At 39.9% G+C, this 576,716-nt stretch overlaps 9 protein-coding genes and 1 long non-coding RNA gene across 14 annotated transcripts in view; 4 read left to right on the plus strand and 6 right to left on the minus strand.

Annotated features, from left to right (window-relative positions):
* Positions 1–3,835: 3,835 nt before the first annotated feature.
* Positions 3,836–20,728, plus strand: tnnt3b (troponin T type 3b (skeletal, fast)). 2 transcript variants are annotated; one of them, XM_053617218.1, is made up of 15 exons: positions 3,836–4,030; positions 5,298–5,337; positions 5,436–5,446; positions 6,068–6,082; positions 8,859–8,942; positions 10,434–10,451; positions 13,134–13,152; positions 13,470–13,515; positions 13,752–13,868; positions 14,283–14,360; positions 14,749–14,862; positions 15,329–15,438; positions 15,548–15,638; positions 19,590–19,630; positions 20,513–20,728. In XM_053617218.1, the coding sequence occupies exons 2-15, from the start codon at positions 5,318–5,320 to the stop codon at positions 20,547–20,549; spliced, it is 801 nt and encodes a 266-aa protein (XP_053473193.1). In that variant the 5' UTR covers positions 3,836–4,030; positions 5,298–5,317; the 3' UTR covers positions 20,550–20,728. The 2 variants fall into 2 exon arrangements, with proteins under 2 accessions (XP_053473193.1, XP_053473195.1); XM_053617220.1 differs by lacking the exon at positions 8,859–8,942 and having other exon boundaries at positions 3,841–4,030.
* Positions 20,729–23,235: 2,507 nt separating this feature from the next.
* Positions 23,236–144,708, minus strand: otog (otogelin). Its single transcript, XM_053617138.1, has 55 exons — positions 143,452–144,708; positions 135,700–135,763; positions 127,562–127,669; positions 127,151–127,308; positions 126,414–126,535; positions 122,364–122,572; positions 118,216–118,346; positions 118,033–118,139; positions 112,858–112,967; positions 112,457–112,582; positions 107,851–107,959; positions 106,392–106,438; positions 103,092–103,237; positions 98,715–98,847; positions 98,433–98,610; positions 96,238–96,362; positions 91,981–92,193; positions 91,716–91,881; positions 89,622–89,696; positions 89,480–89,523; positions 88,987–89,152; positions 74,175–74,282; positions 73,834–73,972; positions 73,608–73,742; positions 71,673–71,816; positions 71,407–71,526; positions 65,751–65,867; positions 63,148–63,304; positions 62,908–62,934; positions 62,538–62,705; positions 61,210–61,488; positions 61,016–61,133; positions 60,843–60,922; positions 60,009–60,458; positions 58,081–58,661; positions 57,666–57,843; positions 57,411–57,559; positions 55,517–55,606; positions 54,587–54,773; positions 52,689–52,909; positions 52,459–52,597; positions 52,025–52,213; positions 46,863–47,072; positions 43,052–43,156; positions 42,871–42,975; positions 40,581–40,682; positions 40,386–40,484; positions 38,764–38,804; positions 37,448–37,523; positions 37,108–37,286; positions 36,719–36,823; positions 34,820–34,939; positions 34,527–34,572; positions 24,892–24,971; positions 23,236–24,741 (listed from the first exon to the last, which is right to left on the minus strand). Exons 1-55 carry the CDS (start codon positions 143,488–143,490, stop codon positions 24,541–24,543), a joined length of 7,821 nt encoding a protein of 2,606 aa, XP_053473113.1. The 5' UTR covers positions 143,491–144,708; the 3' UTR covers positions 23,236–24,540.
* Positions 144,709–151,449: 6,741 nt separating this feature from the next.
* On the minus strand, positions 151,450–174,906 carry slc22a18 (solute carrier family 22 member 18). 2 transcript variants are annotated; one of them, XM_053617415.1, is made up of 10 exons: positions 174,309–174,906; positions 170,239–170,336; positions 170,001–170,146; positions 169,759–169,891; positions 160,898–161,007; positions 159,478–159,576; positions 154,948–155,048; positions 154,721–154,822; positions 151,999–152,119; positions 151,450–151,886 (listed from the first exon to the last, which is right to left on the minus strand). In XM_053617415.1, the coding sequence occupies exons 1-10, from the start codon at positions 174,411–174,413 to the stop codon at positions 151,699–151,701; spliced, it is 1,203 nt and encodes a 400-aa protein (XP_053473390.1). In that variant the 5' UTR covers positions 174,414–174,906; the 3' UTR covers positions 151,450–151,698. The 2 variants fall into 2 exon arrangements, with proteins under 2 accessions (XP_053473390.1, XP_053473392.1); XM_053617417.1 differs by having other exon boundaries at positions 170,239–170,340; positions 174,309–174,395.
* Positions 174,907–195,876: 20,970 nt separating this feature from the next.
* ptpn5 (protein tyrosine phosphatase non-receptor type 5) lies at positions 195,877–243,814 on the plus strand. Its single transcript, XM_053617103.1, has 12 exons — positions 195,877–196,651; positions 198,741–198,851; positions 214,257–214,334; positions 214,434–214,669; positions 217,281–217,467; positions 217,770–217,854; positions 223,878–223,957; positions 226,134–226,271; positions 226,917–227,027; positions 228,430–228,590; positions 236,747–236,860; positions 243,220–243,814. The coding sequence occupies exons 1-12, from the start codon at positions 196,481–196,483 to the stop codon at positions 243,311–243,313; spliced, it is 1,566 nt and encodes a 521-aa protein (XP_053473078.1). The 5' UTR covers positions 195,877–196,480; the 3' UTR covers positions 243,314–243,814.
* Positions 243,815–274,939: 31,125 nt separating this feature from the next.
* lcor (ligand dependent nuclear receptor corepressor) lies at positions 274,940–299,376 on the minus strand. The gene is made up of 4 exons (XM_053616488.1): positions 298,649–299,376; positions 292,641–292,931; positions 277,554–277,644; positions 274,940–276,050 (listed from the first exon to the last, which is right to left on the minus strand). The coding sequence occupies exons 1-4, from the start codon at positions 298,743–298,745 to the stop codon at positions 275,018–275,020; spliced, it is 1,512 nt and encodes a 503-aa protein (XP_053472463.1). The 5' UTR covers positions 298,746–299,376; the 3' UTR covers positions 274,940–275,017.
* A 6,147-nt stretch (positions 299,377–305,523) lies between these two features.
* Positions 305,524–318,560, minus strand: hoga1 (4-hydroxy-2-oxoglutarate aldolase 1). Its single transcript, XM_053616486.1, has 7 exons — positions 318,069–318,560; positions 317,729–317,857; positions 315,041–315,168; positions 314,586–314,720; positions 311,755–311,851; positions 307,743–307,876; positions 305,524–305,681 (listed from the first exon to the last, which is right to left on the minus strand). The coding sequence occupies exons 1-7, from the start codon at positions 318,265–318,267 to the stop codon at positions 305,532–305,534; spliced, it is 972 nt and encodes a 323-aa protein (XP_053472461.1). The 5' UTR covers positions 318,268–318,560; the 3' UTR covers positions 305,524–305,531.
* Positions 318,561–320,758: 2,198 nt separating this feature from the next.
* filip1l (filamin A interacting protein 1-like) lies at positions 320,759–346,719 on the plus strand. Of its 2 annotated transcripts, none has more exons than XM_053616482.1 (6): positions 320,759–321,043; positions 329,545–329,843; positions 333,012–333,185; positions 335,359–335,537; positions 339,603–342,366; positions 345,664–346,719. In XM_053616482.1, the coding sequence occupies exons 2-6, from the start codon at positions 329,559–329,561 to the stop codon at positions 345,817–345,819; spliced, it is 3,558 nt and encodes a 1,185-aa protein (XP_053472457.1). In that variant the 5' UTR covers positions 320,759–321,043; positions 329,545–329,558; the 3' UTR covers positions 345,820–346,719. The 2 variants fall into 2 exon arrangements, with proteins under 2 accessions (XP_053472457.1, XP_053472458.1); XM_053616483.1 differs by having other exon boundaries at positions 329,549–329,843.
* An 18,245-nt stretch (positions 346,720–364,964) lies between these two features.
* On the minus strand, positions 364,965–372,494 carry LOC128602601 (uncharacterized). Its single transcript, XR_008384861.1, has 4 exons — positions 371,842–372,494; positions 366,925–367,057; positions 366,643–366,820; positions 364,965–365,361 (listed from the first exon to the last, which is right to left on the minus strand). It is a non-coding gene; the product is annotated as an uncharacterized LOC128602601 (long non-coding RNA).
* Positions 372,495–389,824: 17,330 nt separating this feature from the next.
* On the minus strand, positions 389,825–394,918 carry LOC128602578 (hsc70-interacting protein-like). The gene is made up of 5 exons (XM_053616464.1): positions 394,893–394,918; positions 392,092–392,194; positions 391,867–391,983; positions 391,719–391,772; positions 389,825–390,538 (listed from the first exon to the last, which is right to left on the minus strand). Exons 1-5 carry the CDS (start codon positions 394,916–394,918, stop codon positions 390,407–390,409), a joined length of 432 nt encoding a protein of 143 aa, XP_053472439.1. The 3' UTR covers positions 389,825–390,406.
* Positions 394,919–396,089: 1,171 nt separating this feature from the next.
* il1rapl1b (interleukin 1 receptor accessory protein-like 1b) overlaps positions 396,090–576,716 on the plus strand; it is a 331,363-nt gene continuing 150,736 nt past the window's right edge. For both annotated transcript variants that reach the window (XM_053616484.1, XM_053616485.1), the window contains exons 1-5: positions 396,090–397,061; positions 408,480–408,580; positions 480,560–480,839; positions 513,503–513,689; positions 514,285–514,438. In XM_053616484.1, the coding sequence (XP_053472459.1) occupies positions 408,499–408,580; positions 480,560–480,839; positions 513,503–513,689; positions 514,285–514,438 (703 nt within the window). In that variant the 5' untranslated portion in view covers positions 396,090–397,061; positions 408,480–408,498. The remainder of the gene's footprint in view (positions 397,062–408,479; positions 408,581–480,559; positions 480,840–513,502; positions 513,690–514,284; positions 514,439–576,716) is intronic.

Below are 576,716 nucleotides of genomic sequence, written 5' to 3' on the forward strand. Positions count from 1 at the left end.
ATCAGTGAACAGTGGATAAGTTCAACAAAACCGACCATATAGAAACTAATGAATTTTCCTGGTTACACAACTGCACTATTTGAGCATGTAGTATTAGCACATTTATAGAAGGGGTGTATTTATTTATAATCACACTAGCTAGTGTCACCCAGATGAGGATGGGTTCCCTTTGAATCTGGTTCCTCTCAAGGTTTCTTCTTCATATCATCTCAGGGAGTTTTTCCTTGCCACTATCACCTCTGGCTGGTCATTAGGGATAAATTCATACATTTAAAATATATGTCCTGAGTTTATATATTTCTGTAAAGCTGCTTTGGGACAATGTTCATTGTTCAATGTTCAATTGTTCAATGTTCAATGTTCATTGTTCAAAAGTGCTATACAAATAAAACTGAATTGGCCGGAAAAACTGAGGTCATTGACCGGATCCTTCCCTTTTGTGGTTGGCCATATCTTGATCTAACACCACCATTAATTAAGAAACTAACTCTAGCTTCTGTATAATGGTGGCTTGGTACTACCAGCCTATTATTTTAAAATAAATTCCATTCCAGTAACATTTCCTCACAGACAGGTACACAGAAAATCAGAATAGCATGGGCCCTGAAGCACTGTAGCATTGGAATATACCTTTTTAAACTTGAATACAATTTTAACCATAAGCTGGGATGGTTCGCTTGGTTTCCTTAGTGTGGCGTCTCCTCCGTCTTCCTGCTGTATCCATGCTAGGGTGAAGTATTCTGTCACGTATTCCATGTAATGAAGGTTAGGATGGATGCAAGTGCAGATAAAAACTTTTAATAAAGAAAGACAAGTAGACAAATCCAAATCATAAGACAATAGCATGGTCAAAAACAGGCAATGGGTCAGATGATCAGCAAACAGGCATAAACGAGGCAAGACAAGAATCGAGAATGAGAAACCAGAAACAGCATGTTTGCCTCACACCTCCAGGGTCGGGGGTTCGATTCCCACTGTGGCCCTGTGTGTGTGGAGTTTGCATGTTCTCCCCATTCTGCGGGGGTTTCCTCAGGGTACTCTGGTTTCCTCCCCAGTCTAAAGACATGCATGGTAGGCTGATTGGCATATCTAAAGTGTCCGTAGTGTATGAATGGGTGTGTGATTGTGTATGTGATTGTGCTCTGCAATGGATTGGCACCTTGTCCAGGGTGTACCCTGCCCTGTACCCGATGCTCCCTGGGATAGGCTCCAGGTTTCCTGTGACCCTGAAAAGAATAAGCTAAGATAAGATATAGAAGATGAATGGATGGATGGATGTGGAAACACCCCTTTTGATCATTAAACTTTAAACGACATCTGTCAATAATTATGATTGATCTTTGACATATGCCTGTCAAATTTGGATGACCTTTGACCTAGACCTGTCAATCATTATGATTGACCTTTGACCTAGACCTGTCAAATTAAGTTTGATGAGTTGTACAAGGTACAGGTGCATCTCAAAAAATTTGAATATCATGGAAAAGTAAATTTTTTCTGTAATTTAATTCCAAAAGTGGAATGTTATATTAATTATAATATGTTTAATTTAAATAGCACCTTTCCAGAGCTCAAGGATACTTTACAATACAATGATACAATCATGGACAAACACACAATGTGAAAAACAATGTGCAACCAAACACAGAAAAGAAATACACAGTACAGTCTGAGAAAATGCATTATAACAGATTAAGACAGGTAACACTGAGAAAACAGATAGTTTTTAATTGGGAGTTGAACTTTGAGATTGATGTGATGCTGCGAAGAGTGAGAGGGAGAGAATTTCAGATCTTAGGTGCTACAACACTGAAAGACTTGCCACCCATTGTTGAGAGATGAAATCTAGGGACAGAGAGAAGTCTGAGGACCTGAAAGAGCAGGTCGGGTTGTAGGGGAGAAGCAATTCTCTAAGATAGAAAGGTGCCAAACTGTGAAGTGATTTAAATGAGAGCAGGATTATTTTATATCTAATGTGAACTGAAACATTCATAGAGTGGGGGGAAAGAAGTATTGAACACATCAACATTTTTTTCAGAAAATATATTTTCAATGAGGTTATTCACATGAAATTTTCATCAGACATCAGTATTAACTCAAGAAATCTGGAAATATATAGATGGTCTATAAAGTTAAAGCTTTCACTGCATACTCTGTGGCACTTGATGAAAGCACAGATAAAACTGACAATGCTCAGCTCACAATTTTCATAAGTGGTATTAATGAGAAGTTCGAAGTGACAGAAGAGTTGCTAAGTTTGTGTTCAATGCACGGCCGCACCACATCCAAAGATATTTTACAGGAGCTGTGTGACGCGTTTGAGCGTGGTCGTTTACCATGGAGCCAACTGGTAGGCATTACAACCTACGGAGCCCCATCTATGACGGGCAGAAAAAAACGGACTGGTTGCGCTGGCACAAAGAAAATTAGAAGAGGAAAAAGCAGGTCCAACAGTTGTTCTGCACTGCATTATACACCAACAGGCACTGTGCAGCGAAAGCCTGAAATATGAACATGTCATGTCTGTTGTCCTGAAATGTATTAATTATATCAGATCCAGGGGTTTGCAGCACCGCCAGTTCAGGGTCTTTTTGCAAGAAATTGAGTCAGCATATGGTGATGTACTTTTACTGAGGTGCGCTGGCTCAGGAGGGGTCACATGTGGGCATAATTTTGCCCACAGTGCCAAAATTATTAGTAACTGGTTTACTGACCATGGTATTACTGTGTTTGATTGGCTGGCCGACTCGCCTGACCCAAACCCCATAGAGAATCTATGAGAGACACCAGACCCAACAATACAGACGAGCTGAAGGCCGCTATCAAAGCAACCTGGACTTCCAGAACACTTCAGCAGTGCCACAGGCTGACTGTCTCCATGCCACACCGCACTGATGCAGTAATTCCTGCAAAAGGAGCCCTGACGAAGTATTGAGTGCATAAATTAACATACTTTTCAGAAGATCGAAATTTCTGTATTATAAATTCTTTATTCTAATATTTTGAGATACTGGATTTTTTAATTCCATGAGCTGTAATCATCGAGATTAAAACAAAAAAGACTTATTTAAAGAAAGAAATATTTCACTTTATGTGTAACGAATCTAGAATATATGAAAGTTCCACTTTTTGAATTAAATTATGGAAAAAAAAGAGAACTTTTCCACAATATTCAATTTTTTTGAGATGCATCTGTATATTATATATAGTGTGATGTTGATCTTTTAAAATCTTACATTTTTTTTTGTGCTTCAGTGCTTCCTGTGCATAGGAACAAAAAAAAAACATTTGTTCTTTCAAAGCGAGATTAATTTGATCTGTAGTTTTAATTGTTTATTTATTGGCCTAATGGTGGAAGCAGTATAACGATTTGATATAAATGTCAACTTTTTGTTTTGTTTATTGGTTATCTGACCCGCCCCAAATTTAAATAGTCATGAATGACTATTTTCTTTGCTGATCATTATGAAGGATGACAGTAATTTTTGAGTTCATGGCATGTGGTGACATCCATTATGTTTGAAATGTTCAGTGTCAGTTTTTTATTTAGTCTGAATCAGAGGCATTAACTTATTAATCTATTTGTATATGGGCTATGGCTTTTATTTCCAGCAGACTTCGAGAGAGTTTCAGATGCCCTTAAAACTCTCAGAGGCATTTTCTGCATGCCTGCTTGATGTGTAAAGGTCCAGGCTTTCTCACACCATCAGCTTGGCCTTATGTTTTTTGCGCCTTCTATTATGACAGATATAGCAATGAGACATTTCAGCTGTTCAAATCTGACGCTCCTTCCATCCAGCATATTCTTTTGATATCCTTATTGAGCTTGGGTGTTCGTAGCACTGTGTGTTGGGTTGTGTTGGGTGGCTCTGAAGATGCAAATCTGGCCCAACTGCATGTCTGACCTTCTCAGCCAATACGGGTCCTTAGAAGATTAAGTATCAGTATAACACAGGGTCAAATAAGTGAAGACGTGTGCAGAGCCTTACAGCCAGACGCCTGGACACTCTCCTTTTGTTGCTTCTCTGAGGTAAGATTCCATAGATTTTGAGGTGTACTGAGAGTATCTGTTTAGCTTAGTGGAAGTGAAAGGGGAATCCATCAGTATGTGAAGGGGTAAATGGTTAAAGATTAATGAGGAAGAAAAATGATTTGAGTTGTTAGCTTAGTAATGCTAAATAAGGGTTATAAATTATATTCTTTTAAATTACATCCTCATCTTAATGATTTTACTGGAGTGTTCATATACGATTGTCATATGTACTAAATTAAAGGGAATTAAGGATCATTAGTTTTCTAATCATAAGAACCATTACCAGACAAAGCAGACGGTAGTAACAGCTTGCAGGAAAGCAATAGGTAACAGATTAATTGTGACCTAGTCAATCAGTAATAAATGAGAAGATCATTTTATTGTTAACAGACTCTAAATCCCTTATGGCCAATGCAGATTCACTGTGGAATTATAAGGCAATCATTATGGCTTCGCACTCTATTGTACTGGCAGTAGCTTCAATGTTGGTAGTGACAGTAGTGACTTAGCAAAGCCTAGATGTCAAGATTATGGGAATAATGGTAGTAATACATTACACAATTACTAAACGATCCATTGTCAACTATATAGTAAGCTCTAGAAATAACAATAGAGGAATCTATAGTTATTTAGAAATTTGGAGAAATAAACACTACCTTGCTAAGCTTGCGTTTATAAGTTACATATAAACCATTCAAGCCATTGTGCTAATTTCAGAAGTTCAATAATATGTCCATTAATATCATCTGTTGTTTAATTTGTTAAATGCTTGTTGAAGGCTATGTCCTCATATGTTCAAAGAGGGGTTGCTCCAGGATACATGATATTCTGATAATCCCCCAAAATTTCAGCAGCTGCACTAAGGCTCTATATGACATAACACAACCAAGAAGGGCACTAAAGCTCTCACATGCAAGAATGCTCTCCATGATCACTTCATCTCCATTATAAGTGTGTTATTAAGAACTGTAACACTTAAAAATGACCAAATACCTGGCAATACCATACTTCCAAAGTTGCTTAAAGCATTGCAAATCAGAACAGCAATATTTATCAGTGGGTAGCTGACAAGAACAATTAGTGAGTCAGATATTCTACATAGTTTCATCAAGTTACTAGAACACTATAAGCCACTGTAAGTATTGTATAGTATAAGAACTGCTTCTCTTTTTGTGACAAGACCATGGCATCGATCATGAGGTAAATTCTAATCTCATAGTTTATTTTATACTTGCTGAGGAAGTATATGTCTCTTGTGCTGCAGGTGTGAAGTCTGTGAACATTATGTCTGACACAGAGGATGTGTGCGTATTTTTGCTTTTTGTTTCACATTACATCATTCAACTCAAAACACAATGATTTTTCTCCATACTCAATGTTTGTTTATTCATTTATTTTTCAGCGGGGTTGAAGGTGAGTTGAACTTCTTCTTCTTCTTCTAATTATTATTATTATTATTATTATTAGTAGTAGTAGTAGTAGTATTTACATCAACACTATCTCAGGTTTCCAACTGTGATTTTAAATGTACAGTAGGCACCTTAACAGTATCTGCAATGTTAGGTTACTACTGCACATGTTGAAAAATCAGAAATATTGCATAAAAGGAACCTGCAAACCGATCATTTTCTAAAATTATTTAATATAAATATTGTGTTGAGATAATGCTCACTATTGTTTTTGGAAGTAATATTCAACTGATACAGCGCTGTTGAATCTGAGAAACCTATCATTGTTAACATCCATAAAAAATTCAGGTCACATATAGGGTCAGTGTTGTTCTGCTGCTCTAAAGGTCACACATTAACGAAGTCCTCTGGGCTGTTATTGGCCTTTAGTTCATGCTTAATCTTAATAAAATAATAAAATAACCAATCACAGAGTGGATTTTTGTCATTGAAACAACACTGCACTAGGAGCAGACTGCTGAGTAGATGACTGAGATTTATACATGAATGCTGTTATTACTGAAGTAATATCAATCAATCATAATATTAATTTGTGTCCATTTGTGTTCTTTTCTTGCAAATCAAGAGGTCGAAGAGGAAGGTAAAAGAAAAACTAAAGCTGTTATAGATTTTACAAATTACTGAATTATGTACACGTCCACTCTAATATTTTAAAGATGCCTGATTCTAAACCTTACTCCAAACTGCACTGTTTCTCCATTGCGTGGTATTCACCCTTAGATAATCAAATATCAATGGTTAAAACATTTTTCTCCCCACAAATAGTGCTTAGACTAATGTATCTAATGCGTGCTTGTGTGTGGGTATAAAAGGGAAAACTGAACTGAACACTGAACTGAACTAGTGGCTCTGTGGACCCCATATAGAGTCTAAAGAGGAACTAAATTTAGCACATTCATCTAGTCTCTATGGAAGCTCCCAAATGTAAAACATTAAATTGGCTGGTAGCCTAATCTAAAATTAGACCATTTTATTTTCAGATGCTAAACAAGTTGAATATAATCATTTGAGTATCAAGAACATAGCTAATGCTTGTGTCAAACTTAAGGGTGCTTGTACTAACACTTGTGCTTGTACTTTTTAACCAAATGCTCTCATGACTCAGTATGAAAGCAGAATTGAAAAGGCAGTGCAGACAATCTACAAGATGATAATTAGACGAATTCATTTTTAAAACTAAGCTTAATAGAAAACATAAGCTAATGGTAGGACATATTAGATATTATGTAAGCTTTAAAACCGAGGAAGCGATGATTGATCTTTCTGTTAGGTGATTTTAACCAAAGCAGTTTAAAAGAGAAGCCAGATAAAGTCCAGCAATAAAGCTGAGCAGATGAGAGTTAAGGACTTAACTCCCTACAGTGCCCTCAACTAATATTGGCACCCTTGGTTAATATGAGCAAAGAAGGCTTTGTCTTTATTTAATTTTTTAAATTTGTCTTTATTGTTTAACCTTTTGATCTATTGTTAAAAAAAAAATCACAAAAGTGCTCTCATGGATATCAAACAACTGCAATCACAGCACAGGTTTATATATAAAAAAAATTGTTAAATATATGTGCCACAATTATTGGCACCCTATTAGTCAATACTTTGTGCTACCTCCCTTTGCCAAGATAAAGCAATAATAATAATAATAATAATAATAATAATAATAATAATAATAATAATAATTATTCTTATTATTATTATTATAACAGATAGGAGAGTCTTCTCCTATAATGCCTGATAAGGTTGGAGAATACATGTCAAGGGATCTGAGACCGTTCCTCCATACAGAATCTCTCCAGATCCTTCCAATTTCAAGGTCCATGCTGGTGGATCTCCTTCAGGATTTCCTCAGCCCAGTCAGGGGACTGGGGTGGCCATGGCAAGACCTTGATTTTGTGGTCAGTAAACCATTTTGTGTTGATTTTGATGTATGTTTTGGATCATTGTCCTGCTGGAAGATCCATCCACGGCCCATTTGAAGCTTTCTGGCAGAGGCAGTCAGGTTTTCATTTAATATCTGTTGATATTTGATCGAGTCCATGATGCAATGTATCCTAACAAAATGTCCAGGTCCTCTGGCAGAAAAACAGCCCTAAAACATTAAACATCCACCACCATATTTAACCGTGGACATGAGGTACTTTTCCATATGGCTACCTCTCTGTGTGCTCCAAAACCACCTCTGGTGTTTATTTCCAAAAAGCTTTATTTTGGTTTCATCTGACCATAGAACCCGATCAAATTTGAAGTTCCAGTAGTTCTGGCAAACTGAAGACACTCGAGTTTGTTTTTGGATGAGAGTAGAGGCTTTTTTCTTGAAACCCTTCCAAACAACTTGTGGTGATGTAGGTGATTTTAGATTGTAGTTTTGGAGACTTTCTGACCCCAAGATACAACTAACTTCTGTAATTCTCCAGTTATGATCCTTGGAGATTTTTTGCCACTCGAACCGTCCTCTTCACAGTCTGTTGAGACGATATAGACACGTCCAATTCCAGGTCGATTCATAACATTTCCAGTTGACTGGAACTTCTTAATTATTGCCCCAATGGTGGAAATGGGCATTTTCAATGCTTGTGCTATTTTCTTATAGACACTTCCCATTGTGTGAAGCTCAACAACCTTTTGCTGCACATCACAGCTATATTCCTTGCTCTTACCCATTGTTATAGATGACAAAGGGAAATTGGCCTATGTGTTACCTCATACCCCTGTGAAACAAGAAGTCATGGTTGAACAATTTCCTGTTCCTACTCACCCAGGTGTACTAAAAAAAATAAAAAATCTCAATGGGAATATACTTCAAATATATTTTTCCTCATATGAACTCATAGGGGTGCCAATAATTGTGGCACACATATTTAACAAAGATTTTTTTTTTGATAAACCTGTGTCGTGTTTGCAATTGTTTGCTATCCATGAGAGCAGAGTATTTTTGTGAATGTTTTTAACAAAAGATCTAAAGGTTAAACAATAAAGACAATTTTTCACAGCCTTCTTTGCTCATATTTACCAAGGGTGGCAATATTAGTGTAGAAGCATTGTATTTCAACACAAAGTTATACTAAGTATTGATATACCACTACCCTAGTTATACTATATTATTATTATGCTGTATTACATCACATTTTATGTTAAGAAATGTTCATTTTAGCATAGAATATGGCATCCTATGTACAAAAGTCTCATTATTGTTAGTTCTCCCATCATCTTTGTGTGCTCACACTTACTTATCTTGCTCTTTTTCCTTCTTTCTCTGACTCTGCCTTCTCTTTTATTACTAACTGTGCTGTCTCTTTATTTTTCAATCCTATAACTGTCACCACCTTCTTTCTCCTGATTGCTTCGCTGCATGTGGGTATTAGAAGAGGTATTAGATGTAGAGGTAGCCCCAGAGGTTGAGCCTGAGGAAGAACCTGAGCCAGAACCAGAACAAGTGCATGAGGAAGGTACAGTATGTGGCATGGATATTCATTCGTCCTTCCCTACCTATACTCACCTGAAACCAGAACTACAGTTTTCTGACAGTGCAGGTCAACCTAATCCCCAAATCAATTATCTAGCTCATTTAGCCACTACTCCAAGCCAAGTACCACCTCTTCATAAGTGCTCAATCAATGTAAAATGCCTCCTTTTGATATTGGAGTATGGCTGATGAAGATGAGTATCTTTGCTAAACCTATTAATGTATTTACATTTATTCATTTAGCAGATGCTTTTATCCAAAGCGACTTACAAATGAGGAAATACAAGCAAGGCGATATATCAAGCAGAGAACAATACAAGTAGTGCTACTGTACAAGATCTATTAATTGAGTTCCAGAAAAAGCAAAGTGCGCAGCACTTATAATATTTATCATAATTCAGATGTTTACTTGCTATTTTGTGGATATTGTGGAACTGATGCTGCATGTCACTGAATGTGATCATCTAACCTAATCCTAGGTACAGGATTAGGCTGTGCACTGTGGGCCTGTGAGGTTCATTTATGCTAATTTTGCTAAAGGAGTAGCTGCTACTGACTATAATGAGCGCTCTGCAATGTGTAAGTGGGGCTAATATGCACTATGTTGATTAATCAAACATGTATTCATTTATTAATTGTGCTTAAACATTAATTGATCAATAATTAAGTAAACAGTATTAAACTTTAGTTTACTGAAGCATACCTGATTAGATAGGATCCCTGTACAAAAAAGAACTCCAGGCAAGCAGCCATGGCTCTAATTCACATCTAAGATACACCTAGAACTGACTTATTGGGAAACTGATTACTGTTGCTACTCCTGAGGGTATTAGCATAAAGTGTTAGCAGTGGAGGGTGTGAGCATTTGTCTTTTAACAGACAAACATTTGGATCAAGAACATCACAATGTTTAATTGAACAGAATTCTGGTATGATGTCACCATAGGAAACTGCTGTGGTCTTATTTTCTAGCAGTTTCATAATACAGTAATATATTATGTCACTGTAGTCAACATTTGTAACAGTTAAACTATAACATTCACTGTTCTTTTATCAGAATTATTACTCTAATTGAACAGAAAGACCAGACAAAACCTAAGCCACATTTTTAAAAAAGTGTTTCCAAGCAATTTTCATACTACTACTACTACTACTACTACTACTAATAATAAAAATAATAATGTTGTTGTTGTTGTAATAATAATAATAATAATAATAATAATAATAATAATAATAATAATGATTATTATTATTATTATTATTATTATTATTATTCCATTTTCTGATGTTAATTGGGGAACACCCCAAATATATAGAGACTTCTTTATGACCTGTTTCCTACATCAACTCAGCAGTTTATGTGTTCTGATATATTTTTCGTCTAAAAGTACAGATTTGCTCTGGATCGAAAAAGACACCATGTCTAGCTAATACTATTTGTTCTGCTTTTGCTTTCAATCCTTGCTGCATGCAGAGGCCTATGAAGAGGAAGGTATGTTGGTAATTTTCCCATAGTACTTTTGTAATTCTGTTTGTTGATGAGGCAAAGGGGAAAGTCACCCATGCATGAATTACACAAAGACATGAGCAAATATATCTACACAACTCTTAAAGCAATTCTACAGCTCTATACTTTACAGGTGACACAGCCTATACTTTTGGCAAATGTTCAAGGACGGTGTAAAAAGGGTGAAAGAATATGCAGCACTCACATTTACATTAACTGTGCAGCAAACCCATTGCTTACATCAGCCTTGCTTTCTTTTTGCATGAAATCTCAATCACACTCTGTGAGGACACATTCGTATTTTCTTGATACAATCATTTGGGTATTAAGAGCTTTTGTCTTAGGTCTGATGGTTAAGGTTATTTAACAACTCCCAAATTAATCAGTAAATCCTAATTTTCTTGACAGTGTGTTAGTCCCAACAAGCCATAGATACATGTTTAATGATATTTAATATTACCACTCACCTGAATAGTGACTAAATAACTTGCTAGCCTGGAGTAAATGGTGATCCTGAACTTTGTCCACTCACACATACTAATTATATATTTTTTAAGGTTAAATATATTTTTTTATTGGTATAATTGACTGTGTTCCCTTTATTATGAAGTAGTTCTAAACTCTACAATACAAGTGATCTGATCACTGCGTACACATTTACTAGTGAAACTTTAAGTGTTTAAGTATTGTTAAAAAGTAATAATATAAAAAAGTGAAAATCTGAATCTTAGAATCATTTTGTGTATGTCAGTGCATGAGTGTAGTGGGTGGCTGTTAACGTCTGTCAGTGTGGGACTTTGTTAATTAGTTGCTCTTAATATTTACAGCAGATATGAGTACTTTTAATGAAAAATTTATTTCATTTCCTTTATTAACTCTAATTTGTTTGCTAAAAATTGTGTTTTTGGTATCTTTAGCATTTCAACCTACAGTGGGGGAAATGAGTATCAACATTGTCAACATTTTTTTCAGTAAATATATTTCCAGTGAGGTTGTTCACATGAAATTTTCACCAGACATCAGTATTAACTCAAGAAATCCAGAAATATAAAGAATTCACAACATTAAAGTCCCTAAATAAAGTTATGAGTAATAAGGTGGAATGACAAAAGTATTGAACACGCTAAGAAAAAGCAGTTCTCCAAGGCAAGGTAAGGCAAGGAACCAGCTGAAATCCATAAGTAATTATACCCCTATCAGTGTAAATTAATATCAGCTGGGTTAGTAAACTGATGGTCTCTAAAAAGGCTTTTAGTTACCAAGGTGTCACACAAGAAACATCTCATGATGGGTAAAAGCAAAGAGCTCTCCCAAGACCTTCACAACCTTATTGTTGTGAAACATATTGATAGAATCAGATACAGACGTATTTCAAAACTTCTGAATCTTCCAGTAAGCACCATTGGGGCCGATATCCACAAGTGGAAGCAACATCACTCCATCATCAACCAGCCACGCACAGGACCTCCTCACAAGATATCTGACCAGGGAGTCAGAAGAATAGTCAGAAGAGTAGCCCAAGAGCCAAGGACCACTCAGAAAGAGCTCCAGAAACACTTGGAGGCAGCAGGTGCCATCGTCACAGAGAAAACAATAGGCAATGCACTCCACTGCTCACCCCGCAATACTCTATTACTAAAGAAAAGGCATGTCGAAGCTTGTTTAAAGTTTGCTACAACTCATTTGGACAAGTCTATGAAATACTGGGAGAGAGTAGTCTGGTCAGACGAGAGCAAAATTGAACTTTTCGGCTGTCATACTACACACCATGTTTGGAGAAGAAATGGCACTGCACATTACCCTAAAAACACTACACCAACAGTGAAGTTTTGATGTGGAAGCATCATGGTGTGGGGCTGTTTTAAATCACATGTTACTGGCAGACTTCATATAATTGAAGGAACGATTTATGGAGCTCTTTACTAGGAGATTCTTGAGAAGAATCTGCTGCCATCCACCAGGATGATGAAGATGAGACGTGGGTGGAGCTTCCAGCAGGACAACGATCCACAGCATACAGTAAAGGAAACTCAATTGGTTACAGAGAAAAAAAATCAAGGTGTTAGAATGACCCAGTCAATCACCTGACTCGAATCTAACTGAACAAGATTTAAAGAAAATATGTTTAGAAGAATGGACCAAAATCACACCTGAATACTGCGGAACATTAATTTCTTCATACAGGAAGTGTCTTAAAGCGTCATTACAAACAAAGGCTTCTCCACTAAGTATTAAATACGTTTCAGTTAGCATGTTCAATACTTTTTTCCCCGTGTCATTCCGCTTTATTACACATAACTTTATTTATCAACTTTAACGTTTGGATTTCTTTATATGTGTAGATTTCTTGAGTTAATACCAACGTCTGATGCAAATTTACTGTGAATAACCTTATAAATAAATATATTTACTGAAAAAAATGTTGACGCATTCAATACTTATTTCCCCCGCTGTATTCGAACATATTGAGATTGTGATTAAAATTAGATGTATGCTTTTCTTTCTTTACTGTGATAGTTATAGTTTTGTATTGTTAGAGTTATGAGCAGTTGACATTATTTAGAGAAATAATGGCAGGTATTGTTATAGCTCATTAGATATTTTATAAGCAAAATTTCCCTAATACTATAACTTGACCCTCTTCCTGTTTCATTTTCTAATATATAGAGGAAAAGCCTAAATTTAGGTAAGTAAATGTGCCATTAAATGCTCTCTAAATTTGACACTTTTCAGTGAAGTAATGTTATATAGCTCTCTTCTGATAAATTAAAGCAGTATATTAATAAGCAAAGGTTTGCTGCAATATACCATAATACAGTGGCATGCATAAATATGACATATTTACAAAGGAATATTTGTGGACTGAAACTGTGTTTTTGGTTTAAACGTAGTAGAAGCTCTCAGAATTCCAGGCAATCACTCTTAGCCATTCTTGTTTGTTTGTGTGTGTGTGTGTGTGTGTGTGTGTGTGTGACTCATACACATTCATCTCTCTCTGTTCAGACCCAGTGCACCAAAAATCCCAGATGGAGAGAAAGTAGACTTTGATGTAAGCCACTATCATTGTATTTAAGGCTGTCCGGAATTTACCTGCAAATATCCTATTTTCTTCCTCATACAATGTCTTGTAATGCCCTTGTGAAATATTTACAATAGATTTGAATGCCATAGATAAGAGAGTGTGGCAGAGAAGTTACACTGCTTGGTACTTTTCTATACAACCATCCATGATTTAAGACAAATTCTTAACTTTTGTGGGTATACGTATTTGAATGTGTGTAACAGGACATCCACAAAAAGCGACAGAATAAGGATCTAATTGAGCTGCAGACACTCATTGATGCCCACTTTGAATGCAGGAAAAAGGAGGAGGAGGAACTTATTGCGCTGAAGGAGAGAATTGTGAGTGTCTTCATTTTCCATTGATCTTCAGTAACCTATTTATTCTTGGTCAGGGTCAGGCGCATCCTACTTCTAGAATACATGCTAGATGGGATGACAGTCCATCGCAGGGCATGATGCACACACATTCACACCTAGGGGCAATTAAGCAGACATGGGCAGAACATACAAAATTCCAAGAACAGTAACCCAAGCTCACAATTAAACTGGGGACCCTAGAGGTATGACGCATCATGCCCCCCTCTCTAGTTACCAGCCAAAACAAAAATGCTGTATTATAATCATAATATAAGTAATTAAACATGTTGATATTTTCTGTGTAGATAAAGCTAATTTGAAGGTCATGTAAATAAATTTTAATATTATATTTGCGAGTGTGCATGTATGTGTGTGTGTGTGTGTGTGTGTGTATAGGAGAAACGTAGGGCTGAGAGAGCAGACCAGCAAAGGTCCCGTGCTGAAAAGGACAAAGAGCGCCAAGCAAGACGTGAGGTGTGTTACACTGGTACATCTTGTAGATTCCTACATACTATCAAAAATATGGAGAAGTTAAATATGTTATAATCCCTGAAGGATAAAAGACAAATGAGCAAAATACTAATAATTAAAAGGAATACTTTTGGTCAATGGTCTATTTTTGTTATTATTGTATCTATTAAATTAAAGACTTTTTGTTGGATATCACAATGTGCATCTACATGTACAATATGTTCACACGTGATCATGCATGTAATACATATATATATATATATATATATATATATATATATATATATATATATATATATATATATATATGTGTGTGTGTGTGTGTGTGTGTGTGTGTGTGTGTATTTCTAATATATTTTCTTACACATGAACATATCTGCGTGTGTGGTAGGAGGAAAGGCTACGGAAAGAGGAGGCAGATGCAAAGAAGAAGGCAGAGGAGGATGCTAAGAAGAAATCTGTTCTGACAAGCATGGGCTCCAACTACAGCAGCTACCTACAAAAGGTGCATATATGATCATCACCCTTTACTCTTCAGAAATCACATACCTGAGATGTCCCATTAAATACCAGACAACACCTTGTTATAACTTTCCTAATGACAAGTTTTCCTTAATGAACATTTTGTTTGTCCATAATTGGGGTACTAATGTAAGGTAAGTAGTAGGATATGGATTTGGGGTTAGATTCCCAAAAAATACCCTTTGTATTATGTGTAGTTATATTGTAGTTTGTCTGTATTTCTAGTAATAAAAATAGATTTAAAAAAATAGTTGACATTTATTTACAGTCCCCAAAATCCTAGTCAGTCATCATCCTAATCGCTAATCACTGATTTACATAAACATTAATCTCTGAGACTATAATATCTTTATTCAACCCACACCTAATCAGTGAACTTTGATTTATCTATACTCATGCTCTTTATCTTCAGCTATCAGACTTTAATTAATATGCCATTTCTGACACAGGCTGACCAAAAGAAGGGAAAGAAACAGACAGAGAGAGAGAAGAAAAAAAAAATCTTGGCTGACAGACGCAAGCCTCTAAACATTGATCATCTAAATGAAGACAAGCTGAGGTCTGTGCAAATGCTTATGGTCCATCTTTTACTAATATTATATCATATACACTAATAATTTTAAAAATAAATGTAAATTTTACAAAAACACATAATTATGTGTGTGTAGGGATAAGGCCAAGGAGCTATGGGACTGGATGTACAATCTTGAGTCTGAAAAATTTGACCACATTGAGAAGCTAAAGAGGCAGAAGTATGAGGTGAGAATTATGTAATATTGATCTGTATATCTGTATAAAACTTTCTGCTTAAACTAAACAAATCAAAAATAAATATAGCTGCAAGCAGCAATTACGGGGGTAAGCACAGCAGAAACAAAGTAAGGACCTAAGCAAGCATCAGGGCATGGTCACATAAAATTTATTGGAGAATGGTTTTGAATATAAGTGTTCCTTTGATAACTTTTCTTCAGACAGGTTCAGATTTCGATTATGTGAGATAAATTTAGGGAAGATTGGACAAAATTTGGAGGAGGAGTAGCAAAAATGTCACTTAGATGTAAGCATTTTTAGCATGTTATGGTAAATTATGACCAGTAGGTGATGCTGTCATGAAATTTGTTACATAGCCTCAGGTTATGGTCCTGAAGTGGCATACGAAGTTTTGTGTCTGTGCACAAGTCGTTGCTGAGATACAGCCTCACTTCGTTTTTGCTGGCTTCGCTGTCTGATTTTTATAACCATTAGGGATATTCAAAAATCTTTTGATAACTTTTGTGAGGCAGAACAGGATGTGGGTCATAGGGTGTGTTGAAATTGTCTCAATCCAGTTCAAAACTTATGACTATAAAGGTAATTCCAAATTAGGCCCAAATTTGACCTTATGGTGGCGCTACAGCATTGGCAGCAGTTGGCCCAAATATGGTCAGAATTTTCCTTAGATCCTCCCCAACCAGTTTGCCATAGACACCCTTCCTTGAAGAAGAAGAAGAAGAAGAAGAAGAAGAGAAAGAAAAACAATATGTAAAAGGTATAGTATTAATAGGGTGTCTATGCCCCATAGAATAACAGTAGGGTGCCTAGACAACTTTGGTGCTTGGCCCCCTAATTAAATTCATGTGGCCTAATTACAATGATTAGAAACTGGTGGGTTTAATTCAATTCAATTTTATTTGTATAGCGCTTTCTACAATAGACGTTGTCTCAAAGCAGCTTTACAGAAATATCAACACGGTATACAGATATTAAAGGGTTTAATGGGCCAGCTTCCAAGGCTATTTTGCTGATGCTGTGCTATTAGTGATATACATATGGGGCGGCTGCGGCTCACTAATCGTAGGGTTGGCGGTTTGATTCCCGGCCCACATGACTCCACATACCGAAGTGTCCTTGGGCAAGACACTGAACCCAAAGTGGCTCCCGATGGCAAGTTAGTGCTTTGCATGGCAGCTCTGCTACCGTGAGTGTGTGTGAATGGGTGAATGAGACACAGTGTAAAGCGCTTTGGATAAAAGCGCTATATAAAGTGCACCATTTACATTTATCAGGTACATCAAGATATTTGGTCAGTTACATCAAATATACAACCCAAATTCCAAAATGTAAAATATAAAAAAAACAGAATGCAATGATTTGCAAATGAATAACATATGGGTTTATGAGAAATTCTGTTCCCTTTCAAAGGGGACTTCGACATTGCATTTAGCATAACAGTATGGGAACGCCTTGCGCGCGTGACCGGTATCGGAAGCTTGTGTAAAATCATGCCTCTACTTATAGGCCTGCCATGATCAGGTGACGTGGCAATTAAGCACGTCGCATGATATAAATATATATATATGGCACCTGTGAACGACGCCTGTAGCCTTATTATCTTCAGCGAGACTGCATGGCTGTTGTTTGTGTGACAAAAAACGCTTCATTTCTACTCTATATTTTCTAAAAATCTCTGAACTTTTCTATCCCTTTTTTAGAAGAAAAAAAAGAAAAGAAAAGAGAGGGAAGTAATGAGCGAGAAAGAATTCAGGAAGTGTGTTACGGCTTGCTCCCATTTCATCACGGGGAAAAGTACACACTTTCTGGGTGAAGTGTTTAGGAGTGTAGAATGCGATGGCAGCCTGGAGAGGCTGCGCATGGTAACGCCTACATTAAACAGCTCGGCTCGCGACTCGCGCTCTTCCCGTAAGCCGAAGCGAGTTGGGTTTCAGAGCCTCGCGGATCTGGGCCGGCCGCTGCCGAGGCAGCTAGCCGTTTCAGGTTCGGGGGATCTCTTATGGATCCGGAAGAGGAGCCGGAGACGAGCGCTGCTCTATCTCTTGCTCCGTCTTCCGGGTTCGGCTCTACACTGGATTTTGGAGCTCGCGTCGCGACTCATCCTTCCGCTATGGAAAGCCGAAAGGGGAGTGGAAAACACACACACACACACACACACACACACACACACAAACAATAGTAATAATTCCTTTCTGACTCCGAGAAGCCAGAAGGATGTGCTAAAAACTGAGAGCAGCATATAAAGAGCTGCTTGAAGTGATTACTAAGGCTGGATGAGCCTTTTTCTCCCCAGTGGAAGTAAATCCCTCACACAGCAGAAACTCCCCTTTCTTCCAGAAGTGCATGACAAAATATCAGGCTTCTGGGGGAAAACCATGCATAAGCCATATTTATAACCCCACGATGTTGGATTATTCAGTCATTGTGGGGAATGAATGGCATGGCTATTTAGCTATGCTGAAGGTGGAGGAGGCGCTTGTGAGCTACAGTACCTCGCTCCAGCGACGGCAGGTAATTAGGGGGGCCGGCTTTGCATCGTATAAGGCCACAGAGGCATGGGTGGGCAAGCCTATGCAGTAGTAGTCTTGCTTGTGGGTCACTGCAGACAATGACAGTGTTGCAGGCCTACCAAGCAGACCTGCTGAGTGAGCTCGACATATGGCGGCATTCAAAAACGCCAGTTCCTTCCCTGTTGTCTCGAGCTCACCCGGGCATCCACGAGTGGAGCCATTAGATGTCTATGTTCATAACAGCACAATCAGGAAAAAAACTGAACAAGTATGGCTTTCATGGAAGGGTGGGTAGCAAAAAGTCCCTTATCCCCCAAAAGTTTATGGCAGCACGACTTAGGTTTGCAAAACTGCATGTGTACAAACCACAAATGTTCTGGAACAATATCCTTTGGACTGATAAGACGAAGGTGGAAATATTTGGTCATTATGCATAGCACCATGTTTTACCAGAAACACCTCATACCAACTGTCAACAATGGTGGTGGAAGGGTGATGATTAGGGCTTTTTTGAAGCCACAGGATCTGGGAAATTGCAATTAACTCCACCTTATTTCAGATATTACTGAGAGAAATGTGTAAGCTGGGATGAAAATGCCTTGTGCAACAGGACAATGATCCAAACCAGTGAATCAGCATCTGAATGGCTAAAGAAGAAAAAAATCAAGGTGTTTGAATGGCCAAGTCAAAGTCCAGAGCTCAACCCAATTGCGATGCTGTGGCAGGATCTTAAGAGAGTTGTGCGTAAATGAATGCACTCAACCATCAATAAATGTTGTAAAGAAGAGTGGGCCAGAATTTCTACAAAAAGACTAAAAACTCCTATAGAACACATTTACTTAAGTTACTGTTGCTAAAAGTGGGTCTACATGTTACTGAATTATAAGGTGTACTTATTTTTTCCCCAACATATTGAGGGGGCTGGGTGACTTAGTGGTTAGCATTTTTTCACACACCTCCGGGGCTGGGGGTTCAAGTCCCACCTCCACCCGGTGTGCATGGAGTTTGCATGTTTTCCCCATGCTTCAGGGGTTTTCCTCCAGTTTCCTCCCCCAATCCAAAGACATGCATTGTAGGCTGATTGGTGTCCACCTCCTTGTGCACTGGGACAGGCTCCATGCTCCCCCACAACCCTGTGTAGGATAAGAGGTATGGAAAATGGATGGATGGACTACATATTGAAATCTGTTTCAATATGTATTGTTTTTGTTGTTACTTGAAGTTATTTGTTTATAGAAATTGGTGAGGACAACACAATTATTATTTAGGCCCTGATAAATAAAAACATAGAGTTGATGGAGGGTGTAATTTCTTTTTCTCATGACTGTAAAATGCTGTGAAGTTGATCTCAGGTGACAGTAATTGTGTGTGTCTCAGAGGAAACAGTAATGTTCTGGCTATTTTAAATATGCTTATATGTTGTTTTTAGGTCATCTCACTTCGCAACCGTATTGATGAGCTGCAGAAGCAGTAAGTAGCTCTAGCTTACCCACACAAGCACTTCACACATTGTTACTTGATGTACTGGCAATTAAAGGAACTGGTGCCTGTAACAATAACAAGTATTTACCACCAGCTTTGCACAACTAACTGATGACAACCTCTTATAAAAATGCAGCTTAGTTACACTCACTGGCCGCTTTAATAGGAACACCTGTACCCCTGCTTATTTATACAATTATCCAGTCAATCATGTGGCAGCAATGTAGTGCATAAAAACACACCGATACAGGTGAAGAGCTTCAGTTAATGGTTTGTCAAATACCAGCATTGGTTAAACAATGTTCTCAGTGATTTTGACCATGGTTGTTGGTCAGATGAGCTGATTTGAATATTTTATAATCTGTTGATCTGTGATTTTCATGCACAATATTCTAGACTCCAGAATTACACAGAATGGAGCAGAAAACAAAAAACATCCAGTGAGCAGCAGTTCTTTCGGGGGAAACACCTTGTTGATGAGAGAGGTCAGAGGACAATAGCTAAAAATGTATGAGCTGACAGGAAGGATATGGTAACTTAACTAGCCACTCTTCAGAACCGTGATGAGCAGAAAAGCATCCCAAAATGCAGAATGCAACAATGAGCTACAGTTCAACAACAGCAGACCAACCCCTGTTGGCCAAAATAGGAATCTCAGGCTACAGTAGGCACAGGCTCACTGAAACTGGACTGTTAAAAATAAAATAAAAAATGAGGAAAAAAAAGAAGAGATTGCCAGTGTCAACTGGACAAAAGTAAAACTTTTTCCTCCTCAACTTTGCATTCTCACTTTGGCAGTTATACAAGAGAATTAATTAAGATTGTCCATTGAGATCATAATCCCGTTCTCTCTGTATTCACTTATCACAGCTCCAAGAAGGGTGCTGCTGCTCGTCGCAGAAAGTAATCTGTTGATGGAGAAGATTGTACTATTTGAAACAATGGCCTCTCGTTGTCTTCAGACAGCTGAATTTCGACTGATCCTCAAATATGAAGTACCATGTGATTTTATTCTAGCTCCTTTGGTCTGTAACCACTGTAAGGTTTTCATTCTCTGGGTGTATAAATAAAATTTTAGATTTTCGATTTTTTGCGTCATAGTCTCATTTTTTCACACTTGAAGCCTTACTTTTTGTTGTTCTATTGGAAGTCCTGCCTTCTGATTTATCACATATCGGGGAAAGAATGACAATGGCACTATACCACCCCCAACTTGATAAGAATCTTAATATAACAAAGTTTTACAAAGACATGTATTCTCTCATGATAGACCAAAACTATTACCCCCCTGATGCTGTGATGTCCTTTGATAGTTAGATACTGTAGATAGAAAGATGCTCAGCAACATGACAGAAAAGTCAGTTGGATTAAAAACATAACCAAACTGAAATAGTATGAGGAGGTTAATAGTTTATATAAAATGTTGCAAAAAAATAATATATGGAATTTAATTAAAATTCTGATGTAAAATGAAAGGTGTATAGATACACTAATATTTTTGTGCAGTTTTTCAAAATTCTTGGGTCTCTATTTTCATGCAGAAGCAAACATAATTTGCTGACATTTTACTGACTTCAAGCACAGCCTTGTAAGTGTTTACTCATTTCCTACAACTTAGTTTTGTGGGTGTTCACCATTTGTCACCCCACTGCTATACAAATAGGTTATTTCACCCAAATACTAACTAAATGCAAGAAAGTTCATTATTTTAATTGCAACAAATTAAATCATACAACTCCGTTGTGTGCAACTAAAGACAGATTCTTACCAAAAGCTTCTACATTAACTAGTGTTATCCACACTAGATGTGAGACACACTTTTAAATGTGCATAAATTAATTTGTATACAGTATAATTGTTTACATAATAATCATCAATAACAGTGTTGTTAGAATACCAATAGCATTATCAGTCAAGTGTGTGCTTCAAATGATATAAGATCACCTCTATTGATTTTTACACACACTTTGACATTCCTGAAGCATTATCAGCATTATTGAATGATCCTACAAAACCTGCACATATACTCACTCACAATTCACATAATAGAAACACCTGTACACCTGCTCATTTATGCAGTTATCCAATCAGCCAATCATGTGGCACCAGCGCAGTGCATAAGATCATGCAGATATACTGTCATGTGAAAAAATAAGTACACCGTATGGAAATTGTTAGCTTTTTTGGACATATTTGGACAAGTAAACATATGATCATCTTTGAAGCAGTGCCTATTAATAAAGTTGATGTACTTGAACAAAACCACAAGGAAAATGAGCTTTTTCAATCATTTATTCAATAGAAATATCAATAGATGTGACAGTCTTCTGTGGAAAAAGTAAATATACCCTTGGCCTTAGAAGCCAGTATTGCCCCCTTTAGCAGAAATAACTTCCTGCATAATTGTCCACAAGGCTTGGTGGAATTTTTGACCTCTTTTACTAGACCATTCCATAAAACTCTATTTCCTCTTTTTGAGTCATTCCTTGGTGAATTTGCTAAAGATCATTATCCTGGTGAAAGGTCCACTTTCATTTCAACTTCAACTTTCAGACAGATGGCCTCACATTGTCTTCAAGCACTCTTTGATATGATGCAGAATGCATAGTTGATCAAATGAATTCAAGCTGTCCAGTCCCTGAGGAAGCAAAGCAAATCATAACATTTCCACCACCATGCTTCACAGTTGGTATGAGGTACTTCTCCTGAAAAGCTCCCTTTGGTCAGTGCCAAACAGGTCTGCTGTTACTGTGGCCAAACGACTCTATCTTTGATTCGTCTGTCCAGAGCACATTATTCCAAAAGGCCTGGTCTTTGCCTATATGCTCATTGGCAAACTGTAGTCTTGCAAAGGCTTTTTTCCTGACACACCACCCATGCAGGTCAAAGTTCTCTCTTTCTGATTGTACACACATACACATTGACACCAACAGTTGTAAGACTTACTAGCAGATCCTGTGATGAAAATTTGGGGTTCTTGGAGACTTTTGTGCATCAGACAGTCTGTTCTAGGGCTGAGTTGATTTGCTGGGATGGCAAATCCTGGACAAATTGGCAGTCGCCAATCTGCATAATTTGTAAATTATTTTCCTTACAGTGGAATGATGTATCTCAAATGATTTGTAAATCTTTTTAAATCCCTTGCGAGAATCATAGGCATCCACAACCTTTTTTCTGAAGGCCTTACAGAACTCTTTAGATCTTGGCATGATGACATCACACACCTCAATAGCAAAGGGAACACCAGACACTAGATATGAGAGTTTTAAATAAGACAGGTTCCACCTGCACTCTCTAAGCAGGTTCTAATCGCTGGCACTTGTCATTTGATAGCGTGTATCAACTTTATTAATAGGCACTGTTTTCAAAGAGGATCACATGTTTACTTGTCCAAATAGGACAAAAAAGCCAACAACTGCAATTTTTCCATTGGGTGTACTTTTTTCACATTACTATGTCAAGAGCTTCAGTTAATGTTCACATCAAACATCAGAATGGGGAAAAGTGTGATCTTTGTGAAGGGTCAGGTGGAACTCAGCCATGGAAAAGGCCTTCATCCAACTCAAAGAGGCATTCAGAATGGCACCCATTCTCAAACATGCAGACCTGCAACATCCTTTCATTATGGAGTTTGAAGCATCCGAGACAGGTTGGGGCCATACTGTCTCAGCGTTTCAGTGAGAAACCCAAACTCCATTCTGTGGCCTTTTTTCTCCAAGAAACAGAACCCTGCTGAACAAAGCAACCAGGAATCCCTTGTAGTAATGTTGGCGCTGGAAGAATGGTGTCAATGGCTAGAGGGGCAGTACACCCCTTAAGGCTTGAATAAGGCTTGAATATCAAGACATCCAAAAGTCTATATTCTCACCAAGCATGCTGGGTCCTCTTTTTCACCAGGTTCCATTTAACTTTGTCCTAGCATCCTGGCTAAATAAACACCAAAACAGACTCCCCGTCAAGTCTTTTCCCTGTTTCCCCCAGAGAATCCACAAATTAATTCATCAAATTTGGGACTTTGACCAAGAGCTAGCTCAAAAACCACTCCACTAGGTGCCGACAGCATGCCTTGCAGGCAACACCTGTGTGCACGTTGCATGAAATAAATTTATAATCAATAACCAAGCCAGAAATCTTGAGCACAGCTACCAAACTTAAACATTTTTATTTTCATTTATTGTCCCCACCCAATGTTGAATGAATATACCACCTTTTGTTTATGTTGAATTGAGTATATCAGCATTGTTTTTAAATAATTTTTTTATTGAAAATGAAAATATACTGCAAATATAATGCATTATGATACACAGTATATTCCGTAAAGAAAATGCTTAGGAAGCAAGATTTATACAGGACTTAATATTAGTCTTTAACACTCAACAGAGCAAATATCAATTTATTTTTTCTGAATTCTGTGTTCTAGTTTTCTCATGGACTGTGAAGTTGTACTTATAATGTAATAAATAATTAAAGTTTACAAAACACAACACCGCTTTAGTAATTAAAATGCAACTGATTAATATATTCAGTAATCACTTAAGTCACTACATATTTTCTATAAATACATCTAATGCATATACCTAGTTTACTGAACACCTTTTTTTTGCTTCTTTTTACCCCCTCACATCAAACTCCAAACGGGGAATGGTACAAGACATATCCAGCTAGGTAAATATTTCTGAATGTCTGCCAATGTGATGGGAGTGATGACAGACACAGCAATTCTGTATAAAATATATTCAAGTTCAGTGAACACTTTCTGTTCAATGGTATATATATTTTACCCAGTGTTAGAATGCCCTTTGTTGTTCTAGAGAATATGAAAATACAGAATTGTGAAGATGATGACATTTCCATTTGAGGCGTGTGTGTGTGTGTGTGTGTGTGTGTGTGTGTGTGTTTTAAGACCACTGGCAAGAGCAGTCTGTAGGTTCCTGGATTGAGTAGTTTACCCACGAGGAGTTGCCACTGCAGTAAAGCTGGACAGAGCGCCGCTGAAGGCCCATCTCCCTACAGCATTTACAAAACCGTGCATAAGTGTTGATGTTGTAGTTGTAAATACTTGCTGAAGGGCACTTGCCATCACATGACACTATATTCACCTGTAAATGGGTTTGAGCACAGTACATGGTGTGAGTCTTTATGCAAGTTACTTATTTTAACTGAGTTTCTTAATGGGTCTTTTCCAGAAACTTGTCTGGCATGTCATGGGAAGAAACAGACAGCAGTAACAATCTCTGTGGTCAACTCACCGGTCTGTTGCTACGACAGTCATTTTTCCTTATTGTCATCCGCACAGTGACTTTCTGACAAGATTTTCCATCCTCTTTGCCTAGAATGTATGAAAGGAAGTAGAATTTATAGAATTTTCTAAACAGCAGACGTATCATTAGGGCCTCACTGACAGATGTGGAAGAGGGGGAATAGTAAGAGATACAATACATGATGATGTCTAAAGAGTGGTGGTACATGGCTATGCGCGCGCACACACACACACACACACACACACACGTTATACAGGCAGGTCCATAACGTTGCAGAGACCCTCCATTTTCACAGGCTCAAAGGTAATTGTAGAAACTAACAATCATAAATATTAGGATTATTTTTAGCATTTGGATGCAAATATTTTGCAGTCCATGACTGCCTGAAATCTGGAACCCATGGACATCACCAAATGCTGAGTTTCCTCCCTTGAGATGCTTTGCCAGACCTTTACTGCAGCTGCCTTCAGTTCCTGTGTGTTTGTGGGTCTTTCTGTTTTCAGTTTTGTCTTCAGTAAATGAAAAGCAGCTCAATCGAGTTGAGGTCATTGGATATTTAAGAACATTTAATTTCTTTTTGTTAAGAAGCCCTTGGGTTGCTTTGTGGTATTATTAATTATAATGCGGTGCCATTATCCATCTGTACTGTGATGCACCGTCCTATCAGTTTTGCAGCATTTGAAGAAATCTGAGCAGAAATTATAACTCTATACACTTCAGAATTCATCCTGTTATTTCTATCAGCAATCATATCAATAAACACCACTGACCCAGTTCCATTGGCAGCCTTACATGCCCATGCCATAACTCTTCCTCCACATGTTTGACAGATGATGTGGTATGATTTGGAACATGATCCCTTCCTGTCCTTCTCCATACTCTTCTCTTCCCATCATTCTGGTACATGCTAATCTTGCATCAGAACTGGTCAGGATTTTAAAATATTTTTTTTTTTTTTTTAGTTTTTATGAAAGTATAATCTGGTCGTTCTGTTCGTGAGTGTTACCAGTGGTTTGCATCTTGAGGTAAACAATCAATATTTACATTCATGAAAGCATCTCATGATCGTAGACTTTAGAAGTATACTAAAAGTTATTTAAGATTATAAATGAAACAAATAAGAATAAATATAGACATGTGTGTGTATATATAATGATATAGTGGGGTCAGAGCACAGGGTCAGCCATGATACAGTGCCCCTGGAGCAGAGAGGGTTAAGGACCTTGCTCAAGGGCCCAACAGTGGCAACTTGGCAGTGCTGGGGCTTGAACCCCCGACCTTTCGGTCGGCAACCCAGAGCCTTAACCGCCAAGCCACCACTCAATTCTAAAGTGTATAGAGCCATACTTTCTGCTCAGTTTCAGTCAAATGTTGCAAAATTGATAGGATAGCACTTTACAATACAGATGGATAATGACCCAAAACGTACTGCAAAAGCAACCCAAGAGCTTCTTAAGGCAAAGAAATTTAGTGTTCAATGTCTGATGACCTCAACCCAATTGAGCATGTGTTTCCCTTATTGATGACAAAACTGAAGGCAGAAAGACCTACAAACAAGCAGCAACTGAAGGCAGCTGAATTAAAGGCCTTGCAAAGCATCTTAAGAGAGGAAACTCAGCATTTAATGATGTCCAGGAGTTCCCGACTTCTGGCAATCATTGACTGCAAAGGATTACGGAAGCCCTAAGCGGTCAGGCATTATTACTTTTTCTGTTTTCTTGTGGTCTCGACTTAATTTTCTTTTACATGTCTTGAAAAAGACGGTTGCTAACAAGTGGCTAAATGGGACTGCAGAGGTTGTCGGGGACATTAAACATCATCTCACCGAACAGGAAATCTCATCTACTACATCATCGCTGTGTTTATACTCACGCTCTAACTCCAACTCAAACTTTACAACTTGTAGATTTATCAATTTATAGTATTTTCCAATTGTACTGTTTTTTTAAATAAAGATTGAAAGAGTTGTTGGAAGTGTAGCGGTGGTGACGTTGAAGTCATGCGACCGTTGTGTAGTTAGTTTATAGCCTAACGTTAGCTTGTTACTTCTGGCGAGTGTATAGGCTTCAAAATCTTAGGAATCTTATCTTAATGAACGAAACATGTAAGAATTATAAACTTTTGTTGGTCACAGAGTTTATTTTCTGCAATAATCCAAAAGCCAATGGAAAAATCCTATAGGTTTTTGTCGAGGGAACCGGGGTGATGCTAACTTCTGGGGTGGCCTACAAAAATACCTCATCCCTGCAGGACTGACGACTTCCACATGGACACTTGAGAAGGGGGACATCCCTCTCTCTTAATGTGGAGATAAAATCCATCTCTACAACGGGGAATTATTACATTTATGATGGTGACAATACCAACGTGCATGTAACACCAGTCCCATTCACAAAACTTTTGTTGTGTCATGATCATGAGAAAATTAAGTGGAGATCATGAGAAAACAGAAAAAAAAATTAATAATGCATGGCCGCTTAGGGCTTCCATAAAAAATAATCCTAATATTTGATTACACTAGTTTGTCCAATTATTTTTGAGCATGTATTTCAGAAGGACTCTGCAATGGTTGTAATTCCCAAATGTTTAATGCAATATTTTTGTTTATACACACACACACACATATGTGCGCGATATTTTTGTTAATTCCCTTGAATTAAAGCTGAAAGCCTACATTTCAATCACATTTCGACTGCATATATATATATATATATATACACATACACACACACACGGATATTGCATTAACCATTTATGAATTACAGCCATTTGTTTTGCAGAGTAGAGTCCCTCTACTATAAGTATATATAAAGCTCTGGAAAAAAAAAATTAAGAGACCACTGCCAAATATATTTTTCTGGTTTTACTATTTATAGGTGTGTGTTTGTGTAAAATTAACATTTTTTTTAATTCTATAAACCACTGACAACATTTCTCCAAAAATCCAAATAAAAATATTGTCATTTAGAACATTTATTTGCAGAAAATGACAACTGGTCAAAATAACAAAAAAGATGCAATGTTGTCAGACCTCGAATAATGCAAAGAAAAAAGTTCATATTCATTTTATAAACAACACAATACTAATGTTTTAACTTAGGAATGGTTCAGAAATCAATATTTGGTGGAATAACCCTGATTTTCAATCACAGCTTTCATGAATCTTGGCATGCTCTCCACCAGTCTTTCACATGATGTTGGATTACTTTATGCCAGTCCTGGCATAAAAATTCAAGCAGTTCAGCTTTGTTTGATGGCTTGTGACCTTCCATCTTCCTCTTGATCACATTCCAGAGCTTTTCAATGGGGCTCAGGTCTGGAGATTGGTAGGGTCTTGATCTGGGGGTCCTCCATCCACACCTTGATTGACCTGACTGTCTGGCATGGAGCATTGTCCTGCTGGAAAATCGTCAGAGTTGGGGAACATTGACACAGCAGAAGAAAGCAAGTTTTCTTCAGGACAACCTTTTATGTGGCTTGATTCATGCATCCTTCACAAAGACAAATCTGCCTGATTCCAGCCTTGCTGAAGCACACCCAGATCATCAACAATCCTCCACCCTATGTTACAGTGGGTTCTGTGGCCTCTCCAGGTCTCCGTCTAACCATTAGACGACCTGGTGTTGGGCAAAGCTGAAAACTGGACTCATCAGAGAAGATAACGTTACTCCAGTCCTTTACAGTTCAATTCTTATGTTCTTTTGCAAAACTCAGCCTGGCTCTTCTTTGCTTCTCATTGATGAAGGGCTTTTATCTAGCTTTGCATGACTTCAGCCCTGCCCCTAGGAGCCTGTTTCACGCTGTCCTCGCCATGCACTTCACCCCAGCTGCCGTTTGCCATTCTTTTTGTATGTCACTTGATGTCATCCTACAGTTGTTGACTGACATTCGAATGAGTTGGCGGTCATGCTGGTCAGTGGAGAGCCGTTTTTGCCCTCTGCCAGTCTGTAGCTTGTTGTCCCCAATGTCTGCTGCTTGACCTTGTTCTTATGAACTGCCATCTTTGAAATTTAAGGATGGAAGCAACCCGACGCTCATCCACACTCTCTGCCAGTAAAGCCAGAATTGAACCCTTCTTTTCCTCACTCAGAACTTCCCTTTTCAGCTCTTTTGGCATGGTCAATAGTTATTTATTGATTCCAATTACTTCTGAGGTACTACTAGCACTGTCTTTGCCAGCCAGTTGGTCCTATTGAAAGAGGATAGTGATGACCACAGCAGTGGTTTTTATACTTTTCCTCGTTAAAGAAGAATTGGTTCAGGTGATCACCTAATCAGCACCTATAATGAGGTGTATGTCCGTGTTGGAATTAAACAGACACTGGAATGGAATGGCCATACATGTAGAGATGCTGATTTAAGAAAAATTTGCAGTGATCTCTTAATTTTTTCCAGATATATAATATAATTATCTCTCTCTCTCTCTGTATATATATTTTATTTATATATATATATATATAATATATATATATCCCTCCACCCTAATTGACACCCTTGGTAAATAGGAGTAAAGAAGGCTGTAAAAATTGTCTTTATTGTTTAAACTTTTGATCTTTTGTTTAAAAAAACAAAACTCTGCTCTTATAAATATCGAAACACAACAGGTTTGTAAAAAAAAAAAAATCTGTGTTAAATATAGGTGTGCAACAATTATTGGCACCCCTGTGAATTCATATGAGAGAAATAGTTTAAGTATATTCCAATAAGTTTTTTAGTACACCTGGTTGGCTAGGAACAGGAACTTGTTCAAACATGACTTCCTGTTTCACAGGGGTATAAATATGAGGTGTAACATAGGCCAAATTCCCTTAGTCATTCATAACAATGGGTAAGACCAAGCTGTGGTGTATGGCAAAAGGTTGTTGAAAACTTCACAAAATGGGAAGTGTCTATGAGAATATAGGAAAAGTATTCAAAATGCCCATAAGACAATTTTTCACAGCCTTCTTTGCTCATATTTACCAAGGGTGTTATATAGTTATATATATATATATATATATATATATATATATATATATATATATATACACACACACACACACACAGTATCTCACAAAAGTGAGTACACCCCTCACATTTCTGTAAATATTTTATTATATCTTTTCATGTGATGACACTGAAGAAATGACACTACAATGTAAAGTAGTGAGTGTACAGCTTGTGTAACAGTGTAAATTTGCTGTCCCCTCAAAATAACTCAACACACAGCCATTAATGTCTAAACTGCTGGCAACAAAAGTGAGTACACCCCTAAGTGAAAATGTCCCAATTGGGCCCAAAGTGTCAATATTTTGTGTGGCCACCACTATTTTCCAGCACTGCCTTAACCCTCTTGGGCATGGAGTTCACCAGAGCTTCACAGGTTGCAACTGGAGTCCTGTTCCACTCCTCCATGATGACATCACGGAGCTGGTGGACGTTAGAGACCTTGTGCTCCTCCACCTTCCATTTGAGGATGCCCCACAGACGCTCAATAGGGTTTAGGTCTGGAGACATGCTTGGCCAGTCCTTTAGCAAGGCAGTGGTCGTCTTGGAGGTGTGTTTGGGGTCGTTATCATGCTGGAATACTGCCCTGCGGCCCAGTCTCCGAAGGGAGGGGATCATGCTGTGCTTCAGTATGTATAATACATGTTGGCATTCATGGTTCCCTCAATGAACTGTAGCTCCCCAGTGCCGGCAGCACTCATGCAGCCCCAGACCATGACACTCCCACCGCCATGCTTGACTGTAGGCAAGACTCACTTGTCTTTGTACTCCTCACCTGGTTGCCGCCACACACGCTTGACACCATCTGAACCAAATAAGTTTATCTTGGTCTCATCAGACCACAGGACATGGTTCCAGTAATCCAGGTCTTTAGTCTGCTTGTCTTCAGCAGTAGTGCGGCAGCAGCAGCAGTGTGCGGCGTATGGTCTGAGCACTGACACGCTGACCACCCCCCCCCCCCCCTTCAACCTCTGCAGCAATGCTGGCATCACTCATACGTCTATTTCCCAAAGACAACCTCTGGATATGACGTGAGCACGTGCACTCAACTTCTTTGGTGGACCATGGCGAGGCCTGTTCTGAGTGGAACCTGTCCTGTTAAACCGCTGTATGGTCTTGGCCACCGTGCTGCAGCTCAGTGTCAGGGTCTTGGCAATCTTCTTATAGCCTAGGCCATCTTTATGTAGAGCAACAATACTTTTTTCCAGATCCTCAGAGAGTTCTTTGCCATGACGTGCCATGTTGAACTTCCAGTGACCAGTATGAGGAAGTGTGCGAGTGATGACACCAAATTTAACACACCTGCTCCCCATTAACACCTGAGACCTTGTAACACTAACAAGTCACATGACACTGGGGAGGGAAAATGGCTAATTGGGCCCAATTTGGACATTTTCACTTAGGGGTGTACTCACTTTTCTTGCCAGCGGTTTAGACATTAATGGTTGTGTGTTGAGTTATTTTGAGGGGACAGTAAATTTACACTGTTACACAAGCTGTACACTCACTACTTTACATTGTAGCAAAGAGTCATTTCTTCAGTGTTGTCACATGAAAAGATATAATCAAATATTTAGAAATATGTGAGTGGTGTACTCACTTTTGTGAGATACTGTGTGTGTGTGTGTGTGTGTGTATATATATATATATATATATATATACACATATATACATACACACACACACATATAGGGTGCATCCACCCAACCCTAGCTTAGTGAGGTACCAAATTTAGAAGAGCATAAACAATCTGACCATTTATATGAACATTATTCTTTCCCCACTTGGCTGCACAATATCTAACACTAAACTATTTTCATGAAAATGTATTGTACCTACAATATAATGTAAAACAAAAAAATAAACACCCCACCACCCCAAAAACTAAAAAAAATTAAATCAATGGAAACTAGAGGTAGAACAAGAACTACAATCTAGAGCTAGAAAGTGCTGTAATGGTTTGGGTAATGTGGCAGAATCATAAATGCTGCAGATACAACTATTTTATGGTCAGAATATTTTAGACTCATCACTGTGCCATATGACCCAAAAGATTACTACACCCTACAACCACAGACTACACAAATATAAACACAACACAAACATAATTAGCCCAGGCTTTAGAAATCATGCAAATAATTAGACAACATTTTCCAGCTGGCCACTACCAACAGTACATTGTTGACAATCAACAATGCACTGCTCAAGAGAGCAAAATGGGGAAAGATTATCAAGGTTATCAATTTAGACTAATACCAAACAGAATGGGATGTCCGTTATTTCAGTAATCGGCTCTTTTAAATATGTTTAGTTTCCTGTAAGTTAATGAAGAAGTACATTGTTGGGAATCAACAATGGTGATGGTGAGCCTTAATAACTGATATATGGTTTGAGTACCTCGGTCACAGTTAGTATTAATGGTGGGTTTCAGAGTGTTAACAGGGAAGGGGAGGATTGAGTGTCCAGTGCCTGAAGAGATTGGTACAATCTGTTATAGTCATTACACAGGAATGATCCATTTATTAAACAGTCTTCTGTAAACCTGCATACATAACAATATGTTTATGTTTTCTCTCACTTTTTCTTTTTTCTTTTGAATTAAACATCATGGGCTCTATTTTCATGATCACATCGTATGCACAAAAAATAAGGAACAGTTAATTGTTTTTAGTGTCACTGTATTAGGAGCTGAGGTTAGGTGTACTGCTTACATGTCATTTTCATAATTACATATGATTAGATGATTTCTAGTGTAGAAATAACCTGTCATTGTATGTTAATATTTTAGTCATAGTGTAGAGCCTTGGATACAAGTATCAAATACAACCCCAGTTCCAAAAAAGTTGGGATGTTGTGTAAAATGTAAATAAAAATAGAATGCAATAACCCATGTTATTCACAATAGAACATAGAAAACGTATCAAATGTTTAAACTAAGGAAATGTACAATTTTAAGTAAAAAATAAAGTAATTTTGAATTTGATGGCTGCAACACGTCTCAAAAAAGTTGGGACGGGGGCAACAAAAGGCTGGAAAGTAAGTGTTACTAAAAACATATTACATAGTAACATAATTGGGTATAAAAAGAGTATCTTAGAGAGTATCTTAAAGAGTCTTCCAGAAGTAAAGATGGGGTTGAACACACATTAATGCAGAGATAAAAAAACAAACTGGTTATTATTGTTGAGCATTGTAATGTTTTTAATCGATCTGGATAGATTTCAAAAATATGGAATTAGTGCCTCAAAACTGGTTTAAATAGAACCTAAAGTGCTTTATAGATACATTATGAAAGCTTTTGGTGTGATGGTTTTTATAACCCACAGCTGAGATGTTAATTGGTTAAAGATACAGTAATTCATTCTTTTCTGTTGAAGTGACATCCACAAAACTGGGTGTTAAGAAGTGGGACAGGACCAAAATAGGTGTGGATTTAGTTCATTTCGTGCATTCATTTATGACAATAGCAACAGAGTGCAAACAAATAATTTCAGCCAAGCAAAATATGCTCGTGCTGCCACAAAAATAGAGCCCCATAGATTTTAAATGCTTCATAGGTCAGTGAACACAATAGCAAAGGTACTTAACAACATAGGGATGAGTACCCACAAAGATTTTGGAACCAGTGAATTGAAAGTAATAAAGGAGACAAAAAAATATCAGAATTTACATAATTAATACTTGAAAACAGGGGCATAACCTGTCCTGGGCATTCGGAGCTGTATTCCCAAATATTTTTTCTTTAGCCCCGAATACTTGGAGCGGTTTGTCACTATGTGAGTGAACATCACTGAACGAAGACAGCAGTGTTCTAATTTTGGATTTTCAGTGAACGGACGCAAGACCAATCAAACAGGGTTTACTGGAAAATACATGGACATACTCATGTCTTATTGGCTGACAGGTCACAAAACGCCAGCACATGCACTCAGTGTGATGGAAAATTGGATATACAGCTTTTTTTTAACCAGTAAAGCAAATGAAACTGAAACACTAACATCATCTCATGGAGCCAGGAAAACAAATCTGTAAATGGCTATATGAGTTCCAAGTTACGTCACCATGATATGAGCAGAGTGTAAGGACACCTAACGTACTTTGCTGTATCCAGTTAAATTGACATAATGATAGATTATTTGTGCCTCCCCTTGGATAATGACACCATACTAAACTAGTATCATTTTAGATAGCCAAAAAGTTTTATATTTTATCAGCCTGGTAGTCCTGCAAACAGTGATCAACCCGAGGCAAGTTTTATGATAAATCCAACTTTTTCACTGTCCAATTTTCACATTTTGTAAGCAAGTAGCCCTCACATGCAAGAATAAAATGCATGGAAATTTCTATTTGGAAGTATTTTTTAAAAAGTTTTTTGATGGAGAAGAATCTGGGCTCAGCCCCGGATGATTAACAGTCCAGCTAATGCCCCTGCTTCAAAAATAAGGTGGCTGTACAGATACTAGGTCCCTGGTGGGCAACAATACAATAGATTATCTCTGATTTGTCTGTTGCAGACAAAGAGTGGTGTGTGTGACCTTTACAATAAAATATCTTCCTGGAGAATGTAATATTAAAATGATGGAATTTCCATTTGAACTAACTTAAAATAGATATCATAATGTGGTGATAGAACTCACATGTTTTGCAGCATCCATCCATGTATGTCATTACTGTGCCTCCAATCTAGGACAAGAAAATTACTTCAGAACATTAAAGATTGTACATATAAAGGCAGGTACTATAACTTGAAATTTCTATTACATGATTTTTCAAAATTTCAATGGGATATATAACACAGGATTGAGCACATTTTAATTAAACAAATAGAAGTATTTTAATTAAAATAGGACATTTGCACCACCAAGAGAAACAGAATGCAAACACTAACAGAATGTCCTTTTTTGCAAAAGGTATACGAGTGTTTGTTTACCTTCATGCACTCTGTTTCATTAAAGGGGGGGCAGCTATAGGAGTAGGACACCAGTACTGGTCCAGACTGTGTGTCTGTACAGTCATAGCGCATGCAGTCAGACACCCAGCTCTTTCCAGGCTGGAAAACAACACATATGAGAACTTTTAACAGTGTACCACATAGAATACTCTCACGGCAACAATATGGATTGCTTTATGTCTTAGTCTATCTAAGAGTGATACATTTAAGGATTTGGAGTCAATTATTGCATCATACTAAAGGCCAATACCTGATGCATTTCTGAATCCCTTTTAGATATGAGTCTGGCTTACATCAAGCACAGCAGATAGGCATCAATTTTACTCACCAGCCCTGTGAGGTGGACACTCATGCAGGCATGTGGAATGAAGGCAGATGCTATGCTATGGTTCTGGTGTGAATTCTAGATAGTACTGTATGAAAATGTTGAGTAATGGGTCTGTGGTTACCCAAATATGGATCAGGTAGCAATGATGCTGCCAGATCTGTACCACATATATTAATGGTTTAAGGCTCAATCCAATCCTCTGTGCATACGCAAATACAGTATGTCACATGTTACAAAACTTGAGTGTCATGGTTATTATGTACAAATGCACACTTTAAAAATGTATTGTTGGTTTCACCAACTCTGAAAAAGAAAACACCATTTTTGTGTGTAATGTAAATGTATGCTAATGGTAAAATCATTTATTCATAAGTGCCAATTTTTTTTATTTTGAAAAGATATAAAACAACATGGTGTTCTTATGTAATCCCCCCTTTTGAATTGTTTTGTGTCTCATTTTTGTATTTAATTAACTATTGTCTGTTTCCCCTTGGTTTTGAATGATAAATGTTGCTGTTAAATGTTATTGGTTAATAAACTAAAAGAAAACTAAACAAAACAAGAAAAAAAAAAACAAAGAAGCAAGCAAATGCAAATCCTGCAATACAAACGTTTTATCATAACATAAAATATTGTAAAATTTGCATTCAAGTCGATGGTCCTCAATCTTTGTTTGTAATTACAATGTATCAAAGTTACCAATTAAGCTACCCAATTGCAATAAACATTTCTTTTTATTTCAGATTTTCAGTGTTTTTTTTTTTTTTTTTTTAAATCAGAGAAATGTTCCAGTCACTTAAAAAGAATTTGCTGTGGTAATTAATGCTGTTCCTATTTTTACATACAGGTTATTTTTAAATGTAAAAACTGCTGTAATGTCACGTGTGGTACAGATCGAGTAAAAAAAGTATGTACTGTGATTGGTACTAGTAGGTACTAGAACATAGTTTCTACATTATTTTTTGCAAGTTCAAGTGGGTTGAATGAAACAATGTAGTGGGATGTGTTTGACATCTGAACTATGCAATTAATTAATTAGTGTCATATAACTCAGACATATAGTTTAAGTGTATCTACTCATGAAATTGGTTACACGAAAGTGTCACACAGTGGCATGTGGCTTAATTTCAAGGCCCATACGGAATAAACCATAATTGCGCAACATTTTAAATAATCAACAACGGAGTTATTTGCAAACTGGATGTGATTTTCTTATAACAGCATGTTATTTTAAAAAAATGTTCCTCTTATTTCACAGCAATTACGTTTTTTTTCCCCCCAAAAATACATTTTTTATTTACTTATTTTTTCACAGGACTGTACTACTACTGCTTGTATAATATCAACATTGATAACTAAATGGAAATTTACGATTCAGCTGATTAAAAAATTAGGGTACTGCTCAGGTGTATAAATGAGATAAATGTAAGTCGCTCTGGATAAGGGTGTCTGCCAAATGCCATAAATGTAAATGTAGTAGTAGTGGTTAACTTTGTGATGGACAGAATCAGTATATATTTTGATTTATAGCATCAAAATCATTGTCTCACCTTGTACAAAGTTAGAGATCCGTTGTCATTGTGGTACACACAGGATACATTCTTACACACTCCACAACAGGCACTCTGGTCTTTAGGGGGTATATAAACCTGGTTCTGAGATACAGAGCACATAATATTTATAAATATGTATATAAATGGTAGTAATATTTGTAAGAAATGGACAATAACAGGGACTGCACTGGTATGTCTGAATTGGATTCATACTAGATATAATTCACATATTAATTCTTTTGAATATATTTCTCTGGCCCTCTTTAATGTGTGTGTGTGTGTGTGTGTGTGTGTGTGTGTGTGTGTGTGTGTGTGTGTAAATGTATTTTTCCCTATGGATTTCTCTGTGCTTGTGTGCCTAACTGTGCATATCTGTGAGTACTCACTGGCTGACACTGTGCAGTGCAGTTAATGCTGCTTGCTTTTATGAGGTAGAACCCAGTGGCAGAGTCGAATCTGTGTGTGCATCTTGTTGTATAACAGACTCCCAAAGCACTGTGTTCCATCAAGGTTTGTCCAGGTCTCATTACTCCCCTCTTTCCATCTACACACACTGCGCTTCTCACTGTATACATGGGTCCACACACAAACACACACACACACACACAGTATATATGACTCATACAAATACACACAGTATTATGTAGGGATGTAATTATTTTTATTAATGACAATGAAATTTCTATTTATCGTGAGACAGTTTTAGCTTTAGCTATTTGTTCTTACCACAATGATAATGTCTGCAGCCGCAGTGATTCTCAGGATCTGCCATAAATGCACTGTCTAATTGCAAATTCTCACCCTTTAAAACATAGGAAAAATTTGCTCAGATGGCTTGCACACTGTGGTTTACATTTTGTCAGTTAACTTCTTGCTCTCAACCACTTGTTTAAATCAGTAGTGATCACCTACTAAAAAAACAATGTTTGAGTTCAGATAGATTTGTACATAATATTCAGAATATTTTATGTAGATTTTTGTGTATAATTTATTTGTTTATTATGATCTTTAATCAGATAATTCTGGTTTGCAACAAAAGCAGAGAATAATGAATGAACCCAAGATGGCACCTTCTGTAGCAGACACCTCTGTGAACTCCTCCTGCAGCTGTCATTATTTGTCATTTATTTTTGTTTGTTGTGCTTAAATCTTTAAATGTACATATATTATCAGCCCTGATTACACAGAAATGCTACTGGAAATTGGAAAACAACCATACAAGCTCACTTTCAGTCTGTTGGATCTGGATTACCTCCTGCGTCCGAGCTCACACTAGTGAGGCCCACTGACACTGGAATCGAGTGATCAGCACAGCTGGGAGAAAGTGTGATCCAAGCGGTGATGAGGTAAAGGAGGTGAGCTATACACTAGGCTAAAGGCTATAGCAAACCAACCACCTCTCCCTATCCTACTGCTAGCGAACGTCCGATCCCTCGAATACAAGCTAGATGAACCAGGATCATATCACAGTGAGACATTAGAGACTGTTGCACACTCATTTTCAGAGAAACCTGGCTATCAGACAAGACACTGGACATCAACATTAACAACCGGTGGTGCTCGGCCATGCAGATCGTCAGTGATGCAAAACTTTTATTAGTGAAATGCACGCCCTTTATCTGACAAGGGAGTTTACAGCTGTATTTCACCTGGATGTTTACATCCTTCCACATGCAAACTCTGCGGCAGCATTTGGGATTCTGTATGATATTAGACTCATGAATATACAGATGGGTGACAAATGAAAGGTAAAAACAGAGGCTCTATTTTGCAGGCACAGTTTGATATTCACATTATTGGGGTGCTCCCAGACTATGCTGAAATGCAAAAATTGAGACGTTTTGAGTTCAATTTCAAATACAATTTTCCAATCAGCCAACTATGTGGCAGCAGTCAATACAAGAAATCATGCAGATACAGAGCTTCAGCTAACATTTCCATCAAACACCAGAATGGAGAAAAAATTGATCTCAGATCTCTGTGATTTGTTGTTGGTTGAGCATTAAGTAAACCCAAATAATAAGTGGACTAAACTGTCTTACCAGGCCACATTTAGGCTGAGAGATTCTCTCACATGCACATCCTGAAAGAGAAAAGCTCAAGTATTCGGTTATCACATACTTACAGATGTGTGTGTAATAACAAACACACAAGCACACACACACCATCATATTCTCTCACACACTACCATACACTCACACATACTTTCAAACTTCTCTCACATACTATAATACTCTTCCTCACACACCATCATATTCTCTCGCACACAATATTAAACCACTTACATGTACTGTCAAACCTCTTTCACACACAGTAATACTCTCACAGTCTCTGTGTGAGGAAAACTTTTATAGCATGTGAGCAACTTTGGATGTGTGTGAGAGACTTTAGGACTATTCGGACGGGACTAGTTTTATATGGGTAGGTGGGATAATGTAATAATTACCAGAGCTTACCCATATAACTCGTACCCAAGATGGTGAAGATTACAGCGTTTTGTACCTTCTATAAAACAGCCTGTAAAAATAACCCCAGGTTAAATTAATCCTGTGTGAATTGACCTCTACAGTAGGTAAATATTATGCCAACTTCTGTAGAAAATGCATTTCCCAGTAAGTTTGGAAGCACTCGAGAATATGGTTTTCTTTCATTTTGAACAATTTTTTTTAAAAACTGCTTTAGATCCATGGTCTGGTACATTATTTTTTTTTTAGGTAGTCAATTCATTCTTGACATTTAGTCCAGTTGCTAAACTTCCCAAAAAATCTCCTCCCAAACAGAATGATTGTTTGAACGTTGTTCTCCCCAAACTGAAACTAAACAAAGTTTCAGCTCTCGTCCAGTTATGGCTGTTCTTTTGCTTCGTCGGTGTACTCTGTGGTGCAGCACCATGTTACGTATGACATTCGGGGCTGCTGTGATGGGTCGTCAGCTTGTAAACCATGAAGACACTGCAATTTCTACAGAAATCTCTTATCCCATGTGAATTGACTATAAATATCACAGATGTCTGTAATACAATTACTTTACAGCCATATGTCCTGAAAACTGATCCCATCCGAATAGAGTTTTTAAGTATGTGTGTGTGTGAGATTTCAGTTTCTTTTATTGGCTTAGAGCCTTTAACACCATTTTCCCTCCTTCACTGGGCCCCTCCCCAATCCTCACGGGATGTAAAGCAGAGGCATATCTATAGTCTCAACAATATTTTTAATTTGCTTGAGTTGAGCAATATATCAAACACTCTCCATATGATTTAGTGGTGTACACGAATACCAAGACATTATTTGGATAAAGTATCTAAATCATAAACTGTGAGCACAGTCTCTCTCCCGCACACCCACAGTCTCTCTCACGCACACCCACAGTCTCTCTCACGCACTATCAAAGGTTAGAGGTTTGATGATGTGTGTGAGAGAGGTTTGAAGATGTGTATATTTGATTTGATAATGTGTGAGTATACGTGTATGCGTGTGTGTGTGAGAGAGAGAGAGAGAGAGAGACAGTATGATACAGTAGTATGTAAAAGAGGTTTGATAGTGTACGAGAGGGACTATTGATGGTGTGTGTCAGATAGTATGATAATGTTTGAGAGACATAAAATTTTAATTTTATCTGTAACAGCCTCTCCTGATATATTAGATAAGATAAAGAAATTACTTACTACATTCTTGTGATGGACAGCACTGCTCTGGAACCATAGTAGAGACAGCAACCATTCCTACTGGACATGTGATGACTGAACATCTGGAAGGCTCACACACTGCGCACACACACACACACACACAGAATAACTAAGAGTATCTATTTTTATATACTGTATTCTATGTCAGTGTATAAAAGAGTGTAAGTGCCTTACAGCAGTGATATGTGGGGCAGCAACGATCGGTACTGTTTGTATCCACAGTAAGCATCTCTCCATCTACACACTCCGGAATCGGCTCTGAACATATGTCACACACTGCAGTAAATAAAGTTTTGTTTGCAGATGTTAATGTGCAGCCTCCTTCAGAGACACAGGGTTATAACGGACAGAACATGGTTCATATATTTTGCTGAATTACTACATGACATCAGACAGGATTATACCACACTGATTACCAGCACAAGAAGAGAGAGTGTTAAGGTAGAAACCACCTTACAATACATATCATTTCCAGAAAATTAGAAAGAATAAACCCACAGAGATGTTTATGACTATCATGACTTTTTTTGTTCACTGATACCACTTTAAAAACATTTCAATGTAATGAGCAGAAAACAGACGTCATGTAGCACAGGTTTAATTCCAGAGCTTCAACTGTCAGACCCAAAGCATAGTAAGCTAGCTATCTGGATTTGGAGCCTGTTCTGGAAAAGATATTCATGAGGTGGGTATACACCATACAGTGGGGGAAATAAGTATTGAACGCGTCAACATTTTTGTCAGTTTCCAATGAGGCTATTCACATGAAATTTTCACCAGACATCAGTATTAACTCAATAAATCCTCAAATATAAAGAAATCCAAACATTAAAGTCCATAAATAAAGTTATGTGTAATAAAGAGGAATGACACGGGGGAAAAAAGTATTGGACATGCTAACTGAAATGTATTTAATACTTAGTAGAGAAGCCTTTATTTGTAATGAAGCTTCAAGACACTTCCTGTATGAAGAAATTAATGGCTGCAGTATTCAGGTGTGATTTTGGTCCATTCTTCTAAACATATTGTCTTTAAATCTTGTTCAGTTGGATTTGAGTCAGGTGATTGACTGGGACATTCTGACACCTTGATTTTTTTCTGAAACCAATTGAGAGTTTCCTTTGCTGTATGCTTTGGATCGTTGTCCTGCTTGAAGCTCCACCCATGTCTCATCTTCATCATCCTGGTGGATGGCAGCAGATTCTTCTCAAGAATCTCCCGGTAAAGGGCTCCATTCATCGTTCCTTCAATTATATGAAGTCTGCCAGTAACATGTGATGAAAAACAGCCCCACACCATGATGCTTCCACCTCCAAACTTCACTGTTGTAGTGTTTTTAGGGTGATTTGCAGGGACATTTCTTCTCCAAACATGGTGTGTAGTATGACAGACAAAAAGTAAAATTCTGCTCTCATCTCCCAGTATTTCATAGGCTTGTCCAAATGAGTTGTAGCAAACTTTAAACCAGCTTCGACATGCCTTTTCTTTAGTAATGGAGTCTTGCGGAGTGAGCATGAGCAGTGGAGTGCATTGCCTATTGTTTTCTCTGTGACGATGGCACCTTCTGCCTCCAAGTGTTTCTGGAGCTCTTTCCGAGTGGTCCTTGATTCTTGGGCTACTCTTCTGACTATTCTTCTGACTCCCTGGTCAGAAATCTTGTGAGGAGCTCCTATGCGTGGCCAGTTGATGATGGAGTGATGTTGCTTCCACTTGTAGATAACGGCCCCAATGGTGCTTACTGGAAGATTCAGAAGGTTTGAAATACTTCTGTATCCGATTCCATCAATATGTTTCACAACAATAATTTTGTGAAGGTCTGGGGAGAGCTCTTTGCTTTTACCCATCATGAGATGTTTCTTGTGTGACACCTTGGTAACGAAAAGCCTTTTTATAGACCATCAATTTACTAACCCAGCTGATATTAATTTACACTGATAGGGGTATAATTACTTACGGATTTCAGCTGGTTCCTTGCCTTGGAGAACTGATTTTTCTTAACGTGTTCAATACTTTTTTCCTGTGTCATACCACTTCGTTATCTTTATGTGGATTTCTTGAGTTAATACTGATGTCTGGAGAAAAATTCATGTGAATAACCTCATTGGAAATACATTTACTGAAAGAAATGTTCAATTCTTATTTCCCCCACAGTAAATGGGACTCTAATTCATCTCAGGGCATCATGCACACACATTCACTCACTCAATTTCACCTAGGGGCAGTTCAGTACAGCCGATTCACTTACTGCTGTATGTTTTTGGGAGGTGGGTGTAAACTGGAGAATGAGGAAGAAACCCACACAGACATGGAAAGAACACTTGGAATTTCACACAGACAGTAACAGGAGCTGCACTACCATGCCACCCAGGATTTAGTTACTGTGTGCAATTGCACCTTTCTCTCACTAAAGGGATTAAATTGCTATTGCTCTGCCTGTGGTTAAAAGGGACACACAAGGACTCACTGCAAATGTACGCCAGACAGCAGCTTCCTTCAGTGCGAGTGGCAATTAGTGTCTGATCCTCTCGGCACACGGGGACATCTAGCACACACTGGTCAGGATCACACTCTACAGAGAAAGTACTATTACTGAAAGTGTTGCACACACACACAACCATAAACCATTATGTTAATGTTAATCTCACCACAGGTGTACTCTGGACAGCATGAGTCATGTCTGAAGTATGACACCAACTTTTGTCCAAATTTACAATCCATCAAAGTGGTCTCACATGCACTCTGATTGCACACTGCAAAATCACACAGCACAAGTAAGTTCTACAAATTTATCTAAGTCAACAGTTTGACTATGTTGTAGTTACATGCTTTGAAAATATGGTAACCCTTTATTTGAAGGGTGAATAGTACCTTTATCAGGCAATATTAGAGGTTTTATATGATTGTCATTACATTAAAAAGAGAAGACAAAATACCTCAGTTATTAGAATGAGTAGACTAATCAAGATTGTCACTGTAAATAAATTAATTTCTATCCTTATTTTGCAAGTTACTAGTTAGATTTTTCTAACAGCACATTCATTCCATTTTTAGTTGTAGAGTATATACATGCAGTTGAGGCCAAAGGTTTTCATACCTAGTCTAAAAACATTCAAACTCAATATTTTACAATTCCACACATTTCATGTTACCATTCATTATATTTGTTAAGTCAATTAGGGTGTCTATTTTATTTTAATTAGAGCTAATTTAAAAATACAGCGCCCTCCACTAATACTGGCACCTTTGGTAGATATGAGCAAAAAAGGTTGTGAAAAATTGTGTAACCTTTTGATTGTTACATTTTTTGTTACAAAAATACTGTGCTCTCTTGGATATCAAACAATTGCTAACAAAACACAGGTTTTTATATATATATATATATATAAACTCTTTGTTAAATACAGGTGTGCAACAATTATTGGCACCCTTTGTGCTACATCCCTTTGCCAAGATAACAGTTCTGAGTTTTCTCCTATAATCCCTGATGAGGTTGGAGAATACATGGCAAATGATCTGAGACCATTCCTCCATACAGAATCTCTTCAGATCCTTAAAATTTTGAGGTCTACACTGATGGACTCTCCTTGTCAGTTCACCTTACAGGTTTTCTATGATTTTCAAGTCAGGGGACTGGGATCCAGGGCACATGGTGGCTTAGAAGTTAGCATGTTTGCCTCACACCACCATGGTTGCAGGATTGATTCCCACCACTGCCCTGTGCGTGCAGAGTTCACATGTTCTCCATTTGCTGAGGGGGCTTCTTCCAGGTACTCTGGTTTCCTCCCCCAATCAAAAGACATGCATGGTAGGCTGATTGGCATGTCAGGTTTTCATTAAATATCTGATAATATTTGATAGTCCGTGATGCCATGTATCCTAACAAAAAAATAGAAAAACAGCCCCAAAACATTAAAGAGCCACCACCATATTTAACCGTGGGCATGAGGTACTTTTCCATATGGCTACCTCTCTGTGTGTACGACAACCACCTCTGGTGTTTATTGCCAAAAACTTCTGGGTTATGCATGAAAGCCTGTTCCTTGAGAAGGGAACGAGATGTTGCGTGAGCTTCACACTGTGGGAAGAGCCTTCGTGTGTGACCGGCATCTGAAACTTGTGTAACATCATGCCTATTTGTAGGCCTGCCATGATCAGGTGACATGGCAATTAAGCAGATCACTGCAGCATGTCCCTGCAAGGTACTCGAGCCCAGGGTAGAACGTACTGTATATCCAGGCTGTAATATCGAATGAATGTGTGCAGCGTAGAGCACACACATCCTGTAAGGGTACCCCTTTGGACAAAGCCTTCAAGGAGGCAACCCCCTAGTGGAATGAGCCCTTATGCCCAGAGGCATAGCGAGACTACATGCTCCATAGGCGATAGCGATTGCTTCCACTATCCAATTAGTGTTGCTTAAAAACAGCATCAACTCTACCGTCGCCGCCAAAGCAGACCAACAGCTGCTCCGACTTACACCACTGGCTGGAGCGGTGGACGTGAGTACAGAAAGCCCTAACTGGACACAGCAAGTGCAATGTCTCTTGTTCTGGTGTGAACAAAGGACAGAACGCTTGCAACACTACTGGCTGGGCAGCAGATGTAAGCACTTTAGGAATATAATTCAGCCTAGGATATAGGAAGGCCTTGGCTAATCCAGGGGCAAAGTCAAAGCAGGAAGGGGCAACAGAGAGAGTTTGTAGATCTCCTACTCACTTGAGAGATGTCAGGGCCAGCAGAAGAGCTACCTTTAGAGTCAGAAGCTTCTCAGAGGCTGACTCTAAGGGCTCAAATCGGGCACCTGACAGACCATCCAATACAACAGAAGGGTCCCAGGAAGGTAAGTGTGGTCTGCAGATGGGCCTTAGCCACTTGACGTCATGCATAAACCTTGATATTAGAGGATGTTGGCCCACAGAGGCCCCAGCAACAGGGGCATGGCTGGCACAAATGGTGGCCACATAGACCCTGATTGTAGAAGGCACAAATGCTGCTGAGAAATGTCCTTGTAAGAACTCCAGGACTGTAGCTATTGCACAGTTTATTTGGCCTAGCTGACATTTCTTACACCATGAGACAAAAAGTCGCCACATGAGCACATACAGTTTCTTCATGGATGGTGCTCTAGTGTTCAACATGATCTCTACAACCTCAGTTGTGAGACCAGAATCTATGAGCTGGTGCCCCTCAGGGGCCAGACCCACAGTTTCCATAGTTCTGGCCGAGGGTGATAAATCAGCCCTCTGGCTTGATAGAGTAAATCCCTGTGAATAGAATTATCCCAAGTAATGCCATCTAGGAGGGATATTATCTCTGAGAACCATATTTGAGCTGGCCAATAAGGTGCTACTAGCAGCAGACATAGACGGTCTTGGCGAACTCTCGATCGGGGTAAAAGCATACAGATGTAACCTGGGCCACGTGTGCACCATGGTGTCCAGCCCCAATGGTGCAGGAGGAGTGAGGGCGAATCACAGCGGGCAGTGTGTTGTCTCCTCGGCGGCGAACACATCCACTTTTGCTTGGTTGAACCTCCGTGATATGGATTCCACCACTTGTGAACGGAGCCTCCAATCCTTGGGCCTCAGCCCCTGCATCGACAGGATGATTGCCCCCACATTCCGGTTGCCCGGAATGTACATTACACTCACTTACAAAAACTTTCCGTTTGGCCAGGGAAAAATTGAACAGGGGGTGCGAATGTAACCCTCCCTGGTGGTTGACATATGAGATGACCGCTGTGTTGTCTGTCACAACTAACACATGGTGACCTATCAATTGAGGAATTTATATGCCACTCCAGACCAGGGCGGCTCCAGAGACTGGAGATGGATAGCCATCTAAGACCGTGCCCTGGCCCATGAGGAAGGCATCTGTCATTACCATCTTGCGATAAGGAGATGGCCCTAGAGTGTGACCTGAGGCTAGAAACCAGGGATACCTCCAAATTCTCAGAGCACGTAGACATTGCCGCATGACGCTGATTACTCTCTGGGGTTTTGTCCTCGGATGAAACCCCTAACTTTTCAGTTACCAGTGAAACGGTCTCATATTTACCAAGGGTGCCAATATTAGTGGAGGGCATTGTAGCTTGGTCATGTTTTCTTTAGAGAATAGATTTTGTATATCCAAATAACCAAAACTTGGAATTATTCATTAATTCTAAAAGTCTAAAATAGCATAAAGAAAGTATGACAAAGGTACATTACACACACACATTATGACTTACTACTACATTCGGACAAAAAATACACAAAACAAAAGAATAAATATTTTCAGGACTGAAAATCTTCAACTCAAGCCAAGCTTTCTTTGCTTTAATACTGATGTACATTTTGAAACTGGACAAAGTGCTTGCTGTTTAGTCCCTTTGACTTTGATGTTAGAGTTCCACAAACATTCTATTATTTGGTCTAAGAGCTGTTTTGGTACATTTTAGGAATGCATGAAACTCACCACAGACTCTTTGGGTGCAGCAGCTGTTATCATCTGCCAGGCTAATGCTGATCTCGCCTGCTCGTGTGCAGACTGGCTGGGGAACATCACTGCATTCAAACTCTACAGGCACAATGCCATCACTTTCACACCGATACATACAGCATCCATCCACTGAAGCCTTCCAAACCTCACCCAAGGCACGGGGAGTTCCGAAACTATCTGTACAGGCTGCATAACCAAATACATACCCAGTATAAAACACCTCTTGTCATTATTGGAAGATAGACACAAAGAGACAACTTAAAAAATCAAACAGGGGGAAAGACATAGGACACACATACTGAACCACAACAACAATAGTAATAAAATTTAATTGGCAAGAGAGACAGAGAGTGAAACAATACAGTGTAAAAAAAAAATTGTACAGTGGCCTAGTAAATTTCATAAAAATATTTGCAGTCCCCTCCAAAAGTATTGGAGCTGCAAGGCCAATTCATTGATTGTGTTATACACCAAAGACATTTAGGTTTGAGATCAAAAGATGAATATGAAATGACAGCTTTCATTTCCTGTTATTTACATCTAGATGTGTTAAACAACGTAAAACATAGAACCTTTTTTTTTTTTATCAGACTCAAATGTAGAGTCCAAACACGATGGAGGAAATAAGTGATTGTTGCTTAAAGGACCAAAGAGGATGCTCCTACAAATTTAAAGCACCATCTAAATTGATACCAAATCTTAAGTGTGTTAAGGACAACTTGATTATCAGTATATAGAGAGAGTTTTGTAGGTAGAAAGGAATAAAGTAAAGCAGGTATAGAGGATTCCCTACAAGATGATAGTTCCAATTTACACCAAGAAGATCCAGGAGATTTAACCCAGTAGCAGAGTTTATGGATGTGCGCAGCCCAGTAATAGAATTTAAAATTGGGTAATGCAAGTCCTCCACTAAGTCTACATCGCTGCAATAAAGATTTACGAACCCTTGGTGGCTTCCCACCCGAAATAAAAGAACAAATTATTTTATCCAATGAATCGAAGAATGGTTTTGGCAGAAAAATAGGAATTTGCTGAAATAAGAAAAGAAACTTTGGTAATATATTCATTTTAACAACATTGATCCTGCCAATTAGAGAAAGGGGGGAGTTTACCCCAACTTTGAATGTTGGCTTTAACCTTTGAGATAAGGGGAGTGAAATTAGCTGATACAAGATTAGATAAAGAACGTGTCATGTTGATACCTAGGTATTTAAACCCTGAATGACTGAATGGAAAAGGTAGATCTGCCTGTTGGAGAGAAAATGCTGCAGTATTGACGGGAAAACAGCTGCTTTTGTGCAAATTTAATTTATAACCAGAGACAACACTGAAGGTTTCCATAACACCTAAGACAGCAGGCAGAGAGGCAATAGGATCGGTTACATACAATAACAAATCATCAGCATATAGCAACAATTTGTATTCAACACCGTATCGGACTATGATCTTAATACGATAGACAGAGGCTCGATAGCGACAGCAAAAAGCAGAGGGGATAAAGGACAGCCTTGGCGACACCCACGTCCGAGAGCAAAATAATCTGAATAAATATCGTTCTTATGAACCCTGACTTTAGGGGATAAGTAAAGGAGGCGAATCCAAGAAATAAATTTATCCCCGAATCTGAATTTCCTCAAAACTGGAAACAAATACTCCCACTCAACCCTGTCACATGCTTTTCAGCATCTAAAGAAATGACAATCTCAGGAAGCTCAGCCGAATCCTTTGAATAAATTATATTAGAGTGTACGGGTATTGAAAGACAATTGGCGTCCCTTTATAAAACCGTTCTGCTCTTCAGATATAATAAGGGAGCACGTTCTCTAAATGAGATGCAATTACTTTTGCCAACACCTTTACATCTGCATTAGGCAGAGACAGCGGTCTATAAGAACCACAGGAGGTTGGATCCTTACCCTCCTTAAGAAGGAGCGCTACAGTGCATCCGGAAAGTATTCACAGCGCTTCACTTTTTCCATATTTTGTTATGTTACAACCTAATTCCAAAATGGATTAAATTCATTATTTTCCTCAAAATTCTACAAACAATACCCCATAATGACGACATGAAAGAAGTTTGTTTGAAATCTTTGCAAATTTATTAAAAATAAAAAACAAAAAAAGCACATTTACGTAAGTATTCACAGCCTTTGCTCAATACTTTGTTGAAGCACCTTTGGCACCAAATACAGCCTCAAGTCTTTTTGAGAATGATGCTACAAGCTTGGCACACCTATTTTTGGGCAGTTTCTCCCATTCTTCTTTGCAGGACCTCTCAAGCTCCATCAGGTTGGATGGGGAGCGTCGGTGCACAGCCATTTTCAGATATCTCCAGAGATGCTCAATCGGGTTCAAGTCTGGGCTCTGTCTGGGCCACTCAAGGACATTCACAGAGTTGTCCTGTAGCCACTCATTTGTTAGCTTGGCTGTGTGCTTAGAGTCATTGTCCTGTTGGAAGATGAACCTTCGCCCCAGTCTGAGGTCCAGAGCGCTCTGGAGCAGGTTTTCATTAAGGATGTCTCTGTACATTGCTGCATTCATCTTTCCCTCAATCCTGATTAGTCTCCCAGTTCCTGCTGCTGAAAAACATCCCCACAGCATGATGCTGCCAACACCATGCTTCACTGTAGGGATGGTATTGGCCTGGTGATGACAGGTGCCTGGGTTCCTCCAGACATGATGCTTGCTATTCAGGCCAAAGAGTTCAATCTTTGTTCAATCTTTGGTCTGAGAGTCCTTCAGGTGCCTTTTGGCAAACTCCAGGCAGGCTGTCATGTGCCTTTCACTGAGGAGTGGCTTCCATCTGGCCACTCTACCATTCAGGCCTGATTGATGGAGTTCTGCAGAGATGGTTGTTCTTCTGGAAGGTTCTCCTCTCTACACAGAGACACGCTGGAGTGACCATCGGGTTTTTGGTCACCTCCCTGACTAAGGCCCTTCTCCCCTGATCGCTCAGTTTGGCCGGGCGGCCAGCTCTAGGAAGAGTCCTGGTGGTTCCAGACTTCTTCCATTTACGGATGATGGAGGCCACTGTGCTCATGGGGACCTTCAATGCTGCAGAAATGTTTCTGTACCCTTACCCAGATCTGTGCCTTGAGACAATCCTGTCTCGGAGGTCTCCAGACAATTCCTTGGACTTTGTGGCTTGGTTTGTGCTCTGACATGCATTGTTAACTGTGGGACCTTATATAGACAGGTGTGCGCCTTTCCAAATCATGTCCAATCAACTGAATTTACCACAGGTGGACTCCAATCGAGTTGTAGAAACATCTCAAGGATGATCAGTGAAAACAGGATGCACCTGAACTCAATTTTGAGTGTCATGGCAAAGGCTGTGAATACTTATGTACATGTGCTTTTTAAAATTTATTTTATTTTAATAAATTTGCACAGATTTCAAACAAACTTCTTTCATGTTGTCATTATGGGGTATTGTTTGTAGAATTTTGAGGAAAATGAATTTAATACATTTTGGAATAAGGCTGTAACATAACAAAATGTGGGAAAAGTGAAGCGCTGTGAATACTTTCCGGATGCACTGTATAGTGGCTTGTGACAGAGTCAGAGGCAAAGACCCACATTCCAAGCATTCGTTGAACACAGATAAAAGCAATGGTGCTAATTTCCCAATAAATGCTTTAAAAAATTCAATTGTAAACCCGTCCGGTCCAGGGGCTTTGTTACACTGCATAGTTTTAATTGAATTTAAAATTTCTTGAAGAGAGAGTGGGGAGTTGCTTGGCAGTATTAGAATCAATAACAGTTACAAAGGTTTTTAAGAAATGCATTCAATTTAGTATTGTCTGCAGGAAATTCAGATAGACAGAGCATCCCAGAGAGTCTCCTAGAGTTCTTTTAAAAAATATCGGCAATGTCTTTCCTCAGCGAAGCCAGCAACTCAAGTCTGAGGGCAGCGATGTCGGTGTCAACACGTGGCAAGGTGGCTCCAGGGGAAGAAGGCGATTCACTCGTTGCTGTGGTGGTGGTGCGTACACTAGGCCTCAATTGTGTCTGAATAGTACTACGAGCTTTCATGTTTTTTCCAGACATTTTAAGATATTTCAAAGTTAAACGTGCAAACAAAAAAACGGAGTAGACTAAGTCAAAGTCTATTGTATGACCAAAAAGTGCAATTAATTACAATTTTAATCGAAAACAGCAGGAGCTTCCAACTTCGCATCCTACTCCCTGCTTATCCTTTTTAACAACAAATGCATTCTTTATGGGTGAAACTGAAGGTAGACAATACACATTCAGAGCTATTTACTGTTTAAACAATCAATCTAATAGGACATACCTGGGTAACAAGAAACACTTGTCAGTCACATGTTCCAATATTTTTGTTCGCCTACAAATTGGGTTGTCTGATACAAACTGGGCTATGAGCTATGTTGTTTCACACAGAAATAAAAGCTGAAATTCTAAACTCTTCTCCTATTCATTTTTTGATCTCAAATTTAGTTTATACAGCAAAACAAATTAATTGTCCTTGCAGTTCCAATAGTTTCAGAGGGGACCATATATTTGCATCAATACGTTAAATGCAGATATTGTTTCTTTAAAATTAGTTACATTTATCAAAAATAAATATAGTAAAGATCCTGATTTTAAATCATTGTTTTTAAATTACTCAATAACTCCATCTAACATCATGTAGATGAATCTAAATCATTAGATATTGTTATAATGTTAAAAATGACTTAGCCTTTTTTAATTAGTTAGTGAGCATGTTTTTCCAGAAGCGTTATTAAGAAGTGATTCTTTTTTGTCATTGTTAATGTTAGCCTAAATAAAGGGATTGGGTTGTTTATGTTTGGTTCACATGTTTGGTGTGTGTGTGTGTGTGTGTGTGTGTGTGTATTTGCATGGAATGCACCTGACAAGATTATTTTCAGTGAAAAGTGGTGCATCTTTCAAACAAATCTATTTAGAAAATAATTTTAAACACATTTTTATTGCTTTACTGTGTACTTTGTTTTAAATCGTTATTTGTTTGTTACACAAATAAATATAAAGGTAAATTAAATCAATAATATTGCAATATTGACATAATTATGTGACTTTTTGGTATTGACCTATCAAACCATTTTTTACAGCGTGAAGAGAAATAGAGGGGAGAAAGGGTAGAAAAAGCGTACCACACTTGACAGGTGAGATGCAGAGTGCAGAGTATGGTCTATGAAGTAAGGTCCCCTCTGGACACATGCATCCCTCGGACATGCCTGAACACTGTACAGTGTCATATTCAAACTCCTTATTAGGACATGAAGGAGCTGTGCAAGCAGGCAGACATGCCTGGTATTGCAGTGTCCCAGGACACACAAATGCTACAAAGAACACACAAGAGAATTCACAGAATTTATAAATACAAAAGTACAGCTGCATAAATCAGTTCTGTGCGTATATTTGACTGTTAAGACTCTTAATCCCCTTGCTGGGCACCAAACCCAGCCACTGGGGTTGCACAAGCTAGTGCACTCTCAGTGCCAGTCCCAAGCCTGGATAAAATGGAGGGTTGCTTAGGGAAATTTGGTCTTTCTAACTTGAATTGTGTTGGAGTGTTTAAACATACGGCAATAGTCTGGGCTTCTCCACTTGATACAGACGTTGAATTTGTGGCAGGAAGCAACATATGCAGCAAGAGCCATGCAAGGGTTATTCACATACTCTGCATCTCGTACCCATATTTCACAAAATGTAGCTGGCGGAACCTAACACACACATGTAGGCATATTAAAACATGAAAGTTCACTTACAATTGTTATTAAGGTTATAAAGCTTTAAGGTGTGCATGCTACATACATAAGAATGACAAACAGTGAAAGTGAAGTTGTTGAGCATGTTGAGACAGTCAGAGCAGTCGCTAGTAGAGCAGTTAACCTCCCTTCTTCTGCTTTGGCTAACATAACTTGTGGTGTTGGGAATCTGCCAGCTATCAATGAATACAGCTGGATCTTCATCATCAGCTACTACAGTACCGTTAGGTAAGAGCAGATCATTTAGTGAGTTGCCATCACAGCAACCTATGTGAAGAGAGAGAGAGAGAGGGAGAGGGAGGAAGAGAGAGAGAGAGACTCATTTTCTGTCACACACACACACACACACACACACACACACACACACACACACACACACACACTCATTCACATCTAGGGGAAATTTAGATTAACAAATCTGCCTACTGGCATGTTTTTGACAGTGGGAGAAAACCAGAGAAATCGGAGGAAACCCACATGGACACAAGGCGAACATACACAAAAACTCTGCAGCAAACTTCTGTGCCACCATACTACAATATATACAGTCCTCTCTGAAAGTATTGGAACAGCAAGGCCAATTCTATTGTTTTTGGTTTGATATCAAAAGGTGAATACAAGACTATAGATCAGAATTTCAGCTTTTACTTCCTGCTATTTATCAGGAATCTAGATGTGTTAAACATTAAACATGGCACCTTTGGTGGCCAACCACCCAATTTTTAGGTAGGCAAAAGTATAGGAACAGATAGTCTTCAAGTAAATTAAAATAAATAACATATTTGGTTACATATTCCTTGCTTGCAATAATTGCATCAAGCCGGTGACCCAGTGACATCACCAAACTGTTGCATTTTTCAATTGTGTTGCTTTTCCAGTCTTGTACTGTAGCTTCTTTCAGTTGTTTGTTTTGGAAGGTGTCTCCCTTCAGTCTCCTCTTCAGGAGGTAAAATGCATGCTCAATTGCATTAAGGTCTGGTGATTGACTTGGCCAGTCTAAAACCTTCCACTTTTTTGTGCTTTTTGGGTCTTGATGCATAATGAAGTTCCTCCAAATTCGATTGGATGGAATTAGATTGGATTGTTTCTGTATACTTCTGAATTCATTCTGCGGCTACCATCATGAGTTATATCAATAAAGAGTAGTGTGAGCCCATTCCAGAATCAGCAATGAACGCCCAAGCCATGACACTACCTCTACTATGCTTGACTGGTGAGCTTCTATGTTTTGGATAATGAGCAGATCCTTTCTTTCTCCACAATTTGGCCTTTCCATCACTTTGGTAGCGGTTAATCTTGACTCCAGAACTTTTGTGGCTCATCTCAGTATTTATTTGCTAATTCCAATCTGGCCTTCTGATTCTTACTGCTCATGAGTGGTTTGCGTCTTGTTGTATGGCCTCTATTTTTCTGCTCTTGGATTGTGGAATGTTGGACTGTGGTACCTTCACCCCTGCCCTACGAAGGTTACTGGTAATGTCACTAACTGTTGTTTTTGGGGTTTTCTTCACAGCTCTCACAATGTTTGTTATCAACTTCTGTTGTTTTCCTTGGCAGACCTGTTCTGTGTCTGGTTGTTAGTAAACCAGTGGTTTCTTTCTCTTTCAAGAAATTCCAAATTGTTGTATTGGCTATGTCCAATACTTGTGCAATGGCTCCAATATTTTTCACTTGAAAAAAATGGGTGGGTTCAAACAACAGGTGCCGTGTTCTAAGTTCTTTAACACATCTAGATGTAAATATGATGGAATGAAAGCTGAAATTCGGATTGTTCATCTCATATCGATCTTCTGCTCTCAAAGCCAAATGTCTTCAGTTTATAGTGAAAACAATAGAATTGGTCTTGCTGTTCCAATACTTTCAGAGGGGACTGTATTTCAAAAGTAACATGGAAATTTATTACAATCTAATCATTCATATTTTTGTAATGATTTAGCTGCATACCACACAACCCCATGGTGGAGACCTTGTTGGCATAAGTCTCTGTTTCAATCACCATCATGCCTGTGCTGTGGAACCATTGGATCTTCAGGCCAGCAGGAGTCCAAATCAGATACATGATACCTGTATCTAAAATCTCAAAACCATACTTTTTTAAACGTGGCTTTGCATACCTAGAGTTGACATATACCTATGAAAACAAGAGACAGATTCATTTATTCGTTCATACTGTACATCTTCAGTAAGTGCTTTATCTTGATCATGGTAAGAGACACATTATCGAATCAATTATATTCAGTATACAAACATCTAGAAATATGAAAGAAAAAAAAAAGAAACATAGATTAAATGTAGGCAACTGAATCAGGTAGGCATATCACATAATACAAATTCAAATGTAAATGTATGTGTGTTTCTATTTTTGAGTGAATATACTTCCATAGGTTTAACTTTTGTTCTAGTGACACACAAGGTTATTTTGCATTTCAGCACAAGCATAATTTATAGTATAATATAGTATAGTATAGTATAATATATATTACTATGTTGGTTGGGAGCATTTTATTTTGATCTGTTTAAGTTCAGTTAGTAAACTAGTAACAACAGCACATGCAGTGCAAAAGACAATCAGAAAAAAGACAGTCTGCCAGTGGAGTATTTTAGAGACTGGACTTCTGTAGTTTGTAAGAAAGCTTTTTGATAAAGCATGTTAAACCTACAAAATAACAATGAAAGGAAAAAATATCAGCCAAGCATTGTTTAAAGTTTTTACTCAAGTAGTTTTATCATGGGGTGTTTTAAATTTTAATGCTCACTGAATGCTAATGGTCACAAAACAGAGAATATTCTTCACTTATGTTTGTCTTGGGTCTTTATTTCAGTATTTAAATAGTAAATGGATACTTGTGAGCCAGCCAACAAACCATCACTCACCTGCCTCTGCAAGCGATGAATGAGCACCTGGTTGGAGTCATGAGTAATGTTTAGAGCTGCCAGGCACAAGTGGGTAAAGTTCCAGACAAGCTGTAGAGCAAACAGAGTATAAGAACCAATAATGTTTTACATGGTCATAATTAAAATGAAAATACTATCAGAAAAAAGAAAATTCAAGCTTCACTTTGCCCTTGCATTTTCCTACATACGCACAATAAGTGTCGAGTGTTATAAAATTTTCATTACTATTTGCATTGATTATGTTGGCAGGTGTGCTTGTACTTAAAACCTATTGTTAACTGTAAAATTACATTACAAACAAACAAAAAAGAGAACTTTGTGCAATCTCTCATTTTATGTTGCTAAATATTTTTACATTTTTGTCTATTTGTATGATGCCTGAAATGAAAACCTAACCAAAGAGAAACATGGTAATTCACCAAACAGGTCAGAGACACCACTGTGCCATATGGATGCCACATAAGAAAGGAAAATTATCTAGAAATACTAAAACAACACCTCAAGACATCAGCCAGAAAACATCTGGATTACGCATGAAACGGGAGCAAGCCGTAACACACTTCCTGAATTCTCTCACTCATATTTTTCTCTCTCGCTCATTCCTTTTTTTCTTCTCTGTTTTTTAAAGGGATAGAAAAGTCCAGAGATTTTGAGAAAAGATAGAGAGGAAATGAAGCGTCTTTTTGTTTCTTTACACAAACAACCGACGTGCAGATAATAAATATAATAAAGGCTGATAGCGCAGTTCACAGCTGCCATATTTATATCACGCGATGCGCATAATTTCCACACCACCTGATCACGGCAGGCCTATAAATAGAGGCATGATTTTACACAAGTTTAGACACTCCCATAGCGTTATGCTAAATGCAACGTGGAGTTCCCTTTGAAAGGAAACAAACTGTTAACGTGAAATAAGATTGTAGTCGTATCGCCCACCCCTAAACATTAGCATTTTATGATTCCAGTCTTGAATTTCATGTAAAATGTGAAATGTACTTCTTAATGTAGTAAGTAAACATCATAAACCCTGCTGATAGGGATTTTTTTTTTTCATTCTAGGAATTAAAATGAAAAAAATTACAAGAACAGAGATGTGTTCAGAAATGAGTTTGTTGAGATTCATACACAGATTAAAAGTAATAAAGCATGAAGATTGTTATAATGAGCTGCTGCTAAATGTAACTCTACTCTGTACTCTCTCGGTCTATATAACTGTGGGGGAGAGGCATCAAATAACTGAAATGTCACCTCCAACTGGAGGACACGGTATAGTGTGATACAATAACAAAACTGGTTAATTTGAATTTTCATACACTTGTAATATAATAAAAGTTCTACATATACCTCTATCATTTTTTTTCTTTGAAACCATTTTTTGTTAGGAAACTAGTTGAGGTACTGATGACATGAAATAAAAATATTAAATGGCAATGTCAAGGTGTAATAGTGGTATTTTTTTTTTTTACATTTATGTTGCCATTGGTTTGAGAAATATTAAAATATTAATTTAACAGCTCAGTGTTGAGTTTGCAATTGTAATTTCAAATTTTTTTCAGTTTAATTACTTTGTGGACTAGACCGGACTCGACTCGGCCATTAAAGACTCGGACTTGAGTCGAACTCGGCCGCGTGTTGGACTCGGACTCGACTGGTTAAGGACGTGGACTCGGACCCAACACTAGTCATTGGAAACAAGAACTGAATAGTTACAAATAGGGATTATTGTTATTGCTATTGCTTTACAGAAGAAAATACAATAGCAAAGTGAAGCTTTTTATTAAGTTTTAATTTTCATTATAACTGTGGCGTATCAAGATGATTAAAATTAAAACGACAAAAATATGTTTGGGGGAAACAGTGTATATCTCACTGTGCTGTCTGAGCTGTGGCACTCCTGCACCAGGATGGTGACGGTCTCATTCATGAGTTGTGTCACCACGTATGCGGCTGCTTTGTAAAGGGCTATGCTGTTCCCATCAAATGTAACAACATTTATGTCTGGAAACACTGAACAACGACCTACACACATACATTAACCCAAAAATGTACACTTCAAAATAGCCTACAACATGAAATAATTGTATATGTACACTTGTACTGATGTTTGTAGGTGTGTATGACTCACATGGACAGTCCCATTTTGGGCAGCATTTGTCTCCATTGATCAGCACAGCAAAGCCAAGTAGACCACAGTTTGGAGGGCTGGAGTCATAGGGGCAGATCTGGGACTTATTGAACAAGACCAGTTGGCCATTCACACAAATGAGCTTAGTGCACTCATCTACCACCACAGAGTATGGTTCCTACATAAGATACATGTGAAATGACAACACACCAAAAAGCCCAATATAGTTAATGAGTTAAAGGAATATACTGTAAAACAAAAAAAATATCTTACAAATACTTTAATTATAGGGATTTATGTTTAAATTTCATTGTAATTGACACCATCATTCAAGTTTGAGAATAAATTAATTGGTGTATGAATTGCACTAATGGTATGCAATTTGTGGGATTACTAAAGGGCTTGTTTTACTCACAGTGCAGACTTTGCTGGGACTAACATCCTTTGCTGAAGTAGGAGTTAAAGTAAGAAACTCCTCTGTTGGGGTTATCCAGTGCTTTGTCTTTGTTATATAGGGAGTTGTGGCTGTGATGAGTACTGCAGGGCTGGAAGTTTGGGACATGTCTGGTGATGTTAGCCGTTCTGTTATGTGTGTTGCTGATGACATCTCATCCACCAGTTGCCAATCTGATGGGGACAGTGTGAGAAAAATTGTTCTTTCTGAGGCTGTAGTTGTATAATCTGGTGCCCTGGAAGCAGTGGTTGATGTGCTTGTGCTGACTGATGTTGCAGTGGTGTCCATTGCAGTTCTGTTTTCAGTCTTCTGAAGTGGTGTCTTTGTACTAGGAATGGTTGAAAATGTAAATGGACTTGAGATAGTTTGAGAAACAGGCTTTGCTGTGGTAGCTAACATTTTCTCTGTGGTTGTAATTTTTGTTGGCTTTTCAGTGACTATTGGAGGAGGAATGTGTGTTGTCATGGTGATCCTGGATGTTTTGTGCATAGTTGGAGCAACAGCTGAGATAATGTTGGGAGTTACTATTGTTGCCACTTTCTCTGTGGATGAAGTCATTTGGGGACTGGAAGTGGATCGTGTATTAGTAGAAAGTTCAAATTTGTCAGTGTGAGGAAGGAAATGAGTTGTTTCTATTTTGGGAGTCTCCGTGGTTGATGGGCGAGGCTTAGCTGTTCTGGATGTAGCAGCTGAACCGGTCACCTGTGTTTGAGGTAACACTGCAGAAGTAACCATTGTAACTGCAGGCATATAAGGTTGAACTGTTGTTTTTATCTTGATTTCAGCTGTGGAAGTTGAAGTAGAAGGCTGTCTTGAATGCGTCTTGAATGTGTTGAATTTTGAGAGATGAGCTGTGGTTGAGGATGAGTAAGAAAGGGGACCTAAATGTGACTCTGTGGAACTAGTTGTGGTAGGTTTAGCTAGAGTACCAATGCTCACCAGTGGAGACGTTATGGGGGTTGTCATGTGAGTGGGCAAAATGTGTGAAGGTGGTAATAATGATATCACATGTGCTATGGCTGAAGGAAGAACTGTAGTGCGTGTGGTTAGAGATGGCACTTGAAGGCTTGTCATTAGAGTGGGTACTGCAGCTTTAGTTGTGCTTTCAGGCAGAGTTGGTGGAATAGAATCAGTGGATGGTGTCCCTGTGGTGGTGGTCTGGCTCATTCGCCAGTGTGTGGTTGTGTGTGTCTCTTCAATAGGTGGGACACCAGGAGGCCATGATGCATGAGTGGTATAGAGCATAGATATTGGCTGAAAGGTTGTAGTTGCTGTGGTTTCCACTGCCTCAGCTCTAGAGACTGTGGAAGGCACTGTTGTGATTTGGGTTGTGGGGTTGATGTCTGCTATTGTTTTGGTGGTCACAGGTTGCTTTGACATAGGATATGAAGCTACAGATGATGTTTGGGTTGTCTCTCTAGGTTTGACAGGGAGATGTGGTGTTGATGTTTTCACCACAAACAAAGAAGTTGGCATAGTGTTCTCTTTGGTGTGTGCCACTGAAGGTTCTCTCTGACTCACTGTAGATGTTTTTAGTGTGCTGAAGGCACTGACTGCTGTAGTAAGCTCTGTGGAATATCTTGGAGTGATTGTAGGTGGCATTACAGTGAGAGTCTGTAATGGGGCAGGTACACTAGGATATGCTGAGGTGGCAAATGTACTCAAGTCTAATGCAAGTGATTTAGTTAATGTAAAGGTTTCAGCAGTAAAGGTCTCTGTACTGGTTGTATAAATTTCAGGAGTTGTTGTAGTTCTAACTGTGGAAGTTTTTGAAAATGTTGCAGGTTCAGTGCTGGTAGTACCGGGAGGTACTCTGAGGGTTTCTGATGTGGACTCAGTAGTGCCCTCAGTAGTGAATGCTAGTATAGAGGGGAGAGTACTTATCCTACTGAGTAATTTGGCTGAGGTGGGGGACATGTCCATGCTGGAGGTTACAGAGGAATTTGTACTAATGGATAGTGTTGGTGTTACTGTTGCTCTTACAGTTGTAGTCATTGTCCTTGTGATATTAGAAGTAAAAACATTAGTGGTGGGCACTGTAATGGTTCTAGGAGTAGAAAACAATGACTTAGGTGGGTATGAAGATGTCTTCATTGATTCATCTGCCACTGGTATGGTAGCGGTAGTGTTAGGTATAGACAATAGGGTTGAACTGTGTGTAGTAAAGGTTGTGAAAGCTGTACTGCTAAGTTTTGGAGGGGAAGATTTTGTATGACTGATTGTAGTACTGAGTGCCTCTGTTGCTGCGATGGTGGAGACAGTTGCTGTGGCCAGAGTTGAAGAGGTGACAGCAGTAGGTGTTAAATTGAATTCTGGCAGTGTAACTGGAGGCTTAATACCTGAATACAAACACAACACCCATCACATGAAAAAGAATGACATGGCAAGCATGAAAGTTGAATGAGCAATGCATTGAGATTTACAATACAGAAGCACTGGGAAGTAAAGCAATTTTTCTATGCACTGAAATAGATTTAAATGATGACAAGTTTTGAGTAATTCTAGGTATATGTGTGTGTTTCACTACTTTGGAAGAAAAGCAACTTGGGCCATATAAATAGAAGAAATAGGTTTGAAAGAATAAGGATTATAGAGTCATCTCATGAGAAGAGAGGAAAACTTTTTAATTACACCACCAATAACAGGCAAATCACAGCTGGCATTTGGAACATTTTCAGTAATGGAGCTAGCAATAAAACAGCACTAAAGACATTATATCTTACAGTCCTCCAGATAGACACATCTTTGAGTCATCTCATCCATGACCATATGAGCTGGACACTGGGGCAGACATCCCTCAACTCTGCAGAGTTAATAAATCAAAGAATAACACCATGCTCACAAGGTAACTTTAAAGCGTAGAAAGGTGCAAGCACATGGTTTTGCTTGTTCTTACTTTAGGATGGTGACACAACTTAGAGCTGCCGGATCACTACATGTCCTAAAACATGGCCTTGTGCAGGATTCATACCTCCACTGGCACTGAGGACTCATTGAGTAGTCTGTAGTGCTGCCTGTCAGAAACAATATTTAGCATAAGCATGAATGTCTGTGCATGCATGAAAATCTGTTTAAATGATACTGACTCACCAGCAAGTTTGAAGAGAGTGGCTCTACGATAGCGAGCTGAGTGATTGTATTTCAGAAGTTGCAGTTTATACAACATGTACTGTAGAAAGAATCCAGGCCACATAAGTGACTCTAGTGAATCAAATCCAGTGATCCATGTGTCCCTATGCAGTATAAATGTTGCTGCATCACAAAATTCCCTGCTGTCCTCCCACTTGCGCAGTCTTACGTGGCCACTGCGCTCTGCGAGGAGGAAATAATTTGGCCTGTCTGCTGCTTCAAATGATACTAGTGATGAATCTAAAGCACAAAAACTTCCAATCAGTTTAAACATTGCTGAAAAGCAAGCAATGAAAGGTAAGATGCTGTATGTTACACAGATTCAATGCAATATGTAACTTTATTTATACTGTTTATTTACTAAAAATGAAAAATGTATATGCTTTAGACACCCAGGCAAAGCTTGGTAACTTGCTATCAACTTCAAATCACAAACCATATCACACCTCTGCTCAGACACCGAGTTAATGACAGTTAATTAAAAATGAATACATATAAGCTAAACATGTAGTCCTGAGCCAAAATGACTGAAAATAATGGATCGAGTCACACATAACGTCAACTTTTAGTAAAACGTTTCCTTAATAGTTGTTTATTTGGGTAATAGTTCTAGCTTGGAAACAAATGTCTACTTGAAATCTTTTTTTAAATAAAAAACATTTGTTCTAGGGTTCCACATAAAAGCTTTTTAGAGGTTACCTTACACCTTATAAAATGAAGAACCATTTGGGGTTCTAGATAGAGCATTTCACCCATTAAAAAGCTCCATTATGTTAAATTCTTTTTCAGAAAAGTAACTTGATGCTTTTATTCACTGACTCTTGAAATGTTTAGAAAGATTCAGTCCTTATTGTTTTTCTGACCCACCCCTTCTGCTACATACCAGATTCCTCACGTACAAAACCTCAGTGTTTTTCCTCTAAATTACCCCTAGGTTTAAGATATAGTTTAGACCACTACAGTATTTAATGATTTAGATTATTATAATTTCTACATCACGCTAGCTAGGTGATAGTACAGGCTTTTTCACATGATGCCACTAAAAAAGGTATAAAAGTGTGAAATAATCACAAACTTTTTTCTGCATTCACAACATGCCTTATGCTTATTTAGCCTGATGCTTCTTAACAGCAACAGTGATGATGAGCTTTGTGTTTTTTAATAAAAGAGAAAAGTGCGTGCTAATGTACAGGCTATTAATATTGTCAAATTAAATAAATGTCCCCCACAGCATAACAGAGCCATAATTGTTTCCTTACATTTGTCACCCAGGTGTATGTATGTGTTACCGTGTGGTCGGGTTTTACTGAGTCCTGGAGTCATCATGAACAGAGTCACAACACCATCAGTGCTGGACACTCCCCTCTTCAGGAACACCAATCCACTTGTCCGATTGGCTGCCAATAGCAAATTCTTCTCTATATAGGTCAGCAACCTATACGGACCTTTACCTAGAACTGTACAAAGATATTTAGTATGCAGGTACAAACACTAACCACCCATACACACACACTCACCTACCCACCCACCTAACCACACAAAAAACACCCAGCTGACTGTTTGCCCACCAAAACATCCACCCACATCAACACCCCCATGACCCCCATGAAAAATTGTGTAATGGTTTCCAAATGCAGAGTTAGTCAATTATATGCCTACCTTTATTGTAGTATTCACAGTCATATGCTGTAATCAATAACAGAAAAATAGTTACTCTTGTTTCATCAGTCTACTTCTTGCTTCATCATCAGTCAGTAATTGTGCTGAATCATCAGTTAAACAGCATAATAAGCGATCATGTGAAACATCATCCCCTTCTTCTCTTAATCTCTTAATCACCCAATACAGTGACTACGCTGTGCTTATCATTGTAAGATCTGTGTATAAGTGGTCACTCACAGCATAGGGAGGGCGACCGCCAATCAATAGGAATTCCCTGCTGGCAGCAGCTATGAGCGTATGTTGCCAAACTTGTACAGAAACATTCACAGTCACCACCACGACTGCAGCTGCATGTATCAGCCAGGCAGTTCATATAATACCAGGTAACATCCACCTAAGTAACACACACAGTAACACATACACTAATTTGCCAGGAAAGTCAGTGCTAGCATTTGTAGGAGATTTGTTTGTAAGTCAAGTGTATGTATGCGTATGTACATGCTTTAACAGATACTATGTGTACATGTACCGTCATTTGAAAAAATAAGTACATCCCAACGTTGTGACGTTGCGTGAGCTACACGCTGTGAGAAGTGCCCTTGTGCGCGACCAGTATCTGAAGCTTGTGTAACATCATGCCTATTTATAGGCCTGCCATGATCAGTTGACGTGGCAATTAAGTAGGTCATGTAAATGAAAAACAGCACCTGTGAACCATGCCGTCAGCCTCTATTATTAGAAGTGAAGACGAAATTCGCAGGCATGCCCCATTGTGACAAAGCTACACAACGTCTCATTCCCTTCTCAGGGAACAGGTTTACATGCATAACCCAGATGTTCCCTTTCAAAAGGAAGTCAATGTTGCGTGAGATACATGCTGTGGGAACGACAATTCCCACTCCGTCATACTGAGGGGACGGCCTGTACAAAAAGATAAGACCCCGAGGGTCACTGCAAGACACTCGAGCCCGGGGTGGAATGTATATCCAGGCTTTAATATCGAATGAATGTGTGTGGCGTAGACCACCCCCTGCAGTACACACATCCTGTAAGGGTACCCATTTGGACAAAGCCTTTAAGGAGGAAACAACCCTAGTGGAATGAGCCCTTATGCCCAGAGGCATAGCGAGACCAGGCGCCTCATAAGCGATAGAGATAGCTTCCACTATCCAATTAAAGATGCGCTGCTTTGACACAGCATCACCTCTACTGTCGCCGCCAAAGCAGACCATCAGCTGCTCCGACTTACACCACTGGCCGGAGCGATGGATGTAAGTTCAGAGAGCCCTTGCTGGACACAGTAGGTGCAATTTCTCTTATTCCAGTGTGAGGAGCAGAGGAGGGCAGAAAGCCTGCAGCAGATGCAGATACTTTAGGAATATAATCCGGCCTAGGATTCAGGAAGGCCTTGGCTAATCCAGGGGCAAAGTCAAGGCAGGAAGGGGCAACAGAGAGATGCCAGCGCTTGAGAGATGCCAGGGCCAGCAGAAGAGCTACCTTTAGAGTCAGAGGCTGACTCTAAGGGCTCAAATGGAGCACCTGACAGACCTTCCAGGACCACAGAAAGGTCTCAGGAAGGTATTTGTGGTCTGCAGATGGGCCTCAGCCGCCTGATACCATGCATACACCTCAAAGTTGGAGGATGATGCACCACAGAGGCTCCATCAATAGGGACATGGCTGGCCAAAATGGCGGCCATGTAGACCCTGTTGTAGAAGGAGCCAACCCTGCTGAAAAACGTCCTTGTAAGAACTCCAGGACTGTAGCTATTGCACAGTTCACTGGGTCTAGCTGATGTTCCTTACACCATGAGAGAAAAAGTTGCCACTTGAGCACATATAATTTCCTTGTGGATGGTGCTCTAGCATTCAACATGGTCTCTACAACCTCAGTTGTGAGACCAGAATCTATGAGCTGGTGCCCCTCAGGGGCCAGACCCACAGTTTCCATAGTTCCGGCCGAAGGTGATAAATCAGCCCTCTGGCTTGACACAGTAGATTCCTGTGGATGGGAATCTCCCAAGGAGTGCCATCCAGCAGGGATATTATCTCTGAGAACCATATTTGAGCTGGCTAATAAGGTGCTACTAGCAGCAGACGTAGACGTCTTGGCAAACTCTCGGTAGAACTTGTGGGAGCAGAGCGATCGGGGGAAAAGCATATAGATGTGACCTTGGCCACATGTGCACCATGGTGTCCAGCCCCAGTGATGCGGGAGGAGTGAGGGCAAACCACAGCGGGCAGTGTGTTGTCTCCTCAGAAGCAAACACATCCACTTCTGCTTGGCTGAACCTCTGCCATATGGACTCCACCACTTGTGCATGGAGCACAATCACACACACACTCACACACCCATTCATACACTAGGGACACTTTGGACATGCCAATCAGTCTACCACGCATGTCTTTTTGGACTGGGGAAGGAAACCGGAGTACCCGGAGGAAATCCCCGCAGCACGGGGAGAACATGCAAACTCCGCACACACAGGGCCATGGTGGGAATCGAACCCCCAACCCTGGAGGTGTGAGACGAATTTCCATGGGCTGTACTATGTTTGTGGTCAATTCTCTTTGATTTTTTTTGCTCTAAAACTGTGACTCACGAATTTCCGTTAAACTTTTACAGGAATCATCATGTACATTTTAACATTTAACAAACACCATGACATACACACAAAATACCTGCCAAGGCACTATACAATCATGCATACAGTAAGTACAATCACACACTTATGCATTCACAAAAGTAAATACATACAATAATAAGCCACTGTTCTCCTAGTTATGATATTGTACAGTTCTCCTATTCTAAATACTGATGAAAGTAATTCCACAACTCACCACTGGATGACAGGCTTGGAATACTTCGCTGAGGAGAATCCCACACTGCCTTTTGGCAAAAGGTTCCCGGATTGGATTCAATGTGCATGGATGCCTTATATCAGCACTTTTAATACACTACATATACACACACAAATGCAAAATAGACAATAGACATAGAAAATCCAAAATATGAATTACTACAATTTGAATTTTAAGATAACATAACCAATTTAAATAAGCAATATAAAAACATAAACCACTCTTTATTTATATTTACATTTGTTGTATCTTAACATCTTACCAAAACCTTAAAGTATTATTATTTTATATTACTATACATTGCTATTTTAGAGCTGTCATCTAAAAATCATTAATGAAATTGAAAACAGGCCTAGAATATTAGTCTCAGCTATCACAATTATAAATTGGACATGTATGGTTATATACAGCTGGATGTGTCATTCCTTGGCCAAATCATAATGTGAAACATAACCACAGAAGGGAAAATGAGCTTAGATTTTATACACTCATCTTAATAACACTTCACCTACTTTGTATGTACATTAATATTAGAGATGCAATTGAATAAAATATCAGTTTTAATATCTGTATACCATGTTGATATTTCTGTAAAGCTGCTTTGAGACAATGTCTATTGTAAAAAGCGCTATACAAATAAAATTGAATTGAATTGAATTGAATTGAATAAAATGCCCACAACTGGCTAGTGTCACAGTGATTGACAGGGGGGAGAGAGTATGCCATCCCGGCAATTCGATAAGTAGATTAGAGTGTCTAAATGAACTGACGAGCCACTTATTACTCTCAGCAAAGAGTTTCCTGTGAACCTCGCCCCCACGTTTCCTGTGAAAAGCTGCATGAGCCAAATCTTCAAGCAAGGCATCATCATGGTTTAGGTGTGGCATTTATAGGATTTCACTTTACATTTCATCTGCGTCATCTGTCTGTACCTGCTCCTCATGATTAGTATACCTTCAATTACACTTTTCTGCCACTAGGGGTTCACCCATATGTATTGGCAGGAATGTGCATAAATATACAAGAAAAAAATTATAAATCACATTCTTTGTGTATGCACAAAAATATGTGAATGACTAGTAATAAATAAGACCCTGTGGGTGTTCACTATTTATGTCAGCCCGCTCCAAAATAAATAATCAACTTTCCCAAATATTAACAAAAATGCAACCGAATTAATTATTTAATCCATAACAAATAAAAACCAACAACTCACTTATAGCCAATTCACTGCAAAAATCTTTGAAACATCTTTTAATTGCATGTGATTTTCTATTTTAAGTGACATTTATGGTAAATGGTCTGCACTTATATAGCGTTTTTTTCCAAAGCGCTTTACACTGTGTCTCATTCACCCACTCACACACACACTCACACACCAATGGTAGCAGAGCTGCCATGCAAGGTGCTAACTTGCCATCGGGAGCAACTTGGGGTGCAGTGTCTTGCCCAAGGACACTTTGGAATGTGGAGACATGTGGAGTCATGTGGGCCGGGAATCGAACCACCAACCCTACGATTAGTGGACAACCCGCTCTACCACCTGAGACACAGCATTTAAATCCATACCAGCTGTGAAAAACATCATAAAAAGCATACCCCTCTGTCCCGCTATGATTTTCATGCAGCATAATTAAAGCATAATCTCCATAAATCCAGAAATAGATTAATAAATAACATAATTCTATTAAAAGTGATATGTTGTTAAAATATCAAATTTATTCTCAGTCAATTTTACAATTTACGGATACTCTCAGGCACGGAGCTTTAATTTTTGTACACTATGAAGTGATTTGTTAAAAAAAGATGTGACAGATCACTTTTCACAGAGAGAGTCATCTTTCAAGTCTTTAACAATTGTTTAGGTCTGCACTTATGTTTGCTTGTAAGGTGATCAGATATAACTTGCACATATACAGTATGCAGTGATTCATGAGAATTCATTTTCATTAATAAACACAAAGTCAGAAGTTGGCATTTATCATGTTTTGGAAACAAACTATTAAATATTGTTTTTAAATAGTAGTGTCAGTGTTCTGCAATAGAGAGTGCTAATTTGCATACCTGTGAGCCGATAAGGCAATGTTGTTATTTTAATGTTCAATGTCTTTGTTCTGTAAGATTGTGTTCTTTGTAAGCTTAATAGTGTGTTGGTTGTTTTAATGGTACAGTATGTGTTATACCAGCATGTTATATTGTGTTTGTCACCCCTGCCATGTTTTTCCATATTAAAGCATAATTTTGCTTCTTTCTTAGTGACACCACAAAACTGTTTAAATTGCAGACTTAGACAGTACATCAGAGAATTAATCTTGTATTTAATATGATTAAGGAGAAAAATCTGGTCTTTGTTAATGGCTTAGTGCCTCAGAGTGTGAAATCTATCATTCTTTTTATATTTATCACTGAACATCTGTACATTTTCTCTTTAATGCCTTACAATCTCTGCATTTGGCGGATATGCAAAAAAAAAAGCCCTATGCATGATTTTAGATGACTGTGGATGTTGGACTGTTAGAATTTAAAATAAAAAGTGTGCTCTTGTACTGAAGTCTCAGCATTTGTGGCAGTACCACTAATATATTTGCTGTAAGTTCTGGCATTATGTTGCAGTGCACACGCTTGGGGTGCTGGGAATGAGAGGAGCCAGTCTGATTGGAAATTGCTGCAGCTTGACTAACCACACTACTTAATAATGCATTTATCCAAATCAAACCCTTTTTTTTTTTTTTTAAACTGAGAATGATGTTTGCTTGTTCCAAACCACATTTTTTATCCAGTTTGCTTTCTTCTACTTCTATTTTTAGTCTATGCAAAGCAACATGGTCACCTCTAGCTTTCTTTATGATACAGTTTCAAAATTGATCACATTTGTTAAATGAATACATAAATAAATAATAAAAATAATGTTCCCTTTCAAAGGGAACTCCATGTTGCATTTAGCTTAACACTATGGGAGCGCCTCTCGCGCGCGACCAGTATCTGAAGCTTGTGTAAAATCATGCCTCTATTTATAGGCCTCCCATGATCAGGTGACGTGGCAATTAAGTGCATCGCGTGATATAAATATGGCACCTGTGAACGACGCCTCCAGCCTTATTATCTTCAGCGAGACTGCATGTCGGTTGTTTGTGTAAACAAAAAGACACTTCAAATTTCCTCTATCTTTTCTCAAAATCTCAGAACTTTTCTATCCCTTTAAAAAAAGAGAAGAAAAAAAAAAGAATGCGCGAGAGAGAAAAATATGAGTGAGAGAATTCAGGAAATGTGTTACGGCTTGCTCCCGTTTCAACACGGGGAGTAGTGCACACTTTCTGTGTGAAGTGCCTATGGATGGAGCACGCGATGGCAGCTCTTGAGAGGTGTCTGACTACGCATTGTAAAACCTACATCAGGAAGCTCCTGGAAGTGACTCGCTCTCTTCTCAGAAGCCGAAGCGAGTTGGGTTTCAGAGCCTTGCGGATCTGGGCCGGCCGCTGCCGAGGCAGCTAGCCATCTCAGGTCTGGGGGATCTTTTATGGATCTGGAAGAAGAGCCGGAGACGAGCGCTGCTCTCTCTTGCTCTGTCTTCCGGGTCCGGCTCTCTGCTGGATTTTGGAGCTCACGTCGTGACTCCTCCTTCTGCTATTGAAAGCCAAAAAAAAAAAAGAATAATTCCTCGCTGACTCCGAGGAATTGACTGAGAGCAGCATATAAACAGCTGCTTGAAGTGATTTTTAAGGAAGGATGAGCTTTTTTCTCCCCAGTGAAAGTAAATCCCTCACACTGCAGAAAACTCCCCTTTTTACCAGAAGTGGAAGAAATACAAAACATCAGGCTTCTGGGGGAAAACCATGCATAAGACATATTTATAACCCCACAATGTCGGATTATTTGGCCATTTTGGGGAATGAACGGCATGGCTATTTAGCTATGCTGAAAGTGGAAGAGGCACTTGCGAGCTACCTCTCTCCATCGACGACAGGTAATTTGGGGGGCCGGCTTTGCCATGTAAGGCCACTGCGGCATTGAAGTTAGCACAGGAAGTAAGATCCCTCTTGGACAAAGGGGCCATAGAACATGTACCCCGTTCCCTGTGGGAGGTAGGTTTTTACAGCCATTATTTCCTCATCACTTTGCATGCAAAGAGTATGCAGCCAATTTTATATCTGCGTCATTTGAACTGTACTCTTCGGATAAGTGGCTAATATACATATATATATATATATATATATATATATATATATATATATATATATATATATACACATATATTTATGACCCAGTGAACTGTGCAATAGCTACAGTCCTGAAGTTCTTATAAGGACGTTTCTCAACAGGGTGGACTCCTTCTACAATCAGAGTTTACGTGGCCGCCATTTCGACCAGCCACGCCCCTGTTGATGGAGCCTCTGTGTGGCAACATCCTCTAACTTAGAGGTTTATGCGAGGTGTCAGGTGTCTGAGGCCCATCTGCAGGCCGCACATACCTTCCTGGGACCTTTGTGTGGTCCTGGAAGGTCTGTCAGGGGCCCCATTTGAGCCCTTAGAGTCAGCTTCTGAGAAGCTTCTGACTCTAAAGGTGCTGTCCCTGACATCTCTCAAGCAAGTAGTAGATCTACAAGCTCTCTCTGTTGCCCCTTCCTGCCTTGACTTTACCCCTGGATTAGCCAAGGCCTTCCTGTATGCTAGGCTGGATTATATTCCTAAAGTGCCTATGTCTGCTGCCCAGCCAGTAGTGCTGCAGGTTTTCTGCCCTCCTCCGTTCATCACACCAGAACAAGAGAGAGAATGCATCTGCTGTGTCCAGTAAGGGCTCTCTGTACTTATGTCCACCACTCCGCCCAGTGGCATAAGCCTGAGCAGCTGCTGGTGTGCTCTGGTGGCGACAGTAGAGGTGATGCTGAGTCAAAGCAGTGCATTTCTAATTAGATAGTGGAAGCAATCTCTATCGCTTATGAGGTGTGCTGTCTCGGGCATAAGGGCTAATTCCACTAGGGCGGTTGCCTCCGCAAAGGCTTTGTCCAAAGGGGTATCCTTACAGGATGTGTGTGCTGCTGCAGGGTGGTCTACGCCACACAAATGCATTCGTTATTACAGCCTGGATATTCATTCCACCCCGGGCTCGAGTGTCTTCCAGTGAGCCTCGGGCTTGGGTCTTTTTGAACAGGCCGTACCCTCAGTATGATGGAGTGGGTATTCTCGTTCCCATAGTGTTATGCTAAACGCAACAGGGAGTTCCCTTTGAAAGGGAATGTCTGGGTTGCGCATGTAAACCTGTTCCCTGAGGAGGGAATGAGATGTTGCATAGCTTTGTCATACCAGGGCAGGCCTGTGAATTGCATCTTCGCTTCAGATAATAGAGGCTGATGGCATGGTTCACAGGTGCCATATTTATATCACGCGAAGTGCTTAATTGCCACGTCACCTGATCACGGCAGGCCTATAATTAGGCATGATTTTACACAAGCTTCAGATGCCGGTTGCGCGTGAGGGCACTCCCATAGTGTTATGCTAAATGCAACATCTCGTTCCCTTCTCAGGGAACAGGGGTACATGTGTAAGCCAGACGTTTTCACACTTTAAGAAACATTTCCTTCTGAAGAAAGTATGTATGTGGTTGTGTGTTACTGTATACTGTATGTGTGTGACTTGCCTCTGCTGCTGTCCAGCTGTTGCCAAACTCCTGTGGTGTTGATAAGTCCATGTTATCTGGGGTTTTCATTTCATTTACTGTCTTCAGATCAAAATTCCCGCACAGACCAGAGAGTTTACCCTGAAGTTTACACAAACACAAGCACACACACACGTGCGCACACACACACAAATTGGGAGTTCAAATTGAGATGTTTGTGTGTTTGTGTGTGTCTATGTGTACCAATATGTGTGAGATATATATATATATATATATATATGAGTGACCTGCCACCGGGGTCCAGCTTGTATGTGGATGGTGGTTTTTCTGTCCCAGAGCACTGAAATCTCATGCTGTGTTAGATGGATAATGGTGAAGTAGCCCGCATTCAAGATATACACATTTTGTCTGTCAATTACGCTGGATGGATTCTGAAAAAAGGACACAAACACATTAACACTTGCAATCCCCTTAATTGCTAAAGGTAAAAAAAACTATTAAACTGACAAACATCAGAGAAAGAAAGACCTTGATCAAAATACTTACACTGAAGCTTCAGCAGCAGTACTTTCACATTATTTCAAATAATATGAAAAAATAAGTACACCCTATGGAAATGATTGGCTTTTTGACATACAATTTGCCATACAAGCAAGCATTTGATCATCTTTGAAACAGTGCCCATTAATAAAGCTGATACACTCTATCAAATGACACATAATACTGACATTTTGTAGTAATTTTAACATTTTAAATTAACAAAAATAAATAAATAAAAAATCAGCCACATGGAAACAGTAAGTACACCCCTACATTTATCACACCTTCTAATCCATAAAATTAGAATCAAGTGTTCACGATTTGGTGCCAGTGATTAGAACCTGCTTAGGGAGTGCAGGGTTTTTTTTTGACCTGCATAGGAGGCAGAGATAGAGTTGTTTGGCCATAGTAACAGCAGACATGTTTGGCACAGACCAAAGACAGTTTTTCAGGAGAAGCACCTCATACCAACTGTGAAGCACGGTAGGGCTGTGACAGTGGCCATGACAATCACATGAAGTGGCACGTGCAGTAGTGTCACATCACACGACACATTAATGTTTCTGCTTGAGTGGGCACTATGACAAGTACAAAGTACAATGTTTTGTATAGATGTGTAATATTATTAACAGTTGCAATATTACAACCCAAATTCCAATAAAGTTGGGACACTGTAAAATGTAAATAAAAACAGAATGCATAACCCATAAACCCATATGTTATTTACAATAGAACATAGAAAACATTTCAAATGTTTAAACTGAGGAAATGTACCATTTTAAGAAAAAAAAAAAAAGGTAATTTTGAATTTGATGGCTGCAACACGTCTCACATGAGCAAATCCACCAAGAACTGACTCATAAAGAAGAGCTGGAGGGTTATGGAATGGCCTAGTCAAAGCCTGGATTTGAATCCCATTGAAATCTTATGGAGGGATGTGAAACGGACAGCACACGCGAAAAAAAATACCCAAACTCAAACATCTTGCAACTAAAAAAATATTGCATGGAGGATTGGTCAAAAATTCTAGCAAGGCTATGTCAGAGACTGGTGGACAATTATGCAAAAAGCCTACAAGTAGGTAGTTATTTCTGCTAAAGTGGGCAGTACTAGCTTCTGAGGCCAAGGGTGAACATATGTTTTACACAGAAGAATATCACATCTATTGATTATTCTGTTGAATAAATGCTTAAAAAGCTTGTTCAAGTATATCAACTTTATTAGTAGGCACTTTTTCAAAGATGATCAAATGTTTGCTTGCCCAAATATGTCAAAAAAGCCAACAATTTCCATAGGGTGTACTTCAGAAATAGGATGTTATGAAAGTAATATAAAACATTTTTTTAATTTAACACACACAACCTTTTTTTTTTTTTTTTTTTTTTTTACACATACAACTTTTTGTCACCTTTATAACTGTTAGCAGAACAACTGTTAGAGGTATTCCTGCTAGATTATTCAGGTCAAACACATAATTTCTCTTGAATTACTGCATAATTAACTAGTTATTAGTAATTATAGTAATAATTAGTAGCCATTTATAACTGAAATTGGTAACAAATAATCAAAACCTCATCACGTGTACCACATTCTAGCATGAAGTGAGTGAATAATAAATGGTCAAATCTTGCAACATGTAATTTTTAAAACACAGGATAGAGTTCCATCGTCAGAAAACTCACAGGTTTGCCATCTTCATTGTCAAAAACAATGATGGACTGTCCAATGGAAATGAGAATGGATTTTCTGCAGATCACACCACTTTCAAAGCAATCCACATTCTCTGCTGTAACGCTCATTGTTACATCAGTTGAGCTCTGAAAAACACGCACATGCCACAAATAGAGTTTTCACACATCATCAATATGGGAAGAACATTTCTTGATAAAGTAGAGGCACATTTTATACCTTTAACAGGTAAACTTTACAGTCTCCAATGTAGTCAAATAGCAATCCATCAAATGTACGGTAATGTCGGTCTCCATACACAGTGCACATTGATGCACATGGACGGAAGTCACACTGGAATGAACCATGTTGACACACACTAACACACAACATGCACAGTTAGACACATGCAGTCTAATTTACAGAAGTTCTTTTTGAATGATAGGTTATCTGTAGTATTTCATTTGGATTATACAATGGTAAAATAATACTGTTGTCTACACTCTCCCTGCATATATCTGATGGAAGTTTGAACTTTATAAAGTTAGTGTGTAGGTCCTGTTTGCATGTTAGTGACTCACCAATGGTGGCAAGGTGAGGACACTCTATCCCCTGGGTAATACTCTTTACCCTTCCATAAACATGGGCATGCAATAGGCTCAAAACATTCATCTCCATGCTTTAAAAATCTAGAGGATGGATAAACACACACAATTATGCAATAGACACTCCACATCATATTGCAGACAGAGGACCAAGGAAAGGTTTGGATGTTCAGATGGGTGAGAGAAACAATGAAAGTGGTCACATGAAAAAACTGGTGCTCTGGTGATGCTCACCGTCTCCCCCAACCCCCATCCCCTCCCCTCAAACACACACACACACAAACACACACACAGAGAGAGGGAGAGAGAGAGAGAGAGAGAGCCATCACAAATCACTGTAGATAAAGATCTTTAATCTTGCACGCTGAATCATTTAGCATTTTCGCTGGTCTCAGGGCCCTAAATGAGACATGATAGTGAGAGTTCTAGTACAGAGTCCGTGAGCACTGTGTAAATCTAGACTTCTGATGGTAAGGTGCTAACAGCTCCCTTTTTCTGCCAGCCAGAATGCTAGATCACTTACAGTCTTCAAAGCACCCATCATAACCATGGATTACTTAATATTCTATATCACTGTCCCTCTTAAGCACTTTTTCTCACTCTCTTTACTTTGTTACAATACAGCAACATCTTAGACAAAACCAAAAGCCACTTATCCAATTAATTGGAATGCTCATTGATTGAATGTTGTATTTATTTTTTTGTTTTGTAGCTCAGAATATCAGATCTGATTTCTGATGATGTAGTCACTTTTCAGGTATATTATGAGCAGCAGTGAAACACCTTGATGCGATTACTGATTATTCTCTCATTTGAAGCACAAATAGATAATATTAGTAAGACAGCCTTTTTCATTTCAGAAACACTGCTCAGCTAAAATATATATGTGTATATGTGTGTGTATGTGTGTATATATATGTGTATATATATATATAATATATATGTCATTACAACATGCAAAAACTATTAGACTATTGTAATGCCCCGCTCTCAATATGTTCCAGTAGGTGCATAAGCTCCACTTTTGCTGTAATCACAATGACTGTGTGTAAGGAGTTACTATCAAAATTATGCACTTGTGCACTTACACATGGGCTGGACATATATTACAATAGATTGAACAATATAATACATATATTGAACATATATTAAACACATAAATGCCACTATTAATTAATTATTGGCATTATCCCTCTAAAGTCCAGCTTTAAAGTACAGCTCAGTTTAGCTGTGATAAAATAGCCTACCTCCTGAGCACAAATTACAATTTCATGACCTCTGTTTAATATATATTGCCATTTTAGTATGTCATGCCATCTTCTCATTCATACATCAGCATATTAGCCTTCTGATATTTATCATTTTCGTCTGCTTTTATCTTACATCTTAATACATACAGTACATTTATCAACCAAGAAAGGAAGGTGAGCTTCAGTCCACATTTGGCAAGTGTTTGTGTTTAAAGATTGTAGTCTGGATGCTATTAAAAAAAACGCTATCAAATATGGCCCTCATACTTAACATCCTTTCAACACACTTAGTATCGTTTGACTTTTCTTTTCACAATTGTATACCACAATTTACACATTCCCAATTTCCACAGGGATAAAAGCCTCAGTCTTCCACATGATATTGTGACATTGTACCTGGAAAAAATAAAGCAAACACATTTGCTGTTCGCCAAAAGGCATGTGGGAGACTCCAGAAACATATGGAAGAAAGTACTCTGGTCAGAGCAGACTAAAACTGAGCTTTTTGGCCATCAAGGAAAATGTCTGGTGCAAACCCAACACCTCCAATCACCCTGACAACACCATCAGTTGTTTTTCATCAGCAGGGGCTGGGAAACTGGTCAGAATTGAAGGAATGATGGATGGCGTTAAATACAGGGGAATTTTTGAGGGAAACCTGTTTCAGTCTTCCAGAGATTTGAGACTGGGACAGAGGTTCACCTTCCAGCAGGACAATGACCCGAAGCATACTGCTAAAGCAACACTCGAGTGGTTTAAGGGGAAACATTTAAATGTCTTGGAATGGCCTAGACAAAACCCAGACCTCAATCCAATTGAGAATCTGTGTTATAACTTAAAGATTGCTGTACACCAGCAGAACCCATCCAGCTTCAAGGAGCTGTAGCAGCTTTGCCTTGAAGAATGGGCAAAAATCCCAGTGGCTAGATGTGCCAAGCTTATAGAGACTTTTGTTTTTTGTTTTTCTTGTTTGTTTCACAATAAAAAATATTTTTGCATCTTCAAAGTGTTAGTTGTGTTGTAAAAATCAAATGATACAAAGCCCCCAAAATGACATTTTAATTCCAGGTTGTAAGGCAACAAAATAGAAAAAATGCGGGGATGAGGAGGGGTGAATACTTTCGCATGGCACTGTATTTTTATACTGCCATTCCTCACGTGTACACCTAATGCCAAGAACTACAACAGAAACCAAAACAATGAAACATTAATTGCTTATTAAAAAAAAAATGTTAAATAGAATGTAACTCAGCTAATGTATTCAGTATTTAAACATATTTACATATTCACTTGTCTGTCAATCACCTTTCCATTTATTGCACTTGTAAGTAATGAAGATTAGATTAGTAGAGGTGATGTCCATTTTATTTAACGGTTTTAAATTCATTTTACATGCTTGTTTGTTTTCATTTTAGAACTATTTTTTTATTACATTTTGTTGATCAGGTTTTGTTGAATATAACTTTGAAGTTATGTTTACTATATTTTCATCAATAGGGAAATTAGTTTGGCTGCTCAGTTCTGTAACTTGCAAAATAATATTAAAAACCAAAACAAAAAATAATTGCAATAAAATTGTGGATTGTGATCCAGCCTAAAAAAATCATTATATGATATTTTTGTCAGATCATTCAACCCTAGAGTGGATGGAAAGCCTACAAACATGGCTGCTAAGGATTACTACAACACCAAGCCCTTCTCATGTTCAGACTCACCTGATTAATGATTACTCATACCTGGACTCAAACACCTTCACTACCACGTTCACAGTTAAAAAGACTGTCAGTGTTTCATTCACAGTGAAGTATATGTTCTGTGTCACTGTGCCGGTCATTACCAAGCTTAGTTATTATGCACTGCATAAATTGCTTGTTTTACTATTCAGTTTTATATAGCCTTTTAGATTTAAAATAGAATGAAAATTATATGGGTAGCTGTATATAACTGTAAATATCATAATAATGCACATGGGGGAGGGGATGGGGCTAGCAAGTTTGACTTTCACCTTAGGCTTCCCTGATGCTTCCCCCCGCTGTGTAGGATAAGTGGTACAGAAAATGGATGGATAATAATGCACATATTCTAATATGTCGACAATTAAAACATGCAGAGGACAGCAGTAGAGTCAACAGATTCAACAGTGTGATTGATGTTAAGAGAGGCTCATTACATGTAGTAGAATTTGGCAATAGGTGATTCAAAGGAAATCTGATTGCAGCCAAGTAATGAATAATGTAATTAAGTACTGAATAATCATTGTAATGAGTCTTTATCTTCATAATAATGTATAAATCATAGTACCTGCTATAGACTTACCCGAATAGCAAATCCACCTACTGATATCTAAAACTACATTAAATGATACATATAAAGCCTTTAATATTGACCCTATTGATGTAATGAAAATGTGATAATTTGGTGAGACAGGCAATAGGAATGTATTTGAGCAGCTTATCAGTCATTTGATCCAGCTATGCACCTGTGTGTGTGTGTGTGTGTGTGTGTGTGTGTGTGTGTGAGAGAGAGAGAGAGAGAGAGAGAGAGAGTGAATGGGTGAATGAGAACCAGTGTAAAGTACTTTGGAACCGCTAAGTTTAAAAAAATGCTATAGAAGTGCAGACCATTTACCATTACTGTTGGGAAATAATGAGAAAGGCACATGCGCCAAATGCGTCCCACTGCCTCTTTTAATTCAGCTTGTGCAAACTTCCAAAAAATCATACTGAAACATCCCATAGTACTACTTAGCATATTCACACTAAACCAGTAATACTTAGAATTCACAGCAGACCTGTGGCTATGCTACCTCCGACATTCTACACAAGTCACTGTACAGCACATATAGGCTCATATCTCACAGTGCTGAAACAAAGGTTAAAATCATTTGCTTTGCTTCAGTGTTTAACTCAACATCATGAAATGTATAACTGATCTCTGAGACAAAAATGTTGAAAGACAAATTTGATGGAGCACGAGGGTGAGAGACGAGAGAGTAAGAAGTACACTCACTGTGCACATTATTAGGAACACCTGTAAACCTACTCATTCATGCAATTATCTAATCAGCCAATCGTATGGCAGCAATGCAATGCATAAAATCCTGCAGATACGGGCCAGCAGCTTCAGGCAATGTTCACATCAACCATCAGAATGGGGTAAAATGTACGCAGAGCGTCTCTAAGACGGACTGTGTTCACAGAAACACTGTGAGCCAAAAAGTGATATTTCAACCCATGCTTCAAGATTTATCAGGTTATCTACATGGAGGTAGAAAGAATTAAAATCATTCACTTACCTCCAGGAAACTATTAAGTTCTTGTCTGATACTAGGATTTGGACCCAAGAAGAAGTTCACACAAACAGTGGCAATTTCCACAAAACCAATATGGATGCCCACAGAGTGAAGGAACCCCTTCTATGCTTCCTCACGTACTGAGTTCACATTACGACACATTGCCTATTATTTAACTTTGCATTGAGGGTGAATCCTACCCTTTCATGATTGACACGGGTGCCACTTACAACTCATTGGTCTACAGTTTGAAGGGAAAGTATCAAGCTCTAGTATTTACTCTGTGGGAATAAATGTGGTTCCTGTCAGCTGTACAAAAATACACTCCCTATATGTAAAATCTCCTAATGATTCTGATATGTTTTATCACAAATTCGACCTCATTCCGTCTTCCACTTTAAACCTACTAGGTCGAGATTTAATGTTTAAACTGAAGTGTTCTCTTAAAATGCATGATGATAGATTCACTCTGCTAGCTCCATCTAATCCTTGTTTTTCTTCTGTCTGCCATGTGGGTCATGACGAGCCCGACATTGGCTGCACGGAGCATCCGCTGCCTGAAGCATTAGAGGCAGTGCCTAAAATGTTATGGGAAAAGCATACTAATGAAGTACGCCTCATTCAGGTAACCCCTTATGCTGCAAACCTCAAAACCACTCGTCCTGTCTATTGTAAGCAGTATCCTTTATCTGCAGAAAATGATTTAGGCATAAAGCCGGTGATTTATTCTTTACTCGCAGAGGGTGTGGTTGTACAGTATCTACCTACAACACACCTGTTAACCCTGTATGCAAGCCAAATGGAAAAGGATGGTGTTTTACTCAGGACCTTAGGACCAAATTAATGATCCAGTAATTCCAATAAACCCTCTTGTACCTGACGTGGCTTCTATTCCCACCGCCATTCCTCACTCACACATTTCAAGGTAGTTAATTTATGTAGTTCCTTTTTCAGTGTTCCTCTATCTGAGCAGACAAAGTCTAACTTTGCTTTCTCTTTCAGAAATCAACAATACACTTAGGGTTTTACTGACTCCCCTGCTGTGTTTTCGTCTGTGGAACGTTAGGCATTATCTTATCTCATTTTACCAGAGGGTTGCTGCCTTATTCAGTACACGGATGACATCATTTTATCAGCTGAAGGACTTGAGCTCTGCACAGAGGGCTCTCTAAAACTCTTGACCCACCTGGCTCAGTGTCAAGGCCTCCTTAACTAAACTTCAGCTCTGTCAGACACCAATATCTAGTCTTCCATATCTCTCAGGGACCGTGCCGCCTAACCAGCGACCGTGTGCACACTATTGATGATGTCACACCTCCTGACAGACAATGAGGTATGCTGAGTTTTCTGGGACTTATAAACTACTGTCATGAGTTCATTCCTGACTGCTCACACCATGACAAAATTCTCAGACACTGATGTCCCTGGAACTCTCCACAGAACATTGAATGGACTAAGGAGATGATGAACTATTTCTGCTATCTAAAACAGGCATTAAGCTCAGCTCTAGTGCTTGGAATTCCAGTCTATTCATCCCCGTTCCACCTGTATGTTTAACTCAAGAAATCCAAACATTAAAGTCCGTAAATAAAGTTATGTGTAATAAAGAGGAATGACACGGGCAAAAAGTATTGAACACACTAACTGAAATGTATTTAATACTTAGTGGAGAAGCCTTTGTTTGTAATGACGCTTCAAGACGCTTCCCGTATGAAGAAATTAATAGGCCGCAGTATTCAGGTGTGATTTTGGTCCATTCTTCTAAACATATCGTCTTTAAATCTTGTTCAGTTGGATTCGAGTCAGGTGATTGACTGGGACATTCTAACACCTTGATTTATTTTCTCTGAAATCAGTTGAGAGTTTCCTTTGCTGTATGTTTTGGATCGTTGTCCTGCTGGAAGTCCACCCATGTCTCATCTTCATCATCCTGGTGGATGGCAGCAGATTCTTCTCAAGAGTCTCCCCATAAAGGGCTCCATTCATTGTTCCTTCAATTATATGAAGTCTGCCAGTACCATGTGATGAAAAACAGCCCCACACCATGATGCTTCCACCTCCAAACTTCACTGTTGGTATAGTGTTTTTAGGGTGATGTGCAGTGACATTTCTTCTCCAAACATAGTGTGTAGTATGACAGACAAAAAGTTCAATTTTGCTCTCGTCTGACCAGACTACTCTCTCCCAGTATTTCATAGGCTTGTCCAAATGAGTTGTAGCAAACTTTAAACCAGCTTCGACATGCCTTTTCTTTAGTAATGGAGTCTTGCGGGGTGAGCGTGAGCAGTGGAGTGCATTGCCTATTGTTTTCTCTGTGACGATGGCACCTGCTGCCTCCAAGTGTTTCTGGAGCTCTTTCCGAGTGGTCCTTGGCTCTTGGGCTACTCTTCTGACTATTCTTCTGACTCCCTGGTCAGAAATCTTGTGAGGAGCTCCTGTGCGTGGCCGGTTGATGACGGAGTGATATTGCTTCCACTTCTGGATAATGGCCCCAATGGTGCTTACTGGAAGATTCAGAAGGTTTGAAATACGTCTGTATCCGATTCCATCAATATGTTTCACAACAATAAGGTTGTAAAGGTCTTCGGAGAGCTCTTTGCTTTTACCCATCACGAGATGTTTCTTGTGTGGCACCTTGGTAACAAAAAGCCTTTTTATAGACCATCAATTTATTACCCATCCGATATTAATTTACACAGATAGGGGGTATAAATACTTTCTAACTACTTATGGATTTCAGCTGGTTCCTTGCCTTACCTTGGAGAACTGCTTTTTCTTAGTGTGTTCAATACTTTTTTCCCGTGTCATTCCACTTTATTGCACATAACTTTATTCATGGACTTTAATGTTGTGAATTCTTTATATGCGTGGATTTATTGAGTTAATACCGATGTCTGGTGAAAACTTCATGTGAATAAGCTCATTGGAAATATATTTACTGAAAAACTTATTTCCCCGACTGTATGTCTGGCTATTCAAGGGCTGTTGCTGCGTTCGCTCTCATGGTCACTGACGCTGAAAAACTGGTTCTTTCATACCCACTCACATTGCACACATCTCATCAGGTCTTATCTATCCTGAATAACATTGAGACACAACACATGACCGACCCAGTGTAGATCAGGATATGAAGCTTCTGAATCTTTTGTGCTACATACTACCTCACCATTAAATCTGCAACTACTGCTAACAGCCATGCAGTCTTGCTTCACAGGATTTTGCGTGCCTGCTCGGAGGAGCCTGCACCTGAAGCTTGGTTGGAACATGACTGTTTGGACTTCATACATGACTCCTCGTCACTCCGCTCTACTCTGTTAGAGCATCCCCTGGATGGAGGGGAGGAAATACATGTTGATGGATCGTGTTCTAAAACTAGTAACTCAACATTTTTATGTGGCTACTCTGTCTGTTCATTACCAAATATTGTTCATGAGGCTCACTCTATCCCCTTTAATTCTGCTCAGGCTGCAACTTGTGGCTTTCATGCATGCTTGCTATCTCTTTAAGGGTAAAACTGTTACTATTTACACTGATTTGCATTATGCTTTTGGCGTCGCACATGATTTTGGTAAGATATGGCATACTTGTGGTTTTCATGCTGCTGATGGTAAGCCCATATCGCATGCCATGCTCGTTTCTGATCTTTTAGAAGCCTCGCTTTTACCTGACAGGCTTGCTGTTGTTAAGGTTAAATGTCATGACTCCTCTAACACAGAACAGGCCCGTGGAAATTCACTCGCTGATGAAGTAGATAGGCGGGCCTTGAAAGAGGGCTCCCCCAGCCCCTTTGTCCACAATAATGTTTCCATTTTTCATGTTTTTGCAATCTCTGACTCCTTGTGACATTGATGATGTTTTTTTTACAGACACAGGCCTCTCCAGACGACCTCATGTTGTGGTCCTTGGAAGGTTGTTCCCCATCACCCTCTGATGGTTTAATATGCTGCCTTGATGGCCGTCTTGCTCTTCCGTCATCTGTCCTTCCATTCCTCGTGTGCCATTTTCAGTGTTTCTCATGTAGCACAAAGGCACTACAAATTGACTTCCCACACATGCCAGCTATCAGAGGCCTCAAATATCTTCTATTTATCGTGGATAACTTCTCTAAATGGGTCTTGGAAAGAAGCCTTTCCATGCTCAAAGACAATTGCCAATACCATCATTAAAATTCTCGCAAAAGAAATAATCCCACGGTACAGTAACCCCCAAAACTGTCCCCCAAACAAAATCCCACCAACTGTGCAGGAAATGTATGCTTGAGATACAACTATATTTAGCTTATGACATTTATTTTCCAAGAAAAAGTATCCTTCGAACACTTACAGTATCTCCCATGCTATCTCAATTGCATTTGGCTCATTTAGTACACGACTGCGTGGTATTTAGTCTACTCTGCGGACTCATGCATTGACAATTGTATGACCCATTTTACGGATGGTTAATTTTATATTGATATTTTCTTTCCAGATAGACTGAGCAATACAAACTATATTTCACTGTTAAAACTTAGTAGTATTTTATGACCGCCCCTTCGTCTTGTTTTGATGTCCTTCAGGGGGGATCAAGCCATATTTAGAGGGGTCAAACGCCCCCAAACCCCCATGTAATTCGCACCTTGACAGTAACGAAGGAACGCCACTGAATGTATGGAATGTACATTTCTGTGATTAACTTGAGTAAAAGTATGGACAGTTAAACCTACTCTTAAAAGTAATTTTTTTTTCCAAAAATTACTCAAGTGAATGTAACGAAGTAAATATTCTTCTCTGTCCCCCTCCTCCCCCTTCCCCTACCTCTCTCACTGCAGATGACTTCGCCACTTTCTTTTCCAACAAGGTTACATCAATCAGGAACCAGTTCTCAACCCAGACACGCATAGACCGGCTCCTCCTCCATGTAACTCTCAACTGACTTCCTTCTCTCTCCTCTCAGAGACCGATGTCTCTAAACTCCTCCTCTCTAGCCATCCCACAACCTGTCCTCTTGATCCTCTATTCATCCTCACCTTCTTCAGTCCATCTCTCCCACACTATTACCTGCACTTACACACATCTTTAACACATCCCTCTCTACTGGCACATACCCTACCCCATTTAAGCAGGCCTGGGTTACCCCACTGCTTAAAAAACCATCACTTAATCCTGCTGTGGTTGACAACTACAGACCTGTTTCCCTCCTCCCTTTTCTTTCCAAAACCCCTGAAAGAGCTGTTTTTAATCACCTCTCCAATTTTCTCACACAGAACAACCTCCTGGACACCAAGCAGTCTGGCTTCAAGAGCAATCACTCCACGGAGACTGCTCTGCTTTCAGTCAGAAAGCTTTACGACTAGCAAGAGCAACCTCTAGATCATCTGTCCTCATCCTACTCAACCTCTCTGTTGCTTTCAACACTGTGAACCATCAGATCCTCCTGTCAACTCTCTCCAGCCTGGGCATCATTGGAACGGTTCTGCGCTGGATTTAATCATACCTCTCAGACAGATCCTTCAAGGTACTGTGGAGGGGAGGTATTCCTGAACCTCAGCAACTCACAACTGGGGTTCCTCAGGGGTCAGTTCTGGGTCCACTGCTCTTTTCTATCTACATTACATCTCTGGAGCAGGTGATGGAGTCTCATAGCTTCTCATATCATTGCTATGCTGATGACACCCAGCTCTATTTGTCCTTCCAGCCTGACGATCCATCCATCTCTGCACGAATCTCTGCTTGCCTGTCGGACATCTCGATCTGGATGAGGGAACACCACCTTAAACTCAACCTGGCAAAATCTGAGCTTCTCGTCATCCCAGCCTGTCCCTCAATCAACCACAACCTCACTGTACAGCTCGGCTCAACCACACTCAAGCCAACCAGGACGGCCAGGAACCTTGGGGTGATTCTTGATGACAGCTTGACCTTTACAGACCACATCTCAACAACTGTACGGTCCTGTAAGTTCACTCTGTACAACATCAAGAGAATTAGATCCTATCTCACTGAACAGGCTACACAGCTACTAGTCCAGGCTCTTGTCATCTCAAAACTGGACTACTGCAACTCACTACTCTCAGGCCTCCCAGGAGCTCCATCAAACCCCTTCAAATGATTCAGAATGTAGCAGCACTCCTCGTGTTCAACCAGCCCAAGAGAACCCATGTCACACCCCTCTTCATCTCCCTCCACTGGCTTCCTGTAGCCGTCCGCATCAAATTCAAGGCCTTGATGCTCACATACAAGACCTCAAGGTCTTGCAAGAGTAGGTTTAACTGTCCATACTTATACTCTTACTCAAGTTAATCACAGAGAGTTACCTCAACTCTCTCCTGAAGGCTTACGTTCCCTCACACAATCTGCAATCAATTAACGACCGACGCTTAGTAGTACCTACTCAGCGTGGCTCGAGATCCCTTTCTACAACCTTCACACTATCTGTCCCTCAGTGGTGGAATGAACTTCCAACCTCAATCAGGTCGGCAGAATCTGTCTCTATCTTCAAAAAACAGCTAAAGACCCACCTCTTCCGTGAACACCTAACCAACCCCTAAAAAATAATAATAATTTAAAAAACCAAAAAAAAAAAAAACAACTCAACTTACTCTGTGCACTTTGCTTCTTCTAGAACTCAATTAATAGATCTTGTATGGTAGCACTACTTGTATTGTTCTCTGCTTGAAATATCACTTTTCTTGTATTTCCTCTTTTGTAAGTCACTTTGGATAAAAGCGTCTGCTAAGAATAAATGTAAATGCAGCGTGTTACTACCCACCTCTGCTTGCTTGCATGTGAAGTAGCTTTGGACTACAGTATCATGATGAATAGTGCTCTTTGGGTGTGTAACCAGACACACCCAAAGGGACTTCCACCCCACTGACATACTAGAGCAAACACAGTTTTCCACTGATCAACATTTAATTATAAGAGCATTTGTCCAGTTTTTTATTGAAAAAAAAGAAGAGGAAACAATTAAAAATGTCATTCCTAACAGGTAATGGAATATGTAGATCATAAGAATTTTAAGAGAAACCTAACTTGCTGATTTGTTGCTGTCAAGATGTCCTAACAAACCTTTCTCTTTTGAGTCAGTTTCAGAAAAATAATCATTGTAGTGGTTCTGGGAGCTTCTTTAATGATACTCCCTGATAATAATTCAATATATTATTATGGTTTTGGAAAAACAAACACAATTCTCAATCCTAAAATCAACTAGATCAAATCATCAGACAGTGCTTTTACAACCTCAGTTTTTAGTATTAGAAACATCAAATTATAAGATTGATCATGTTCCAGGCCAATTAGTATCATCATGCAGTCTAAATTTGACAATCCACTCCTGTGCAGGTTTGGTAAAACAATCTGTTACCATCTCATGAGTTCTGTTTTTGTTATAAAGGGCCATTCTGATATTTTTGCTCCAAATGAGTCCAGACGCCAAGCAGCCAACGTGCAAGAACACCCATGACAGAACTCCGCCTAAAGATTCCATTCCCATAGTGTCACTGGGGTAAGTTTCCATTGAAAGGTCAAAAAGTCAAAAGTAGATGAATCTACTCCCACACATAAGAGCCATCTTAAATATCAGAGTCTTTCCACACTTCCCTGCCTCCCGTGTGCGTATTCTTTCTCCACATAAGTGATGAATATTCAGCGGCATTTCTGTCTTTCATAAAATGTTCTTTTACAATTGGATTCAGCACTTCTAGAGTTTTGGCTTCTTTTGACTGTTTCAGCATTCTTTGTGTAAGCAACATAGCTAAATAAACCAATTTATCTGAAAATTTAAAATGGTTAAAATAGTGAATCAATTGTAAATAGATTTGCAGCCTTCTTATCACAGCTCAGGATGGCTTTCAGTTGTTAAGCACATGTTGTGGCACTTAACCTCATTGTGCTGGTCTAGACATCGTCATTAAACATATCAAGTGACAAAAATCTACTGGCAAAGCAGGAGTCAGGCACTCTTGGCTGGGAATCTGATGCACAGTATGAGAAGAAAGTGTTGAAATGAACTCATTTAACCGTCAGTATAAAAACCTTCCCAGCAAAGTAAGGGAACAAATGCTCTCTTTCTAAAACAGTAAGGTAGCTTGTATTATTTTTGTCATTATACCAATGAATGCTGCCTCCATCATAACCAGTGCTACTTTTTAAGTGATAAACAAGTAAGCTGAGAGATTTCACATCAACATTCATTTCGAGCTAGAATACAAACTTAAATTGGAAATTTGGAGAAGAATGTCAGGGGGACTCATTTTCTCATTTAAATTCTTTGGTCTGTTCCATTATTTTTGAAAGTTGTGTTTGGAAGGTGTCACAAGTATGCTTTGTCTGGAAGGTGTTACATCACAAGCATCCTTGATGGAATAGTAAATTTACACAATGTTTCCACTTATTTCAAATGATCAGCCATAAGCATTGCACACTCATGGCATTTTTCAGACCAGCAGCTTCATGAGGGAACTTTATCCATTGTCTTGTTGGCTACTTATCCTTCTTCTTTAGGAAAACTTAATTTTAAGTAAAAACTTCTTTAAAAAAACAACTGTTGATTCAGAAATACATTTATTCTGAATCAGTATTTTTTATTTTAATTTCGTTTTAGTTCATATACACACACCTGCCACTTTATTAGGAACCTGCTCATTTATGCAATCATCCAACCAGCCAATCATGTGGCTGCAGCATAAAATAATGCAGATATAGCTAAGGAGCTTTGGTTAACGTTCACATCAAAGATCAGAATGGGGAAAATGTGATCTCAGTGACTTTGACCATGGCATGGATTTCGGTGCCAGATGGGCTGGTTTCATATTTTAATTTCATAAACTGCTGATCTCCTGGTATTTTCACACACAACTATTTCACACAAAGGTTAAAACAACAACAAAAACCAGCAGCTGTTCTTCTGGCAAACACACCTTGTTAATGAGATCAGTTGAGGATGGCCAGACTGGTTCATGTTTACGGGAAAGCTATGGTAAATCACAACCACTATTTACATCCTTGGTATACAGAATCTCAGAACACACACGTCAAACCTTTTTAAACATGTCAAATAAATCTGTAGCAATTATGTGATGCAAACACATCAACACGGACCAGATTACATAAAGGAATGTTTCCAATACTTTATGATATCCATGCCATGAGCAAATGTTCATGAGTCTATTCTGACAGCAAAGAGGGGTCCTAGCCTGCATTAATATGGTGTTCCTAATAAAGTTGCCAGTGAGTTGCCATATGCGATATGGCATATATTTTACAAGTCTCTGAAAATGTACTGGAGGGACTGAACCCAAGTCTTCCAAAATATATTCCCTCAATTGGGGTTTTCATGGTGAACAGTGCTGACACACTGGTCCAAAATTTCTGATAGGTGTTCAAGTCGGTTGAGATCTGGTTACTGTGAAGGCTATAGCAATAGTATTTACAAAATTTTCATACTCGTCAAACCATTCTGTTCCCCCTTGTGCCCTGTGGATGGAGGCATTGTCATTCTGGAAGAGACCACTCTCATCCCATTACTCTCCATCACCATCACCCAAACATCTTTTGGAAGAATGATGTTCCATAGCTACAATACAGTCCCAGAGACTTGTACTTGTAATGCTCTGGTATTCTCCCAAAACCTAGTCTATAAAATCTATAAAACTTAAAAAACAAAAACAAAGCTACAAGTATAGCTGAATGTTGTAATATGTGGGTAGCCACACAACCAGAATAACATTTTCCTTTCTGCCCCTTGGTCCATGGTGGAACTATACCCAATGAAACCTCTATTTGTTATTATAGTTTGTAAATAACACCATGACACCTATCCCTGCTATTTTACAAAGCTGTTCAGATAAAAAATAGATTACACATCTTAAAAATGTACTGGAAATCAGAGCAATTATATGTGGGACATAGTGTAAAATGGGAAATGGTTTTGATATCTTGGCTGTTAAATTAGGTGTAAGTTGAAAATTGTGTATAATTTTTTTGTTTTTGTAATTTAATCACATAAATCCCCTTTACATTTGAAAGTGTATTAATGTTATTAATACAGCCAATTAATCACTCCACTCGAATTTTAATTGAATTATTATCTGATTTCAAATGGTTGAAAGTTTCTATTTGCCAGACTGATGATGTAAATCCCGAAAATCCTTATTTGGTGACGCAGACCCTGATCAAAATAACTTACTGAGCTGAATAAATAATACTATACAGGAGACAAAAAGGATGAGGAAATGGACAGGATAAGGAATACTTAAGAGGATACTTACCCCGGTGGACAGATGCAGCCGGGCACACAGGGCTCATGGCTGGAGCAGGTCAGGTTAAGCAGGTATGACTCACAGGTGTGAACACAAGCCAAACCTTTACTAGATGACAGTCCTTCCACCACATTCCCACAGTCCTCATAAACTTGCCCTGGAGGGCACAGTGTATCTGAAGAGAAAGTACACATATACATACTGATGGTAGATCCAGAAATGAAGTACTAAGATAATCATACAGTTCATTCAATTAGGGAAATGAATCAAATCTAGCATTCAAATAGATTAAACACATATAGGTATCTTTTCATTAATATCCTAATTCTTTAGTTCTTCCAAATATCCTTGCAAAGAATTGATATATATATCTTTATATAAAAATTCCCTCAAGCTACACACACAAGCACATGCGCAAACACACACACACACACACACACACAGAAAATGTGTCGTCTGAACTTTGAGGCTCAGATTTGAAGCCATAAATAATGACACTGACCTGTATTAATGCTTTGTGAGACAATTTTGCCATCTTGACAAATTCTACATGGAGAATCAGGATAAAAAGTCAATTTAGTTATACACTGGCAAACCACCATTAGCCAGATGCAATCACTGACAATTGTATGCCAGGAACTTACTGTATATCTGATGATGTCAGAATCACATCTCCAGGAGAGTAATCAGCTCCCAGGAAGGAGCATGGGCATTCACTCCTACACAATACATATGTGCCTTACATTAACGATTTCATTACACAAGTAATATATAGTCTAGTATCATTAGTGATAAATGAATTAAGATTAGATATACAGTCAGGTACAGTCGTGCTTGAAAGTTTGTGAAGAGTATAAAAATGTCTACATTTCTGCATAAATATGACCTAAAACATCGTCAAGTCCTAAAAGTAGATAAAGAGATCCCAATTAAACAAACGAGACAAAAATATTATACTTGGTCATTTATTTATTGAGTTCCAATTGTACATATCTGTGAGTGGCAAATGTATGTGAACAGAGTGAAAACTCTAAACTGATGTTTGGTGCATAAGCACAAATTGGAAGGTGCCCCTGCAGAAGACTCCATAGTTTTGCTGGGGGAATTTAACGGTCATGTGGGTAATGACAGTGAAACCTGCAGGGGAGTGATTCGGAAGAACGGCCAACCCAATCTGAACCAGACTGGTGTTCTATTATTGGATTTCTGTGCTAATCAAGGGTTATCTATAACAAATACCATGTTCGAACATAAGAATGTTTATAAATATATTTGGTATCAGAGCACCTTAGGCCACAGTTCAATGATCGACTATGTGGTAGTATCATTGGTCTTGCAACAGTATATTTTGGACACCCGATTGAAGAGAGGAGCTGAGCTGTTAACTGATCACCACCTGGTGGTAGTTGGGTCAGATGGTGGGGGAAGATACCGGACGGACCTGGTAAGCACAAGCGTTTACTGAGGGTTTGCTGGGAGCATTTGGCAGAGGCCCCTGTCCAGGAGATCTTCAACTCTCACCTCCAGCTGCACCCATTAGGGGTCGCCACAGAGGATCATTAGTCCGCATATTTGATTTGGCACAGGTTTTACACTGGATGCCCTTCCTGACGAAACCCTCCCGTTTCATCTGGGCTTGGGATGGGCACTGAGTGCAACACCCAGAAGCTATTGTTCCCTGCCCAGTAATCGAATCCGGGCCACAGTGGAGATTCCAAGCAAAAAGTACTGTAACAAAATATTATTTAAGGGGTGTGTACACTTTTACAACCATGTTATTGTAAGTTTTTCTTTCACTATTTATTTCCCTAAAATCTTTCTATTTGTTTTCCACTTGAATTTTGTTGGTTCCTATTTCACATCACACTTCTGATATGACTTTTTTTTTTTTTACATCACAACGAACATGCAATTTTACCAGGTGTGTGTAGACTCTTTGTATCCCACTGTATATACTGTATATAATGAATCACACACACACATTATATTATATTATATATATCTATCATTATTTTTACACTAATATTTATGTATCAGGTTGAACATACAACTTTATGAAGTTCTGTCATAGTTACAATTACAGTTATTTTTTTCGAGTCCCCCACTTCATTTTTGATTTATGGGTTTGAACCAAGCCCAAGTATTGAAAGCTTACAAATCTGATAAGTGCCAGCAGCATATTTTCTTTTTTAAACTGCCTTTGGCCCCCTTTATATTGCATAAGGGCAGTTAGTATTTGCTAGTTGAGAGAAAGTACATGTGGCAGCAGAGGTGTAGTCCAGAATCAGCTGTAGAAGAAGAGAGGAGTCAGGCTGTAGCCTAAAATACAGTATGATTGTTTTTCTCTTAGTAGGTGGCTGGACCTACAGAAGGATTGAGCCTGTGGAATGCTCAGAAGCCCCACAAAGTCATGCCATGGACTTGTTTTGTGTTGCCTTATTTGAGTGAATTATATTTTGCTGAAAAGCACCCGTTTCAAAATAAAAGGGGAAAAAAGCTAAACGACACCAAAATGAAACTGTCTCCCAAGTCCTACTTTTCAGTATACAAACACACAAGTATTTATAAACACTTCACATTCTAGGGGTTAAATTGGAACTGTCTGACTGTACATGGTAGTCATGTTTTCAGTGTGAGAACTGTAGTATAGGAGGAGTGCAAAGCCACCTTGACAAACAGATGAGAATAATACATCAGGCTTTCTGTTAAGCTATGTGTCATAATGCTGGTCACTGTACCTTTTAACACAGGTCTGTGTGTGCGTGCTGTAGTATGTTCCTTGAGGACACACACAACCCTCCTCACACTCATCTCCACAAAACTGTGTGAGTGACAGAGAGAGGCAGTGCCGTTCACAAGATGAAACACAAACGCCATATTCCATTGTTGGCGGACAAGTCACAGCTGCACAACATATACAGGTCTCAGCATGGGATTTAAAGATAAATGACTTAAAAATTTTTGGTGGTGCTGATTAGGAGTTACATGAAGGTATTCACTCACCACATTCAGGCACGTGTGAACGGAACTCAATGATGATACTGTGCTTCCTGCAGGCACGTGTGTAATGGGCAAGAGCAGCACAGAGACACTGTGTTCCACACCTGCACACATCTGCATGGCACTGCAGCTGGAAGGCCATGGGACTCACATGCTCATGACACACAGCAAATACCTCCTGCATCAATACGTCACACTTCTCCACAGCAAAGGACGCTGAATTCAGGCAGTACAAGCATGCAGGCACATATACAGCTTAATGATATGTAACTGACCCCAATTTGGCTGTGGGCCAAGCCTCAAAAATGTTCATTTCATCAGTCCCTGGCTCCCGAATACATTGTTGTTTTTTTTGTATTCACATTAAAAAATTTGTGTTAACATGTTAATGTTGGCAATAAAGATTTGCAAAAAAAAAAGTTACAGAACATCTATGAACAAAAATTCCAATCAGAGCTCTTCGTCAAGAGAAAGAAGGCCAATCAGCTTACTTGTTGAGTCACGCAGGGGCGTAACCTGCACCGGGCATTCAGGGCTGTAGCCCTGAAGATTTTTTCTTGGAGCAGTTTATTACTACGTAACTGCACGTCAGTAAAAGAAGACAGCAGTGTTGTACTTTTGTATCTTCAGTGAACAGAATGTTGTATTTTATTTTCAGTGAATGGAGGCAAGACCAGTCAGGCAGGGTTTACAGGAAAGTATGTGGAAACACTAGTGTCTTATTGGCTGGCAGGTCTCAATTCTGCCAAATGTTAGATAACAGCCAATTAGTGTGAGGGAAAAGTGGATATACACTGATTTTTTATTTTTTTTTAAACAGTAAAGGGGTTGAAACTTAAACACTAACATCCTCTCATGCTGAGCAGGAAAATAAGTTGTGTAAATGTCTACAGCGACCCTCCACTAATATTGGCACCCTTGGTAAATATGTGCAAAGAAGGCTGTGAAAAATTGTCTTTATTGTTTAAGCTTTTGATCTTTTGTTCAGAAAATTCACAACAATATTCTACTCTCATGGATATCAAACAATTGCAAACATAACACAGGTTTATTAAAAAAAAAATCTTTGTTAAATATGTGTGCCACAATTATTAGCACCCCTATGAATTCATATGAGAAAAATATATTTGAAGTATATACCCTTTGATATTTTACCTTTTTTAGTACACCTGGGTGACTAGGAACAGGAAATTGTTCAACCATGATCTCCTGTTTCACAGGGGAATAAATGAGGTAACACACAGGCCAAATTCCCTTAATCATTCATAACATTGGTTAAAACCAAGGAATATAGCTGTGATGTGCGGCAAAAGGTTGTTGAGCTTCACAAAATGGGAAGTGTCTATAAGAAAATAGCAAAAGCAATTAATAATTTGTAACTGTAATGGAATTTTTACATTTTTAATGTAACCCTCCTAACCCTGATTGTGGCGCACATATATTTAACAAATATTATTTATTTGGATAAACCTGTGTTTTGATTGCAATTGTTTGATATCCATGAGAGCAGAGTATTTTTGTGTTTTTTTTTAAACAAAACATAAGCTTAAACAATAAAGACAATTTTTCACAGTCTTCTTTTTCATATTTACCAAGGGTGCCAATATTAGTGGAGGACACTATATATGAGTTCCAAGTTGATATGAGCAGAGCATAAGGACATCTAATGTACTCTGCATGGCACTGTAACAGCTAAACCCATACAATGATAGCTTAGTTGTGTATCCCCTTCGCCAATTTTTAAAAAATATTTTATCAGTCTAGTAGTGCCGCAAACAATGATAACACCTGAGGCAAGTTTTATGATAAATTCAACTTTTTGTTCAATTTTCAGATTTTTTAAGCCCTCACATGCAAGAAAAAAATGCATGGAAACAGTCTATTAAGAAGTACATTTTAAGGTTTTTTTTTCGATGGAGAAGAATCTGGGCTTGGCCCCAGATGATAAACATCCAGCTAACGCTTGGGGTTGGGGCTCCAGTCCAGTTAAGTAGGGGGTTTTGTCCGAGGACGAAACCTCTGAGAATAATCAGTGTCATGTGGCGATGCCTACGTTCTCTGAGAATTTGGAGGTGTCCCCGGTTTCTAGCCTCAGGTCACACTCTAGGGGCATCTCCTTATCACAACATAGTAATGACAGACACCTCCCTCACGCGATGGTGCGCGGTATTAGATGGCTGTTCAGCTCATGGTCTCTGGAGCGGTGCTCATCTTGAGTAGCATATGCGGGCCATATTTCTAGCCCTGAAATGCTTTCTTCCTCAACTGTGAGGTCCCCATGTGTTAGTTGTGACAGAACACAGCGGTGGTCTCATATATTGACCACCAAGGAGGATTATGTTTGCGCCCCCTGTTCAGGCAGGTGCAACTAATTCTTCTCTGGGCAGAGAGAAAGTTTTTGTCAGTGAGTGCAATGTACATTCTAGGCAACTGGAATATGGAGGCAAACATCCTGTTGGGGTAGAGGCTGAGGGCCAGGGATTGGAGGCTCCATCCACAAGTGGTGGAGTCCATACGGTGGAGGTTCAGCCAAGCGGAAGTGGATGTGTTTGCGTCTGAGTAGACAACACACAGCCCGCTGTGGTTCGCCCTCAGTCCTCCCACACCATTGGGCCTGGACGCCATGGTGCACATGTGGCCCAGGTCACATCTGTACATTTTTCCTGTGATCTAGCGAGAGTTCGCCAAGACTGTCTACGTCTGCTGCTAGTAACACCTTATTGGCCAGCTAGAATATGGTTCTCAGAGATAATATCCCTGCTGGAATGGAACTCCTTGGGAGATTCGCATCTCCAGGGAACTACTGTCTGAAGCAAGAGGGCTGATTTATCACCCTCGGCTGGAACTATGGAAGCTGTGGGTCTGGCCCCTGAGGGGCACCAACTCATAGATTCTGGTCTCACAACTGAGGTTGTAGAGACCGTGTTGAACCCTATAGCACAATCCACGAGAAAATTGTATGCACTCAAGTGGCGATGTTTTGTCTTGTGGTGTGAGGAACGTCAGCTAGACCCAGTGAACTACACAATAGCTACAGTCCTGAAGTTCTTACAAGGTTGTTTCTCAGCAGGGATGGCTCCTTTTACAATCAGGGTCTACGTGGCTGCCATTTTGGTCAGCCACGGCCCCAATCATGGAGCCTCTGTGGGGCAAGATCCTCTAACTTTGTGGTTTATGTGTGGTGTCAAGCGGCTGAGGTCCATCTGCAGGCCGCGCATACCTTCCTGAGACCTTTCTGTGGTCCTGGAAGGTCTGACAGGGACCCCATTTGAGCCCTTAGAGTCAGCCTCTTAGAAGCTTCTGACTCTAAAGGTAACTCTTCTGCTGGCCCTGACATCTATCAAGTGAGTAGAAGATCTACAAGCTCTCTCTGTTGTCCCTATCTGCCTTGACTTTGCCCCTGGGTTAGCCAAGGCCTTCCTGTATCCTAGGCTGGATTATATTCCGAAAGTGCCTACATCTGCTGCCCAGCCAGTGGTGTTGCAGGCTTTCTGCCCTCCTCCATTCCTCACAACAGAACAAGAGAGAATGCACCTGCTGTGTCCAGTAAGGGATCTCTGTACTTAGGTCCATCACTCCAGCCAGTGACGTAAGTCGGAGTATCTGCTGGTCTGCTTTGGCGGCGACAGTAGAGGTGATGCTGTGTTGAAGCAGCGCATCTCTAATTGGATAGTGGAAGCAATCTCTATCGCTTATGAGGCGCGCGGTCTCGCTATGCCTCTGGGCATAAGGGCTCATTCCACTAGGGGGGTCGCCTTCTCGAAGGTGTTGTCCAAAAGGGTCCCCCTACAGGATGTGTGGGCTGCAGAGGGGTGATCTACACCACACACATTCATTCGATATCACAGCCTGAATATACATTCCATCCCGAGCTCAGATCTTTTTGTACTGATCATACCCTCAGTATGATGGAGTGGGTATTGTCGTTGCCACAGTGTGGAGCTCACGCAACGTTGAGTTCACTTTGGAAGGGAACGTCTGGTTTACGCATGTACTGCGTATGAATAAAATGAATAAAATTAAATATATACCAAACATAAATGTAACATAAAATTACGTTGAATGACTTTGCATAGCAAGCTATCTAAACTAAATTGGCAGTATAAATGAAGCATGAGCCAGTTTTGACTCAATCCCAAGCCAGGGATCGATCAATTTGAAACAGATTGCGAGGCCCACCACCTAAATCAAGTAATTTCATATACACCCAGATTATCATTTCTCTAAATGTGTGTGTGTGTGTGTGTGTGTGTGTATTACCGGCTTGCTGATGAGTATCACACGGATCCAACTGAGGCAAACTGGGCCGTGGCATGCATGCTGATGACAAGCGCCAAGCATTCCCAAACAAGTTTGGAGAGCTCTCTATCATGCCTGAGGGTGCACTAAAATGTATGCATTCATACAATAGACAAATCAAAATATAGACAAACAAAATATAAACACAAGACATAGCTAGATAGAAGAGTCCATAATTAATAGTATTGTAGTTCACTATTAACACATTTGTTTAATACAGTGGTGCTTGAAAGTTTGTGAACCCTTTAAAATTTTCTATATTTCTGCATAAATATGACCTCAAACATCAGATTTTCACACAAATCCTAAAAGTAGATAAAGAGAACCTAATTAAACAAATGAGACAAAGATTTTATACCTGGTAATTTACTTATTGAGGAGAATGATCCAATATTACATATCTGTGAGTGGCAAAACTATGTGAAACTTTGTTTTCAGTATGTGGTGTGACCCCCTTGTGCAGTAATAACTGCAACTAAACATTTCCAGTAACTGTTGATCAGTCCTGCACATCAGCTTGGAGGAAGTTTAGCCCATTTCTCAGTACAGAACAGCTTCAACTATGGGATGTTTGTGAGTTTTCTCACAAGAACTACTTGCTTTGGGTCCTTCCACATAATTTCTATGGTAATAGGGGAACAACTGTCTTGACTTTCCTCCATTTGTACACAATCTGTATGACTGTGGATGGTGGAGTCCAAACTCTTTAGAGATGGTTTTGTAACCTTTTCCAGCCTGATGAGCATCAACAACTGCAAGATCCTGTAGGTTCATCCTGTACAACATCAAGAAAATCCGACCCTACCTCACCGAACAGGCTACACAGATACTAGTCCAGGCTCTTGTTATCTCTAAACTGGACTACTGCAACTCACTGCTTTCAGGCCTCCCAGCCAGCTCCATCAAACCCCTTCAGATGATTCAGAATGCTGCAGCGTGCCTCGTCTTCAACCAGCCCAAGAGAACCCATGTCACACCCCTCTTCATCTCCCTCCACTGGCTTCCTGTAGTTGCCCGCATCAAATTCAAGGCCTTGATGCTCACCTACAAGACCTTGTCAGGAACAGCACCATCCTACCTCAACTCTCTCCTGAAGGCCTACGTTCCCTCACGGAATCTGCGATCGATTAGCGACCAATGCTTAGTAGTTCCCACTCAGCGTGGCGCAAGGTCCCTTTCCAGAACCTTCCCACTAACTGTTCCTCAGTGGTGGAATGAACTTCCAATCTCAATCCGGACTGCAGAATCTCTCACCATCTTCAAAAAACAGCTAAAATCCCACCTCTTCCGTGAACACCTAACCAACTCATTAAAAAAAAACAAACAAAAAAAAAACAACATTATATATATTTGCACGTTCCACCTCTACTCTGTGCACTTTGCTTCTTCTGGAACTCAATTAATGGATCTTGTATGGTTGCACTACTTGTATTGTTCTCTGCTAGATATATTGCTTTGCTTGTATTTTTCTCATTTGTTAGTTGCTTTGGATAAAAGCGTCTGCTAAGTGAATAAATGTAAATGTAAACAACTCTTTTGAGGTCCTAGGAAATCTCTTTTGTTCATGCCATGATACACTTCTACAAACATGTGTTGTAAAGCTCAGACTGCAGATTCTTGTTCTTTAAGTAAAACAGGGCACTCACTCACACCTGGCTGTCATCCCATTGATTGAAATCACCTGACTCTAATTTCACCTTCAAATTAACTGCTAATCCTAGAGGTTCACACGCTTTTGCCACTGCGAGATATGTAATGTTGGATCAGTTTCCTTAATAAATAAATGACATAAAATTATTATACTTATATTGTCTCATTTGTTAATTTTGGTTCTCTTTCTCTACTTTTAGGGCTTCTGATTATGTTTTATGCAGAAATAAAGAAAATTCACAAACTTTCAAGCACCACTGTACAATGACATTTGCCATAGGGGCAGGATGACAAAAGTTTCAAATCAAGTGTACAAACAGCCTAAATTAAATCAGACTGAATCTGTACCATTGTAGTCTTCAGATAGGAATGTTAGGCAATTTTCCTTAATAGTGCTATATTCACACAAAAAGATCAACTTTGGGATTTACATAAGAAGTGATTTACATAAGAAGATACATAGAACATGTATTTTTCTAAAATAGGATGAAACACAAGATACTCACAGAAAGTCATCCTGTATGTTACCATTGAAGGTACCACATAACCCTACTGTGTCGTCCCTCCACAATTCCGCAAGCTGTAAATACAGCCGGAACTCTTTCCAGTTGTACTGTAGCCGTAAACCCTGTACTGTCTTTACCTGGACAAACATGGATGACACCTCCTGGATCTGAAACATCTCTATGTAAAAAGAAAAAATGCATGCCTTTAAGTTTAACATAAGTACAGTAGCATGATATTCAATTTACTTCTCTTTGTCTGTAGCACGAACAACAATGTGTTACCATCTGAATATGGTAGAGAGATACGGATCTGGCTTGCCATGTACACCTCCCCACTGTGGCTGAGCGTGACCTCAGTACGTGGGTCCTCATTCAGGACCAGGTTCACTGACTGAATACAAGCCCCATCCAGATTCTATAGTACAGCACACACACACACACACACACACACACACACACATTGTAAGTACCAGTGATGAACAGCTAAACAGGAAGGGCAACATATTGTATCTAAAGCATTAATTTCAGATAATTATGTAGTTCAGAAACTGGGCTTTTATTCATGACAGATCAGAGATTGTGAGGAAATTTGAATTCATGTGTATGCTGTTCACATGGACATGACCCACTCTGAGGCTGAATTGCTTCATTCATGAGGCTACAGACACTACTAAAGGTGCAGTCTGTCCAAAAACAGATCTCTCGGCAAGCACTTTACTGAAATGCTTCTTTCTCTGTTTCTCTCTCTTTCCCTCCACTCCAAGGTCTTTGAAAATCATTCGCAGCTGTCAGAGATAAGCTGATTGAAAGATTCCAGACAGGGGTCTAGTATACCAAGGTGCTCCATACACATTGAGTTTATTTGTCATCAGCTCTGAGCTTTAGGAGTTGGCCACTTTAAGAAAAAAAAGCTTTTGAGCCTTTTGATGTTCTATCAAATGTTGAAGCACACACCATTTCAAACTCTGTTTCATCTTCAACCAAAGAGCTGTGAAGGAGCAAAAGAAATCCGGCAGGGGCTCAATAGAGCTATTTTACTAATCTAGTAAATATGTATTTTACTTCCTTTTGTACCAGACTACCAAGATGGTTTCCTTCACATCTAGTGGAATTTTCCCATTTGCTTGTATCTTTGGCAAGTACCAATAGTGAAGTCATGCTTATCTTCCTTCCTTCCATCCTCATCTTGCTGAGGAGTAGAGGAAGTGCATTCAAAGTTGCCCAGTATAGCATTGTAATCATTTGATTTTTGCTATTTATATGATTGTTATTCTTACAGTTAATCTGCACAATCAGATAGTGTGTTCATGCGCATACGAGTCTCAGTGATTCTAATAATTCTACACTTTCATCCAATGTTAATGCCATTTTTACCTGTAAGGAAACAATAAATATAATAATACAAAAATAAATAAGTAAATAAATAATGAATGCAAAATCACATATATGTAGTTTTAACTCACATTGGTTTCATTGTGTAATGGATAGAACTCTGGAATCAAATCCTTGGAACCTGCAAAGACTACAATGACTCTACACTCTCTTCAAATATAACTGTGTTGCCTCCCAGAACAATACCAGCATCATCACATTTGCAGATGATACCACAGTCACTGGAATAGTGACTGGGAGCGATGTATAGTAGGGTGGTGGCTGATGTGGTGGCATTATGCCAGAACAACAATCTCTCCCTAAATGCCACCAAAACCAAGGAGATGACTGTCGACCCATGAAAGAGGAGGGAACAGCACACACCACTGCACATAGATGAGACTGAGGTAGAGAGGGTGAAAACCTTTAAAATCCTTGGTGTTCACATCAGTGAAGATCTTGCCTGGTCCCACAACACAACACATCTAAAAGGAAGTCCCACCAGTGTCTGTACTTCCTGATAAGGCTGAAGAAAATTGGCATGCCAGCCAAAATTCTTAGCCACTTTTACAGGGGTACCACAGAGAACATTCTCACCAGCAGCATGATAGTCTGGTTTGTTAACTAGCCCTGCTCAGTGCTGCAAGGCTCTTCAGCAAGTAGTTACAACTGCTCGGACCATCTCAGGAGTAGCTACCCATCACTGAAGGATATTTATGACACCAGAGTCACCAGAAGAGCCCACAGTATCATCTTGGACAGAACCCACACCCAACACAGCCTGTTTAAACTCCTACCATCAGGTAGATGCTACAGGAGTGTAAAATCAAGAACCACATGGTTAAGGAAGAGTTTTTATCCATCAGACTTGTCTTGACTTTTCAGACACTGTGTAATATTTGACTTTTTGTCATGATTAACTGTGTCATGGAATGTACACATGATCTATTCTTTGACTGGGCACTGCAGACGCAAGCCTGTTCAACAAGTCAACATGTGTGTGGGAAGTCCTTTAAATAAGGGCTGCCCAATTCCTACTGGTGTGCTTGTGAAAAAGAAATTGCTTCATGCTATTCTGAGAGTACTGGTTCAGATCAGTGTGTAGGGCTGCAGATATGCTTGATGCATAGTTAGCTCTCTGGTGGGAAGCAAGCTAGTGTGCATCTGTGTGTATCTGTGTGTCCTAACACATCTGCACTAATATGTCTTAATGCAGGCATACTGTGTAAACCAGGTCTGATCAGTGAACAGGAGAAGCTCTTGACCAGTATCTGCATGATTTTTTTGCATTGCGCGGCTGCCACATGATTGGCTGATTTGATAATTGCATGAATGTGCAGGTGTACAGGTGTTACTAATAAACTGGACATTTAGTGAATCTCTCAAAACAAACAAACAAAAAAATAACTGAAAATGTAAACCCATCCACTCATAACTTATAACTGAATGCTGGTGTTGCTTTTTCTCCTGCCAGCAGCTGAGACACACTGTGGATTAACAGAAGTATGGCTGTGATGCTTCTAAGTTCTAAAGTTACTCATTACTTCTGTATTTGTGAGCTGCGTACCTACTAAATTAATGAAATTAGATAGCAGATACTCTATCTCACAGCAAAACTATACCTGGGCATTGGAAAATCCATATGGGGGTGGATACGTTCATTTGAAACACCCAGAGGCGTTAACTGGACTATTAATCATCGGGGCAGAGACCAGATTTTCCTCCATCAAAAAACATTTTAAAATGTACTTCTAAATAAACTGTTTCCATAACTTTTTTTTTCCTTGCATGCGAGAGCTAATTGCTGAAAAACTGTGAAAATTGGACAAAAAATTGGATTTATCATAAATCTTGCCTCGGGTGTTATTGCTGTTTGTAAGACTACCAGACCGATAAGATATAAAACTTATTGGCTATATAACACAAGACTAGGCTAGTTTGTTGCTAGCCATGGGGAGGCACAACTAAGCTATCATTATATCGGTTTACCTGGCTACAGTTACAGTACATTAGCTGTCCTTATGCTCTGCTCATATGTTCACGTAACTTGGAACTCATACAGACATTTACACACTCTGTTTTCCTGGCTCAGCAGGAGAGGATGTTAATGTTTCAGTCTCAACCCCTTTTCCCTCACACTTACTGACTGGGTGCTAGCGTTTGGCAGAATTGAGACCTGTCAGCCTGTAAGACACGAGTATGTCCACATATTTTCCTTCAAACCTTGTCTGATTGGTTGTTCCTCTGTTCACTGAAGATACAAAATTACAACACTGCTGTTTTCTTTTACTGATGTTCAGTTACATAGTAACAAACTGATCCAAGTGGAAAATTATTCGGGGTTAAAGAAAAAATCTTCAGGGCTACAGCCCTGAATGCCCAGGCCAGGTTACACCCCTGGGAACACCAATCGCAGAGTAGACAACTCCAGACAAGGCAGAATAAAAGGCTGTGGTCCAGAATGCATTGGTACAAATCTATAGCTATTTGCTTACTCATCACTGTTGTTTGAAACTGCAGTACATTCAACAGACTTTCTAATTATGCTGGCAAACACTGGGGCCTTATCTTTTATCTAAACCCCATATCTTTTCATCCCTCACTTTGATTGACGTCTTGGATTTACTGCACAATTGACTGGAAGCTTCTCTTCCTGGGTTTTTCCTTAAACATGTATGTGACAACACTGTCTGATTCATCATAGTCCATGTGCCCTGTGGTGAGTTTGAGTGATCCTCACACTCAGTAGAGTAAAATAGCAATTCTTATCCACAGTACAATATCAGCCCTTGAGTGATGCCAATCATAAAAACCTTTGTGACGACTTTCAAATACATTGCCACCAGTAGTAAGAAAGAAAACCAGCCTCTGCCTGGCCACCTAGGTCACCCTGGGTGGATGAGATTGGTCAGTGGAAGAGCAGGATAGAGCTCCCCTTTTATAGGCTACCCATCTAAGGTCATGGTTACAGATATTAGCTGACATTAGCTGTGCCAGTGCTACTTGGCAAGGAAATGAGCAAATGGCCATACTGGACTAGTTCTGAAGTAAACCATTCTGGCGGTCCTCCACTCAGGTGTAGAACTATATTTACAAACATAACCTTCAGTTTCTGTGAAACAATTTCACAGAATTTCTAAGTTCACAGTATTTCTATAAATTTTATGTAGTCTGACAACTAACTGAAATGATTTATCTAAATTTATATATTTAAAAAAAATTCATTAGCGTGCAATCAACAAGCATTTTATAAATTCTGTGATAATATGACAGCGTCAAGGCACTTACAGGTCCACATGGAGTATTCTGGATTGTCACAATGAACCCGCCTGGGCTTCGGCTTTTGGCTAAAACATACTGGCATGTAGCTGGGAAGGTGTAAACACGGCCATCAAAAGATTGAAAATACATGTCTCCTGTAACCGAGCATTCCCCTGCAACATATAACACACACAACATGTTTATCAGCCACATTATTTTCATTTATATTAGAACTGCAGGTCTAGAGTTACAGTTAGAGTTATGCACATAATAAAAACATCTTCCAGCTAGCCTGTTCCCAATAATACCTTATTCAAAATATTTATAATCTAGCTAAAATTTATTCTTTGATGAACAGGTCATGCTACATATTTACACCTATGTGTTGTACAATGAAAGTAACTGAAAGAACAGCATATATACTGCACTCCCAATCACAGCATATAATCCACACTACTCCTCACACTTCAGCACGCTATAGAGGATGTGGATATTACAGAGGTGCCTATTTTACTATTCAGATATCTATAAGAGGTAATGAGCAGATATTCATTTCACCACTAGTAGAGTAGAAAAATCCTGCTGATAGTGTGTTTACATATTTACAGAATATTAAACAAAATATGAAATGCACTGAAAATGTTTTATGTCAGTTTTACTGGCTTTTTTGGCTGCTTGCTCCCAAGACCTTTTTTTTTTAGGCCCAATGCATACCTCTAACCTTCAATACTACGAAAGTGCTTCTCTCTGCATGAAAATATTGCCTTTTCTTTTTCATACTTTCGTCCTGATTTCATGTAAACATAGAGCATAACAAATACCCAGAAAGTGATTTCAGTATTCAAATGCTGGTGCATGTGCAACAGATAACGAGGTATTAAAATACATGCTATTGGTTACAGTCCCTTCTGAAAGTATTGGAATAGCAAGACCAATCCTTTTTTTTTTTTGCCATACACTGAAGACATTTGGGTTTAAGGTCAGAACTTCAAGCCATTTTGGAGCTGAGAAAAGAGGGAATATTGGCAAAATCAGAGCAATTGCACAAGCATTGGGCATAGCCAATACAACAATTTTGAATGTCATGAGAAAGAAAGAAAACACTGGTGTACTAATAACCAGATATGAAACAGGTCAGCCAAGGAAAAAAACAGCAGTTGATGACAAAAATATTGTGAGAGTTGTGAAGAAAAACCAAAGAACAGCAGTCAGTGACCAACAACCCACACAGTGAATACAGATTTGAGCCACAAAAGTTCTGGAACCAAGATTCACCTCTACCAAAGTGATGGGAAGGCCAAAATGTGGAAAATGAAAGTATCTGCTCATGTGGAAGGTTTTAGACTGGCCATCACAAGACTTTAACCCAGTTGAGCATGTATTTTACCTACTGAAGGGAGAAACACCTCAAAACAAACAACAACTGAAATAAGCTGTGCTACAATCCAGGAAAAGAATCACAAACGAAGAATACAACAGTTGGTGATGTCAATGGGTCACAGGCTTGATGCAGTTATTGTAAGCAAGGGATCTACAATCTTTAATTACACAGGTAGATGTTGACCTGCTATGGCATTACTGCCTGTCGCCCCTGCTCTGTTTCCCATAGGATTACCACTCTTCCTTCAGCCATGCCACCATGCCTAACGCAAAAACAATACAGGCCTCCCCAGTGACTAAGGCTGTGACAAGCCCCACTGGCACCATTAATGCGTGCTGGTTCCATATGGCATAGGTCAGCTGCAGGGTCATCAGCTGGGTAACACTACTCAACAACGTTTTATTCCTTTAACACCAGAGTGTCTCCTGGTGGCAGAGCAGTGGCAGGGAGATCTCAATACCATCCCCTCAAACCCAAATGTCTTCACTGTAGAGCAAAAACAAACTAATCGTTCTTGCCATTCCAGTACTTTTGGAGGGGAGTAACTTTAAAATAATTTAGCACGGAGACAAATTAATTTCAAACCTGGGGTTTGTGCTTAGATTTTATTGTCTCAGTACCTGCATAAACCTGCATTTACCATTCTGATAGTATCAGTATCTGACTGCGATGGCATTTAATTTGACATGTTTTCAAACTGAATTCATTTTATGCAATACAAATATTTTATTCTATTCTATTCTTATTTTATTTATAGTGTTTTACATAACTTGGAAATAGAACCTTGCAGAGAGTCATCTGATAACCACAATCCTGATATTAAATAATAAAAATGAAAAAGGTGCGATAAGATATGATGAATAACTGAATAACAAGCCAGGAGTTAAAGAGGTTAGGAATTTTCTGTAAATTATATACATATGTGGCAAATATCATGAATATGATATGTAAAGAAGGCAGTGGTGGCTCAGTAGATGAGTAATGATTCATATTCCCACTATCTGGTGTCACCCAGAAGAGGATGGGTTCTCTTTTGAGTCTTCTCAAGGAGTTTTGTCTTGCCACCATTGCCACTGGCTTACCCATTAGGTATCTAAATTTAAATTTGGATTTCTGTAAAGATGATTTGTGCAGTTACCATTGTTAAAAGTACTATATAAATAATTTTGACTTGAACTGATTTAAATAAAATCATTGTTTGATCTGTTCTGATAAGACAAGAGGCATTAAATTTATTTCATTTTATTATATAAGTTGTACTCTACTATCACACAGTCTTGGCATGTTAATAATAATTAATAATACGCTAGTAAAATTGGATAGTGCCATCTTACCTTATAAAACAAGATATACCCTGCAGCATACACCTAGTAACTTTGGCTAGTAGCTTTCAAGTAGAAACATGGAAATGCCTGATCCCAACTGGTTATTGCAATTTTTCATCATAGCAACTGGTAGCCAATAAAATGTGATCACAGAAACTATGTAAGAAATTAATTTGTTGTCTGGTGTGACTAAACAATGCAAGTGCAAAACAATGCTGTTTTTTGCTGTACACTGTATGCATGTCATGTTCACCAACCACAAATTAGGAAATCGAACTGCCATAATATACCAAACCCAAAATCCCACACCACCACCCTGCTATGCCAATGACAATCATGAACAAAGAACAGTTCAGTGGTTAAGATGTTGGACTACTGATCAGAAGGTCATGAGTTCAAATCCCACTACTGCAGGCCCTCGTGCAAGGCCCTTAACCCATTGTATAAATGAGATCAATGGTGTCTGGATAAGGGCATCTTATCCCGATGCCAAACGCCGTAAATGTAAGGAAGGTACTAGAGGTACTCTCCACACTGGAGAAAGTAATGGAAGGAGACGTATGTAAAAGCAATAGAGACTGATTAAGAGGGAAAAGTGGAATAGAGTTAATGAGCATGAACCTGGGCAGCTGTGTTCCGTGCAGTTCCACACATCCCCAACACATGTGCTAAAAGAGATGGACATCAGAGGCACAGAGTCAATATTTAAAAAAAATGTTTTAAAAACGGTCTGTCTTAAATCTTATGTCTAAATACAGTGCTGTGAAAAAGAAGTTCCTGAGAAAAGTTTTTTTGTGTTTATCTCATGCTAAATAGTTTTGGATACACAATACAGTTTTTTTAAGCAAAAAAAAAAAAAAAAAAACTATATATATATATATATATAGATATAAATCCAACGCCTATCATCCATGTGAAAAACTAATTGCTCCCTTAAACTTAAAATCGGCTTGTGACACCTTTAGCAGCAATAACTGCAACCAAAAGCTTCCAATAACTGGAGATCAGTCTTTCACTTACTTCTAGGACTAGGATTTACTCCTATTTTTCTGAATTTACTCCATTATTGTCTTGCTGCCCACCGGACAGTCTCCGTTAGGATTTTCTGGAAGGGAGTAGAATTCATGTTTCCCTCAATTATTGCAAGCTGCCCAGCTGCCCTTAAGCAGCAGAGTATCCCCACGCCATCACACTTCCACCACCATGCATGACCGTAAGATATGATGTTCTTTTTGTGGAATTCTGTGTTTGGTTTACGCCAGATGTAACGGGACCCATGACTTCCAAACAGTTCAGCTTTTGACAGTTCACAGAACATTCTCCCAAAAGGTTTGAAGATAATCAAGGTGTGTGTTGGCAAAATTCAGAAGAGCCTTAATGTTCTTGTGGGTTAGCAGAATGCCATGGATGCCATTTTTGCTGAGTGTCTTTCTAATAGTGGAGTCATGAACAGTGACCTTTATTGATGTAAGAGAGGCCTGTAGGTCCTCTGATGTTGTCCTTGGCTCTTTTGTGACTTTCTGGATGAGTCTTTGCTGGAATTTGGAGGAATTTTTTCAAGGTTGACCACTTCTGGGAAGGTTCACTACTGTGCCAAGTTTTTCCTTTTGGAGATAATGGCTCTCACTGTGGTTCTTTGTAGTCTCACTGGCTTTGAAACCCTTCCCAGACTGAAGTATTTCACTCACCTTCTTCCTCATCATTTCTGGAATTTCTTTAAATTTTGGTGTAGTGTGTTACTGGGTAAGACCTTTTAACCAACTTCATGCTGTTGAAAAAGTTCTATTTAAGTGTTGATTTGATTGAACAGGGTTTGCAGTAATCAGGCCTGGTTATATCAAGTCCAGCTGAACCCCATTATCAATGCAGTATTATAGATTGTGGGAATTAGTAACTATGGGGGCAAATACATTTTCACACAGGCCCAGTTATTACTGGATAACTTTGTTTTATCTTAGATTTTGTTTTAATTTCTGTAACAATTTAGCATGGGATATACACAAGAACAGAAGAAATCAGGATGGGGCAAATACTTATTACAGTGTGTAGACATTGCATAGAAGTTATGGTTGTGTCTAACCAGTTGTTGCACTCCTCCTGTATAGTGTGTCCTGAGGGATACAGCATTCCCTGGTGCTCACAAGGACAGTCTGATGGCTTCACACAGATGCCATCCTCATAGATTAGATCTGTCAACACACACACACACACACACACACACACACACACACACACACACACAGAGAGAGTTTATTAGGCAGTACCATATAGGCATGAAACATAGTCATGGGAAAAAGAAAGTACACCCTACTTTAATTGAAATGTTTTCATTTATCAGCGCCTAAATAACAAGTGTGTGGTCCTCACTTCCTTTCATAAAGAACCAACCTAAAAACAGATATGTAGTCTTTAAAAAAAAAATAGTTGTGACAGTATGGAAAATTCTAATAAAAACAAAGTGGAGTGATTTGTAAATGTACAAATGACTTATATTTAAACAAACAACAACAACAAAAAAATCGTATAAAGTCAAGTTATTTGATGTTTTACATAATCAACTGCATAGTTTTTTTTGTTTTAAATAAATGTTTATTTTGAAATTCATGCATGCAACATGTTCCAAAACGTTGGGACAGGGCATTTTAGCACTGATAATGATGTGATAAGTTGAAATAAGAAGGTGATGTGAAACAGGTGAAGCAATTGTCTAATCATAGTATATAAGGAACCTCCAAAAAAAGCCTAGTCCTTCACGAGTAAGGACAGGTCGATGCTCGCTGATCTGCCAACAGATGCGTCAGCGAATAATCCAACACTTTGAGAACAACATTCCCCAAAGACAAATCGGTAGGATTTTGGGCATTTCACCTTCTACAGTGCACAATTCTGAATGAGTGTGATCTCCGTACATCAACACTGTCCAGAAGCTCCGCCCACTTCTCTGGGCTCGGTCTCGTCTGAGATGGACAGTAACACAGTGGAAGCATGTTTTGTGGTCCGACGAGCCGACATTTCAAATAGTTTTTGGACAAAACATCCGTCGTGTTCTCCGGGCCAAAGAGGAAAAGGACCGTCCGACCTGTTATCAGCATCAGGTCCAAAAGCCAGCATCTGTCATGATATGGCGGCGTGTCAGTGCCCATTGTATGGGGGCATGTCAGTGGCCTTGGTATGGGGGCGTGTCAGGGTCCATGGTTTGGGGGAGTGTCAGTGCCCATGGCATGGGTAACTCGCACATCTGTGAGGGCAGCATTAATGCAGAAAGATATGTACACATTTTGGAGTAACATATGCTTCCATCCAGAGCAGGACAACACCAAACCACATTCTGCCCGGATTACAAGCGCATGGTTGCGTGAGCAGAGTGTGCGGGTGCGACCATGGCCTGCTGCAGTCCTGACCCGTCTCCCATTGAGAATGCGTGGCGCATTACGAAGCACAAAATAAGGCAACGAAGGCCCTGTACAGCTGTGCAGCTGAAGAAATGCATAAATGATGAATGTGGAAAATTCCACTTGCTAAACTTAACCAACTGGTGTCTACAGTCAGCGTCCAAACACTTAATAAGTGTTATTAAAAGAAAAGGTGATGTTACACAGTGCTAAACAGTCAACTGTCCCAACTTTTTTGGAGTGTGTTGCAGTCATCAGATATGAAATGAGTGTATATTTTCAAAAATAAATTTAATTCACAAAGTAAAACATCAAATAATGTGTTAATAATGTGTTTTCAATATAGTACAGCGTGAACTGAGTTTTCAAATGACTCTTTTTGTTATTTTTAATTTTTTTTGCATTTTCCATACTGTCCCAACTTTTTCAGAATTGGGGTTGTAAAATAAAAACATAGAATTAAAGGAGGGAGTGCTTTTTCCCTACCCTATGATTGTATGTATGTCAAGGACAGATGACATTCATGCTCAGAGCGGCAAGCATTGTCGTTAAAAGAGAGCACAAGGTGCCATGACTTCTCCACAAAAGAGTATCTGCAAGTACCTTGCATTTTTTTTCTGAACAGTGAAAAAATGCAAGAGAGAAGAAACCCTTAGTGAGTGAGAGGGGGAGAATTCTCCAACAAGAGAGTAAAAATGTGTAAGAAATTTCCCTTCTGAAAAATTCACATTGGTCTGACCTTCTTTGCCATCTGGCAAGTTACTTTCCAGTTTCCTTATTACTAGCTTTATTTCATCAGCACTTACCAGCCGCCAAAGATGGTCTCCCAGCTTGACCAGTGTAGCTTGTGTTTTGGTAGCTGGTTAGACCATGCCAGATTATTCAGCAGAGTTGTATATGAGAGAAGTTGAAATATTTGTGTGCAAATATGGAGTTTACGATGGGGGAAGAATTTGTTCATCTCAACCAACTATCACTGCAAGGTGACAGTCAATATGGAAATACATAAGATAGGTCTATGTTTTGTATTTTTGTCATTTGTTTTCCTTTTTCACAGCTCAGTGGAACAATTTAGAGAGGTATTTAGGGAGCTAAACAGATGCATGTCTTTTTCAAATGAAAGTTTTCAGGCTGGAACATTGCCATGCTTGATTGAAGAGCACAAATACTGCAAAAAATTGTGGACCACTTGACTTGTTTTCTGGCAAGGAGTAGTCCTGTTAGTATTTTTGAGTCGTTTGTTGTTGTTGTTGTTCTTCTCTTCTACTTATAATTATTTTGACCTTTTTATGCCATTTTCTTTATGTAATCTCTTGTGCTCATACCCTAGGAATAAAATGTAAAAAAATAAATATATATAATAATTTTTGAACGTATGACCATATCATTACGAAACTTGGTATGTTTCTTCAGCATGATGCCTTAAAAGTATTCAAAACGTTTCGGGATGACGTCACCTTGTGGTCAGAAGATATAACATTATTTTAAGCTGCTAATAACTTTTGCCTGTTTTTGCCTCTTCTCATGATATTGGTCTTGATAGATTCTTGGGTCATACTGAGAACAGTGAAACCAGTTATGCCATGGTCTGCTGAACTTGCTGTCTGCCATTTTGAATTACTTTGAAAACCTTTGTTCTCGAGCTCCTCCTAGATGGTTGCTCTGATCATCACCAAAATTGGCTCAGAATATCAAGAGGCCATGCTGGCAAGATTCCCCTTCGTTTGTCAAACCATTCTTGAATAACAGGAAAACAAATTTGACTATGAGCATGCCAACATGGACGTGAGGATATATCTCCATAACACTTTACCATATTCAGACCAAACTATATTTAAGTCATGTGCTCCTTGTGCTCTCTTTTAATAACCATAGAATATAATATTTAAATAGTAGTATTTAAATCATAGTATACATATGCTACTAAATTAGTTTAAAATCTATTATACAGCCCCTTCCAAAAAATTGGAATGGCTAGGCCAATTCTTTTGTTTTTGCTATAGACTGAAGGATATGGTATCAAAAGTGGAATATGAGACAATAAATATTTATGTGCTTCAGCTTTCATTTCCTGATATTTACATCTAGATGTGCTAATCAACATAGAACATTAGACCTTTTGTTTGAACCCACCCATGTTTCAAGTGATCAAAAAATTGGAACATGTGACTGACAGGAGTTACTTGTTGCCCAGGTGTACCCTGTTTTATTGATTGATTAAACAGTTCATAACTTTGAATGTCTACTCTTGGTTTGATCCCTGGGTTTTACCTGTGAAGTCTGCATTTGTTGTTAAAAAGGACAAACCCACATAAAGACCAGAGAGCTGTCTATGGGAGAAATGCAAGCCATTTTGAAGCTGAGAAAATAGGGAAAATCAATCAGCAGCACTGTCAAGCATAAGACTTAGACTGAGGAGAAATATAGAGGTCATACCAGAAGATTCCAACCACTCATCAGCAGTAGGTATTGTAAGACCAGATTGGAATTCACAAAGAAATAAGTATATAAGCCGGAAAAAATCTGGAACCAAGATTAACCTCTACCCAAGTGATGGAAAGGCCAAAGAAAGAAAGGATCTGCTCATGAACCAAAACATGAGCTCATGCTCAGTGGAGTTAGTGTCATGGCTTGAGACTGCATGACTGTTTCTGGAACAGGCTTTTTTGATGACATAATTCATGATGGCAGCAGTAGATTGAATTCTACAAAAACATTCTGTCTGCCAATTTAAAAAAAAAAAAGCATCTTATTGGGAGGAACTTTCAGCAAGACAATAACCCAAAACACACTGCCAACACATGAATGAAAAAAGTGGAAGGTTTTAGATTGGCCAAGTCAAACAACAGAGTTTAACCCAATTGAGCATGCATTTCACTCCTCCTGAGGAGGAGACTGAAGGATCAAACTTCTGTAAACAAACAACAACTGAAAGAAGCTGCAGTGCAAGCATGGATAAGCAACACAAAAGAAGAATGCAACAGTCCGGTGATGTCAGTGGGTCGCCAGCTTGAAGTTATTACAAGTAAGGGATCAGCAACCAAATATTATACTTGAATTTTCTTTAACACTATACTTCTGCTCACCTAAAATTGTGTGGTGTTCTAAGCTGTTTACCACATACAGATGTAAATATCACGAAAGTTGAAATTCTCATCTATTGTCTCATCAAATTTCTTCAGTGTTTAGCAAAAACAAAAGTATAAACCTTGCCATTCCGATAATGGGGGGGGGTCAGACTGTAAATTCTTGTCTCATAAGTATGCAGAAATGCATGTTTAATTTCTTATTCACCGTCTGGACAGTAGCAGCCATCCAAACACTGTAGTTTACTGTCAATGCAGATGTGTTCAATATTGCAGTGCACAGGACAACATGTGATGCACTCTCTGTAAAGGAGCTCTGCAGGGCACTCGATCCCTGCACAAACCAAAATCAAACTCAAAGATATCACATTCCATAAATTTTGAACTATACAAATGATTTAAAAAATACATAACATTGTGTATCTTACAAAATCCACATGTACACCTGCAAAGGAGTCATTTCTCTAATATAAGATTCAATACCATACTGTTTTGATTGTTTAACTCATTCTCTTCTAAATACAAATACACATTCAGACCGAACATTATACACAACAACTATCCTACAACTTAACACTAACCAGCAAATACTGCTTACGTGTTACATACCACATTGAGGGAAATGTGCTCTCCAGTTGTGTAATGGGTGTCCAGCATGAGCACATGCTCTTGTATACTCAGTGAACACTTGGCAAACCATATCACCACTGGAACCAGACCTACCCATTGGAACCAGTACGATTATGAAACACAAACACACACACACACACGCACAATTATCACAATATTATCCCAAAAAGAAATAAAATTACTATGGGACAGATTTACGTACATACTGGACCTGCTCAAATCCACTTTTTCAATTAAAACTGGCTGCTGCATTGATTAGTAATTTAACAAATTAAGAAAGAGCTCATAAATCATCTAGATTTTCAAACCTGCTTTTTGATCAATAATAATGCAAACACACCAGCCATGTATTTAAATATGATTCTATGAAGCTAAGGAATCACCTGATTACATTATTGTGTGTGCATGCTGAAAACTTCCAAAGTCACAAAGTCACCATATGACACAGAATATGATATAAGTACTGTTGTCATAAAACCATTGTTTCCCTGGAACCTTATCACCAAAGTTCCTAAATCAGGCCTGGTTCCATATGACAAGGAACACTGGTGTTCATCCAGTGTTCACTGAACAACAGTTAGATATGTAACTAGTGTTCTATTTCACCTCTCCTTACTGACATGGTTAGTGAGCATCACTGGCCACAATGTCACCAAACTCACACCACTGGGAGGTGTGAAGTTAACCCTGAAGAGCCTGGAGAATGAGCTCAATGATGTCCAGGTAGCAGCAGTGCAGACATCTCCTCTTCCGAGACACACCTTTACGTGATGCCCATGAGGCGGAGACACTGGCATGTGGAGGGTCGAATGTCATTGTAGGGCCTTGGCATTCATCATGTTCAACATAGAGACATTTCAGTTCATCTTGCAGGCCTTAAAGGAGACCCAAGTGGCCATCCTCAGTACTGTGGGGCAATGCAATGGCTGCCACATACATCTTTAGCATAGATCGAGACTCACCTGTAGAGTAGATGGAAAAGCCAGTTGTGGGCCAGTGGGTCCTGTCCCTGCAGGACAGTCTGGCTCCACCAGAGAGAACCACAGCTGACATAAACATGGATCTGGCATTGTCAATGGAGTTCACATGTGCCTTGTCAAACAGCTTCTATTTGCTGTTTGTGCAGTACAGGTAGGTAAATTGCTGTGGCTCAGGTGGTAGAGTGGGTTGTCCACTAATTGTAGGTGTGGAGGTGGCGGCGTGGATGAGCGCCAATTTGTGAATGGAGGGCGGAACATGAGAAGGCAAGTGGTAATGAGGGCACACTAGTGGGGAATATTTACTAATGAATATTCTCTGTTGCAGTGAGGCGAGGAATGGATAAAAGAGGGAAGGGCACGCGCTGAGGGAAGGGCACGCGCTGAGAGAGACCACAATGCCAAGAGCGAAGAGGTACGTGTGTGTGTCTTTATGAAGATATTTCGGTATGAGAAATTACAATGGAACACTAAGCAGAAAAGAAAGCAATAAAGCACGGGAGTGTTAAGCCTGCCTCTGTAGTCCTTCTCCTTGCCTGACTTTAAAATTTGTCACAGTAGGTTGATGGTTCGATTTCTGGCCCACATGTCTCCACATGCAGAAGTGTCCTTGGGCAAGACACCAAACCCCAAGTTGTTCCCAATGGCAAGTTAGCGCCTTGCATGGCAGCTCTGCAGCCATTAGTGTATGAGTGTGTGTGTGTGTGTGTGTGTGTGTGTGTGTGTGAGAGAGAGAGAGAGAGAATGGGTGAATGGGAAACAGTGTAAAGCACTTTGTAGACATGCTAAGGTTAAAAAAAAAAAACAAACACTATATAAGTGCAGACCATTTACCATTTAACATGGGTGGACCCACATAAGGAATATATATGCTTAGCATAGAGAGCCATCTATCTTTGTACTACCCTAGAGACTGATTCTGAATAGTAGTGCCTGTTTAGGTCTCAAACAAAGCTGATGGACGTTTGTGGTCTTGACTTGTAGAATCAGACCACAGTAACCTAAGGGTGCTATGAGGGAAACTGCCTAACCCAATTGACCCATTTCTAGGAGCTAGGCTTCTCTTGCTGGCCCTCCATAAAGGGATCAATATCTGCAGATTGAAACGATTAATCCAATACAGGCAGTAACATATTTAATGAATTGCCTGCATGTGCCATGCATGAGGTATTATATGATTTCACTAGAATGTCATCAGTGTTCCTGGACCTGGTGCTACAACATTGTACAATTGGGCCTAGATAGGTATCTGAACAGGTAAGAAGAATGAATAAGAGGGACAAAAAGAAAGAGCTTCTGGCAAGGCTTCTCTGCAAAAATGACTGATTTCAATAAGTCATGTCTGACACCAGGTTGTCCATACATCTACAAAGAGCCTCATATGCTTTCAGATTATGGGCTTCAAACTATGCTAATTATTAATTGCCCATACATTCAATGCAAAATCATGATATAGGCATGCCAAGTCAGTGTCGCTTCACAGTCAGATCAGAGGATGTCTGAACCAAAGATTGTTTCCTAACTGCTGAGATCGCAAACACATTGCTGGTGCTCCTCTTTGGCTTCAAAAGGGTTCAGACAGTAACAGTATGAGTGTGAATCTGGTAGCAAAGCTCATTAGTCACTCAGTGCAGAAGCTGTGTATTCGCTGAAACAGCTTACTAAGCACTATACTGAGATCAACATGTGTTAAAGTGCAGAAAATACTTTAAACAAGGTAGTTATGCAGTTGTGTGAAAAAAACAAGTACACCCAATGAAAATTGTTGGATTCTTTGACACATTTGGACAAGCAAAATTTGATCATCTTTGAATCAGTGCCTATTAAAAAAGTTGATATACTCAAACAAAACCACAAAGAAAAATAGCTTTTTCAATCATTTATTCAACAGAAATATCAATAGATGTGATATTCTTCTGTGTAGTAAGTACACCCTTGGCCTCAGAAGCTAGTACTGCCCCCTTTTGCAGAAATAACTTCTTGTAGGTATTTTGCATAATTGTCCACTAGTCTCTGACATCGGCTTGTTGGAATTTTTGACCACTCTTCCATGCGATATTATTTCAGTTGCAAGATATTTGAGGTTTTCTTGCATATACTGCATGTTTCAAATCCCCCACAGCATCTCAATGGGATGCAAATCCATGCATTGACTAGGCTGTTCCATAACCCTCCATTTCTTCTTTTTGAGCCGTTCCTTGGTGTATTTGCTAATGTGCTTAGGATCATTATCCTGGTGAAATGTCCACTTTCGGTTCAACTTGAACTTTCAGACAGGTGGCCTGATATTATCTTCAAGCACTCTTTGATATGATGCATAATTCACAGTTGAATCAATGAATGCAAGCTGTCCAGATCAAGAGGCAGTGAAACAACCCCAAACCATAACATTTCCACCACCGTGCTTCACAGGTGGTATGAGGTGCTTCTCCTGAAAAGCTGTCTTTGGTCACCAGCAAACATGTCTGCTGTTACTGTGGCCAAACAACTCTATCTTTGATTCATCTATCAAGAGCACATTATTCCAAAAGGCCTGGTCTTTGCCTGTATTCTCACTGGCAAACTGTAGTCTTACTTTAATGTTCTTTTTAGACAGTAAAGGCTTTTTCCTGGCATTCCTCCCATGCAGTTCAAATTTGTGCAATCTCTTTCTGATTGTAGAAGCATGCACTTTGACACCAACAGTTGCAAGATTTACTAGCAGATCCTGAGATGAAATTTTGGAGTTCTTGGAGACTTTTTGCATCAGATGGTCTGCTCTTGGGCTGAATTTGCTGAGATAGCCAGTCCTGGACAAACTGGCAGTTGTTTGAAATCTGCGCCATTTATAGATTATTTACCTTACAGTGGAATGATTTATTTAAAATAATATTAAATCCCTTACCAGACTCATAGGCATCCACAGCCTTTTTTTCTGGCATTTTGGCATGATGAAACCACACACCTCAATAACAAAGGGAACACCAGACACTAGATATGAGAGGGATTTAAATAAGACAGGTTCCACCTGCACTCCCTAAGCAGGTTCTAACCACTGGCACCCGATCTTGAACACCTGATTCTAATTTTATGTATTTGAAGGTGTGATAAATGTAGGGGTGTACTTACTTTTCCATGTGCCTGGTCTCTTTTTTTTTTTTTGTTAATTTAAAATGTGAAAATTACTACAAAATGTAAATTTTATGTATCATTCGATAGAGTGTATCAACTTTATTAATAGGTACTGTTTCAAAGAGGATCAAATGTCTGCTTGTCCAGATATGTACAAAAAAAAAAAAAGAAAGAAAAAAGGGAAAAAAAAGACAATTTCCATGGGGTGTACTTATTTTTTCACATGACTATATGTAACCACAGGCCACTAGCCTGTCCAATGGGTCAGGATATGGGAATCTAGAGGAAAATATACCAAGCAAGACCCATCTGACAGCATGCAGAGTAATATAGGTGATGGAGGGATGCTGACTTGCTCCGGTGTGCTAGCTAGCCTGTCATTTTGTGACTTTATTGAAGATCTCTGCATGCATGTGCATGCATACAAGAAGACATCTAGGTGATTTATCATTGTCCCTGGTTAGGAGTTGTTAGATAGAACAGCATTTTATGTTACAAAGAAACAACAAAAGCACAGCTAACTTTAGACAATATAACACAATATAATAATCTAACATTAGATAGTTAGCAATTTTTACCTCTGTCAGAACTGCTTATAATCATTTGTATATAGTAAAGTAGTGAAACATGTTTCAGATTATTATCTAGCAAAGTTGGACACTTTTTAAATTAACATACACATAGCTTATGTTTAGCTAGCTTGCTGGCTAACAGTCCGTGAAATCAATTGGTCCCCAGTACCCTTCATTCAATTTCATTCAATCAGTATTTTTTAATTAAGTGTTCCTTTAAATGAAATGTGTCTGTACAATATCCAAGAATACAGGATAGAGTGCATGAGCATATCTTCAAATAAACAGATGTAACCATATACTTGTATCAAGTCTATGCATGACTACAACCACCAAATAAATTCAAGCAGTGGACGATTACATATGCAATAAAGTTAAATAAGCTAAAACAAATCCTACACTGGTTATGGATAGATGAGGGTATTTTGACAAAAAAAATCTGGAAAACTGTATTTGCAAGTTCTAATATGGTGTCAGTGATCTGATATACTTACATGCAGAGGTCATTAGAGCAGCTGGCCATGTACGAATATGGACTGACAAATTCATGGCAGGATGTAAATGGATCTTTCAGTAAAGTTGTACAAACCTCCTCCACTTTCTGCATTAAAAAAGTCCTGCATTACTGGGGCATTTTCTGTTTACAGTACTAATTCACATGTATGTGTATACAGTACCAGCAGATTATGGGGTTCTTGTGCAGAACAGGGAAATGGGTAGAGAGATGGCACCCTTGGACATGTGAGCTTCTGTGGCTCCTCCTCCATCCAGCTGTTCCCAAACATGGCAAGATTGTCTGTGAACACACCTGGACCACCCAAAGCACAATTATTAATCTTCTTACCCAATCACAGCATAAAAAGCATACCTGAATTATTCAGCACTAAATCAGAAAATGTGACACAAAACAGGGTAAACTCTTTAAAGTCAATATTAAACAGCCACCATTAAGCTGTGGGCACACACATACAGTGGACATAAAAAGTCCACACACCTCTGTTAAAATGCCAGGTTTTTGTGATATAAAAAATTAAACCAAGATAAATCATGTCAAAACTTTTCCCACCCTCATTATGAAATTACAACATATAAAAATTAAGTGAAAAACAATCAGAAACATTTTGGGGGAAAATAGGAAAAAAATTTTTTTACAACAACCTGGTGTGTGCACACTCTTTTATAATTGAGGATGTGACGGTGTTCAGAATGACCTAATTCAATCTCATGTTCACAAGTAATTACCATACAGATGTCATCAACGAAATTATTCTGATTAAAGATCAGCTGTTTTTGTAGGATTTTCTTAACATCTTCATGGTTTCATCTGACTGCGGAAGCCATGCTCCACAAAGAGCTTACAAAACATGTACAGAGTCTCACTGTTGAAAGATATCAATCAGGAGAGGGGTACAAAAAATTCCGCAACATTAGATGTACCATGGAACACCATGAAGACCATCATCAACAGTCCCATGCAAAGTACATTAGCTGTTCTTATGGTCCGCTCATATCTTGTTCATGTAACTTGGAACTCATATAGACATTTACACACCCTTTTTATTTTCCTGGCTCAGCATGAGAGGATTTTAGTGTTTCAGTTTCAACCCTTTTAATGGTAAAAAAAAACTGGCGTATATACATTTTTCTCTCACACTTACTGACTGTGTGAGATAGCATGTGACAGAATTGAGACCTGTCACCCAATAAGACACGAGTATTTCCACATATTTTTCCTGTAAACCCTGTCTGATTCGTCTTGCCTCCATTCACTGAAGATAAAATATAACACTCTGTTCACTGAAGAAAATTACAAAATACAAAATTACAACACTGCCGCCTTCTTTTACTTACGTTCTGTTACGTGGTGACAAACCGCTCCAGGTGGAAAATTATTTGGTGCCAAAGAAAAAAAATCTTCGAGGCTACAGCTCCTGCTTGCACTCTGTGCATAATGTACATCTTCTTAAACCATTACTGGACAAGAGCATATCTAATAATTCATGTTCTCTCTCTCTTTCACTCTCCCTGTTGAGCCATGCTACTCCAGAGTTACCAGTGATCCTGACGCCTTCTGTTCCCCATCTTGCCTAAACCATCCTGATACCGTACTTCTATTTGGACTTTTCATCTACTGGAAGTCACTTGCTGATGCTAAGGATGGCCCCAAATGGATAGAATAAAAATCACCATGAGATTTCTGTGTATGGCACCACATAGAAACCATAAAAATAGCTGTTAATGTTCTTTATTGGATAGCTTTAGGATTGCAATTTCCATCTCCATCACTGAATAGTTAATAACTTCAATTACCTTCAATAACTTCTAATAACAGATCAATACAATAGACTTTAAGTTAAAACTATAATGCATTTGAAAATTACTCTGGTACTCATACTCAGCATAAACTCATAAATTCCTGTTAATACAATTACAGTGAGGGAAAAAGTATTTGATCCCCTGCTGATTTTGTACGTTTGCCCACTGACAGAGAAATGATCAGTCTATAATTTTAATGGTAGATTTATTTGAACAGTGAGAGACAGAATAACAACAAGAAAAAAAAATCCAGAAAAACGCATGTCAAAAATGTTATGAATTGATTTGCATTTTAATGAGGGAAATAAGTATTTGACCCCTCTGCAAAACATGACTTAGTACTTGGTGGCAAAACCCTTGTTGGCAATCACAGAGGTCAGACGTTTCTTGTAGTTGGCCACCAGGTTTGCACACATCTCAGGAGGGATTTTGTCCCACTCCTCTTTGCAGATCTTCTCCAAGTCATTAAGGTTTCGAGGCTGACGTTTGGCAACTCGAACCTTCAGCTCCCTCCACAGATTTTCTATGGGATTAAGGTCTGGAGACTGGCTAGGCCACTCCAGGACCTTAATGTGCTTCTTCTTGAGCCACTCCTTTGTTGCCTTGGCCGTGTGTTTTGGGTCATTGTCATGCTGGAATACCCATCCACGACCCATTTTCAATGCCCTGGCTGAGGGAAGGAGGTTCTCACCCAAGATTTGACGGTACATGGCCCCGTCCATCGTCCCTTTGATGCGGTGAAGTTGTCCTGTCCCCTTAGCAGAAAAACACCCCCAAAGCATAATGTTTCCACCTCCATGTTTGACGGTGGGGATGGTGTTCTTGGGGTCATAGGCAGCATTCCTCCTCCTCCAAACACGGCGAGTTGAGTTGATGCCAAAGAGCTCCATTTTGGTCTCATCTGACCAAAACACTTTCACCCAGTTGTCCTCTGAATCATTCAGATGTTCATTGGCAAACTTCAGACGTGCATGTATATGTGCTTTCTTGAGCAGGGGGACCTTGCGGGCACTGCAGGATTTCAGTCCTTCATGGCGTAGTGTGTTACCAATTGTTTTCTTGGTGACTATGGTCCCAGCTGCCTTGAGATCATTGACAAGATCCTCCCGTGTAGTTCTGGGCTGATTCCTCACTGTTCTCATGATCATTGCAACTCCACGAGGTGAGATCTTGCATGGAGCCCCAGGCTGAGGGAGATTGACAGTTCTTTTGTGTTTCTTCCATTTGCGAATAATCGCACCAACTGTTGTCACCTTCTCACCAAGCTGCTTGGCAATGGTCTTGTAGCCCATTCCAGACTTGTGTAGGTTTACAATCTTGTCTCTGACATCCTTGGAGAGCTCTTTGGTCTTGGCCATGGTGGAGAGTTTGGAATCTGATTGATTGATTGTTTCTGTGGACAGGTGTCTTTTATACAGGTAACAAGCTGAGATTAGGAGCACTCCCTTTAAGAGTGTGCTCCTAATCTCAGCTCGTTACCTGTATAAAAGACACCTGGGAGCCAGAAATCTTTCTGATTGAGAGGGGGTCAAATACTTATTTCCCTCATTAAAATGCAAATCAATTTATAACATTTTTGACATGCGTTTTTCTGGATTTTCTTGTTGTTATTCTGTCTCTCACTGTTCAAATAAATCTACCATTAAAATTATAGACTGATAATTTCTTTGTCAGTGGGCAAACGTACAAAATCAGTAGGGGATCAAATAATTTTTTCCCTCACTGTATTACATTAATTGCTGTACATTCGCACTTTTTGACTATATATTATACAGTGATAGAAGAGAAATTATTTATAATCCCAGATGAGGATAGGTTCAGTTTAGAGTATGGATCTTCGCAAGGTTTTTTCTCATGTTGTATCAAGGAGCTTTTCCTTGCCACCATCAACACTGGCTGGCTCATTAGAGATAAATTCATAAATTTAAAATTTATAGTTGGAATTTATATATTTCTGTATAGCTGCTTTGTGCTTATGTCTATTGTTAGAAGCACTATAAATAAAATAAAATTGAACTGGATTAAATTGACCTAACAACCATAATGAATTCAATTTATGTTATTTCTGAATGAAATGGCTTCATTTGTCTCTTCAAAAAATTCAGCATCAGTAAAGGTTTGGAGACAAGGTATGCCCACAAGCAGGCAGTCTAATTCAAAGCATTATGCAAGTCTGCAGTAGGTTAGGTTTGCTCTGCTAGCCAAGATATAATAAACAGTGATTTTGTAGCTATGTATTTAAAATGAATTGATCAATAACCATATTTATTAATATTTGCCTGATAATCTAATCTATATTTCTTCCAGGAAAAGGGGGAGTAGTGTATGAGCACATAAAGCATTCAGATAGCATTAATAAACCTGATATGTCAGTTTGAAGAGGCTTTTTTCCAAATACAGCCCCGGGCAGCCCTAACTGTGACTGTGAATTGTGTCAATTTATAAAAGTTCAATCATATAATAAAAAAATAAATAAAAAAATAAATAAATAAATAAATAAAGGCCTTACCATAGCTGGTTTTTAGATCATCCTGAACATCTGCATTGAAATTGCCACACAGTCCACAGGTGCGACCCACAAATTCTGGACTCATCTTTATATAGATGGAGCTGCTAAGGCCCTGCCATGCCAGCATGAAAACCTGATGCTGTGATACCAGGATGTAGTTAGAGATCCTCTCCAGCTCAATATTATGAAAGTTATGAGGGAGCTGTAGGCTAGATGAGTAACAATAAATATTGTTAGAACTATATCCACCAGTGTTTTCAATCCTGATCATATTACATACTGCACATTCTTGTGTTTTTGCTGAATTCTGAAGCTTAAAGTAAGATTTCTTAAATTATTGAATGTTATTAATCATATTAACATTGACTGAATTCTAAAAAACCTCCTGTTAGTCTCACATTCACTCTCCACAAACACAAGCATTTCTACTTCATCACTGACATCAAACTGGTCATATATAATATAAACGTTTTATATATTAACATTAACTGGATATGAAATATACGACTCTACAAATATATTTTTTGTGCAATATATACTTTTTTGTCACTCAACTTCATTTAAATCTTTCAACGGTGTACTGGCGCTTTAATTTAGCGTGAGGGCGAGCGGGTAGCAGGTGAACACCCAGGAGTTTGTGTGTCTCCACCCTCTTGATGTCAACACCCTGGATGTTCACCGGTGTAGTCTGTGGTGGCCCCCTACAGAGGTCGACCACCATCTCCTTTGTCTTGCTGGCGTTGAGGCAAAGGTGGTTTAACTCACAAAAGTTGGCAAAGTCAGCGATGACTTCCAGGTATTCCTGATCGTTTTCTTCTGATACTCATCCAACGATGACAGTATCATCAGAGAACTTCTGCAAATGGCAGCTGCTAGTATTATACCTGAAGTCTGCTGTGTACAGGATGAAGAGAAAGGGAGCGAGCACTGTACCCTGTGCTGCTCCTGTGCTTCTAACCACCACATCAGACACACAGTCATGGAGCCTCACATATGTGGTCTGTCCGTGAGATAGTTGGTGATCCATGCAGCCAGATGGCGGTCAACTCCACCTCCCGAAAGCTTCCCCCTAAGTAATGATGGCTGAATTGTACTGAAAGCACTGGGGGAAAAAATGATCCTCACAATGCTCCCAGTATTCTCCAGGTGTAACAGTGATCTGTGCATTAGATAAATAATGGTGTCATCCATCCCAATGCCTGATGGTAAGCAAACTTTAGGGGGTCCAGCTCTGAGCTCACCAGGGTCCGCAGTTGTTGCAGTACAATCCTCTCCATGGACTTAATCAGGTGAGAAGTTAAGGCTACCGGTCTGAAGTGGTTGGGCTCCCTAGGATGTGCAGTTTTGGGTTCTAGAACCACACAGGAAGTCTTCCACAGGACTGGAACTGGCTCCAGTCTGAGGCTCAGGTTAATGACGTGCAGGATGACTTCACTGAGCTGATCTGCACAGTCTTTAATCAGTCTGGAGCTGATTCCATCCGGGCCTGGGGCCTTTCTTGCCTTGATTTCTTTAGCTCCTTCTTCACCTGGTTGACTGTCAGAGAGAGACTGCAGGGGGGGGTTATTGATGATCCCTGGTGAGCGGGCTGGGGGAGGGGTGTGAAACCTCTCAAGTGAGGCATGGAGAGCAGTGGAGAGGTGTGAATTGGGTGATGCCGATATCTCAGGTCCTGTTAAAACGGCATTTTAAAATGAAAATGATCCTCGTCCACACTACACTTGTATGCGCATACAAGTGTAAACAGGAAGTTGGTTGCTAGTCACCGGCAGGCACAACAAACCGGCGTTACATGTAGGGGTTACACTGCATGAAATGAGATTTGTTGGCGATTGCTCTAATCGTAGCTTGCCACTTGCGCATTTAGGCAGCTGCAGTATTATAAAATACAGAATTTAACTGCACAGTGGCTGCTAAGAATGACAACAAAGCCAGCAAAGCTTGCAGTTCAGTCTCAGTGTTGTTGTGTTGTGATCAAGGTAGCGTAATGGTCATATGGTAGGGGCTTGACGAATCAGGGAAGGATACGAGATGATCCAGAAGACCCAATCGGGGGCGAATGTGGGCAACCACACCTTTGTTTTCAAAAGTCTTCGTTTTAGTCTGTTTACACTGAAATGTGAGCCCGGAGTTTTCAAACTAAAACAGGGTCTTTGTCGTTTACAAAAATCTCCGTTTTCGAGGGTTGAAAACACTGGAATAGTGTAGATGACAGGCGTAACCATAGCAACAGTTATGCATTTTAAAATGAAAATGCACTAGTGTAAAAAGGGCCTCAAAAGCCCTGAGATGTGATTTGGGTGATGCCGATATGTCTGAAACCCTGATGGGGTTGGAGGGGGTGTACAGTGGTCCAAGAGGGAAAGGTCGAGTCGCTGACAGTTGTAAAGTCTGGTTGGAGGGGGGAGGAGAGGGAGCCAAATCAAATCTATTGAAAAACAGATTTAATTCATTTGCCCTATCTCGGTCACTGGATATAAGGCCCCTCCCACTGTCTTTGTTCTGACCAAAGATTGTTTTCAGTCCCCTCCTGACCTCCCTCATGTTGATCTGTTGAAGGCACACCTGCAACTTTTTCCTGTAGCTGTCTTTTCCTTTCCTTATCTCCCCTCTGAGCTATTTTTGAACCCTCCTCAGCTCTTCTTTGTCCCCCAATCTGAACAGTCTATTTTTTTCATTCAGCAGGGTTTTGAGCTCAGGAGTCACCTAGGGTTTGTTGTTGGAAGAACACTGAACCTTCTTAGGCATGGTGTTCTCCACACAGAAATTAATATAGTCTGTTACATAGTGAGTGAGACTTTCAATGTCCTCCCCGTGTGAACTACAAAGCATTTCGTCTCTTAGCGCCTCACCAGTCTCCACAGACCATTTTCTCACATGTCAAGGGGTGAAGAGCTGTATGCATCCGTTGTGTTTGCATACAGTAGATCCAATGTTTTATTGCCCCTGGTGTGGCATTTAACATACTGGGTGAAGGTGGGGAGAGTTGAGGACATCAAAACATGATTAAAGTCGCCGGAGATGAAGAGGACGGACTGTGGGTGTGATGTCTGCAGCTGTGACACAACAGTGTGAAGCAGCTCACATCCCGCTGTAGCATCAGCCGAGGGCGGGATGTAGACAGTTATCGCAATGACGTGCGAGAACTCCCTTGGCAGGTAATATGGCCGCATGCTAACCACTAGCAACTCAATATAGTGCAACACTGCTCTTTAACCCTGATATGCCCAAGGTTACACCATCTCTCAGTCACAAGCATCGCTATTCCCCCACCCTTCCTCTTACCGCTCTCCTTTGCTCTCCTGTCCGCTCTCACAAGTTGAAATCCATCCAGTACAACCAATGAATCCGCACTGAGTTTGTTCAACCATGTCTCCGTGAATCACATGATGCTACACTCCTGGTACTCCCTCTGCTGCCTGGTTAGCGCCGTTAGCATCTTATTGGAGAGAGATCTCACGTTCCTCATAATAACGGACAGAACGAACGGTTTGTACAGTCTTTTTCTCTCCCAAAGTTTAAGACCAGCTCTGCATCCCCTCCTTCTTCTCCTTATAATTTCCTCGGGGATCACCGGTCTTTCTGTTGGAAGTATCCTGGTGTTGCTCAGTGCTAACAGCTGCTCCCTAGTGTAAAAAATGGAGCCCTGGCCGAATGGCTCTCCTAGTGGAGAGTTGTAAAGTCCAAAAAACAGAAAACTAAATACTGTTAACCTCCACAGCTGCGTATCCATAACTGTACATGCAACAATGAAGATTAGTGTAGAAAAAAATATGAAGAAAGCACAAAAAACAAGGGAAATGTACTAAACTTTGCCAAAAAAAGATCAGAGCTGCTGCAACAGGCTGCCACTCCTGCGGCGCCAACACACGAATGTAACAATACAATACAGAAGATCAGCTGTACACCATACTTCTGCAGTGCTACAAGGCTTAAACTATACAGATGTTTAAGTGCTAAACATTCTGATCATATAGGATAATTTATATTTAAACAAATATTTTGTTCATCTGACAGATTTGGCATGAAAACCTTTTAGTATTTTGTTACCTTTGACCTTTGAATGTGACATTGAATCCTTGTAACCTAATCTCGCCTTCCCATGGTAAGAAGAGGCTTACTGATCGTCTGCAGGAGTAAGGATTAGAATTGCATTCTGGATCATTATGGAGCTGAAAAAGAAAAGAATATGCAAAATAGTGCATAAACAGATTACAAATGTATTTCTAAATATAATAGTTCTTTATATGATTCCTCCTTCTAATTATCAAAGACAAAGTTACTGTTGACCAGCCCTTTAATTTAGTGACAACTGATCTGGGCATTTAACCCACAGAGAGTCCAGGATAAAGCAGCTCAACTACTCTAAATTCCCATCAGTGAATCTCAGAACAAAGCCAATGTTGCTTGCTGTTTTGGCCCTGCCCATAATTACTCTATTAATCTGGAAGGAACATAAATGACTCCAATAATGAGATCACTTTCTCTAAACTGGCCCAAAGCTATCTTCCCAAACAAGTACAATCACATACTCTCTCTCACTCACTCACTCACACACACACACACACACACACACACACACACACAATTAAACAAGTACAGCTCTACTATCTTACTACAGTTACAGCTAACCTACAGCTAGAGCTAAACCAAAAAAACTGCCAATTAATCTCTAATTTTAAAAAGCACGTCACATTTTAATGTTAATAAAATTACGACACAGAAATAAACTTCATCAAAAAGCAATGTTCAACAACATTGGATAACATATTTCTATGAATGTGTACCTGTATGAACACACTTGATTTTGTGTTGTCCTCACAGTCTTTCAGGAGTGTGTAGCTGCACTTGCCAGGGAAGTAGTAGTAAAGGCCATCAAATGTCTCATAATTGTATTGCCCCCATGATCGACATGTCATCTCTCTCTCCAAGCCTGTATTTGGAACTAAAAAATCTCCCCTATTATGTGCATGCTAAGAAGCATCGTAAATACTGTACATATAACAGTTGAGTCCATGTCAATGCCACGTTCAATTTTATATCACAGTATTTATTGAACAATAGTCTTATAATAGTGTAATTATATATATATATATATGACTTAAATCTCTCAAACTCACAGTGAAACTACCAACAGGTCAAACTCTGAACAGATAAATAAATATTCAAAGAGAAAGTCCTAAATGTTAATGTCCTACCTGTTTGGCAGTGTGATCCAGTAGCCTGATAGAAAGAACAGTTGCAGGAGTCTGCATAGAGACAATGATGCCCATCCAGGCATGGAAACATACAAGGATCTGTACCCCCTGTAGAATTAAAAGTGCTGCATATTATGATCTGTTTGTAAGTATGCCACCAAATATTAAAATCTATTCATTTTGGCAAACTTTTTTTTTCTGCAAGAAAATGTTGTGAGAACGGTCAATGATGTAATAATAGTCAGAAAAGGGCACCTCTCTCTCTCTTACACACACACACACACACACACACACACACACACACAGTAAAAGACTGAAAGTATTTATAATATTTTGATAGCCTGTTAATATATACAGTGGTGCTTGAAAGTTTGTGAACCCTTTAGAATGTTCTACATTTCTGCATAAATATGACCTAAAACATCATCAGATTTTTTTTCTATTTCCCGGATTAACTAGTAACGTTAATTAATCAAAAAACTCGAATTTGTGTAATGCAGATGCATGCTTCAGTGAACCACTGTGCTGTAGCCTTAAAACAGCGCACCTAAACACAACACTTTAAATGCTACAATTCATATAATGCTGTTCAGCTTTATGTGACGAATAGTTCCACGAATGCCTTAAAAAAGTAATGTCTTGTGTCTGTTCTGAGTGCAAAAAAGTCCTGTTATTTATATGTGAAAAGGTCACTGCATTAACTTTCAATTTATTACAAACCTTAATGGATAAAATGGACGTCATGAGTTTTTGTATGAAACAACATATCAGACTTAAAGTGACCTCAAGACAATAGGGAAACTTCATCATAATCATTTCACCATAAGCATTTCATTCTGATGAACTGGGCAGGAAATTTATGTTTTAGATACAACTATACTTAGATTATGACATTTATTTTCCAAGAAAAAAGTGTCTTTCAAACAGTTACGGTATCTCCTGTGCTATCTCCATTGCATTTGGCTCATTGAGTGCAAGACTGCATGGTATTTCCCGCATTTAACCTACTGCGGGCTCTCATGCACTGACAATAGGATGACCCATTTTAGGCGTGGTCAAATTTATATTGACATTTTCTGGCAGTGCAAACTATTTTTCACTATTCAAACTTAGTATTATATGAAAATTTCAAGACAGCTTGTTTTGACGTCCTAGAGTGGGATCAAGCCTTATTTAGGGGGGCCAGGACCCCCCCATAATTCGCACCCTGACAGTAATGGAGGAAGGTCACTGAATGTAGCGAAGTAAAAGTACACTTCTGTGATTAAAAATGAACTTGAGTAAGAGTATAAGTATGGCCAGTAAAACCTACACTTAAAACATTTTTGTTCAAAAAGTTACTCCAGTAAATGGAAAGAAGTAAATGTAGTGCATTACTACCCACCTCTGAAAGTAAAGTGAACCTTTGCTGTCAGTATCTGGTGTGACCCTGTTGTGCAGCAATAACTACAACTAAACATTTCCGGTAACTGTTGATCAGTCTTGCACATCGGCTTGGAGGAATTTTATCCCTTTCCTCTGTACAGAACAGCTTCAACTCTGGGATGTTGGTGAGTTTCCTCACATGAACTGCTTGCTTCAGGTTCTTCCACAACATTTCTATTGGATTAAGATCAGGACTTTGACTTGGCCGTTCCAAAACATTAACTTTATTCTTCTTTAACCATTCTTTGGTAGAATGACTTGTGTGCGTAGGATCGTTGTCTTGCTGCATGACCCACTTTCTCTTGAGATTCAGTTCTCGGACAGATGTACTGACATTTTCCTTTGAAATTCGCTGGTATAATTCAGAATTCATTGTTCCATCAATGATGGTGTAGGGAATTTAGTCAGAGGTGGGCAGAGCACAGACACACAGGAAGCCGTTTTAGTGTTTTCCGTAGTGAAATATTTATTCCGGACAGTCTTTGAAGGGGGTGTGGGTGCGCATGCGTGTTTGTATGTGCGTTGAATTGCGATCGTGTGGTGAGGGTCTCAGCCGTCATGCCTGCTGGATGGTGGAATTTTTCCGTGCGGCGCTCCAATCACCAGCCGTGTGTGTCTCGGCGGCCCCGCCCCGCCACCACGTGCTCTCCGGCCGTCCAAAACATTGGTGGTGCTGAAGCAGAGCTGTCTCTTCAGAACCACCGCGGCAGTCGCGGGAGGAGCGATCTTTGTTTCTTGTGCGCCAGTGAGGGCCTCCTTTAGGGCTTGGAATGGCTGCTCCGCCTCCACGGTCCACTTTACCCGGTCCGGTTGTCCCTTCTTCGTAAGGTCTGAGAGTGGGGAAGCTACAGAGGAGAAGTTAGGCGTGAACCTGCGGTAATACTCCGCCAACCCCAAGAAGGCACGCACCTGTTTCTTTGATGTGGGCCAGGGGTAGTCCTTCACTGCCTCGATTTTCTTCGCCTGTGGCTTCAACATACCTCGGCCAATACGGTAGCCCAGGTACGGTGCCTCGGTCAGCCCTAGGTGGCATTTCTTGGGGTTGGCTGTCAGCCCGGCCTTCCGGAGTTCATTCAGAACCTCCCCCAGGTGGAATAGGTGGTCTGACCACGTGGAGGAGTGGATGACCACATCGTCCAGGTAGGCGGCCGCAAACATACGATGGGGTTGCAGGACGATGTCCATCAGTGGCTGGAATGTTGGGGGATAGCTATCGAACTCGGAGACCTGGTTCAGCTTCCGGAAGTCATTGCAAAGCCGCATACTTCCGTCCGGCTTCGGCACAATGATGATGGGGCTGGACCAGGGGCTGTTGGACTCCTCTATGATGTGGTCCCACAGGATTCGGCCGACATCTTCCTCGATAGCCTTGCGACAGGCCTCTGGGACACGATAGGGCCGCTGTCTTACCACTAGTCCCGGACGGGTCTTGATCTCATGGTGGAACCGCTGCGTCATTCCTGGGGAGGTAGAGAGCACATCAGAGAATTGGTCCACCAACTCGATTAGCTCCTGTCTTAATGTGGGGATAAGATCTTCCCCCAATTCTACCAAGGTACCCTTGCCGTGATCTGTGCCCAGAGCCGCGAACGCCGATACTACCGGCGCCGTTTCTATCCACTTCTTCAGCAAATTTACGTGGTAGAGTTTTTCCTCTGCTTGCTTACCGGGCTGCTGCAGGCGGTAATTCACGGTGCCCTTTCACTCGAGGACTGTGTACGGGCCTTGCCACCGGGCCAGGAACTTGCAGGAGCTACTGGGCACTAGTAGGAGCACCGGATCGCCAGGTTGGAACTCGCGAGGCTGCGTGGGACAGTTGTACATCCTATTCTGTTCTTCCTGGGTGGCTCACATGTGCTCCTGAACTATCTGGGTTACCCGGTCAATCTTCTCCTGCATCTCCTGCACGTAGTTGATGACCAAACGGAACAGGGACAGTTGTTCCTCCCACGCTTCATGAGCCACGTCCAGCAGTCCTCGAGGTCGCCGCCTGAACAGGAGCTCGAAGGGGGTGAAGCCCGTGGACGTGTGGGGACACTCCCGAACAGCAAAGAGCACGTAGGGGAGGAGGAGGTCCCAGTTTCTTCCTTCCTCGTCTACCACCCGGCATAACATCTGATTTAGCGTCTGGTTGAATCTCTTGACCAGTCCATCAGTTTGCGGGTGGTAGTCTTGAGGTGTTTCACCTGCAACAGCCGGCACAGATCAGACATTAGTTTGGACACAAAAGGCGTACCTTTTGTCGGTCATAATGTCCTTTGGGATCCCCACACGACTGAACAGGAGAACCAGTTCTCTGGCGATGTTGCAAGGGGTGGCTTTGCGTAGTGGTACCACCTCAGGGTACCATGTGGGGTAGTCCAGGAAGATGAGTATGTACTTTGGAGAGCAGCCCTACGAGGTCCATCCTTTCGAAGGGGGCGCTTATGATGGGAAGAGGGATCAGGGGCGCCGGGTGGGGGTTTCCTGGGGCAGTATGCTGACACTGAGGGCACCACTGACAGAAGGCCCGGACCTCTGCGTCCATCCCTGGCCAGATGAAGCGGTCCTTCAGTTTTTCCCCGGTGTTTCGGGCCCCCAGGTGGCCCCCGAGCAGATGGGCATGGGCCAGGTGTATCAGCGTTTGGGTTCAAGTCTTGGGGACTACCAGGAGGTCCATGTTTTCCCTTCTGCGCTGGGTCCAGTGGTATAGCAGGCCTCCCCTGACTAAAAAGTAGGAGGCGGGTATACTGTGTTCTGGGTTTCTGCGTCCATCCCCGGCCAGATGAAGCGGTCCTTCAGTTTTTCCCCGGTGTTTCGGGCCCCCAGGTGGCCCCCGAGCAGATGGGCATGTGCCAGGTGTATCAGCGTTTGGGTTCAAGTCTTGGGGACTACCAGGAGGTCCATGTTTTCCCTTCTGCGCTGGGTCCGGTGGTATAGCAGGCCTCCCCTGACTAAAAAGTAGGAGGTGGGTATACTGTGTTCTGGGTTTTGGTCGACCCCCTCAGTCTGATGCACCTGGGCCCAGCAATGCTTCAGGCGGTCGTCCTCTTTCTGCTCCCGGTTGAAGTTCCCCTGCCGGCTCACCTTTTGAAATACAGATGAGAATGGATTAGGAGGTGTGTGCAACTTACCTTTGGCCGGGGTGTTCTCCTTGCCCCGGGCCATGAAGGCCGGCCAAGCTGGGGCCTCCTTCCTTTGCTGGGCTGGTTTTGGTGGGTCTGGAGTGCGGCGGCCCCCTCTGGCTGGCCCGGAGTCTTCACTCTCCTTCGGTGTCCCCCAACCTGCTTTCATTGGTCTGTTCTCCTCCTGAGGGGTCCTGTACGCGGGGCAGTTTCGGATGACCTCTTTTCCTTCAGCAGCGTGCTGGCAGTCGGGCTGATGTGGCGGCCCGTTCTGGGCAGGCTATGGGGTCAGTGCCTGTCCCTGCTGAACTCCAAGACGGGCAGGGCGAGTTCTAGGGCAGTTAGCAGCCCCTTGGGGTTCCCGGGTGCGCGTATGGGCTTCCACGGCTTGGTGTTCTGGGGCGGCAGAGCTTTCAGGAACCGGTCCATGGCCACCTTTTCTGCCAAGTCGGTGGTGGTGCACTGGTCAGGGCGGAGCCACCGTTTGGTGAGGCATAGGAGGGTGTTCATTTGTCCATGGGGCTGGGCCCCCAGCCGGTAGCTCCACCGGTGGAACTCTGCTGCCGCCTGGTGGGAAGTCCGGCCATACCATGCCAGGATCTCCTTCTTTACCTTTCCATAGTCCGCCGTGTCCTCCGGAGAGAGGATGTAGCAGCAACTCGCAGGCTTTGGGCAAGCTACTGTGTCGTGGCCTGCTGCTGGAGGCTAGTGTCCATGTTAACTATGTCCCCATATCTATCCACCCAAACTATTAATTTATTTTTTTATTTTTTTTTACGTGTTGTTTTTCTTTTGTGTGTTTAAGTGGGTGTGTCTGTGCTCAATGCCTGCATCCTCCATCAGTGTAGGGAATTTAGTCAGCGGTGGGCGGAGCACAGACACACAGGAGGCCGTTTTAGTGTTTTCCGTAGTGAAATCTTTATTCCGGACAGTCTGTGAAGGGGGTGTGGGTGCACGTGTGTGTGTGTGTTGAAGTGCGATCGTGCGGTGAGGGTCTCAGCCATCTGCTGTTACAGCCAGGGGCGGAGCCTTCACCCGCGTTTGCGTCGTATGCACGGGGAGACTTCTCTGTCTCTTACAAGTGGAATATCGCCTTTTGATACTCTCCCCTTGCCTGCGGAATGGTGGAATTCTTCTGTGTGGTGCTCCAATCACTGGCCGTGTGTATGTCGGCGGCCCCGCCCCACCGCCACGTGCTCTCCGGCCATCCAAAACATTGGTGGTGCTGAAGCAGAGCTGTCTCTTCAGCACCACTGCAGCAGTCGCGGGAGGAGCGATCTTTGTTTCCTGTGCGCTGGCCGCCGGCCTGTCGCCACATGAGTCATCCAGGCCCAGATGCAGCAAAACAGGTCCAAACCATGATCCTACCACCACCATGTTTCACAAATGGAATAAGGTTCTTATGCTAGAATACAGTGTTTATCTTTTTCCAAACATAACGCTTTTAACCAAAAAGTGCTATTTTGGTCTCATCTGTCCATAAAACCTTTTTTAGAATATCTTCTGGCTAGTCCACATGATCATTAACAAACTGCAGAAGGGTAGCAATGTTCTCTTTGGAGAGTATCGGCTTTCTCCTTGAAGCCCTGCCATGCACACCATTGTTCTTCAGTGTTCTCCTGATGGCAGACTCATGAACATTAACATTAACCAATGTAAGAGAGGCTTTTAGGTACTTAGAAGTTAACCTGGGTTCCTTTGTGACCTTGTGGACTATTACACATCTTGTTCTTGGAGTGATCTTTGTTGGTCTCCACTCCTGGGGAGGGTATGGCAATGGTATTGGATTTCCTCAGTTTGTACACAATCTGTCTGGCTGTGGATTGGTGGAATCCAAACACTTTAGAGATGGTTTTGTAAGCTTTTCCAGCCTGATGAGCATCAACAACTCTTTTTCTGGGGTCCTCAGAAATCTCCTTTGTTCATGCCATGATACACTTCCACAGACATACAATTGCAATCAAAATGATTCAACCACCATTGCAAATCAGGTTTATTGTCAAAATGTACATTTCCTGTACATTTTGACAATAAATTGAGTCAACTTTGACAATAAAACTGATTTGCAATGGAGTTTGAATAGTTTGATTGCAACTGTATGTTGTGACAATCAGACTTTTATAGATCCCTATTCTTTAAATAAAAAGGGGCTCACTCACACCTGAATCTCATCCCTTTGATTGAAAAGATCTGACTCTAATTTCACCTTCAAATTAACTGCTTATCCTAGAGGTTCACATGCTTGTGCTACACACAGATATGTAATATTGGATTATTTTCCTCAATAAGTAAATTATCATTAACTCAAAAAATTCAAACTTTCAAGCACCACTGTACACACCCCCATACACATACACACACAGAGCAAAAAAAAAAAAGAAACGTCCCTTTTTCAGGAGTCTGCATTTTAAAGATAATTTTGTAAAATCCAAATAAGCTTTACAGATCTTTATTGGAAACGGTTTAAACAATGTTTTTCATGTTTGTTCAGTGAACCATAAACAATTATTGCACATGCACCTGTGGAACAGTCCTTAAGACACTAACAGTTTACGGGTGGAAGATGATTAAGGTCACATTTACAATAACCTAGGACACTATAGAAACCTTTCTGCTGACTCTGAAAAACACCAGAAGAAAGATGTCTAGGGTTCCTGCTCTCCTGTGTGAACATTCCATAGACCTGCTGCAGGGAGGCATGAGGACTGCAGATATGTTCAGAGCAATAAACTGCTATGTCTGTAATGTAAGACGTCTTAGACATGCTACAGGGAGACAGGAAGGACAGCTGATCGTCCTCACAGTGGAAAATTACATGTAACCATGTGTCCCCCAGACGTGATGGAGAACTTTCAGATGCCTTGGTGAAAGAGTGGAGGAACATCTCACAGCAAGAACTGACCAATCTGGTGCAGTGCATGAGGATGAAATGCTCTGTAGTACTTAAAGCAGCTGGAGGCCACCAGATACTGACTGTATCTGATACCCGGCCCATCATTCCATTTCTGTTTCTCAAAATGTCGGTGAAACTTCTTCAGTTTATGTCTCAGTTGTTGAATCTTTTTATATTAATACAAATAATTACACATATTAAGAAATTTGCTGGAAATAAAAGCAGTTGAATGTGAGAGGACGTTTCTATTTTTGCTGTGTGTGTGTGTTAGTGTGTAATATATATATATATATATATATATATATATATATATATATATATATATATATATATATATATATATATATATAATGCGCCAACTGTATTTAAAAGCAATAAATGTTTCAACTATATTCAGAGGACCCCTGCACATTTGAGTCATCAAAATATGATTGGGATTATTATAAATATACTCGGTTTTTCATTATGTTATTTGACTATTATACTGTTTTTGTGAAATGAAAGTTTCATTCCAATGGCAATAGTTAGGTGTAATAACAAAATGAAACGAAGTTACCAAATACTGCTCTTTTGATAATATTTCCAAAGTTAAAGATGATTTTGATTATAAAGATATGGTTGAGTAGTTCACAAGGTAGTTTAGTTGTGCATGCAGAAATATCAATAGATATAGACATAGATATATTGCTAGCTTTAGCCATAGAAGTGGCCCCTACCCCTTGATCTGCGGACAGCCCATGCTTCACTCGGCTCTACGGATGTGTTGTTTAACTGGACTTGCTTTGAAAGGAAATGGAGTTAACACAATGCATATTAATGAATAACAGTAAGGAGTAATCATACTGAAGCAACCATTTTAAATAGTGTAATGCAATATCTCTTGTTTGCTTGAAGCTAAAAGACTCATTAGCATTCCAAAATATCTTTTCAGCAAAGCTGAACAATTTAATTAACTCACTCAAACTCCCCATTTCATAGTGGGAAAATAAGTATCCATGGTACTCCCACTAGAAAACATGTTATGAAATGAGTTAATGGGTCTTGTTGTGATAGACCCATGGGGATTCCAACACCTCTCTTATGCTGGGGGACTCCCATGGATTACAAAAGACATCCTCATGAAAGCCCATAAAACTCAGTGGATGCCATGGAAGCTCAGTAAGCCCCTCGTGATCACCTTTCACAAGAATGTAGGTATACTGACACTTCACTAGTTTTTAGTATGTTTTTGAAAGTACCACAAGCAAGATGTAAGTTCATTTTATTATACAATAAAATAAAATCTGCCAGTTTGTCAGATCTGCTGTGAACCTATTTTATAATTACATTCTTCCTGTTATCTGAAACTGTTGGTCTTTTCATTTTATTGTTTTTTTCCTGTATTTTAATTTGTAGGACACCTGGTAGTGTTTTATTTGAAACAGCATATACTTCTGTCATGTTAAACCTTAATATTCTGTTCAAAAATATTCCAAAGAGGCAGCATGGTTTGGTATATTTTACCCCAACAGTCCATCTACAACCCCAATTTCAAAAAAGTTGGGACAGTATGGAAAATTCTAATAAAAACAAAGAGGAATGACTTTAATTTGTACTTTGACTTGTATTTTTTTTAAAATGTATAAAGACAAGGTATTTGATGTTTTAAAAGAATCAACTGCATAGTTTTTTGAAGATAAGCGTTTATTTTGAAATTGATGCATGCAACATGTTCCAAAAAAGTTGGGACAGGAGCTAATTAGGACTAATAGGGATGTGAAACAGGTGAAGCAATCATCTAATCATAGTACATAAGGCCTGGTCCTTCAAGAGCGAGGATGGGTCGACACTCGCCAATTTGCCAACAGATGTGTCCGTGAATAATCCAACACTTTGAGAACAACATTCCCCAAAGACAAATCGGTAGGACTTTGTGCATTTTACCTTCTACAGTGCAGAATTTAATTAAAAGTGTCAAGGAATCTGCTCAAATCACGTTGCGTAAAGGGCAAGGCTGAAAACTACTTCTGAATGCGCGTGATCTCAGATCCCTGATCTCTGATGTCACTGTCTTAAAAACCGTCAGGAGTCTGTAATAGATATCCTGACATGGGCTCAGGAATACTTTGGTAAACTCTTACATTCGACACCATTCACCGCTGCGTCCACAGATGCAAGTTAAGGCTTTACTATGCAAAGCAGAAGCCATACATCTGTGAGGGCAGCATTAATGCAGAAAGATATGTAGACATTTTGGAGCAACACATGCTGCCATCCAGAGCAGGACAACGTCAAAACACATTCTGCCCGGATTACAAGCGCGTGGTTGTGTAAGCAGAGTGTGTGGGTGCGAGCGTGGCCTGCTGCAGTCCTGACCTGTCTCCAATTGAGGACATGTGGTGCATTATGAAGCACAAAATAAGGCAACAAAAGAACTGTACAGTTGCTCAGCTGAAGAAATGCATAATGGATGAATGGGGAAAATTCCGCTTGCTAAACTTAACCAACTGGTGTCTTCACTCAGCATCCAAATGCTTAATAAGTGTTATTAAAAGAAAAGGTGATGTTACACAGTGGTAAACAGTCGACTGATTTTAAATGAGTGTATATTTTCAAAATTAAATTAAATTCACAAAGTAGAACATCAAATAATGTGTTAATAATGTGTTTTCAATATAGTACAGTGTGAATTGAATTTTTAAACAACTCTTTTAGTTTGTTTGTTTTTTTATTTTCCATACTGTCCCAACATTTTCGGACTTGGGGTTGTATATAAAATAAAGAATATTCATCAAAAGGTTTTCCAAAAACATAATAGTATGGGAACAGTTCTAAAATGGCAAAACCCTCATCAGCAAGAAAATATAAAGTATCCTAAACCAAACTAACAATAAATTATTGTGGTCTTTATAAAAAATCAAAACAGACCAAATGAAAAAAAGGTTTTGATCTAATGATATACACACGCAATAGCATACAAGGAGAGCTTTTAGTCCTTGTGTTCTGTTCAAGTCAGCCTGTTGACTAGGTGGCTAGCTAGCTCACAATGATTTGTACATTCCTGTTAAAGGTGCATCCAGTGAAATTGGCTCCCTTCTTCCTTTTCATCTTCATCTGACGAGCTTTCATATTTTAAGTCAGAAGCAATTGTCATGAAAAGTGTATCGTTTATCATGTCCAGTAATTATGTTGCTAACTTTACTGTAGTAATGGTTTCATGGGAGTGTTGCAAGAATTGGATTTTTATATGGCGAGCACAGACAATCAGAGTGATACAAACAGTGAAGCATCACAGTGCAGTTATAATTATATAAGAACTCTTGGAACACCACTCATCCAATCAAATTAGTGGACTAGATCTAACGGTTGTATAAACATATCTCTAAATTTTAAAGGCATCTGGCATATAAAATGGTCCACTAAAACTTTAAAAAATAGTTGAGCATGCTTGTTTTCTCCCCTTGCTCAGTACAAATAGCAAAACTGTCACTTTGTGACTCACAACATGTGAGGGGTCACAAAAAATGTGGGGAGCAGAAAAGACCAGAAGACTTGCCTGTTTAGCTCCCTGGAATGGAAAGTAAGTGCTTTCACAAAGTTGGAATGAGGTTATCTCACAATGAATCAACTTCATTAAAGAGCTCTTACGCATATTCCAAGACACACTGAAGCTGTGACCTGGTTTACCAAGTGCTAGATGGTGTTAAAACCAGAAAGAGGTGGTTTTTGAAAGGTGAAAAAGCACTGCACAACATTTAGTTCAATATAAAAGAGCTCACATGCTAGTTAGTAAAGTATATCATGATATGCAAAATGTAGGTTGTATTCCTAAAACCTGACAGAGTTGCTTCTGGTCCTTAATAAGATAGTGCTCATTTTCACAATTGCAATAGATAGTTAGCCGTTAGCTGGCTCAGGACATATTACAAACCCTGTGCTATAAGGCACTTAAACCATAATAGTTTCATAATCAGTGATGGCTGCTCATAATACCTAATGTGATGGCTAAAAGAATTCTACTATCTACTGTTAACTCTGCATTACTCTTATGAAACCATTATGGTTGGGTCTTCACATCTCATCATAGGCAAAAATCTAAAATCATCCATACACACACTGAAAGACAGGTAGCAAAATTCATGACTGGTATTTTTTAAGTCAAGTGTCTCTTAGCTCCAATGAACAAAAAATCACTATTTGACACAACTCTCAACAATAGACTGTGTATACAGTCCCCTCTGAAACTATTGGAATGGCCAATTCATGTGTTCGTGCTGTACACCAAAGCCTGATATGAGATGAGAGTTTAGGATTTCAGCTTTTATTTCCTGGTATTTACATCCAGATGTGTTAAACAACATAAAACATAGAACCTTTTGTGTCGGACAACCCAATTTTTAGGGGAGCAAAAGTATAGGAACAGATAAGCCTTGAAGTAAATCAAAGTAAATAACACTTAATATTTGGTTGCATATCCCTTGTTTACAATAACTGCATCAAGGCTGTGACTCACTGACATCACCATATTGTTCGTTTTCTTCTTCTGTGATGTCTTTCCAGGCCTTAACTGCAGCCTCTTTCAGTTCTTGTTTGTTTTGAGGGGTTTCTCCTGTCAGTATCCTCTTCAGGAGGTAAACTGCTTGCTCAGTTGAGTTAAGGTCTGGTGGACAGTCTAAAACCTTCCACTTATTCCCCCTGATAAAGTCCTTTGTTGAGTTTTGGTCATTTTCTTGCTGCATGGTAAAGTTCCTCCGGATTAATTTGATTGTATTTCTTTGTAGATTGGCAGACAAAATGTTCCTGTAAATTTCTGAATTATTCTGCTGCTACCATCATGAGTTTCATCATAAATAAAGAATAATGAGCCTGTTCCAGAAGCAGCCATGCAAGTCCAAGCCATGACACTACCTCCACGGATGAGCTTGTTTGTTTTGGATCATGAGCAAATCCTTTCTTTCTCCATATTTCGGCCTTTCCATCACTTTGGTAGAGGTTCATCTTGGTTCCAGAACTTTTGTAGCTCATCTCTGTATTTCTTTTCAAATTCCATCTTGTTTTCCAATTCTTTTTGCTGATGAGTGGTTTGCATCTTGTGGTATGGCCTTTATATTTATGTTATCTAAGTCTTATTTGAACAGTGGATTGTGATACCTTCACCCCTGCCCTGTGGAGGTTGTTGGTGATGTCACTGTCTGTTGTATTTATTTTTCTTCACTGATCTCAAAATGTTTCTGTCATCAGCTGTTGTTGTTGTTTTCCTTGGCTGACCCATTCGGTGTCTGTGGTTCAGTACACCAGTGGTTTCTTTCTTTTTCAGGACATTCCAAATGGTTGTATTGGCAATGCCCACATTTTCAGTCAATATTTTTGCTTGCCTGCAAATTGGGTGGTACAAAATGTTTTATGTTCTATGTTGTTTAACACATCTACATATGAATACCAGAAAATAAAAGCTCTCCGCTCATATTTATCTTTTGATATCAAACCCAATTATCTTAAGTGTACAGGAAAAACAATTGAACTGGCCTTGCCATAAAGTAGTAGATTCCAAGGGGACTTTATATACAGTCTGGGCTGAAAACAATCCAGCCCCAGCCTCTACTTCATACTATTCTTTGTATTTGTACTTATGACCATTGTTGCTGCTATGGTCTTGGTTCCAAGAAAGTAATAAAAAATATTCAGTTTAAGCCATTTATTATTTTATGTATTTTTCCTCACCCTAGACCAGTTCATAATAGTAATGAATAAAAAAAAAACCTAGTCATACTAATCAAAAATACAGCAAGAGTTTTATTCTTGAAATTATCAGACAGATTATAGGGATTATCCGGTAGGGAATTTGTCTCCCTTCCAAATACAGCTCAGATAAAAACCCTTATTAACCGCGCTTGTGAATAAAATACTTCATCATACAAATCACAGCTACACCAGGATTATGAAACTATGATTCCTCATAGTTTTTCACTAGGGGAAATACCCTGTCCTAATATGTTCCCCCTACCAACTACACCTCAGAAAAGCTCCAGTGGATGAAATACACCAGATAATGTTTATTGGTATAATTTGACAGGATTTAACTATGTGAAACACTTTTTGACAGGTGAAATATACAGTGCTTATATATATATATATATATATATATATATATATATATATATATATATATATATATATATATATTTTTTTTTTTTTTTTTCACCAGACATCAGTATTAACTCAAGAAATCCACACATATAAAGAATTCACATTAAAGTCCATAAATTTAGTTGTGTGTAATAAAGTGGAATGACACGGAAAAAAGTATTGAACACACTAAGAAAAATCAGTTCTCCAAGGCAAGGAACCAGCTGAAATCTGTAAGTACTTATACCCCTATCAGTGTAAATTAATATCAGCTGGGTTAGTAAATTGATAGCAAAGAGCTCTCCCAAGACCTTCACAACCTTATTGTTGTGAAACATATTGATGGAATCGGATACAGACGTATTTCAAAACCTTCTGAATCCTCCAGTAAGCACCATTGGGGCCATTATCTACAAGTGCAAGCAAAATCACTCCGTCATCAACCGGCCACGCACAGGAGCTCCTCACAAGATTTCTGACCTGGGAGTCAGAAGAATAGTCAGAAGAGTAGCCCAAGAGCCAAGGACTACTCAGAAAGAGCTCCAGAAACACTTGGAGGCAGAAGGTACCATCATCACAGAGAAAACAATAGGCAATGCACTCCACTGCTCACGTTCACCCCACAAGACTCCATTACTAAAGAAAAGGCATGGCGAAGCTCGTTTAAAGTTTGCTACAACTCATTTGGACAAGCCTATGAAATACTGGGAAAGTGTAGTCTGGTCAGGCGAGAGCAGAATTGAACTTTTTGGCTGTCATATTACACACCATGTTTGGAGTATAAATGGCACTGCACATCACCCTAAAAACACTACTCCAACAGTGAAGTTTGGAGGTGGAAGCATCATGGTGTGGGGCTGTTTTTCATCACATGGTACTGGCAGACTTAATATAACTGAAGGAATGATATATGGAGCCCTTTACCGGGAGATTCTTGAGAAGAATCTGCTGCCATCCACCAGGATGATGAAGATGAGACGTGGGTGGACTTCCAGCAGGACAACGATCCAAACATACAGCAAAGGAAACTCTCAATTGGTTTCAGAGAAAAAAAATCAAGGTGTTAGAATGTCCCAGTCAATCACCTGACTCGAATCCAACTGAACAAGATTTAAAGACAATATGTTTAGAAGAATGGACCAAAATCACACCTGAATACTGCAAAACAATAATTTCTTCATACAGGAAATGTCTTGAATCGTCATTCCAAACAAACGCTTCTCCACAAAGTATTAAATACATTTCAGTTAGCGTGTTCAATACTTTTTTTCCCGTGTCATTCCTCTTTATTACACATAACTTTATTTCTGGACTTTAATGTTGTGAATTCTTTATATTTCCAGATTTCTTGAGTTAATACTGATGTCTGGTGAAAATTTCATATGAATAACCTCATTGAAAATATACTTACTAAAAAAAAATGTTGACGCGTTCAATACTCATATCCCCCACTGTATGTGTCATCAGTGCTCAAGTAATTCAAATAGTACATCTCTGGTCTGAAGCAAAATCTGCATGTTCAACATAAATTAGTTTATGTAAGTCGCTTTGAAGCTAAGCAGTTTGTGCTTATCTATTCTGTTTGCCTCTTTTTGTAGGCTACATCACAAACTGATATCTGGTTTCAGTAATTTCATGTAGGCTTAGTCGAGACTGGGACTACAAAAGGATAGAGTCTGACAACATGTTATGAAGGAGGCCAGTGTCCTCCTCCTCCAGAGAGAGAGAGAGAGAGAGAGAGAGAGAGAGAGAGAGAATAACGGCTCCGCCTTTACTGACCTCTGAGACACCTGAAACCAGACTGTTGCATCTAGACAATGGAGCTTGACAACGGTGATCTAACTGCTGAGAGCAAAAAGCTCTAGAGTACAAAAATCTATCCTAAAGTTTGTGGGAGGAGGGGGCAACATCACTGGACCCTCACACACTTATTGCGGGGTGTCAGTCTTAGTTTTGTCCTTCTGGAGGAACCCTTAAAGTTTGTGTGGTACACAGGGAATTTCCCTGTCTGAGAGGGCTCCAATTATAACCCAGTCAGTGCTCATGAGAAATACTTTGTTAAGCAGTGTAACAGGTAACACCGATATTCAGCTTATTCATTCCTTTTTAAGACGTCGTCTCTATATTAAGAGTGTTACAGTTTTTTTTTATTTAACATGGGGACATTATATTTAATTAACTTTTATAATAGGGTAATTTTACTTAAATATATGCAACAATATAATTGTGTGCCAAAGTTATTTTTCCGTCCTTTAATGATATGCATTTAACCTTATGTGACAGCATTTAGCCCAGGTGTGCAGACCCGGCATGTCGGAGCGCACTGAGTGCAATGCTTCACCGCCTCTGCATAGCTCTCCTACCTGTTCGGCTTGGGAACGGGTCTCCCATTTCGCCAGCATTATCCCGCTGCTCCCACTGTTCTCACACACACACACACACACACACACACACACACACACACACACACAGACAGAAAGAGAGAGAGAGAGAGAGAGAGAGAGAACAAGGCACAGTTTGTTTCTTACAGGTAATCAGCACTTCGGCCTTATAAATATATAGCTTAGCCTACTGTCTATACATTCAAGATCACCCAAAAAACAAACTAGGGCAAATTTGGCAAATTATTGTCTCACAGCATTAGAAGACGCCAAATGGTCTATTATACACTTACTAAGTATGGTTACTATATTAAACAGTACACTAACAGTGAAGATAAAACTTACTTTTCAAGATCATTCTGGTGAGTTAAATTCACTCTTTCAACAGCCCACAAAATACTCACTGAAAAGAAATTGCGACATTAGTGTATATAGTTTATATTTAAAGTCTGTTTTTATGTGAAATATGGCATGATTAACTGCATCATCTCCATAGACAGGCACACTGTCAATTCCAATCGTATGCTCCATTCTATGTTTAGCATTATTTAGCACCAGTCTAGAGAAACTTTAAAAGTACAATAGATTACCAATAGATTAATTCTTACCTTTATGTATCAGACAAACACAGACCAATAAAAAGTAAAACAATCCTTTCTTGATTAGGTTTGAATTAGGATCCATTCGTGACTCATATATACCACTTTAAGTGGAATCAAATTCTCCCCTTTCGGTCTCCAACTGATTCTTCAGGACTACCGACACATTTTGTCAAATTTGGCAGAGTTCTGCTCACGCCTGCCTCTGTTCCTCCTTCTGTTTCCGGTAGGTTCCCAGCTGCTCACCTGGAGGCTCGAGCCTCCCGCTCATTAGCATAATGTATTCAGTCCAACAGAGATTCTAATCTTTACATGCCTTGCATGAATATCTAGGTCAGCAACCAAGTCTAATCTAAACCCAGACATAAGTAATTGCTAAATTGGGCTATATAAGTTAAATACATGAATTGGGCAATTCAACATTTGAACCCAGTATTTATTTAGATCACATTAAGGTGGACCATCTGCTGTCATATGAGCAAATTACTGTGAAATTGATTTTTTTTTTTTCCTAAATCAAACTGAATTGTGGAATAGTGTGTGACTGAATGGATAATGGTTAAAAACAAAGGCACCATTTTAAGACTACTTGTCACTACTAGTAAGTAATTGTGCTCCCTCTAGGGCTGCCACTTGTCCCGGTTTTCCCAGGATTGTTCTCTTTTTTGAGTGACAGTCCCAGAAAATTAATATTCTTCCCGGGACACGAATTGTCCCTTTTTTTTTGTGAAAATGTACTTCTAAATTTGAATTTCACAGTTTCAAATAAAATCTCATTTGGTTTCCTTCTACTGCTATTCTGTATTCTTCCTGGTTATCTTTATAAATCCAAACTTGTGTCCATAAATGGGTAAAACACAGTGAATATTGGCCATGTGTATACTTTTATTTGATTTGTAGCAGAAATATGAAAGCTTACGTAACGTCACTGTGCTACAGTCTGCAGTGAGAAGTCCCACTGTGTAAGTTCAGTTGATACAGTGGGGGAAATAAGTTAATTTTTTCAGTAAGTATATTTCCAATGAGGTTATTCACATGAAATTTTCACCAGACATCAGTATTAACTCAAGAAATCTGGAAATATAAAGAATTCACAACATTAAAGTCCATAAATAAAGTTATGTGTAATAAAGTGGAATGACACGGGAAAAAAGTACTGAACACGCTAAGAAAAAGCAGTTCTCCAAGGCAAGGTAAGGCAAGGAATCAGCTGAAATCCATAAGTAGTTATTCCCCCTATCTGTGCAAATTAATATCAGCTGGGTTAGTAAATTGATGGACTATAAAAAGGCTTTTAGTTACCAAGGTGTCACACAAGAAACATCTCATGATGGGTAAAAGCAAAGAGCTCTCCCAAGACCTTCAAAACCTTATTGTTGTGAAACATATTGATGGAATCAGATACAGACGTATTTCAAAACCTTCTGAATCCTCCAGTAAGCACCATTTTGGGGCCATTATCCACAAGTGCAAGCAACATCACTCTGTCATCAACTGGCCACGCACAGGAGCTCCTCACAAGTTTTCTGACCAGGGGGTCAGAAGAATAGTCAGAAGAGTAGCCCAAGAGCCAAGGACCACTCGGAAAGAGCTCCAGAAACACTTGGAGGCAGCAGTTACCATCGTCACAGAGAAAACAATAGGCAATGCACTCCACTGCTCACGCTCACCCGCAATACTCCATTACTAAAGAAAAGGCATGTTGAAGCTCATTTAAAGTTTGCTACAACTCATTTGGACAAGCCTATGAAATACTGGGAGAGAGTAGTCTGGTCAGACGAGAGCAAAATTGAACTTTTTGACTGTGATATTACACACCATGTTTAGAGAAGACATGGCACTGCACATCACCCTAAAAACACTACACCAACAGTGGAGTTTGGAGGTGGAAGCATCATTTTGTGGGGCTGTTTGTGCCCTTTACCGGGAGATTCTTGAGAAGAATCTGCTGCCATCCACCAGGATGATGATGAGACGTGGGTGGACTTCCAGCAGGACAACGATCCAAAACATACAGCTAAGGAAACTCTCAATAGACCCTTTTCACATGACGTCTATGGAAGTATAATAGTACTAAATGTCCTCAAGGCAAAATGGCATGTTGAATTACATAAATTAAATAAAAATATATCACAGTGACAATACTTGAATTTTTCTGTCCAGCAATTTGACACAAATTTGAAAGAAAAAACAAAACAAAACAAAAACCCAAGCAATAACAATGCTTGAATTAGTTTCCTCTGCAATTCATTGGGTTTGTATATTTTGATTGAAAACAAAATTCCAGCATTCAAAATTCATTCGGTCAAAACTTTGGCATGAAGTTGGCTTGACGTTGGACGTTCAGTATTCGCACACATGCGCAAATTAAGGGACCGTCTCTAAAGTTATATTCAAATATAGGTAAGAGAGGCAATAGAGAGTCCTACACCTGTTAGCATAGTATATTTGCAAATATGGTTTTACCCAAAAAATAATAAAAATTTGTCCTAGTGTCCTGCTTTTTCACAAATCAAGGTGGCAACCCTAGCTCCCTCTTCGGAATAACGCTTTACCATTCAACAAATATTATTTAAATCTTTTAACCTTAACTGACATTATTATTAAGTCCATATTCTATTAGTCTGACAGTATGCTCTCTATATCCACAGTTCTAAAGCACTGCAGACGCTACAGCTGCTGGTATTAGATAGGACGTAAATAAATTAGTGTCTATAGTTAAAGCAAATATGGCTTTCTAATCAGTTATTTTAGGGAATATCAAGAGAGGTGTTATAGAGCTGCCTAACTAGCAAGTTAGTATTTCATAGAATAAAAATCCCTCACATTTGCTGTGAAAGCAGACGAATATGACATTCAAAACCGTTTCTAATTACATAGTTGTCTTTTACAACATTTAAAGTTGTTAATGATGAATTATGTTTTTGTGATCAAGTGTTGTTCTGTGACATAGCTTGCAAACATTTCGTGAATGAATCAGTGTTTTGTACAAATCTTTTTGGTGAACGAAATCAAAAAAAGATTCAAGTCACTGATGAATTGTAATTCCCACCACAAGTTGTCATGGTGCCACACACAGACAGTGGTATTGCTGTGATGTTTTGCAGTTACTACTGTTTGAATCTCCAATATCCAGAAGAGTCTGCATGCACCCTCGATTTTATTCAATGGTATTTTAACTAATTTCAATGTTCCATGTAAGAATAAGTGAATGTTAAGCCTAAAACCTACTTGGTGTTAAAACCAAAGTTGTGACTTCACAAAATTTTTGTTTTTCTGTGATAACTGGTTATTTTTGGTTATTGGAATTTGTTTACTATTAGCTATTTGGTCTGAATCTTATCTTGGTTACTCAAGCGACATCTGAAATTGTGTACTTTCACAATATGTACTTCTTTGGCTGAAGAACATACTTTTTTTGACTGGTAAAAAAGTATGTGCTTTAAGGCAGGGGTTCCCAAACTTTTCCAGGGCAAGGCCCCCCAGATGGCATTAACATTTGACCGAGGCCCCCCCTTTTGCAAGATGTCTTTAAAACACTTTAAAAATACAGACTTCTGAATATATATCCCTTTTTTATTTAATAATTACATCTTTACATTAGGAATTGATTGTGTGTATGTGTGTGTGGGGGGGGGGGGGTTGTATGAGAGTGAGAAAGAGGAAATCTTGTATTAATTTATTTTTCACACCAAATTGTTGAGGCCCCCCGGGCGCCCCCTGGCGGCACCCACTTTGAAAACCACTGCTTTAAGGTATGCAGGCATGGAGAATGGACACATTCCCAGACAGACTACATCCACTATATTGGCATTGTCCTCAGAAATTATCTTTGTTGGTAGCTGACGCGTATGGTCATCCACACGTGCAAAGAACCCTACCCATGTGAACTATGACCACTACTGACAACAAACCCAAAATAAATTTCAAGAGACAGTTCGTCACATACTCAAATCACGCACATCATATATATATATATATATATATATATATATATATATATATATATATATATATATATATATATATATATATATTCAGTCTGGGGGGTGTCATGTTGAAGCTATTGAAGAACAAATTTACAAAGAACAAACTCATTACCTTTTTCTAGACTGCCCCCCACAGGTGGTTGTTTTGGCTTGAAGCCGGCGAGCTGCTTCATGCCATCCCACACCTCCTTGCATTGTTCTGCTAAAACCTGCCCTCCAGCTTTCTTATGTAGGCTTCTTTGTTCTCCATCAGTCTCACATTCAACTCCATCTGCACCCTCCTCATCTGTTCCTTGTCCTTCTGTCTGAAAGCCTGTTTCTTTTTGTTCAGTAGTTCCTCCAGGTCCTTGGTGATCCAGGGTTTGTTATTAGGAAAACAACATACCCTCCTGACAGGAACTATAGTGTCCATGCAGAAATTGATGTAGTCCCTCATGTTGTCAAGGTCTTCCACAGCTAGTTCACACAACACTTGCTAGTCTGTGGTCTAAAAAAAAAAGACTTGCATAGCCTCCTATGCCTCTTTTGACCATCTCCTTATGTTCTTCTTTGTCACAGTATGCCTTAGGACAACAGACTGCTAGGTGGGTGTCAGTAAAAGCAGGTTGTGGTCAGACCTTCACAGTGGGGGCAGAGCAGATGAAGTATGCACACTTCACATTTGTGTACAGGAGATCCAGTGTTCTGTTCTTTCTGGTAACACAGTTGACAAACTGGTGGAACTTTGGCAAAGTGGTAGAGAATGGCATGATTCCCCAGAGATGACAATGAAAGAGTTCAGATGCCTAGTTTGGGGTCTCACAATACACAAGAGTATGACATCACATACAGATTCTGCAGCAGCTGCTTGTGGGATGCAAACATATGGGGACCTTGAATTCCCTTAGCCAATAATATGGATGTTAATATACAGTGTGACTCCTCGACCTTTCTTCTTACCACTCATTCTAGCATCTCTGTCCACCCTGAAAAGCCACTCTGAAAGCCAGGAATGGAAGCATTTGAGTTTGGAATATTCTTGTGCAGTCATGTCTCAATGAAACAAAGCACACTGCACTCCACTCACCATCTTGAATCTATCACAATTATATAGCCTTATGTGCATGTCAGTGCCTTAAACACCACCATTTATACTGAGAGTTAATAATTCACCACACTGACAGGGGTTTCAGATCCAGCAAGGTTATTTGCTAGAGATATTTGAGGAGTATATGGCATGGTTGTATTATTTGGCATGCATTGTGAATGGTGACATGGAGCTGGTAAGGAAATTGCTTATATTAATGAAGTTATTCATTAATTTGGCAATATTTAAGAACATATAAAAAATATTTTAAGCCTAGTTCACATTGCACTGACAGACGTCGGCTGTTATGGCCCATACTAGGTTAGGCCGCATAGAGTAACCAACTGGCGATTCACTGGAATTGACCTTTAAAATGAGGGAGCCAGGAACAACACCACAAACAGGTTTGTACACAAAGGTTGTGGTATATTGTAAAACACAAATATATATACATATAACTACAGAGAACCAACACCAGTCGTAACTTCAGAGTGGGCCAGGGCCAAAATAATAAACAAAAAATTCCTTGTTAGGTAGCTATCTTACCTAAAAGAAAAATGACAGAAAATACAAGTACTCGTCCCTAACTACCTAAGCCAAAAACCGAGACAAAAGCACCCCTCTCCCCAAAGAAATGGCAGCCACACCCCTACTGCCGGTAGACCAAGTGAAACATATATACAGTGGTGAACAGAATACACATAAACAGATACAGGAGCAAACAAACTCACAGTCAGAACCAGGCAAGAGTCAAAACCAGCACAGCGGTCAGAACAGAGAATATTTATAGCCACAAGGGCAAGCAACACATACCAAACACAATCTCCTAACACCAGATCACACATAACCAAGTCACCACACCTCATCACACCACACCTCACCCCCCAATGATAGGGGAGGTTTGGAGGAGACTAATGAGACTCATATTGGAGGAGATCAGGTATAATGATTATCTATTCTATATAAAATCTATCTATATATAACCTATTCTATAAAATGTTTTGATAGATAGATTTTTTGCTTTTGTCTTTTTAAAAAAATTACTTTTCACAACTTTTCATTATGATTTTTTAAATAACTTGTATGACTTTTATAAAACTATATAACGGACAGGTATGGAACATGAATTATTAAAAATGTTTCTGAACACTATAACTACTTTGAACAAGAGAATTAGGTTGTAATAACGTGTACTGATGTAAAACATGTTGCATTCCATTCGTCTTGCATTTTAAAATCATTTGCATACGCATTATGTAAATTGGGAAGAAGGGCGTGTCTTGTTATCCATAACGTTGTTAAATCTTCAGCTCTCAGCCTCTCACTGAACAGAGCAGACACAGAGAGAGGTGAGTGCGCAACGGGAAAGCAAGACCTCACGCTTGCAGGACAGAACTGGTGATATTTGTAAAGTTGCTATGTTTTGTCCGAAACGTTGCTAAGTTGGCAACACTGGTCTGCACTGACAGTTAGATAAAATGCAGGCTAACGCAGCGTTTATCATTTACGCACATTCTATATGAAAAGCAATAAAATACGCAGAGTGCCCAAATTATGCCCTGTCTGTGTTTTTTTTTTTCTTGAAAACATCTGGGTTACCCTGTTCCCTGAGAAGGGAACGAGACGTTGCGTGAGCTCAACGCTGTGGTAAGCACCCTCACGTGTGACCGGTATCTGAAGCTTGTGTAACATCATGCCTATTTATAGGCCTGCCGTGATCAGTACCCAAATTATGCCCTGAAAAAATATGCCTTAAAAATTTAAGTATGTGCCCTGTCTCTCACATCACAACAACCAAGGCTTCACTCACAACCTCTTTCATTTCACGCTTCATCTTTTCAGGCAAAGAATCACATGTAAAGACACTAGTAATAGTAAAATTTTGATTCTGGTAAAATCCATTTTTAAACCAGTTTGACTGTCTGTAAAAAAAAGTTTGTTGGTGTCTGGTGGGGCAGTGTGAACATGACAGTTGTGTTTCCCAATATGCTAAATCCAACAGCCAACTTTAAAAGTTGGTGATTGTTGCCGTCGGTCAGGGCAGTGTGAACTAGGATTTAGAAGCAATGAATTTAGGTGAAACAACATTTTCTACAATGTAGCAAATGTTTCCTTTGTCAATATATATCCTTTAAAATATATTATTAACAGTCCCTGCACTAATTATAGTAATAATCATATAGACAATACCAACAATCATTATATGCTTATAACATCCAGTTCAGCAACCTATGCCCAATCACTAATAAGGAAAATGTATTTATAAATAGCATATTAAACAATTATTCCCCTAATGGTCAGTAAAAAATATCACAATCCATAGCAGTACCAGATTTGTTTAATTTATTTTGTTTTATTTATTCATGCTTATTATTTACAAAAATGTATTCTTTCCATTGTCACATAATTTTCATAAACAATATAATAAAACTTTAAATTGGAGCTAAAAACGATGTCCTAATGAACTGCAATTACATGGTAGACAAACCAACAGTTTTAACATCAACAGTAATAAACATCAGATACATTTGAAGTGCAAAGGAAATTTGCACACGTACTTAACTACAGCCAGGGTTCATCTGTAGTGGGCTGTGTTCCTCCTTGTGCTTGACATGAACAGCAGGGTAAAGGTTGTAGCACTGACAACAAACTGAATGTATCCAAATGATGCCACACCAAATGTCTCATAAAGGAAACCTCCAATAGTTGGCCCAATTGTGCGCACCAGAGACAGCACAGATGCACACAAACCTAGCATGGTCCCTATAAATATACAATATATCATTAAAATCAGCTGTGGTTTAAAGTCTTGGCTTGTGCAAATGACTATTAATAAGTATATAACATTTCTGCATGTTTGGTGCGTGTCTGTTACCTGAGTCAGAAGCTGGGACACTCTTTGTTAGCATACTGTCTGTGATGACATTGAAGATGCTGAGTGACAGCATCATTGGAATAACAACAAAGCAGAACTGTAACATATTAGTGGTTAGGGCCTGAAAAAGTAAACAAAAATAAGACAATAAGGCACAATAATAATAATAACAACACACAAAAAAATAGATATAAATCAGAGTTAGCTAGTGGGATCAGGTCGTTGTTTAGTCTAAATTGTTTTAAGCCTTTACTCTGATCTGGGACTTTTTTCTGCAACATCAGAATTAAAGGCTATTATATTCTTGTTTTACAGTATTTGTGAGTGGCTTGTTACTAAGGCAGTACCATATTGGTTTTTGAGTCAATTTGAGTTTCTAATTAAGTCAAACATTAAGAGTTTACTCAGAAAGCATAAGTGCATCTCCACTTCATGTTTTTTAGTAAATATTTACAGTGTTCTCCATTAATAATGGCACCCTTGGTAAATATGAGCAAAGAAGGCTTTGAAAATTTGTCTTTATTGTTTAACCTTTTGATCTTTTGTTAAAAAAAAATTCACAAAACTACTCTGCTCTCATGGATATCAAACAATTGCAAACAAAACACAGGTTTATCAAAAAATATCTTTGTTAAATATAGGTGTGCAACAATTACTGGCACCCTTTTAGTCAGTACTTTGTGCTACCACCCTTTGCCAAGATAACAGCTCTGAGTCTTCTCCTATAATGCCTGATGAGGTTGGAGAATACATGGCGAGGGATCTGAGACCGTTCCTCCATACAGAATCTCTCCAGATCCTTCAAATATCGAGGTCCATGCTGGTGGACTCTCCTCTTCAATTCACCCCACAGGTTTTCTATGGGGTTTAAGTCAGGGGACTGGGATAGCCATGGCAGGACCTTGATTTTGTGTAGACCATTTTTGTGTTGATTTTGAACTGTACATGTTTCTTATTCATTTAGATAGACATCAAAATGGTAGGCCTTTGGGTGTCAGAAATATGTCCCACATTGTCCCACACAAACTTACTACTTGTCCCACATTTGGTCACCCTACTGTAAATCTATGTCCAGATTTCTGCTTTATGACAAGTTTACAAGCACAAATAAAACTGAACTGAATTTAAGTCTCAAATTTGAAGTCACAAAAATTTGATAAGATATATGGTCAAAAGTGTGTGTGCTACACCTGACCATCACACTCATCTGTCCATTCCAAAACTATGCGCATTAACTTGGAGCTGGTCCCCCTCACTTGCTGCTATAAGTTTTTCACATTTAGCCACAACAGCATTAGTGAGGTCGGGCACTGATCACAAGTGAGAAGGCCTGGTGCACAATTGATGTTCCAGTTCATCCCAAAGGTGTTCAGTGAGGTTGAGGTCAGGCCACTGGAGTTCTTCCACTTTATCTTTGGCAAGCCATGTCTTTATGTACCTTGCTTTGTGCACAGGGGCACTGTCAAGATGAAACAATTTGGGCGTTTAGTTCTAGTGATGGGCAATCTTAATGATTCTACAGGGTGTCCCCAAAGTCTCCATACATAGGGGAAATTAACACTTTTTAGCAAAATGTCTTCCAAAATTTTTCATACTTCATTTATATACATATATATATATATATATATATTTGCTGCATTTAAGGATGCCTTTTACAAAAGAAGAACATACTGAAATGGACATCCATAAACATCCACTGACTAAAGCACAACCGACATGGTGCTGGCATACATAGTCCCCTATGTATAGAGACTTTTAGGACACCCTGTAGACAATTATGTGCTTCTAACTTTGTGGCAACTGTTTGGGCTCACATATGGGTGTAATGGTCAGGTGTCCACATACTTTGGGATATATAGTGTATTTACAAAAAAATGTTTAAAAAGAAAAAAAGAAAGAAAAAAATGTAGACGTCATTGTATTGTGATATTATACAGGCAAAATCCTTACTCCTGTTTAATGGAAGAACCGATATTCACCAGCAGCATAAAGCAGCATACTTAAGGTCAGAAAAAAATCATTTTTATTTATTTACTGTCTGTATGTTGGCAGTCCTAAATTCTTACTTTTCTGTTCATATTTATCAAGGCAGAAATTTCACAAAAGTCTGCGTTGAGTTGACTGTCACCTGTCAGTCAACATACAACTCAACTGAAAACTGAGTCCCTAACCTGAGTTAGGGACTCAGGTTGATCCATCTCTGATGAATGTTTCCTTTGTTTTCAATGACTTTCAATAGAAAACAGATTGTTCACTTGCTGAATGGTGATTCAAGGGCTTTTGTGAAGAAATGATGGGATCATAAATGTTGCTAAATCAATCATCGAAAGCCACTGCCAAGAAGTTAAGATATCATAAGTTGACCTTTCAACTACATAACCACCCAATCAACATACTCAACAATGGTTGCTGAAACACAAAATCGATGTTTTGCAATAGCCATTTCCAGTCTCCATCTAAGAACCTAAGAATAAAAAGTTCTGCAAATAAATGTTCTGCAAGTTGTGGTCCACGATCCATCTACAAGTGTTCTCAACCCTGTTATACATTATTGGAAGATGCTTCCAGTACTGTTATTACCCTATATAATTAAGCTCAAAATATCATGTTATTCATTTTATATATTAATTTTGACTCATTTACAAGAAGGTTGACAATAATTTGGAGTCAACCATATAATCTGTCTGCACTAGTCCATAACCTTGGGAGATGTAGTGTGTACCTGTGCAAGCCCCACCAAGCTGTTCAGGCCTATTGAAAACAGTAGTAATGCGTTCTCTGAATATCTTGTGGTGAGACGGCCAATAACAGCACCCTGAATAACCTACAACACAAAGTAGCGTGCAAATGTATATGCATACAAACATTATATTTAAGGTGCTGAAGAGTCAAAATAATTAACTTAGCAACATTAGCATAAAGTGTGAATAAATGGATGTGTGTATGTACCATTTGCAACACACCAAGGTATGCCATCAGGTACCCATTTTGCTCTGCCTGCAGCTGGAAAAAGTTCATGACAATGATGGAGAACATAACCTGAAAAACACCTGAAAAATAACGACCAAATTGTTATATTTTGATAATACACTCACTGAGCACTTTATTAGGAACATCTGTATACCTACCCATTCATGCAATTATCTAAATCAGCCAACCATTTGGCAGCAGTGCAATGCATAAAATCATGCAGCTTCGGGACAGCAGCTTCGAGTAATGTTCACAGCAACCATTAGAATGGGGGAAAACGTGATTTTGACCATGGCATGATTGTTGTTGCCAGACAGGCTGGTTTGAGTAATTCTATAACTGCTAATATCCTGAAATTTTCACACACAAACAGTCTGTAAAGTTTACTCTAGAATGGTGCAACAAAGAAAAAAACATCCAGTGAGCGGCAGTTCTGCTGGGAAATGCTTTGTTGATTAGAGAGGTCAGTGGTGAATAGTCAGACAGGTTCAAGCTGACAGAAAGGCTACAGTAACTCAGATAACCACTCTGTACAATTGTGGTGAGCAGAAAAGCATCTCAGAATGCACAACACATCGAACCTTGAGGCAGATGAGCTACAACAGCAGAAAACCACATCTGGATCCACTTCTGTCAGTCAAGAACAGAAAGCTGAGGCTGCAGTGGGCACAGGCTCACCAAAACTGGACAAAAACATGGCCTGGTATGATGAATCCTTTCCCAGTATTAATATAGTGTTCCAAATAAAGTGCTCAGAGTGTATATGATGTAAACTATTTTGTAACACACTTAAGAATTTATGGTTGTCTAATATTTAAAAAAAATATTCTAGTTAATCACATGATTTGCTACAAACACAGAAATTAGTTTAAAAATAACTGGCCTGATTTTTTTTTTTAAGAGAGAAATTTGCTTGATTTAGTACAAGATTGAGTGATGCATGATGGGACTAATGTGCTGTATTTGAGCACAAACTCACTATTGAATTCTAGGTTAATTACACTTCAGCCATAGATAAAATAAAATTTATATTTGATGCATCCTTTTTAAACATCTGCACTACTTTGTAATTTTAAGTATAATAGCTTATAACACTTCATGTATCTGTTGCTCTTTGCAGTCAGACGTCTTACTACACTGAAAAGGAAAAACGGAATGTGTGGTCAGTCAGATTTAAGTGAACATATTATATATAGTTAATATAAAATATTAAGTTTCTTATTCAAACATGATTTAACTGCTTATACTAAATTGAATTTAAATAGGTTTTTAATTACTAGATTGAATTATGTAGTGCGAATGTGATCAGTTCATGTAGTATTGATTCAATATGTTAAAAATACGTTGGCACTGATGGGAAGAAATAACTATAGCATTAAATGAACCTGATTAACATGAGCGATAGAATAGTGCAGCAGGAAATGTAGCTCTCACAACGCTAATGACCTGGGTTTGATCCTGAATGCAAGTAAGAGTGCAGGGTTTGATTTTATTCAGGGCTTTGAAAATACAGTGAACATTTTGTCTGTTTCAGTGCATTATATAACTTTGAGACAGTGTAAATAAAAAAAAACTGCAAAAAGATCCACTTCAAAGTTTAAAAAGTTTGCTTTTAGAATTTTATATATTTCTATATAAATATGACCTAAAAAACACCATATTTTCACACAAATCATAAAAGTAGATAAAGAAAACCAAATGAACAAATGAGACAAAAACATTAAACTTGGGCATTTATTTATTGTGAATAATGATACAATATTACATATCTGTGAGTAGCAAAAGTATGTGAACCTTTGCTTTCAGTATGTGGTGTGACCTCCTTGTGCAGCAATAACTGCAACTAAATGTTTCTGGTAACTGTTGAACAAGTTCAAGTTGTAGCACTGCCAACTATTGTGTCTGTTTTTATTACCTGTGTGTGTAATTATCTTAATTAATTAAGATATTGATGGCACTTGTTCGTTATTAGTTCTGTCTTGTTGCCATTTCCATATTGTGTTTGGCTCTGTGCTCGTGGAGATAGGTATAAACGGAGGTCGGAGACAGCACGAAATGGGAGGGTCAGCTCCAAACAGGTGGGACTTCAGTTCCAAGTGGGCTGTACAAACCTCCAGAGGACTTTGATTGGTTACTGTAGTGTCTGTCATGTAAACTAAGCTGTCTGGGTTTTTTTTTTCCAGAGGCAATATGGCAGCTTGCTGGAGTTAAACGGGTAAACTTGCAGTTTTTAAATTTTAAATATTGGCACATTGAATTCCCAGATAATGCAGAATCAACAAAAGGATGTGTATTTTATTTGTTAACTGACATTTTTATATGTTTTATAATGTGCTTGGTGTGAGTCCACCAGGTTACACTGGTAAGAGAAGATGAGGCGAGCTCCAGGGCATTTACGCGGAAGTTTGTCATGCATGCAATCCAACTGTGTTAATGAGTAATGTCATTGTATATGCAGTGCACACCTTGGCGCGATTGGGGATTTCCGCATACTTGCCATCAGTTCTGGATTTTCGCCTAAATTCCGCCCATTTGTGAAATCCCACCTACTTGTGGCGTAAGTATCTCCCACTTGGAGGTCTCCAGGCTGCAGCGATACATACTTGGAGGAACGGGTGAGGACGATCCATAAGACTTTGATCTTAAATTATATATTTCTTTTTGCACTACAAGAGAGACTGTGAGTGTAGGTTATTTGTATATAATTATAGGTTTGTTTTTTGTATAATAAACAACAATCTTGGTAAAAGTTATTGGTGGTTTTTTTGTACGTTTTTTCATATACGTTGTTAGAGCCCGGATCGTATTTGTAACCAGTGCCTCTACGAGGCGAGTTGTTACAAAGTTTATTTATAAAGCACATTTAAAAATAACAAATGTTGTAACCAAATTCAGTCCCGCAGATCAGCTTGGAGGAATTTAGCCCGTTTCTCAGTACAGAACAGCTTTAACTCTGGGATGTTGGTGGGCTTCCTCACATGAACTGCTTGCTTCAGGTTCTACCACAACATTTCTATTGGATTAAGGTCAGAACATTGACTCGGCCGTTCCAAAACATTAACTTTATTCTTCTTTAACTGTTCTTTGATATAACCACTTGTGTGCTTAGGATCCGTTGTCTTCCTGCATGGCCCACTTTCTCTTGTGATTCAGTTCACAGACAGATGTCCTGATATTTTCCTTTAGAATTTGCTAGTATAATTCAGAATTCATTGTTCCATCAATGATGGCAAGCTGTCCTGGCCTAGATGAACCAAACCAGGCCAAACCATAATACTACCACCACCATGTTTCACAGATGGGCTAAGGTTCTTATGTTGGAATGCAGTGTTTTCCTTTCTCCAAACATAACGATTCTCATTTAAACCAAAAAGTTCTATTTTGGTCTTATTGGTCCACAAAACATTTTTCCCATTATACTTCTGGCCTGTCCATGTGATCTGTAGCAAACTGCAGTAGGACAACAATGTTCTTTTTGGAGAGCAGTGGCTTTCTCCTTGCATCCCTGCCATGCACACCATTGTTGTTCAATGTTCTCAACAAAATTAACATTAGCCAATGTGAGAGAGGTCTTTAGTTGCTTAGAAGTTACCCAGAGTTCCTTTGTAACCTTGCAGTCTTTTACATGTCTGCTCTTGGACTGATCTTTGTTGGTCGACCAATTCTGGAGAGGGGAACAATGGTCTTGAATTTCCACATACACAATCTGTCTGACTGTGGATTGGTAGAGTCCAAGCTCTTTAGAGATGTTTTTTTTAAACAATTTCCAGCCTGATGAGTATGAACAACTCTGAGTTGTTTCACAGTTTTCATTTCTCGGAGGTCCTCAGAAATCTCATTTTTTCATGCCATGATACACTTCACACAAAACGTGTTGTGAAAATCAGACTTTGATAGATCTCTTCTTTAAATAAAACAGGGTGCTCATTCACACCTGATTGTCATCCCATTTATTGAAAACACCTGACTTTAATTTCACCTTCAAGTTAACTGCTAATCCTAGAGATTTACACACATTTGCAACTCACAGATATGTAATATTGGATAATTTTCCCAATAAATAAATGACCAAGTACAACATATTTGTCCCTTTTGTTTAATTGGGTTCTTTTTGTTTACTTTCAGGACTTGTGTGAAAATCAGATAATGTTTTAGGTCATATTTATGTCAAAATATAGAAAATTCTAAAGGGTCACACTTTCAAGCACATTCTAGCACCACTGTATGTAAAATCTTACTTTATAACTTCATGAATGTTATTGATTAAGTTATAGTCAGGTACAATGAATACCATGACATTGAAATACCTCAGTTTAGATGTACTAATAAAATATGGGACTTGGAAGTATGTAAATGGTGCACAATTATAGGGCTTCCTACCCTAGTACCACACTTTTGGGAGACCTGTGGACAATTGATTAATTTTTTATGAGTTTTATTTTTACTAGTTAAGCAGAATTTAAGAAATACACAATTAAAGAAATGTAATGCATTAAAAATGTTGCTCACCAGATGGCAGTCCTGAGATGATCTTCACAGTGAAAGTCTGTGCAACACCTGGAAACTTCATCAGCCTGACAATCTCCCCAAAATTAAATACAGAGCCAGCTGTATGTGGTTAGGAACAAAAAACGGGGTATTAACTGGACTGTTAATTATCCGGGGCTAAGCCCAGATTCTACTCCATCAAAAAACTTTTAAAAACACACTTCGAAATAGACTGTTTCCATGCATTTTTTCTCTTGCATATGAGGACTAATTGCTTAAAAAATGTGAAAAATGGACAAAAAGTTGCATTTATCATAAAACCTGCCTGTGGGATTATCACTGTTTGCAGGACTACCAGACCAATAAAATAAAACTTAAAATTTTTTCAGCTATCTAACTCTAGGCTAGTTTGGTGTCGCTAGCCAGGTGGAGGCACAACTATCATTTTTTTTAAACTTGCTACAGTGCCATGCAAAGTATGTTAGCTGTCCTTATGCTCTGCCCATAATATAGTATATTTTTTACTGGTAAAAAAAATCAGCATATACAGTACATTTTCCCCCTCACATTAACTGACTGTGAGCTAGCATTAAGAATTGAGACCTGCAAACCAATAAGACACAGGTATTTCCAAGTATTTTCCTGTAAAAATACAACAGTGTTTACTGAAGATACAAAATTACAACACCGTTGTCTTCTTTTACTGACGTTCAGTTACATAGTGACGAACTACCCCAAGTGGAGGTATATCCCCGAATGCCCAGGCCAGGTTACGCCCCTGACTCATACATACATACCCAATTCATATATAAACATACTTCCTGTGTGTGTATAAATGTTTTCCAAAACATAATTCGCATACTGTATGTGTGACATGTGGCATAAGTGCCATAAGACTATTTTCTAAGAACAGCAACACTTACCAATGCCAAAATTCAATCAAAAGAATTTACTTGATCAAAGTAGTGCATTTAAATATTTAATGTTTTCTCACTTGTAATTACATGGTTGCTTTTACATAAATATACACTGTTTTTAAGCATTTTTACATTCTGCGACACCTGCTGTGTGCAGAAGAATTACTAAGAAAGGCACATGGAAACTGCTCAGTAGCTAAACAGAATTAGTGTTAAGTTCTAGTGTATGGAAAGGGCACTGTATTTGTAGCTCCATATTCCATCAAAGTATAGTAGACCAGATGGCTTAGAGCTTAGGAAATGTAGGCTAAAACATAACATGGTTTGCTCTGGTGATCCATTAAGTCAGTGCAGGCCCACCTATTTGCCTGAGCATGCCCAAATATGGTCGGTCATATGTGTTAAAGCCATATGAAAACACCACATATTGCTTCTATATTAAATACACTCAGCATGGATATACTTGTGTTAAGAAACACCACCAAACTAAAAGTCACTGTAATATTAAATAATTTGTATATTACTGTTGTTGTTCTTTGTGTTGTGTCTTTTTGTGTGTTTAGGAATGAATTTCAGCACCAGCAGTAGATTGATAACACTTCCTCCAGAAGCCACATATGCTGCAAACTTCTCCCTGCAAAACACACACACAAACATTACTGTCCATAATTCCAAAGGAGAGGCCTTCATCATCTCACCCAGTAGGACACACAGTAGCACACAAACTACTTAAATATACACACCCAGACTGGTATGCATACATTCTCTCAGATTAAAATTTTTGTCTTATTAACCTCATAAAATATAAGAATATATCTGAAGAACAGGCTGAAGAATGTGAACAATACATGATTACATTATCAGAAGAGCTGAATCCTGGGCTGTTTTTTTTTTTTTTTTTTTTTTAAAGATCATGTGGACAAGCCAGAAGGCTATTGGAAAAATGTTTAGTGGATGGATGAGACCAAAATAGAACTCTTGGTTTAAATGAGAAGTGTTATGTTTGGAGAGAGGAAAACACTGCATTCTAGAATAAGAACCTTATGCCATCTGTGAAACATGCTGGTGGTATTATCATGATTTGGCCTGCTCTCTCTGTTGCCCCTTCCTGCCTTGACTTTGCCCCTGGATTAGCCAAGACCTTCCTATATCCTAGGCCAGATTTTTTTCCTAAGTGCCTACATCTGCTTCCCAGATGGTAGTGTTGAAGACTTTCTGCCCTCCTCTGTGCCTTACATGAAAAATTGCACCTACTGTGCTCTTTGTACTTACGTCCATCGCTATGGCCAATGGCATAAGTCTGAGCAGCTGCTGGTCTGCCTCCTCAAAAGCTTTATCTTAAGGGGTATCCTTACAGGATGCATGTGCTGCAGCAGAGTGGTCTACGCCACACACATTCATTCAGTAATACAGTTTGGTCGAGCATCTTGCAGTGACCCTCAGACACGGACCATTTTTGGACAGACCATATCCTCAGTATGACAGAGTGGGTATACTCGTTCGCACAGCGTTAAGCTGTTGCGTTCCCTTTGTCACATGACCACGGCAAGCCAATAAATTGGCGTCACTTTACACAGACTTCAGATACCGGTCACGCACAGAGGCATTGCCACAGTGTTAAGCTCACGCAGCGTCTTGTTCCCTTCTCAGGGAACAGGGTTACATGCGTAACCCAGACGCTTTGCAGTTCTTTGCAAGTAGTACATATTTTCATGCGGTGATGTTATTCCTGTCCTATTATATTGTCACAAATTAATATTTATTTTATTATTGTGTAATTAAAATCATTTACATTCATATTAAATGAAATTATAATAAATATATTGGAGTTATGTTTTCAATCTCATTGTGAGCCTATAAAAGTAAACTTAAGCATTACACAAGCAGTAATTTTCCAGAGCTCTGACAGCTGCAATGATGTTGCTTTTCATGGTTAGTGTAGATTTATATTCCTTATATTTTCGTATAATAATTTTTTGCTCCTCAATCGGAAGTATGCACACCTGCTTTTTTCCATGTTGAACGCTATCTGTTGTTTGATGCAAACGCATGCTGAGTAAACCTCGATTCAGAGTTAAAACCTGGGTTGACTGAGAAAGTTGATAACCAATGTCATGAAACCTGTTAACCTTAATTAACCTGGATTGGATTTGTTTGGTTTTGTCAACTTAAAACTTACTCTGCAACTCTTTCAGTAACAACACACTAAAACACAGACAACGAATAACTAATGCATAAAGAATTCACAATTTTTTTACGCATTGTAATATTATTTCAGGAGATAAGGTGAAGAGCAGTTTTCACTTTTTTGTTGATACCTGTTCAAGTTAGTATATAAAATGTGTGAAAATTTGGTTTAATTTTTGCATATTCTCATCAATGCCATTAACTAATATTTTATGCCATTTTAGTCAGAATAAAATTTACTAAAATGAATAAATATGATGACTAAATATTGACTAAATTTAAAGGATATTTTTGGCAGAAAAGGAAATTGGTGTATTTGTGGCATAAAATGGTATTAAAATGACAATAATATCATTTATCGCAATTATTTCTGGGACAATACATCATCCAACAAAATTAGTTATCGTGACAGGCCTACTATAATCCATTCTCCTTTTCAAAGTTCGCTCTATCAACAATAAACTGGACTTACTCAGACTACAGCTAACTACCCAGTGTAAAGTCAGGGACTGCTGTGTTTTTGTTTTTATGAAAACATGACTCAACGACACCACTCCTCATGCAGTCATTCAGCTAGCCAGGCTAATAGCACATTGCGCCGAGAGGATAGCAGCACTGTCTGGTAAGACTCGTGGCGGTGGTCTATATGTTTACACAAATAACAAATGGTGCAGGAATGCTGTTGTGGTTTGAAGCTACTGCTCACTGTTTGTGAAGTTCAAAGAGATGATTGTTGACTTCAGGAGGACCCGAGTAGACCACTCACCACTGCACATTAGGCATGAACAATAATTCAATATCAATATATATCGCAATATAATTTTTTTCAATAACGGTGATATGGTTTTTAAACACATTTCCGATATTTCGACATACATTAAAACATTAGTCACTGACTGACGTTCATGGCAAAGGCGTCAGTTCGTTGTATTCAAGCCAAGCAGAACACAATTGGCTACGTGTGTGATGACGTACACCACAGGCATGCAGCCAGTGCTCGGCAGTGTTAGGCTAAGCTCCAACGTGACCACCAGGTCTGCATCACCACAGATAGCGGGACTAATATCATCAAAGCCGCTGAGTTGAACAGATGGACAAGGCTACAATGCTTCGGGCACCAACTGAACTCTGCTATTGGTAAGTTATACACAGTTAATATACATTTGAGTAATGTGTTAAGTTATTTTGCTTATGGTATGAGGATATATTACTACAATCATTGCAGTAACAAATAGGCGATATGCTTAACACAAAATAGGCCTAACCTAAATGTAGCTTATCAGTGCTTGTATGTTTTTGATAGCTATTTTTAATATTCTTTATATTTGTTTATGGTATGCTTATATTCACAGAATTGTATGCTTGCTATGTGGTTGTTGCATGCATATATTATAGTATGCTTATATTCACAGAATTGTATGCTTGCTATGTGTTGTGGACCTTGCAGCTGCTCAGGAGGAGTATCACTTGCCAAAGCACAAGCTCATCAGTGAAACCCCAACAAGATGGGGCTCCCGTCAACAAATGGTGGAGCGGGTTCTGGAGCAGAAAAGGGCCATCACAGAGGTCCTCTCAAAAGACAAGAAGACCAGGTCGCTGGTTCCTACTTGGCAAGATGTGGATGTTTTAGAGTCTATAGATGCAGCTCTAAGCCCGCTCCTCGAATTCACGGATGCCTTGTCCGGTGAGTCCTATGTCAGTGTGTCATTCCTAAAACCAGTGATGCATCTCTTCAACACCTCCATCTTGAAGGAAGCAGAGGATGACACAGACCTCACCAGGACCATAAAGACAACAGTGATGGGATACCTGAATGAAAAGTATGATGACCCAGCCATGGATGATCTACTTGACATGGCATGCCTCGTTGACCCAAGATTCAAGATTCAATACACTCAGGAGAAGAGAGAATACATCAAAGAGAAAGCTGTGTTGGAGATGCTGAAGGGAGAGAGAGCTGTTGTGGTAAGGGAAGAGGAGTCCAGAGAAGAAGCCATGGGAGATGCTTCTGCAGCAGTGACACCAACCAAGAAAACAAAGTGGTCTCTGGCTAGCTTTTTTTCAAACAGGTCCACCACTACCAACACAGAAGGCTTGAGTGTACAGCAGGCAGTTGAGAGGGAGCTCAGCAACTACCTTCTGTCTCCAGATGCTGACAATGACTCAAATCCTCTAGATTGGTGGAAAGTCTCTCATAAGAACTTCCCCAGAGTAGGACAACTGGCAAAACATTACTTGTGTATTCAAGCCACAAGCTCTGAGAGGGTTTTTAGTACAGGTGGCAACATTGTCACATGTAAAAGGGCATCTTTGTAGCCAGATAATGTAGACCAGCTTGTATTTCTTGCCAGAAACCTCTAGAGCCTGTCATAGGGTGTCATCAACCCCCAACAATGTCCCTGCCCCAGAAACATGTGTTCTTGTTATTGCTCACACTTTTTCTGTTTTCTACAGCAACTCTGAGCATTTTTCATATTTTTTTTTTATCCTGGCTGATGCACTTTTACTTCAATCTATAAGAATAAAATAATCAGCCTATGTTGTAGTTTAAAGTTAAAGATATTAAATATTGACAAGGTGAGAGTTTTATGTTTATTTGATGGTGATTTCACATTTCTTGTTTGTATGAAGGTTAAATCCAAATAAAAGGTGAACATTAATTTATTTGTGCCGTTTTTTTTTTCTAAATTATTATATAGTTTTATAGGAGGAGGTTTCATAGACTTGGCAAATTCATTTTACAGAAGTTTGAAGGTACAGACATCCGTTGTGGGAGTCCTTGGCAGGTTTTCTGAGGATTTATATTGTTCATATCGATATCGGAGTTATATCGTATCGACCGAAATTAAGAAATATATCGTGATATACATTTTGGCCATATCGCCCAGCCCTACTGCACATCAACTAAAAAACTGTGAAGAGAGTCAAAAGCTGCAAGTTTCGTGGTGTGCACATAACGAAGGATATCTCCTGGACTCTCAACACCACCTGTCTAGCCAAGTGGGCCCAGCAGAGCCTCCACTTCCTACGAAGTCTGAAGATAGCCGAACTCCCCTTTCCATCATCAACACCTTCAACAGAGGGACTTTTATAGAGTGTCCTGACAAGCTGTCTCACTGTGTGGTACAGGAACTGCACAGCCTCTGACCACAAGATCCGGATTCTGAGAGTCTCTCTACCTACCATCAACACCTCATACAACAACAGCTGCATCCGCAAAGCCACCAGTATTGCGGACGACCCCTTTCACTCCTCTCATGGACTCTTCATCCTCCTGCCATCTGGCAGAAGGTACAGAAGGATCCATGCCACCACCAGCAGACTCAGCAACAGTTGCTTAGCTGAGGCAGTCAGATTACTCAACACCCTGCTGCCTCCTAACCCTCAGCAGGGCTAGTCAAACACCTAACTCAGTATGACTCAAAAACATTGCACACCTCCACTTTATAAAGCTGCATCAGTCACTTTTTATTATGGAATTTATTTTGCTGCCAATATTGCTGCTTCGCTACAAAATAGTTTACAGTCCATGTCCTGTGTATTTATTGCCTTGTGTATTTATTGAACTGCATATATATTGTCCTGTGTATCTAATGTTCTGTCCTGCACTCAACTCATACGGTTGTGTAGTGCATTTTATATAGTCTTGCGTACTGTTCTGTGTTGCATATGAAGAAACGACATATCGTTATAATGTATACAAGCTATATAGAGGAATGACAAAAACCCACTTGACTTCACAATACTATTGCTGGAATCAAAGCCATTTGGATAAGTTCAGAGAACGATGTTGAACACAAAGAAAGGACACTAAATGAGTAACTCAAAAAGGACAAAGACTTTGTGTGGGAGGTTACACAATAAAGTGCTTTTAATGAGCTGAAGCAACACCTGTACATGGCTCCCTGCTTCACCTATTCTGACAAGGATAAGGAGTTCTGTCTGAAGGCTAGCTTCTCACAGCATTGCCTCAGCTCTGCACTTTCTCAGAAGTATGACCAAGACAAGTGAGTGGTGGCATACACAAGCAAGCCATTGAGTAGCATTGAACTAAAAGTCTCTGACTGTGAGAAGGCATTGCTTGCTACCATATGAGCCGTGGAACACTTTTGAGTTGCATTGGAGGGCAGAAAATTATCATTGAAACCTCCCACCAACCTGTCACCTTCCTAAATAGCCAATGACTCAGGGAAGGTCGAGTCACCAACAGTCACATTGTGGCCTTCATTACAAGGGTATGATGTGAAAGTGAAATATACTCAGAACTAGAGTCATTACTATCCAATCCTTGCCTTCAAACCATAATTTCTATGATGATAATATCTGCCATGACCTCCCTGTCTATGTAGATGGATGCTCCTTCCACCATGAGGGCCCAGTACAAACTGGAGTAGGCATAATGTGGCAATGTAGATCCATCCAAGACCCACAACAGTATAAGCTCAGTCCAAAGATTAGCCAATATGCAGAAGATGCTGGTGTGCTTACTGTTTTACAACAGGCTGCTGGAGCCAGCATTAAAGAGTCATCTGCTCTGACTCCAACTATGCTTGGCACAGCTTTGTATACATTCTGCCATTGTGGAAGGAGAATCACATGAAGAATGCCAGAGGAAGGGATTTTAAGAATGCAGAGATCTTCTTGGCTTGTGACAAGCTTGTCAGTTACTATGAGATGAGAATCTATTGAAGGAAGGTCAAAGGTCACTCACAAACACCAGGGCCAGACAAAAATGGCAATGATGAGGTGGGTGATGCCCATAATGACCCATGTGGTGTCATCGAAGTGCAAAAGCCACCTGTAAAACCCTCAGAGACATAGCCCACTGGCCTTTCATGGTCCAAGACATCCATGAATATGTGAAGAGTTGCTTAGTCTGTTCTCAGATCTAACCATCACAGCTCTTAAACAGATCCCCACTACAGAGAGTGATCACATTTCCATGGTCCAACCTCCAAGTAGACTGGATTGGACCAGTGCCAAAATCCTTGAGAGGAAAAACATACCTCCTGCCGGTAATAAGTGCATTTCAAGTTCAAGTTCAAGTAGTTTTATTGTCATTTCAACCATATACAGCTGGTACAGTACACAGTGAAACGAAAGCACGTTCTTCTAGGAACATGGTGCTACATAAAACAACACACTAACTACATGAGACACAGAACTAAATGAGATCTGCAAACATTCTACATAAAGCACACGTGTGCAGACATGTGCTAACGACACAGGACAGTACAGTACAACTAAAACAGGACAATAGACACAGTAAGTGACAGTGTAGCACCGAACAGAACACAGTGTTAGTGTGGAAGTGTCTGATATAACAGGTAGTGCAAAAGATAAGTGCCAAGGAGTAACAATATAATTTAAAATGGTATAAATGTGAACATAACATGCTATGACTGAGTATTCAGTTATAGTGGTAGCAGTACTCCAAGTGGAGAATTATTCAGGGATAAAGAAAATATCTTTGGGACAAAACGTGATTCATTTTAAAATGCATTTTAATTAATATTGTTTTCTTAACAATAAATTTGTAACACAAGTGACGTAATTTTATTGACATCAGTAACTGTAATCAAATTACATCAATTTAAAATGTAATGCGTTACATTTCTGCGTTTTCAGAAAACTAATTAGATTACAGTAACGTGTTACACCCAACTCTGCTCCTGACCAGTGCACATGTTTTTGATCATTTTTTGAGATGTGCTGTAATAACAATATGAGGAGTGTTCCTTTTTATTTTTTCCCCACAGCTTTCCATTTTGTTATGTTTTAGCAACATATTTTTTCTTTCCAACAGCATGACCCAATCATAAAGGTCCCATGACCAATTTTTGGGTCACAATCCACCAGTTGACAAACACTGATCCAGATGCCTACATTCTCCCAGAGACTCTATTGTTCATCAACCAACCATGGTTGAACAGGTCATCTTGGATGTAGACCCTGATGGACTGTGGACACTCTAAATGGGTATTAATTACACACAATTCACAATCATGGGCTGCATAGGTAACCTTTGTGCTCCAGAGGACTAAACCAACACCATACTCCAGAGGAGGATGTAGGTACCTAAGCTGCCACTAACAACTAGTAGGTGCCATGACTTCCTGCATATTATGGGAAGAAGGGGGACGGTGACTCCATCTGAGACCCCATGGAATAAAAGTCCCGAAGGGACAGTTTGTCCAACCCACTAATGAATGAACAAGAGACACCCTCTGCAGAACCAACTTGGTGGAAAAGTCTATAATCTTTGTGTGCAGTTGGGCCCTATATGCAGCAGGACTAGATTTCACTCAACCAAAACGCATTCTTCTTTCCTTTCTCATTACTTTATATTCACTTGCAAGTCAATCCCAACAACCACCAAAGTGATTGAGAGTAACACAAAGTGACCGGAGCCTTCTGTACATTTAAAATCAAGAGCTCAACTTTGATTTTTTTCCTTAGGACAAACAGATTCACAAGAATTCCACTAGGACGCATCATTCATCATCTCGCAAATCACATCGGAGCGTCAAGACATCAATTACTGCTCCTCTTCAGCCGGCCAACACAACTCCCCACGATGCACACAAACAAGATTAACTCAAAGTGAGACTGAACATCTGGGCTTAACTATAGGAAATATACGCTCACCATTCTTTTTATTAGGAACAACTGTATACCTGCACATTTGTGCAGTTATCTAATCAGCCAATCATGTGGCAGCAGTACAATGCAAAAAAAAAAATCATGCAGCTACAAGTCAAGAGTTTCAGGTAATGTCCACATCAAACATCAGAATGAAGAAAAAGTGTGATCGCTGTGAGTTTAACCGTGGCATGGTTGTTGGTGCCAGATGGGCTGGTTTGAGTATTTCAGAAACTGCTGATCTCCTGGGAATTTCACACACAACAGTCTCTAGAGTTTACACAGAATGGTGCGCAAAACAAAAAACACTGAATGAGTGACGGTTCTATGGGTGGAAATGCCTTGTTGATGAGATAAGTCAGAGGAAAACGGCCAGATTGATTTGAGCTGACAGGAAGAATATCGTAACTCATATAATCACTCTTTACAACCGTGGTGAGCAGAAAAGCATCTCAGCATGCACAAAACATTGAACCTTGACATGGATGGGCTACATGTGTTCAGGTTTATATGTGTACTTATTATAGTTTTGTATATATAATGTACACAAACTTACCCAAAGCGTGTGCTCAGGGTGCCTCCCAATGACGACCCTGTAATCATGCCAATACCAAAACAGAGACCAAGCTTTGCGAGGGCATCTGCTCGCTTGTTGTTCTCAGACAGGTCTGTGACAACCATCTGTGATCCTGGGCAGAAACACACAAAGACACATAACTGTTTCACTGGGTTAGACAGATCCAGAGTGATAAAAGGCAGCAGGTGGTTTATGTATGATGAACTGTATGTAGGTCTGACCTGGCAAGGCATGCATGAACACAGCAGGAAGTTTGTGCAGAAAAAGTAACAATGCACTGTCTGCTGCTGCTAGCAGCAAAAAATAAATGACTGATGCTAAGCAGGACAGGGAGAGAGCAGCACGTGCTCCAAAAATATCTGCAAACCTTAGAAAAAACACACATTAGCAAAGTATCAATACTTGACTAATATTTAACCTTAACATTTTTAAACTCAGAAACACACTGATGCACCTCACCTTCCAAACACAGGGCCCCCGAGGAGCTGCATCACTCCTACAGTTGTCTGTAGGTATCCAAACCAGAGTGTGTCAAATCCCAGCCTTCTTGCCAAATACTTCCTTATACAAAAAAAAAACGGTTAAGAAAAGAAGCCACAAAATTTACTAAAAACAATATTAAATGACAATGATAATGACAATTACAAAATATAGCTGCAAGCAGCAATTATCGGGGTTCAAGCCATTTAGTACCCTTAAACGACGTTAAAAGATATTACTTAATATCGTGCAGTCCTATAAGCACCTAAATAAAATAAAAACCAAGAAAATTTTAAGAAATATCGGCCTTCATTAAGCTTGTTTAATAGCTGCTGAACATTCACCAATGGCAGCCATGTTTTTGAAGATTCACAATGTCCTCATTTACGCTGACTGGACCTTGGACAAGCACAATTCTTGCAATATTTATTTATCAAGACTATTGGACCAGTGGTTCCACATTTAGTGCCAATTTCATGTTTTGTCCTGTTATAGTGCCATATACTGGTCACACTCAGTAATTTTCTATATCTGTCCTTAGATTGAACCCATGCATGAATCAAAGGTTCAGCTTTTTTGATAATTATTGATCTAAGGCATCCAATGAATAGTGATGCAATATTTTTATTTCAGTTGCTCAAAAAACCTATGACTAGTTCTCAAAACTGGATTTTAAAAAAATAAACTCAAATATTTAACGAACGATTTGATTGACAGCAGTGGTTTAGAGGTGAAGTTGTTCACAATCAGGAGCTCTAACACAAGATACAAAGAATGTGTGTATCTCTGAAAGACCGGATCATTTACACAGCATTTATCGAGCCAGTTTGTTTTCTTTACTATTATAGCGCCACCAAGTGGCCGGACTCTACCATTTTTGTCACGTGAACTCAGATTGAGCCCGTACATAAGTATACTAAGTTTGGTGAAAATATTTCATTCCATTTAAGAGTATTACAATGTAACTACTGTGGCTAAGTTTTTTTGATAATTATTTCAGGAATACACTGCAGAGAATATTGTAACACTTGTTTTTGATATTGAGCAACAAACCTAGGACTAGTTCACAAAAGGTTTTTAACATTATCCGAAATATTTACTGAATGGTTTGACAGACACCAATAGTTCTTGGGACAAATATGTTTAGAACGAGTAGACCTATCATTTGATATATATATTATATATTAGTTGTGTTTGTTCATAACACTGCATTATATACAACCGTTAACACCTACAAAAATCGTGATATCACCACCTAGTGGGCGATTTTTTACAACATTGCACAATCTTCTTTGACCAAGAGTCATATAGGTCCAACAAGTTGCGTTTTGATTGGTCATTGTTAACTTTGTGTAATAGCTGCTGAAATTTGATTGGCAGTTGGCGCCCATGTTTTTCAACATATGAGAATGTCCATATAAGCAATGATGACAGCTGAGACAAAGACATGTATGCAAATTTTGAAGACAATAGGATTAACGGTTTCATAGTTACAGCCAATTTCATGTTTTTTTGGTATTATAGAACAACCATGTGGCAAAAAGTGGCCATGCCTACTTCCTGTCTTTTCGCATTTTCTAATCTTTTCGCATTTTTTTGATAGCTTTGATATTGACACTCCATAGAATCGTATGGCACTGGTTTGGTCCCAATCGGACGAAAAACCTAGGACTAGTTCGCAAAAATAGGTTTTATGAAAAATACAAAATGGCGGAATATTTCTACAGGCAGAAATAGAATTGGAGATATGCTGGGGTTATTTTTCACCTCATCCCAAGCATTCAATAGATTTAAAATGCTTTAGTCTTTGACAAATGGTTCAAAAGTTATGGCCATTTTTTAAAAAAAAACATGCTCACAATAGCGCCACCATCTGACCAATCTGACCGATTTGCGACACTGTAGTACTCTGGGGTACTTCCTTCCTTCAAAGTTTCAGCTGTCTAGGACTTACTGCTCAGTATACAGTGGTGCTTGAAAGTTTGTGAACGCGTTAGAATTTTCTAAATAACTGCATCAATATGACCTAAAACATCATCGGATTTTCACACAAGTCCTAAAAGTAGACAAAGAGAACCCAATTAAATAAATGAGATGAAAATATTATACTTCGTCACTTATTTATTGAAGAAAATGATGCAATATTACATATCCGTGAGTGCTAAAAATATGTGAACGTCTAAGATTAGCAGTTAATTTGAAGGTGAAATTAAAGTCTGGGTTTTCTATCAATGGGATGATGATGATCAGGTGTGAGTGAGTGAGCGTCCTGTTTTATTTAAAGAACAGGGATCTATCAGAGTCTGATCTTCACTACACGTGTTTGTGGAAGTGCATCATGGCACAAACAAATGAGATTTCTGAGGACTTCAGAAAAAGAGCTGTTGATGCTCATCAGGCTGGAAAAGGTCACAAAACCATCTCTAAAGAGTTTGGACTCCACCAATCCACAGTCAGACAGACTGTGTACAAATGGAGGAAATTTAAGACCATTGTTACCTCCCCAGGAGTAGAGACCAACAAAGATCCCTCCAAAAGTTAGCATGTTACCCAACGTAATTTTTAAGCAATTAAAGGCCTCTCTCACATTGGCTAATGTTAATGTTCATCAGTCCACCATCAGGAGAACACTGAACAACAATGGTGTGCATGGTAGGGCTGCAAGGAGAAAGTCACTGCTCTCCAAAAAGAACATTGCTGCCCTTCTGCAGTTTGCTAAAGATCACGTGGTCACGCCAGAATGCTGAGGGAGAGTGTTTTCTGGACTGATGAAATAAATAAATAAATAAATAAATAATGTTTAATTCTAAAGAGTTCACAAACTTTCAAGCACCATGGTAAGTGGTAAGCATGAATACAATCCGGACGTACCACAGCCGCCATGCTGGCATTGTCAACTTCAAAAGAGCCAATTTGCCATTTTTGATTCTGACAGCTCTTCCGTGCCAGTTCCGTTGCCTTATGGGATAGCGCAGCATCCACAATGTCCTGGTTCCATACTGCAGAATCTCGGTGGAAGCAGTAGGTCATCCAGGTATTTATCGCCTACTGTTTTATGAATATTGAGAATTTGAACATGCTATGCCTTTGGTGTACTGCTTTTTGCCTAATGTATTAGAATAGTAGGGATATTTGGATGTAGCATATGTCTTCGGACTTGGGGAGTTGGGGAAAACGGAGTACCTTGACGAAACCCCTGCAGCACAGGGAGAACCCCTCATCCATAAACAAATGCAGCATATTCCACAAATAAATAACAGGGCGAGTGAGGTGGTGGGTTTGACCCATATTGTGAACCGAAATTTGTGAATTACATATTTATTATTGCATCTAATTTTTTTTATTTGTTTATCTCGTTTTTAGGCCTATTTGTGAATAACTTACTGTTTATTTGTAACGACCTTGTGTCAAAGTGCATGATGTCAACAACTGTAGAGTCTAGATGCATATAAATGTATCACTGACAATCGAAATCAACAACATAAATTACTAAACTTAAAATACCTACTTGTTAGCCTAAATGTAATGCTTTGTGGTCTAATATACAGCCTACCACCGCAATGTGGCGTCGATGCTAACTTGATAAATGCATAGCACACAAGCCAATAATACAGCATTTATCCAGTCTTTAGAACCGCAGGGAGTAAATGGTGCAATATTACCCACATACCTGTAGGTCTGTGAGTTAAAAATACTGTGGATCCCACCTGTAGTTAAATGGGCGTGGCTAAGGGTCATAGAACCTGTTGCTAAAAATGTTGTGGTTTAATTAATATTTAAGATTGTGGTTTAATTAATATTGCTAGGTTAATATTGAAAAATAAAATTAATTAAGCAATTAATATTCATATTAATATAATTAATAAATATTAAACCACAACTATAACATCGAATTCATATAACACAATTACACTTTCAGAGCTGAGCAAAGCTAAAACACAAATTTACACAGAAATAAGCGAGATTTACTGTGGACAATAACAGCATTTATTTATTTCTCTGCAGATTATTTCATTAGGCTATTAGTGTTCAAATTAATTGAGACCTACCGGTGTTATTGAAAACTGAAGGAACAGCCACGTTACGTCCAAAGTAACGATCAGGTATGTAACATGTAACACTTTCTTCACTTTTGCAGCTGGAGGTGGATCCATGACTATTTCTCGTAAATTAAAAGTATTACTGTTGTCTCAGTCTCCTCCGATTCCGCTTCTTTCACACGTTATCGGTCCAAAATGAAACCAAGACAAATCAGTCTAATCTGTTAGTCTCTTCTACTTCAGGAACCTGATAGCAACACGCAAAGTAACAAAAGTGATAGATCTCCAGAATGATATAACTCCGGGAGTACACGACCTGGACCATACACACGGCAGAACACTGAACTTTGCCCGAATCACCACTTAAAACAAAAAACACGTCTGCAGTCGGGAGACAAAACTATAAAACGGGCTTAAATATCGCCAGCAACTTATGTTTAATTGCTATGTTTATTAAAAACGAAAGAAAACAAGAACACAACGTAAAGATTTTGCCTCCATGAATGTCAACGCTGGACTACAGAGATGAGTCGTTTCCGAAGGAGTCGGTTCTTTTTGGTGAACGTCGCATAGTACCGGGTTCTTTCTCTCTCTCTCTCTCTCTCTCTCTCTCTCTCTCTTTTTCTTTAAATGGTGAGGCGTGCTTGACTCTCAAATGCAAATAAATCTTCATAATTAAGCACACTTCTAGTTCCTTGCTAATTTATTAGTTAGTGAAATAAATGTTATATAATGCAATGCAAAGTAATGTTACTTTATTTTATAAAGGTAGAGTAAGATTAATTAACAAATTCAGCCGTAGTTATGAAAATAAAAACAATCACTGGTCATAATATAGAAAAAAATGTAAATGAGACGTTTGGAAAGTCTTATTTAAGAACTGAGCCAAATGATCCGACTCACTAAAAAGATCCGGATCCCGTCACTGCCGAAGCAGAAATTCACTTCCTAAAAGGAAATGTCCGTGTATAGAATCAAATATGTTTCAGGCAGTTGCAATGATATTTAAATATTGCACACAAGAACAAGGAATTAAGAAAAAATCATTCACTACTTTTTCTCTTTTGAGTTTCTCATTTTATGGTGTTTGACGTAGAAGCGAGGCGTGACCCGAGGGACGGGGGCGTGATGTGTACACCTACGTCATCCGCCAAGGTCTCACTCACAACGTTGCAGAAGTGAGAAGCAACCTTCAACCATTATGGAGGACCAACGTGCTCAGAATAAAATAAAATAAAAATAAATAATAACACAATAACATTAATTTATGGGTTTTATTTTTAAGCGTATTAAAATATAATCCATTTCATAATAAAATTCTGTCTTCTAAAATATAGTTTTTTTGTTTGACAGTTTTTTATTATTCTCATTTGAATTTTTAATATATTTTAGACAAGTTCCAGTCAGGCTTGAGATCTCTACGCAGCACTGAATCAGCGCTGTTAAAGGTTACTAATGATGTTTTAATGTCACTTGACTCTAGCACTTGTGCTGTGTTGGTCTTATTGGATCTTAGCGCTGCCTTTGACACTATCGACCACAGTGTTCTTTGGTTGGTATCAGAGGTCTGACTTTGCAGTGGTTTGTGTCTTATCAGAAATATTGGACTTTTCACAGTAAACATAGGGAATGTCTCTTCATCAGACCCCTTATTGTGTGGTGTTCCTTGGGGCCCCATATTGGGTCCTCTGTTGTTGTCCCTGTATATGCTTCCCCTGGGTTCTATTTGTCAGAAATATATTTCCTTTCACTGCTATGCTGATGATACCCAATTATATTTGCCAGTTAGCTCAAATGATGTCAGTCCTTTGGGTCCCTTTTTAAATGTCTTGAGGACATTAAATGTTGGATGGCTAACAATCGTCTGCAGTTAAATGAAAGTAAAAACTGAAGTCATTATTTTGGGCTGCCCTACTGTTTCTTCTGCTCTTGAGCCCCAGTTAGATCCTCTCTCGATGTAAAAAATGTTGAAGTTATTTTTCACTCAAACTTCCACTTTGATAAACAAATCAGTGCTGCTATTAAGGAAAGCTTCTTTCATTTAAGATCTATTGCAAAATTAAAACAGTTTCCCTCTATAAAAGACCTAGAAACCGTGATTCATGCTCTTGTTACATCATGGTTGGACTGCTGTAATTCTTTGTATGTTGGCCTTCCTCAATCTGCCTTATCTCATCTGCAGCTTGTGCGAAATGCATCAGCTTGATTTTTAACGGGGACCAAAAAGAGGGATCATATTTCCCCTACTATAGTATTTCTTCACTGGCTTTCAGGCCAGTTTTTTTTTTTTTTTAAACGATTCCAATTTTATGTATACAAAGCTCCTTCTGGTTCTGCTCCACAGTACATCATTGACCTTCTTCACCTTTACTCTCCTATTAGAGCATTGAGATCATGTAATCAACTTCTTTTCTGTCCCCTGTTGTCGTACTAAGACAAAGGATGATCGAGCCTTTTGTGTGGTTGGTCCCAAACTTTGGAACAGTCTCCCATTTCGCATGAGGTCTGCTCTATCTATAAAAAATAGCTAAATCCTCTCATAAATCTTTTTTTTTATCTTAGTTATAATTTTATCTAATGTGATTGTATATTAATATTTTTGTACAGCACTTTGGATCGACTGCTGTTAAATGTGCTTTATAAATAAATCTGACAACTTTTTTTTCGCTCTGATGATGATGCTGCTTGATTTTAATATTTTAGGGAGTTTTTCCTTGCCACTGTCACCTATGGCTTTCTCACTGGGGTATTAAGGCACCATATTTTCAATGTAAATAAGAATACTCTTTTACACCAAGATAATAATTTTCTGAAGAAAGTATTCAAAAGTTAAAAGCAAAAATATTTTTTAAAATCTCATCACCTGTAGGTGGCACTGTTCTCAGCCTGGACCCTCAGATCATGCTGCTGATGAACTGTACCAAGTTTCATTATGGTTGATCAAAGTGTGGCCAAGATACAGCCTCTGATCCAATTTTTGGGTCAACATTAAATTTGTGACATCATAATTTTTGATTATACTCAAATATACTCAAAATATGAGTATCAAAATTAGGTTCAGTTATTTTTGTGCAACTCTGTTGAGTGATCATCTGTTTGTCCAATTCTTACCACTATTGATCATTGACCCCAGTCTTTCATTTCATGCTCATGTAGATAATATTACTAGGATAGTCTTCTTTCATCTCAGAAATATTTCTAAGATAAGAAATATATTGTCACTCATGATGCAGAAATATTAGTTGATGCTTTCTTCACCTCTAGACTAGATTACTGTAATGCCGTACTGTCTGGATGTTCCAGTAGGAGAATAAACAAACTCCAGTTAGTCCAGAATGCAGCTGCTAGAGTCCTAACTAGAACCAGAAGATACGACCACATCACCCCGATCTTATCCACACTGCATTGGCTCCTAGTGAAATTTCACATTGATTATAAAATACTATTATTAACTTATAAAGCACTAAATAGTCTCATGCCACAGTACCTGAGTGAACTTTTGGTCTTCTATGATCCGCCACGCCTACTTAGATCAAAAGATGCAGGCAATTTGTTGGTACCTGGAATAGCGAAGGTTACAGCAGGGGGAAGAGCTTTCTCTTACAAAGCCCCACAGTTATGGGACAGTCTCCCAATTAGTGTTCGGGACTCAGACACAGTCTCAGGCTGAAAACATATTTGTTTACTCAAGCCTACTATGAATAGACTTTCTTTTACGCAAAGTACACAGTCTTATCCATCACGGGATAGTACGCATACCTAACAATCTCTCCCTCTCTTTACCTACCTCTCTCTCTTCTTCTGTTGAGCCACACATGATTTCATGGAGATGCCAGTGATCCTGACCCTTTCTGCTCTCCAGACCTGCCTGATCCATCCTGATGCCCTACATCTGGATGGAGCTCTCATCAACTGGAGGCTACAGCATGGAGATTGCTTAGGATGGTACCGCTTGGACTGCAATTACCACATACAGTTTTACACTCAGGTCTCCTTTAGTGAACAGTGGACTAGTTCAACAAACAGACTTGTATAAAACCATAATGAACTTTCTTTTACTTTCACACTATCCGTTGTTACCCAGATGAGGATGGGTTCCCTTCTGAGTCTGGTTCCTCTCAAGGTTTCTTCCTCATTTCATCTTAGGGAGTTTTTCCTCACCACCGTCACCACCAGCTCGCTCAATTGGGATAAATTCACACGCTTAAAATCTGTATCCTGTGTTTATATGTTTCTGTAAAGCTACTATGAGACAATGTCCATTGTTAAAAGCGCTATACAAATAAAATTGAATTGAATATTTGCTATGAAGCAAAATAGCTGGGTGAACATCCTCCAAGTGTGGTGATTCCATAATTTTTGCCAGGGGTTGTAAACATCAGGACGATGTTATTGGGTTCTGTTGTACACAAAGGCGGTTCACCAAATGTATTTTAATTTATCAGTGTTAGCTAACCCTAGCAACAGTTTTACACTATATATGCGCTGATAAATATTATTCTTTGTCCTGTATACATGTAACAGCGCAGTAATTTGTCGTTTCTTTTTAGTGCACAACGTTATTGTTCGATTTGAGACATTTAGTGCATTCACCATTGGCGAAAATGTCCATTTCTGCCAGGAGATGGTAGCACTGATCTTTACTATGGAGATTGGATTTGTTATATATATATATATATATATATATATATATATATATATATATATTTTTTTTTTTTTTTACTGCAGAAAGGCAAATGGTGGTTGTGCACACTTAATGACACTGCGCTGCTTGATGGAGTCGGTGGTTGAAATATGGAAATCCATTATTATTGTAATCAGCTTTCATAGTCCATGAGTTCTCAGGCAATAATAAAGCAATGTGATCGCCTGAAAAGAAAAACTAAACCTAACTAGACGTGTTTCGGCTGGTAAGAGCTGGAGCATACAGGTTCCGGGAAAACATCTATTGAAGTTAAGCTACTGAAAGGGCATTCACCATTAAACCACAACCCCATCCACTGCATCGTTGCCTAGGATACCGATAAGTACAGTTGCTTCCATGCGCCAGAAAAAAACCCCGCACAAAATACAACACCTTACGCGTCATAAACGAAGATAACACGCACAAACCTCCCACCCCCGCAACACACACACGCACACACACACACACACACACACACACGCACATTTCTCGGCGTACGTATCTGAGCTCTGAGCTTGGGCGGAGCGGTATAAGGCCCCACTTCGTTATGCAGACACTGCACCGTCTTACAGCGGCTCCGAGAGTATTGTGATGTGAATATTAATGACGATACACGAGGCAATGCGCTCATTCTTACGATCTTAATCAATCTGAAAGGTAGGTGCACAGTCCTATCTGTCTGCGTTGCCGAATATACTTTGTGCTAATACTATAATATTCGAGGAAAGCAATAAATCCATTTATCTGTATGCGCATGCATGACGGTGAATCCTCGCATGCGAATTCTCAATTGTTATGGCAGTGCTTGAGGTTTAGCTCAAAATGTGTTGCTGGTTTTAAAGCTACTGTACTGTTGCGCATCATGTTGTGATCATAACCTTAAAGCGGAGTATTTTAGCCGTATATTTGTATGACTATTTTATACCAGTGTGCCTGGTCTCATGTGATGTGGTCGACTACCTGAAATGTGGCCCAATGTATCTGTAAATGTACAGACATACATTCTTATATTTAAAATCATATATATATATATATATATATATATATATATATATATATATATATATATATATATATATAAAACGTTCTTGACTTGTTTTTGGTGTTCATAAATTTTTCTGCATTCAACAAGTAGGGTGAATTCAGAGACATACTGGGTCAGCTTTCTTGCCATTAATACATGAATTCCCCAACATAAAAGACATTTCTGAAATCCTCAAGGTGCTGACTGTCTACATATGAAGGAAAAAATAGTTAAATGTTTATATGATATTCTATAGAAACATGGCTAATTCTGACTGACAGAAATCCATTTTAATGACATGTTTGGTAATTTGGCACAGCATGTTTCATAATTGGGGCCACATATTTAATTGACTTACTTTCAACCTCAATTACATGTTTAAAACAATTTTTATTTGTAGTATACTTATTCATTAATTTATTCATGTATTCATCTGAATAGGACACCCATCCATCGACAGACACAATTCACATACATGCTAACAACACACACACACTCAATCACACCATTGACAATTTAGTGTAGCCAGTCCACCAACCTGCATGTTTATTGTAAAGCAGTAGGAGATTGGAGAACCCAGAGAGCATGCAAAACTCCACACAGACAGTAAGCTGAACTCAAGATTGATACTTATTCATGACATCCATAAATCAAATTTCAATAATGAGTTGAAAAAAAATTCTCCAAATTGATCAATATATTCTTATATGCAAATATTTTCCAGATTCATAACCAATCTTTGATTTAAAAAAAAAAAAAAATCAACATGAGAAGATTACAAAAAGGTTAGTAATATTTATAACTAATTTTTTTGTGGCATGTCATCATGGGCTGCCAGAACTCCAGTTCCCTTCAGCCCACAGAATACAACCCATGTCACATGACCCAGTCACTTAGTACAAGTTCACTTCCGGCAAACACAAACGCGCTTTCGACGAAGTCAAGCGAACCCCCGCCATTGAAATGAAAGCTTCAGTAAGTCAAAAAGAGGCTTGATCATGATGAATAAAATCATCAACGTCAAATATATGTAGAAAAGAAGCCTGAACAATGTTAACATTCTTGAAACGCTATATTACTTTGAAATTATGCGCAAAAAAAACTGATTAATGAAGTTACTGCTGTGTAATTTCAAAGAAATATATCTAGATGTGATTGTTCATTGTTCACTAAGATTTATTTTTATTTCATTTTTTGATAGCGTATTCTCCAATTTACGGGAATACGAACTCTCTTGCATACGAAACTGCACATACGAAGCTAAGCACGCGTATGCGCAGATATCATCCCTAAACCATGCTGGATTTCATTGTACATATAGGTTATATCTTGAACTGGTATGTTTGTGTTATATATGAATGGATTGTTAAGTAGATTATACTCTAGGCATTTCCATGACGTGTAAAAATGTTTATTTTATATACCTGAATAAAAGATTCTGAAGTCGCAATCCCTTCGTTACTAATATGTGGTCGATATCGTGCTTGAATGTGAGCGGTAATAGGGGACAGTACATGATAGTTTCGTTGAAATCACGCTTTGTTTTGACGTGTAATATCCGCTTAAAGCCGTTACATTTAGAGGCTTGGTTTCGATGATAAAATGCGTATATAAACGTGTACCCATTTTACGGCTTGAAAGCGGCTTGATTATACGTCATATCGACGATAATATTTGCGACTTTTCGCCGACTATTTGATGTCAAATTGTTTGCTGGGCTGGACTTATACACACTTTTTCCAAATTACCCATACACTTTAAAAGACATAGACATTCACTAAGTTTTCGTGAGGTCTCTCGCCTATGCACTAGTGACCAAGTGCTTATACTCTTGTATGTTCTTCTGTTTTTGATTGATTGTTACTGATTCCTGTCTTTCCCTGTTTAACTTGACCATGTTGTTTGGATTTGCCCTGTAAGCCTATAAACCTGCATTTGTACCCATCCCGAACCACTTCCCTGACAGAAGACATGCATGCAGCAGGTCTGCCTGAGCTGAAACAGGCATTAGAGGCACAGAGTAAGCTTGTGAGACACAAGCAAATGCATAAAGATGAAAGGTTTTGGCTTTTCAAGTGGGGTGATGAAAAATCACAGCTAACTACACCTAAAGCATCACCACCTTGGACCCCATGATGAGCTTTCATCCTCATGAGGGGCCATCCTCTAGAGCAGAAAGCAATTCCCAAGTGAAGATAGCTCCAAGCAGAAGTCAAGCATCAGCATAGGCAAGACTGGACTGTGCAGAGGGAGTCAGGATCAGGCACTTCAAGCAGCAGGAGTAACATGAAGCTTGACAGAGAGAGAGAGAGCGCAGGTTATTAGGTATGCCCTTCCCTGGTGGTGGTTTAAGGTACTGAACATTATGATAAGAGTGCATGTGGAGGCTCCAGCAGGTCTAGCTATGAAAGCATAACTAAAAGGAAGAACCAGAATGTAACACAGGCATGAGAGCACACTGGGACATGAAGGTCCCTGCCACTCCACCATCAACAAACCTGGGTGAATGTGTGCAAAGGGTGAATCTTAAACAAGTTAATAATTTATTTGGGTATTGTTAAACAAGTCCTGATTAACCAAGGTTTAATACTTAAAGAGAGCCGACGTGGTCTTCCGCATTTTTGTTAGCTTGTCCGCACCAGTCCCGTTGCATAATGGGATTGTTTGACTCGCGTAGTGTGTATTGGTTGCACACTGTAAAATCTCGGCGGAAGCAGTACGCCACCAGGGACTTCTCATCTACTTAGAATTCGGACATACTACCCCTCTGGCATACAGCTTTTCACCTACTATATAGGAGGTAAGTATGCGGTTTCGGACGCAGCTACTGTCCTCCCCAGAGCCATAAGCATATGATAGGGACGGCGCAGAATTAAGAGATGTTCATGCAACCAAACGTCATGTCTGTTTACATTTTATTGAGTGCTATACTGAACATTTTTTATCGTTACCGATAAAGGTGTACCACTGATAAATACCGATACCGTTTTATCGCCCAGAACAGAACAGCTTCAACTCTGAGATGTTGGTGGGTTTCCTCACATGAACTGCTTGCTTCAGGTTCTTCCACAACATTTCTATTGGACTAAAGTCAGGACTTTGACTTGGCCATTCCAAAACATTCACTTTATTCTTCTTTAATCATTCTTTGGTAGAAGGACTTAGGGTCGTTGTCTTGCTGCTTGAATCAAATTCTCTTGAGATTTAATTCAAGGACAGATGTCCTGACATATTCCTTTAGAATTTGTTACATCAAAGATGGCAAGCCATCCCAGCCCAGATGCAGCAAAATAGGTCCAAACCATGATACTACCACCATCATGTTTCACAGAAGGGATAAGGTTCTTGTGCAGTGTTTTCCTTTCTCCAAACACAACGCTTCTCATTTAAACCAAAAATTCTATTTTGTTTTCATCCGTCCACGAAACATTTTTCCATTAACCTTCTGGCACGTCCACGTGATCTTTAGCAAACTGCAGAAGGGCAGCAATGTTCTTTTTGGAGAGCAGTGGCTTCCTCCTTGAAGCACTGCTATGCACACCATTGTTGTTCAGTGTCCTCCTGATGGTGGACTCATGAACATTAACATTAGCCAATGTGAGAGAGACCTTTAGTTGCTTAGAAGTTACCCTGGGTTCCTTTGTGAGTTTGTATTACATGTCTTGCTCTTGGAGTGATCTTTTTTGGTAAACTACTCAGGGAGGGTGACACTGGTTTTGAATTTCCTCCATTTGTACATAATCTATCTGATTGTGGATTGGTGGAATCCAAACTGAGATGGTTTTGTAAACTTTTCCAGCCAGATGAGCTTCAACAACTCTTTTCCCAAGAGCCTTTTTCATGCCATGATACACTTCCACAAACATGTTGTGTAGATCAGACTTTGATAGATCCCTGTTCTTTAAATAAAACTGGACGCTCACTCACACCTGATCGTCATCCCATTGAATGAATACATCTGATTCTAATTTCACCTTCAAATTAACTGCTAATCCTAGAGGTTCACATACTTTTGCCATTCACAAATTTGTTATATTGGATAATTTTCATTAATAATTAAATGACCAAGAATATTTTTATCTCATTTGTTTAAATGTGGATCTCTTTGTGTACTTTTAGGATTTATGGGAAATCTGATGTTTTAGTTTTTTTTTATGCAGACATGTAGAAAATTCCACAAACTTTCAAACCATTGTATTTTATATACATAATAATATAAATTTTCCCATATTGAAAATATTTTCACTTGCTGGTTTATGTATGGTGCCAAATCTGCTTTGCTGGACATGTGCAAATCAAGTCTGTAAATTTTACCCTTAATGATAGGGTTGCTCTTTAAAGGGGGCATATTGAGGATTTTAAAAGGTCATTATTTTGTTTACTGGGTGTAATAGCATTAACATGCTTCAGTGTTCAAAAAACACATTATTTTTCATATACTGTACATTATTGCAGTTTCTCTATTCCCAATCTGTCTGAATCACTCTGATTGAGTTCCGGTTTCTCCAAAGCCCCACCTTCCAAAAAGCCCAGAGCGGTCTGATTGGCCAGCTGTCATATTGCGTTGTGACTGACCAAAAAGCTCAAGTGTGTGTCGGAAATTTACTGGCCCTTACCATAATCACAAGCTTCACCTTCAAAGACTTCTAAAGCAATTATAAACGCAGTTAATAATGTCATCGGTTTTACTGTATCAGTTCAAGCCCGAGTCAGATTCTGAAAATGCGGATGATCAAGCAGATCTATCGGAACCAACATTGCAAGCACGACTTGAGCAGAACGTTTCACAGTGGTAAGTTTTTATTTTGTAATTCTCTTACCTGTTATATACAATGTTATAATGGTTTAATTTAGCTTCACTGTAACAACTTTATATCCTAAAGCGACAACATAAAGTACAGTTTAAAAAATAATTAATTAAAAATAAAGAAATTATGGTGCCATTATGCTGATATTTCAAATTGTGATTTAGACGTTTGCGGAAGTAATATGTGGACTTTAGGCAGGTCTAGAGCAGTGTTCTCTGTTAGATAGAATAAATCCCTTCGTGGGAGACTATGAGCTTTGTATCTTTGCAGATCTTATACATGCATAAACAGATACATTACACACATGACCCCTTTAAACCAGAAACCACCACACCCTGCAGGGTAGAGTGCAGGGCTCAAAATCACAAACATGGGCTATTTAACATCCAGCATGCATTTTCTTGAATGACATCCTGTGTATGAAATATCCTACAACACCCTTGCTCTCATATTGCACTAGATGTTGCCTCCAACCTCCCTAGCTCTCAAGGCCACACAGTTATGCTCTCCATCACTGATAGGTTCTCCAAAGCTAATCATCTTATTCCCCTACTGAAACTCACCGCAAAATCCTGTAAGTGTTCTTACATTGTGGTCTCAAAGAGTACATTGTGAAAGATCATGGGGTACAGTTCACTTCCAGAGAGTGGCAAGCTTTTTCTAAACATTTAAACATTAATGTCAGTCTTACCTTAGATGGGCAGACTGAGAGGTTGAGTCAAGAAACTGAATCAAAAAAGTTTCCTCATTTATTGCCACAACAAACAGCATGACTGGAATCGGTATCTCCCTTGGGAGAAATACGCCCAATACGTCCTTAGCCACTCCTCCACTGGCCTCACACCGTTCCAGTATGACCTGGGGTTCCAACCTCCACTGTTCCCCTAGTCCAATGAACCCGCCATTGGAAGCACATGTCTGCCTTATGAGAGCCATCCAAAGGCAAAAGCAACTGGCAGACTGTGGCCATCACCCACATCAACCCCTGCATCAAGATTAAATGATGTAGCTGTCGACCAGAGACCTCAGACTCAAGCCACCTTCATGAAAGTTAAGTCCATATTTCATAAGGCCATTCAAGGTTCTAAAATAAATTAATCCTAGAGTTTCCATCACACTATGAAACAGCGCCCACATTCCATGTGCTCAAACCATGTGCGTCTGTGCTTTCTCCACAGGTAACTGAGGTGGAGGATTCTGTAACATCAAGCCCATACATTTGGATCACATTATAAACTCACTTCCTTTTTGCATGCTATAAAACCACATGGACTTTATACTCTATGCAAAGCCTTGCAGTTTGCTAGCCATCTGTGCATGTTCTGAGCCATGCTTTTTCATGACTGATATCCTGATATCCATTTTTGCCTTTGTCTTTGCCCATTGTGTTTTGTTGATTTTTCTGATCCTGATATTTTCACCCTGCTCTGCCTTTTTACTATGTTTGTTGATGTTTCAGTTTATGTGTTGATTTTGTGGGTTTTTGGATTTTTCACCTGGACTGCCTTGACAGAGTCATTTTATCATAAAATTATCTGCAAATGGTTCTGCATTTTGGCTCCAAGAGCCCCTTGTTGCGGGCTAATAGCTTGGTCAGTGCCACTTTTAGGTCAATTCAGCTACCTTTTGGATCCTACATTGCTTAGGATTCCATTTAGGAGAGCTGTAACAGGGGTGAAAACCTTATATTACCAAAGTTTATTAGACACAGTGGTAAAACACCTGATGTTCATTAGAGCTATTAGGATATTATATTTAAGAAACCAGTGCAAGAATTCAAGGAAGTAGGAAGTAGGGGTGCTGACTTTCAGAATTCCTTTAACTACTCCTGTATCTGTGACTGCTATAATAATAACAACAACAATAATAACTAGTAAAATTCGTCACAGCAAACTTTGATGTTGGCTTGAGAAAGCAGGCCATCAGTTAGACAGTGTCCCAATAATCTTGGAGCCAGGCGGCATCCCAATACTTTTAGACTTCAGGCCATGTGCTCTCAGGTGTGTGTGTGTGTGGGTGTGTGTTCTGACAGTTGGAGCCAGGCTCTGAACATTCCCTCAATGTAAGTGAATGGGAGTTTTTGGGAAGTACCGGGAGTCTGACCAGCTTGGAAAAATAGAGCATGACCAGTATGATCAGCCTGAAGGACTGTGCTGAGTTTGGTGGAAGTAGCTTGAAAGCTCAAGTTATAACAGTGAGAATTTTTAATGGAAGTCAATGGGAATTTTGGCCATTTTGAACTCCCGTACCAGGAATTCCAGAATTCCGATCACGTCAAAAAGATATAGCAACTCGAATCAGAACAGGGTGAACGTCTGTGCCAAGTTTGGTGCATGTAGCTTGAAAGCCCCAGGTGGAGATGCAATTAATTTTTTTTGGTGCTCATATTATTATTATTATTATTATTATTATTATTATTATTATTATTAAGCTTATAAAGCAAATCAGTATGTTTGCTTTCTCAAGCCAACATAATAATAATAATAATAATAATAATAGTGTGTAAATAACTTGAAAGAAATAGGCTTAATGAACATTAAAATGGATTTTTTTAATTATTATTATTATTTTTTTTTTAGCAGTTTTTGTGTTTGCGTATCGACATATTTCTCTTAGTGGAAGAGGATATGGGTACTTGACAGAACACTGGTTGAGGTCCCGATAGTCAATGCATGGTCTGAGGTCACCCCCTTCTTGGCCACAAAGAAAAAGCTTGCTGCTGTGGGTGACGTGGAGTACCGGATATAGCCTTGTAGCAGTGCCTCTTGGATATATTCCTCCATAATTTTCTGTTCCAGTACGGAGTAGGGATAAATCCAGCCACGGGGTGTAGTCATGCCAGGCAGCAGGTTGATTGCGCAATCATAGGACCGATTTGGAAGAAGGCCACTAGCCTTTGTCTTGCTAAAAAAACTCCTTGAGGTCCTGATACTCAGAAGGTAGGTGAAGATATTTTGGTTTCATCTGACATAGAACCCGATCCCATTTGAAGTTCCAGTAGTGTCTGGCAAACTGAATACGCTTGAGTTTATCTTTGGATGAGAGTAGAGGCTTTTTTCTTGAAACCCTTCCAAACAATTTGTGGTGATGTAGGTGACTCCGGATTGTAGTTTTGGAGACTTTCTGACCCCGACACACAACTAACTTCTGCAATTCTCCAGCTGTGATCCTTGGAGACTTTTCAACTACTCGAACCATCCTCTCCACAGCGCGTTGAGACGATATAGACACACGTCCAATTCCAGGTTGATTCAATGTTAAACCTCAATGGGAACATACTTAAAATATATTTTTCTCATATGAATTCATAGGGCTACATATAAGTGCTGCACACCTATATGTAACAAGATTTTTTTTCTGAAGCTATGTTTGCAATTGTTTGATATCCATGAGAGTAGAGTATTTGTGAATTTTTTCAATAAAAGATCAAAATAAATACAAATTTTCACAGCCTTCTTTGCTCATATTTAGCAAGGATGCCAATATTAGTAAAGGGCACCGTACATTAGATAATATAGGGCTTTTGTGTTCAAACCATTAAGAATCTGTAAGCGCCCTGGCTGCTGGTTTAGGATGCATGACTGTAATCTAATCTAAAGTGTTAGATGATGGGTTGATAATTTATTCACTGTCATGATACAAATAAATTGCTATATTAATTTAAGTAAACATTTTCTCCCTTTATTGCACTTTCAAGAATAGAGCATGTTTCAAAATTGGACAAGCAGGTTGAGACTGTCTGGACATTGTTTATGGTATAGTTATCAAGAGACAGCTTTTTGTGTAGGTCATCTTTGCTATGTTACAGCTGAAAATACTGAAGAGCCTCCAGCTGCAGTATGAATAGGTTATGTAAAATGTAATATTCATTAGTGGGACAATGAGAAAGACCGGCACAAAGGAGAAGTGGGGCGACCAGAGATATGAGGGTAAAGATGAGTATTCAATGTATTTCTTTATTTGCCATCTCTCTCAACACTGAAAGAGAGCACTATACAACTTTCTTAACATCTGCTTCAGAAAACAGCATTACAGAGTATAATGAAAGGCTTAATTAAATTGATTACATAACATTTGAATGTACAACCTGTTGATCTTGTCTTTCTGTTTTTTTCTTGTTGTTTTTTTTTTGTTTTTGTTTTTTGGTTCCTGTTTTTTTTTCTGCCATGGCTTATTATTTAAGCCATTTAGTTTGTCATGCACTAATGCTGATTTTTAAAAATGTATTATTTTACTGGAAGACAAAATAGACTAGTCATCAGCTTGATGAAGTTTGTTTCCTTTCTACAGAAAAGACAACAGCGTCTTTTCTGCTGCAGAGATAGTTCTGAGCAAGGAAAGAAATATATGGAATATCCACATAGCCAGTTTGTTTGGGCATGGTTAGCTAATTGTACACTCATATATATATATATATATATATATATATATATATACAGTGAGGGAAAGAAGTATTTGATCCCCTGCTGATTTTGTACGTTTGCCCACTGACAAAGAAATGATCAGTCTATAATTTTAATGGTAGGTTTATTTGAACAGTGAGAGACAGAATAACAACAAGAAAATCCATGAAAAGGCATGTCAAAAAAGTTATAAATTGATTTGCATTTTAATGAGGGAAATAAGTATTTGACCCCCTCTCAATCAGAAAGATTTCTGGCTCCCAGGTGTCTTTTATACAGGTAACGAGCTGAGATTAGGAGCACACTCTTAAAGGGAGTGCTCCTAATCTCAGCTTGTTATCTGTATAAAAGACACCTGTCCACAGAAGCAATCAATCAATCAGATTCCAAACTCTCCACCATGGCCAAGACCAAAGAGCTCTCCAAGGAAGTCAGGGACAAGATTGTAGACCTACACAAGTCTGGAATGGGCTACAAGACCATTGCCAAGCAGCTTGGTGAGAAGGTGACAACAGTTGGTGCGATTATTCGCAAATGGAAGAAACACAAAAGAACTGTCAATCTCCCTCGGCCTGGGGCTCCATGCAAGATCTCACCTCGTGGAGTTGCAATGATCATGAGAACAGTGAGGAATCAGCCCAGAACTACACGGGAGGATCTTGTCAATGATCTCAAGGCAGCTGGGACCATAGTCACCAAGAAAACAATTGGTAACACACTACGTCGTGAAGGACTGAAATCCTGCAGCGCCCGCAAGGTCCCTCTGCTCACATAGCACATATACGTGCCCGTCTGAAGTTTGCCAATGAACATCTGAATGATTCAGAGAACAACTGGGTGAAAGTGTTGTGGTCAGATGAGACCAAAATGGAGCTTTTTGGCATCAACTCAACTCGCCGTGTTTGGAGGAGGAGGAATGCTGCCTATGACGCCAAGAACACCATCCCCACCGTCAAACATAGAGGTGGAAACATTATGCTTTGGGGGTGTTTTTCTGCTAAGGGGACAGGACAACTTCACCGCATCAAAGGGACGATGGACGGGGCCATGTACCGTTAAATCTTGGGTGAGAACCTCCTTCCCTCAGCCAGGGCATTGAAAATGGGTCGTGGATGGGTATTCCAGCATGACAATGACCCAAAACACATGGCCAAGGCAACAAAGGAGTGGCTCAAGAAGAAGCACATTAAGGTCCTGGAGTGGCCTAGCCAGTCTCCAGACCTTAATCCCATAGAAAATCTGTGGAGGGAGCTGAAGGTTCGAGTTGCCAAACGTCAGCCTCGAAACCTTAATGACTTGGAGAAGATCTGCAAAGAGGAGTGGGACAAAATCCCTCCTGAGATGTGTGCAAACCTGGTGGCCAACTACAAGAAACGTCTGACCTCTGTGATTGCCAACAAGGGTTTTGCCACCAAGTACTAAGTCATGTTTTGCAGAGGGGTCAAATACTTATTTCCCTCATTAAAATGCAAATCAATTTATAACATTTTTGACATGCGTTTTTCTGGATTTTCTTGTTGTTATTCTGTCTCTCACTGTTCAAATAAATCTACCATTAAAATTATAGACTGATCATTTCTTTGTCAGTGGGCAAACGTACAAAATCTGCAGGGGATCAAATACTTTTTTCCCTCACTGTGTGTGTGTCTGTGTGTATGTGTATATATATATATATGTGTGTATGTATATATATACATATATATATACTTAGCAAAAAAAGAAACGTCTCACATTCAACTGCTTTTATTTCAAGCAAATTTCTTAAAATGTGTAAATATTTGTATTAACCTAAACACATTCAACAACTGAGACATAAACTGAACAAGTTTCACAGACAAGTTTCACAATTCATCAAATAATGAACAGAAATGGAATAATGAGTCCCTGAACAAAGTGGAGGTGGATATCAGAAGGAACAGTCAGTATCTGGTGTTCTTCAGCTGCTTTAAGTACTACAGTGCATCTCATCCTCATGGACTGTATCAGATTGGTCAGTTCTTGCTGTGAGATGTTCCTCCACTCTTCCACCAAGGCATTTGCAAGTTCTCGATCACGTCTGGGGGGGCACATGGTTACATGTGGATTGCCACTGCGAGGGCGATCAGCTGTCCTTCCTGTCTCCCTGTAGCACTGTCTCAGGCGTCTTACATTACAGACATTACAGTTTATTGCTCTGAACACATCTGCAGTCCTCATGCCTCCCGGCAGCAGGGCTATGGTATGTTAACGCAGATGAGCAGGAACCCTAGGCATCTTTCCCTGGTGTTTTTCAGAGTCAAAAGGTCTCTTTAGTGTCCTTACAAGTTATTGTAACTGTGACCTTAATTGCCTACCACCTGTAAACTGTTGTGTCTTAAGGACTGTTCTATAGGTGCATGTGCAATAATTGTTTACGGTTCATTGAACAGGCATGAAAAACATTGTTTAAACCCTTTCCAATAAATATCTGTAAAGCTTATTTGGATCTTACAAAATTATCTTTAAAATGCAGACTCCTGATAAAGGGACGTTTCTTTTTTTGTACATACAGTGGTGGAAATTAATATACATATCAAAAAAATTTTTGGTAAGTATATTTCCAATGAGGTTATTCACATGAAATTTTCACCAGACATCAGTATTAACTCAAGAAATCCGGAAATATAAAGAAATCACAACATTAAAGTCCATAAATGAAGTTATGTGTAATAAAGCGGAATGACAAAGGAAAAAAGTATTGAACACGCTAAGAAAAAGCAGTTTTCCAAGGCAAGGTAAGGCAAGGAACCAGCTGAAATCCATAAGTAATTATACCCCATCTGTGTAAATTAATATCAGCTGGGTTAGTAAATTGATGGTCTATAAAAAGGCTTTTCGTTACCAAGGTGTCACACAAGAAACATTTCATGATGGGTAAAAGCAAAGAGCTTTCCCAAGACCTTCACAACCTTATTGTTGTGAAACATATGATGGAATCAGATACAGACCTGTTTCAAAACTTTTTAATCCTCCAGTAAGTATAGAACATATTGCATTAATAAAATCAGAGTACAGTAAATCAACTGATAATTATTCACCTTTTAATTTACTATGCCTTGATCTGATGCACAAATTGAACATGTCACTCACATTGAATGATGGGCAGTACAGTTGTGTGTTTCCAGTTGTCTGTCTCTTGTTTCCAAATCTCATCCTGAACTCACTAACATACCTGGCACATTATGGGCTACATAAGGTCGAAGCAGGACAGGTAACATGTATATCGTATCAAGCTAAATTGAAACACAGTCGCTTTTTGCTAGGCTGGAAAGACTGTTCCCTTTCAAAGAGAACTCCACATTGCGTTAGCTGAATGCTGAATGCTTGTGTAACATCATGCCTGTTTATAGGCCTGCCGTGATTAGGTGACGAGGCAATTAAGCATGTCGCGTGATATATAAATGACGCCTGTGAACCAGGCGGCCACAGTTGCGGCCTGCTACTAAGCCTGATCTGAGACTGGTCATAAAGGCCAAGCAGACAAAGGCGGAACGGTCCTGAGGGGCGGTGGAGGGACGTATCAGGGCACATGAGGTTGTTAGGGCAGTTAGCCCCCAATACAACTGTAGGGCCTCCCCTAGCCAAGGTTATCCCAAGTTTTCAGTTTCTCTGTTCAGCGAGCTGTCACAGGGCAACAAAAATCTGATGCTTTCCCTCCAATAGAATGTGGAAAAGTTAACCTCACTAAAAAACTGCCTGACAGCATGGAAACTACTGCCAAATGTGTCTCCATGGGTTCTGTCTACCGTAGAAAAGGGTTAAGGGTCCAGTTTAGAGCTCGACCCCCCGGTTCAGAGGTGTGCTCACCACAGTAGTCAGCACAGAGCAGAGCCCAACGTTAGCACAGGAAGTAAGATCCCTCTTGGACAAAGGGACCATAGAACATGTACCCTGTTCTCTGTGGGAGGGAGGTTTTTACAGCTGTTATTTCCTGGTTTGCAAAAAAGAGGGAAGTATGCGGCCAATTTTAGATCTGCGTCATCTGAACTATACTCTTCGGACATACAGGTTCACGATGCTGACGATCAAACTTATCGTTCCACAGGTTCAGTTTGAGGACTGGTTTGTGACGATAGATCTAAAAGATGCATATTTCCAAATAGAAATATTGCCCAGTCACAGGTGGTTCCTGGGTTTTGTGTTTGGAGGCAACAGATACCAATATCGGGTTCTTCCCTTCAGGCTAGCTTTATCCCCTCGCAACTTCACAAAGTGCATGGATGTCATTCTGGCTCCATCGTGACTCCAGGGCATCTGTGTACTAAACTACCTGGATGACTGTTTAATTCTAGTCGAACCAGGGAACTGGTGGTTCAACATCAAGATGTTGTTCTCACCCACATGGAGAGCTTGGGGCTCAAGTTAAACCTCAGAAAAGTATGCTTTCTCCAGTGCAGTGGACAACTTTTCTAGGGGTTATAAGGATTCTACTACAATGAGGGCATTTCTATCCCCAACATGCATAGGGTCAATCCTATCAACATTGAGCAAGATAAAGCTGGATCTTGGCATCCCCTCCAGTCTCTATGACAGACTGTTGGAGCTTATGGCAGCAGCAGCCAACATCATACCGTTGGGCCTATTGCACAGGAGACCGTTTCAGTGGTGGCTGAAAAGTTGGGGATTTCGTCCAAGGATGAAACCTCTGAGAGTACTCAGTGTCATGCGGCGATGCCTACGTGCTCTGAGAATTTGGAAATGTCCCTGGTTTCTACCCTTGGGTCATGCTCTAGGTGTGTCTCCTTATCACAAGACGGTAATGACAGACACCTCCCTAACGGGTGTCTTCGACGGCTATCCAGCTCACGGTCTCTGGAGCCATATTTCTAGCACTGAAATATTTTCTTCTTCAATTGAGAGGTCACTATGTGTTGACAGACAACACAGCAGTAGTCTCATATATTGACCACCAGGGAAGATTATGTCCGCGTCCCCTGTTCAGGCAGGCACAACTAATTCTTCTCTGGGCAGAGGGAAAGTTTTTGTCAGTGAGTGCAATGTACATTCTGGGCAACTGGAATGTGGGCAGACATCCTGTTGAGGCAGGGGCTGAGGCCCAGGGATTGGTGGCTCAATCCACAAGTGGTGGAGTCCATATGGTGGAGGTTTGGCCAAACGGAAGTGGATGTGTTTGCCTCTGAGGAGACAACACACTGCCCGCTGTGGTTCGCGCTCATTCCTCCCGCACCCTTAGGGCTGGACGCCATGGTGCACACGTGGCTGAGGGAACATCTATATGCTTTTCCCCTGATTGCTCTGCTCCCAGAGCGAGTTCTAGCGAGAGTTTGCCAAGACTGTGTACGTCTGCTTAAGGCTGCACAATTAATCGAATATCGATCGTGATTACGATTTTGTACGTGATTACGTGACTGCGATATTGACGTTTAAAGTCTTACACTCATGGAAAACTCAGATGCAGATCAAATCAAGCGCCTAAACTTTCAGCCAATCACCATAGAGTGGCGCAGGGATGATGTCATTTTGTAATGCCAAAATTCAGAAACAAGCATTTTAGCACTCATGCTGCCAGCTTCGCAGCTTCTTGTTGCTAAATGGCACTAGAGAGGTTGTCGGGGACATTAAATGTCATCATGCCGAACAGGAAAAAACTTTGCAGATAAACTCGGGGATCTACAGTGCGACCATTTCACTCGCATTTGTGACTGAAAAGTATTTTGTGCGACTGTGAATAAATATTTATTTGCGAGTGACGTGTTCGGGGTTGAATAATACAATCGGAATAAAAACTACAGGAAGTCCAAAATGCATCTACACCGCACAACAGTTACTATCACACTGCTTTTCATCTCCTCAGTCAACCAAACAAGTGTGTAAATACTGCAGAGAAGCCATTATGATGACGAGAGTAACTCTGTACATCATCTGCTTCTCTCAACTCTCCGATCTCACAAACCGCCATCTTTTATTGATCACGCAAAATGACCTGAACCTGCAACTGTGACCTTCTCGTGTAGACACAGCGGCGTCGGGTGGAGTAACTCCTTTATTAAATAATTCCTCATCAATCATAATCAAGAGTAGCAACTGTTCAGTCTGTAAACATACAGTACGCTGTATGTTTACAGTACGTAGTAAATTCCAAAGTATACTACAGTGCCTTACAAAAGTATTCACCCCTATTTGCATTCCCCCCAAGTCAATACTTTGTAGAGCCACCTTTTGCAGCAATTACAACTGCAAGTCTCTTGGGGTACATCTCTATATGCTTGGCACATCTAGCCACTGGGATTTTTGCCCATTCTTCAAGGCAAAACTGCTCCAGCTTCTTCAAGTTGGATGGGTTCCCCTGGTGTGCAGCAATCTTTAAGTCATACCACAGATTCTCAATTGGATTGAGGTTTGGGCTTTGACTAGGCCATTCCAAGACATTTAAATGTTTCCAGTTAAACCACTCGAGTTTTGCTTTAGCAGTATGCTTAGGTTCATTGTCCTGCTGGAAAGTGAATCTCTGTCCCAGTCTCAAACATCTAGAAGACTTAAATAGGTTTCCCTCATTTCCCTGTATTTAGAGCCATCCATAATTCCTTCAATTCTGACCAGGTTCCCAGTCCTTGCCAATGAAAAATATCCCCACAGCATGATGTTGCCACCACCATGCTTCACTGTGGGATGGTGTTCTCGGGGTGATGAGAGGTGTTGGGTTTGCGCCAGACATAGTGTTTTCCTTGATGGCCAAAAAGCTCAATTTTAGTCTCCTCTGAACAGAGTACCTTCTTCCATATGTTTGGGGAGTCTCCCACATGCCTTTTGGCAAACAACAATCATGTTTGCTTATTTTTTTTCTTTAAGCAATGGCTTTTTTTCTGGCCAGTCTTCTGTAAAGCCCAGCACTGTGGAGTGTACGGCTTAAAGTGGGCCTATTGACAGATATTCCAATCTCTGCTGTGGAGCTTTGCAGCTCCTTCAGGGTTATCTTTGGTCTCTTTGTTGCCTCTCTGATTAATGCCCTCCTTGCCTGGTCTGTGAGTTTTGGTGGGTGTCCCTCTCTTGGCAGGTTTGTTGTGGTGCCTGAACTGAAGATACTACCTACAAAGTCAGTGCTATTTAGGTCTGTCTTTGTATTTAAATTTATGTCTGCAGGTATAGTCAGGATATATACATAAGGAATTTCCTTACAAAGAAAGAAAACGTTCCTCTTAAGCTGTGAGCAATAAAGAATAATACATTTTCTGTAAAGTTGTTTAGCTAAAGTAATTTAATCTATATTTCTTATAGGACATTGGATGAAGAGCATCATGGCAGAGCTTCCTGATGAACAAGACATGCTAACAGAACAAGAGATCAATGGCTCACTTACGCCTAACCCTCTGCCAGCATCTCTGTGGAGAAGAATGTGGAGAGCGAGCATTACAGCTATAGCATATCTTCTTCTATACATTCTGTCTCAAGTTACAGTGAGTCTACAAACACTTTATACACTGCCACTATCAAATGTTTTTGTCTGACATGTTGATCAAAAACCAGCCATAGTAGCATTTTGACATAATCTATTGATGACACAAGTAGGAGAGGGATAAAAAATTTCCATCCATCACTTTAAAACATCATTTTAAGACCACAGCCAGTTTTATTTTGTCCAAGCTCACAGCCCCTTATATGCTTTTATAAAATTAGAAAAAGTGCTGTATGCAGTGTTGCTTAGGAAACTAAAGGTGTCTCTTGTTCTCTTTCAAAGGGAACTCAATGTTGTGTGAGCTTCACACTGTGGGAGGCCCCCTGCACGTGACCAGCATCTGAAGCTTGTGTAAAATCATGCCTGTTTATAGGCCTGCCATGATCAGGTGACGTGGCAATTAAGCACGTCATGTGATTTAAAAATGGCACCTGTGAACCCCACAATCAGCATTATTATCTTCAGCGAGACTGCACATCAGTTGTTTGTGTAATGCTCACAAAAAGACTCTTCATTTCCTCTCTATCGTTTCGAAAGAAAGAAAAATATCTTACTTTTCTGTCTTTTTTTTATTTTTAAAAAGAGAGAGACAAAAAAGTATGAGCGAGAGAGAATTCGGGGGGAGGATACACACTTTCTATGTGAAGTGTCTAGGAGTGGAGCATGCCACAGCAGCACTCGAGGGGTCTGACAGATATTTCTGTAAAGCTGCTTTGAGACAATGTCTATTGTAAAAAGCGCTATACAAATAAAATTGAATTGAATTGACTGTGCATATTGTGAACGCAGCTCCGCTCATTTTGAAGCTGAGAAAAGAGGGAAAAGAATGAAACCACTGGTGTACTGAGCAACAGACACTGAATGGGTCAGCCAAGGAAAACAACAATAGCTGATGACAGAAACATTGACAGAGCTGTGAAGAAACCCCCCCCCCCACCCACCCAAAAAAAAACAGTCAGTGACATCACCAACAAGCTCCACTGGGCAGGGGTGAAGGTATCACAATCCACCAAGCAGAAAGAAGCCACTAGATGCAAACCACTCATCAGCAGTAAGAATCAGGAAGCCAGATTGGAAACTGTAAAGAAATACAGAGATGAGCCACAAAAGTTCTACATGCTCATGATCCAAAATATTCAAGCTCATCTGTGAAACATGGTGGAGGTAGTGTCATGGCTTGGGCTTGTATCGCTGATGTAACTCATGATGGTAGCAGAAGAATGAATTCAGAAGTTTACAGGAACATTTTGTCCGTATCTCATGTCAAGATCTTGTGATCTCCTTGGAAGTTATCATGAGAAATCATACCAACTGATAACACATGCAACCTTGGTGCAGTCTGGGACAAAAAATTGTCAAAGCCAAAATTGTACTTTTGACTACCTGAAGGCACTTCACATCAAACCCTGCTCTACACCATGTTCTCTTCTAGTTTCTAGCATCCACCATCCCTCAAGATACAAGAACTATCAAGAAGTACACTGATCAGCCATAACATTAAAACCACTGACGCGTGAAGTGAATAACATTGATTATCTCATTGCAGTGGCACCTGTAAAGGGGTGGGATATATTAGGAAGCAAGTGAACAATCAATTCTTGAAGTTGATGTGTTGGAAGCAGGAACAATGGGCAAACGTACGGATCTGAGCAACTTTGACAAGGGCCAAATTGTGATGGCTAGACGAATGGGGCGGAGCTTCTCCAAAATGGCAGGGTGGTGAAATATCACATTTAAATTTTTATTTTAAATGCTCCATTTAAATTTAATTTACCTCAGTATTCAATCAATACTGCTACTAACTACTTAGCAGGCTTGACATGGTTAAACAGGCTTGAAATTAGTAATTTAACTCCAAGTTATTGTCAACAACTGACTGCACTGAAAGTGATATTATTTAATGAGGGCATCAAACATGTTATTGGAATGCCAGCCCAGTTTAAATCCTTGCCTTTTTGTAATCATTACAAATATATTATATGTCTGACATTTAAAAAAATGTTTCTCTGTGTCCAGGCAATAATGTAAAATAAAGAACTTAATTCACACCAACATGTTGTTTACTCATGTGTTTGTGGTGTTGTCTGCAGGGTTTGTGGGTTCTTTACATGCTGAATGGATACAGAGCTTGCCCAGCAGCATATAAAGTGTTGGGCCTCCTCCAGTACATTCTATCAAATGCAGAGTCTTCTGACCAACAGGTAAATACATAAAGAATTATACTGCATTGTTAGATTGGTGTTATCACTTCTAATGGAAAGAAAATGGTGCGGTGTAACAGGGTAAAACAAGCAAACACATCTAATTGGAGTTTAATGACGTACAAAATTCAAATTTGATAGGACATGATACAATATGGTGGTGTCTTGATACAATACATTTTCAATAATGCAACACTAAGCATCGTGTGACTTAGGACTCCATTTTTAATTGATTAAAAAACATTTCATATTATAAAAGCACAGTGGGCCTTATAATGTTTGCATAAGCCAAACTGAACAAAATTTTTCCACTAGACATACAAAAATGTACAAAAAAAAAAACTGGAGAAGGAGAACCCAATTGAACAAATGAGACAAAAAATATTATTTTTCGTCATTTATTTATTAAGGAAAATAATCCAATGTTATGTACCTGTGAGTGGCGAAAGTGTGTGAACATAGGATTAGCAATTACTTTGAAGGTAAAATTAGAGTCAGGTATTTTCAATCAATGGGTTGACAATCAGGTGTCATAACAGGATATATCAAAGTATGATCTTCACAACACGTTTGTGGAAGTATATCATGGCATGGAAAAAGCAGATTCCAGAGGATCTCAGGAAAAGAGTTGTTGATGCTCATCAGGCTGGAAAAGGTTACAAAACCATCCCTAAAGAGTTTGGACCAATACACAGCCAGACAAATTATGTACAAATGGGTGAAATTCAAAAACATTGTTACCTTCCCTAGGAGTGGTCGACCAACAAAGATCACTCCAAGAGCAGGACATGTACTAGTCCGCGAGGTCACAAGGTAACCCAGGGTAACTTCTAAGAAACTAAAGGCCAATGTTAATGTTCTTGAGACCACCATCAGGAGAACACTGAACAACAATGGTGTGCATGACAGGGCTGTAAGGAGAAAGTCACTGCCCTCCAAAAAGAACACTGCTGCCTGTCTGCATTTTGCTAAAGATCAAGAATATTCTTCTTTAACCATTCTTTGATGGAACAACTTGTGTGTTTAGAAAGGGACATCACTAGAGATTTATGAATGGGTGACTAAGCTTCTTTTAGGGGGGTCTGGGCATACTCCTCCCAAAATTTTTAGAGTCACCAAAACATATTTCTAGTAATGTATATATTAGAGTAACAGTGGCTATAAAATCTATAGAAATACAGTTATTTTTGGACAGGGTCTCATCATTTGTGCTAGAGACTGATCTAATATGACTTATAAATTATATAAAAATAAAGAAATTAAAATCCACTTTGTCCCCATCCATCCAACACCAACAAAAGGCAAAAATCACTGTACTATACCTTTTGGATTTTATCTGGAGAGAGAGCGAGGGTGAATGAGAGAGTGAGTGAGTGAGAGGGAAGTCAACACTACATTACTGCACACTGTCTTTGTCAAGTACATTAACTACGTTTACATGGGCAGTTATAATCGAGCTACTAGTAGAAATCCAATCCTTCTATCCAGTAGAAATGCTGTGGAAGGTCCTGAGGCAAGCAGTTCATATGAGGAAACCCACCAACATCCCAGAGTTGAGGCTGTTCTGTACTGAGGAACGGAATAAAATTCATTCAAGCCGATGTGCAGGACTGATCAACAGTTACCCCAAACGTTTATTTGCAGTTATTGCTGCACAAGGGGAACACACCACATACTGAAAGCACATAGTTTTGCCACTAACAGATATGTAATATTGGATCATTTTCCTCTAAAAGTAAATGACGAAGTATAATATTTTTTTCTCATTTCTTTAATTGGGTTCTCTTTGTTCACTTTTAGGGCTTGTGTGAACATTTAATGCTGTTTTAGAGCATATTTATGAAGAAATATAGAAAATTAAAGGTTTCACAAACTTTCAAGCACCACTAATTTGGTGGAGTCAGCATACTGTAATGTTTTGGTTCATGTTACTTTACTTTTTTTAAATACCTTTTTATACCTTTTTATTACTAAAATAGCTAGGCTACTAAAATAGCTAGCTGTCTGTACTGATATACAGCCATCTTTATTGATCCAACATCATTCCTAATACCTAAACATCCTATTCAAAATGCATTTAATGTCATTTTTCTCAGTCTGTCTCAATGATTTCCACCTCACATTATAATTTCCTAAGAGATGTAATTGCATATCAGACCACCCCCAACAAGCAACAGACCTCCATGGACGTTATTCACATATAGCCCTAATACAGCCATGAAAATAACATCACATTGCAGGAAGTGGGGAATTATATCTCGATGAAAAAGTGTGTTGTGTACAGTACACTCAAATGAGTCTTTCTGAACATTTTTAACATAATCTCTGCTGTTCAAAAATAATATAAATATATTTAAAATATGCTATACAAATAATTTGATGTTACTGCACTTTAATATAAAATTTGTCTATAAGAATGTATTTTCCTGCTTTTTGGCGGAGGAGAAGGGTGGGGGGAAAAAAAGGCAGGCAGAAGTACGTACATTAGATCTAACCTGTGAGAGACACAGAAACGGATATCTGACTGAAGTTTAGTCATGCTAATCAGTTGCAAAGTAAGCTGAAGAACAGGGCTTGAGCTGCGGATTCTTAAAATTTCTTAAATTCAGTTTTGTTGCCATAGATTGAAGATGGAGTGGCGTGTAAGCCTGTTGACAATATCTGGCTTTTACTACTCAAGATGTGCTCAGAGAAAGTTCTGGTGTTGTTTTTTTTTTTAATTGTACATACAGTAACATTATTATGTTATATCAAATGTTTTATTTGGTATTTTTTTTTCAAATGTCTTATTTTGATATTAATTATGAATATAATATATAATAAGTGCAGACCATTTTATCATTTCATATGATGATATAATATAATTAATATAATATATAACCCCAGTAGGGACCCAGGGTAGAATAGGTCCCTAGCACCTCCTTGCTGTTCGTAAAAGGCGACGAATGGGGCAACTTGTTGGCCATAAGTTGCAACCTGTGTTTGTGGAAGAGGAGGTCCTGGCGTTTGAGTAATGGGGGCAGTTGTGACTCCCCCAGATCCAACATAATACGTTGGCTCTAATTTCAAATAGACTGGTGGTTGGAGAGGCCCAATCCAATCAATCACGATATCATGACATTCCTTGGGCAATTACTGGCATTTAAATCAGCCATAATGACATTTTTCCCCAGAAGGTGGTGGCATAAGGTCAAGCAAACAATTTGAGGTTTTAGCTCTTATTCTAAGAGTATATTTTTCTTGTGTCCTTGGTGCTGTAACGTTTCAAAGTACAGACGAAAACAAGCACACATTCTTAAACATTTCATAACAAACATACGAAACACTGTACAACAAGGAAACAAAACACTGTGGCAAAGACAAAATATGGCAGTATAGACAAAGGTATAGTGAGACAATAACGTGAGACAATTAGTGCATTGCAACCTGTGACTATATACAAGAGTGCTAATTACCAGGAACGTGAATCAGGTGCAGGTGGTCATGTGACAATGAAGTAGTGGCTGTTGGGAACTGTAGTTCAGAGTTCCCTTACTGGTTTCATGACAGGTGCATATCTGCTGGAGTTCCGTGGCTCTGTGCATCCCCTTGTTGGGCTCTGAGGTGGGTGGGGAGCAAGAATGATGAAATAAATCATAATAAATATGGCAAATGAACAAACCCCCAAAACATGGATACTAGCGCAGAATTCATATGATGATATGGATGCTAGATGTGTACTTCCAAAAATTACTTCCACAGGTAGTGCAGGGATTGCAGGAACTGTCAAAGACATGAAAAAGCTGAGGTCAGGCCGGATCCTGGTTGAATGTTCAAAGAAAGTTCATGCAGATAATCTAATGCATCTTTACACCCATACCTAGCAAAGGCATAATAAGAACTATAGAACTACAAGACATGGATGAGACTGAAATAGCCTCAGAACTAGCACAACAAGGTGTTACAAGTGTAAAGAGGATTGCAATAAAAAAGAGACCAAATGGTAAAGAATGGAACATATATTATTACATTCAACAAACCTCAACTACCTGAATGGATCTTTTCAGGGTACTTGATCAATCCTATCTGTTACAATTGTGGAGAGGACAGGCATAAAGAAACCGGTTTAAAACTATCAAAATGATGAAATTGCTTAGGGGTTCACCCGGCCTCATCAAAACACTGTCCTACATGGATTAAAGAAAAAGAAATTCAAAGTGTAATATGGCAAAAAAAAAAAAAAAAAAAAAGTGAACTATGCAGAAGCATGCAAAGAGTTGGAAAAGTTCCCAAATTTTAAGTTTAAGAACTCCTTTGCAGCTGTAATATTACCAACCAAACACACAGTTGAGTGCCAGACAGATGTGACCTGGCTAACTAAAGACAAACCACAACTAATCAGTAATAAAAACCTAGCTTCATCAAAAAAGAAAATACAAAGCACTCAAACCACTACTAGTCAAACACAAACCGGTGCTAGTGAAGAACCAAATCTGACAATGGAACATTTCCTAATATCAAAAGGAAAGAAGCCACAACAAAGCACATAAGCACAGCAACTAAAGGCTAGTCAGTAGAACAGGCCACAGAAAGCTGACCATTTAACAGATATAGGTATGGCGGAGATATTAGAACCCCGCAGTCAGAGTCCCTCTTCTAAGAGTAGGAGTAGAGTCCAAGTTCCGGTGCTACCAACTTGACAAGTAACAGTATTATTCACTGGAACTGCTGAGGTGTCAAGCAAATTTTGCTGGACTTCAACGACTAGCCATGTTTTTTAACCCTCTTGCATTTTGTCTCCAAGAAACACAACTATCCCAAAATAGTCAAATATCCCTAAAAAGGTTTGTAAGTTTTAATGCAAATGGACCAAACATACAACGTCCTTCAGGAGGACTAAGCATCATACAGTGAGGGAAAAAAGTATTTGATCCCCTGCTGATTTTGTATGTTTACCCACTGACAAAGAAATGATCAGTCTATAACTTTAATGGTAGATTTATTTGAACAGTGAGAGACAGAATAACAACAAAAAAATCCAGAAAAACGCACATCAAAAATGTTATAAATTGATTTGCATTTTAATGAGGGAAATAAGTATTTGACCCCTCTGCAAAACATGACTTAGTACTTGGTTTAAAAACCCTTGTTGGCAATCACAGAGGTCAGACGTTTCTTGTAGTTGGCCACCAGGTTTGCACACATCTCAGGAGGGATTTTGTCCCACTCCTCTTTGCAGATCTTCTCCAAATCATTAAGGTTTCGAGGCTGACGTTTGGCAACTCGAACCTTCAGCTCTCTCCACAGATTTTCTATGGGATTAAGGTCTGGAGACTGCCTAGGTCACTCCAGGACCTTAATGTGCTTCTTCTTGAGCCACTCCTTTGTTGCCTTGGCCGTGTGTTTTGGGTCATTGTCATGCTGGAATATCCATCCACGACCCATTTTCAATGCCCTGGCTGAGGGAAGGAGGTTTTCACCCAAGATTTGACGGTACATGGCCCCGTCCATCGTCCCTTTGATGCGGTGAAGTTGTCCTGTCCCCTTAGCAGAAAAAAACCCCCAAAGCATAATGTTTCCACCTCCATGTTTGACGGTGGGGATGGTGTTCCAGGGGTCATAGGCAGCATTCCTCCTCCTCCAAACACGGCGAGTTGAGTTGATGCCAAAGAGCTCCATTTTGGTCTCATCTGACCTCAACGCTTTCACCCAGTTGTCCTCAGAATCATTCAGATGTTCATTGGCAAACTTCAGACGGGCATGTATATGTGTTTTCTTGAGCAGCGGACCTTGCGCACGCTGCAGGATTTCAGTCCTTCACGGCGTAGTGTGTTACCAATTGTTTTCTTGGTGACTGTGGTCCCAGCTGCCTTGAGATCATTGACAAGATCCTCCCGTGTAGTTCTGGGCTGATTCCTCACTGTTCTCATGATCAATGCAACTCCACGAGGTGAGATCTTGCATGGAGCCCCAGGCCGAGGGAGATTGACAGTTCTTTTGTGCTTCTTCCATTTGCGAATAATCGCACCAACTGTTGTCCCCTTCTCACCAAGCTGCTTGGCAATGGTCTTGTAGCCCATTCCAGACTTGTGTAGGTCTACAGTCTTGTCCCTGACATCCTTGGAGAGCTCTTTGGTCTTGGCCATGGTGGAGAGTTTGGAATATGACTGATTGATTGCTTCTGTGGACAGGTGTCTTTTATACAGGTAACAAACTGATATTAGGAGCACTCCCTTTAAGAGTGTGCTCCTAATCTCAGCTCGTTACCTGTATAAAAGACACCTGGGAGCCAGGAATCTTTCTGATTGAGAGGGGGTCAAATACTTTTTTCCCTCATTAAAATGCAAATTAATTTATAAAATTTTTGACATGCGTTTTTCTGGATTTTTTTGTTGTTATTCTGTCTCTCACTGTTCAAATACAACTACCATTAAAATTATAGACTGATCATTTCTTTGTCAGTGGGCAAACGTACAAAATCAGCAGGGGATCAAATACTTTTTTCCCTCACTGTAGTTCATCGCAATGTAATTCACAGTCAAGTCAAAATAGATACTAATCTACAAGCAATAGCGGTAAGTGTAACCCTCCATAGGGTCATCACATTGTGTTCCATTTACTTGCCTCCAGATATACCTTTTACACTTCAAGATCTAAACAATCTTGCTTATCAATTCCTAATCCCCTGCAGGTGACTTCAACGGTCACAGTCCATTATGGGGAGGAAATCGCACAAATAGGAAGGGAAAAATACTTGAAGACTTCATCAGTAACAATGAACTCTGTATCCTCAATGACGGCTCTGACACTTACCTGCACCCAAGGCATGGAACATATTAAAAAATTTATTTAACAATATGCAAACCTGATCTGTTGCTTGATTTCTCATGGCGCACATGGGACTATCTAACCTGATTCGAAAGATGAAACATAAAGATGAAGAATCTCAAATTCAACACATCAAGCATCAAGGCACTCTCGTAATTACAATTCAAGAAATAACCAATATACTAGCAAAATCCTTCGAAAAAAAAGAACTCTTCATTAGACAACTGTTTATCAGAATTCAATAAGATAGGTATACAACGGGAATTTCCAACAATTTCCACTCATAACACTTGGTCATATAATCAACACTTATAGTGGAACTTACAAGGGCTATCAAACATCCCCATAATACAGCAGTTGGACCAGACAGAATCCATTATGAATTTCTCAAGCACATACCACATACAACACTACTACTCCTGGAGATTTTTAATAATGTTTGGAAAACAGGGAATATACCACCTTCGTGGCAAGAAGCAATAATTATTCCCATCCCCAAACCAGGTAAGGATCATTCTGATGTAAACAACTACCGTCCAATAGCTCTGACTAGCTGTCTCTGCAAAACCATGGAGAGAATGATCAACGACCATCTGATATGGACTCTGGAATATGATCAGCGATTACCAGTGTGGGTTTACAAGAGGCAAAAGCACATTGGACCACCTTATCAGACTTAAATCATTTGTCCGGGACAGCTTCGTTAAAAAAGAACATGTTGTAGCTGTCTTCTTTGACCTTGAGAAGGCCTATGATACCACCTGGAGATATGGAATACTCAAAGACCTGCACGAACTTGGGTTCAGAGGCAACCTACCCATCTTTATCTCCAGTTTCTTGACAAACAGACATTTTCGTGTTCAAATAGGAACTACACTATCAAACCCACATGTACATAAGCAAGTAAGTCGCTTTGGATAAAAGCTCTGCTAAGTGAATAAATGTAAATGTAAATGTACATGAGCTAGGAGTTCCACAATGAAGCATTCTTTCAGTGCCTTTATTCAGCAACAAATCAATATTATAATCAAAGTTATTGACCCCCACATTTTTCAGCGTTTATATGTTGACGACCTATGCATATGCTATAGAGGGCAAAACATGAATATAACTGAACGACAGCTACAACTATGTATAAATAAAATAAACAACTGGTCAATAAAAAATGGATTCAGATTTTCCAAAACAAAGTCAGTATGCATGCATTTTTGCCTCTCCAATCCTTACCCAGAGTTGAGTATGGAGGGAGAATACATTAAAGTAGTAAATGATTTAAAATTCTCACCTTTATCCTACATATGAAGATGTTGATGTTTTTTTTTAAAAACAATGCATATTTTAAAAGTGATGCCCAATACAAAATGGGGTGTGGACACTACTGTTCTTTTACATCTCTACAGAACATTAATTAGATCCCAACTGGATTACGGGTGTATTGTGTATGGTCAGGCATGGGAGTCATACATTTGAACACTTGACACAATACACCATCAGGGAATATGTCTAGCTCTTGGAACCTTCAAAACAAGTCCTTTTCAAAGCCTTTATACCAAAGCCGGTGAACCTTCCCTCCAGAATAGACATCTGAAACTGGCATTACACTATGCAATCAAACTCAAAGCAAATCTAAGTAATACTGTTGTTTACAACAGTATTCCAACCAGAAAGTTCTTATCTGTATGAAGCTAGACCTAAAGCAATCAAACCTTCTGGAATGTGGATTAAATCATACTTTGAGAATTTGAACATCAAACTGGACAACATAAGAAAGTATAATTTTTTGCCTCCCCCCCGGACCCTGAAAAAAACAACTATTTTTATGGCATTGGTACAACTATAAAAGGCAGAAACACTTCCCAATGTGTATGAACAGGAATTCTTGGAACTGAAATGTAGTTTCCCACTCTATAGTACAGTATTCACACATGGATCCAAAGTGGATAACAGTGTATCAGCAGCAGAATTGATTGGAGATGTACAATATGGCATACGTATTCCAGGACAGACCTCCATCTTCACAGTTGAGGCCTGAGCGCTGCTACTGGCACTGGAAAACTTTGAGCAGTGTTGAGGACGAAACTTTTTAATTGCTTCATACTCAAAGTCTTGCTTTCAAGCACTTGAATCCATGGAGACCGATCATCACATAATCATAAACATTTTGACTAAAATACTTTGGGACTGTTTTTCTTCAGCTGGAACTGGGGCTTTAATCAGGTGGAAAGAATAATGAATCGGTCCACATACCAGTCAATTTTGACACAAAACCTCAAGGCTTCTGCCACTTAATATTAAGAGGAATTTCACCTTTCAGTGACCCAAAGCAAACCTCCAGATAAACAAAGGAATGGCTTCACTAAAACAAGTTCAAGGCTCCCTTTCAAAGCGTTTAGCATAACACTATGGGAGTGCCCTCATGCGCGACTGGCATCTGAAGCTTGTGTAACATCATGCCTATTTATAGGCCTGCCGTGATCAGGTGACGTGGCAATTAACCTATAGATGTGGGGCGGCTGTGGCTCAGGTGGTAGAGCGGGTTGTCCACTAATTGTAGGGTTGGTGGTTCGATTCCTGGCCCACATGACTCCACATGCCGAAGTGTCCTTGGGCAAGACACTGACCCCAAGTTGCTCCCAATGGCAAGTTAGGCCTTGCATGGCAGCTCTGCTACCATTGGTGTGTGAATGTGTGTGTGAATGGGTGAATGAGATACAGTGTAAAGTTCTTTGGATAAAAGCGCTATATAAATTTACCAATTAAGCATGTCGCGTGATATATATATGACTCCTGTCGGTCATTTTTGTAACGAAACAAAAAGACACTTCATTTCCTCTCTATCTTTTCAAAAAATCAATCCCTTTTCTATCCCTTTAAAAACAGAGAAAAAAGAAAAAACAATGAGCAAGAGAGAATTCAGGAAGTGTGTTATGCCTTGCTCTTGTTTCATCACGGGGGGACGGACACACTTTCTGTGTGAAGTGTTTAGGAGTGGAGCATGCCACAGCAGTCCTCAAGGGGTCTGACTGTGAGCATTGTGAATGCTTTACAATTAGGCAGCTCCGTTCGCGACTCGCTCACATCTGGGCCGAAGGGAGATGGGTTTCAGAGCCTCGCAGATCTAGGCCAGCCACTGCCGAGGCAGCCAGATGGCTCAGGCCCTGGGGATCTAGAATGGATCTGGAAGAGGAGATGGAGATGAGCGCGGCTCTATCTCTTGCTCAGTCTTGCGGGTCCGGCACTCTGTCTGACTTTGGAGCTGTGTTGCGGCTCCTCCTTCCGCTATGGAAAGCCAAAACACCCTCGCTGACTCAGAGGAGCCAATAGGGGGTGCCATTGCACCAAAAACCTAGAGCAGCTCTCAAGCATATAAAGAGCTGCTTGAGATGATTACTAGGGCAGTTAAAAAGCTAAATATATACTGGCCCAGGGAAGAGGAAGTGGCTCGTAGCAGCAGATTCCTCCCCAGTGAAAATAAATCTCCCTCACACCGCAGAAAACTCCCCTTTTTTCCAGAAGTGCATAATGAAATCACACTTCTGGGGAAAACCATACACTAGCTGTGTTTATAACCCTGTGACGTCTGATTACTCGGCTGTCATGGGGAGTGAGCAGCATGGCTATTTAGCTATGCCAAAGGTGGAGGAGGCGCTTGTGAGCCATCTTTCTCCATCGACGGCAGGTTAATGGGGGGCCGGTTTTGCCTTCCAAGCCATGTAAGGCCACCTCAGTGTTGGTGGGTAAAGCCTTTGTGGCAGCGGGTCTTGCTTGTGGGTCACTGCATACAGTGGTATTGTTGCAGGCCTACCAAGCAGACCTGCTGGAGAGCTCGACACTGGGGAGGGAATTGGGCCCAAGGCAGTGGCAGAGCTGTGCTACACCACAGATTTTTCTCTCTGGGTGACCAAGCAAACGACCCGTCATATCTGCCGTTCAGTGGGTAGCTTGGTTGTGACGGAGAGGCACCTATGGCTCAACCTCTCAGGGATCGGGGACAAAGATAAGGTCTCCTTGCTGGACAGCCCTGTTAAACCTTCCGGCCTGTTTGGCGGTGTGGTTAATGCCATCGCCAACAGGTTTCGTGAAGCAGAACAGCAAACGGCAGCGTTCAGCTAGTTCCTTCCCAGTCATGCCGAGTTCGCCCGGGCATCCATGAGTAGGGCCAGTGCTAGTGGGAGGGAGGCACAGAAGGCAAGTGTGGCAGCCCACTCTCCCCCTATGAAGAGCCAGGGGGACCGGGCGGCCACAACCACAGCCTGCTACATGGGTTTACATGGCCGCCATTTTGACCAGCCACACCCCTGTTAATGGAGCCTCTGTGGGGCAACATCCTCTAACTTTGAGGTTTATGCGTGGTGTCAGGTGGCTGAGGCCCATCTGCAGGCCACGCATACCTTCCTGGGACCGTTCTGTGGTCCTGGAAGACTGTCAAGGGCCCCATTTGAACCCTTAGATTCAGCCTCTTAGAAGCTTCTTACTCTAAAGGTAGCTCTTCTGCTGGCCCTGACATCTCTCAAGCGAGTAGTAGATCTACAATCTCTCTCTGTTGCCTCTTCCTGCCTTGACCGTGCCCTTGGGTTAGCCAAGGCCTTCCTGTATCTTAGGCCGGATTATATTCCTAAAGCGCCTACATCTGCTGCCCAGCCTGTGGTGTTGCAGGCTTTCTGCTCTCCTCCATTCCTCGGAATAAGAGAGAATGCACCTGCTGTGTCCAGTAGGGGCTCTCTGTACTTACGTCCACCGCTCCGGTCAGTGGCGTAAGTCGGAGCAGCTGCTGGTCTGCTTTGGCGGCTACAGTAGAGGTGATGCTGTGTCGAAGCAGCGCATTTCTAATTAGAAAGTGGAAGCAATCTCTATCGCTTATGAGGCGTGTGGTCTCACTACGCCTTTGGGCATAAGGGCTCATTCCACTAGGGCGGTCGCCTCCTCGAAGGCGTTGTCCAACGGGGTATCCTTACAGGATGTGTGTGCTGTGGCAGGATGGTCTATGCCACACACATTCTTTCGATAATACAGCCTGGATATTCATTCTGCCCCGGGCTCAAGTGTCTTGTAGTGACCCTCCGGCTTGGGTCTTTTGGAACAGGCCATACCCTCAGTATGACAGAGTGGGTATGCTCGTTCTCATAGCGTTATGGTAAACGCAACATGGAGTTCCCTTTGAAAGAGAAAGTCTGGGTTACACATGTAATCCTGTTCCCTGAGAAGGGAATGAGATGTTGTGTATCTTTGTCCTACCTGGGCAGGCCTGTGAATTGCATCTTCGCTGCAGATAAGAGAGGCTGAAATCACAGGACGCGCTTAATTGCCATGTCAACTGATCACGGCAGGCTTATAAATAGGCATGATGTTTCACAAGCTTCAGATGCCGGTCGCGCGCGACGGTGCTTCCACAGTGTTATGCTAAACGCAACGTGGAGTTCCCTTCTCAGGGAACAGGGTTACATGCGTAACCCAGACGTTTTTGAATGGCTCAACCAGAGTCCAGACCTAAATCCAATGAAAGGTGACCTGAAGAGGGCTGTTCACAGGAGCTGCCCAGCCAATTCGACAAAATTAGAATGCTTTTGCATGAAAGAATGTAAAAATATTGCTAAGTCAAAATGTGCCAAACTGATTGACACTTACCCAGAAAGATTGAATGTTGTGAAAAAATCTAAATGTGCTTCAACTAAGTATTGGTTTAGGGGTGTGCACACTTACAGTTGCGATCGGAAGTTTACATACACTCATCATGGACATGAATATCATGGCAATATTGGGCTTTCTATAATTTCTTTGAACTTTTCTTTTTCTGGGGCAGAATGATTGTACAACATACATGTTTAATAAAAAAAAAATTAAAAAAGAATTTGGTTCAGATGTTTTAATTAATTTGGGTTTTTTAGTATTCAACACAGGACCAAAATTATACATACAGGGTCAAAAATATACATACAAACACTGATTATTAATTCAGTGGTGCTGAAAGTTCCAAAATGTCCTTTAATTTGCCAAGACCAAGGCCTCTTAATTTCCTGTTAGTGATCATGATAAGCTGCCAACATAAAAAGGGTTTGTTTGAGAGCACTCATTGGATTGACCAACACACAGTACTATGGGAGAGTCCAAGGAGCACAGTGCAGATCTGAAAAAGAGGATGGTGGGTTTACACAAGTCAGGAATGTCTCTTGGAGCCATTTATAATCAATTGCAGATTCCAAGATAAGTTCAAACTATTGTAAGTATGTACAAGCTATTGGGAAGTATAGCCACTTTGCCAAGGTCTGGAAGAAGACCCAAACTGTCACCCTCAGCTGAGAGGAAATTGGTTCGGATGGTCAGGAAAAACCCAGGAACCAGCAAGGCACAGGCCTGCCATGAACTGGACACTGCTAGAACATCAGTGCCACTGTCTACAGTCAAGTGTGTTTTACATCGCCATGGACTGAAAGGCTGTCGTCCAAGAAAGAAGCCCCTGCACCAAAATTGTCACTGTCAAGCCCGTCTAAAGTTTACGGCTGACCATATGAACAAATAAAAAGCCTTTTGGTGGAAAGTTTAATGGTCAGTTCAACCCCAAGAACACTGTACCAACTGAAAAGCATGGTGGTGGTAGCATTATGTGCATAAAGTGGATGGAATAATGAAGAAGGAGGACTACCTTAGAATTATTCAGCATTGGGTATTCCAACAGGACAATGACCTCAAACACATCAAATCTGGCTGTAGAATGGATAAAGCAGGCTAACATTAAGCTTTTGGAATGACCTTCCCAAAGTCCTGATCTCAAAAATTTATGGACTGTGCTTAAAAATTGAGTCAGGGCCAGGAAACCAACAAATGTCATTGAACTTTACCAATTCTGCCAAGAAGAGTGGTCAAATATCCAAGCAGAATACTGTTAGAAGCTGGTTGATGGCTACCAGAAAAAGAACAGTTCAAAGAAACTATTGAAAGCCCAATATTTCCCAATATTGCCATGATATCAATGTTCACGATGAATGTATGTAAACTTCCGACCGCAACTGTATGCAATCAGGTTATTGTAATTTATTTTTTCAATAAAAAGATTCCTATAGATTTTCACTTTAATTAATAGGTTTACATTTCATAATAAAGGTAGGAAATTTCAGACATGATTTATCTTGGTTTCATTTTTATTACGTCACAAAAACCTGACATTTTTAAAGGGTTCTGTTGATTTTATATAAATGTAATTTCTCAATGAATTTAGCTGAGTTTGATGTGAGATCAGCTAAATGATGCCATTGATAATCAGGAATCAGTGCCAATGCCAATGGTGAATTCCTTGTCCTTATGAAAGGTGAAGAGTTCTTCTTACAATCTCTTTTCCAGTACCAGGGACCTGTGTCTTGTCAGCAGTAGGTGGTCAAGGGTGTCTCCCTCTCATAATTGTAGCATAACACCTAAATGAACACAAGGCTATTGGGCTCAGCCCCCTACTAAAACAAAGTGAACACATTTGCTGCTTTAGAAACAGAAATGAACAGTATTCTCTACTGTTCACCCCCCTAGGAAAAGAAGAGTAAATACATCTACTGTGTTGCATCACAGAGTAGAGAAATTGATGGCAAGCATGAGCCAAATTCAAGATCTCTTATCAGGGTAATGATGAGCAGAGCTTGGAGGAGTACAGTTGCTTTGCATACAGTACAGAGACTGACTGTAATCTCGGGGGCTGCTTCTTATCTTCTAGCAAAGCGTGTTGATAGCCCAGCATTAGAACATTCAGGTGATCATAGAGTAATGCAGATACACTTGTGGCCTTATTGGTGGAACAGGCTTACAAATCTGAGTGTAAACCCACACCATCCATAGCCTTAACATAATGGATCTAAGAAATCAACAGTAAATGTCATTCTGCCTTTGTGATGTGAGTGGTGAACAAACATGACTGTTTTGCCATTATAGATCTAAACACATTACAGTTGCTGTGGTTGTGCTCTAGCACCTAGGGGTTTCATGAGCTGCTTAGAGTAGTGCTGCAATTAGGAATTTGTAGTGTCAAAGTCCCTGTAGAGACTGTGCTTTTTATCTTTGCTCCTCAATAGTCATTTTCTGACATTACAGTCTCAATGCACATGTCAAGGACCATATCTCATAGAGTGATGGCAGAATGAGTGACCAGTCAAGAAAGCAAGCCAGAGGTCATGTGAGGAAAATCAGCTTTGGCAACATGGAGCTCAATGTCTACCTTTACCAGGTTCTACAATTTGAACGTTAGTGAGGTGTATTGTCAGGACATGTTACAAACCCTAGTGATGACTTTAATAAGTGGTCTTGTGTAGTTAATTAGGAAACAGTCTTATGAAACTTTATTTGGACTCAGTACACTGAAAGCCTACAGTAGTTCCAAAGAAAGAAACCATGATTACTTATGTAACTTTCCTTTTTTCCACCTTGGCTTAAGGGTTAATGGAGACCTCACTGAGAAATTTGAGCACCCTTGCTGTAGTTTTGCCATCAAAACAACCCTTCATGCACATAAGTGAGACCACCTTCCACTGTTGTGGAACATATCTTCATTTATCTCAAGCAATTAACTGTTTGCCCATTATGTGCACACCATTAATAATGCCCACCTACCCATGTCTACAGATGGAGATTTGGAGAGTTGAGTGTGTATGTCCACTATTAGCAACACTGTTCCTCGGAGTAGTTATCCTTGGCACTGGAGTGAGTACTTTGTTATATACTCTACAGTTCTATACTGCTACCGTTGAAAACCTATTTGATGTGCACAGCAGTCAAATGCTATAAGCTTTCTCTCTCCAGGCATTGTTCTGCATTAGAACTTTGGTGCCTGGTAACTCCACTGGCTTTCATGACCGTCGTCAATCCATGAGCAGACAGCCATCCTTTACTTACTCAGAGTGGACTGATGCCAAGCAGGAGGATTTTTATGAGCTGGATGCAGTTCCTGAGACACCTGTGTTTGATTGCTTCATGGATATGAAGACAGATGATGACCCGACTACCCTCAAGGTCAAACCAGTGGGCCTGCAGGAAAGGTGATATCAGAGAATTCAAGCACATTTTACTCACACATTTTATTTCCTTGTGTGTGGCATAGTGTGTGGTATAGTGTGGCACATAGTGGTGCTTAAAAGTTTATGAATGTAATTTTCCATATTTCTGCATAATTTGACCTGAAACGTCAGATATTCCTGAACGTAGACAAAGAGAAACCAGTTAAACAAATGAGACAAAGATATTATGCTAGGTCATTTATTTGTTGAGGAAAATGATCCAATATTAAATATTTTTGAGTGGCAAAAGTATGTGAACTTTTGCTTTCGGTGTCTGGTGTGACCCCCTTGTGCAGCAATAACTGCAAGTAAATGTTTCCAGTAACTGTTGATCAGTCCTACACATCGGCTTGGAGGAATTTTATCCCGTTCCTCAGTACAGAACAGCTTCAACTCTGAGATGTTGGTGGGTTTCCTCACATGAACTGCTTGCTTCAGGCCCTTCCACAACATTTCTATTGGACTAAGCTCAAGACTTTGACTTGGCCATTCCAAAACATTAACTTTATTCTTCTTTAACTATTTATGGTAGAATGACTTGTGTGCTTAGGGTCATTGCCTTGCAACATGGCCCACTTTCTCTTGAGATTCAGTTCATATCCTGATATTTACCTTTAGAATTCGCTGGTATAATTCAGAATTCATTGTTCCATCAATGGTGGCAAGCTGTCCTGGCCTAGATGCAGCAAAACAGTCCCAGATCATGACACTACCACCACCATGTTTCACAGATGGGATAAGGTTCTTATGCTAAAATGCAGTGTTTTCCTTTCTCCAAAAAATGCTTCTCATTTAAACCATAAATTTCTATTTTGGTCTCATCATTCCACAAAACATTTTTCCAATAGCCTATTGGTTTGGCCATGTGAGCTTTAGCAAACTGCAGACAGGCAACAGTGTTCTTTTTGGAGAGCAGTTACTTTCTCCTTGCAACCCTGTCATGCTCACCATTGTTGTTCAGTGTTCTCCTGATGGTGGACTGATGAACATTAACATTAGCCGATGTGAGTGAGGCCTTTAGTTGCTTAGAACTTACCCTGGGTTCTTTGTGACATCGCAGACTATTGCACATCTTGCTCTTGGCGTGATCTTTGTTGGTCAACCACTCCCCATTTGTACACAGGCTGTCTGACTGTGGATTTGTGGAGTCTAAACTCTTACAAGATTTGAGATCCTCAGAAATCTCCTTTGTTCATGCGATGATACATTTCCACAGGTGTTTTCCCTCTCACACCTACTGTAGCATTTGTGTGAAGTTTGCAGGATGAGTTTCCTAGGGAGAGAAGCAACAATGCTGAAATTCTCCCATCTGAAGACAATTTGTCTTAATGTGACTGATGAAAAGGTCTTCAGAGAATACTGTATGTTGCAGCTTTTTCTTCATGTATATACACAATTCTCCTTCTAAGCACTGAAAGTTGTTTTGTTTGGGACATGATTCTCATGAACGGATATTCCTTGAGAAGCGTAGACTCTGTCAGAAACAAGACTATATGTGCCATTTTGTATAGGACAGGGTACCTCTACAATCCACTCCAACCTCATCCCATTAATTTACAAAATATCATTTTATTTACTCAATAAAAAGTCAAATAACTGAAAGGTCAAATCAGTTAAGTCATTCTCACGGTTTCGCATTTTATACTTTATGCAAATACTGCATAAAGTATAAAATATTGGTTTTGTGTATTTCTGTTAGCCTTGTCACCATTATATAGTCATCGGAAAAAGAAAGTACACCCTCCTTCAAATCTTTTTTTTTTACATTTTTTATCGGGGCCTAAATAACAATTGTGTGGTTCTCACCAATGATTGGTCATCATGCACAGTGCCATGTTTGGCAAAAACCAAACAGAGCATGTCACCAAAAAACTCCATACCAACTATCAAGCATATGGTGGTGGAGAGGTGATGATTTGGGCTTGTTTTGCAGCCACAGGACCTTGCAGTCATTGAGATAATGATGAACTCCCCTTTATACTAGAATATTCCTGAGTCAAATGTCAGGCCATCTGTCCAGCAGCTTATGCTGGGCCAAAATTGGGTCATGTAACAGGACAATGATCCCAAGCACACCAGCGAATTGACAAAGAAGAAAAATAATCAAGGTGTTAGAATGATAGTCGAGACCTCAACTCCATTGAGGTTCCATTGAGGTCCCGTTTAGGTTTGTTTATGCACAGCTCCTAAGAGCTGAAAGCCCTGAAACATCAATGAACCGAAGCAATGTTGTAAAGAAGATTTCCCAAAAACGATGTGAGAGACTAATAAACCCATACAGAAAATGTTTACAAGTTATTGTTGCTAAAGGTGATTCTGCATGTTACTACGGAATTATAGTGTGTATGTATTTTTTCCCACACGGTTTCTGAATGTTGGATTACATTTTTGGAGAAAATGACTACATATTGAAATCTGTTCTGTTTTTATTGTCACTTGAGTTTACTTGTTTGTTTATAGAAGTTGGTGAGAACCACACAACTGTTATTTAGGCCCTGATAAATAAAAACAGAGAATTGAAGGAGGGTGTTCTTTTTCCCATGACTATATAGCTCCAGGGTAACATTGTTGTCTGGATTTTTTGTCACTGCAGGAGAGGTTCAAACGTGTCTCTGACTTTGGATATGTGCACTCCTGGCACCACAGAAACATATGGGATGCTGCTGTCTCCTCGAGACCAGAGTGCACAAGAGTACTTGGAGAATGCATCTAACCCTCTCACACCAGCACAGCTACATATACGTGCTCTGGATGATGCTGTTCTACAAGCTGAGTTCTATGTGAGATTGATTAAAAAATATATTTATGCCCACCTACAGACTCAGTTAACATTTGTACACTCAGAAATCCAGAAGTAATAATGATAAAATACATCAACTTGGGCATACTCTCTGTAAAAAGAGTGAATAATTAAAAGGCCATCACAACCCATACCACAAAGAAGGGACTATTGGTCCTTACTGCCATCAACCATAAAGCCTCTGCATGATTATTATAAAGATTCAATTTATTTTGTGCATAAAAAAATATTCCAATTGTAAATCTCATTGGGGCATCCTTTCTGTGATTCTGTCTAAAACAGGAGGCACCTATGAACTTTGTGGACCCAAAGGAATATAACATTCCAGGTGTAGTGAGGAAGAACCGCTACAAAACAATCCTGCCAAGTGAGTAGTTATATTCAAATTATAATATGTAAATCTTAATTCAAGTAAAACTTCTACATATGAATAAAATTTTCAAAAATTCTGATTGTATATTTTGAAGGATATCTATTTCTTTGATTTGATTAAATCGTTTTATTAATTTTATGAACACTTTGGACCAAAATAATGTTGCCAAGTGAAAAAGTACATGGAATTTAGGGTTTTTTCTTCTTTTAATTTAGTAATGGAAAAAAAAAAAAGTTTAGCCAAGACTGACGCAATATACCAAGCTCTATATACAATGGAACAGCTTTTCCTTAAGAGTTTTTTTTTTTTTTAAATGCCAGTGGATGTGTCCATTGCCATCAGTGGATGCCAGTCTGCTTCCATTCAGTGTTAATGTTCCTACAGATGATGGACATAGACATGAAGATGTGTTATATTAAGTGGGAACTCCATTTGAATGATCTGCAATATTTTTGTGACAAAAACTACCTTGGCCCATTTTTTTTGTCTCAGAGCTTGGGTTATTACCGGTCTGGAATTTTAAATGTTTACCTTGTCTCTGCCTGGGTTTCCTCTGGGTTCTCCTGTTTTCTCTCACCTCCTAAAACATGCCAGTGGGATTGTGTGCATGGTACCCTGCAATGGCCATCCTGTGATAGGCTCCAGATCTTACAGGAAATACAAAGCCAAGCAACTCCCCCCATATCATACATCTCTATAAAAAAAGAAACATACTATCGCGCAAATGTAGAAAATGCTGAATAAAGGCTGAATTGAACCTGTTTCATAACCATGGCTGGTGCCTGTGTTCATTGTAACAAAAATGACAGGGTTCTTGTGTGACTATGAAAAATAGCTATTCACTAAATAGCATACATAATTTATTAGACTTCATGGAATGTGGGCTTAACCTAGGTATGCAAGTAAAAATGGACTGGATGCTCCAGTAACATCTGCCAGATTGCAGCCTGAAAAAGAGATTTTATGCTGGCTTTCCTGATTCTAATATGTTTTTGTGTGTCTTCCTCAGGGAGTATGAACTATAAAACTCCTGTGAAGTACCCTGTAACATCCTGTGGTCTACTATCATCTGTCTTGCGGTCACTGAGCGAGAGGTTTTTATTGAACCTTTGCTTTCAGTATCTGGTGTGACCCCTTTGTGCAGCAATAACTGCAACTAAGCATTTCCAATAACTGTTGATCAGTACTGCATATTGGCTTGGAGGAATTTTAGCCCATTCCTCTGTACAGAATAGCTTCAACTCTGGGATGTTGGTGGGTTTTCTTACATGAAGTTCATGTTAATGAAGCTAAGTTAATGTTTTGGAATGCCCAAGTCAAAGTCCTGACCTTAATTCAACAGAAATGTGAAAGGCCACAACATGTCTGTTAAATTAAGATCAGGACTTGAGATTCAGTTCACAGACTCACAGAATTTGCTGGTAAACTTCAGTATTCATTGTTCCATCAATGATGGCAAGTCGTCCTGGCCCAGATATAGCAAAACAGTGGCTTTCTCTTTGCAATCCTGCCATGCACAATATTGTTCAGTGTTCTCCTGATAGTGGACTCATGGACATTAACATTAGCCAATGTGAGAGAGGCCTTTAGTTGTTTAGAAGTTACCCTGGGTTCCTTTGTGACCTTGCAGACTATTGCATGTCTTGCTCTTGAGTGATCTCCATTCATCCATCTTCTATACCGCTTTATCCTTGTCAGGGTCACGGGGAACCTGGAGCCTATCCCAGGGAGCATCGGGCACAAGGCGGGGTACACCCTGGACAGGGTGCCAATCCATCGCAGGGCACACAATCTCACACACACACACTCACACACCCATTCATACACTACGGACACTTTAGACATGCCAATCAGCCTACCATGCATGTCTTTGGACTGGGGGAGGAAACCGGAGTACCCGGAGGAAACCCCCGCAGCACGGGGAGAACATGCAAACTCCGCACACACAGAGCCACGGGAATCGAACCCCCGACCCTGGCAGCGTGAGGCGAACGTTCTTGAGTGATCTGTGATCAACCATTCCTGAGAGTGGTAACAACGGTCTTGAATTTCCTCCATTACTACAAATCTATATGTCTGTGGTGTCCAAACTCTTTACATGTGGTTTTGTAACCTTTTCCAGCCCTGGTGAGCATTAACAACTCTTTTTCTGAGGTCCTCAGGAATATCCTTTGTTCGTGCCATGATACGCATTCACAAACGTGCTGTGAAGATCTTACTTGAGCCTCAGAGTCCTGTTCTTTAAATAAAACAGGGCGCTCACTCACACCTGATCATCATCCCATTGACTGAAAACACCTGACTCTAATTTCACCTTCAAATTAACTAGAAGTTCCTAGAAGTTCACTTAATTTTGCCACTCACAGATATGTAATATTAGATAATTTTCCTCAATAAATAAATGACCAAGTATAATATTTTGTCTCACTTTTTAATTTGGGTTCCCTTTGTCCATTTGTAGGACTGAAACTGAAATTTTTGATATCCGTGAGAGCTGAGTATTTTTGTGAATTTTGTGAACAAAATATCAAATATGTTAAACAATAAAGACAATTTTTCACAGCCTATATACAGTGGAGGAAATAAGTATCAACATTTTTTTCAGTAAATATATTTCCAGTGAGGTTATTCACATGAAATTTTCACCAGACATCAGTATTAATTCAAGAAAACTTGGAAATATAAAGAATTCACAACATTAAAGTACATAAATAAAGTTATGTGTAATAAAGTGGAATGACACGGGAAAAAAGTATTGAACATGCTAAGAAGCAGTTCTCCAAGGCAAGGTAAGGCAAGGAACCAGCTGAAATCCGTAAGTAATTACACCCCCTATCTGTGTAAATTAATATCAGCTGGGTTAGTAAATTGATGGTCTAGAAAAAAGGCTTTTCATTACCAAGGTGTCACACAAGAAACATCTCATGATGGGTAAAAGCAAAGAGCTCTCCCAAGACCTTCACAACCTTATTGTTGTGAAACATATTGATGGAATCGGATACAGACGTATTTCAAACCTTCTGAATCCTCCAGTAAGCACCATTGGGGCCGTTATCTACAAGTGGAAGCAACATCACTCCGTCATCAACCGGCCACGCACAGGAGCTCCTCGCAAGATTTCTGACCAGGGACTCAGAAGAATAGTCAGAAGAGTAGCCCAAGAGCCAAGGACCACTCGGAAAGAGCTCCAGAAACACTTGGAGGCAGCAGGTGTCATCGTCACACAGTAAACAATAGGCAATGCAATCCACTGCTCACGCTCACCCCACAAGACTCCATTACTAAAGAAAAGGCATGTCAAAGCTTGTTTATAGTTTGCTACTCATTTGGACAAGCCTATGAAATACTGGGAGGGTGTAGTCTGGTCAGACGAGAGCACAATTGACCTTTTTGGCTGTCATACTACACACCATGTTTAGAGAAGAAATGTCACTGCACATCACCCTAAAAACACTATACCAACAGTGAAGTCTGGAGGTGGAAGCATCATGGTGTGGGGCTGTTTTTCATCACATGGTACTGGCAGACTTCATATAATTGAAGGAACGATGAATGGAGCCCTTTACCGGGAGATTCTTGAGAAGAATCTGCTGCCATCCACCAGGATGATGAAGATGAGACCTGGGTGGACTTCCAGCAGGACAACGATCCAAAGCATACAGCAAAGGAAACTCTCAACTGGTTTCAGAGAAAATAAATCAAGGTGTTAGAATGACCCGGTCAATCACCTGACTCGAATCCAACTGAACAAGATTTAAAGACAATATGTTTAGAAGAATGGACCAAAATCACACCTGAATACTGCGGCACATTAATTTCTTCATACAGGAAGCATCTTGAAGCTGTCATTACAAACAAAGGCTTCTCCACTAAGTATTAAATACAGTTCAGTTAGCATGTTCAATACTTTTTCTCGTGTCATTGCTTTATTACACACAACTTTATTTATGGATGTTAATGTTTGGATTTCTTTATATGTGTGGATTTATTGAGTTAATAACAAATTCTGGTGAAAATTTCATGTGAATAACCTCACTGGAAATATATTTAGTGAAAACAATGTTGATGTGTTCAATACTTATTTATCCCACTGTACGTACATTGTTAGTTATCACATTGTCGGGCTTTAAGTCTATAGTAAGAAATTTTTTGTTTGATATTTTCAATTTTTTCATTGAAAAAAATAAAATAATGAAGAGCATATGGAGAGATACTTTGATCTAGCAGCACGAAGAGATTTTCTATAGATCAGGCGGCTCTCCTTCCATGTTATTTGAAATACTACCAATTTAGTTTGACACGTTTATGTTCTTATTTTCAAGTGGTCTGTTTTAAGGTTCATGTCTGATCATTATACCAGGGTTGTAGTTTTTTTTCTCTCTAGATTAGGGGTGGGCAATCTTATCTGGAAAGGGCCGGTGTGGGTGCAGGTTTTCATTCCAACCAAGCAGGAGGCATATGTCTTCAAGGACCTTGTTTTGTGCACAGTGGCATTGCCATGCTAGATCATGTTTGGGCCCTGGGGAAGGCCCCCTTGCAGAAGTGCTCAGCATTCATAACAGCTTGCACAGATCAGGCATGCACTTCTGTGTTTTCATGTTTTGTTTACACAACCACATATGTTTTTTGTTGTGATTCATGTCCTGTCTCCTCCCCGGTATTGTCATTGGTTGTTTCCCTTATGTTTCCTGATTTCTTGCACCTGTTTTGAGTTTGCCCTTTTATTAGTTTGTATATTTAACCCTTCTGTTTCCTTTTTCTAGTGCAAAGAATTGTTCATTGTTTTGCTGACTGTCTTTATGAAGCCTTTGATTGTTGATTTAGTTCTGTTCTCTTGGTTTTGTGTTTTTAGATATCCCTTTGATATTGCTGTTTGTAGAGTGCCCGACCCATGCTTGTTTCCTGTTCCTGATATTGATTCACATTTTGGATTTATCTGCCTGTCTCGCAATAAATATGCTTTTACTGCAATTGCATCCTTCTCAACTCACATAACATGACAGAGTAATTTGCCTATATCATGGATGCATAAGGAAAGCAAGAGGTGAGCTATGCCGGCCTTCCTCCAGAGTCTGACGGGGGGCCTCCCCTGCAGAGCTCTAGCCAGAGGCCGATAGTGCGGTCTCCCCTACAGTGCTCCCTCCAGAGGCCAGCAGAGAGGTACCCACAGCAAAGCTCCACCCTAAGGCCATGAGGCGGCCTCCCATGCAAGCTCCCTCCAGAGGCCTATATGGTGGCCTCCACAGCTAAGCTTCAGCCAGAGGCCAACGACACAACCTCCCAAAGTCCAGCTCCTGTCTGAGGCCAACGGCTTGGCCTCCCAAGACCTGCTCACACCAGAGGCCAATGGTGCGTCCTCCCAAGCCTTGTTCCTGACCCCGGTAACTTCATCCCAGCTCTGCCACCAGATCCCAGCAAGGATGTTGCCAGCCCATCACCCTCAGTATGCCCCATGTCTGCTCCCCAGCTCCTTTGGGACATGTCAACTTGATGGACAATGCCTTAGTCGTGACCTTGGGTTTTACTTGGACATTATACCCAGCGGAGCTGGACCGCTGAGGGTAGTATTTGTAGGTGCCTCAGAAGAAGTGTCTTTCATTGGGGACAGGGGGCTCGAATATGTTTTGTTTTCCCCCTTGTGCAGAGCGCTGCTTGCAGAAACGTCTGCCTGCCTCTCAGTAAATATGCTTTTACTGCAATTGCTTCTATCTCAACTCGCATTTCATGACATATGGGTGTGATGGTCAGGTGTCCACAAACTTTTGGCCATATAGTGCAGGTGGATCAGAAGGAGTCCACTGGTAGAAGTAAAGGGCTATCTGTTATACATTCTCATAACATGTGTGACTGCAATGTCTTTTTGCTTTAATATATGTAAAGAATCTGACAAACTGAGCTAACATTATAAAATACTGCATGCACCGGTAAAATACTATTACACATATTTAATTACAAGCAAAGGGTAACCTTCGGCTTGTATGTTACTCTATATTCATAACCTCTCATCAATGTTACAGACACACACAGTAGGGTTTGCCTTCAAGGAACAGAGGAGGATGACTTTCTCAGCACATACATCAATGCTAACTACTTGAAGGTAAGTGCTGTTTGATCATTTATTGTTTAGTTTACTGTTTGTTGTTTTCTCTGTACAATTGTTAAAAAAGCAAACTTTTTGTATTATATGGATTTCTTCATTAATGGTTCTTGTGATCCAAGTCTCATCTAAGAATAAATATACAATAAATATACAAAAATATTAACAATGCTATCTAACAATAAATATGCAAAATATTCAAAACAACACCCACGATATTACAGTGCTATATATTTAATAAATTATAGATATTTTAAGAAATTATTTAAAAAAATATCTTGATAAACAAGTGATATTCGCTGTGCTGTGCTGTTTAGGCACCTTTTTATTGCATGAGTGGCTGGCTACATTAACCTTCTCTCTTTTAATCTACTGTAGAATTTTGTGATACAACTTTGACCTAGGGCAGCACAGTGGCACAGTGAATAGCACTGGCACCTCAGAGCTTCAGGTCCTGTTAGATGTTTCTGATAATGTTCTCCCTGTGTCTGCATGGGTTCTCTGATTCCCTGCAACTGTCCAAAACCATGACCGTAGGTGGATTGGGTAAGATAAATTGTCCATAGGTTTGAACGATTGTGTGATTGTGTATGAGTGTGCCAACTGGTGTCTCGTCCGGGGTCCATTCTAATCCACCATGCTCAGTGTTCCCGGGATCGGCTCCAGGTCCATGACCATGACAAGGATAAAAACTGAATGAGTTGCCAAATCACAGGATGAATCCAAAATGCCTTTTGTACCAGCCATATATTGCACTATATAGAGTGTACAAGCCATTTTTCCCCCTTAGTGCAGGATAGGGAACAGGAAGCCATTTGGGATTCATCCTGATCTCTGGTATGAAGATCACCATTACCATAGAAACTACAGATCAACCGATAGTGGAGCTTACAGATACCAATAACCAAGTTGGGGAGTACCTGCCGATAACTGATTAAGCAACCAAAACATAACACTTAAAGTAATATATTGCTGAACTTTATTACAAAATAAACAGTACTTACTTTTACATGAAAATGTGCTGTACTTTTGAAAATGAAATACTCACACTGTATAATGACAGCTGACCCTTCTCAGCCCATGCCAGCAATGGGAAAAACTGTTGATGTGGATTTTTGCAGATAACCAATATTTCCAGCAATCAGTTATTGGTGTTGGTTGAACGGTTTCGGTGGACCTCCAATAGAAACAACTGTAAAGATGATTGATGTTAACAAGCCTTTGCCCACATGTTATGGAGAAATGTGTATGCATATTAGCTGCTCATCCGTAGTAGCTGTCATTATTCTGACAGATGTAGTGAGTGTGTAGGTGATGGAATCATATCAACTAAATGTTCTCAACTAGGAATCCCAAAGCATCTATAATTCCATCACTGCCTTGCGTTTAGCTGCTATGGAATTAAATGCTGGTTAAAATAGAAGCTGTATCCTTTCTGTGAGATGTGCTTAATGCATATGGATGAAAATTCTTTGCAAACTATTTCAAAGCAAATTGTCACACAAGTTTTCTTTTTTTCCCCTTTTGCCCTTCCACCGTTTCTGTTATTTCTGTCCCCAGAACAAAGAATAACAAAGTTATGCCTGTGCAAAAAACCCCACTCCATTGTTGACTTTAATGTTGCTGCATCTACCTTGTTTCACTGTGCTTTTGAATTAGAATTGTCCTAAATTATGCACACTCATACAGTAAATGCAACTGCAAATACTTATTTACATTTTCTAATTAGCATTTGAATAAAGTCCAAGATGACAGCATTTTAATTCTTGAAAATTCAAGACAATTCTTGTTCATGGCAACAAATTGGAAAATTGAACCGTATTATCTCACTCTCTTAAGATATTGACATTGCAAGAACAAAAGGCATTCTAGAGTATCTTTTGGAAGTGTTCACCTTAATTTTGTCATGATATTGTCATCATGATTATCTTGCGTCTTAATACAATTTAATGTTAATAAATATAAATTTTTATGAATTAATATACTGAAGTATTGTGTCAGTTTGATATAAAAATTTGTTAGTTTTTAAAAAATATTTTTATTAAAGCTTTTGTAGTTTACCTTGAGTAGTTGTCACTGACTTAGGTATGCATCACCCCTACTTGCAACCATTAGATGTATGTATGTTTGTGTAATTCTTTTCTCTGAACAGCAGATTGTTTCTACTTTTTCATAGGGCTATGGTGGGCAAGAGAAGGTATACATTGCCACTCAGGGTCCAACTGTAAACACAGTGGGAGATTTCTGGAGGATGGTTTGGCAGGAACACTGCCCAATCATTGTCATGATCACCAACATTGAGGAGAAAAATGAGGTCAGCTAGATACATAAGTAGATATACATAAACACGCTCACATAAAAGGATGGAAATAAACAGAGACACTATATGCAGACATATAGTTGGAAAGCTTTAACAGCTTTAGCCCTGAAACACAATAAACTTCAACCAATGCAGTATCACATTGCAAGAAACAAATTTAGAAACAGATTAGTGGTGTAATTAGTAAATTTATTGGTTTTATATTTGATGAAGTTGCATTTGCTTCCTTTGTGAACAAATTTGTATAATCTGTTTAAATTTTTAAAGTATATTGGTTTAAATTAGTTAGGATATTTACTTGATCCTATTTACTTATTGATCTAAATTAAAGTCATTCACACGAAGCAAACCAATCGTATTTAGTGTAAAGCATCCAGACTGTATCTAGAGACTATGCACAGAAACAAATGGACACACTGACCATTTTTGGGTGATCTGTGCTGTATTGTCATATAAATGTTACATCTTTAACTTCTTTCAGTATTCTTCGTTAACAGGTGAGGCCACATATTTAAATAAATATAATACAAACACATGGGTACATATTTGTCAATACTTAATATAAGAAAAGAGAAAATAGTAATTATAGTGTGTATAAATGAGACTGCAAGTGATAATATAATTGTTTGTCTTTTACAGAAATGCACCGAGTACTGGCCAGAGGACAGTGTGACCTGTGAAGGCATAGAGATCACTGTCAAACAGTTCATTCAGGCTGATGACTACAGTCTGAGGATATTCACTGTGAAGGTGAAACTTTCTGGCTTAGAGATGAGAATGAGAAATAAAAGGATAAAAGCTACAGTGGTTTAGCTATCATGCAACTCCTAGTTACCTAACTATGGGTTGTGCAATGCATTTTTACACACAGCAAAAATAAAATAATATAGTTGGTTCTTAATAGCCCCTTGTATGTATACCCCAGTTTGGCACAGAATGTCTATGATAAGGAGAGCTTGAATGAAGCATCTTTATAAATGCATCATTCAGGCTCTCCTTATCATAGACATTCTGTGCCAAACTAGGGTATACATACAAAAAATTAATTGTTATTAAACCGTGTCATCCAAAAGTATTGTTGCCCTTCATAAAAACAGTCCAGTATTTGTTGCAAGATAAGAGAAAATATTTTAATAAAAGCAAAGGAAAAAAATAATAAAAATACAAAAAAAATGCAAATAAACAAAATGGTAAGTAACTAATGTCCTGATACATACACAGTACATTCAATAACAGTACTGCACTGAGATCTATCCACTTCACCAACTGAACCTCCGAATGATTGTGCTTGGCTTTTTAAATAATATCCATGCACAGAGATAGCTGAATGTTGACAGAGCTTATAATGCTGTTATTCACACTAGGTTGTGTTGTTTTTAGAGGTCATTGATGTAATCATGTCTATAAGATTAAGATCTGCAAAAGAGTAGTATGCTGAAAGTGGCAGAGACTGGGGCTTTGATAGTAAATATGCTTGTACATGGTATGGATTACTTGAAACAAACAAAAAAAAAACCAAACAACGTAGAAACACTAGAACACTGAAAAAACAGGGCAGGCATCACAAAATATTTACTTGTAAGGATGCAAATAAGTTTGAAAGTAGTATTTTGTCAACAAAAAACCCCACCACTACTTAAAACCTTTTGTTTGAAAAATGTGTAAATAAAACACTACATTGTTCAATTGCTCAAAATATCATTGATTGCATGTATTTTGCATTGCATAGAGATGTACTATATATATATATATATATATATATATATATATATATATATATATATATATATATACATATATAAATGTATACATATATAAATATATATATATATATATATATATATATATATATATATATATATATATATATATATATGCATGTGTGTGTGTGTGTGTCTCCAATTTATTTGTTTTACTAGCTTATAAATAAACTGTATTATAATGTCATAATTTCAGATTTAATAATTTCTTAGTAATTTATTTCACAACTCTCCACAAATACACTTTTTTAAATGTCAAAGTTTATTCCACTTATCTTTCTGTTTGTCTCCTGTTTCATTGCTAACTTCCTAAATAATGTTGACATTGGATTTTGTGTGTGTGTGTTTGTGTGTGTGTGTGCGTGCGTGTGTGTGTGTGTGCGCATATCTAGTATGAAGGTGAGGAGCGCAGTCTCAGGCACTACTGGTACACATCATGGCCAGATCAGAAAACACCAGATAAAGCCCCACCTCTTTTACAATTGGTCCAAGAAGTGGAGGAAGCGAGGAAACAGGCTCCACCCTCTAGTGGCCCTGTTATTGTTCACTGCAGGTACCCTAACACCATGGGGCTATTTAGCATATTTATTCCTTCCTATAAGTCCTTAAAAAACAACACATACAGGAAGTGGACAAAATAATGCAAAAAATGTGAAGAGTGTCACATAATTAGAGCTGCACCAACTAATCAACTAATTTGTTGTCAACGAATCTCATTATCAATTAGTTGGTCTGCGCGTGGCACGGGGTACGTTTACACATTGCATTACTTCTGTTCCGAAAACACGCATCGGAAAGTACAGACCAGTCGTGTCCCAAATAACGTACTATACACTTACACAGCACTATGTACTCTACCATCTAGTGTGTGAATTTTAGAAGGGTAGTAACATCTCAAATGGAACACGAGCGATTTTTTACTAACCGGAAGTATTAGCCACTTCCCAGATGATAGTACATGATGTCAAACGCACATAATGCGACGCCGCTAGCTTTAGCAGAATACTCGGAGTCAATGAAAATACATTTCTTCAGCTTACTGTTCATGTCAGCGTTACCTTTTATTCCCACCTTGACTTCAGTCACCATCAGACTGAGGCGTAATCGTCAGTGTTCGTATAGTGACCGCGGAAAAAAAAAGTGTGCGACCCGAGTCCTCCAAGTCACGGGAGCATTATATATTAAATGCCATGAAGAAGGATCTTGTGTAGCATGGAAGCACAACAGTGACACATGAGCACAGACTTCTTTATATTCAAAATGCTCTACTGTGTGCAAAGGGCAGGAGAAACTGGTGCAGGTTGCTTAAAAGGTTTAGTTTAATTCACGTTTATTGTCTTTATATGCTGTATTTGTGTGCTTTGTTACAATAACAGTTACAATAACTTAGGACAATAACAGATCTTTCTACTGACTCTGAAAAACACCAGGGTGCCTAGGGTGCCTGCTCACATGCATGAATATGCCATAGGCCTGCTGAAGGGAGGCATGAGTACTGCAGATGTGGCCAGAGCAATAAACTACAATGTCTGTAATGTAAGATGCCTAAGACAGTACTACAGAGAGACAGGAAGGACAGCTGATAATCCTTGCAATGGAAAATTACATGTAACCATGTGTCCCCCCAGACGTAATCGAGAACTTGCAAATGCCTTGGTGGAAGAGTGGGGTAACATCTCATAGCAAGAACTGACAAATCTGGTGCAGTCATTGAGAATGAGATGCACTGTACTGCTTAAAGCAGCTGTTCTCTTTAAGTACTCTTCCAGGGCTAGCTTAACAGCAAGCAACTCATGATTTCCCACACTGTAGTTGCTTTCAGCGTGGGAGAGGCAACGGGAGAAGAAGGCGCATGGGTGAAGTTTCTGGTCTGGAGCCGAACGTTGAGAGAGCACTGCACCCACACCTGAATTGAAGGCGTCCACCTCCACGATGAATTGCCTTGAGGGGTCAGGTTAGATGAGCACGGGGGCAGAGGTGAACAGCCCTTTGAGTGTGGTGAAGACAGCCTCTGCTTCAGGGGTCCATATGAAAGAGGTGGAGGTGAGCCTGGAGAGGGGTACTGCTACCTGGCTGTAGTCACTAATGAAGTGGCGGTAAAATTTAGGAAACCCTAGGACACACTGGAGCTGCTTCAGGGTGGTGGGCCTAGGCCACTCAACAACGGCCTGGATCTTTTCCAGGTTGGCCTTGATCCATCCGCTCTCTATGACATACCCCAGGAAGGTGACTGTGGGGACATGAAACTCACACATCTTTGCTTTAACAAACAGGCGGTTCTCTAGGAGTCACTGTAGTACTTGATGAACATGGCGGGTGTGCTCATGGGGGTTCTGGAGAAAATGAGGATGTCGTCAAGGTACACAAAAACAAATTGGTTCAGGAAGTCCCGGAGTGCATCATTGACCAGGGTTTGGAACACTGCTGGGACATTGGTGAGGCAGAACGGCATGACCAAGTATTCGAAGTGGCCCAGGGGGGTGTTAAACGCAGTCTTCCTTTCATCCCCCTCTTGGATGCTAACCAGATGGTACATGTTCTACAGGTCCAGCTCAGTAAATATGGTGGCCCAAGACAAGGGTTCAATAGCTGAATTAAGGAGGGACAGGGGGTACTTGTTTTTAGTGTTGATACTGTTTAAACTTTGATAGTCAATGCAAGGGAGAATGGACTTATCCTTTTTGGCCACAAAAAAGAAACTTGCACCTAGGGGGGAAGAGGACGGTTGGATAATTCCAGCAGCAAGGGAGTCTTTTATGATCCCAGCAGCAAGGATATATTTTTCCGTGGTCTTCCTCTCGGGGCGGGACAGGTTGTACAGCTGGCCTGATGGTAGGGTGGCCTCAGGGAGCAGGTCAGTAGTACAGTCATAAGGTCAATGAGGTGGCAAGGAGAGGGCTCTGTTCTTGCTGAAGACGTCTCCCAGATTGTGGTATGCCGTAGGCATAGGTTGGGTGGGGATAAGCTTGACAGGGAATTGGGGCCCTCAGTGGGGGAAAGGGCTGATTGCAGGCAGGAGTAATGGCAGAAGCCGCTCCAGTTGGTGATCTTCCCAGCTGACCAATCAATCTGGGGATTATGTTTCTGTAACCAAGAGTGTCTCAGCACCAGCGGCATAGGCGGCGAGGAAATAAGATTTAGCTGGATCTGCTCTCAGTGATTGCCAGAAAGAACCAGAAGTGTGCAGTGGGTAATGAGGGCCAGGAATCTAGCATTCCTGAGGCAGAGTAAGGGGAAGATGAGTTGGACATCTGACTCACCATTAGCCCCCACTTTACTGGTGAGCCTCCCCTTTTCTCTGGAGAGGGCAGGTTGTCAAAAAGTTCCCCAAATTTCCACGGTAGATACATTCGCCTGCCTTGAATCATCTGACATGCTTGAGGGAGGGCTTGGGAGCCGGGCCCGGGCCAGTTTCATGGACTCTTCTCTGTGCCAAAGGGAGTGGGCAGGAGCCTGGGGGCCGGGCTGAGGCTCCCAGGCAGGGTTGGCGGATAAGCGGAGGGGTGGATGAGGCACTACAGAGGCATGGGAGTGGCTGGCTCTCTGCCTGCGCTTTTCCCGCATGCAGTTATCCAGCCTGATGGCAAGAGAAACGAGCGTGTCAAGGGAGTCTGACTCATCCTTCAGGCCTAGTTCATCCTTCACTTGTTTGTTGAGGCTTCTCAAGAATGCACACTGGAGTGCCTCCTCATTCCACCCGTTCCATCTGGTGAGTATGGTGGATATGGAAGACATTCAAAATGCAGGTCCTAAATGGCATTTTTAAGGTTTTCATTTGACTCACCCTTGGATAGACACACACTCACTTGCCCCACACACACAACTAGTTAGCGTACCTAAACTTCAACAGGTCTGTAATTCATCAACAATAAATTTAGTTATTGCTCTGTGACATTCCTCCCTCCTATCACTTGATATACTTGCTTTACTGAAAGGTGAAGTTGACCATATTAGCTCAAGAAGAACCAGCCCTAACAATGTCAGAGCTCCCACCTACAACATGAAATCGAACCATCATAGATACTAGGCCTCATTTATGAAACCTTTGGAGAATAAATTAGTATGTATGCATATGGTTTGACACAGATAAATGCTAGTTTACATGCTAGATGCTAAAGTAAATATGTTCATTTACTGACAAATGTAATACTAGCAAACTTTCTCTTGCAAAAGTAAAAGTCAGAAAGCTGATCACTGAAAACATTTGTTTCTGTGTTTGATTGTGGTGCGATTTGCACAAAACTCCAGTGGCAACAGAGCACTGCTGCTCTTTATGTGGTTGAAATTGTTGCTTGACAGATTTATCCATTGTTATCCATGTTATGGAAGAGTCAGAATCAAACCAGGAACTTTTTTTCATGAAGGAAAAGGCTTTGGAATTGTCTAGCCTCATACTCCCGTCTTGCTGACATTTTGCTTGCACGCATTGTTGTGCGGGAGACAGGCAACAAAAAATTTGTTTATTTTGACTTTACGAGCAATTGGATTAATTTATTTTTCATCGCCAGAGGTTAAACATTCAAATGAATCGTTAAATACATTCTTCAGTTAATAGATTGGTCCCAGCCAAAAACATTTGTAAAAAATGATTTTTCATTCTGCTGTCCTGACATAACATTTTACTTTCCCCAGGCATTCAGGCAATCGTTATTGTTGAACCTGCCTTTCAGTAGTCAGTCATACCGAAATGCTTCAGTCTGTGTTTTTTGGTACCCTAAATTATAGATGTGTATATCGATAACCACCGACCATTCAATTCAATAAATGTAAAGTCATGGGAAAAAGAGAATAAAAACTACTTCGATTCTATATTGTTTTGTTTATCAGGGCCTAAATAACAATTGTGTGGTCCTCACCAACTTCTATAAACAAATAACCTCAGGTGACAACAAAAATACACAATAGATTTCAACATGTAGTAATTTTTCCCCATAAAAAATAAGCCAACATTCAGAACCCAGGTAGGGAAAAGTAAGTACACCCTTCCTTCCTCCATTATCATTAAGAGAGTAATTATCAGACAGATGTGACTACCTCTATAAAAACAGAACTTTTGGCAATTTGGTGTTCTGGGGCATTCAGTAGTGTGTCTAGGTCATACCAAGAAGTAAGGCCATCAGCCATGATGCAGAAGAATAGAGAAGCAATTGTTGCTGCTCATCAATCTTGGAAGGGTTATAAGGCCATCGCCAAACAATTTGAAATTCATCAGTCTACAGTGAAAAGGAGTTTTACAAATAGAGAGCCTTCAAGATAGTTACCAATCTTACCAGGAGTGAGCATCCAAGCAAATTCAGTCCAAGGTCAGACCGGTTAGTGCTCAGATATATAAAGAAAAAAGCTGCACCACGTGACCTACAGGCCTCTGTAAACACATTAAACGTTTATGTTCATGACAGCACAATCAGACAAAGACTGAACAAGTATGCCTTTCATGGAGGGGTGGCTAAGAAAAAAGCTGATTTACAGTGGTGCTTGAAAGTTTGTGAACCCTTTAGAATCTTCTATATTTCTGCATAAATATGAATTAAACATCATCAGATTTTCAAACAAGTCCTAAAAGTAGACAAAGAGAACCCAATTAAATAAATGAGACAAAAATATTATACTTCGTCATCTATTTATTGAGGAAAATAATCCAATATTACATTACATTAACAGTTAATTTGAAAATGAAATTAGTGTCAATGTTTCCTATCAATGGGATGACAACCAGGTGTGAGTGAACGCGCTATTTTATTTGGAGGAGTTTTATCCCGTTCCTCAGTACAGAACAGCTTCAACTCTGGGATGTTGGTGAGTTTCCTCACATGAACTGCTTGCTTTAGGTCCTTCCACAACATTTCTATTGGATTAAGGTCAGGACTTTGACTTGGCCATTCCAAAAACTTTTATTTATTCTTCTTTAACCATTTTTTGGTAGAACGAGTTGTGTGTTTAGGCTCTTTGTCTTGCTGCATGACCCAATTTCTCTTGAAATTTAGTTCACAGACAGATGTCCTGACATTTTCCTTTAGAATTCACTGGTATACTTAAGAGTTCGCTGGTATTATTCAGAATTCATTGATCCATCAATGGTGGCAAGTCGTCCTGCCCAGATGCAGCAAAACAGGCCCAAACCATGACACTACCACCACCGTGTTTGACAGATGGGATAAGATTCTTATGCAGGAATGCAGTGTTTTCCTTTCTCCAAACATAGCACTTCTCATTTAAACCAAAAAGTTCTATTTTATTCTCATCGGTCCACAAAACATTTTTCCATTAGCCTTCTGGCTTTTCCACGTAATCTTTGGCAAACTACTGAGGCGCAGCAATGTTCTTTTTGGAGAGCAGTGACTTTCTCCTTGCAATCCTGCCACGCACACCATTGTTGTTCAGTGTTTTCCTGATGGTGAACTCATGAACATTAACCAATGTGAGAGAGGCTTTTAGTTACTCAGAAGTTACTGTGGGTTCCTTTGTGACCTTGTAGACTATTACGCGTCTTGCTCTTGGAGTGATCTTTGTTGGTCTTCACTCCTGGGGAGGGTAATGGCCTTGAATTTCCTCCATTTGTACACAATCTGTCTGACTGTGGATTGGTGGAGTCCAAACTGTTTAGAGATGGTTCTGTAACCTTTTCCAGCCTGATGAGCATCAATAACTCATTCTCTGAGGTCCTCAGAAATCTCCTTTGTTCATGCCATGATACACTTCCACAAACATGTTGTGTAGATCAGACTTTGATAGATCCCTGTTCATTAAATAAAACAGGGCACTCACTCACACCTGATTGTCATCCCATTGAATGAATACATCTGACTCTAATTTCACCTTCAAATTAAACTGCTAATCCTAGAGGTTCACATACTTTTACAGATATGTAATATTGGATCGTTTTCCTCAATAATTAAATGACAAAGTCTAATATTTTTGTCCTTTTTTTTTTTTTTTAAATTGGGATCTCTTTGAGCACTTTTTGGACTTGTGTGAAAATTTCCTTATGTTTTAGCTCATATTTATGCAGGTATATAGAAAATTTTAAAGGGTTCACAAACTTTTAAGCACCACTGTACTTATTGTACTTAGTTCCCTTGAATATTGGTTTACTTTTTGCAAAAAATGACTACATCTTTGTAGAACTCCAGTGTGTAAGGATGTCGTGGAAGAATCGGGAGGCAGGTGTGCACGCTCTGCTGACTGTGTGTGTGTGTGTGAGTTCAGCCAGCTATATCACACTCACGCTCTCATTGGTTATGGGATAACCAATAACACACTATGCTAAAGTTTAAATAATTTTGAGAAATGATGAGGAAGAAGATGATTGAAATACATCAGTCTGGGAAGGGTTACAAAGCTATTTCAAAGGCTCTGGAACTCCAAAGAACCACAGCGAGAGACATTATCTCCAAATGGAAAAACTCGGCACAGTCGTGAACCTTCCCAGAAGAGTCTGACCTTTCAAAATTCTTCCAAGAGCACAGCAACGACTCATCCAGCAAGTCACAAAAGAGCCAAGGACAACATCAAATGACCTACAGGCCTCTCTTGCATCAATAAAGGTCACTGTTCATGACTCCACTATCAGAAAGACACTGGGAAAAAATGGCTCCATGGAAGAGTGGTGAGGTGAAAACCACTGCTAACCCAGAAGAACATTAAGGTTTGTCTGAATTTTGCCAAAACACATCTTGATGATCCTCAAACCTTTTGGGAGAATGTTCTGTGAATTGAGTAATCGAAAGTAACCCTAGGTCCCATTACATCTGGCTTAAACAAATGCAGAATTTGACAAAAAGATCATCATACCTACGGTCAAGCATGATGGAGGAAGTGTGATGGTGTGGGGATACTTTGCTGCTTCAGGGTCTGGGCAACTTGCAATAATTGAGGGAAACATGAATTCTGCTCTCTAGCAGAAAATCCTAAAGGAGAATGTCTGGTCTTCTGTCCATAAGTTGAAACTCAAGCGTAACTGGATTATGCAGCAAGACAACGATCCAAAGTGTGGAGTATGTCCTAGTCCTAGAAGTAAGTGAAACATTGATCTCCCTTTATCAGAAGTGTTTGGTTGCAGTTTTTGCTGCTAAAGGTGGCACAACCAGAGTTTAAGTTTAAGGGGGCATTTGTTTTTCCACATGGGTGTTGGGTATTGCATAACTTTTTTTTGCTTCAATAAAAAAACAAAAAACTATTGTTAGTTTACTTAGGTTGTCTTTGTTTTATATTGTATTTCGTTTGAACATCTAAAACCTTTTAGTATGAAATATACACAAAAACAGAAGAAATCAGGATCAGTACTTTTCAAATACTTACAAATACTTTTTCACGATACTGTATTAAAAATGTTTAAGATGAGTAGGCACATACATTAATGCAATCAATCCATGGTGGCCTTTTCCTTGTCGAAAATAGTCTAATATCACACAGTTCAAATTTAAGAATGTAAATGGCATGATTCCAAGAATGTTTTAAGCTATTCTAATGAAAGAATGGCCCAGATTGTTTGCAGGTACTTGATATCAACGGACTGAGGTAATTTATTTATTAATGTAATTTTTGTCCACTTCATGTATGTTATGTATTATTCTTCTGGTCAGTATCCTATGACATTTATTAAGTTGAGTTTATCTACTTTTATTAATCACTATTCTGGCATAAACATTATTACTTTATTTTTTAATAATAATAACAACCTATTTAAGGTCACTGCACAATTCCTCTCAGTGCAGGAATTGGCCGCACTGGCTGCTTCATTGCCACTGCTATCCTGTGTAAGCAGCTTAGACATGAAGGAGTGGTGGACATCTTGAGAACCACCAGCCAACTACGATTGGACAGGTATATTTGGATTGTATTAACATTCATGACACACACTGATTAAAAATTTCCAATGATTTAAACCAATTAGAGAAACTACTTACTTACCTTGATACTATGAAAATATTTATATTTTAAAAACAAAATATATACTAATAAAATATTTTTTCAGGATTAAAAACATTCCTAAATAATATACTATAATTTCTTCTCTACTAAACAGATTAAATATAGTTAAGTTTAGTAATAGCCATAATGAAGATTTAAAAATCTGGAACTGAAAGAGGATTGATGAGCATACTGCCCCCATTTAGAGTGATGTGGATGTTGAGGGAAGCAAATTGACAGTGAATTGCCACTGGAACTGCATCATTATGGTACAAAGGTGCTTGACAAAACAAATCAACCATTATTGTCTCTTGAGTTTTCTGATGTGCAGCTGATTCTCAATCTATCTGTATGTCTGTCTAGGTTTTTTTTTTACACTGCAATATAGCTACAGTGGGGGAGATAATTATTGAACGTGCCAACATTGTTTTCAGTAAATATATTTCCAGTGAGGCTATTCGCATGAAATTTTCACCAGACATCAGTATTAACTCAAGAAATCCACACATATAAATTCACAACATTAACGTCCATAAATGAAGTTATGTGCAATAAAGAGGAATGACATGGGGAAAAAAGTATTGAACACACCAACTGAAATGTATTTAATACTTAGTGGAGAAGCCTTTGTTTGTAATGACAGCTTCAAGATGCTTCCTGTATACTATATGACCCCATATAAATGTCATCTAAGCAAATTAGACAAACATATGCTGCAATTATAAACTAATGCCAAGATCTCTGTAAAGAGGTTTCGTAAACTTATATTTACGTTCCACACAGTCGGGCGATCAGTCCGGTGGCAGAGACATCTTCCACTGGTGATGCGGATTGCGTGCAGTAAGAAATGTGCAGAGTTACGTTTCAATAGTTGTTGCCACACTGTGCTGGAGAATGCTGAACTCCTATCATGCCAGGAAGGTCCTTAGAGTCTGGACCATTAAGTTGGGTCAGATGAAGAAGTCGTCACAGTGTCCTTCGCAGGCTGGGCTGCATCACTGAGAAGCTGTATGGGTCAGGCAATATCTGCCGATGTGGGGATCCTTACAGTCTGGAGCATGCAGCTGAAGGAGCCTTGAAGCAAAGGTTGTGCTCACAAAAGCTTAATCTTAATGGTACCATTGCCTCTCTCCTTGTCAGGTCAGAGAGTCAGGATGGTTGTTTATGTTAATGTTTTCTACTACACAGGCCGAAGACTCAGAACGTGGTGTTTCTGTTAACGTCTCTTTCCTCGTCAGGTTAGACACTCAGAACAAGGAGGTGCTGATCGAGGAGATACCTTTATCCCTTTCTGCTAAGGAGGAGATTGTAATCTGGTGCCTTTCCAATCCAGCAACATGATTGGCTATTGAGGCCAGAAGTAGCCACAGTGTAGCCCACCCTAGTGTGGAACTCAATTGCATAGTGGTATATAAATACCAAGTATACTGCACATGTTCATAAATCAATAGAACTCTAAAATATGTACATACACATAAATACAGATCTGTTTTATTGTTTTATTATTAGGGGGCAAGCACCATAGGTGCGAGCCACCTATTGTATCTGTTCGTTTTCTTCTTCTTCTTGGCAGTCTATGGCATCCCATAGAACCGCTGATGTGAAAGTTATGAAATTTGGCACCCACCATCTCAACATTAACCATAGCAAGTTTGGAGTCTCTATCTCAAACCCTCTAGCACCACCGACTGCTCAGAATTTAACTTACGTTCATGCTAATAACTTTTGAACCGTAACATGTTATCATACAAGGCATTACATTGCTTGGCTCCTCGTTATTTATTCCGCTTTATTAATTCCTTACACCCCAAATCTCAGACTGCGCTCCTCACAGTGTAATCTGTTAACTGTTCCACAAACACGCTTAAAATTTGGGTAACTTGGCTTTTTCTGTCCCTGCTCCTTCACGTCGGAACTCTCTTCCTCTATAACTTAGGGAAGCTCAGACGTTTGGCATTTTTAAAGCTCAACTCAAGACATCCTTTTTTTAACTAGCATTTGCTTGCTGATGTCTACTTTTATTATTATTATTATTATTATTATTATTATTATTATTATTGTTGTTTTTATTATTCTAATTTAACTATCATTCTTTTTTCTGTGTACTGCTTATTTTGTGTACAGCGCTTTGAGAAGCTGCTTTTAAAGGTGCTCTATAAAATAAAGTTTATTATTATTATTATTCTGGTACTATCTATTTGAAGAAATGTGTAGGTATGGCATCTAGTACACAAGTTGATGATTTTGAAGAAGAAATTAGAGCTTAGATATTTTAAATTAGTTTGGTTGTTGGATTGATTGGAGTAAAAGATTCTAATCACTCTACTGACATGGTTATATTATTATATACGTAGTTATCAGACTTTAATACTCTTCATTTTTTCTAATATTCCTAATTTTTTCATTGAAAAAATTCAGAATGTCATTACTACTACATACTGTGGTTATTTTTTGCTTCTGTGGTAGTCTTGTTCCTAGTTAGCTTTGCTAATGTACAGTCATGGCCAAAAGTATTGGTAGTGACATACATCTTGTGTTTTGCAAAGTTTGTTGCTTCAGTATTTGTAGATAATTTTTTCACATGTTTCTATGGTATACTGGAAAAACAATGATAAGCATTTCATAAGTTTTAAAGGCTTTTATTGGGAAAAAACATTCAATATATGCAAAGAGTCAATATTTACAGTGTAGACCCTTGTTCTTCATAACCTCTGCAATCCGCTCTGGCATGCTGGATATAAGCTTCTGGGCCAAATCCTGACTGATGGTGATCCCATTCTTGCCTTATTACAGCCCAGAGCTGATCACAATTTGTGGGCTTCAGCTTGTCCACTCTACTTTTGAGGATTGACCACAGGTTCTCTATGGGATTAAGATCCGGGGAGTTGCCTGGCCACGGATCCCAAAATTTCAATGTAATCATCTCCGAGCCACTTCATTATCACTCTTGCTTTGTGACAAGATGCTCCGTCATGCTGGAAAATGCACGGATCATCACCAAATTGCTCCTGGATCGTTGGGAGAAGTTGCTCTTGCAGGACATTTTGATACCATTCTTTATTCCTGGCAGTGTTTTTGGGCAGAATTGTGAGAGAGCCCACTCCCTTGGATGAAAAGCAACCCCACACATGGAAGGTCTCAGGATGCTTCACTGTTGGCACGACACAGGACTCATGGTAGCATTCACCTTTTCTTCTACAGACAGTCGATTTTCCAGATGTCCCAAACAGTCGGAAAGGGGCTTCATCAGAGAAAATAACTTTGCACCAGTCTTCTGCTGTCCAATCTTTGTACTTCCTGTAGAATGTCAGTCTGTCCTTGATGTTTTTCTTGGAGAGAAGTGGCTTCTTTGCTGCCCTTCTTGACACCAGGCTACGGTCCAAATGTTTTCGCCTCACTGTGCGTGCAAATGCACTCACACCCACCTATTACCAGTATTGAGCAAGCTCTGCACTGGTGGTGACATAATTCCGTAGGTGACTCCTCAGGAGGAGATGGTCCTGGCGCTTGCTGGACACTGCACATCTTTCTTTGGAGGTAACCATTGTTAACACAAGATCAACGATCAGTCTGCTCTTATAATCCAATCATAATGATAGGGATTTAACCTGAGTAGTACTACTTGACACTTTCCCATGTGCTGATGATATGATTAGTGAAATGACATTAGATGGTCATTTTGTGCCAGGGCTAAAAAAACAGTGAAATTTGGGTTTTTGTGATAAAGTTCTTTTTTTGGCCAATTAAGCTTTTTGCAATTATTTAAAATGCATCTGATCACTCTGCACAATAATATACAAACAATGTGAATCAACACCACAAAAACTGAAGCAGCAAACTTTGCAAAACACAAAATTTATGTCACTGCCAATACTTTTGGCGATGGCTGTATAAAAAAAAGTATCTATTAGAAGAATTATATTAGTGTGGAAAGATATGTTGATCTAGCAGCAGTAAGAGCCTTTCTATAGTTAAGAAGGCTGTCATTCCATGCAGTTTTGAACACTTCCAGTAGTAGGGGGGGTGAGGTCGAGTGCCAGCTGCAGATGGAGATGAGGTAGATTGAACCAACAGGTAAAGCATGATGACTCTCACCTGTGCCTTCAGTCACTGCCGTAACCAGAGAAAGAGAGAGGGGGGGGTGATATAGATGGCAGAGTGTGCAACATACAGTGATACAGACAAACACACACTCACACACATGCCATGGAGTGTGAACATGAACTTGAATAGGGCAAAAGACACAAGCTAGTGACAGTCCCTTTTCTGTTGGCTGGTACTTTTTGATCGAGTTTTTGAAAGTCTGTTGAAAAATCACGGTGCAAATAAACATGAGCCCAGAGCTCTGCTAAAATTCCATCAGCCTCCCGAGTCTTCCTCAGAGGAATGGTCTCTCTGACTTTCCCCTTGGGGAAGTTGAGCTTGCCACACAGCAGCTGCAATCATGGACACAGCTGGAGTATCCAAGCACCAAGAGGGCAGTCCTGCGGCGGGTCAGCCAGACACCAGAGGATCACTCATTATGCTTCCAGTCACTGCAGCTCCCTGAGGTCGGCTATCCCTTCACCTATGTGGAGCAGCTGAAAGACTCTTGTCACCAGTGGTGGATGGTGGAGGAGTGGGAAGCGGAACAGATCATTGAGCTGGAGGTACTGGAGCAATTAATCGCTAGACTCCCAAGAGGAATAGTGTATTGAGTCCAATTCCGCGGGCCCACATCCCTGGATGAAGCTTGGCAGTGGACCTTGGTCCAGGTGTCTTTTTCCTCACTCTTTCTCTCATTCTCTCTCTTCTCCGTAGTCCTCCACTGGTCCCAGCTCCCTGGAACCGAGGTGCCAGAGCATTGGCTGGGGAGGCACTGCTGGGGTACACAGTGAGAGTCACTGATAGTCAACAAATTCAGCCTAATGTTGTGCTATCCCACTAATACATTTCAGTAATTAAGAATAGGTTATATTGAGTGATGCAGGACACTCAGTCTAAGGAGGAGACAACCCAATTGTAGGTACTGAAGAGCCATAAGGAAATGCTATTCCATGTGGCTCATCATCATCCCAAAACTGGACATCACAGCGATGTTTGCAGGTGATGTACATCATGTCACGAATGTAAGCTGGTGAATCAGCCAGCCACCGAAAAAGCACCATTACACCTCCTTCCACTGATCAGGGTTTCCTTTGAAAGCATTGGCATGGTCAGACCTAGTCAGACCATTAGAATGGACTGCATGAGGATATTGCTTTATGCTAGTTTTTGGGGACTATACAACGTGAAAACTGGAACTTTTCCGTGTGTTCCGAACTATACAAATTGTTAGGAATTAAATTGATTCCCACCAGTGTTTACAGTACCATCTGCAAATGGATGGCTTGGTTAAGCAGTTTAATCAAACCTAATCAAACCCTTAACATATGATTTAGAAGTTCATTCACCATGATGCTCAAAATTGGGATAAGTAGTTTGAACCCCTGCTGTTTGCATTATGAGAGGTCCCACAAGCCTCCATGGGGTTTTCCACATTCAAATTATTGTATGGGCAAAAGCTTTGTGTTGTCTTAAATGTCATTTGGGAAAAGTGGGAGGAGGGACCTAATAGTAAAAAAAGTATGCTCTAGACCTGAGCACAAAACTCCACACCTTGAGTCATTTAACACAGGAGAATTTGTGTCAGTCCCAAGAACAACAATCCCGACTGTACGATAACTGGCTACTGAAATTTGCACTGGGAGATAAGGTACTCATTTTATTACACACAGTGTGTGGCAGATAGTGTTCATTTTATAGTCTGGACCTGTTACATTGCCCAATTCATCAGCAAGAGCCCAGCTCACTACAGGTGTACATAGCAGCCATAACACACCAAAGCACCTTGGATGCTTTCTCTCTAGTTCCCATACGCTTATTACTGCCTTTCAAAAGGATTTATGGTGCCTCAACTTTAACAATGCCCACCCCAGTGGTGTCAGTGTCGCTGTAATCTCTGAGCACCTTTCAGTGGAGTCCTAGAGTGAGTCCTCCTCCTCATGACTTTGTTGATGTACATTATCCAAGTGTTTCATACTGCCCCTGTTAGGAGAGGTGAAATAGAACAAGGTTTTTATCAACCTTGCCAGGGTTTCTTGACATTCAGAAACACTGTTGACTTGGTGAGAGTCGAATGATTGCTGTATAATATGTCACTATATGACTTTGTGCACGTGTGCATGCATGCATATGCACATAAGGTGGTTATATATAATTAATGTAATAGCTTCTTCATTTTGTTTTCATAGGGGTGGCATGATTCAAACAGCTGAGCAGTACCAGTTTGTGCATCATGTTCTGAGTTTGTATGAAAGACAGCTGACTTGGAGACCAGAAGAATAGCATTTGCCACAGCACATCCTAACCCACTATCAATCTGTCAACACTTTACATCTGCCTGCACAAGACCTCAACAAGTCAAGCATCTGTTGTGCTCCTGCTAGACTGTATAATAGTATGATCTATTGTTAAATGTTGGGTTATGTGTAAACCTGCAAGACTTTAACTCAGGGCTTCATCTCCCCAATATGTTTCTGTGTCATCAGAATCAGTACTACTTCATAAGGCATCATGGGGGACCAGGGCATGCTCTCAGCTAAAGTTACATTAACAGTGAACCATGCCTATTCCTTAATGCCACTCCCACTCTCCACCAATCCTGACCCTGGCCTGTGGCCTTAAGATATTTAATAAATATACACTCACTGATGACTTAATTAGGAACACCTGTACATCTGCTCATTCATGCAGTTATCCAGTCAGCCAATCATGTGGCAGCATAATGCACTGAATCATGCTGATACAGGTAAAGAACTTCAGGTACACATCAAATATCAGAATGGGGGAAAATGTGATCTCTGTGACTTGGTGCCAGATGGACCACATGATGGGCTGATTAAATAACTGCATGAATGTGCAGTTATACAGGTGTTCCTAATAAAATTTCAGTGAGTTTACATACCTGACAATTTTTTTTTAATTAACTGTCAAACTGCAGTATGAATTCTTGCTGAGTTAGTAAGCGATTTTTTTTATAGACTCCCCAAAACTATGAAGTGCCTTGAAACAGTATATAGCTCCAAATACCATTCAGTGTACGTTTTTAAATTTAAAATAATTAATTTATAATATTTTGTTCCCTATTTATCTAGTGTCATAGCTTATCCAACTTAACTAGAATTTACTGAGCCTGTAAAATTATATATTTGAAATGTAAAATATAAAATGTGAAGTGTCGGTTTAAAAACATATGTTTAAATAATTCTAACAGTATTAAATAAAAGAAATAGTAGTTCTGATACAATACATAAATGCCACCCAGAAATATTACTGTTTGGTCACATTGAGTACTGTACACACAGGCCCATATTAGTCCCATAATTTAAGTTGAGGATAAATATTGGAGCAAGTAGATTTTAAAGTAGGCTGAACTGAAATACATAAATCCTTTTGTCCTTCTTAAAAAATATTTTCTCTTGTATATATTTTGCCAAGCATTTTCTAAGGTCATTTTCTTGCTTATTCTGAGGAATTCCTGGATTCCTTTTCAGAAAGGGAGATTCACGCTTTAAAAACCATTTTAAACTATGTCTTTTGGTATTCCTAGCACATTTCTAAGCTTATCATTTTATTCACTTTTGATAGCTTCAGATTGTGTTTTATGCCATAGTCTTATTGCAGAGTGTCACCATATTTCCTAAGTGAAAAATGAGTGGATGACCAGATGACCACCATTTATTTACAGTGGGGGAAATAAGTATTGAAGGCATCAACATTTTTTTAAGTAAATATATTTCCAATGAGGTTCACCAGACATCAGTATTAACTCAAGAAATCCACAAATATAAAGAGTTCACAACATTAAAGTCCATAAATAAAGTTATGTGCAATAAAGTGGAATGACACAGGAAAAAAGTATTGAACACGCTAAGAAAAAGCAGTTCTCCAAGGTAAGGCAAGGTACCAGCTGAAATCCGTAAGTAATGATACCCCCTATCTGTGCAAATTAATATCAGCTGGGTTAGTAAATTGATGGTCTATAAAAAGGCTTTTCGTTACCAAGGTGTTACACAAGAAACCTCTCATGATGGGTAAAAGCAAAGAACTCTCCCAAGACCTTCACAACCTTATTGTTGAGAAATATATTGATGGAATCAGATACAGACGTATTTCAAAACTTCTGAATCCTCCGGTAAGCACCATTGGGGCCATTATCCACAAGTGGAAACAACATCACTCCGTCATCAACCGGCCACGCACAGGAGCTCCTCGCAAGATTTCTGACCAGGGAGTCAGAAGAATAGTCAGAAGAGTAGCCCGAGAGCCAAGGACCACTCGGAAAGAGCTCCAGAAACACTTGGAGGCAGCAGGTACCATCGTCACAGAGAAAACAATAGGCAATGCACTCCACTGCTCACGCTCACCCGCAATACTCCATTACTAAAGAAAAGGCATGTCGAAGCTGGTTTAAAGTTTGCTACAATTCATTTGGACAGGCCTATGAAATACTGGGAGAGTGTATTCTGGTCAGACGAGAGTAAAACTGAACTTTGTGGCTGTCATACTACACACCATGTTTGGAGAAGAAATGGCACTGCACATCACCCTAAAAACACTACACAAACAGTGAAGTTTGGAGGTGAAGCATCATGGTGTGGGGCTGTTTTTCATCACATGGTACTGGCAGACTAAATATAACTGAAGGAACGATGAATGGAGCCCTTTACCGGGAGATTCTTGAGAAGAATCTGCTGCCATCCACCAGGATGATGAAGATGAGATGTGGGTGGACTTCCAGCAGGACAACGATAAAAATCATACAGCAAAGGAAACTCTTAATTGGTTTCAGAGAAAAAAAATCAAGGTGTCAGAATGACCCAGTCAATCACCTGACTCGAACAAGATTTAAAGACAACATGTTTTGAAGAATGGACCAAAATCACACCTGAATACTGCGGCCCATTAATTTCTTCATACAGGAAGCGTCTTGAAGCTGTCATTACAAACAAAGGCTTCTCCGCTAAGTATTAAATACATTTCAGTTAGTGTGTTCAATACGTTTTGCCCGTGACATTCCTCTTTATTACACATAACTTTATTTATGGACTTTAATGTTTAGATTTCTTTATATGAGTGAATTTATTAAGTTAATACCAGTCTGGTGAAAAGTTCATGTGAATAACCTCATTGGAAATATATTTACTAAAAAAATATTGTCACATTCAATACTTATTTCCCCCACTGTATCTATTAGTATAAATATTCTTTAAATCTCTATTGTAAGCATAGTTTACATAGGTGCAAGGTTTTGACATTCTATAAGCATGGCTGACCATACAAGGTCAGGGTCTGGTTCCAGAGGAATACAAATGTGTGAAGACAACAATTAAATTTAAAATTTGTGTTTTTCTAATTGTATGAAAAGGGAAAAACTTGTGTTAGTGGCACACATCTAATTCTGGACACTTGCCTGGTCACACATTCACTTGGTAAGAAGTTATCACAATCCATTTTTAACAAGATGCATTTGAATATTGTCCTCAACCTTCAAAAAGTATTGTGAATGTTCAGAACAAACAACTCATATGTAGGATTGTGGTTCTTGGGAAAATACTGCAAAGCACTTCCACTTTTTCTACAAAAATCAATTCATGGTTCATGTCAAGATGCACTAGACAGTTTATGTAAAGACAACGGTCAGTGTTTAAACTTATTTGTTCATACTAGATTAGTAGAATAAAATAAATAAATAAATAAAGTTGTGCACCATTTAAATATGTGTACAAAGTACAAAGCAAGAATTACTGTGGGAAAGAAAGAAAATAGGAAATGTCAGAAACACATGTGCTAGGTACTAACAGTTATGTGCTTCTCTGCAGAATTGCCTCCTAAAATAAAATTTAGACTTAGAGAAATAAAATTTAGACTTAGCAAAAGCCTGTGTGCTAAATTATTACAAACATAATTACAAAATTGCTAAATAATTACTGAACACACACACAAGCACATAAAGACATGCACTGTGGGGGAGCAATATTACGTAATCTACAACAATTACTTGTGAATGAAGATAAACTCTTTAAACAATAGTCCAACATAAACAGTATTAGTCAGAGCATAGACAGAGACGTATCATTGGTGGTCTGATATGAAACTTATGGGACAAAAGTATAAATATATACTTTATTATATATGTATATGTGAATATAAAACATACATTTATAAAATGGATATAAAATGTGTACACATCCCTGGTAAAATGGCAGGTTTTCGTGATGTAAAAAAAATTAACCAAGATGAATCATTTCAGAACTTTTTCTACCTTCCGTGTGAAATTACAACATATAAAAAATAAGTGAAAAATCAATCAGAAACTTTTTAGGGAAAAAAGGAAGAATCAAAAACTTACAATAACCTAGTTGCATAAGTGTGCACACCCCTAAACTAATACTTTGTTGAAGCACCTTTTCATTTTATTACACCACTCAGTCTTTTTGGGTAAGAGTCATCAGCATAGCACATCTTGACTTGGCAATATTTTCCACACTTTCTTGCGAAAACATTCTAGATCCATAAGATTTTAAGGACATCTCGTGTGCACAGCCCGCTGCAGGTCAGCCCACAGATTTTTAATTGTATTCAGGTCCAAGCTCTAGTACTAGGTCATTCAGAAATTTTCTTTTTTTTATTTTCTTTTGGTTAAGCCTTTTTTTTATTATTTGAACGTATGTTTTGGGTCATGGTCATGCTGAAAGGTGAAATTGCTTTTCATGTTCAACTCACTAGCAGACACCTGAAGACACCTGGTATTTGAACCTACAGTGGGGGAAATAAGTATTGAACCTGTCAACATTTTTTTCAGTAAATATATTTCCAGTGAGGTTATTCACCTGAAATTTTCACCAGACATCAGTATTAATTCAATAAATCCGGAAATATAAAGAATTCACAACATTAAAGTCCATAAATAAAGTTATATGTAATAAAGTGGAATGATACGGGAAAAAAGTTTTGAACACACTAAGATAAAGCAGTTCTCCAAAGCAAGGTAAGGCAAGGAACCAGCTGAAATCCGTGAGTAATTATACCCCTATCTGTGTAAATTAATATCAGCTGGGTTAGTAAATTGACGGTCTATAAAAAGGCTTTTCGTTACCAAAATGCCACACAAGAAACATCTCATGATAGGTAAAAGCAAAGAGCTCTCCCAAGACCTTCACAACCTTATTGTTGTGAAACATATTGATGGAATCGGATACAGACGTATTTCAAAACTTCTGAATCCTCCAGTAAGCACTATTGGGGCCGTTATCCACAAGTGGAAGCAACATAACTCCGTCATCTACCGGCCACGCACAGGAGCTCCTCACAAGATCTCTGACCAGGGAGTCAGAAGAATAGTCAGAAGAGTAGCCCAAGAGCCAAGGACCACTCAGAAAGAGCTCCAGAAACACTTGGAGGCAACAGGTGCCATCGTCACAGAGAAAACAACAGGCAATGCACTCCACTGCTCACGCTCACCCCACAAGACTCCATTACTAAAGAAAAGGCATGTTGAAGCTCGTTTAAAGTTTGCTACAACTCATTTGGACAGGCCTATGAAATACTGGGAGAGAGTAGTCTGGTCAGACGAGAGCAGAACTTTTTGGCTGTCATACTACACACCATGTTTGGAGAAGAAATGGCACTGCACATCACCCTAAAAACACTACACAAACAGTGAAGTTTGGAGGTCAAGCATCATGGTGTGGGGCTGTTTTTCATCATATGGTACGGGCAGACTTCATATAATTGAAGGAACGATGAATGGAGCCCTTTACCGGGAGATTCTTGAGAAGAATCTGCTGCCATCCACCAGGATGATGAGGATGAGACGTGGGTGGACTTCCAGCAGGACAACGATCCAAAGCATACAGCAAAGGAAACTCTCAATTGGTTTCAGAGAAAAAAATCAAGGTGTTAGAATGACCCGGTCAATCACCTGACTCGAATCCAACTGAACAAGATTTAAAGACAATATGTTTAGAAGAATGGACCAAAATCACACCTGAATACTGCGGCCATTAATTTCTTCATACAGGAAGTGTCTTGAAGCTGTCATTACAAACAAAGGCTCCTCCACTAAGTATTAAATACATTTAAGTTAGTGTGTAAATTTTTTTTTTTCCCGTGTCATTCCTCTTTATTACACATAACTTTATTTATGGACTTTAATGTTGTGAATTCTTTATATTTCCAGATTTATTGAATTAATACTGATATCTGGTGAAATTCATGTGAATACCATCAAAGGAAATATATTTACTGAAAAAAATATTGACAAGTTCAATGCTTATTTCCCCCACTGTAGGTTCAAATACCAGGTGTCTTCAGGTGTCTGCTAGTGAGTTGAACATGAAAAGCAATTTCACCTTTCAGCATGACCATGACCCAAAACATACATTCAAATAAGAATAAAAAAGGCTTAACCAAAATAAAATAAAATAAACCAAAACCAAAAAGAGTTCAATACTTATTTCCCCCACTGTATTCATGATTCCCTCCACCTTGATAAAAGCCCCAGTTCTAGCTGAAGAAAAGTAGACCTAAAGCATGATGCTGCCTCCACCATGCTGCACCGTGGGTATGGTGTTCTTTTGGTGATGCCACTTTTTTTTTTTGCACCAAACATACCTTTTGGAATTTGTCTTATCATACCATAATTTGCCACATGGTTTGAGGTGATTTACTTGAGTTTGGATATTTTTTGTAAGAAAGGGCTTCTGTCTAGCCACCCTACTGCATAGCCTAGACATGTAAAGAATATGAGCGATTGTTATCAAATGCAGAAAGTAATCGGTACTTTTCAGATATTCCAGCAGCTTCTTGAATGTTACTGTAGTCAGCTTGGCAGTCTCCCTGGTAAGTTTTTGTTTTATTCTTTTATAAATTTTGGAGGTACCTCCTGTTCTTGATGATGTCACTTTGGTGCTCAGTTTTCTCTATTTGTTGATGGCCTTTACTGTGTTCCATGGTATATCTATGTTTTGGAAATTCTTTTATACCCCTCTACTGATTGGTACCTTTCAACAAGTGAGATACCATGCATGCATTGTAAGCTCTGTGCAGACCATGGTTAGCAATTGGATGAAACCAAGAAGATGTAAAGAAATCCTACAGAAACAGCATATCTTTATTTGGGGTTAATCAGAATAATTTAATTTGTGTCACTGTATGATAATTACTTTTGAACATGAGATTGAATGTGACCAGTTCATTCTGAACACAGCTACAGACCCTATTATTTACATTTTACATTTATTCATTTAGCAGATGTTTTTATCCAAAGTAGTATTATAAAAGTGGTGTGCACATTTATGCAACCAATTTACTGACTTTTTTATTTTTCACATTTTTCCCTAACACATTTTTGATTGATTTCATTTACACAGTGTATATATACACTGTACCCTAGGAACTATTGTAATGGTAAGGTCAATTCATTTAAAAATTTTTTTTAATTTTTTTTATTTTTTTGCTGTAGACTGAAGCCATTTGGGTTTAAGTTTAATATGATAAGAGAGTTTAGAATTTCAGCCTTTATTTCCTGGTATTTATATGTAAATGTTTTAAACAACTTAGAACATGGCAAATTTCGTATCAGACCACCCAATTTGTAGGCGAGCAAAAATATTGGAACATGTGACTAATAGGTGTTTCTTGTTATCCAGGTGTCTCCTGATAGATTGATTGTTTAAACAATAAATAGCTTTGAGCATCTGCTTTTGTGTTTTTAGTCTTCAGTTTCACCTGTGAAGACTGCATTTGTTGTTAAAAAGGATGAGCCAATGTGAAGATGAGAGAGCTGTCTCTGGGTGAAAAGAAAGCCATTTGAAGCTGAGAAAAGAGGGAAAATCAATCAGATGCATTGCAAAACATTGGGCACAGCTTATACAACAATTTTGAATGTCCTGAAAAAGAAAGAAACCACTGGTGTACTGAGCAACAGACAGTGAATACGTCAGCCAAGGAAAACAACAGCTGATGACAGAAACATTTTGAGAGCTGTGAACCCCCCCCCCCCCCCCCAAACAACAGTTAGTGACATCACCAACAAAATGGAAAGATTGGAAAGTGGGAAAATGGAAGGTTTTAGACTGGCCAAGTTAATCACCAGACCTTAACCCAGTTGAGCATGCAGTAAACTTCCTGAAGAGGAGACTGAAGTGAGAAACCACCTGAAACAAACAACAACTGAAATGAGCTGCGGTAAAATCCTGGAAATCATCACAAAAAGAAAAAACCAACAATTTGGTGATGTCAGTGAGTTTTATATTGTTTAACACATCTAGATATAAATACCAGGAAATACAGTGCCCTCACCTAATATTGGCACCCATCATAGTGCTGGACAGATTATCAGTTTATCTATATTACATCATCTGGCGCTACAGATACAATATGTAGAACTCTATCATCCACATAGCTAGATTCCTTGCCATGTATTCTCCAACCTCATCAGGCATTATAGTGGAAGATTCAGAGCTGTTATCTTGGCAAAGGGAGGGAGCACAAAGTGGTGAGTAAAAGGGTGCCAATAATTGTGCCACATATTTTTATTTTTTTTTTTTTTTGGATAAAGCTGTGTTTTGTTTACAATTGTTTGATATCCATGAGAGCAGAATATTTTTGTGAATTTTTGTGAGCAAAAGATCAAATGTTAAACAATAAAGACATGTTTTCACAGCCTTCTTTGCTCATATTTACCAAGGGTGCCAATATAATGGAGGGCACTGTAAAAGCTGAAATTCTAAACTCTCTTCTTATATCCATCTTTTGATGTCAAACTCAAATGTCTTTGGTGTATAGCACAAACAAATGAAATGGCCTTGTCGTTCCAATAGTTTTGCAGGGGACAGTACACATCCCTGCTAATAGTTTGAATAAAACTTATTTGGTTATTAAAGCACTATCATAAATTATAGGTCATAAGAAGACAAAAACAAATGGCAGACAAAAAAATAGGCCTTTTAGGATGCAAGAATTGTAGTATGGTCAGATAAAACATTAAAGTATTTGTACAAAAGTGATGGAAAATCAAAGTTTCTTTAAAGGAAACATAAAGGAGAAAATGTACCTTTAAAATAAAAAGAATTTCCATGTTCCACAAAAGAGGCATACTTTTAAGTATATTATTCCAGTATTTAGTTTAAGACTGTCAAAAAAAAAAAAGAAAAGAAAAAAAACTGTTGTGAGAATGCATGCAACAATATTTATTTGTTTATTTATTTCTTTTTTCAAAAGGGCATAGGATGTTGGCCTATTTTAGTAGATAAACATTTTAATAGCATATACTTTCAGTTTTAGTGTTTTTTTTTTCTTTTCTTTTTTTTGCTTAAATGCACTTGTGAAATATACCTGTTTATTGGAATATTTTAGAGCACATAGAATATTTTACATCCACTCAAAGCATGACATTTCTTATGTGGAAGTGGAAATGTGAAAAAATAATAATAATGAAAGCACCCCCCCCCCCCCCCCCTTCTTTCTTGATAATCTTTTTTTTGCATTTTGTTTGTTTGTTTTCTTGACATGTAATTTCTGGTTGATTTTGGACCAGTCCATCGCAAGTGGTTCAATAGTTGTAAAGTTGGTTGCTTGACCATTTTTAATTTTCTTAATATTTTAAAGTGATTATTTCTATGTTTCAGCATTGCAATACAGACATTTTTAAATTCATTTTATTTTATTTTACTTGGTTTAAGTATGACAGTCATCTTTGTGTCAAGGCACACAACTAATTTTGTTTATACAGCTGTTTACAAAAACCTCAATATCTTGACTCATGATGGTCCTAGCTCCTTGGAACAAAAACTCTAGAGCACGTTACAAGATAGATGAACATATATAAACATTTTGCACATTCTTGCTTCTTAGACTTAGAATTTAGGTCCAAATGTAATGCTCACAATTTTACTTTTAGGGTCAATTTATAATGGACGCGTTCACGTCTCAGTCTTAATGTTTCTTAGGGCGTACAGTACCTACAGTGGTGTTTGAAAGTTGAAATTTCTGCATAAAAATCACCTAAAGCATCATCCAGCAGTTCCCACAAGTCCTAAAAGTAGAAAAAGAGAACCCAATTAAACAAATGAGACAAAAATATTATACTTGGTCATTTATTTACTGAGGAGAATGATCCAATATTACATATCTGTGAGTGGTAAAAGTATGTGAACCTCTAGGATTAGCAGTTTAATTTGAAGGTGAAATTAGAGTCAGGTGTTTTCAATCAATGGGATGACAATCAGGTGTTAGTGAGCGCCCTGTTTTATTTAAAGAACAGGGATCTATCAAATTCTGTCTTTACAATACATGGAAGTGTATCATAGCACAAACAAAGTAGATTTCTGATTACTTCAGAAAAAGAGTTTGAACTCCACCAATCCACAGTCAGACAGATTATGTACAAAAAGACCATTGTTCCCCTCCCCAGAATTGGTCGACCAACAAAGATCTCTCCAAGAGCAAGACATATAACAATCTGCGAGGTCATAAAGGAACTCAGGCCAACTAAAGGTCTCTCTCACATCGGCTAATGTTAATGTTCATGAGTCCACCATCAGGAGAACACTGAACAACAATGGTGTGCATAGCACGGTTGCAAGGAGAAAGTCTCTGCTCTCCAAAAAGAACATTGCTGCCCTTCTGCAGTTTGCTAACGATCATGTGGATAAGCCAGAAGGCTACTGAAAAAATGTTTTGTGGATGGATGAGACCAAAATATAATTTTGGTTTAAATGAGAATTGTATTCCAGCATAAGAACATTATCCCATCTGTGAAACATGGTGGTGGTAGTATCACGGCTTGGCCCTACTTTGCTCCATCTGGGGAGGACGGATTGCCATCATTGATGGAACAATGAATTCTGAAGGAAAATATCAGTACATCTGTCTATGATCTGAATTGCAAGAGAAATTGGGTCATGCAGCAAGGCAGCAACCCTAAGCACACAAGTCACTCTACCAAAGAATGGTTAAAGATGAATGTTTTGGGAATGGCCAAGTCAAAGTCCTGTCCTTAATACAAATAGAAATGTTGTGGAAGAACCTGAAGCAAGCAGTTCATGTGAGGAAACCCACCAACATCACAGAGTTGAAGCTGTTCTGTACTGAGGAATGGGCTAAAAGTCCTCCGAGCCAATGTGCGGGACTGATCAACAGTTACTGGAAACATTTAGTTGCAGTTACTGCATAAGGGGGTCACCAGATACAGAAAGCAAAGAGTCACATAGTTTTGTCACTCACAGATATGGAATATTGGATTATATTCCTCAATAAGTAAATGACCAAAAGTATAATATTTGTGTCTCAATAAAATTAAGACAGACTCAAACCATTCCCATTATATATTGACCCTAAAAGTGGAACTGTGAGCAATCTTGAGCATTACATTTGGTCCTAAATTCTCAGTCTAAAGAACAGGTACAGTGAGGGAAAAAAGTATTTGATCCCCTGCAGATTTTGTACGTTTGCCCACTGACAAAGAAATGATCAGTCTATAATTTTAATGGTAGATTTATTTGAACAGTGAGAGACAGAATAACAACAAGAAAATCCAGAAAAACGCATGTCAAAAATGTTATAAATTGATTTGCATTTTAATGAGGGAAATAAGTATTTGACCCCTCTGCAAAACATGACTTAGTACTTGGTGGCAAAACCCTTGTTGGCAATCACAGAGGTCAGACGTTTCTTGTAGTTGGCCACCAGGTTTGCACACATCTCAGGAGGGATTTTGTCCCACTCCTCTTTGCAGATCTTCTCCAAGTCATTAAGGTTTCGAGGCTGACGTTTGGCAACTCGAACCTTCAGCTCCCTCCACAGATTTTGTATGGGATTAAGGTCTGGAGACTGGCTAGGCCACTCCAGGACCTTAATGTGCTTCTTCTTGAGCCACTCCTTTGTTGCCTTGGCCATGTGTTTTGGGTCATTGTCATGCTGGAATACCCATCCACGACCCATTTTCAATGCCCTGGCTGAGGGAAGGAGGTTCTCACCCAAGATTTAACGGTACATGGCCCCGTCCATCGTCCCTTTGATGCGGTGAAGTTGTCCTGTCCCCTTAGCAGAAAAACACCCCCAAAGCATAATGTTTCCACCTCCATGTTTGACGGTGGGGATGGTGTTCTTGGCGTCATAGGCAGCATTCCTCCTCCTCCAAACACGGCGAGTTGAGTTGATGCCAAAAAGCTCAATTTTGGTCTCATCTGACCACAACACTTTCACCCAGTTGTTCTCTGAATCATTCAGATGTTCATTGGCAAACTTCAGACGGGCACGTATATGTGCTATGTGAGCAGGGGGACCTTGCGGGCGCTGCAGGATTTCAGTCCTTCACGGCGGAGTGTGTTACCAATTGTTTTCTTGGTGACTATGGTCCCAGCTGCCTTGAGATCATTGACAAGATCCTCCTGTGTAGTTCTGGGCTGATTCCTCACTGTTCTCATGATCATTGCAACTCCACGAGGTGAGATCTTGCATGGAGCCCCAGGCCGAGGGAGATTGACAGTTCTTTTGTGTTTCTTCCATTTGCGAATAATCGCACCAACTGTTTTCACCTTCTCACCAAGCTGCTTGGCAATGGTCTTGTAGCCCATTCCAGACTTGTGTAGGTCTACAATCTTGTCCCTGACATCCTTGGAGAGCTCTTTGGTCTTGGCCATGGTGGAGAGTTTGGAATCTGATTGATTGATTGCTTCTGTGGACAGGTGTCTTTTATACAGGTAACAAGCTGAGATTAGGAGCACTCCCTTTAAGAGTGTGCTCCTAATCTCAGCTCGTTGCCTGTATAAAAGACACCTGGGAGCCAGAAATCTTTCTGATTGAGAGGGGGTCAAATACTTATTTCCCTCATTAAAATGCAAATCAATTTATAACTTTTTTGACATGCCTTTTCATGGATTTTCTTGTTGTTATTCTGTCTCTCACTGTTCAAATAAACCTACCATTAAAATTATAGACTGATCATTTCTTTGTCAGTGGGCAAACGTACAAAATCAGCAGGGGATCAAATACTTCTTTCCCTCACTGTATCTGCTAAATGTTTATACATACGTGAACCTTGTAATGCGCTCTAGAGATCAGTTTTTGTTCCAAGGAGCTAGGACCATACTGAGCTAAGATATTGAGGTTTCTGTAAACAGCTGTATAATCAAAATTTGTTGTGTGCCATGATACAAAGATGGTAGTCATAGTTAAACCAATTAAAATAAAATAAAATAAAATAGTAATAATGTCACAATGCCAATACATAGAGGTCACTCCAAAAAATATTTAGGAAAATTTAAACTGGACCCTTATCTGAAGCAGTTAAAAATTCAGTCTAACCCACCTGTGAGCTACAGTAGAGTGAAAAAGTGTTAGGCACACTAATCCTTTTAAGATGTTTATTTGATGTCTTTTGCTAACAAAAAGGAAGTAAGGAAGTAAGATATTCCATAATAAACCACTTTTCAGACAAAAAGTATAATGAAGGCTGTCAGGGATTACTTGTAAAAACCCAAAGCAAGTGTGACAGACAGAAGGACTGTGGTAGATTTTCCAAGATGCTTAGAAAAAACAGACAATTTCCTTATAAAACTATACAGAATGTTCTTTGTACTACTGTTGCATTTTTTAAAAAGCAAAGGGTTGTCATGCTAAAATATTTGCTTTGTTTAATTTAGTTGAATTTTTTCGAAGTGTGACTTCTGCACAGTGTATATAATATATTTGGAACATTTCTAGGAAATTTGTAGCCCATATGGATTTGTGTAGATATGTGACATTCACATTAATCAAACACACTCAAGAGTACTTTGTCAAACATTCCAGTAATGCTTCTAAGATTTATCCTTTAATGAAACTATCCAAATGTATGCTTGAATTATTTCATTTATTTATCATTCAGCACTTTTTTCTTGCTAGAATTCATGCAGCAACTAAACTTTCTAATGATAGAACAAATAGGTACTGTCCATCAATGTACAAAATGTAAATTATTGTTGGTGGAGTTCTACAACATAATGTTTGCCACTTTTTACATGTAAATTTGATTGTAAATATTCATCAATTCAACATCCACAAATAGTGACTAACATGATTTTTATCAATTCACTCCACAAATGTATAATACAGGGTGTCCTAAAAGTCTCCATACATAAGGGACTATGTATGCCAGCGCAACATCGGTTGTGTCTTCATCAGTGGATGTTCGTGGACATCCACTTTTCAGTTGGTCTGCAAGACTTCCAGTCTTTTTGAATTTGTTAATAAGTTTGGCAGAAATGTTGTGTGTGATGTGTTTGCCATGTTTCCTGTTAAAGCCCATCGTAACCTTGTGGCAGCTTCCTGATCCAGCAGTGAGAATGATTTCAATACATTCATCTTTTGTCAAGGCATTCTTAAAGGCTATCTGAAAAAATATATAATATAAACTAAGAATAATAATTTGGAAAGAATTTGGAAGACATTTTGCTAAAAAAAAAAAAAAAGGTGTTAATTTCCCCTATGTATGGAGGCTTTTGGGACACTAGATGGGACTACAATGAGATTCTGATAGCTGAATTACCAGCTCAGCTATAAACTATAAGCGCCAGTCTAAAATTAAGCCCTTTATCAATATAGGTTTTTAAAAAAATTATTTCTGACCAAATTGGTTATACCAACTATCTGTCAAATTAATTATAAAATAACACTAATGTCCTGCTTGTTATTGTTATTGTGTTTTTCCATGCTTTTTGTTAATTTGTGTACCTTTGTTTTTCTGTTGTAAAATGATCATTGAGATTTCCTGTAATAAAATGATAGGTGCTATAAGAATAACTATTCATTTGTTTGTTTTGTTATTATTATTATTATTATTATTATTATTAGTAGTAGTAGTAGTAGTAGTAGAAGTACAGTGCTGTGAAAAATTATTTGTTCTGATTTCTTCTGTTTTTGTGTATATCTCATACTAAATGGTTCTAGATCCAAGATAAAACAAAGGCAACCTGAGTAAAAACAAAGTACAGTTTTTAAATGATAATGTTATTTATTGAAGCAACAAATTTATGCAATACCAACTCAGGCCTGTGTGAAAATGTATTTGCCCCCATAGTTTCTGATTCCCCAAATCACTGAAACTCCATTCATAATGGGGTTCAGCTGGACGAGACACAACCAGACCTGATTACTGCAAACCCTGTTCAATCACATCTACACTTAAATAGAAGTTTTTCAACAGTATAAAGTTGGTTAAAAGGTTTTACCCATTAACACTCTATGCTAAAGTTGAAAGAAATTCCAGAAATGATAAGGAAGAAGGTGATTGAAATACATCAGTCAGGGAAGGGTTACAAAGATATTTCAAAGGCTCTGGGACTCCAAAGAACCACAGTGAGAGACATTATCTCCAAATGGAAAAACTTGGCACAATAGTGAATCTTCCCAGAAGTGGCAGAGCTTCCAAAATTCCTCCAAGAGCACAGTGACGACTCATCCAGGAAGTCACAAAAGAGCCAAGGACAACATCAAAGGACCTACAGGTCTCTCTTGCATCAATAAAGGTCACTGTTCATGACTCCACTATCAGAAAGACACGGGGGATAAAGGGCGTCCATGGAAGAGTGGTGAGGTGAAAACCACTGCTAACCCAGAAGAACATTAAGGCTCGTCTGAATTTTGCCAAAACACACCTTATTGATCCTTAAAGCTTTTGGGGGAATATTCTGTGTATTGATGAGTAGAAAATGGAACTGTTCTGGACGACAGAGGTCCAGTTACCAAACTGGCGTAAACCAAACATCAAATTCCACATCATAGCTGTGTTAAAGAGACAATGGTCTTTAATATGCACTATTTCTACATATAGGCTATCACAATTGATGTTGTACAGCAGTGACAGAAATTAAGATTTCCATTAAGGGATATTATTTGCTGCCTTAAATTTATTCACTGGGGTATTTATTTTTTTTTTTTTTACCTTTATAAGGGCTTTATTAAATGTATGCATCATCTTTCATGTCAAATTCTTAAATTTAATCAATACATTAATTTAGAATAATAGGACACTATAGGGCTGTTGCCAATCAAATGAAATCAGTATCAAGAAAATCCATCTCTACATTGCAGAGGTGGCACAGAAGCTGCATCTGAATCAGAGTTTAGAAGTATTTACACAGGCTATTTAATACAGCTCAGAGGTGGCATGAATGCATTTACACTGCAATTAAATAAATAATGTTATAAGATTAATATTTTCAAAATTAAATAGAAATGACATTTTAAATGTAAAAGTAAATGTTGGGAAAACAATTAAATGACATTTTTATATACGAAACTAAAACTGCCAGTAGGTGGCGACAAGTTAATGTATTAATAAGTGATTCATTGAATCATCAATTCATTCAACCGATTCGTTCAAAAATGCTGAATCATTCAAGAAGCACTACTGTATTGCTCGTACGCAATTGTTCTTCTTTGTTTGGAACCATTTTCTTTTCCGAAATAAAGCAAAAACGGTGTCTAAAAATTGTCAGTTAATATTAACCCACTGTTTACTGAACTGTTGTTTAAAATGAATTACATTTGCAATCTTCTGGAAAATATTACTCTTGCTCGTGGGATATTGCCCCAGCAAACAGGGGACTTCCGCTGGACGTTGCGAACGTCCACTTAAGTCCGCCTTTGGCCCGGTTTATAACGTTCGCTGGCAGACAAATGCATGGATTTAACCTTAAGGAATGTGCTTATTCCTTAAAAACATCCCTTAAATTAACTTTGATAATGGATTTTATGCAGAAACCATGTTTTGTTTTGTTGTCCCCCCCCAGATTGACAGTACTATGGTTTTAGTGCAAATAAACCATAGTAAAAAAAAAAAAAACGTCTATTTGTGGTTGCTATGGTTTTACTAATAAAAATAATTAATAGCTACTATAGAACAAATATTGTTCTTAATATTGGTTTAGAAACTACTCAATATTCTGTAAAACATGGCCTTTATATTTATCCATTACGGATTATATTACAAAGATCCAACTAAACCTGTTTATATTTGTACTATAATACTGTCCCCGTTGCACTCATACCCATCATCATGAAGTGCTTCGAGAGGCTTGTCATGAGACCCTGACATCAAGACCCTGCTGCCCCATTCACTGGCCCTGCTGCAGTTTGTGTATCGCACCAACCACTCAACAGATGATCACCACCACCACCCTACATCTGGCCCTCACCACCTGGACAAGAAGGACACCTACGTTCGAATGCTGTTCATAGACTTCAGTTTAGCATTCAACACAATCGTTCCTCAGCACCTGATTGGAAAGCTGAACCTACTGGGCCTGAACACCTCCATCTGCAAGTGAATCCTGGACTTCTTGACTGGGAGACCTCAATCAGTCTGGATCGGGAACAACTTCTCCAGCACCACCACGCTGAGCACTGGCGCCCCCCAGGGCTGTGTGCTCAGTCCACTGCTGTTCACTCTGCTGACTCACGACTGTGCAGCAATGCACGGCTCCAACCACATCATCAAGTTAGCCGATGAGACAACTGTGGTGAGTCTCATCAGCAAGGAGGAGGTGCAGTGGCTAATGGACTGGTTCAGAGCCAACAACCTGTCTCTATATGTGAACAAAACAAAAGAGATGGTTGTTGACTTCAGGAGAGCACGGAGTGACCACTCTCTGCTGAACATGGATGGCTCCTCCGTGGAGATCGTCATGAACATCAAATTCCTTGGTGTTCACTTGACGGAGAACCTCACCTGGTCCCTCAACACCAGCTCCATAGCCAAGAAAGCCCAGCAGCGTTTCTACTTTCTGCGAAGGCTGAAGAAAGCCCATCTCCCACCCCTCATCCTCACCACGTTCTACAGAGGAACTATTGTGAGCATCCTGAGCAGCAGGAATCACAAGACCCTGCAGAGGAGAGTGAAGACAGCTGAGAAGATCATCGGCGTCTCTCTCCCCCAATCACAGACATCCAATTAAGTTATAGAAACATCTCAAGGATGATCAGTGGAAACAGGATGCCCCTGAGCTCAATTTTGAGTGTCATGGCAAAGGCTGTGAACACTTATGTACATGTGCTTTTTTTGTTTTTTATTTTTAATAAATTTGCAAAGATTTCAAACAAACTTCTTTCACATTGTCATTATGGGGTATTGTTTGTAGAATTTTGAGGAAAATAATTAATTTAATCCATTTTGGAATACGGCTGTAACATAACAAAATGTGGAAAAAGTGAGGCGCTGTGAATACTTTCCGGGTGCACTATATTCATAAAAGGGAATAAAGTAATCACCTCCAAAAAGTCTGTAGAGCAGGTGTCACATTCTGTCATGCCAAGCTTTGGCTGTGCAAACAACTTTGTACATAAAATTAAATTAAAGTATAGTACATAAAGTTAAATGCAACAGAAGTTGCACAGAATATCTTTTTCTGTAAGGGATGCTGTGTCTACGGAGCTGAACCATCTGTTAGCAGCAGACATTATTGAAAGAGTAAATGCCTTGCCCTGGGTATCGCCCATCATAGTGAGTCAGAAGAAATCTGGAGATATCAGAATGTGTGTGGATCTCAGGGAACACAACAAATCAATCATTGTGGACAGCTATCCCATTACACACATCGAGCAACTGTTTTCACAGTTGAGAGGCGCTGTGATGTTTTCCACAATCGATCTTGCAAATGTGTACCATCAGGTTCCACTACACGAGGAAAGCAGAGACCTGACTGTTCCGTTTCAATAGGGTCTGCTATGGATTAGCGTCAGCCCCAGCAGCATTTCTAAAACTGATGTCTACTATCCTCAGAGATGTTCCGGGTGTTCAGTTTTATCTGGATGATATAATTGTGTTTGGTGATTCTGCTGCCAGTCATGATGTCCACCTCAAAACAGTGCTACACAAACTGCAAGAAGCAGGTTTATGTCCAAATCAAGAGAAATGTAAGTTCCACCAGGAGAACTCACATTTCTGGGACATACCATCTCCAAAGAAGGGTTGATGCAAGACAACAGTCACTTGCAGGCAATACAAAATGCCCCAGCTCTGTCAGATGTGTCTTCACTAAGATCATTTCTAGACCTCACCGCTTGGTATGCTAAATTCATTCCAAGCTACACAGCAGTTGAGCCAATGAGAGATGTTTTCAGAGGAAACACAGATTTCACATGGCCCACCAAGGCACCAAAGTTTCCCGAAAGTAAAAGAACTGATTGTGGAGAGCCCTGCATTGGCTTTATTTGACCCTGCTTTGTCCACAATTGTTACAACAGATGCTTCGGACTATGACATAGGTGGTATCCTGACCCAGCTCCATCCAGACATTTCAGAAAGAACTGTGGCTTTTGCTTCCAGAACTCTGACAGTTGCAGAGAGGAAATATTCTGTAGTCGAAAAAGAAGCCCTCGCTTGTGTCTGGGCCATTGAGCATTGGAGGACATATCTGTGGGGCATACAATTCAAATTAACATCAGATCACCAAACCTTGACTAACCTTTTGACTACTAAGGGTATGGGACGTACTAGACTGAGAGTAGCTTAATGGTCTGCAAGACTGCTCTGCTTCAATTATGACATGGAGTACAAACTTGGAGCTGACAACCGTGTAGCAGATTGTCCATCACGTCTGCCATTGCCAAATGAAATTAACTCTGATTTTGATTCCGAACCAGAAAATGTAGCTGCCATCACCACCCTGCTGTCAGCTGTTCCTGTCACTGAGTTTGCTGCTGAAAGCTCCCCCTGCCCTCAACTAACCAAACTGCGCCAATATATTGAGAATGGCTGGCCTACAACATCTAAAACATTGCCTGCTGATGTGCTTCCTTACTTCCCAGTAAGAGACGAACTAGCTATCCATGACTCTTATGTGCGAAGAGGAACTCAGACTGATTGTGCCACTTAGCTTACGTTCACGTTTGGTCATTCTAGCACATGAAGGCCATCAAGGAATTGTGAGGACTAAACAACGACTTAGAGACTTATATTGGTGGCCTAAAATGGATTTGCATGTACAGTCCAAAATTGCAACCTGTGCCACCTGCCAGCTTAACGATAAGATAGCTAGAACCACACATGCACCACTGACCCAAGTTCAATATCCAGCCGGTCCGTGGCAGAAACTGGGCATTGATGTGGTAGGTCCTTTTGAGATAGGTCCTGTTAGCTGCAGATATGCCATTACATTAATTGATTACCATCAAAATGGCCAGAGGTCACATTTACACCTCACGTGACTGCGTCTACTGTTACCAGTTTTTTGAGATCTGTGTTCAGCCAAAAAGGGAATCCACTGGAAATTGTCACTGACAATGGACCTCAGTTCCTTTCATCAGAGTTCAAACATTTTCTGCAAGAAAGAGATGTCAAGCACATTCACACCTCCATATACCATCCGGAAGGAAATAGAGCTGTTGAATGTTGTAGTAAGGTACTGAAGGATGCCATTCTGACTGTGGAGAGAGAGAGAGGGCTCCACGGACATCATTTATTGTAGAATTCTTGCAAACGTACTGAGCTACACCCCATGCTACCACAGGCACATATCCTTTCGAGCTCTTGTTTGGAAGGAAAATGAGGACAAAATTGTCAGTCCTTCCACAGTGCAATCCGAACCCTGCCATGAAAAAAACTGAGAACAAAAGTGATGCAAACTCAGCAAAATATGAAAGCATACCTGAACACAAAGTATAAAGCAGGGATTTCAAAGCTTAAGGAAGGTGACTTTGTAATTGTGAGAAAACCTGTGCACGTCAGAAAAGGGAAATCAAAATTCAGTGACCCTATGCAAATTATAAGGAGAAAAGGGACACACAGTTACAAGCTGAGCGGTGGACGAACTTGGGACATGTCTCATTTGGCACCACTACATGCAGATTTCACTCTGGCTGAACAATCAGCTTCTGCTCCACCACTGGAAAGTGTCGACACCCAAGCAGAGAGACCTCGTTGTAGAAGGAAGCCAATGTGGTTGAAAGACTATGTAACTTAAGGTCTCACAGTAAGCAAGAAGAAAGTAACGGTCAACTAAAAGTGAAAAAAAGACACGTTTATTAGTTAAAGTTAAGTTGAACTGTATTGATGCACATATAAATATTCATGTTGTTCATGCTTGCTTACTAGAGCATTGTTCTGCATTTTGTTAAACGTATAGGGGAGGGGATCAAATCAGAAAACCTTTGAATGAACTGAGTATACTGTTTTGTATATTTGATAATGTTCAGTGAAGCTGCAGTACAGATGTAAACAGTTAAGTCTAGGGTAGATGTTGTGTTCAATTAATACTGTTGAATGGTAAATGCCACTAGGGGGAGTTGTTGTATTATGTGGGGAACTGGTATGCATGTAAGAGGGGGAGAAGAGAAATTTGTTGTTGGGCATGTAATGCTTAAGTAAAGAGCCATGTGCATTACCTGAGTGTGATCTCGCTTGATTTATGTGACTACACAACAGTGTGATATCATGATACTTCAGCTGGTATAGCACTGCATGCTTAGAAAATAAACAAACAATTGCATGAAATTCAGGTGACATTTATTAAAATCATTTAAACATTTGGCAGATGTAAGAATTGCAGTTGATGCATCTTCTTACAAATCTCCCTGCCATCTAGGAAGACAAGAGTCCCACTCCCTTCCATCTGAAAATCTGTAAAAGAGCAAAAAGTGTTGGTTAATTGTTAGCTACAAAATATGGACAAATGCCTTTGAGCTTCAACTGCGTCACAGAATCCAACTTGTGTAATTTTGGAAATGTGACCTCCATGCTCCCAATGAACAAAATGGCGGTGTAAACTCACCAGGGAAATTGAGCTAACTTTTTAGCCTTTAGCACCTCACCGCCAATTTTTTGCACAACCTAATTAAGTCAACCAACATTACAGAGATAGTGGAAAATTGGAGAATTATAGAATAACCTCAGTCCATATTTCACAACCAACATAAACACGACACTTGTAGTGTAACTCCAACACTGAGGAAGCAGTACATGATATTCACTATTGAAGCCATCGCAATAGGTAAATTATCACTTGCTGAGTTATCGTTTTCCAATTAATACATTTTCAAGAGCTCCCTGCCTAAATATCACAAACTCGGCCAGGCATTTTCAGCAGCATTAATAGTAAATAGTGATGAACGCTAACTTACCAGTAGTCATTTCGTTTCCTCGCCTCAGGACTCTGACTCTGCGGTCAAAAGGTCAATGCAACGAACATTCACTTTGAGGTGAGTTTAGGTTTGGACGATGATGTCGGCAGCACAGTCTGCAATGTGGTTGGACAATAATTTAACACATTGTGTTGATCACGCGTCTGAATTTTTTTTCTTATTTAAAAAAAAAAAATTAAAAATAAAAAAAATACATTTATTGGATCATTTAACACATGACAGCAATTTTAGGCTACTTTTCAGTGTTTTTATGTACATATTCAGAATTCCAGTAAAAATAATTGCTGGGAAACCATATTAATGAATCATATACTATGTAAAGCTTTCTGCAATGTGTAATGTTGCAATGGCGTAGAAAATGAAACTAATACATAAGGCTCATCAATTGTTTGCACAACAAAATTTATTAGAACAGTGTTATTGAAAAGAAGGTTGTAGTTTCCAGGGAATGCTAAATTATGCAAATCTGAACTGAATAAAACTCTGTAAAACTCACAATTACACTTGCCAAAGGACAGACAAAAACAACGTTTTTTTTTTGTAGTCAGCAATTGTAATCAATTCAATGTTTCTGCATTCAAACAGAAAAACAAATAGTGCAATCAAACCTAGTACAGAAAAACAAATTACTGTAATCCTTCCAATTGCCCAGAAAACAGACACAAGCAGTAGCATAAAAATAAAGAATAAACTTTCACAATACAAAAAATAACAAAATTAATGTACATAAATAAAATTACAGGAAAAAAAACACCCCAAACCATTTAATAATACAGTTTACATACCTTGTGAAATTGTAAACAGTAAATCTGGAAATGAGGTCCGTTCTGGCCATAAAATTCATGTCTGAGACTTGGACTGACAGTGTAACTTGTGTATTACACTAGTATAACAACTATATTCTCAGGTAGGTATAGGTAGGTAGGTAGGTAGATAGACAGACATATCAGTAATAATAATAAAAGGTTCTGAGGTATATGGCTAAAACACTAAAATGCAAAACCAACATTTATAACTATACGTTAACTTATTTTTAACAGAAAAGATAAACGTTGCTACAATGCCCCATCTGCTAAAATTCCAAAAGTAAATAATAGATAATCATATTGACCAAAGATTAATTATTGAAAACATAGATAATTATTGTTAATAAATTAATACAATACAAATGTAATATTCCAGGTAAAACTGTAATATTAAAAAACAGTTAAAACTGGCTTTTTCTTGTTTCGTTTCAGGCAGTTTCCTAAGCTGGAACGCTTACATGGACAGAACAGAGATCCAATAAGAATGATAGCTGACTGTAAGCAAAAACTACACTTGTACTATTATGGTGTGCATTTAAAATTCGTGCTAGGAGCAGCTGTATTATTTTAAAAAGTTGCCTTCTATTGTATTAGTGGAGCATATGAGGCACAGTGTTTACAGAGGACTTTAAATGCAGCTGAATGAATCGCAAAAACACTACTGAAAAAGGTCTAATTTACCATTAAAAAAAAACTTGTGTGTTAAATAATCTTGACTGCCAGGGTTCTGTATCACTTTGATGTTAGTCCCTGAGGGGTTGTGGTTGTGATTGTGTTAAATTTAATTTTTATATACAAAATGACACAAACAACCATATTCACAACACCAAGTATAAATCAGTTTTAGTCAAATGTTTAGAGAAAATAAATGCAGCAGGTGACACATTAGGTAAATCTACAGTCATGTGAAAAAATAAATACACCCCATGGAAACCGTTGGCTTTTTTGTCATATTTGGACAAGCAAACATTTTATCATATTTGAAAAAGTACCTATTAATAAAGTTGATATACTTGAACAAAACCACAATGAAAATTAACTTTTTTCTTTTACTCAACAGAAATATCAACAGACGATATTGCTCTCTGGAAAAAGTAAGTACACCATTTTTGACACCAACAATTGCAAGAATTACTGTACTAGCAGATCATGTGAGGAAATTTTGGGGTTCTTGGAGACTTCTTTTTGCATCAGACGATCTGCTCTTGGGCTGAATTTCCTGGGATGGCCAGTCCTGGACAAGTTGGCAGTCGTTTGAAATCTGCACCATTTGTAGATTATTTTTTTGTAGATTACCAGACACTAGATGTAAGTAGGGTATAAATAAGACAGGTTCCACCTGTACTCCCTAAGCAGTTTTGAATTACTGACTTGACACCCAATCTTGAACACCTGATTTTATGGATTTGAAGGTGAGATAAATGTATGGGTGTACTTACTTTTTCCATATGACTGATCTGTTTTTTGTTCATTTAAACAGTGAAAATTACTACAAAATGTCAATTTTATGTGTCATTTAATGGAATGTATCAACATTATTAATAGGTACTGTTTCAAAGAGGATGAAATGTTTGCTTGTCCAAATATGTAAAAATAAATAAATAAATAAATAAATAAATAAAAATTAAAGAATTAAAAAAATTCCATGGGGTGTACTTATTTTTTCACATGACTGTTTGTTGGTGTAAGCTAGATTTAGGACATTTGTCTTATAGCAATATTTTACAACTGTTGCACCCATCAGACTTAAAAGGTGTATACTCATGTACCATGCAAAATACTAGCAATAATAGTAATTAAAAAGTACCTATCCATGGTTACAAAAGAAGTAAAGTATCATCTGCAAATATGTATTACACTGTAACCCGGATTTTAATTAAAAACTTTTTAAGCAGACACAAAACATACATGTGTCACTATTTACATGCAAAGAGTCAAGTATTTCACTCTATATATATTTATATTATTTTAAAGATTAGGTACTAAACCCCACTCTTTACTACTGGCAGTCTTTATACTATAGATAAGGGTCTTTAACTGTTTTCTTTAAACTGAAACTGACTTTAATACAAAAAAGGAAAGGAACAATGTAGCAAATGGGCTATATTAGGAGAAAATGAGTTCTGATTAAATATACTGTGTTAAAACCTTTATTCCCTGAATCAAATAAGAAAGAGATGCATCCCTTTCCTGAAGATGATATGCAAGAATATTCATTATATAGCAGACATTGTAATGAGCAAATACATGTATGAACATGTTAATTTAATCTATTAATTTCATTAAAAAAAAAAGTTTTACATTAAGTTTTGCGAATACTGAATATGAAATAATGGAAAAGCGTTCACCACCAACAGTGTACGATGTGACAATCCATTAACAGCCCCAATCTTTTTCATTATTTATATGTACAAATATGTTTAATTCTGTGAGACTTACAAATTTTTACAATGGAATAAATAAAATAAATAAATAAAATAAATTAAATAACTGCTTCAAGTAAACCCACAAGTAAGTGCCCTAACATGAAAGGCATCACGTTTTAGGGAGGTCACCAAATATGAATACATTATTTGGTTAATGTTCTAAATGAATACAAATATAGATACAGTATGTTTACAAGGTGTGCTACTTAACTCAAAAACCACACAAAAAGACTGGAAACTACTTCTGATTTTTCAGTATATGCAATACATGGATAGTAACCACTCCATAAACCCTCTCACAATCTTTGCAATAATTCTTAAAACAGAAAGTGTTATGTACATTGTATGCACACTGCCTGTACTTAACCTTTCCCTGTTTGCCATAGCCTATGTTTATGGAAATTGGACTTGTGGACAGTATACTGTATACTCATTGACCATTTTATTAGAAATAATGGTACACCTGCTCACTGTTTCAAAACAATCACAAAATGCACATCGTCAACCCTTGAGGTGGATGGCCTACAGTAACAGAAGACCACATTGTTTTCAACTCCTTTCAGCCAAGAACCAGAATCTGAGGATACAGTGGGCACAGGCTCACAGAAACTGGACCGTTCAATATTCCTCTTAAGAGAAAAAGCCTCACAAACCTATTTTTAATGTCTCTATGTCTGATGTGCTACAGTTTCCATTCAATAAACAAAGTGACCCATATCCCAAAGCAATGAATTTTCCTTCACAGGCAACTGATCTAATCTTTTGACCATTAAAAGCATTGCAAAGCTGAGGTAGCAGAGAATAATGCTCAATCTTATAGTCCACTGGACTGCAAGGCTGGAATAATCACTACACAGTCACATGCCACTTAATGTCAAAGAATAAAGTTTAGATTCACAAGATTCTAGTCATCTATAAGTGTTTCTAATGTATAATTAAAAATAATTAAAAAAAAATAGGTGATAGGTATTCAAAGAGGACTGCTCAGTACTAGTGCAAGTGAGGTTACATGAAGAAAGCTTTATTTTTCACTGTCAGTTGGCATTCCCTTGAGTTTATTTACATTTATAAGCCTGTCATTTGTAAGAACAGTAATGATCTTACTAACCACCTTACTGATTTATATTAGATACTATTTGCTACAGAAAATACTTAATTGTGAGGGATGGCACGTCTTTTACCTAAGAATAATACTGAAACACTCACGACAAACTACAAGCTTATGCACTCGTAAGGCAGTATTTTATCAGATTTTGTCAGACTTATGTCAGAAATTCCAAACGGTTGTGTATCCTATAAGTTTAGTCAAATCTAGCAAACTCTGAAACTGAAATTCTCCGAAGTGCATTGCTACCCCAACTGAAAATAGTTCCAATGTGATCTGGCATCTATTTTGTAATCATAACCAATATTGAAAAGAGGAGGGAAAGCAAAAAAAAAAAAACCCATATATTTTCTACTTAAACAACTTTCTACTTATATAATTATCATCATAGCTTAAGTATGTGCATATCTTTTTTTCAGATTTACCCTCTTTAACATTGGTAATTGTTAAAGGTAAAATAATTTAAAGCTTTGGAAGGTGAACAAACTCAAGGGATTAACAGTGACAGTCTTGAAGGAATATCAGCGTGGAACTTTCTATAACACCAGTAACTGCTCTGTGATCAGCTTGGAACAAAGCAAGTTCCCTACAGGTAGTGTTCATATGTGCTTTTATTTGTGTGTCTTTAAGTATGTATGTGCAGTAGGGGTTGGACCAATACAAATTATTACTAGTAAACCAGTCCTAGTCAACTATTTTAGGTTGTTTAATTTCTGCAGCAAAGAATTTGTCAAACTGCATTTCAATGAACAACACACAAGCTACAAAGTACATGTCCAGCTTCAATGTTTTCAGGCTACACTACACTACTACTAAGTAATTAAGTAGATAAATTGGTAAAACATCTGTCAATAAATAAAAATAATAAATCTGTGAATCATCATATTGCACTTGTTAATAACCTACCAATTCATAAAATGCTCTCATGTACACAAACAAAGTCACTTATCCTGTTGTGTGTGTTTTTGTTTTTTTTAATCTGTCACTGTTTTTCTATCTAGTTGACATCCCCTCTGTGGTGACTAGTGAATGTATTAGTTGACTAGTCCATGCAACCCTAAGGTACAGCATGAATTATACTTCCATATGGTTCCATATGTGTGACTGTGTGCTCTAATGTCAGTACATTAAAGTTGCATTAAAAAATAGACCTGGGTTTTATCAAGTAGGTATTGAAATGACATTCTACACTAAATCAACATGACAAAAACCATTTATAAAACACTTCCACAAAACAGTATCCAAGTTTGTATTAGAAATACATGATTAATGTACATGTAATGTAAAGTCCTGATTAGCAGCTCTGGAGAGGTCTGACCTGAGGTAACTAGATATGCAGCACAGAGCAAAACTCATAGAAAAATGATCTGAAATGTTTACAGCAAAAATGAATGATATATGCTATAGAAAGTGAGGTAAGAGCAGAGCATTTTTGTAGTTATCCAGTGTGATATGCAAAAAGAATCACTGAATCAACAATATAAACATATACTGTACACTATATATAACCAAATGTTAACATTTCCAGTTTCCATGTTTTCATTTGGAACTCCTGTCCTGAATTGTAGGCAATAAATAAAAATGTAATGATTAAGCCATGGTTCATATTATAGTAAAAACAAAACCAACCCCCCCCCCCCCCCAAAAACAAAAAACAACAACAAACAAACAAAAAACCCTGATGTGTCTATTCTAACACAGTAATGTACGTAAATATCCATGAAATAGTATTTATGTAAAAGTCTCTTTACTTTTTTTTTTTTTTTTTTTTTCCTGAAAGCACATGAATAATTTGGATGTAAGTACTGGTCTGTCATACAATCCAAATGTTCCTTCGTCAGGCAATGCTGAATGTGAAAGAGCCACACACATGAATCTGTATTCCAACGCTGAGGTATAGCAGTTGCACAAAGACAGCCATACATGTATATCAACACACTACTAATACGGAGAAGTCTGTCATCCTATGAATGAAAATATTGCTGCCCCTTCAGTTCCATTTATCCTGAGATAAACAATGTTGAAGGCTACAGCTGTATTGTGTTAAGAAACAAAAAATTAAAATGTAACAATAAAATATTTTTAAACCTAAATGGCATCATATGTTACAAACCATTTTAAAGCTCTGATACATTCAATGCATGTAACATGGGAAAGCTTGAAAACATATCTGAGGAGGTTGTTTTGGACAAGAGGATTCATTAACATAATGGTAAACCTAAAACATCAAATAAAAAACTACATCAAAATGGTGTTTTGATGGCTAAAATTTAGGATAACTTTAACATTCAACATTGGGTTCATGCCATTTGATTACTGAATGAATAAGTAGATAACAGTAATACATAAAAACAAATTTAACAAAGTGATTTTCTGAAGAAAAAAAAAATTCTCAGACTGAGTGAGCACAAGGACAAATGCAAAGATAGAACACAACGTTTTGATAACTAAATAACAGACACAGCATATTTTTTTCATAAAACTAAGTCTACAAATACATTACACACTAATTCAAGTTGTCAACCAGTGTACATTAAAAAGGTAATTAGGTTTGGGTCAGAGCTGCAGTATTTTATTTTAAGACACTAATGTTCCACCCTCTGACTTCACATACTACAATCTAACCTGCTACTGCAACCGATACTATAATCACATGCTTCCAAAAGTTATTTAAAAAAGTGCTATTCTCAGAGATTCCCTGACAAACTTTCAACTAATCTTTTGAAGGTCTATTTTCCTTATGCCGGTTTATATCATTAATGGCTTGGCTAGACCTGACAGACACCTTACATTACCAACAGACAGTGTTGCCTGTTTTTCCTTAATCTTTGACAATATAATCGATATTTATATATACTGTGTGTGTGTATATATATATACATACACATATATATACACACACACACACACATATATACATATATACATATATATATATATACATATATATATATATATATATATATATATATATATATAAAATAAGGTGTCTGTCAGGTCTAGCAAAGCCATTAATGAATTAATGATATAAACTGGCATAAGGATATATATATGTCTCAGTTACCCTGAGAATTAGTGAAAAATAGCATACAGACATGGGCTTCTTCTTATTATTATAATAAGTAAATCTTAAGTTAAACTTACTCCTTACTATGCACACCATAACTCCACACCGCACACCATTAGAAGCAATGCCAATCTCAATGAAATGATCAGTAACAACTCATCAGTAACCCCTCCATAAGTATTGGAATGGCAATGCAATTAAAAAAAATTGTTATACACTGAAGACATTTGGGTTTGAGATCAAAAGATTTATATGAGATGATAAATCAGAAACTCAGCATTCATTCCTGATGATGTGTTAAACAACTTAGAGCATGGTAACTTTTGTTTGAACTCACCCATTTTTCAAGTGATCAAAAATATGGAACATGTAACTGACAAGTGTTTTTCTGTTGCCCAGGTGTAATAGCTCTGAATGTCTACTCTTGGTTGAAAGTGGAATCAGAATTTCAACTTTAAGTTCCTGATATTTACATCTAGATGTGTTAAACAACTTAAAACCTGGCCCCTCTGGTGGCAAAAGTATAGGTGGTCTTAAAGCCTACTTCTTATTCCTAGCATTATTCCCACACTATGGCAGGGTCTGCTTAGATTTTGATTTGGCACAGGTTTTATGCTGGATGCCCTCCCAGACGCAACCCTCCCATTTTTCATCCGGGCTTGGGACCGGCACTGAGTGGAGTGGCTGGGGTTCCCTGCCCGGGAATCGAACCCGAGACACGGTGGTGAGAGCATGGGATCCTTAGCCTCTGGATCACCAGAGAACTCAACAGATGGTCTTAAATAAAATACAGTAAATACCACTTAATATTTGATTCCATATCCCTTGCTTGCAATAACTGTATCAAGCCAGCAATCCACTAAGATCATCAAACTGTTGTATGCTTTTTTGCTTTTTCAAGCTTGTACTGCAGCTATTTTTTCAGTTGTTTGTTTTGGGGGTTTCTCTATTCAGTCTCCTCTTCAGCAGGTGAAATGTATGCTTAATTGGGGTAAGGTCAAGTGATTGACGTGGCCAGTCTACAACCATCCACTTTTTCCCCCTGATGAAGTCATTTGTAGTATTGCCAGTATGTTTTGGGCCACTGTCTTTTTGCTTGATGAAATTCCTCCCTATTAGACTGGGTGCATTTCTCTGTAAATTGGCAGACAGACTGTTTCTCTTTCATAGACAGCTCTCTGGCATTCATGTTGGTTTATCCATTTTAACAACAAATGCAGTCTTCACAGGTGAAACCTAGGGCTCAACCAAGAGTAGACATTCAGAGCTATTATTTCTTTAAGCAACAACAAGGAACACCTGGGCAACAAGAAACACCTGTCTATTATATGTTCCAATATTTTTAATCACTTGAAAATGGCTGGGTTCGAACAAAAGGTGCCATGTTCTAAGTTGTTTAAGGTATGCACAGCTTACATTGCACAGCTTGATGTAAATATCAGGGAATAAAAGCTGAAATGCTGATCCATCATCTCATATTAATCGTTTGATCTGAAACATAATTGTCTGCAGTGTATGGCAAAAACGAAAAAGAACTGGCCTTGTCTAATATTTTTGGAGGGGACTGTACAAAAAACAAACAAACAATGAGGCTCCCAATGGACGACACTTCTTTAGTATCATGAAGTGAGCCACACAGACTGTTAAGTGCATAATGCAAATAACACTGAGGTAATCAGGTCACCAAATTATCACCAGAATCACCAGTATCTGGTAAGTCCCAGACTGTAACAACAGTCCAGAAGAAAACAAACATTTTTTAAAATAAAAAATAAAAATTGAATCAACCTTTTTAAATACTCATATTCATCCCTGAATTACTATTTACCTAAAGCAACATGTTCCAAATGAACATGGCTAACTTAATTTAACAGACTATAAATGTCTGTAATGTAATATTATCTAAATAGACAGACAGACAGCCAAGCATCAGATACCCAATAAGAATCATTGCAGACTTAAAATTTAAATTACCAAAGTATATTACAAACCTGTAGTATGAGAGAGGGAATTGTGGGACGCGAGGGAAAAAGATTCTTTCTTGAAAGGGCTTGTGTCATTCTTTTGACTTGCTAACTGCAACCAATATTTACTGCCCCCCAAAATGCTTTTTTAAATTGCATGTAGCTGAAGACAGGGGATAGGGCAAGTAGAGGTTTAAACTTCATAATGTTCCTTATTTTTTATATATATATAAAAAAAATAATAAAAAAATCTGGTTTTGCCACCCTCATGGCTTTAATAATGGTTACTTTTGTGAGATTAAATAACAAACCTAAGAACTGCTTGGAGTGACCACTGTAATATTGTTCTTTATCCATTGTATTGGATGCTTATGGTTGTGCTACCCCAGATACTGCAAAGCAAACTGGCATAGTTAAAGCCGTGTTCTTTTGCCAATAATATTTCATTTTGTTCCAACATGGTGTATTTACTAATTTTTTTTGTTTTTCTCACCACCTACAATACATCCTCTTGCACTGTGCTGGATGTGGCAGTTGGTGCTGCAGTAATTGCCGAGTCTTTTCTATCTATCCTCATAATCATTTTAATCTTCTTTTTTGGTGGGTTCTTCAGTGTTCCCATCCTCTCTTTCACCTTGTACTCCAGGGTACTATGAGGAATACCATAAATGTTCTGTGCCTTTGAAACACTCATTTTCCCACTCATCACCACACCAATAGCCTCTTCCAGGATCTCACTGTTATACTGGCGATACCGGCCCCTTTTTTTGCGTGGCTGCTTGGAGACTGTTGGATCTGCTTCTGGATCTGACGTTGGATACTGAGGTCCAGATGTTGATTGGTCAGCATCAGTGCCTAAATATTCACTCACCCCACTGCCATCAAAGAGGTTTCCCAAGCCAGCTCTACTACTCTCTTTGGGCAAAATTGCCCTAAGCCTCCTGCTGAGAGAATTCTCTCTCTGCACACTGCCCATAGAAATGGAGCTGTAATTATATATATCAGAAATGTTGCCATTGGAGTTCCAGGAGAGATCCATACCCTTTACTTGTGGAATCTTCAAGTCAACTGGAGGGGAGTTTCTTGCATCTTTCTTTGCTGTAATGGCAAAGATATCATGGGACTTGCTATGGCAGGCACTGGTACCTTTGGTGAAGGTTCCATGATTTTCTAAGACAAGCGGAAGGTTCTTTAGATCACTAATATGGCTGCTGACCGATTTATACTCCAGTACACCATCTAGTTGTGGTTTCTCCCAGAAGCCATCAGGAGACAGGAGAGGGTGTGTTTGACTGGAATTGAGAAAACCTACCATCTCTAAGCTGGCCAAAGATAGAGGTGAGGGTTGTCCAAGAAAGCGACGCTTCTGACTCAGGAGTTCCTCCTTTATAAGAAGTGATTTGGCAAGTAGAGGCTTAATAGGGGCAGAGCATGTATGGTCCCCCCAAATGCCATCTTGCAAACCTTGTAGTGGCAATCCATCCTTTTCATCAATTTCTTGGTACTTTTGATCTGTTATCACGGGTTGCCTGATTAAGAAAAAGAAAAAAAAAAGAAAAAGAAAAAAAGGCTCTCCATGCTTAGCTTTAGGAATAAAATTACAATATACTGAACTGCCTCTAGATCAACATATGAACGTACCAAAAATAAACAGTATTTTGAGGGAAACAAATATAAATTCATTAAACCATAAATACACTATATGGCCAAAAGTATGTGGACACCTGACTGTCACATCCATATGTGGACCTTCCCAAAACTGATGCCACAAAGTTGGATGCACACAATTGTCTTTGTATGTTGTAGCATTAAGCTTTCCTTTCACTGGGAATAAGGGGCCCAAACCTGTTCCGGTATGACTATGCCCCTGTAGACAAAGTAAGGTCCATTGAGACATTGTTTGCCAAGGTTGGTGTGGAAGAACTCTAGTGGTCTGACCTCAACTAATACTGACTTCAACCTCATTAAACATCTTTGGGATGAATTGGAACGCTTATTGCATGCCAGACCTCTTTGCCCAACATCAGTGCCTGACCTCATTAATGCTCTTGTGGATGAATGGGCAACTCCCCATAGTCACACTTTAAAAATGTAGTGGAAAGACTTCCCAGAAGAGTGGAGGTTATTATAACAGTAAAGAGAGGACTAAATCTGGAATCGGATATTCAACAAGCACATATGGATATGATTGGTCAGGTGTAAACATACTTTTGGCAATATAGTGTACATCATTGCAAACTGCCAAATCAATAAGAACCTAGAACCTAACTCTAAATTAGTAAAATAACCAGAATACCGTACATAAATAAAAAGATCCTTGTGTAGTGTCCACATCTAATTTATGTAATGTACATTTAATTTATGTAATGAATGCAATGAATAATGTGTAATTTTGCATTTTAGTAAAGTAAAATTTAAGTAAATTTAAGTAAAATTCACCAGTTATTCATTACCGATATATTATTTCTTTATATAAATCCTTTGAAAAAAAAGTAACAGGTAGTATGTCAGTGCAATTGTACTTAATCAAAAACTTATCTTACTATGGCTGTTGCTGAAATTAGATTTAGGAATATAATTAAAATAAGCTTTTTACATTGTTGCCCAACTAATTAAACCTGTTTTACATCCAGTAGGATGCACTCATATTTGTGGATTTGTCATAAACACTCAGATTTATAAACTTTATGTACCTTCTTTAACTCATTAGGAACTAATTTGGGATTATTATTATTATTATTATTATTATTACTTTCAATTTATAGTATACTGTATATTAAATAAACAAGTATAACAAAAACTATGGTCAATAGGGTGTAAACCATGTTAAATGGAAAAGAATAATATGTAACAGTTGCTGAGGAAAAACACTATCTAGCCTTTTCAATGTTAAAACAGTAAATTGAATTAATACCTGAATGAATATGGCATCAGAAATAACAAAGGAAAATTAGGCAGTAAGGCAGAAACACAACAGAATTGAAATGGTGGATAGAAAAACAAAACAACCTGATAAAAATGGCTGTGCTCACCTTTTCACTACAGGTATGACAGAGAAGTCATGAGTGGGATCGAGAGAGATTCTGCTTTGTTTTTTCTTGGTCGAGAGATCCAGGACTCCATCTGTGAATATAAAAGTATCCCCTTTTTACTTGTTTTTTTTTTTGTTGTTGTTGTTGTTTGTGTGTTTCTTTCTTGTTCATTTTAAGTTTGCAATTATTATTTTATGTCAGAGAAAAGTAATAAAACTGTTTTAATATGAATTTTGACTTTAAATAAATTAATATTTATTTGAAAATAAATTCAGTGATTTCAAATTCATCCTTTAAATAACTACTTATTTTTCAGACAGACAGTGCTTGCACATGCATACGACTGCAAATCATTTGATCTTTTGATGACTGTTATATTTTATACAGGGATGTAGCAGTTTTCAAACATACAGCTAGCAATTGTTGTAGACATGCAGGAAATTGCTGTATTTTCTGCCTTTTAAGCTAATCCTTTCAAACTGTGTACTTATTTACATTATAAAATATACTGTGTACCTAAAAGAAGATTATAAAATAACCTAAAAAAAACAAAACAAAAAAAAACGAATTACAAATTTGAGCAAGGAAATGAACACACAGTATTTCTGTTAACCTGTCATAGATAGGAATCAACACCTGTCCCATTTCAGCTCGATACTTTGCTTAATTTTTAATCAATTTCAGTGATAATTGATAATAGTTCCTTTTTTTTATTGCTGATCAATAACACATACAGATTTCTAATTTTTGTTTCTTTGTAGCTGACAGGAAAGAGAGTATGCCAACCCTCCCACTCACAGAGCATGGACAATTTGGCTCTCCAAAGCTCCCAGCCACAGATGGCTACGGCATCATCAGATTGCTATATATTTCTAAATATATACTTGACAGACATCATTCATTCATTGTTCGTCTTCAGTAAACATATAAAAAAAGCCCTCAAGCTGCATTCCTCTCATGATTGTGATGAACTGAAACACTAAAGCGTACATCTGGGCAGGAAAATATAGTATTGCTTACTTACTTCAGCTGTTTTGATTTTGAAACTGTAAACTGACTTTACAATCAGCATTCTTGAAATGAAGGTAATAGCATTCAGCACCATGAATCTCTCCTTTCTCTTTGTTCTTTCTCTTTCTTGCATGCAATCTCACTCTGCTAACCGACTCAGTCAATAATCTCCATTTTAAAAAAAAAAAAAAAGCCCCAAACCCTGTAGCATTATACCCATTAACATTATTACACTCTGGAACTAATTTTGTCATCAGGACTATTTTTAAAGTTTCTATTCCTGGCCATCTACCACGTGTGGTGTGTTTAAAGTCCCAACCATACTTTTTCTCCTGATTGTTCTTCAATTACACACATCAGGAAGCACGCCCACACATCTTGTGTGGTAGTAGCTCAGCATATACACACCAATGACTGTAAACAGTGTATATTTACACATCCATGTTAAAATTTCAGGTTTTATGATATAAAAAATAAAACCAAGATTAACTGTCTTTTTTTCCCACCTTTTATGTGATATAGCAACCAAGAGAATTCAAGTGAATAAAAAATAGTAACATTTCAGGAGAAAAAAAATAAATACTTACAATAACCTGGTTGCAAAAGTGTACCCACCCTCTTAGAAAGGGGCCTGTGACTGTGCTCAGAATTAACCAATCACATTCAAACTTATGTTCAAAAGTAATTATTGCACACATCATCAACTAAGTGATTCTGATTAAACCCAAATAAAGATCAGCTATTTCTGTAGGATTTTCTTGACATCTTGGATTAATCAGTCTTCAGAAGCCATGGTCCACAAAAACTTACAAAATATGTGTGGAATCTCACTGTCAAAAGGTATCAATCAAGAGGGGAGTATGAAGGAATTTCTAAAACAGATGTACAATGGAACACTGAAGATCATCATCAACAAGTGGAGAAAATGGGGCACCACAGTGACATTACCAAGAACAGAAAGTCCCTACACGTTTGACAAAAGAACAAGATGAAAATTATCAGGAAGGCTTTCAAGAGACCTATGGTAACATTAAAGAAGCTACACCAATAGCTCATGGAAAAGAAAAAAAAAAAACATTCCAAGCCTGCCTAATATGTTTGGCACAAAATCAAAACAGCTATTTCGGCCTGGATGGCACTGCAAAGGTATGATCGGGAAATATGCTCAGAACCAGAGAATGCTCCTTGGGCAAGGACCGGCAGAATTTAAACAGGGTTTAAACTGTGACTGTGGAAATGAACCATGCAAACCAACAAACATTACTAACCGATCCTTATCTTCAAACCATCATTTCTACCATGATAATGTCTGCCATAACCTACCAATAGTCTATGTAGATGACTGCTCCTTCCACTGTGAGGACCTGGTACAAGCTGGAGTGGGCATAGTGTGGCAAGATAGATCTGTCCAGGAACCACAACAGCACAAACTTGGTCCAAAGACTAGCCAATATGCAGAAGTTGACAATGTGCTTGTTGTTTTACAACAGGCCACTCAAGGCCAGCATTAAAGAGTCTGTCATCTTCTCTGACTCCAACTATGCTCAGTACAGCTTTGTATCAAACATCATATTGTGGAAGGAGAATAGCATGAAGAATGGCAGAGAAAAGGATATTAAGAAAGCTTGCCAATGACTACGGGATGAGAATCTATTGGAAAGACAAAGATCACCACAGACCCTAGGGCCAGACAAAAAGGTCAATGATGAGGCTGATCACCTTGCCAATGCTGGAGCACTAGGGGGTACTCCACGGCAGTTCCTCAAGGAATGGCTCCCAGAAACAGACACCTGCACAGTAGACATATTTGCTCATAGGTAAGCCTGTGAGATACTTGACCACGCTAAAGATAAACATTCAATTGTGTGTATGGGGAGGAAATTGAGTGCTGATGACCTGGTTGCCATACAGAAGTATAATCCTGTAACCAGGGCCATCTCCCAGCTGGTGACTGGCTCTGAAAAACAACCCATCTCTCCTGAGACACTGCACGACTCTAGAAACCTGAGCAACAAAGCTCATTAAAGGACTGCTAGGCTATGCCCCTGGTGATGAACCACCACAGTAGGCTGTTCCAACCATAGGGGGGAGATGATCCAGCATGCCCATGATGAGCCATGTGGTGGTCAAAGTGCAAAAGCCATTTGTAAAACCCTCAGAGACATAGCCTACTGGTCTTTCATTGCCCAAGATGTCAGTAAATATGTGAAGAGTTACTTGGTCTGTTGTCAGTTCCAACCACCACGGCCCTAAAACAAAGCCCCACCTAGAGGAGGGGGTAACATATCCATGGTCCAGTCTCTAAGTAGACTGGGTTGGAACAGTAGCAAAATCCTTGAGAGCTAACAAATACCACCTGACAGCAACATGTGCATTCACCATGTGGGTTGAGCACCTCCTAGCATCCAATGACACAGCCGAGACGGCCACAGTCTTGCTGGTGAACCATGTCTTTAGTTGATACGGCCTGGCCCTTTCTATTGATTCAGACACAGGGACCCATTTTACAGCATATGCTCATTTTAAACCCTCACGTCCACAAAACGAGCTCTGGAAAAATCTGTATACACAAGCAGGCTCATTCCCCACACATTCTCTACTATTGCTTCTGCTAGCATAAATACTTTTTATTTTTGGCAGCTGTGGGCAGGCCCAACTGGCTTAACTGTAGCCTCAAATATCATTGGCTAACTCATTTTTCCAGAAGTCAGTTCTGATTGGCTGGCTGCCACTGTGACGAACCATTAGCAAAGTCACCTATTCTTCATGAGAGACATGATTTAAAGTGTACCTATTATGCTTTATCAGATATTACCTTTCATGTAGTGTGTTATTTCATGCAGTATTGATCTCCACCAGGAGCCCTTGCAATACTCCAATCTTTCCTGTCAAGAAGCTCGATTCAGATAAATGGAGGTTGGTACATGATTTGAGAGCTATAGATCAAAATAATGGTACCTGAAACGCCAGTTGTTATCAAACATACCTGAGGCAACAAAATGGTATTATGGTAATTTATCTGTGCTCTGCATTTTTTTAGTGTACCTCTCCACCCAGATTCACAGCATCTATTTGCGTTCACTTGTTGGACTGTTGTGTATGTGTATATTGTTATACACGTACACGTGACTTTCTCAGGGATATTGTGAATGTCCCTCTATATTCAACCAGGTTCTAGCTCATGACCTTGATACTCTGAATTGTCATAGCACCCTGTTGCAGTACATGGATGACCTTCTGCTTTGCAGCCCTACTAAAGAACACAGTGTCAAGATGACTCGGTAAAGGTGTTAACTATGCTAGCCGAAAACGGCCACAAAGTGAGTAAAGAAAAACTTCAGTTTTGTAAACCTAAAGTAGAGTACTTGGGATGTGTCCTAGAAGGGGCAAGCCACAAAATTTCACCTAAACACATGGGAGCCATAAGGAAAGTGCCCCAACCGCAAAAAATACAACAAATGTTGGCATTCTAAGGAATGGCAGGCTTTAGCAGACCATGGGTCTGTGACTTTGCGCTAATAGTTCACCCTCTTCGTGATTTAATCAAAAGCACAGACCAAACACAGCCAAATGCTGCTCCTGGACTCCTGGGGCGTTAGCTGCATTTGATCGGCATCTGCATTGGCAAACCCTGATTATGGTAAACCGTTTCACTTGTACATTTCAGAAAAATGGTGCTTTGCATCTGCTGTATAGGCACAACAACAACAAGGTGTAGGTAAATAACCTATAGCATACTACAGTACCACTTTGGATAATGTTGAGAAGGGAATGCCACCTTGTTATCGGGCATTGGCGGTTGCCGCATTCACATACCAAAAGGAATCCTCAATTACGATGGGGCATCCAGTCACACTGTACACAAGTCTTTTGCCATTACCAACTCGCGGATCACGACGTACGATGTCATTCTGTCGGCCCTGGAGTTAACTATAGAAATATGGAACACAGTCAACCCCACTGTCAAAATGGTTACTCCACAAGGTGAGTTGCCCCATGAATGCATGTCCAAATCAGAGAAGTTCTTTAAAGCACAAGCCGACTTAGAGAATGAGCCCTTGTCAAGTGCACAACGTGTGTTCTTTGTAGATGGGTCATGTTTTCGAGCCAATATAGGGAATAAAGCTGGATTTACTGTCATAGCGGCTAGGTTGGATCTGCTTTCATTAAATACAGTAATGGAGGTCTCTTTACCCTATACCTGCTCAACACAATTGGCAGAAATCAGGGCTCTGACTGCTCCGTGTGAACTAGGGAGTGGTAAAAGCTGTACAATTTATACTGACTCAGCATATGCATATGGTGTACATCATATGTATTTGGGCCTATATGGGCACAGAGAGGATTTCAGTGGGAGGATGGGTCCACAATTACTCATGGAGCAGCTATATCAGACTTGTTGTATGCTGTGACTTTGCCAGCCGAACTAGCAATTGTGAAATGTCAGGCTCACAAGACTGAAGGTACTTTTGTTATTAAGATAAGATAAGATAATACTTTATTAATTCCCAGCTGGAGAAATTAGGGTGTCACAGCCCAGTAAAAAAAAAAAAGACAAAAAGAAAAGAAAGAAGAGATAAAAGAGATAGTAAGGAGAACAATACAGGGATACATAAAGAGTATATACAGTATGTATCAATATTTATAGACATAAGCACAATCTCTCTCTCATATATATATTATACACACACACACACATACATATGAGCAGTATATACAGCAAGCAACAATGTACAGTCCAACTATGCAAGTAGTCCATGTACATATCGCATATGTATAATACTATATACATATTGCAGCTGTATGGTATGATCAGTGTGGACATATAACAAAAACTTTGAAGAAGTGATGTGATGTGTGAGCAGTACAAAAAGTACAGTATGGTACCCATATGAAAACAGTGTAGCAGAATATTTTTAGTGAAGTCAAAAGTAAGGTAAGGTCAAGGTGGCTAGGTGTTGTACAGTCTGATGGCTGTCGGCACAAAGGAACATCTGAGGCGTTCCGTCTTGCACCTGGGGGGATGAGCCTGTGACTGAAGGTGCTCTCCATCTGCCGCAGCTCAGCATACAGTGGATGAAGAGGGTTTCCCAAAATGGACCTGATTTTGTTTCTTATTCTCTTCTCCACCACTGTCTCCAGATTGTCCAGTTTGTGACCAACAACAGAGCTAGACTTCTTCACCAACTTGCTGAGTTTGTCAGCCTCCCGAGTCTTAATTCCACCTCCCCAGCATGTCACAGCAAAGAACAGCGCACTGGTTACTACAGACTGATAGAACATCTGCAGTAGCTTGCTGCTCATGTCAAACGACCTGAGTCTCTTAGAAAGAACAGTCTGCTCTGTCCCTTCTGGTAGAGAGCTTCGGTGTTTTCCGACCAGTCCAGCTTGCTGTTGATGTGCACTCCCAGGAACTTGTACAAGTCCAACATCTCTATTTTCTCCCCCTGGATGGTAATAGGTTTTGGGGGGGAGGGCAGGGGGGTGGATGGTGTTAAATGCACTTTAAAAATCGGAAAACATGATTCTCAATGTGCTTCCTGGCCTCTCAAGGTGTGAGTAAGCTCTACGCAGTAGGTAGATGATCGCATCGTCCACGCCGATTTGGGTCCGGTATGCAAACTGCAGCGGATCAAGGGAGTCACTTACGATCAGCTTCAGGTGCCTCAGGATCAGTCTCTCAAAGGTCTTCATGACATGTGAGGTTAGCACTACAGGTCTGTAGTCATTTGAGGTACTGGAATGACTTTTCTTGGGCACCGGAACAATGCAGGAGGTCTTTCACAGTTGTGGCACCTTTTTCAGCCTTAGAGAAAGATTGAAAAGGTATTGAAACACACCTGCAAGCTGTGTGGCACACACCTTGAGCAGCGTGGGGTTGATGTTGTCTGGGCCCATAGATTTGTTGATTTAGACAGCTCCCGTCTCACCTGGCTTGATGTTATTAATGGACTGGTGGAGGGGGAGGGGGTTGTTAGGGTGCCTGTGTCTGTGATGATTCCTGTATTGTCCTCATCATCAGTAGTGTGTGAGTGTCCATTTGAGCTCTTAGGGGTGGGGGCTGAGTCAAACCTGTTGAAAAACCGGTTTAACTCATTTGCATGTTCCAGGCTGCCCTCCATGGCTGGTCTGGAATTTTTAAGCCCAGTACTCTTGTTCATGCCCTCCCATACCTCTTTGGCCCTGTTTTTTTCCAGCTTGCACTCTAGCCTCTCCCGGTAGCTGTTTTTTGCTTTCCTCACCTCCCTCCTTAGCTCCTTTTGGACTGAAATGACCTCCTCATTGTCTCCTGCCATGAATGCTCTCTTTTTCCTGTTTAAGAGGGCTTTAATGATAATGATAATGAGTCTTTATTGGTCACATATACATTAGAGCACAGTGAAATTCTTTTTTTCGCATACCCCAGCCTGTCAGGAAGCTGGGGTCAGAGCACAAGGTCAGCCATGATACAGCGCATCTGGAGCAGAGAGGGTTAAGGGCCCAACAGTGGCAGCTCAGCAGTGCTGGGGCTTGAACCAAGGTTGCAAAGATCTGTGAACGCTCGCGGCTTAATTGGGTTCAAGCATTGCCACTAGCCCTAATGAAAATGCGGTCCCAGAATAACCGTACTACTCATCTAACCCCACACAAGATGTTGAAGGGCTGCCCTATGCCTATGGAATTTACTCGGGGTCCCTACAAGGGCCCACCTCTTGAACAACTAGACGGCAAAATGCAGGAATATATGCACCACCTAACCCAAATCCACAGGCATTTGAATTCGCAGGTTCACGAGGCACTTCATTGTGAAGACGTCACCACACCAGAGAGATTGGTGGAAACAGGGGACTACGTGCACATACCCATGTTCAAAAGGAAGCACTTCAACGACCCTCGAAGAGAAGGACCATTCAAGGTGGTTGCAGCAACTCCAACTGTGGTAAAGGTTGAAGCAAAGATCAGTTTCCCGGGGCGGGAAAAGGCAGGTTTTTGTGCCCTACTGAGGATGGGGAAGATAGGCTCCAGCATCCTAATCAAAGAGGGAAAGGCAGACTCTTTCGTCCCGCCGAAGAAGCAGACGGCTCACCCTCTGTAGATGACCAAGAGGACTTAGACTTCACAAGCAACAGTGATCTGGATGACCCCCAGACAGGTCTGTCCCACAGAATACCTGGACAAGTTAGGAGGACAGAGCGCAAAGCACGCCGACAGGCAGCTAGCGACAGTGACACCCTTAAGAGCACACCAGGTGGTAACACTCCAGAGCACAGACAGTTGTTGATGCCATGTGGAGACTCCCCACGGGCAGTACCAGAAGTGGCTGACTTCCCACCTGAGGAAGTCCCTGCACATCCAGCCCCTATCCTAGACCCAGGCCAGATTCCTGAGGGCCCTTTCATACTTGATGCCGAGACTGGGGAGGGAGTAGTGCAGTTATTAGAGGAAGACGTCACCCACATGAGCAGCCATTTGGGACTCTATATCTCCAGGATCTGAGAGATCTCGACATCCTTCCTGATCCCCAACGACCCCAACAGCACCTGAACACTGTCCCTCTCGTAGATAAAAGCCAGCAAATTCTACAGTTCCTCTCACCTGAATTCGTAGTTCCGTTGCCGCACGCAGCCCATGAAGTTGGACCAGATGCCATACCCCAAGCTGGCCCCAAGGCCATACGCCCCGAGTGCGGCTGACATCACACTAAAATCTGGGTGCTTCTTGCGGCCATCATTCTAATGAGTGTTTTCGGAATGACTGCACTTGTTATTATCTTTCTAGGTGGCACTAAGGTCCAGAAAATAGTACCTAGTATGAAATGTCATTGCACCACACTACCTGTCAAGCAGAATCGTAGGCAGGCTAATGGATTTTTTTTTTAAAAATCATTAAACACTTGAAACGTGTTAGACTCAAGCAAATCGTGTATAGAATGTCAAATAAAGTTAAAAAAAAAATCGCTAATGTAAGTAATCTTTTGAGAGCTACAACAATGATAACAAGCTACTTACATTTGTAGCTGGAAGTTGGCTGAGAGTTCATCCCCCATTTTTTTCGAGCTGAGAGGCATCAGGAAACATGACATTATTTCTAGTAAGGGAACATATTGAGCATCAATGCTCCCTGGTTTTTGTGGTGCATTGTGGGATTTTTTATATACTCAAAATTTGCCATTGAAAGAGTCCTTTTTTGCTGAACTAGGGAGCTGGTTGAGACATAGGGTGCTTCTCATTTCTTATTTGTGCATCCTCATTTCCTTTCCTTGCCTTAATATTTCATTACTTATTACATTAATAGTAATTACATTTCATGTACACACCCCGCCTTAGGATGTGAGAGAAGGATGCAAGGATGAGATGTGAGGAGAGAAGAATTGAAGCCAGTCAAATGGAATATCCTCGCTGTCTCAAGCACCGCTTCAGAGTGACGTCAATTAATGATGACTGTGCTCAGCTGGATTACGTCACTGCGCTTCAGGGATCTGCCGTTATCCTTTTTTTTTTATCTGCTGTTATGTTGATGGAGCTTGGTTAATAACATTCTTAATAAAGCAAAATGCACTGATAGTATGTGAAATGTCTGGGTTATTGAATAATGAATTAATGAACAATACATAAATCATCAAATTTTTTGTGCAGCTTTGCATATCCAAACATGCAAGGATCAATTAATTACAATAGTCATTGTAAGCATATTATTATTTAATCATATTTCACACAAAATTCCATCACATCATCAAAGGACTTTCTGTTTGAGATTGTGGCAGATGTAAAGGAGGAGGGCAATTTATACGTGTCAGGTTTTTCGACAAGAAACACTTCCGCATAGGATACATCTGTGTATCCTCGCTCCTAGCACCTCTGGAAGCTTCCGCACTCCCCGTTCCTCGCCTCCTCGCGGTGCAATTAGAGAACTGATATGTCCTTCAAGATGGTTGACGATCAATTTCCGGGTCACAGGCTGGAGAGTGGAGGAGTGAAGAAATGAGGAAGCATCAATTTGAGTATTGAGAAGCACCCATACCCTTTGACAGCATGGAAAACACTAATTTCTGTATTGATCATCTGATCAGTCACATGACAATGTCAACATTATGAAGGATTATAATTAGAACAGCCAGTAGGAGGAGACAAACTATTAAGCAAACAAACATTTCGCTTAAACTGCTACCGAATGTCTGAATCTAAACTGTAACTGAACAAAGGACTTCAAAAAAGTAGTTATAGATTAGCATATACTGTACATTGATCAGGCATAACATTAAAACCACCCGTATAATATCGTTCAGTTCTGACCCATGGACTCCAATCAGCTGAAAGGGTACTGTGGTATCTGGCACCAAGATGTTAGCAGCAGATCCTTCAAGTCCTGTAAGTTGGATCGGACTTATTTGTCCAGCACAACCCACAGATGGTCGATCGGACTGAGATCTGGAAAATTTGAAGTCAAAACCTTGAGATCTTTGCTATGCTCCTCAAATCATTCCATTGTTTAGGTTGGTGGTACGTGTCAAAGTAAAAGCCATATGAATGCCAGGATCCAAGTTTTCCTAACAGAACATTGCCCAGAGCATCACACCAGCTTTCCTTCTTCCTATAGTATAGTGCATCCTGGAGCCACCTCTTCCCCAGGTAAGCGACGCACCCAGTCATCCACACGATGTAAAAAAAAAAAACATGATTCATCAGACCAGGCAACCTTCTTCCATTGCTCCATGGTCCAGTTCTAATGCTCATGTGCCCATTGTAGGCGCCTTCGGCGATGGACAGGAGTCAGTATGGGCACTCTGACCGGTCTGCAGCTACAAAGCCCCAAAAGCACCAAGCTGCGATGTACTATGTGTTCAGACACCTTTCTACCATAGCCAGCATTAACTTTTTCAGCAATTTGTGTTACAGTGGGAAGCTTCTGTGAGATCGGAACAAACAGGCTAGCCTTCATCATTCATGGCCTTTGGCTTCAATGAGCCTTGGGCACCCATGACCCTGTCACTGTGCCAAGGACCCTTGTCCTTTTTTGGACCATTTTTGGTAGGTACTAACGACTGCATACCTGAAACATCCCACAAGACCTGCTGTTTTGGAGATGCTCTGACCCAGTCGTATAGTCGCTCAGTCATCAAAGTTGCTCAGATCCTTATGCTTGCCCATTTTTCCTGCCACCAATACATCAAATTCAAGAACTGGCTGTTCACTTGCTGCTTAATATATCTTACCCCTTAACAGGTGCCACTGTAATGAGAAAATCAATGTTATTTATTTCACCTATTCGTGAAATGTCACGGTTTTAATGCTATGGCTGATTGGTGTAGATGCAGCATAAATATATATACAGTATCTCACAAAAGTGAGTACACCACTCAAATGATATCTTTTCATGGGACAACACTGAAGAAATAACACTTTGCTACAATGTAAAGTAGTGAGTGTACAGCTTGTATGACAGTGTAAATTTGCTGTCCCGTCAAAATAATTCAACACACAGCCAATTAATGTCTAAACCCCTGGCAACAAAAGTGAGTACACCCCTAAGTGAAAATGTCCAAATTGGGCCCAATTAGCCATTTTCCCTCCCCGGTGTCATATCACTTGTTAGTGTTACAAGGTCTCAGATGTGAGTGGGGAGCAGGTGTGTTAAATTTGGTGTCATCGCTCTCACGCTCCCTCATACTGGTCACTGGAAGTTCAACATGGCACCTTATGGCAAAGAACTCTCTGAGGATCTGAAAAAAAGAATTGTTGCTCTACATAAAGATGGCCTAGGCTATAAGAAGATTGCCAAGACCCTGACACTGAGCTGCAGCACGGTGGCCAAGACCATACAGCGGTTTAACAGGACAGGTTCCACTCAGAACAGGCCTCGCCATGGTCGACCAAAGAAGTTGAGTGCACGTGCTCAGCGTCATATCCAGAGGTTGTCTTTGGGAAATAGACGTATGAGTGCTGCCAGCATTGCTGCAGAGGTTGAAGGGGTGGGGGGTCAGCCTGTCAGTGCTCAGACCATACGCCGCACACTGCGTCAAATTGGTCTGCATGGCTGTCATCCCAGAAGGAAGCTTCTTCTAAAGATGATGCACAAGAAAGCTCGCAAACAGTTTGCTGAAGACAAGCAGACTAAGGACATGGATTACTGGAACCATGTCCTGTGGTCTGATAAGACCTAGATAAACTTATTTGGTTCAGATAGTGTCAAGCGTGTGTGGCGGCAACCAGGTAAGGAGTACAAAGACAAGTGAGTCTTGCCTACAGTCAAGCATGGCGGTGGGAGTGTCATGGTCTGGGGCTGCATGAGTGCTGCCGGCACTGGGGAGCTACAGTTCATTGAGGGAACCATGAATGCCAACATGTACTGTGACATACTGAAGCAGAGCATGATCCCCTCCCTTTGGAGACTGGGCCGCAGGGCAGTATTCCAGCATGATAACGACCCCAAACACACCTCCAAGACGACCACTGCCTTGCTAAAGAAGCTGAGGGTGAAGGTGATGGACTAAACACTATTGAGCATCTGTGGGGCATCCTCAAATGGAAGGTGGAGGAGCACAAGGTCTCTAACATCCCCCAGCTCCGTGATGCCGTCATGGAGGAGTGGAAGAGGACTCAAGTGCCAACCTGTGAAGCTCTGGTGAACTCCATGCCCAAGGGGGTTAAGGCAGTGCTGTTAAATAATGGTGGTCACACAAAATATTGACACTTTGGGCCTAATTTGGACATTGTCACTTAGGGGTGTACTCACTTTTGTTGCCAGTGGTTTAGACATTAATGGCTGTTTGTTGAGTTATTTTGAGGGGACAGCAAATTTACACTGTTACACAAGCTGTACACTTACTACTTTACATTGTAGCAAAGTGTTATTTCTTCAGTGTTGTCACATGAAGATATAATCAAATTTTTACAAAAATGTGAGTGGTGTACTCACTTTTGTGAGATACTGTATATATTTATATAGAAACAGTTATCTGACCTTAGCTCAACCCTATGTATGAGCACACTCCAACCTTGGCAACTGACCTCAGACACTTGACCTGTAAATGGCTTTAAAGGTTTGTGCAAATCCATAAAGAACATTCTTGCTGGCCTACACAAACTCGACACCCTTCATGAGAAACTTGAACATCTCACCTGATCGCAGTGCAGATGAGAAATCAATAGTTAAAGTAGAAGAATCAGGATCTAAGAAAACTGAGTAGCAGAAGAAAAGTATTCAGCCAAGCAAGAACCTAGAGTAGGGCCTCACTCTGCTTCATCCTGTTTCTGCTACAAGCATGAAGAATATCCTACCACTCTTGAGGTTGAGCTTTCAAGTCTTTCTTCTTGAAAAACCCACAAGAATGTAGTTACCTTTGTCACATTCCCCGATATCTTTCAAAGGAAGACGTTCTTGGCATTATTTTCCAACGCCATCTCCCATGAAGCTCTTCAAAACGCTAATTCAGAACATCCACAATGAAGCAATAAAAAAATACAAAAAGTATCCAGACACTGCATCGTCGTTGCTTAAAAGTCCCGACACATGAGCTCTAGGGAAGAGCATGCGTCCACACACACACACACACGTTCACATGATATTGCTTTCTTTCTCACACACACACACACGTGTGCACACACTTTCCTCATTTTCCTCTCTCCCACTCTCACACACATGCACTATTCCTTTGGTCTGTTCCTATACTTTAGAAGTTCTTAGTTAAGTAGCTGATTGGTGTTTTTCTTCTTTACACTGTATTTCAATAAACCTGTATTTATTGCCTTTTTTTATTGACTTGTCTTGCATATTACGTTGATATTGCAAGAAGCCAAACTATTCAGAACCAAGTCAATTAAAATGAGTGCAAGGTATTGTAAACTGTCCACACACAAGGGAATTCACAAATGTGAATCAGTGAATCAAGCATATAATTGTACAAGTACACTTCAGTTCAGTTAGTGTTATTATTACACATTCAATTAATAATTCAATGGTTTTTTTTTTTGGATTCGAATTCGGAGTTCGATGGAGTAGGACGCGAAGTTGGAGGCTCCTGCTGATTCCGATTAAAATTGTAATTAATTTGCGCATACAATAGATTTTGTCTGATTCTACTCCATTTCCTTGTTTTCCGTTTCCTCGTTTCCGCTTACTTTTAACTTTGTAGCACGTTAAAATGTCTGGAAAGAACACGAAAACCTGTGGTAGCATTCAGACACGACTGAGGTCTAGTGTGCGCGCCGCGAGCGAGTCCCCTTCTTCCCCTGAATCCGCGTCGCCGAGCGGTGACCCTGACTTTACCGCACTCAGGCTCAAGCTGCTGGCTTTACTGAGGAAGGACGTTGCCGATATTTTAAAAAAGGAGCTCCAGGAGCTCCAGGAGAATCTTGGGGGTGCACTGTCTACTATCCAGCTTGACCTGCAGGCCGTGAAAACACAGCTGGCTAGTGATAAAGTTGCTACCGAGGCTACCATGTCAACACTGAAAGGTACCGTTGGGGAAATGGAAACACTCTCCGGTTGCACCGATGACATAGTTCATATGAAGACTACTATCGAGTCTCTCACTGCGACTGTGACTCAATTAGAGAATAAATGTGAGGATTTGGAGTCGAGGTCACGGCGCAATAACATTAGGATAGTGGGAGTTCCAGAGGGCGCTGACACATGTACAACTGGGAGTGGGAATTTGAGGGATTGTGAGAGTAAACAAAACATGCCAATGCTTTGAAGGATGTGAATTGGAACAGAGTAATGTTATTCAATTGTGAATCTGTTTTTAGAGGATTTAAACCTAACTTGGTCAACATATATTATAAAATTCAGGCAATTTTACTGAGGTTATCTCATACAGTGTGGCAAGTAACAATCTGGAAAGACCTTTGTAATATCACAGTCTAAAACTGGATTTAAAGAGAAGCAAATTAGTAAATGAATCACATGTAAATAAATCATATGTAAATGTATCATACGTAAATGAATCACATGAATATGAATCACATGTAAATGAATCATATGAAAATGAATAAATAAATTAAAAGACAATAATTCAGTGTTTTAATGGAACTGCATAATATTATTTTATTTTACTTGTATTTATTTTTAATATTAGCTCTTAATTAAATAATTTACCTTGGTTACTGGACTCAACACCAGTCTTCTTAACAGTGAGGTCCAGTGGAGAATCCTGGTCAGCCATGAAAAGTTTGCAGAGGACAGGGTTCTGTGATGAGGCAGCTGGGTCTAGCAAGGGTGCTTTTGGCAGACTTTGGTACTTGGTGCTGTTAAGTACTGATTGGGAAAGGGGTATATCCTGAGCTGAACTGGTTTTTGAGGTATATTCCGTGGCAAGCTTTCGAATCATTTGTTGCATAATCTCCTGTGCGACTGGAGGGATAAGGGGATCTGAGATGCTTGGTAGGTCTGTGGTAGAATGAAGTAGAAAGAAATGCACATAAATATTATGAGTGTGATCCAATTTAATTATTTGTACCTATGAAAAAAAAAAAGAACAAATTGTAACAGAAATAATTTTAATGTCCAGTCAATTACTTTTACAGTGAGTAACTAAAGAGTTATAAAAGCAAAGACACATGAGTTTAATAGCAATAAAATGTATAATGGTTATTATCACAATATCAATTATTACATCGTCCATGCCTACTAGAAAAAACTCATCACAGAACTTGATTGTGAATACGCGTTGATCTGTAGAAATGCTTTGGTCCTATTTCACCACTCCTAATAGGGTAAATGCCTTCTTGCGTGGATATGTATGCATGTTGAGACCTTCCAACAAAGTGTTGCATGAAGCAATATTTGCTGTCATCGAGCCACCCTTCCCATAAAAGTAAATAAACGACCATCAAATATGGGTAAAATATGATTAGAGAAAGTTCAGTCACCAAAAATAAGTATGAAAGCAGGGTTTCAGTCATAGGACTTCATTCAGCCCTATAGGTGGTGTTTTTTATTACAACTGTTAAGGAAAAACTTTGTTTTTGGTACGACAGACTGGCAAAGAACCATATGCAACAGGGAATTGGTAGCAGACAACATGATTTCAGAATTCATCACAATAGAGAAGACAGTGTTTAAATATGCAAAGAAGTAAATAAGTATGTACTTTTAATGTATAGGGGGTTCATCATCCACTCCTCATCCTATACTCAAAATGTAAAGCAGGCAAAATTATGAGAATGCATTCAGTATTTAAACCAAAAATTACTTTCACACTGTTTTTCATCACCTCAGTCAACCGAACAAGTGTGTAAATACTGCAGAGAAGCCATTATGATGACGAGAGTAACTCTGTACAACATCTGCTTCTCTCAACTTTGCGATCTCACAAACCGCCATCTTTTATTGATCCCGCAAAATTACCTGAACCTGCGACCTGCTCGTGTAGACACAGTGACGTCGGGCGGAGTAAATAAATAATAATGCTAACGATACAAGCTGGGTTTAATTCAGACTTCTTTATTAAATAATTCCTCACCAATCATAATCAAGATTAGCAACTGTTCCGTCTGTAAACATACAGTACACTGCTGCTCTCCATTCACTAACTCTAATAGCTCATTCACTTTATTTAAACTCATGGTTTCCAGATATCACTAGGAAAGTCAACTCCAGTTTCCATGTTCTTATTTAATCCCCCCAAAAACCCAAGTTTATCAGCAGACCTGGCAACACTGTACTGGGGAAACGATCTAAAACTGATAAACAAACAAAAAACTAAAATGTAAAGACAGAAAATGTGCTTAGTTATAAATAAATCATTTAATATAAAAAATAGATATTATAATAACTTTATAAAATATAAATAAAATGAGAAATGAAATAATGTTTAATTACTATGGGTTGCATTTAATATCGATTTGCTATTAGACTTTTTCCTAATATGGATAATTTTTGTGTTAGTCTACTTTTAATTAGGACTCTTTATTGTTTAAGATATTTTAAAATAAATATTTTTATGCTGTTTATTTATCAATTAACCAACTGTATTTCTCATTGCTATTATTTTACTCAATTAACAGTGACCATGAGCAGAGAGCTTACATTTAAGTGTTTATGACCTCCTGATTAAAGTTTAAACAAGAAAAGATTGGTATCTGGATCGGTTTTGGTCGTAAAAATCCTGATCGGTGCATCCCTAATGAACACCGTTAAACTAAAGCGCTTTGCATCTGACAGGTAAATGAACTGAAATGAATCTGATTAAATGAATCTGATGAATAAATGAAGGCACATAAAACTGTGTTTGAATGGATGGAAAAGTCCTCAGGACTGAGTACCGCATCATTGTGCAGACGCAAACTGCTTTCATGAACAAGTCAGAAGTCCACATTTCTCCAATTCTCATAGCTCTCCTGAATAAACACACTCGAACTCTTACATCACTGAAACAAACACCTGCGACCCATCAGAACCTCTCTCATCTACTACATCTGCAGGAAAGCACCACGTGCTGTCATGAATAATTAAGAGAGCATCTTCTCACAGGATAAGAACACACAGGCTCATGAATAATTATGAGACACCGACAAGTCATCAAAGTACTAGAGTACATTGCCACATCACTGCCTGTGACCAAGTTTTAAACCAGGAAGACGAAAATAGCAGACAAAAGCTCAAAATTGACCAGCTTTCTCCTACAATTAAAATGAACAGATGCTGAGATTGTCTTTTATGATGTGTGACACGAACACCTCTGTTAAAATCTCAGAAAATGAAGTTTAGTGTTTCATGACGCTTTAACACTGGCAATTTTACTGCGTGGGAAAAATGTTAACATGAAACTTTGCACGTTGATTTCAGATTCTGGGTTCATCTGCTTGCCTGTACAGTGCCCTCCACTAATATTGGCACCCTTGGTAAATATGAGCAAAGAAGGCTGTGAAAATTGGCTTTATTGTTTAACCTTCTGATATTTTGTTCAAAAGAATTCACAAAAATACTGCTCTCATGGATAGCCAACAATTGAAAACAACACAGGTCTATCAAAAAAAAACCCTACACTGGAAATCCTAATGGTGTCCTTACTTAAACAATCAAGTAATCTTGACTAAACATTATTTAACATTTTGCATTTTGAGCATAACTCAAAAATATAAGTTCGTTTAACTTATTTCCCTACAACATACATAAACTTAAGATTTCAAGTGTTCTGAACTCAAAATCATGATTCATTAAAATAGCTCACGCTGGTCTTCCTTTGATGTGATTGGCCACGCAAGGAGTTCTGCCTGGCAACCAGAGAACTAATGCACTGATTGGTAGATAATTACAAAAGGTGGTCCTCTTCGTCTGTAGGTTGCTGCTGAGACCGGTTTCATTATGAAGTTAAAGAAGGGAGTGTGCCCTCATGTGCCATTTTAAGTAAGTAAACTTATCTTGATATCAACTTATTTTGTGTGATTTTTAATAGTGAAATATGTTTGTTAAATTGCTAATGGTACATTTTCTAATAAAGGACAACACAGCCATAATAACAAAATGTTTCCCGGTTACAGTAACTTTGCTAACGTAGCCATTAATTAACAATATTTTTAATGATGGTTTTGTGATGGTATGATAACAGAGATATCAAATGATTTTGTGATTTGAAATTTTTAAGCATATAAGTTAATAAACCTAATCATAATTCCCGGTCAAACTTTGCCAATGTCGCCATTAATTAACGACATTTTCATGATTTTGTGAAGGTATGATTGAGATATAAACTTTTCATATTTTGACTTGTGAGCCGCAAACATTTTGTAAAAGTATTAATCATAGATTAATCACGTGTTTTGAGAAAGAACATGGCAGCTATTGCTGAGAACAATTAGTGATCTTCACACTTGTCACCACTAATTATCTACAGAGCGATCTTGACCCTAGTGGTCAATGGTGTTATTGCAGGGGGTCCATAGGAAAGTTTTAAAAATGTTTTTATTTTTAATTTTGTTAAATGTATCAAAACATATTAAAAGGAGATGTTTTAAAATTAATCAATTTGGTTATTTGCGTGCATTCACAAATATCACGTGAGCTGAGCTGACGATTGTTCACTGATGTGTTTATTTTAAATTTATTTACAAATGAAATGATAATTTCTCTACCTGAGTGGTAGAGAAGTTCAAGTGTTGCATTGATGGATAAAACAAACAAAAGATAATTCAAAGAGTCAAATTAAATGTCACACCAAAAATAAAATGTAAAAAAAAAATCTTGAAATGTTTTGATTAAATTTTGAATGTCCAATGTTAATATTACTAATGTTGAATATTAGTAAAATAAAACAACATACACAGAAATGACTGATAAATATATAGCCTATAATTGTTGTGGAGTGAGGGGGTCCTTGTGGATTGTTTGAAATATGCTAGGGGTCCAGAGCTCACAAAAGGTTGAGAACCACTGGTCTAGTGTATGAATTTTAGAAAGGTAATATCGTCTCAAATGGAACACATTAGTTTTTTAGTAACTGGAAGTATAAGCTGCTTCCTAGTCAATGGCGCATGACGTCATATGCATGCAATGTGATGCTGCTAGCATTAGCAGACACCCAGAGTCACCGACAATGACTTTCTGCGGTTTACTGTTTATGTTAATGTTACCTTTTATTCCCGACATGACCTCAGTCACCATCAGACATCGGCGTAATCATCAAGTGTCTGAGGAAGAACGTGTGCGACCCAAGTCCTTTAAGGCAGGTGAGCGTTTTATATTAAACACCCTGAAGATCAAACTTTATAGAGATGAGTTTGTGTAGCACTGAAACACGACAGTGATGCACGAACATAAACTTATGTTTGTATCCAAAATACTACACTGTGTGCAAGGGACAGGGAAACTGGTGCAAATTGCATAAAAAGGTTTAGTTTAATTTAAGTTTGTCGTCATTATATGGTGTATTTGTGCACTTGCAGTGTAAATTCTGTCGTTTATTATAACGGAAGTGATCTGTTGGTAATGAGGCCGCGTTGCTCCTCACTCGCAGTGGGAGTGCAAGTAAGAGCTGTAATGTCTAATTAAAACACTATGAACAAAAATAAAACAATATTCCTAAAAGCAGTGAGTAACAGAAACCATAAGGTGCAGTGAAAGTGAGTTTTTATTATTAATTTAGTACTGCAGTTTAATTCGGTGCTTTTTGTGTATCCATAAAAAGTAATGCATAAATACTACTATGTATATTTAATAAGTATTTATGTATTAATTTTTATAGATGCAAAAAAAAAAAAAAAAAAAAAAAAAGCACAGAATTAAACTACAGTCCTAAATGAATAATATATATTCTGGTGTGTGTCTGTGTATTGGGTTCTTTACAGTCTTATATTATTGGACAAACAGTTGTGTAAAGTTTTAGTGTTAAGTTTATATTTGTAACATTCAGTTTGTGGATTTTATTTTAAATAAATGAGGAAAAAAAATGGTACTGAAAGTCGTCCACCCCCACCCCCCATTAATCGAAAAGAAATAACTGGCCAACTGATCGATTATGAAAATAATCATTAGTTGCAGCCAAATTATTATTATTATTTTTTAAACAAAAGAGCAAAAGGTTAAACAATAAAGACAATTTTCGCATCCTTCTTTGCTCAAACCAAGGGTGCAAATATTAGTGGAGGGCAGTGTATATAGGCTAGTAGGTTTTAATAATAAGGTGTATACTAAATTTGGTCCTCCAATATCACTGTCTTAATACATTAAGCCATGTTAAGTGTTTTCTTTATATGCGAGAGAAATGTTTTTCCCTGGTCGTTGATTTAGTGCATTAATCCACGCAAAGCTTTTCAACATTAAGCGTTTTAGAACGTCTCATATTGCAGGCCTAAAATAAAATGGAGCGCGTGCACTATGGCGAAATAACACGATATATCGGCTTATGCACAATTTATGCACGTGACAGTCCTGCACCGAGAATCAAACAAAACGGGATGCTCAATAAAGACAAAGCACAAATGAAAACAGAACGGAGTAAACAGCAGCGAGGTTTGTCTGCTGCAGGGAGGAGACGGTGTGAAGAGGAAAAATAAATAAAAATCCGCTGCGCTTGTCACGCGCAGCACCGGAGCTTCTGGAGCTGTGCGCGTCCTTATTAAACCAACCGATGCTCTCCTGTCAGATCAGATGTTAAATAAACTTACCTACACATCGAATAAGCTTATGTCTCCACGATTCAAGTTCCTGACGAAAAGCATGTCCTTTGATGGTACACTGTTGACGTTTACACAGACACGCCATTTTCCATCGGCCCCATCCCGCGGTCTCGCGCGCTCTGCTGTGTACTTCCCCGGGGCTACGTCATCAGAGCTCGGACAAGAGGATGGTGTGGTGGTGTGAGAGGGTGGAGGTGATCGCCGGCCACAGCATCTTTTAAATGCACCATGAGATCGACTGTTCCGTTCAGTCAATGTATTACTTTTAATCTAATTAAAGATTACAGATCTGAAAATGTTAAGGTTTTTGGGGGGAGATTTTTAACATATCCACAGACAAGTACGGTTTTTTTTTTTTTTTAAACTATTTTTACATCCCCAGAATAAAGGATGGACTATCTAATCTACATAATCCACGGCTAGGTTTGCATTACGCATAATAATAATAATAATAATAATAATAATAATAATAATAATAATAATACACACTCCGAGGTGGTGATGCGGCCACGACGCGAAGCGGAGTTACACCTCGGTGTGCTTTTTTATTGCGAATAATTCAACGGACCAGGGTCAATTATTCCTCACCTAATGCAAACCTAGCAGTTACCACATTTGAAGACATCATTCAGATGTTTTATTTCAAGACATTTGTCAGGTTTTTGTCCTTAAAACGCTCGTGTGTGCAATTAATTTATTACGCATCTCATCTCAAAGCCTCCGCTATTAATTCCTAAACGAGAGTGGCAGAGGGAGAGAGAGAGACAGAGAGAGAGACAGAGAGAGGGAGAGAGAGAGGGAGGGTGAGAGAGAGAGGGAGAGAGAGACAGAGAGAGAGACAGAGAGGCAGAGGGAGAGACAGAGAGGCAGAGGGAGAGACAGAGAGGCAGGGAGAGAGACAGCGAGAGAGACAGAGAGAGGGAGAGAGAGAGGGAGAGAGAGAGAGAGGGAGGGTGAGGGAGACAGAGGGAGAGAGAGAGACAGAGAGGCAGAGGGAGAGAGAGAGACAGAGAGGCAGGGAGAGAGACAGCGAGAGAGACAGAGAGAGGGAGAGAGAGAGAGAGAGAGAGAGAGAGAGGGAGGGTGAGGGAGACAGAGGGAGAGAGACAGAGGGAGAGAGAGACAGAGAGGCAGAGGAAGAGAGAGAGGGAGAGAGAGACAGAGAGGCAGATGGAGAGAGAGAGAGGCAGAGAGAGAGAGTGGGAGAGGGAGGGAGAGAGACAGAGGGAGAGAGAGACAGAGAGAGAGAGAGAGAGTTAGTTCACACGTTGTTTTTTTTTCGTTTCATGCTGATAATATAAAAATAGAACAAATAATTAAATATTGATAAGCCTGCTTGTTCACAGGGTTTTTCGATTTTTATTACTGCAGAAAATACAATGAATACATAAGTAAATATTGATGACTGAAATATTGAATATTGATAAATAGTTATTTATACTCTCTCCAATAACTGCACGTCAATGGCTCAACCCTGCTCTTTGCCTCATGGCTGCATTACCACCTTGGGTTCGCATTATTTTTCTAATAATTCAACGGCCAGTCGTCAGTTATTCCTTACATATTTATGGAAAATCTAAATTGTCTGTCATTTTGTCTGTTGTTAGATCTGTGTTCTGCGGGGGACAGTAGACTAACTTTTCCGTTATTTCAGTTAATTTGGCGAAGTGATGTGGAACTGTAATGTGGTCAAGACCTGACTGGAACTACTTTAGCCGTGCGTTTACTGAAAAGTAATTGCACGCCTCAGAATGTCTGTCAGCCAATCAGAATCGAGACTTCTAAATCATACACAGAGATAAAACGGTGCAAAATGAAGCCGTGGGTTTAAGTGCTGTATGCAACTGTAACTGTTACTATGGTTACAGTTGTATATAGTCAGCGCTTTAACTTAGAATGGTGACTAAACTAATTGGAACTACCTGTGAATTCAACGGTTTGAACACACACCTTCCAACCAATCAGAATCGAGTATTCGAGCACACGTTCCGACCAATCAGAATCGAGTATTCGATTACTCACTTCTGATTGGTCGGAAGGTGTGCGTTCAATTGTAAAATTTATTGTGTAGGCCTACCAGTGTCAGAGAAATAACTGTAACGTACATTATTTATTTATGTCTGAGAAAACTATTGCTAAAATTTATTACATAACCTTTATTTTTTAATTAAATAGTTAGCTTTACTGTACTCACATTCCAATCATATATACAGCTTATAGCCAAATATCCAATCAGAAATGATCCTGGCAGAGCCAGGATGTGTGCAGAGAGAGCCTTTGGCAGGCTAAAAGCCAGATGGCGTTGCCTACTGAAGAGAAGCAATCACAACACAAGTAAGATCAATAAAGTTGTGGCAGCTTGTCGTACACTTCATAATTATTGTGAGAGCAGAGGTGAAATGCTGGAGTCTCATCCACTGGAAAATTTGGAAGATGAAGTGGACAAGGAAATGGGTGAGGAAGAGCTGGCAATGCCTGAACATGTCACTGGTCAAGACATTCACAGAGCTTTAACAAAGCATTTCAGTCAAATTTAAAATGAAAAGGGAACATTATGTATAAAGGTAATTCAACTTCCTTTTTTCTCAGATAATATAGTGACAGTTGTAAAATGTTTTTGTTCATAACATTTTTTTGTGAAAAATTCACAATAATCTGTATTTCATTGTTCAGTTTTAGTGATTATTGTGAAATGTTTTGTATTGTTCCAATTAACAGTTGGTATACTTTATTTTATTTTAAATGTAACAAGTGACTTCTGAACAGAATATTTTCAAAGTCTGAAAATTACATCTGTAAATAATAATAATAATATAATAATCATTAAAAAAAATAAAATGCTTAGTTCAACTTCAAGCATTACTGTGTTATGTTGGTCAATAAAAAAACAAAACAAAACCCACAGATTCACAATTCAAAACCATATCAGAAAATGTTTCAGATACTATTCTTATTAAAAAATAACATTCAAGTGTCTTCTCTTACAAAAAAAGTACCGGTTTCTTATGTGCAAAGGGTGCAACACTTAATGTATATATCCACACACTAAATTTGTTTCAGCAGCAACAAAAAATGTTTTTTGAAAAACTAACATGCACTGCATGAACAACAACAACTCAGTGAACAACATTTTTCAGTTGAATTTGTTTATCTCATGTAAAACTGATGAGTGGCACTTCGGTAGCATCGTCAGTGGAAATTTCCTGGTTATACACTGCAAATCTTTGACTTACCTGGAGAACAGGGGTGAGTGTGTGAAGCGTGGTTATCTACTCTGTTGTGCAGACTGGAGCAGAGAAAGGTGTTTGACTAGGTGCAGTATGGGTAGCTGCACTAATCACTTGGGCAAACATATGTAACATAGTTTGGTTCCATCTGGGTCTGCCAACACCTTTCTTCCAACTCCATTTGCAATCTGAAGCGTTCTCGCTCCAGTTCAACCTCTCTACGCTGTCGTTCCTCCTCTTCAGCAGCAAAGAATAATGGCTTTGTTGGTCAATCATGCTACTTAGCATAGATGTCACCTCTGTGATGGTGGTGGAACATCGGGTTGGTCGTTTTTCAACCGACAGCAGATGTATTCATCTTGGAGTGTCTGCTGTGATCATGTGATCATGATGATTGCTGTTGCTTTCACTCGCTCTACTGTTTTCAATAACACTGCTGCATCTCTCCAATTCTGAAAGGCACAAAATTAAGAAAAAATAATCAGTGGATAACTGATAAGAAGTTTATCACTCAAATAAACTCATTAGTTTATGTAATATGAACTAACAAGAAAAACTTCTTTTTGATAATTATCTATCGATCTATCTATCTATATATATATATATATATATCTATCTCTCTCTCTCTCTCTCTCTCTCTCTCTCTCTCTCTATATATATATATATATATATATATATATATATATATATATATATATGCTGTTAATTCATGACACCTAAAATAATAACTAATGGTAATTGATAGAACCTTACTGTAAAGTGTTTTGTGAGATCGTCAAGCTGAGAGAAGCAGATGATGTGCAGTGATGTACACTTGTTCAGTTGACTGAGGTGATGAAAAGCAGTGTGAAAGTAGCTAACGCGGTGTAGCTAGATGCATTTTGGAGTTGTAGTTTTTATTCCGATTGTATTATACAACTTCGAACAGGCCACTCACACTGGTACGACTATATATTTTTTCACAGTTGCGCAAAGAACTTTTCAGTCGCAAATGCAAGTGAAATGGTCGCACTGTAGTTTCAAACCAGTTTCAAAAGACAATCTTTAATATAGAAGAAGGAAAAGCTCACCTGTGGTCTCTGTGGAGTGGACCATCAGCAGCTGGACAACATGGAGTGCCACATCAGCTTCCTCACCCTGGGAGAGGACAGTCTGGACATCTTTGTTAGTAGCTTTACTCTGGAAGTATTGTATGATCATATGTGATGTGAATGTTCATAAAACTCGAAACCACTTCTCACACTGTCTAAATGGACAAGCAGCTGTTCTCCCCTTTTAAATGTGCATTTTCAAATGAGAGAAAACTTCTCTCACAAGTGGCACTGCACAAGTCAGCGTGATATGTTAGCTCAGCTGCACCACACAATCTTGTATATCACCACATCGTTTACCATGAAATATTTCTTAATTTAAAACCAAACATGCCCTTAGGAATAGTGTAATTAAACATAGTTTAGATGACCAGTTTTAGTTCAGCTGGATTCCTGATCATTTTAACCTTAATCAAATTACTGCCACAATTTATAAATCTACTACAGGATAAACCAACATGAAGACCAGAGAGCTGTCTGTGTGGTCTGTGTCATTCCATGGCTTGGGCTTGCATGGCTGCTTCTGGAATGGGCTCCCTAATTTTTTTTGATGCTAGCAGCAGAATGAATTCAGAAGTCTACAGAAACAGTCTGTCTGTCAATTTACAGAGAAATGCATTCAATCTAATTGGGTGAAACTTCATCATGCAGCAAGACAATGACCAAAAAAAGCACTGTCAACACAACAAATGACTTCATCGGGGGGAAAAGTGGAAGGTTTTAGACTGGCCAAGTCAGTCACCAGACCTTCACCCAACTGAGCAGCATTTCACCTCCTGAAGAGGAGACTGAAGGGAGAAACCGCACAAAACAAACAACAACTGAAAGAAACTGCAGTATGAGCCTGGATAAGCAACACAAAAGAAAAAGGCAACAGTTTGGTGATATAAGTGGGTCACCACTTGATGCAAGCAAGGGATATGCAATCAAATATGAAGTGTTATTTACTTTAATTTACTTTAAGACTGTCTGTTAAATTAGTTTTGCTCACCTAAAAATTGGGTGATCTGCCAGAAAAGGTGCCATGTTCTAAGATGTTTAACACATCTAGATGTAAATATCAGGAAATAAAAGCTGAAATTCATTCAATTCATGAAAATCATTTCATATTCATCTTTTGATCTCAAACCTAAATGTATTCACTGTATTGCAAAAGCAAAAGAATTGGCCTTGCCAGGGCTGTACTAGGCCTAATCAGTTCAAATATAAGTTAGCCTAATAATGTTGATAAATATGATAGTTTACATTCTATAAATGTCTAAAGTCTAAATCAATACCTATAACAGTCTATCCTATATATTGTAATTCATAAAAATGATATATTTCAAGTTTTTCCACTTAAAACAGGGTCATCTATCCTTTTTCTTTTCTTTTCAATAATCCATACAAAATCATCATTCGTCTATGATTCTAGATGTTGTAGAAATAATACAATACTAAACCCATAGAAGCAGGGAAATGGTTTAAAAACAGCTAAAAAGCAAAATTTTCAAATTGGGGGCCGGGGTTTTCCCTTAATTTTCCACATCAAAAAAGACACGATGCCACTAAGTACAGTGGAGAAAGTGTTCTTCCATTTTCGTTTTTTATACTGCATGGAGGTATATTATGTTGTCAAAAAAAATAAATACATACTTTGAGCAGTATTAGAAATGGTTTATTCAGTCTGCATTATTGAGAAAGATACTCTTTAAAAACTGTGATAGTGTTATGAAATTCCATATAGTGATAATGATCAAGATCGATCAACATAGAAAAAATAATCATGATAACATTTTTGGGCATATCACCGATCTTTAACTGTAGGCCTTTTTTTTTGAGGGGAGGGAGGGTGTCTTGGAAACATATTCAATATAAAAATCAGGTCGGGACTTAAAAAAAAAAAAAAAAAAAAAAAAAAAAACTTCTCCAATGTACATGTGCAATGAGAAGACAACCACCATGATTTAATACTGATATACATATATAACATACACTGAATATTCTGATAGGGTAAATATACAGTGCTGTATGTATATATTTGATATAATGTTGGTTTATATATATATATATATATATATATATATATATATATATATATATATATATATATGAGAGAGAGAGAGAGTAATAATTGTCCCGAGATCTTTGAGATTGGCAGGACTCACAGTGAAACGAAAGAAGTGGGCTTCCAGTTGGGACCTCAAATTTGAGGTGGGCACAAATGACTCGGGTGGACTTCCTTTATTAGCGGGAGATGGGGGTGGTTGAGTCGGTTGAATTCTGAGGAGAATGCACCTGTGGGTAATTGTACTAATAAGGGGTCTGTGTTGCAGTGAGAAGCAGGGGAGGAAATAAAAAGGAGAGTGTGATGCAGATGCTGAGCCATGCTGAACTGAACTGTATGTGTGTCTCAGAGTGAAGCCTCAAAGTAGAAAACTCAGAGGCAAAAGGAATAAAATGTGTGTGAAAGTGTGTTTAATCTAGATTTCAATTCCGTGTTGCAGGAAACATTATGGGTTAATCATAATGTCACAATTTATCCAAATTATTTATTAGTTTTCTAAAGTCCATCTACAGCCAGCCATTTGAGGAGAAGTCTGCTTGAAGATTTTCTAACTCCACCTCGGACAAAGGCTGCAGAGGGGAGCGGCATACACCCCCCTTGTATCCAAACCACTCCATTGCTTGCTTTAGGGCAGGAATACCAAACTTCCGTGTGACCTAACAAAATAGGAGTGCAGACAAAATATTTAATCAGATCCTTTCATTTTAAAAGTTTTTAAGTTAATTAAATTTGAGTGTGATTTTATTTAATGTAACATGACCTACTGAGCATGTAAACATAACAGTGATGAATCTCTTGTTTTAATTATGGAATTGTGAGTAATTTTCTTTTGTCATCCCAACCTTCATTTATGTTCAGTAGGGGTGTTTGCAAATATGAATATATTATTGAAAAGATAATGTGTCCTAAACAAACACAAATACAGATACGCCCAGTAGGTGGATTTTTTATTTATTTATCTATTTTAGATGCACACATACAGACAGTAGATGGATTATTTAGTTGTTATTTTTTAAAAGCTTTGCAAAAAGCTTCACAGTAGGCGTGGATCCCAGAGGACATGTAGACATGTTATTCTTATTTTTCTCAGTCTTTTTGGAGAACCAGTGGTTAACAGTGCTGGACAATTATGATTAGCAATATCTGCAATACTTATACATTATACATGGAACCTACGGTGGCTGACAGGGGCCAACGTGCTGCAAATACAGAAATCACATGCAAATACAGAAAACGTCTGTGTTACCCGTTTCCCTGAGAAGGGAACAAGACGTTGCGTGAGCTCCACGCTGTGGGAATCACCTTCGCATGTGACTGGAATCTGAAGCTTGTGCAACATCATGCCTCTTTATAGGCCTGCTGTGATCAGGTGATGTGGCAATTAAGCATGTTGCGTAATATAAAAATGGCACCTGTGAACCGTGCCGTCAGCCTCTATTATCTTAAGCGAAGATGCAATCCACAGGCAAGCCCCAGTATGACAAAGCTACGCAAGGTCTCGTTCCCTTCTAAGGGAACAGGGTTACATACGTAACCCAGACCCCTTCTCAGCGAACAGGGTTACATGCGTAACCCAGACGTTTCCTTTTAAAGGGAACTCTCAACATTGCGTGTGATCCATGCTGTGGGAAGACAATACCCACTCCGTCATACTGAAGGTGTGGCCTGTATAAAAAGATCAGAGCCCAAGGGTCACTACAAGACACTTGAGCCCGTGGTGGAATGTATATCCAGGCTGTAATATCGAATTAAAATGTGTGGCATGGACTACCCCACACCCTACCTTTGGACAAAGCCTTCAAGGAGGCGACACCCCTAGTGGAATGAGCCCTTATGCCAGAGGTGTAGCAAGACTGCGCGCCTCATAAGCGATAGAGATTGCTTCCACGGTCCAATTAGAGATGCACTGTTTCGACACCGCATCACCTCTACTGTCGCTGCCAAAGCAGACCAGCAGCTGCTCCGACTCACGCTACTGGCCGGAACGGTGGACGTAAGCACAGAGAGCCATTACTGGACACCATCGGTGCAATTTCTCTTGTTCCGGTGTGAGGAACGGAGGAGGGCAGAAAGCCTGCAACACTACTGGCTGGGCGGCAGACGTAGGCACTTTAGGATAGAGGAAGGCCATGGCTAATCCAGGGGCAAAGTCAAGGCAGGAAGGGGCAACAGAGAGAACTTGTAGATCTCCTACTTGCTTGAGAGATGCCAGGGCCAGCAAAAGAGCTACCTTTAGACTCAGAAGCATCTCTGAGGTTCACACTAAGGGCTCAAATGGGACACCTGACAGACCTTTCAGGACCACAGAGAGGTCCCAGGAAGGTATGTGTGGTCTAGCTTCTGCCGCCTGACACCATGCATAAACCTTGATGTTAGAGGATGTTGCCCCACAGACGCTCCATAGATAGGGGCATGGTTGACCGAAATGTGTGGCAAGCCTAATGTGTATATTAAATAATTAAGAATATTGGGGGTGTTTTTATGCGTCTCCTAAAATGTCACAGGAAGTGCAACAAAATTTGATTACCCCCAGTTTGTGGTCATATTTACTGTATGTATGGATATGAGAACTGTTACACTCTTGCCCATGTAACATTTTTCAGTAATTGGAATACAAGTTTTTAACCAAAAGTTTATGTCAAGCCCTTTAGAGCGAACAAGCATAAATGTTAACACAATTTTGCAGTATTGAGTGAAAATGGTTATATGAACCTCACCGCCAAGTTTGGTTCAATAAGACGGTATTGGAGTTCTTTGGCTTTGTCCCATTGTCCTGATGTACATAGCTGTGCTAGCTCACACACCTGCTGACCCAAAACATTTGCTAAAGCACATACACCTCCAACAGCACCTTCAAAAGAAAGAAAGAACACTCAAGGCCAATGCACAATTAGTAATTACTTCATCAGAAGAAGAAGAAGAGAAGGGGGGAAAGAAAAAAAAATTAATGTCACATGCAAAATGTATGCTTATTTACTGTATATATACACAATTCCTAAAAGTACTTCATTCAGATCTTTCAGACAGTGGTAAATATTTAAATAAAGGTAACTAAAGTGTGAATCTATCCAGATATACTGCGAATGTAAAATAAAGGTATAGTGCCCTCCAATAATATTGGCACCCTTGGTTAATATGAGCAAAGAAGGCTTTGAAAATTTGTCTTTATTGTTTAACCTTTTGATCTTTTGTTATAAAAACTCAAAAAAAAAAAAAAACAAACAAACAAAAAAAACAACAACAACAAAAAAAAAGCAGCTCTGATTTCATGGATATCAAACAATTGCAAACATAACAGGTTTATCAAAAATATCTCTGTTAAATATAGGTGTGCAACAATTATTGGCATATTCAGTTCGAGGACTGGTTTGTGACAATAGATCTAAAAGACATATTTCTATGTGGAAATATCACCCAGTCATAGGAAGTTCCTGAGGTTCACGTTTGGAGGCAATGCAGACCAATATCTGGTTCTTCCCTTCAGGCTAGCTTTATCCCCTCGCACCTTCACAAAGTGCATGGATGCCGCTCTGGCTCCCTTGCAATTCCAGGGCATCCGTGCACTAAACTACCTGGATGACTGGTTAATTCTAGCACGTCTAAGACCGGCTAAGGTGTGGCCTTAGTCTTTGGAGCGGCCCTCATCTGGAGTGGCATATAAAACGCCTAGAAATGCTGGCTGTATTTCTAGCAGTAAAATTCTTTCTTCCTAAATTAAGAGGTCACCATGTGTTAGTCGTGACAGACAACACAGCGGTGGTCTCATATCAACCACCAGGGAGGGTCACGGTCGTGCCCTCTGTTGAGGCAGGCACAACTAATTCTTCTTTGGGCAGAGGGAAAGTTCTTGTCAGTGAGTGCAATGTACATGGAGGCTCCATCCTCAAGTGGTGGAGTACATATGGTGGAGGTTCAGCCAAGTGGAAGTGGATGTGTTCGCCTTTGAGGAGACAGACAACACATTGCCTGCTGTGGTTCGCCTTCACTCCTCCCGCACCATTGGGGGTGGACACCATGGTGCACATGTGGCCAAGGTCACATCTGTATGCTTTTCCCCTGATCACACTGCTCTCACAAGTTTAAGCGAGAGCTCACCAAGACCGTCTAATCTGCTGCTAGTAGCACCTTATTGGTCAGCTTGAATGTGGTTCTCAGATATAATATCCCTGCTAAATGGCACTCCTTGGGAGATTCCTGTCCACAGGGATCTACTGTCTCAAGCTGGAGGGCTTATTTATCACCCTCGGCTGGAACTATGGAAACTGTGGGTCTGGCCCCTGAGGGGCACCGGCTCATAGATTTTGGTCTCACAACTGAGGTTGTAGAGACCATGTTGAACGCTAGAGCACCATTTATGAGGAAATTGTATGCGCTCAAGTGGCAACTTTTTGTCTTGTGGTGTGAGGAACGTCAGCTAGACCCAGTGAACTGCGCAATACCTACAGTCCTGGAATTCTTACAAGGTTGTTTCAGCAGGGTTGGCTCCTTCTACAATCAGGGTCTACGTGGCCACCATTTCAGTCAGCCACAGCCCTATCGATGGAGCCTCTGTGGGGCAACATCCTCTGACACCGAGGTTTATGTGCAGTGTCAGGCAGCTGAGGCCCATCGCAGACCACACATACCTTCATGGGACCTTTCAGTGGTTCTTGAAGGTCTGTCATGTGCCCTGTTTGAGCCCTTTGTGTCAGCCAGCTCTGACATCTCTCAAGTGAGTAGGAGATCTACAAGCTCTCTCTGTTGCCCCTTCCTGCTTTGACTTTGCCCCAGGATTAGCCACAGTCTTCCTATATCCTAGGACATATTATATTCCTAAAGTGCCTATGTCTGCTGCCCAGCCAGTAGTGTTGCAGGCTTTCTGCCCTCCTCCGTTCCTCACACCAGAACAAGAGAAATTGCACCGACTGTGTCCAGTAAGGGCTCTCTGTACTTATGTCCACCGCTCCGGCCTGTGGCGTAAGTCAGAGCAGCTGCTGGTCTGCTTTGGCGGCGACAGTAGAGGTGATGCAGTGTCGAAGCAGTGCATCTCTATCGCTTATGAGGCGCACGGTCTTGATGCGCCTTGGAGCATAAGGGCTCATTTCATTAGGGGGGTTGCCTACTTGAAGGCTTTATCCAAAGGGGTATCCTTACAGGATGTGTGTGCTGCAGGGGGTGGTCTATGCCATATATTATATATATATTCCACCCCGGGCTCGAGTGTCTTGCAGTGACATACCCTCAGTATGATGGAGTGGGTATTGTCATTCCCACAGCATGAAGCTCACGCAACATTGAGTTCCCTTTGAAATGGAATGCCTGGGTTACACATGTAACCCTGCTCCCTGCGAAGGGAATGAGACATTGCGTACCTTTGTCATACTGGGGCATGCCTGTGAATTGCATCTTCACTTCAGATAAGGCTGATGGCGCGGTTCACAGGTGCCGTTTTTATATCATGCGACATGCTTAATTGCCAGGTCACCTGATTATGGCAGGCCTATAAGTAGGCATGATGTTACACAAGCTTCAGACGCGTGAGAGCACTTCCCACAGCATGAAGCTCACATTCCCTTCTCACAGAACATGGTTACATGCATAACCCAGACGATTTGAGGTTGTTTTTCTGCCAGAGGACCTGGACATTTTGTCAGGATACATGGCATCATGGACTCTCAGTTATCAACAGATATTAAATGAAAACCTGACTGCCTCTGCCAGAAAGCTTAAAATGGGCCGTGATTGGATCTTCCAATAGGACAATGATCCAAAACATGCATCAAAATCAACGCAAAAATGGTTTACTGACCACAAAATCAAGGTCCTGCCATGAACATCCCAGTCCCCTGACCTGAACCCCATAGAAAACCTGTGGGGTGAACTGAAGAGGAGGAATGGTCTAAGATCTCTTGCCATGTGTTCTCTAACCTCAGGCATTATCTGAGAAGACTCAGAGCTGTAATCTTGGCAAAGGGAGGTAGCGCAAAAATAATTGTCTAAAAGGGTGGCAATTATTGTTGCACACCTATATTTAACAAAAGGTAGATTTTTGATAAACCTGTGTTTTGTTTGCAATTGTTTGTTATCCATGAGAACAGAGTATTTTGTGATTTTTTTATTTTTATTTATTTTTTTTACAAAAGATCAAAAGGTTAAACAATAAAGACATTTTTCACAGCCTTCATTGCTCATATTTACCAAGGGTGCCAATATTAGTGGAGGGCACTGAATATAATACAAGTTGCATCACTCAAAATGTACAGTGGGTCCAAAAGTCTGAGACCACTACTGAAAATGCTTCTATTTTGCATTTTCTTTCTGATTTACTACATCAATTTTCATTTCATATTATATCATTGACAACAACTTGATTGAAAAATAGAATGTTTTAAATATGTCAGTTATAGTATACTGTATAGTTAAAGTATTTACTTTAGTATTTAAAGATTAGGCATAAGGAAATCTGACCTTCTGTACAAAGCAGGTAATATGATCAATATCATGAATTTGATTACATTTGAATAGGAACCTAGAAATAGTGTAGAATCTTGAATATAATTAAGATATTAAGCATTTACTTTCTTTGTTTTAAATATTTCAAAATTCTAAAAGCTTCTGTTTATTGCCAGTTTCAAATGAAAAACAAATCCCAGATTTTCAATGTGGTCTCAGAACCCACTGTAGTATGTTTCACTTAAAAAATGCAAATAAAAACATGTGTATTAGAAGTTGACTAGAGGATTGTCTCACCTACTGAATAGGCAGCCATGAGGAACCCAGCGGATCCTGCCAACACCTGGAAATCCTGTGATCTGGTTTTGTACACAATCAGACTTATTCTTGTAATCTATCAGTTACTCCCAATGAGAAAAGAGAAATGAGAAAAGAAATAATTATTTATGGACTCTCTGGATGTATACATCTGGCTACATTTCACAAAATGATGCATTATATGATGTGCCTAGTGTTGAAAATGTTAACTGCTATCAGCTGCAGTAAATACAGTGTGAAGTGGAAGTCCATGCATATGATACACATTCAATTCATATAGAATGATATGCACTCAACTATAGATTTACTGGCATGGCTAAATATAATGAGCGAAAATGAATGAACATACACTCACCATCCACTATATTAGGAACACCTGTACATTCATGCAGTTATCTAATCAGCCAATCATGTGGCAGTGCAATGCAAAAAACATGCAGATACCAGGTGATCTTTTTTTTTAATCTTCAACTGGCCAGTTTGGATGAGCCTGTGCCTTTGAGTGGGCTCAGAAGACCATACTGGATTCCACTCCTGTCAGCCAAGAACAGGAATCTGAGGCAATCATGGGCAGAAACTGGACCAAACTGGACAGTAAACAAAAATCACCTGCTCTATTTCCAGTCATCAACTGGACAGTTTCAGTGAGTCTGTGTCCATGATAGCCTCAGATTCTTGTTCTTGGCTAACAGGAGTGGAACTAGATGGTGTTCTGCTGTTGAAGCCCATCTACCTCAAGGTTCGACATGTGCCTTCTGAGATTCTTTTCTGCTCATCATGTGCTTATTTGAATTACTATTTGACTTCTTGTCAGCTTAGACCAGTCTGGTCATTCTCCTCTGATCTCTCCCACAAACAAGGTGATTCAGCCTACAGACTCTCTGCACACAGGATTATTTTTTTTGTTTTTCACTTCATTCTGTGTAAACTCTAGAGACGGTTGTGTGTGAATTTCCCATTTTCTGAAATACTCAAACCAGCTCATCTGGCACCAACAACCATGGCACAGTTAAAGTCACAGAGATCACACTTTATTCCCTATTCTAATGTTTGATGTGACCATTAACTGAAGCACTTGGTCTTTATCTGCATGATTTTATGCACTGTGCTATTGCCACAATAGCTGATTGAATAACCGCATAAATGAGCAGGTGTTCCTATTAAAGTGGACGGTGAGAATGTGTGTATATCGTACCCTCCATAAGAATTGGAACAGCAAGGCTAATTCTATTGTTTTTGCTATACACTAAAGACATTTGGGTTTGAGATCAAAAGATGAATGAGATTATAGATCAGAATTTCAGCTTTCTTTCCTGATATTTACATCTACTGTAGATGTGTTAAACAACTCAGAACATGGCACCTTGGGGGGTTGAATACAGTATATTCTTCAGGAGATTAAATGCATGGTTAGTTGAGTTAAGGTCTGGTGATTGTCATGGCCAGTCTAAAACCTTTCACTTTTTCCACCTTCCACTTTTTCCTTTATTGAGTTGGCAGTGTGTTTTTGGGTCATTATCTTGCTGCAAGATGAAGTTCCTCCCAATTAGATTGGATGCATTTCTCTGTAAATTGGCAAACAATGTTTCTGTAGAATTCACGCTACCATCATAAGTTGCATCATCAATAAAGAGCCTGTTCCAGAAGCAGCCATGCAAGCCCAAGCCATGAGACGACCTGCACCGTACTTGACCAATGAGCTTTTATGTTTTGAGCTGATCCTTTCTTTCCCCACACTTTGACCTTTCCATCACTTTTATAGAAGTTAATCTTGGTTCCAGAACTTTTGTAGCTCATCTCTGTACAGGTGCATCTAAAAAAATTTGAATATCGTGGAACAGTTCATTCCCCCCCATAGTTCAATTCAAAAAGTGGAACTTACATATATTCTAGATTCATTACGCAAAAAGTGAAATATTTCAAGGCTTTCTTTGTTTTAAAAATCCAGTACCTCAAAATATTAGAATAAAGAATTTATTATACAGAAATGTCGACCTGAGAAGATCTGTAATCAGCTAATTAACTCAAAACTCTTGCAAAGGTTTCCTGAGCCACAGGCTAAACCCAGGGCTCAAACCAAGAGTAAACATTCAGAGCTATCTAACAGGGCACACCTGAACAACAAAAAATACTGGTCAGTCACATGTTCCAATATTTTTGGTCACTTGAAAAATTGGTGGATTACAAAAAAGGTTGTTTAATGCATCTAGGTTTAAATATCAGGAAATGAACGCTGAAATTCTGATCTATTTTCTCATTCATCTTTTTATCCCAAACCCAGATGTCTTCACTGTGTAGCAAATTGGCCATGTTATTCCGATACTTTGGGAGGGGACTATATATACACGTACAGCACCATAGAAAAAACAAAAGTATGTGCAAATAATATCATTATTTTAAAAAATGAATTACTAAGTGAACTTTTTTGTTAGGAAAAGTAAGCAGTTTTTTTGGTGTTTCTCTTGAATGGTGCCAACATTTTTGTTCATTCATTCATTCATCCATCTTCAATAACTGCATTCCGCATTGGATCCAGAGCTTATCCCAGGAACACTGGTGCGAGGTGGGAAAATATGCTGAATCGGATGTTAATTCATAGCAGGACACCATGCACACTTTTACACTAGGGGCAATTTCATAGCCAATCTACCTATCTGCATGTTTTTAGGAGGTGGGAAGGAACTAAAGAATGTGATTGTGTTGACAGGCATACATTAAGGAACAACAGAATTAACTGGTTGGTTTCTTAACCCAAACATATGATTTAGTAAATAAATAAAAAATAATAATAAAATGAAAGTAGCTCTTACATCTCCACCACTATCTTTGATGCCAACTATATTTGGATGCTGTGATAGCTGTACTACTGCATCCACAGGCAGATCCAGAAAAGTGTTGGCTGGCACATTATATAGAACAATGGGTATAGGACTGGAATCTGCTACCTGTGTGTTAAAGGATGGAGTATTAAAGCATCAGTAACACTATTATTTAGTACAGTAAATAGAATTTTACAGACTAATAAGCAGTAAAAGCTTAAGTCAATCTATATGCTTGGAAAAACCGCAGTGTATAGCCCCAAGTAAACAATTGTTATGTAATGCTCATATGCAGCACAAATCAGGTCTTAACACAAACATATTTATATGTACCATGGTAGGTTAACCCCATGATGTTAAAAAAAAAAAACAAAAAAACAAAAAATTCTTTAAAAATGACCAAGAACCCCACCATTACTTATTGAACATTTTATTACACAACTCACCTGTGTATAGTGGTGAATAAGAGCACTGCTATTCATTCTTCCATGATAAAAACATGGCGTCACTACCAACACACAATCAGCACCTGCACTGGCCATACTCTCACTCATTTGGATTGTGGCTCTTGTGGCTAGAGAGAACATACAAAAGATTCTACTTATAATTTGATTACATAGTGGACTGCACTGATAATATGGAGCAGGGGTGTCAAACTCAAATTCTACCAAGGCCACATCAGCATATCATCAGCTGTACAACAAATTTGAATCTTCATAAAGTTCTCATTCAAAAGCTAAGACATGGGCGTGGAGGAGGGGCTCTGTAGTGCCCCCTTTTGACTAAAGTGGTAGGGTCAGTTTTGCCTACAGTCACCAAACTCGGTACATATTTTGTTCTCATCAATCTGGACAACTTTTGATCGTCTGCTACAGGAATACTGGGAGTCCAATCAGTTTGCCGAGTTTGGTGGAAGTAGCTTGAAAGCTCAAGGTGAAAGCTCAAAATTTTTAATGCAAGTCAATGGGAAATTTGGCCATTTTGAGCTTCTGTAACGGGAATTTTGTAATTCCGATCACTTAGAAAAGTCATAGTAACTCGAGTCAGGCTGAAGGTCAGTGCTGAGTTTCCTGCATGCAGCTTGAAAACTCTGGGAGGAGTAGCAATTTTTATTTTTTTTAAATCTTCAGAAGAATAACTAGACATACACATTTCCTGAAGAAAATGTCAGTGGTGCTTGCCATAATAAAATTCGGCACTGGGCAGTCGCTATTGTGATGCAAGTGACTGCAAGAGAGCCAAACATTAAGTCTGTATAATGTCCTGGTGGTGAAAAATGGCTAATTCAAGATGTTATACGGTTGCGAGGGTGCTCTAAATGTTTGCTAGGGTGTTGCTAGGTGGTTGCTAGGGTGTTATGGGTGGTTGCTAGGGTGTTGCTAGGTGGCTGCTAGGGTGTTGCTAGGTGGTCGCTATGCCGTTGCTAGGTGGTTGCTACGGAGTTCTGGGTGGTTGCTAGGCGGTTGCTAGAGTGTTCCAGGTGGTTACAAAGCGGATGCTAGGGTGAATTAGCATGTTTAAAACACTGACAACAAGACTTAGCATGTTGCTAGCATGAACTAGCATGTTGCTAGAAGGTTTCAGCACATTGCTAGCATGAATTAGCATGTGGCTAGCATGATTAACCATGTCACTAGCATGAATTAACATATTGTTAGAATAGTTTAACATGATTCTAGCATGAATTAGCATGTTTTAACATATTGCTAACATTTTTCTAACAGAATTAGCATGTTGCTAGCATGAATTAGCATGTTTTAACATATTGCTAGCATTTTTCTAACAGAATTAGCATGTTGCTAGCATGAATTAACATGTTTTAATACACTGCTAACATGATTTAGCTTGTTGCTAGCATGTTTTACCTGTTTGACACACTGCTAACATGACAGACTGTGCTGAGTTTCTTGGAAGTAGCATGAAAGCTCAAGTGAGAAATTTTCAATGGGAATTTTGGCCACTTTGAGCTTCCATATCAGGAATTCCAGAATTCTGATGCCTTATAAAAGTCATAGCACACCTCTCAATAAGTCGATCGATTTGACACCTCATTCATGGAACTATGACAAACGGTGCAAAGAATAATAAGAAGTATTGCAAGAGAACAATAGTTATGCTTTACAAGCACCACTAATACTACTACTACTAATAATAATAATAATCTTAAAAATAGTAGATCAGTATGTTGCCTAAATAATAAGTATGCAAGAGAACAATAGTGATGCTTTGCTTCACAAGTACCATTAATAATAATTAAGCATATAAAGCAGAACAGTATGGTTGTGTGTTTGTGTTAAACACACAAACACCATTCCCCAAAGTGACTCAAATTAGTCATTTTGTTAGTAATAAATGAATCTTTTAGCCCAGACTCTGATCACTACTTTTCACCATTAGGAAAAAATGGTCCAATTCCATATTCATGCGCTATATAATTCTAGTAATTCATTCAGTAGTAAATCAGCTTGCAAGTTTGCATGTGGTTTTACATCAGGGCCACAGTGTACTGAGTCGACAACTTTAACAATTATTTGTCTTTTAATTTGAAATTAATCTTGTCTTGTGCCTTACATATAAACATACAGTCTATCAATATCCTTTGTGGGTGTGTCTTAATAGAGTGTGTGAGCAGGTGTTCCTGAAAAAGAAAATAATACATGAATAAATAATTCCATATGTTCATGGTTGTTAAATGTTCAATCTTCATGTTGATGTGATTATGATATTTTACATTTACGTTGTATACATACTCAAATATACACCAGGAGTTGGTCCAAAGTGTCCTACAGGTGTTTAATTGGATTGGGATCTGGTGTCTGTGAAGGCCATAGCATAGTAGCATATTTAAATAATTTTCATGCTCATCAAGTTATTCAGTGGACCCTTGTACCCTATGGAGGGAGGTACTGTAATCCTGGAAAACAGTAGTAAATGTTTAACTTTGTGTAGATTTACAGTGATCTTTCCCTCTAAGAGAATAAGTGGATGCAAACCAAGCCACCAGAATGTCCCACTGCATAACAACACTAGATTTCCCTTTCTCACCCATCTGTATGCGAATAGGAGAAAACATGAGATGATGCGAACTCGTTTATTAATGGTTGGTGAATCACAAACATCCAGAAGCATCTTACATTCACAGCCAGATCCAGCCATCACAAGCTTTGATGGAGGCAGAGCTTCTCGAACTCTTCTTACAACATCTATGCGCTCTTCGGTTGTCAGATATGGATACTCTCCATTAGAGCCCTGCACCACAAGACCTGACAGTACAATGAGAATTGGAGTAAGACTTTATTTTTATGGGTACGAATGGCAAGAAGACTTTTATGAATACACTAGATGGTGAAATTTTCTAATTATTGTATTCAACCTTCTAAAACAGTATATTCTATATAAACAGTTTCTGAATAAGCACCACTGCTGAATAAGCACATTTCATTATATATATATATATAAGATGGTAATGCTTACCTTTAAAGGGTATACTGCCATATTTTCGTAGATTTTCATCTAGGCTTTGATAATCCACATTTCCTTTCTGTGTAAATGGAGTGGCAATGGGAGGATAAATCCCACCAATATCAAGCCTTTGACCAGCATGTTGACTTACACTTCTCCAGAGAGAACTAAATTCTCTTCTGTATGAGTAATTAAAAATCCTGGCCAACATAATTCCTTTGATTTTTGGTATTTAAACAGAGTAGACAGACCAGATCAGCCGGTCAGGTTCCGAGGGTGGAGACGAAGTTCGCGGTCGATAAACAGGTGAGGGTCAGGCAGGCAAACAAACACAACGAGGCTAGGCAGAAAACGAGGTCGAGGACGGAAACACTGGTCAAAAGTCACTTTGTAAACACACGAGAAAAACGCTTGGATAATGGCAGAGAACAAATCAATTGAACATTACTTCACAAAGTCTCTTCGCTCCCAAAGTCTCTCTCATGCTGTGGTGTGTGTGTGTGTGTGTGTAATGAGATGCAGGTGTGTGTGGGAAGTGTAGTCCTCAGCGGCCATGTTTGTATCACGCGGTGCCTCCTGGGAAACTGAGTCGTGGCTGGGCTGAGAGAGACACAGCCTAACACTTGATATGTGACAGAAACGGTTCATTTCAGTTGATGTGCACTTTGTACTCTAAAAATCGACAGGTTCAGGGAGGAGGAAAATCATGATTAAAACACACACAGAAGTGTGACAAGCACACTAAAATAGTTTTTAGCCTCTCTCTTATTTTAATGTTCAACATGTATTTGCATTAGGACAAAATTTATCTGAGAATTTGCTGTGTGACCTGAACGTGTTCACTGACAGATAATGAGCAACTGGTCTGTAGTGGAACCTGTTAATGATTAAAAATTAAGTTTGGACATTGGAATCTTTTTTTTTTCTTGGTTAGCTGTTTTTTTGTTATGAGGGCCCGAGCACTGCTGGTGCGAAGCCCTGTTGGATCTGCTCTGTTTATTATTATTGTCCCGTTCTCAAATGAATCGCATTTTAGAGGACCTACACATACCCGAAAACTCACGAAACTTTGCAGGCGCATCAGAACCGGTGAAAATTTACATCTGATAGAGAGTCCAGAATTGAGTGTGGCAAAATGACTCGATAGCACCAACTACAATATTTGAATGATGTGCACCTCGCGCTAGGTTTCACCTACATGTTTGAAATTTGGTAAACAGGTGTAACATGCCCATACGTACAAAAACGTCTCTTGAACCCATGCCCTAAACTCAACAGGAAGTCAGCTATTTAGATTTTTCTCTTAAATTTTTGCTCCGTTTTTTTTGCCATTTCCAGGCCTCGTACTTTAACAAACTCCTCCTAGAGATTTCATCAGATCGGCATCATATTTGGTCAGTCTCATCTAAAGGCATTGTCGATGCTAAATTGCAAAGCTTTTGAGTTTTCACTGCACGGTGTGAGCGTGGCGGTCTCACAAATTTCGATGTTTTGCCATAAAAAATTAAGTTGTTATAACTCAAACATAGAATGTCCATTCTGCTCCAAACTTCAGAGGTTTGATAAAATTCCAGGCCTGAAGACATCTACATGCCAATATTCAGTTGTAGTCATAGCGCCACCAGCTGGCAACATGTACTGTCATGTTTTACACTAACTCAGACATACAATGTTCAACCTGCACCAAACTTCACATGTTTTGTACAAAACCTGGCCTGAGGCTACATACATGCCAATATTCAGTTATAGTCATAACGCCACCTGCTGCCAACATGGTTCTGGCAGGTTTTACACTAACTCAGACATAATGTTCAACTTCACATATTTGATACGAATCCTGCCCTGAAGACGCCTACATACCAATATTCGGTCATCATTATACCGCCACCTGCTGGCAACAGGAAGTGACATGCCTTAACTCTGAACTACTGTTTCCAGCAGCCACTACACCTCACTGCATCACAATCACATGACGACCTGCACCTGAATCATGTCATGTGATAGATCAGCACCTATGTGTATATAGCCACAGTTTGCACTGCACTCCTTGTCTTACGTTTGTCGTTCTTTGCCGTTGTCTATGTTGCTGTGTTTATGGTCTTTGTTTCACGGTTATTCTTTTCCATAGTGTTTTGCTGCCTATTCATAGTTCCTGTTTTGTGTTTTGTTTTGCTATTAATTAAAAAGCTAATCTGCACTTGCATCCGTATCTGCCTTGAAATCCTGACACCCGTTCAGGGTGTACCCCACCTCGTGCCACATGCTCCCTGGGATAGGCTCCAGGTTCCCTGCGACCTTGTAGGATAAGCGGTATAGAAAATGGATGGATATGTAGTACTCTGCAAAAATCTTAGGCACATGCAAAGAAATGCTGCACAGCAAAGATGCCTTAAAAAAATTAACAAATTAAATGTTTCTACATATAAAAACAATATTTTTCTTTTATAAGGAAATGAGCTGGTAAGTTTTATTGAGCATCTTGCAGAACCTGTCACAGTTCTTCTGGAGATTTTGACTGTTGCCCTTATTTTTGCAGCAAAACCCAAATTCTGTAACACTTAATTTTGTGCTGAAAAATTAATGTTTTGAAATCTGAAATGTTTTTGTACAGACTCGATAATGTAGAAATCATAAAATAAAAATCTATAACAAACAAAGTTAGTACTAAAAAAATAGGATGCCTAATGTGTGTGTGTGGGGTGTGTGTGTGTGTGTGTGTCCTGATATAGAGAGATATATATAGTGGCACTAGAGTTATTTGCATGTGTGGAAGGTCACTTCTCTTTATCCACTCTCCCTCTTCATTGCTTTGGTGATCCTTTCTTCATTATTCCTTTATCTAACAAACGGTAACCTGTTTTTCTATTCTTTCTTTGTATATTTGCTTATCCTTTCAAACTGACATAATTTAAACAGCCACAAAGATCCTAACTCCCACACTATCTTTAAGAGGCAATCTGAAGAAGAGCAGAGGAGAAGAGCAAGCGGTAAGAAATTGGTAACACTTCATACTGGATTATGATCATATATGCAGTATACAACTTCAGCAGCCAAGAACTGTTTGATGCTCTTGACTCTCAGAAGTAAGACTGACTTAACATTACAATATCACAAGTGACAAAATGAATAGATCAGGCTAAATGTGCCCGGATAAATTCTTCACGAGAATGCTATGGCTGCATGGTTTCATAAATGTTTAAGGCTTTTTCAACTTTGACTTAAACTGTGGCGTGAAACTTGTGATTGTGATTATTGATAAAAAAATTTCAAGCTAATAATAAATATTTTTTAAAAATAACAGTATATCAGTCATTTACCATGAGACATTCAATATAAGAAAAGTGGGTTTTTGGCTTCAAAGTAACACTGCAATATTTTAGTATTGAAATATTACTTTGCACATGGCATTTACTGTAATTAGTCTATTGGTTGAGCTGGAGTTTTTTTTTTTTTTTGTATCACATAGACCTACATGCTGTGTAAGGTGGGGGGAGGGAGTATGAGTTTCATGTTTCACCAGCCAGGCTTGGAAACCTGTGACTGATTTATCTTTACAAGAATCGGGTTATTCTGTCCACGTGTAACCAACATACAAGCCACAAACAAGCCAATGGCACATTCCACTTAAGTTAATCTACCCAGTGTACTTCTGGTCAGCAATCATGAAAACTTGGTGGCTATTTTTAAAAATAGTAATTAAATTATAGAAACAAAATTGAATTAATTGATACAATGAGCTGCTTCATACGTACCTACTTATGAACATACATACTTTACTTATTATTCCAGCAAACATTCAGTGAAACATTCTGTAAGCATATTTATAATTATGTTACTACACCTTATAATGTACAAAGTGCATTTAAAATTATGAACCTGCTTTAGATCACCACTTTAATTTAATTACAACCAGTGATCGAATTGTGTCAAATTCCTTGCTAATTCACTAATGGTAATTTCTTCTCTACTGAGACAGTTCTTTGTATAAATTTCCTGGATTGAAGAGTGCTGTATGGTCTGGGAGTCTGGATCACAGTTGCGGGTTGCTTTTTGGTATTTGTGCCATAGGTGGATTGGTTATGCTTAATTTCCTCTAAGTGTGAATTACTGTGTGAATGTGTGTGCATGGTGATCTGCAAAGGACTGATGTCCCATTTAGTGTGTATTCCCGCCTTGTTCCCAGTGTTCCCAGCATAGTCTCCAGGTCCACCATGACCAGGATAAAGCAGTTACTGAAACTAAATGAATGAATCTTTGGAAGTTGTTGTCTAAAAATTGGGACAATCGAGCTAGGTCTGTCTACAAAAGTACTATTCTTGTGACTTTTTGTGACAATGGTGTGTGTGTGTGTCATATTTAAGATCAAATCAGAACATAGCAAAGTATATAATCTCAAATCTTTATTCGATTCAAAAACAAATTGGAAACAGTATGTAATATTGCTTGAATGTGTGGGGTCAAGCATTCCATCAAATGTGCTGCTTTACTACTTACCTAGCAGTAAATTGTAACAAGCAAGCAAGCAAACAAACAATAACCAAAACAACCAACAAATTAAGTCTGATGTCTTGATTTAGATTTAGTTACCAATAGATTGTTACAAAGTATATAATACACATTACATTATCATGTTTAATAAATTTTGTAAAATGTCTGTACTGTCCAGATATAACAGGCTGTAATTTGAGGGTATCAGGTGTACAGTATCTCATCCCAGAGGTTTATGCTGATCCCAAAAATATCAACCAAGTGTGTTATTACCACTTATTCTGGGGTCTAGGTTAACTAGTACAGAGCAGAGCAAGGGCATCAAAGGCAAGTGCATACAGCATACTCTGTGTGTGAAGCACAGTTTTAGATCAGGGATCCTGTTTCCTGGAGTAGGCTATAAGAAAAAGATTATTTATAGTGATGAAATATTTGTGATGGATGCTAGTAGTGTGTCTGCGAACAAAGTGGGTCAATTAAAGAAAAACAGATTAACTCTGCTTCTCATGTTCTTATGTATTATGCACACATACACAAAAATGTGTGAATAGGTAAGCTTTCTGATATTTTTTTTTAAATTAAATTTTAAATAAATAAATAAATTGGAAAAATATCTGCAGTGTCATTACATAATTATCCTCTGCTTATCAATCTACCCATCCATCCATCCATCTATCCATCCATCTAGCTCTCTAATCTATATATGTATCTGTTTCATTCTGTCCTTTGTTTTATACAGACTGGATGGTTAACACAGATCGAGGTGCGTGCACTCACTTTATTATTCAACTCACATAACACATGTGTACCCGAAGAAGCTCAACCGGTGTCACACTGAATTACAGTCCATGGTGCAACAACAACAGTCCCAACAGTATCATCCACAAGCATTTATGATCAAATGATTGTTTCATTAAAAAAAATTATACAGGGCATAATAACAGTCCAAATGAATGCACACTGTTACTGAGTAAAACTTATACACATCATTTAGTGTGAACAGCCTTGTTATTGATAATAATGTGAACTATTAAAATAAAATATACCTGACATAACACAACACAGTTTTTCACTAACTTGTTATATTGATAGTTATGGCTAAATTGCAATGAATTAGCTAGCTTGCTACAATCGCTTGGCCACAATTGGCTGTTCCTGAGGTGCAGTGGTTTGTGGCATCACCATCAGCACAGCTTGTTTGGCACTCTCTTTCTTCTTTTCCTTCTCTTCTTGCTTTGCTCCTATCAACTCTCATCAGCCTAGGCATCACCGGAACGGTTCTGCGCTGGGTGGAATCCTATCTCTCAGACAGATCCTTCAAGGTACTGTGGAGAGGAGGTATTTCTGAAACTCAGCAACTCACAACTGGCATTCCACAGGGGTCAGTTCTGGGTACACTGCTCTTTTCTATCTACACTACATCTCTGGGGCAGGTGATTGAGTCTCATGCTTCTCATACCATTGCTATGCTGATGACACTCAGCTCTATTTGTACTTCTAGCCTGACGATCCATCCGTCTCTGCACGAATCTCTGCTTGCCTGTCGGACATCTCGGTCTGGATGAGGGAACATCACCTTAAGCTCAACCTGGCAAAATCTGAACTTCTCATCATCCCAGCCTGTCCCTCAATCAACAACAACCTCACTGTACAGCTCAGCTAAAACTTGGGGTGATTCTTGATGACAGCTTCACCTTTACAGACCACATCTCAACAACTGCACGGTCCTGTAGGTTCATCCTGTGCAACATCAAGAAAATCAGACCCTACCTCACCAAACAGGCTACACAACTACTAGTATAGACTCTTGTTATCTCAAAACTGGACTACTGCAACTCACTACTCTCGGGCCTCCCAGCAGCTCCATCAAACCCCTTCAAATGATTCAGAATGCAGCAGCACACCTTGTCTTCAACCAGCCCAAGAGAACCCATGTCACACGCCTCTTCATCTCCCTCCACTGGCTTCCAGTAGCCGCCCGCATCAAATTCAAGGCCTTGATGCTCACCTACAAGACCTTGTCTGAAACAGCACCCTCCTACCTCAACTCTCTCCTGAAGGCTTACGTTCCCTCATGCAATCTGCGATCAATCAATGACCGACGCTTAGTAGTGCCTACTCAGCATGGCTCCAGGTCCCTTTCAAGAACCTTCAAATTAACTGATCCTCAGTGGTGGAATGAACTTCCAACCTCAATCCAGACCGCAGAATATGTCACCATCTTCAAGAAACAGCTAAAGACCCACCTCTTCCGTGAACACCTAACCAACCCCTAATAAATAAATAAAAACAACAAAAAACACACCTTACTTACACCTTTACTCGCCGCACTTTGCTACTTCTGGAACTCAGTTAATGGATCTTGTATAGTAGCACTATTCGTATTGTTCTCTGCTTGATATCGCTTTGCTTGTATTTTCTCATTTGTAAGTCACTTTGGATAAAAGCGTCTGCTAAATGAATAAATGTAAATGTAAATGCTCTTACTATCTCTCATCAATGCCTCGGCTGCTTCTTTAGTTTCCTTTTTTTTTTTCCCTGTACTGATCTATGTGATTCGTGACATGTGCCATGAATGAGTTCCATGCCATTGTATTAAGTCCTACTACAAGAAATTTTTCTTGCACTTCCTTGGGTAAGGCCTTCTTTAGCATCATCCTGAAGAGTCCTGCACTGGCAGAGGACTCATCCCATTTGCCTCCTGTCTCGTCTCTCCATTTGCCCTGAAACACTTTTAAGAATTTCATAATGTTTTCTTCCTCTTTCAGTTTGGTAGTTTCTAGCTGCCTTGGATCTAACTTTGTGGGGTACATTTTTCCTATTGCTCCCCATGCAACATTCTGCCTCAGGCCAAATGGCATCGGATCACACCTGGGGTCATCCATCCTTTCTCCAAGTTGGCCATCTCCATTATTTCTTTGGTTCGACCTTTGCCCACAGTCTAGCATGATATGGCTTTTATGTCCCCAATGGCCAACAGTTGTCCTGTTATTTTCTCCTCAAACTTGTTTATCCACCTTTGACCGCCATTGCACAGATTTGGAAGTTTCTGTACCAATCCCGTTAAGTCCATAAAGTTCCACGGTTTTGGCCAATTCCCTCACTTGGTGGAATTCATTTCCTTTTTCCTGTCCAAAACCCTCCAGATTCCCTAGTCTCTCCTTCAACCGCTCCCCTTCCTCGTTTTTCAGTGCAGTTATTGTCACGTCTCCTTCCATGTGAACGATCTAGCCTTTGTTGGCTTGTGAGTCCAATGGTCCTGTTTGCATGTCTGTATCATTAGATCTCACAAATACGATATGACCTTGTGGTCCTTGTTATCCATTTGCCGCATCTTTCAACCCTTTGCTTACTTTGAGAGGGGGATCTATGGATGCTTCTCCTTTGTGTGCTTTTTCCATTTTCCATTTTCTTCCAGTATTCGTAGCTCCCCATCCTCTTCTTGGAGTACGTGCTCCGGGAGAGTAACCCTGCTGGTTGTTTCACATATGGGGGTGCTAGTATGTTGGAACTGAGGCATCCTTTCCCAATATGGTTGCACTTCTTTGTCCTCTGCGCTTGCGTTCATACAGGGTACAGATGGTGTGCTTTTTTGCCGCCGTGTGATGTAGACACTGTCTTCCCTAGCTTCCTCTTCATCCAATGGTCTGCACATCCCGTCAAACGTTCCATGCAATTTCATCCTAGCAGGTTCCCATCCTTCGATGTTCTGTATGCCGAATTCTGGCACTGATGGGTATATTCCCACCATGCGTGGAGGTGGTTGGAGTGTGTAGTGGATGTTGTATGGTGGTGGGATGCTGGGTCTCTGCACGGTGGTGCCGTATCTTTCTCCCTACCCTTTTCTGACTTTTCACTCTCCCCCTCACTTTCCTTCAGTTTCTCTTTGTGCTCCTTAACTTCTTTCTCTTTAGCATCCTCCTGTTGTTTCTTCTCCTACTCTTTTGTTGCTTGATCTTTCCTTTTCCTATCCATCTTTCCTTCTAGCTCAAACCACCCCACTATTTTCTCCTTCTTCTCTAGCCTGGCCTTGGCTTTTCCCCCCTTTTTCTTCTCATTCTAGCAAGCTAACCTCTGCTTCATCTTTTGACACATCCGTTCATCAAATGTTCCCTCTGTTGGCCATTGCAACTCTCCAGCCATCCTGTCATGCCATTTTTTGCAACAATGCCTTATATACTTTTCATCTTTTTTATGTTTCCTTATTGTTATCTCTATTGGAGACTCCATACTCTGTGAATCTAGTCTACTCCCTGGTTACACCTAGGTTATTTATTACGTGCTTTATCACCAAAATATATCAATTGGGTACTTTCCTGAGGCTGTACCTCATGATCCACACCCTGTTTGCCGATAGCCTGATTGCTAGTTGATCAACTCCTAGCAATACCAATAATAATTATGCTACAGAGTTGTCTGGCGAATTTCCACGAAGCTTTCTTCAATGCCCATGTGACTATGTATAAATGCAAAACATGGTGTCCGTGATTATAAATATTTACTCCCCTTACCTTTTTCCCTTTTGTCTATTTTTATGATTCTCATGCTCTTATCTGTTTTTCTTTTTCCGGTGCGTAGAGGTATGGTAGATCTCTTCTCCCTTCCACCTCGTTTCCTAGGGGCTCGACAATATTCACTAATTATCCACATAACCTTCCAAAAGAATGACCACACCTTTTTACACATTGTTTTCCAGACAGACCTCATGTTCTTACTACTATCTAATATATTTTCAAATCTTCACCATTTGCCCAATAGCCCAATATTGTATCCACACCGTTAGGTATTTATTATTTTATTTACTCATGCATTCATCTCCTATACTCACACATCACATTCATACACACAATGGGTCTGCTTTCACCAAAAGGGTTGGCTCTTATTGCTCTTACCCCTTCTTTTTCTGGCAGCGGTATCCGGGGGTTCTCCCTCATCAAGTAGCCCTGCCTTACCTTGTCAGTGGTTTCAAGGGAGTGAGGCCTCAAGCTTCCTGTTTCCAAGTAGCCCTGTTGAGGGTGTTTCAAATCCTCGCCTCAACAGCGGTATTACAGGAATTTCTTATTCACTTATTCATTACAACTGAAGCCTTTCAGGATTCACACACATATACCACAGAAGCACACATTAAAACATTCACATAATCCTTCTGGTTCTTTTTTACCAGAGGCCCAAACTTAATTTCTTTTACTACTCCCATCCACTGTTCTCCCAGAGGTTTCAATTACTTTACCCAATTATTTATCTTAGAGTTATTGTGCACAGGGGACCGGCTCCTCTATCCCCTTCCCGGGGCCTCCCCCTCCCAGACAGCATGTTTACTACAGCGGAACGTTGAATAAAACAGATGTCTGCTTACCTATATCCTATACGGCCAGTATCTGCTCTCTAGGGAGTGGTGAAGTCCTATGGGATGAGATCAATCCCTCCTGGCTGGCTCACCAAAATGTTGTGTCAAAAACGACTAGCAGTGTTAATGACCTTTTTCCATAAGTGATCATACTCAAAAGCAAATCTGAAAGTAAAAATCTAGAACACATTGGCTGGGAGAAGCAAAAATCCAGTTTATTGTTCAAAAACCAACATGAGATCCAATCAGTGAGACATCCCAAAGTGATCTGAATCTATACACAGACTCAATGCCCTATATATATACAGTCTTATCTTTAGTCTATGCCCAATTATCTCATTCTTTTGAAATCCCAATATGCTTTAATAATGTATTTTTGACTTCCCCTTAAACTCTACTTTTCTCATTTTTAAATCCCATTAGAATCAACTTTTCTCACTTTGGAATCCCCTTAAAACCCATTTGCAGCCATTGGATATCCCCTTATCTTCATGTTTTTCTTTCTGGTATTTTTCACACTGGCATTCCTACTTCCAGTAACTGAGCTGTGCGTATCTCTCTGCACAGTTGTCCTGGACAATTATGGATATTATACCACTTCTTCATGATGGGTGAGATATATTTTTATTATTGCTTACTGTTACACATATTTTCTCTCTAATCCTAAGCTTGTTATAAATTTTTGGTGCTTTTTAAACATTTTGTGAGTGTATGTGTGCGTGTGTGTGTTTTTTTCCAACTTTATACTCTTTCCATGCAGTGTATTGATACCTGTTTCATACATTTTTTGCTTGTACATGTGTATATGTGGATATATAAGTGTTACCACTACTGTTTTATCTCATTTTTGGTCTCTCTCTCTGTTCTATGTCCAGCTGACCAACGCCCTCATTCAGCTGGACCTTCTTGCTCTCGGCTGCTTAATCTCTCAGGCCTGGGTGAATATCTACATCATCACCTGGCACATTTGGCAGTGGACGTTACAGCTCTACTGGAACATCTCGGCTCTTCACCTGTACCCCCAGGGTTTGCTCATCCTCCTGCTTATTGTATCATTCCAAGCCGAGGCTAATCTGTTTCCCATAACCTCTGTGGAGGACCCGTTTATTCTTTCCTCTGATGATGATAGTAGCTTTGCTACAAACACACCACCATATTACCTTTCACCTACTGATTATTCTCTGACAAGTCCTGTTCCCTCCCCAGTGTATGATGGTGATTCTCAATAAACTACATACACTGTTACCCTTGTGTTTTCCTGTGTCTTAAATTTATTCCCACAGTGTTATGGTTTAAATTGGGTCTCACAACACCAAGTTCTGAGAAATTTAATCAAAAGATGAGTCTGGATTTGCAGTTGAATCCCCAGAGCTTATTTAATTGAACAATTAATCAATATTTCAAAGTTGTCAGACTGTTATATACACATTACAACCTAGTTTCTAAAACAAGTGTAGGAGACAAAATTAATAAAGCAAGAGATTTCCTGAGTGAGAACATCCTTAATTTAAAACACAGACTTCAATAATAACAATAATCGCATATAGCATGCTGCAAATTCACTATGAAAATTCTATGAAATAATATAGCTTTCACACTATAAGCAAACATAAACAAAGGCCCACTTTTACAAATGCTCTTTGTTCTCTCCAGACAGACCAGAAGCCATGCATTCCCGTAGCAACAGCCTGGAAAATATTTCAGAGGTGAATTCATCTCAGCGGCCGCTACAGCAAAGAGAATTTAAGAGCTTTCGAGATGCTAGCCAAACATGTCACAGGGAACCCCCAAACAACATGAGTACAGTACAGCGAAACCACAAGAGCTGTTGCTGCAGCCAGAAACACAACAAAAACAGTGAACTGACAGAGCAGACATCACTGGGGAACAGCAGGGACCTCTCACATGATGATCTCCTGCTCCTGCTGAGCATCCTGGAGGGAGAGTTACAGGTATCAATGAACAGAATGCAATCAAAGACCTCAGTTAAGGTCAATTCAGATAAGAACAGAGCAATGAGCAGAAACTCAGTTAATTTCAGAATGAACATTTAACATGTATAAGCACTGAATATTGAACAGGATCTCTAGAGTGGAACAGAAATGTAATTAAGAATGCATGTTTTATCACATGGTTCACGCAGTTCGTCGCGTGTGATCACTCAGCACCTTGCAATCACTCTTTTTGCAAAAAATTGCAAACAGCAATTTTAAAATGTGCCTAGGGCATTATTACATCATATATTTAACATAGAATTAACATTATTCTCTGACAGTGTCTTTATTAACTGAACATTTAATGTCGTGATTTCCAGAATACATAAAATGTTGACACTAAAATATGAATTAAAAAATAGGCTAATAATGGACAAATATATTTAGTAATATTGGAAAATCCATTTACAGGTGCCAGGTCAAAAATGACCACAGGGTAACTTCTAAGCATCTAAAGGCCTCTCTCAGATTGGCTATTGTTAATGTCCACCATCAGGAGAACACTGACCAACAATGGTGTGCATGGCAGGGCTGCAAGGAGAAACCCACTTAAAAGTTAATTGCTGCCCTTCGGCAATTTGCTAAACATCATGTGGACAAAATGTTTTGTGTATTTTTGAGACCAAAATAGAATTTCTGTTTTAAATGCAAAGCGTTATGTTTGGAGAAAGGAAAACACTGCATTCCAGATTAAGAACCTTATCCCATCTGTAAAAGATGGTTTGGGCCTGGACTACTTTACTGATGGAACAATGAATTTTGAATTATACAAGCGAGTTCAAAAGGAAAATGTCGGGACATCTGTCCGTGAACTGAATCTGAAGAGAAAGTGGGTCATGCAGCAAGACAACGACCCTTAGCACACAAGTCGTTATACCAAAAGAACGGTTAAAGAAGAATAAAGTTAATGTTTTGGAATGTCCAAGTCAAAGTCCTGAACTTAATCCAATAGCAATATTGTGGAAGAACCTGAAGCAAGCAGTTCATGTGAGGAAACCCACCAACATCCCAGAGTTAAAGGAGTTGATACTGAAAGCAAAGGTTCACATACTTTTGCCACTTACAGATATGTAATATTGGATCATTTTCCTCAATAAATAAATGACCAAGTGTAATATTTTTGTCCAATTTGTTTAATTGGGTTCTCTTTCTCTACCTTTAGGACTTGTGTCCTGATTATAAAATATTGAAAATTCTACTTTCGAATTTTAATTCACAAACATTTAAGCATCACTGTATGTGTTTTAATGTGCTCATGATCATGATATACATTTCTCCAATGCATAACTTATTTTATTTACTCTGTAAATATTATGATTTGAAGGTCATGTGCATATTTCCATTTCGCAAAACAATGACAGCAAATGAGTCATTGATTAAAGTTAAACTTAATATTAATGTAAATATAGTTGTTCTGCAGTTTATTTGCCATTTTGTTTACTATATTTTAAGTTTATAGTCCTCACAAAATTTTCCAATTTTATTCACATGTATTCTGAATTCATAACGTGCACATTATTAAAAAATTGCTCAACTCCGTGAGCATTACTCACTCATTACTCATTGTCTGCAATATAACTTATTTGAAAAAGTATGAATAATGACTTTAAAATGATTAACAAATACCCACAAATAATAAAAAATATATATAGTCTAGAAAGATGGCTGAAAAAACATTTGTAGACCGAAATGTGTAATCAACACATCAATAACTAAATGATATGTCTGTGAAAAACATAAATCGTAAGTCTGAACTAAATTATTTTGTTGATATCACTGTTGTCCCAACATGCCAAACAGAGGCATTGAGTCAACAGAGTAGAGTTACTCTTATAGTTAAATATGCTTTATAAAGTTGCTTTTTTGAGTTAGCAACAGCGTTTTTATAGTTAAAAAATTAATGACAATAACTTTATTTGGTGGTAAATTCTGCATAAGACAAAGAACGTGTGATCAAATTTGTTTTCCCTTCCTGGTCATTGTCTTTATTACATTGTGACATGTTAATACTGCAATTTATGGAAGCCCTAAGTGACCATGTCTTATTTTTTCTTTCATGTTTTCTCGTGATCACGACTTAATTTTCTTTTTACTCAACATATGTTTTTATTGTTCTGGAGGCAGCAAAAGCTTAGCACATGATCCCACAGCATCATGATAAAAAGTTTTTGTTATCTTAAGATCACAAGAAAATTAAAGTCACGATCACGAATAAACAACTTTTGTTATGTTGATATAATGAGAAAACAAGAAAGAACAAAATAATAATTCAAGGCATCCATACCAATCCCTAGAAATAGCCCCCCCCAATCACCCACCCCCCACCCCAACCCACCCCACCTCACCTCACCCCACCTGAGGAGCGCTCCTCTTACTCTCCACATAAACTGACCCCATCGTTTGTTTTTTTTTTTACACGTTCTGCATGGATGTCCTTGTTGCAAAAGGGCAAATGTCTCATAATTGCTTGATAATGGTCACGGGGCATCGCATGTTTCATTACCAGCACAAGAAATAGTTCAGACCAGGCATTACTCTCTCTCTCTCTCTCTCTCTCACACGCACACACACACACACACACACACACACACACACACAAGCACGTCTTTATTTTTATACCGTCTTACATTTGAATTGTGCACATTTTTAACACGTACACTTCAAGTTAAAATTATTTCATTCTTACTTCTGTGACACATTTAAAATGCATATATCGTGCCTATGTCACGTGAGGGTAATTATAATGGTAAACATAAATGATTTGTCTTTTAGTACTAACATTCTTTATTTCATATATTTCCACATTGTTGTAGTCTAAGAATGCTCTTGTTTGTATTTCAAATTATGTTATATGAACAGGAGCATTATATAATTCTTAAGACCATGCTGTTACACAAACTCGCGATGCAGAGTTGAGCTGAAATGAAACATGGCAGCCCCCTACTGGTCTTGTCTTTTCTGATCCCGGAGCATGCGCGTGATCTTGCAGCATGAAATCGAAGGATCCCTTTTCCTTTAAATGCACATTCTCAATGGCCAGATCTGTAGGACATTTGAAAAGAAGCCAATCAGCCATACATTCAACTTACAATACTCTCAACATGTGTATTATCTGTATCATTATAGGCCAGAGATGAGGTGATCACGGTGCTGAGGGCAGAGAAGATAGATCTGGCATTATTGGAGGCCCATTATGGCTTTGCGACTCCTCCCAAAGTCCTTCAGGCCCTGCAGAGAGACACCATACAGGGCAAATGTCATGGCTGGCAGGAAGACATCTATGAGAAGCCCATTGCAGAGGTGAAATAAATATTTCATGCTAAAATATAACGTGATTTTAGTCTGCTGCTTATCCGTGAATAAGGATGAAAATAAATTATCTGACTCCAATTCACTAGCTTAACTTAATGTAACCGATTCCAAAGAATAATCTTTTAGTTAGCGCTAGAAGTGTATTATTTATTTATTCTGATGTCTTTGTTCTGATGTATTTAATCTAAAACAGTTCCATGCTAATCTTTCATTATAAAAGCAAATTTCTAGGACAATGTAAAATTGTCTAGTTATCTGCCACTTTGATAGGGCTTACAAAAACAGAAATCTCAATTTGCATAATTTTAGTTGTACCTGGTCATCCCACAATGTTCGCAATTACCAGTGGCTGTACAAACATTAAGCATCACTTTGAAAGTTGAAGCAAAGAAAACACAAAATCCCGGTAGCAAAAACATGGAATTGTGAGTGGCCGGTAAAAAAAAATAAATACCAACCACTATGGCAATTGGAGGAATAAATTTCCGACCCTGTTTACAAATCTAAAATGGGACTCCTTTACAACCCCTGCCAAACATTATGGACTCACCATACTTCATACAGATACAAATCACAGATCATGACACAATTTTTATTTAATAGCTGAACATTCTGGCTTCATGAAACATTCCTCAAACAAATTCAGTTAAATTGTTTTAGTTAAGCATATTTGTTTCCAGATCAACTAGAGGGGAAAAAATGGAATCACTCAATGTTGAGGAAAAATATTGTGGAAGCATCAACAACAAAATCACAATTAATAACTTACTTGGGTTACTGATGGGAAGGTCAGGGGTTCAAGGCCCAGCATTGCCAAGGTGCCACTGTTGGGCCCTTGAGCAAAGCCCTTAACCCTCTCTGCTCCAGGGTGCTGTATCGTGGCTGACCCTGACCCTGTATGCGCTCTCTTTTAACTAATTTGCATATTTAGACTTGTGCTGGAATTTGTTTTAGAAATGCAAATTTGAAGGTGATTCCATAATTTTTTCCTCTGCTTGATCTGAAACAAAATATTCCACTAACTTAAATAATTTAATTTATCTTGTATGTTTGACGAAGCAAGAATGTTCAGCTATTAAACAAAATTTTGTTTAATGTCATATCTGTTATTTGTTACATAATGGAGGCTGAGACGGAAGCAAGTGCAGGTTAATTAATTTAATCTGAGAAGTACTAAGGATCAGGCAGAAATCAAGGTACATAGGCAGGCAAGGGTCAATCAAACAGGCAAACAGCCCAAACTAGGCAAGGCAAACAGACAAGATCGTAAACGAGAACAAGGTCAAGGTCAAGGTCAAGGTCAAGGTCAAGGTCAGAATAAACAAACACGGTATCGAGGCTTGATAACAACAGAGACAGAAAGCAACTTCACACAGAGTGAATGCATAGAAGGTCCTTTTCAACTGTGGTTGTGATTGTGCTGTGAATTGGATGCAGGTGTGCATGATTAGAATGAAGGTGAGTATTCTGGGAATTGCAGTCCATGGCGCCATGTTTGTAGGCCACAGTGCAGGATGGGAAATGTAGTCACTTGTTTGCTGTGATTTGACATTTTTCGAGTAAACAAGCCGGGTGAACAACCTCTAAGTGTGGTGATTCCAGTACTTTTACCAAGATAAGGAATCCTAATAATAATAATTTATCGTTTCATTCCTTGGAAGTATCCATTATTCAAGTTTGACACACTAATCCTTATTATCTATGATGGAGCTGGAGATGGCGACTGATTCCGATAATGAGAAAACCAATTACCCGTGGCATTATTTGTCGAAGTTCATGTGTCCTTTACTATTTGATTCCTTAACTCACTCTTGTTCTTGACCACAAAAAAATAGAAATAGAACACAAATGGGAAAAACTGGTTGTGAAAATCACTTGAAAAGCTACTGGAATACTTGATGGCTGGATGACTGGATGCCTTTGTAGAGCCTTTTGATGTGAAATCAGAACTGTATCATGATTTTAAAAAATGCAAACACATGATGTTTCTTCATCAGCTGTTTCCTGTATTTTACCTCCATTTTATTGCCAAGTCCATATTTTTCCTAGGTTTATATATTGTATATTCTGAAATGAATGCAAAATCAGCTAACAGCATAATACTATTTTCATGTGCGTTAATGTGTCAACTAATGCGTGTCTACATTTGCCTGTTTCTTAGTTGGACAAGCTTGTGGAGAAGCAGAGGGAGACATATAGACGTATGCTGGAACAACTGCTGCTAGTAGAGCAGGCACACAAACAGACACTCCACAAACTAGAGAATGAGAAGCGGAATCACAGCGATTACATGAAAAAAAGTGATGAGTTCACCAGCCTTCTCGAACAGGAAAGAGAAAGGTCAGTGCCAGCAGAAAAATTGGCCCAAGCTGAAATTTAAGCAGTCCTTTGTTTGAACATCTGATGAAGGGACATCCACCCAAGTATCCCAGGGTCAGTTGCATCAGCAGAGCTCATGCCTGGAGGTAAGCCTAGTTGGTCATAACTTACTGGGGATAAATTTTAGACTATTCTGTTACTAATTACATAAAGCCTAATGTCCAAAGGGACTTATAGTAAGGCTTTTACTATAATAATTTAGGGACTAAAAGTAGGGTACATACTCTGTATAATTTTAAAATAAAAAATATAATAGCAAATATGGCAAATAAAATATTGCATTTGATACTCATTTCTTACAACAGGTGAAACAATGCTTTTTTTAGACAAAAAGTTTAGGAAAGTCAAGTTTTAGGAAGGATCACAAAGAAAATAAGTGAAAACAGATATCTACAACAGAATGTGTGTGAAACATGAAAACAGTATTATAAGGGGAGCCTTTATAATACCATTCTCATGTTTCACACACATTAATCTCATGATAATTAATCTCATGGTCGTAATGCTTCATAAATATTTTATCCATTAATTATTTTCTTTGTGACCCTTCCTAAAACTTGACTTTCCTAAACTTTTTGTCTAAAAAAAGCATTGTTTCACCTGTTGTAGGAAATGAGTACCAAATGCAATATTTTTTTTTTGCCATATTTGCTATTATATTTTTTATTTTAAAATTATACAGAGTATGTACCCTAAAAGGGACATTAGGCTTTATGTAATTAGTTGCACAATGTTAAGTAATAGCTTTTAACATCTTTAAGGGCCTTAAATCTCTTGAACCCCGAAAATTGCTGAAAGGGCTGAAACCCAATTGTAATTGTAAGGATTTTTATTATAAGTGTTTCAAGCCTGAAGGGCTGAAAAACAATTGTAATTGTAAGGATTATTTATTTATTTATTATTATTATTCTGCCTTAAAATTGATTGTGCAGACCAAACCGCAAGGCCTAGAGAGCTTAATCTTTGAGAGAAGGTTGTAGCCCAGAGAACTACAGTGTCACAATGTTTTGGCCCGATTGGCCAGATGGTGGCGTTATAATGAGCATGTATACAAAAAGGGCCAGAACTTTTGAACCGTTTGTCAGAGATTCAAGTGTCTAATATCTGTGGAATCCTTGGGACCAGACGAACAAAACATATATCTCCGATTTCATTTCTGTCTATAAAGATATTCAGCCATCTTGGATTTTTTGTAAAACCTACTTTTGCAAACTAATCCTAGATTTTTCATCCAATCGGGAACAGCCCAGTGTCAAATGAATCTCTTGAGTCTCACCATCAAAAACTATTGAACTTTTGACTTGAGGCAGCTACGGTATGAAATGAGATATCACCAACAAATTTGGAATGCTTATGTTTGTAGACAATCTATCATTGCCCAGCAAAGTTTGCACAGTTTTTCCACATGGTGGCGCTATAATACCGAAAAAACAACAACATGAAATTGGCTGTAACTATGGAACCGTTGATTCGATTGACATCAAAATGTGCATAGTGTCTCTGTCTCAATGTTGCAACAATGTATGTTGCATAGCATGTCCGCCATCAGCCAATCAAATTTCAGTAGCTATTAGACAAGGTTACCAATGGCCGATGGGAATGAAACTTGGTGGACCTATTTGACTCTTGGTCTAAGAGGGTTGTACAAAGTTTGAAATAAAATCGGCCATAGCTATAACAGGGTCATTTAGAATATGGGTGTGGCAAAATATACTCAAAAGCCTATAAATCCTAAATGTAAAGTTAAAAATTTAACACTAGGTGAGCATGTGCAGCATCTAATTCTAAAGAAGCCTGCAAACTTTTATTGGGATCAGACAATAGGTTGAACTATAACTGTTAAAAAGCTTTAACAACCATATATTTCCTGTATTGGCTGTAAATTATCTTTTCCATCTCTGATCTAGGTGGCTACAGGCTAGTTAAAGAATACGTAATACCTTTTTACACACGTTTAAAGGCCTTAAAATGTGGGCTTGAGCAAGTTTATCCCAAAGCCTATAACTCATCAAGGAATGCTTAGATCTTCTGGAAAGTAGTAAGCTCATGTGACATATGACTCTGAACAAGCACAAAAAAATGTATGTACATTGGACAATAACTATCTCTATAACAGTTAAAAAATTACTGATTTCTTATGGGAAATTAACTGAAATTGCCATTATAACCACTAGATGGCAGCAGAGGACCAATCTTTGGCTCATTCTTCTCAATAATATAGTTATTTTCACGTTTTTCTTTTGAAATCATATTTAGACATTATAAAAGCATCATAATAACATTTCCAGTCACATTTTGTCAAAGTTTATCACATATTTGTTCATTTGAGGTATCATGGTTTGCAATTATATCACATTATGATCAAAAAATGAGTTTATAAAGGGGAGACCTGAAGTATGCATTTTCTTACCCATCATTAATTCCAAGTGTCTATATCCACAACAAAATGTGTGTGAAACCTGAAAATGGTATTATAAAGGGGAGACCTGGAATAAGCATTTTGTTTTTTGTCATTCATATAAAATTTCTAATCTAAGACATATCCAAGACAAAAAAATCAGCATTATAACCACTAGATGGCATTCTAATTTCTAATATATTTCCTTGTCCAAGGTCCAATCAGCACATACGAGGACAATTGTGAATCTTGAAAAACATGGCCGCCTTTGCTTGAGCAATGTTCAGCAGCTATTAGACAAGCTTAACGAAGGCCACACACTAATGTAAAATGAGTCAAGAGGATCAAGCAGACAAACAGAGACACTGTATTAGATTTACAATCTCAATATGTAATATTCAGCACCTAACAAGTCCCACAGTGTTTAACTCACAGACACAGATCATACTTCAAATCGCTCTGAATTGTTGGGAGATGTATATGATTACTTTCCTCGCCATTCCCACGTACTTGTCATATGAAATTTCCTGTTGAAATTTCCCCCATACACACTCGTTGAGAAATCAGTATCGGGAAACAAAGGGCCATAAACTAATCACCAAACTAATGCAGCCATGTCATACATCAAAAGGATCGGCTCAGTGAGAAGATTGCATCATGGGGGATGACAACATCCTCAAATCATCGTGCAGAAATGTGTTATGGGTATTTTAGTGACAGCAAGGGCACGATAACCTCTAAAATAAGTGGAATCACAAAAGTACAACAACATAGACATGTGACATGTCAAAACACTCAGCTCAATGAGGAGAACTACATTATGGGTATTCTAGTGACGTCACTTGATATCACATAATGTAAGTTAACCCAGAAAATAAGTGGAATTACAAAACTACCTCACTGTAGGCATGTTACATATCAAAACGCTCAGTGAGAAGAACTGCAGATTGGGTATTTGGACTGCCATAAAACCAATGTTAAAAACTTGAGTTAAATACAATCATTACAGATACTGATATATGTCAAATTAATTATGCTTCAACAAACACATGCACACATGTAGCGCCCCCTAGTGATCCACATGTGCAGCTGCATGTTGGTGTCATTTTTGCACGGGCAAGCACCACTCACATTTTCTTCAGAAAATTTAAATTCTAGTTATTATTATATAGCCACTGTTGGAAAGGGGTCAAATATGCAGAAGATGCTGGAAAACCAAATAAAGTGCAGGACCTGATGGAGTGGGCAGTTTAACTGCTCACAACAAAGGCTTCATGAACAGTTATTGATCATCCAGGTAACACACATTATTAAGCGTACGTAAACTTCTGAACTGGTTTATTTGTGTAAATTAAGTTATTATTGTGTCTTGGACTATATGTAAACATCTGTTATATGAAATAGCTTATTCAGGGCAGTACTAAATAAAAAACTAAATGCAATTTTGATTATCCCTCTATTTTTTTCATTATTAACATTTTGCAGATTCTGCAAGGCATATGTAAATGATAGATTTCAACTGTATGTCCTTTTACTTGTTTGCTATGCCTTTTTTTCCATTGACTACACTGAAATGGTTGCAGTGTCTGACATATTTTCAATTGTCCTTTGATGTTTCTTTTAATCAGACTGAAGCTACTCAATGATCAAGAAAAAACTTACCAGGAACAAAGAGAGGAAGAGAATAAAAAGAAGGTCACCAATCTTAAAGAAGAACTGACTAAACTGAAGTCATTTGCCCTCCTGGTTATTGATGAACAGCAGCATGTCACAGAACAGCTGGGTGAGCAAATTACAAAGGTTCAGGAGCTGCAAGCTGCTGCCAGAGAGGCCCAAGAGGAGCTGAACTCAGCACAGACCAGGGCACAAAACATGGAGAGCAAAGTGTTGCACCTGGAGGCAAAAATACATGACCAGGCTGTTCAGTTCCACCAAGAGCAGGAAGCCATGAGCACCAAACTGACTGACGAGAACAGCCAAAACAGACATCTGAGTCAGAAACTGTCTACACTTTGCCAAGAGCTGGATGAGCTTGAAGCATCAAACAAGGCCCTTCGCAGGGCAGAAGAGGAGCTACAGGAGCTAAGGGACAAAAGTAGCAGTGGGGAGAATGGAAACGCTAACCTTGTGTCAGAAGTGGAAGAGTTGAGGAGAAGAGTGGTAGAAATGGAAGGAAAAGATGAGGAATTGATCAAGATGGAGGATTTGTGCAGGGACTTTAAAAGGAAGCTGGAGAGGGAGTCCATCCAGAATCGTAGCCTGAAAGCAGAGGTGGACAAGCTGAATCACAGAATTATGGAGCTTGAAAAATTAGAAGATGCCTTAGGAAAGAGCAAACAGGAATGTAGCTTGCTCAAATGCAACCTCGAGAAAGAAAAGACAGTAACTAAACATATGTGTAATGACCTAGATATTCTGAGGGTAAGGATCAAGGAACTAGAAGCTGCTGAAGGTCTATTAGAGAAGACAGAGTGGACACTAAAGGAAGATCTTGCAAAACTGAAAACACTAACAGTAATGCTTGTTGATGAAAGGAAAACCATGGCAGAGAAACTGAAGCAACTGGAAAACAAGGTTCAAAATAGCACTGATAAACTTCAGGCCGAAAAGGACAAAGTCACATCAGTGACAGATAAGCTGATTGAAGAAAGCAAGAAAGCTTTGAAGATCAAAGTGGAGATGGAGGAAAAAATCTATGTCACCACCAAGGAAAAAGATGATCTTAAGACCAAGCTAAAAGCTGAGGAAGAGAAAAACAATGCCCTTCAGTCCAATGTCAGCATGATGAAGAAGAGGCTTTGGTCCTTGGAGGCTATTGAAAGGGAGTTTTTGAGGAACAAAGCAAAACAAGAGAACATGAAGAGACCCACCCCAAATGGTTTCCAACAGGAAGACAACAAAGTGAAAGATTTAACACAGGAAGAAGAAGGGCTCAGAAGGAAACTCCAAGAGATGAATGTGGTTGAAGATGATCTACTGAAGACACACAATGAGGGTGAATCCTTGGAAGAGAGATACTCCAATGAAAAAGGCCAAATGGAACAATTAGAGATCACAAGGAAGGACCTTTCTAAATACCAACTGGGTGAGAAGGAAAATTTCAACCAAGACATTCTGTATAAGCAACTGAAAGAGGAAGCGATCAAGCCCAGTCATCTGACCGAAGAGGTAGAAGCATTAAAAGAAAAGATACACAATTACATGGGCACAGAAGAGTCCATCTGTAACATGAAAAGAGAATATGCAACTCTCCAGAGAAAGCTTACCCAGCAGGAATTCAGAAACAAGGAACTTGCTAGGGAGAAGGAGAGCTTAACAAGGGAGCTGGAAAGATATCGTCGCTTTAGTAAGAGCCTCCGGCCTGGCATGATTGGAAGACGGTTCTCAGACCTACAAGTCTCTACAAAGGAGGTTCAGACTGAACCAACAGATAGCCTTACACCTACTAATAAGAACCTTACTCATCTAGAGCAAGCTGTGGTGAATAGGAAAATGTATGAGGAGAGTAATCAACAGTATGAACCCAATTATAATGAGATTACTCCAGCTAAATGTAGTCCCTCACTCAAAAACAGTAATAACCACCAGAACAATACAAAGCTAATTAGAAATCATTTAAAGAGTATAGAGATACACCAGCTTATTAACTGCAAAATGCAAACCACACAAAATGGAACTCATGTTCAGCAAGGGGACGTGTTAGTCACCCATAATCCGAGCCAACATATCCACATCAAGTTGACACCAGACCATAGCCATAAGGCAGTTGCTGTTGAGACTATGACTTCTACTACAGAAAGTACTCAGTTTTATACTACTACAGCAGTTATCCCAACCAGTGGTTGCACCACGAAACAGCAAATTACTATTGACCAGAATGCAGCAGTCTCAATACAGAATAATAAGAGTTCTTACATTGAAATCCCTTCTACACCTGAACAATCAGTGTCACCTCTTAGTATGACAACTTATTCCCAAACAGTGATTCCTGAATTCACAAGTTTATTGACACCAGACAGTGCAATGTCACCAACTGAGATAACAACAGTTACAACAAGAGTTTCTGATAGAGCACAGGAGACAGAGGTCAAAGCAGGTCACACTATGTTCTGTGCAACACCACAAAGACAAAATAACTGGCATGATGTGCATAGGTATAATAATTCAAGTCCAAGTGTCATCACCAATGAAGACAAGAAAATTCAAGTTCCCTTAGACCTCCAGACTATCAACAGCAATACAGAACCCCCCAGTCCCTGTTATTCTCCTGGCCAGGAGCAAAGAACCTCAGCATTATTAAGTAATGCTCTGGCCAAAGTTAACAGCAAAATTGTTAGTAGCATCAGGATAAAGCCTGCCTCCACTCCAATCCCACAGCTGTCACAAATTACAGTAAGTAGTGTCTATAACTGACCAAACTGTTAGTACACCCACATACAATACACTCCAGTCATGATTTGATTTGATTTGATTTGTATGACTCGAATCAATTTAATTTCTCATAATATTTTGAACAAAATTTTAATGAAGAAAAAAAAATGACTGAAAAGACTAATTTTGTATTTCTGCAAAACAATGTGCTTTTTGTCTGTATAAAACTAAATAAATCAAACATTGCTAAGAACAAAACTTTAATATTGTAAACAAAATGTACTACAGGTTCACCATAACAATAAAACTGATCAATTCTCCCAACATTTTGACTGATAAACAAAGTCTCTGGCCTGGGGAAAATTATGGATTGACACATAATGAAGTCCATAGCACCTCTTACCACCACCGTTCACCAGAAATACAGCTCCAAAGTCATCTAAAATGCCTGAGTTCCACTGCCTCTTTCTTGGGCTCTGTTGTCTGGGCCAGCTGATTTTCATGGGTTTTATTTTCCTAAAAGTCTTAGCCACATCTGCATTTCTGCACTGGTGTCAGTGGTGGTGTAGTGACACTCCAGCCTCAGTGTGTATTGTCTCTGGCATCCCTTATGGCTCTTCAAAGGTCATATCTGGCTTTTCTGTAGTCACTGTGACAAATCCAGTGGAGCGGGCATGTAGCACGGATCAAACCTCACAGTTTATCCACGGCTTTTGGTTGGGGTATGTCCAGATCTGTTTAGTGGGTGCAATGTTGTCGGTGCTCATGTAGCTGGTTACTACTGAAGTGTACTCATCCAGGTCAGGAGTACAGTCCTCATGCATAGCAGTGTTTTTAAACACCTTCCATTCAGTGCATACAAAGCAGTCCTGAAGCAGCTAATCAGATTATTCAGTCCACACTTTTACAGTTTTACTTACTGTGAGGGTTTGCTTGAGGAGTTGTCTGTATGCAGGGTAGAGGAACACTGAGATGTGGCCAGACTGTCCAAAGCGGGGGTGGGGTGCAGCCTTGTATGCACCCTTCACGGTACTGTACAACTGGTCTAGAATGTTTTTTTCTCTTTGTAGGGAGATTAACATGCTGTTGGTATGTTGGAAGCACATTCCATAAATCACAGTGATCGAAGTCACCTGCGATGATAAACACAGCATCTGGGTGTACAGTTTCTTGTGTGTTTATAATGTGCAACAGAATTAAGTGCTGCTGTGGAGTTCACGTGTGGCAGAATGTAAACAGCAACACGTTAGGTGCCCAACAAGAAGAAAAAACACTCCATTGCTACAGTCAGCCTAGTTCACCTCCTACATACAAACTAAAATCGGCCAAACCTACCTAGGGAGACCTGTGAAGAGGTCTCGACTGCAGAGCTCCGGTGGACAGGGGCAACTGGAAGCCTGCATGCGGCCAGCTTTGCTGGCTCATTGGAGACTGTAAGACAAGAAAAAGCTTTTACTGACGGAGGATATGTAAAGTCATGCACATTGAGTATGGAAACTGAACTGTCTACGGATTTCCCAAACAAGGAGAAAATCATTCAGAAAATAAAAGACGTGCCCCTGTCAGCCCGAACAGTGCATGACCGTGCTGTCTTGATGGCACGTGAGATAGAGAGGGTAAAGAGCATGGATATAGGCTTAACTTTGGCAGATTTTCTTTCTCTTGCACTGGATGAGTTTACAGACTCACATGCACACATGCACTCACACACTGAAGAAATTTTTGCAATGGCTTTTTTGAGAAAAAAATGTATAAACTAACAAATGAAAAAAGGTTCCTGACCCCTGCTCCATAACCTTCCCTGTAATGCTAACCAATCAATCTTCAGGGGCAGGACATGACACAGGCCAGTAGGTGGTGGGCTGCAATGCTGGGGGGCAGGGGGAATAAAAAAACAATAGTAAAACCTATAGAGGAGGACAGGTGGCCAGACCATCACCCATGTTAATTTTTATTTACATTTTAGCTTGTTTTATTAGTTACATCAGTATGGTGACTTAATAATAATCTCCTTGTATAAAACTCTAGTCTAATTGAGATTTTTGTTCTTGCAGTCAAATTCTAGTGTTGCTTGAATTCAGTGTGAAGGTATATGAGTATTTCTGAATGATATTGTGCTAATGATTTGTTAACACATTTCCCTGTGAAAAGAACAGTAGGATAGAGTGGGGTTGTCACGTGGGAAAGTTATCACATGGTTTATACCTCCAAACACTAGAGGAACTAAAAAAATAGCTTTTTTGTGTGACTTCATGTTCTGAGGTCAGTTTCCTCTTCAAATGTAATCAAAGTCACTCTAATATTACTTTTTGACCTTTTAAAGTAAAAGAACTGTAGCACTTCATATTTTATGTAATAAAACTTTGTCAGGTATGAAAAAAAAGTTCTATTTTTTACTTTGAGTGGAGGAAAGAACTGTAGTCCTTGAGATATAGCTACAATTAGTATACCGTACATGTCCGTTTGTTACAAAGACTTTGAGGTAAGCACACGCGCATACTTTCCCCAGTAGTAATTGAAGGAAATTACTCACAAATTATTATGATAATATGTAATCACCTACTGGGTTGCTGCTAATAGTATTAAACATTATTGTAAAATGATTATTATATTATTACATGCAATGTACAACATATTATTTATATTACCCATTACAGATTTGGCTTATTTTGGCTGGTTCTTTTAGTAAGTTGCTGGATTTGACTTTGCTTAACTATTAAGAAGATGCATTATAAAATAATTCTGGGCCTTAGGGCTAATTCTTTAATGTGTCAAATCAATGGCAGAATCAACATATAACTTCCAACAGACATTGTGACATATAAACATGGCCGCCAAGGGCTTCATCTCCTGACACACACACACTCCTGACTCGATCAAACACACTATAAATAATACACTCAAGCATTTATCTGTGCAAAGTATGGCTCAGTGTAGCCTTGTATCCTGACATGTCAAGCCTTGTCGTTTATGCTTATTTATCTGGTTATGATCTTTGTCTGTCCCCTGGTTTCAGAATCCTTCAGAAAAATGCCTTGTTTTTCCAATTTCTTTATTGCCTGACCACTGCCTGACTTTGACTTTGCTTCACGATTTGGATCTGTTTGCCTGTTGTAAAAATACAGCCTTTGACCAACACCTGCATGCATCTCTGCCAACTGACATAATGTGCTATGATGTTATATATCACACCCAAGAAATGTAAGAAACAGTGAATAGTGTAATAACAATGGCAGATCGGCCAATGGGCATATGAACCCAGAATGACTGACAGTTGTGCAGGTGTGTTGATAATGTCCTCTTCTTCTTTCCCAACAGGTACCTGTTGAAGCATTCCAGCAGTCTGGCCCCACAAGGATACCTAAACCTAAAGCCTACAGTACACCAACAGGAACAAATTCCACGGCTGCGCTGACACAAAACGCAGGAACTTCCCAAGCACTGCCTAAGTTGGGGGGAAAACATATACAATGACTTGAATACAGGGGACCTGTTTACAAAGACATATTGAACATTATTTCAGCAACTTTTCAGAAACTGGGAAGAATTTTACATGATTTCATATTTGTTTATTTTTGGTATTACTCATCAGAAAAAAGCAGAAATTTCTGAATTACTTGTGAACAATTCTCATGAGAGACAGGAGAAAATAAGATCAAAGCCAGTAAGTTTCTTTATATTTTTAATGTTGAATCAGACCGAAACTGAACTAGACTACCAGAGATCCATTATATTTTTAGAATACACTCCAACTCCCATGGTCCCTTCACACATTACAAGACCTGACAACATTAAAACAAGAAGTCTAAGTACTAGAAAATGATTTTATTTAACTTAAACAGTCTGTAAAAAATACAGTGTTTATATTGCTTAGGTGCTTTAAATTTCTGTGCATTTTAACAGTGTAAAGCAACCGTTTGTCCAAGAAGAATCTGATTGTTCTACTGCTGTGCAAAACTGACCCTACAGAATAACCATTCTGTATCGTGCTGTCACTCATTCCATTGAAGTTAATGCATCTTAAAGCACAGAAGTGAATTTTCCTTGATTTTGGTGAAAGCCTCAAAATGAATATTAATTGATATTTTTCAAATATGAATCACAGAAAAGACTTATTTTAAGACCACTATAACAGAAGTATGCTATTTGACCAATAGTATGTGGACACCTGATCGTCACACCTATATGTGGGCCTTCACCAAACTGTTTCCACGAAGTTTGAAACACGTAAATGTGTAGAATATTTTTGCATTGCTGTAGCATCAACCCTACTGAACACTTTTGGGATGAATTGGAACTGGCCTATGTGCCAGGCCTACTCGCCTGACATTAGTGCCTGACATATGGGTGTGATTAGTCAGATGTCCACCTCTGATGTTTTGTGTTCTCTGTTGATTTGTTGTCATTAGCTTGATGAAAGATCCACATATGGATTTTAGGCTAAATTATGCTTGTATTTGCAATGCTGTTAATCTCCATGAGAGTCCCTGCGCCCATCAGCTACCACAGAGTGCTAAAAAATTATAGGCTATTTTTTTCCTGTTGGTATAAATACTGTTTTATCATATTCAATTACCTTTTTTTTCTCCAGACAAGATTATGATGTTCATTTCCGATTAGTTGTATCTGATCCCAATATTGCTAATTGTTTGTACTTAGAGCTACGTAAAGTTTAGGGGAGTTTAGGGGAATTATGGGTCGCATATAGAAAGGGTTTCTAGCTGTCCGAATAGCTTTTTGTTATGGCAGTGGTCTCTAATTCTTTATTTTGAAATGTGACCATTTAGAATCCACTAAATTGTGCAATTCTTGAACTGAGATCTTTGGGGTGTTCTTCTCCTTCCTCACCTCCATCCTTGCAAATCCTGCACAACTGTCTGAGTAGTGTCCATGGTTATGTCTGAGGTCTGAATACTGATCCAGACCCAAAACACTATTTTTAAAAATTAATTTTTCACCATGCATGCCAAACTCTACTCTGAATACAGCCCATAATGTTTAATGAGTAATTAAAGTTTTCACAACCATACTCCCATTATATTACAAAGGGTATTTTAAATATTAGATGTAGTAATAATTTGGTATTTTTTCATATGTTTTGTCAAGCTCTTGTGACGAAGACAATTGAATAGTTACTCTTTCATTACCATGTAACGTACCATGTACAAAATGCACTTTTTCTTGCAGGTCTAATTCCATTGTATTACATAGCAGATACTTGTATATGTTACCCAGTTATATTCTTTATGTCTGATAATGGGCTCCATACCATTATGATAATATTATGATAAGATAAGACCTACTAATATTTGAGAATTAAATTAATGCAAGATTTCTGAAAAGAATAATTTCAATGGAGTCATAAAATGTATCTCCTGAATAGTCACTGCTAGGTACCCTCACAATTTCTCTAGCTTTACTTTCTACACATCAAATCCATCACATTCTATCACATTATCAGCAGGCTAGGGAGGCGGCATGATGTCCCTAGTGGGGCAGGGTGGGAACTGATACCCTCAGCAAGTAACTACGAAATCACTGAGCTGGGCTGGAGCCTTCTCCCATAAAAAAAAATCTCTTGGGCAAAGTTTGCAGCAGGCTGACTCCACATGGTGCTGACCATCTCAAGCTGCTGCTGCTGCTCAAAGAAAACGAGGTTCAGTGCTGTCAATTACTGATTCATTCTCATTAAACCTGCTGCTTCCATGTTCCAATGTTCATAATAATCAAGGGTGTCCCTTAATCCCCTTTCCCACCTTCCGACTTTCAAACCTATGTTATTTATATTTATGAATAATGTCATTTTATAATTCCTCTCAGGACCTGAATTCCCTATTTATCTTACCCTACACTTCTACCCCTCTCATTAAATCCTACGGGAGTCCATGTTTTTAATCTGTGTATCCATTTAAACTCGTTCCTCTTCCTTTGTTTATCTGTCCATGCTGTATTAGATTCCAACCCTGAGATTGTTAATTGGTTTAGGGTTAGGGTTAGAGTTTAGGGTCAGGGTTAGGGGTTAGGGGTTAGGGTTAACGTCAGGGTCAGGGACTGTATTTTTACACTGCCATTCCTCACGTGTACACCAAGAACTACAATAGAAACCAAAACAATGAAACATTTAATTGCTTATTTTCAAAAATTTTTAAATAGAATGTAACTCAGGTAACATTTACTACATTTAACTCACTATTTAAACATATTTACATATTCACTTGCCTGTCAATCACCTTTCCATTTATTGCACTTGTAAGTAATGAAGACTAGATTAGTAGAGGTGATGTCCATTTTATTTAACAGTTTTAAATTCATTGTACATGCGTGTTTGTTTTCATTTTAGAAATATTTTTTACTACATTTTGTTGATCAGGTTTTGTTGAATATAACTTTGAGGTTGTTTACTTGTAGAGCTATATTAGTTTGGCTGCTCAGTTCTGTAACTTGCAAAATAATATTAAAAACCAAAACAAAAAATAACTGCAATAAAATTGTGGACTGTGATCCAGCTTAAAAAAATCATTATATATTTTTGTCAGATCATTCAACCCTAGAGTGGATGGAACGCCTACAAACATGGCTGCTAAGGATTACTACAGCACCAAGCCCTTCTCACGTTCAGACTCACCTGATTAATGATTACTCATACCTGGACTAAAACACCTTCACTACCACATTCACAGTTAAAAAAAACTGTCAGTGTTTACATTCACAGTGAAGTATATGTTCTATTTCACTGTGCCAGCCATTACCAAACCTTTTAAATGAGCCTATTGTTTGTTTTCCTGGTCTGATCTAGTTCGGTTACTCACATTTTTGCTCTTGCCTGCCCTGATTAATGTTGGTTGTTCATTGCCGTGCCCTTTGCTTCTTTTGGGCAGAATGGGCAACAGCCATCTGGAACCAAGAGAGAAAGCACATTGTTTCCTGTGACTGCTTCCTACAGTATTTCCAGCAAATATATGATCACTCACCGGAGGGCAAAGAGACTGGTGAGCAACTCTTCGCCCTCAAGCAAGGTAACCAGACCGCTGCCAAGTTATGCTCTCCATTTTAGCATGTTGGTGGCAGGTAGTGGCTGGAACAAGCCAGCTCGCAAGGTCATCTATCAGCAGGGGCTGAACTAACCCCTGCTCACTGAACTGGCCTGGCCTGTCTTGACAAGGAAATACAACAGAACCCATGCATCTCAGCCAGATGAAGCTCAATAATAGGGAATGCCAAATGCACCAGAAAGAGAGGTTATGTTTTTACTGTGGCAACCGTCAACACCAAATAGTGCAGTGTTCCAGTGCATCCAGGAGGAAGATAAGTGGAAGAAGGCCTTGAGCACCACCTGTGGTCACTCTGAGTTCTGTGTCATTCCATATGGGCTATCTTCCAGGGCAGATCAAGGGGGTCCTGTTTTAGTTTCAGGTCCTGGTTCAGCTCTATGTAAAATGGGAAAAAATTTGAATTACATGTGCAATTTCAAAGTGGCCTTCCTAGGCTACATTATAGAACCAGAGGGGGTGCTTATGGACAAGGATAAAGTCTCAGACATCTGAACCGTACCTACCAATGTTAAGGGACTAAAATGGTTCCTAGGGCCACACCCTTCCAATGCGTCCTGGGCTACCAGCCACCTCTTTTCCCAGAGAACAACCCCACAGACTCACCCGCTGTGGACAGCTGGTTCCAGCAGTGTGAGCAGATGTGGGAACAAGACCACCAACAGCTACAGCACAAAGCCAAAACAAACAAGAGGTTTTCAGACAAGCGCCAATACCAGCCTAAAACCTGGTGACCAGATGTGGCTCTCCACCAGAGAACTAAGTATCACGCAGAGAAGCCATAAATTGTCCCACCTGAACATCGGCCCATTCCAGGTCCTCCAATGTGTCTGTGTGTGTGGGGGGGGGGGGATTGGGTGGTAGTGAGTTATGGGTCAGTAGACCGCACTCCCCTGCGGCTCCTGTAAAATTATTAATAAATTGATAAATTAATTTATTAATAAATTATTAATAAATTAAAATAAATTTTCCTCTAATCAACATTTAATTATAAGAGCATTTTCCCAGTTTTTTTATTGAATAAAAAAAGAGGAAGCTATTAAAAATGTCATTCCAAGCAGGTAATGGAATATATAGATCATAAGAATTTTAAGAGAAACCTAACTTTCTGATTTGTTACTGTCAACATGTCCTAACAAACCTCTCTCTTTTGGGTCAGTTTCAGAAAAATAATCATTGTAGTGGTTCTGGGAGCATCTATAATGATACTCCCTGATAATAATTCAATATATTACTATGGTATTGGAAAAACAAACACAATTCTCAATCCTAAAATCAACTCGCTCAAATCATCAGCTTTCATAACCTCAGTTTTTGTATTAGAAACATCAAATTATAAGTCTAAATTTGACAATCCACTCCTGTGCAGGTTTGGTAAAACAATCTGCTACCATCTCATGAGTTCTAGACTTATCAATACACTTTCTACCATGTTTTTGTTATAAAGGGCGTTCTGATATTTTTGCTCCAAATGAGTCCAGACGCCAAGCAGGCAACATGCAGGAACACCCATGACAGATCTCAGCCTAAAGATTCCATTCCCATAGTGTCACTGGGGTAGGTTTCCATTGTAAGGTCAAAAAGTCAAACATAGATGAATCTCACACACACAAGAGCCATCTTAAATATCACAGTCTTTCCACACTTTCCTGCTTCCCATGTGCATATTCTTTCCCCACCTAAGTGATGAATATTCAGCAGCAGTTCTGTCTTTTATAAAATGCTCTTTTACAATTGGATTCAGCACTTCTAGAGTTTTGGCTTCTTTTGACAGTTTCAGCATTCTTTGTGTAAGCAACATAGCTAAATAAACCAATATATCTGAAAACTTAAAATGGTTTAGAATAGTGAATCAATTGTAAATAGACTTGCAGCCTTCTTATCACAGCTCAGGATGGCTTTCAGTTGTTAAGCACATGTTGTGGCACTTAACCTCGTGTGAGGAATTAGCCCGGGGAAGGGCGGCGTACAGACCCACAGGAGGCAGAAGAACGTTCACAAACGGTAGTTTATTGGTGCAAGGGTGAAGTGAGTGGGTTGTGAGGGGATGAGTGCGGGGCTTGTGGAGGCGTGACTGCCGGTGTAGCCTACTCGTGGCGGAGGCGGGATTCCCGAGACGGGGGCGAGGGTTTTCCCGGGCCGGCGTCCTCCGTAGGTGGGACTCTCACCACCCGGCGATCTCGTCCGCGCTTGCACCTTTTGTGGGGAGAGAGAGAGAGAGAGAGAGAGAGAGATTAGCGTGGGGCGTGAGGTTACCGTCGTGCTCGGTGATTGCGAGTCGCTATGTCGCTGGAAAACATGCACGGAGTCCGTCGTGTCGCTACGGTCTTCTCTTCTCCCGTACGGCCGGAAGCGCGCCCTTTTATCCTCCTCCGCCATTGCCTGAGTGGTGGAATTTCTCCGTTGGGTCCGCCAATCGCTGGCCGGCGTCGCGTCAGTCCCGCCCCGCCGCGGCGGTCCTTCCGGCTGGCGGAATGTTCGGCACGAAGCTGCCCACGCCGTGCCGGTGCGGCAGTTGGAGAAGGAGCGATTTCCTTCTTGTGTGCGCCGGCTCTCTGCCCGTCGCGACAGTACCCCCCCCTCAGCTCCGAGCCTACTGCCGCTCGGTGGTGGGCCCAGAGGGTGTCTCGTCATGAGAGCCCATCCGCGTTACCATGCTGGGCCCCCGCCCGGTGCTTAACCTGAAAGGAGAAGTCTTGTAAGGCGAGGAACCAGCGGGTTACCCAGGCGTTGGTGTCCTTCGCCTTGGCCATCCACTGCAGGGGGGCGTGGTCCGTTATGAGGACGAAGTGCCTGCCTGCCAGGTAGTATCTCAGCTCCTCGATGGCCCATTTTATTGCCAGTGCCTCCCGCTCGACCGCCGCATACTTCCTCTCGGCCGGGGACAGCTTCCGGCTGATGTAGAGGACCGGGTGTTCTTCCCCGTCGAAGGTCTGGGAGAGGACGGCGCCCAGCCCGGTCTCGGATGCATCAGTATGCACGGTGAACGGGAGGTCAAAGTCCGGGTTGCGGAGTACCGGCGCGCTGGTGAGGGCCCCTTTTAGGGCCTGGAAGGCCCTTTCTGCGTCGGCTGTCCACCTGACCTGGTCTGGCTGGCCCTTCTTTGTAAGGTCTGAGAGGGGAGAGGCTACAGCAGAAAAATTAGGCACGAACCTGCGGTAGTAGCCCGCCAATCCCAAGAAGGCACGTACCTGCTTTTTCGATGTCGGACGCGGGTAGCCCTTCACAGCCTCGATCTTCTTTAGTTGGGGCTTCAGCATTCCCCGTCCGATGCGGTATCCCAGGTACTGGGCTTCCGTCAGCCCTAGGTGGCACTTCTTTGGGTTGGCGGTCAGGCCGGCCGCCCGGAGTGCTTTCAGGACCTCCCTGAGGTGGAACAGGTGGTCGGCCCAGGTGGAGGAGTGGATGACCACGTCGTCCCGGTAGGCCGCTGCAAACTGCCGGTGGGGCCGCAGGAGGATGTCCATTAGCCGCTGGAACGTGGCGGGCGCCCCGTGCAGCCCAAAGGGGAGAACCCGATACTGCCAGTGGCCGGTGGCCGTGCTAAAGGCCGTCTTGGGCCTTGCCTCCGGTGCGAGCGCCACTTGCCAGTAGCCTTTGGTGAGGTCCAGGGTCGATATGAATCGGGCTCTCCCCAGCCTCTCGACCAGGTCGTCCACTCTGGGGAGGGGGTAGCTGTCGAACTCTGACACCTGGTTCAGCCTCCGGAAGTCGTTGCATAGCCTCATGCTCCCATCCGGCTTCGGCACGACGACGATGGGGCTGGACCAGGGGCTGCTGGACTCCTCGATGACGTGGTCCCGCAGCATGCGACTGACTTCCTCCTCGATGGCCTGGCGCCGAGCCTCGGGGAAACGGTAGGGCCTTTGTCTCACCACTACACCGGGAGGAGTCTTGATTTCATGCTGGACCAGCTGGGTCATCCCCGGGGTAGCCGAAAACACATCTGCGAACTGGTCGATCAGCTCGGTAAGCTCCTGTCTTTGGGCGGGGGTGAGGTCCTCCCCTAAGCCGACCAAGGTACCCTTGCCCCGGTCCAAGTCCTGAGCTGCGAACGCCGGCACCACCGGGGCTGGTTCCACCCACTTTTTCAGCAGGTTTACATGGTATAGCTTCTCGTCCGTCCGCTTACCGGGCTGCTGCAGGCGGTAGTTGACCGGGCCCCGGCGCTCGAGGACGGTATATGGACCTTGCCACCGGGCGAGGAACTTGCAGGCGCTGCTGGGCACTAACAGGAGGACCCGGTCCCCCGGCTGGAATTCCCGGGGCTGTGTGGGGCGGTTGTATACCTTCTTCTGCTCCTCCTGCGCCGCGTACATGTGCTCCCGGACGATGGGGCCCACCCTGTCAATCCTTGCTTGCATGTCCTGCACGTACTCGACGACAGAGCGGAAGGGGGATGGTTGCTCCTCCCAGGCTTCGCGGGCCACGTCCAACAATCCCCGCGGGCGCCGCCCGAACAGGAGCTCGAAGGGCGTGAAGCCCTTGGATGCCTGGGGGCACTCCCGAACGGCGAAAAGTACGTAGGGGAGGAGGAGGTCCCAGTTCCTTCCCTCTTCGTCCACCACCCGGCGCAGCATCCGCTTGAGGGTCTGATTGAACCTCTCGACCAGCCCGTCGGTTTGGGGGTGGTAGACCGACGTCCGGAGGTGCTTCACCTGCAACAGACGACACAAATCCGCCATTAGCTTCGAGACAAAAGGCGTACCTTGGTAGGTCAGAACGTCCTTGGGGATCCCCACTCAACTGAAGAGGAGTACCAGCTCCCTGGCGATGTTCTGCGAGGTGGCCTTGCGGAGCGGCACCGCCTCGGGGTACCAGGTGGCGTAGTCGACGAGGACCAGGATGTATTCATGGCCCCGGGCAGACTTGGGTAGGGGCCCCACGAGATCCATGCCCACTCGCTCAAACGGGACGCCGATAATGGGCAGGGGGATCAGGGGCGCCGGCGGGGGCCTCCGCGGGGCCGTGCGCTGGCACTGCGGGCACTGTTGGCAAAAGGCCCGGACCTCCGCATCCATCCCGGGCCACACGAAGCGGTCCCGCAGCTTCTCCAGGGTATTTCGGGCCCCCAGGTGGCCGCCGAGTGGATGGGTGTGGGCTAGGTGCAATAAGACGGCCGTCTTGGGTCGGGGCACCACCAGTAGGTCCACCTGCTCCCCGCGGCGGCAGGCCCGTTGGTAGAGGAGCCCCCCTCGGACGAGGAAGTACGATGTGGGGAGCCTCAGGTCTGGACTCTGGTCGACCCCCTCTATCACCCGTACCTGAGCCCAGCAGTGCTTCAGCCGGTCGTCCTCCTTCTGCTCCCGGCCGAACTTCCCCTCTCGGTTCCCCTGGGGAAAGACAGACGACAGAGGGTTAGTAGCTTGGGGGGTCTTACCTTCTGTGGTGGCCTCTCCGTCGTCCTGGGCCAGGTAGGCCGGCCGGGCCGGGGTCCCCTTCGTACGTCGCCGCAATCTCCGGGGCTCGGCTCTCGGTACCACCAGGAGTCCTGGCCAGTCTCGTCCCAGGAGGAGGGGCACGGGGAGTTCGGGGACGATTCCGACCTGGAGGGGCCAGGTGCCGGCTTCGCCCCGGATCTGGACCTCGGCTGAGGGGACTTCCCGGGTGTCCCCATGGACGCAGGTCACGGTGAGCTTCCCCCTTGGGCGGCGCTCCTCAGGCAGGATGGAGGGCCGGGCGAGGGTCACCGTGCTCCCGGTGTCCAGCAGGGCAGTTACCGGTCTCCCTTCGACCCACACCGTCAAGGAGGGCGCCTCCGGCGGTTGCTGCTGATGGAGGGCGCAGCCTGCCAGCCATGGTTTTGTAAGCAGCCGGGCGGCTTCCCTCTCCGGCTCTGTAGGCATGGGCTCGTCTCGGGGGTGTTCACAAGTGGGCGCCCTCTGGGGGTTCCCCCAGGTGCGGGGCCGGGTCTGGCGGTTGGACCGGGGGCCCGGGGCACCGGGGGGCCGATCGAGGTGCTGCTGCTCCCCGGGGTCGAGCTCCAGGGTGGCCAAGGTTCGCTCCAGGACAGTTAGGAGTTCCTGGGGCGTAGTTGGGGCGTGTGCCCCCACGGCCTGTCTCTCTGCCCGGGGTAGCGCCCTCAGGAAACGGTCGACCGCCACTTTCTCCGCCACCTCCGAGGCGGTATGCCGATCCGGCCGGAGCCATCGTTTGGTGGTCCGGATGAGGGCGTTCATCTGGCAACGTGGTCGGGCCCCTGGTCGATAAACCCAGCGATGGAATTCAGTAGCAGCCTGGCCAGGGGTTCGGCCACACCATGCCAGGACTCCCTCCTTCATCGCCAGGTAGTCCGCGGCCTCCTCCGGCTCGAGGGCATAGTAGGCTGTTCGGGCCTCTCCCGTGAGCAGTGGACCAAGGGCGCGTGGCCAGTCGTCACGGTCCCACCCCTCCCGGCGGGCGATACTCTCGAAGGCTTCGAAGTACGCCTCGAGGTCCTCTTCGGGGCCGAGGGGGGGTAGTAGGCGGCGGGTCTCGCTACTTGCGTCGGGGAGAGGCACGGAGGCGGCGGGGGTCTCAGTCCTCATGGCGATCAGTGTCTGTGTGGCGACCTGAAGGCTCTCGGCGAGCTGCTGCGTCACAGCGTGCTGCTGGAGGCTTGTCTCCAGCAGGTGTCGCAGGGCGTGGTCCATTTTGGGGGGGGGGGGGTGTTGGTATTTATTTATTTATTTATTTTTTCTCTCTCTCTTTTTTTTTTTTTTTTTTAAATTTATTTATTTATTTATTTTTTCTCTCTCTCGTTTTTTTTTTTTTACGTTTGTGGTAGGCGAGTCTGTACTATGCCTGCATCCTCCACCAGTGTGAGGAATTAGCCCGGGGAAGGGCAGCGTACAGACCCACAGGAGGCAGAAGAACGTTCACAAACGGTGGTTTATTGGTGCAAGGGTGAAGTGAGTGGGTTGTGAGGGGATGAGTGCGGGGCTTGTGGAGGCGTGACTGCCGGTGTAGCCTACTCGTGGCGGAGGTGGGATTCCCGAGACGGGGGCGAGGGTTTTCCCGGGCCGGCGTCCTCCGTAGGTGGGACTCTCACCACCCGGCGATCTCGTCCGCGCTTGCACCTTTTGTGGGGAGAGAGAGAGAGAGAGAGAGAGAGAGAGATTAGCGTGGGGCGTGAGGTTACCATCGTGCTCGGTGATTGCGAGTCGCTATGTCGCTGGACAACACGCACGGAGTCCGTCGTGTCGCTACGGTCTGCTCTTCTCCCGTACGGCCGGAAGCGCGCCCTTTTATCCTCCTCCGCCGTCGCCTGAGTGGTGGAATTTCTCCGTTGGGTCCGCCAATCGCTGGCCGGCGTCGCGTCAGTCCCGCCCCGCCGCGGCGGTCCTTCCGGCTGGCGGAATGTTCGGCACGAAGCTGCCCACGTCGTGCCGGTGCGGCAGTTGGAGAAGGAGCGATTTCATTCTTGTGTGCGCCAGCTCTCTGCCCGTCGCGACACCTCGTTGTGCTGGTCTAGACATCGTCATTAAACATATCAAGTGACAAAAATCTACTGGCAAAGCAGGAGTCAGGCACTATTTGCTGGGAATCTGGTGCACAGTATGAGAAAAAAGTGTTGAAATGAACTCATTTAACAGTCAGTATTAAAACATTCCCAGCAAAATAAAGGAACAGCAAATGTCCTCTAAGTGCCAAAGTAAGGGAACAAATGCACTCTTTCTAAAACAGTAAGGCAGCTTGTATTATTTTTGTCATTATACCAATGAATGCTGCCTCCATCATAACCAGTGCTACTTTTTAATTGATAAAGAAGTAAGCTGAGAGATTTCACATCATAACATTCATTTCGAGCTAGAATACAAACTTAAATTGGAAGTTTGGAGAACATTGTCAGGGGGACTCATTTTCTCATTTCAATTATTTGGTCTGTTTCATTATTTTTGAAAGTTGTGTTTGGAAGGTGTCACAAGTATGCTTTGTTTGAAGGGTGTTACATCACAAGCATCCTTGATGGAATAGTAAATTTACACAATGTTTCCACTTATTTCAAATGATCAGCCATAAGCATTGCACACGCATGGCATTTTCCAAACCAGCAGCTTCATGAGGGAACTTTATCCATTTATTAGTTCCCAAATAGACAGTGCTTGTTGGCTACTTATCCTTCTTCTTTAGGAAAACTTACTTTTATGTAAAAACTTCTTTAAAAAACAACTGTTGATTCAGAAATACATTCATTCCGAATCAGTATTTTTTTATTTTATTTTAGTTTTAATTCATATACACCCACCTGCCACTTTATTAGGAACCTGCTCATTTATGCAATCATCCAACCAGCCAATCATGTGGCTGCAGCATAAAATAATGCAGATATTGCTAAGGAGCTTTGGTTAATGTTCACATCAAAGATCAGAATGGGGAAAATGTGATCTCAGTGACTTTGACCATGGCATGGATGTCGGTCCCAGTTGGGCTGGTTTCATATTTTAATTTCATAAACTGCTGATCTCCTGGTATATTCACACACAGCAATTTCACACAAAGGTTAAAACAACACCACCACCACCAACAACAACAAAAACCAGCAGCTGTTCTTCTGGCAAACACACCTTGTTAATGAGATCAGATGAGATTGGCCAGACTGGTTCATGTTTACGGGAAAGCTATGGTAAATCACAACCACTATTTACATCCTTGGTAAACAGAATCTCAGAACACACACGTCAAACCTTTTTAAACATGTCAAACAAATATGTAGCAATTATGTGATGCAAACACGTCAACACGGACCAGATTACATAAAGGAATGTTTCCAATACTTTATGATATCCATGCCATGAGCAAATGTTTATGAGTCTATTCTGACAGCAAAGGGGGTCTTAACCTGCATTAATATGGTGTTCCTAATAAAGTTGCCAGTGAGTTGCCATATGCGATATGGCATATATTTTACAAGTCTCTGAAAATGTACTGGAGGGACTGAACACAAGTCTTCCAAAATATATTCCCTCAATTGGGGTTTTCATGGTGAACAGTGCTGACACGCTGGTCCAAAATTTCTGATAGGTGTTCAAGTCGGTTGAGATCTGGTTACTGTGAAGGCTATAGCAATAGTATTTACAAAATTTTCATACTCATCAAACCATTCTGTTACCCCTTGTGCCCTGTGGATGGAGGCATTGTCATTCTGGAAGAGACCACTCTCATCCCATTACTCTCCATCACCATCACCCAAACATCTTTTGGAAGAATGATGTTCCATAGCTACAATACAGTCCCAGAGACTTGTACTTGTTCTGCTCTGGTGGCCCATGGTGGCCCAATACCTAGTCTATAAAATCTATAAAACTTAAAAAAAAACAAAAACAAAGCTACAAGTATAGCTGAATGTTGTAATATGTGGGTAGCCACACAACCAGAATAACATTTTCCTTTCTGCCCCTTGGTCCATGGTGGAACGGTTCCTAAAAAAAACTCTATTATTTGTTATTATAGTTTGTAAATAACACCATGACACCTATCCCGGCTATTTTACAAAGCTGTTCAGATAAAAAATAGATTACACATCTTAACAATGCACTGGAAATCAGAGCAATTATATGTGGGACATAGTGTAAAATGGGAAATGGTTTTGATATCTTGGCTATTAAATTAGGTGTAAATTGAAAATGGTGTATAATTTTTTTTGTTTTTGTAATTTAATCACATAAATCCCCTTTACATTTGAAAGTGTATTAATGTTATTAATACAGCCAATTAATCACTCCACTCGAATTTTAATTTAATTATTATCTGATTTCAAATGGTTGAAAGTTTCTATTTGCCAGACCGATGATGTAAATCCAGAATATCATTATTTGGTGACCCTGATCAAAATAACCTACTGAACTGAATAAATAATACTATACAGGAGACAAAAAGGATGAGGAAATAGAGCAGAGATAGAGAGGATAAGGAATACTTAAGAGGATACTTACCCCGGTGGACAGATGCAGCCGGGCACATGGCTGGAGCAGGTCAGGTTAAGCAGGTGTGACTCACGGGTGTGAACACAAGCCAAACCTTTATTAGATGACAGTCCTTCCACCATATTCTCACAGTCCTCATAAACTTGCCCTTTAGGGCACAGTGTATCTGAATAGAGAGTACACATATACATACTGATGGTTGATCCAGAAATGAAGTACTAAGCTAATCATACAGTTCATTCAATTAGGGAAATGAATCAAATCTAGCATTCAAACAGATTAAACACATATAGGTATCTTTTCATTAATATCCTAATTCTTTAGTTCTTCCAAATATCCTTGCAAAGAATTGATATATATATATATATATATATATATATATATATATATATATATATATATCTGTATATAAAAATTCCCTCAAGTGTGCACGCACACACACACGCACAGAATGCACTCAATGCAGAAAATGTGCAATCATTTGAACTTTGCGGCTCAGATTTGAAGCCAAAAATAATGACACTGACCTGTATTGATGCTTTGTGAGACAATTTTGCCATCTTGACAAATTCTACATGAAGAATCAGCATAAAAAGTCAATTTAGTTATACACTGACAAACCACCATTAGCCAGATGCAACCACTGACAATTGTATGCCAGGAACTTGCTGTATATCTGATGATGTCAGAATCACATCTCCAGGAGAGTAATCAGCTCCCAGGAAGGAGCATGGGCATTCACTCCTACACAATACATATGTGCCTTACATTAACGATTTCATTACACAAGTAATATATAGTCTAGTATCATTAGTGATAAACGAATTAAGATTAGATATACAGTTAGGTACAGTGGTGCTTGAAAGTTTGTGAAGAGTATAAAAATGTCTATATTTCTGCATAAATATGAACTAAAACATCGTCAAGTCCTAAAAGTAGATAAAGAGATCCCAATTAAACAAATGAGACAAAAATATTATACTTGGTCATTTATTTATTGATGTTCGATGCATAAGCACTGGGTTAGGGTTATAAGCACTGGAACATTCCCCTGCAGAAGACTCCATAGTTTTGCTGGGGGAATTTAACGACCATGTTGGTAATGACAGTGAAACCTGCAGTGAAACCTGCAATCTGAACCAGAGTGGTGTTCTATTATTGGATTTCTGTGCTAATCAAGGATTATCTATAACAAATACCATGTTCAAACATAAGAGTGTTTATACTTGGTATCAGAGCACCTTAGGCCACAGTTCAATGATCGACTATGTGGTAGTATCATTGGACTTGCGACCGTATATTCTAGACACCCAGGTGAAGAGAGGAGCTGAGCTATCAACTGATCACCATCTGGTGGTAGTTGGGTCAGATGGTGGGGGAAGATACCGGACAGACCTGGTAAGCACAAGCGTTTAGTGAGGGTTTGCTGGGAGCATTTGGCAGAGGCCCCTGTCCGGGAGATCTTCAACTCTCACCTCCAGCTGCACCCATTAGGGGTCGCCACAGAGGATCATTAGTCCGCATATTTGATTTGGCACAGGTTTTTACACTGGATGCCCTTCCTGACGAAACCCTCCCATTTCATCTGGGCTTGGGATGGGCACTGAGTGCAACACCCAGTAGCTATTGTTCTCTGCCCAGTAATCGAATCCGGGCCACAGTGGAGATTCCAAGCAAAAAGTACTTTAACAAAATATTAATTAAGGGGTGTGTACACTTTTACAATCACATTATTGTAAGTTTTTCTTTCATTCTTTATTTCCCTAAAATCTTTCTATTTGTTTTCCACTTGAATTTTGTTGGTTCCTATTTCACATCACACTTCTGATATGACTTATCTTGGTTTCATTTTTTTTTACATCACAAAGAACGTGCAATTTTACCAAGTGTGTGTAGACTCTTTGTATCCCACTGTATATACTGTATATAATGAATTACACACACACTATCTCATTATTTTCATACTAATATTTATGTATCAGGTTGAACATGCAACTTTATGAAGTTCTGTCATAGTTACAATTTCAGTTATTTTATTTGAGTCCTCCTCTTCATTATTGATTTATGGGTTTGAGCCAAGCCCAAGCATCGAAAGTTTGCAAATAGTCTGATACGTGCCAGCAGCATATTTTCTTTTTTAAACTGCCTTTGGCCCCCTTTATATTGCATAAGGGCAGTTAGTATTTGCTAGTTGAGAGAACGTACAGGTAGAGCAGAGGTGTAGTCCAGATGGAGAGAGGAGTCAGGCTGTAGCCTAAAATACAGTATGATTGTTTTTCTCTTAGTAGGTGGCTGGATTTACAGAAGGATTGAGCCTGTGGAATGCTCACTGGCTGTAAGGCTGTAGCCCTGAAGATTTTTTCTTGGAGCAGTTTATTACTACGTCACTGCACGTCAGTGTTGTAATTTTGTATCTTCAGTGAACAAAATGTTGTATTTTATTTTCAGTTAATGGAGGCAAGACCAGTCAGGCAGGGTTTACAGGAAAGTATGTGGAAACACTAGTCTCTTATTGGCTTGCAGGTCTCAATTCTGCCAAATTTTAGATAACAGCCAATTAGTGTGAGGGAAAAGTGGATATACATTATTTTTTTTTTGTTTGTTTTTTTTTAAACAGTAAAGGGTTTGAAACTGAAACATTAACATCCTCTCATGCTGAGCAGGAAAACAAGGTGTGTAAATGTCTACAGTGCCCTCCACTAATATTGGCACCCTTGGTAAATATGTGCAAAGAAGGTTGTGAAAAATTGTCTTTATTGTTTAAGCTTTTGATCTTTTGTTCAGAAAATTCACAAAAATATTCTACTCTCATGGATATCAAACAATTGCAAACATAACACAGGTTTATTTATTTTTTAAAAATCTTTGTTAAATATGTGTGTCACAATTATTAGCACCCCTATGAATTCATATGAGAAAAATATATTTGAAGTATATCCCCTTTGATATTTTACATTTTTTTTAGTACACCTGGGTGACTAGGAACAGGAAATTGTTCAACCATGATCTCCTCTTTCACAGGGGTATAAATATGAGGTAACACACAGGCCAAATTCCCTTAGTCATTCATAACATTGGTTAAAACCAAGGAATATAGCTGTGATGTGCGGCAAAAGGTTGTTGAGCTTCACAAAATGGGAAGTGTCTATAAGAAAATAGCAAAAGCAATTAATAATTTGTAACTGTAATGGAATACATTTTTAAAGTAACCCTCCTAACCCTGATTTTGGCACACATATATTTAACAAATATTATTTATTTGGATAAACCTGTGCTTTGATTGCAATTGTTTGATATCCATGAGAGCAGAGTATTTTTTTGTGATTTTTTAAAACAAAATATCAAAATATTAAACAATAAAGACAATTTTTCACAGTCTTCTTTGCTCATATTTACCAAGGGTGCCAATATTAGTGGAGGACACTATACATGAGTTCCAAGTTTATATGAGCAGAGCATAAGGACATCTAATGTACTCTGCATGGCACTGTAACGGCTAAACCCATACAATGATAGCTTAGTTGTGCCTCCCTAATATAATTTTTTTTTTTAAATCAGACTGGCAGTGCCGCAAACAATGATAACATCTGAGGCAAGTTTTATGATAAATTCAACTTTTTGTTCAATTTTCAGATTTTTTAAGCCCTCACATGCAAGAAAAAAAAAATTCACGGAAACAGTCTATTAAGAAGTACATTTTAAGTTTTTTTTTCGATGGACAAAAATCTGGACTTGGCCCCGGATGATACAGTCCAGCTAACGCTTGGGGTTGGAGCTCCAGTCCAGTTAAGTTGTGGGTTTTGTCTGAGGACAAAACCTCTGAGAGTAATCAGTGTCAAGTGGTGATGCCTACGTTCTCTGAGAATTTGGAGGTGTCCCTGGTTTCTAGCCTCAGGTCACACTGTAGAGGCATCTCCTTATCGCAAGATAGTAATGACAGACACCTCCCTCACGGGATGGGGCGCAGTATTAGATGGCTGTCCAGCTCACAGTCTCTGGAGCAGTGCTCATCTTGAGTAGCATATGCGGGCCATATTTCTAGCCCTGAAATTCTTTCTTCCTCAATTGAGAGGTCACCATATGTTAGTTGTGACAGACAACACAGCAGTGGTCTCACATATCAACCACCAGGGAGGATTATGTTCGCGCCCCCTGTTCAAGCAGGCGCAATTAATTCTTCTCTGGACAGTGGGAAAGTATTTGTCAGTATTTGTGAGTGCAATGTACATTCTGGGCAACCAGAATGTGGAGGCAGACATCCTGTTGGGGCAGGGGCTGAGGCCCAGAGATTGGAGGCTCCATCCACAAGTGCTGGAGTCCATATGGTGGAGGTTCGGGCAAGCGGAAGTGGATGTGTTTGCCTCCAAGGAGACAACACACTGCCTGCTGTGGTTCGCCCTCACTCCTCCAACACCACTGGGGCTGGACGCCCTGGTGCACATGTGGCCCAGGTCACATCTGTACATTTTTCCTGGGATCTAGCGAGAGTTCGCCAAGACTGTCTACGTCTGCTGCTAGTAACACCTTATTGGCCAGCTAGAATATGGTTCTCAGAGATAATATCCCTGCTGGAATGGCACTCCTTGGGAGATTCCCATCTGCAGGGATCTACTCTCTCAAGCAATAGGGCTGATTTATCACCCTCGTCCGGAACTATGGAAACTGTGGGTCTGGCCCCTGAGGGGCACCAACTCATAGATTCTGGTCTCACAACTGAGGTTGTAGAGACCATGTTTAACCCTAGATCACCATCCACGAGAAAATTGTACGACTTTTTGTCTCGTGGTGTGAGGAACGTCAGCTAGACCCCTATTGATGGAGCCTCTGTGGGGCAATATCCTCTAACTTTGCGGTTTATGCGTGGTGTCAGGCGGCTGAGGCCCATCTGCAGGCTGCGCACACCTTCCTGAGACCTTTCTGTGGTCCTGGAAGGTCTTTCAGGGACCCCATTTGAGCCCTTAGAGTCAGCCTCTTAGAAGCTTCTGACTCTAAAGGTATCTCTTCTGCTGGTCCTGACATCTCTCAAGTGAGTAGAAGATCTACAAGCTCTCTCTGTTGCCCCTTCCTGCCTTGACTTTGCCCCTGGGTTAGCCAAGGCCTTCCTGTATCCTAGGCTGGATTATATTCCTAAAGTGCTTACATCTGCTGCCCAGCCAGTGGTGTTGCAGGCTTTCTGCCCTCCTCCATTCCTCACACCAGAACAAGAGAGAATGCACCTGCTGTGTCCAGTAAGGGCTCTCTGTACTTACGTCCATCGCTCCGGCCAGTGGCGTAAGTTGGAGCAGCTGCTGGTCAGCTTTGGCGGCGACAGTAGAGGTGATGCTGTGTTGAAGCAGTGAATCTCTAATTGGATAGTGGAAGCAATCTCTATCGCTTATGAGGCGCGCAGTCTCGCTACGCCTCTGGACATAATGGCTTATTCCACTAGGGGGGTCGCCTCCTCGAAGGCGTTGTGCAAAAGGGTCCCCCTACAGGATGTGTGGGCTGCAGAGGGATGATCTACACCACACAAATTCATTCGATATTACAGCCTGAATATACATTCCACCCCGGGCTCAGATCTTTTTGTACAGGCCATACCCTCAGTATGACGGAGTGGGTGTTGTCGTTCCCACAGTGTGGAGCTCACGCAATGTTGAGTTCACTTTGGAAGGGAACGTCTGGTTTACGCATGTAATGCATATGAATAAAATTAATAAAAATAAATATATACCAAACATAAATGTAACATAAAATTACGTTGAATGACTTTGCATAGCAAGCTATCTAAACTAAATTGGCAGTATAAATGAAGCATGAGCCAGTTTTGACTCAGTCCTAAGCCAGGGATCGATCAATTTGAAACAGATTGCAAGGCCCACCATCTAAATCAAGTAATTTAAAAACACCCAGATTATCATTTCTCTAAACGTGTGTGTGTGTGTGTTTGTGTTTTACCGGCTTGCTGATGACTATCACACGGATCCAACTGAGGCAATCTGGGCCGTGGTATGCATGCTGATGACAAGCGCCAAGCATTCCCAAACAAGTTTGGAGAGCTCTCTATCATGCCTGAGGGTGCACTAAAATGTATGCATTCATACAATAGACAAATCAAAATATAGACAAACAAAATATAAACACAAGACATAGCTAGATAGAAGAGTCCATAATTAATAGTATTGTAGTTCACTATTAACACATTTGTTTAATACAGTGGTGCTTGAAAGTTTGTGAACCCTTTAAAATTTTCAATATTTCTGCATAAATATGACCTCAAACATCAGATTTTCACACAAATCCTAAAAGTAGATAAAGAGAACCTAATTAAACAAATGAGACAAAGATTTTATACCTGGTCATTTACTTATTGAGGAGAATGATCCAATATTAAATATCTGTGAGTGGCAAAACTATGTGAAACTTTGCTTTCAGTATGTGGTGTGACCCCCTTGTGCAACAATAACTGCAACTAAACATTTCCAGTAACTGTTGATCAGTCCTGCACATCAGCTTGGAGAAAGTTTAGCCCGTTCCTCCGTACAGAACAGATTAAACTCTGGGATGTTTGTGGGTTTTCTCACAAGAACTGCTTGCTTCGGGTCCTTCCACATATTTTCTATTGCAATAGGGAAACAACTGTCTTGACTTTCCTCCATTTGTACACAATCTGTATGACTGTGGATTACTCCCAAACTCTTTATAGATTGTAACCTAGTTTTGTAACCTTTTCCAGCCTGATGAGCATCAACAACTCTTTTGAGGTCCTAAGAAATCTCCTTTGTTTATGCCATGATACACTTCCACAAACATGTGTTATAAAGATCAGACTGTAGATTCCTGTTCTTTAAATAAAACAGGGCGCTCACTCACTTACACCTGACTGTCATCCCATTGATTGAAATCACCTGACTCTAATTTCACCTTCAAATTAACTGCTAATCTTAGAGGTTCACATACTTTTGCCAATGAGAGATATGTAATGTTGGATCATTTTCCTTAATAAATAAATGACACAGGTATAATAATTTTGTCTCATTTGTTAAATTGGGTTCTCTTTCTCTAGTTTTAGGACTTCTGATTATGTTTTATGCAGAAATAAAGAAAATTCACAAACTTTCAAGCACCACTGTACAATGACATTTGCCATAGAAGCAGGACGACAAAAGTTTCAAATCAAGTGTACAAACAGCCTAAATTAAATCAGACTGAATCTGTACCATTGTAGTCTGCAGATAGGAATGTTTTCCATAATAGTGCTATATTCATACAAAAAGATCAACTTTGGGATTTACATAGGAAGTGAGAGTTGGATACATAGAACATATGTTTTTCTAAAATAGGATGAAACACAAGATACTCACAGAAAGTCATCCTGTATGTTACCATTGAAGGTACCACATAACCCTACTGTGTCGTCCCTCCACAATTCCGCAAGCTGTAAATACAGCCGGAACCCTTTCCAGTTGTACTGTAGCCGTAAACCCTGCACTGTCTTTACCTGGACAAACATGGATGACAGCTCCTGGATCTGAAACATCTCTATGTAAAAACAAAAAATGCATGCATTTAAGTTTAACATAAGTACAGTAGCATGATATTCAATTGACTTCTCTTTGTCTGTAGCACGAACAACAATGTGTTACCATCTGAATATGGTAGAGAGATATGGATCTGGCTTGCCATGTACACCTCCCCACTGTGGCTGAGCGTGACCTCAATACGTGGGTCCTCATTCAGGACCAGGTTCACTGACTGAATACAAGCCCCATCCAGATTCTATAGTACAGCACACACACACACACACATACACACACACACATTGTAAGTACCAGTGATGAACAGCTAAACAGGAAGAGCAACATATTGTATCTAAAGCTTTAATTTAAGATAATTATGTAATTATGTAGTTCAGAAACTGGGCTTTTATTCATGACAGATCAGAGATTGTGAGGAAATTTGAATTCATGTGTATGCTGTTCACATGGACATGACCCACTCTGAGGCTGAATTGCTTCATTCATGAGGCTACAGACACTACCAAAAGGGCAGTCTGTCCAAAAACAGATCTCTCGGCAATCACTTTACTGAAATGCTTCTTTCTCTGTTTCTCTCTCTTTCCCTCCACTCCAAGGTCTTTGAAAATCATTCGCAGCTGTCAGAGATAAGCTGATTGAAAGATTCCAGACAGGGGTCTAGTATACCAAGGTGCTCCATACACATTGAGTTTATTTGTCATCAGCTCTGGGCTTTAGGATTTGGCCACTTTAAGAAAAAAAAAGCTTTTGAGCCTTTTGATGTTCTATCAAATGTTGAAGCACACACCATTTCGAACTCTGTTTCATCTTCACCAAAGAGCTGTGAAGGAGCAAAAGAAATCCAGCAGGGGCTCAATAGAGCTATTTTACTAATCTAGTAAATATGTATTTTACTTCCTTTTGTACCAGACTACCAAGATGGTTTCCTTCACATCTAGTGGAATTTTCCCATTTGCTTGTTTCTTTGGCAAGTACCAATAGCAAAGTCATGTTCATCTTCCGTCCATCCTCATCTTAGTGAGGAGTTGAGTAAGTGCATTCAAAGGTGCCCAGTATAGCACTGTAATCATTTGATTTTTTGCTATTTATATGACTATTATTACGGTTAAATCTGCACAATCAGATAAAGAGTGTTCATGCGCATACGAGTGTCAGTGATTCTAATAATTCTACACTTTCATCCAATGTTATTGCTATTTATACCTGTAAGGAAATAATAAATATAATAATACAAAAATAATAAGTAAATAAATAATGAATGCAAAATTACATATTTGTATTTTTAACTCACATTATTTTCATGGTGTAATGGATAGAACTCTGGAATCAATTCCTTGGAACCTGCAAAGACTACAATGACTCTACACTCTCTTCAAATATAACTGTGTTGAATCCCAGAACAATACCAGCATCATCAAATTTGTAGATGATACCACAGTCATTGGAATAGTCACTGGGAGTGATGTATAGTAGGGTGATGGCTGATGTGGTGGCATTATGCCAGAACAACAATCTCTCCCTAAATGCCAGCAAAACCAAGGAGATGACTGTCGACCCATGAAAGAGGAGGGAACAGCACACACCACTGCACATAGATGAGACTGAGGTGGAGAGGGTGAACTCCTTTTAAAATCCTTGGTGTTCACATCAGTGAAGATCTTGCCCAACACAACACATCTAAAAGGAAGTCCCACCAGCATCTGTACTTCCTGATAAGGCTGAAGAAAATTGGCATGCCAGCCAAAATTCTTAGCAACTTCTACAGGGGTACCACAGAGAGCATTCTCACCAGCAGCATGACAGTCTGGTTTGGTAACTAGCCCTGCTCAGTGCTGCAAGACTCTTCAGCAAGTAGTTAGAACTGCTCAGACCATCTCAGGAGTAGCTACCCATCACTGAAGGATATTTATGACACCAGAGTCACCAGAAGAGCCCACAGTATCATCTTGGACAGAACCCACACCCAACACAGCCTGTTTAATCTCCTAAATCAGATAGATGCTACAGGAGTGTAAAATCAAGAACCACATGGCTAAGGAAGAGTTTTTATCCATCAGACTTCTCTTGATTTTTCAGACACTGTAATATTTGACTTTTTGTCATGATTAACTGTCATGGAATGTACACATGATCTATTCTTTGACTGGGCACTGCAGACGCAAGCCCATTCAACAAGTCAACATGTGTGTGGGAAGTCGTTTAAGTAGGGGCTGCCCATTTCCTACTGGTGTGCTTGTGAAAAAGAAATTGCTTCATGCTATTCTGAAGGTACTGAGGGTGAGCAAGTTTGTCTGTAGCGGACATTTCAAAGAATCTGACAACTCAAAAACACACTTGAAAAACCAGCTGTGTGTGTGAGATGAACATAAAGTGGTTTGAATTGAAAGGGATTCATCAATACTAATACTGGTATAACAGTATTACTATTAGCCCTATACCATGCTCATTTACTCACACTCGTTAAATATGTGCCAGTACCACTGTCCCATACCAGGTGATACTCCCGTGGAGATAAAAGGCCTACACACCCCTGTTCAAAAATAATTATCATACACATCAATGAAGTGATTCTGATTAACTCCAAATAAAGATCAGCTGTTTCTGTAAGATTTTCATGACATCTTGTTTTCAAAGACAGATCAGTGTGTAGGGCTGCAAATATGCTTGATGCATAGTTATCTCTCTGGTGGGAAGCAAGCTAGTGTGCCTCTGTGTGTCCTAACACATCTGCACTAATATGTCTTAATGCAGGCATACTGTATAAACCAGGTCTGATCAGTGAACAGGAGAAGCTCTTGACCAGTATCTGCATGATTTTTTGCATTGTGCTGCTGTCAAATGATTGGCTGATTTGATAATTGCGTGAATGTGCAGGTGTACGGGTGTTACTAATAAACTGGACATTTAATGAATCTCTCAAAACAAACAAACAAAAAAATAACTGAAAATGTAAACCCATCTACTCATAACTGAATGCTGGTGTTGCCAACACAGATTAAAATCAAAGTGTGGTGTTGCTTTTTCTCCTGCCAGCAGCTGAGACACACTGTGGATTTAAGTATGGCTGTGATGCTTCTAAGTTCTAAAGTTACTCATTACTTCTGTATTTGTGAGCTGCGTACCTACTAAGTTAAGCAGATACTCTGTCTCACAGCAAAACTATACCTGGGCATTGGAAAACCCATATGGAGGTGGATAAGTTCATTTGAAACACCCAGAGGCGTTAACTGGACTGTTAACCATTTCTGGGGCGGAGCCCAGATTTTCCTCCATCAAAAAACATTTTAAAATGTACTTCTAAATAGACTGTTTCCATGCATTTTTTCCCTTGCATGTGAGAACTAATTGTTTAAAACTGAAAATTGGACAAAAAATTGGATTTATCATAAATCTTGCCTCGGGTGTTATTGCTGTTTGTAAGACTACCAGACCGATAAGATATAAAACTTTTTGGCTATATAACACAAGACTAGGCTAGTTTGTTGTCGCTAGCCATGGGGAGGCACAACTAAGCTATCATTATATCGGTTTACCTGGCTACAGTAACAGTACATTAGCTGTCCTTATGCTCTGCTCATATGTTCACGTAACTTGGAACTCATATAGACATTTACACACCTTGTTTTCCTGGCTCAGCAGGAGAGTATGTTAGTGTTTCAGTCTCAACCCCTTTTCCCTCACACTTACTGGGTGCAAGCGTTTGGCAGAATTGAGACCTGTCAGCCTGTAAGACACGAGTATGTCCACATATTTTCCTTCAAACCTTGTCTGATTGGTTGTTCCTCTGTTCACTGAAGATACAAAATTACAACACTGCCGTTTTCTTTTACTGATGTTCAGTCATGTAGTAGCAAACTGATCCAAGTGGAAAATTATTCGCAGTTAAAGAAAAAATCTTCAGGGATACAGCCCTAAACGCCCAGGCCAGGTTACACCCCTGGGAACACCAATCGCAGAGTAGACAACTCCCAGACAAGGCAGAATAAAAGGCTATGGGCCAGAATGCATTGGTACAAATCTATAGCTACAGTATCTCACAAAAGTGAGTACACACCTCACATTTTTGTAAATATTTGATTATATCTTTTCATGTGACAACATTGAAGAAATGACACTGTCACAGTGACATACTGAAGCAGAGCATGATCAGTATGCAGTATTCCAGCATGATAACAACCACAAACACACCTCCAAGACAACCACTGACTTGCTAAAGAAGCTGAGGGTGAAGGTGATGGACTGGCCAAGCATGTCTCCAGACCTAAACCCTATTGCGCATCTGTGGGGCATCCTCAAACGGAAGATGGAGGAGCACAAGGTCTCTAACATCCACCAGCTCCGTGATGTCATCATGGAGGAGTGGAAGCGGACTCCAGTGCCAACCTGTGAAGCTCTGGTGAACTCCATGCCCAAGAGGGTTAAGGCAGTGCTGGAAAATAATGGTGGCCACACAAAATATTGACACTTTGGGCCCAATTTGGACATTTTCACTTAGGGGTGTACTCACTTTTGTTGCCAGCGGTTTAGACATTAATGGCTGTGTGTTGAGTTATTTTGAGGGGACAGCAAATTTACACTGTTACACATGCTGTACACTCACTACTTTACATTGTAGCACAGTGTCATTTCTTCAGTGTTGTCACATGAAAAGATATAATCAAATATTTACAAAAATGTGAGGGGTGTACTTACTTTTGTGAGATATATATAACACACACACACACACACACACACACACACACACACACAGACAAAGAGCGTGTATTTAATTGAAGCCACTGTGTACAGGCAGAATGAAGCTGTGAAGGGAGCTGTTAAAAGAGACTGCAGAATTCTAAAACGAGTCTTAATTTATTCAGGCTCCATTCAGTCTCTGCTGCCTTTCTGTAAGATTGTTGACTCGGATAAACGACATTGCCAGGGTTGTGTACATGATACGAAAAGCAACAGCTAAATGTAACAGACCTTTTCTTAGACTTTGATCACAATATGACTGTAAAATTAACACACAGATTTGAGGCTTACCCAGGGGGAAAAAAGCGCCAAAGAATAACCGTTCCCGATGTCAGTAAAGTCCGAGGTTCCCCATCACTCCGGGAGAACGGCACGTTTCCCCATCAATTCAAAGAGCGGTTCAACGAAGGGAAAATATCCCATTTAGGTAGGTCTCAGTGTTGTTTAATCCGAAACAGAGGCGCAGACTGTGTGCTTTTAAAATCTTCGCAGTGCGCATAGGATCCTTCTCAGGAGCTGTCGGGGAAAACTTAAAGGAACCTATGGTAATGTCAGCATGAAATATCAATTAACTGTAGATTGTCTCAGATGCGCAATGCAAAGCCATCCCTGTTGCTCATATGACCTTCAGCATTCAGTAAGTACAGATATGTACGAATATTTCCAAACTATCACGTATTGGCGCATCCAAGATCTTTCTTTAAGCCCGCAGTCATATAGACCCTCTCTCTCCTCCGGCGGCTCACAGAATGTCCCGATGGTCCTCTAACCGGAGCAGTGTCGCTCATCAACAAGCGACCGGCTGCCAGAAAACAATCACTATTATCCATATCACGTATGAAAGGAAGTAGGATATACAAAAACGAATACCAAATCTAATGTGTCGTCGTTTGTCATAAAGTCCGGTGCGGCGCTTGCGGTAGATGAAAGTTGAGGATGCGCCAACTCCAATCCATCCTTTCGCTGTGAATGAGCAGTGTGCTGGCAGTGCAGGCTGAACTAAAAGCTGTCTGCACTGCCCCCTAACGGAAAGAGAGGAAAAGACAGGTGATCAGGGGAAGAGTAGAAACGCCCTGTGATTCTTAACAATCCAGACCAAATCCTAAAAAAGATGCATAGAAGTCAAATGCAAAAATATATGAGCATTCAAAAGACTTTTGTAAACTAAGCTGGGAGGGACTATAGGGAATAAGCTGTTTTTACTTCTGCAACGGTGTATTGGACTGTCAGTTCACTGGCCTCACAGGAATGTCAATAAAGGCTTCAAGCAAAGAAGAATAGGCAAGTTTAACTCCTCCTTGTATACTCTCGTTGTCAAACACTTGTGTGACAACCATGACTGCTTAATTTATGGGAAAATGACAAATAAGGAAAGATAAGATTTCTGTAGCTGCTCTTGGACTGGACAATACAAACACTAGCTATGGAAGGAATGTTGATGTGACAGGATATGTGTATGTAATAATTTGCCCCAATATTAATTAAATTTACAGCATTTAAAAAATGCCCTCATCCATAGTAACTTACAGATTTTATTATTATTATTATTATTATTATTATTATTATTATTATTATTATCCCTGATACCTCAGAATATAATTAATTGGTAAAATATATAGTTTCACTGTCAAGCTATTGATAGATATTAGATTTGAGCTATTCCATCAAACACAGCACCAACCGCCACCTTAGCTAACTTGAAGTAGTTTGTTAAAGGTTAGCCAGTCAATCCTTTTTAAATGTCCTCCAACAAAATGAGCAGAATTTATTGTAGGTGTCAAAGCTAGAGGAAAATAAGAAGAGCCACAGTTCTTGGTTTAAAAAGATATATATATATATATATATATATATATATATATATATATATATATATATATATATACATACATATATATATATATATATATATATATATATATATTAAATACTTGTGTTGAGGGTAAATATTGACTGCTGTTTACAAGTATATTTTCAGTTGTTATATTACATTAGCATGTCAGCTAGCTATCGAATGTTGGCTTAGTCATTGTTTCAATGCTCTAAAACACTTTCCTAACAATGGTTAAATCAATATGCAAATTATATTAATCAAGTGTAGCATTTTACATGTTAATTAATAATGCTTTGTTTACTATTTGAGCTAGAGTTTGATGTGAAAGTGTACGTTCAGGTAATCCCTCAGTGTGCATGCTCCAGTATGGGTGGGTGAGAGGTGGACCTACTGTGTGACCAGCAGTATCTACTGCATATGGTCTGGCTCCAGTTTTGACCTACTGTGCAAACTCACACATCCTCATTTTGCATAGTGAGACGTGTTCCTGGGTCAACAAGAGAAGTGATTAAGGTACAATTGTTCAACCAAACAGAGTAATTATGTGACATCATCCGGTTTGTGCGGCAGTTTTTGAGTTTCTGCCTTCAAGTCTCATCTCATCAAAGTCCCTCTGATCTAATTCATTTTGGTGAGGTAAGGGCATTTCTGTAAAGTGTTGCATTTTAGATGTCTCCCCTGTTTATCATAATGTATTGATTTCAATCTCATGATGAAATAATTACTAAGACTAGCAGGGAAGTGGTAGCTCAGCTTCTGATCAGAAGGTCGTGAGTTCAAATCCCAGCATTACCAGGCTGCTACTGTTGCTACTCAGTTGTATAAAAATTAGATAATTGTAAGTCACTCTGGATAAGGGCATCTGCCAAAGTCTGTAATGTAATGTAACACTAACATTAGCTAAATTGTTGACTTATGGTGAAAAACTGTGCGATCACCTTCCTATCGGGCGGCCTTGACCGTTTCACCTTCGGAACTGGGGAGGTGCTGCCCCCGTGATCATGTTACAGGATCTTTTCACTCACTGATGTATATCACTTCTCATATCTCACATTTATATCACTTTTCATTTATTAATTTAGCACACTATTATACAAAAGAGAAACAAAGGACTTGATCCTTTCACAGATTTACTAGGACCAAAAAACTGACCGGGGCTTGCAATATATTGGTCCATTTTGCCATCCAACAACAACAACAGAAACAACAATAATAATGCAAGCAGCAACACAAATTTTGTGCAAATGGGACAAGCGGCCTAGGACGGGTTTGAAAAAGTAGATTTTTCAGAAAATTCAAAATTGCGGAAATTTTTTTATGATGGAAAATGATATCACAGGGGGCAATCATATTAAGCCAAGGACTTGGAGGAAAAAATAATTTCATTTCTAGGACTCACGGTTCATTAACATAAATGTGAGAGCAAATTTGGACAGTTGGTGGCACTAGAGGGATTGAGCTAGAGACTCCAAATTTGCTGTATTAACAGAACAGGCTGTCCTCTATCTGTGTGCCAAATTTCATAACTTTCCTGCAAGCGGTTCTATGGGCTGCCATAGACTTCCAGAGTGGAAGCAGAATAATAAGAAGAGAAGAAACTAACGAAAACAATTGGGGCCTTCGTCTCATTGGGGCTTGACCTCTAATAAGAAAACTAACGAAAAAAATAGGGGTCAAGCACCGCAGGGGCTAACATTAATAATAACAATAACGAAATATGCTTGTGTTGATATTGGGACCTCATTTCTTTACGTTGACCTAATCACACCTAATTTTCACTCAGAAATCACTAAACAGTTAAGAATATTAGAACGCCTAATAGCATATGTAATATAAGACCAACAGTAATCTAACTGTATTTTTTTGAAATAGATAGACATATATATATATATATATATATATATATATATATATATATATAGATGTATATAGATAGATAGATAGAAAAAAGTTGAACTTTTCTGTCATTTGAATATGATCAGCAGATAAAGCCTAAAAATTAGGGTTAGGGTTAGGGTTAGTTAATTATTTACATTATTTGATGATAACATTATTTTTTTCATCTTTGCACAGATAACAGTCTTCTATGGAGAAAGATAAAGGGTAAATATTCAGTAACAAAATGAGTGTATTTTTTAAACCAGAAAGTGCATTAATGGTAACGCGTGCACTAAAACACTTGTTTTTATATTTTTCACCCCATTCCAACAGTGACTGTATGATTTTCAGATCCATCTTTTCATACTTTGGACAAGTGAGGAAGCCAGGGTATGTTAAATTTTGAACAGGATGATCAATGTAAATTGTTATTATTTTGTCTTCTGGGATGCTAGATTAATTAGATTTGTCTTACTGATGCTAGATTAATCTACCTCTCCAACCTAATTGAAGATAACAAAAAGATCCTAGATTCGTATTTAATACTGTAGCAAAATTAACTAGGAATAAGACCACAACAGAAACATGCACACAATCATTATATAGCAGCGATGATTTCATGAAATATTTCATTGGCAAAATTATAAATCTTATATATAAAAATTCAGGCTATTAATTTACAACCAGAAAGCCTTAATTTTTTCATCAAAATCATCAACTTGTATAATACCTGTCATGAAATCAGTAAGGGAACTCTGAACTACAGTTCCCAACAGCCACTGCTTCATTAGCACTCTTGTATATAGCCACTGATTTGCACTGCTTCCTTGTCTCATGTTATCGTCTTTCTATGCTTTTGTCCACGCTTCCGTGTTTACTTTTTGCCACAGTATTTTGCCTCATGTTATTGTGTCTTTGTATTTTGTTTGTTTGTTTATTAAATACTTTGAAATTTTGCATTTGCATCTGTCTCCAACTTTGAAATGTGACATTACCTATATGTTTCTTCAAACAGATTATTCCAGAAGTAATCAAACCCCTTCTAAAAATAAACAATTCTTCCCTTAGCACTGGCTATGTGCCTAAATCATTTAAACTAGCAGTTATTAAACCCCTGATTAAAAAACTTCACCTCGACCCCTCTCAACTGTCCAGCTATAGACCTATATCAAATCTCCCCTTCATCTCTAAGATCTTAGAAAAGGTTGTAGCACAGCAGTTATGCTCGTACTTACATAGGAATAACATTCATGAAATGTATCAGTCAGGATTTAGACCTCATCATAGCACAGAGACAGCGTTAGTTAAAGTAGTAAATGACCTTCTACTGATCAGGGTTGTGTCTCGCTGCTTGTGTTACTCGACCTTAGTGCAGCTTTTGATACTATAGATCACACTATTCTCCTTGATAGATTAGAAAATGTTGTTGTCATTAAGGGAACAGTCCTCTCCTGGCTCAGGTCTTATTAGACCGATCGTAATCAGTTCGTAGATGTAAATGGAGACTTCTCCACGCATAACGAGGTTAAATTTGGTGTTCCACAAGGTTCTTTCAAGGTTCTTATTATTTGTAAACATGGAATTAGCTTCCATTGTTATGCTGATGATACACAGCTGTATGTTTCAGCGAAGCCAGAGGACAGACAGCAGCTTAGTAAAGTTGAGGAATGTGTAAAGGACATTAGACGTTGGATGCTAACTAACTTCCTCTTACTTAATTCTGTTAAGACAGAAATACTTGTACTAGGACCACATGTAGCTAGAAATAAGCTCTCTGATCCATCTGGATGGACTTTCTTTTTCATCATGTGCAGCAGTAAAAGACCTTGGAGTGATTCTGCCAGCATCTTGGTGCTCGACAGCATATACAGTGTTTTTCGCTTATGCCTGAATACACTGGAAACACAAAGTTACATCACAGTATGTTGTAATGAAGTCCGTGTCTCCTGGCAGTGATCAACTGTTCACGCTGGTTGTCTTCGACCCAGATACTTTGCGCGTCGTAGAGGGCCGCCCTTGGGGAGAGGTTTGGCTAGCACTTACACCCAGGGCATGGCTCATCGCCTCTTCTTCTTATGCAGGTAAAAAGGAAAGAAAAAATAAACAGGCCAATACAGGATTATTGTGAGTTTGTACACTTTATGGAGGGGATTCACGGGGGACAGACCCCCCGTTGATACCCTGAGAACCTTTATCTTTCAATGTCTTGCTTAATTCCACGGGTATTTATGTACAAACACGGCTTTCCTCAACCGTTGTCTTTGCTCTATCCATTTCCACACTATTGGTTGTAAGGCAACCGTCTCGGGTTGTGCTGGACATATTTACCAGTAAACAGTCATGCGTAGAACTTCTGCTTTTCTCGGATAGGCCTGTCTGGCCACTACCTTGTATGCGTAGAACTTCTGCTTTTCTCGGATAGGCCTGTCTGGCCACTACTTGTAAGCAGGGTTTTTTTTTTTGTTGTTATTAGACCTTTTTCGTTCTACTCCTGTTGTTAATCCATGATTTATATAGTCTCCTCTCTATCCTGTGGCTCGCCTGCGGTTACCGTTTCCTCGTCACTGTACGTGTGCAGGGCATCAGGTTCATAAGTACGTGTGTATTTAAACACCACCCCCGTTGAGGCGGTGACGCCTCACCCATAACGATGTATTGTCCAGAGATGTGATTGGTCGTGACAGCAGACACGGCCAGCTTCCGGGTGCACGGGATGATGCAGCAGGCGAGGAAGGAGACGAAAAGGAGCAGAATGAACACCGCCGCTCCCACGCGGGCAAGAGAAGCCATCCAATCCCCGGGAAGTATCCAGGACAGCCAGGCGGGTAAAGGGAAGGAGTGTCCAAAGCCGGAGATGGCCACGTGTTCTTTTTGCAGTGCCTGGAGGCGGGCCAGCACCTTGGTTAGGGCCCCCTGGGCACCTGTGTGGACCGGGATGGCCGCACAGCACTCTGGACCGATCATAGTGCAGACCCCCTCCTCTGGGGCTCTCATCTGGTCAAGTACAAAACGATTTTGGGCTGCCATGAGTGACGTTGCGTGAAGTTGGTCGCGGAGCAGGCCCGGTGCGCCCAGAGTATAGTTGATGAAACGTTGCTGGTTGTACCATATATAATTGATCCAGGGCGTATTGCGATTAACCTGAACGACTGGGAACAGGATGGATGCAAACCCGCTGCCCACCGCCTCCATGGCCTTAAAGCGCTCTGGCACCCCCACCGGTGAGCCTCCGAAATCAAGAGAGACTGCCGCATCCGGGGCCCAGTCGGAGTAGTTCATGGTGTCTTTATCATTGATGTACTGGGTCCACAGTGCCGTATCCCGACGCCAACGGGAGAGGGATGAAGAGGGATCTCCTGGTACGTCACGCATGGAATTCACGTTCATGTATGGAGGAGGAGTGGGTAGCGGTGGTGGCGGGCTGTCGGGCAGCACAATGACACGGGTCTTGCCATCGAGCCTGACAGGGGCGCAGCAGCCCTGCCATTCCGCTGGTAATGTTTGGCACACCCGGTCTCCTCCACAGTACCAGAAAACATCAGCCACCGCTAGGGTTCCAAAAGCAAGGTCAGGGATGGGAATGGTGACATAAGAGTCAGCTGTGCAGGAGCGTTTCGATGTGGAGCTACACACGGGGAGCGTGGGGATCTGTAAGTTCTCTGCGGGAACGGAAACGTTGCATTGGGCCGACAAGTTGCCCATGGGGTAGACCCCAAAGGATGAGCAGAAGCAGAAGGGGAAGACCAGCGGGATTTCATGTCTAACCGAGACAAAGAAGGAGTCACCCGTTTGCATGGGCTGGAATTGGCAGGAGGAGCTCACGTTGTGCATCCAGGCTGGGCCATAATCCAAAGACAGGGCCCCCAGAAGACAGATAGTGGGACACAGGAACTCCTCCGTGTAAGGGCTGGCAAGGCACTCGGTGAGGTCGCCTAGGGGAAACATGAGGTGAGGGGCCGAACCCCTATCGTGGCACACAAGACAAGAGAGGTCCGTGACAGTCCTAGCAGTGTGGAACATCCACGCCAGGTATAGGTTAGTTTGATCCTGGGCAAGAGAACTGTTGTCCGTGAGTATGGCGTACCGTTGCAATTTCATGAACTCTGAGGCGTGGGCTATGGGCAGGGCCAACGGTAAGGATGCGAGGTGGGTGGACAGAGAGGCCACAGATTTGAGATCATAGCAGACCCCTTCTCCGCACTTGAACGAGAGGCGGAGAGGGCTTGTGGCAAAGGTAGAAGGGGGGAGGCGTTGGCGGTGGCATTAACACGGCACCATCAGCTGGTCGGGGACCCCATGACTTTCAAGTGTCCGATTGTCAGGCTTAGTGTGGCATGATCCAGAGAGTAAATGGCCACGTGTGGGCTGCCTCGAAGCAGAGATTCCGAATGCGCAAGAGTGACCACAGCCAGGGCGCAGAATGCTTTACGGGACTGCGTGGACCTTAGGGCCGTCTGGTAAAGGGTAGAGAGATCTTGGCTGGAGGGTGTAGGGGTCCGGAAATGGGGACGGGTGTGAGGACGGGTGCGAGGACGGGATTGGTGTAATGGCATCTTCCAACCAATCGCGCGGCGTTTACGGTCTATGTCTTGCTTGTCCATGCGGGGAGACTCTAGTGGCCTAGACGTGGTTGGCAACGCGAGGCCCTGAGCAGAACCAATCGAGGCATTACATAACAGAGCGGGATCAGGGACAACCTCAGACTTGGGAGAGGGAGCATAGAATAACAGGAGAACTATGGTCAGGCTTGATACTAGGACCACGGCCCACACTAAAGTGATCTGTGCGCAGCATCCTATAGGGAAGGGTTGGGGTAGGTGGGTTCACCGTTGTCACAGAAGGCGGGCATGTCCTCAACTGTAGGGGGGAGCAGGGCATGCGTCTCATCCAATTCCCGAAGCATCTGTAGGTCTATGGTGTCGAACACGGGGTCTTGGATAGCGGGGTCGGAGAGGTTCTGGACAAGACGGGACAGGATATCTGACCCAGCACAAGGGGCGTCCAGTTCTTCAAACTGTGATACGCCGTCCCTTAGGTCCGTCGTGTCTTCTGCCTGTGCATCACTTTCCGCGGTGGGGCGATCGTTGCTGGGTGAGCTGTCCCCACTGTCCAGGTTGGGACCGTGGGCCTCGTGCAGCGCGCGGCACTTGATTTGGGCTCTGGTCCCTTGGGCTGGACTGCGAGCCTCCTCGGAGGCACTGTCGCTGTCGGTGTCACTAGGGGGATCACTGAGGGCCCGGGTTGGATGAGTCTTTCCCGATGTCGACGGCCGCTCTCCTGAAGACGATGGCTGTTCGTCAGCTGGGTCCTGGTGTAGGGGACCCTTGCCGTAGCCTCGACTGCAGTGGTTCAGATGGTACCAATGTGGACGGCCTTCGACCTTTACTGCGGTCGGCGTGGCTGCGACCACTCTAAATGGGCCTTCCCTGTGCCCGTCAAGAGCGTTCTTTCTTTTAAAGACCCGGATGTAGATATAGTCCCCAGGTTCAACCTGCCTCACTGGGGGCACTTCGGCTCCGTGAACTGCCTCTCAAACCTGTGCATACAAATGCCTGTGGATGCGTGTGAGGGTACGAACGTACTCCTGCATTTCCCCCTCAACTGTTCTAGTGAAGGACTCGTATACGGACCCCGCGTGTACGTCATGGGCATAGGGCGACCAGTTAGCATTTCATGTGGGGTGAGGTGCATTATACGGCTAGTCTGAGAACGCATTTTTAGCAAGGCAAGGGGCCTGGACCCACGTTAGTTTTGAGCTATCGCATATTTTGGCCAATTTGCTCTTTAGGATACCATTCGCGCATTCCACCATACCCTGGGACTGGGGGTGGTACACACAGCCCAACTTGTGCTCAATCCCCAGTACCTCTGTAATGAGTTCAATAGTTTTTTCGCACTTTATTCTTTATGCACACCTCGCACCTGTTGAGTGCATGGTCCACCATACTGGCCAGGTAGGGTGACCACCACTCCTGCCTAATTTTACGAACAGTTTCTGCCCTATTGGTGTGATCAAGACCGTGGGCCTCCTTAATTAGTAGGGGGCGAAGGCTTGCGGGGTCTACGCACAGCCCCTCAATGCTATGCCAAAGCCCAGTCTCAGCCTCCTTCTTGGCCCCCCGTTTTATCCAAGTAGAAATTTCTGCTACTCCCGCCGTGTTCTGCATCTCCACAATTTCAGCCACATTGTCCTCCATCGGATGACGAACCGGACTTTCCTCCGGGTGAGTCAGAGCCATCATCTGGGCAGAACCCACAGCTGCCTTTTTTTTGGTTTTGTCCGCGAACGCGTTTCCTTTGGTGATAAAAGAGCCATCCGTCTTATGTGCTTTACATTTAACGATCGCTGGTTCCGATAGCAGTGTCATGGCATATAATAAGTCTGAAATAGCCTCCCCGTGGGTCACAGCGGACCCGTCAGCACGTTGAAATCCCCTTTGCACCCAAATGGGTCCAAAAACATGACACACTCCATGCGCATATGCAGAGTCGGTATATACATTACATTGCCTGCCGCTGCCAAGCTTGCAAGCAGCGGCTAGGGCTCTAACTTCAGCTAACTGGGCCGAGCATGGCTGCGGAAGGGGAACACTCAGGGCTACCCTGAAGACCAGGGGGTTCTGTGTTGCTTCTATCACTGCATACTCTGCCCTATTCCCTTCAGTGGTTCGGAAACAGGAGCCATCTACAAAGAACGTGCGCTGTGCATCGTGTAGAGCATCATTTTTCAAATCTGGGCGAGCTTTCAAAAATTTTTCAGATTCATTGAGGCACTCGTGGGGTTCCCCATCTAAGGGGGTCACCATTTTATCGGCTGGATTGACGGTTGTGCATCTTTCTATGGTTAACTCCGAAGCTGACAGTATGGAGTCGTACCCCATGCGTCGCGAGTTGGTTATTACAAAGGTTTGACTAGTTAGTAACGCGTGAAGTGCGTGGGTTGTGTATAGGGTGACCTGGGGACCCATTGTGATGGAAGAGGCTTTTTGGTACGCAAATGCAGCTGCCGCCAGGGAGCGATAACAAGGCGGCATGCCTTTTTCCACATTATCTAGCGCGGTGCTATATTAAGCTATAGCTCGTTTTCCTACAACCTGTTGCTGTTGGGTCAACACAGAGGACGCGTACCCTTTTCTTTCTGAAACATACAGGTGAACTGTTTACTATAATTGGGGTTGGCGAGAGCTGGTGCCGAGGCTAGCGCGGTTTTTATATCCACGAAAGCTGCTTCCCCCTCAGGTGTCCAGTCTAATTCAGCATTTGGTTGTGTATGGTCTGCAGCCTTAATCATATCCCTTAATGGTTGGACCCTAAGAGCAAATTCACATACCCATGGGCGACTGAACCCTGCCATCCTTAGGAAAGCCAACATCTGAAGTACTGGTTTTGGCTTTGGGGCCCTGCTAATAGCTTCTACATGCTTGGGTGCTATGGTATGACTTTCCCCTTCTAGGACTTGTCCCAGGTATTCTACTTTGGTTTTGCAGAATTTCAGTTTCTCCCTACTTACTTTGTGTCCGTTCTCCGCCAACAGCTTCAACACTTTTAATGAGTCCTGTTGACACTGCTCTTTTGAGGTGCTGCAGATCAAAAGATCATCGACGTACTGTAACACTGTGCTCTGACACTCTAGGGCAGCTAGATCCTGGGCTAACACTTGATTGAATATGGATGGGCTTTCATAATATCCCTGCGGGAGCCAGGTATACGTGTACTGTTTTCCTTCATATGTGAAGGCAAACAGGTGTTGTGAGCTAGGGTGCAGGGGCACACTAAAGAACGCAGAGCACAGGTCAATAACTGTGTGCCATTTGGTCCCCTCAGGGATATTGGACAGCAGAGTGTGGGGGTCTGGCACTATCAGTGTTTCTGGCTCTACTACTTGGTTGACTGCATGCAGGTCGTGAACCAGCCTCCATTTGTCTGAATCTGGCTTCTTTACTGGGAAGATGGGCGTATTACAGGGGCTCCTAGTGGGGATTAGGATCCCCACCTCCAGTAAGCCTTGTATGGTAGACTTTATGCCTTCCCTAGCCTGTACTGAGAGCGGATACTGTCGCTGATAGGGCAGTCTCACATTCTCTTTTATCTTTATTTTGGTCAGCCCGGCTGACTTCACCAATCCTACATCTGTTGCGTGTTTAGTCCACAATTGTTCAGGGACATCCTTCAACAGGGTCTCGCTCTCCAACTCCTCCTCTGACTCTATTACTGTCATCTGCCTAGTCTCATCAGTCACTTTCCTGTGTATTTCAAGGCTACCTGCGATTGTTGCGTTGATAGCTGCTATCGAGATACGCGTGTACTGGCAGAGGATGGCTTTTATGTCTCCGAGGGCCAGGTGTTGTCCCGTTGTTTTTTCTTTGAATTGCGTGATCCATCTCTGCCCTCCTTCACACATGCTAGGCAGTCTTTGTATTAACCCTGTTAGATCCATAAAATTCCATGGTGTATATTGCAGCGACTTTCCTTTAACCATCAGGGGGCATTGAGAGTACGATTTTCCTTCGTTTAGGCCGGATGTGGACCACCTTCTTCCCATCTCTCCTATGTGGTACTCTTGGTACTTGGGGTTGGGGGGGGGGGGTTTAAGTGGTTCCTATCTCTCAATTATCTCCTTGCTCCATTACCCCTTTCCTTGTGTGTGTTTGTCTGGTTCTGCTCGTCTTCGCTACTTTCTTCTCTCCCTTCCTCTTCCTCAGGTTCCTCCTCTTCCTTTACTCCTTCATCCAAGTCTATCAGATTCTGGTGAGGGTCCACATGCTTTCCCTTTGTAGATGATTCATTCACTGAGGCTAGGATCCTGGTGGTTTCTTGCAACTTCTCTATCTGTTGGGCGGTGGACTGGTTCAGTGACCTCTCCATTATCTGCAGCTTCTGTAGTTCCTCTGTCTGTTGTTCCTTCAGCTCCTTGACAGAGTTGACTATTTGCACGGACTGTTCTGCGAGATGCTTCATCTTTTCCATCTTCCCTTTGTCATATATAGCCACATCTTCTAGCCTCGCTACTCGGTCTTCCAGTTCTTGTTCATCTGGTCCCAGGTATGGGGTTATCATGACTTCCCCTTCCATCCTCACTTTTCTCCCCTTTCCTTTATTCCATCTATTTTCCACCACCCTCTTCCATCTGTCATTAATATACTTCTGCCGTTGCCCCCTGCTTTTCCCTGATTCTTCACCATCTGAGCAGCTGCTTGATTCTTGCCTCTGTTCTTCTGATTCCCCATCGCTCACCCAGGCCCGTGGCCTCGGGGTGCTGGTGGGGCGCCCTTCATAACTTGTCCCAGCTTTTGTGATTCTTGTCTTCTGGTTTTGTAGGAACCGCTCGCTTTTACTTTCCTGTTCTTCTTGGTATTGCTTCACTTGTCCTTCAAGGTACTGTTCCACCATCACCTGTCTATGTTGGCTCCCTACATCTGGCATGCTTAAGTGCGGGTTCCCTCCTCTCCCACACGTTTTTCCATCTGTGTTCTTCCCTCTTTCTTCCTCCTCCTCTGACATCACAGGTTCCTCCTGATATTGTGCGGGTTTCCTCTGGTAGCCTTTAAACGTCCCTTGCAGTTCCATTTCAGCTTCTTCCCATACTTTCTCTTCTTTCTCTCTTTCCTGCAAGACATACACTCCAGCGGGCGGTACGTTCCTCCTTGGCTTTATTGGAGGCCAGAACTGGGGATTGTATGGGGGTGGGGGACCCAGCTCTCTCTGTTTCCCCCATGGTGGCGCACTTTCCCTCACACTCTCTTCTCTTTCCTTCTTTATCCCATCTTTTTCCTTTTCCACACTGACCTTCTCTCTCTCCACTGCCTCCTGTATTCTCCTTGTTATCTCCCTTTCCCTTTTTTCTTCTTTCTCCCTCTCTTCTGCTTCCTCCTGTTCTTTTAGAGCCCTTTCTCTTTCCCTCCTGTCCTTTCCTTCTCTGTAGAACCATTCTGCTATTTTTTCTTGCTTTATCTGTTTTTCCCTTGCCTTTTGACCCCGCTTCTGTTCCCCCCAGATAGCAATTCTATCCCTCATCTTCTGACACCATTGTTCTTCAAAGGTTCCTGTCTCTGGCCATTTCCATATACCACAGGTTTTCTCTCTCCATTTTTTACAGTAGTGCTTGATGTCTTTGTCATCTGCCAGGTGCTTTCCTATCACAATTTCTAACGCTGTCTTCCCCCCCTCCATTGCTGCAGCCATACAATACAACCAAATGCTCTTCCTACCTTTACTTTGTCCGTTTCCGTTCCACCTTTTTGACCCTTCGTTTTCCCCCCTCCTCTTGTCTCCTCAGCCCAGGGTTGCTTTTCCTATAAGCTTACAGCACACATTTTACACATTTGAACACATATACATTTGTTTTACACACTGTTCCTTGCACCCCTTATCCCACTTTCCCTATTTCCCTAACTTCAAATGTAACATCACACACTCACCGGGTATGCCACTCTTAACAGGTCATTTCCCCTGTGCAATACCCAGACCTGGGCCCAGGATTTTATACCCCTCTAAGCAGACCTGGACTCACTCCAGCGGTATCAGGGGTCCCCACCAAGCAGTCACCACCTTCTCTTGTGGCCGGTATCTGGGGTTGTGAGGCCTCACCACCTGCCTAAGCAGACCTGAATCTCCTAATTCAGCGGTATCGCAGGACTTTTACTCATACTCTTCACACTCACACAGTTTTAATCATTACCTTTTAGCCTTATCTCACTTTTTTCACAGTTTCCCCAAAACAAAAACACTTATTCTTTCACCCTTTCTCACTCACTTCATCTTCCGTGCTTTGTTTTTGATTCCAGTTACTCAGGGCTCTTTTGGAGACCAACTTAGTCCTTTCTCCGGCCTCCTGGGGCCCGACCCCAGTGACAGCAGAGTATCTAAAGCAGGGCTTTTGTTCAAACAGGCGGCTGCTATGCCTTCTCCTAAATGGCCTTTTCTGCTGCCCCTTGGGATCAAGTCCCGCAACCCGGATTCCGGACACTCGGGTCTTAGCTCAGTCCCATCTGGGTCGCCAAAATGTGGTACAAATTCCTGTCCACGTTTATTTTACCATCATATGTATTTTATCATTTTTAATGAATAATAATGTACTTACAGTCAATCAGTCAAGGCTTTTAGCAACGAAAAGTACCACGTGGAACCAGTGAATGAGAAAAAGAGAAGGTCCAATTTATTTGTTCCAACACATGAGATCCAAACAGTTTGAGATATCCCAAAGGTGATCTGACAATACTGAAGTGGGGCTCTCCTTTTATACAGTTTCTGCTATGAGCCTCCACCCCCTTGGTTTATTTTTCCAATACCATTATGTACTGCTATTTTTACTTCCCATTCCCATTATGTTCATATTTGGTTCAATTCCAGCAACCATTATGTTTGCATTTATCCTCTTTTCCAACAACGCTTATGTTTACACTTATGCTCTTTCCAACAACCCTTATGTTCCTATTTTCACTTTTTTCCGATACCATTAAGATCGCCTTGGCCTAGTGTGGTTTTTTTAAAAATCACTTCCCCTTTTCCTACACTATTAAAACTCGCTTCCCCTTCCTTATATCATTTGGTCTCTGATTGTTGAACTACAAGGATCACGGCGGCCAACTGAAACCTGAACATGGGTAAGTTCTTTGTTTTATATCACTAGGTGCCAATCTGTATTACCTTACTTTTTCCACCAGTACTGAACGGTTTTCACTTGAATTGGGTGTGCGTGTATGCTCATGTGCCTCGCCATATGTTTATCTTGCTATTTATTCCTATATGTTTTTCTCTGCAGCTCACGGGCACGGATATGGTTTCCTGTTCTCTGCTCTAGAGGGACTGGAGGGTTTTGATCTCAACACTAGATATCAGCTGTCTCACTTATTTGCAGATCTCGCCCTTTTGGTTGACGTGCTGCGCTCTTCATCTGACACTTCCACCTTTCCTCCTCCCCTGAGATATTGGCTTAGTCCGGCCACTACTGGTGTTGACGCTTCAACCCAAACGGATTTTGTTTCTTATACGACTTCCACTTGCTCTACTGGCTACTCAGGGGTTGATGACAACATGTCCCACTCTGACGGCGATTCTGCTTCTTCCGTTCCCTACAGGCCTACCAGTCCCTCCTTTTCTGACACATTGTTGAGCCCTACCTCTTCCCCTGGGCGCATCCCTTACTACCAGCCTTTTTCCCCTTACTGTTGTGCCTTCTCCCTCCTACTCTCCTACCAGCCCCTCTTTTTCACAATAAAAATTTTTCTTATCTCCATACCCTTGTGTCCTCTCTTTTATGCATTTTCACCACAACACAAGCTCCTCCTGGGGTGGAGCTACATATATAACAGTATTTTCTTTTGTCTTGACAATTTTAATATCCTTCCTGTATAGCCACAGTCTGCAGGGGTCACCACAAGAAGTTTTCTATGTCCCTAACCACCTTTAAGTGAAAACAAAACATATAGATGCAAAACCATTATAGGCTATACACATACCTACACATCTACATTACACCTACACAAGTTAATGAAGCGATAACCAATACTATACCTGCCTCCAAATCTTACCTCCTGTTCTGTAAAACAGCCAACCGCCAGTGACGTCCTTCAACTTAGGGTATAATTCAGAGAGCACATCACATATCTTTTACAGGGAAAATGAGACCACAATTATGAAATAATTAAATTAACCAAGCTACTAGACACTCACCTGAACATATTCAATTAGTCAAACAACATATGACCGAGAACAAAAATTGCTTACCTCCTCATGAGTCATATTTTCATCCAAATGTCCTGTTCAGCATCCCAATCCTGCTTGAGCGTGAAGCAGCTGCTCTTGGTCATATGGAGACCTCTCACTCTGGGTTGGGAGAAGGTGGAACACCACCTAAAAAGGCTTTTTCCTTTGCGATTTACAAACAATCATGGGAAGGATCTAGAAGAAAAGGATTTCTTCTAATTATCAAAAAGACATTGCCTACCTACATACCGGTAAACTATTAGGTCATAATACAATACAAAGTGCTAAACCTGGTCATTTCTGCCTGAACAGATGTCCTTGCTGTGTGTCTTCCTTGACTGCGTTGTCTGTAAATTAATTATGAAGAGAGAAACTAACCACAAAAGTATTTACAAAAAATTATCTGTAAATGTTTGTGCACAAATGTACAACATACAAAATACATACAAAATACTACCTGTTGCTGTCCTGGCTAGGCCCAGCTGAACCTCCTTGAAAATTGCTCAACAAGGACACAAGATGCCTGGCTGACCTCAGCACTTCCTCGTTGCCTGCCTAGTAAAACAGTCATGAATGCAATGTATTCCATATACTGTAGAAACCGAACTGTGACACCCCCTTGACTTCAATGGAACAAGCTTTTGCCCCGTATAGTAGTGCATGATGCACCTCAAAGGTTTCAAACATTCAGTTGAACTCAATCTGTTTTAACTGCTATGAGTGACTGCTTAATTACAATTAATTGTAATTGTAAGGATTTTTATTATTCTTTTTTTATTTTATTATAATTCTGACCTAAAACTGACTGTGCAGACCAAACCGTAAGTACTAGAGAGCTGAAACTTTGAGGGAAGGTAGTAGCAAAGTACGCAGAGTCAAAACTTCACGAAACTATGTGAGGATGTGCAACATATAATTGGAAAGATGCATGCAAACTTTTATGGAGATTGGAAAATGGGTGGTGTTATAGCTGTTAAAAAGCTTTTTTTTAAAAAAAATACCTTGCTAAATTGCCTGTATTGGCTGTAAATTGTCTTTTCCATCTCTGGCCTAGGTGGCTACAGGCTAGTTAAAGAATACATAATACCTTTTTACATATGTGCTTAAAGGCCTTAAAATGTGGGCTTGAGCAAGTGTACCCAAAAGCCTATAACTCATCAAGGAATACTTACATCTTCATATATGATTTCAAAAGAATAACCTCTGAAAATAACTATTATTGAGCAGAATGAGCCAAAGAGTGGTCCTCTGCTGCCATAAACTCATTATAATAACATTACCAATCACATTTTGTCAAGGTTTATCGCTTCATTTGTTCATGTGAGGTATCAGGGTTTACAATTATATTATCACATTACGATTACAGTGAGATCGGGAAATGGTGTTATAAAGGGGAGACCCGAAGTAAGCATTTTTCATACCCACCATATATTTCAAGTATCTAGATCAACAACAAAATGTGTGCGAAACCTGAAAATGGTATTATAAAGGGGAGACCTGGACTAAACATGTTTCTTGTCATTCCTTATAGGATTGCACAATATTAAGTAATATATTTTAACATCTATGAGGGTCCTAAACGGCTTGAACCCCGATAATTGCTGCTTGCAGCTATATTTTATGTTTATTTTCCTTGTTCAATTAGATAGGCTGTTTTTTAGACTTATTATTAATAATTTACAATTTTATAATAATGTTAGGCTACATTTAACTATGTGTAGGAGAATACGTCAATCACTGCCATAGTTAGTAGCCAACCTTAATGAATTTGGGCTATTGAACTCCATAAACAGCCTGGGAACCGTGGCTTTCAAGGTACTTTTAAGGTAGTGTGATATCTTGACATTTCCGTGCATGGAATCTACAGACTCAGCATGTCCCTGATGACTACCAGTAAAGCTAGCTAGTAAGTATGTAGCTAGCCAAGCCATGACTTCGTCCAGGTGTTCAACATATAACGTCGTTAGCTAATGTTAGCTAGCTAGCTCACAAAAAGCTAACATAACTTCGCTACAATGAATGACTACCATTTTTCCGAAAGGATAAATGAAAAGTAATTCAACAGTATAGTAAAATATCCCACTGCGCTGTTGATAAATAAAGAATAGCTTAACTTGCCCCTTGGTTCATCTTCTGTTTCACTATCAGTATGGAAGTACAATCCACGATTAATGATTTACACTGATTAGCTGTTCCCTATGCCTAACTCCTTCATGGTGGTGTTCCAATGCTCTTAAATAGTCCTGAAATCTATCTAGTGTGTGAGTTAAAAAGCATTTACTACATGTTTATCTCACCTCCATCCAGTCACCACCCGTGTTAGTGCAGAGGAAGAAATACATCATTTAAGCAAGAGAGACCGAGAGAGAGACAGAGAGAGAGGGGCAGTGAGCACTATTTCAGAGCATTGACCTCATCACTAAACACGTGTCGTTTGGCCACCTAGGCCTGCGGGTTGCTGAACTTGGAGCTCAGTTTGTTGATGAGAGCCATGATCTTCGGGTTGCCCTGGTATTTGGAGATGTTGGCTGGATTCTGAGCCACTTCCTTGAAGGCTGCCATCACTTCAGGGTCCTACACACAGACACACACACACACACACACACAACCGATTATAGTGATTGCATCGATTATAAAATACCTCAACAATCGTTTGAGAGATCCACATGCTTCGATTTCCACAGGCATTGTGGGTAACGTAGGAACCTGTTAACTACATTGAAAACGAGGTGCAAATCAGAACCTGGGCAACTCTGAAGGTAAGATATTTTTTATGAAGACTAATATGCACGTCATTAAAGGATTTTCTCCTTTAACGGCATAAAAACACTTTTTGAGATGATTCAGAATGCTGCAGCGCGCCTCATCTTCAACCAGCCCAAGAGAACCCATGTCACACCCCTCTTCATCTCCCTCCACTGGCTTCCTGTAGCTGCCTGCATCAAGTTCAAGGCCTTGATGCTCACCTACAAGACCTTGTCAGGAACAGCACCCTCCTACCTCAACTCTGTCCTGAAGGCCTACGTTCCCTCTCGCAATCTGCGATCGATTAGCGACCGACGTTTAGCAGTTCCAACGCAGCGTGGCGCAAGGTCCCTTTCCAGAACCTTCACACTAACTGTTCTTCAGTGGTGGAATGAACTTCCAATCTCAATCCGGACCGCAGAATCTCTCACCATCTTCAAAAAACAGCTAAAGACCCACCTCTTCCATGAACACCTAACCAACTCATAATAAAAAAAAAATAAATAAATTTTAAAAAATTGCATTTACACCTCTACTCTGCACTTTGCTTTTTCTGGAATTCAATTAATGGGTCTTGTATGGTTGCACTACTTGTATTATTCTCTGCTTGATATATCGCTTTGCTTGTATCTTTCTCATTTGTAAGTCGCTTTGGATAAAAGCGTCTGCTAAGTGAATAAATGTAATGTAATGTAATGTACTTGATTTAACTAGCATTTTAAGTAGCTACAGATGAAGCACAAGGTTGATTTGACTGCACTATAACGGCATTTTGAACTGCTTGGGGATTGGTTCCACACCTTCATTGGCCATGAGCAACCTGGGGTCGTTAAAGAGCTCCTGCAGGCTGGGCATGCCGAACAGAGCTCTGCCTGGAAAACCTCCTGCACCTACAGGAGCACGGAACATACACACCACAGCACAATAACACCCAAACAGCTTCTTATTCGTGCTGCATCACATCACACACGCACACACACCTCTGTGTTTATTATTATCATACACACACCTGGGAATCCTGGGAAGCCTCCTTGTGCTCCTCCTCCTGCCTGGATTCCTGCTCCTACACACACACACACACACACACACACACACACACTTGTGTTAACAGTACGCTATCAGATCCAGTGTAAAGGCACTACACCACTCTTTCTCACCCTCTGTGCTTTCTCATGCTCCTCCCTCGCGTTTTTCACTCGCTCCTGCCGTTCTCTGATCTCACTCTCCTCTCGTTTAGACTCGTATTTACACTGGTGCTCCTGGATCTTGTTGGCCTGTGAAGGAACACACACACGCACACGGGACACTTAATCAGTGAGATACCAAATGCAGACAGACAAAAAGTGGGACATATTGAAGTGTGTGTGTGTGTCTGTACGCACTTTAGGTTGAACCTCCTTCAGCATGGCACTGGCATCTTCATCATAGTCCAGTTTGCAGGCTGTGGCCAAATCTTTAGCTGCTTCCTCCCAGTGACCAAGTAACCTGAAAGAGAGAGCGATAGAGAGAGGGAGAGAGAGAGAGAGAGAGAGAGAGAGAGAGAGAGAGGGAGAAAGGGAGCGTGGGAGGGAGAAAGGGAGCGAGAAGTTAAAACCTGAAAAGTTTTTAATAGTCATCTCTGAGGCTTTATGTACATCATCCACATTACACCCACCCCCACTTCAAAAGTGTTTGAAAGTGATGATCACACTCGCGCGCACACACTCACAAGTGACTATACCCCTAAGTGTAAATGTCCAAATTGGGCTCAGTTAGCCATTTTCCCTCCCCAGTGTCTTGTGACTTGTTAGTGTTACAAGGTCTCAGGTGTGAATGGGGAGCAGGTGTGTTAAATGTGTCATACTGGTCACTGTAAGTTCAACATGGCACCTCATGAAAAGAACTCTGAGGATCTGAAAAAAATTATTGTTGCTCTACATAAAGATGGCCTAGGCTATAAGAAGATTGCCAAGACCCTGACACTGAGCTGCAGCACGGTGGCCAAGACCATACAGCGGTTTAACAGGACAGGTTTCACTCAGAACAGGCCTCGTCATGGTCGACCAAAGAAGTTGAGTGCATGTACTCAGCATTATATCCAGAGGTTGTCTTTGGGAAATAGACATATGAATGATGTCAGCATTGCTGCAGAGGTTGAAGTGGTGGGGGGTCAGCCTGTCAGTGCTCAGACCATACGCCGCACACTGCATCAAATTGGTCTGCATGGCTGTCATCCCAGAAGGAAGCCTCTTCTAAAGATGATGCACAAGAAAGCCAACAAACAGTTTGCTGAAGACAAGCAGACTAAGGACATGGATTACTGGAACCATGTCCTGTGGTCTGATGAGACCAAGATAAACTTATTTGGTTCAGATGGTGTCAAGCGTGTGTGGTGGCAACCAGGTGAGGAGTACAAAGACAAGTGTGTCTTGCCTACAGTCAAGCATGGTGGTGGGAGTGTCATGGTCTGGGGCTGTATGAGTGCTGCCGGCACTGGGGAGCTACAGTTCATTGAGGGAACCAACATGCACTGTGACATACTGAAGCAGAGCATGAGGGCAGTATTCCAGCATGATAAGGACCACAAACACACCTCCAAGACGACCACTGACTTGCTAAAGAAGCTGAGGGTGAAGGTGATGGACTGGCCAAGCATGTCTCCAGACCTAAACCCTATTGAGTATCTGTGGGGCATCCTCAAACGGAAGGTGGAGGAGCACAAGATCTCTAACATCCACCAGCTCTGTGATGTCGTCATGGAGGAGTGGAAGAGGACTCCAGTGGCACCCTGTGAAGCTCTGGTGAACTCCATACCCAAGAGGGTTAAGGCAGTGCTGGAAAATAATGGTGGCCACACAAAATATTGACACTTTGGGCCTAATTTGGACATTTTCACTTAGGGGTGTACTCACTTTTGTTGCCAGCGGTTTAGACATTAATGGCTGTGTGTTGAGTTATTTTGAGGGGACAGCAAATTTACACTGTTACACAGGCTGTACACTCACTACTTTACATTGTAGCAAAGTGTCATTTCTTCAGTGTTGTCACATGAAAAGATATAATCAAATATTTACAAAAATGTGAGGGGTGTACTTACTTTTGTGATATATATATATATATATATATATATATATATATATATATATATATATATACACACAAAATTAGGGGCCTATTTATAAATAACTGCTTCAGCTTGTATACCTGAGAGTTTAATGAAAACCGCAGAAACATGCCATTTTGTGAAAGAAGTTTTCACATATCTCCTCTCCTCTCCCCTCCCTGGTTTGATGGTTATTAATTATTTCAGCTCAGTCAGTGACAAACAGCAGAGGCACCCTATAAAACCCTAAAAGTCCCACCACAGCTAGTGAACATCACCAATCAGAGTTGAGGCTGCTCTGAGAACTGGAGACTGAGTGATTAAAAATGTCAGGGAAAAAACATACATCTGGGTACCAGAAACGTAATGACAAGAAGGAGAGGGAGGCCAGGAGAACTGCTGGATCCCAGTCTTTCAAGATCTTCTTTAACAAGACAGGTTAGTGCACTGTAGGAATGTCAATGTGATGGGATGCCGTGCCCTGATCATTTCTCTGCCCCATTTACTATTCGCGGGAATAGGACACCTAATAAGAGCTGCCCCCTGCCGTTATTGTCACATCATTTTCTCATTGCTGTACTGGTGCTCACTGATTGAACGATTATGCATTCAAAGTCCCCATCTTTTGCGCTATTATGTAAATAGAGTTGGTTTGTATAATGTGGGAAAAAATAGATAACCATGTCACAAGGATTAGAGACATGTCGGCTGCTGATGTGATATGTTTTAAGATAACAATATTGTCAAGAATACACGAATACATCTCACTTCTCTTGAATGGATAAATTTAGTAGCTTTATTTAATAATATATTATGCAGTAGCATATTATCCTCAGCAAAAATGAAGACAATAATATTATTTTGAGTAATTTAAGTGGTTTTATTTTTTTCACTTGACTGCATTCTTTTCAATTTCTGAATGTTTACTTCAGCTGTAAGACACCAGACTGACTGGAAAGACTTTTTTTTATATTGCTGGTACTTTTTAAATTTTGTTTTTATTGAATTATTTTATTAATTTCCTGTCTTTTGTTATTATTTTATTAGTTTTTCTTTATGTCGTCTGTTTTGTTATTTTGTAAGAAATCCCTATTAGGTTACATGGCACCGTAGATGTGGGCCTCCATGCTCATATCTTATACTATAAATGGTATGGGTGGAGGGCAGTGGGGGCCCACATCATTATTTTTTTCAGGGGGCCCAGAACTCTATAGCCCTGGCCCTGGGCGACAGCATCCAAACATCCAAATTCACCACAACACTCTATGCCTGCAAGCCCTCTATATCTGCTCCTTTATCAAAGAAAAAATGATTCACAAAATGAGGATGTGTGAGTTTGCACAGTAGGTCAAAACTGGAGCCAGACCATATGCAGTAGATACTGTTGGTCACACAGTAGGTCCACCTCTCACCCACCCATACTGGAGCATGCACACTGAGGGATTACCTGAATGTACACTTTCACATCAAACTCTAGCTCAAATAGTAAACAAAGCATTATTAATTAACATGTAAAATACTACACTTGATTAATATAATTTGCATATTGATTTAACCATTGTTAGGAAAGTGTTTTAGAGCATTGAAACAATGACTAAGCCAACATTTGATAGCTAGCTGACATGCTAATGTAATATAACAACTGAAAATATACTTGTAAACTGCAGTCAATATTTACCCTCAACACAAGTATTTAAAAATATATATATATATCTTTTTAAACCAAGAACTGTGGCTCTTCTTATTTTCCTCTAGCTTTGACACCTACAATAAGTTCTGCTCATTTTGTTGGAGGACATTTAAAAAGGATTGACTGGCTAACCTTTAACAAACTACTTCAAGTTAGCTAAGGTGGTGGTTAGTGCTGTTTTTTTAATGGAATAGCTAAAATCTAATATCTATCAATAGCTTGACAATGAAACAATAGATTTTACCAATCAATTATATTCTGAGGTATCAGGGATAATAATAACAATAACAATAATAATAATAATAATAATAATAATAATAATAATAATAATAATAATCTGTAAATTGCTCTGGATGAGGGCATTTGTTAAATGCTGTAAATTTAATTAATATTGGGGCAAATTATTACATACACATATCCTGTCACATCAACATTCCTTCCATAGCTAGTGTTTGTGAATTGTCCAGTCCAAGAGCAGCTACAGAAATCTTATCTTTCCTTATTTGTACTTTTTCTATTAATTAAGCAGTCATGGTTGTCACACAAGTGTTTGACAACGAGAGTATACAAGGAGGAGTTAAACTTGCCTATTCTTCTGTGCTTGAAGCCTTTATCGACATTCCTTTCACAGAAGTGACGCCCGTGAACTAACAGTCCAATACAGCGTTACAGAAATAAAAACAGTTTATTCCCTATAGTCCCTCCCAGCTTAGTTTACAAAAGTCTTTTGAATGCTCATATATTTTTGCATTTGACTTCTATGCATCTTTTTTAGGATTTGGTCTGGATTGTTAAGAATCACAGGGCGTTTCTACTCTTCCCCTGATCACCTGTCTTTTCCTCTCTTTCCGTTAGGGGGCAGTGCAGACAGCTTTTAGTTCAGCCTGCACTGCCAGCACACTGCTCATTCACAGGGAAAGGATGGAGTTGGCGCATCCTCAACTTTCATCTACCGCAAGCGCCGCACCGGACTTTATGACAAACGACGACATATTAGATCTCGTATTCGTTTTTGTATATCCTACTTCCTTTCATACGTGATATGGATATTAGTGCGGGTTTCTGGCACCCGGTCGCTTGTTGATCGGCGACACTGCTCCGGTTAGAGGACCATCGGGACATTCGGAGGAGAGGAGAGTGTCCATATGACTGCGGGCTTAGAGACAGATCTCAGATGCGCCAATACGGGATAGTTTGGAAATATTCCTACATATCTGTACTTACTGAATGCTGAAGGTCATATGAGCAACAGGGATGGCTTTGCACTGCGCATCTGAGACAATCTACAGTTAATTGATATTTCATGCTGCCTTTCCGCTGACATTACCATAGGTTCCTTTAAGTTTTCCGACAGATCCAGGAGAAGGATCCTATGCGCACTGCGAAGATTTTAAAAGCACACAGTCTGCGCCTCTGTTTCGGATTAAACAACACTGAGACCTACCTAAATGGGATATTTTCCCTTCGTTGAACCGCTCTTTGAATTGATGGGGAAACGTGCCGTTCTCCCGGAGTGATGGGGAACCTCGGACTTTACTGACATCGGGAACGGTTATTGTTTGGGGCTTTTTTTTCCCTGGGTAAGCCTCAGATCTGTGTGTTCATATTACAGTTATATTGTGATAAAACTCTAAGGAAAGGTCTGTTACATTTAGCTGTTGCTTTTCGTATCATGTACACAACCCTGGCAATGTCGTTTATCCGAGTCAACAATCTTACAGAAAGGCAGCAGAGACTGAATGGTGCCTCCTGAATACATTAAGACTGGGTTTACAATTCTGCAGTCTCTTTTAAGAGCTCCTTCACTGCTTCATTCTGCCTGTACACAGTGGCTTCAATTAAATACACGCTCTTTGTGTGTGTGTGTGTGTATGTGTGTGTGTGTATATGTGTGTATATATATATATATATATATATATATATATATATATATAAATACACACACACACACACACACACACACATCTCTCTCTCATATATATATATATATATATATATATAGAGAGAGAGAGAGAGAGAGAGAGAGAGAGAGAGAGAAAATCCGTACAGGCTAAATTAAGTCTGCACTATGTTTTGACAACAGGTTTAATGCATTTTACTGTAAATTCCAGTGGGCTAGCCTTACCTATGTGCCTGTTTAGGCCTACACTACACATTAAAGTTCTTTAGCCTGAAGGACTTTCCTATCACAATTTCCTAAAACCAGGCTATTCTGCAGGATTTTTGATGTTGTGTTATCAAAGGTCCAACATTTGCAGATGTTTTTCAGTGGATTGCCCATACAGCAGCTATAATATCACAAAGAGAGCAGAGGAGAGAGAGCGCGAGCAAGATATATATATATATATATATATATATATATATATAGAGAGAGAGAGAGAGAGAGAGAGAGAGAGAACAAAAGCAGAGTCACGACACCAGCCCGCTTCTATCAGCCTGGTCTCACGCTGCCTCTTTAAGGGAGTTATATACTGGAGGTAAAGATTAGAAATTTAGCTGTCAGGATTTTTAATACAGAAAATGCCCTTGAAAATGTTTGACTGACAATGGACAAGGGATAGATTTCAAGACCGTACATTTATCCAAAATAACAAATGAAAGTACATCAACTAGTGTTGCAATATAGGGCTACATTTGTGTCACAAAAATGGCAATGGCAAATAAATAGAAAAAAACCCCAAAACATAAACGACTAAATTTTATATGGTCAGGCTAAAAACAATAGTTTTTCAGTGAGCAGGGTTGCCAGGTTCTATGTATAATATCTGTGTATTGCAGATACTTCAAATTAGAAATGTGCACCACTGTTAACTAGTACCCAAGAAAAGACTAAGAAAAACAAGTAAAACTTGTATTTTTCTGTGCCTGAACATTCTGGGTTGGTCTTTTTGTTAATTTTTTGATTTGTAGTTAGTTTGGGTAATTTGATGAAACCTGACAACATTGAACAGTTATGCGAAGCTCCACATCAAAGTAAAAACCTTGCACTCATGGGACTGTGTTTTTTGTTGTCCAGCGGGATCCCGATGCACAAACCTAGTCTAAATTAAAAAAAATTAACAAACAAAACAAATAAAGCCCATATAGTCTGCCTATTGTTCATATATATTCTTATTTGTTCATTATTTATTCAGTCTGATTAATGAATTTGTGGTTGTTTACATCCCAGCTGCAAAGGTTATTTCCATGATTCACCTTGACTGCTTTCACATAAATAATAAATCACATACACAATAAAGGTAAAACAAACTCATTCTGCTAGTTTTTTTTATACCAATACTATATCCAATATTATCTAAAAAATACTTTAATTTTATTGTCTTGATTGATTGGTAAGCAAAATTAGATTTTGCCATGTAGCACTGGTGCCAGAAAACCAAGAATACCAGCACTAACAAAAATTCAGAACTCCACTTGAGTTCTCCCATACCAGTCTTGGCATGGACCTCACTTTGTGCCCAGGGGCATTGTCATGCTAGAACATGTTTGGGCCCGTTATAGTTCTAGTGAAGGGAAATTTTAATTTTAAAGCATACAAGGACATCTTATACAATTGTGCGCTTCCAGCAGTTTGGGGAAGGCCCAAAATGTTTGTGTTGGTTAGGTGTCCACAAACATTTGCTCATATAGTGTAAAAATTAAATAAATATTGATAATTTCTTAAACAACTAGCAAGGCCAAGCCTCTGCTTTCTCTGTGCTGTTGCTGGCATCATCACAATCACCAGCAGCAGACTTGGAATATGACAACAAGGCTTTTCTTAATTTTGCATGCATTCTTCACACCACCTTTCTCCAGCATTGTCTAGTTTACATACTTTGGCAAACACATGTAATTGATCAATGAATTAGAAATAAGGTCTCTGATTGGTATTGCCATGCTGTGTGTGTGTATGTGAGTGTCATCTGTAAGAGAGCATACATTAGAGAGATGGCAATGCAATAAGAATGAAAAATAATTCAGCCCACGTATAGGAAAATGGAATGACTTACAGGAAAATCCACAAACTTCCTGATGGCCTGTCTGCGCATGACAGAGTTGATTCCTGAAAGTCCAAAACCACATAATGCTGGCTTGATGCTAATTTTATGACCAATTTACAGTTAAAATGGGTGCACAATTGGTTCCTAACAATAGGCAAAAATTAGCACGTAAAAAACCCTTATGAGATATCAATACATAAAACAACAAAATATGTTACAGAAAAGCACAATTGTGACTAATAGCACAGGACTTATTACCCTACAAAAACATATAACAATGGCTATGTTTACATGCAACCAAATAATCTGATAGTAATCTGATTGACGGCTTAATAGGACTGAAAAGCCTTCATGTAAACACCTTTATTGATCTGATTGAGCTCAATCTAAATTAAATTTTGATCGGATTGGAAGGGGTGGTTTATTCCTTTTTTAATCATTCCTTTTTCAATCGAGAGGAAACAAATGACCATGTAAACGCTCAAATCCTGTTAATTTTCTCAATCAGATTCAAAAATACTTTGTGCACATGCGCAGTGCAATGGTGCCAATCACTCGACACACTGCGCAATAACCTGATTTATATAAAGCAATGGCAACACACATTATTAAGGGCATGGGGCACGCACTGCATATTCTGCAGAGCTCATGTGTTCTTTCATAACACTACATAAAGCAAAAAAGAACGTCATGTCATTCAAAAATTCTGTTTCCATTCCACGTCTGTAAACTCCTTAAGAACAACTCTCTCCCACCAATCTTGACTTCGTACCTTCATCCAGAGTTGTTGGGTTATTGGAGGTGGAATAGGCATAAGTATAATGTGGTGAAGCCACACAGGATGTTATAACACTGCATGTAGTTTTCTTCGTTGGCCGAGTAAAGTGAGTAAGATTTGGAAAAAAAATTTTGCAGACATATTTATATGTCAACAAAGCAAAAAAATCCTATTAGGTCATTTGGTGTCACATCCACGGCTTTCTTTCTCCGCTATTGTATGGTTGGCATGACGACAGACATTGTACGCTGTGCGCTTTTGCAGAAGCTTTGTTTGGAATACATATGATGCACATATAAACGAATATTTGAATTGGATTGCAGTTTTTAAGGTACATATACACAGATCTGCAAATGGATTGAATTTGGATTGATGGAAATGGGTGCATGTAAACATAGCCAGTGTGAAACTGAAAAAATGCTGGGTTTAATGTAATCCAGTCCATTCCTGTAACCAGTGCTGGGTGAATATATAAGAGAATACGTTAGGTCAGTTTGGCCACAAACTGTTGGCTTATGTGTAGAACTCAATGTGCTTTTTGCTTTAATTACCCAAAATTATACTTTTCTGTAAAGTATTTTGTTGTTTAACATAAAAAATATCTAAACCAGTTTTAATTCATTTTTTTAACTGCAAAATAATATCACTTTTGTATTATTATTTTTAATTTAATTAATTAATTTAATTATTTATTTATTATTTTTAACCAACATATACCATATGTTACCACGAAAACCACAAAAGATAAAGAGAAATGAGGTACTTACGGATTTTTCTCTCAGCCTTTCACTTTGCCTCTCTCTTGAAAATTCTCAATGGATTTGTTCTATACCGTGACACTGCAGCAGCAAAACTGACCAAAATGCTAACAGAATGTTCTGTTGTGTTATCTAAACGAAAGTTGAGGTACTATTCTGAAATAACCCAGAATTCAACCCAGTGAGTGGATGATGTAAATAGATTATTAAATAATATCTGGTTTTCTGTAAAGCTGCTTTGTGATAATGACCATCCAAGTCTTGAAACAGCAATAAACTAAACAGAATCAATATTCTATTTGACAACCTTTTGCTGTTTGGAAATACAAAACATTTTGGTATGGGCCCAATAATGCAGAATTCATAAAATAAACCTCTATAAAAATCTACAACAAAATTTTTACTAAATATAATAGCGTGCAGACATTTATAAACAGACACAGTAGTAGTTCCCTTTCAAAGGGAACTCCATGTTGCGTTTAATGTAACACTATGGGAGCGCCCTTGTGCGCGACCGATATCTGAAGCTTGTGTAACATCATGCCTATTTATTTATAGGCCTGCCGTGATCAGGTGACGTGGCTATTAAGCGTGTCACGTGAAATATATGTGACCTGTGAACTGCGCAGTTAGTCTTATTATCTTCAGCGAGACTGCATGTCGGTCGTTTGTGTAAAGAAACAAAAAGATGCTTTGTTTCCTCTCTATCTTTTAAAAAAAGAAAGAAAAATCTCTTAACTTTTCTCTCGCTTTAAAAAAAGAGAAGAAAAAAGAATGAATGAGAGAGAATTCAGGAAGTGTGTTACGCCTTGCTCCCGTTTCATCACGGGGACGGACGGACACACTTTCTGTGTGAAGTGTTTAGGGTGGAGCATGCCACAGCAGACCCCGAGAGGTCTGACTGTGAGCATTGGGAACGCTTTACAATTAGGCAGCTCCGCTCGTGACTTGCTTTCTTCTTGGCCGAAGGGAGATGAGTTTCAGTGCCTTGCAGATCTGGGGATCTCATATGGATCTGGAAGAGGAGCCGGAGACGAGCGCAGCTCCCCTTTTTTCCAGAAGTGCATGATGAAATATCACGATTCTGGGGGAAACCATACACTAGCCATGTTTAAAACTGCACAACGTCTGATTACTCAGGGAGTGAGCAGCACGGCTATTTAACTATGCCGAAGGTGGAGGAGGCGCTTGCGAGCCACCTCTCTCCATCTACGGTAGGTAATATAGGGGGGCCAGCTTTGCCTTCCAAGCCATGTAAGGCCACCTCGTTGTTGGTGGGCAAAGCCTATGCGGCAGCGGGTCTTGCTTGTGGGTCACTGCATACAGTGGTATTGTTGCAGGCCTACCAAGCAGACCTGCTGAGTGAGCTCGACACTGGGGAGGGAATTGGGCCCGAGGCAGTGGCAGAGCTCCTCTGCGTCACAGATTTGTCTCTTCGACCAAGCAAATGGCCCATCATATCGGCCGTTCAATGGGTAGCTTAGTTGTGGCAGAGAGGCACCTATGGCTCAACCTCTCAGGAATGGGGGACAATGATAAGATCTCCTTGTTGGACACACCGTTAATTCTTCCGGCCAGTTCGGCAGCACGGTTAATGCCATTGCCAACAGGTTTCGCGAAGCAAAAGAGCAAACAGCAGCGTTCAGCCAGTTCCTTCCCTGTCGTGTCGAGTTTGCTAGTGCGAGGGCGGCCTGCTGATCTGCCTAGTCTGAGAATGATCATAAAAGCCAAGCAGGCAAGAAAGGAGCCAAGGAGTAGACTGGTTTGTGACGATAGATCTAAAAGGTGCATATTTCCACATAGAAATATTGCTAGCTTTATCCCCTCGCACCTTCACAAAGTGCATGGATGTCACTCTGGCGCCATTGTGACTCCAGGGCATCTGTATACTAAACTACTTGGACGACTGGTTAATTCTAGCACGATCCAGGGAACTGGCGGTTCAACATTGAGATGTTGTTCTCACCCACATGAAGAGCTTGGGGCTCAGGTTGAACCTCAGAAAAGTATGCTCTCCCCAGTGCAGTGGACAACTTTTCTAGGGGTTATAAGGATTGTACTACAATGAGGGCGTTATATGGGGGCAGACATCCTGTTGAGGCAGGGGCTGAGGCCCAGGAATTGGTGGCTCCATCCACAAGTGGTGGAGTCCATATGGCGAGGTTTGGCCAAGCAGGACTGCATGTGTTCGCCTTCGAGGGGACAACACATGGTCCGCTGTGGTGCACCCTCACTCCTCCCGCACAATTAGGGCTGGATGCCATGGTGCACATGTGGCCGAGGTCACATCTGTAGGCTTTTCCCCCATCGCTCTGCTCCCACAAGTTCTAGCGATAGTTCGCCAGGACAGTCTATGTCTGCTGCTAGTAGCACCTTATTGGCCAGCTCGAATATGGTTCTGAGAGATAATATCCCTGCTAGATGGCACTCCTTGGGAGATTCCCATCCGCAGAGATCCACTGTAGACCCAGTGAACTGCGCAATAGCTACAGTCCTGGAGTTCTTACAAGAACATTTCTCAGCGGGGTGGGCTCCTTCTACAATCAGGGTTTACGTGACCGCCATTTCGGCCAGCCACGCCCCTGTTGATGGAGCCTCTGTGGGGCAACATCCTCTAACTTCGAGGTCTATGCTTGGTGTCAGGCGGCTGAGGCCCATCTGCAGGCCATGCATACTTTCCTGGGACCTTTCTGTGGTCCTGTAAGGTCTGTCAGGTGCCCCATTTGAGCCCTTAGAGTGGATCTACTGTCTCAAGCCGGTGGGCTGATTTATCACCCTCGGCCAGTACTATGGAAACTTTGGGTCTGGCCCCTGAGGGGCACCAGCTCATAGATTCTGGTCTCACAGCTGAGGTTGTAGAGACCATGTTAAATGCTAGAGCACCATCCACAAGGAAATTGTATGCACTCAAGTGGCAGCTTTTTGTCTTGTGGTGTGAGGAACATCAGCTAGACCCAGCAAACTGCACAATAGCTACAGTCCTGGAGTTCATACAAGAACGTTTCTCAGTGGGGTGGGCTCCTTCTACAATCAGGGTTTACGTGGCTGCCATTTCGGCCAGCCCCTGTTGATGGAGCCTCTGTTGGGCAATGTCCTCTAACTTCGAGGTTCATGCGTGGTGTCAGGCGGCTGAGGCCCATCTGCAGGCCATGCATACCTTCCTGGAACCTTTCTGTGGTCCTGTAAGGTCTGTCAGGGGCCCAATTTGAGCCCTTAGAGTCAGCCTCTGAGAAGCTTCTGACTCTAAAGGTAGCTCTTCTACTGGCCCTGACATCTCTCAAGTGAGTAGGAGATCTACAAGCTCTCTCTGTTGCCGCTTCCTGCCTTGACTTTGCCCCTGGATTAGCCAACGCCTTCTTGTATCCTATGCCGCTTCATTCCCCACACCGGAACAAGAGAATACACCTGCTGTGTCCAGTAAGGGCTCTCTGTACTTATGTCCACCGCTCCAGCCTGTGGCGTAAGTTGGAGCAGCTGCTGGTCTGCTTTGGCAGCGACAGTAGAGGTGATGCTGTGTCAAAGCAGCACATCTCTAATTGGATAGTGGAAGCAATCTCTATTGCTTATGAGGCATGCGGTCTCGCTACACCTCTGGGCATAAGGGCTCATTCCACTAGGGCGATCGCCTCCGCGAAGGCTTTGTCCAAAGGGGTTTCATTACAGGATGTGTGTGCTGCTGCAGGGTGGTCTATAAGCCAATGATTGTTATATCATCTGCAACTTTTCCAGTGGTGTTTGTTATATGGGCAGGTAGGCAGTCATGAGTGAAGAGTGAATTTCATGTAAAATGTGAAATGTACTTCTTGAAGGAGTCATATCGTGATTTTTTATGTTTTCCTTCTGTTTGGGTGTGTAATGTATCTGCTTGTGCAAGTATAAGATCTGCAAATTCTCAAAGCTCATAGTCTACCCGAAAGGGATTTATTTGATCTAACAGATAACACTGCTCTAGACCTACCCAAAACGTGTCGTTCGAAGTCCAGAATTTACTTCTATCATAGTCTCAGGTCTCCTTTAGTGAACAGTGGACTAGTTCAACAAAGACTTCATATTAAACCATAATGAACTTTCTTTTACTTTCACACTATCCGTTGTTACCCAAATGTGGATGGGTTCCCTTCTGAGTCTGGTTCCTCTCAAGATTTCCTCCTCATATCATCTTAAGGAGTTTTTCCTCACCACTGTTGCCACCGGCTTGCTCAATAGGGATAAATTCACACACTTAAAATCCTGTGTTTATATGTTTCTGTAAAGCTGCTTTGAGACAATGTCCATTGTTAAAAGCGCTATACAAATAAAATTGAATTGAAACATAATCCCGCCCAAAGGCAGCCCCTAAGAAAGGAGGCGAGGCTTCAGTGAATTCAGGTGCCATGTCGGGGAGATGATGTATGTTTTGGTTTGGAAAAAAACCCCTTTGTTTAGCCTTCTGAAAATGTACGAAATTAGGAATCAGTGGTTACTGTTTTTTTATAACGCTGTTCCTGAGCAGTACAAACCAAACATTTGTGCACTGCTGAGAACCCGAGACTCCGGCTTCAGGACAGGTAACAAGGACAGCCCCTAAGAACAGCGAGAGCCAAGCTGTCCCGGGCCATCAGAGAGGCAAAGCTCTCACACGCCCAGAAATCCATGGTCACTTCATGGATAGCAGCAACAAACGCCACATGTGGCAGGGCATCCAGGCTGTCAGCAACTACAGGACAACATCACCCGCTTGTGATAGTAATGCCTCCCTTCCAGATGTGCTAAACAACTTCTATGCTCGATTTGAGGTGCAGAATGTTGTGATGGCGAGGAAGATCACCCCTCCTACCCACGACCAGGTACTGTGTCTAACCACGGCTGATGTGAGGAAAACTCTACATAGAGTCAACCCACAGAAAGCTGCTAGAACAGACAACATTCCTGGCAGAGTGCTCAGAGGATGTGCAGACCAGCTGGTGGATGTTCTCACTGACATCTTCAATATCTCCCTGAGCAGCGCTATCATTCCAACATGCTTCAAGGCCACCACCATTGTCCCCATGCCAAAGAAGTCTTCCGTGTCCTGGCTCAACGACTACCAACCCGTTGCACTCACACCCATCATCACAAAGTGCTTCGAGAGGCTTGTTATGAGGCACATCAAGACCCTGCTGCCCCCTCACTGGTCCCCCTGCAATTTGTGTATTGTCCCAACCACTCAACAGATGATGCCATCGCCAGCACCCTACATCTGGCCCTCACCCACTTGGACAAAAAGGACACCTACATTCGAATGCTGTTCATAGAATTCAGTTCAGCATTCAAGACAATCATTCCTCAAGCACCTGATTGGAAAGCTAAATCACTGGGGTCTCTCTTCCCTCCATCATAGACATTTACACCACATGCTGCATCCGCAAAGCCACCAGCATTGTGGATGACCCCACACACCCCTCACACACCCCTCATACAAACTCTTCACCTTAATGCCGTCTGGCTAAAGGTACCAGAGCATTCGGACCCTAATGGACAATTTACAATTTCTTCTCCTAAGCTATCAGACTCCTCAATACTCAGAGACTGGACTGACACACACACACACACACACACACACATACTGAACTGAATACCATCCCATTCCCCTTGCAATTTTTGCACATTTCTGTACTGACTACCTGTATTTTGGCTGCTAACTTATAAAAATATCATGTTTAATTTCTTTTCACCACTATACTCTACCTGGCTGCTACCACAATAACTGCTATGTCCATATATGGTATAAGCTAATCTGCTGAATACTATGTCAAAGTATGTTATGTTTATATTAACAGCATTTTTATTATATTGTTATTCTTTTGCACTACCTGTTATATCTGACACTTGCACACTAGAACTGTATACTGGTTGGCGCTACATGGTCACCTACTGTGCCCATTGTACTGTTTTAGTAGTAGTGTCCTGTCTTGTGTTGTTTGCACATGCAATTTATGTAGAAATGTGTAGATCTTATTTAGTTAAGCGTTGTCTCATGTGGTTAGTGTCTTGTTTTATGTAGCAACATGGTCCTTGAGGGACATTGTTTCGTTTCATTGTGTACTGTACCAGCTTTATATGGTTGAAATGACAAAAAAAAGCCACTTGACTTGACTTGACTATAGGCGCCTGCATCAAATTCAAGACCTTGATGCTCACGTACAAGACTTTGTCTGGAACAGCACCCCCCTACCTCAACACTCTCCTTGAAGTTTATGTTCCCTCACACAACCTGCGATTAATTAACGACCGGTGCCTGGGAATGCCTACTGAGTGAGGCATTAAGTCCCTTTCCAGAGCTTTCAAACTTAATCTGGACAGCAGAATCTGTCACTATCTTCAAAAAATGGCTAAAGACCCACCTCTTCCGTGAACACTTAACTAAACTAAACTTAAAGTTTGGCTATAACATGTACATATGGATATACAATGTGTGTTTGTGACAGGACATTGATATTTATTGTATAGAAGTTGCTACAAGTAAGGTAATTGTTAATTTTTTATGAGAATGGATGTTAATATAACTTACGTGAGAACACAGAAGCATTAGATGAGTAAAAAAATCTGTTCACTAAATGTGGAAACTGGTTATTTCCTGCTTTTATTTAAATATTATTTTGGAACCATAGCTTAAGCCATCCATTTTCTATACCGCTTATCCTACCGGGTCACAGGGAACCTGAAGCTTAACCTAGGTAGCATGGGGCACAAGGCAGGGTACACCCTGGACGGGGTGCCAAACCATCACAGGGCACATTCACACACTACAGGGCCTGCTGCAGGGAGGCATGAGGACTGCAGATGTGTTCAGAGCAATAAACTGTAATGTCTGTAATGTAAGATGCCTGAGACAGTGCTACAGGGAGACAGGAAGGACAGCTGATCATCCTTGCAGTGGAAAATTGCATGTAACTATGTGTCGACCCAGACGTGATCACAACTTGCAAATGCCTTGGTGGAAGAGTGGAGGAACATCTCACAGCAAGAACTGACCAATCTGGTGCAGTCCATGAGGATGAAATGCTCTTTTGTTCAGGGACTCATTATTCCCTTTCTGTTCATCAAATGTCTGTGATACTTGTTCAGTTTATGTCTCAGTTGTTGAATGTTTTTACTTTTCAAAAATACAAATATTTACACGTTTAATATTTACACAAATTTGCTGGAAATAGTTGAATGCGAGAGGACATTTTGCTGAGTATATATTTATATGTAAGTGATAGGAGGTTGTGCTGTTGTTGTTGTTTTTGCTACTGTGTTTTAAAATGACACTAATGTTCTTTTAGTAAAATATGTAGAAAGTATGTGTCCATGTGGAATCATGGACTAGTGATTCAAAGTTTAACATAGTTTATTTTGTTGTGGACTTACCAAAGATTACTTGGATCTGTGTACAAGGCTTTGAAATTTTTATTCTGCTTTTTTGATTCTCCTTTTTTCCAATCTTAAAAATGTATGTACTTTTTCATGTATTTGCAGGACATTGTCACAAGGGAAAATGAAAGGATCTATCCCTCTTCAGGTTCTCCTCTATGCTACATTAATTCGGAGTTTAAAGGTCTTATCCAAGAGAGGTTCAGGTAGGACTCATATTATTGTCTTCAAGTTGAACTTGATGCCAACGGTGTCTCAACATGTCTAGTCCTTCCTGTTACTATTTGTATGCCTCAAATAACCTTAAAATATACTTCAAACAGGAAGGAAGCTATTGAAGAAAACACTATTAAATTTGCCCTTGCTGTGACCTTGACCTTGTGTGGATTAATTCCAAAATCTAATCAGTTCATCTGCTGGTTTACACTGATACTTCCATATAAATCCTACAAACATTCTATCACTTGTTCTTCAGATAAAATGCTACTGATAATCTCAGACGGACAGACGGACGCATGGACAACCCAAAAACATAACCTAGTGGCAGAGGCATAAAAACTGATCTTTAAAACACTGAAGAAATGCAGTTGTGTGTAGAAATATTTTGAACTTTTGAACTTTTAATATTTAGAATTTTGACCCATTCTCTTTGACTCCGACTATTGGATTTGGCTTTTTTAATTTAGATCTTTGATGCACTGTCAAGATGCATAGTGACTTGTGATATCTTAAGTATTCTTTTTGCTATCAGGTAATTATAAAAATATGAATTCTTATTCTGAGATATTGTACCAGAGGTGCTGGTGAAGAATTGTGGCTTTGTGCATGTTTTATCATGCATTTGACTGCTAAAGATACCACTTCAACTCTACACTTCAACTCAGATTTTTTAAAATGTTTTATTAATTCCTATTGCAGCATTCTCAGAGGTCCGTAGAGGTACCAGTGTGAAATCAGTGTATCATATTTTTACTGAAAATAGACCAGGCCTTGCCATGATAGTCTCAAAAAATAGATTCACATTAAAAAATAAAGATGGATCATGTGAACTACATCTTCTGGCGCAACACAGAGATGCAGTGTGGTATGCTGTTTTATACAGAGCTTGATGCTGTGAGACATTCAGCATGGTGTAGAGAAAACCACATTGGAGGTCAGATGTAGTGGGTGTGGCCTTTGATGAACAAATATCTGTGAAATGTGTAAGCAGAAACTAACATGGAGAAAGGGACCCCAAGAAAAGAAGATACACTTAAAAAAAATGAAATATATGAGCCAAATTCCAAATAAATGAGCCAAATGAATGAAATTTAACCTTCAAACATATGCATCTAAACTTATGGACTTTGAGAAGAGATCAATTGCCACCTTGGAATGAGGAAGGTATTTAGGAAGGTGAATAGTGTGGTGGAGAAAAACAAATATGAGGAGACGGTACAGAACTGTAGCAGAAATGTTATGAAAAGTTACAAGTTGCTTGAAATTTAAGAAAAGATGATTCGCTGCTAAATTGATGAATTGAAACTGTGTACTGTGCACTCTGATCCTGACACACAGCTGTGGCTCCTCACAACCTCTATATCACCGTGGTACTTCTTCTGCTCTCTCTCTCTCTCTCTCTCTCTCTCTATCTATCTATATATATATATATCTCTATATATTAGTAGAGACAGCAAGTGTTAGACTTTCCAATGCAGCTATATGACACCGTTTTTAGTGTTAGGTAAAGTAGAGACTCGACTCAGCTAGCTAGTGATCTACGAGATACATGTATCATACAAGCATGATGATGTTGATGATGATTCTTTTCATACCATAACACACACAGTTTCAGACATTTTTAAAGCTGGAATAATTCTACATAAGTTTATTATACATTATTTAACTCTCTGGGACGCATGGGTTTGTTTTTAGAACGGAAAACTGTAGAAATTCTGAAAGACACCGTAGAAGATGCTCAAACCCACATGTTGCTTGGGGCCCTGAGGTTTGAAGCACATAATAGGGACTTTAAGCAGCAGCTGCGAATGGAATGGCTATGGCGACAGGAAGTAAGCTGTTACACCGCCAGGGCTGAAAACTTAAAAATCACTAAGCAACCGTAAACAAGATGGCACAATGCAGCATTCGGTCATTTATGGAAATACAAAAAAAATGTCATTTAAAAAAGCAAGAGACTGCTTTTGGCATTAAATAATAATCTATTGTCAGAAGAAGAGTTTTTACTCTTGTATGATGCCAATCTGTCTAAAAACCTAGATTTACTGTGTAAGCAATACAGTACTTGCCTTTTAATCTTGATTACATGGAAGAAGATAAATGCCTAAATGAATTTCGTGTCAGAAACATAAAATTAGCTTAAATTTAAAACATATCAACACAGATTAAATAAAAGACTAATGATACAATCATATACTGATGCAATTACAATATCATATATCATAAAACATAACATTTACTTGCCTAAGGTTCCACGTTGTAATGACTAAAGCAGCAAAGCAGCTATTCTCCCATAGTAGACGGTTACAGTAGAATGTCACGAAGTCGCAGTTAAAGTCGTGCATGCGCAATGCAACGTCAGAATGCTGTTGCTGTTCCATTCGCAGCTGTTGCTTAAAGACCCTAATATTTTATGGTAGGATGGAATCCCCAACCAGACAAACTCACCCCAAGATGTTAGATAAGCTATCAGTTCCTTGGAAAGAGATCAAGAAAGGATGACAAAGGTCCTCTGAATAAACCAGATACCCTAGGTATGCATATGCGTGGGGATGTGGGTGTATGTCTGTTTGTAGACATATTACAAAATATAAAAACATATTCTGTGACTGCTATTTCCTAAACTTATGATTTAACGTATGATATTTTTGATCACCATATTGTTCATCATTAGCATAGGATTGATATTAAACATACTGTGAGGAATATTTTGGAAAAACATAATTAGGGATACATTTATATATTTAAAATTTATATCCATAGTAGAGGAATAAATGCATAAATTGATCAATTATAAATTCAACATTTATATTCAGAATTTATGTTTCTTTAAAGCTGTTTTATATATTGTATTTTGTTAAAAAGTGCTATACAAATAAAATTTAATTTAATGGAATGGAATAATGTAAATGACCAGATTTAATTCATGTACTCTCTCTGACCCATATTCATGCAACCAAGGGTGTAAAATGGCCCTACCAGTGTACACTTTCTTGGTAGAATTCACAATTTTGCTCATATTTGTCTTGATAGCAAAGTTGTTTGTTTTGTAAGACTTTTTAACAGTTTCCATTGGTCTTGTTTGGCCATGCTAAACCTGCACCACAGCCTTCACTCTTTTTACTCTAAAAATGAAGAGAAATAATTAATTGAGATAGAAAACGTGTAGAGAGTGAGAGTGTCATGTCACTGAACATAATGGAAGTTAGGACAGATGCAAGTGCAGATAAGAGCTAAGGAAAAAAAAAATACTCCCTCCCCCGGCGGTCCTGGCCCTCTGGGCAAAATGTCTTCACAGCCCCTCAGGTTCCAATGCCGGCATTGTCCAACAAGTAGCAGGTTCCTCGAGGAGCTGGGGAGCAAACATGAGGCTGGGGCTGGTTTGTCAGGGTCGTTCGACAAGACCCAGGCTTGGGAAGTTGTGTCGTCAGCTTTAGATGGGGGCTTGACTTGGTGAGCAGTCTCGTCGGCTTTTCTTTAATGTGGAGTGATGTCCTCCTCATTGGAGCAGGATGGCAGAGCGATGTCCTCAGTGGAGAAGGATGGCAGAGCGACGTCCTCAGAGAAGCCTGGCGTTGTGACCTCCGAGGCAGAGTAGGAAAGCAAAGCAGAGTTCTTGGCTGCAACGGGAGGTGGAGAAACATCCTCAGCTGAACAGGGATGCTGAGAGGCATCCTCAGTCACGCAGAGAGCCTGAGTGGCATTCTCCTTCGACTCTGGTTGATCATGATGTCTGCTTCAAGCATGAGGTTGGCCGTGTCAGCAGACATGGGCGTGAACAGAACTTGGTTATCCGTGTCAGCAGACTCGGGCGTGAACAGAACTTGGTTGTCTGTGTCAGCAGAAGCGGGCGTGAGCAGAACTTGGATGTACGTGTCAGCAGACGCGGGCGTGAGCGGAACTTGGATGTCCGTTTCAGCATACTTGGGTGTGAGCAGAACTTGGTTGTCCATGTCATGGACCTCGGAAAGGAACATGGCTTTTTTTCTTTTACCTCAAACTGGAACATGGCGTGGGAGGTCACCTCTTCGACTTCAGACTGGAACTTGGCTTGGGAGGTCGCCTCATCAACCTCTAGCTGGAGCTTGGCGTGGGAGGTCACCTCGTCGACCTCTGTCAGGAACATGGCTTGGGAGGTCGCCTGGTCAACCTCTAGCAGGAACTTGACTTTATGCTGGAATTCTGGAGATGAGACAACCTCATGGGTCTCATGCTGGAGAAGGTCACCATGTTGACCTCCGACTGAGGCTCTGGAGTTGAGACTACCATGTGGATCTCAAGCTGGAGCTCTGGGGAGGAGGTCACCATGTCGACCTCTGGCTGGAGCTCTGCAGGTGAGACCACCTTGTGGGTCTCAGGTTGGAGCTCTGGAGATGAGACAACCTCATGGGTCTCGTGCTGGAGCTCTGAGGAGGAGGTCGCCATGTTGACCTCCAACTGGGGCCCTGGAGCTGAGGTCGCCACATTGACCTCAGACGAGTGTTCAGGCGGTGAGACCACCTCATAGGTCTCATGCTGGAACTCTGGGGAGGAGGTCGCCATGTTGACCTCCAACTGGAGCTTGGCAGGTGAGACTACCTCGTGGGTCTCAGGTTGGAGCTCTGAAGATGAGGTCGCCATGTTGACCTCTGGCTGGAGCTCTGGAGGTGAGACCATCTCATGGGTCTCAGGTTGGAGCTCTTGTGTGGGGGCCAACCGCTTTGCTTGCATATAATAGGTGGAGAAAGGCAGGGCAGGTTTATCTGCCAGGCTGATCCCCGCAAAAGATGTGAAAGATTAGATTCTGGACTCCCGAACGCCAACACAAGTATTTCCACAAAGTGGGATACATTCCCAAGTTCCCTGGCTCCCTTGGCCACTAGGAGCCACACCCATTGGCAGGCAGGTCCAAAGAACCATGAACACATGAACTTGAGCCATTGCTTCTCCTCTGGCATGGGATCTGCTAGACTAGCAAAATAAAACTGTCAGTCCATTGGGGAAACCATTCCTTGGGTTCCCTGGCATGATGTCTACTACATCTTCCTGCTGCATCCATGGTGAGGCGAAGTATTCTGTCACGTAACTGAACGTAACGGAGGTTAGGACAGATGCAAGTGCAGATAAGAGCTTTAATTAAAGAGAGGCAGGCAGACAAATTTAAATCATGAGACAATAGCATGGTCAAAAAACAGGCAATGGGTCACGCAATCTGCAAGCAAAAAACAAGATCAAAGACTATGGAACAAAATGAGGAACAGGGTACAAATGTTTGGTGCGGTGATAACACTCAATACTTTGCGACATACATAGATACACGAGGGGTTTAAATAACAAATAGGAGTAATCGGGGTGAAACACAAGACAGCTGAGAACAATGCTGACACATGCGGGAAACAACCACTGAAAATACGGGGCGGACACAGGACAGAAATCATCACAGATGCACGGTTCAAATGTAAACAAAGTCAAGGTCACTGAAAACCAAGAAGTATGCGCTTGCTTTGAGCTCAAGCTTTGAGCTGGCGCATCGAGCTCGCGCTTGAGCATGCTGTGTGCTACAGCGCTTACCACGAGGGGAAATCATGACAGAGAGAGAGAGAGAGAGAGAGACTGGATGTATTTCAAAATCCAGTCCATGTTCAACAATAAGAGCGGTATAAAAACAGGAAAAGCATTTGCGCTGGTACATTTAGGGTGGATAAAAGGTCTCATTTATTGATCCTTGTAACCGCTTTATTGTAGTCAGGATGTTAATACATCCAGTGCATATCCCATGAATACTGGGTGCAGGTCACAACCTAGGTAGGACATCAGTTTATTACAGCAACACACTGTAACCCCCTTATTTTATTTATGTCTATTTTGGGTGCTATTCATGTGTCTAGGTCGGTGGTAGGCTGGGTGTCTTTTGTCTGCTCCTCTTTAAGAACCCAGCCTACTGCAACATGTCATGTTCCTGCATCTGGTTTGTCATTGGAAGATCACATCTTTTAAAAACCTTGCTCCCACCTCATGTGTATTTAAACCTTGTCAGTGTACATCCTAGTGCAGATCATTGCCTTAGCCTTGTCCTGTGTGAATTTTGCTATGTGTGCTGATTTATTCTTTGTATGACCCTCTGCCTCTTGTTTATCTCAATTCTGCATTGCATCTTTTGATTCAGTTGTTTTGTTTAGATATATTTTGTAAATAACACCTCGTTGTAAATAGTACATTGCAAATAGTGGTTAGTAGGAAGTCAGCGCCATGTATGTTTAATCCATTTTCTCTTGAAAAGCAGAGTGTCACAGTTGAAAAAGAACAGTATAGAAGATCATGTGGCGAAAATGTCACCTTGGTCTTCACCTGTTATTCTAATGCTAAAGCCGGACCAGTTGTACTGGTTTTGTGTCAATTACAGGGATGTAAACAGCAAGACCATACCAAATACTTATCCAATGCCCTTACTACATGACATCCTGGAATCCTTGGAAGGCGCCTCCTGGTTCATGACCTTGGATTTGCACTCTGGCTACTGGAAAGTGGAGATGGAGGAGGAGTGCAATGAGAGACTGCCTTTATCACCACCAAAGGCCTATACCAATTCAAGAAAATGCCATATGGACTACGACCCGCAGCTGCCACTTTCCAACGGCTGATTGAACGAGTACTGTGTGGGCTGAGCAGGTTTCTCTGCTCTTTCATCACTGCTCTGGATCATTCAGTCAGCAGGATACATTATTCCATCGGAACGTAGGATCCGCACAGTTCCAGTCGCTGGAAATATTATGACTCAACCTGGAAGAGGATATGTTTCTTTATTGTCTCAACACACTGTGAAGAGGACAGTTTGAGTGGCTAAAAAGTCTCCAAGCATCACAGCTGGAGAATTGCAGAAGTTAGTTGCGTCTTGGGGTCAGAAAGTCTCCAAAACTACAATGCGAAGTCACCTACATCACCACGAGTTTTCTGGAAGGGTTTCAAGAAAAAAGCCTCTACTTTCATCCAAAAACAAACTCGAGCATCTTCAGTTTGCCAGACATTACTGGAACTTCAAATGGGATCGGGTTCTATGGTCAGATGAAACCATACCAGAGCTTTTGGGCAATAAACACCAGAGGTGGTTTTGGTGCACACAGAGAGGTAGCCATATGAAAAAGTACCTCATGCCAACGGTTAAATATGGTGGTTACTCATTAATGTTTTACACCCCCTTTTCCTCCTTTTAGCAAGGTTGAATCCTGCCTCATCAACTCAATCCACAAAAAAGATTCAACTTCATTAAAGTAAGTATAATGTGCAGTAATTTAGGCTATGAGATTATGTTATACCCTAACAACATTTAAATTCTTAAAGGTACAGATGATAGAAGCAACCGTGAAACAGATCAGATTTGGTTGAACTTCCATGGACAAGACCAGGTTCAATCATTTTGGTCCAAATTTCATGTGATATAACTGTTCTTTTACCCTTTCCTCAGTTGTCTTTTGTCATAATTTTTTTGTCCATCTTTGAAAAACAAAACAAAACACATTCCAATAACTGAAGGAAATCTTTATGGAAATTATTAAATGGTTATTGTTGTCAACTGTAGCCTAAATAGCTTGGGTTCTTGATTTGGGAAAGATATTGTTGCTTTGGAACATAGTTAGCTTGCTTACTCAGTCACATTAGATAGAAGAAGAGCTTTCCAGAAAGTTCCATGGGGTGTCTGGTTCAGCAGATTGCTATTTGTTGTTATAATTTGCAAATCATTCTAGCAGCCCTTTTTTTTTTTAGTGTTTCCAGGGCGTAGGGGTAGGGTTAGCATAAGACAAACAAACCAAAAACTTCCAGTATTCTGTAGACAATGCCTACTTCAGTTTTTAATCCGGAATTGTCAATTGATCACACTTCTACATAATCCAGTCTAGTAATTAGAAACTTGTTTAAATTAAATTTAATGTAAGCAATGAAGGCCTGTTCTGATGAGAAATGTAATAATTTTATGTAGACTATACCTAATGTTTTCTCTTAAATCTGACCCATCACATATTCCCTTTTTAAAATTAACTTAATACAGCATACACACTTTTAAAATTTAAACCCTTAAACGTTTTACGTAGAATCAGATTTTCTATCCTTTTGAAAGCTAGGAAACATTAACCCTTAAAGAACCCTTAAACGTCGCACACACACACACACACACACACACACACACACACACACACACAGCGTTCCATAACTAACTTGCTTCCTATTGCTCATTCATCATTGCAAAACATTGTGTTCTTCTTTTTTTTTTTTCTGGAAAAGGACACTTGCCAGTTTTATTATGTGAGATGGCTCTAGACCAAATCTTCTGTGTGTATCTCTGCATACACATCAGGTCGTTATGCGCAGATGCTTACACAGGCTGAAGTATTCATGTCCTCTAGGAGGTGCTGTGACATGAGCCACACCAGAAGAGCCGAAAAAATGCGAGCTCCATGTTTAACTGTAGGAATAATAAATAGAAGTTAACACAGACATGATTTTATTTTAAAAAGTTCTAAGGAAAAACCTAACTTTGCATGATGATGATGATTATTATTATTATTATTATTATTATTATTATTATTATTATACAAGTTAATTCTCAATGAAAGCATTTTTGAAGTGTTTTAACTCAACTGTATGCAGCAGTATGAGCAGCTTTAGTATCAAAGCACTTCAATTTAACTAGAGTTTAAATCTGCAATCCACAATCACTGATTGGGGGATGCTTTAAGTTTTTTTTAATTGAGTTGTTATGATTTACATCACCTACACTGTGTGTTTACTGAGAGTCTGTTAGAAGAAAGAGAACATAAACAGTGCAATCTTGCAGGATTAAATTGTGTTAATTTATACTAACCGTTCAGTGCAAGAGTTTTATCATAGAGAAATTATAATTAAAGTATTAGAAACAGAGCGAATATGTTTAAACTGAGGTTTTCACAGAGCCTTTTCATCTGTTTCTGTCATAAGCTGTTTTAAGGGTTTTAATGACCTACACTTAGAGAAAGCAGGTTCAGAGCACAAGCACGTCTATAGAAGATGGAAAGTTCTGCATATGATAAGGGAAATTTAATTTGTTTACACTTTATTACTTAACAATAACATAAGATAAATACCCTTCTATCTCCCAGTGGCTAAAGGACATGATGTTTTTTCTAAAACTCGAGAAAATAAGGTATACGATGAAGGGTTGTATGGACAAGTTTTTTTTTTTTTTTTATAAATGGCATCCCTTTATCGTATACTTTATGGAGTTACAGACACTTCCCACTTAAATTTTTGTGCCTGTTGTTGGGTCTTACAATATCTATATAACCACCGACAGTTATTGGGTAGCCATGATGAGCCGAGGGGGGCGGGGGACGGGTACTTTTAATTTTGTTTTCCTTTGTTAGTATAAAAAGGAAAAAAAAAACCTGTGAATGTTTACTGCTGTGTGTTGCTCAATTTGTTTTCTTTTTTCTTCTCAATGGAATATTTGGGCAAGGGAGGGGAGGAGAGAAGAGAAAAGGTGATGTTCAGCAGACATGTTTGGTAGACGTGTTCAGCAGAAATGTTCAGCAGAAATGTTTAGTTCAGCAGAAATGTCCGGCAGAAATGTTCGGCAGAAATGTCCAGCAGAAATGTTCAGCAGAAATGTCCAGCAGAAATGTTCAGCAGAAATGTTCAGCAGAAATGTTCAGCAGAAATGTTTAGTTCAGCAGAAATGTTCAGCAGAAATGTTCAGTAGAAATGTTTAGTTCAGCAGAAATGTCCAACAGAAATGTTCAGCAGAAATGTTCAGTAGAAATGTTTAGTTCAGCAGAAATGTTCAGCAGAAATGTTCAACAGAAATGTTCAACAGAAATGTACAGCAGAAATGTTCAATAAAAATGAAATTGGAAAAAAAACAATAACATAAGTAAGAACATAAGCACAATGTGCAGTTAGCTCATAGGAAGACTGCTAGTGGCACATCTCGGTGTGCCACATTTAACTATGATCCCCCTCTCTGAGTAGCAATGAGTATAAATCAGCCTTGAGCTGTTGGATCTCTTTTGGAGGGGCTGGGCTGTGGAGGATCTGGGAAGTATGTGGGAGCCAATCTCTGTGTGCTCTTCTCTAGTGCTACCTGAGAAAGACTGTGCAATTCAGAACTATTGCAATCATTTCTATTTTTCAAACAGAAAATCGGGGATTCCTTTTCTCTCTGTGGTGCTTTCTAAACTGCATTCTACACTGAATTTTAAACTGTTTTAAAATTAAAATCTCACTTCTCTTAAAAGTGGACAGAAAACTTACAGCTACAAATATGATAGTGGCAATGCTGGAACCTAAAGGGAAAAAAGTAATGGACAGAAAAAAAAAAACACCTTACTTTGAAGAATGTTTCTTTTTATGCAATTTTCTGCAAGTATCTGGATCATGCTGATTGATGATGTAAGCAAAAGTAGCAATTTTCTGTAATCACAGGTCTATTGTTAAAGGATCTTCTGAAAATCTCAATCTAAAAAAAAGACCTATTATTGCACAGGCTATTTATAGAATTCGGCCAAAATTTTATTGGGATAATCTCATACAGTGTGACAAATGTTAATCTTAAAAGACCACTGAAATTGCACAGTCTAAAACCAATTTAAGAATATACATGTTTGTTTGGGAGGCAGCACCTTTGGGCCCACATCACTGAATTTGCATTGAGTTTATTATTTGATATTTCCAGTATAAAAAATGCAAATGTGAATGAAATGAGAATAAAATATTTCTGAAATGTAGATATTTCTGATGCAGTTTTTGCCTCTGGAATCACTCTTCTACTATCTTTTTTTGCTTCTGACTTTTGGCACGTATTTTATGGGGCATGAGGTGCGGTCTTAGATGAAGGTATTCACTTTAAATCTCTACTGCTCAACTGTGGTGCAGTTTAGCAAACTGCGCACCATCGAATGCATCACTGAGCTCCACACTAGGCATTGACAACTGCCCTTTTGGATCTACCCTAGACTTGACAAGGATGAATGCTAGTTGGAGCTCTCTATGTTGTCCAATGTTCCAACCCATAAGCTGCTTCAGATACATCACAGAAGATATGTAGTTTTATTTTTGCTTGTGGTATATACAAGACAACCAGGATGAGGAGAGTGATCAGCAGTAGGTAGTGCAAATCCGCTTGGGTCTTTTGGGTGGTTGCAAGGCAGTTACTAGGGTGTTCTGAGTGGTTGCTAGGGTGTTCTCAGTGGTTGTTAAGTGGTTGCTAGGGTGTTCTGAGTGGTTGCTAGGGTGTTCTGGGTGGTTGCTAGTGTGTTACTAATCAGTTGCTAGGATGTTATGGGTGGTTGTTAGGGTGTCCTGAGTGGTTGATAGGTGGTTGCTAAGGTGTTATGGGTGGTTTCTAGGGTGTTCTGTTTGGTTGCTAAGCTGTTGCTAGGCAGTTGCTAGAGTTGTCTGGGTGGTTGCTAGGTTGTTGCTGGGCAGTTGCTAGGGTGTTCTGAGTGGTTGCTAGGTTGTTCTGGGTGGTTACTAGGTGGTTTCTAGGGTGTTCTGTGTGGTTGCTTGGGGTGTTGCTAGGCAGTTGCTAGGGTGTTTTGTGTGGTTGCTAGACGGTTGCTATAGTATTCTCGGTGGCTGCTTGGGTATTGCTTGGCGGTTGCTAGGGTGTTCTGAGTGGTTGCTAGCGTGTTGCTAGGCAGTTGCTAGGGTGTTCTGTGTGGTTGCTAGTGTGTTGGCAGGCGGTTGCTAGGGTGTTCTGCATGGTTGCTAGGGTGTTGCTAGGCACTTGCTAGGGTGTTCTGGGTGGTTGCTTGGGTGTTGCTTGGTTGTTGCTAGGGTGTTCTGAGTGGTTGCCTGGGTGTTGCTAGGCGGTTGCTAGGGTGTTCTGAGTGGTTGTTAGGGTGTTGGTAGGCTATTGCTAGGGTCTTTTGGGTGGTTGCGAGGTGGTTACTAGGGTGTTCTGGGTGGTTGCTTGGGTGTTGCTAAGCGGTTACTAGGGTGTTCTGAGTGGTTGCTAGGGTGGTTGCTAAGGTGTTGCTAGACAGCGTCCCAATATGTTTGGAGCTAGGCAGCATCCCAGTGCTTCGGGTGCTAGGCAGGGTCCCAATTCTTTTGGAGCTAGGCAGCGTCGCAATACTTTTGGAGCCAGGCAGTGTCCCAATACTTTTGGAGCCAGGCAGTGTCCCAATACTTTTGGAGCCAGACAGCATACTAATACTTCTGCAGCTAGACAGCGTTCCAATACTTTTAGAGCTGTACAGTGTCGTGGAAATTTAGACTCGTCATCTCAGATGAAGTTGTTTATTACAGAAGCAAAGATACAGGAAGAAGAATTTTGAGCCAGTTTGGTTGTTTCAAGGTCTTAGCAGATGCACAGACACTCCTGAAGACAATAACATGTTTGTGTCAATGTAAGAGGAAAGAACATTCTGTTCTGATGAACATGAACAGAGTGAACAGAACTATTACAAAGTAAAAATTTATCATTTCCCTCACAGCAGATAGATAGACTGTTAGCTTGATTGATATAGATAGATAGACAGACAGACAGACAGAGAGATAGATAGATAGATCTGATCAGTTTGGAAAAATAGAGCCTGACCAGTGTGATCAGCCTGAAGGACTGTGCTGAGTTTGGTAGAAGTAGCTTGAAAGCTCAAGGAGTTATAACTGTAATGTATCGGAATGTAAAGGAGTTGAGGATGGATGCAAATGCAGATAAAGACGTTTATTAAAGAACGAGGCAGGAAGACAAATCCAAATCGTGATACAGAAGCGTGGTCAAAACAGGCAATGGGTCAGGCGATTTACAAACAGACTTAAATAGGGCGAGAACAAAGAACAACCACTTGGTAAGTGAGTTAAACTCAATACTATGCATAGTCATAGCATATGAACAGTCTCTTATATACTGTGGTGTGAGTGTGTGTGAGATTGGAAACAGGTGTTTGTGATTAGAGTCCGGAGAAGGTGAACGTGTGTGTGTGTGTGTGTGTGTGTGTGTGTGGGAAGTGTAATCCATGGTGGTCATGTTTGTAGGCTGCAGTGCGGGATGGGAAATGTAGTCACTAGTTTGCTGTAACATAACAGAAATCCTTCCCCCCCCCCGGTGCAAAAATACACTCCCTCCCCCGGCGGTCCTGGCCCTCTGGGCAAAATGTCTCCGCATGAACTGGGAGACTGAGCGGCGTCCTCAGCGGAGCAGGAAGCGTGAGCAGAACTTGGTTGGTTGTGTCATTAAGCCCGGGTGTGAACAGAACTTGGTTGCCCATGTCAGCAGGCTTGGGCATGATCAGAACTTGGTTGGTAGTGACATCGGCTTCAGGTGTGAGCAGAACCTGGTTGGTCGTGACGTCGGTTTCAGGCATGAGGAGAAGTTAGTTGTCTGTATCAGCAGACTCGGGTGTGATCAGAACTTGGGTGCTCATGACGTTTGCTTCAGGCGTGAGCAGGACCTGGTTGGTCGTGACATCGGCTTCGACCTTGGCATGAGCAGAGCTTGGGTTGACCGTCTCTTTGACCTCGGACAGGAACTGGGCTTTAGAGGTCGTCTCTTCAACCTCGGACAGGAACTGGGCTTGAGAGGTCATTTCCTCGACCTCGGACAGTAACTTGCCTTGAGAGGCCGTCTCTTCGACCTTGGACAGGAACTTGACTTGAGAGGCCGTCTCTCCGAACTTGGACAGGAACTTAGCTTGAGGGGAGGCTCTTCGACCTCGGACAGGGGCTTGGCTTGAGAGGTCACCTCTTCAACCTCTGACAGGGACTTGGCTTGAGAGGTCGTCTCTCTGACCTCTGACAGGAACTTTGCTTGAGAGGTTGTCTCTTCGACCTCTTACATGAACTGGGCTTGAGAGGTAGGTATGTTTGCTTTCTCCATCCAAATTAATAATAATAATAATAATAATAATAATAATAATTAAAGCTGCAAGCAGCGATGAACGGGCCCTTGCACCTGGATGCATGATGGATGCACCTGCCAGGGGAACGCCATTCTCAAGCTGATTAGTTAACACATTGAATCCTTCATGAATGAAAGCTAACAAGAACAGTTTATCCACTTATCATACCGTGGGTTCACTGGGTGCGATTTTGGTACGATCATAAGATATCCAACCATAAAACACTACACTTTGTGCTCGATTCACAAAATTAAGTTGCACTGGCAAGAAAAACATTTAGTCACAGTTTTAATCAAATCTTTTATTTTGTTACAATCATTACACAGGAACGATGACAACGGAAACAAACACTCACATCTCTCAACTTCTGTACATGATCTCTCAGTCTGAAGCTTCTGTCACAGGAAAGCGTGTCCACTTTACTTGACAAAATTCATTTGAAATTATAATCTAATTATTATCAAATTATTTCAATTTCTATTAATTATGTAACTATCTATTAAGAATGAATTTTTAAAATAACATTTGTTCAAATTCACTAGAGTTCTAGGGTTAGTCTCTGAAATGCGGCACATTAAGACAACATGTTAACCAGCATTCACTTCCAAGCTGCTGCTCTGCACTGCTAGAATCCTGATTTTATAACCACAACGTCGTCTAACGTCTCATATCTTGACTGAAAGGATTGTATTCGTGTTCTATCAAAAAAGAACCACTTTGAAGTTATTTAGCGATTTTATATTTATTGACTTTATCATTCAAGCACTTTTTAAGCACCACTAGAAATAATATGGCTATTTTCAAGGTTCTCCAATACTTAAATTTCAAAAGGCCAAATTCAAGTACTTCAAGCTCCTTGTACAAACCCTGATGAAACGAGTTTGAGACTCTTTAGTTTTATTCATAGGAACTGTAACAGAATTGTTTCCCATTGTCATATGACTGTTGTCATAAAGAGCGAATTTAAGACGAGCCATCTTAAATCCATTTTTAAAATGCAACAATGGAGCATATAAAAAACGCAATCACTGTGGTTGGCTGGCACAACAAAAGTACAAATACAATGTACAAAGACGAACTGACCAACACATGAAACACAAAACTGGAGGGAAAACTGTGCGGGCGCAGGACATTCCTAGCTAATCTTGCTAGCCAATTTACTTGGAGTGAATCTCAATTCTAAGAAGGTATTCTCATGAAAATCAGTTTTGCTACATTGAAAGAGAGAACTAGAGGATACTAATAATAAGCACCTGCTGCAAATCTAAGCTAATCAGCATTGTAATAATAAAAGCATTTTATTCATACAACCAACAAAAGTCACTCAACTTACCGGGTCTCGCTAAGTGAGTTTGTTAACGTTCGGTTCGTCCCACTGTGTTTGACTGATGTGCACACGCGCTCCAAAATCACGCCCAGCTGATCACGCTAAACTGTAGAAATTAATTCGAATAGGGATGTGCATGTGAATTTTTTATTTTTTTTTTAATACTACACTTTGCATTCCGTATTTTCTCCTTCACTGTGATTGCAAATGTTATTATACTGATGTTTTTTAAAGAATTGTTTAAAGACCTTAATTTTATTTACCTATAGCCTAGTTTACTTTTTTACGTATTGTACAAATAATTATACAATATAATAAATAACTGTGAATTATTATTTATTTATTTATCAATTGCATTACTCTACAGCTGTTTTTTTTTTTTTTTTTACAAATTTTATGTCATGACATTTTTTAATGTAGTCATGTTTTTAAAATGTTCCACTAACAATGTAAGAATAACGTTTTTTATGCTAACGTTTTAAGAATGTTTGACTATGCCAAAAGCTTTTTAATAGACCAAACCATTCTCATTTAACACATCAACAAAATGATGGCGTGATGCCAAACTGAATTTGAGGCTGTATCTCTGCAACTGTTATGCCACGGCGAACTCGCGGCTGCAATACTCAGATGGCGGCGCCGCTTACAAAGATGGCGGACAAGGACTATACTTCCCGGCCATGTCAGGCCGGTCTTTTGTTCTTTCAGCGCTAGTTGATTCCGGAGCAGCCGAAAACTTTATAGATGAGAGGATTGTGCAGAAGCTCAGCCTCCCTGTACGTCCCCTGCTCCGACCTCGAGAACTGCAATTCATAGACGGGTCCCCCATCGGTGGAGGAGTGATATCCCACAGCACGTGGCCCATTAACATCCAAGTCAGCGCCCTCCACCATGAAACCATCGTTTTATACCTTACTGTTTCCACCAGACAACCCATCATTCTCGGCCTACCCTGGCTAGCGCTGCACAACCCCCAAATCTCTTGGGCGGACCAACAGATTACCCACTGGTCCCCGTATTGCTTACACAATTGTCTGAGGGGCCCTACGGTCCCTGTGGCCACGATGACGTTAGAGAGCCCCCTGTGCCATCTCCCGGTTAGGATGGGGGTCACCGTTAAGCTCACGTCGGGGTACCACCCCCAGGCTAATGGCCAGGCAGAAGGGCTAACCAGGAGGTCATACGGTTCCTCCAAACCTTCTGTGCCACCAACCCAGGAGACTGGAGCCACTTCTTGCCATGGGCAGTATATGCACAGAATTCGCTACGGCATTCCGCCACCCAGTTAACCCCATTTCAGTGTGTCTTGGGCTACCAGCCACCATTATTCCCCTGGAATGCTTCCCCCACTGACTCCCCTGCGGTAGATCAGTGGTTCCGCCGGAGTGAACAGGTCTGGGAACGTGCCCACCAACGGCTAGTGCAGGCATCCCGCATAGCCAAACGAAAGGCAGACCGGCGCCGGAGGGATCACCCCAATTATCAACCGGGGATAGAGTGTGGCTGTCCACCAGAGATTTAAAGTCACACCTCCCGAGCAAGAAGCTCCAGCCTAAGTACATTGGCCCCTTCCGAGTCATGAAGTAAATCAATGAGGTGGCATAACGCCTGGACATACCGAAGCACAGTCGCATCACCCCGTCGTTCCATGTTTTGCTCCTCAAACCAGTGATAACAGGCCCCTTGGCCACGTCGTTGGCGGAGGACCACCCACTGGAACCACTAGAGATTGAAGGCCGCCCAGCCTACCGCATCCGCGAAATCCTGAACTCCAGACGTAGGAGGGGCAAACTCGAATACCTGGTAGACTGGGAGGGGTATGGCCGAGAGGAGCAATGCTGGATCCCAGCCCAGGACTTCCTGGATATGAGTCTGCGCAGATACTTCCATGCGGCTCATCCAGAGAGGCCGGGAACCCTGGAGGAGAGGGAGGCCTCGGAGGGATTCGGCTCCCAGAGTGAGCCCTTTGGGGGGGGCTACGCCACGGCGAACTTGTGGCCGCAATACTCAGATGGCGGCACCGCTTACAAACATGGCAGACAAGGACTACACTTCCCGGCCATGCCCGCGCTCACGTTCGCCTAGGTACTGATCACCAACACCTGTGCGGCTCATAAGTTATAAAAGGCCTCGTTAACCTTTGCGCCCTCGTGAAGTAAACGCTCAGTTCTCGTGACTTAGTTGTGTTACCAAGCCTTTAGCTTTCGTCTAGATTTTCCTGGTTCTTGGACTTTCCTGCCTGTTATTTCCGATTACGATTCCCTGCTCTGTCTCATTTGGATTGTTCGCCTGATCGCCTGACTTTTGCCTGTTTACTGTGTTTCCTCTTACGTCGCTTCTGTACATGCCACCCTGCCTGTCCGCGTTTGTCTCCAGCAGGTATTGTGACAGCAACACTTTGGCATATTCACACCCCACCCTGACCAATTGTTTATGTTAGTTATCTTCCTCTTCTTTTTCTTCTTCTTCTGCTCATTATTATTATTCTGTTTCTTCTGCTGCTCTGGAAGTCTATGGCAGCCCATAGAACTGCTTACAAGAAAGTTATGAAATTTGGCAAACAAATAGAGGACAGTCTGATCTGTAAATACAGCAAAGTTGGAGTCTCTATCTTAAGCACTCTAGCACCACCAACTGTCCAAAATTTCACTCACATTTATGATAATAATTTTTGAACTTTTCATCTTAGAGTCGAAAAGTTTTCCACCATTTTGAATTTTCTGAAAAAACTACTTTTTCTAACTTGTCCTAGGCCGTTTTCCAATTTGCATGAAAAAAAGGGACCGTCACGACAAAAATCTATTCACAGAATTTTGATAAACCATACCATTTTCGAATGGCGCTTCAACAAATTCAAGGGCAAGCATGCCAAAATGGATGTGAGGGTATATCTCCATAACCCTTTAAGGGATTGTGACAAAAGTATGTTATGTATGGTATGTGTTATCAGCATTAGGCCCTGCAGAGTTTCGGAACAGCACCACCTAGTTGTCACGAAATATGAAAAAAGAACACGAGGCTCTGAAACCCAACTCCCTTTGGCCAAGAAGAGAGCGAGCCATGAGCGGAGCTGCCTAATTGTAAGTCAAACCCCTCGAGGGCTACTGTGGCGTGCTCCATCCCTAGACACTTCACACAGAAATTGTGCCTGTCCTCCCCGTTATGAAACGGGAGCAAGGCGTAACACACTTCCTGAATTCTCTCTCACTCATACTCTTCTCTCTTTTTTAAAGGAACAGAAAAGAGACTTTTCTTTCTTTTTTTTTTTTGAAAAGTTAGAGAGGAAATGAAGAGTCTTCTTGTGAGCATTACGCAAATGACTGACATGCAGTCTCGCTGAAGATAATAAGGCTGACAGCGTGGTTCATAGGTGCTGTTTTTATATCACGCGACACACTTAATTGCCACGTCACCTGGTCACGGCAGGCATGATGTTACACAAGCTTCAGATGCTGGTCACGTGCAAAGGCGCTTCCCACAGCATGGTACTCATGCAATGTTGAGTTCCTTTGTAACCGGAACTAGAACTTCTATATGGGTGCTTATTAGGGGTAACACAGAACAGGTATGCGTGATCAGTGCAACATGTGACATGGTCATGTGATGTGCTGGGCCATGTATTTCAGCATAACCATGACACATAGCTGCTTCATTGAAAAATTTATGTTGTGCAAGTGGTCTTACTCTTATAATAACGAAAACAGTCTGTTCCTCTGCTGGGATATTATGCAAATCATTATTGTAGCTTGTTACTGGTTAAATCTAGCTGGAATATCTAGAATATCTTATTAAGATAAAGTTAGATACATTTTCTTAAAATTAGATTACTTTTCTAATGCCAAACATACTTGACAATATTTTTTCTTACACAGAAAATAAGACTAATTTTCAAGAAACTTCATTGAAATTGCTTTATTGCAGTGCATTAAAGACAGGTAAACACTGAACATTACTTTGTGACAAACAAGGAAACATGAGGGCTATAAATATACAGACTAATCAAAGAAAAACTAGGAACAGGTGTGAGTGATAATGACACGTGATGGATACAAACAACAACAATACAGTGGGGGAGACAGGACATGAACCAAAACAAAAACACATGGCAATGTAAACATTCATGAATTGTGGAATGAATTGCACATTCTGATTTCTGCTCTGTTTTGAAATAAAATCAATAAAGTTGATAATTTTGCAATACTGGTACTAGATACTTTGCATATTTCACTGCACAAACCACAGCTGCATGATATCTTTATACACATTTCCCATAGATCTAAGGTAAATTTGACTTTTGCCATGAATCAGATGATTTTATACTCCTTACAACAGGGGACCGAGGGAGGCTGCAAAGATCTGGATTACTAAGACCCATTAGCCTTGAAATGCAAAACTATGAGAAGGATTATTAATTCAAAGCTGAATGAAAAGGGACTGTTACGAATGCATTCTGTGTGGGATATTCTGTGTGAATTGGCAGTCTATAAATGGCAAGGTGATTATTTATGGTGCAATAAAATGCAATGAAAAGACTCCCCAGACTGCAGTGCAATACACATACATAAATGAATAATAAAAATTAATATAAACAGAGGTTATGTAATTAATATGATTAAACAACCAAATTCATTGCGAAATATGCAAAAGATGTTCCCTTTCATGAGGAATAAGAAAAAAGAAAACTGGGAAAAAAAGAAGAAAGTAACGAGTGTAGAATTTGTTGCTATGGGGACAGTAATTGTGTATAGTGATACCAGTTTATTTACTTCATTTTATTAGACACTTTAATTGAAAGGACTGGTCTAATTAAGAGTGCTGTCTTTTCTGTGTATTGCAGCAGCATGAATGAACCTTTCAATTAAGATAAGCTATTATAAGATGTACCTTTATTGAACCCCCGTAGGGGAAATTCAAATTGACACTGCAGCACAAGTAGGATAAGTAACATCAAAGAAAGAAAGAAAGAAAGAAAGAAAATTATTTCCATACATACCTATACAATAGAAATAATAGAAACAATGAAACAGATCTGTGTAGGTATATATGCTAGAGTTCTATTTGTATATATAAATATGTATATATAAATAGGTCACTTGTATATGTGCAGTATCCTAAGTATTTATAAACATGTGCAAGATCTGTGAAATGGTAATTTACTGAGTGTGTGTTTCTGTGAGACTCAATCAGTGGGATAGGAGGTACTGGGTATTGTTGCATTGTGGAGTCTGATGGCTGATGGCACACTAGGGGCCCCAGATGTTTTGAGGAACGTGGCTGGATGAATCATTAAACTCTCCATGTAATTGTATAAATAATTACAGTGTGAAACATTTCCTCATATTCTGACAAAGGAAAGGTATTTAAAAGTGTCATGTGAGGATCAAATATTAACTGGATGAATGTGCACAAATCCCCACAGCCACACAATTAGATTGAGAAAAGTGGAGAAGTTAAAACCCTGTTTTCTGTCTCTCTGACAAACACCTGACTGTCATATCCATGCTTTGAACACCCCAATGCAAATGTAGTCCCCCTTTTGCTGTTTTAACAACCTCCACCCCTCTGAGAATGCTTTTCAATAGATTTTGAAGTGTCGCTGTGGGGATTTGTGCCCATTCATCCACAAGAGCATTAGTAAGGTTAAGAACTGATGTTGGGGGAAAAGGCCTGGTGCAGTCAGCTTTACAATTCATCCCAAACGTGTTCAGTGGGGTTGAGCTCAGGGCTCTGTGCAGGCCACTCAAGTTCTTCCACACCAACCATGGAAAATATATAGTACTGTGCAATATATAATATATTGCACAGTACGTAAATATGTAATAGTACAATATGTAAATATATAGTACTGTGTCTTAGGCACCCTATTTCTTAGTAAAAAATTTGTTGTAAAAGTTTATTTTATGATTTTTTTATGAATTATTGAATCATTTTCAAAGTGGAATGTATTGAGCAATACATGTACAGGCCCTTCCAAAAGTATAGGAATGGCATTGTTTTTGCTATACTAAAAAGAGAGTCAGATACAGAGAGTAAGGAATAAAAGTGGAGATCAGAATTCTACCAAAGAGCTGTTTTTACTCTCATGTGACCAGGAACAGAAAGGCGGTATGAAGCTCACGGGACAAAGAAAGACCATGTTGATTAACATAGGATGTAAACCTTCACCAGAGTATAATCACTTATGCTTGCCCAATATAAGTGAGTTTGAAATACAACCCCAATTCCAAAAAAGTTGGGACACTGTGTAAAATGTAAATAAAAACTGAATCTCGTAAGCACATAAAATGAGGTAATTTTGAATTTGATAGCAGCAACACGTCTCAAAAAAGATGGACAGGGCAACAAAATGCTGGAAAAGTAAGTGTTACTAAAAAGAAACAGCTGGATGAACATTTAGCAGCTAATTAAGTTAATAGGCAACAGGTCAGTAACATGATTGGGTATAAAAAGATTATCTTAAAGAGGCAGAGTCTCTCAGAAGTAAAGATGGGATGGAATCTGGTCGAAATTTGAAGTCAATGAAAGGTCGAAATTTGAACTTTGGCCAGCAGTAAAAGAGATGGGGGCTCATACGATGCGCCATGGCAGAGTTGTATGCACACACACTGGAAACACAGGGAAATAGACTGGATATGGATAAATGTTAGTATATTAATTTCAGTTAATTTCCTAGCCACACAGAACATGTATTAGTACTACAGTGGAAATTTAAAGAGAAATGGATGGAGAATGATGCAAAATGGATTGAGTTGAAATTATTGCTGTTTATTATTAATGCATCTTTCTACATTCAATAATGTAAATTATGAAAGTAATCCAATTTGAAACCATGCTTGATTAATTCATATTCCTTCTTATAGGGCATTTTTGATTTAGTTTACCCCTAGGTGTTAATTAATAAATTAACTAACAAATATGTACTAACATACTTAGGGTGGTCGCTATTCACGAATGCATTCATAAGACACATGTTGTAGTTCAAAGTTAGCTCTTCATTAGTTTGTGATTAGTAGATGCCTTAATTCATCATTAGTTCATAAGTATACGTAAGATTTAAGTAAGTATTCATTCAGGTACTAGTGCCTGAATATTCATGTACTGTTATTGTAAAGTGTTACCACTTAGCCTAAATTAAGTAACCTTCTAAGTGAAACTATTAAGTATAGGTGTGAATTGAAAACATAAATAAGAATGGATGGTTATGCTGGTCACTCTGGAATCACAGAAGCACTAACAAAAAAAAAAAGGTTAATAACTCATTGTACTCGTTGTTACTGGTTCCCTGATCTGTATGTTTATGCTAGCACAAGATGCCATCATACTCTTTAGCAACCTTTTCGATTGCAGTAAAGTTATTGTGTGATATATGTTCTAATAGCTAGCTGAGAGTAACAAGTGTGATGACTCCCCACCAAAGTTACTGAAATTAATGTATTTTATTTAGCCAATGCACAACAAAGAAGGAGAAGGGCTTTATTAAGCCTGTAATGTCAATTTGTAAAATTATCTGAAATTCCATTTCTGAAAGACTTAAAACTTGTTGCATGCGTCCTTTGGAAATTCAAACATTATTTATTGTGGGAAAATACTATGTTCATTGAATAAAACTTTTCAATTTTAGTTAATACTAAAATTGCTGTAGTTTTATTTGTCAACTACAGAAAGTCTGGACTAAAAATCACAATAATCAAATTACTAAATCTGAATAAAACGTATGTATTTTTGTCAAAAGGGTAAGACTAAAACTAAATCCAATTCATCTGCTAAAATTAACCTATAATCAAGGTAATGTCACTAGTAATGACTGCCAACCATGATCTAGTCAACCCATTTACATTACTGACCCTTACGTATCGCTGATGATTATGGACTATTATCATGAGTGGATTTTAGAGATTATAAAATAATACCGAAATTGGCATAACATTTTCTTCATTTAGAGGACCAATCAGGTGCTGTTAATATGATGGCGCTTATTCAGCAAAAACAGGCTGAGTGCAGCATGGTGGCAACTGGTAGCATTATCAGTTCTTCAATTTCTTCTAAAAAAAAAACATGCATAGGTGATTTGGCTAGGCTTTATCACTTTTTATTTTAGGTGAAATAGTAGCTTTTTTTCAACTGTTTCTGCCATCTAAACATTTGAACACAGACAGCCTATGTATTAACCAGAGTACTTAGCTATGTATGTAGCTTAGAAAACATAGAGTTAGAACAGTATCATGACTGTCAAAACTATTCAATCATTCTGCCACAGTGTTATCCAATCTATAATAGAGTTTACCTCAGCCTTGCATCTTTTTGTCTCTACTGTAGATTGTCCTCCATCCATTTATCTCTTTCTGACACATTCTCTCTAACCCCTACTCTGATACTGTCCTCTCTTTTTTCCTCTGCTCTTGTGAAAAGTGGAGCTCTAAGCTATCACACTGGCAGGGCTTAACAGCATTTTCATGAGTGGGTGACTGAAAAAATCTCTAGCAGAGAAACTGGCCAAGCATGGCTCAGCTCAGAGCCTAGCTAAATCATGGATCAAGTCACTTGATCCATAGTGCTACAGCTCTCCAACAATGAGTGAGAACCTGAGCTGCCATGGTAACCCATGGTTATACACATACCTCAAGCAAGAAGAAAGCTAAATTATAATAGCATCTGACAACATGTTTACAATGTGCCCCTTTACAAAGACAGGGCAAGCAGGTCTCGATCAGAGGGGTGATAGATAAAGAAAAGAAAACATTTCTCTGTCGAGAAAATATCTCTTTGTCGAGCCACACATGATTTTATGGAGATGCTAGTGATCCTGATCCTTTCTGCTCTCCGGAACTGCCTGATCCATTCGGTTGCCCTTCCTCTGGATGGAGCTCTCATCAACTCCAATTCCAGATGGCCATTCTCACTGTGGTTGCTGAGACTACGGTTTCTGCTAAGGCCCCGGGACTGCAATTACAACATGCAGTTTTGCACTCGGTCTCATTTGAACAGTGGACTAGTTCAACAAACAGACTTCTTATAAAACCATAATGAACTTTCCTTTACTTTTACAGTATCTCTTGTTACCCAGATGAGGATGGGTTCCCTTCTGAGTCTGGTTCCTCTCAAGGTTTCTTCCTTTTAACATCTTAGGGAGTTTTTCCTCACTACCATCGCCACCGGCTTGCTCAATTGGGATAAATTCACACACTTAAAATCGGTATCCCATGTTTATATGTTTCTGTAAAGCTGCTCTGAGACAATTTCCATTGTAAAAAGGGCTATACAAATAAAATTGAATTGAATTGAATTGATTATCACCAGAAATTCAGTTATCAGTGTCCTAATGTGTAGTGAGCCAGGGTCCTTACCCGTGCCAAAACTCATGTACCTGATATACTAATTCACGCCCTACTGGACTAGGGAGATGATTGAGACATACTTGTCATTTCCAGTAAGGGAATTGGTTTAAGGCGGAGTGACTGGTTTAAGGCAGCAGACATGAAATGAAGGTGAAGTGACTTTGGCAGAATGCTCTAGGTGTTGGTGAGCTTGTTTCCACACATGCTCACTCTGCTAAAATCAGCAGTCCACAGCAGGTGAGTCCATGGGGTTAGCGTTCCATGGAAACAGGGGTGGCAGGTACCCCAGGATGCACTGAAAAGGCATGAGCTTGGTTGCTGAATGCTAGAGGGAATTTTGTGTATGTGACTTGGAAAGTCGGTCGACAATCACCATGATGAGTGTTTTGCACCATGATGTGGGGTGATAAATGATAAAGTTAATGGCTAGGTATGACCATGGTCTTTTGGGCATAGGTAGCAGGAGGAGCTTGTCCACCAGCCAGGTGTGAGGTACTTTGGCTTGGGTACAAACTGAGCAGGAGGAGACAAATCTATGGATGTCTTAAAGCCACCCCTATTTTCCTTTTCAGTAAGTGTGTTCTGTGAGTGCCAGGGTGTCCAGTGTCAGAGGAGGTGTGAGCCCACATGATTAACTTGTGTCAGAGGGGAGAGGGCACAATTTTTTTCCCCACTGGAAACTGTGTGGGGATTCTCACCTCCTCAGCTCCTACAAGGTGTGATTCAGGTCGGATGCAATCTTCCGAGTGTTCACGGGGAGGATGCTGGGTGCATGCAGGAGAGGTAGTCTGCTTTGGTGTTCTTGAACCCTGGGCAGTATGGTAAATCATTTGCACTTATATAGCACCCTTTAACCTTAGTGGTTCTACAAAGTGCTTTACACTGTTTCTCATTCACCCATTCACACACTCACACACCAATGGCAGCAGAGCTTTTTTCTTTCTTTCTCTCATGTGAAATCTTGATCTGCTTAAGGGTTCCACTGCAAATGTTTGATGCTAAAACCTCTGATGAATCATTTATAAAAGTTGGAAAAGCCCAAAAAAGTTGCAACTCTTTGATTGTGGTGGGGACTGGCCATTTCATGACCGTTATAACCTTGTCCTGGTCCATGAGAACCCCCTCTGGCCCAATTATGTACCCCAGGAAGTCCACCTTTTGAACATGAAACTTGCTCGTTTCTCCTTTTACATAGAGCTGGTGTTTGAGGAGCTTAGACAGTACCCTCTTGATGTGCTGGTTGTGGGTAAGGGGTAAATATGTTGTGAGGGGGTGTGGCTCCTGCTACTAATTTGATGGCGCAGTCATAGATGCGGAGTGATGGGAGCCCACTGGCCTTGGTTTTGCTGAATACCTCACAGAACTGTTCATACTCTGGGGAAATTAACACAAGGACTTGGGTTTCTGGGCTCTCTTTGGTAGTTGAGGCCACAATGACAGAGTGCTGTAATGGAAGACACATTCCCTGAGTGCACAATCTGAACTGGCAAAATTGGGGTGAGAAAGAACTCACCGTGTTGGACCAAAGTGGAGAGGGTTCTCGGTCAGGTGTGGACTGTGGAACCTTGACACCACTGTGAGGTACAATGTGCAATCTAGTGTTGAGGACTGCCACAGTAGAAGCATAATTTCTCCTTACGGTGCCTTTGTTGTTACACATTGGTCAGCTTCACGTGGCTGAGTTGCATGGGTTCAGTGGCCTAGATTTCTGGGACTGGAGTGATGTTTGCCCTTGTGACTCCTCTGTTCTTGAACAGGGCAACAAGGCAAATGGACATTAAGGGAGTCAAGGATTGCCTGGTCTGTTGCCACTCTGACTAGTCTGTGACTATGCAGCTGAGTGTTCTGACACCTTTTTATCCTAGCCAGTATAAACGTTTTAGCAATTTGTGCTACAGTAGCTCTTTTGTATGGAAATATTTTCTGGACTATTTTTAAAAGTATTTGCAAATTGTATTTGTGGACACAAATTTACACATAATTCAAATGAAAATGCAAGTTGCTTATTACCATTTGCATTTTCATTTACACGAAAGTACACCATCTGCCAAATTTTAAATGGAAAAGCAATTGCATTTCCCATATCTTATGAGTTATAACCCTTTCATATCGAAATAGCTATAGCAACTGCCTCGCTTGCTATTTCACTTCCTTGGCATTGAGTATGGAGCCTGCCAAAAATCAAATGGAAATGCAATTCCCTTTGCGTTTGCATTTCCAATGCCTTGGACAGAAACCTGTCAATCAGAGTTGAGGGTGGGAGGATGTATTTGTATTTGGAAGTGATGTCAGCCACAGTCCAACGTATTTTAGCACAAGACAGCCAAGAAGGAAAATGTGCTGAACTGATGATTGCGCCAATGCTTTTAAATGTTGTTTTGATGTGTATGTGAGTGCGGCCGATCACGCGTGATGACATTCTCACGATGCTTCCAGTTAGTCGCATGCACATACACATCAACAAACATTCAGTCAGTGCATGGACTGGGCATGACCAAGCAGTGCGGCAAAAAGATCATACTTAATTTCAGGTCAGAAATCAAGATGCGTGACACTCACATATGATTTGGATGCATTTTAGTAACATAGACAACATAGACAACAAAGTCAGAATGTAGAATTTGTAAGGTAAAAATATCATATTCAGGACTTGTGTTACGCCTTGCTCCTGTTTCATCACTGGGGATGTATGGACACATGTGAAGTGTCTAGGGGTGGAGCACACAGGGCAGCCCTCGAAAGGTCTGACTGTGCGCATTGTGAACGCCTTACAATCAGGCAGTTGGCACAGGTCCTGGGGATCTCGTATGGATCTGGAAGAGGAGCTGGAGACGAACGGTGCTCTATCTCTTTCTCTGTGTTCTGGGTCTGGCTCACCGCCAGATTTTGGAACTCGCATCGCGACTCCTCCTTCTGCTATGGAAAGCCAAAAAAAAAAATTCCTCTCTGACTCTGAGGAGCCAGAAGGGTGTGCTACAAACTGAGAGCAGCTCTCAAGCATATAAAGAGCTGCTTGAAATGATTACTCAGGCTGGATGAGCTTTTTTTCTCACCAGTGAAAATAACACTTTAACTCCTTACACTGCAGAAAACTCCCCTTTTTAAATATTTTTTATTTATTGTATGGAAAACAATACATATGCTGTATTTATAACACCACAATGTCAGATTATTCGGCAATCATGGGGAATGAACGGCATGGCTATTTAAGCTATGTCGAAGGTGGAGGAGGTGCTTGCGAGCTACCTCTCTCCATTGATGGCAGGTAATTTAGGGGGGCCGGCTTTGCCATCCAAGCCATTTAAGGCCACTGGTGGGCAAGGCCTATGCGGTAGTGGGTTTTGCTTGTGGGTCACTGCATACAATGGCAGTGTTGCAAGCCTACCAAGCAGACCTGCTGAGTGATCCAGCGCTAGTGCGAGGGAGGCACAGAAGGCGAGTGTGGCAGCCCGCCTTCCCCCGCAGGCAGCCAGGGGAACTGGCCAGCCACAGTCACTGCCTGCTACTAGGCCTGATCTGAGAATGGTCATAAAGGCCAAGCAGACAAAGGAGAGGTCCTGAGGGGCCGTGGAGGAATATATCAGGGGACATGAGGTTGATAGGGCAGTGAGCCCCCAGTACTACTGTAGAGCCTCCCCTAGTTAAAGGCTGTCCCAAGTTTTCAGTGTTCTCTGGTTAGTGAGCTGTCACAGGGCAACAGAAATCTGATGCTTTCCCTCCAATAGAATAAGGAAAAGTTAACATCACTAAAAGACTGTCTGGCAGCGTGGAAACTACTGCCAAATGTGTCTCCATGGGTTCTGTCTACCGTAGAAAAGGGTTATTGGGTCCAGTTCAGAGCTCAACCCCCCCGGTTCAGAGGTGTGCTCACCACAGTAGTCAGCACAGAGCAAAGCCCGACATGCAGGAAGTAAGATACCTCTTGGACAAAGGGGCCATAGAACATGTACCCCGTTCCCGAATGGAGGGAGGTTTCTACAGCCGTTATTTCCTGGTCTGCAAAAAAGATGGGAGTATACGGCCAATTTTAGATCTCCATCATCTGAACTGTACTCTTCAGACATACAGGTTCAAAATGCTGACGCTCAACCTTATCATTCTACAGATTCAATTTGAGGAATGGTTTGTGGTGATACATCTAAAACAGGGGTGTCAGACGTACAGCCCACAGGCCAAAACCGGCCTACTAGGGGGTTCAATCTGGCCCCCAGGATGAATTTTGTAAGTGAAAAAATGCATAAAACACACAAACTAGATATTTTAAATAAAATGATATTCCTAAATTATCCACTAGGGGTGCACTGTTTTAGTCAGAGTAGAAGACGCGGCACAACTCTGGGACTCAGACCAAACAGCAGATGGTAGCAATGCGCCTTCTCCATCCATCCATCCATCAATCTTCTACCGCTTACTCCCTCTTCAGGGTCGCGGGGGAACCTGGAGCCAATCCCAGAGAGCATCGGGCACAAGGCGGGGTACACCCTGGACAGGGTGCCAGTCCATCGCAGGGCACAATCACATACACACTCACACACCCATTCATACACTACGGACACTTTACACATGCCAATCAGCCTACCATGCATGTCTTTGGACTGGGGGAGGAAACCGGAGTACCCGGAGGAAACCCCCGCAGCACGGGGAGAACATGCAAACTCCGCACACACATGGCCCCACCAGGAATCAAACCCCCGGACCCTGGAGGTGTGAGGCAAAAGTGCTAACCACTAAGCCACCATGCGCCCGCAATGCGCCTTCTGCTGTTTGTTATTACGGTGTAGTCTATCCTATTTTCTACTCGGACAAATTTGCTTCATTATTATTTATTTATTTTATTTGTATAGCGCTTTTTACAATAGACATTGTCTCAAAGCAGCTTTACAGAAATATCAACATGGTATACAGATATTAAAGGTGCAAATTTATCCCAACTGAGTAAGCCACTGAGTGGCGACGGTGGCAAGGAAAAACTCCCTAAGATGTTTTAAGAGGAAGAAACCTTGAGAGGAACCCGACTCAGAAGGGAACCCATCCTCATCTGGGTAACAACAGATAGTGTGAAAAAGTTCATTATGGATTTATATGAAGTCTGTATGGCCTTAGGAGCAGCCGTAGTCCCAGCAGTCTGGAATTAGAGAAGATTTGAGCTCCATCCAGAGGCAGAAAGGATCTGGATCTCTAGTATCTCCATAAATTCATGTGGGGCTCGGCGAAAGGAGAGAGGGAGAAAAAAGATTATTATGACTGCGAAGTAGTAGAACAGAATCTAGTCAGGGTAGGCTTGAGTAAACAAATACGTTTTAAGCCTAGACTTAAACACTGAGACTGTGTCTGAGTCCCGAACACTAATAGGAAGACTGTTCCATAACTGTGGGGCTCTATAAGAGAAAGCTCTTCCCCCTGCTGTAGCCTTCACTATTCGAGGTACCGTCAAATAGCCTGCATCTTTTGATCTAAGTAGGCGTGGCGGATTATATAAAACCAAAAGGTCGCTTAGATATTGTGGCGCGAGACCATTTAGTGCTTTATAGGTTAATAAAAGTATTTTATAGTTAATGCGAGATTTTACTGGGAGCCAATGCAGTATTGATAATATCGGTGTGATATGGTCGTACCTTCTAGTTCTAGTTAGGACTCTAGCAGCTGCATTCTGGACTAACTGGAGCTTATTTATATTCCTACTGGAACATCCAGACAGTAAGGCATTACAGTAATCTAATCTAGAGGTGACGAATGCATGAACTAGTATTTCCGCATCATGTAGTGACAATATGTTTCTTATTTTAGAAATATTTCTGAGATGAAAGAAGGCTATCCTAGTAATATTATCTACATGAGCATCAAATGATAGGCTGGAGTCAATAATCACTCCAAGGTCTTTAACTGCTGCACATGATGAAACAGAAAGACCATCCAGAGTAACCATGTGATCAGAAAGATTACTTCTAGCTACACGTGGGCCTAATAAAAGTATTTCTGTTTTATCAGAATTAAGTAGAAGGAAGTTAGTTAACATCCAATGTCTAATGTCCTTTACACAATCCTCAGCTTTACTAAGCTTCTGTCTGTCCTCTGGCTTCGCTGAAACATACAACTGTGTATCATCAGCATAACAGTGGAAGCTAATTCCATGTTTACGAATAATTTGACCTAGGGGTAGCATATATAAAGTAAAGAGCAGTGGGCCTAAAACAGAACCCTGTGGAACTCCAAAAGTAACCTCAGTACGCATGGAGAATTCACCATTTACATCTACGAACTGATAACGATCGGTCAGATAAGACCTGAGCCAGGAGAGGACTGTTCCCTTAATACCAACAACATTTTCTAATCTATCAAGGAGAATAGTGTGATCTATAGTATCAAAAGCTGCACTAAGGTCGAGTAACACAAGCAGAGAGACACAACCCTGATCGTAGGTCAGTAGAAGGTCATTTACTACTTTAACTAATGCTGTCTCTGTGCTATGATGAGGTCTAAACCCTGACTGATACATTTCATGAATGTTATTCCTATCTAAGTACGAGCATAACTGCTTTGCTACAACCTTTTCTAAAATCTTAGAGATGAAGGGGAGATTTGATATTGGTCTATAGCTGGACAATTGAGACGGGTCAAGATCAGGTTTTTTAATCAAGGGTTTAATAACTGCTAATTTAAGTGATTTAGGTACATAGCCAGTGCTTAGGGAAGAGGGCTTAGACAAATTTTATCATTATATCTTGCCAGGGTATCCCAAATTAACAGCCCTGGCTGCAAAAAATTTGTGCATGTTTGGGACAACCTACCTTTGTGAACAAGTTTTTTCATTAAAGAACATCAATAAAACTAAATTCCGCTCAAGGCTCACATACAAGCACTTAAATGACATTCTGAGTTTGGCTGCTACTCAGGACATGACGCCTGATATTGATGCACTTGTGCAGATCAAAAGATGCCAAGTTTCAGGAGCAAAAACAAAGTAGTCTAGACATGACTAACTCCTTTAAAATGCTGCTTCAGACACTGATTGCACTTAAAGAATACAGTTAAAAAATGTGCAATTTAATGTTAGTCAACAGCTTCACTACAAAAGAGTTTGGTTTGGTGGAATCCTATTGTTCATGAAATGCCATAAATTTTAAAGTGCAATACTATATTTTTCAGTTCCAAATACCTGTGACTTAAAGTTTTTTGCATTTGTACAAACACTGTGGCCAGTTGTAATGCACACATGTAAATGATAATCAGAAGCAAATTGCACATGTTTGTTTTACGAAATCTGATGTTGATCATGATATGTTTTGTAAAAGGATATTTCAATAAATATGATTTTCCTAATGTACTTCTTTGCACAAAAACAAAGGGAAAAATATGCACTTGTTTGGATTGTTATTTATAGGTAATTATGCTATGATTTTACTGGCCCAGCCCACTTGACATCTAATCAGGCTGTATGTGGCCCCTGAACTAAAATGAGTTTGACACCCCTGATCTAAAAGATTTATATTTCCACATAGAAATATTACCCAGTCACAGGAAGTTCCTGAGGTTTGCGTTTGGAGGCAATGCATACCAATATCGGGTTCTTCCCTTCAGGCTACCTTTATCCCCTCGCACCTTCACAAAGTACATGGATGTCATTCTGGCTCCATTGCGACTCCAGGGCATCTGTGTACTAAACTACCTGGACGACCGGTTAATTCTAGCACGATCCAGAGAACTGGCAATTCAACATCGAGATGTTGTTCTCACCCACACGAAGAGCTTGGGGCTCAGGTTGAGCCTCAAGAAAAGTATGCTTTCTCCAGTGCAGTGCAACTTTTCTAGAGGTTATAAGGATTCTACTACGATGAGGGTGTTTCTATCCCCAACATGGTCAATCCTATCAACATTGAGCAAGATAAAGCTGGATCTTGGCATCCCCTCCAGTCTCTACGAGAGACTGTTGGGACTTATGGCAGAAGCAGCCAACATCATACCATTGGGCCTGTTGCACAGGAGACCGTTTCAGTGGTGGCTGGAGTTGGGGGTTTCGTCTGGAAGTAATCAGTGTCACGCGGCGATGCCTACATGCTCTGAGAATGTGGAGGTGTCCCCAGTTTCTAGCCTCAGGTCACACTCTGGGGCATCTCCTTATTGCAAGACAGTAATGACAGACACCTCCCTCATGGGCTGGAGCACGGTCTTAGATGGCTGTCCAGCTCACGGTCTCTGGAGCTGCCCTCATCTGGAGTGGCATATAAATCGCTTAGAAATGCGGGCTGTATTTCTAGCAGTGAAATTCTTTCTTCCTCAATTGAACGGTCACCATGTGTTAATTGTGACAGCCAACACATCGGTGGTGTCAGGAAATGGAGGCAGAGATGGAAGCAAGTGCAGGTAGGCAGATATATAATAACAATTCCAGGTGTAACACAAAATCCGTGGTCAATAAACAGGCAGAGGTCAGGTGATCAGGCAAACAGGCAAAACTAGGCAAGGCAGAGAATCGAGGTCAAGAATGTAAACAATGGTCAAATATCACTAAGGCAAAACTCGAGTATAAGGCTTGGATAATAATGGAGACAGGTCAGCTGAACGTTTACTTTGCAAAGTCTGAGTGTTCACAAAGTCCTTTAAATGCTGAGTATGTGCTGTGTGTGCGATTGGGTGCAGGTGTGTGTAGTTAGTACTCCAGCAAAGGCGAGTGTGTGTGGGAAGTATAGTCCTCAGCGGCCATGTTTGTAGTTAGTGGTGCCTCCTGGGAAATGGAGTTGCTGGTTTGTTGTGATAAGGACACGTGGTCTCATATATCAACCATCAGGAAGGAGTATGTTCACGCCCCCTGTTCAGGCAGGCACAACTAATTCTTCTCTGGGCAGAAGGAAAGTTTTTGACAGTGAGTGCAATGTATAGTCTGGGCAACTGGAATGTGGAGGCAGACATCCTGTTGAAGCAGGGGCTGAGGCCCAGGTATTGGAGGCGCTATCCACAAGTGGTGGAGTCCATATGGTGGAGGTTTAGCCAAGCGGAAGTAGATGTGTTCACCACCGAGGAGACAATACATTGCCCGCCGTGGTTTGCCCTCCCTCCTCCCACACCACTGGGGCTGGACGCCATGGTGCACATGTGGCTGAGGTCACATCTGTATGTTTTTCCAGTGATCACTCTGCTACCACAAGTTCTAGTGAGAGTCTTCGTCTGCTGCTAGTAGCACCTTATTGGTCAGCTCAAATATGGTTCTCAGCGATAATATCCCTGCCAGACGGCACTCCTTGGGAGATTCCAATCCGCAGGGATCTTTATCAGGGGTCTCAAGCCAGGGGGCTGATTTATCACCTTCGGCCGGAACTATGAAAACTGTGGGTCTGGCCCCTGAGGTCTGGCCCCTGAGGGGCACCAGCTCATAGATTCTGGTCTCGCAACTAAGGTTGAATGCTAGTCTACCATTCACGAGGAAATTGTATGCAGTCAAGTGGCGACTTTTTGTCTCGTGGTGTGAGGAACATCAGCTAGATGCAGTGAACTATGCAGTAGCTACAGTCCTGGGGTTCTTACAAGAACAATTCACATCAGGGTCTATGTGGCTGCCATTTTGGCTGCCATTTTGGCTAACTAAAGTTAGCTCTTCTGCTGGCCCCGACATCTCTCAAGCAAGTAGGAGATCTACAAGCTATCACTGTTGCCCCTTCCTGCCTTGACTTTACCCCTGGATTAGCCAAGGCCTACCTATATCCTAGGCTGGATTATATTCCTAAAGTGTCTATGTCTGCTGCCCAGCCAGTAGTGCTGCAGGTTTTCTGCCCTCCTCCATTCCACACACTGGAACAAGAGAAATTGCATCTGCTTTGTCCAGTAAGGGCTCCCTGTACTTATGTCCACTGCTCTGGCCAGTGGTGTAAGTCGGAGCAACTGCTGGCCTGCTTTGGCAGCAACAGTACAGGTGATGCTACGTCGAAGCAGTGCATCTCTAATTGGATAGTAGGAGCAATCTTTATCGCTTAAGAGGCACGCAGTCTCGCTACGCCTCTGGGCATAAGGGCTCATTCCACTAGGGGTGTCACCTCCTCAAAGGCTTTGTCCAAAGGGGTATCATTACAGGATGTGTGTGCTTCTGCAGGGTGGTCTACGCCACTCACATTCATTCGATATTACAGCCTGGACATACATTCCACCCTGGGCTCGAGTGTCTTGCAGTGATCCTCAGGCTTGGATCTTTTTATACAGGACACCCTCAGTATGATGGAGTGGGTATTGTCATTCCCACAGCATGTAGCTCACGCAATGTTGAGTTCCCTTTGAAAGGGAACGTCTGGGTTATGCATGTAATCCTGTTCCCTGAGAAGGGAATGAAACGTTGCATAGTTTTGTCATACTGGGGCATGTCTGTGAATTTTGTCTTCGCGTCAGATAAGAGAGGCATGATGTTACTCAAGCGTCAGATATTGGTCATGTGTGAGGGCACTTCCCACAGCGTGGAGCTCACACAAAGTCTCAATCCCTTCTCAGGGAACAGGGTTACATGCATAACCCAGATGTTTTTACATTATTTAAGGTTTTTATACCAAACATAATTTAGAAATTATAAGGTTTAGTATAATACATTGCTAAATTTGGTTGAATTATAAAGATATGGAATTAAATAAAGAGTGCATAATGTCACTACCAAATACAAACGCGCACCATAGTATACTACCACCCCACTCATTGATTGACAGGTTTCTGTGCAAGGCAGCGGAAATCCAAAGGGAATTGTGATTCTATTAGAATTTTGACAGGCTCCATACGTGATGCCGAGGAAGTGAAATAGCAAACGGGGTAATTACTATTACTATTTTGATATGACTTTGATATGACTAAGTTGTAAGACGTGGGAAATGCAATTGCAAATGGACTTTGCTTTTCCATTTGAAATTTGGAAGACACTGTACGTTCGTGTAAATGAAAATGCAAACGGTAATATGCAACTTGCATTTTCATTGGAATTATGTATTTATGCATCCACAAATAGAAAATGCAACTACAAATACAATTTGCAATTAGTTTTGAAAATCGTCCAAAAATATTTTCATACTTCTGTGGGATTGGACCAGACAGGCTAGCCTCCCCACATGCATCCATGAACCTTGGGCACCTGATCACCAGTCGATAAGGTGCCCAATCAGTTGTCCTTACTTGAACCACTACATGTACTAACCACTGCATACTGGGAAAACCTCAAAAGACCTGCCATTTTGGAGATGCTCTGACCCAGTCATTTAGCCATCTCAATTTGTCCCTTGTCAAAGTCGCTCAGATCCTTATACTTGCATTTATGATTCTCATTGATTTTGTTTGTTAGGTTTATTTATTAATCCTGAATTTAATCATGAAGCCATCTTGTTTCAGTCAGTTGCCACTTAGTGTGTAACATATGGATGTAACCAAGTACTAATACATTATTAGTAATAGACAGATTATTTTATCTAAACAAACACAAATACAAACAGAAGGCTGACTATTCTTTTTCTTCTTCTTCTTTTTTTTTTTTTTAAAGTTTGCCAGAAAGGTTTACAGGGCATCTGGTTAAGACTAGAGGTATTCATTGGGACTGGCGTCCTGTGAAACGCAACAAAAAAGGTCATGCTAGCAGGAGGTTTTTATTTTTCCTGCAGGATTCTCACACCATGTTGACAGTGCTGGCATTTAATATGGATGCCACTTGTTACGTCAGTTTAGTGGCCTGTATTCACTTATTCATCAGCATTTATTTTTAATTAACTGTTTAAAGCCAGTTTCAGTTGATTCTTCATTCTGCTGGAGTTTGAGATGAATGCAAAGAAGGTAGATATTTTCGCAAAAGTGACTGTAGCCTATCTATCTGCTTTTCTGTTCTTCTATTGGCAACAACACAACCATGCAAATATGCCAGGCATGAATTGCTTTTGATCTATTGCTATTGCTAAGCATTGTTGTCATAGTCCTATTTCAGGAAAGCAATACATCTTCTGCACCAAGAAAGACAGATAGATAAATGACAGGGTTGTTTGTTGCTTGTGCTCTGTAGCAGATGTTCAGGAAGTTTATAGAAGAGGCAACAAAGACAATAACCATTAGAATCATATTAGAGTTTGTCTCATGGTGCGCTCTGGGCCATAAACTGCAATTAAATGCAAAATAAAATATTTATCTTCAGTACTTGCTGCAGTGGAAGTAATTCTGGATTTGTAGCGCAATGTCTCTTTAGGAGTCAGTGTAGTTTCCACTGAATGGTTTGTTCAATTTGAGGAAAGTGTTTAGTAAAGTACTAAAATGCTGGAAGAATATAGCCACAAAGTGTTTCTGACTGCAGGCTTCATTTACTTTAGGCAAAGGGTGTGTGAACATTTGCTACTGATATCATTCTCAGTTAAGTGACACAGGATGATATTTTGTATAATAGGTAAATAAATGTACTAAGAATAGGCTGGGATCAGATAGAATTGATTCAGGAGTGATCAATGTGCAATCTGATGCTAGCTTACCCTGGAAGTTAATCACTGCATTTTTCATGATATTGCACCTCGTACTACTTTTGCTTGCAAGTGCTTATCAGAGATTTGAACTTCGGGATAGAGACGTGCACAAGTGGTTGTGACTTGGTAGCACTGCTTTTCTACTTGCATGCGGGATGCGTTGAGATTTTTAGTAGCACAAAGGAAATAGGTACAAATATTGGAGGGCTTTGCCACAGGAGTTTTAGGGTTTCTAGTGTAAATGTACTTTAAAATAGAATGTTAACATGGCTAAAAAGTAATTATTAATCTTACATTATATTATTAACAATACTGTACTGTACAGAATGAGAGGCTTAATCTAAATTAGGATGTTCACAAAGCACATATGGGTGTGATGGTCAGGTGTCCACAAACATTCAGCCATACAGTCTAGCTCTACAAGGTAACATAAAAAAAAAAAAAAAAGATTAACAGAGACCACTTAGGCCAAATTAGCTTTTCAAGCAAATTTTAGTAAAGTGCACTTCTGAACAAAATGTAGACACTTAATAAAACAAAAATAGACACAAATAAAACAATAAAGAATGGATAACATATTTTACAAATATTGAATACAAATTTACCAAATACCAAATCACCTTTACTAATGTCTTCAGTATTTAAAAGTGCAATAAATGGTTATTGGCAGGTAAGTGAGTATTTAAATGTTTAAATACTGAATACAGTAGCTGTTTGTTTAAAAAAAAAATTGAACATTTTTAAAATAATCAATTCGTGTTTCATTGTTTTGGTATTTATTACACTTTTTGCATCATTCTGTGTACAGCTGAGGAATAGTGGTTAATTTATTTATTTATTTATTGTGAGCTGTAACAAGGATCAACTATTTTTAGAAGGCTCTTAAAACCCTAGTTTTTGATTGTTTTGATGGGTATTATATATATATATTGATTTTGTATAGGTCAGTCCATCTCCTTCTGTGTTTGGTGTTGCTCTTGGTCTGTGTATATAAGAGAAATCCAACCAATCCATGGTTCTCACTTCCAAAAGAATCACATTTAGCCACTGCATTTCAGTGTCTGTTGTAGATCCCTACATCACTAGGACTTGGGATTAGTGAAGATGTTGGCACTTGTCTCCCACTCTAAGTGGATAATGGATGATGAGTGTATCAAAGACATGAGGAACTGGAGGAGGGTCTTTCCACTATGTGTTCTCCAAGGCTGATTACATAATTTTGTGGGTTTGAGAAGAGTGTAACAGTCTACACATATTAAAGGAAAATAATCCAACTTGAACAGCTTGCATATTAATCTTTGCAATTAACTTGTGATCTTCAATGGCATCCAAGTTTGTCAAAATGAAATACTGGTCTATTTTCATTTTGGTTAGCGGTTTCCTACATTGCCAACAGTGCCTGCTGATAGTGGCACCACTGGGAATATCTCTGCCATATTTCAGTGCAACTGTGTCCCTGCATTGCATTGTGGAACTTTGAGTCCAGCGTCTCCACAACTGGCCACTAGTGTTTTCTTTACTATTTCTATGTTGGATTCTGTATTAAAGAATTTAGTCTATAGCTTAACAATAAAATTCAATATTTCATTTGATGTGTTATGTTTGATAATATTCTGTCTGCTACACTACACTGTCCCTAATGTTTATCACTTTATTTTCTGTTATGATCATTTCCTGTCTGAATAGAGACATTTCCAGAGTTCAGAATTTATTCTGAGTATTCCATTAGCCCATAACTGAGATAGACTTAGCAATGGGTTAATGATCTGTAACAATGTGAATTTTGTTACAGTGGAGGTTCCATAAGCACAAGGTTTATAGTTTTGACTTTGTGTAAACTAATTTGTCTAAGGTCATCATGCCGGCAGTGCTCACTTGTGCTAATAGCAATAGTACTAATAGTATTGTATTTATCAGTGTGGCAGGAAATGTACACTGAAACGCTTGGTTTGGTACAATAACACTTCTAAGTTCCTATGATTAAAATTTTATATATTTTAAAGAAATATTTTCAAATTGACTTAGTCTATGTATATGAATGTCATATTTGATCATTGAGAATAAATCACATAGGAATATGACAAATAATTCCTGCAATAATATATTAATGGACTGATTTGAAAATACTAAGCACCATGTATTTTATTCATGATGTGCAGTCTAAGTTGTCTTATGCAGCGTTCTTTCAATTTTCTTCGATTTATCAATAGTGAGTTGATTGTATCTAATGTTCCCTTTCAAAGGGAACTCCACGTTGCGTTTAGCATAACACTATGGGAGTGCCCTCGCACGCGACTGCCATCTGAAGCTTGTGTAAAATCATGCCTATTTATAGGCCTGGCATGATCAGGTGATGTGGCAATTAAGAACGTCGCGTGATATAAATATGGCACCTGTGAACCATGCCACCAGCCTTATTATTTTTAGCGAGACCTCATATCGGTTGTTTGTGTAAAGAAACAAAAGACGCTTCATTTCCTTTCTATCTTTTCTCAAAATCTCTAAACTTTTCTATCCCTTTTTTAGAAAAAAAAGAAAAGAAAAGGGAGGGAAGTAATGAGCGAGAAAGAATTCAGGAAGTGTGCTCCCGTTTCATCACGGGGAGGAGTGCACACTTTCTGTGTGAAGTGTCTAGGGTTGGAGCATGCCATGGCAGCCCTCGAGAGAGGTCTGACTGTGCGAATTTAACGCCTACGTTAAGCAGCTCCGCTCACGACTCGCTCTCTTCTCGTAAGCCGAAGCGAGTTGGGTTTCAGAGCCTCGCGGATGGATCCGGAAGAGGAACCGGAGACGAGCGCTGCTCTATCTCTTGCTTTGTCTTCCAGGTCCAGCTCTCCACTGGATTTTGGAGCTCGCATCGCGACTCTTCCTTCTGCTATGGAAAGCCAAAAAAAAACCACACACACACACACACACAAAAAAAAACTAAAAAAAACAAAACAATAATTTCTCTCTGACTCTGAGGAGCCAAAAGGATGTGCTAAAAACTGAGAGCAGCATATAAAGAGCTGCTTGAAGTCACGGCCTGCTACTAGGCCTGATCTGAGAATGGTCATAAAGGCCAAGCAGACAAAGAAGAGCGGTCCTGAGGGGCCGTGGAGGGACTTATCAGGAGACAGGAGGTTGTTAGGGCAGTTAGCCCCCAGTGCTACTGTAGGGCCTCCCCTAGCCAAGGCTGTCCAAAGTTTTCAGTGTTCTCTGGTCAGTGAGCTTTCACAGGGCATCGAAAATCTGATGCTGTCCCTCCAGTAGAATTTGGAAAAGTTAACGTCACTAAAAGACCGTCTGGCAGCGTGGAAACTACTGCCAAATGTGTCTCCATGGGTTCTGTCTACTGTAGAAGAGGGTTAAGGGTCCAGTTCAGAGCTTGACCCCCCGGTTCAGAGGTGTGCTCACCACAGTAGTCAGCACAGACCAGAGTCCGACGTTAGTGCTGGAAGTAAGATCCCTCTTGGACAAAGGGGCCATAGAACGTGTACCCCATTGCCTGAGGGAGGCAGGTTTTTACAGCCGTTATTTCCTAGTCTGCAAAAAATAGAGGAGTATGCAGCCAATTTTAGATCTGCACCATTTGAACTGTACTCTTTGGACATACAGGTTCAAGATACTGACGCCCAGGCTTATTGTTCCACAGATTCAGTTTGAGGAACGGTTTGTGACAATAGATCTAAAAGGTGCATATTTCCACATAGAAATATCGCACAGTCACAGGAAGTTCCTAGGATTTGCGTTGGAGGCGATGTATACCAAGATCAGGTTCTTTCCTTCGGACTGTGTAAAATTTAAAATGTAAATAAAGATTTACACTGCTACACTGATCAGCCTTAAAATTAAAACCACCTGCTTAATATTGTGTAGGTCCCCTTTTCCTGCCAACACAGCTCTGACCCATCTAGGCAAGGACTGCAAAAGAGTCCTCCACGATGTGTGCTGTGGTATCTGGCACCAAGACGTTAGCAGCAGATCCTTTAAGTCCTGTAAGTTGCGAGGTGGGGCCTCCATAGATTGGACTTGTTTATCCAGCACATCCCACAGATTCTTGATAAGATAGATTTCTGGGGAATTTAGGAGGCCAAGGCAACACCTTGAACTATTTGTCATGTTCCTCAAACCATTCCTGACCAATTTTTTCAGTGTGGCACGGTCCATTATCCTGCTGAAAGAGGCCACTGCCATTAGGGAATACCATTGCCATGAGGAGTTGTACTTGGTTTGTAACAACGTTAAGGTAGGTGGTACGTGTCAAAGTAACATCCACATCAATGCCAGGACCCAAGGTTTCCCAGCAGAACATTGCCCAGAGCATCACGCATTGCCATCTTGCCTTTTTCCCATAGTGCATCCTGGTGCCATCTCTTCCCCAGGTAAGTCACACAAACGCATGCAGCTATCCACATGATTCATCAGACCAGGCCACCTTCTTCCATTGCTATATGGTCCAGTTCTGTTACTCACATTTGTAGGCACTTTCAGCGGTGGACAGGGGTCAGCATGGGCACTCTGACTGGTCTGCGGCTATGCGGCCTGCATTAGCCAGCATTGATCTTTCAGCAATTTGTGCTACACAATTGTAGATTCAGGTAAACAAAAATAAAACTGCTAATATTCAATTTGCATTTTCATTTGAATTATGTCACAATTTATGCATGCACAAATAGAAAACACAATTAAAAATAAATTCACAATTATTTTTGAAAATAGTCTGGACAAAACCCCCATACCACTGTGGGATCATAGAAGATGGACTAGTCTTCTTTGGACCACTTTTGGTAGGTACTAACCACTGCGTACTGGGAACCCCCCACAAGACCTGTCGTTTTGGAGATGCTCTGAACCAATTGTCTATCCATCACAATTTGGCCCATGTCAAAGCCTGAGTAGTACAAAGCTGACTAATACAGTATATCCCACCCCTTGACAAGTGCCACTGTAACGAGATAATCAATGTTATTTCACCTGTCTGTGGTTTTAATGTTATGGGTGATCAGTGTATTTTGGTACTGCTTTTCCTATTCAAAGCCTTCAGCCACATAAACTATTACTGAACATCCTTTACAGGGAGGGCATACTTGTAGATTGCTCTTCCATGTGTGACTTTCCATTCTGTCATGTCCAGTAGGTTTACCTTGTGTCTTTCCTGAGCCTGCATGGCTCTTATTTATGTCAAAGGTGGCCTGTTTGGAAATTTTTCCTTCATCTGGTACTCTTTGGCTAAATGTAATGCTTGTTTTCACAAAATGGATTCTCTGTCATCACTAAAGAAATACCACTGAACTGAGCCAAAGTGTGGTTCACTGACCAATACTACAATATTTTAGAAGTACAGTTCCCCCCCCCTGTACTTTTAGGCCTGTTTTTTGATCATCTGGTCCTTCAGATGCAGTATTTAAATTATTTTACAGTTCAGCTGAAATTTCACTTCTCAGTTTGTGGATACCTGACCATCACACCCATATGAGTATGATGGTCAGTTGTCCATAAACTTTTGACAATATAGTGCATGTTGAATTGCAGGAATGAGATTAACATATGTTGAATGTTGTGTATATATATGGTTGGGTTCTTCAACCATCTCCCCCTATGCATGAGCCAGCACTGAATAAACATAAATTCAAAACTGGCACTGCTGCTTCATGGGGCTAGTATTAACAGTTGCGGCATGATCAGATAGGAGACTGGTGACATTTGTCTTTTGAGAGACAGGCCTCTGTGATGAATAACTTATGTAACATCCCATGGCCTAGCCCTCATGGACATGGTGAGCAACTGTCTCCAACACATTTAATTAATACAGCCTTCGCTCATGCCTGTGTGGGGTGGCACAGTCTGCTCTCGGATGCCAGGCGGGCACTAATAACACCAGATGGACTGGAAAGACATGTCATGGATTTGATTGAGACAGTTAGGATCAAAATACTTGCAATTTAGATTGATTGTTTTTATTATATTTTCTGCTTAAATATTTAACATTTTAAAATTAGTTAAAGGGTCAAAGCCATTTATTGATTTTTTTAAGTAGATGATGCCAAATGATTCCCATCTCACTGATATTGATGAAATGGTAATATGGTTGTGATTTAAGTATCAGTGTAAGTAAATACTGTAGCTCTGTTATGCTGTAGATACATTTTTTTGCAGACTCCACCCCACCCACAGGGCATGGGGGCTCACTGAATGGTTTAATGGGGATGAAAATATAAATCATATGCTGTGGCCTTTAGTCACCAGATCTCAGCCCACCTGAACACCTGTGGGAGATTATAGAGTGACGTGTTAGACAGCACTCTCCACCACCACCATCAAAACATCAACTGAATACTGCATCTTTTGGAAAAATGTTGTTCATCCTGCCAGTATCATTCCAGGACCCCCAAAAGTCTTCTTAGGCACTTGCATTCTATTTTAACACTCTACACTATATCCTAGCTAAACAACATTTGTTATGAAGTATATGTATCTGTTGAATGAATTTTACAGTGTTGCTTTGATCTTGATTTCCTTTTTTAGTTGCCTAATATTCAGAGACTTGAGGTAGCCAAAGTCACTAAACCTTTGGAAAATCTGGATGCAATGATAGAAGGATTTTATGACAATGTATGATATTAAGACAATTGTTTTGTACAGCTGAAATGGCAAGTTTCTGACAGATGCCTGATAGCCAGCTATAAAGAACATCAAAGTGCCAGCATCTGGTACAATAAAGAGAAGGGAAGCTCAGTGAGGGATCAGTGTTGGATAAGGACGGAAAGAGTATAATCAGTCATCATAATAATATTAGAACAGAGTAATATTAAAAAGACATCATTTGGACACATCTGTGGTCATGAAGCATTGAACACCTAACCAACACTTAATAATATAAAAAAAAAACAACAACAAAAAACCTCTACTCTGCGCACTTTGCTTCTTCTGGAACTTAATTAACGGATCTTGTATGGTAGCACTACTTGTATTGTTCTCTGCTTGATGTATTGCTTTGCTTGTATTTTGTCATTTGTAACTCGCTTTGGATAAAAGCATCTGCTAAATGAATAAATGTAGTATACTGTGTTGTTTGGATGGTGATTGCAAGGTCTATGAAGAAGGGGCAGAGAATCTGATATGTTCGTTCAACTTCAAATCTGAGTAGCTCAGATTTATCTGTGAGTTGTTCATGAAATTCCATCTAACTGCATCTCTGATACTCAACTTCAGTCCCTTCAATTGCAAGATGAGAAAGCGTGAGAATCTGCAGCGTGTCATAAGGCTTTCTTTGTGGTAACTTCTATATGATTAACTGATCAAGCTCTGGGCTATATGAAGCATGTTTGAACTACATAAAACTGTTTTTTTGTGATATTGTGTAAATGCTAGTGAAGAAATGACAGACTGACTCCAGCTGCCTTATTTTAAATATAATCACATTTAAAAAAATTTTTTTCATGAAGTAGAAAAGAGAAATACCCCAAATAGAACTGATACAGAAGAGGGAAGAGGTGATAATACAATATACATTATTTATGCATTATAATGCCAAGGCTAGAGAGATTAGGGAGATTTCCTTGCCTGCTCGCCTACTCTCTCTGTCTCTCTCTCTCTCTGTCTCCCTCTCTTTCTCTCTCTCGCTGTCTCTCTCTCTCTGTCTCAATCTCTGTCTCCATCTGTCTCTCTCCATCTGTCTGTGTCTCTCTCTGTCTCTCTCTCTCTCATGCGCATGTGAGGAGTGACGGTGTCTTGAAGTGAGTTCCTTAAAGTTTCTTTTCTCAATCTCTCATGTCTCAATATTTAATATTTGCTAGATAGTAGTTCGTAGTTTTGATTTGTTCAATTGTGGGGCAGTTATGGGGTCAAACTCTGACGGATTTTCAACCCTGACCACCAGGCATGGTTGCAAATGTATACCGAATGATTCGGTGTCGTGGAGGACTGCTTGTTAGCAGTTGGAAATGAAATGGGTGCACGAAACATTTGATCTGTGTCAAGGATGAATAAGGCCATTGTTATCTTTCTGGAAGAGTTAGCTGTGGTGGATCATTTAGTTGAGTGTGGTATATCAGTGAGAGATGTTTTAATTCTGGTGCTAGCGCTGTCTAACCCCCCCCAAATAAGGTCATTCTTTCAAATGTACTGCAGTTTATACCCAATGATACGCTCGAGCGCATGCTTGTGCACTAGGCAAAATTGTCGGTTCAATGAAGATGATTCCGCTGCGTTTAAAAAGTCTGGATTTGAAACACATTATGTCTTTTAGAAGACAAATTTTTATGATACTGAGCGCTGAATATCAGGGTTTGAATGTTGCCGTGACACTGACAATATTGAGCAAGGATTATACTATCTTTATCTTTAAAACTACTTATTCAATGAGACGTTTTGTTTGTGGAAAGCATGGTAATACTAAACAAGCTTGTCCCTCAAATAAGGAATTAGTTAACCATGGGAATGAGTCAGTGACTGTCACCGAGCAGGTGAATTATGCTTCGGATAATGGTGAAAACAGTGAAACTATAACTGATCAGGAGCCTAAAAAAGCTCCTGATGGCTTTAATGCACCTGGTTTATCTGACTGTCCTTAACTCTGATATGGTCCCCAGGGTTACTAATGAAATTGAAAATGTCGATGGTGCTGGTGTAGAGGTGCAGGATGGTGCAGAACCAGGTGTTGTTGATAGTGCTAGGGAGTCAAAGCACCTTGGAGAGCAAGTGGAGCTTGAAGGAGTGAACAATTTGATGGACCCGCAAACACTAGACAACTTGTCAAACAGTGACGCTATTGATGCTTTGGAAAATTATGTCCAGTCTTTTTTTTTAATTCTGATTGTGAATAATCGAACAGTCGTAGAGAAACTATGGATGTGACTTCTCAAGAAAGTTCCACTTCAAAAACAAAGGTATCCGTCTACACAGTTAAACAGCTGAATCATTTTCTTGATGGCACAAAAAATAAGAAGAGAACAAAACTTGAAAGATACTTTCCAAATTTATCAATGTGCTACTGCCACGAGAAAAACTACTTTTGAGGAACGTGACCTACCAAAACGTTATCGATGAAAGAAATTCATGTGCAATGTTAGAAAAATAATGAAGACTCGATCTGTGAAAGAGAGCAATTAGGATGAATTTTGTAGTATTTGTGCCACGGTTTGCATTTTTATTTATCACCCGTATGACTTCCTTTAACATTGGCTCCTTAAATATTAACAGTTGTCGCAATGGTGAAAAGAGAGCTGCTTTGGTTGAATATTTACAGTTAAAAAAAGACAGATATAATTTTATCACAAGAGACACATGGATATTCAAAATCAGACGCAATGGACAACTGAATGGAAGGGTAGTGTCCTGCATAGTCATGATACAAATCTGAGTGGAGGTGTGCAATACTCCTTTCAGCAGGGGTAAATAATTAGTCTTCTGTGTTTGAGATAATTCCTGGTCAGATTCTATGAGTGGATGTTAACTTAAGTGATCCCAATGTTTATGCACAAAATATAGTATATGAACGTGCATCCTTTTTTAAAAAAAACTGTCTGAGGCTATATCAGATTGTTTGCAGGAAACTATCATTGTGCTAGGGGGTGATTTTAATTATACTTTAGATCAAGCTGTAGATAGGAATCATGAAGAACCTCATCCTAGCTCAGCTGAAGCACTTAGGTCTTTAATTAATCATCACAGTCTTATTGATTTATGGAGAGATAGCATCCCAGGGGTTAGACAATATACCTGGCTTAAACAAAATTCTAATGAAATGTCAGGGGCAAGACTACATGGATTTTATGTTAAAGCAAATAACTGGGAAGATTTTTTGGAGCTTCTATTTCACCAAACGTTTTGTCTGATCACCATTATATTTCCATGACTGCTTCTGTTCTTTTTATTAAATCTTATTGTTCATACTGGCATTGTAATAATAAGCTACATCAAGATAATTCCTTTATTCAAGCTTTTCAACTTTTTTGGAAAGCTTGGAGAGAAGAGAGAGAGTTTTTCATCATTAAGTCAGTAGTGGGATATAGGCAAAGTGCAGATAAAATGTTTTGTCAACAGTATACTGCACATGTTACTAGAGCTCTTAAAGAGAAAATGAAGATTTTGGAACAAAACATTCTTCAGTTAAACATTCAAGGCAATAATGATTCATCTACCACAGATCTAGAAAAAAAGAAATTTCACAGATCTAGAAATAAAGAACTTATTGTAGGAAAGAGGAAAAGGAGCCTTAATTAAGGCCAGATACACTCGTTTAAATGACATGGACGGCCACTACAACTTTCTTTTTCGGACTGGAAAAGAAGTCCAGAGAAAAGAAGCACCTTCACTATTTAAAACTTCCTAAATTGTACCAGGCAGAGTCATGTGATGAATCAGCAGTAGATGAGCTCTTATGTGGCCTATCTCAAATTTAAGCTTTTGGTTTGGGGTCTCTTTTTGTGGCCCTCACTAAGCTGCTGTATAATATTTCAATAATATAAATAATATTTACAGCATGCTTAGAATGAATGTTTCCTTGACCAAACCTTTTGCTGTAACTTGAGGCTGATAACGTGACTGTTTTTGTAAGAGCTACATCTGCTCGTATAAACTGGGAAAATGCACAGCATTACTGATGGGAGACTGGAAGGAAATGGAACCTCCTCAACTGCCTCAACAGTGCAGATGGATCCGGGATGCTTTTAAAATCCTTGGGATTTATTATGGGACTGATAAGTATATGGAGAAGAATTGGGAAGGACTTTCTGAGCACATGATCAGAAAAATTCAGCAGTGGAGATGGATTCTTCCACAACTCTCATACAGAGGAAGGTGTTTAATCATTAATGATCTGGCAACCTCATTGCCGTGGCATAAACTTACAGTATTGAATCCTCCCAAAGATTTTTCTCAAAGATACGGAATGTATTCACTGATTTTCTCTCACATGGTCACCATTGGCTTCCACCTGGAGTTCTGTACCTGCCTGTGGCAGAGGGAGGACAAGGCCTCTTCCATGTGGAGTCAGTGATGAAGGCATTGAGGCTGCAAACACTGCAAAAGATACTTTATTGTACAGACAGAGCACCTTAGATACCTTTCAGCCTGATTTTGCTTCAAAACATGACCAATATAGAGCTGGATAGACGGTTGTTTCTTATTGAAAAGGCCCATGATCGAGAAACTAAAAGGTCTGACACTTATTTCTATGCATCACTCCTGAGAGCATGTGGACTTTTTAAAATGACACTGTTGTCGGAGTTGAGATGGTGTCTTGTCCGGAGGGTGGAGAGGCACCTCTCTTGCTCCGTCATGGCATTAGGTGTGCGGTTGAATCAAGTGTGGCCGTGGAGGAGGTATCAATCGGAGAAAAAGTTGGATACGTCAAGAATGAACAACGCTGTGGTGGTTTTCTTAAAGGAGGAGAATTTAGTTAACCATCTAGTAAGCAGTGGGATTTTGGTAAGTGGAGTTTTGTTACGATTTCACCGCTGGCTACTTCTACCAGAAAAGCAACAATTTCAAATGTGCCACCATTTATCCCTAATGATGAGATTGAGCATGGACTTCTATGGTATGGAGAGTTTGCTCGTCTACTCAAAACGATTCAACTCGGATGCAAAAATACGGTTTTTAAAAATGTGATGTTTAGGAGACAGGTGGTAATGTTTCTGAACCAACCTGAACTGGATGTGTCTTTCAAAATTTCATATGAAGGAAAGGCATATATGGTTTACACTAGTACTAGTACTAGAAAGTGCTTTGAATGTGGAGATGTTGGACATAAAATGTTTACATGTCCACATAAGGCTGGCAGTAGTGGTGTTAATATTACACCGAATCCTATCGCTGATTCAGAGGTCATAAATGAATCTAATGGAGAGGAAATGAATCCTAATGAAGCGAATCCTATCGCTGATTCAGAGGTCATAGATGAGTCTACTGGAGAGGAAATGACTACTAAGGAAGTAAAAGAAAGTGATGGGAATGACATCGCATCATGTAGCAGTGCAGGAAATGAAATAAAAACCTTCTGTTAAAACTGTAGAAACGGGAAAGTCTTGGATCAGAAACATGCAAGAACAGTGATGATGTTCAGATGAATGAAAACACTAATGAGGAAGTGGAGAATGTGGAGAACAGGATGTTAAATTGTCCTGAGTTGGTTAGAGAGGAAGAAATAAGAGATGATGACATGCTTTTAGATATTTCTGAGATTGGGTCTCAAAATATGGAGCAGCTGTATTCGTTGGACGAGATTAATGATTTTTTTGACAATTTCAGTAAACAGCAGAAGTGAAAGATTTTTTTCCCAGATGTGGAAGAGATCATTGCTTCATTGAAAGTACTTCAGCATACAGTGAGTTATGATGCATTGTGCAAACAGAAGAGGTTTAGATTAAAGTAGCTTCGGAAGAATAAAGAGCTGTTTTTTTTTAAGAAGTAATGGCTAAAATGCGCAGGGTGACTCTCATGCTGTATTGTCTCTTTTTCTTTCTGTTTCTATCCACTTTATATTTTAACCTAATTATGGAGAACTTATGAATATGTTCTTTAAATATAAATCCATTTGCAGAAGTTTATTAAATCCAAAATGACAGACAGAGGGATTGTCAGAAAGCCAAAACAGACAGTCCGAACAGGCAACCAAGACAAAAACACTAATACAATAAAGGTGAAGTCAAGAAACAGGCAAGTGGTCATAACATGATGCAGTCTTAGAAACAATAGGGTGAACTGGCAATACTTCGCAATGTGCTGCTGGCATGTCTGGCTCTTTATAGCTAGCAGACAGGAAGTGACTGTAGAAGCAAATGGAGCGTGATCAGTATTCAGGTGAGGGCTTCCTATGGTGGTTGGAGGATGCAGGTGTTAGAGATGGGGTAAATTGGCAGTGGCATCAGAGTTTTTAAATATACCTCGAGTTAATGTTGTGTTTTTACAAGAGACGCATAGCAATGATGAAAATGAAATTGAGAGGAATAGATGGTATTAAGTGGGAGGGAAAGTTGGTATTAAGTCATGGAACAAACACTGGTGTGGGAGTAGCTATATTGTTTAAACAAAAACTTGAATGTCAATATTTTATCTACTGAAGAAACTGAAAAAGGAAGGGTACTACTACTAGTAAAATAGAGTATGGGGAAGTGTTAGGAGGGGACTGGAACTATACGATTCGTTTTATAATTGATAGAAATGGTGAGAAATAACAGTCATTGTGGTGCGTCACTGTCCAATATAGTTGGTAAATATGATTTAATAGATGTATGGAGAAGAAGGAATATAAGAGTAAGGTGTTATACTTGGATTAAAGTAGCAGGAAATATGGTCAGTGGGGCTAGGCTGGATAGATTTTATTTAAATAAGATGGTGGACAATATAGGGTAATGAGTGCATCAATACTGCCTAATGGTTTTTCTGACCATCACTTGATTATTTTTTATTTTTTATTTTATTATTTTTTAAGTATTATTGGCATTCTAATGGAAAAAATACTAAAAGACATGTCTTTTTGTGATCATTTAAAAATGTTTTGGGAGAAATAGAAAGGAAAAAAAGTGATTTTGAAAATCTTACTCAATGATGGGATGTGGGAAAGGTACAAATTAAAGAGATGTCAAACTTTTTCTGCTCATACCTTTGCAAATGTGAAAAAAATATATACAGAGTTTGCAAAAAGAAGATGTTTGTAAGAGGACTTGACATAACAAAGGAGTAAAGAACAAAGGTACAATTTTAAACAAAAAAAAAAAAAAGGAAAAAACTTGGATCGCTGTTACAAGAACAATTGAAAAGAGCAAGGATCTGTTCCACTAAGGACATGGATGCCCCAACTTCATATTTCTGTAACCTGGAAGAAAGGATGATTTAATATAAAGAGATGCATCTTCATTGTCCAGATCGAACTTTAACAACAAATCTGGTTGAAATAAGGAAGCTGGTGCTGGACTTTTTTATTGTTATATAATGCTGAGGAATGTGATCCTGATAGTTCAAAGGATTTACTTAAAGATCTACCACAGTTGGAGAAAAGAAGAAAAATAAAGCCTTGGATGATATAATTACATATGGAGAATGAATAGAAACAGTGCAGCTGTTGTCTATGGGTCGTTCTCCAGGGATAGATGGCTTAAGAGCTGAGGAGTTCTACAAAATTTTGGGGGAACATTAGGGGAAGATTTTTATGAAGATCTACTAGAATGGTTTAAAAAATAAAGTACTTCCTGTTAGTTGTAGGTGGGTCGTACTTTTGCTATCACTAAAAACAGGAGATTTAGGATTTTAAAAAAAATTGGAGGCCAGTGTCCTTATTATGTTTGGATTATAAAATATTATCAAAATCTATAGCAAATACAATTAATTAATTATTTTTTAAAAAATGTTGATTCAGAAAGATCAAACATATTGTATTCCTGTCAACTGATCAAGAAAAAGCATTTGATAGGGTACACCAGGAATATCTTTTTAAGGTTTTGGAATTGGTGATAAATTTTTCATATGTTAAATTGTTATATTCTGATCTATCAATGATGATTAAGGTTGGTGGAGGATTGAGTACCCCAGTAACAGTCATAAGAGGAATTAGACAGGATTGTCCTCTTTCTGGACAATTATATAGTCTTGTAATTGAACCTTTTCTGTGTAAGTTAAGACGAGATCTGATGGTTTTTCAGTTGCAGGTGTAAAGGAAATTGTATTTGTCTGCTTTTGCTGATGATATAACTGTTTTAAGTTCAGAACAAAAAGATGTAAAAGCATTAGGCAATATGAGAAGGTTTGCTCAGCTAATTGGGAGGATGTGCTGGAGAAAGTAGTAGCTCAGTTGTCTAAGTGGAAATGGCTATTACCACAATTATCCTACAGAGGAAGAGTTTTAATGACAAATAATCTGGAAGCTTCCACATTGTGGTACAAAGTGATTGTTCTGGAACCACCAGGTGAACTGATCTGTAATATACAGAGAACAGGTTTTTTCAGGAGTGGTGAACACTGGACTGGGCTGCAGTACTTTACTTACCAGTACACGAAGGAGGTCAAAGTCTGGTAGATATAAAGAGTCCATTTTTTTGCTTTCAGACTGCAAGTGGTACAGAAATTGCTTTATGAGGAGGATTTAGCATGGACACAGATGGCATGTGCATTCCTGCGGAAGGTTGAACATTTTGGACTAGACAAACACCTGTTTTTGAGAATGGTGGGTTGAGTCTGGACAATCTTACTTAAAGCCAATGTTACAAGCTTGGAGTAATGTCCTGAAAGTGGAGAGAAATTTGAATGAACTTCATTACTGGATTAATGAGGAAACTTTATTTCATAATCAATTGATTCAGACCAGACTTTTGTCATCAGTAAACATTCGGAGAACTCTTGTGAAGAACGGAGTCACTAAACTGATAGACATTAGAAATTGAGGGCTGAGATATTTGCTATTTTGCCAAGCAGTTACAGAAAACTGGTTGCTTGGGAGAAATGTACAACATCTGAAAGAAGAAGTTTTTCCAAAGTTAAAAATAATTCCTGCTGTAAGTGGAACAAGAAAAATAATTTGCTGGCTCTTTATTGTCTTTCAAAACTCTGCAGCTGGAGGAGCTTGAACTTACGTTAAAAAAAAAAAAAAGCAAAAAAGCATTGTACTGTATAACAGTGAAAGTTGTTCACATGAACTCACTCAGCAGGCAGAATGTTTCAGAGTGGACAGAGACAATGGAGCCAGACTTCCTAGTGAGGAATAGGTGGAGAAACCTGTATAAACCTCCTATTGAGACACGAACAGCTGAGTGTAGTGGTGAGACTCTGAGGTCTTTTTAGGTTGCATGATGCTTAGTTTCAGGCTTTTGCTGAAGAGTTTTCCTACAAAGAATTTACTGGGGGACTCAAATACAAAGTGTTAGATAGAGCAAAGGTGTGTTTATTGAATGATTTAATTGGGACCTCAAAGCTTGCAATGTGGGAAACAAGAAAAAATAAGGGGTTGGGAATTAGTTCAACAGATAGAAATAAAAGGAAGGATAGAAATTGAATTTTCTTATTATAAAGTGATTAATAATATAGAGTGTTTTTCAGAAATTTGGGGTATCAATGAGGTTTTATGTGTTATTGATGATGGAGTTTTATTTTTTACTTTTTTAATTGTTGTTGAGGTAAAATGATACAGGTACGTAATGTAAATCCTGGATTTAATGTAACATTAGAGATCTGGTCAATCTCTCTCTCTCTCTCTCTCTCTCTCTCTCTCTCTCTCTCTCTCTCTTGCTCTCTCTCATTTTTCCTGCTTTGTTCGTTTTCTGTCTTGATCTTTATCTTACTCCTTTAATTTTGTGTTTTTTTCCTGTTGCTTTTGATAGTTTCTTCTCTCATTCCCATATTAATCCACTTTCTCTGTTTTGCTCTTTCCCTATCTATTGCTGCACCCCTCTCTCTTAATCAATTCCTAATTCCAGTGATCACTTTGATCTTGTCTTTTTCTTCTCTTGTTCTTACCATCTGTCCCTGTTTTTGTATCTGATATTTTAATGTGCATTTACTCACTTTTTTCCCCACTTCTCTGTAATAAGGATATTTGATGTCTGAATCACCCTTTGCGACTCAGATCTTCATTTTTGTTAACCTGCTTTAAAGGTGTACAAAAAATATATATATATAGTGGAGTTGGAATAGAGAGGTGAAAGAAGGAAAGATGTTTCTATTAAAGAGCAGAGCTCTTGTCTGTGCTATTGGATTATGATGCTTGGCAAGAATACTCTCGAGCACAACCGTGAAAATAGCTCTCAGAGAGTAATGTGACGACAGTAAAAGAGAGCTCAGGTGGGGAAAAGTAGAGAATCATGGGGAGACTGTATGGAATTGTTTAGTTTTTTTACATTATGTTCATGTTACACAAGATTTACATGAGTCAAAAAAAATCCCAGCAATTTCTCCCTTTCTTACTGTCTCAAGAGTTTAAAATTATGCTTAGAGTGATGATATTACCAGAGTTGGGTATAATGCGTTACAAAGTAACACATTACTGTATTCTAATGAGTTTTTCTGATAACACAGTAATGTAACACATTACATTTTACATTTGTATAATTTGGTTACAGTTACTGATGTCAATAAAATTATGTTACTTGCATTACACATTTATTGTTAAGAAAACAATATTAAGTAAAATGCATTTTTAAAATAAATCAAGGTTTACATGAATATGATATGAGCAGAGTACAAGGAAAGATAATGTACTTCGCATGACACTGTAGCAGCTAAACCCATAGCTTAGTTGTGCCTCCCCTTGGCTAGCGACACCAAACTAGCCTAGTTAGAAAAGTTTTATATTTTATCGGTCTGGTCGTCCTACACACACACTGACAACACCCAAGGCAAGTTTTATGATAAATCAAGCTTTTTCTGATCATGTCACACACTGACGCATGCTAAAATTACTGAAAGAGCAATGAGTTTCACTTTGTATTGTATTTGTGTAGGTTTTGAAAGTAACTTGAAAGTAATTATTAATCTGTTTACGTTTACATGTAGTAATCAGTAATGCAATCAAATTGCAATTTTAAAGTAGTAATTAGTAATCTGTAGTGGATTATATTTTTTGAGTAATTTACCCAACACTGGATATTGCACAGTTGTTTAGCATGTGATTTTTCTGGAGGTATTTCACAATACACTGATCAGCTATTATATTACAACCACCTGCCTAACATTGTGTAGGTCCCCCTTGTGCCGCCAAAACAGCTCTGACATTGAGGTCTGGACTCCACTAGACCGCTTAAGGTGTGCTGTGGTATCTGACTGTTCACTTCCTGCCATTATATCCCACCACTTGACAGGTGCCAATGTAACAAGATAAGCAGTTATTCACTTCACCTGTCAGTGGTTTTAAGGTAATGGCTGATCGGTGTATATTCTGTACAAGTTACCTTTTTATGTATTGTGATGGTTCTGCCCAAGCCTGCTTATTTATTTGGAATTATTTGCAATTTTCTCAATTTTAACATTTTATTCTTATCCCTGCACATCCCTTTCTGCTAAGTATTGTCATTAAACTGATATCTTAAAAAAGACCTCAAATCTTCAGAGTCAGAAGGAGAGAGAAGGAAAGGGGAGAGAAAGAACATCTTTACATTCTTCCTAATATTGGAGGCAGATGTTTTGAAGGTTTGTAGAAAAAGATAGAGAGCTTGGAAGACTGGAATATGGAAGTCCTCTATAAAATATATCTCCAGAGTAGGCAGAAAGATTAAGCATGCTTGACAGCAGGACTGCATTACCCAATATTGGGTCCAGGACAAGCTAGAAAGTCAGATAATTCATCCACTGAGGTATAAGAATCGATTTGATTTCCTGTTATTTATTGCTCCACATTGTTCTCGTGCCATGCTGACTGTTAATCTTTCCTCTGCGATGTTTTACGGTAATTTACTGTTTCTCCTTCTTGTCATACTGTTGTCAGCAATAGATGCATGGATTCAGGGATGGACAGACAGACAGACAAATAGATAGATAGATAGATAGACAGATAGATAGATAGAGTCCCCTCCGAAAGTATTGGATCGGCAAGGCCTATTCTTTTGTTTTTGCTACACATTGAAAACATTTGAGTTTGAGATCAAAATATGAATATGAGATGAAAGATCAGAATTTCAGCTTTCGTTTGTTGATATTTACATAGACATGTGTTAAACAACTTAGAACATGGCACCTTTGGTGGCAAATCACCCAATTTTTAGGTGAGCAAAAGTATAGGAACAGATACTCAAAGTAAATTAAAGTAAATATTTAATTGCATATCCATTGCTGGGGGTGTTTGGGGGAGTTCCGTGGGATCCTAGTACAGACGCACTGGGGCCCCATTTACACCTGGCATTAACATGCGTCCTAGCTGATCAGATCGTAAGTGATCAGTACAAGTGTGAACGGGGTCAAATGCGTCTCAAAGAACACACATTGTGAACCGATCGTTTAAACCACGTTCAGAGGTAGTCTGGGACACATAACATTTGTAGTGTAAACACAAATGTGGCTCAACGTCTTCAAGACAGCAACGAAGGACCAACTAATGGACTGCATCATTGCACTAGCTGGAAAACATGTAATCATTGTGAGACCGTTTGGAAATCACACTAAAGAATAGAGCTCTCTGCCACTAGGCTAATGGATAAATACGATGCTCTAACAGCAGAGAAAAAAGCACCTGCTTTTCATAGCTTTACTTGTCATCTAATCTCTCATTCATTTTTAAGTTTTGTTAGCAGACCACAAACATTTGAAACAGTCTGCATAGGTACTTGAGATATCTTGAGGTATCTGCTGTACATTTCAACCTGAAAATGAATGCAGTGGAAGAGCACAGAATTTAAAACTTTTCAAACAGCCTGTAAAGGGGCATGACATTTAATTCACAGGACATTTCTTCCTGAAAACAAATGGAGCAGAAGACTGATGTAATAAATGGTCTGCACTTATATAGCGCTTTTATCCAAAGTGCTTTACACTGTGTCTCATTCACCCATTCACACACACACTCACACACCAATGGTAGCAGAGCTGCCATGCAAGGTGCTAACTTGCCATCGGGAGCAACTTGGGGTTCAGTGTCTTGCACAAGGACACTTCGGCATGTGGAGTCATGTGGGCCAGGAATCAAACCGCCAACCTACGATTAGTGGACAACCCGCTACACCACCTGAGCCACAGCCGCCCCTAATAAATGTGTGACAGCTTTTCTTCAGCAGAAGTGAAATATGAAATCTGATCACAAGTGGTCACTAAAGTTGCATTTATAATGGCAGGCGTGAATGGATATGTGTTTTGGCTGTCCTCTTGTGATCTGATCACCCAGGACGCATTTTAATGTCAGGTGTGAATGGGGCCTGGGTGAGCGCCACCATTTTATTACAGGAAATGCGCGAACACACACACACACACACACACACACACACACACACACTTTCGCACACTCATTCACATCAAAGGGCAATCTGGAGTTGATTTGAATGTGTTTGCACAATGGAGAACCAGGAAGAAATCCTCAAAGACTCAGTGAGAACATGCAAAACTTCTCGCAGGTAGTAGTAGTACAGGTACTATAACTATAGTATTTAAATTAACATGATTTAAACGTGTGTGCTAGCTTAGCACAGCAGTAACGTGGTTGTTGTAATATGCCAGTAACTGGGGTTTGATCCTCAGCTCAGTTGAGAGTGTGGATTTAATGAGCTTTTTTTTCAGTGTAGAAAGTCTAAGTGTGTTCATGTGTAAATATGAATGTCCTTCTTCAAAGTAGTGTTGAATGAATTCCATCTGCTCCTTTCTTACTGATGGAAATACTGATGGTTTGTTCTTTTCTTAGAAATAAAAGTTTCACTATTGGAAAAACTGGTTTAATACAGATGTCCACACACTGAAAAAAAAACCTCATTAAATTTACTTAATTCAAATATGTCCATCAGTTCAATGTGATTGAATTGATTTACATTAAAATAATTTGTTTTTGTACATCAAACATGATTTGATCATATATTTTAAATGCCCTGAATAAAATCTAACTCCATTCCCTCATCCGGGCTGAGGAATGAACCCTGGTTGTTGGTGGTCTGCAATAACCACATTACCACTACACTATACTCTACCACACACACTTTAGCCATGGTAATTTATATACTGTAGTTATAGTACCTGTACTGTGAGAATTGATCATGCTCACTTTACATAAATCTTCTAATTAGAAACGTGTTTGAACTAAGTTAAGCATAAGCAATGAATTCTTGTTTTGTAATATTTTTTCTTAAATCTAAATAATTTTTTTCTTTTTCTTAAATAGCTAGATTTTCAATTTTAAATAGTCAGATTTTCCTAACAATTGACCATATTTTTTAAAACAAGCCCAAAAAAGGCAACCCGTGACCAGTGATTTTTTTCAAGCGACTTCAGAAAAAAAAGAAGCCTAAAGTCACATATTATATGTGGACTTGGCAACTCTGATAAGTTTACCTCAATTAAAACAGTGTATGTAATGCTTAACTCTTTTGGTATTTCTCAATAACCAAAGTTAAGTTGTATTTTGTAGAAACGGTTAAACTCTAAACACATTTTTAATGAAAATCACTTCTTGCGTTGTGTAACACACGTTTTGCAAAGCCACCTCACATATAAGAGATGCTTTCTGCTCACCACAGTTGTAAAGAGTGGTTGTTTAAGTTACCGTAGCTGTCCTATCAGCTCAACAAGTCTGTCCATTGTCTTCTGACTTTTTCCATTAACAAGCATTTCTGATTTTATTTGTTTTGTTTTCCCACACTATTCTGTGTAAACACTAGACTGTTGTGCATGAAAATCCCAGGAGATCAACAGTTCCTGAAATACACAAACTAGCCTGTCTGGCACCAACAACCATGGGATTGAGATGAAATGCTTTCCCCATTCTAATATAAACATAAACTGAAGCTCTTGGCCTGTATTTACATGATTTTATGCATTGAACTGCTGCATGTGTACAGATTATTCCATTACATTTACTGTAAGCTCAGTGCTAGATATAAAACAGAGCAACATGGTTGTGCCACCTCACAACTCACAGGGTTGTGTGCTCTTTGGTGTGAATGAGTGTGTGAAAAAGTGTGTGTGCACGCTTACTATCATATTGAGCAGGCAGATAGTATTCCATCCTTTCTTCACTATAATTGTATTGGTGCGCTAATCAGTGGCCAGAAGGTTGCTGGGTTTCAGCAGCTGACACTAATGTCCTCTAACACTCAGGCTCTTTCATGTTCCAATTCACTGATTCCCCTCACTGACTTCAGCAATGTCTTACATTTGTGTGTGTGTGTGAGAGAGAGAGAGAGAGAGAAAGAGGGAGAGAAAATCTGAAGCAATGATGCAACACCAGCGGTTCATAATTTTATAATTTCAGAAAATAGATATTCTAATGTAATATGCTAAAAGATTAGCAAGCTTTCTGAATATTGCCAATAGTACCCTTCTCTTACTGTAAGTGATCAAAGCTAATTCACTGCAATAAACATCATTCTTATTGATCCAGCTAATTTGAGCAGGAAAATGCTTCAGTGACATTTTTTTCTTTCTGTGCTAAAAATAAAATGCCCCAAGCATATAAAAATTTCCTGACAACATACAGTAGGATATCCCAGTATGCCTGTGAGCCTCTATGCTACAATCCAGCATCTGTAAACCAAAGCTTAGTGGGGTTGCCTTTAGTGTCTTTGGTGTGACAGTAATCTGCGTACTATTTGGACAGGATAAGAATTCAAGACATACAGTATGTCTGTTAAGTAATATGGTTGGAGGACATTTGTAGCAATTATGATCACTTTACATGGGATAAGTGTTCTCTGTACATGGGAGTGTCTTCACAAGGTATGCATGGTTATCACAATAGTTCATGTACAGTATTTCACAAAAGTGAGTACACCCCTCACATTTTTGTAAATATTTGATTATATCTTTTCATGTGACAACACTGAAGAAATGACACTTTGCTACAATGTAAAGTAGTGAGTGTACAGCTTGTGTAACAGTGTAAATTTGCTGTCCCCTCAAAATAACTCAACACACAGACATTAATGTCTAAACCGCTGGCAACAAAAGTGAGTACACCCCTAAGTGAAAATGTCCAAATTGGGCCCAATTAGCCATTTTCCCTCCCCGGTGTCATGTGACTTGTTAGTGTTACAAGGTTCTGATGTTCTGATGGCACACAAATGATAAGGATTGTTTCAACACACTATCATGAGTAAGCTGAACTTAAAATCTTTGATTATATAATAAAGAATAAAAGTTAATTTCTGGTAACTTGATAAAAAAATTTTGACCACTTAATTTCTCTATACATTTGTCTGAATTCCCCACTCACTTTACATGCCTGGGCAAGGCTTGACAGGACAAACCACAGAAATGCAAAGCACATTTTTTATAAACAAGGTTAGTGTTATTACCATTGCTAATATATTTTCTTTATGAACAAAAAGTAGTGGGTATTTTTTTTATTATTGTGATATTTTTACTCTGTGTGGCTATGATGTCTGATGCTAATTAGCTAGCTTTTCGTAAGTCTATTACAGACAGACAGACCTGCAGGTGCTCTACAACAAACTGAGTGAAAAGTGGCAATTATATGCTTAAAATTATTTGCATTGGCACAGAATTCTGTTGATGAGCTAATAAAACATGGGATTCTGGCAATTTTACACTGCAGCATTGCTGTAGCAAAAAGCGAACCAGCAGGGCTGTAACTAGGGAGTTCTGGGCCCCCTGAATAAATGATGTAGGCCCCCACCACCCTCCACCCATATAATATATGGTATAAGATATGGGCATGGAGGCCCATATCTACAGTGCCATGTAACCTAATAGGGATTTCTTACAAAGCAACAATAATAATAAAATAATTAAATGAAACAAATGATTAAAAGTACCAGAAATATAATAAAAAGACTAAATCATTTTTATGGAGGGGAGAGGAGATATTTGGAAAATGTTTTTTATGAAATTGCATGTTTTGGTGCTTTTCATAAAACTCTCAGGCACACAAGCTGTAGCTGTATAATATATACTATAATTATTCATAGAGTAGGACCCTACATAGCATAACTACTGGATTTATTGGGGCCCTCGGGCAGTGGGCGCCCCTACAAGTGTCACAATAGATTTCCATTGTGTGCTATTTTATGAAAATAAACATTAGGCTACTATTTTGCTGCAAACAGAATTTGTCAAATATACTGTTTGGGGCATAGGCTATGTCTTTCAGTTAAGTGCCATAGCAAGGAGCTGAAGTGTATCATGTAGCTTGGTGCCATTTTTCATTCTGCATGCACTTCGTCCTAAATATAATAATCACAATCAGACATATTTACAATTTATTTACATTGCTGCAAACCAAGTATGTTTTGACATGATAGCCTACATAACATAGATGGAAACTCGAGTGTGCGACTCAAGTGAAAAAAGTCTTGAGTTGGACTCGTTAACAACTGACTCGAGACTTGAATTGGACTTGAAGACAGAGACTTGTGAACAGCACCAGTAATTTTGATTTGGCATTCCTGTTTACGGTCTCTCTTTACTACCCCACATGACAGCATCAAACACCGCATTTTTCAGTTAATTCCTCGTTCATTCATTCCCTATCAGTATGTCCCACATCCCGCAACTAGAGATGATGTCCCGCATTTTGATTGGAAATAGAGTGTGAACATACTAAGTGTGTAAGTGGGGGCGTGCTCGAGCGCAGGTTTGCGAATGGAAGGCGGAGCCGAGAAGGAGTGGTAAGGATTGCACACCTGCGGGGAATTATAGTAATGAATATTCTGTGTTGCAGTGATTCGAGGCGAGAATAAAAACAGGAGACACAGGCGCCTTGTAAAAGACAGCGAGCCAACCAGCACAGAGCCGTGTGTACGCGTGTGCTTATAAAATAAAACCGCTGAAAAGAGAAAGAATACAGCAGCTTTTCAGTTGTTTTCAGCCTGCCTCCAGCTTCCTCGTTCCCTACCCAGTCTGGGAATGTGTTACGCTAAGGTTTTAGTCATTTTTTCCTCATGTTTCTACGATAATATTTCAGTAAGTTATAAACTGAAATAGATGGAAAACATTAGTTGCTTCGCTGACAAAGCAATCATCCCCAGGGGGTGGTGGACAGATCTGACATTCATCCAATGGCTGTGAAGAAAGTATTGAAGCCTGTCATCAATGGGCTGTCAGCTTTCAATCAAACTGGGCACACGTGAGGTCAAGCCATATAAAACCTTTTTGTCCCACTTAGGTATTTTTTATGCAGTAATGTTTTTCGTTGTTGCATTGTTTGGTACAAAAGACATAAATATAAATGAATATAAATGGGCTTCGTGTACATGTTTCTTATTTATTTAGATAGACATCAACATGGTAGACCTTTGGATGTCAGAAATATGTCCCACATTGTCCCACACAAATTTACTACATGTCCCACATTTGGTCCGTTTGCGACTGATCACCCTACTCCGAAGGGCACTTTGAAGGGAGAGTAATCAAGCTAGTCATGCTGTGAGATTGCTTCAAACTTAACTCCCTATAAAAATTGCTTAAAAATTGAGTTCTGAGTGACCATTATACTTTCAGTATGTGGTGTGACCCCCCTGCAGTAGTAACTGCAACTAAACATTTCCAGTAACAATTCTGCACATCGGCTTGGAGGAATTTTATCCCGTTCCTCAGTACAGAACAGCTAAAACTCTGGGATGTTGGTGGGTTTCCTCACATGAACTGCTCGCTTCAGGTCCTTCCACAACATTTCTATTGGATTAAGGTCAGGACTTTGACTTGGCCATTCCAAAACATTCACTTTATTCTTCTTTAACCGTTCTTTGGTAGAACTTAGGGTCATTGTCCTACTGCATAACCCACTCGCTTGAGATTCAGTTCACAGACAGATGTCCTGACATTTACCTTTAGGATTTGCTGGTATACTTCAGAATTCATTGTTCCATCAATGATGGCAAGCTGTCCTGGCCCAGATGCAGCAAAGCAGGCCAAACAATGATATTAGCACCATTTCAAACAGATGGGATAAGGTTCTTATGCTGGAATGCAGTGTTTCCCTTTCTTCAAATATAACACTTCTCATTTAAACAAAAAAAAGTTGTATTTTGGTCTCATCCGTCCACAAAACATTTTTTCCAGCAGCCTTCTGGCTTGTCCACATGAACTTTAGCAAATGCAGAAGGGCAGCAATGTTCTTTTTGGAGAGCAACCACTTTCTCCTTTCAGCCCTGCCATGCACACCATTGTTGTTCAGTGTTCTCCTGATGGTGCACTCATGAACATTAATATTAGCCAATGTAGAAAGGCCTTTAGTTGCTTAGAAGTTACCCTGGGTTCCTTTGTGACCTTGTGGACTTTTAAACTTCTTGCTCTTGAAGTGATCTTTGTTGGTCTCCACTAACAATGGGAGGGTAACAATGGTGTTGAATTTCCTCCATTTCTACACAATCTGTCTGACTGTGGATTGGTGGAGTCCAAACTCTTTAGAAATGGTTTTGTAACCCGATGAGCATCAGCAACTCTTTTTCTGAGGTCCTCAGAAGTCTCCTTTGTTCACGCCATGATACACTTCCAGAAACATGTGTTGTGAAGATCAGATAGATAGAAGATTGATAGATCCCTGTTCTTTAAATATAACAGGGTGCTCACTCACACCTGATTGTCATCCCATTGATTGCCACACCTGACTCTAATTTGAACTTTAAATTAACTGCTAATCCTAGAGTTTCACATACTTTTGTCACTCACAGATATGTAATATTGGATCATTTCCCACAATAAATAATTGACCAAGTGTAATATTTTTCTCATTTGTTTGATGGGGTTCTCTTGGTCTACTTTTAGGACTTGTTAGAAAATCTGATTATGTTTTAGATTATATTTATGCAGATATATAGACAATTCTAAAGGGTTCACAAACTTTCAAGCACCACTGTATCTGCACTGCCAGAAACCTTGTTCAGAGTTTATTGGACAAATGCAGCCCAAGAAAATTACATACACGGGCTATCAGTTTTTCATTCACAGTTGCCCGGCAGACAAACAGGTTCAGTAGGCTATTGATATATATAACCATTATGACCCTTTTTAACTTGTCCAACAACCAGAGAAGAAATAAAGCTATTGGGTATTTTAATCTGATGCTAGACAGTAATTCTTCAATAAGGAATACAGCCTGAGAAAAATACAGCACAGTGCAGCACAAAAACATCAAAACTATTACTAGTGCAATATGCAGTCAGCTCATATTTAAACACTTCATCAAGCAAAAATTAAGATCAATTAATAATTAAATAATTAAAATTAATAAGTCATCTTTGCTTGTGATGAGAGAACACAACAACTCAAAGCTGAAGACTTTTTGCTATTTTGTTAATGGCACAAACATAATGTTTCATCACCAAAGACATTATCTGCATCAACACACCCCCTCACAGGGATTCAAGTACGTGCTTATTTTCCATTGTGTGTATTAATGCACATGTTTAGCTTGGCATACTTTTGAGTTAAATTATTTCAATTGTTGGTTTTTACCCGAGCTAATTGGGTCTCTGTGCAAGCATAGGATAGGAACATGGGGACCACAGTAAAGTTGCGAATGAATTTATGATTTGTATACAGTCCCAGTAACTCTGTATATGCTTAGTTAGAAAGGTTGCAATGTTGTTTAATTATCCTGGCACTTTTGTGGTCTGTAGAGGAAGAGTCTCATAAAGTCTCCTCTCTCAATAGATAGGGCGTGTCGGGTCCATGCAGTGCCAGCCCTGGAAAAATTTGCCGGTGATGCCTCGCTGTGAAAGGGATTTCTTCTTCAGGGCTCGTCCCTCAGGGCGAGTCACGAGGGGATGTTCGGAGCAAACAAAATCAAAATTAAATGAGATACAGCATTGTGGGAGCAAGGGGGCAATCAACCACCTCTTCTGAACAGTTCACTGAGCTATTTTGCCACATGTTCGATCACTTGCCAGAGGAGGAGAAGGAGGTAGGAGAAGTGTTTCTGTCCCTAACCCAAGGTCCCAGTCTTGTAGCTGAATATGCGCTTGAATTCCGCACCATTGCGGCGGGTAGTGGTTGGAATGATTTAGCCCTGAAAGGCATTTTCCACCAGGGATTGAACCTGGAAGTGCTCACCATGACGGCATGGCACGATGAGCCTTTAATCCTTGACTTCCTTATCGACATCGCTATATGGCTGGATCATCTGCTGCACAACCGGCATCCTCACCTAGAGATGGGGGGCCCTCTATGCATGGACCTTCCTCCTGAGCTCTTGCAGCTAGGGCATACCAAACTCTGTGAGGAGGAAAGGGAGAAGCTATGGCATGAGCACAGCTGTTTTTATTGCCGTAGCCCTGATCACCTCATGAGACATTGGCTTTGCAAGAGATCCACTGCCAATGGTTTACCCCTCATTGTCCCTATGACTGTGCAATAGAGCTGCTTCCTGGGACCACTCCTCCTCCTAGCAGGGTATACCCCCTCTCACTTGCTGAACAACGTGCCATGGAGGAATACATACAGGAGGCACTCCAACAGGGGTACAGCCAACCTTACACATCACCTGCTTCGGTAGGTTTTTTCTTCATGAAAAACAAAGGGGGCAGACTTTGACCGAGGGACTGAACCAGGTAACCATAACATACTGAGATCCTCTGCCTCTAGTCTCAGTGGCTCTCAAACAGCTCAGATCTGCCCATATCTTCACCAAACTGGACCTCCACAGTGTCTTCAACCTGGTTCACATCAGGGAGGGGGACAAGTGAAAGACAGTGTTCAGCACCACCACAGGCCACTATGGATTCTTGTTGATGCCATATGTGCTCTCTAACACCCCCCCATCTTCCAGTGTCTTATTAATGATGCTCTTAGAGATGTGCTTATATAGACAACATCATGATTTATTCCCCCTCTCTGGAAAGCTATATGCAGCATGTTAGGCAGGTTCTCCAGTGGCTCCTATGCCACCAGCTGTACTTCAAGGGGCAGAAATGGGAATTTTACTGACACACCATCCCATTTCTGGGGTATGTTATTAGCCCCAATGGGGTCTCCAGACCAAAGTAAACACTGTGACTAACCAGAACCTTAAGACCAATTTTTATTGACACTTCATTCAGGGTTTCAGTTCTATAGTCCACTTGCTGACATTGTTCTCAAGAAAGGATCTAAGTGCCTGGGCTGGAACCCCTCAGCAAAGTAAGTGTCTCTTTCACCCTCTGTACCCTACATGGCTGTAAAAACTCCAAGATATATGCACTCTCTCATATTCACAAAGCCAAACCAAGAAAGTGTAGTGAGGAGCCTCCATTATCCTGGAGTTCTGAACTGAACATGATATTATGAACATTTAATGAGTTTTAATAGTACACTACATTCTCTTGCATCTCTAAATAAAAGTATAAAAGGTGTACCACCCCAATGACAAGAATTTCTAACCAAAAATGTACACTTTAATACCTTTTTATAAGAGTGTATTCATTGCTGTGTTAAAATGCAATAGAAGAGTGATATCATACAGTGCATCTCCAGGCTAAGACCTTTCTGTTCTTAGATCCATCAGCCCTTTATTTTGCTGACAGAACACAACTGTCTGTAATGTCTCATATGCTCTCTCACATCTGCTTACTTTAAAAGGGCAAAAGATTGGGTGGGATCAAAATAAATTGCTTTGGAATAATTTGTTTACATCATGGCCCCACACATTCACAACCATGTACATGAAGGCTCACCTCTTGCAATATATTGTGACCAATAGAATTTATTTGTATCATTATTGCACCAAAGGGGCACTGAAATACGTTACCCATCAGCCCCAGCACATCACATGACCATGTGATATGTCCCACATATCCCAAACTCACACTTGTTCTGTGTTGTTCCTAAGAAGCACCCCAATTTAATGTCTGGTTTCTCTATGTTTCATTGTTAAGTTGTTGTAATTATATTAGTCTGTTGTTGTGTGTACCACAGTATCGCTCATAGATGTATGTTTTATGCTTCTTATGCTCTGTTCAAGTTTATTGTCCTTGTTGCCACATTGTAGGTTTGTTATATCACCTTATTTAATAAACTCTGTCTGCACTTGCTTCTGCTGCCTCTACATACCCTTGATAGAAAGCTTGACCTACCATGGATGCAGCAGATATGCTTCGGTACATATGGGCCCAGCGTGAGCAAATCCGGGAGAACCAGAGGCAGCTCAGCTGTTTCAAGGCAATTCTGGACCAACTCATGGATCAGCCAGATGTCATGCGCCTCCTTGGAGAAGTTTTTGAGGAGGGGGTTCCTGACATGGCTGATCTGCCTCCTTGCTCTACTGAGGGTGTCGCTCTGCCTCCTAGCTTTACTGGGGTCCTTCCCCTGCCTGTCTGCCCCACAGAAGATGCAACTAGTGATCACAGCCTCACCATGGGCATCACTACGTCTCCGCGCTCTGCCTCGGACACCACTATGCCACCCGGCTCCACTTCGGACATTGCTCCGCCTTCCTATTCTGCTGACGACTTCGCTCTGCCTGCGTGCGTCGCTAAGGGCATCGCTCCTCCGCTTGGCTTGGCTCAGAACGTCGCACCACCTCCTTGCCCTGCTGAGGATGTCGCTCCTCCCCCTTGCTTCGCAGTGTACATTGCCCCCCTTTCTTTGCAGAGGACATTGCTCCCCTCTCTGACTCCTGGAAGACGTTTTCCCTCCTCTGGCTCCACCTTGGACTTCGCTCCCCCAGCTGGCTTCATGGTGGCTGTCACTCTGTACACATATATCATGAATATGAATGTTGCTTAAAAAGTTTTTCAAAAGATTTCATACCTTTATTAAAAAATAAAACCCATCTACACAAATAGCAAAGTATTTTGAAAATGCTCACACAAACAGGCCAGCCAAATACGGGGTGGTGGTATTCCATGAACTGTTATGTACAACAAAGAGCTAAAGCATAAAAAGGGGGAATTCATTTATTCACCTTCAGTAACTGCTCAGGGTCACTGGTTAAGTTCGCAGTTGGCAAACAGTTCTAAAAAGAAAAATGACAATCACAAGGATTTGGATAGACTGACGATGAAGTGGAACTACTGGGTCTGTTTACAATCTCTATTCTCAGTACAGTTTGCAGAGTATTATTCAGGAGCAGTACAGCACATATCATATTCTTGCTCTGCAGCATGAGGCAGTAATAATAAAGAAAGCAAAATTAAAGTGCAAACACATGATAAAATAAGAAATTACAGCACAAATAACAACAACCTGGTCAGCAGCCATGATAAACAGCAGTGAAGCACATTCATAATGTTACTCATAAAACAGCAATGGGTATGCACAGATTCCCAAAAAACAAAAAAAATCAAATGGCAAGAACGTTGTTGAATATAAAATATGCCCATCAAAATTCTCTGTTTTAATCCTTAACCAAAAAAACATATTCAGAGTTGACATCCCAAACCTTCCTTATATTACTCCCTGTGCTATCTTTCTTTCTCTTTCCTCTCTTTACCCCAAGTTTTAACTACTCAGTTAAACTGCTGACATTTTCAACATCACAAATCTGAAATGAAAAATCAGTTGATTGCCTGCAGGATGTTTTTACAACTTTGATTTTGCACATTAAATGGACTTTGAACTAGCAGCCAAACGCAATCAGCTCTCTGCTGTAATTTCAAGCACCCTACTTTCAAACATGTGCAAATGAAACCTGAAATTTCGACTCATTTTATATGCCATTCTTTATGTAGCACACTGGAAATGATCAGGTGGAGTAAATAAATCATGCACAAAACATCCAGGCCCTAAAGTACCCTGAATTGCAGATTTTTGTGTTTTTCTCCTCCTGACATAACTCAGTACCACCTTTATACAGTATATAGGTGCACTATGGTATAAAGGTACCGGTTGTCGCATATCTGTTGCTATACACAATTTATCTGATGTTCTTTACCCTGTCCATCAAATGACCACAACAGCCCGTATGTTATTTGGGCGATAGAGATTCTCTGTGAAAAATGGACAAGTTAACAAGGGTATCTTAGTGAGTGTTGCATAGATTTGAGTATCTCGGGTGGAGCGGTGTTGCTGGGACCTCAGTGTCAGTGCTGGGTTGAGAAACAACCCACTAACCGAAAAGATCATGAGACAGCTCTACTCTGATTTTGGTCTCCGCCCAGTTTCAAGCCCACTTGACCTTGACCTTGACTTGATCTGGACAATAAGTCTCTATGAAAAAGATGGTGATATGAATAAAAAAGTTTTCACATAAAAACAGTTTTCTTGAGATCTACAATCCTGAACCACATGATTCCAATATGGTCAGGACAAATATGAAGATACCACAAAAATAATAATGTAGATGTTAATCTGCTGTCTCACTCCTCTGGTTCTGACCTATAATACATTTTGGATTTGTAAATAATAATTAAGAAAAAATGCATGGATGTGTGCATGTTTTTGTAATCATGGTCTTAGTTGATATGGTCATGGTGTTGTCTTGGTCTTGGCTATAACACTGCTATTCCATTCACAGTGAGAGTAGGGTGAGTGTTGCATAGCAACAGATGGGCTACACTTGGTTATTTGTGTACCTACAAAGTGTGTGCATGTGGTAAGTTTACCTGATAAAATGGCTAATGAATCATACACATTCTTTGGAAGTTAGTAACTAGCAATCACTTGTTTTATATAATAGTTTTATATAATTATACATATTTGGCAGTATTCAGAGTTGAGTTACTCACACATAATGAGGATTTAATACAAAAATTGTACACGTGAGACTACAAACATAACTGCAGACCTAGGTGCTATTCAGACAGTTGCATGTGAGCTGTGTGTGGGATGGATTTCTTACTTTCACATGATTCTGGCCGTGGATGTAAGCTCAGAATAAATCACTATATAAAAGATAATGTTACCAGTTTTTTTTTCCTAAACTGGATTTCTAATAATATATCACCCAATGTTAAAGTTCTGGCAGTTCTTGTGATATGTGTATGATGTGTGGTAACAGATGAGAGGACGTTGTTTGAAAAAGCCCACAAGTCTATTTTGGTCTATTGACAGATGTCTGTAAGTTCAGGAGAGGTTTACATGATTTGCGAATCATTTGTCAACACAAACATGTTGGCAGATGAATATGGAAGACTAGCAAGAAATATTAGTCCAATTTCAGATTGCTATTAGCATACTGTATTTAGTCCTGTAACTATAGGCAGCATGAACGTGCACATTCCCTTACATATGATGCTGGCGCTTTTACAACTGTTTAATGTGTGTTTATATACAACACTGTTACATTAGTATACTCATTATGCAAATAATGAACACCAACAGTGTGTCTAGCTGTTGTTCAAAACAGCATCACATTCACGAATGCAGTGCTTCATCAGTGTGAATTCCATAAAGTTGAGGAGCATTAATATTGGGCTTTTTTTTGTTGTTTGAATCATACATCCAGCCTTAAGGTTCAGGTATGAGTGGAGGCGTGCACATCAAGTTGTTCTCATAGACTTCTTCCATGCACATAGTGAAGTCAGTGGTGATAATTAGGGAATATAATTATGTTTTATCTGTCTTAGCAATTACTTGTTTTAGTTACAGATTACCATGACGCCTTGCAGTTATTACAGTGCACAAAACAAGTCTTAATTAGCCACAGCTTGATTAGCAAGCCCCCCCTCCCCACAGTTCTGCTGAAGCAGCCCCTTCCTCCATTGCCATAGCAACAGAGATTTTAATAAGTATCATCATTCCTGAACCTAGCAGCATTTCAAATACCTTCACATTCCCGTGTTTCATTTTCTTTTGCAGATCGACAGTGAGACAGGTTTGGGATATGTAAGCTAATTCAGACGCAATGAGAAAATTCCCTGTTCTGTACCCTTGCTGATTTCTTTTGACTGCACAATGCATGATACAATTCATTCATTATGAAAAGGGGTGAGTGATCTACCATCATCTAGACCCGAGATATTACAGTTTGTACATTCCATCTGAGGTGTTACATATTAGTGAAATGTGTCCCTCTTAAAGTTTCTAAGAAAGAAAGAAATCAAAAATAAGGAAGGGAAGAACCTAATAGTTATTATTGTCTTTTGAATAACGGGGAATGCTTTCCGCTCTGTTAATTATTTGCCAAAATCTTTCCTGTGTAAATAAAACATACCACAATTACAGAATCAGCCTTGCCTGTTGAACATTCAAACAGCTGCCTTCACCAGCTGTTCCACTGGGAAGAGAAGTGAAGGGGGGCGGCGGGGGGGGGGGGGGGGGGTGTAAGGTAGAACAAGGAAAACTAAAAGAGACAAAGCAGAAGGACAGATTGAAAGAGAGACATGATGAAATAAATGGGACTCGAGTTATCATGCAATTACGATCATCTCTGTTTAGCCTAAAAATATCCTATGGTGAACTGAATGTGGTTTTACCCTCAGCTGTGTAGACAGAGACAAAGCAAGTGAAGTTTTGATTATTACAAATGTGTGTTTGCTGGTGTGTGTTTCGGTAATTTTCCTTCAAAAACCTTGATGAGCAAGTAACATGACTGAATGGTGACATCATCTTTTAATGCGTGACCATTAAAGAAAGTGTAAAAGTTTTGTTTGCAGTGACGCTTCACAATACCATGTGGGATTAGCACCACGGATGTGATGCTGGGAAAATAAATGCATACTTTTCTACTAAATGTGTACTGTCCAGTCATCTTTTTTTGTCATTGAATATTCTTTTATCAAGCCCATTGGTCCACTAATCAGACCAGAAATGGTTTAAAGCCTGTTGGTACTGGACTCGTACACTTTTACCTTACCTTGTCATCCTTCCTTTCTTTGTGTCATGGTTTTGGGTCCTTATTTTCTAATGTTTCCACATGTTCCCAATGTCTCCTTGTGATATTGGCAGAGAAGTGAGCACAGAAGGAGACAGTCAGTGTAATTTAGAAAATCTCAAACTGTTACTCTAGACATTATTGCACATACTGTATTATTATTATTATTATTATTATTATTATTATTATTATTATTATTATTTTAATCTGTGCTCTGTAAAGGTACCAAATATATATAATGTAGCAAATGCAGTCACCTCTTTAGTCTTGAGTAATCACCTACTGAATAAGAAGGATAAATTCTTCATATGCTCGCTCTCTCCCCTCTCTTGCTCGTACTGGGTCACAGCTGGTGCCATTGCTCAGGCTCTGCTGGATGCTCAGTCAACTGTTATCAATCCACACACAGCTACAGGCAGCCTCAACACACACACACACACACACACACACACACACACACACACACACACACACACACATGCACACTGCTAGGTTTTGTGCCCCAAATGTTGACATTGAAGAAATAAATCTGTTGCTCGATAGTTTTTTATTCTATTATTTTGTGATGATGGATCGTCAGATGATTAAAATAGTTTTAATTTAAGGTTTAACTGTTAAAAAATAAGTATTTTAATTTTGGAAGAAATGCTAAATGCTTTAAAGTTATAACAGTTAACAACACTAACATATCCCTTTTTCTTTTATTAACAGTGGATGGCTGTACAGACTGGTCAGTGGACTACTTGAAATACAAAGTTCTTCTTGGTGAGCCAGTGAGGATTAAGTGTGCATTGTTTTATGGATATATACGAGCAAACTATACCCACGCTCAGAGTGCTGGCCTCAGCCTGATGTGGTACAAAAGTGTGGGCCATGGGGACTTTGAGGAACCCATCACCTTCGACGGACTCAGGATGAGTAAGGAGGAGGATTCCATTTGGTTTAGACCAACTGAATTACAGGATGTTGGTCACTACTCATGTGTGCTACGGTAAGCAGCAACAACATATATATTTATTTGGGAAAACATTACTGTTGTTTATATTTTAAATAAAATTATACAACTTAATGCAAGCTAATTATATTTTATACTATATTAACAGTTGTACTGTTTTGAGCTAGTGATTGTTGCAGTTGTGTTTAAGGTTAGAGTTGAGAGCAGCATTGTGCAAATTAAAAGTCAATAGACTGGGAGTTAGTTGCTAATGAAGGCTATATAATGACATTTTACGGAGATGGATTGCTGGATTGACTCTGTAAAGATCGTCACACTCTTGCGTACTTGTTTTGATGTAATTACTGTATAATTCATTGAATCCATATCTAAGGCTTTCATTCCTTCGCTCAGTGTGGTGCACTGAACACTGGGTGTGAGGTGCAAATACCAGTTCATCACAGCTCACTGTACACACACACACACACACACACACACACACACGTACGTATTCACACCTTGAATATTGACTATTTAAAGTAGTCAATCTACCTACAAGCATGATTTGGGAAGGTAGGCAGAAACCAGAGAACCCAGAGGACACCTACACAGACATGGGGAGAACATGCAAAACTTTGCAAAGACAGGAACCTAGCTCAGGATTGAACTGGGGACTGTGATGCTATGCAAAAGCAATGCTGCTCGCTGCACCATCACAACACCCAACTATAATGCAGTAAGGACCAGCGGCACAACTCAGTGACACAACTTGCATCTGCATATCTTTGTTTATGAAAGTGCATATGGTGACATGTATTTTGTGGTGTGTGTGTGGTGTGTGTGTGTGTGTGTGTGTGTGTGTGTGTGTGTGTGTGAAAGATACAACAACCTAAACCCCGGCTACATAAGAACTCTCCACTGTCCTACTCCTTCGCTTGTGGAATTGATAGGACAGTGAATCAGTTGTAGCACTTTCAGAGGCAGGTGAGTGAGGACAGAAACCCTATGGAGTGCTTTTGGCTGTCCTGCTGCTCTTTAAAAAAAAAACTGCATCATGCACAGAGCACTAAACATTACTTGTAAGGAATTTTGTAAAATATCCGCACGGTACAATCACACACCTTTTTTCATTGACCCTGAGTCAGTGGTGGCCTGATATGTCCTCAGGCTGCATCCGAGTATCTCCAGCAAGGAGAGAGACTGTTTTTGTGCAGCAGGTGAATATAAACGTTTACGAGTGTATTTTGCATCTGAAAATTGTTATTGAGGTGAAATGAAATAAGGGCCACTGATCTCCTTGTACAATGATGTCTTGATGGACAAAAACTTGATGGACAAAAACCTTAAACTTAAGTTGATTTTTCTTATGTGATATTAGCTTGAGTGAGGAGCAGCATTAAGTGCCACTGTCTGACAGTTTGATGCAACAAGGGCAGTAAACATACTCAAAAACTATGGAATGCAATTCGAGGCCATTATTAAATTCTTAATTATGACAGTATAACTGATCAATTATTATAGCTGTTGTCCCAAAGTGTTTATGGATAAAATTATGAATTAAATTAAAGTGAGCCATAAGTCCATGAAGCAGACCAGTGCTCAGCTTAAACTTCAAATCAAGGATGCATTTTCTGTACAGGAGAGCCCATCAGTTTAACCAAAACATTGGCATTATTTCATTAATTTGACAACTTAAATAGTGAAATAAAATCCTTATAAAATAGCATATATAACATCCAAAACACACTGTAAAATGGAATGAACTCAATTTAGTATCCCGTGACTATATTAACTTGTGTGGACAATTAACTGTTGATGTACAATATCCACCTATTTTTTGGGGGGTAGGATTAAATTATATTGATAAAACCTTGTCTTGGACGTCTAGCAGCCTCAGAGTTCGAGTGTTCCATGTGAATGGGGGAGCCAAAACATACTGTTCAAAACTCTGAATATGGCCCTTAAAAAAATTTCCTCATTCCAGCATTGTGCCATTACTAAGCCTTCGTTCATGGTCACTTTGGCTGTTTGTTTTGACCTCTGTCTGTGTAACACGCTCTCTTTTACCTTGACTAGTTTATTCCCAGTATTGCCTAGCCATTTTGGATTGTATGGCTAAGTGGGTTTTAAAAGAACAACAACAAGCAAACAAAAAAAAACCATCTGCACCATCTGTCTTGTTCATGGCATGTATGAATCTTTTAGTTACCAACCTTAATTCTTAAATGTGCCATAATTAAGTGTCTTCTCTGTAATGCAGGGGGCTGAACAATGATAAATTATCTTCTCTTTCATTGTGCCACTCTAATCTTCTGTATTGTGTAATCAGGCTGAAAATAGGATGTAGGGATTGTTGTGTGTTGCATTTTAGCTATTCACAAATACTCAGACTAATAAGGGATAACAATTACTTGACCAGAATGGCAAGGACTAATCCCATTCTGTGTTTATACCTCTGCCTTTCTTCTCCCAGGTTGCTTAAAGTTTTGGTGTGGCTCTGAAGGCTAGTGGTTCAGTGGGCAGTGCCAGGGGGAAAGAAAAACCGTCTATTTATCCCCACTGCATTACATTAATAGAGTGAAGTGATGATTTTTGCTCACATTCTTCCTTTTTCAGAGCTATGGTACGGTGCCAAAATGAGGTACGGCAGGGAAAAGCGGATATATATGATCTCGCCTCAGAACAAGAGTGACAGATAAAGTGACTGAGCAGAAGAAATATTCCATACCATGCAGTCACCTCTTTAATCTTGAGTAAGCGCGTACTGAATCAGAAAGAGACACTTTTCAACAAGTTACTTATTAACTGTAACTTCTCTCTTCCCATATATACTGTGGATCACAATAAGGCACTGGCATTACAAGCTGTCACAAAGCTACAGTAAAGAAAAGCTACAGAGAAAGAGAGTTTGCTAGAATTTCTCTACTTTTCACAGATTTTTTTTTCTTCATTTACCTAAACATCACCTGCTCTGTCCATGGTGAATGTCAGCAGCTCAGCTGTGGAATCCCATCAATGGCAATAAAAATTCATACATATATTATATGTATGCGTAATTATATTGTAATAATGCATTAACCTCTGAGGTAAAGGGTGTCTTTTATGAAAGACTCATTAAAAGCAAGGTTATGACATGCAGAGAAAACATCTTTGTGTCACGGAATAATGAACATAAGATTCCCACGTTGTTACACGTCCCACTCTGCCTTCTGTTTTTCTGGCTACCCTTAACAGGATCAGTCGGCGAATGTGAGAGGTTTAGTATTTTTTGTGTTTTCACACTGTTACGTCCCCTGTTTGTGTTTGGGGCTAAAAGCTTATTGTACTCTCTACACCTGCACAGTTCTGTTTTAATGCAGGAGGTTTTTTTGGTTTTTGTGTTTCAAGTTGTTGTGGTTATCTTCTTACCCATTTACTTTTATGCTTTTTATTTGTTCTTTGCAGTGTGTGCATTTTAAAACAGTTAATACATCCACATCTAATTGGTAAACTAACTATCAATGAGTAGTACCTATAACTCAAGCATAAGGATACGCACTTGGAATGTAAAGGGCCTCAACAATGATGTTAAAAGGAAGAAGAACCTAAATATTTTGAAAAGGGAAAAAATTCATATTACTCTATTACAAGAAACCCATTTGAATGATCTTGAACACCAAAAATTTGGCCGAGACTGTGTTGGCCAACTTTATTACTCAGTCTTCTCCAACAAAAAGCATGGCGTAATAATACTGATCCACAAAACTGTACCATTTCAACTACAAACGAGTTATTCTGATAAAGAAGGTAGAACAGTCATAATAAAGGGCCTATTGTATGGTGAGGAGGTTGTGATAGCAAATTTATACGCCCTAAATACATATGATAAAGATTACTTTGCTCAGGTTTATAATAAAATAGCATACCTAGACGGTAACAATGTGATCCTGAGGGTGACTTTAACTGTTACCATAACCCAGATATGGATAAATCACTAGCAGTTGACATATCCCCTAAAATTGCTAATATTATTAAAACCTCATGTCAGGAGCTTGGTCTGATTGATATATGGAGATTTTTACATCCTACTGTTAAGGCTTATACATTTTATTCCTACCCACATCAAACTGCTTCACGTTTTAATGATATATTCTTATCAAATCAGATGATAAGATTGGCTGAGAAATCTAATATAGGCCCGATGAATATCAGACTATGTACCTGTAACCATTACTAAGTTACGACCTCGAACTAATTACCAATCATGGATATGGAAACTTAATCCTTTACATCTCCTAGATAATAAATTTGTTGATTACTTAAAAGAACAGACAGATGCATATTTTCAATGTAACGATAGAAATGGAATGGACCCTAGAACGATATGGGAAGCTTACGAGGCTTTTCTGAGAGGAATGAGAATTGCCTACACGAGTAAAAGAAAGAAAAAGGACTTATTATTTGAGCAAATTAAACTAGAAAAGAGAATTATCACAATAGAAAAACAGTTTCACTTCTCAAAATCAGCCCAATTTCTTGTTGAACTTAAATCTCTGAGAGTTCAATTAAACCGATTGCTCACTGGGAAGGCAGATACAGATATATTATTTGCAAGACAAAGATTTTTTTTGAAATGGGTAATAAACCCAACCACCTTCTCGATGGTTGGTTAAAAATATCTTCATAAAAGGATATATTCCAGCAATTATAGATCCCTCGGGATGCAGAATAACAGAAAACAAAAAAAATAAATAAATGAGACACTCAGACAATATTATGAAAAACTATATAGCACAGATATAGATATACAAAGTACATTGGAAAATACTTTTTTTCAAAGTTCTTTGCATCTCTAAAATAAATTATGAACAACAAGAACTCTCAGAAGCCCCATTTCCCTGTTGGAAATTGAAAGTGTAATAAATTGCTTACAGTCAGGGAAATCTCCAGGGCCTGATGGGTACCCAGTGCAATTTTTTAAGATTATGAATGATAAAATAAGTCCTCTTGAAAGCTATCAAAACCTCGTTACACACATCTAAACTTCCTAATTATATGAAAGTAGCTAATTTTACAGTAATACACAAAAAATAAAAGGATCCAGAGGATTGCAGCTCTTACAGGCCAGTTTGTTAAATGTAGATTTAAATGCTAAATGTCTTGAGCATGTAATTCCGGACATCATAGACCCAGACCAGACAGGGTTTATAAAAGGCCGCCACTCCTATTGTAATACTAATAATGTGTGATGAACATTAATGACAGACAGCAGCAGGTTTATTAGACTGCTGTCACTTTAAGACCTAATGCACAGATCTAATGTACAGTATTGACACACCTCTGATTTTTCCCCAAGTGTTTACATTCACTTAAGACATAACCGACTGTGTTTACATGAATACTCGGCCAGACCTGCATATTGACATTATGTGTGTGTATTTATTTGACCGTCCAAGTGTAATAAGCCGCTAAAGACAACTCAGTAAAATCTTTGCACGAACGCTGCTTACGTATTTCTGGTAGAATCTTGGCCAGCGACTTCCGTATAGCGTGTTCCTATAGCGAAGTGTTCTAGTGGCAAAACTCTTTCATACGATTCATTTTACAATGATTAAACTATTATTGTATTATTATTATTATTTTTAATATGATAGTATTATTAGTATTATATATTATAGTATATATAATACTATAGTATATGAAATAATATATATCATAGTAATGGCTTCCAGAAAGTTAAAGTGGTCTATGTAACTCAAAATATACCATTTGAAGCCCTTCTCTTTCTTACTGTTGGGTGTAACAGCTGACTGCCTCACAATACGATTAACTGCATAGAGTCAATTCAGTACTCGCACGGTGAGGCAGCTTTCTGTGCACACAGCAAGCCCCCTGGTCAGGCAGGGAGATATTCATTAAGTTATCTTAATTTTATGTTGTTATCTATTTTTTATGTTTCTTTTCATGTTACACATGACGCGGACTCGACTGGACTCTGAAAAATCTCAGAGTCCAAAATGTCTGAGTCCATGTCAAGTTCGAGTAATAATTTACCTGAGTGCGTGACAAGTCCGAGTTTGTTTATAGCTGGACTTGAGTCCGGGATCAAGTACCCCAACTCTAAAATTTGAATGCTGACTGTGCCCCAGGTCTCCTAACCCAACACAACTAATTAGAACAGCTAAGTTTAGAATGTGCTAAATAAGTGCAGACCTTTTACCATAAGGAATATAGCTACACAGTCATAGCTCTCCCTGGGAATTTTTTGTTTTCCTTAGTCTGTACTAATGCACAAAACTTGCTAACTACCTCTCCATATGTTATCACATTACATTAGCTGTCATTTTTTGCCTCAGCAGTCAGGTTTCTGGGCAACCAAATATGGTAATTGGCAGTACTGGAACTTACACTGATGAATTTATGATTTGTCCATCCCTGATCATCTCTCCTTGAGTGACAGCTAATGTGGCAGCAGGCAGCATAAAATATATGGAAATACATTGAATAATATGAGCAATACAGTGCCAGGTTTTACCTCAGGCCTGGCCTGCTGTCACCAACTCTCTATTTATAAATATAGGAGACCTAACTAGATAAGAAGAAGAAGAAGAAACCTCTATTATAACACATACAAGTACAGTACAGAATAAAATCTGTAATAATGCAGTATGTAACTGTTTTGAGTTACTTTGAGTAACTGCCCCATAGGGTGTGGTTATTTTGTTAGATCACTTTGACAGAGATTTGTGGTTTAAATGGATAATTGTGTTTTAACAGAGGAATATTCGAGGAAAGTTGGCTGTGGTGTCCTAGTGGTTGCATATAACAGCACTTGGATATAGTGTGTGTGTGTGTGTGTGTGTGTGTGTGTGTGTGTGTGTGTGTGTGTGTGTGTGTGTATTTAACCAACATTCAAAGTATACTAACCATAAACAGCACTGCTACTACTGTTAAATGACAAAATGAAACTGTGAAACATACTAATGGAGAGAGGGAGCTGTATAAAGACAGTGTCACAGGTCAGCACTGTAAATGCAAGTTTATTCCCCAGAGACACACTCCCTCTACAAGACACATTTTAGGTGATTGTATGTGAAATCAGATTTATAATCTCTTAGAAGAGACATGAGATGGCCAGTAGTTGTAAGTATAAAGACTTACTGTAATGATATATACTGTAGCAGCACTGTCATCTGGGGCTGGCAGAATAGCATGATTTAATTTTGGCATATAATTTTATTTATTCACAAATCATTCTTTAAATATAAAATGGTAACTCTTTACAATACTGTTCAACAAATTATAGGTAACTATGAGTGAACTAAGCATAAATGAATGAGTAGTTCTTATTTAACAAATATCTTATTCCTATTAACTACTAGTTAATTACTCAGTAAGTATGTTAGTAGGAGTTCACAATTAACTATGCGGTAATTACTGAGTATTAAGCAGTAATTACTGAGTCTTGCATTTCTCCCTGTCAGAGATTCCCCCCTGCATGGAGCGAGCAGCATGCTCAGCAGCCCAGACAGTGCATTTAATGGGTGTCAATGAATTTGTTTATGTTCATCTGTGTGATTAGTTTGGGTTTATGTTCTGTCTCTGCCCTTGTCCTGGGATTGGTTGTTTCCCTGAGGTGTCATCATTGTCATCAGCTGTTCCGTGTTACCCCTTCTGATTAGTTTTTGTATATTTATACCCCCGTGTCTCATTGTTAAGTTGAGGAGCATTGTGTTCCAGTCTTTGCCGCCCTGAGCCGTACAGAGCCTTCTGTTCTTTGTTCGTTTCATGGTTTTTGATCCTGTTTTTGCTCTTGTATTTAGTGATTCTGGTTTTGCCTAGGCTTGTCTGTTTGTTGATCGCCTGACCATGTGCTCATTTTTTGAGTACATTTTTGACTCAGGTTTTGGATTTCTCTGTTTGCCTCTGTCATAATAAAGTAAATATGTGCGTATATATGTATATATTTATAGATATATGTATATATATATTTATAGATATATGTAAATATACATACAGTATCTCACAAAAGTGAGTACACCCCTCACATGTTTGTAAATATTTGATTATATCTTTTCATGTGACAACGCTGAAGAAATGACACTTTGCTACAATGTAAAGTAGTGAGTGTACAGCATGTGTAACAGTGTAAATTTGCTGTCCCCTCAAAATAACTCAACACACAGTCATTAATGTCTAAACCGCTGGCAACAAAAGTGAGTACACCCCTAAGTGAAAATGTCCAAATTGGGCCCAAAGTGTCAATATTTTGTGTGGCCACCATTATTTTCCAGCACTGCCTTAACCCTCTTGGGTATGGAGTTCACCAGAGCTTCACACATTCCACTGGAGTCCTCTTCCACTCCTCCATGACGACATCACAGAGCTGGTGGATGTTAGAGACCTTGTGCTCTTCCACCTTCCGTTTGAGGATGCCCCACAGATGCTCAATAGGGTTTAGGTCTGGAGACATGCTTGGCCAGTCCATCACCTTCACCCTCAGCTTCTTTAGCAAGGCAGTGGTCATCTTGGAGGTGTGTTTGTGATTGTTATCATGCTGGAATACTGCCCTGCGGCCCAGTCTCCGAAGGGAGGGGATCATGCTCTGCTTCAGTATGTCACAGTACATGTTCTCATTCATGGTTCCCTCAACAACTGATATTCTCCTAAATTAATATTTTCAGCTAATTGCTTAAGAAATGTGAAAATTGTAGAAAGAAGGAAGGGTTTGAATTTCATTTACCATATAATCTGCACATGAATAATCCAGCCACTCGAGTGTCTCATATCAGATGATGGAAATGATGGAAAATCCTTAAAACTCGTAATACAATGGTAATTTCACGAGTAAGGGTGAAAAATGGCTGACTACTCAAAGTGACTGAGTAGACTTTCATAATCTGCTTGCAAAATCATTGCTGATGGACCTACTTGATATGAAGCACAATACCACAGTGCTACATATAGTAAAACATGAAAAAGTATTAAATATAAAATGAAAACAATGACTGAATTAAGTCTTTCAAAAATTATATCATCTGGTTAAATTTAGCCTATTTCAGTATTGTTACAACCCAACTTGCCCAGCCTGCAAGCTTCGAAGGGGAACAGACATAAGGTTAAAATGAAATGAAATGACAGAACATATTTGCAATTAGAAAGAAAGACATGATCAGACAAAAAGTTGGATTTGTTATAAAACTTGCCTTGGGTGTTGTCACTGTTTGCAGGACTACCAGACTGATAATATATAAAACCTTTAGATTATCTAACATGAGACTACGTTAGTTTGGTGTTGCTAGCCAAGGGGAGGCACAACTAAGCTATCATTGTATGGGTTGAGCTAGCTACAGTGCCATGCAAAGTATGTTAGCTGTCCTTATGCTCTGCTCATATCATGTTCAAGTAACATGGAACTCATATAGACATTTACACACCATGTTTTCCTGGCTCAGCATGAGTGGATGTTAGTTTTTACGTTTCGAACCCTTTATTTAAATCTCTTTATTTAAAAAAATTTAAAAATGTCAAATGTAAATATCCATTGTATCTAACACTACACACTGCCAGCCAATAAGACACAAGTATTTTCCTGTAAACCCTGAGGGTCTTGCCTCCATTCACTGATGATAAAATACAACACTCCATTCACTGAAGATACGGAATTGCAACACTGCCTTTTCTTTTACTGGTTTCAATTACACAGTGACAAATCACTACAAGTGGAGACTTATTTAGATGATTTGCATTAAGGAAGTCTCATCCTATATCCATGTGTTTAAATAAAAAAACACAGTTCAGTAAAACAAAATAACATGAGTTTAATCTCTGTCTACATGGTCAATTTTTTTTTTTTAAATCCTGAACAATAGAATGAAAAAAAAAAGAAAGATTTTGTCCATAGGCTTGGAAAATTCAGCTCATAGACTAAAGCCAGCTCAGAGATGACATGGATGTAAAATGAATGCTCTTGGCAGGCTTTAAAGCCTTGCCTCAAATCTGATGAATTTATTGCTGAGTGTGGAGCACACCTATTAGCCCAAGTGCCCAAAATAAAAGCCAATGAAGTGGCAAAACAATCACTTCTCATTTACATGAACAGAGCTTTATTTAGACAGGATGTTAGTTATGATTTATCACCTGTGCTAGAATTTTATGACACTTCATGAAAATATGTGTAGTACACTATTCATGATATTGTAACAATATGTATTTACATGTATTTACTTTTTCTGATAACGCAGTAATGTAACGCATTACATTTTAAATTTATGTAGTTTGATTATTACTATTATTATTACAGTTACTGCTGATAAAATAAATCACGTTTTTGCCCCAAAGATTTTTTCTTTAGTCTTGAATAAATAGTGGTGGCATGGTGGTTAAGGATCTGGGTTATTGCTCAGAAGGTCAGAGGTTCAAGCCCCAGCACTGCCAAGCAGCCACTGTTGGGCGCTTGAGAAAGGCCCTTAACCCTCTCTGTGCTCTGACCCCAGCTTCCTGACATGCTGGGGTACCCAAAAACAACTTCACTGTTCTGTAATGTATATGTGATTAATAAAGACTCGTTATTATTATTATAATGCATCATGATAAAACCATCTGCTTGTTATTCATTGTACATTATTTTTTATCTCTGTTTTGCAGCAGGGATGCAAAATGAGTAGTGGCAATTCAAACTCAAACTTGAACCATGTCACACTTGTGTTAAAAACAATTGATTCTTTGAATAGTTACAAAACACCTTAAACTTTTACCATTTTCTTCTCTGAGCCATTTACCCTGTCTCCTGGTATTGATGATCAGAATCACTTTCCACTTTATTTCCCCCTTCCACCCTACTCCCTTATTTCCTTCATGGTCCCAAGGCTGTGATGCCTCCTTGTTGTGAGTGCCTGCTGGATATTTATGGATTTTCTGCATGATCCTCCATGCGGTACATTTCCACAGCCGTATGGAAGTTTGACATGCTGTGGAGGCGAGTGAGGGCAATCTCTCAGCCCGGTGACAGGGGATCGTGCCTCATACAGCACTCTATCACTTTACTTAGGCCAGCCCTCCATACAATAAATCCAGCTCACCTGTCCTTACACACACACAACATGGACTGGATGGGGATTTATACTGATGCACATTTGCTCTGTTTGGACAGGCATGTACACTGATTCAGCAAGCAACATTCATGCAGAATATAAATGCATGCTGCTTGCCATTAGCGAAGCACTTAAAGTCCTCTCTGAAACTGTGGGAATGGCAAGGCCAATCAATCGTTTTTGCTGAACACTAGAGACATTTGGGTTTGAGATAAAAAAAAATTAAAATGAGAAGAGAGTTTAGAATTTCGACTTTTATTTCCTGGAATTTATATGTAGATGTGTTAAATGACATAGAAAATAACATATGTTGTATCAGACCACCCAATTTGTAGGCAATCAAAAATATTGGAACATGTGACTGACAGGTACTACTTGTTACACAGGTGTGTCCTGTTAGATTGATTGTTTAAACAATAAATAGCTCTGAATTTCTGCTCTTGGTTTTAGGTAGTCTTATGTTTGGGCTTGCATACAGTGCCCTCCACTAATATTGGCACCCTTGGTAAATATGAGAATAGAAGGCTGTGAAAAATTGTCTTTATTGTTTAACCTTTTGATCTTTTCTTTCTATCTATCTATCTACCTATCAAAAATCACAAAAATACATCCGGAACTATAGAAACTGTGGGTCTGGGCCCTGAGGGGCACCAGCTCATATATTCTAGGCTTGCAACTGAGGTTGTAGAGACCATGTTGAATGCTTGAGCACCATCCACGAGAAATGGTATGCGCTCAAATGTCTCATGGTGTGAGGAACGTCAGCTAGACCCAGAAAACTGTGCAATAGCTACAGTTCTGGAGTTCTTACAAGCACATTTTTCAGCAGGGTTGGCTCCTTCTACAATCAGGGTCTACGTGGCCACCATATCAGCCAGCCACGCCCGTATTGATGGAGCCTCTGTGGGACAACATCCTCTAACATCAAAGTTTATGCGTGGTGTCAGGTGACTGAGACCCATCTGCAGACCATGTGTACCTTCCTGAGACCTTTCTGTGGTCCCTTAAGGTCTGTCAGGTGCCCCATTTGAGACTTTGGAGTCAACATCAGAGAAGCTTCTGACTCTAAAGGTAGCTCTTCTGCTGGTCCTGACATCTCTCAAGCAAGTAGGAGATCTACAAGCTCTCTCTGTTGCCCCTTCCTGCCTTGACTTTGCACCTGGATTAGCCAAGGCCTTCCTATATACTAGGCCAGATTATATTCCTAAAGTGTCTACATCTGCTACCCAACCTGTGGTGTTGCAGGTTTTCTGCCCTCCTCCGTTCCTCACACCGGGAAGTTCCTCACAAGAGAAATTGCACCGACGGTGTCCAGTAAGGGCTCTCTGTACTTACGTCCACTGCTCCGGCCAGTAGAGTAAGTTGTAGCAGCTGCTGGTCTGCTTGGTCGCGACAGTAGAGGTGATGCTCTGTCGAAGCAGTGCATCTCTAATTGGATAGTGGATGCAATCTCTATCGCTTATGAGGCACACGGTCTCGCTACACCTCTGGGCATAAGGGCTCATTCCACTAGGGGGGTCGCCTCCTCAAAGGCTTTGTCCAAAGGGGAATCCTTACAGGATGTGTGTGCTACAGCGGGGTGGTCTACGCCACACACATTCATTCGATATGCCCTCAGTAAAATGGAGTTGGTATTCTCATTCCCACGGCATGAAGCTAACACAGTGTTGAGTTCCCTTTGAATGGGAACGTCTGGGTTACAAATGTAACCCTGTTCCCTGAGAAGGGAATGAGACATTACATAGCTTTGTCATACTGGGGCAGGCCTGTGAATTGTATCTTCGCTTCAGATAATAGATGCTGATGATCTGGTTCACAGGTCTTTTTTTTTATATCATGCGGCGCGCTTAATTGCCATGTCACCTGATCATGGCAGGCCTATAAATAGGTATGATGTTACACAAGCTTCAGATACCTGTCACGCGCGAGGGTGCTTCCCACAGTGTGTTGCTCATGCAGTGTCTCGTTCTCTTCTCAGGGAACAGGGTAACCCAGACGTTTTCTGTGCTCGAAAGTGTTTCCATAATAGTTACACTTGCATCTGTCAGCTCCATTGTGGTCGATCAACCTCTGCAGACCCAATAGCACTTGCCTCCTCCCCATCAGGTTCTTTCTTTGCAGAAGTCTCTGCCTCAGCCGAATCGACCCCAAACGGCCTAACAATATCCGGCTCAGCTGAACTGTTCTCATTATCGTCATCCTTTTATCTCTATTATTATTGGGACAAGCACAGACTAAAAGTCCTGCTTCCCCACATCCAAAACACTTAATTTTGTCAGTGTTTACAAAAAAACACTTAAGTAAAATCATCAGCGTGGATATTGAGTGCTCAACCCAATCCACATCACAAACATATAAATGAATCTTCCAAAGGAAACAATGTGTTTTAGCAGGGGAGAGTTACATCTAATTGTAATCTTCTTAATCAGTGAGACCAACTTGCCATAAAAAGAAAGTGTTAGCATTAAAATGTCATCATTAATGAATGGAAGAATGTTTGAAATAGTGACTTCTTTGGATGGTAATTAAATCAAATCAAATCAAATTTTTATTTGTCACATACATAACCTACATAGTATGACATGCAGTGAAATGCTTTTTAGATTTTGCTGGCATATTTTTTTATGTTCCGAGGAATACATCAGTGTAAAACACGTCACTTCCTGTTGGCAGCAGGTGGCGCTATGACTATAACTGAATATTGTAATATAAAATATTTGAAGTTTGGTACAGATTGAACATTGTATGTTTGAGTTATAACAATTTCCTGTTTTGTGGCATTGATAGCATGCTTTAGCATTTTGCTAAGAGTTGCTATCATGGTGTAACATTTTTCTAACATGTTGCTAGCATATTTTAATATGCTGATAGGAGTTCATCACAGTGTAAAACATGGCACTTCCTGTTGCCATCAGGTGGCGCTGTGATTATAACTTAATATTGGCATGTAGATGTCATCAGGCGCGGAGAACTTCGCTCCCCCCTCGGACCTCACGGAGAGCGTTGCTCGCTCTCTAGCTTCATGGGGAACGTTGCTTCTCCCTCAGGCTCCACCTTGAGCTTTGTTCCTCTTGCTGGCTGTCCAGTAGCTATCGCTCCACATTCAAGCCAAGCCGGGGATATCATGTCATCTCTCTGTGGTGCGGAAGAGACCGCTCCACACCTGAACCTCAGACAGCACGCCCAGTTCCTGTCTGAGGTTGATGTCATGGCCAGCCAAGTTCTGCTCACGCCTGAGTCTGCTGACATGGCCGACCAAGTTCTGGTCAAGCCAGAGTCTGCCGACAAAGTTCTGCCTTCCTGTTCTACTGAGGACATCACTCTGCCTTCTCGCCCTGCTGAAGCTGTCTAGCGACCCCGGCAAGCCTGCCCCTACCTCATGCCTGCCCCTCGGCTCCTTGAGGAGCCTGCTATCTGTTGGACAATACCTGCTTCGGGACCTAAAGGGCTGTGAAGAGATTTTTCCCAGAGAGCCAGGACCGCCGGGGCAGGGAGTGTTTCCTGGTGCTCCGGGAGTAGCACCTTTTGGGGGGGTTCTGTCATGTATATCAGAGAAGGAACTCTGAGCTACAGTTCCCAGCAGCCACTGCACCTCACTGCATCAGTCACATGACCACCTGCACCTGAATCACGTCATGTTAATGAGAACCTGTGTGTATATAGCCACAGTTTGCACTGCACTCCTTGTCTTATATTTGTCTTTCTTTGCCATTGTCTGTGTTGCTGTGTTATGGTCTTTGTTTCATGGTTATTCTTTGCCTTAGTGTTTTGCTGCCTATTCAGAGTTCATGTTTTGTTTCAGTATTAATACATTCTAATCTGCACTTGCATCTGTCTCCGCCTTGAAATCGTGACACTGTGTATTTCTGACAAAATAATTTGCTCACTCATCCCAAAAAACCTTGAAATTTTCACAGAATCCCTCACCCTGAAGCAGTTTTATATTAAAGTGCCAGTATGATCTATACTTTTTTGTGACATACATCATTAGGTCTATTGTGATTAAATGGTTATCTGAAAACCCAGTAGGGCACATGACTGCTTTATAAAGTCTACTTCAGTTTGTTTTGGTAACATAAAACCTGTCAAGTCTCATTGCAGTGATCCTTGTGTCAGTAACTTTGACCAATGTTTTATTCCCTGGTTTTACTCCCTCCACATGTCAACCAAGCCACACTGACTGATAAGCTCCTCAAGTGCCTTAGCAGACTGAGGGTGTGGTCCCTCCCCATTCCTATCTAGGGTGAAATCTAGGGTGCAGTCCCAGTCCTCTCCCATTACCACTTAGGCTTTGCTGCCACTTTGTTGTGATGCTTTCTTTAGTTTATAAAATAACAGTCCTCTCTCAATGCCATTGTTGGGGGTGTAAACATTTATAAAAATAAATGTTTACATTTTTGTTTCTGCCTGCACCATTAACACCCTACCCTGCTCTAGCTCTATTACTTGTGTGTTGATTTCACCCAGTGTTCTGTTAAAAGGTATTGCTACTCCAGCACTGACACTGGATCTGTCTCATTTGCCTGGTGACTGAGTCTCTTGCAAGAAAATTACATCCATATTTTTCTGTCTGTGACAGGACAACTCAAGTCCAATCACTTAGAAATAACACTGAACAGCCTGAAGGACTGTGCTGAGTTTGGTGGAAGTAGCTTGAAAGCTCAAGGAGTTATAACAGTCAGAAATATTTAATTCAAGTCAAAGAATTTTGGCCATTTCGAGCTTCTGTAATTGGAATTCCCGTAATTCCAGGAAAGTCATGTCACACTAAGTCGGAACAGGCTGAAAGTCTGTGCATGTAGCTTGAAAGCTCTGGGAGGAGTAGTGTTTAGAAATTTTGGGTCTCAGAAGAAATTAAACTTTTAATAACAAGAAACATAATAAAACAAGAATAAATATTGGTAGAGCTTTTCCAGTATGAATAAATGTATTAGTGGAAAAGGGGATAAAATTGGATGTGAAAATGGAATTAATGACGTTCCTCCTGGATACGTATGAAACCACAATCTGTAAAAATGTTCTTTAATAGAAATGAAAGTATTATGTATTATACATAAGTGATGGGCCTGTTGTGGTCCATTTCCACTGATAGAAAATGAAAGAAATGGAAGTAGTGCTAGATAACTACATTAAACCCCAGTTAACAACTAAACTGGTAGTGACAGTCAGCTAAAAAACTAATGGGTGCTCATTATAAAGAAAAACAGGACAGCTTAATATGTAATGTCAAACGTTGTCTGTAAAACATACTGTAAACTGATTTACTGTTAGATGAGGGTAAATTAGGGCAGGTTAATTGGTATGATATAAATAAGGGCACTGAACAATGCAGCTGAAGCTGATTCATCATTTGCACTCACATCTCTGTTTGATTATGTATGACATGTTCATGAATCAGACACAGATTTGTTCATTCACACCATTCATGGTTCATCTGCTCTCATTTCTATACCATTTTGTTGAATAAGTGGAAAAGTGTAAATGTATTTTGAAATTGAACTGTAGCATACTTGGACTGGAAGTATAGTGATGTCATTTGTTGTTCATTCATGACTTTCGTACTGTTACTATTTGGTGTTATGCTACCAAGTCATATTCATAAACTGTATCTTTGTTATTTGTGTGTTTTCATGCAATATGGACTCTCCAGTGACCTAACACTATGCTAAAGTACTGCTTTGGTCAAAGCCACCCAGTTGTACTGTTCTACATATGGCGATAACTCTCTATAAACAAGACAAATCCACAAACACATACAACAACGTGTACACATTACACTCATTCACACAAAACAGTATACTCAGGACTTTCATGTCTATACTCCTCTGGATGATGACTGTCCCTGCTGTATGAGTTTGAGAGAGTTTTTCTCTCTTCACTTAACCTTCTGTCATTATTTCTTAGAAATTACAGCCTATTTCCATGCACATGTATTATGTCTGAGCCATCAAGCAGTACTGTACAAATACCCATGCACTCCAGATTCACAAAGTATATGTATGTGTGTGAGATTGATGAAGGGCTGGTACATTGGTGCTTCTTAATTAAGTGGATCATTGTTTAAAAGTCTGCTGAAATTTATTAGATCCCCTTCATGTTACTCTAATTGGAGATTTGTAGCCTGTAAATTGAAGATTTGGGGAAGTACGAGAGAATGCTACTAGAACAAGTTTGGGGGCCTCACCTTTGCTCTTTTATAACCAGAGACATAAATTCCATATAATATAATGTATTATACATAACTGATGGTCCCTTTGTGGTCCCTGGTACGAAGGGGGCCAATACACTGTGCATAGCAACAGACAGGCTACAGTTACAGTAGAAATAGTCTACATATCAAGTGCATAATACAGTAGCTTAAATACAGAAAGCTTAAAGAAGCTGAGGGTGAAGGTGAAGGACTGGCCAAGCATGTCTCCAGACCTAAACTCTATTGAGCATCTGTGGGGCATCCTCAAACGGAAGGTGGAGGAGCACAAGGTCTCTAACATCCACCAGCTCCGTGATGTCATCATGGAGGAGTGGAAGAGGACTCCAGTGGAACCTGTGAAGCTCTGGTGAACTCCATGCCCAAGAGGGTTAAGGCAGTGCTGGAAAATAATGGTGGCCACACAAAATATTGACACTTTGGGCCCAATTTGGACATTTTCACTTAGGGGTGTACTCACTTTTGTTGCCAGCGGTTTAGACATTAATGACTGTGTGTTGAGTTATTTTGAGGGGACAGCAAATTTACACTGTTACACAAGCTGTGTGTGTGTGTGTGTGTGTGTGTATACATATATATATATACACATATTTATTCTCTCATTTCTTTTATCTCATGACTTGACCCTTTGAATCATACTAAAAGTGATATTATCTTGTGAAACATATGCAGAGAAAAGTAGTCAAAACCTCAGCCTTAGTGGTTAAATAAAATCTTGCTGATTGTACAGCACAGCCAGATTATACTATAAAACCTTCTGATGGCTAGAATCATGGTAAGATTTTAAAAGAAACTTAGTGGTGCGTGACATTTAAAATAAAAAATATTGTCAATTCACAGGGATGTGTGTATTTGCAGTGAACAAATCATCCCATTTCTGTGCTTATCTTCTGATATTCCTCGGGTAGAACAATTTGTCCTTGTCAGCCCCTGAACAGTAATTCTGCAAGTGTGCTACTTTTAAATTCTCTGCTGTAGTCTGTGTTATATTTCCAGAGGCCTGCATAGGAGAAAAGAAAAGATACCCGCAGGAAGACACAGTGTGATAGCTCCTACACTGACCTTCTGGCTATCTGATGTATAGCTTTATCTTTCAGGCAAAATGTTAGAATGCAGTTCTTTAGCTAAATCAAATTACCATGGCTTTCTCTGCCAACATCTCTCAACCCTCTGCTCCCCTGCTTAGCCAGTGTCAGGGGTCAAAGTCAAACACAATTCTGCAGCTGTCACTCAAAACATGATGGGATGTTACTTAAACGGTGATCATATAGGCAAAGACCCATGAGAGAGAGCGGGAGAGAGATCATTTTTGACTTTTATGGTTTCTTCAATGTATCAATTTCACATATTTACATGTTTTAAAACACCCTCAGACCCCGCAGCCCACACCCTCCCACACAAAAATCCCTTCAGTCAGACACTGATTTCACTTTCTAAATCCATAGGAAATGCAGCTTGTCATGTTACTGAGAAACTGAACACTTCTCTGTCCTGAATAATTTTTGGTCTTCCATGGTGGAAAACTTTATAGACTTTTACGAAGCACTGACGCTGGAGACTCCATTCAGACATGTTAAATAAATGTCTCCATACAGAAAACTTCACCAAACGGGCAATTATGAGTTGTTCACATTTTTATTTCTTTATTATTTGCTACCAAAAGTCAGCACCATAATCAGTGCCCACCTACACTACCCATCAGCCCCTGCACATCACATGACCCCACTGATTGCACATACCCGTTCCTGATTGCACATAATGATCACTGAATTTAAGCCATGCTCTGTGTCCCAAATGGAATACTTATACTGTATACTAAAAGTATGTACTCTTTTTGTGTAGAAAAAAGTAAGTACTGGAACATACTAGCAAGTCATGTAATGAAAGAGAACACTGTCACCATAAATAAACTCCTTGTTGAATTTCAGCTTTTCTTCATTTCTTTTTCCTTATATAATTTACAGTAAACTATATCATTTCATTGATCATTTCCTTGATTTATTTATCCACGTTTCATTTACACCTCTCTAAAATGCATCCTTGAATTTGGTGAAGCAAACCATCACAAAACTCCACCTCCCTTGTGTAAGGAGGAGATGTAGGCATTATTAGCTCAAAAAGTGTCCACAGGTCCACACTTTGAAAATCTACCGGAAACTGTACACCATCTGGGTACCTTTGGGACACTCGTTTCAACATACTACGATTTGGGACATACTAATTCTCATCTCGGATACTATTTAGTACGGATAGCATGCCAATTAGGATGCAGGTATGGTTCTTGCAGGTTCCAACTCCTGAATAAAAAGTAATAAACATATCAGAACAAGTGTATTAATATAAACATGTGATTTGAATAACAGTCAACACTAATATCAGAGCTGCTGTTATAGAAAATGAATCAAAACTTGAGCAGTCACAATCAACAATGCTATGGTTAATGATTTTACTCTTCCATTCATTCTGCTTGATTTTAGGGTTATTGCTAAGAGAGCAATGGTTTACTAATTCAGTCAAAATCATTTTTCGTCAGATTAATTTAAAAAATCAACAATAGGATGAAACAAGAAAACAAAATTCATATTGAATGAGATCTTCCGCTGATGTGGAGCTCAGCTTACTGAAGAAATCGTCGTCTCTGCCCGCTGTCTATGTACTGAAAATGCACATTTCCGACAAGCCTTTCATCTAACTAAATTGGCTTTCATTTATTATAGATGATAAACAAGGCTTAGATTCAACTTAATTAAAAAGTCAAATAGTTATTTTAACACAATAGGCATTAACTTCATTGCAACTTTTCAGTGCTTTTGCTTTACAGACCAGAGAGGAAAGACACACAGACAGACAGAGGAAAGTATAACATAAGATAAGTGAGATGAAGACAAAGAAATTCATATTTCCTGTTCATTTATTCTGCTTATACACTGTATACACTTCAGCTGACCACACTCATTTTATTACCTGCTGAAGTATGCAATATCTTTGTATTTATATAAACTCACTGTGTAGATAATGTAATATTCAGCTCAATTACAGAGAGAGAGAATGAATGTCTGAGAAAGACAGTATGGGAAGTCTTAAAGTAGAGCCTAGACATATAAGTGACATGTTCATGTAGATGCTGTAACTGTGAGATGTGGGCAGTGGTATGTGCTGTGAACTCTTGCGACATGAGGCTGAACTCTTTCAGTAGTAATTAATCAGCGGGCCTCCACACACAGGTTGCATCCCGAAGCCATGTGTGTTTACCGACCTTCTTTCAGGTCATAAATAAGCAGTGGCTATAAAGGCGTGATTTAGTAGAATGTTCCCAGCACAGCTTCAGTCCCACTAGTCTGAACAGACTGTGGCCAGGGTGACATACATGCACACATACACATGGAAGTTCGTCCGTTGATTTCGACGGTTTTTCCGTCATTGTCACCATTTTGGGGGGGATATTTCAAGTTTGAAATGAAGCAACGAATCTATGGATGTGCAGATATCCAACAAGTACTATGCAGGCACGAAATTTGTGACTGCAGTGTGGGCAGACAGGCTGTTCCCTGTATTGGTAAATGGACATTTTGTTTCTGGCCTGTTTTCTGGTTTGGCGCTTCCTCCTTGCTTCGCCGATCCTTTTTTCCTCAAAGGCTGTGGTTCCTTGTTTCACTTCTTTACGCCGGGCATTGCGGTCTTGTGAGATTATTTTCCATTTGTTATAGTCACTATTGAGGTCCTTCATATTCAAATTAAGAGTATCCCTGAAGCGTTTCTTCTGTCCACAGCGAGATCGTGATCCGGCTACAAGTTCACCATATAAGATGTGTTTGTGCAGACCTGCATCCGACATCCTGCTGACATCACCGGCCCAATGCAGCAGAATTTGTTTCAGCATTGCGAAGATGCTGGGTAGTTTTGTCTGCTCCAGGACTTCAGTGTCTGGTATTCTGTCCTGCCAGTTGATGTTAAGGATATGTCAAAGGCAATTGAGGTGAAAGTGATTAATTTTTCTGGCATGCCGTTGATAGACGGTCCAAGTTTAAGACCCATAGAGCATGGAGGACAGGATGACAGCCTTGTACATGCACAGCTGCACTGAGAGGTTGATTTCACGTCTACGCCAAACTGATGACCTTAAACGTCCGAATGCACGGATGGCTTTTGAAATTCGGGAGGTCATTTCATCATCTATTAGCACGTGCTGAGAAACAGTGCTTCTGAGACAGGCAAATTTGTCGACAGCAGATAGAAGTTGATTATTAACCCCCAAGGCAGGTTTTCGGTATGGCGTGCTCAGAGCAGGTTGATGTATCACAACTGTTTTCTCAGTGCTGATGGTGAGTCTGAAGTTGTCACAGGTGGCGGAGAACAAGTCCAGTCTTCTTTGCATATCCATCGCACTGGTAGCATTGAGAGCACAGTCGTCAGAAAACAGCAATTCATGCACATGCTGGAAAGAACCCTTCGTCACTGCTTGAAGCCTTCACATTTTAAACAGTTTACCATCAGTGTGGTATTGGAGTTCAACACCAGGGTTCTCGTCCTTGTAAGCATCCCACAGCATAGTGGAGAACATGAGACTAAAGAGGGTTGGGGCAAGAACACAGCCTTGTTTAACATCGTTGTTGACGTGAAAAGACTCAGATGTGACGCCAGTGTCGATGATGCGGGCAAGCGTGCTATCGTGAAATTCTCAGACGATTTGAATAAATTTGTTTGGTCAGTCATTCTTTTGCATTATTTTCCACAGACCTTCTCTGTTCACCATGTCGAAGGCCTTCGTGAGATCAATAAATGCAGTGTGTAGGATTTGTTCCTGACATTTTTCTTGTTATTGACGAACAGCGAAGATCATGTCCATGGTGCTCCGCTCTTTGTGGAAACCACATTGTGTTTCTGGCAGAAGGCCTGATTCCAGATGGTTAGTAAGACAGTTGAGAAGAATCCTTGCTAGAATTTTGCCGGCGATATTCAGGAGTGAAATCCCTCGGTGATTGTCACAAATATGACGATTGCCTTTCTTCTTGTATAAATGAACGATCATTGCGTCTTTAAAATCTTGAGAAATCCTGCCATGTGTCCAGATTTCTTGGAAAAGGAGAGTCAATTGTCGGAGAAGTTGAGCGCTGCCATTTTTCTATATCTCTGCAGGAATCGCATTGGAGCCTGGCGCATTTCCATTTTACAGTTGTTTAACGGCTTTCTGAGTTTCTTCCAGGGAAGTGAGGAGATCCAGGGCATCGTTGACTAAACACACACACTCCCTTTATTGACATGGCCATTAGAGAAAAACCAATGCACTGATTTGACAAAGTAATTTAAGTTTTTGCTTTATAAACAGTAATAAAAAGAAGAAGAGGAAACATGGACTAACAGAGAAAAAACCAGAAAGGTTTATAAAAATAATCATTTAGGTCAAAGGTCAAACAGTCTCTCTCTCTCTAGCCCACCCACCCCCATCCGAGTATCAGACAATTAACATATTTAAAGGTCAAATGCCTTGCTTTTATTTTCTGTATGTTGATTTAATTGAATGTCTGGTTGTACTCGCTAGAATGGCACTCAATAACCTTTTTTTTTTTAAATATAGCTTTATTTTCCAGTTATGATACAGATTGTTTTTTTTACGACATCACAATAGTCATTTTTAAACACAGTAAAAAACAACAACAACAAAAACAAAACCATGCAACTCACAGTGCAGGTAGTGTGTAGATTTACATACTTGCTTCACTCATCACTAGTGTAGTACCATAAGATTGACATTACAATTACTTTACAGTGAGGGAGGGTAAACAATCCAGAAAGTCTTTGGTGTTTTCCTAACATTAAAAAGGATTTTCTTGGGAGTGCAGTATGATTTGATTTTGTTGATCCAGTGTCTTCTTAATGGGGGATGTGAAGATTTCCAGTTAATTAATATGCATTTGTTACCTGCGGTTCCAGCCAGAAGGGTGAAATATTTTTTTATGATGAGAAGAATCTAATAGGTTGGTGTCACATAATGGAGCTGAGGAGCAGGTTGAGGCAGACTTGTCAAGGTCGTGAGAGGGGAACAAGTATTGGGCAGCTGCGCCGTCAGTCTTAGGTGTGAGCTGGTCATGGGATGCCTTGTCATTGGCCTCAGACAGGAGCATGCCATGGGAGGCTGTCTTGTCTGCCTCAGATGTGAGCAGAGCTTGATAAGTTGTTTCGTCAACGTCTAGCACAGACATGTCATGGGAGGCCATCTTTTTGGCCTTGGGCAAGAGCAGAACTTGGTAGGCCGTGCCTTCAACCTCTAACTGTAGCAGAACTGTTGGCCTCTGGAGGGAGCTTGGCTGGAAAGGCCACCTTTCGGCCTCTGGAGGGAACTCGCCTGGATAGGCCGCCCTGTCTGTCTCTGGCTGGGGCTCTGCGGGGATGGAGGCTGCCTTGTCGGCCTCTGCAGGGAGCTCGGCTGGATGGGCCGCTCTGTCACCCTCTGGAGGGAGCTTGGCTGGAGAGGTCGCCCTGTCGGCCTCCGACTCCCTCTCATAGTACGTGGTGAGCAGCTGAGTGGGTTCGGCCATCAGGCTAGCCCCTCCCCCAGTTTTTAAAATTAAATTTAAAGTCTACTTATCTTAGATCATTCTTATGAAGCATACAAACTCGGCCACACTTCCCAGGCCAAGGTTGCCTGTGGTGATCAGGAGATCCGCCCATTGGTGAGCTGAGCCGACAAACCGATAACATGAATCTCAGCCATTTTCTCTCTTTAGGCTTGGGGTATGGAATGGAAAAAAAGCCATTCAGCTTTTTGGCTTTCAAAGCCAGTGAAAGGGGCAGGAACATCAATGTCGACTCACTGGGGAAATTGCACAGAATCAAATACCAGTATGGTAAACTTGGCCTGACATCCCTTACGATTTTCTGCTGCATCCATGATGAAGCCAACATATTCTGTCAGATAATGATGGGTGAAAGGGATACAAATGCAGTAAAAGGTTTATTATGAGAGAGGCAGGCAGACAAATCCAAAATGTGATCAAAAACATAGTCAAAAAACAACCACAGGGTCAGGAGATCAACAAATGAGGAAAAACTAGGAAAACTAGAATCACTAAACACGAGAGCAAAAACAGGATCAAAAACCATGAAACAAGAACAAAGAACAGAAGGCTCGATGGGGCTTAGGTGACAAACACTGAAACACAATACTTCTGAACTTAACAATGAGACACAGGGGTTTAAATATACAAACTAATCAGAAGGGGCAACACGAAACAGCTGATGACAATGATGACATAACAGGGAAACAACCAATCACAAGACAAGGGTGGAGACAGAACATAAACCCAAACAAAACTCAACTGTGAACATCAACAAGGGTGGGGATCCATATCTGCTCCTCGCAGACTCTCCACCGGTGTCCTACAAGTCTCAGTACTTGGTCATTTTCTGTTCTCCCTCTACACTCAATCTCTTGGTGAGGTCACATGGTTTTCATACCACTGCCATGCAGATGAAATTCAACTCATCTTCTCCTTCCTTCACTCAGATCCTCTTGTTTCTGCTCAGATCTCAGCATGTCTGGCAGACATCTAAATGGATGGCAGCTCATCAGCTGAAATTTAATCCCAGCAAAACTGAACTGCTGTTCATTCCAGGTGATTCATCACAGTGTAAGGATCCCTGAACACCTGTCTGATCCCACCACTACTGCATGCAAACTTGGGGTAACCATTGACAATCGACTGTCCGTTTCCTCTCACATCGCTAATCTTACACACTCATGTCGATTTCTCCTTTACAACATCAGAAGGATTCATTCATTTCTATCCATACAGGCCACTCAGGTGCTGGTTTAGTCTCTCGTTATTTCAAGACTGGACTACTACAACTCACTCGTGGCAGGTCTGCCTCTGAGAGCCATTCAGCCTCTCCAACTGATCCAGAATGCAGCTGCTTGACTTGTTTTCAACCTTCCTAAGTTCTCCCAGACACTCCCTCCACTGCCTTCCTATAGCTGCCTACAAAGCCAAAAATGGACCAGCACCCACTTACCTCAAATCACTTTTCACACCCCGAAATGCACCATGCTCCTGCCGATCCTCTAGCACCGCTAGAGTGGTGCCACCATCCTTCAGGGTACAAGAAAGGCATGCATCAATACTCTTCTCTTTTCTGGCACCTAGGTGGTGGAATGAACTTCCCCTAGATGTCCAAACAGCTGCATCACTGGCAGTCTTCAAAAACACATTGTTTTCGTGTGTGTCCCTTTAAATGCAAATGAGCTACTGCTCCGCGCCCCCTTTCTGGAAGAGAACAACTTTGGTTCTCCCAAAGAGGTGAATGTCTAAGTGGAGTTACACAAAGTCAAAGTATTTGATGCGATTCTGCCCAAACAGAAAATGAATGTAGTATAACTGGATTCTTAGTGAATTTAGACAAGCTTCCATTCGTCTGCAAAGTGATTCAGAAACTCCCAATTCGGAAGGTCGTACATATCAAAAAGATAACAGATGAATAACACCATTAATCAAGCAATATTATGTAATGATGCCTGTTGTGATCTTTGTCAAAAATAAAGAGGAGAGCCCTAAACCAAAACATGTCATGGATGCAGAGGATAATTGAAAATAAGTAATTAAATAGATAATAGAATCTCAATACTTATTCAGGGGTAGAAACATCTCTATCCTTGTCATAGGCTTTGAGAAAGTTCTTAACTTCGGTCGGTGTGGAGAAGACCTTTGCTTTTCCCATGTGCTGGATCCGAAGTTGGGAGGGGTATACGAAGGAATAGTAAATGTCTTGATCTCTCAAAATCTTACATGCGTTCTGCACCTCTGTGCTAAAGTCCAGGAAGAAGTGAATGCACCGGTCAGAAGTACACCGCCTTATGTTCTCTCGCAAATTGAAAGATTTTCTACTTCTCTTTGAAGTTCAGGAATTTCGCCACGATTATTTTAGGAGTCGGTCTGTCCGATAATATGTTGCCTTTTCTGTGTGCTCTCTTGATTATCGAGGAGGACGGAAAGTTTTCCAGGCCAAGGATCTCAGGGAATAAAAAAAAGCAGCCATGTTACCTCAGAAACACTCCAAAGTGTTTGATCTCCTGCTTCTGTTCTCCAGATATTGCACTTTATCCTTAAGGTAGGAAAAGTCCTTCTCCAAGCAAATAGTTATAGAACGAGTGTCCCACAAATCGTCCCCTGCAGCGCTAACCCGAGTTTCAACCTCACCCATTTGTTCAGACAGTGTTGGCATAGAGGTTTCAATGCAGGTCAGTTTAAACTTTTCAATGCATTGGTCAATTTTTTTGTTGATATCTTCGCTGGTTTAATCTCCTTCCAGAGAGTTTTCAACGAAATTTTGCCTTCTGGGTCAGCCATGTTTGTTAGCTTCGGGGGTATTCCTGCTCACTTGTATTTTATGACCTTTCTGACGCAGGTTATTTACTGCCATAAGCAGTAAAGTCTTTTAAATAGGATATAAATCCAAACAATTTTTTCGAAAATGGATATTACTGAAGGATTATCGATGAATAATCCAGCCAGAGGAGCTCACTAGTGCATGTCTAACCTTGCCACCTGCATCATGTGACCCTGCCAATGCACTCAATCAATTTAGCCAGCCAAAATTTGATCCTGGATTTGTGGGGTGTTCATGAGCCTTTTTTTTTTTAATCCTTATATGATTTCCTGGAATGGAAGCTCATTGATTATTTCCTAGATTCAGAGATTGTGCTGTGGGCATTCAACCTACAGTACATCTACACTAATTTCTGCTTCGCATCTGACTAAGGGACTTCTTTATTTAACTGCTCGTTGAAAGGTTCCAAGTATAGAATCCTTAGGGAATGCTAGAGAAGTTAACCAACCACAATTTACTACCAGTTAAGCAGTTAACCATCCATACCAACTATTGAGTAACTTTTTTTTTAAAATTTTTTATAAAAGAATAATTTTCATATAACATAATTTGATGTTCATTATTTTTTCTTCAAGCTTCTTAATCCCTGACACAAAAGGTCAAGCATGATATTTAAGCAGCAGTCTTTTATTTTGTGTTACAAAAGTGTTTAAACATTAAGAATTAAACAGGTTACCTTTACATTGACAAAGTTCTGGAAGTGTCAGAATTTTTAACATTAAACTCTCCGAGCGTGACTGCTGCTATGACGCTTGTATAAAAAGAGGACAGCATAAAATTACATGAAACTTCTTAAATGCTTAGATTTGCTGAGGAGAAATGAAAACTAGTTTCTTGTGTGAAATTGAGTTGTTCACATTTACTGTATTTAATGTCATTTCTCACGTGTTGTCTAATATCCTAATTGAAAATGACAACAAAAACAATGAATAAATTATGTGCAAGTGCACATGGAAAAACATCATTTCACAGGAAAGTATGTGTTCTTTTCTGTACGTGTAGAAAAATTTGCACTTGAATGCAAGAATGCGCATATGCACGCATCCTCCGTGCAACATCAGCAGAGAACCACGTCCGAGTACAGTTAACACAGCAAAGGAAATGTTCTGCTCCTAGCTAGAATATACACACAGATACACAGTAATACCATTATTACATTATCATATTAATATTTTATTCCTGCTCCTCACCACAATCCCATGAGGGTAAACCATTCTTTCATCTACAAATGAGACATAAGAGACAAAGACAGAACTGGGGCAATAGGTCCCAGACAAACAGAGAGAAGTGAAAGACACTGTAGGACAAAAACCTGCTCTGGAGCATCAATCACTTATCCCTCCTTGGACATGATCAGTCGTTCCCCATGGGCAGGTTTAACAGTGGCACACAGAATATTTAGCAGCAGCAGCAGGAGGCTTGGGGTATTACATTTTCACAGGTGTCCATCTGCCTTACTGTGTCTCTTATCTTCATATTATGTTGGATTTGCACATGAGCTTCATAATAATTTTTCACTTACACGCGTGTGTTTGGGCTGTTTATTGCATTGCTGTGTGGCTGACTCATGGCCCATAACCAACCTTTTCTCATAGAGTTTTGATGCTGAATTTGCTCATTATCCCTGGAGTCAATGCTATCAAGAGCACAGTGTCTGCTGCATGGTCAGTAATAAGCTATTGAGCTATGGATAGCTGATGCAATCCTGTTAGCAGTATTAGAATGGATCAGATGAATCGACCTGTATTCATTTGTTTCCTTGTACCATTGGGTCATTCAGTCAGTACCACTGTCTGTTAATCTTGATGGGGTGTGTGCAGTTTTCCTGCAAAGATCAGCCAACTCAGGCAAGATAGAGTCCACATCCATAATCACAAAGTATGTAGCGGACATAAAGATTAGCTATATCCCATAATCATGGAAGGTTTAACTTTACCTGGCTGGCAGTTCACCTGTTTCTAATGATTTTACCCTTGTGATATCATGATGGGAGTCCAGACAGACCGATACAAAATGCGGAACTTCTTTATTAGGAGACGGACACAGGGAAACAGACTTGGGGAAACAGGTTCAGGAATAAACACACTAGGTACCAGGGCTAGCAGAAACTTAGCACAACTGAAAGAAACTAAGAAAAACATACAGTGGATAAACTGAGCAATAACAACTGTGAGAACACAGAACCACGAACATAACCTCGATGTAATGTTCCAGCAACCGAGGACAAAAACCAGGGAACTTAAATAGGAGCACTAATTAATTCATGAAAATGACACACACATGGAAATGGTTAAAACACAAAATGGAGGAAGACAACAGAAGAAGAAGCTCTGCAAGGACAATCAGGGTGCCCTCTAGTGGCCAAAGATGGACTTGTCCCTGAGGGCCATGACATGTGAAGTTATGTCATGAGTGAACATCAGTCCTGGCAAGTAATTTTCTGTAGGCTTGCACCATATTTCCATAATATGTGAAAACAAAGGCCTCAATCAATCTTCAGTGCTGTTGACTATCAAAGCTGCCTCTAAGCATTAGGTTCTCTTACTCCCCTTTTACATTCACTCTTCCATCACCCAATTTTGTTCCAGTGTTATTTTCCCTTTGGTTTCCTCAAAAGTTAATGCAACATTGACCAGGTTCATCTCTCTCCCATCACTGCTATTCATTCTTGAATGGCTGAGCAAACACAATACATTTCTGCAGGCATTTGTAAAGCTGTCGACAGCCTGCATTGCCAAGCAGAGGGAATGATATTATTTTCATATTGATGTTATGAAAATGTCAGAGGCGGACTCCGCTTGTCTCCTCTAGAAAACAAGCAGTACATATCATCTATGTTGAAGCTGTACTGTGAGTGCAGAATTACCTGCGCTGCACTATCAGAACTGTGACAAATGAGAGGCAAGAATTGTTCTTATTTATAAATGTTGAATTCCTAAGATATTATCATGTTTACCTACATACAGTATGCTTTCTGTTGAACATTTACAGGTCTTCTTTTTTTCTTATCCAAATAGGAGGAAATGCAAATGGGGTACTTAATGCAATCATAAACCAAAATACAACATTACTACAGACCATCATTCAAGCATGGCTCAAGCATGTGTGGCATAGGAGGGCCCAGTGATTAGTAGGACAGTGCTGCTGAAAAGTAATTGTCTGTTAAGGACAGCATCCAGATTGTTTGTGCAAGGAATTCAGCATTGTTCTTTGGGGCCAACCCCTCCACTCCCCCTCAGGTCACCAATTACTGAAACCACCTACATATCTTAGAGGCTAGGAGTAGCCTGTGCCAGTAAGTAGGAGGAAGACATACTGCTCAACCAAGGGACCAGTAACCACAGGTCTAAGAAAAGATATATGTATATGTATGTATTTGTGACACGTGGATGTTGGGTGGTGATAGTGGTGCTTTCAGACAGAGGATGCTGATACTGTAGCACACATCAGAACAGGGTCAAGCCAGTAGAATAGTTATACGTAAATTCTGCCCGATTTATATTCGGCCCAATTGTATTGTACTTTGGTGGATTCTGTCAGAAGGTATGTAGCAATCTCTCAAGCTCCTGCTGATTCTGTGCATTTGACTGTAGATGATGGCCAGATTTAGGGCTGCATATAGTGTTTGGTGCTCGGCCCGTGGTCTGACATTTGTGTAAATTTTCATCAGCTTTAAACTAAGATCAAGACCAAAATAGTCACTTAAGTGAAAGAAAAAAAAAAGTTTATGGCCTCTTCTCTTTGAAAGGTTTGAGAGAAATCCTCAGGCTTGTGGGCTAACTGAAAAGTTCTATGCTTTTTGTCAGATATACTGTACCTGTGGAGTTTATGGTAAAATTGGGACAATTGGGTTTTCAGTGGCATTTATGTGCATAATAGTTTGCTGAGCTTGGCATAGCAATGTAGATAGTTATAGATAGTTTGCAGGTTTTACCATGAAATATTAGGCTTATGGAAGCTTCAAATAAGGTTGGGGTCAGGCAAAGTAATTCTCCCAAAGCCAAATTTTTCCAGAGCTTGCACTTATAAGTGCACCTATTGGTGAAAAGAGAAGAAAGGTAATGTTTTGAACAGTTCCTCACAAATTAAAGTGTGAACAGTCCTGGTGTTTAGGATTGCTGAAATGAAAAAAAGTTACACATTTGATATTCTATGATATGGTGGTATCTCGATAAAATACGTACCCGGGAATCAGCTGGGAAATGCTATGTTAAAGCAGCAGAAAGTGTGAGTGTGTGTGTGTGTGTGTGTGTGTGTGTGTGTGTGTTCATCTACGTGATGTATGTACCTGTAGATGTAATGATATTAGTGCAGGTTAAAATGCTTGTATATGCTAGCATATTATCTCATGAAAAACAATGTGCTTAGAAGTGTTGAAATACCTGTAGCCTCTCCTGATCTGAGACAACCAGGAAGTTCAATTTTCAGAGGAGGGATAGTGGCCTTGATTAAAGGTTTATTACACCTCACTTGAAAAAAGACAACTAGCCTACTTCATTATGCAGTCTGCTGAATGTATTGTTTGATGCGTCTCACATTGAGAGCCTTATTTTGGATGATATGATACAATACGCTGTAAAGTTACATACCTACTTGTTATAGATAGTGAATGGAACTTGCTTTGATTGCAGAATGTGGACTACTCAGCCTTGACCTGGGTGTTGATTCCCATGATTCTTGTTTTTAAGAACATGGAAGCATGTAACTGTTATGCAGATGGTTAGTCATGTGTTGGCTATTGGTCAGTTATGCTGCAGTAATAGCATAGTGCATGTTGGCCATGATGTCTTAACTTGAATGGCTGGCACTTTTTCTGAGAAGACAGATAAGGGTATGTTCTGTTAGCTGGGTGTGGGATGAGGAAGGGAATCCAAGAGGAAGGTAGGAATGTCATCATTTCAATCTTTAGTTATTCTCAAGTCCCAGTGGAACAAATACCATAGAGCATTTTTATTCCAACTACTGAAAGCAAACAGTTCTTGCTTCAAGGCCATAATCTGAAGCTGGGTGCTAGCCTTGTCTAATGTGCAGTTGCTCACCTCCCTCATGTAGGATGATAAAAGATCAAATAAATAATGTGGACTTGTCTGGCGCAGTCAAGTTAGCTTAGAATGAGTGAGAGAATGGGGCCACTGGTGTAATACTAGTGTCCTGAACATGGGTAGGCACAATTTGGGCTTCTAGAAGGTTGGAAATCATCAGAGGTGGTGTAACTGAGACACTACAACACACCTGAGATTTTGAGCTTTCAATGGTGACCCCTGAATAGCTTCAGTCACTGCATTAAACAGGTTAACCACATTGGCCATTTCACAAGTGTTTCCATTCACATCAACCGCACTGTGTTTGGAAAAGACTTACAAGGTCAGAATGCTGATGGCTGAATGAAGTAACGTAGGACAATGAGATAAAAACATGCAAGCTGGGAGAAGTAGCAGCAGCAGAGGTCAGAAGGCAAGGGACGATGAACACTGGATACTCAGAGGACAAAAGACTGAAGGCATAACACCAGTACATTTTTATTTTCATATGCTTCATTAAAACACTGGTGTTAACCTTCCATGCTCAATCAAAACCTGTATATGAACTATGGAATTTCATACAGTATTTACAGTACATGTCTGAGTGTACCGTTCCTGTTATCCAGCATAATCCCCATGAGCTATACCTTATCACATCTGCCCAGTACAGTTTGTCCTTTCATAGCTTCTGTCTACTTGTCCTGTTTTTTTGCTTATACTAGTGTTTAGGGAGGTGTCTTTGAATAAATTCAATTGTAGCTGTTACTGCACTCTGCTGTACGGTAAAGCTGCTGAAGACAGCATTCTAACTCACCTGAAAAATGGGCCTCCTGCCCACCTCCCGGGCTGGAAAAAAACACGAGTTACAATAATCCTACACATTTTTATTGTTGTTTAAGATGGAAGGGTAGTTTCCATTAACAATCACAAAAGAAAGCAAACAAAACAATGAAAACTTTATATGCTTTGTTCAAATTTGAATTATAGGTTACAGTATGTCCCATTTTTACTTGAAATTTCTTTCTTTTTTTTTCCCAGAAATTCCACATACTGCATGAAAGTGTCCATGTCGCTAACTGTGTCAGAAAATGACACAGACCTGTGCTATAACTCTAAAATGAAGTATTTGGAGAAGGCTGAATTGAGTAAGGGGAAGGACATCCTCTGTCCTGACATAGATGACTACATCCAGCCTGGCAAAGACCCAGAGCTTGTGTGGTATAAGGTAAGACTTTTGTGACACTGTGCATTTATAAAGCAACTGAAAGTTGTAAAATACGTTTGAAAGGTTAATGTCTGATTTGACCTCAACAGTATAATCGGTGTCTATTTAACCGATCATGTGAATCCATGTATAGCAGTGCAACAGATTACACGTCTCTCTCCGAATGGAATGACTTTCCCATCTTTCACTACTCTGCTGTTCCTTCTACTCATATTAGATATGTTACACATCACATTTTGAGGTGATAAAGTGTAAGAAGGTGATACGAGTTTATCTAGCATCTGCCAACAGCTCTGGTGATCCCTAGAACACGTTTGAATATTGTTACTCTGAGTATAGTGAAGGCGAGAGAAAGAAAAAGAGTGAGAGAGATTCCCAGGCCAGCACTAAAAACTGAAAACAGATCTGTTGTCAAAACTGTCACTTCTGAAGTTTTACAGCACTCATTGTACTGCAGTCACTCAGGGACCTCCCACTTCAAGTCAATTTATGAACATGTCAGCTCAGTGAAATTTGTATGTAGGGCTATCATGAATGGCATTTTCTATAACACTACTGTGTTTCTCTCCGTCTGTCTCCTTTCTCTCAAAAAAAGGAGTGTAAACCCAAACAGTGGCGACAAAGCATTGTAAAGAGGAAAGATATGCTCTCGATTAAGGACGTGAGAGAAGACGACATTGGAAATTACACCTGTGAACTAACATTTGGAAACTTTCTGGTTCGAAGAACCACCGAATTATCAGTCACAGGTAAGACATGCTGTAATATATGTTTTTTATCCATTTGTGCGGGATTATTAAAAGTAAAAAAAAAAAACAGTGTTTTTCTGAGTTGTTGACTATGACCACATTAGTATATTATTAAAATTGCCTTTTTTATTTATTTTCATATGAGATATTGTTAATGCTCTGATGGTTTTGCATCTTATCTCTTGTTCAAAAAAAAAAAAAAAATCTTATAAATGTATGAGTTCAGTAACAGTAACTAAGGCATTTACTAGTTTAGTGATTCTCAAAATATTAAAGCATAGCCAGTATTTCCCTTATTTTCCTTTTCTTACAGTGGTGTAAAACACTATCCACTATAATCAAAGCTATTATAATTATTATTTAGTTATTATAGTTATTAATGCTGTATGACTGGTCACTTGAATCCAATGGGTTTAAGCCAGATCTCAGTACCTCAGAACCTCAGAACATGTCACGCTATTGGTGGAATGTTCAGAAATGAAAAAAAAAAAAGCTCTATGGCTTCAATAAATAGCCAAGATATTATTATACACATTTAATTAAGTAGCTTAATATTTTATTTGTTGGACTATTTTCAATTTTAAATCAGTGGGTCTGTGGAATTTATTTTACAATTAAAGGAGTCGCTTGCAAAAAGTTGCTTGCTGAAAATCTCTGGACTAGATGATATAAATCTTAATGATGAGAGGACAATTCAACAGTATCGTCTTTATAACACTCTGAAATCAATTCAGACATTAGGAACATCGATATGAATTACACAGAACAATCAGTAAAAGTTTAATTTAGTATAAATAGTTAAAACCCTTTAAGCTAGTCCTTATGTCTGTCAGTTGGAGCGGCTAAAACACTTTTATTTACTGTTCTATTGTATGCAAAGGTGCTGACGTTTCCCCACTTTTAAGACACTGTGTTGCAGTCTGAACTGCTAGAACCAAAACGTCTAAACATCTAGAGTAAGAAACAACATCTAACTCGATTACAAAGTCAACAAAGATGGCAGAAACTGATCCATAAGATATTAAACAGCCGCTGATACACGGCTGGATCAACCGTTCCTTTTTTTTCTGTTTGTTGACCAAAGAAACCGTCAACACTGACAAACTGTCATCCTGATTTTGTTAGTTAACAATCTCCAACGCTTAAAGAACAGAGAAGGAGTGATTGTTTATATACAGTAGTGACTTCATTCTGCCTGCAGGATTTTTCTAGAAAAGGAATGATTGGAGGTTATTTTAATGTGATATCTGACTTTCAGTGATGATGACATATAGTATTGCTATCCTATAATATAGTTACAAAAATAACCTTACAACCAATTTATCCCGTATTACAGGCAACCACGTATAGATTTTCTCCCCAAAACGTTTATTTATACCTGTTAGCTTTGAGTTCTCCACTACAGAGCCAAATCTTATAGTTACTAAATACTGAGTTTGATCTCATACAGAGTTAATGCTTGACTGAGATATTTATTGAGCTGTGTGTAAAGCTGTGAAAAGCTCCAGGTCTTATGTGTCAACTAGTTGATCTAATAAACACACTATAACTTGGTTTGTATTTAAAAAGAACGCATGCGAACATTTTTTATAGTTATAAAGCAAATTTCACTGCCAGAACACTGCCATGAATTAAGTCCAAGACCTCGTTTTTCCTTTCTCTGGAGTAAGACGTGAGCGCTGTAATCAGGATGATGACATTGTTAATGCTCCCATATTGCACCAGTTTCTGCTAGCTGTAATTGCTAAGCAGTGGAACAGTTCATTAGATACTTCAGCAGTTCTGCTCTCTCAACTTAGACCATAATGTCAGAATAAACAGAAGACATGTAATTAGTGATTTTCTGCCTCTAATGTGAGTGGCTGAAAGCTGAGGCAGACCGGCTTACGCTTTCATGTGTACAGGTACGTACGACAGGTGTTTCGAGGTAATTACTTAATCTTATTGTTACTGACGAGTGAAACTGAAAAGGTAAAACTGACTGTTTCCTTCAGCTCCTTCTGTCGTGTTAACTTTCTTGTTTTAACAGTAATAGAGCAATTTTTAAGGTTAGGCCAGCCTTTGACATTTATTTATTATTATTGTTTTTTAATGTCTTCATAAAAACTCAAATCTGGTATTTCAGCTGTGACTGACTGATTGTCTGCTGTCTGTGGAGTAATTAAACCTTTCCACTTTAAATATTTCACGGCTGTTATTGCATGAATTAGAAAACTTTCACTGCAGTCCGTGTCTCCTTTTGAAAAGAACATGGTGTAGAATCGACTGGATAAAATACAGATTTAAGGGGCCTTTGGACAATATTTTAGTTCGTGTTACTGCATTTACAGTTTACTTTCATATTTAAATGTAGTGGTGTACATACAGTGCCCTCCACTAATATTGGCACCCTTGATAAATCTCAAGATCAAATATGTTTAAATAAGGCTGTGGAAAATTATCTTTATTGTTTAACCTTTTGATATTTTGTTCAAGAAATTCACTAAAATACTCTGCTCTCATGGATTTCAAACAAGCAAATTGCAAATACAACACAGGTTTTATCCGAAAGGTTAAAAAAAAAAGTCTTTGTTAAATATTGGTGTGCAACAATTATTGGAACCCTTATGAATTCATATGAGAAAAATATATTTGAAGTATATTCCCATTAATATTATATATATATTTTTTTAAAAAAGTACACCTGGGTGACTAGGAACAGGAAATTGTTCAACCAGGACTTCCTGTTTCACAGGGGTATAAATATGAGTTTGTTGAGCTTCACAAAATGGGGCGTGGCTATAAGAAAACAGCACATGCATTGAAAATGCCCATTTCCACCATCAGGGCAATAATTAAGAAGTTCCAGTCAACTGGAAATGTTATGAATCAACCTGGAATTGGACGTGTGTCTATATCGTCTTGACGCACCGTGAAGAGGACGGTTCGAGTGGACAAAAAATCTCCAAGGATCACAGCTGGAGAACTGCAGTGTTACTTTGTTACACAAAGTTAGTTGTGTCTTGCTAAAAAACGACTCGAGATTTGACTTGGACTTGAAGACAGAAACTCATGAAAAACACACGAATTTTGGCATTACTGATTGCGTTCTCTCTTTACTACCCCACACGACAGCATCAAACACCACATTTTTGTATTCGTTCCTCATTCATTCATTCTGTATCAGTATGTGCTGCAGCAGCAAATATAACAACAATACATTTCTAAACACACCAAGCCAGCATTATTATACACACGCGTGATGCATCGGAAGGCACGTGTTCATCACCCATGGGAAAAGTTCTGTTATAAAAAAACAAAAAAATCCCGCACACTAACAGTACTTGCACACATCAAAATAGCTTTATTCACAATGTTTCATTCCCATGACCTTCATCAGGCATATACAAACAATCTGTTCAACACAGTCTCATTTAAAATCAACACATGACCAATCACTGCAATGATCCATCACTACCAATCACAATCAGTGACAAAATACATCACTGTAACCACATCGTCATATAAAAGGGTTACATCAAAAATTTACAAATTACCTAGACAAATGGACATAAACAAATTAACATGACTCTATAGCATCACATTAAACAATGCTTCATGGTTCATGCCCATAGGTGATAAAGTCTGAAGAGTAACAATCCAAAATAACTCGCGTCTCTTTAACAGCATTTCTATATCTCCCCCTCTCGGTGGCACATCACTTTTTCAATACCACAAAGTGTAAGGAGGAAACAAGAACGAAAACAGGATAATTAACATCCTTTCTTCTAATAGATCCTTTCTTCTTTCTTCTCTTATCTTCACTAATTCTGTGCTTTAGTTGGCGTGAAGTTTTCAGAGACCGCAAGGACATCGAATCAGATAGACAACATAAGTGGAAGAACAAGTAATGACCAAATTAATTTCATATTTTTTACCAGTTCTTGGATGACAAAAAAGGATGTTTTGAACGTCTTATTTGAAATGAGATTGTGTTGAATAGATTGTTTATATATGCCTGATGAAGGTCATGGGATAGAAACGTTGTGAATAAAGATTTTTTGATAAGTGTGCAAGTATTTAGTGTGCGGATTTTTTTGTTTTTGATTTTTGATTTTTTTCCATACGTACCTATCGATCACCTGCAGGTGTGCAAGGTAATTTGTTGATTAAAGGTTATGTTAAGTAAATGAACATCAAACAATAACAATATAGCCAAGTCTTACCTTGTGATAATCTTTGTGTCATTTAATTTGAAAAGCAATCAGTTAATCCAGAGGAAAGCTGCAGTGTTTCACCGTGCTCAAGGGCTTGCTTGCTGTCCATTTCCAAGAAGTACAAATGTTTCCATGTCATTTTCATGCCCCCCCCCCCCCCCCAGTATTAGTTACCATATGCATTTAATTTCCAAGTTAAATCCACCTACATCACCACAAGTTATTTGGAAGAGTTTCAAGAAAAACGCCTCTACTCTCATCCAAAAAGTCAAGAGTCTTCAGTTTGCCAGACACTCCTGGAACTTCAAATGAGATCGGGTTCTGTGGTCAGATGAAACCAAAATAGAGCTTTTTGGTAATAAACACCAGAGGTGGTTTTGGAGCACACACAGAGAGGTAGCCATATGGAAAAGCACCTCATGCCCACGGTTAAATATGGAGGTGGATCTTTAATGTTTTGAGGCTGTTTTTCTGCCAGAGGACCTGGACATTTTGTTAGGACACATGGCATCATGGACTCTCTCAAATATCAACAGATATTAAATGAAAACCTGACTGCCTCTGCCAGAAAGCTTCAAATGGGCCGTGGATCTTCCAGCAGGACAATGATCCAAAACATCATCAACATCAACACAAAAATGGTTTACTGACCACAACATCAAGGTCCTGCCATGACCATCCCAGTCCCCTGACCTGAACCCCATAGAAAACCTGTGGGGTGAACTGAAGAGGAGAGTCCTCCAGTGTGGACCTCGAAATGTGAAGGATCTGGAGAGATTCTGTATAGAGGAACGCTCTCAGATCCCTCGCCATGTATTCTCCATCCTCATCAGGCGTTATAGGAGAAGACTCAGAGCTGTTATCTTGGCAAAGGGAGGTAGCATAAAGTACAGACTGAAAGGGTGCCAATAATTGTTGCACACCTATATTTAACAAAGTTTTTTTTTGATAAATGTGTGATTTGTTTGTAATTGTTTGATATCCATGAGAATTTTTAAACAAAAGATCAAAAGGTTAAACAATAAAGACAAATTTGCATAGCCTTCTTAGCTCATATTTACCAAGGGTGCCAATATTAATGGAGGGCACTGTAGTCTAGATTATTGCAGGCTCTGGAATAGTTATTGCAGGCTTACATTGATTGTCAGCTCTGTTCAGGCTATTGAACAATTTTTGCACTTTAGTTGAATGAAAAATATTTATTTACTGAACCAGCTTGGTTAAAATCACTAAACTGTTTAAAATCCTTGTATCCATGTGTCTGGGTCAAATTTTCACATCTTCTAGTATACCTATTTCTTAAGACTTTACTGAACTGAACTTTTTGGATCTCAAACACAAGTAAATTGATAATAATTTAAAATCTTGTTACTACGAAGGAAAAACAGGCCTTAATTTGTCACAGACACATTACAGTACAGTGAAATTCTTTTCTTCACATATCATGGTCAGCCCCTGGAGCAGAGGGCCCAATAGTGGGAGCTTGGCAGTGCTGAATCACTGAGCTACCACTGCCACAGTGAAAAGACTTTGCCTACGTTTATAACCTAATCTATTTATGAAAAAAAAAAAAAAAAAAACATTATTGGTAAATTTTAAGCATTAGCAAGTTTACAATGGGAAATGAGTTAACTCACTTTGATTATCAGCATCATCATCAGAAACAGTCTCATCACCTGTAATAAAAGTCACTTGCTGCCTTTAAACACAAATCTCATTTCTCAAGTCAAAATCGAATAGTTTTCCACAACAACAATGAGTGTTTCCCTGCCCACTACACGTGATGCAAGGACTGCATTAGCCAAGCACCACTCATTCATTCTCTCTCTCTCTCTCTCTCTCTCTCTCTAGAATGGTTCACATTCTTCATGCTGCCTAGCCACAATGCCTCAATGTACACAATAGCAGCTTTTAAAATGTCATGTTGCCAATGCAGTGAATAATTACCATTTACACCTTATCGACAGTGCTATCGAAAAGGAGGGACAGAATTAAAGATTATCTATCACTGAGAATATTCAAACCTACACTCAGATCAATTTTCATTTTGTTTGTGCAATTGATTCCTGGAATATTAATTATAATTGCAGGTTACACGTCAAACAAACAGTCTCAAATTTACTATTTCAAGATGCCCCAGGCTTTTTGTTAAAGGCCAATTTCAGCACTAAATATTGTTAACTAATATTCTTTTAACACCAACTACATTCTTTTGACTTATTATATTTTCCATTTTTTCTATTTTTAAGCCAGCAAAAGAGCAATTATTATTATTATTATTATTATTATTATTATTATTATTACAAACAGCAAAAACATGTTACAAATTTCAGTCAATGGTGACTCAAAGTTGTCATATCACAGCAAACCAGTGACTACATTTCCCATCCTGCACTGCGGTATACAAACATGGCCACCATGGACCGCAATTCCCAAAATACTCACCTTCATTCTAATCACGCACACCTGAATCCAATTCACAGCACAATCCCAACCACAGGTTATAAAGACTTTATATGCATTCACTCTTGGCAAAGTATACGCTCAGTTGCCTTGTCTCTGTCGTTACCAAGCCTTATATCGTGTTTCTTTATTCTGGTTTTGACCTTGTTCTTGTTTTCGAACTCGTCTTTTTGCCTTGCCTTGTTTGGACTGTTTGCCTGACCTCTGCCTGTCTGTGTTTATTGATTTCTGCCTAATCCTTTGGACTTGTGGTGGTTGTTTCGTTAAACTGTCATACCTGCACTTGCTTCCGTCTCAGCCTCCATAACGTGACAAAAGTGAGGGCCAGAGAGTTTTCCTCCTTGTTATATTCTAAATGAATCTGCCATTTACCAAGACAGGATATGACTGCCTCTAGGTTATTTAAATAGCTTTTTTGAGGGTCACAAGATGAGAAATGTTTGACATGCACAGCGTGGGATTTTAACAGCATGAGTTGTATCATGATCTGCCAGGATTTCATTACAGAAATCACAGTAACATTCAGTTTGTGCATATTCAGAGCAATAACTTCCAACTGTGGAGCAAGAACTAAAATGTTCCTGTAGAATATATTCACTCAACTTTAACACAGGTAGACAGTGTGTAAATGTGTAGATTGTTATTACTACAAGGTAGAGAGTAACAGATATGTGTATTTTCACACAAATATGGCAAAGTACCTCATTTATATGTTAGCTGCAAAAAAAAATCAAAAAATGTGTTTCTGATGTGCACATAATACAGTGCTGTGAAAAAGTTTTTGTCCCCATTCTGATTTCTCCTGTTTTTGTGTAAAAATAGTTTTAGATCTTCAAATGAAATACAGCATAAAACAAAGGCACCTTGAATACAAACAATACAATTTTTATTTTTATTATTTTTATATTTTTATTTTTTCCGATTATGTTATGGGTCAATTTGAACCATTTCCACATTTGACATGTCTGAAATACTAGTTAATCGCTCTTTTTGTCTTTGATATTTCCTCATTTAGGGTCATGAACTTACAGTATCTCACATTTTCACTTAGGCGTGTACTCACTTTTGTTGCCAGCGGTTTAGACATTAATGGCTGTGTGTTGAGTTATTTTGAGGGGACAGCAAATTTACACTGTTACACAAGCTGTACACTCACTACTTTACATTGTAGCACAGTGTCATTTCTTCAGTGTTGTCACATGAAAAGATATCAAATATTTACAACAATGTGAGGGGTGTACTCACTTTTGTGAGACACTGTATATGCAAGTATTTTTTTTCTTTTTGTGTTCTCCGATAAGCCATAATAAAGGTTTACTGTTTTAAGCTGTTCTTTGCTGCTTTTTGTGCATTTAATCTGTGGAAGTCATTTTGACCCATAACATAATGGATGTAACTTTTTTCAACATAACAGGAGGGTTAAATTAAAATCTGGTTGTGCCAGCTTTAGCAGCAATAACTGCAACCAAACACTTCCAATTACTGGAGATCAGTCTTTCACTTACTTCTAGGACTAGGATTTACTCCTACGCTTTGGATCGTTGTCTTGCTGCATAATCCAGTTACGCTTGAGTTTCAGCTTGCGGACTGAAGACCAGACATTCTCCTTTAGAATTTTCTGGTAGAGAGCAGAATCAATGTTTCCCTCAATTATTACAAGTTGCCCAGGCCCTGAAGTAGCAAAGCATCCCCACACCATCACACTACCTCCACCATACTTGACCGTAGGCATGATGACCTTTTTGTGGAATTCTGTGTTTGATTTACGCCAGATGTAACAGGACCCCTGTCTTCCAAACAGTTCCATTTTCGACTCATCAATCATTCTCCAAAAAGGTTTCAGGATCATCAAGGTGTGTTTTGTTCTTAATGTTCTTCTGGGTTAGCAGTGGTTTTCGCCTCACCACTCTTCCATGGATGCCAATTTTGCCCCGTGTCTTTCTGATAGAGTCATGATTATTTGGAGTCATGAACAGTGACCTTTATTGATGCAAGAGAGGCCTGTAGGTCCTTTGATGTTGACCTTGGCTCTTTTGTGACTTCCTGGATGAGTCGCTGCTGTGCTCTTGGAGGAATTTTGGAAAATCGGCCATTTCTGGGAAGGTTCACTACTGTGCTTAGTTTTTTCCATTTGGAGATAACTGCTCTCACTGTGGTTCTTTGGAGACCCACAGCCTTTGAAATAGCTTTGTAACCCTTCCCAGACTGATGTATTTCAATCATCTTCCTCATCATTTCTGGAATTTCTTTCAACTTCAGCATAGAGTGTTACTGGGTAAGACCTTTTTACCCACTGATGTCTAGGGAAGCTTCAGGCCCAGATGGTGTTTCACATACCTGTCTGAAAGCCTATGCTGACCAGCTGGTCAAAATCCCTGGTTTGAAGCCATGAAGTCATTTGAGAGACTGGTATTGGCCCACCTGAAGTACATCACTGGACCTCTGCCGGACTCCCTTCAGTTTGATTACAGAGCAAACAGGTCTGTGGATGATGCAGTCAACATGGGACTGCATTATATCCTACAACACCTCGACAGACCAGGGACATATGCAAGGATCCTATTCGTGGACTTCAGTTTGACTTTCAACACCATCATGCTTGAACTGCTCTCAAACAAACTGACCCAACACTCCGTTCCCACCCCTCTCTGTCAGTGGATCACCAGCTTCCTGACAGACAGACAACAGTGAGTGAGACTGGAGAAGCTCACATCCAGGACCCTCACTGCCAGCACTGGTGCTCCTCAGGGATGTGTTCTGTCTCCTCTGATCTTCTCCCTGTATACAAATGACTGCACTGCGAAGGACCCCTCTGTTCAACTCTTGAAGTTTGCAGATCACACCACAGTCATCGGCCTGATCCGCAACGGTGACGAGTCTGCATACAGACGGGAGGTTGAATGGCTGGCTTCCTGGTGCGATCACAGCAACTTTGAGCTGAACACATGCAAAACAGTGGAGATGACAGTAGACTTCAGAAGGAACCCCCTGCACTCCCCCCACTCACCATCATGAACAGCACTTTGGCAGCACTGGAGTCATTCAGGTTCTGGGCACTACCAACTCTCAGGACCTGAAGTGGGACGCTCACATAGACTCCATTTTGAAAAAGGCCCAGCACAGGTTGTACTTCCTTCACCAGCTGAGGAAGCTCAAGCTGCCACAGGAGCTGCTGATACAGTTTTACTCAGGCATCATTGAGTCTGTCCTGTGTACTTCTATAACTGTCTGGTTTGGTTCAGCTGCCAAATCTGACAGAAGGAAACTACAACGGACTATCAGGACTGCTGAGAAAATTATCGGTGCCCTCCTGCCCAACCTCCAAGAAATTTACACCTCCAGAGTGAGAAAAAAGGCTAAGAAAATCACTTTGGACCCCTCGCACCCAGCCCACTTTCTATTTTAACTATTTCCCTCTGGTCGGCGCTACAGAGCACTGAGCAGCAGGACATCCAGACACAAGAACAGCGTTTTCCCTCAGGCAATCTCCCACCTGAACAATTAAAACTGTAACAAGGTCTCTTCATTGTGCATTTAATACAACAATAATTTAATCCCTTTAAATAATGATTATATTATATACCTTTGTACATTCATTCCACTTTCATTGCACATATCTGTACACACATAATCCTGTCTAGTCTTGCTATGTCTTTAGTACTGTATTGTATTGTATTATATTTAATTTTATTGCTTTATTTTTTATTTTTATATATATTGTATGATATTACATTTTTTTCCAGCACTGGAAGCTCCTGTTGCCAAAACAAATTCCTTGTGTGTGTAAACATACTTGGCAATAAAGCTCATTCTGATTCATTCTGTTGAAAATGTTTTATTTAAGTGTAGATGTGATTGAACTGGTTGTGTCTAGTCCAGCTGGACCCTGTTATGCATGCAGTTTCATAGATTTGGGGAATTAGTAACTATGGGGGCAAATACATTTTGTTATTGGATAACTTTTTTGCTTCAAATAAATAACATTATAATTTAAAAACTGTATTTTGTGTTTACTCAGGTTGCCTTTGTTTTATCATAGATTTTGTTTTAATTTCTGAAACTATTTCTAGCACCTTGCATGGCAGCTCTGCTACCATTACATAACATTACATTTATTCACTTAGCGGACGCTTTTATCCAAAGCGACTTACAAATGAGAAAAATACAAGCAAAGCAATATATCAAGCAGAGAACAATACAAGTAGTGCTACTGTACAAGATCCATTAATTGAGTTCCAGAAGAAGCAAAGTGCACAGTAGAGGTGTAAGTGCCATTTTTATTATTTTTATTATGAGTTGGTGGAGGTGATGGAAGAGGTGGGTCTTTAGCTGTTTTTTGAAGATGGTGAGAGATTCTGCGGTCCGGATTGAGGTTGGAAGTTCATTCCACTACCACTGGTGTGTGATTGTGTGTGAATGGGTGAATGAGAACCGGTGTAAAGCACTTTGTAGAACCGGTAAGGTTAAAAAAGTGTTATATAAGTGCAGACCATAGTATGAGATATACACAAAAAACAGAAGAAATGAGGGGCAAATATTTTTTCACTGCACTGTCTACTACCCAACACTTTCACGCTGGAGCAGTATCACCTAGAATTCACACTAAATGTAATAGAGTATAGCACCGTGCTTTCTGGTCACATCACACATGCTCAGTCCATGCCACCAACACGACAGGAAACGAGCTAAAATTACATTCGGGCTGCTGTATTTACAACACAGTCCACTTAAACATGATACAGCATAGAAAGTGGAATTCTGGGAAGTGTGTCAGTGCATCTTTATGTATTTACACAGAGACAGAATAGACTCACATTGTATGCACAGAGCCTTTGTGGATTGCAATGCTGGTTAAAATGGATAGTGTATCTGCAGCATGTGACCCACTTCAGAAATGTGTCCAGTGTCAATTGGCCTTTGATTTAATGCATCACAGTGCAGCAGTCTACGAAGAGTTGATGGAGAGCATGTGAAGAAAAGCCCTATGATTTCAGCAGCTGTAAAAAAAAATATTATACGGTATGAATAATTTTTGTCATCATTATAAAACACAAATATGATCAACTGACTCCTAACCATGATCAGATTAGAGGATAGATGCATATATAATAATAAATGATTATATGTATAGGTTTTTGGCTCTTCAAGGGCTCAGGAAAATGCTGATGTGCCCTGGGCAGAAATTGAGTTCACCAACCCTGTTATAAAACATACAGTACTTAACATTTGAAGAGTTAGAAAAAGAGTTCCACATGGAAGGAAATGGACATATTTATGCATTTGCATTAATTCAGATCATTTTGAGCATTACTCTCTAGAGCAATTTCCAGAAGGGAAGGAAAACGTAGCTGTACAAGTGTTTGTAAACTGGGGAAGGCCATACATAATAAAAGTACATTGACCTTGTCAGGCAAGGACAGGGGTTTGGATGCGAATGCAGGTTTTATTGATGCAAATGGCAAAGCAGATAAATCCAAAGGGCAAAGATAGAGTCAAAGTCATAAAACAGGTAATGGTTCAGGTGATCAGGCTAGAATAGGCAAAGCAGTTCAATAAACTAAACAAAGAGGATCAAAACTAGAATAGAGTGAACTCAGTAGTAAAGGCTTAGTAACATCATTAGTGATTAGCTAGGAGTGATAGTTCACAATGAACTAATGGGTCTGGTGACAGATCAGATGATAAGCCTTGTAGCTTGTTATTGGTTATATATAAGCTCAATATCTTGGCTCAGGATAGTCCTAGCTCCGTGGAACAACAGCTGATCTCTAGAGCACATTACAAGGTACATGAAGCATTTCTTGTTCTTACACTCAGAACTTAAGTCCAAACGTAATGCTCAAGATTGCTCACAGTTCCACATTTAGGGTCGATGTATAATGGGCAGGCGTGGGGAGTAACGAAATACATGTAACGGCCTTACGGGGTACAAGGATACAAGATCAGGATACAAAAAACTGGTACCTGTAATCCGTTACAGTTACATTAATAAACAAAATCATCAGATTACAGGTGCATTTTGTAAAAAATGGGAACACTATCAGCATGATTTTTTTTTTTTCATTTAACACCAAAGAAATGAATCTTTTGACACAACACAGTATAGACAGCTGCTTGATTATAATTCTTGTTCTTGCTTGCCAGTTGTGCCTCACATGAACATCCTCCTGGTGCATTTGGTAGAAATTAACTCAATTTGTTCTCTGAAATGCTTTTGTTAGGGTGACCATACATCCTCTTTTTCCCGAACATGTCCTCTTTTTTGGCCCTTAAAAAAAACGTCTAAATTTGAGAAAATGTCCAGGATTCGGCTTTAGTTTCATTACGATGTGTTTATGGTCTAATACTGCAACATGTGCACATATTTGCGTTGCTTTAACCCCTCTCTGTAAGTCCCACCTGCTCGCACACAGATTGGTCGATTATAAAAGGCTTGCAGCAACTATTGGCCAAATTCCTGCCTCTCAACCATTATCCTCCTCTCAGTGAACGAGCAAAGGTGAAGGCTGTGTACTTCATTAAACAGTTAAACATTAAACAGTAGCAGCAACTGACAGCTGTCCTGAGTCGACACAATGGCCATGGCTATATAAGGTCATTTTTAATTTCATGTTTTCATATTGCTAAGTATTACATGGTCATTAAAATATGTGAATGATGGTAGAAGGTTCACTCGTGGCATCTGATATTTAATTATTCCATTGACATTCAGAAGAATGTAGGAAAAAATGTCAAATGTGGGCAGAGCGAAGCCAATTTTATTTATGTATATTTATGTGATGCTAATAGTATGTCTGTTTCAGTTTTGAATGCTATTTTGACCCCCCTCCCAAAAAAAAAAAGTTGTCCTCTTTTTGGAAAACCAGAATATGGTTTCCCTAGCTTTTGTGATGTAATGTTAAAATAAAAGTATTTTAGATCCTATTGCTGTTCTCTTGACTTTATTAACATATGTGACTTTGAAGTCATGGATGGATGAAAAAAAAAAATAATCAAAAAAATTGCCAGAGCTATATCTCCCTGCAGTTCTTGCCTGGTTTCCCACTGAAACTAAGCAGGGTTGAGCCTGGGTAGTACCTGGATGGGAGACCTCCTGGGGAATTAGTTAGGTGGTATTAGGGAGGTCAGCAGGTGGTGCTCACCCTGTGGTCTGTGTTGGGCCTAATGCCCCAGTATAGTGATGGGGACATTATACTGTAAAAATAGCACTGTCTTTTGGATGAGACATTAAACTGAGGTCCTGACTCTCTGTGGTCATTAAAAATCCCAGGACACTTATAGTAAAGAGTAGGGGTATAACTCTGGTGTCCTGGAGAAATTCCCCCACTGGTTGTTCTCTATCATCCCCTGATAATCCCCATCTCTGAATTTACTACATCACTCTCTCATCTCTGCTAATAGCTGGTGTGTGGTGGACGTTCTGGTGCACTATGGCTGCAGTCGCATCATCCAGGTGGATTCTACACACTAGTGGTGGTTGAGGAGATTCCCTCCGCCCCGCCCCCTACTATGTAAAGCGTTTTGAATTTCTAGAAAAAAGCATGATGCTTTCTCCATCATCACAGTAACAAGAAGTGAACGTTCAATTTATTGGTCGTTTAGACTTTTTGGGGTGTCTTCGGATCATCCTTTTCACTAACAGAAGTATAATTTCAGAATATTTTCACCAGCTCAGCTCAGGATTTAGAGGCCAGTTTATGTACAGAGCCGAGAGAAAGAGATGGAGTGAGAGAAGATAAGAATGAAGCAGGCCTATGGCTGGCAGAGCCATAGCGTATTATCCCCTCTGACCTCGATGTGTTCTGTCCCATCATACCAAAATACAAGGAATAAGTAATACAACATATTTAGAGACAGAGCAATAAACCGTTTATCATGCACAGTATATGAAATAGAACACACGAATGACTATAAAACTTTAGCAAAAAAATACAGAATCAGATGGAAATAATTAAAAACCAACAATTAAAGGTAAATATTTTCTTCAATGGACACACACTACAATCTTATAGAATTATGTTTTACTATTGAAACATAGCAAAACATACCAATACCAGACAATACCAGTGACAATATAAGAAGTGCTACCTGCATACAAATTTAGCTGAATTTAATTCTGAACTATTTTTTCCCCAATCATCTGTTGTCATTCGTTGTGACAATGCTATTTTTAGCAATTAGTCAACCAACCTTTTTTTCATTCCTCTTAAATGAGATAGGTTGGTGAGCCATACTGCAGCAATTGATTATGTAGGTCTAAGATTAAGAAATTGAGTGAAGTATTGATCCACTTTATGCTAGGTTTAGCCTGGGGAAAATCAGAACCTTCTCAATGTTCTTTATGTTGCACCTCTCGCAGTACTCTGCATTGCTCAGACTAAATCCAGAGAATTTACATTTTACATGCAATTCACATACAAAATACAGACTTGGATAGATCTTTGTTTATTGATGTATTCTATTGAATCATTTGAAAAATGTGGCATGTTGTACATGCACATTGAATGTGTTCTTCACCTCAGGAGGCTGCTCTGATCTCTCTCTCTCTCTCTCTCTCTCTCTCTCTCTCTCTCTCTCTCTCGCTCGCTCGTTCCAGCTGTTATTATGGAGGTCATTCCATGCCTTTTGCTCAGGTTGACTGATTACCATATGAAGGATTGTAGAACATAATTGCACTTTTAATTGATAGTGTATAATTTGGTGACTAAAGTGGCCCTTCCTCTGAAAAGGACTACAAAACTCGAATTCATTGCAAGACGTCCTTCGTGTGACCATATTGGGATTCTTTTGTGCTGCCTTTGGTTATTATAGAGTGTTAGATAAGGGCTTTTCAGAACAAATATTATTCTCCTGTCTTTCAGTTCATATGTGCAGTGTGGAAGGAAGAAAGACTAGTTAAAGCAGTATTGAGTTAGTTCAGAGGTGGCCAAATCACGAGAGACAAACAGATTTCATCTTCAGGGCTTTTCGGAAGAAAATAAACACTTATTCCTATTCACAAGACAAATGTATGTAGGAATGTTCAAAAGTAATGCACTCTGCAGTGGTGTGACACCTTGATGTGTTTCTAAATCCCACTGGTGCATTACACACATCAACAGACGCATGACAGAGGTTGACAGTATAACAATTTTACTAGATTAATTAGCATGCATACATCGCAACACTACAGCTTATAGCTGAAACTTTAGCCAAAGACTTGTTGACTTTTTGTTGAAGGTCCAAACACGATGTTCATTTCCCTCAGTCTGTGTTAATGCACGCGCTAACTAGCTCATCTTACTGTATGTTATTACCTTGCATTAGCTACCAACTAGCTAATAAATTATGATTTGTCCACCCCTGTGTGTGTGTGTGTGTGTGTGTGTGTGTGTGTGTGTGTTGTGTGGTCTTCACACAACCTTTTCCTCTTGGTGAAAGGACTGTAAAGCTCCACCCCACATAAAGATCAATATTTAATGTCAATGTTTTATAATGATTTTCTTTCTTTGCTTTCTGAATGTCTTGCTACTGTGTAGGAGCCTTTGTGAGTTCCTTAGTGATGACTCATCCCTCTGAATGCAGAACTTTCACTGTCTCAAGTGGGGTGATAGCAATCGCTACATTATTGCATGTCGTGCAGATAACTCAGTTAATCCTCCGTGACTGTGCAATACAGTCATCTCCAAGCTGCAGCAGCCAGGTTGGAGGCATTAGCATCAGCGCTCATAACCATAAACCACAGTTAAATAGTTCAGTAATATCACTTCCATCTGTGTCCTCCTCTTCTCTCAGATGAGAACACATGCCAGCACTTTCTGGAAGTTTAGAGATGTCCATCAAACCTCTGTTGCCCTGGTAACTGAGTCAAAAATAATGAATAGTGCATTCTGGTGTTACAGGAGTTTTTTCTTTGCCATGTTTCAGCTTCCTTTTTTTATTATGTGTGATTCTATATGTCAAAGAGGTAGAAGAGGCACAAGACTGGGAGAAGGAGAGAGACAGAAATAACATGAAAAAAAAGTGGAGAGAGAGAGAGAGAGAGAGAGAGAGAGAATGAGAGAGAGGGAGAGAGAAGAATAGGGTAAGAGAAGGGAGGCAAAAAGAGTGAGAGAAGTTTGGTAAGAAATTGAAATAAAATGGAAGAATTGGCTCTAATATCAGCTCTATTTCAGGAGTCCACTGTGTAACATGGCAGATTGGTCATTTGGTTAAGTAATATTTTTCTGATCTTTTTCAGTTACTATTTTTATTGTCAGCATTGAAAGAGACCGCACTTACAGTTATTAGTATTTCTTCTGTATTTGTTTATATCTTGTACTAAATTGTTTCAGATATTTTTAAAAAAATCTAAGATAAATCAAAGGCAACCTGAGTAAACACAAAATACAGTTTTTAAATGATAATGTTATTTATTGAAGCAAAAAAGCTATCCAATAACAAAATGTATTTGCCCCCATAGTTACTAATTCCCCAAATCTACGAAAGTGCATTGATAATGGGGTTCAGCTGGACTAGACACAACCAGGTCTGATTACGGCAAACCCTGTACAATCACATCTACACTTAAATAGAACTTTTTCAACAGCATGAAGTTGGTTAAAATGTCTTACCCAGTAACACACGATGCCAAAATGGAAAGAAGTTCCAGAAATAATGAGGAAGAAGTTGATTGAAGTACATCAGTCTGGGAAGGGTTACAAAGCTATTTCAAAGGCTCTGGGACTCCAAAGAACCACAGCGAGAGACATTATCTCCAAATGGAAAAACTCAGCACAGTAGTGAACCTTCCCAGAAGTGTCCGACCTTCCAAAATTCCTCCAAGAGCACAGCGACGACTCATCCAGGAAGTCACTAAAGAGCCAAGGACAACATCAAATGAACTACAGGCCTCTCTTGCATCAAAAAAGGTCACTGTTCATGACTCCACTATCAGAAAGACACAGGGCAAAAATGGCGTCCATGGAAGAGTGGCGAGGTGAAAACCACTGCTAACCCAGAAGAACATTAAGGCTCGTCTGAATTTTGCCAAAACACACCTTGATGATCCTCAAACCTTTTGGAAGAATGTTCTGTGGACTGATGAGTGGAAAGTGGAACGGTTTGGAAGACATGAGTCCCGTTAAATCTGGTGTAAACCAAACAACAAATTCTACTATACCTACGGTCAAGCATGGTGGAGGAAGTGTGATGGTGTGGGGATGCTTTGCTACTTCAGGGCCTGAGCAACGTGCAGTAATTGAGGGAAACATGAATTCTGCTCTCTACCAGAAAATCCTAAAGGAGAATGTCCGGTCTTCTGTCCGTAAGTTGAAACTCAAGCATAACTGGATTATGCAGCAAGACAACGATCCAAAGCGTAGGAGTAAATCCTAGTCCTAGAAGTAAGTGAAAGACTGATCCCCAATTATCAGAAGCGTTTGGTCGCAATTGTTGCTGTTAAATGTGGCACAAGCAGATTTGAAGTTTACGGGTACAGTTAGTTTTTCCACATGGGTGATAGGTGTTGGATAATTATCATTTTTTTGCTTCAATAAAAAATAAAATAAATAAAAACTGTACTGTGTGTTTACTCAGGTTGACTTAGTTTTATGTTGTATTTTGTTTGAAGATCTAAAACCATGAGATTTAGTATGAGACACACAAAAACAGAAGAAATCAGGATGGGGCAAATACTTTTTCACAGCACTATACACATTTAAAGTGTCATAAAACGGGGTGTGCCATTCAAAATTCGCTTGCACAGTGGTATTTTAATCTCATTTTGGTATATAATTGCACTAACATTACTTCCATTTAGGACTCACTTTAATTGCTAGGGCAAAGTGGTAGTTTTCACTGTTTACAAGGCTTAAATGCTGTCTCGTTTCTTACACACGTCACCACTCTTCAATATAAATAGGACATTTCCCTCAAATTCTAACTAAATATCACTGACCCTGGGTGGACAGATCAGTTGTCTGGGGCAAGAAGATTGCATGTCCAGGCTATTAGTTTTTTTTTTTTTTTTTTTTAATTCTTTGGTGGTAGATTCAGTAGACTAGCAGTCATCAGCATTCTTTCTATTGACTTTTGCAAAAACAAAAGTCACGGCGGTGTGATGCTCAGTGCTGTACTGTAACTACACCTCGCTGCTCATCCTGAATCCCTCTGCCTGCTACTCTACACACATCGGCCTTTTCTAGGCAGCTTAATTAGCATACACAGATGACATATGACCTTTTCAATATCACAGGTTGAACACACAGGAATATAGCGGCACTGATGAAACTGAATAAAATAAAGTACAGTGTAAAGAGTAATGCTGTAATAACTGTTCTAACTAGCACAACACATAATCACCTAAATGTTACACAACTTGAGAAAAAATAAAGGCTTGACCTTTTTATATGCAATGTGAAGAGGAAACACCACAGCTCATAGCCAAATGCCGGCCAATGACTTGTGTTGTGGTGTAAACCTGATGTGCTACCACAGACTCTTTCTTAGAAAAGGATAATGACTGGTCGAGTCGTGGTCTATGCAGGGATTTGCATATTCATTTAAGTATGTATTAATGCACTTAACTGGCTTACTACAATTACCATAATTGTTACCCTTATTAACTAAGAATTTTTAGCCTAGTGAATTAGATTTCCAGACAACCCAAACAGTGGACATTAGATTTGAAACATGCCTGGTGGACTACCTAATGAATTTATGCTTTGTTTCCCCTGCTGACAAATTCGATTTATCCATAACAAATAAGAACAACTCATTTGAGGCTATTAAACATGAATCAGATAGTTGATGTGTCATAACACACGCAGCATCGTATAATTAACAGAATCATAAAATATCTAACAAATCTAATTAAATGCCACACTCACCAATTTGAATGCCACATAGAGATAAAGAATTATTGATTATAGACACTGCTCTAAAGTAAACATCCAGAAGAGCACAAAAAGACAGAAAAACCCACATTTATATGACTTATAGTGATTATATCAGCCCGTTGCTGGGTTCTACCAATAAAATATTGATATGTTTTGTTTTAGGTCAATGTCAGGTTGTCAGCTGCATCAAAGGTCATGAAAATACCAAAAATGTATGCCTTATTTTTGTATATGCATTATGGATCTGTTGGGGTAGAGACGATGGGAGAGGAACAGTTCTGTAGAAAGGACTTTGTAGAAGGCAGGTAGACTGGCACACTAAAGCACAGGGAGTTATAGGAAGAGAGAGAGCGAGTCCTTGTATGCAGCTCCTTCAAAGCAGAGTGAGTAAAGGATGAAAGTGAGTGTGAGAGGAGGATGTAGAGGGATGGAGGAGGGATCTAGAATGAGGGATTAGTGTAGAGTTGAGTTTCTTAAACTGGGGTACATGAAGCATAGCCGGGAGGAGGGGGGATGGGTTGGGGGTTACTGTTTTTATTTATTTTCTATTTATTAATTGTATGTATTTATTTTTTGTCACAACCCAGCGTTATCAAATTGATGATATTCATTATTGAGTTATTCTCCTTCTAAGCCGATTTGACTACTCACTTCAAAACTCTATAATCCAAAAACAAACAGCCTAGAAATAAAGAGCTAATGACAGTTTTACTAAAAATGTGTTCTGTGAGTGGAGCATTCAGGAATAACAAGCTCTATGGCTCGGACCCAAAATATTAATGTGCGCATTTAAATAATGTGCCTAATATTGATTGTTGTTTCTCAGTTGAAAGGATCTCTGGCTGCGTAGAGTAGAGAGAGAGAGATATATATATTTTAATCCTTATGGGAAGAGAAAGCGAGGGTTTAAAATGAGGAAAGGAGAGGAGGGCATACTTGTCCATACTTGATGCATTACAGTTATTTGTCATTGGCTCAGGCACTCATTTTCATAAACATGTGAAAGATGGAGGTCTCGGAGCATATGTGGTAGCAGACAGGCTGCCTTGCAATGCCACTAATACTTCCACAGCATTCATATGATGCATTACATTTACTCAGTATCTTTCATTTAAGACAGTATTTAATCCTCTGCAGTTTCCTCCCCTATTTTTTACCTTTTCCTTTACCTTTAATCTCTGCCAAGCAGTCTCTGTAGGCTTTTTTTTTTTTTAATTTCCACACTGAGCTCATCCTTAAGTCTTATACCTCTTAATGATAGCACTTTGCAGCAGTGTTAATTTTGCTTAATACTCAGTGCATTCACAGTGCAGTGGCATGGAGCACTTTCCAGTCATTTTCTATAGAGGGTCCTTGCTGGTAGTTGGTTACTCCACCTTAAGTGTTTCATTGGTTGAAGTAAATAGGCCCACTAAAAGAGGGGGAAGTATTTTCTCCACAAGCACAGCAGCCAACCAGTGATATGTGATTACTGACGTGTAGCAAGAAACGGATAGAAGACATCATAAAAACACAGTGCTGGAGGTCATCTATGTAAGGCACTGTTCCCCCCGAACATCTCCACATTTTGTAGTGTTACAACCTGGAACTAAAACTGACTTGAAATTAACTCAACCTTATTGGTGTGAAACTCCCCAAATTAGTTCTGGTTCAACCAGTTGCCATGAGAATTCACAATTACTTAGATGGAGAACACGTGTGCAGTTCAAGTGTCATATGATCTCTGCATTAGACAGAGAAGCAACCAAGAGGCCTAGGATAGCTGAAGGATCAGGATAGATCCATATCTTGGATGGGAGTTTCTGTTTACAGGACAATCATAGCCTGGACATAAAGCTGGGATTTTGAAAGAGTGGCAAGCCATGTTAAATCCTGTTTGGTTGGTGACACAGCGAACAAGTATAAGAAGGTTTTGACCTTACCACAAAGTGCTATATTTGTCAGAAATCCCACATTGCTCATCACCCTAAAAACACCATCTCCACGGTGAAGCATGGTGGTGTTAGCATCATGTTGCAGGATACCCTTGGCATCTTGGTTGCTTCTGTAACTAATGCAGTCTCCTTTACCAATCACTGATTTCTTTTTGTGGATGGTTTCCCGAAACAGAGTCACACATGTTCCTTTTTAAAATGACAGATTTAATGGTGCTTTGTGGAATGTTCAGAGTTTGAGATAATTTCTTATAACCAAACCCTGATTAATACTTTTTCAGAACTTTGTCCCAGGCTTGATTTGATAGCTCTTTGCTCTTCATGATGCTATTCTCCAGCAAATTCTGGGGTCTTCCATGTACAAGTGTACTTGTGCTGAGTTCATGTGATTACCCATTGAATCATGGACTCCACAAGACCTATGAAGGTGTACTGTGGTATTTGGCACTAACACATAGCAGCAACGCAGCAGATCCTTTAAGTGCTGTAAGTTGCGAGATGGGGCCTCCATGAATTGGACTTGTTTGTCCAGCACATCCCACAGATCTCAACTCAACTCAACCTTTATTTATAGAGCACATTTATAACAGGGGTTGAACCAATGCCTGATTAGATTGAGATCTGGGGAATTTGGAAGGCAAGTCAACACCTTGAACACCTTTTCATGTTCCTCAAACCGTTCCTGAACAATGCTTACACATTATCCTGCTGAAAGAGGCCACAGCCATTAGGGAATACAGTTGCCATGAAGAGGTGTACTTGGTCTGCAACAATGTTTCGGTAGTTGGTTTGTGTGTCAAAGTAAGAGCCTTGTAAATGTTTTCCCAGCAAAACACTGCCCAGAGCATCACACTGTTTCTGCCGGCATGCCTTTTTTCCATAGTGCATACTATGGACGTATGTGTGCATCCCCAGGTATGTGTGCATCCCCAGGTATGTGTGCATCCCCAGGCAGACAACACACACATACCTGGCTGTCCACATGATGTAAAAGAAAACGTGATTCATCAGACCAGGCCACCTTCTTCCATTGCTCCGTGGTCCAGTTCTGATGTTCACTTGCCCATTGTAGGCACTTTCAGCGGCGGACAGGAGTCACCATGGGCACTCTGACTGGTCTGTGGCTATGCAGCCCCATATGCAGCAGTCTTTGAGCTGTGGGATCGGACCAAATGGGCTAGCTTTCACTCCCCACGTGCATCAGTGAGCCTTGGGTGCCCATGACCCTGTCTCTGGTTCAGTGATTGTCCTTCCTTGGACCACTTTTGGTAGATACTAACCACTGCATACCAAGAACACCCCACCAGACCTGCCATTTTGGAGATGCGCCCAGTCCCAGTCATCTAGCCATCACAATTTGGTCCTTGTTCACTTGCTGCCTAATATATCCCATCCCTTGGGAGGTGCCAATATAATACTCAATGGCATTCATTTCACTTGTCAGTGGTTTTAATGTTATGGCTGATGTATATATAATTTCCCATCATCTGACTTATTGCGGCTGTGGTTCAGGTGGTAGCGCGGGTTGTCCAGTAATCGTAGGGTTGGTGGTTTGATTCCCGGCCCACATGACTCTACTTGCCGAAGTGTCCTTAGGCAAGACACTGAACCCCGAGTTGCTCCCGATGGCAGGCTAGCATTTGGCGTGTGAGTGTATGTGTGAATGCGTGAATGATAAACAGCGTAAAGCACTTTGTAGAGCCGCTAAGGTTATAAAGCACTATATAAGCGCAGACCATTTACCATGTTTGACTTATGTTTGCATTGTAAATGTGTGATAATCTTCTAAACATGGTAGTATATATGCTTAAAAGTGCTTGATTTGTGTTGTTTTAATGTTTAAAATTATTGTAAATGGCGGGAAATGTTGAGTTGTCGTTAAAACACTTATATACACTGACAAGGAATTGGCAGAAATGCATTAAATAAAAATTCATATTAATGCATTTGTTTGCATATATGTAATCATACAACTGGAAATAAACCAGTGGTTTCATCCAATTATAGTGAATGAAAATCTATTGGGGGTTGGGTAACACAATTTCCCTTCCCACTGGTGGAAATGCAGAGAGTCCAACACCAATCTAAATAATTAAGGACAGGATGACAGGCTATTTCTCCCCATGTGTATCCCTACTCCAAACTGCAGGACGCTGCAGGAGTAATTCTAGAATACTGTACAGAGGATTGTGGGAGCTAGGGAAGTGTGAAGCAGGTAAGGACAGCAGAGAAAGCTGATAATTTAGCAGTTTTATGCTAATTAAATTTTGGTGGCCAATCTGATTGCTTTATGGGTTGTGACTCTCATTATGAGTTTTGCCCATTGTCTTGGTGAAGCTGCTCCAAAGTCAGCGCAGTGCAAACTGGAAGACACAGACACCAGCTCAGTAGTAACAAAAACATGATTACAGCAGATCAATTGCCAAGTTGTTTTTTTATTGCCCAGAATACTCTGCAAATCACCTCCAAACAAGTAAGAAGTAACCTCTTAACTGTTTTAATACTTGACTACATGTTGAGTGGATAAGGACAAGTGTCTCCGAACATTCAGTGGCATTTTAGACCATTTGAAATCGAATTAAGGTTATGAAACATGAACTAAGATGTCTGAAAATGGTATAGCCAGCCCTTAGCAACCCACCCGCTCTTTGTTCTCTTACTTTTCAATGGCAATACAAAGGAATTAATTGAGGCACTCGATGCACAGCCACGCACTTGGCCATGTTCGACGGCTGTGGATGTGTGCACACTGTAAGCCTGGATATGTTGAATTTGCTTAAATAAAAATTAGGAAACTGACTGCCTTAAAAGGATAAAAAAATGAGCAATTAAAGCTTGAGTGAATTTAACTTAAAATTTGAAGTTAAGTAGACTAAATGCTAAGCTGATTTAACTTAACATCTTTTGTGCTATCAATTCCTTTTTCCAATTGTTCCACTTAGATTCTCTCGTGAGTTTTCATTTTTAGTTTTAATTTTTTAAGCATTTAACTACAAAGTTCAAATGAATGGGAAAAACAAAAACAATTTTTTTCTGTTTAATTTCAGTTCAGATGTTTTCACTTGAAACTATTAAATGAAAATTATGGAAGATTATGCCTTCACACTAAATAAATCCTGTTAACTTTTCAGTATAAAAACTAAACTGCCAGCTGTGGTTTAGTGGTTAGCGCGTTCCCCTCACATAAATATTCCCCTCACATAAATAAATGTAATTATTTATTTTTTTTAAAAAACTATTGCATATGCAAAGAAAAATAAAATAAATAAATAAACAAATAAGTGTGCATGATCTGAAGTTCTTTCAAGGTTGTTTCAGAAAGGTCTCAGTAATCTTCTCTTACTGAATTGGTCAGTGCTGGATCACAGAGAACAAAGTAAACTAAACAGTTGTAACTGTTAAAGGGCAAAGCAACCACTGAATACAGACAATAAGGTGCTACAGAACATTGTGTGTGTGTGTGTGTAAATGGTGTGTGTGACTGCTTTCGTGGTAATAGGAGTTCTTCCTCATTAGTGGTAAGATGTTTGTAGTTTGCAGAGGTAAAAACACAAAGTTGTTTTCCTTTAACTCCATCGTCCATACAACCTTTTTTGTAAGAAAAAAAAACCCCACCATTTATTTCCAGTAGCGATGGTTCATCAAGATCCAAAGAAAAAATATCAGCTTATGTAGCTGTTAAGAATTTTTTGGGAAAAAACCCAAACCAAAACAAAAATACTCACAAAGGCCTGCAGGAGTCACACACAGTAAGGGTCATTTGACAGGTTTCAACTGCAATAAAATATTATTTAACTACATCTTTATTTTTGGACAAATTGTTATTTGTATATATCAGAGTTTATGGTAGGAATTGTTTTGTGCTGGTCACGGTGCAGTTTAGCAGATAAATGAGTATAATTATGGTCATATGTTAAATACTACAGCCGCAGGAAGACACTGAAACTTAATAAAAATGAATGTTTAATTAACTTTTTTTTTTGCATACAGTCAACATATATAAAATAGTATATATAATATATAAATAAGTATAATAAAATAGTAACAAGGCCTATGAACACAACAACCAGAAGAGAAGAAGAAAACGTTCCACTGACAAAAAATAATACTTTAATGATACGGCTGCGAATAACATTTTATTTATCTTTGTTTTAACTACAACCCCAATTCCAATTAGGGTGCATGGATGACAGACAATCTTTTCAGAATCAGGAACATAGGTATGCAGAATCACTGACAAAACATCAAAATAAAGTTAAGTTTAAAAAAAAAAAAAAAAAAAGGGCAAAGCCATCAATAACTCTGCTAGCACAATGTCAGCTCATGGTGAAGAATATAAAGAGACTAGCCAGACTCAAATAATATATTGTATGTGTTTAGCCACACTGGCCAAGTGACTTTGTTCTACACATTGTTCTACATGATCATATACTCATTCCTTTCCCTTGGTCTGTATTTATAACTAGTGTTATTACATTACTGCCAGTTACCATGGTTGCCAGTTTTTAGTCTTGTCGTTTAGGTTTCCAGGCAACCAAAATATGGGACTGGACAGCACACTGGTTACTCGCGTGGTGGGCTCACAAAGGGACTTTCACCTCTGAAAGTGAATGAATTGATAATATTCTGAATGTAATAAACTATGACACACTGTTAAGATGGCAGCTTGTGGAAAGGCAAAACATACCAGCAAGCAATGCACACAAAAAGAAAAAAAAATCCTTATTAGCTATTTCAATTATGTGCAAAAGCCCTGTCTGTGTCATCACACATCAGTGACGACTCATAAGTGTGTGGAGTCTTAAGCAGGGATTGTAGAGCTAAAGGTTTTGCTATTAGTAACGATGAGGGAGGGGAAATAAGATTTTTTTTTTTTTTAAATGGAAAACTTCATTAATGTACGTTCTACATTTTATCACCCTAAAAATCTTAAGACTTCATTACAATTATTAACTAGAAATTGAACTAAACAATTCCTTATAGTTGAGAGCAAAACTGGATTTGTTGTATTTTTGACTGAAAGTAAAAGAATGCCCTTGGAAAAGCAGCAGAGTGCCTGTGATCATGATGGGTGTCAGCTTTGTGATGAGTGCGCACTTTCCCAGCAATCTTGGTGCAGTGTTAAATAAATGATTGACACCTCCTGGGCGGGTGGGTGCTCGGGGGGGGGGGGGGGAAGATGGAACAGCTCTGGGCGTTAAGGAAGACATCGAATGCAATATGCTGTCTGCATGTCTGCTCGCTAGTGCACTTATATGTAGAACTCATTAGCTGAGGGATAGTGTAAATGACAGAATTTTTCAAATGTGTTTTTAATTAATTACACACAGCTCCCCATTTTGGTGGACAGAGATAAAAAAAAAAGAAATAGAGAAAAGAGGATTTATTTTTAGAGATCCACACTAAGGCCTACATACATTCGGATGAGCAGTTTGCTGCTGTAGGTCAGCACAGTGTCACACTTGGAAGATCGTGTCTCGGCTCAATTTAATTTTGGGCCTGCAGGTGATTCACAGTGACACTGATGTGATTGCCCCAAACATAATTTCTCTTCATTGGAGCAGAAATACTTAATTGCTCTGAAATATATGAGCTTTTAGAAATGTTCATAATTTCTCTCCAGCAGTCAGACCAAACATTTAAAAATTACCAGGTGAAAAAGCTAATTTACTGAAGAGGAATGGACAGATGTGCATTTGTGGCTAATAGTGGATACTTTCTCCTGACTTTATTTAGGTGAACATTGAGTTAGTGAACATCTGTCCTATGAACCAAAAGAAAACAAAAGTGTGAGTATTTTATGTTCCCTTTCAAAGGGAACTCTACGTTGCATTTAGCATAACACTATGGGAGCGCCCTCGCACACGACCGGTATCTGAAGCTTGTGTAAAATCATGCCTCTATTTAGAGGCCTGCCGTGATCAGGTGACGTGGCGATTAAGCGCGTCACGTGATATATATATGGCACCTGTGAACCGCGCCGTCAGCCTTATTATCTTCAGCGAGACTGCATGTCGGTTGTTTGTATAAAAAACAAAAGACACTTCATTTCTCTCTATCTTTTCTCAAAATCTCTGGACTTTTCTATCCCTTTAAAAAAAAAGAGAAGGAAAAAAAGGAATGAGTGAGAGAGAAAAATATGAGTGAGAGAATTCAGGAAGTTTGTTACGGCTTGCTCCCGTTTTAACACGGGGAGTAGTGCACACTTTCTGTGTGAAGTGTGTAGGGTTGGAGCATACGAAGGCGCATTGGAACGCCTTACTTTAGGCAGCTCTGCTCGTGACTCGCGCTCTTCTCGGAAGCCGAAGTGAGTTGGGTTTCAGAGCCTCGCGGATCTGGGCCGGCCGCTGCCGAGGCATCTCAGGTCCGGGGGAGCTCTTATGGATCCGGAAGAGGAGCCGGAGACGAGCGATGCTCTATCTCTTGCTCTGTCTTCCGGGTTCGGCTATCCACTAGATTTTGGAGCTTGCGTAGCGACGCCTCTTTCCGCTATGGAAAAAACCACACACACAAAAATAATAATAATAATTCCTCTCTGACTCCCAGGAGCCAGAAGGATGTGCTAAAAACTGAGAGCAGCATATAAAGAGCTGCTTGACGTGATTACTAAGGCTGGATGAGCTTTTTTCTCCCCAGTGAAAGTAAATCCCTCACACAGCAGAAGCTCCCCTTTCTTCCAGAAGTGCATGACAAAATATCAGGCTTCTGGGGGAAAACCATGCAAACACTTTTTTAACCTTAGTGATTCTACAATGCGCTTTACACTGTTTCACACACACACACACACACACACACACACACACACACACACACACACACCAATGGTAGCAGAGCTGCTATGCAAGGTGCAAGCTTGCCATTGGGAGCAACTTGGGGTTCAGTGTCTTACCCAAGGACACTTCAGCATGTGGAGTCATGGGCAATAGGAGTAAAGAAGGCTGTGAAAAAGTGTCTTTATTGTTTAACCTTTTGATTTTTTGTTAAAAAAAAAAAAACTCTGCTCTCATGGATCTCAAACAATTGAAACAAAACACAGGATTATATATATAAAAAAACTTTGTTAAATATAGGTGTGCAACAATTATTGGCACCCTTTTAGTCAGTACTTTGTGCTAGCTCCCTTTGCCAAGATAACAGCTCTGAGTCTTCTCCTATAACGCCTGGTGAGGTTGGAGAATACATGGTGAGGGATCTGAGACCGTTCCTCCATACAGAACCTCTCCAGATCCTTCACATTTGGAGGTCCACGCTGGTGGACTCTCCTCTTCAGTTCACCCCACAGGTTTTCTATGGGGTTCAGGTCAGGGGACTGGGATGGTCATGGCAGGACCTTGATTTTGTGGTCAGTAAACCATTTTTTTTATTTTTATTTTGATGTATGTTTTGGATCATTTTCCTGCTGGAAGATCCAACCACGGCCCATTTGAAGCTTTCTCAAGTATTTTTGTGACTGTTTTTAACAAAAGATAGAAAGTTTAAATGGTAGACAGTTTTTCACAGCCTTCTTTCCAAGGGTGCCAATATGGCACTGTATGTGACAACTGTTGAGGAGTTCTCACTTTTTATATCTTCTTTCTCACACATGCCTGGGTTATATATACTGTATTACAAAATATTGTTTGCCCTGGCTCGATCATAACATTTTAAGCATAGTGTATCTTTGAAATCCATAGATTGCACTTTGAAAACTACCATCCATTAAAAATTGACAGACTATCATTCCAAATTAGGAAAAGTGCAATAATTCTTATCTGTGAATTTTCCTAGAATATCATAGATGATGCCATGGACCGTATTGTCACTACTGAGAGAACAGATGCACTGACCTCTTCACAATCTACCGCTAGGACACAGAAACTTCGTGTGTTGCTCACTTATCATCTCACTCATAAAACAGTGGCTGAAATTTTACTTAAAAATGATTCAGGACAGTCCTGAGACTGCTGTCCCTTTTAAAGAACCTCTTATTGTCTCCTTGTCAGGAGTGAATTAAATGATCAGTCAAATAGAAACTGTGGCATTCATGCATGCAGCTGTTCTAGAGGTTTCATATGTAAATTTATTAATAAAGCCAGGAAAATCACAGGCCCTGAAGGATCTTTTTTTGTCACTCATCACTCCTTTTGCACCACTTCAGGAGTTATTTATTGTCTTTTTTGCAAAAGATTCAATCATTTACATTGGTTAATAATTTTACTGGGCACCTTCATACCATCAGAATGAAGGATTTCTCCTTTCCAGTAAGGAAACACATGACATCCATGTGTCTGTGACATCTACCTCCTCAGAAGCACTTTGCTTGCACAGCTGCTGAAAAACTTTTGCCTGAACAATCCTGTTTCACTGAAAACTTTCACTACACCCACCATTACTACTGACACACTGCAGTTATTTCCTGTATACTTATTATAGAATATTATATGCAAATATATTTTATCATCTTCAAAATCTCATATGGACTGAACCGCAGACCAGACATGCACTTATGTTCATTTTCTAACACTAATACATTCAGCTGGTTACATAATAAATCCAAACATTTCTACAGTTAGACACCGATATACTGTATGTTTTATCCCTCTCTGTTAGCATGGAACCACTCTGTTCACTGACATACGCTAGGATTTTGTGCTATTTTTCTCTGCCTGCAACGATGTTCTTGTCAGCAATGTTGTCACCTCTGTATACAGGCACTGCTGATGGATTACACTAGCACATCCCATGTACTACTGTACTACTATAGGAAAATAATCAACGCTGTGGTGATGTGGTGCAGTCTGTCGCAAAGTGGATCTACTGGTACCACCCTGTTGATTAATTTCCTATAAAAGTGTTTTATTCCTATTATTACAGAGCAGTTTGCCAGTGATCATTTTTAAGTTAATTAAATAATGACTGATCATATTTTTTATTCATTTTCCACACTGTTGTGGATCTGTGATTAGGCTAATCATTCACGATATAACCGCAATAAACACTTGTCATGTTACAGACCACAAACCACAAAGCTCTCCATCCTGAATATTTTCCTGTGTCATAAACGTAAAATGACCTCTGACAGATACAAATCACTGAAACTGGAGACTCCTTCCATAAATACTACATAAACGTCACCTCACAGAAAACTTGAAACATATCGATATTTAAGCATGTTTTTAATCTGTTTATGAGGAGGGTCTAGCTTACAAATCCTCGTGTAAGCTGTTACTATAGAAGCAATAACGTGGGAGAACGAGTGCGCTAACATGACCCTTGCAGTCACACTACTGTCAGAGTTATTATTATAGAAAATTAATCAAAACCGCCTGACCAACCAGAAGTGAGAATTCAATAGAATGTTGGTATAAGTGATAATAAAGGCTGTCGTCTTCTCCTATATGAGCATAATAAGAGCATATCCAGGGTCTGTACATGCCCTCGTAATTATGTGCCAGTTGCCATTAGTCAAATAAAGATGATGAAGGTCACACGTCTTGCTGACCAGTCTCATCTCCAGGTGTCCCCTCATGACCAGTGCAGGTGTCAAGCCTATTCTCATTCTCACAGTAATGCTCCACACTTGCAAGGCCTCACTCTGGAATATTCCAGGTGTCAGATAGTTTCCAGGGCAACAGGAATTAAAATAGAACAGAGAGGGAAGTTCCGTCGTTGCTGTTGCTGTGGCAATGAAGCGAGAACATGATCTGATCTCTCTGATGGTCAAAGATGCTCTTATCAGCCTAGTTTTGTGTTTGACTCTTCCATCAAAAAGAAGTCCACAGACAGTTTATTCCATTGATGAAACCCTTAGAGAAAGCAGGTACACTGCATCAGGAACACTGCACACGGTACCTAATGGACATTTCCTACTGTCTTTTTTTATAATGGATTTTCTCATTCCAATATGGCTGGGCGTCGAGCATCATTTTTTGTCTCATGTATCCATTTCACTTTAAGACCTGCACAAATCTCTTGGTCTCCTGGTATTTCTTCTGCTGTGATTTCTCTCTCTCTCTCTCTCTCTCTCTCCTCAATTTTCCTTCCTTCCTTCCTTCCTCTATTCGCTCATCTCACTATCTCCCTAACTTTCATCAATCAGTTTGTCTTATCTCATCCTCCCTGTCCCCGCTACTTCTAAAGTTGATAAGAATTAGCTGTACTCCGCTGCCACCTCTGCTGTTTTTTTTTTTCTCTTTCACACTAATTGCAGATTGTAACATAATTAGCTCAGGTGTGAGAGCACCTGGCTGCGAGAGTTCTCGGTGGCTCAGCATGATGACAGAACTTTTCTAAATTTCTCATATTTTGCTGGGTTAGGGTATGCTTTCATTTATTCCTTATTTCATGTAAAGGATTTTGTTACTGAAATATCTAATGCTAAGTTTTTACATTGCTCAGCTGTATATGTTGTTTCTTAGCTCAGTGCAAAGTGAAATAAATGGTTACACTGGATGTGTCACAATATTGATTTAGAGGTGGATGCAAATGCAGAATCTCAGTGAAACATTTAATAACGTATCAAACAAAACACCACTCAAGACTTATAGGAAACAAGGATGAGCGTAATGTGATGCATGAGGACAGAACAAACAACACAAGACAACATTACAGTGCTGAACGTGACTGTATACACACATCAGTGCTAATGAGCTCAACGTGAAACAGATGAATGAGACATGTGACATGGTGCAGTGGCTCATGGGAAACGTAGTTTATGAGGGGGTCATGGATCCCCAGACCAGATGTCCCTAAGCATTTCCGAGTTCCATAGTGTGTCCTCCCTCGGGGGGCTGGATAGAGGATGCTTGACATGTTCACTGAGATTCAGATGTAGGTCGGTCTCTTTCGCACCGTAGAGAGATGAGGTGATATCCCCGGCCTGACTTGAGCGTGGTGTGATGGCCACTGCGCAGTCTGCGGGGGGAACAAAGCCCAAGGCGGAGCCTGAGGGAGGAGCGACGCTCACCATGAAGCTAGAGGGGGGAGCGACGCTCTTCTCGAGGTCAGAAGGGGGAGCGAAGTTCTCCACGAGGCCAGAGGGGGGAGCGATGTTCTCCGTGAAGCATGAGGAGGGAGTGATGTCCTCCATGGAGCAGGAAGGGGGATCGAGCAAAGAAAAGGAGTGATGTCTTCAGCGGCGCATGGAGGCTGAAGGCCATGGCTCAGCTGAGCAGCATGGTGGAGCAACGTCCTCAGTGGAGTAGTCCATAGTGACATCGATGTCCATAGTGACAGCCAAGACAGAGTAGGGAAGCAAAGCGGAGCTCTCCACCAGGAGGTGGCACAACATCCTCAGCTGAACAGGGAGACTGACTGGTATTCTCAGCTGAACAAGGGTGCAGAGCCGCATCTTCAGTCCAGCAGGAAGGCTCTCCGTTGACTCAGCAGGATGAACGAGATCCACATTAGAGGAGGAAGGGTGGGAGATGGTTTCTGCCTGGCTGGAAGGCTCCTTGGTAAATGGACTGCACTATGAACACACTTTTTTAACCTTAGCGGTTCCAGAGCACTTTACACTGGTTCTCATTCACCCATTCACACTCACACACCAATGGTACCAAATATTAAGTGTTATTTACTTTAAGATTATCTACTCCAATATGTTTGCTCACCAAAGAAACTGGGTGGTTTGCCACCAAAGGTGCCATGTTCTAAGTTGTTTAACACATCTAGATGTAAATATCAGGAAATGAAACCTGAAATTCTGATCTATCATATCATATTCATCGTTTGCTCTCAAACCCAAATGGCTTCAGCATATAGCAAAAACAAATGAAATGGCCTTGCTATTCCAATACTTTTGGAGGGACTGCAGCTCTGTTGATTTAGGATGATTTCCTTTTGACAGCATGGTTGGGGATAGATGTGTGTTAATGTTCATCTTATAAAACATAATGAAAAAAAAAAACTACTTTAAAACTCCAGAAAGTTATTTTATGTCTAAAATGTCTAAAACATATTGACTCCTTCTCTTAATGAACACAGAAGAAGAGTACAGTGTGATTTGATATAGTGTTATTGAACACAGCGGATTTCTGAGCTGTTTGCTTCGGTTAATGAGAGACCATCTATTCATTTACAAGGTGTACGGACTAAAGGAATAAGAGCAAGGCCAGATATGATTCCTGCATGGTGACATGCTGTAATGCTTATTATATCTAGTGTTTTAAACCACACACACACACACACACACACACACACACACACACAGAGAGAGAGAGAGAGAGAGAGAGAGAGAGAGAGAGAGAGAGAGAATCTCTGCACTGCTGACATTGGTGTATTTCAGTGGTGACTTGCTGCAGGGTGCATGGGGATAATGTCCAAATGAGAGCTTTTACAGTCATGTAATGAGGCCGGCTGGATAGATTCACTCTCACTGTTGTCATTTTCATCTCTCTGCACTCGTGTTTTTATTCTCTCTCTCTCTCTCTCTCTCTCTCTCTCTTCTTTCTGTGTCACACAGGACTGAAATGTGAAGATTTTTTTGGCTACTTTATGTTTAATATAGCCAGCTTCACACCTGCTTATATTAGTGCGAGAGCTACCATGCTAATGGACCTTTAGTGTCTATTTGTATATGGTGCATTTTGATGTGTTTTTATTATTTCTTTCTCTCTCTCTCTCTCTCTCTTTCTCTCTCTCTCTCTCTCTCTCTCGCACAGACACACTCTCTCTCTCTGAGGGCCTGATGCAGATTATAGGTGTTGAAACCAATTCCTCTCTTACTCTCTAATCCCCTTACTCACTCAAACAAGCTCTTTATCACCATGGCTCAAAGCAAGTCAGCCAACTAATTACCTACAGACCTTTTTTTTTGTAGTTTTTAAACAACAATTTTATTGATGTTGGAAAAGCAGTTGTAGCATTTGCATAATACTCCATTACAATTTCAGACCTCAACCAGCTGGGAGTCTTTCATCATTTGTCTTGTTTCCTGGAAATGACATAGTACATAAAGTATGCAGGCGAGTATGTGAACAATGCCGCTCGTGCTGCCACTTCTACACACCCACACAGAGTCATGCATCAAGTATAAACTATCCTCAAATCTCACCTCACATGTTGTGTGTTGCTTTATTGCTGTCACTGAAATTGCGGCTCCATGGCATGTATGTTCATAAACGAATGATCATCTGTCGCTTTGTCATTTGCTAGCGTGAGTGTAGATTCAGGGTATCTGGAAGTAACACACTAGATGTTTTAAATACCTGGTTAGCCCATTTTTTTTTTAATAAAAGTGCCCCACAATGTACCTAAGAAGACTAATGTAGTTTTAAAAAGTATGGTCACAAGTATGGTCATACCACTTGTCGGTTTCATTAAGATTTTTACTGTTTATCGGTCATTATGTAAAGAACAGCGCACAATCTGAAGTGTTATTCTGCTTATATCACAGCGATTTTTCAATTTCTTAAAATGTAATTAATGAATAACACATAGTGCTTAAACGTATATAGTGTGTGTAATATGACGTTATAGCAGTCATTTGCTCAGCAGCCTCTCCTGTATGTTATCTTGAAGTCTCTTGAAAAAAAAAAAAAAATACAGCTGGTCATATAACTGAGAAAATGGAAAGTGCACACTCCTCCATTCTGAAGACTCTCTCATGTCAGGAAACATACTGAGTGCAGCGCTGACAACCAAGATTCCATACACGGCCTACACTGTTAAAGAAAAATACTCCATGTATTATCCATGTATCCATGATTTTATATTTTATAAGACTTCATATAAACCCATAATGAACTTTCTTTTACTTTCACACAGTCTGGTTCCTCTCAAGGTTTCTTCCTCATATCATCTCAGGGAGTTTTTCCTCACCACCGTCACCACCGGCTCGCTCAATAGGGATAAATTCACACACTTAAAATCTCCATCCTGTGTTTATATGTTTCTGTAAAGCTGCTTTGAGACAACGTCCGTTATTGAAAGCGCTACACAAATAAAACTGAATTGAATTGAATTGAATAATTTTATCCATGAATCATTAGACTCATTCGATTCCTGGGATCTACTGTCAGAGAAGAGTTCTGAATTCACCCACACTGCAGTAAAAAGGAATTTATTTGACATGTAGAAACTTTTCATTTACTTATTTTAAGCATCTTTGAGTCACACATTTTCTTTAGAGGATTTTGCACAGTCCTCTATACAAATCGAAGCATAATACACAAATATCGATAATGTTGACCTATAATTTTTACTACTTCTACATCTATTATTAAACTACATCGCCAAAGTTATCAGAATACTAATGACTAGAGTTCTGTCTGAGTTTTAGTCAGACATTACACTCTTCATTCATTTTGTATTGTTTAAAATGATAGTCACCAACTGACTATCCTTGCATGGTTGAAAAGTGCACACACACACACACACGTACAAACACGCACACACACACACACACACACACACACACACACACACACCTTTCACTCAGAACTACACAATGCCCAGTGGAATTTGAGTGCTAATGAGTTGTATGTACTTGTGAGCTTCCTCATGACTTGCATCTGGGGATCTCTAATGAGGATGACGTGTCATATAATTAATTCCAGTTCTTGCCAAATTAGCACTTAATTAGCATGAGAGCAGTCACAGAGCACACCGCAGTGCTAAACTGGCACCCGTTCTCATCTTCCCTACATTAGGAGAAAGTAAAACACTGTGGGCAAACACAATCAGACAGTCAGAATTAACTGCAGAAACGTAAGCTCTTCATTTATTTACAGAGTTTCTGTGTAAAATTCTCTCATAATTACAAATGAGTGAATATTAAAGCAGCCAGTTAAAGGATACACAGCTCAGAAACATAACACTGCATTTTTCTAATGTTTGATCATTGATGATGTATCATCGTCATAACTACATTCATCTGTACCCTCCACTGTTTTTTTCACTCCGAGTTAAAATTGAAAAGGGATTAAAACTGATCGTGTGGTCATGTTTTTATGTAGGGAGTAACATGTTTGATATGGTCCAAGGCAAATCAGGTCTGAAGTGTCTTATTCCACTTATAACACAACAATTTGCCCAGAATTAAAATGTTTAAATTATTAATGAATGACATGGCTAATGATTTTTCTTTGTTAAACAACATCTCATTTCATTACGTCTTAGATTATATAAAACGTCTACGATACACGTCTCTGTGTATGATCAGATTTGAGAATTCAGCCCTTATTTTAGTGTTATTTTATCTAAAATACTTTAACCCGAGCTGAAAGAGGAAACAGAAGAGTGACATAAGGAATGTTTTCACCTCCTAGGCCTCGTGTAGACCTTATATAGTGACGTGACACATGCCTATAGAATAGAATTTGCTTTCTTTTTCCACCATCTTTTCTTAATTTTCAGATTTTTCTCCATATTTTCCCTAGCTGAAAAAGTATTTCTTTCCCTATAGCTCAGTAGCTGGCAGAAGGGGCTTCATGTATCCAGCTCTGTGAGCTATGTGCAGTTGATTTGTAATCTTGAAGGTTCATCATTTCAGTGACAAGCAGGACAGCCTTGAAAAGTCCCAATAAAGCAAACCAGCAAAGCACATTTTTCTCTCCCAACTGATCGGCTTTCTGGAACTCCCTGCAGGGAAAGAAGGCTTTACAGAGGGGAGTAAATCAATTCTGTATTTGGCTTACACGTGTATGACTTTACCTCGTGGGTTTTAGGTGGAAATGCCAGCACTCTGGCTTTCCTGGAAGCTGGCAGGCGGCTACTAAACAACAATATACAATAACAATATAATAATAATAATAATAATGGTAATAATAGTACTACTACTACTACTACTAATAATAATAATAATAATAATTCCTTACATTTATATAGCGCTTTTCTAGACACTCAAATTGTATGGGGGAAATCTCCTCAACCACCATCCATGTGTAGCATCCACCTGGATGATGTTCCCGAACTCCCACCACACACCAGCTATTGGTGGAGAGGAGATTGATGGAGCCAATTCAGGGATGGAGATTATTAGGGGGACGTGATAGAGAAGTGCCAATGGGGGAATTTCACCCGGACACCCTGATCACAATACGTCTGTGGTCCCCCCATCTGAGCTTAGCCCAGTATGTATGTATGTATGTATGTATGTGTATATAGTGAAAGAGGTGATAATATAAAAACAACAATAACATGATAATAATAATAAAAATAAGAAGAAGAAGAAGCAGAAGAAGAAGAAGAAATACGTACATACATATTGCACTTTTCATTTGAGGAAAATCTTAACGTTTAAGACTATAAAACTGAAAGACAGCAATGCAAATTAACAATCTAAACAAATGCAATGTATTAGAAGAAGGGCATTAATATAAATCATGCATGTTACAGCTGGACCTGGATCAACACCTTCTGATCAATAACAATCAAGAAATCAACAGTCTAATATAAGCTTAATGTTCTCAGCTGGTTGCGTATAAACCCAAACATTTAAACTTGCTGTTAAATCATGATACTGAGAGATGCTAGGCATTTGTGGGGGTTTTTTTCCTCTAGGATTTTCTTGTTCGCAATCTCTGCATATGATAATGTTAACTAGAGATTCAGTCCAAATAGCAAGATGGATATAAACATACAGTATGTACAGAATTTTTAAAAATAGTTATTTAGTGTATGAAATACCTGTAAGTGTTTTCAAATATGATGGGAACATTTTTCCAGGATATTCATGATAAAGATTATGCTGGAAATGTAACTATATTGTCCAAACATGTCTTTAATTGGCATTTTCTCCAGCATCTGGCCAACTTACCAACCCTGTATGGGATCATGTATTGTAATACGGATTGTTAGGTTTATAAGCCATCTCTTTGTATCCCATCCTCTCGGTTCTCCCCAGTACTCTGTACACTGGTCTACCTTGTGTCATGCTCCTGTCAGTGTTGAAAAATGGAGTAAATAGAATTACATGTATTGCCTAGTACTTAGGGGGTTGTAAGACCGTCTGGGTGACGGACCCAACAAGCAGCAAAGTCATTAGATTCCCTTCTCTAGTAAACCTGTGGCCACATACACCAAGCTTTGTTTGATTAGCACTAATACTATGTTGAGATCATTGTTAGCATTTGAACTATAATACATGAGGATACACATATCTATGAATACATACCCATAACTGGTTTGGTGGTATATGCCCTATAAAACAAGCTTACTGGTCATATATATAGCATGTTATAAAAAAGGTGCATCAAGCATTTGCACAACAAGCAAAAAAACACACCCAGGCACGTCTTAGAAAAGAGCCTGTCAGATTAATGCCGTATTAATGCAACCACTGGCTTTTTTTCACGTCTTTTTTGCAACCCTGGCATGCTGTAATTTGCACTTTGTCACCCACTTTTCCACGTGATAAATACTGACTAATTTGTGAAGATGTAAATTTCCCCACATCTCCAGTCTTTCACAAAGAGGTTTTACTTTTTTCCAAACTAGCTTTGCTCATGTCCTTTCAGAGTACCCGGTTCTCTTCACCTGCTTTGTGACCTTCCTTCATCTCTTCGTTGTCTTCTCCGTCTTCATGGCTGAGTAACTGGACCGTTATCTTAGTCTTATACAAACTACAATGTTAACTTTTAGTACGAAACTACTTGCATATACAGTATATTCTATGAAAGAGCGGTTAAAAACTGCCAAATATATATATATATTTTAAAAGTGCTTAAAACAATTAAAAACTAAACGATATGGTAGATCAGGTCTTTAAGACACATCTTTGTTCATGAACAGCCATGTACAAAGCAATAAAACAGTTTTATTTGCTAAAGAGTAAGTTATTAATTAAATTTGATCTGCACCATTATTTTCAATAGAAACACAAGCAGGAAAATAAAATGCTTAATTGTTCCAAATGATCGGTTCTAAGCAACCTCTCCACCACAAGCAAGTCAATGCGTCAGGAATTATTACATTCCATCTGGATGAGGTAATTTACTCACACCACATCCAGTGGTTTCTGATATCGTATTTAACTGCAAGACATAACGTGCTCGTCTGCATTAACAGAGGATGAGGCCAAAAGCCCAAAGGTTGTGTTTGCTGTGGAAGCTCAATTTGAACAATCTCCTCAGTTCCTCTCGGATGTAAATCTAACGCACATTCACAAACATACTGCGAATCTGTTTATTTTTTGAGCGATGGAGATAGTCGGAAATGAACTGGTATTAACGTTAATGACTTTGCCCTCTCAGGCAACAATTTTAAACGTTGGTTAACTTCAAGACTTACAGTGATGAAAATGATAGGTTAAGTCTACCAATCTCTGTTTATCGCTTTTTCTGTCCCGTGCCCGCAGGGTGGCTAAGTGGTTAGCACGTTCGCCTCACGCCTCCAGGGTCGGGGGTTCGATTCCCACCGTGGGTTCGATTCCCGCTATTTTGCGGAGTTTGCATGTTCTCCCCGTGCTGCGGGGGTTTCCTCCGGATACTCCGGTTTCCTCCCCTAACCCGAAAACATGCATGGTGTCCGTAGTGTATGAATGGGTGTGTGAGTGTGTATGTGATTGTGCCCTGCCCCCTGTATGTGATGGACTGGCACCCTGTCCAGGGTGTACCCCGCCTTGTGCCCAATGCTCCCTGGGATAGCTTCCCCGTGACCCTGAAAAGGATAAAGCGGTATAGAAGATGGATGGATGTTCTGTGCCCCAGAACGCTTCCCTTTTTGATCCATTTTGGTCATGTGACCGTGTCTGTGATAGACTTGGACTAACGGTTGACATGCAGTCACTTTATATAATAAAATCCATTTTTGAACTCATTTAAAATGTTTTTTAAAAAGTGTTAAATAAAATTGTTTCTTTTCATTATTTTCTAACAAATAAGCTTTTGATTAGTTCTAATGTTTTATGAAAGGAGATTCTCAAAGAATGATTTTGGCACAATGGCCTACCCCCAACCAAGTAATTTTATTTTATCAGCCATCTCTCATGACTTTATATAGTCCTGTACGATCTATAACCAAAATGGTTATGAAAGGGTCCATTGCTTAATGGGGTTAAGAGGCTATTGATGGATTTTTCCCATGTTGACACTTCACTGTTTAATCCTCCCTTTAAAGCTGTAAACCCATTAATATGATGTTCAAATGACCTTATGAAGCATCTGCTGGTCAGGTCCATTTATTTCCCCTCATACAGCTCTTGTTTTCCCCAGAAAGGAGGTAAATGCAGTCTGTGATGTTGGGGGAGAGGCAGAGGCTTCAGTTGCTGGATAATGGGGAAAATATCTGCAAACACACAGTTTCTCTACCAATTCAAATGATACAGATATTATAGATCATGTAATAGAAAAAGTAATAGTGTAGGTCTTGCTTTGTTTTTAGACAGTCCATGGCTACTACAGCATTAAGCTGTTTGGTAAATGTAGAAGTGGAAAACAACCATGCTCATACTCACGGAACAAGCATAACCACAAAAATGCTAAAATGCACGGAGCTGGCCTCTGCACTGAGTTATAGGAGCAGGTGTGATTTCTCCAGCTGGCCTCTGTACAGATGTTCATTTCCAGCGGAGGTGTTTACAGATTGAGGTGAAGCTGTCAGTCACAGGTGTTCAGTAGTACATGCTGTTTACATTTATGTTCTATGATTGGGTGATTATAAACAGAATATTTATTTAAGGTTAGTGTGTACATGTGTGGATATACACACAGATACTTACCTTTTCCTGTTCCCTCACTGACAACGTACAGTGATTATAACATGTCCTCCCAGTGACCCAGTTGTGACTGTAATCTGTACACTCTCAGAAAAAGGGTACTAACCTGTACTTTTCCTTGTCACTGGTGTGACGCATCTTTTGTACCTCTAGTTTGTAACTTTTTCTTGGAAAGGTGCATGTAGTTACTTTAAAAGCTAATTGGAGGCATAATAATAAATACGTTTTAAATAATAACTATATCATTGTTAAGGTAAACTGCATTTATAGTACCATGTAATACATATACACTAAATGTATAAAAGATGTACCCCCAGTGAAAGGTCAAGGTACAGATTAGCACCTTTTTTCTGAGAGTATAGGTATATCAGGTACTATTTCTTATTCCTCAAATAAGATTTAAATTTAGAATCTAAATCTATTTTAATTGGAGCAGCTTTACATTCCCAACCTTTTCCCCTGCACTTTATCCAGTATGAGGTTGCATGACTGATTGCAGCTCATCACAGATTGTATGCCCTTGTGTCCTGTGCTGGCATGATGGACTTGTGGCTCATGCCCGGCGAGCACTACCATTACACACTGACCTGTTTAAACAGCTGGCCAGTTTGGCAGAGCCTGCCTTTGGGGATTAGCACACAGTGGCACTGTGAACAGCCTATGTCAACAGCCAGAGGCCATACACGGCCATACTGTATGCATGCTGACAGATTGAACACAGCAGTCTGTCAGACCCATATCTTATCTGTGTGTGTGTGTGTGTGTGTGCAGACTGAAAAAGGCAATCCCATATACCTAAAGCTGTGCTCTGTGTGCATTTATGTGCGATTAAGAGGAGTTTATATACAGTCTTGTGAAAAAATAAGTACACCTCATGGAAATTGTCGGCTTTTTGCTGACACGTTTGGACAAGCAAACATTTGATCATCTTTGAAACAGTGCTTATTAATAAAGCTGGTATACTCGAACAAAACCGCAATGAAAATGAACTTTTTCAAGCATTTATTCAACAGAAAAATATTAATCCTGGCACGCCTCCCATGCAGGTTAAATCTGTGCAATATCTTTCTGATTGTAGAAGCATGCACTTTCACACCAGCAGCTGCAAGACTTACTGCAGATCCTGTGATGAAATTTTGGGGTTCTTTGAGACTTCTTTTTGCATCAGACGGTCTGATCTTGGACTAAATTTGCTGGAACGGCAGGTCCTGAACAAATCGGCAGTCATTTGAAATCATTTGTAGATGATTTTCCTCACAGTAAAATGATGTATTTCAGATAATTTGGAGATCTTTTTTAATCCCTTGCCAGACTCATAGGCATCCACAACCATTTTTCTGAAGGCCTTACAGAACTCTTTAGATCTTGGTATGATGACACCACACACCTCAATAACAAAGGGAACACCAGACACCAGGTGTTAGAAGTTTAAATGAGACAGGTTCCACCTGAGCAGGTTCTGATCACTGGCACTTTGTAGTTAATTTAAATTGTGAAAATTACAACAGAATGTCAATTTTATGTGTCGTTTTTTTTGCTGTAGACTGAAAACATTAAGGTTTGAGATCAAAAGATGAATACAGTAAGAGAGATTAGAATTCCAGCTTTTATTTCCTGGTATTTTTATGCAGATGTGTTAAATGGCATAAAACATAGCGCAAGTTGTATCAGACAACCCAATTTATCGATGAGCAAAACTATTGGAACACGTGACTGACAAGTGTTTCTTGTTGTCAAGGTGTGTCCTGTTAGATTGACTGTTTAAACAATAAATAGCTCTGAACGTCTACTCTTGGTTGTTGCCTTCAATTTTACCTGTGAAGACTGCATTTAAAAAAAAATTAAAAAAGGATAATACAATGTGAAGATCAGAGAGCTGTCTATGGGAGAAAAGTCATTTTGAAGATGAGAAATGAGGGAAAATCAATCTGAGGCATTGCAAATGTCCTGAAAGAGAAAGAAACCACTGGTGTACTGAGCAACAGACGCTGAATGGGTCAGCCAAGGAAAACAACAACAGCTGATGACAGAATCATTGTGAGAACTGTGAAAAAAAACCCAAAAAACAATCACCACAACCTTCACAGGGCAGGGGTATAGGTATCATAATCCACCACTTGAAGAAGACTCAGAGAGCAGAAATATAGAGGCCACACCACAAGATGCAAACCACTCATCAGCAGTAAGAATCAGAAAGCCAGATTGGAATTTGGCAAATAAATATTGAGATTAGCAGCATTTCTGGAACCAAAATTAACCTATATATACCGAAGAGATGGAAAGGCCAAAGTGTGGAGAAAGAAAGGATCTGCTCATGATTCAAAACATACAAGCTCATCTGTGAAACACGGTGGAGGTAGTGTCAGGGCTTGGGCTTGCACGGCTGCTTCTGTCACAGGCTCACTAATCTTCACTGATGATGGTATCAGCAGAATGTATTCAGAAGTCTACAGGAACATTTTGTCTGCAGCTTTACAGAGAAATGCATCCAAATTAATTGATAGGAACTTTATGATGCAGCAAAGCAATGATCCAAAACATGTTTCCACCTCAACATAGGACTTTATCATGGGGGAAAAGCAGAAGGCTTAAGACTGGCCAAGTCAGTCACCAGACCTTCACCCAACTGAGCATGCATTTTATCTTCTGAAGAGGAGACTGAAGGGAGAAACCCCCAGAAGGAAACAACTGAGAAAGTCTGCGGTAAAAGCCTGGATGTCAGTCAGTTTGAGGCTTGATGCAGTTATTGCAAGCCAGGGATATGCAACCAGATATGTTGTTAGTGTTATTTACTTTAATTGACTTCAAGACTTATCTCTTTCTATACTTTTGCATGCCTCATAATTGGGTGGTCTGATACAAAATATTCTATGTTTTATGTTGTTTAACACATCTAGATGTCAATACCAGGAAATAAAAGCTGAAATCCTCAACTTTTGTATGATTTCCATGTTTTGACCTCAAACCCAAATGTCTTTGATGTATAACACAAATTGTTCTTGTCATTCCTATGGTTTTAGAGGGGATATATATATATCTGTATATTATGGTGAAATGAAAAAGGTCAAGAAACTTCAATTTCGTATTGCATTCTAGCCAAAAACAGAGGCCTATGTGTTTTTACATTATAACTAAAAAGAAAGGATCCGTTGGGACACAGGTAAAGAAAGGACCCGTTGACCATAAAATCTGCACCTGTGAATTTTCATAATTTACCTAGTGAGCTTTTAGCTCTAATATATGTATGTATTTGCACAGGAACTATACCCAGATTTCTACTCTTCTACTACTGTATAATAAGGCTTGTGTGTAAAGACACACTCCCAGACCTAGATCTGTCCATCCCTATCAGAGTGATGCTATTCCTGCAGGTATATGTGTCTGGACTGCTGCACTAATTCAGCATCAGAGAACATATGACTATTGTCCACACTGAGCTGATGAACACCTGAGTCTGTGCAGCGTCCTGTGAATCCCCTCTCCTCTGTCCGTATTTAAACCTTATGTCTTTAGAACCAAATATCAGGTCTTATTAGGCCACAGTATTAGTGTTGTTAATCACAAAAGCTTTGCACCATTGTCTGCTGGTTACTATACTGTAAATTATGTGTATGGAGTGGAATGGTAATGGAGTGGTTAGAGAAGGGAATCTGGTGGAATTTGCTGCTTATTTGCCCCATCATGCAGATGCCCTCAAAAATCCCTAAATGCTAGGCAGTGTATGTAACTCAATTCACTCCCATTTCTCATCTCTGACAGGAGCATGACACAAGATGGACCAGTGTACAGTGTACTGGGAAGAACCATGGAGTAGAAAGATTATGAAGAGAGGACAGGACACACAGAGCTGGCTTAAATGTCATTACTATTCATGAACCCCTCCATCATAAATATGCCTAATGTGTGCTCTGACACTACTGGCAGAGCTGTTATAGAAAACCTTCTGACCACTCAGAATTCAACAGTGCTGTGGTAGAATAAATTATAGTAAATACAAAACTTGAAGATGCTCGTAATTAAAGTAGGCGTACTGTATATTATCAGTGTTCATGTTTTGCTTGTTTGCATGTGTTGATATCAGGCGTTTTTCCCAGTGTGCACTTGGAACGTGTTTTTTACGGTCTGAACTGCAAAGCAGCAGCTCCTTGTGCAAGTATTGTTGTCTCGGTTATGCCTATATGTGATTTATCAGCCATGTAGCTGGCTTATTAAAAGCATGTTGCAGCAGTTGAGAATTGGGACACAGTAAATGATTTCAGTTATCAGTCTGCAACAGGAGAATGTGCTGTTAATGATGCACCACTTTTCAGTGCAACAAGCCGATACAGTCATGTGAGGGAAGCGGAGCATGAAAGCTGTCACCATTAGCGTATGTGCGTGTGTGTGTGTGTGTGTGTGAGAGAGAGAGAGAGAGAGAGAGAGAGAGAGAGAGAGAGAGAGAGCTTAATTTGAGCTTTTTAAACTTTTTAACCTGCTCACTACATCTGAATGATCACAGTTAATTTATCAGATTCAGTACATAAGGTAAGGTGTGAATGTTTCTTGGGGAGAAACATGAGTGTGTCTATGTGTCTGTGGGGGGGGGGGGGTATGGGGGGTGTTGGTTGGCAGGGTGTGCATGTATGTGTTTAAACAGTACAGTTTGCTACTTATGTTAAAAAATTATACTTTGCTGAGAACAACAGATGGTCAGAGAGAGAGAGGGAGAGAGAGAGAGAGTTAATTCACTATTAATATTTGTAATCTGTTATGGAACATGCATATGGATATGAATATTACCTCCATCCTCCCCTTCATCACTTTATTTTTGATACAAATTCCATTTTAAAGAACAACTCCAGTAAATTTAACGAAAGAAAATTAACTGTAAAAATGTCATTTAAAAATGCTAATGCTTTATTATCTCATCCATCCATCCATCCATTGTGTTCTGTTTATTTGGGTTTGGATGTGGGGGCAGCAGTCTAAACAGAAATGCCCAGACCTACCTCTTCATAGCCAGCTTCTCCACTGTGATACCCAGGTGCTCTCAGGCCAGATGAGAGACATAATCTCTCCATCTATTTCTTAGTCGACCCCACGGTCTTCTCTCCAATGAACATGCCTGAAACACCTCCCCACAGAGGTGTCCATTAGGCATCCTAGCCAGATGTCCGAACCACCTCAACTAGCTCCTTTTGATACAGAGAAGCAGTGACTCTACTTTGAACTCCCACGAATGTCTGAACTCTTCATCCTATGTCTTAAGCTGAGCCCAGTCACCCTGCAAAGGAAGCACATTTTCACCGCTTGTATCTGCAACTTCATTCTTTTGGTCATTACCCAAAGCTCATGACCACAGGTGAGGATTGGGACATAGATTGACTGGTAAATTGATAGCTTCATCTTTCCGCTCAACTCTCTCTTCACCATGACAGACCAGTACAATGTCCACATAACTGCACCGTTCCGTCTGTAAATCTCATGCTCAACTCTACCCTCACTCATGAACAAGACCCTGAGATTGAACATATGTAATAACAGGTCTGACACCCCATACTCCCAAAGCACAGGATCTCATGAGGAACACAAATCCACAGAAGACTTGGCAAACTGACATATAGACTGGTTGGGCAAACTCCCATAAGCCCCCCATGATCGTTTTAAAGGGTAAAGAGCTGGTCCAATTGTTCCACGACCAGGAGAAAATCTTCACTGCTCCTCTTGAATCTGAGGTTTGACTAATGTCTGGACCCTCCTCTGCAGTACTCTGGCATAGACTTTCCCAGGGAGTCTGAAGAGTGTGATCCCATTAAGGATTTATCACACCCTCCAGTCCCCCTTCTTAAACATATTCCTAAAGCCAGTTTCAGCCAGTTTCACTGCCTTTGACTGCCACCCAATCACAATGAATGCACCAGACACTTACTACTCCTCCTGCAGGTGATGGGCCCAGAACAGGATGGTCCCATGTAGCTTGTTTGTGCTGTGCCCGATCGGACCCCATGAGTAAGATCCCGACCACCTGGTGCTCGCCAATGAGCTCAATGGTGCCTGTCAAACACTCGACACTCAGCATCGCTGTGCAAGCACATGCACAAAAAAAATAAAGAGACTATAAAAAATTAAGACTATAGGAAAAAGAAAAGAGTGAGGAAAAACGAAGTATGTTTTCAGTTGAATTTTAAAATGGGAAAAGGAAGTGCAGTCACAAAGGTCCTGGGGGAATCAAATGTCTGCCCCATTGATGTTAGCCTGTTCAGTAGCAGTGACAGCTGGTTTTTCCTTAAAATAAGGAAAGCACAAGTGTCTGTTATTGAAGTATAGGCAGTACTGTGCAAAAGTCTTAGGCACCCTATTTTTTTTTTTTTTGTACAAACTTTATGAATTCTACATGATCGAGTCAGTACAAAAACATTTTACATTCCCAAACATTAGTTTTCCAGCACAAAATTAAATGTCAAAGAAAAATGTTTGTATGTCAGTTAAGAAAGCAGCGTATTAAGTGATAATAGACACTTTTCAGACAAAAAATATAATGATGGCTGCTGGATTTTGCTGCAAAAATAAGAAGCGAGTGTGCCAGTCAAAGTCCCAGAAGAACCGTGTCTGGTTCTGAAAGATGCTCAGTAAATCATACAGCTCATTTCCGTATAAACCTGCACTCATTCTACCTGAGACTACTTTTATTTTTTTAATCAAAGGGCCGTCACACCAAATATTGCCTTTGTTTCATTTTTTTACTGTTTACTGCTCTTTATAGTATTTTTTAAATGGAGAAACATTTGATTTCATTATTGTTGAAGGCAACTTTGCTCCACAGCATTTCTTTCCTTGTGCCTAAGACTTTTGCACAGTACTGTATTCATATACACTCATGTGTGTGTGTGTGTGTGTGTGTGTGTGTGTGTGTGTGTTGCCTGTTGATCTGTATTTTCAATCTGTTGGTCTGCCCTCCTGTTTAATTTTCAGTAACTAGTAAAAGCAAAAATCAGGTCAACAACATTAGCAGTGTCTGCCATAAATATCATGCCAAAAATAACCAGCTAGCTAAATATTAATGAATCAGGTAGTGACTTCGAGACCTAAAAATAAACAATAAAATTTCAAAACACAAGCAAGTAATCAAACAAACTTTATATTTACAATTTATTTATTTAAATAAGTTATACTGGTTGTGTAAAACTGTTACGGATTAGGCTACTGACCACTACTGCAGCCCTGAGCCCGCTGTCTGACTGGAGCCTAAGCTTGAGATGTCAGTCATTTTCATTACCGTTTCAAGGAAAACATTTCTACATTTAATATAGAATCTGTGACCAGTAGCCCAGTATTGGTGGCCCTGGAAGTCCAAGTAGGTGTGTAGGGCTGTAGGAGCTCAAAAAGATAAAGTGGGGTGGGGTCATGTAGTGATTGGTTAGCGTTTGTATTTGATTCTTTGTGAAACGGATAGCTGTCGGAGTATAACTGTTGGAGTATGGCGTATGTGCTGAGCCTTTGGTATGAGTAAGGATGAGTAAGGATTAAAACTTATTAAAACATATTTAACATCACATGAGGTTAAGCATCAAATAACAATCATCAAGAAATGAAGTTCAGTTCCTGTACAGGTCAAGCTTTTTATTTCACACTGCCTGTGACTCATTTATTTGACATTCATTCCGGACATGATTCATTCATTCATTCAGTGCTTCACCATGAGTAAGTGCTGTACATATACAGAATAAACATTGAGTGCCAGTGTATATTATCAAATAAGGTTTATTAGCCAGTAATCTTAGTGTGCACAAAGCCACTTACTATGCATCAGGTTTTAAGTATACGGTATATTAAAATGATATGACAGGCTCTCTAAAGCAGCTTCTATTACCAAATAAATAACATGGAGTGTCATTTTGTAGGTGACCCCTCACTGCTGATTACATCAGGGCATCCGGGAGGCAGTGACACAGATCGTGTTTAAACACTGGGGTGTGAAAAAGAAAAAAAAAGATGAAAAGTCTTGTGGAGTTGTTCTTTAATGCAGTTGTTTGTCTTTGTTCTTTTCTTGCTATAAAGCAAAAATATCATAATTAGTGGTGAGGCATTCAATTACAACAACCAAGCAGTTTGATATCGGCTAAAATCCACTAACATGAAGAGTTGGCCTTCAAGAACACAGCATAAGCTTTCACTTTTACTTGTCTGTTATACTGTAGAATAGAGTAAAAATCTCTTAATTAAAGATTGTATCAAACTTTGTGCAGACAGAAGTAGCAAAAAAGCCCAGTGACTAAATGTTCTTTTCCCACCATTTCCTTAACAAGTAGAGTGGTTGGAATAATTTGGTTGAAGTTAAAGGGCAAAAGTTATCTCTGGAAGTCAGACTGACATTTTTAACACTCATCACACCAGGCTGTAGGACTGGGATAATCCCAGTGAGCGCCAGTATTAATTTGAAATAATAATAACAATTATATATATATAGTTAGTTTCTGCAGTGTTTTTCTAACTGTTTTAGTCGGGAAACAATGTGCAATTAAAGTAATCATGATTCATTGCTGTTCATTCTCAGTTTATACATCTGCTTAATTATGATGCTGAAAAATACTTTCACTGAGTCAGGGTGTGTGCTGTGGAGCTGTGAGTGTCATCTGAAGTCATATACTCCGAAGCAGTGGAATCCCAATTTGGCTCTTTTGTCGATTGCACTCATAGGGATTATTATCAGCATTTAGTTGGACTTTACACAAATTAAGTCATATGTATACTGTATAATATAAAACAAATTATACCACAACGCTGATAGGTTAGAAAGTGGATACAAATTAAATTTTTCCTTTGATTCTAATGTGTTACCGTTTCTATCTTAACAACTAATAAAAACAGCCAGGGGAACCGGGCGCCACAGTCACGGCCTGCTAATAGGCCTGATCTGAGAATGGTCATAAAGGCCAAGCAGACAAAGGAGGAGTGGTCCTGAAGGGTCGTGGAGGGACGTATCAGGGGACATGAGGTTGTTAGGGCAGTTAGCCCCCAGTACCACTGTAGGGCCTCCCCTAGCCAAGGCTGTCCCAAGTTTTCAGTGTTCACTGGTCAGCGAGCTGTCACAGGGCAATGAAAATCTGTAGCTTTCCCTCCAGGAACGTCAGCTAGACCCAGTGAACTGCGCAATAGCTACAGTCCTGGAGTGCTTACAAGGACGTTTCTCAGTGGGGTTGGCTCCTCCTATAATCAGGGTCTACGTGGATGGCCGAAATGGCCCCTATTGATGGAGCCTCTGTGGGCTGACATCCTTTAACTTCGAGGTTTATGCCTGGGTTCAGGCGGCTGAGGCCAATCTGCAGACCACGCGTACCTTCCTGGGACATTTCTGTGATCCTAGAAGGTCTGTCAGGTGCCCCATCTGAGCCCTTAGAGTCAGCCTCTGAGAAGCTTCTAACTCTAATGGTAACTCTTCTGCTGGCCCTGACATCTCTATTGAGTAGGAGATCTACACGCTCTGTTGCCCCTTCCTGCCTTGACTTTGCACCTGGGGTAACCAAGGCCTTCCTCTATCCTGTGCCAGATTATATTCCCAACCAGTAGTGTTGCAGGCTTTCTGCCCTCCTCTGTTCCTCATACTGGAAGAAGAGTAATTGCACCGACGGTGTTCAGTAAGGGCACTCTGTACTTACGTCTACCCCTCTGGCCAGGGGTGTAAATCAGAGCAGCTGCTGGTCTGCTTTGGTGGCGACAGTAGAGGTGATGCTGTGTCAAAGCAGCGCATCTCTAATTGGATAGTGGAAGCAATCTCTATCGCTTATGAGGCGCGCGGTCTCGCTACGCCTCTGGGCATAAGGGCTCATTCCACTAGGGGGTTCACCTCCTCAAAGGCTTTGTCCAATGGGGTATCCTTACAGATGTGTGTGCTGCATTGGGTGGTCTACACCACACACATTCATTCGATTTTACAGTCTGGATAATCATTCCACCCCGTGCTCAAGTGTCTTGCAGTGACTTTCGGGCTCGGATCTTTTTGAACAGGCCGTACCCTCGGTATGATGGAGTGGGTATTCTCGTTCCCACAGCGTTCAGCTAACGCAACATGGAGTTCCCATTGAAAGTGAACGTCTGGGTTACGCATGTAACCCTGTTCCCTGAGAAGGAACCCAGACGTTCACGAAGTGAAATAAAACACTTTGTTATAGGTGTGTTGTTATAGGAAAATAACAAACTCCAGGGCACATCATACCACCACACCATTTATAGTGGTTCTATAACAGAGAATATATATATATATATATATATATATATATATATATATATATATATATATATATATATATAAACAATATTTCACAGGAACAACTCAGTGCTGTAACACCAGGCAATTTCCATGGCATCACCCTTCTCTATTCTTCTTTCAGCTCTCCTAAAGCCACTGTGAATGAAAGCATTTAAGAAAGCCTTTTTTAATTACACCAAGGGGAATGTGGGAGAGACAAAGAACAATAGCCTAATGTCTGCCTCTCACTTACACACTGCTGAGGGAGTAGAATATGAGCAACTATGGAAATCGCTAAAGTATTTCTCTCTCTCTGCTTCTTCAGAGCCACACCTACTGCTTCATTACATAACGGCACAGGACCTGTGGAAGGCAAAATATGCTAGTATACTGCAGTTGTGGGTTACGATGTGAGGATTCGATGTGTTCATTAGTAAAGTATATGGACAACTAAAACTCAGATATCACTCAGGCCTTAATCCAAACACTCGTGCTACTCTCCCTCAAGAGTTGCGGAACAGTATGAAAAGGCTCCGTGGAGACCATTTCTGGTACTTAAATGCAAGGGTGATGCAGGAAGAATAAAGAGGATTCTAAGACTCATTTAAGAGAGCTAAAGAATGGCTGTAAGCTAATGGGGCTATCTTACCGTAAAGGTAAAGGCTCTATCAAATGAATGTATTTCTTCTAAAGAAAACCTTGCACTCATTAGAAAGCCTTTCTCGTTATTTCTGGAATCTCTTAACCAAACTTCTATTAGAGGATAGTGTAATTATGCCTGATTAACCAGCTTCTATCAGAGACCTCCTCATCACATACAACCAAAGCTGTGGTATGAGAAAAATCACATCAATCATTGCTAATAATGTAGAAATTTGTATTTAACTCTGGGAAGCTTCTCTGGCACAATGGCATTAAAGTCCAAGACAAAACAGCTGATATATTAACTTAGAGTAGTGCAAATGTACTTCTTTTTCCTTCCCCCTCCTTCCACACCTGGATAAATGTCAAAAGGATGCACTAAGTCACAGTACCCTTTTCGCAACCATCCTCCACTGCCTCCGTGTATTTTCTCTGTCTTTAGAAGTGATTGAGGTTATATTAAGTGGGTAGTGTCATTACTAATTAGCAGGCTACCTTCACACACCTCAGCATCACACTGACAGTGCACTTGAACAAGGCATCTCAGGTATAGCTAAATTTTAGAGAGGTCTTGTTCAAATCTATCATTTGTGAGTGAATCAGGGTAATTATTCATTGTGGTGAATGCTGGATAAAGGCAAATTAAATTTTGCAGACTGACAGTAAGTCTGGGAGAAAAAAAATACATCAGTGGATTGCATGCTGATGAACATTCACGGAATTAGATAATAAGAAATATTGATTAGTTATTTAACCAGTAGTCCAAAGGTGATTGGACCGTAAAGACAATAAAGATATCTGCAGTGAATGACTGTGTAAATTTCTCTTAGGACAGTGTATCAGCCTTGGTATATGACAAAGCATGTGGATATTGCAGCTACATAAGTTCCATTGTTCACATACGTGCCTGCATATATTCCTACATCTGGGAGATTAAAAGCTTGGTCCGTTAAGTGGGTCCAAAATATATCATCAGCACTGGAGCACCTTCTTTGGCCACATGCTCTGATTTTGCACAAGAAGTTAAACAGGGATGATCGTGAGAAATGATGAGGCTGCTATAATGTAGGTTTTGAGCAGAGATTGTATGAGTAGTAGAGGCAGTTCATTGGTTGAAAAATGAATGGGATAGCACACAATAGTCAACATGATTACATAAGTCCTGCCCCTCAATAAAAAGCCAATCCAGGCCTGGCCTATTTGATTCTTTTATTAACATATATGCTGCTATAGGGCACTGCTGTCTCTGTGACAGTTCCTGACTGTCAAAAAGCAATTCCTTATCTATGCCCAGCAAATTCTTTAACATATTTGAGACAGAACCCGGAGGCATTGATACTGTAGTCTCTCCTGCATTCACAATGCAAGGAGAGGTAAGAGCAGGGGTCATTAGGATAAAGAAGCTGACTTGTTTTTTTTTCAAAGATACCTTAATGAGCATCCATAAAAAATGTTTCTTGTGTGCCCTGTTAGATTAATTGTTTAAACAGTTAAAAGCTCTTAATGTGTACACTTCGTGTGAGCCCTGGTTTTCCCTGCGAACGCTGCATTTGTTGTTAAAAAGAATAAACCAACATGTAGACCAGAGCGCTGTCTATGGGAGAAAAGCAAGCCATTGATCAATCAGAAAATTTATCAGAGCGATCATTGCATATGGCCAATAGAACAATTTGGAATGTCCTAAAAAGGAAAGAAAACACTAACGTAGTAGCAAACAGACATTGAACAAGTCTGCCAAGGAAAACAAAAGCAGTTAATGACAGAAACGTTGTTAGAGCTATGAAGAAAACCCCCAAAACAAGAGTCAGTGAAATCACCAATAATCTCCACAGGGCATGGGGTGAAGGTATCACTATTCACTGTATCCACTGGAGGAAGAATTTGAGAATAGGAATATACAGTAGCCTTGTGCCCGATGTGCCCTGGGATAGGCTCCAGGTTTCCCCGTGACCCTGAAAAGGATAAAGCGGTATAGAAGATGGATGGAATATACAGTAGACGCTATACCAGAAGATGCAAACCACTCACCAGCAGTAAGAATCGGAAGGTCAGATTGGAATTTTCAAAGAAATACAGAGAAGAGCCACACAAGTTCTGGAACCAAGATTAACCTCTACCAAACATGGTGTGTAATATGACAGTCAAAAAGTGAAATTTTGCTCTCGTCTGACCAGACTACTCTCTCCCAATATTTCATAGGCTTGTCCAAATGAGTTGTAGCAAACTTTAAACGAGCTTCGACATGCCTTTTCTTTAGTAATGGAGTCTTGTGGGGTGAGCGTGAGCAGTGGAGTGCATTGCCTATTGTTTTCTCTGTGACGATGGTACTTGCTGCCTCCAAGTGTTTCTGGAGCTCTTTCTGAGTGGTCCTTGGCTCTTGGGCTACTCTTCTGACTATTCTTCTGCCTCCCTGGTCAGAAATCCTGTGAGGAGCTCCTGTGCGTGGCCGGTTGATGACGGAGTGATGTTGCTTCCACTTGCAGATTGTTTCGCCACAATAAAGTTGTGAAGGTCTTGGGAGAACTCTTTGCTTTTAGCCATCATGAGATGTTTCTTGTGTGACACCTTGGTAACGAAAAGCATTTCTATAGACCATCAATTTACTAACCCAGCTGATATTCATTTGCACAGATAGGAGGTATAATTACTTTCTAACTACTTACGGATTTCAGATGGTTCCTTGCCTTACCTTGCCTTGGAGAACTGCTTTTTCTTAGCTTGTTCAATACAAAAAACCATGGGTTCAGTCACAACGTCACTTTGGAATGATCTGGTCACCAGCAAGTGCAGTTCTCCCACAGTTATTGCTGAGGTGATCACCAGCAGGGTGTCTTCAAATCAGCTCTTAAAGAACTCAAACACAAGTTTGACGATTACAGGGTCTTAAATAGAACTCTGTGGATTGATTGCTGAGTTTTATGTACCACTTGCATGGAAACATAGAGGAGGCTATCTTAGGCTATTGCGTCTCGTTGGAGAGGACTGTTTGGCTCTGCTAGGGAGAACCATGTCTGACAGAGTCAACTCATTGTCAACAAGCAAAGCAGTCCACCTGTGTCTGGCCGAATTTTACCCAGATCCACTGCTCCATTGTGCTGACCTGGTAGTTAAGTTGCTCTAAGTGAAGCTAGCCAAGGAGCTTTTGTGTAAGGTGGAGAGAGTTTTTCTACCTTTTGCAACCCTTGAAATTTATGTACCTGACTGGTCAGACCGATCAGGGCATGACAGTGTCTCAGACAGGCAGCAAGGACCTGAGGGTCAGCAATGTCACCTGGAGTATTCCCAGGGGCTCAGTGGGTTCTATCACTGTGAAATGGAAGAGGTTTGGAACCACCAGGACTGCTCCTAGAGCTAACTGTCTGGTTAAACTCCGTAACCAGGCTAGAAGGACCTTGGACATGGTGGTGACCAAGAGACCAATAGTCACCATAATAGTCACATACAAAGTCCTGCGCAGAGATTCGAGACCCTACCAGAAGGACAATCATCTTAGAGAAACTCCATTAATCAGGCCTTTATGATAGAGAAGCTAGACTGAAGCCACTTCTGAATAAAAGGCATATGGCAGGCACTGAAAGGACTCTGAGAGCATTAGGAAATATATTCCCTGGTTTGATGAGACAAGACATTTAACTCCAAATCCTACATCCAGCAAAACCTAGGTACTGCTCATCAACTGGTAAAACCATCCATTTGGTGAAGTATTGTGGTGCCAGCATCATGCTATGGGGGTTCTCATGGAGTATGTGGAATGTGGTATTTATGATGCACTAATTAAACAAGTGAAGTGTTGCTGGGGTAGTGGTAGCTGATGAGACGAAAGTGGGAGTTCCAGAAGGTCATTTGGTTAATTTAATAAATAAATGCAAAGTGTAGGACATGCTCCAACCATTTGAAGTCATTCTGTTTGCTTAAACTATGGTCAGCAAGTCTACCATGGGCTTCAAGGCTGCTCTCTCTTTGTAAGGTTTTCGAGGTTGCTAAATTCTATTGCAGCTGGAGTGTGGTATAACAGATTATGGACATTGACCTAAATGGGGAGTTTGATTTTGGCAGCAGTTGTCCTGAACTGACAAATGACTACAGTTCAAAAACATATATTTTTTAGTTGATTTGACTATGTGGCAGGACATCTTTAATTATTATTTTTTTTTAACAGGATCCTTTGAGGATGAAAAAAATCAACACTGTATCACATGAACACCACATATATTCATATAACTCGTTTCTTTGCTCTTTGACTTTCCTCTGAGTGTGTCCCTCTGCTACTGCTCAAAGCCAATGGGATCCAATTATATTCAGAAAGATGCTGGTTCTCGCTCCTGCTCATTTTCACCTGACTGGAACAAAAGAGGCTTGCAGGAGTTGCAGGAGCACCCATGTTTAAATGTGGAGTGCTTTTATATGCCTCAGTGCTGGGTCTGGCTGGGTTCCTGTGATGTTCGAAGCTGCAGGGAGAACACTTCCCTCTTCTTTTCCAGTCTGACATTTGTTAAAGGAACCCCCACAGAGAATAGTTCTTCAAACCCTGATGGTGATTAGTAAGCTCACTAAGCAGCACAGTGAGCCAGAGCAGCCTCAGTCAGCAAATCAGACAGACAGACAGAGCAGTGGAAAAGAGAACCAGAGAGACTTAATAAGCAACACATACATTATACTGACTGAGGCATAGGAACATGGAGTGAAACATGATGACAGAGAAACTTTTTTCATATTTAAAGTCCAAGATATCATCAACATTAAGGCATTTTATCATTCAAACGTGGTGTGGTATTTTACCAAGATGCATATATTCACAGTTGCCGTTAAATGTCCCTTTCCCAGGTTGGATATTGAATTTACATTTCAAGCACTTTTAGTTTATCATCAGCCTCTTGTATGTATGCACTCATGCACTGTATGCGCTTGACAGATGACAAACCAACTTTTCTGCAGATGAGGAATATGCAAGGATGTGAAACATTGCCTAAACTGAACAAAACACAGAACAGTACAGCGCTGCTAAAACACGAAAATATGCGGGCAGACTTGAATGGAATCTTTTATGTGCAATGTGAAAATATTACATCTCGGCCAATATGCTAGCAAAGGACTGTGGGTATCGTTTTCATTAGTCTGTATAAATGCATTTAAGTAGCTCACTAGCTCACCAAACTTTCACATAGTCACATAGTTACACATGACACAGTGTTAGGAAATCTGGACTGAGAAAAAAGAAGAAATGCTCAGAGATTATGAGTTGTTTGTTTTCTGCGCCACCCCTTCCCATAAAATAGGTTTTGGGTTTTGTTTTGTTTACTTATGTTCCAGGACTTGGGTGGTGGGGGAGCTGAAGGTGAACCAAACCAAACAGCAAAAAAAAACAAAAGTATTAATTTAACTCTGATTCAGACTAATAGGTGAGAATATGCCCTCAGAAATAAAAGCAGTCTCTATATGTCCCTGGTGTATAAAAATGACTATTCAGTTTCGATTCTTTCACATTTTACAGTGGCCGGAAATGAACACTATACCAAATCTGGCCTTTTTCCACATGGAGGAGAGAGAAGTGCTTCTAGTGATAGTTATAGGCAGTCAGCCATGCTCATGGGTGCATGAGGTTAATAAGGAAATACCAGGCATTTGAAATGAAAGCTACACCATCTGGTGAGAGAGAGAGAGAAAGAGAGAGAGAGGAGGAAACGGATGGTGCTCCTTAAGGACCACTTCTTCAATCTGCCCTCTCCTGGGGCAATTATCATTATAGAAGCCTCTACTGAGAAGAAAAAATGAAATGCAGGATAAATTTAAAGGTAAATAGACAATGTTGAGAGATGAGAGAACTGTAGAGACAACACTGGCAGCAGGAACAGAATGATGGAGGAAAGGTGATCAGGAAAAGGAGGACCTTTGACGTCCGAGGGCACTGACTGGTCCTCGTGTAATCCTCCTCTCCTACTCTTCCTCCACACACGTGTTCTGAAACAGTGTTCTGTCAGATTTACTGAGCATCCAGCACGGCAGTCTGTGCCCAGTATAAGTCATATCTCATTTTATTGGCTGAGCTGGGCCAAGACTGAAGCTAATTTAAAACTCTGTGTGTGTGTGTGTGTGTGTGTGTGTGTGTGTGTGAGTGTGTGTATGACAGAAAGCAAGGAAGAGAAAGCAGAAGATCTAAATTATGCTTTAGTGATTTTGCAAGGCAGCATTTGGTGAAAGAAAAAATCAATAGCGTGTTTGTGTTACACTCATGCTGATGAGTTGACTCAGGAGACTCCTAAAATTCCTTAATACAAGAGAGAGTGGAGGAGAGAGCCGAGGGCAGCCATGCAAATACCTCAACTGGCAATTCATTAGTTTTCCCCTTTCCTCTGCACCTCTTCTGCAGAATAATGGTCCCGAAAATATGGCAGTCACTACTCTTCTGAACAGAAATTGGATTTTGGATGAATGATCAGAAGTTTTACATTCATCAGACTCTCACCTTTTAAATCTCCGCTCACTGCTGCCTGTGATCAGAGCGTTGGAAATAAAGAGGACACCGGCAGAGTCACTTACCAGCCCCAAAGAAACCTGCAGATTAAATACAGCAAACGTCCCTCAAGGTTTTCTCTTCACCTAGATTGCAGTTTGAAAATGCCATTTAACAGGCAGATGAATTCACAGTCATATGTAGACATGACCTAAGTGTAAGTAGCTACCATCCAGTCACCTTGGATCCATTTAGATATTATGCAATTATAAAAACATTTTAAAAAGTGCCTTAACCTCTGATCTACCTCTCTTTGGTTAACCCAGTGTAGATACACAGAGAAGGGACACTTATGGTTTGTGATCCGAGCAGTCACAGTTCTTATCTTATTTTTTCACCACACCTTCTAATGCACGGCGCAGGGTGGCTTAATGGTTAGCACGTTCGCCTCACCTCCAGGGTCGGGGGTTCGATTCCCACCGTGGCCCTGTGTGTGCGGAGTTTGCATGTTCTCCCCGTGCTGCGGGGGTTTCCTCCCCCAATCCAAAGACATGCACGGTAGGCTGATTGAATTGAAGTGTGTGAATGTGTATGTGATTGTGTGCCCTGCGATGGATTGGCACCCTGTCCAGGGTGTCCCCGCCTTGTGCCCCATGCTCCCTGGGATAGACTCCAGATTCCCCGCGACCCTGAAAAGGATAAGCGGTATAGAAGATGGATGGATGGATGGATGGATGGATCATCAGAGCAATGTGGTTTTACACAAGTTAGGTCAACGTGTTAACAATAAGATGCTTTATCCAGGTTAGGACCACTGTGGATCCGGAGCCTACACTGTGAACAGACAACACAATCACAATCAAAACATTCGAAACAGGTACATGAGATGGGATTTGTGAGATATTTCTGTCTGAAAGCAAATGCAGTGGAAGATTGACATAATAAACGTGTATGAAATCTGATCACAACTGGTCACTGATGATGCGTTTAAAAGGGCAGGTGTAAAAGGCTATGCATTTCAGCTGTACACTTGTGATCAGATCACTCGAGACAGATGTTAATACCTGGTGTGAACAAGGCCGTTGACGTGGACAGAATGTGTGTGCCTTGTGATGGGTACGTAACCTCCCATTTATGAGTTGAAATTATTTCAGCTTCATTGTGATCATATTTGCTGAGATAGTAGATAAAACGATGATCAATCCGTTTGGATATTATCCGTGGTCAGATTTTTTTCTATCCTTGATATATAGCCTGTAAGTTTATAATAAGAATACATGCACGCTGCACGGATGTCACCCTCAGCTCCGCTTGGTGTGTGTACACCGTGTCAGAGGCATATTTGAATACAACCAGGTTACAAATGAACCTTTTCCTCATGAAAGTGTGGACTTCAAATATATATTGGTTTTATTTCTGTTGCCTAGCTACCTTTTGGTTGAATTAACAAACAGCAGATGTGCTGTTATAACCTTTTCATGCAGTTCAGTTGCAATTACTTTTAACTCACCACCAGCAGAGACAGTTTGGAAATACCTTCAGCCAGATGACGTTTTATTTTTTTACCATTACAGTCATGAAGTTGCAGACATTTGGCAGAAGGTACTGTCTATGCTGACCATCATTTGCAGTCGGACAACAGCGTATTAGCTCCTGAGTCATGATTGATCAGCGCTATGCTGTTGCTGTGCTTTAGGCAATCCTGCAGTGAAGAACGCGAGATGCTTTGAAGGGTGACGCATGTACCACAACCTTTCATTCCATACTGGAGTGATGAAAAGCGGTTTAGTTCAAAATGTTTTCAAAGGGGATCAACCTTGGGAGTGCTTGGCTCCTAAGAGTCCTTGCATAATTTTTATGCTGAGGGAAAAATATAAAAATAGGTCAAGATTAAGTGAAACACATTACATTTAGTCTTTAGTATTGTGTTCCCAGGATAAGCTTTGTGACCCTGACCAGGAGAAAGCAGTCACTAAATATGAATGAATAAATATTCAATTAAAAAATGATTGAAATTAGTGGTGAAGCAAACACGCTCTTTGATTTAGCGTTCATCTTTTTATCACGACACGGATAACAGCTCATAGCTTGTGCATGTTGTGTTGTCGTTATAAGCTGAAAGAGAGAGTGGTTGTATGTGCAGTATGTTAAATGTCACAATGTGGGTGGATGGGGGAATGGGGGCGGATGGGTGGATGTGGGCGGATGTGGGGAATGTGGGCGGATGGGGGCAGATGGGTGGATGTGGGCGGATGTGGGGAATGGGGGCGGATGTGGGGAATGTGGGGAGAACAGAATGTGAGAGCTTGTCTTTTGGTGCATGCTTGTGTGTACAACATGTTGAACGTTACTTTCTTTGGAGCTGCAACTGCAATTTCACTGTCTTTGACAATGACAATAAACCTTGAACCATTGGTTCTGAGGAAAGCTTACACGCTAAGCCAACAAAAGACAAACCAAAACAAAGCCGAAATAGTGAAATAGATAAAGCAGAGGTTGTAATGCAGCATGTTTACACAGCCAAAGAGTTTTCAGTACAATCACGCTCAGCCACGTTGAGTGGAGGAACACGAGCTGCTGTAGTATGATTTAGGGAGTCCAGAGTGATGGAGTTGTGAAAATTTTGGGGAGTTGCAACCTGACAAAAAACTGTGGTTTGGAACCACAAGGAACCTGACTAGGTAGAAGGTAGAAAAAAAAATGGTTTATGATAATAGATGGAAATTAATTTTAATCTGTATTTTGTAAGAGTCAGTGGAAAGGTAACTGTTCAATCTTATACCATAACACCATAGCAGCACAGCCCGAAAGCCCTGACAATGAATGGGCACAAATTTTGGATGTTTTGTTTTGTATGCGTTGTGGTACAATCCTGGTTGGTCTTGTGCTATCTGTAGCTACATGCAAGGATGTAATTTTGATGGAGACTACAAGCAAAAAGAACTTCTGTAAATCATGTGATGGCATCTGCCAAATGCTCTGAATGTAAATGTAAATGCAAGCGATTTTTCATCTGCTGTATCAAAAGCTGTGCGAAACAGGAATTCTACCTTACATATGCAAAGCGAATGGAGACAGGTGGAGCAGGGAGAGATTTGCCGCTTGCTTTGTCTAAAGCCCTTCAAAGCTGCAGACTTTTTTCTGGCTTTTAAATGGTCCAACTGCATTACATGGAAGCCTATTAGGGATTCCCGATACGCCGGTCAATTGACTCTAACCTACTACAAGAGCAGTTCTTTAATTGTTTGTTTCTGTCACCTATGCATGAGTTTCTCACAGTTTTTACACAGTATTCTGTCCATTTACTATCTGAGCTTCATGAGATGGCTGCAGGTGCGAAATTGTTTTTATTAAGAAAAAAAAACTATTCCAAAGCATGAGAAAAATATTGTGGTCAAGACAGGCAAGAGGTCAGGCAATTAACAAACAGGACAAAACTCTGAATATAAAAATATATATAGCAAAACGGCTGGGTTACGCATGCAACCCTGTTCGCTGAGAAGGGAACGAGATGTTGCGTGAGCTCCACGCTGTGGGAAGCACCTCTCACGCGTGACCGGCATCTGAAGCTTGTGTAACATCATGCCTATTTATAGGCCTGCCGTGATCAGGTGACGTAGCAATTAAGCGCGTTGCGTGATATAAAAATGGCACCTGTGAACCGCGCCGTCAGCCTCTATTATCTGAAGCGAGGATGCAATTCACAGGCCTGCCCCGGTATGACAAAGCGACACAAGGTCTCGTTCCCTTGTCAGTTACATGCGTAACCCAGACGTTTCTTTTTGAAGGGAATGCAATGAGCCCGAGGTGGAATGCATATTCAGGCTGTAATATCGAATGAATGTGTGTGGCGTAGACCACCGCGCTGCAGCAC

Source organism: Ictalurus furcatus, chromosome 27 (genome assembly GCF_023375685.1).
Source record: "Ictalurus furcatus strain D&B chromosome 27, Billie_1.0, whole genome shotgun sequence".
Classification (NCBI taxonomy): domain Eukaryota; kingdom Metazoa; phylum Chordata; class Actinopteri; order Siluriformes; family Ictaluridae; genus Ictalurus; species Ictalurus furcatus.

Excerpts from the sequence above, each read along its gene's own strand:
- tnnt3b (XM_053617218.1), top strand. The coding sequence starts at position 5,318 with ATGTCTGACACAGAGGATGT. Across the intron at positions 13,869-14,282 it reads TTGCGCTGAAGGAGAGAATT|GAGAAACGTAGGGCTGAGAG; the intron begins GTGAGTGTCTTC and ends GTGTGTGTATAG. Across the intron at positions 14,361-14,748 it reads AGCGCCAAGCAAGACGTGAG|GAGGAAAGGCTACGGAAAGA; the intron begins GTGTGTTACACT and ends CGTGTGTGGTAG.
- otog (XM_053617138.1), bottom strand. The coding sequence starts at position 143,490 with ATGCTGGCGAAATGGGAGACCCGTTCCCAAGCCGAACAG. Across the intron at positions 91,882-91,980 it reads TTCACACGTGCCTGAATGTG|CTGTGACTTGTCCGCCAACA; the intron begins GTGAGTGAATAC and ends TATGTTGTGCAG. Across the intron at positions 57,844-58,080 it reads GTCCCAGCAAAGTCTGCACT|GAACCATACTCTGTGGTGGT; the intron begins GTGAGTAAAACA and ends TATCTTATGTAG.
- slc22a18 (XM_053617415.1), bottom strand. The coding sequence starts at position 174,413 with ATGGATCCACCTCCAGCTGCAAAAGTGAAGAAAGTGTTACATGTTACA. Across the intron at positions 170,147-170,238 it reads GGGGGCCCTGTGTTTGGAAG|GTTTGCAGATATTTTTGGAG; the intron begins GTGAGGTGCATC and ends GTTTTTTCTAAG. Across the intron at positions 161,008-169,758 it reads ACCCTGAGCACACGCTTTGG|GGAGAAGTTTGCAGCATATG; the intron begins GTAAGTTTGTGT and ends TGTGTTTTGCAG.
- ptpn5 (XM_053617103.1), top strand. The coding sequence starts at position 196,481 with ATGAAGAGCATCATGGCAGAGCTTCCTGATGAACAAGACATGCTAACA. Across the intron at positions 198,852-214,256 it reads CAGAGTCTTCTGACCAACAG|ATGGAGATTTGGAGAGTTGA; the intron begins GTAAATACATAA and ends CCATGTCTACAG. Across the intron at positions 236,861-243,219 it reads AGCCAACTACGATTGGACAG|GGGTGGCATGATTCAAACAG; the intron begins GTATATTTGGAT and ends TTGTTTTCATAG.
- lcor (XM_053616488.1), bottom strand. The coding sequence starts at position 298,745 with ATGGCGTGTCTGTGTAAACGTCAACAGTGTACCATCAAAGGACATGCT. Across the intron at positions 292,932-298,648 it reads TAAGCTTATTCGATGTGTAG|ACCTACCAAGCATCTCAGAT; the intron begins GTAAGTTTATTT and ends ATTCTACCACAG. Across the intron at positions 277,645-292,640 it reads TGTTGAGTCCAGTAACCAAG|ATGGAGTCCTGGATCTCTCG; the intron begins GTAAATTATTTA and ends TTATATTCACAG.
- hoga1 (XM_053616486.1), bottom strand. The coding sequence starts at position 318,267 with ATGTTGGCCAGGATTTTTAATTACTCATACAGAAGAGAATTTAGTTCT. Across the intron at positions 307,877-311,754 it reads CATGGCTGCCTATTCAGTAG|GTGCTGTTGGAGGTGTATGT; the intron begins GTGAGACAATCC and ends TTTCTTTTGAAG. Across the intron at positions 305,682-307,742 it reads TTATTGAACCAAACTTGGCG|GTCACACGGAAGTTTGGTAT; the intron begins GTGAGGTTCATA and ends CTATTTTGTTAG.
- filip1l (XM_053616482.1), top strand. The coding sequence starts at position 329,559 with ATGCATTCCCGTAGCAACAGCCTGGAAAATATTTCAGAGGTGAATTCA. Across the intron at positions 329,844-333,011 it reads TCCTGGAGGGAGAGTTACAG|GCCAGAGATGAGGTGATCAC; the intron begins GTATCAATGAAC and ends GTATCATTATAG. Across the intron at positions 333,186-335,358 it reads ATGAGAAGCCCATTGCAGAG|TTGGACAAGCTTGTGGAGAA; the intron begins GTGAAATAAATA and ends CCTGTTTCTTAG.
- LOC128602578 (XM_053616464.1), bottom strand. The coding sequence starts at position 394,918 with ATGGAGGCCCACATCTACGGTGCCAT. Across the intron at positions 391,984-392,091 it reads TGAAGGAGGTTCAACCTAAA|GCCAACAAGATCCAGGAGCA; the intron begins GTGCGTACAGAC and ends GTTCCTTCACAG. Across the intron at positions 391,773-391,866 it reads AGCATGAGAAAGCACAGAGG|GAGCAGGAATCCAGGCAGGA; the intron begins GTGAGAAAGAGT and ends GTGTGTGTGTAG.